The sequence below is a fragment of the Bos javanicus genome, chromosome 5 (assembly GCF_032452875.1).
Source record: "Bos javanicus breed banteng chromosome 5, ARS-OSU_banteng_1.0, whole genome shotgun sequence".
Lineage (NCBI taxonomy): Eukaryota > Metazoa > Chordata > Mammalia > Artiodactyla > Bovidae > Bos > Bos javanicus.
Window position 1 is genome coordinate 94,625,024 of NC_083872.1, and position 543,260 is coordinate 95,168,283.

The 543,260-nt window shown below is 39.2% G+C and overlaps 2 protein-coding genes and 1 non-coding gene across 8 annotated transcripts; 2 read left to right on the plus strand and 1 right to left on the minus strand.

The window, feature by feature from the left end:
• Positions 1–1,723: 1,723 nt before the first annotated feature.
• On the plus strand, positions 1,724–199,404 carry EPS8 (EGFR pathway substrate 8, signaling adaptor). Of its 4 annotated transcripts, XM_061417743.1 has the most exons (23): positions 80,329–80,427; positions 83,298–83,351; positions 122,288–122,367; positions 125,451–125,524; positions 137,822–137,872; positions 139,235–139,302; positions 140,638–140,799; positions 142,587–142,736; positions 146,025–146,107; positions 146,694–146,830; positions 150,288–150,361; positions 151,712–151,838; positions 154,124–154,212; positions 154,583–154,657; positions 162,271–162,419; positions 165,692–165,875; positions 171,120–171,253; positions 174,482–174,581; positions 176,072–176,215; positions 186,299–186,521; positions 194,367–194,547; positions 195,765–195,894; positions 198,147–199,404. In XM_061417743.1, exons 3-23 carry the CDS (start codon positions 122,309–122,311, stop codon positions 198,261–198,263), a joined length of 2,511 nt encoding a protein of 836 aa, XP_061273727.1. In that variant the 5' UTR covers positions 80,329–80,427; positions 83,298–83,351; positions 122,288–122,308; the 3' UTR covers positions 198,264–199,404. The 4 variants fall into 4 exon arrangements, with proteins under 4 accessions (XP_061273726.1, XP_061273724.1, XP_061273725.1 ...); XM_061417742.1 differs by lacking the exons at positions 80,329–80,427; positions 83,298–83,351 and adding an exon at positions 1,724–1,814; XM_061417740.1 differs by lacking the exon at positions 83,298–83,351 and having other exon boundaries at positions 80,221–80,427.
• Positions 156,427–156,498, plus strand: TRNAC-GCA (transfer RNA cysteine (anticodon GCA)). Its single transcript has one exon. It is a non-coding gene; the product is annotated as a tRNA-Cys (tRNA).
• A 17,824-nt stretch (positions 199,405–217,228) lies between the features above and the next one.
• Positions 217,229–476,914, minus strand: PTPRO (protein tyrosine phosphatase receptor type O). Of its 3 annotated transcripts, none has more exons than XM_061417745.1 (27): positions 476,541–476,914; positions 328,955–329,228; positions 318,897–319,055; positions 316,988–317,140; positions 314,614–315,057; positions 312,628–312,789; positions 308,567–308,763; positions 299,982–300,102; positions 299,447–299,640; positions 298,027–298,138; positions 292,814–292,965; positions 291,294–291,414; positions 271,854–271,993; positions 268,354–268,486; positions 266,289–266,409; positions 262,508–262,576; positions 259,891–259,974; positions 252,682–252,717; positions 249,157–249,238; positions 239,855–239,945; positions 236,543–236,619; positions 235,581–235,715; positions 234,980–235,102; positions 229,174–229,328; positions 225,780–225,915; positions 220,262–220,381; positions 217,229–217,872 (listed from the first exon to the last, which is right to left on the minus strand). In XM_061417745.1, exons 1-26 carry the CDS (start codon positions 476,613–476,615, stop codon positions 220,277–220,279), a joined length of 3,651 nt encoding a protein of 1,216 aa, XP_061273729.1. In that variant the 5' UTR covers positions 476,616–476,914; the 3' UTR covers positions 217,229–217,872; positions 220,262–220,276. The 3 variants fall into 3 exon arrangements, with proteins under 3 accessions (XP_061273729.1, XP_061273728.1, XP_061273730.1); XM_061417744.1 differs by having other exon boundaries at positions 217,229–219,006; positions 476,541–476,913; XM_061417746.1 differs by lacking the exon at positions 259,891–259,974 and having other exon boundaries at positions 217,229–219,006; positions 476,541–476,912.
• Positions 476,915–543,260: the final 66,346 nt, after the last annotated feature.

Genomic DNA, 543,260 nt, shown 5'->3' on the forward strand with positions numbered 1-543,260 from the left:
GGTATAGCAGTAGTGAAGTCGCTCAGTCCTGTCTGACTCTTTGCGACCGCGTGGACTGTAGCCTACCAGGCTCCTCCGTCCATGGGATTCTCCAGGCAAGAATACTGGAGTGGGTTGCCACTTCCTGCTCCAGGGGATCTTCCCGACCCCGGGATCGAACCCCGGTCTCCCACACTGGAGGCAGACACTTTAACCTCTGAGCTACCAGGGAAGTTCCTGGTATAGTATTCAATAAAAATTATAATTATACATAATATAGATAAAAATAGAGATCTCTGACAATGGAAAAGTTTAAGTGGTTGATGGTGTAGAGGAAATATTGGAGAGAGGATCTCTACTTAAGATAGTGGACCGGACTTAAGGTCTATTCCAACTTTTAGGATACTGGTTTTATTTCCCATCTTGGTGTGAAATCTTTCTTTCCCCTGACTACCCTTCTTCCTTATTGGACGAAACAAGCAGATTCAATCTGTTTTAACCAAGTTTATTTTATAGTCTTTACTCGATTCCTGGGAGTCCTGACCTTAAAGAAGTAAGAAAGGAGGGGGCCATAGCTATGACAAACGGGGGGGTTTCAAGAAGAAGTGAATGCAACGTCACACACGAAAAGACTTCTCATTCAGTGCTTCCAGAGACTACTGGGCAGAGAAAAGGTTATGAGGGTTGGTTAGGATGACGGAAGATGAGATGGTTGGATGGCATCACCAACTCGATGGACATGAGTTTGAGTAAGCTTGGGGAGCTGGTGATGGACATGGAAGCCTGGCGTGCTGCAGTCCATGGGGTCGCAAAGAGTTGCACCCGACTGAGCGACTGAACTGAACTGAGCAAGGTCGTGAAAGGTATTATGTGGAAGAAGCCTCCACTATTTCAAACCACATCAGGCTCTTGGCAGGAGCTACGAGAAAAAAAATAGCATTCCAGGCAGGCGTGTGAAGCGGGTCTGGTCTTGCTGCTTGCAGCTAAGGACTGGCAGTTTGGAGACTCCCAGGGACCGAATGGAGGCCCCCTTGGGTGCCACCAGTTGATGGCATGAGTTGGGGAGAAAAATAAAAAGAAGAGACAAAAGGGGGGGGGGGGGAATGGTGGTAGGGTCCCGGGAGGAAGACAGACGCTGGAGGGTCTTTGGGTGCGCCGGGTTTACTGTTCGCAGGTTAGTGGCCACGACGTGGGCACCAGGACCTGGGGCGCTCCCTCCGCCCGGAGCATCCACTCTTGCCCGGGGCAAACCTCTTGCTCTCCTCCCCTTCCAGCGCCTCCCGGCTGCTAGTCGGTCCTGCTAGGGCACTTCTGGAAACACGTCGGCGGCTCAGAACTTCGGTCCGACTTTGATCGTGGCCTTGATAGCTCCGCGAGGTGCCCTGCCCTCTCTCCTCCCACCCCTCTCCCGCCCACCCGGCCTCCGGGCGCGTTCGCCTCCCGCGCTGGGGTAGACCAGTTAATCGGCTGCTCGGCTGCCGCCAAGACCCGGAGAGCGGAGCTGGGCTCAGGGCGCGCGGCGCGTGCTCGCGGGCTCGCTCCGGGAACTGGGCGTGCGCGGCGCGCGGCCGATTCAGCGGGCGAGCCGGCGAGCGGGCGTGCAGCTCCAGACTTCCCCGGCAGCGGCGGCGGGCGAGGCAGTCTCGTCGAGTGCGAGGCCGGCGCTCAGCTCGCCCCGGGAGACCGGTTCTCCCCGGCCGGGCGCCGACGGCGGCCGGCGGCTCGCAGAGGACTGGGAGGGAGCGGTCCGGGTCGGGGGCTTTCTCCCGCCGCCTCCCGCCGGGTGAGGGCTCGAGGAGCCTCCGGGGAAGCGCGGCCCGGAGGGCGGATTCGAGGTAAGAGCCCCTCGGAGAAGGGCGCCTACCGGGGTCCCGCGTCTCGGACTCTTCCGTCGATTTTCAAAACCCGCCTTTGTGTGCCGAGATGGAGCGGTGCCAGGCGCCGCGTCCGCCTTCGTTCACTCTGACTGCTTTCAACTGGTGTCGGGAGCCAGGTGTGCTAGGGCGCTGCCTCCGGAGCGAGCCCGCGCGCGGGTCCCGGGCGTCCCGAGCCGGTGCCCGCCCTCCGCGCTCGGGGCTCCGGCAGGGTGGGCGGAGGAGACGCACACGGTCCTTGTCTTATTTCCCGGTAACCTGAGCTTCCGCAGGTACACCTGCGTTTCTCTGGTCCTCCGGACGACTCCAGGGCCGTATATTCTTCTCCCGGCTTGTCTGAGACTTGGGCTTTCATAGAGCTACCTCCTCCATCCCCACATTGGTGGGGGTGTGTGTATGTGGTCTTTTCCAACTGACACTTTGCAACAAGATCCCGCCATCGTATACCCCTCCAATTTCGAGAGAGCACGTTGTTTGTGTGTAGTTGTCACTCCTAATTCCTGGTGACTTTCCTTTCTTAGCGGCTTCACTCGGCTCACTTACCATTTTACTTTTGGGGAGATGGCCCTTCTGGAGTCTTTGTCAGTAAACGCCTTCGGAGTGGGTTTCCAAGACCCTGCCCGCTCCTCCTACCCTCTCACTTTCTTCTCTCCTTTCAAGGACTCCCTGTATGCTGAATCTTGCCAGGGTTCGTCCCCTCCCTTGCATTGTTTGTCAAATCCTTTCCCCATGGTACCCACAGCCTCGCTGGACTCTCTTTGGGGGTAGGATGATGTATTAGGTATGAGGATTTGAACCCCTTAGGCGTCAAGAGCGGTAGAGCATTAGAAATTGGAATTCACCTTTACAAAATGTATTTCCATGAAATGTATTATTGGTTTTCTTTTGATGGTTTCAGTCCTCACCTCAGATAATAAGAGGAATAGCTAATCCTGAAGAGTTCAGATAAAACTTCGTTTGAGACGCGTGTGACTGCTTTGGTTTCGGCTTTATTTTGGGGGGAAATAGAAGAATTGGGATTCCTAGTAGTCTTCTTTATATACATATAACAAAGTAGCTGTGTTGTGTATTGCTTCTAAAGTATTTCCATTGAAAGGATACCAGTCTTCTACAGGGAACTGGGTTTTGTAAAGTGTGAACCGGTAATTTAGATCATGTGGTCATTGAAAATTAAAGGCTGTTTTGTCCTTTCTCACCTATTTTCTATTTGGAATTGGAGTTTTCTGGACATATTACTATAGTTCTTATGTAGCTGGTGTGGGAAATTTTGGGTCATGGGTTCACATTTTTACTTGGCAATTTGAAAAATAACCCACTTTGTAGACTTGCCATGTAAAGGGTAGGGTAGAATGTATCACAAATATAATAACATTTTATAGACTGCTTTTAGTGCAGAATTCAGAAATTAAGACTTCTAAAAATTCCACAAATCATTCTCTTCATAGAAGAAAAGGAAAGATAACTTGCTTTTAATTCCAGTGTTGTGAGATAACTCACAATATTTGATACATCCTCATTGTAATCTTTTTTCTCCCACTTTTCAGTGTCATTGAATATCATTATATAGTAATTTTCATCCTTTTACTAATATTGGGGGATTATTTTAAGTTGTATTTAGCATGAAGTTTCTTCAAAATGGTTTATTCTTGTTTGTTTCCTGTTGGGAATCTAATGCCAAATTTTGAACACTTGGCTTGTTTCCGATCAAATGTAAAGATTTTTATTTTTTTATCTCTAGATTTTCCTGCTTTCAATTTTTTGTCTATGCTAATACTTTTCAGGTATCAGTTCTTTTTTTTTTTTTTTAATGCTATGGCATAGGCTTCCTGCCCTTTCCTTTCAGTGATTTTATGTGGTACATTTCAAATAGTAATCTGTTCCTTTTCTTTCATTATTTTACACCCGTGTTCACCCACTACTTTAAACTTTTTTTAAAAATTTACCAATTTTTTTTGGCCATGCAGCATGCAGAATCTTAGTTCCTGAATTAGGAATCGAACTCATGCCCCCTCCAGTGGGGCAGGAGAGTCTTTACCACTGGATCACCAGGGAAATCCTCACCCACTACTTTTTATTCTTCTTCTCCAGACTCTTCTGTTTTCTTCATTTATCTACTTTAATTCTGCAGCAGCTCACTTGAACCACGGCGTGTATGAGGAAATACATTAAGAGTATCCAGAATAAAAGATGATGGTTTTTCTTAAGGTCTTGGTTTAGATGCTTGAAGTTTTGTCAGATGGATATTTTAGCACTGATTTGATTTATATAAAGTTAGTCAGCTTTTTGGAGTTGTGTTAAGCATACAACTATGTTTGGGTCATCAGAAGGCAACACAAGTAAATGATAATTACAAACTTTCAGACATCTGCAATGGTATGTAAGAGGAAAAAGAATTTTAATTTTAGTTAAGTACTTCACTTAGGGTACATCCCTGCAGGGAATTCCTGTGTGAAATTGTTTGCAGCTGTTAGTGATTGAAAATATTTCCTTCAGAAAAATTCTGTAATGGAGTAGTTGTAAACATTTGAGGTTTAGTGTATCCATGGAAGGTGTGAGGTTCTTCCATGCTTTACTACAGCCTCTTCAGTGTTTTCTAGATACATTCTTAAATGGTATTTTTAAAAACATATTTTGTTTTTTAGATCAGATTTATAGAAAAAGTGTGAAGATAGTAAAGTGACATCTCATATACCTCCGTATTGTTCCCCTATTACTATCCTGCAGTAGTATTTGTTACATCAATGAGACGGTCTTGGTACATTGCTGTTTAGTCACTGAGTCCTGTCCGACCCTTTTGCAGCCCCCATGGGCTATTGTCCCACCAAGCTCCTCTGTTCTTGGGATTTCCCAGGCAAGAATACTGGAGTGGGTAGCCACTTTCTTCTCCAGGGGATCTTCCTGCCAGAGGGATCAAACCTGCATCTCCTTTTTTTGCCAGGCAAATTCTTTACCGCTGAGCTACCAGGGAAGCTCGATGGTACATTACTACAAACAAAAGTTTATACTTTAGATTTCCTTAGTTGTAACTAATGTGCCTTTTCTTTTCCAGGACCTGTCATCTTGGGTGTCACATTGCACTCAGTTGTCACATGTCCTTAGGCTTCTCTTGGCTGTGACAGTTTGTTAGACTTTCCTTGTTTTGGATGCTTTTTACAGTTTTGAGGAGTACTGGTCAGGTATTTGGAGAATGCCCTGTATAGGAATTAGTCGAAATTCTCCTCCTCAGATTGAGGTTTTGGGTTTTTGAGGGGAAGGTCATAGGGTACAGTGCTACTTTGATCACGTAGTATAAACGGTGCTTACTACCTCAGTTGGTAAAGAATCTGCCTGCAATGTAGGAGACCCTGGTTCAATTCCTGGGTTGAGAAGTTATGCTGGAGAAGGGATAGGCTACCACTCCAGTATTCTTGGGCTTTCCAGTGGCTCAGCTGGTTAAGAATTGGCCTGCAATGCGGGAGACCTGGGTTCGATCTCTGGTAAAGAATCACCTGCAATGCGAGAGACCTGGGCTCGATGCCTGGGTTGGGAAGATCCCATGGAGAAGGGAAAGGCTACCCACTCCAGTATTCTGGCCTGGAGAATTCCATGGACTGTACAGTCCATGTGGTCGCAAAGAGTCAGACACAACAGAGTGACTTTCACTTCACTTTCACTATCAGGCATGATTTATCACTGTTGATATTGATCTTGATCACCTGGCTGCAGTAGTATTCGTTTTCTGCACTGAAAAGATTGCTCTTTTTTTTTTCTTTAAATTCTGTTTCTTAGAGGGACGTCACTGTGAACAGCCTATACTTAAGAAGTGGAGAATTATGCTTCTCTTTCTTACGTGTAGATTATATATATACATTTTTTGGAATTTTTTTGCATGGAATATTTGTCTCTTTCCTCCATTTATTAAGGGCTTCCCTCATAGCTCAGTTGGTAAAGAATCTGCCTGCAATGCAGGAGACCCTGGTTTGATTCCTGAGTCAGGAAGATTCCCTAGAGAAGGGATAGGCTACCCATTCCAGTGTTCTTGAGCTTCCCTTGTGGCTCAGCTGATAAAGAATACCCCTGCAATGCGGGAGACCTGGGTTTGATCTGTGAGTTGGGAAGATCCCCTGGAGAAGGGAAAGGCTACCCACTCCAGTATTCTGGCCTGGAGAAAACCATGGACTGTATGTATAGTCCATGGGGTTACAAAGAGTTGGACATGATTGAGCGACTTTCACTCACTCACACTCCATTTATTAATTTACTCAATCATTTGCTTATATTGGTCTGGACTCCTGGGTATACTTATATTTGTACTTTGGGTTGGAATCCAATACTACTGTATTTTGTTCCCCAGATTGTTTCAGTTTTGGACACTGTGAGCTCTTTAAGTTGGTTCCTGTCTTCCTTTGACAGCTCTCTATTAATGTAAGGTTTTTTTAAAAAATATTTCCTTACTTTCTAACATTAAAAGATGCTCCAAGATTATCTTCTATATTTCTGTTTCCTGCCCCAGCCCTAGGGTTAGCCAGAAAGAATCTGCTTCATCTTCTTCGGAAGTGATGTTAGAAGCCAAGATCTGGGTTCTAGGTATTCTTTTTTTTTTTAATTAGTATTATTTTTAATTTAGTATAATTGCTTTACAACGTTATGTTCATTTCTGCTGTACAGCGGTGTGGATCAGCTATATGTATACATATATGCCCCTCCCTCCCACCCCTCTAGGTCATCACAGACTCTAGGTATTCTTGCTGCTACTGAGGTGTCCTTACTTCTAGAATCTCTCATCTGACAGCAGGGAATGCATATGTGTGTATACAAATGCCTGTAGATATACTTAGCTCTGCATGTTTCTCTATGTAACCATGTGTATCTGTGTGCATGTGCTCAGTCCAGTCCAACACTTTGTAGCTCCATGGACTAGAGTCCATCAGGCTCCTCTGCCCATGGAACTCTCCAGGCAAGAATACTGGACTGGAGTGCCATCTCCTCCACATGCATATCTATTTTAAGCTAAATATGAGTTCACATGGTTGTCTCTTACTCCACCTAATCCATTACCACCTATGTCATTGTGGCTTTCTTTCCTCGCTTGCCTGTAAATTCACTCTAACAGGGAGAAGACACCTGGCTTTCACCATCTGCCATCCATTCACTTAATTGTTCAAACCCATTGTGTGTACAACAGTATCAAAATTGTTAGCCTGTGCTTTCTTTAGAAAGAGGAGGAAACAGCTTTATCAACTAGAGTACAGTGCTTATGTGCTATTCCTTTACAGATTCCACTTAGTCTTAGAGATGCCACCCCTTTCCCTCCCATCCTTTTAAGTGAGGTTGTTGCACACATTTATGATACAGGTAGATACTTTTGTCACATCCTAAATTCCATCTTGGGATCCCCACACCTTCTAAGTGATTTTTTAAAAATTTACATATATCGTTTCACTCTTTGTTTTGTGAAGTTCTGTGGGTTTTGACAAACGTGTAATTTCATTTGTTTATCTACAGAAGGATCATACCGAATAATTTCAACACTTAACCATCTTCTGTGTTTCACATATCACGCCCTTAACCCCTCCCCCTGGCAGCCACTGATTTTTTTTTTTTTTTTTACTGTCTCTATAGTTTTACCCTTTCTGGATATCATATCACTAAAATCATACAGCCTTTTCCGATTGGCTTCTTTCACTTAGGAATGTGCATTGAAGGTTCATTCATGTCTTGTGGTTTGATATCTCATTTCTTTTTATCGTGTAATAATATTGCATTGTATGGATGTATCCACAGTTTGTATTTATTCATCTGTTAAAGGGTATCTTGCTTGCTTCTGATTTTTGGCAGCTATGAGTAAAGCTGCTATGATTATTCATGGGTAAATTTTTGTGTGGACAAAAGTTTTCAGATCAGTTGGATAAATACCTAGGAACACAATTGTTGGATCATATGGTAAGATTCTGGTTAGCTTTGTCACATATTACCAATCTGTTTTCCAGAGAAACTGTACATCTTGCATTTCTACCAGCAGTGAATGCAAGCTCCCATTGCTCCTCATCCTTCTTAACATTTGATATTATCAGTTTTTTTTATTTTATCTGTACTAATAAGCACACAGTAAAATCTCATTGCTTTAATTGGCCCTTTCCCTAATGGCATTTAATGTTAAGCATCTTTTCATATGCCATTTTCCATCTGTGTATTTCTTTGATGAGATGTCTGTTAGGAACTTTTGCCCATTTTAAAATAGATCTCTGTTTTCTTTTTGGCTGTGCTGTGTCTTCCTTGCTATGCAGAGGCTTTCCCTAGTTGTGACAGGTGGGGCCTATTCTCTAGTTGCAGTGCTTGGGCTTCTCACTGGGGGGCTTCTCTCGTTGTGGAGCATAGGCTTTATGGTGCAAGGGCTCAGTAGTTGTGGCAATGGGGCCTAAATGCCCCACAGTATATGAGACCTTAGTTCCCAGACCAGGAATCAAACCTGTGTCCCTTGCATTGCAAGGTGGATTCTTAATGACTGGACCACCAGGGAAGTCCTATTTTCTATTGTTGAATTTTAAGAATTCTCTCTCTATATATTTTTGGTACAAGTGCTTTATCAGATACTTGTTCTGCAAGTGTATTTTTTCTAGAGTGGCTTGTCTTTTTGTTCTCTTAACAGTGTCTTTACAGAGCAAATATATTTAATTTTAATGAAGGCCAACTTATCAGTTTTATGGATAGGCTTTTGATGTTGCATTTAAAAACTCATTGGCAAATTCAAGATCACCTAGATTTTATCCTATTTTCCCACCCCTTAAAAGTTTTATAGTTTTGTGTTTTGCTTTTAGATATATGACTCATATTGAGTTAATTTTTGTACAAAGGGTGAAGTCTGTGTCAGATTCATTTTTTTCCTGCTGGTGGATTTCAAGTTGTACCAGTAGCTAGTAAATGTGATATTTTAAGTAAAGTAGATTATAAATTAGGTTTACGGTGGAAAGGAAAGTGTTTTGATTTGATTGTTTTTACATGTTTTGCAAAACCAGTTAAAAGAAACAGTTGAGAAATGACTTGGAAAACCAAAATGTAACACTGCATAGACTTTAGACTATATACCAAGATTGATTCCTGGACATCGTATATAATTCATTTTCTTCTTTCTCACCAACTCAGAGATTCTTCTTTGTGGAAATTAGAATTGTTAATTGAGTAACACATGTCAGTTAGTTTAGATCTAATCATAGAAATAATTAATAAAGCTCTGTTTTTCACAGAAAAAGTCAAAAATAAGGGATTTGCAGGGTGTATGCTGAAAAGGGACAGATGATATCCACACCGTCTAGAAACCTGAGACTCTCTTGCCTTTTTTCAAGTGACTTTTTTTTTTCCAAGTACCTTTCATTTGGTCATCACTTTTTGTTGTTGACATTAGGGCTACAGTTAGAACCAGAACCCTTCAAGAAGCATCTAGATTAGATCAGACATTATAAAACTAGCATCTTTGGTGTGGCAACCATTACATACATTATCTCTTTTAACTCTCACAAGACCTCTTGAAGGCAGGTCTCCTTATTTCTATATTACAGGTAAGAAATACGCTCAGAAAGAGAAAATGACTTGCCTGTGGTCTGCATGGGGAGACAGAGACAGAATTAGGATAGGTATCTTGATCTTTCTGACTCTAAAACCCATGTTTTTAGCTTTCTTGTGTTATCTCTGGCTTCCCTGATAGCTCAGTTGGTAAAGAATCTCAGTTGGCAAAGCAGGAGACCCTGGTTTGATTCCTGGGTCAGGAAGATCCCCTGGGGATCTTCTCCAGGGGATCCCACTCCAGTATTCTTGGACTTCGCTGGTGGCTCAGCTGGTAAAGAATATCTAATAACTGATGTTACTGATGTTACAGCTCTAGTAAGCTGGTGTTATCTCTAGTAACTGAAAAAGTGCTAGGGTAGTATTAATGTGTCTTTGATTTTTATTTATTATTTATTTATTAATGTGTTCTTTTCTTTAACATAGTACTTAAATGACTACTGATTTAACTGTGAATGCCTCAAAAGATTGTGATTTTGAGATCTGTGGAGATTCTTTTAATTTTTTTTTTTTTTAATGATGGATTTACATCCCACTGACCCAGAGCTATGAGGTATTGCAGCATCTATAAAGAATGAGATTCCTTTAAAGAGAGGAAGTTGTGGGGGATTAGGAAAAGTAGAACACGCATTGTTGTCATTAGCTATTTGTTTATGCCTGTGCCTTGCTGAATTAAGTTTCTTGAGGTCAAGAAAGTGGCTTATTGATATTTACGCACATCACATGTGCTACCCGCTCACAAAACGTTTGCTAGATGAAATCAGCACACTACCATAACTTTTTACAGAAGTATCTTTAGAATGTTTAGAAGGGGACGAACTTTTCTTTACCAAGGACTTTGAAGGTTCATTTGTTCATTCAATTCATCATTTATTGAGCATTTATTGAATATCTGTTCTGTGCCAGACACTGTACACACAGAGAGGAATAAGACAGGATCTCTGCCTTCTGTCATCAGGGAACTCAGAGAATGGAGGCAACCAGACAACCATCTCAATACAGTGTGGAGCCAAATGGAGTATGTATTAAACAAACAAGCAACTGATGGACTTTGAAATCAGGGAGACCTTATCTGCCTTAGTTTTCTAATGTTAGAAGTGGAAACAATAGTAGTACCTGCTGATGCAGTTGTTGGGAGGAGGTTAAGTGAACAAGAGAAAAAAATGTACACATTTATATTTATATCTCAGTACATAGAAGAAGGGAGAGGCTCACTGTTGTTGATGGAGTCAGAAAAGTCTTTACTGGGTATGTGACACTTGGCTTTATTATAGGATAAATTTTTGAGGTCAAGAATGAGAGGACTCCAGGGCATTCCAGGCAGAAAGATAAATACATGTGACGTGTGCAGAATGGGTTGGCATGACAGGAGCGATGGGGAATTCTGCACGTTCTCACAGATGGAGCCCCCAGGATTATTAGAAAGAACTGAATAACCACTTACTTTTCATTTTTATGAGTAATAATACAAAAGAGTAGTCATTACAGTGGAGTAGGAGAAACTCAAGGTACCAAACCTGCTAGAAGAATTGCATGAATGCCTTCTGCTAATCATGTGATTTCTGAATGTAGTCCTTTATGTAGCAGATAAATTCTTGTGTTCCTTTTCAGCCCTGTGACACTCAAGTGATTTTACTAAGAAAGAACACTTGTGTGTTTGGGTGAAATCAGAAGTCCTGTCTCAAACCATTCTTTTTGTAAAAAACTTTTTATTTTATATTGGAGTATAGCTGATTAACAATGTAATAGTTTCAGATCGTTCTTTAGTTTACAATATAAGTTTATACAGCAGAGTGGTTCAGTTATATCTGTATATATGTGTGTGTATATATATATATAGAGAGAGAGAGAGAGAGAGACATACACACACACCGATGAATTATATATATGTATATACACACACATATTTTTTCATTATGGTTTATTAGCAAAGCATTCTTATATTTAGTAGCATGAAAGTGTTAGTGCTCAGTCATGCCTGACTTTTTGCCACCCCATGGACTATAGCCTGCCAGGTTCCTCTGTCCGTAGAATTCTCCAGGCAAGAATACTGGAGTGGGCTGCCATACCCTTCTCCAGGGGATCTTCCTAACCCAGGGATCGAACCTAGGTCTCATGCATTGCAGGCAGATTCTTTATCGTCAGGGAAGTCCTATATTTAGTAGCATAGCAACATAAGAATCTAATATCCTAATGAAGTGGGATCTAGTCCTGTTTGAGCCAATCCAAAATTCTAAGAACCATGAACAGTTTTTTACCAGAACCAAACACAATACTTAGGAATGTGCTAAAGTAATTTGTTCAGTGAATCAATTATGAATTGATAAGAGGTCAGAGTTCTGTAGTTGAAAAATTGTGATTTTAATATAAGGAGAAAGAAAAGAACATGAAGCTCCATAGAAGGAAGAGAAATTTATATTTAAATAGAGGGAAAAAGATATTTTTCAAAGTCCTCTATTAAAGGCTAGTAATATGAATTTCATTTTATTTAGAAAGTTTTTTATTAGCACAATTAGAGTATTACTTCTCTATCACCATTAGAATATCATTCCTTTTCCTAGAAATATATGCATGTTATTGATATAGTAAACCAATAATGACATATTGGTTTAATGCAACCATAGAGTGTTTCCAGTGTCTGAAATATAACATTTGTGATCACTGAATACTCTGATTTTTCTGCAGATTCTAATATTTGTAATGTTTTATAATATTGTAATTGTTTCTAATACTTTTCATTAGGAAATAAATGTTTAAAAAATATAAGCAGCAGAACAAATTCATAAAGAAATACGTGGATGAAGTGCATTACTTTTGAGAAGACATTGAACATGATTTAATTTTCTACAATAATTTTGACATTTTGAGTTAATGGTAATCTTAGACATGAACACATAATAAGATGATTGTGAGTATATTGACTTTTAAATGTGAGAAAGATATAACTATGATGAAAGAGAGAGCAGATACATTTAACTTTCATCTGGAAGAAAATAAGACATTATTATAGCTATATAGACTTTTCCCCCCAAATAAGCATGTTAATCTTGTCTGTGTGTTTATGTATATATATGTAATTTCCAGTTTCTCTTTCCAGTATATTTGAAAACTTTGTTTTTTTATGAACAACTGTATATTGGGATTTAAAAATACTGCTCTTTAATTCAGAAATATTGATTTAGAACCCTATCTTTAGGGTTTCTTGATTTGTCTTTATTATTTTAGTATGTTTATCTGCATTATCAGAACTTCTGATGTAAAATCTTTTTAGTTTGTGGATGATAAGCTAGGTTAGATATTTTTTATATCTCAAAGTCCTTTTAGTCAAGAGAAAACATCGGTTTTTGTTGGTAGTTTTTTTATTTAGCTCTTTTGTGGGGCCTTGTTAGACTCTGAATAATTTAAAAGCAATGGAATTCTTTCTGTGATAAAAATCTAGTCATCAGGCCAAATCTTGTAGCATTAATCACGTGATACTCGTGTATGTAAAGGTGTAGAATTAATATGTATGCCTGAAGTATGTATATTAAAGAGGGTTTTTTAAATTATTAAAATAGCCCTCTAAAGATTTTAACATATGTGGATTCACAGATTTGCTTAAAGTCTTAGCTATTCTGTTTTTAAGTGAATGATCTATGATAGCCAAGCCTGAAGAATAATGTGTAAAGAATAATAACAAAAAAGTTATAACTTCTTTAAATTTAGGAGTAATTATTTTTCTGTTTTTCTGCATTAGCATATTTGCTGTGCTGCATTATAAGATAAATTGAGTTTAAAGTAACATCTTTTTCTATTGTTTTACTTTTTCATATATTTCTTATCCAAACGACCAAAACAAAAATTTCAGCACCATTTATTACAGTGTCCACACACTTGACTGTATTTCACGTTTTTCAGTTTAATCTGAAGACTTTGCATAGTCTTACGAAGGAAACAGTGGTATAAAAATCCTGAAGCAGATAAATGACCATGTGAGTTTTCCCTCAATACCCCTTCTCTGTCCTGCTTGCCTCTTTCCTGCCTTACTCTGTCTTCCAGCCCCAGTGTCTGACCACTTTTTTTCAGGGCCCAAATGGCATTAGTTGAAAAATGTATCTTTCATAACTTTGCTATCTTTCCAGTTACCATTCAGACTTTCTCACTGCGTGGTGAGATCTCAGCTGTGGCGAGTGAAATCTGAATAAAGGAGACATTCATGGTGGTTATGACAGTGAAGGTTAAGTTTAGGCTGCCAGAGAGTTTGAAACAAAGGAGGGATTGAAGCCCTCATCACCTTCATCTTATTTGGGTAGTAAGTAAATTATTTTGGAAGTAGTAAAGTCTCATTATGAAGATAATGAAATCTTGTCCAGACTAAGTACTTTCACAGCGACTGACTTCAGCTGGAATGCATCTGGACACCACTAAGTTTTTATACTAATTAGAAAAGATCCACCATGGTTTTGTTTGTATGTTAGAGTATATGCTAGTGACTTTTTAAAAAACATTTTGTTTTGTAGGAGCCCCTAAATACTACAGGGAATTTTAGAATTTGAATTCAAACAGTTGTCAAGTAAATTTGTATAATGTAAAAAAGTTTTTTTTTGTATGGAAAAGTCCATGGTTTCTAAAGGATCTTCAAATGGGAGTAAAGTTTCCCTCATCTTGCCCTCAAAGCCTCCCCTCTCACAGCTTCCCCATAACTGTTGTTTAGTCGCTCAGTCGTGTCTGACTCTTTGGGACCCCATGGACTGTAGCCAGCCAGGCTCCTCTGTCCATGGGATTTCCTAGGCAAGCATACTGGAGTGGGTTGCCATTTCCTTCTCCAGGGGATCTTCCTGACCCAGGGATTGAATCTATGTCTCCTTCTTGGCAGGTGGATTCTTTACCTCTAAGCCACCAGGGAAGCCTACCTATATCTGTTACCTAGAATTATTTCCATTTTCTCTCTCTGCCAGGCAGTTGGAATATTTGAAGTATGATTTTGTGAGTTGTCACTGTACTATGAAGTAGAAGGCCTAAGAAGAAGGGATAATTTAACTCATTGGCTGCCAGTTAGATTTTCATGTTATGTTTTCAAAGGCATTTATATGATTTACCTAAAAGATTCCAAACTAATGGATTAAGTGATGAAATCACTGGGAGAACTAGTGGTGGTAGCATCTGATATATGAGAGAAATAGTTCAGCAGTAACAAGAGTAGAAACACTAAGATTTCCTGAGAACCTGTAAGCTATTTTTACCACTACTGTGCTGTTCATGAACTACATATGGGGCACTTTGACTAAATATATTGTAAAGAATAATATATTATTTGTTAGAAATATATGTTACATATTTATTTGATAAATAAACATAAAATAAAGTTGTGTCCCAAACTATACCTGTTCTTGCAAGATTTAATGGCTGGATCTTTCTGGCTAATGCTGATTTTCTTAGACTATTGTGGACATTGATTGGATTTTAGAAATTAGATGTAACAAATGCTTGCTGTCCATAGAGGCAGATGGGTTTGATTCCCTGATCCTGAGAGAGTGGATATAAATTTGGGGGGAAGCTTTTAAGCTGATCTAAACCTGCTGAGTTTTTCTCTCTTCCAATGGAGGACAGAAGTACGTAGAATTTTGCAAGGAGTTGATTAGAGAACTTGGCTTAATTTTAAAGACAAAAGATACTAATTATTTTTTTCAAAAGATACTAATTAATTTTTTCTGGAAGAACTTTTAAAGATTTTTATAATTTTATTCATTTTTGACCGTGCTGGATCTTCATTGCTGCAAGAGAACTTTCTCTGGTTGCGGTGAGCAGGAGCTACTCTCTAGCTGCAGTCCTTGGGTTTCTCATTGTGGTGGCTTCTTTTGCTGGGCAGCACAGGCTTTAAGGAGCAAGGGCTTCGGTAGCTGATGCACGTGGGCTCAGTAGTTTCGGCTCCCAGACTAGAGCACAGGCTCAGTAGTTGTGGTGCGTGGACTTAGTTGCCCCGCAGCATGTGGGCTCTTCCTGGACCAGGGATTGAACCTGTGTGTCTGGCATTGGCAGGCAGATTATTTACCACTGAGCCACCGGGGAAGCTCCTGATGCTCTTTTAGAAACTTCTCGCTGTGATCACCTTAGCTTCCTATTTCCCCTTTAGTCTTACGAAGTTTCTGTTACTGCTGTCAGTCATACCAGTCACTGGGAAGGATAATGTGATGGTGGTGGTTTAGTCACTAAGTCATGTCTGACTCTTGTGACCTCATGGACTGTAGCCTACCAGCTCCTTTGTCCATCGGAAGGATGATACTGTGGTAACATTTCCTTTAAAAGGAAAATTACAGAAGAGGAATATGTATACAAATGCATAGTGAATATAGCAAAATACATTCTGGAAGGTCTTTTGTATGTGAGGGTGAGTTTTGTTAGTCGTTGTGGTGATAGATCTTGTTTGACTCATTTCAGCTTTCTCCAGTGATCCTTTGGTGATATGCATATGTGAGATAGTTACGTGAGATTAAGGATTTGGTTAAACCATTAGCAAGCACATTGGCTTAATGCAGCCCAGTCTAATTCCTTGATCTAACAATTCTGGACATATACAGCTTTATTTAATAGAAAATAATTTTGTTTCATTTAGTGAAACTTATTTTTCAATAAAGAAATATTAAATAAATGCCTGTATTACTAAGTAGCAATAATTACTGTAATTAACAAAACAGACAAGGTTGCTAACCTTAGAGTACACAGTGTCAGAAATCTAGATTAGAAGAAGCATACAGAACTTAAAAGAAGCACCAGATTCCATGTAAACGGTCAAAAATGTGGAAAATAAAGAATAACCTTTCTGGCTTCTTCTTCCCTCCCTTCCTTCATCTGTCTCCTTTTTTTTTTTCTTCTCATGTTCATTTCTAAGAGAGTGAAGATATTAACATTTTGTATTCTATTTTTTAACACATCCCAATATTGTGGATTTATAAAATAATAACATTTTCAAATTACATTTTATTTTACAGTCATCCTGCAGAAGAACATTTGTTATTTGTGAACAGCTTTGGGAAAAATTATGATATACCAGTACTCCCTTTGAAAGATTTTTCAACTAAGGTCAGCTCAAGATCAGAACAGACAAGTATGGTTTGTATTAGTTTTATAGACAGTACTCAGTATTCTTTTCTTGGAAATGCCTAGGAATGAAGAAGCCATTATTCATAAAATGAAGTCATGCTGAAGACCTCAGGCTGGTCATAAAGTGGTCATCTTTAGAGATGGCGAAATGTGTCTTACTGGGAATTTGAAATGTGGGTAACTTGAAGACCTTCATTTGAAGCAACGCTGCCTCATCCTCCTCTGGTGGAGCCCAGCACTTCCTAACACACTGCTCAGATTACACACCGCTGACATGATCCCCATAATGTATTTGGCTCATGTGTTTCTCATTAGCTATTATGAATGAAAGATTCATAACTATTTCAGAAAATAGTCTTTATTTGCATTACAGAGAGCTCGCTTGGAACGGGATCAAGAATTGTTTTTAAATTGTAAGTCAGCATATATGGTTTGGGTCATGATTGACCCTGGACTTTTAAAAAAAGTTCTGTGGACCAAGAAGGTTCTGAATAAAAGTTTCAATGACAGTGTTGACATAAATGGAGAAGAGTGCCTGCATTTTCCCACATTCCTAGTGATTTGGAGCAAATATTTTTGTAGAAAGCCCTGCTAACCTTTACCTTATCTTGCTTACCAGGTGATATATGACAGGATCACAGAGGGGAGTAGGACATCACGCAAACTTGCCAGACAGATAATTAGAGTCCCCGTGGCAACCTTGTGACCTGATTTTCCAAGCTCTGTCGTCCTAACTGGAGAGAGAATAGCTGTATGCTGTCAGCTTGAAAGAACTGTAGGCTTGTGTGCAAGTTGAAGGGTTGGGGAAGGGAGAGGGGGTGGATATATAAATCCCATCTCTGCAGGTTTGCCAAATCCATGTTATAGAAACACTTTTGTTCTAAAAGAAAACTTAATTCATTATTTCCTCCTTTTGGCTATTACTTCTTATATGTTAACAAATCACTACCAAACAAATTAGTACCAGAGGAACTTTTTTAAATTTTAATTTATGGCATACTAAAAATTAGTTGTTTTTAAAGTCTTTTTTCCTTAAAGAAAAGGGTAAGATTTGAATGTATTGGTTAGAGGGGGTGAAATCATTTTCACCCTTTGCTTTTGTAGTAAATTAGTTTGTGCATTTCTGGTAGCAGTTCCTGAACTATCCAAATAAGATGCTCGTTTTTCTCTCACTAGGCAAATATTAATGTTTATGAATACCTGAAGTTGATTATGTGATATTAAAAGTCACATAAGATTTCCAGCCTTTGTTATATTAATACATTCTACAAGTTGTTACTACAAAAATGAGAATTTTAGATACCAATGTGAGTCAGTCCTTTTTGGTTATACACTGACTTTTTTTTTCTTTTTTGGCCACACCTCATGGCATGTGAGTTTGGATCCCCCACCAGGGATTGAACCCATGATCCTCGAAGTGGAAGTGCTGAGTCTTATCCATTGGACCACCAGGAAACTCCTACATTGACTTCTAATTGCTCTCCTGTCTCTATATATTCCCACTTGATGTGAACAGAACTTTTTCCTACTGTATATACATAGTTCATGTCATATGCTATGTTGAAATATATGGAGATTATTTGCTGAAATAATAAAACTCATTCAAACTTGCATCAGCTAGATTTTTAAAATCAGGTTTTTTTCTGACGAGAACTTGTGCTTAAGCACTTGCTTCTACCATATCATGTCTCTCTTCCCACTCCTAACATTTTCTTACTTTTCTCCAGCATGTCTTGAAGGGGCTTATAAACCCAGTTCTAAAATATGTCATGCATCTCCCTTCAACAGGTAATTGGCCCCATGCCTGTCTTTAATCCCAAATTGCACTGAGGTATCTCGTTCATTTTCCTTCTTCCTCAGATGTGATTGAGGTTTTCTAACCTCGTGACTGCCTTCTAATTTTCAGTGTGACGTAGACCAAATTGTAGTCAGAGAGTCATTAATAGTCAAAATTAATAATATTGGAATGTAATTTTAATAATTTAGGCCTCTCTATCCTAGTAAATGTATGAGAGAGTCAGTCTAAACAGTTATTCTTCTGTCGTATGCGTGTGTCTGAGTCAATGTCTATATAGTAAGCTGTTGGAGTCAGGTCTCTTGGTGCAGTGTGACGCGCAGCTAGAAGCTGTTCTCTCAATGATCTCTTGTGCTGCCTTTGCATCTGGTTCCCGGCCAAGATTCTTGACACGAAGCTTGTACCTGTTGCTTTCTCTACCACACTTTTCCTATACACTTGTCAGCCCACTTTAGTCTGCTGCCTAAGCTCATTCCCGTAGGTTATTTGTAATCTTCGTAAAGGCCAAACTTAAAGGAAAACATTTGGTTTTTCTCGTACTTGATTTTGCTGTGACTGTTAGAAAGAACATGGATTATATTTAGTTCAGTATTGAATTTTTGTCACCTAGAGTTTCTAGTACTCTGTAGATTGTTAATTTTACTTCCTTATTTTTATTATTTATTTGTTTGGCTGCGTCAGTCCTTGTTGCTGCACACGGAGTCTGTAGTTGCAGCACCCAGGCGCTCTCTAGTTGTGGCACACGGGCTTAGTTGCCCCACAGTATGTGGGATTTTAGTTCCCCGACCGGAGATTGAACCTGTGTCCCCTGCATTGCAATGTGGATTATTAACCACTGGACCACCAGGGAAGTCCCCGTAGATTGTCTATTTGCTGAATGGATATATGTTTGCAATGATTACTGTTTTTTTTTTTCCTCCCCTGAAGAATGTTTTATTCCTTTGGCTCCCATAGTGCTGTTCTTTCCTGGTTTCTTGTTTTATCTATCTGTACTTAGATGTTAATTCAGAAGCTCTACTCCTTGGAGTTTAATAGGTATGTAAAAAGTTGTTCCGCAGTGGTAATCTTCTAAAGTAAGTTCTGGCATCATTTGGTAGCCAAGGAGAGCCAGCACTTTTTTGCAGGGAGTGGGTGGGGGATGGGAGAGTGGGGATGAGTAGGTTCTCAGTGCATGGTTTTGTCTATAATCTGAACACTGACAGGTTGAGAAGTTTCTGAATTTTCCAGGATTCTTTTCTCAGCCTTCATCTAATTTCATGTTTCATTATCTTCCAAGGTGACTTCAGCCACTCACATTGTTTCACTTAGAACGTTGACTGTCAATTCTTTATCTCTCGCAGATGCTGTTCTCCTGAGCTCCAGGCCTTTAGTTCTGACTGTACTGCATGTTGCACAGGCCCCTTGGCCTTCACAGATGCCCAAATACATTGTTGCCTTTTTCCTAACCCAGCTCCCTTCTCTTCTCTTCCTGTTCCTCTGAATGGAGCCACTGTTACACAAATGGTAATTCTGTGAATCTTTCTGAACTCCTAATTCTGCCTTAACCCTTAACTTTGTCCAACCTAGAAGGGATCAGTTTGTTGATTTTTTATTATCGAATGGGTGACGGCATCCCTTCTTCCCTGTCTTGACTTCTAATCATATTTTTTATGTTGCTTAAAATTCCTCACTGTTTCCCCATATGTTCACTACACAGACAGTTCCCCCTCGTACGGCACGCAGCAGCTCCTGCTCTCCTCCCAGGCTTTTCCTCTTTGACTGCCAGTGCCCCACAAATGCTGTAACAATTGTCATTCCCTGAATACACTCAGCTTCACTCTTGCGTGACTTTGCACACTCCATTTCCTCTGCCTGGATTTCCTCTCTGTTGTCCTCATCAGCTTATCTATATCATTTTAGATTTGGCTTAAAGATCACTTTCCCAGAAAAAAGTCTTTTCTTTGTGCCTAAGTGGTAGGCTGTACTTACTTTAAAATAGTAATTATGCTGTGTTTTATGGTTTGTTTACTCTCTTTTCTCTCTACTAGTCTGAGCACTTACAGGTGGAGGATGTGTTGGAATAATCTTTGTCTTTCTTGTGCCTTAGCACACTGCTGGATGCAAAGTATGTACTCAGTTTTTGTTTTAATATGTATTCGGTGAATGTATGCTTAACATGCCTTTGTGTTAGCGGGCTTCTCTTCTGCAGGTAAAGAGAGTATGATGGAAAAACTGAGCAGAATTCATTTATTCACAATTGGACCATTTCACCTGCTTCCTTTCACAGAGAATACTGGAGGTGAGATTTTGAGGCAGTCTGTTTACAGTATTATTCTGTTCCCCTGTGTCCTGTCTTTCTTCCATATGTTGCACCATAGATGCCTTAAGGTTGTCCTCCAGTTACCTAAGACATATCTCCGTGACTATCTTCTCTACCCTCGTGAACTAGTGAAATATATTATTCAAGTTATGTCTGGCTGGTGTAATTTATAGACAAAGTGCTGAGATTTGGAAATTTAAAACATTTAAAAATTTAAATGGGGCAATTTAAATGTTAAATTTAAATAGAAACTTTTGCTTGCCACCACCCTTCACAACCCTCCTTTCAATGGAAAGAAGATCTATAGGATTTGCCAGTGAGAGATCAGGAGCCAACCAAAGTGCCTATCTGGCAGTGACTTATTTTGTATCATAATTATTTAAGAAAAATAAATTATTTAAGAAAAAGTAGCTTGAAAGTGAAAGTGAAGTCACTCAGTCATGTCCGACTCTTTGCGACCCCATGGACTGTAGCCTGCCAGGCTCCTCCTCCGTCCATGGGATTCTCCAGGCAAGAATACTGGAGTGGGTTGCCATTTCCTTCTCCAGGAAATCTTCTCGACCCAGGGATTGAACCCAGGTCTCCCACATTGTAGGCAGACGTTTTACCGTCTGAGCCACCAGGGAAGTCCTTGTGAGTAATCAAAATAAGAATATTAAAATATTATATATATATATATATATATATATGAGAAATTTAGTTTGTGTAGTTCAGCATTCTTATTTTACTGACGAAGAAAGTAAAACCAAGATGTGTCAAGTGATTTGTCCTAAGTCACGCAACTAGTTTATTGCAGAATTTCCTAATATCTAAGCATTCTAAGCCTTCATATAACTGTCATGAGCCTGATGCTCTATTGAATTTGTTAGGAAATTGAAAATTCATTTATTCAAAATATTTATCAGCTATCTTCAAAAAAAACACAACTAGATATAGTTCTAGGCACTGATGATACAGATGCTAATAAGGTGGCTCTCCCTGGTTGCACCTAAATCGTGGAGTGAGGGAGGCATTGAAAATTATGAAAATGATATAAATGATATCTATCTACTCAGTCACAGGTATAATACTTGGCCTATATTAAAAATCTCTTTATTAAAGTCTGAGAACAAACTTGCTTAGCTTTTTTCCCAATCCCAGAACAAACAGGAAGAAAAAAAAATAGATGATGATGAGGTTCTAGAAAGGTTTATAAACAGTAATGTGAAGCTGATAAGCTGGGGAGAAAGAGAAAAAAATAAATTTATTTACGCATATTATGTACTATATATACTATATGTTAATATATCAGGCAGAAGAACCCAAACTCATTGCGGACTAGGAAATGACTATAGTCCTGAGCAGAGCATCAGTGGGCTGAGTGTCCTTTGGGCTGCAGAAGAATGGTATCATCACATGGGGGAATGAGAGTTTTCTATTGTTTTCTCCACTCAATGCTGAAGGAAATCAACCTTGAATATTCACTGGAAGAACTGTTGCTGAAGCTGAAGCTCCATTACTTTGGCCGCCTGATGCAAAGAGCCAACTCACTGAAAAAGACCATGATGCTGGAAAAGATTGAAGGCAAAAGAATAGGGCGGCAAAGGATGAGATGATTAGATAGCATCACTGACTCAGTGGTCATGAATTTGAGCAAACTCTGGGAGGTAGTGAAAGACAGGGAAGCCTGGTGTGCTGCAGTTCTGGGGGGGTGGTCACAAAGAGTCAGACATGGCACAACGACAACCATTGTTTTCTCCCCACAACGAGTACCTGGTTTTGACAGTCACCCATGGACAGTAGTGCCCTTGTGGAAGTCTGGTAGTCCAGCAGAGAAGTTCAACATACTGTTGTGGGGGCGAAAATGTCTGAGATTGCATGCAGTGAAGAGGGCAACAGGAACAGTTGTGGTTTACTTGCATCACCCTTTCCCCAAGGTGGCACAGCCGAATGCCATTAGGGACCTTCCTGACCGGTGCTTTCTTCCACAGGGGAAGCTGAGAGTGTTTGAGCACCTCAGTGCCTCATCCGTTCACAGCTCCATACTCTACCCTGCGGCCAGCTCCCTGTGTGCACCCCTGAAGCAAAGACATCTAACCTTTGCAGACATTGGTGAGCACAAATGGAAAGCCAAATGGACTCTCCAGGATTGGGAGAGACCACATGAACTTGAGCATTCAAGACTGCCCCAGGGAAAGCAAAATGGGAGGCTCTCATCATTTGACCTGGCTTTGCAGGATCCACAGAAGGCATACAGTCTTAAGAATTCACTCACAAAAAGGAACAATAAGTGTGGAACAGGTGAATCCATAGAAAAGATTTGAAAAAGCCTCCAAATTCCTAGCAAGGCTCTGGAAGGTGTTTTTCTCCTAAAAGCAGTGTGTTAAAGACTGGAGTAGGTGACTGCTTCTTTAAATGCAAAGACAGCAATGCAAGACTCTAAGGAACATGAAAAATCAAAGAAAATGACACTATGTAGGAACACAGTAATTTTGCAGTAACTAACACCCCTCCCCAAGAAAAGAGAGTTACAATTGTTCCCAGTAAAAGAATTCAAAATAGTAATTTTAAGGAAGCTTTGGGACCTACAAGAAAACACAGGCAGTTCAATGAAATTTAAAAAAAAATCAATATATGAACAAAATCAAATGTTAAACAGAAAAACAGGAATCAAAAAAAAAAAAAAAGAACCAAATTGAAATTCTGGAGCTGAAGAATATGATGAATGAAATGAAAAAAATGCGAGAGGGAGCATCAGTGTCTGACTGGATCAAGCAGAAGAAAAAATCTGTGAAGCAGAAGGTAGGTCATTTCAAATTATCCAGTCAGAGGAGTTCAAAAGAATGACAAAGAATGAAGAAAGCCTATGTGAGCTATGAAATACCTTTAGGAGAAACAACTATATATTATTGAAGTCCCAGAGGGAGAAGGGAGCAGAAAGCTTATTTAAAGAAATAATGGATGAGAATTTTCTAAATATGGGGAGAAAGTTGGGCTTCTAAACTTATGAAGCTCATAATTTCCCCCCAGATTTCAACCCCAAATGATTTACTACAAGACACATTATAATAAAACAGTCTAAAATCAAAGGCAAAGAGAATTTTAAGAGCAACATGAGAAAAACCTTCCTTAAGGACAAGGAAAGCCCCACAAAGCTATCAGTGGGTTTCTCAGCAGAAACAGTGAAGGCCAGGAGAGAGTGAGATGATATATTCAAAGTGATGAAAGAAAAAACTGCCAACCAGGACTATTTTATCCAGTAAAGTTGTCCTTCAGAAATGGAGATACAGAGACTTTCCTGGTGGTCCAGTGGCTAAGACTTGGTGCTACCAATGCAGGGGACCTGGGTTCGATCCCTGGGCGGGGAACTAGATCCCACATGTTGCAACTAAGACTTTGCATGCCTCAACTAAAGGTCTAATGTACTGCAACTGAGACTCCACACAGCCAAATAAAAAAAGAAATGGAGAGAGAAAGACTTTCCCAGACAAACAAAAGCTGAGGAATTCATCACCATTATACCTGCCTGATGGAAAGGGCTGAAAGGAGTTCTTTGAGCTGAAAATGAAAGGACCCCAATTATAATAGTAACAAAAAACCATGAAACTGTAAAATACAATGGTAAACATAACTATAGTCATATTCAGAATACATTAATACTGTATTATAGTAGTGTGTTAAGCAGTTAACTCTAGTATGAATTTTAAAGGATAAAAGTATGGAAAATATCTAGAGATGCAGTAATTTATTAGTGGATACACAGTATAAAAAAAGGTAAATTGTGACATCAAAAACATAAAATGTGTAACTACAGTGGAAATGCTATATAACTTAAACGAAGAGGGATCTGTTATATATCATTTATGACACTGAGAAGCTACTATTTATTTATGTGTGTGCATATATATTTTTGAAGAATTTTAAGTTTGAAAACGATTTTTTCCAGTGCCAAAGTTATGGTCTGGTTTATTGCAGAAACTCTATAAAGACGTTAGTGAATATTGAAGAAAAGTCCTATGCTTGAAATTACTTTTCCAAAACATTGTAAAAATGTTATGTTCATAGTTTGCAGAAATTTATTTAATTCTCAATAGAGTTGAGTTATAGTGGCCGAAGTTTTCTTTTTATAATTGGAACAAGAGTCATAAAATCTATCTCAGAACCTGAGAAACATATCTTACCCTTCTTGCTAAAACCTTTTGAAAAATATTCTCTCTAGTCTTTCTAATGTTCTTCAACAATCTGTTTTTTCCCCCTAGAGAGGGATTTTCATCTCTCTTTTTCCTTGCTGATTCAGGAGTAAAATAACCTCTTTCTTGCCGAAAGAAGATACTGTTTTCTGTATGATAAAGTGATTAGGTTGGTTTATGTCATTTTAGCTCTCCTGATCTTAAATTATGTGTATGCTAAATACGTTTGTGTGGTGTGAATTCTTTTTTTTTTTTTTTTTGTAGCATCCTGACTCTTTCCCAAAGTTTCTCTGTGCTGATCAAGTGATTGCTTTTTCAGATTCATCTAAAGTGGTTTGGCTGAAATTAAACAGAATTAGAGACTGGTTGTAAAATGTTCTAAAATTAAAGCAAGAAGCTAAAAAACATGAGGGACAAAATTTGCTCAGCCATGTTTCACGGAATAGTTTTGTTCTTTCTTGTTGTTCATTTTCTAAGTCATGTTTGACTGTTTGTGACCCCATGGACTGCAGCATGCCAGGCTCCCATCTTTCATTATCTCCTAGAGTTTACTCAGATTCATGTCCATTGAGTTGGTGATGAAATCTAACCATCTTATCCTCTGTTGCCCCTTTCTCTTCTTGCCCTCAGTCTTTCCCAGCATCAGAGTGTTTTCCAGTGAGTTGTTTCTTTGCATCAGGTGGCCAAAGTATTGAAATTTCAGCTTCAGCATCAGTCCTTCCAATGAATATTCAGGATTAATTTCCTTTAGGATTGACTGGTTTAATTTCCTTGCTGTCCAAGTGAGTCTCAAGAGTCTTCTCCAGCACCACAGTTCAAAAGCATTGATTCTTCTGGTAACAGAGTGTTTGGGCTTGGACTTGCACTTCAGCTGGTGTTCAAAAGTTGAACTCCCTTATTTTGACAGAAAGTGGATCTGAAGCCACAGCTCTCTAGAGAGCAAAGCTTCTTTACCTGGACTGCTTGCCCTGTGCTTATTCCAGCCGTCACTTGGCCTTTGGGTAGTTTACTTTTATGTTTGGTACCTTGTTGCCTGGAATTAAAAAGGAAAAGTTATGATCAGATGGCCCTTAAGTTTTATTTTATGTTTGTCAGTAAAAGGGCTTTTATATGACAGGCATGTTTTCTCTAATTCACTTCCAAAAACTTAGAGGGAAAGAAAAAAGGACAAAATAGTGAAGGGACTTTGGGATCACTTCCTCGTAATATCTCATTTGAATACATGATTAAGTTATACAAAATATGTTTCGTTCCTGCTTTCCTTTGTATTTTGAAATTAGCTCTCAATACTGTCACAAAGAATCCTTACAGTGAGTTAGTTTCAGAGACAGTTCAAAGCCAGGGAGAATCTCCTGCCCATGAGAAGAGCACATCTTTGACCCCTTCTCCTTTGCCAGCCACGTCCAATTGGTTGCCAACTCCTGCGACTTTCACATTAAAGTTATCCTCGCCTTTGCCCTGTCTGCTTTAACATTCACAATTTTAGGGTCACATAAATGTTTTCTTAAGCTATTACCTCCTAAGCCGTATCTGCATCTGCTTCTGTGCTACTTCAGTTTTCATTCTAATTGCTCTTCCAGTTCAATTTTGCTCAAGCCGAGCTCAGATGATGTCAGTTTGTGCTTAGTTGCTCAGTTGTGTCCGACTCTTTGTGACCCCGTGGACTGTAGCCTGCCAGGCTTTTCTGTCCATGGGGATGCTCCAGGCAAGAATACTGGAGTGGGTTGCTATGCCTTCCTCCAGGGGATCTTCCCAACCCAGAGATCAAACCCAGGTCTCCCACACTGCAGGCGGAGTCTTTACCTTTTGAGCCACTAGGAAAGCCCAAGAATACTGGAGTGGGCAGCCTGTCCCTTTTCCTGGGGATCTTCCCGACCCAGGAATCGAACTGTGGTCGCTTGCATTGCAGGTGGATTCTTTACCAGCTGAGCTACAGATGATGTCAGGCCAGTCCTTAAAAAACTGCCGACAGGAAAAGATTCAGTCTCGGCCCTCCATAACCTGGTTACTTGCTTTCATTTTTAGCCTCACCTCTCTCCCTTCTTATAAATGCCTCTTTAGCCAAAATGAAGCACTCTGCACTTGTCCCTGAAATCTTCCATCTCCCCAGGTTCTCGACTCTTAATGTCTCTCTTCTCTCTGTTTACTTGAAATGTCTTTTGACCTTATCTTCATATGCAAATCTATTCTCTCTTTTGGCAAATATATTCTATGCCATCATGGAATAAAATTCACCTTCCCTGATACCACCCCTACTGCTCCCGCAGTCCTGCGGTTTGTTTTCTCAGGATCTCTTTGGCACTCACTCACTTCTGTTGTGTGCTGTAGGGTATACGTGTGGGTCTCACCAGACACCAGGTATTTGCCCTCTGCCTTCCGACTCTATAGATTCCATATCTGAATTTTACTCCTGGCTGGGCCACAAGGCCTAGAGCAGTGATTTTGTGTGTGATAAAAGCTTTAATATATGTTTTAGTTAAATGGTAAAATGAGTGAATCTCTATCCTGCATATTCCACCATGAATTCTACATCAGCAGGGCCTCAATTCCCACACCTGAAAAGAAAAATTTTAATACTGGCCACCGTTTTTTACTGAGCCTGCACTGAAATACTCTGTGAAAATTTAATCATGGGGACAATCAGAATGTACTCTGTCATTTAGGAAAAAACCTCTGGCAAACACACCTGTTTTTCAAGTTCTCAGTTTTTAAGTGTGGGCTATGATTATTCCCATTAAACATCTCACAGATTTAATAAAGTGAGCCATTGTGTTAAAGTTTTATAACTTCGTGAAGAAACTGAACTCTTGAAATAGAAGGCTAACAAAGGTGAAGAGTATTTCGACTTGACACTTTCTGTTCTATCCATTCCTGTCATTACAGAACAGTTGTTAAGATTGGTGTAAAATGCCAGCCTGTGAGTAAGACAGTGAGAGCTTTCTGATACTTTTATTAATCAAACCCTCCTGAAAAGGGCCTCAGAAGCAGCTCTTCAGACCATTGTTTTTAGAAAGCTCCATGATAATTGTGAATATTTTTAATATTATGAATAATATCCATTCTTTTTCTGTTTTTTTTTTTTATTTTTTATTATTGTTTCTCAGTTTTCTTTGGTAAAGTGAATTGGGTTCAGTGTTGCTTGTTCGAGTTTTGTTTACCATGTGATTTTCAATCCAGGTTTTGAAGTCCATCTAAGAAATGGAAATTACAAATAATTAAGACACTGGAACTATTTTGGGTATTATTCAGCTGCTGAAAGCAAAACAAGTATAACCAGAAAAAAAATTGAAAAATAAATAAATATTACTCTGGTCAGAATGCTTAGGAAGTTTTTGTACTGTGTTCAATTTATTTATTTTGCTCTGTACTCAGTTTCTGGTACATTAGACAAAGGACTGAAAATATAGTTACTATTTAGAGATGCTCATTGTTTGAGAAGAAATTCAGCTGAGTCTTGATCATTCTCATGACATATATAGAATAATTTTATAGAGACTGTTTTAAATTATAAATACATTTTCTGTGTTAATGTTTTAAGTGTTGCTTTCCAGATATGATGCTTAAGATATTTCTGTGGACATGTTATATTCTAATTGTTTCATTCAGTGGTGTCTTACACCATACGTGTTTAAATGAAAATTGATTGATATCATAATGCTGGTTTGCTTGGTTTACTTAAAATCCTGAAGAATTCTCTTACATATTTCCATGAAGGTATATTTTTCATTTATTTCTTCCTTATATGTATATACCAACTGTGGCATCTATTTTAATGAGAGTGTCAATAAAATTTACAGAAGTAGAATTGCTGTTTGTCTATTAATGATGGAAAAATAACTTGTAACATGTTCCTGACTATGTCTATTATTGTGAGTGCTTTTTGATAACCATCAGTTTATTTTGCTGACATTATTCTATAGAAAGAGCACTCACCTTTTTTTTAGTGGTTAGTTCATGCAGTCTTGATTAATGGAGCATAAAGTGAGATCTTATGTGGTGACAGAGTTTAACTTGGGAGCATATGGGAAAAAATGAAATATCTCTGCAAAGAATTTAAATATCTTACAGAGAACTCTTTGCTACTCAATTGTGAACAATTATAGTTGTGTCCAATTTTTATTTTATATTTTAATTGCTCAGGTGATTTTAATTTTTATCTATAAAGCCTTAAAACTATAGTCTGATTAAAATAATTTGTGTCTAAGAAATGATTTTGATCCCTGTAGATTTTTCTTTTTCTATGGAATCAAAAGGTATGTAAACCTGGAACCTTCAGAGAGTGCCAGACCGTCTCCTTTTGTCTTTTTATCACTATTGTATCATATGTTTTCTGCTGTCACTGTTAATATGACTTCAAGAGGCAGCTGTCACTATTGTTTAATGATAGTCATTCACCTCTAAGGGCTAGGAAAAAGACTTTTTTCCTGTATGCTTATGTGCAGATAGCTAAATCACTACTATGATGGAAGGAGATTATATTTGCTTAATACTGAAAATACTTTTTTCGCTAACAATTTTAAAAGTATCAAGAACTCAACTTTAGATTGATATTCTTTAATTAATTCTTGGTAAATAGAGCACCCCCAAGTTTGTACAAGCTGCCGGGGAACTGTATTGCATCTTTACTTCTGTTCTTAAAATCCCATCTTCCCCTGTTTGCCCAGGATTGTTGTTTGCTATTGTTTAGTTGCTAAGTCATGTCCGACTCTTTTGCGACCCTGTGGAGTGTAGCCCACCAGGCTCCTTTGTCTATGAGATTTTCCAGACAAGAACACTGGTGTAGATTGTCATTTCTTTCTCCAGGTGTTCTTTCCCACCCAGGGATTGAACCTGCGTCTCCTGCATTGGCAAGTGGAATCTTTACTCCTGAGCCACCTGGGAAGCCCCTTCCCAGGATTATTCAAAAGTTAATTGTATAATCCAGAATGGTCTTTTAAAAAAAATGGACGCCTCCAAGGCTCTTTCCAGCTCTGATATTCTACAAGTCGTTGATTTTAATTTAGCTCAGTTCTTACTTCAAGGGAAGCATGGCATAATTCTAATTTTTAAGGTAATACTTATTTATATTATCTTAAATTGAGTGGAAATCTTTATTTATAAAATAACAACTGAAAAATACCCAGCTTCTTATTCTCTGGGGAAAGGCGATTCTATAATACATTTTTTCCCCCCTTTACACTTGCAATGCTTTTACTTTGTGAAATATAATTGAGAAAATAGATTTCTAGGCAGCTTGAAACTGACAAATGAGTATTTTGACAAATATTCCTGGAAGAAGAGCTATAGCCATCAACCACTTCAGTTTCCTTATTATAACAACTGTGTTTAGCAGAGAACAAGACATAATTTGAAACAAATATTTAGTTTTGGGGGAGGTGGGTGAATATAAAACTCTTAAAATATATTTGAAAAATAGGGCATTTGTTTCAGTGTTAAAGAAGAAGAGAGAAACTAACAATGTTGGTATAAAGTACTTTTTTATGGCCTAAGACTGACCTGATACTGTGAACTTTTGCATCTTCCATTTAAGAGGAACCACTTTTCTCTGCCATCTAATGGCTTTGTCCTGTGTACTGTCTGTCTGTGGCTTTAGAAAAGAAAGCTTCAAAATAAACCTTACCGCAGAAACACATGTTTTGGGTTTTGTATAAAATACCACTGGCGAGCAGTAGTCACTTGACCTCAGACTGGTAGAACTAGTCTGTTTCTATAAAGTTGCGTTGTGGAAAAAGTAGACCTGAGCTCTTTTGATTCTATTTTTATCTCATTCCAGTTCCACTTTGTAAATGTTTTCTTAACCTGTATGTATTGTAAACTGTATTCTTTAGGTTTTCCTTGATCATATAAGCACACTGACTGGAGTATAAGGAGCAACATGCAATCTCTTGTTCATCACCCAAAATGTTGGCTGCTGCCATTAGTTTTCTCCATCATCATCGTCACCATTGCCACTGTTGATTTATCATTAATATACGTATTTAAAAAACAGAGGCTGCTGTTTGACTGGTTTGTAGAATTTGTGAAAAGCATAAATCTGAGGCCTTCCCAGGTGGCATAGTGGTTAAGAATACACCAGCAACACAGGAGACATGGGAGACGTGAGTTCAACACCTGGGTCAGGAGAATCCCCTGGAATAGGAAATCACATTCCACTCCAGTACTCTTGCCTGGAAAATTCCATGGACAGAGGAGCCTGGTGGGCTATTGTCCATGGGGCTATAAAAGAGTCAGACACAACTGAGCAAATGAGCACACACATAAATCTGAAATGCTCAAAATGTGACCTGGTGTTTAAAATTATGAATAGTTAAAGAATGAAATTCTGCTTGGAAGTAATGATTGAATGTTTTTTCCTGGCTTAGTGAATCAAGCTAGATATATGTTTACATGATCCCAGGGAGTCTTATTTCATAAATTTAAGCCTGTATTACAGTCAGTTTCATTTAACTAGGACATGGTCATCACCACATTCTGTTTCTAAAATTGAAGTGTATTGGATTAACAATATTATATTGGTGTCAAGTGTATAGCATAGTTACTCAGTGTTTTTACAGTTTATACTTCATTCAACATTACCCTAATATAATGGCTGCTATTCCCTGGCATGTGCAATATATCCTAGTCTCTTACCTACTTTATACAAAGTGGTTTGTATGTGTTAGTCTTGTACCCCAACCCCCACCTCCTCTACTTCCCTCTCCTCACTGATGACTGTTGTTTGTTTTCTGAATCTGTGAGTCTATTTCTGTTTTGATACATACATTTATCTGTATTATGTTTTGGATCATATATATAAGTGAGGTCATACAGTATTTCTTTTCTCTGACTTATTTCACTAAGCATAATATTCTTTAGGTCCATTCACATTGCTGCCAGAATTTCATTCTTTTTAATGGCCAAGTAATATTCCAGCGTGTGTGTGTGTGTGTGTGTGTGTGTGTGTGTGTATACACCACATCTTCTTTATCCATTTGTCTACTGATAGACACTTAGGTTGCTTCCAATTCTTGGCTGTTGTTAATAGTGCTGCTATGAACATTAGGGCGTGTGGATCTTGTCAAATTAGTGTTTTTAATTTTCTTCAGCTTTCTACCCCGAAGTGGAATTGCTGTATCATTTGTTACTTCTTGGGCTTCCCTGGTGGCTCAGACGGTAAAGAATCCACCTGCAATGTGGGAGACCTGGGTTTGACCCCTGGGTTGGGAAGATCCCTGAGAGGTGGGCTTGGCAACTCACTGTAGTATTCTTGCCTGGAGAATCCCCATGGACAGAAGAGCCTGGTGGGTCCATGGGGTTGCAGAGTCGGACACGACTTAGCGACTAAGCACAGCAGCATGTGTTACTTCTGTTTTTAGGGTTTTTTTTGAGGAACTTCCGTATTCTTTTCCATAGTGAGTATACCAATTTACATTCCCACCAATAGAGTACAAGGGTTCCCTTTTATCCTCTTCCTTTCCAACATTTGTTATTTGCAGACTTTTTGATGATAGTCATTCTGACAGGTGTGAGGTGATATTTCACTGTGGTTTTGATTTACACGTCTCTAATAATTAGCAGTGATGAACATCTTTTCATGTGCCTGTTAGCCATCTGTATGTCTTCTATGGAAAAATGTCTCTTTAGGTCTTCTGCCCGTTTTTTGATTGTGTGGTTTGTGTGTGTGTGTGTGTGTGTGTTAAGTTGTATGGACTGTTTATATAGCTTGGATATTAACCCCTTGTGAGTCTTATCATTTGTAAATATCTTCTTCCAGTCCATTGGTTGTCTTTTTGTTTAGTTAATAGTTTCTTCTGCTGTGCACAAGCTTTTAGGTTTGATTAGATCCCCATTTGTTTACTTTTGCTTTTGTTTCTTTTGGTTTAGGAGACAGATCCAAAAGGGTATTGCTACAATTTATACCATAGAGTGTTCTGCCTATGTTCTTGTTGAGTATTCATTTCTCTATTAAACCTTTTCTCCGAGTGTAGATACATTATCTAAAATCAAAATACTCTTGCCTTATAGGAGACTCATAATTCCTTTAACTCCATATAGACATTTTGAAAATTACTTGTTTGTGATACTAATTACCTCACTTCTTGCTTTTCTGAAGAAATTTCTTTCTCCAAGTTTTGTGGGCCTCCTGTCATTTATTTCTTCCTTCCCTACCCTCGATAATTTTTGTGTCTCATCCTTTTTTTCCTAATAATTAAAAAAACAAAACCAACTGTTCTTTTAAACTGAAAGCTGTTTGAAGGGTACAGTTTTCTAATCCTTTATTCTCTCTCTCTCTTTGGAAGGGGGGAGCTCTGTTTTTTTTCCCTTTCTTTTTTTCTTTCTCTTTGTTCCCCATAAGAGTTTTTTTTCAAACTCCTATTAATATCTAACCTCTCTAACATCTGCTTGAGATGGATGTAGAAATCAGCAGTGGATGTGGAGACATAAGTACAAGTATGGAGTCACACCCATGTTCCTAACAAGTATTTATGCATGAGGCTTTTACTTGTATTCTGTAGTTTATTGTACTTGATAACTTTAAAGTGAAGCAATGCATTGATAGGCATTAATTTTCAGGGGACAAGCTTATTTTATTTCACCTAGGTATTCTTTGCAGTTTCTTTTGTTAAGGGAAATCTGGTTGTTAGTTTTGATTTGTGAACTGAAAAAAGCTTTAAAATGTTAAAAATTGGATCTTCTTCCTTTTTTAAAACATTTTTGGCTGCAGCTTGCTGAGATCTTAGTTCCCTGACTAGGAATTGAGCCCAGGCCCTCAACAGTGAAAGCATGGAATCCTAACCACTGGACCACTAGGAATTTCTGGATCTGATGCTTTTTTTCTGATTTATCTGGAATTCTAAGTTGGCTGTGACCCCATAACGGAAAGAACTAAGCTTAATTATAACCTGATCAATATTAAATGCAGCTTAACCTGTTTATAGAAAAAGATGTTTCTGACTTTTAATACGAAATGATTTAATGGAAAGTGGTTAATGGTCTCCTCTTTTTAGAGAATGATGTTGTACATAGCATTGATGATGCTTTAGTTATAATGGTTGTAGGTAGTACTTATCTTTCACTGAGTTATTTATAATATCATTCTTAGAAAGTATGAGACCTTGTACCTTGAGATGAGTGGTTAGATAAAGAAGAGGTCAAGTTTTAGTCATATTATTCAAACTGAACTCTTTTCTGTAGAATCTAGCACCTTAGATTTATAGCACTCTTGGGTATTCATTGAAAAAAGATAAATTGTTGAAGTACAGTTTCTTCTGAAGTTCAGATATTATTTTATCTAGTTGAAGTTTCACCAAGCCTAGAAAATGACTGGCAGTCATAGACTTACACAGAGAAAAGGTCTTCAAAAGTTTGTAGGTTTTACACCTCAGGTAAAATCAGTCCTTGGTCCTGATAGCTACTGTCTGATATTTGGTCTCTTTCCTACTGATACTAGGATATTTTAAAGTTTGCTTTTGCCTTGAACTTTGTTGAGTTGAACACATAATCTCTTAACCTCTCAGCTAGCTACTTCTTACTTTTCTTATAAAATATTTTTTACACTCTAGCTTTGTACAAGTACTGTGCAGAGTATTGTTATGAATTAAAAAAAATAAGTCATGGTTTGTTTTCACAGTAGCAAGAAATCTCCTTGGAAGATAAATAATTCTAATATACACTAGTAAAATATTGTGGGGGCATGAACAAGTGGAGGAGGCCTGGAATAGGTATGCCTTCTGTGTGAAATGAGTCTGGGATTTGGGACTTTGAAGTCTAAACTGGACCACTGGCATTATGATACAGAAGAACTGCACTAAAATTTGATTCCAGACTGAAATGGGATGGAGAAAAGAAGATGCTATGTAGTATGTACATGTATATATGTCCTGGTGAGTTTATCTTTCTTCTAGTTTTATCATCTAGTTGAGAGTTGCCTCGTTCCCTTTATAGATACTGTTTGAAGTTTGCAATTTTTTATATTAAGGAACAGAGTCCCCTTGCTGTGCAGCCAGCAGAGCCCCTGTGTTGTGGGATGGCAGGTTGTTGGCGTGTCAGCTTTGCTCCTTTTTCAGAGACCATTGTTGGAGGACTAAGGCAGTGGTCAGGCTGTTTCAGCATCCTCCAGTGTCTCTGATCTGTGCAGTCTCCCCACTTAGTCTGGAACTCACCCTGATGTGTCATCTACTACTACTACTACTACTACTAAGTCACTTCAGTCGTGTCCAACTCTGTGACCCCATAGACGGCAGCCCACCAGGCTCCACCATCCCTGGGATTCTCCAGGCAAGAACACTGTGGAGTGGGTTGCCATTTCCTTCTCCAATGCATGAAAGTGAAAAGTGAAAGTGAACTCGCTCAGTCGTGTCCGACTCTTTGCGACCCCATGGACTGCAGCCTACCAGGCTCCTCTGTCCATGGGATTTTCCAGGCAAGAGTACTGGAGTGGGGTGCCATTGCCTTCTCCAGATGTGTCATCTATAGGTTGTTAAATATCATCTCCCATTTTTCCCTGACTTGCCTTGTTTTTATCACCAACTTGGGAAGTTTACTGTCTGAACCCAGTTGGATATCACTGACGGATGTCATTAACATACACACCCATTTCCCTATCTATCCAGGTTATGATTATGACCTGATTCTTGGAAAGAATCCTATCCCATTATTTTAAAATATAACATAAAGCTATATAGCAGAAACAGCTAACCACAATTTTATAGTGAAAACACAATTGGAAATCTGTTTTCCCTTCTGAAATTTAAACAAGGCTAAGAATTTTTTTTTTTGTATATAGAAGTTTAAGTTGTTAATGCTGGTGTGTTCCTGAATTGGTAGCTGGTAATTCTATTGTATGAAATACTATAGGGCTTCATTAGAATGTTTCTTTATTGCAAAACATTAGTTCTATATTAAATCAGATTGAGATTGTGAAAATATATTTAATTGCTACATTAAAAGCATTATATAACTTTATTTGGTGAGAAATAATTCTGCTTCCCAATTGAATGAACAGATGTTCCTTTTAAAACTTAATTAGTTAATCAAAATATGTTTATTGGGACACATTTTGTAGATTATAGCACTCTTTTGGTTACTATGAAATCAGTGAAAATGTAGAGGATATAAAATACCAAGTTGTAAAATATGAAACCATAAGCTAATTTTAATGATATAGTTCATGTAAGAAGTATATAATAGGTGTTAAAGAAGGAGGAGAATTTAATTTCTCTACATCTTTTTAATAAACTTTTTAATACCTATGGGAAAGTTGGAGGAATAATACAATGAACATCCATTTATGCTTCATTCGAATTCACCAGTTGTGAGCATTTTGCCACATTTGAATTCACTTTTTTTCCCTCTTCCTCCCTCCCCACCTATATGTTTTGTGTGTGTGTGGGATGGGTGTATGAATGTATATGTACATATATTTTATTTCTCTGTGTAGGTATATATACATGTAATGCTTTTTTCCTTCTATTTCACAGTGAGCTGCAGATGTCAAGATATTTCATTACTGATTAAGTATCTCCTAAGATCGAGAACATTGTCCTACATAATCACTAGACTATTTTTATACTAAATGTTTAAACACTGATTGAATTGTTATCATCAATGACATAGTCCAGTTAAAATGGTTTGTTTTTTTTTTTCATTTGTACTGCTTGTCCTGTTTTTTTTGTTTGCTTGTTTATTTGAGCTTGGAACTTTCAAAGAATGACTTCATCCCTCTGTATATTGTGAAAACAAAGTAAAACTTTCTCAGCAAAATCTCATTGTGAATCTGTGTTGTTGGGATTCTGTGGTTTAAAAACACTTCTTGTAAGCCCTGCCGGAAGGATTGATTTCTGCTATTTATTGCTTTAATCATCTTAGTATATTTATGGGTCCACTTAGAATATTTCATCGTTGTCTCTCTGGTGAAACAGTGTTGGTTAGACTACGTTGCTAATGTTAATCAAGTTCATGATATTTAATTCCTCTGTGGGCTGTACATTTTCACCTGTTACTTGCTCTCAGACTGAATATTTAGCAGCATTTTCTTCCATGTAACCTTGGTTACAGGAAAAATTCCATGAGCAAGTGAATGAATCAATTAACAATTTAGAAAAGTAAATTGGAATACAACTCTGGCTGCTTCATAATCATATGAAAATATCAAAGTAATTCTGTCTAGCTGGGGGAAAAGCAATGAAAAAATAAATGAGTTTGGCAAAGTATAAAATTTTGAGAGGTAATAGGAAGGCCTATGTGTTTAACTCTGGAAGGGTGAGATAAATGTGAAGGAACACAGGACTGTTTAAGAGACGGAACAGAACTGCAGAGGGTGGAGTTGTTGGAGAGACAAGGAGGGAGTATTAGGATATTCTTGGACACTGGCAGACGGGAAAGGAGGGGAGAGGAGAGTATTAAATTTTGAAGTCTAAGTGTGGGCTTGGGTGGTTAGGAAAGAGACTAGTTTAAGGATTTGCTGAGTGGGAAACTCATAGCCTGAGACCCAATTGCTGCGGGTGGTTTCAAAATAAAGACAATAAAAAGTGGGAGGAGGAGAGGGTGGGATGGTTAGAGAGAATAGCACTGAAACATGAGCATTACCTTACGTAAAATAGATAAGCAGTGTGCGTTCGATGCCTCAAGCAGGGCACCTAAAGCCAGTGCTCTGTGACAGCCTAGAGGGAGGGGTTGGGGAGGGGGATTCAGGATGGACAGGACGCATGTATATACCTATGGCAGACTCATGTTGATGTATGGCAGAAACCATCAAAATATTGTAAAGTAATTATCCTCCAATTAAAAGAAATACATTTAAAAAAAAATAAAAAGGGGCTGGTTTTCCAAAATCTCAGACAGAATGTATTGGCTTGCAGGCCCTAAAAGGCTCTGAACGTGCTCATGTGTGAGTAATGCCGTCCACCTGTACCTTTGATAGACAGCATTTGTCGAAGCTGTTCTCCTGACATCTTTGCCTTCTAGGATCTAGCAGACTTGACCTCAGGACAGTTTTCTGCCTGTGCCCACATCAGACCCATGTGGTATCTGGGTCGAGGGGACAGCAAAGGGAGGAACTCGGTTCCAAAGGCTTAGGCTTCTGAGGGGAAGCCAGACTCCCTCCCGTCACACCTGGGAGAGGCGAAGTAAAAAGTGACTGAGTGGCAGGTTGCCTGGCATTGTCACATCACAGCATCACATGATCAGCTGCTCAGCCAGTCTGCATCTCTGCCTCTATCACTTGGGGAAAAAAGTTAATATTGTTGCTTGTAGAGATTTCTTTTTCTTTGCAGGAAGTGGAATGGGAGATTTTTTCCCCATATTTCATTCACATTTTTTAGCTAAAAAAATTTTTATAGACAGTTTTCTTGGAAAACTTGGGACTGGATGTTCAGGGAAAGGAAATCATCTTCAGTTATGGAAGAAGAGTTTGAGAGTTATTTGGATGTCTTTACCTCTGCTAACATACATTACTCTGCCCAGGACCTTGAGAGGAGTAGCTACTCACGTATTCCTCATTGATTACCAAGCCATGCCAACTGCTCTATTCCCAAACCAGCAACTAAATGAAACAGGACTGTGCTATTACATGACTCATCCTCCCTGAGTGTTTTCCCCTGTTATTTCAGATTTATAATGTTGTGATGTGAAGAGGTTCAGGATTTCCATTCCTGCTCTTCTTTTTCCGGCCAAGCTCATGATCCCTGCCAGCTCCATCCTTTCCTTCATCTGCCAGAAATTTTGGTTTGAGTTCTGGACTCTCTGGGAGTTTATAGAACAGAGTCATTGAAACTCTCTTTTTCCAAATGGGACAAGTGTCTTAATTGAGGTCAGGCCAACACCTACTGTGACAGAATCTTCCCCTCATCCCCCCTGGCACAGGGAGAGAACTCAGAGGAGAAGAATGGTGTGAAACTGTGTCTCCAAACAGTGTCCACTGGGATGAAGCTAATGCCCAGTTGGAGACACAACACAGCGACTCTCTTGCCAGGCTCTGTTGTTCTGCTTGGTCCCAAGCCAGATGGCAGCTTGGTGGGTGAACTGTTGGCTCTGGCCTTCCCCCGGGCCCCCTCAGGTCTGGGATGAAATGCCCAGCTGTCCCTTCCCTTGCAGGAGTTACTTTGTGGAAACAGTAACTATCCTCACTCTTACTTAACATTTACATCATTTTTTTTTTTACTCTGTAATTGCTATGCTACCAATGCCATTTTATTGGTAGTATGAAAGCTTTAAATTACTTGCTAAAATTCAAGAATGGAGTCCATTTCGTACCAGACTATTTAAGTATTAAAATAGCTCTGGCATGAGCATTATAGGGGAAGTGAGAGGATCTGAGTTAGATTAAACTAGTGTAGTTCATGTACTGTATTTAGTAATTTTTGATAACTAGAAATACTTCTACTGAGATTTGCTTTAATTAGTTTTAGTACCTTTTACTTTTTAGCCATTTCCTGACATCTATAAGACAGACATGAGCATCCAAGGTCTTATTTAAGTTGAAATACATCCACTGCATCTGCTGGTACTTACGCTTTTGTGCCTGGATTGTATTATAGTATTAATTACTCCTTATCTCAATAATGGTAGCGTCATTTATAGCTGTTATGGTAAGTTTTCAGTCCTCAAATAAAGTTGGAGGTATATGAAAAATTCAAGAAGGAATTCTGGAAAAGGAGAAAAGACCTTGGTCATTTCACAGAGCTTTATCTGTATAGAGACAGTAAAGAATCTGCCTGCAAATGCAGGAGACACAAGATATGAGGGTTCAATCCCTGTGTTGGGGAGATGCCCTGAGAAGGAAATGGCAACCCACTCCAGTATTCTTGCTTGGAGAATTTCATGGACAGAGGAGCCTGGCTACAGTCCGTGGGGTCACACGGAGTCGGATACAACTGAGCGACCTGCACTTGCTTTCTATGACTAGGATTCATTATTAGTACCATTCTTACAATTGCATTTTATTTAATTTTTGCTTCTTAAAAATATTTTTGAAAATAAACAAAAGAGTCCAAGGACTTTATTGATAATATTTCTTTTCTTAAAGTCTTTATTGAATTTTACTTACAATATTGCTTGATTTATATTTTGTTTTTGTTGGCCCTGAAGCATGTGAGGTCTTAGCTCTCCGACTAGGGATTGAACCCCTGCATTGGAAGGCAGGGTCTTACCCACTGATACTATTTCTGAAGCTTATCAGTGTTTCTTTGTTGTTGTTCAGTTGCTTAGTCGTGTCTGACCCTGAGACGCGATGGACTGCAGCACACCAGGCTTCCGTGTCCTGTTTCTAGATGTTTCTAGATAAGGCCAGATTACTTTGGTAGACTGGGAAGAAAACAGTTTTTTTGCCAGCCCCTGCTGGAGTCTCTTGTTCACCACTGGATTTGCAGCTCAAGGAAATATCCTGATTTCCTGAGGTTCCAGTTACAGCCTGAGTCACATTTCTTCAGACACCACTGCTATAAATAAATTATGATTATCCTACAAATGCCCCTTCCACCATAATGTAACTGAAATGATGCAACTAATATTGTTGATGTCATTAGAAAAATAATGATTCCCTGCCTTCCTCATAGGATTTTATGAAATGAAATGAGTTAGTAGATTCAAAAGTGTTTTTTAAGACATTTTAATAATAACATAAATATATATGCCTCAATAATGAGGCATTATGATTATGGTTATTGATGTTATTACAGTTAATTTTCTGTTACTTTTGTCATTCAGTTCAGTTCAGTCACTCAGTCATGTCCGACTCTTTGCTAACCCATGAACCGCAGCACGCCAGGCCTCCCTGTCCATCACCAACTCCCGGAGTCCACCCAAACCCATGTCCATTGAGTTGGTGATGCCATCCAACCATCTCATCCTCTGTCATCACCTTCTCCTCCTGCCCTCGATCTTTCCCAGCATCCGGGTCTTTTCAAATGAGTCAGCTCTTCACATCAGGTGGCCAAAGTATTGGAGTTTCAGCTTCAACATCAGTCCTACCAGTGAACACCCAGGACTGATCTCCTTTAGGATGGACTGGTTGGCTCTCCTTGTAGTCCAAGGGACTCTCAAGAGTCTTCTCCAACACCACAGTTCAAAAGCATCAATTCTTCAGCATTCAGCTTTCTTTATAGTCCAACTCTCACATCCATACATGACCACTGGAAAAACCATAGCCTTGATTAGATGGACCTTTGTTGACAAAGTAATGTCTATGCTTTTTAATATGCTGTCTATGTTGGTCATAACTTTCCTTCCAGGGAGTAAGGGTCTTTTAATTTCATGGCTGCAATCACCAACTGCAGTGGTTTTGGAGCCCAGAAATATAGTCAGCCACTGTTTCCCCTGTTTCCCCATCTGTTTGCCATGAAGCGATCTTTTATCATTACTGACATCAATATTATTTATATCTTTGCTGCTGGAGTATAATTTCTCAGGCCCATCTCTTTTACTTCCTAACAAACTTGTCAGGAAAGGAAAGGTAATTTAGAATATATAATTGGGGATTTTTTTTCCTTTTTTTAAGAGAATCTGAGATTCAGTATAATGATATTTCTGATTCCGGGCCCCTGAATTTCTTTTCCCCACAAGATTAATTGAGATATAATTGGAAAATAAAATGGTATATATTTGAAATGTACAGTGTGGTGGCTTGATACACTTAGGTGTTGTGAAATGATTGCCACAGTTAATATATCTACCACCTCTCACAGTTATCTTTTTTTTTGATGTGGTGAGGATACTTCCGATTTACTGTCTTAGCAAATTTCAAGTATACAGTACAGTATTCTTAACTCTAATTACCGTGCTCTTGGATCCCCAGAACCTATTCATCTTATAAGTGAAAGTTTGTACTCTTCAACCAGTATCTTCCCCAATGGATCTGTGGTAAAGAAGCAACCTGCATTACAGGAGACGTGGGTTTGATCCCTGGGCCAGGAAGATTCTCTGGAAGAGGAAATGGCAACCCACTCCAGTATTCTTGCCTGGAGAATTCCATGAACAGGAGCCTGGAGGACTACAGTCCATGGTGTCACAAAGAGTCTGACATGACTGTGTGTGCACATGCACGCGTGTGCGCCCACACACACACACACACGCGCACACGCACACACACACACACAGAGTGGCTTCTTACTTGATGTCAAACACTGTTGCTGCTGGTCTTGCATTAACTTTGCGCTTCACACTGGTAACTGGGTTTCTGTGTTCCTTGTATGACAAAACCCTCAGCTGCACCCCAGGCTGAGTCATTTATTTCCCAAGTTGACTCTTAGTCTTGGCCTTAAAGACCTGTGCAGAATCCCTTAATGCTTCTTTGATTTCCTAAATTTAGCTGACCCTCTGCTCTCCTTCCACATGCTTCGGTTTTCAATCTTGCCTGAGTCTCAGTTTATTCATCAGCAATCTAGATAGCATACAACATGTTTGAATTATGGCATACGTGAGATTTGGTAGGATTAGTGCTAGGATGAAGAGAATGTGTTGGTGGGTCACAGAGGAGAAAGGAGAAATGATGTGAACACAGCATAAAGGTATAAAGGGACAGGTACACATTTCTTCATCCGCAGGGTGTGCATTTTATAAAGGCAAGAAATGTCCTTTTGTTTACTGCTGTATTGCTAGTGTCTGAAAAAGTGCCCAACATTTAACCTATCCAGTAAATATTTATTGAATGGGCATTTGGAGGACACACTGAATTGACTTGTTTGAGTGAAAGACACTGTAAAGTGAACTTTTAAAGACTGGGATCATCATAGCGTTGTTGACTGCCATAGTTTCATATATTGGATTAGCCAGAAAGTTCAGGTTTTTCATAATACCTTATGGAAAAACCCAAATTAACTTTTTGGCCAACCAACATTTTTGCTGAATGAATAAGTATTGGGGTTAGTGGAGTTGGGGGCTTCCCTGGTGGCTCAGATGGTAAAGAATCTGCCTGCAATGCAGGAGACCTGAGTTTGATCCCTGGGTTGGGAAGATCCCCTGGAAGAGGGAATGGCTACCCACTCCAGTATTCTTGTCTGCAGAATTCCATGATCAGGGGAACCTGGCCGGCTACAGTCCATGGGGTCACAAAGAATCGGACGTGACTGAGCGACTAACAGTTGAGTTGAGGCTGGAATGCTGAAACTGAAAATGCAGAATCTCAAATGCTGAGACAAGGACTTGGTTTTTATTATGACAAGGAAAGAAGCAGAATTCTGGATCTTATTGTTTACTTTTGATGTCTAATGTGATCATTTTGTTCTTTGTGTATGCTTATTTGATCTGAGGAGTTTAGGAAGAATATCCTTTCAATATCAAGGAAAAGAGATATTTTTTATATAAGATGCTCTTTCTTTGAGTTAAAGTCCAGTATCTGACTAATGGACATGTTTCTAAAACATGCTTTTGAAAGTTGCTTGAATGGATAGCCAACATGTTTTTACACTTCCATAGCAGAAGTATATTTCTATTCAATATTCTGTGAATAATTGCTGTGGTTTCAAGTACTCAACAAAGTGAGGAAAGGCATCCCACTATTTTCATTCTTTTTTTGAAAATTTTGGCTGTGTTGGGTCTTCGTTGTAGCATGTAGGCTTTTTATTGCAGTGTGCAGGCTTCTCTAGTTGTGGTGCATGGGCTTAGTTGCCCTGTAGCACATGGGATCTTAGTTCCCCGATCAGGATCAAACTCATGTCCCCTGCATGGATTGGAAGGGAGAGTCTTAACCACTGGACAACCAGGGAAGTCCCCCACTCTTCCCCTTCTTGCTTGTTTTGGCACCCGGTGGTGTTAAGTAGTTATTTATTGCTTGAGGTTCCTTGACTCTGGGTGACAGGCTGTCAGATTCACCTCTTCCTCTACCATTGCCTCTGGACTCTGACATGGACCATGTTAGGTCATAGATATATATACTTTTAAACATTGCTACTCTGGGGAAGTAAAACCTATTCCAATGATAAACCAAATGATCTAATTGAAAGTGAAAGTTTTAGTTGCTCAGTCGTGTCTGACTCTTTGCGACCCTGTGTACTGTAGCCTGCCAGGCTGCTCCATCCAGAAATTCTCCAGGCAAGTATACTGGAGTGGGTTGCCATTCCCTTCTCCAGGGGATCTTCCTGACTCAGGGATTGAACCCAGGTCTCTTGTATTGCCCTCTGAGCCACCGGGGAAGGAGAGCTTATCTTATAGTAACACTTAGAGGAGTTTCATCTTGAGTTTTGTCTTCATTGAGTACTTGGACTGCTGCTTATCAAATCACATTACCCCTGATTGTAATAAACAGTTTCATGTATAGGTAGAGATTTTGCCTCTGTGTGTGTATGTGTGTCTGCCATAGAATAGAGTATAAAACCAGGCTTACTAATCAAGGGCAGTTGCTTCTGCCAGTTATGAATAAAACTGGAGTTGGAATTAGGGCAGTGATGTGACAAACACACACTGAGCACCAGAGTGGCAGGTGTGTCCTCTACAGGGTGGGAGATCACTGTAGCTCTTGGCTCCTTGCTCTCACCTTACCTTTATTCAAGCATCCAGCACGTTTAGAAAGATAGCATCCAATTCTCTGGGCAGTCTTCCTCAGCAGGAGGAAATAGGGAAGTTATCATTTGAAGTCACTGGACATAGGAGACAAAAGGCAAAAGGCTTGGAGGCTTCTGCAGTGTCAGTTTCGTATGGTTGGAGATTCATTATTCTTAGGTGAATTATTATAGTCAGTCTAGATTTTGTTTACACATAAGAAACTAATTCTTTTTAGACTTACTGGTATATGGGAGCATCACTCAATCTTGGCAAACCTAGAGGATAAATAGGAAAGTAACCATTTATAATCTCAGCATACAGAGACAGTCGCATCTGATGTTAACAGTGAACAGTATATATCTTTTTTTTCAGCTGTGTTGGGTCTTAGTTGCAGCACACAGAATCTTTGTCGCACCATGCAGGCTCTTCCACTATGGCCCGTGGGCTTAGTTGCCCAGTGGTATGTGGTATCTTAGTTCCCCAGTCAGGGATTGAACCCTCATCCCCTGCACTGCAAAGCAGAGTCTTAACCACTGGACTATCAGGGAAATCCCTATATGTTGTTTCAATGAGGATAATTTGTCTTCCCACTGTTACCACTGTCATGATTGTTGTCATCATCACCATCAAATATTTATGATTCATTTCTTTGCTATAATCACAGCAAGTTCCGGGAAGAGTAGAGAAGATAAATAAATGGAAGATGTGGTTTCTTCTTTTAAAGAGAGAATTTTCCCTTTTTTGTTTCTTTTTTTTTTAGTCGCTAAGTCGTGTCCGACTCTGCAACCTCATGGACTGTAGCCTGCCAGGCTCCTTTGTTTATGGGATTTTCCAGGCAAGAATAGTGGAGTGGGTTGCCATTTATTTCTCTAGGGGATCTCCCCAACCCAGGAGGACTGAACATATGTTCTGGAAAAATAAAATTATGGTATATGATTTATTCATTCAATAGATGATTATTGAACTCCCTTATGTGGCAGACACTGTACTCAGTATTTGAGAAATAAGTATTCAGTCAGATGTAGTTTCTGCCCTTGAATTTACAGACCAGGGGAGGTGATAGACACTCAGTAAGAATTTCAGTAACTTATAATGTGTGAATTCTCAGTGAGGTGCCACAGAAAGCTAGGGCTATAGGAAGATATTACATTAACACATACACTGAATAACACATTGGACAGAATGAAAGCATTCTTGAAATTCCTTCTTTCTTATGTTGTCCTTCAATGAGAGCATGGGGCATACATAAGCTTAAATAGTCAAGTAGTGAATGTATTCTGTCAGTACATTACATCCTGCTGTTCCAAAAAACACAAGGATGGAGCTGGAGAAATTGTGTTAAGTGGGCCTTAAATTCTCTCTAGTATCATATGTCTTAATATTTGCTTTCGTTAGAGGAGTTTAACATCAACAGTGACAGGTACATAAAGTGCTGATGTTTTGTGCTGTGGATTGCCGACGAGACTGTGTGTTTTTACCGCAAGTTGCCAGGTGTCAATTTTAGCATTTCAGTGTGAAATCTGGGAAGCCTGATCTTGATTTGTTTCTTGTCAATAGATGTTTCTGCCTCTGCAAGGAGGGAACTTGAATGAAGGAGAAAAAGCTTAGGTCCATTATGCCTTGCAAATCAACATTTTGTCTTTACCTGCCAAGAAATTTGTTGCAGAATAGAATTTTGTATCTAATTATTCCATTTAAACCAACATGTTGTATTTTGTTTTCTTTATATCTGGTGAAAGAAATGAGAACTTGTTTGTTGTTTTTTAGTCGCTAGGTCATGTCCAATTCTTTGCAACCCCACGAACTGTAGCCCACCAGGCTCCTCTGTCCATGGGATTTCCAAGGCAAGAATGTTAGAGTGGGTTGCCATTTTCTTCTCCAGGGTACTTATTTGTACCTTGTTTGAATTGTTCAGTTCCCCAGTGAAAAACACCAAGAGAGCTGTGGAAATTCTCTCCCAGGAGATCTTTCAGGAAAGGCGTTCAGATACTTAACTGCCTGAAATTGTTTGTGTAGAGTTTTGTGTGTCCTACTTAAAAGAGCAAGATGTCTGAAAATCCAGACTTAGGAAATTGGTATCATTAAGGATAATTTTTCTCTTACTAATCCTACTCACTTTTGTTTTCTTACTGGGTGGTATATACTTGATAATAAACACAACTGTGAGTATTCGATTTAAGAATATTGTTACATAATATCTTAATTTGTATCTGTGAAGCATTTTTCAAAAACACTTTTACATTATTGTATCATTGGAACCTCAGAGGTCTTATATAGTAGAGGCTGGTGTTATGATTATTTTCATTTTACTGATGAGAAATCTGAGGATGGAAGGTGATAAGACTTGCCTGTGGCTATGAGTTATTAAGTGGTGGGATTTGGCGCAAGCCTTTTGCTAGTAAATTCTTTGCTCTTTTTAGTGTGTGTGTGTGTGCGCCCATGCATGTTAGTCACCCAGTCATGTCTGACTCTCTGCAACCCTGTGGACTGTAGCCCACCAGGCTCCTCTGTCTGTGAAATTTTCCAGGCAAGAATACTGGTGAAGGCAGCTCTTCCTTTCTCCAGGGAATCTTCCTGACCCAGAGATTGAACCCTGGTCTCCTGCACTGCAGGCAAATTCTTTACTAACTGCGCCACCAGGGAAGCCCTTTAGTGTGTATATGAAGCACTAGTTCTGTTTCTATGTCAGAATCAGGTCAACACAGACCCTAGAGAACTGGATGATATCTCTGGGCCATTGGTTTCTTTTTTCTGGCAGCTGAATGACCGCTTGGGGATGTGAAAATATGTTTGGAGCCCCTCCCAAATTATTATTTCATCAATTTCTTACCAGTGCAGCCTTGTAGATGGTAATTGGGAGTTCTCAGGTCAGTTCACAAAAATAATTTTACTTGTCAAATGACTGAATTGATATTACTGGAACTAACTTGCTTCTCATAAAATAACATGGTTTGATGTTAAAAATAGGTTGAGTTTCTAGGAAACAGTTGGTTAATGTACTAAGATTAAGAACTTTCACGTGACCACATTAGCTATATATAATATCCAGTTCGGTTCAGCAATGATAAATTAGACTGTACAGTTTGGAGAACTAAAATAAAATTAGTTCATTAACTACTGAGTCCTTATATTGGAGCCACAGCCTGTGTAGATTGAGTTTTAGAGTTAACAGGGCCAAATATGTACAGCGAATAAAGTTCCTAGGAAGGTAAAAGAGGATTGCCATTGAGGGTTATTAGTTACTATTTCATATATTGAAATAATTTTATCTTGTAGTTCTAGTTTAAGAAGTACATTTTTTTCCCTGAATATTTACTGCATACAAAATATGTGATGACTGTTGAGAATTTGCTAATGTCAGAAAAGGACAAAGAGAAAAAAAATCCCAGGTATGCCTTCTGTTTGAGAATGTCTTTAATGAGAGGAGAGGGTGACATCATTTTAGGAAAAGGAATTGTCTGTAGGGCACTGGAGGGACTGACAAAAGTCAGGAGCATGCGAGAAGCTGGTGGTCAGAGCGCATGCCTTGGATGACGATTGTAGATGAGGTTGATTAGCTAAGTTATGGCATGGTGGACCATGAATTCCAGTATAAGAGGTTTGTTGTTCTCATGGTAAGGGACTGCATTACTTTTCTAGCCCAGGACTCATGTTTTCCAGGTAAGGAAACCTAGCTGAGTTACTCAGATGAGTTAGTGGAGGAATTGAGGCTGAAATCCAGGCTGCTTGATTATTAAACTAATTTTGTTTTTATTAAGTGACCTCATATGTTGCCACTGGACAGCAAAATAGAAGCAGTGCTTTTTCCTTTTAATATTTTTTTTGGCTGCACTGCATGGCATGTGGAACTTCCTGGACCAGGAATCGAACCTTTGCCCCCTGCAGTGGAAACGTGGCATCTTAACCATTGGACCACTGGGGATGTCCACAGTGCTTTTTAAGAGTTAATTATTTTCTCAGTCTTATAAAAAGGATTAGATGAGGAAATTGTCTGTAGTAGGAAGACGAGTTAAGCTTATTTTGATCATGAGGTGATGTTGAGTGGAAGATGGAGGAGCCAGTAACAACTAGAGCTTCAAGCTGGGTAATGACGAGAAAGGAAATGCCCTTAAAGTAAATGAGGATATTTGAAGAGTAACCTTGTTTTGTGGGGAAGATCAGGTTCAGTGTTGAATAAATCAGGACATAAAGGAGAAATGTTTTATTAGGTAGGCAAGATATGGGGCTGTGGGGGGAAAAGTAGGGGATGGAAATAGCAAGTTTGGGGTGGTCATGTGCACTCTGCTGTATTTAAAATGGAGAAGGGAATCAGAAGCTACTGTAGAGCACAGGGAACTCTGCTCAGTGTAATGTGGCAGCCTGGATGGGAAGGGAGTTTGGGGAGAAGGGATACATGTATATGTATGTCTGAGTCTCTCTGTTGTCTACCTGAAACTACTACACCATTGTTAATCGTTTGTACTCCAGTATAAAACAAAAAGTTAAAGAATATGGGGCTGATACTATAGAAGTTAAATTATACTTTACAGATAATGAGGATTGACCTGTAGGACAGCATATATTATAGGACTAATCTCTTCACACAGGACAGTTGAGGGCAATTTAATTCTAGACAATCTCCCTAAGACTGTTGCATCGAGAAAAAAAAAAAAAATCTGTTAGATGAGCTGCTGAGTGAAAGAGCTGGTTCATTGACTGGTGTGGGTTGGCTCACCTTAAAAAGACCTTTATAGGCCTGACTGTATGATGCTTCTTTTCCTCCAATAAAATTATTAGTTGGATATGCAACCCCATGTAAAAACTATGTGTTGCATTAAATGGTGAACTCTTCAGCCATTGCTGGAGTGGCTTTGCAATACTTTATGATATGATCACATGTTTTATCATGATTGTAATTCAGGTTAATAGCAGCTAACTAGTTTTATTTGGCAATGTATTTGCCCTAGTTATTGATCATTTGTTGTTTTTAAACTTCTGTGTATCTCTGAAACCAAATGTGATAGCTGGTGGCATTTCTACCAAAAGGTAGTGACCTGGAGCTATTATCTATTAATAAATGGTTCATGAAAAATTTAAAGAGAGGGCCAGTATCTTTGTTTACCTTCTCTTTGTGTATTTCTAAGGCTTTTCAACGTATTTATTAATTTTATATTTCACTAACCAATGTATTTATTAATTTTATTTTTTACTAACCAGTTTACTTAAATTCTTGGTTCTAGGTATTTCCCATAACCTATGTTCCAGCATTTATCACACTTTGTTGTCATTATCTGCTGTCATTATCTAGGTTTGAATCCAAGCTTCATGCTTTGTTGTTGTTGAGTCACTGAGTCGTGACTGGTTCTCTCCCAACCCCATGGGCTGTTACCCGCCAGGCTCCTCTGTCTATGGTATTTTCCAGCAAGAATATTGGAGCACGTTTGCTATTTCTTCCTCCAGGGGATCTTCCTGACCCAGGGATTGAACCGGTGACTCCTACCGCGTCTCCTGCATTGCAGGCGGGTTCTTTTACCACTGAGCCAGCTTGGGCTTCCCTTGTGCTTAGTAGCTGCAAGATACTAAAATTCTCCATGTTTCCATATTCTCATATCTAAGATAGGGCAGTATTTTCTTTACATCATGGGCTCATTGTGAGAATTAAATCATCAAATATATCAAATACTTAAAGAGCCTGGCACATTACAAGCTCTTAGATATTAGTTCTTGCTACCATTACTGAACTATTTCACTTTCTCTCCTCTTCATTCTTATATGCCCTGGACCTAGAACTGTCTGCTTTCAAGAAAACCTTCAAGGATGAATTAAATAAGGAAGGGGGCTGGGAAGGTATTCCAGGGCACCTCATGGCAAGGATCAGGAAGAGGCCAGCTCTTTTTTCACAAGCGCTATCCTAGGTGGCTCTGTGGTAAAGAACCCACCTGCCAATGCAGGAGACGTGGGTTGGATCCCTGATCCAGGAAGATCCCCTGGAGAAGGAAATGACAACACACCCCAGTATTCTTGTCTGGAAATTCCCACGGACAGAAGAACCTGGTGGGCTACAGTCCATGGGGTCGTAATGAGTGTTGGACACGATTTAGCAACTGAACAACAACATTTCCTGTTTTACTCAGTTCCACTCTAGGTGAAGACGTCTTTGACTTCCTGTTACTGATCCCTTGTATGATGTTGTAAAGAAAAACTGCTGGCTGATCTAGGTTGGGAGTGGCTAATAGTTTTCCAGTAGCTTTTATACTTGAAGAAATATGTGCTCACCAAACTCCTCTCTCCTGGTGGCAGTATTTTTGTTGCCATCATGAGGAGAAGGATGGAGCAGGCTACGTAATTTGTAGGGCCCGGAGCAAAATGAAAAGAGGGGTGTCCAGCTTGGGTGGAAAAGTCAGGCCCTCTTTCTCATGGACTGCCACGCCAAACTACAGTCCACCTCCAGGGGGTTGCCCCCAGATTTGCTTGGTGCCTTCATTGGGAGTGGGCAAGAGGATGCCGTGAGCCACACCTAATAGGCTGTGGTGCTACCAGCTAGGATGTGGATGGCCAGTGTTTCTTCTCCCTGCCTCCCAGCAGTCCAGTTACTGGCTTTGGTAAGGAGGTGTTAGGGGGTGGGATTCCTCATGAACCAAGGCTCTAAGCCAAGCCTTATCATGCCACTGGACTTCATGTACCAAACACAGACTCAAAGGTATGATTACTAAGAATTTTAAGACAGTTACTGCAGAACAAGATCCTGGGCCTTTGTGTATGAGATGCTGTGCACCTGTTCTGCTTGCTTGACCATGAAGCCTGCCCTAGTGAAGAACAATTTTTTCAGATATTCCTCTCTGAATGGGATCCTCCAAGTGGGCAGTTCAGTTCTGCTTGGAAATCTGAGCATGAGGACAAGCTTGCCTTATTGTGCATTTTGTTGGCTGCTGTTACTTTTGAATGTTCAGGGTCTCTTTGTTGTTCAGTCATTAAGTCGTGTCTGACTCTTTGTGACCCCATGGACTGTAGCACACCAGGCTTCCTTGTCCTTCACTATCTCCCAGAGTTTGCTCACACTCATGTCCATTGATTTGGTGATGCCATCCAACCATCTCATCCTCTGACACCCCCTTTTCCTCCTTCCCTCAATCTTTCTGAGCACTAAGGTCTTTTCTGGTAACTCAGTTCTTCGCATCAGGTGGCCAAAGTATTGGAGCTTCAGCATCAGTCCTTCCAATGAATATTCAGGGTTGATTTCCTTTAGGATTGATTGGTTTGATCTCCTTGCAGGCTCTCTGAAAGCACTATTTTTTTAAAAAGAATATTACCTTTTTCCTATTACTGGTAGTCTACATAGATGTACTCAACTAATGGTCTTGGACAGCATGATACATTAACTGTTTTTTCCTCATCATTTTGCTACGAGAGGTATTTCTTCTTTTATTTCTATTGAAGTATAATTGATTTATGATATTGTGTTAGGTTCTGGTGTACAGCAAAGTGATTCAATTGTGTTTATAGATACATAATATTTTTCATATTCTTTTTCATTATGACTAATCACAGTATATTCAGCATAGTTCCCTTTTCTATATGGTATGACCTTGTTATTGAGCTATTTTATATATAGTAGTTTGTATCTGCTAATCTCAAACTTCTAATTTAACCAAATTCTTCTCCTTCCTTTTGATAACTATAAGTTTGTTTTCTTTATCTGTGAGCCTATTTGTTTTTCTAAGTTCATTTGTATCATATTTTAAGATTCCACAAACAAGTAACATCATATGATATTTGTCTTTCTCTTTCTGACTTAACTTCACTTAGTATGATAATCCATGTTACTGCAAATGCCATTATTTCACTCTCTCTTTATGGCTGAGTAATATTGTATATATGTACCACACCTTCTTTATCCATTCATTTGCTGCTGAATGCTTGGGTTGCGTCCATGTGTTGGCTGTTGTAAACAGTGCTGCTGTGAACATGGGGTGCATGTATCTTTCCAAATTAGAGTTTTCTCCAGATATATGCCGAGGAGTGGGATTGCTGGATCGTATGGCAGCTCTGTTTTTAGGTTTTTTTTTTTTCAAAGATCGTCTATACTATTCTCCCAGAGAAGGCAATGGCACCCCACTCCAGTACTCTTGCCTGGAAAATCCCATGGACGGAGGAGCCTGGTAGGCTGCAGTCCATGGGGTCGCTAAGAGTTGGACACGACTGAAGTGACTTAGCAGCAGCAGCAGCATACTATTCTCCACAATGGCTGCACCAATTTACATTCCTACCAATAGTGCAGGAGGGTTCCTTTTCCTCCACACCCTCTCCAGCATATATTATTTGTAGACTGTTTGATGATAAGGGTGATATTATTTCTATTTTACATTTCTGGAAATAGAGGCTCAGAACAGTTGATCAGTACCTTTGCCAAAGACACGCATAATTGGCAAAACTGAGATTTAAACTTGGGAAACAGGGTCTTATTCATTAGCGTATGTAGCTTCTACTGGTTCCAATGAAAGTTTTGGTGTCAAATCTACAGAGCATCTATGTTCTGTTGGCAGCTTTGGGCCTGAGGACCTTCTCTTTTATTGAATTAGTGTATGTATTTGTAAGTGCTCTGTAATTTTTAAGCTCTATCTAAATTTCAGTCATTAGTAGATATCTCATCCTTTATGCAGTAAGATTCTGCATCTGTCAGTTTGATTTTTCCCCCCCTAATCTTCTGTTCACAAGATTTCTCGACCGCTTAGATTTTTGTTTCTTTGAGCATGTTTTCCATTCTCCACTCTTGTCTGCCCTAATCCGAGACCTTCTATTGGTTAGTATTCTCTGTATCAATGGATTCCCTGTGTGTCAGAACCTAACAGGGAAAAATGAAGGACTCCCAAAGGAAGCTAACATCGCTTTTTAAAAGCTCATTAAAAAAACATCTAAAGTGATCTCAAGGGACTTTTAGAGCCTTTTTCAAAAGACTTATTTATTAGTAAGCTTCTGTTCAGAGGACTCAGTGTTGAGAATATGGGCTGTAGTCAGACTGACCTGGCTCAAGTTGTGCCTCTGCTCTGTAACCTTGGGACTTTGAACACATTTTATAAGCTCTAAGCTTTGACATCTTTATCTGTAAAATGGGAGTAATACTGATACTTAACTCCAAGGTTACTGTAAAGATTAGGTGAACTGAAATGTGTGCTGAGTTTAAGTGTGGCACCTGGCATGTAGAGTGTTACGTTACCTGGTTGTATGGCTGGAAGGCGAGGCTTGGAAGAGTAACCCAGGAAGAGAGTCTGTGCTGAATTAGAGTAGATGTTACCTCCATGGACTAAGGGGGAAAAGTGAAACCACACCGAAAGTCTCTTAAATCCTAATCCCAGGTTTGGTAGACTCAGCTCCATCATAGAGTTTAACTGTGGGGAACTTAATGATTTGATCCAGAAGTCCCTGGAGTGAAGGTGAATTCAAAAAGTATTTATTAAGCACCTGCTACTGTCAGGCACTATGCAGGTGCTGGTGATACAAAAAGAAGATAAGTTTGCATCTGTTTTATTGGAATTCATATTCCAACTAGGGGACAAATATGTAAACAAATGAGTGCTGTAACATGATGAGCTTCACAGTACATGCAGATGCCCTAGGGGGTCTGGGAAGGCAGCCATTCTTTGTGGAGACTTTATTTTCAAGGGTAAGAATTTTCTTATAGTAGAAGCATTATCAGTACGTCTAATGATTTATTTTGACATTTTTCATATGAATTGATCCTGCAGATGCCAAATGCATTTAAAATGTAACTTTACTTTGGCTATTTAACTGAAAGCATTCTCTCTTTAAACTTTTTAACCATTTTATTTATTCAGAATCTTTACAGCTTAGGTAAGTAGAGGTTATAGGGACATTTTTGTTGTCTGCTGATTACATGAAGACACTTACACATTTACACACTTCACGTATAAAAGTGTTTCTTAGTCCATCAGAGTGGATGTATTTTCTAAGTGACTTTTTACACCCATGGGAAATGTTGTTGGCATATGAGGAGAAGTAGGTCTATGTTAACTGGCAAAACAATCATATCAACTTGTAGAATAATTACGAGATGTTGACAGAATATTAGCTACTGTATATTAAACATTATAGGAATATATATATTTCTATAGTATATATGCAATATATTACATATATTGTATATACAGTAATTCAAATCCACACATCACAGTATTGTATAGAAGACACTAATTTCCTTATTTTATAGATGAAGGAATTTGAACTTGCTTGAAATTATGTAAAACCACTAAGCAAAAGACCCAAAACTAAATTTCAGACCCTTTGTTCTTTTTACCTTTTTATGTTGAATGCAACTGTTTCTCACTTAGCAAAGATTCATAATATGAAATTTAAATTACAAATGCATTATCCAAACTTGAAGAACTTGAACCAAAATCTGTGCTACCATTCCCATTCATCATGAGCTTTCTTACTGTCAGTTGAAGTAAACAAAAAACTTCGGAAGTAAAAAAAAAAAATCTAGTCTGGCAGTTTGCTTATATTTTTTAACCAGTTGTTACTTTTCCAGTTTCCAAGAAATTGCTGTTTCCAGTGTACTAGCAGAACTTAATAAAGAGATGGGCCATAACTTACAAACAAAACAACATTTTCAGTAAGGAATTGAGGCAGATATCTTCTGGTTGACACATCAGTCTTATTATCTAGTCAAAACATTTTTTTATAGGAACATGCAGTTAAATTTTAAATTGTTCTTTAATGTACTTCTGTTATAATACTTGAGGTACCATTTTTGGTTGCACTAAATTTCTCAGATTAAAAGTCATTTGTACTGTGGAAAATTTCACATATACAAAGTAGACAGAATGGTGTTACAAACACTTTTATAACCATGATGTAGATTCGTTATTAACTCTCGACTAATCTTGGTGCATCCATCTCCACATTTTCTTCCCTCACTTGTAAAACAAAGCATATTTCAGACATACTGTTTCATTTGTGAATCTTTTCAATATGTTATTCTGGGCTTCCCAGGTGGCTCAGTGATAAAATGCAGGAGATGCAGGTTTGGTCCCTGGGTTAGGAAGATCCCTTGGAGGAGGAAATGGCAACCCACTCCAGTATTCTTGCCTGGAAAATCCCATGGACAGAGGAGCCTGGCAAGCTACAGTCCATGAGGTTGCAAAGAGTAGGACGTGACTACTCTTTGTATGCATGCAATTGAGCATACATACATGCACAGATAGGTACACATTTTAAATGTACTTTACATCATTGTAAGTTACATAGATATAGGTCATTTAATAATGTACTTTTAATATGGGTCTATTTAAAATACCCTGGTTACTGTGTTTATTTGTAGGCTGTGAGCTGAATATACAAGTTTAATTACATATAAGAAATAATTAAATATGCCTATTCTACTTAATCGGCTTCCCTGGTGGCTCAGATGTTAAAGCGTCTGCCTGCAATTCAGGAGACCTGGGTTCCAACCCTGCGTCGGGAAGATCCCCTGGAGAAGGAAATGGCAACCCACTCCAGTATTCTTGCCTGGAGAATCCCATGGACGGAGGACCCTGGAGGGCTACAGTCCACAGGGTTGCAAAGAGTCGGACATGACAGCAACTTTACTATTCTACTTCAGTTCAGTTCAGTTGCTCAGTTGTGTCCGACTCTTCTTGACCCCATGAATCGCAGCACGCCAGGCCTCCTTGTCCATTACCAACTCCCGGAGTTCACTCAGACTCACGTCCATCGAGTCGGTGATGCCATCCAGCCATCTCATCCTCTGTTGTCCCCTTCTCCTCTTGCCCCCAATCCCTCCCAGCATCAGAATCTTTTCCAATGAGTCAACTCTTCACATGAGGTGGCCAAAGTACTGGAATTTCAGCTTTAGCATCATTCCTTCCAAAGAAATCCCAGGGCTGATCTCCTTCAGAATGGACTGGTTGGATCTCCTTTCAGTCCAAGGGACTCTCAAGAGTCTTCTCCAACACCACAGTTCAAAAGCATCAATTCTTCGGCACTCAGCTTTCTTCATAGTCCAACTCTCACATCCATACATGACCACAGGAAAAACCATAGCCTTGACTAGACGGACCTTTGTTGGCAAAGTAATGTCTCTGCTTTTCAATATGCTGTCTGGGTTGGTCATAACTTTCCTTCCAAGGAGTAAGCGTCTTTTAATTTCACGGCTGCAGTCACCATCTGCAGTAATTTTGGAGCCCTCAAAAATAAAGTCGGACACCGTTTCCACTGTTTCCCCATCTATTTCCCATGAAGTGATGAGACCAGATGCCACAGTTTGTAAAATGCTAGAAACTATTACAGAGATGCAAAATAAAGTGTCTTTGAGGCGTCTGGGATTAGACATGGATTCAAGTCCTAGTTTAAATCTAGAGTCTTAGTTTGTTCAGTACTTCCCAGAGTTACTGCACAGATTAAATCAGATAGCATGTTAATGTGCCTGTCACAATATGTGATTTCTTCATGGTCTCTTTCCTCTTTATCTTGTCCACCTATATAGTTTTCAATCTAAGATAAAAAGAGAACATAAAGTATAAGTACAAGAGAACACAGTGTATTTACTAAGCAAAAGCAACTGTTATTTGCAAGCTGTGCTTCAAAATGAGTGATACTTTACATTTATTCATTTAGTTTTATGTGAAGGTCATCTCTAATATAGTTCTTAATGGGCTGAAGTGAGAAACATAAGAATTAGAACATGTTTTCATTTTTGTGGTGAATTCTTTTGAAGATAAATTAGGGCTTCCCTTGTGGCTCAGCTGGTAAAGAATCCGCCTGCAGTGGGTTCGATCCCTGTGTTGGGAAGATCCCCTGGAGAAGGGAAAGGCTACCCACTCCAGTATTCTAGCCTGGAGAATTCCATGGACTGTATATCCGTGGGGTCGCAAAGAGTCAGACACAAATGAGCGACTTTCACTTTACCTGCTGCTGCTGCTAAGTCGCTTCAGTTGTGTCCGACTCTGTGCGACCCCATAGACGGCAGCCCACAAGGCTTCTCTGTCCCTGGGATTCTCCAGGCAAGAACACTGGAGTGGGTTGCCATTTCCTTCTCCAATGCATGAAAGTGAAAAGTGAAATTGAAGTCGCTTAGTCGTGTCCGACTCTAGTGACCCCATGGACTGCAGCCCACCAGGCTCCTCCATCTATGGGATTTTTACTTTCACTAGTATATTTAAAGCAGTCTTCTGTTTCTTAGGAAATTTTGTCATTTGCGTGTACTCAGAAGCATTACCACAATTATCCATGAAGTGCAGTTAGTGTGGAGTGGTGGTGAGAGCCTCAGGCTGTATGAAGCTCTCCCACACCAGCCGGCTTTGCTGCAGCTTCTCTTGGTGTTGAATTCTTTGGGTCATTTTGCCAGTTTTAAAATGGGAGTGATACGGCTATTGACTCTAGTACCTTCCAGATTACATGTTGTGAGAATAAGTTGAGATCATGGGTTTGAAGGTTTTTTAATTACAAAAATGTAAGGTAGAGGCCTTAGTATTATGAACTGTCACAATGAATTAAATGGGAATTAACAGTTTACTTGGAGAGAATCTTTTTAAAGAATGAACTTTTTGAATATAGTTACAGCCTAATACCACTGAACTAGTGGTAATTGTAGTGAGACAGGGCCATCTTATGTCTCATTTCTGAAAAAACTGGCAAGCACAAAAGGAGAAGATGAGAAAATTAAGAGAACGTAGATGTGGTGGAGGAAAGAACACAAGATAAAATAAAACCAGTTAAATGGTCTTATAATCACTGGAGGCCTAGAACTATAAATTTCTTTACTTACTAGGAAATATTAGAAAGGATTGTTAATCTGTGAGTTGCTAAAAATATATCTTTCATTAGAAACCTTTTTACATTATTTGCAGTATCCTTATATTCAGAATTTTACATTCTTGCTGTGGAAAAAACTCTAGTTCTTAGTTTTCCCTTTTCTAGAGTTTTAGCCATTCATCTATCTGCCTTGATGTTTGTGGTCTGAAGAAAACTGTTTCTTCTAACTGTCAGTTTTTTTGTTTGGTTTTCTTTTTAACTTCCTATATTTCTCTTGTTCTTCAGCCCACAAGCACACATCATGGTCTGTCTTCTGTTTGGGCTGCCCAAAAGAGTTTTTCATATATCCTGTTTTTTAAACTTTTTATTTTGTATTTGAGTATAGCAGTTAACAATATTATTACAGTTCTAGGTGAACAGTGAAGGGATTCAGCCATACGTACGTACGTACATACATACATATATATATATATATATATATATATCTCCATTCTCCCCAAACTCCCCTCCCATTCAGGCTGCCACATAACATTGAGCAGAGTTCCCTGAGCTATATAGTAAGTCTTTGTTGGTTATCTGTTTTAAATATAGCAGTGTGTACATGTCCATCCCAAACTCCCCAACTATCCCTTCCACCCATCCTTCCCCACTGACAACTGTAAGTTTGTTCCCTAAATCTATTTTCACATATGCTCTGATTCTTGGTCTCCCAAAATGTATACTAATGTGTTTTTTTTTTAAGTGCCGGGACACTACATTTCTTTCTGGTAACTAGTTTTGAGAGTAGTTTTCTATGTCTTAGAAGAGAAATACTGTGAAATTACTGTCTTACTGTACTCTATTGTAGGTATTATCCCATTCAAGTATGGTGGTCGTTACTCTATAACTAGTTCTTTTGGTCATCTTTAGTCTAATGTTGCAGCTGCTGACTGTCTTAGTCTCAAGGAAAGTGTTACATTTTCCTTGCACAATTTATTTATTATTCAGCTCCTTGCTAAGTGACTGAGTGGCTGCTGTGTTCAGGGCCTTTCACAATGATTAGTGACTTGTCCTTTAATCTTCAGAGGTAGCACTACAGTTTCAATTGCTCTGTAGCCTCTTTAACCTCTAATTTATTGCTTGGCTGAGTCATCTGGCAACTACTTTTGTGTTCTCTTTATACAATGGCAAATCACATTCTTTTGTATCTTCAAAAGAGATGTTGGTTTCTTACTTGTTAAACAATTGGTTTATTTAGTTTCACTTATAAGTCATTTCTTTGTTTCCACCAAAGTAGTGGACCAGTCCAAAGAAACATCCTTTTAGGAGGCTTTTGCCAATTAAAAATTTTTTTAAATAGTGAGTGAGGTATATAACAGAAAGGCCTGGGTTCATAGTCTTCACCATCTAATACTTGTAAAATTTTGGGCATGTATCTGCTTTGAGTCTCAACCTTCAGAGTTATACAGTGGGTGCAGTGTTACCTTTACAGAATTGTTGGGATTAAATGAGATAACGTAGACAGTGTCTACAACAGTGCAGACCACAAGTAGGTACTTAGTTAATTGTTGTCATTGCTGATTTCTCCTCCACCTTGTGATCATATTCATAATTATAGAATGTAACCTTGATAAAGGTCTCTTGTTTCAATAGATCACCTTGAGAATCGAGTATAGTTTGAAGTCCTTTGTTGCACTATTCATCTTTGTTAGGATGAGAAAGTCTAGGCTTACAGATAGGTCAACATATTTGACTTACAAAAATGGATTAATTGGTCACTAATGAGCTCTTTCTGGCAATAGTGTTAGAGTTTTATGAAATGCATAGTTTAACTTCAGACTTTACTACTCTTAGAAGTAGACGGTTATTTAAACTCTTTACCTTGGCAAAAGCAACATTCAAAAAGGTAATAACTACTTAAAATCCACCTTTTTAATCTGAATTTTTTTAAATTAAAAAAAATCTTTTTAATCTGAATTTTTTTAAATTAAAAAAAATTAAAAAATCTGTGAAATCAGATTTTAAAGAACAGACTATATATAGTGATAAATCATCAGCTTTCTTTTGCCTACAAACAGGAACACTACTTTGTCTTTCAGTTCAGAATGTACAAGCTGTAGGGGTAAGATAACAACGCACAGAGTAACTTCTTGCTGTCAGTGTGGGGATAATTGAAACTTCTGACACGTCAGACTGAATGAAATCATTTTTTGTGCAAGATTACTAGAAAAAAATGTTTCTTTTCAGAAAATACTCTTGCTCTGACTCTTTAGCATGAAGTTCGCTTGAGGTGAAAAAGCATGAGTGAGTGAAACATTTAGGGTTTTATACACTGAATTTAATTCTTCAGAATACTTTGAAAAGGCAGTAACTATTTCCAAGAGGACAAGGATTCTGTGTAGGGGGATTTGATTCAATCAGTTAAAAAACTTGGGTAACAGTTGCCCAGAACATTTTGATTATTCCATCCAAAAAAGATTTATTTCCATATCATATGAAGACATGCCTATAGGATAATACTGCTAAGTCACTTCAGTCGTGTCCGACTCTGTGCGACCCCATAGATGGCAGCCCACCAGGCTCCGCTGTCCCTGGGATTCTCCAGGCAAGAACACTGGAGTGGGTTGCCATTTCCTTCTCCAAGGCATGAATGTGAAAAGTGAAAGGGAAGTCGCTCAGTCCTGTCTGACTCTTCTCGACCCCATGGACTGCAGCCTACCAGGCTCCTCCGTCCGTGGGATTTTCCAGGCAAGAGTACTGGAGTGGGGTGCCATCGCCTTCTCCAAGGATAATACTATAGGCTATATTATTGACTCAACTTTTTTCATTTTTGAAGTGAGCACATGGAGTATTTTAAATGTCATATGGAAGCTTGTCATTTGTGAATCCATTTTTAAAGCAGTATTAATATCTAATAGATTGTTTGTGCTATTGGAGATTTTCTTATTTCCATGTAGGTTAGGGAGGTCATCCAGCTCATCTCTATTGTTTTATAGTTAAATGTGAAGTGCAGTTATTTTCTGAGCAGGATGAAAGAAAAGAGGAGCTGGATTACAGCTTCAGAATATGGTTGCTATAGGGAATATGTCATGGAATCAAAAAGAAAGTTTGACGAGTGGCAATCAGAGACCAACTAATACTGGCATAGATTTATAGGGTTCCTGACTGTCAAGTAATTCTCTTTAGCAACACAGGAAGTGCACGTGTACTGAAGGTTGACTTGTAGGAGGTCAGAGTATCAGTAAGGTCTCTGCCCTCAAAAAGTTAATAGTTTCATATACAAATTAGGATGATCTGTTTTAAAATCTCTTAATTTCTAAGCTCCCTGCAGATATGAACAGTCTAGTTGCGATGTATCTTACTGAATCCTTATTTTTCAGATTATCTTACTGAATCCCTATTTTTCAGATTATATTCAAGTACTACCTCAGTGCTTAGAATATGTATTGATTAAATTAAACTGGCAATAAGATATCAAGTGCAAAAGAGAAAGACCTGTGAACTAAGCAAGCAGAGGAGTGTAGACTTAAATACTTTAGAGAGTGGGAAAACCAAGGCCAGAATCCCCAACTGAGAATTCTGTATCCTGCAAAATTGTCCTTCAAAAATAAAGGAGAAATGAAGACTTCCTGACCTGCCTCTTGAGAAACCTGTATGCAGGTCAGGAAGCAACAGTTAGAAGTGGACAAGGAACAACAGACTGGTTCCAAATAGGAAAAGGCGTACGTCAAGGCTGTATATTGTCACCCTGCTTATTTAACTTATATGCAGAGTACATCATGAGAAACGCTGGGCTGGAGGAAGCAGAAGCTGGAATCAAGATTGCCGGGAGAAATATCAATAACCTCAGATATGCAGATGACACCACCCTATGGCAGAAAGTGAAGAAGAACTAAAGAGCCTCTTGATGAAAGTGAAAGAGGAGAGTGAAAAAGTTGGCTTAAAGCTCCACATTCAGAAAATGAAGATCATGGCATCTGGTCCCATCACTTCATGGCAAATAGATGGGGAATCAGTGGAAACAATTGCTGACTTTATTTTTCTGGGCTCCAAAATCACTGCAGCCGTGAAATTAAAAGATGCTTACTCCTTGGAAGGAAAGTTATGACCAACCTAGACAGCATATTGAAAAGCAGAGACATTACTTTGTCAACAAAGGTCCATCTAGTCAAGGCTATGGTTTTTCCAGTAGTCATGTATGGATGTGAGAGTTGGACTATAAAGAAAGCTGAGTGCTGAAGAATTGATGCTTTTGAACTGTGGTGTTGGAGAAGACTCTTGAGAGTCCCTTGGACTGCAAAGAGATCCAACCAGCCCATCCTAGAGGAGAGAAGTGCTGGGTGTTCATTGGAAGGACTGATGTTGAAGCTGAATCTCCAATACTTTGGCCACCTGATTTGAAGAACTGACTCATTTGAGAAAACCCTGATGCTGGGAAAGATTGAGGGCAGGAGGAGAAGGGGATGGCAGAGGATGAGCTGGCTAGGTGGCATCACCAACTCAATGGACATGGGTTTGGGTGGACTCCAGGAGTTGGTGATGGACAGGGAGGCCTGGCGTGCTGTGGTTCATGGGGTCACAAAGAGACACGACTGAGCAACTGAACTGAACTGAACTGAAGACTTCCTCAGACAGTACCAAAACTGCAAAACACACGGGGATTTGTCACAAGGACCCTTGCCTTGAAGGAAAAATTAAAAGAAATATGACTCCTAATATCCCAGTCTGTGCCTTATCGTTTTATTTTTTTAGTTGTGTTTAGCACATTTTTATTGGTTTGAATATTTTGCTACTGAAGCTTGAGGTCAAAATACGTTATGCTTTGAATATTTCTGGAAGTAGTCTCTCTGAAAAGACCATATTCAATTAAACTTATTCAAGCTCTTAGCTAGGTAGTGTTCTTTTGTATTGAAAGTAAGTCACAAAGCTTAAACTTTCGACTTATTTTCTTGCAAAAGAGATAGATGTGCTGTCCTCAAGTAGATATTAGGAGTAATGTGTGACCTTTCAAATTCAATTAATGACTTAATACCTGGGAAAATGTTCCTGATTATTGTTGTAACATCCTCTGAGGTTCTTTGTGAAAGAAACAGATTACCTTTCCATGCATTGTGAGTCAATGTTAGTGAAAGGGCCACTTCTGTAGTTACTTTTAGCTTCATCTCTTGGACTGTTATTAACTTGGCACAGGATACTGTGTAAATTATATACATGCATACACTCCCAAATCACTTCCTGGTTTGAAAATGGAACCTATGAATTGGCTTCTGTGTCTGTTTTAAGAGTTATTACCATGGTGATGAATAGTCTGCTTAGTTTTATGGTTGGCATGATTCTTCCAGCTTGGGTCACCTGTGTTTTCTTACAACCAGTTGCCTGTACTTTGGGCAACAGTTAAGTTTCCACCAATAAAAAGCAAGTAGTTAGAAGGCAAACCCAGTGATTTAGTAGAATTAGCTGCATCATTGCTTTTAATCTGTCGATTATTTCCTTTCCGTGCTAACTAGCAGGCGCTTACTCTTCACATTGCTTTTAAGCTTCCCTTCACAGTTGGAACTGGTGGGGAATGACTATCCTGTTCTGTAGTTGTAGATTTGTCATTTGTTGAAGAATTACAGGGGAGGGAGAAGGAAACTCACAAAACATCTTGAGAAAGGAAACTAGACTTACCCATTCTTGATTTTAATGTGTCTATGTTTCAAGTACTTTTTGTAAGCTGTGGCAGTGAGTCAGCTATCTTAGCCTGAAACCTGTCCATATGTACGAACATTAAAATAAATATTAAGATTTTTCAGTTACATTTAAAATGTAACGTAGGAATGAGGAGGATGATCATAAGTGATATGATGAATCTGGGGTTATCAAATGGGTTGTTAATTTGGAAATACATACTATCTGCCGAATGGTCAGACTGGATATGATGAGAGCTTCCTATAGCAATCCCAGCTGAATATATTCCTAGATTAGAAATTAAATCAGCCAGGAAAACAAGCAGAACTCCAGATGCCGCAGGCCTTGTGAGGAATTTAAACAGTAAAACTGTAGTTACTTGTGTATTGCTCAGATTTAGCTAAACAACTTAATACAATTTCCTGAGTGGAGTGATGATTTAAAAGAGCTAGTGAATTTCAAACACTGGGAAAATACCACTTACTGAATTACAGTCATTATAATCTATTTAATAATTTAAATCTAAGAGGTCATGTGCAACAGTTTCATTTAGTTCAGTTCTGGTTATACATCTTCTCTAATTCATAACACTCAGTAATCAAAGTTGTTTTCCATTTCATTAGTTGAAAAGATTTCCCTCTTGCTCTCTCTTCTACTTCTATGGATTAAGAGAATCCATAAAAATCATTTATGGTTCTAGGATGATTTCATTTATGCCCAGTATGGTACATGCTTCACAATAGGCACTCAATAAATCTATTATTCATGCTTTCAGGAGGCCAAAGGAAGCAGGAAAACTAATAACTAACTTATGTTAAATGAATGAATAATTAATAAATAAGTAAAAAAGATAAAGCCACAGATTATCGCTTTAAAACCCACCTCTTATTGTATTTCACTATTTTGAGGAATGCCTGCTATACCGTAAATATCTCAAGCAACAAAGCATTATGTATATATGTATGTGTATATATATGTATTTATCTTCACTCTTTTCTGTCACTCCATAGATGTCTAGGTATTTGACAAAACCTGGCACTTCCCTTTTGACTGTTTTTCATAAATCCATCTGGCATTTATCACTGTAGAACTTAGTTGTTCTAGTTCTCTGGTCCATGTTTGAACTATACTGAACTGATGCTGCCTTCTCCGGGTGATTTCTTTTTAAGATTTTCTTTTCTTAAATCTTAAACAACAGTCCCCCAAAAACCTCAGAGACTGAATTTTATACCCCACAGCTGAATATGAAATTCTCAGTCCCCTCCCCCAATCCCATCACTCTGTTCTCCTTGACATTATTATATGTCTTGTTTCTTGCTGTTTTTCTTTCTGCTTGTATCCTTTGTTCCTTAGCTTGTCTTTCATAGGAAAGACACGCTTAATCCTTCTTGCTTTATCAGGCGGTTTTGTTTCAGTTGTGAAATTATCTTCAGTATTAGCTCCCTGCAAAGTCTTTCTAACTTTACTATTAATAGGAAACAAGTGGCCATTTGCTTCCTGCAATCTTTTGTCTACTCATTGCGTTTTTATGATTAACTCCTCCCTAGCTATCATATTAAAGTCTTCTGATCTTTTATTTGTACTTTAGTATGATTTTTATTAGGTTTATGCTGTGTTTAATGTTCATGCATATACCGGTGCTACTTGTATGCTTTTAGTGTGTGTATCTATGTCTGTAATACAGAGTTACCTAAAGGGCAAATTCTTGACTTTATATATGAACCAATCAGCATACTCACACAAGACAAACTTCAACAAATACTTAATTTCAACAGAAATATATACTATTTAGTAAATATATATTAAGTAATTGTTTATTTACAGAGCTTACGAATTTTTAAAATTCAAATTTTTTCCCTCATTCATATTTTTCTTCATCCATGTCTCTGTCCTTCGGTGATGAATCAGGGCTCTTATAATGAGATTTCTACAGGTCTGATGTGTACGGTCAGTACTTAGTAGTGGGTGAGTCATCATATGACTAAGAATAATTGGTGTAAATCCCATTGTATAATTTTGATAAGGTGACAAACAAGAGAATTAAGAAGAAAAAAAAAAAGCCAAAGTGTTCTGTAGACTATATATGCAGTACATACACACACTTGGAGAGTGATTTCAAGCAATACAGAATTGGTGGTGTGAGATACAGTGTGTTGTTGCTGTAATTACTGACAGTCCTCACAAATGAGCGGAAATTGGCTTAGAGGGCCAGCAGGTGAGTATCAGATATTTCTGCCTTATCCTGATTTATTGGCATGCATCTGTGGGCTAGTGGTACCCTCATGGCATGCAGAATAGGGTTTGCCTTGAAGTAAATAAGGTGAATCAAAAAAAAAAATGTTCCCTAACAAGATACCTGGGAATGAGTAATCTGTCGATACTGAATTTTGTTTCATTGTTAAATGAATCAAAATGATATAAAGTGAACTGAAGGCTCATTATTTTTACAGATTATATACAATTTTAATTTGGGGAGGAATCTTGAAGACTGGTAACTTTTCAGAAAAAAGCAGTATCCATTACTCTCAGGTCCTGCTGCTGCTAAGTCGATTCAGTTGTGTCCAACTCTGTGCGACCCCATAGACAGCAACCCACCAGGCTCCCTCGTCCCTGGGATTCTCCAGGCAAGAACACTGGAGTGGGTTGCCATTTCCTTCTCCAATGCATGAAAGTGAAAAGTGAAAGTGAACTCACTCAGTCGTGTCCGACTCTTAGTGACCCCATGGACTGCAGCCTACCAGGCTCCTCCATCCATGGGATTTTCCAGGCAAGAGTGCTGGAGTGGGGTGCCATTGCCTTCTCCTGAGATGTCTGTAAATAGGCTCCCTTACCAAATGGAGCAATGCCAAGAGAATGGGTATGGGAGTTATGCACATGTATGTGTCTTTCTCAAAGATCCATGTAAGCATTAATTTAAAATCTCTGTAACTGACCCTGACCATGTAATATTTACTTGTAGTACCATAGCCACCCAATTTAAAAACAGAAGTATAGCTGATTTGAATTATTTTTTATATTTAAAGATACAGAAAACCTTTGATAAAATTAATTCACATTCAGAAAAGCTACCTTATTCTTTCTGAATCTTAGTTTCCTCTAGAATGTCAGAGTCAACTAAGGGAGACTTCAGGGTGGTATTTGAAACATACCATATATGTTACTCTGTGTGTTAGTAGTTCACTCAGTTGTGTCCGACTCTTTGTGACCCCATGGACTGTAATCCGCCAGGTTCCTCTGTCCATGGGATTCTCCAGGCAAGAATACTGGAATGGATTGCCATGCCCTTCTCCAGGGGGTCTTCCTAAACCAGAGGTCGAACCTGGGTCTCCTACATTACAGGTGGATTCTTTACCATCTGAGCCACCAGGGAAGCTCATCATATGTATAAAATGCACAGTTTATCCTGGGAGTCTGATATGAGGATTGAATTTTGATATCAAGCTCTGAAAGTTCGTAAACTTCAGGGACTGACTGGCTGGCTGACTAAGGGGTCATACTTTGATTTTATGTTAAGATGCCATAAAAGTTTTCTGTTACGTCAATGATTATGGTAATACTCAAAGACATTAAGAAATAAAGAATGACAAGAGGCATCCTCACATAAATGCTGTTGTAGAACTGGACATGGAACAACAAACTGGTTCCAAATCGGGAAGGAGTATGTCAAGGCTGTATGTTGTCACCCTGCTTATTTAAATTATCTGCAGAGTACATCATGAGAACCACTGGGCTGGTTGAAGCACAGGCTGGAATCAGAATTCCTGGGAGAAATATCAATAACGTAAGATATGCAGATGACACCACCCTTATGGCAGAAAGTGAAGAACTAATGAGCCTCTTGATGAAAGTGAAAGAGGAGAGTGAAAAAGTTGGCTTAAAACTCAACATTCAGATCATGGCATCTGGTCCCATCACTTCATGGGAAATAGATGGGGAAACAGTGGAAACAGTGTCAGACTTTATTTTTCTGGGCTCCAGAATCACTGCAGATGGTGATTGCAGCCATGAAATTAAAAGACGCTTACTCCTCGGAAGGAAAGTTATGACCAACCTAGACAGCATATTGAAAAGCAGAGACATTACTTTGCCCACAAAGGTCCGTCTAGTCAAGGCTATGGTTTTTCCAGTAGTCATGTATGGATGTGAGAGTTGGACTATAAAGAAAACTGAGTGCTGAAGAATTGGTGCTTTTGGACTGTGGTGTTGGAAAAGACTCTTGAGAGTCCTTGGACTGCAAGGAAATCCAACCAGTCAATCCTAAAGGAAATCAGTCCTGAATGTTCATTGGAAGGATTGATGTTGACGCTGAAACGCCGATACTTTGGCCACCTGATGGGAAGAACCGACTCATTGGAAAGGATCCTTATGCTGGGAAAGATTGAAGGCAGAAAGGGAAGGGGACAACAGAGGATGAGATGGTTGGATGGCATCACCAACTTGATGCACGTGAGTTTGAGTAAGCTCCAGGAAATGGTGATGGACAGGGAGGCTTGGCGTGCTGCAGTCCATGGGGTCTCAAAGAGTCAGACTCGACTGAGTGACTGAGCTGAGCTGACTGAGGTGCTTCTCTGATGGCTCAGTTGGTAAAGAATCTGCCTGCAGTATAGGAGACCGGTGTTTCATCCCTGGGTCGGGAAGATCCCCTGGAAGGGAAATGGCAACCCACAGTAATCCTACCTGGGAAATCCCCTGGACAGAGGAGCCTGACGGGCTATAGTCCATGGGGGTCGCAAGAGTCAGACACGACTTAGCGGCTAAACCACCACAGAGTAATCTAGACAGGTATAAAGAAAGGATTACCACATGCATCCAATTTATAAAAGATTAATGTTGTTCCCAATTTAGAGATAATGTCTGGGCTTTATGGGCTTCCCTGATGGTTCAGAGGGGAAGGAAGAAACAGCAGGAGACACAGGAGATTTGGCTTCGATCCTTGGGTTGGGAAGATACCCTGGAGAAGAAAATGGCAATCTACTCTAGTATTCTTGCCTGAAAAATTGACAGAGCCTGGTAGGCTACAGTCCAAAGGGTCTCAAAGAGTCGAATATGACTAAATGACTGAGCATGCATGCACACAGGCACGTATGATACCATTATAAAAAGTACAAAAAGACCTAATCTCCCTTTTTTTTTTTTAAATAAAAGGTATGGATATAAGGTCTACATTATATGTTCTAAGTTGGAGCTTGACATTGAAAACATATATTTAAGCTGCATGTTTATTTTGGTCTAGAGGAAAAAATCTTATGCATGTTTATGCCTTATATATACACAATTTTAAAATACTCATGCTGACAACTGACAGATGAATTCTGTTGGTCTAAAAGAAAAAAAAAAGATGAAAAATCAGCAAGAAAATTTTGAGGAAGTTATATCGAAATTGTTTTAAAGAGAGATGAATATGACTGCTAAACTAAGGAATGTTTTAAAAATTTTTCCTCTGCCAAATTGAAATAAATTTTTATAACAAACGATATGCAGTGTTTGGTGAGAGTGTGGGTGAACAGAAGAAAAAACTTATAAACTCATGTGAAGAGTGATGTCTGGAGCATAGGGGAGAAGAATGTTTTCCTTAATTCTGTCAGGGCCCCTGGCTGGACCTGCAAATTAAGCTGACAAAGGTAGATTAACAGGAGGAAATCACATACATTTATTTAGTGAAAGTTGTTTGTGACATGAAGCCTTTGTAAGGAAATGGAGAAACAGACCTGAGTGTTTTTATTGCTGGTTTTGATGAAGAGTGGATGGTTTTGGAGGAATATGGTAGGTTAAAGAGTAGGAGGTAAGTGTTGGGAACTGGGGGGAATTTAAGGAGGCCTGTGTGTTCAGATTGTTCTGTGTGCCTTTTGCTTCAGAGATAGAGATGTTCCTTTTTTCTGGACATAGGAAGGGCACCTCTCACATGACAATTTTAGGACCTGTTTCTGGGGAGAAAGACGGGGGTGGTTGGGTGACTGTATTGCTTCTGCTTTTTTCTCACACTTGTTGTTTAGTCACTAAGTCATGTCCGACTCTTTGCGACCCCATGGACTGCAGCACGCAAGGCTCGTCTGTCCTCTACTATCTCCCCACTTAAAATATTCTATGCTGAGGTGGTATATTTCGGGAGTAGTGTGTCCTGAACCCTGTCATTCATTCTGAAACTTTGCCAAGAACTTTCTTGGTCTATAAACTGAGTTAGTGTAGCTTGTCCAGTAACCCATTGAAATGGTCTCTAGGTGCTGGAGATTTCTCTGGAGACAAAAAATAAAATAAAAAAAACAAACAGGTTAATGGTTAGAATGAACTATGAACTTAGTTTTTGAGTGCAGAGGGCAATCAGTTGTCGAGAATATTTCCAGATGTTGGACTCAGAGAACCTTCAGATAGAGTAGGGGGAGTGCTAGCAGCAATGTGGCAGATTTTCCTAGTTTGCAGTTTGTCTTTGTGATGACATCAGGCCTTCTGGAACTTTCTGAGGGACTCTTATGGCAGCAGGAAGGAAGGTTGTCCATACATGAGTTATTGTGGTGATTTCCCTGAAATTCACATCAAGTTGTCCAGCTTTGGCTTGAAGGACTTTGGGAAAGAGGCAGCTTTAATTTTTAGTGATTCCAAGTCAGAAGAATGGGAAAGAAATTGAACACATTAGTTTGGAGAACTGTAGCTAAATATTGGTGGAGCCTAGAAGAATTCAGGATCCAGTCCAGTTCACAGGTAGTTGACCAAACCTCAAAGACAGAACAGGACAAGAATTTAATACCCACAGGGGTGTGCTGTAGTTTTGCACTGGAACATAATTTTTGTCTTTGGGGATACTCTCATTTCTGTCAAAGATATTTGAAGTAAGACTAATTTGTTTGCAAAATAAGTCTGGTCTCATTAAACTCGGCCTGATAATTTATATCAGTCCCGCAAGAATAGTTATCAACAATGTACACTGTTTTTAAGTCTGCTTTGCTGGAGCCACTTCTAATAAGAAATCTCAGATTGCACTTAACCACTTGTAATAAGGTATCTCAGATTGTCCTCTTAAAATCTTCTGGGGTTAGGAAACCAAGCCAGTGACTCACCATCAGCTTTTGCCTGCAATTCTTAGAGAGAGGTGAATTCCTGTCTTCTGGAGGTCCCCCTGCTCCAATATCCCTGGGTTCCTGGGTCCTGTAAGAATAGACTTTGCTCTCTCACTTGTTAGGCAGAAACCATATAAGCAAGGTATCAGGCTGATTTTTGAAGCGCACTTTATAAACATTGGCTCCCTAAATTCAGCCTTAGTTCCTTAAAGCTGTCTCGTCCTACCTTGATTCTGTGCACATCATTCTCAGATGTGACATTCCAGAGCAAGTTTCGCTAATACAGCCAGTGTTTACCATTCTCTCCGTTTAGAAGAACAGATGCTTATTGAACTTTATGTAGATAACTGTATGGCTGTGCAGGTAGAATATTCACTAAGAGTTTTCAGATTCTGGGGCGATCAGGTAGGGAGAAGAGATAAATGCTTTGATTTTGTTTACAAAGGTATAATTTACCAGATTGCTATAAATTATAGGTAGCTTTAAAGAAAAGAGAAAAAAGATTTCTTTAAATCTGGAAAACATAACAGTAAAGAACCAGCAATGCTTCAAACAAAAAAGTATAATCATCCACACTAGTTCATTCAGTCCCATATTCTGCTTGATTTTTAGTTAGCAGTTCAATTTCCTCATTAGTTCTGGAAACTCTTACACAGCCCAGTGGCATGGTCTCTACATTATTCAAGTTAGGCCATTATGTAATGTTCTCACATTATATAAAAGCTTTCAGGGAAGAATCAGAGTAAAACAATAACTGTGAATGGTAAAAGACTTAAAAATAGTCATGGTTAAAGTTTTGATGAGAGTTCATTTGATAAGGATATAAAGCATGCAGCAGTTTAAGATCACACTCAGGCAAAGGTAAAGAAAACTCAGAGAAGTGGTGATGTTTGTTAAACTGCCATTTATTCCTGACAGTTAATCAGGCTGTGCTCTTTACATGCATTTTATTCAGCCTCTATGAAAAAGAGTCTATTATGTTCACTTCATAAACAAGCATAAAGACTTAGTAATTTGGCCAAAGTCATACAGCTGTGAGTAACAGTACTGGTATCTGAACCTGTTTTGCACATAAAGGCAAGTTCTTTATAACTATATCCTATTGCCTATATTAATGATTCGTTTAAGGTTGTGTGTGCGTGCATGCTAAATCTCTTCAATCTTGTCTGACTCTTTGAGACCCCATGGACTGTAGCCCATCAGGTTTCGCTGTCCATAGGATTCTCAAGGCAAGGATTCTGGAGTGGGTTGCCATTCACTTTCATTGTATTACCACTTTTCTGTTGCCTGGGCAAACTTGAGTCCAGTGATATTCAAAGAAGTTAAAACTGATACAGCCTCTAGCACTTTAATATCAGTGCATCCCTGTGGCATTCAGACACATGTTGACATGTTTGCTGCAGTGGCTTTTCTTTATGTGACTGCAGTTCTCTGTGCCACTGGCAAGGCTCATATGATTTAAGACCCCTCTGCCACCCCTATTATTGGTAACATACAAGCTTCAAGGATCATTTGATGTGCAAATTTAATTGCAAGTTGTATTTTTGAAGGATGATATAGGCTATGTCATTGTCAGGACTGTTTACACAGCTTTTTCTAAACTGCTTGCTCTGAAAACAGGCATTTCAGTCTGTTTATCGTAATGCTGCCTGATTTAATTTTTCAAGGCTGCTTGCTTAATATGAGCTTGTTAAAGTGTATATAGGATGATTCTTCACAATATTTCACAGGGTGTATTTCTCTGGAGTTTTTGGTAAGATGGTACCGTATCAGCTTTCATGGTTCATTTTCTGCATTTGCTGGCTTGCTCCTTCCTTTCTTCCTGGTGCCAGAGCATGTGATTATACTTAGGAGAGAGTGTGTGTATATCTGTGTGTGTGTGCACGCTCATTCGTATCTGACTCTTTACCATCCCGTGGATGGTAGCCTGTCAGGCTCTATATACATGGGATTTCTCAGGCAAAAATACTGGAGTGGGTTGCCATTTCCTTCTCCAGGGGATCTTCCCAACCCAGGGATCAAATCTACATCTCCTGTGTCTCCTGCATTGGCAGGTGAGTTTGTTATCACTGAGCCACCTTAAGTCATATTATCTAGCTAATGTGACAATTTCCTGACTGTAAAAATACTTTGGGAAGAGTTTGGTACTCTTATATTAAATGTCTTTTTCTTCCCAAATGGCACTTAAATATCCTGAAGCACCCATGATTTTAATAGGCTAATGTCGTCTGATCATTTTTTTAAGAGTTTAACTTTTTGTGGAAAGCATAGGTTTGGGGGATGATGTTATAAATTTAAAAATGCTGTTTTACAGGGAACATCTTGGCAATTCTTTTGATATGCATTCACCTAGCCAGTTCTGTGAAATGCCAGCCGCATCTGAGTCAGGTGAAATGAGGAAGCTGTAAGTGAAATCTTTATAATGATGAGAAATATTGGTACCGTGTGCCAAAAACTTCTATTTTCTCTGCCTCTCAGAAATTCTTTGTTCCTATTGTGTTTTGGCGGAGTCTGTATGTGCAAATGGGAATTTTTCAGCAGAAGTCGGAGGCTCTGTAAAAGTATTTCTTTATAATTTCTGAGGTGAATTTATAGCTGTCCTCATGGCAACTGACACCTTTTTTTTCCTGATTTGTCAACCTGGGTTCCATCCCTGGGTCAGGAAGATCCCTTAGAGGAGGAAACGGCAACTCACTCCAATATTCTTGCCTGGAGAATTCCATGGACAGAGGAGCCTGGTGGGCTCTGCAGTTCATGGGGTCACAAAGAGTTGGACACGACTAAGCAACTAACACTTTCACACACTTTTATCCTTGGTAATTTTATTTTTCTGAAAATTTACCATTTTCTGTTGAAAAGAGTGAAACTGCCAATTGCTGTGTCTTCAGTTCACTCAGTTGTGACTGATTCTTTGCAACCCGTCTTAGCCCAAATCTAATAAAGTAGATTTTCTCTTTTTAAGTTTGAATTAGGTAAATGTTCTAGAATAGACGTGAATGAGAGTTTACAAACGGGTCTCATTGATCTCCTTTTACGGGTGAGGAAATGGAGCAGAGGGAGGTTAGGTTACTCCCTGAGGTACAGAGCTATTCAGTGGCAGAGTGAGGGCATAAACACAAGCGATCAGTTTCTTTGAGCTGAGGTCACCACACTTTCCAACTTCTCTTTGGTTGTAGGACACGAATAGAAATGAGAAATCCTTTTTTTCTTTTGTTTTCACCATGTTTTTCAAAATTTTGTTGGCCTTTCAATTGAAATTGTCAAATAAAAGCATGACTCATTGGAACCCTACAGTGATTCCTAGGTTGAAAATGACACTGAAATCCATAATCAGGTAAGTTTGTGTGATGTTTCCCAAGTATATACCTAAAACTTTGCCAATTTAAGGCAGAACTGCTATTTTGTTCACTTACATGCCATTATATTATTTTACAGTAATAATGAGTTCATTGTTCTCAAATCAGTATTTTCTATCTTATAATAAGAGAGACTTAAGCTGTCTATGGGCTTCCCTGGTAGCTTAGCTGGTGAAGAATCCACCTGCAATGTGGCAGACCTGGGTTTGATCCCTGGGTTGGGAAGATCCCCTGGAGGAGGGCATGGCAATCCACTCCAGTATTCTTGCCTGGAGAATCCCCACGGACAGAGGAGCCTGGTGGGCTACAGTCCATGGGGTCGCAAAGAGTCAGACACGACTAAACGACTAAGCATAAACAGCACAAGCTGTTTATAAACCTGAAATTGAATTATGATCTCATTCTTCTAAATGACTTACGTGAAGAATGAATATTGTTAGTCCTGTGTGTATTTATTCACAAGAAGTGCCCATTTATGTTTCTTCTATTTTTATGATTCTACCTTTTATCCAGATTCTGTGTCCAAACAATGACTCTAAACCTATAGTGACTCATTTGATCTTTTATTATATGAAATTGGTTCTTCCTCTCATTCACATGCCATGCATGTTTGCCCTTTTGTATGCCTGTAAAGTATTAATAATGTGACGTGATTCTTCCCCAATATGTGTTATATTGCAGTCTCATTCCTTTTCCAGATAAGTTGTTAAGGTATTTTGTTAGTCATTCTACCCATATGTATTCAACTAGCTTAGTTTGTATATAATTGAGGTTTGACATTTAGAGTTTAGAAACCTCTTTTGGCTTCCCAGGTGGAGCTAGTGGTAAAGAATTTGGCTGTCAGTGCAGGAGACACAAGAGATGCAGGTTCAATCCCTGGGCTGGGAAGATACCCTGGAGGAGGAGATGGCAACCCATTCCAGTGTTCTTGCTTGGAGAATGCCGTGGACAGAGGAGCCTGGGGGGCTACTGTCCATAGAAAGAGTCAGACACAACTGAGTGCAGACACACACACAGTTTCTTTTGGATTTTCTCATATTTCTAGCACATTCGTTTCCTACTCTCATTAAAAAAAAGGTTTTAAAGTTAGAAGGAGAAGAAAGGTTGGCTTAGAGAAGACCCGGCAGATTGTGATTCTTGGGAGAGGAAAGAATGAAAGACAAATGGAAGAACTGAGAGTGAGACTCTGTTTAGGCTTGCAGGATGAGTGGATTACGGCAGTGTTGATTCATTCTGCTTGGTGGTCCTAACAATTTTTGTAAATGCCTTCATGTCTTTTTGGATCTGGTGGGTTTAGTTTGAGAGGTTTTGCTACAGCTTATCTTGTTCTGCTTCTGTATTTGTGGTTACAAAATGTGGAATGTAGGGCAAGGTTACTAGTAGAGATGTGTGTGTGTGTGTGTGTGTGTGTGTGTGTGTGTGCATGCACAATTTCCAACTTCCTTCAGTAGTCATGGGAAAAATATATAGCAGTCAAATCTGTCACGTTCCAAATATATACTGTTTCTCGTGACTGTTTCTGGTGTTCTGCTCTTTGTTCGAAAGGTGAGGGAATGAACAAATACCCACGAACCTTGTTTAGATTTGTCCAGTGTCATTGGCATTCTGAGTGTGCGTATGAGTATTGTTTTAGTTTGTGCAGTTTTCTTATTAGTATTCTGGATAATGATTAGCCATATTACCAGTTTGTACCAGAGTAAGACTGTGGGTTCGATCTCTGGGTTGGGAATATCCCCTGGTGGAGGAAATGGCTCCCCACTCCAGTATTCTTGCCTGGAAAATTCCTTGAGCACAGGAGCCTGGTGGGCTCTGCAGTTCATGGGGTCACAAAGAGTCGGACATGACTGATGACTGAGTACACATAACCACTAGGTTAAGATTAGCCTTTTATAAAACTATCATTAACATCTTTATCAGTGGTTCAGAACTAAAAGATATATCAGAATTCTGCTACTGGGGCATGGGACAAATCTAAGCTAGGCTCATGGGTTTTTGACTCTCTCCCCTTTCTAAGATAAGGCAGCTCACCAGAAGTAGCCATGAGAAATATGTATTTGAAATATGATACATTTGTTTGCTGCACATTTTTCCATGATGATTAAAGGAAGCCAGAAATTGCACGCATACGCGCGCGCGCACACACACACACACACACACCACTCATATTACTACTGGTAACCTTGTCGTAGCAGAGTATTAAATGTACCTGTTAACTTGCTTTGGGAAAAGTGACTGTCTTAAAAGAATAAATGTTCCTATTTCTAAGCAGCTTTGGCAATTCGCAGACTCCTGAGCCTAAGAGCTTTATCTTCAAAGTGACAGGAGCTAGAACTGGAATACCCTGTTAAGATTCCTTTGACTCACTCAAGTTCAGATATACACTGATATGGTGGGTGGGAATTTTTGTGATTATATTGTTCATTTTCAAAAAGGCCTTCCCTTCTATTATCAAAGAAAGAGATTATATTAATACCTTTTGTCATTCTCCTGGCTGGTTACAAGTCTTTCTTACTCTTTTCACTTCCTTAATAGTATTGTTCTCATATCCTGTCTTTTTTATTCCTTTCTGATTTTCTTCTGTTGCAGTTTGAGTTCCCTAGGATGCAAACTCAGATGGAAATTAGTGCACTGGAAATTTCTCAGAAAGTGCCCTTGGGATCAATAAAGCCCTGGGGAGTGGAAGGAAGAAACCAACTCTGGGCAGAGGGGAGGTTAGGCTGTCTTGTAGTCTTGGTGGAAGTCTGACCCCTGGAGGCTCTAAAGCTGGGATGGCGTTTCACCATTGTCTCCAGCCAGTCTTTGGATGTGGGCTGCCCTGAGAGAGGAGCATGAACTTACATGAGGAGACTCTTCAGCTAAGGCCATTCTTAAGAGAGCTGATAGCCAAGGCCTGTATACTGGCATCACTACAACATCTGGGGAAAAAAAATCCTTCAGTTGTGAAAGAGGATCAGGGTGGCACATCACAGTTTCCACTCTATCTTTTTTGCAAGGGTTGGAGGTTTCTGAATGGCTTGGGGGATGGGTTAGAATTTCCAGGAAATGAAGAGTTACAGAGCAGAGTAGTTAGGAAGTTGAAAAATAGAGAAGAAAAGTTGGTATGAATAGGTTATGCCCGATAATTAAGTTCTGGTATTGATTAGCACTTTTCTAAACAAGTTTTTAAAATTCTATTTATAGTGATGCTATTCCCTTTCTAAGTTACAGGATTCTGATGAAAACTGTGGGTTCTCTATGCAGAGAAATGTGCATATCTATATGCATATAATGGGAAATAGATGGAAACAGTGGAAACGGTGTCAGACTTTGTTTTTTTGGGGCTCCAAAATCACTGCAGATGGTGATTGCAGCCATGAAATTAAAAGACACTTACTCCTTGGAAGCAAAGTTATGACCAACCTAGATAGCATATTCAAAAGCAGAGATATTACTTTGCCAACAAAGGTCCATCTAGTCAAGGCTATGGTTTTTCCAGTAGTCATGTATTGATGTGAGAGTTGGACTGTGAAGAAAGCTGAGTGCCGAAGAATTGATGCTTTTGAACTGTGGTGTTGAAGAAGACTCTTGAGAGTCCCTTGGACTGCAAGGAGATCCAACCAGTCCATCCTGAAGGAGACCAGTCATGGGTGTTCATTGGAAGGACTGATGCTGATCCTGAAACTCCAATACTTTGGCTACCTCATGCAAAGAGTTGACTCATTGGAAAAGACTCTGATACTGGGAGGGATTGGGGGCAGGAGGGAAGGGGACGACAGAGGATGAGATGGCTGGATGGCATCACCAACTCGATGGACATGAGTTTGGGTAAACTCTGGCAGTTGGTGATGGACAGGGAGGCCTGGTGTGCTGCGATTCATGGATTTGCAAAGAGTCAGACACCGATTCATGGATTTGCAAAGAGTCAGACACGACTGGAGCAACTGAACTGAACTGAACTGATATGCACATAAATTCAGTTTGATTGTTGTAAAACCTGCTTGTTTTTTCACTTCCCTATTTATAGGTTCTTTTCTTCCCCCATCTCTTAATAATTCTGCTTTTCTGGCATCTTCATGTTAAAACATTAGTTGATTGCTAAATTTTCCATTTGCTTTATTTGTTAGTACTCAAATACATCAAATCACAGTAAATCATTTTCTCACCTATTTTGTAATTTCTAAATTATAAGTTCCTTTTTAGTGAGGATTCTTTTTTGCTTTTGTTTTGTATTGGTTTAGTTTTTCTAGCTTGTGGGAATCCATTACGGCCTTGTTGATGTAGAGTTACTTTTGGTGGAGTTTTATGTTTGTTTATTTCAGATACTCCAGGGATATCATAAGCCCAGGATCCATTTTTTCTTCCATTTCTTACTTTGGAGATTCTCACAGACTTCAGAACTGTTGTGACACAGGCTTGGGGTTTGTTTGTCTTATTTTTAATTTAATTAATAAATTTTTTCAGCTGTGCTGGGTTTTTGTTGCTGCCTGGGGCTTTGCTCTCGTTGTGGCGAGCGATGGCTACTCTCCAGTTGCGGTATCCAAGCGTCACATTTCGGTGGCTTCTCTTGTTGTAGAGCACGGGCTCTAGAGCCTGCAGACTCAGTTGCTGTGGCTTGCAGGCTCAAGAGCACAGGCTCAGTATTAATGATGCACAGGCTATGTTGCTCTGCAGCATATGGGATCTTCCCGGATCAGGGATCGAACCCATGTCTCCTGCATTGGCAGGCAGATTCTTTACCAGTGAGCTACCAGGGAAGCCCCAGGCTTAAGATTTTAATTTCTGGCTGTGTTTCACCTGACCTCTCACCTGGACTCTCAGAGACAAACCCCACTGAAAGTCTTACTAAGACAATGGGTGGATTTCTCCTGTCACCCTCATCATTCTATAATTGTGATCGCAGCCCTTTGTCAACAGCTCCAGTTTTATGGAAGGACCTCAGAACCAACTTTATGCCCAACTTGTGTGCCTCTTCTTCTCTCCCTATATGAGCATTAGTGTTGCTATGGATGCTTGGGCAGTTTGTATACTGTGCTGAAGAAAAGCAGGGCTAGAAATCTAGCCCAGCTCTGCTCTCCTGAGAGAGAACTCTCTTCTTCTTTTTTTAACTTTTAATTTTATATTGGAGTATAGCGGATTGACAGTGTTGTGATACTTTCAGGTGGATAGCAAAGGGACCCAGCCATACACATATCTCTTCTCTTCCAAACTCCCCTCCCATCCAGGCTGCCACGTAACATTGAACAGAATTCCCTGTGCTGTACAGTAGGTCCTTGTTGATTATCCGTTTTAACTATGAAGCTGAAGCCAGAAGCTAGTGCACAGACATGAAAGTGTTGTGCTTTCCCCATAGTTCATGCCTTCAGTGTTATGTCGCAACAAAGAATTTGTGTGTGTTAGTCACTCAGTTGTGTCCAACTCTTTGTGACCCCATGAACTGTAGCACGCCAGGCTTCTCTGTCCATGGAACTCTCCAGGCAAGGATCCTGGAGTGGGTTGCCATTTCCTTCTCCAGGCAAGGATACTGGAGTGGGTTGCCATTTCCTTCTCCAGGGGGTCTACCTGACCCAGGAATCGAACTCAGGTCTCCTTCATTGTAGGCAGATTCTTTACAGTCTGAGCTACCAGGGAAGCCCATTTTAACTATAAGCAGTGTATACGTGTCAATGCCGAACTCCCTAACTATCCCTTCCCCCCATCCTTCCCTGCTGGCAACCATAAGTTAGGAGAGAACTTTCTTCTGATCCCATTCTTTGAGGGGACATCTCCGTACCAATATCAGTTAGACATAAGCCGTAAAGACACTCCAGTGATTCTTCTTTTGGCCACAACTGACGATGTTTGCTTTTGTGCTTACTAGCACTTTGGCTATCAGTCCTGGCTTTGGTTTGGCCATCAGTCCTGGCTTTGGTTTGGCACCGGGGGGTTTTTCTTTACAGCAAGTGGAGCTGTGTATTTCATTTAAAAAATCTGTTTCTGTTTCTCATTTTTTCTGTGTATCTGTGGTGGAAAGTCTTCTTCATTAGCTCAGTTGACCGGATTGTGGCATCTGTAATTCCCATTAAGTTACTTATTAACCTCTGTTCCTCAGAAATCACCTCTTTAGCTGAGAATAATAATAGCCCATCTGTACAGTGTCTGTTTAAATTTAGAGCACCTAGCAATCTCCCCATCAGTATTTGTACCATTTACGGCTTTACCACTTCAGGGAAGAGTTGGAAGCAAAGTAGTGACTGTGTTCACTCACTTAATAAGAAGAGGAAGTCTTAGTTAACGCCCTGGAGAAACCAGAGAAACTTCATCCAGGGCAGCACAATGCCGAAACTGAAGCTCCAAGCCCCACCCTTGCTAATGTTGATGTGCCGAAGGTCACTTGGCACCGGAGTGAACAGAGAGGAATGTCCTCTCAGTATTGCCTGGAGGATCACTCAGAGCAGCTTTCCTGGCTTGTGTGGGTAAGTTTGAGTTTGTGAATGTTTTCTTTGCTAAGGAGGGTTCTCAAAGGCGTAATTATCATGGAGGATATTTGTAGACCTTGAAACATGTGGTAATACTTTTAGTCCCAATAAACCCTTTGACAATATTGTAAATTCCTATTTGGAACTCCAGGGGACTTCTGGACTTGGTGAAGTTGGTACCCTAGGTGCTATAGGGTCCTGCCTCCTGCCTCCAGGGTTCTTGCTTATAGAGGTGAGGATACGCAGAATTTTCTTCCCTTCTTAGGTCAGTGGTTAAGAGAGTAATCCTTCCTCCCTCCATCATTATAGCTAAGAAAAAAGTCTGTTGACTATTAACAGTTGGGAAAGTGTGTGTGTGTCTGTGTATCTCAAGTTTTCTTAAAATTACTTAAAAATTGATATGCAAAATACTGTTATTATTCTATAAATATTAATTGTTCTGGGTTGTTCTATGCCTTTAGTTGTACTGTGAAAATGTGCTTATTACCAAGCTCAGTTTTCTTAAGTTTTTATTGGCTCTGAGCACAGACTTTGCACTGCCAAATTTCTGTGTAAACATTTTGCTTGGGACCAAGAAAGTAGTGAATATGTGTCTTTTAAGTTTTCTTTTTTTTTAAACCCATGAATGTTAATGGATCTTTTAAATATTTAAATAGTCAATTAATGGCATTTTTCAAAGAACAGCTCTTCTCCAAAAATCCATAACTTTTCATAAAACTCTTTCATAACACTCCATAATTTTATACTTAGGGTGCTTTAAGCATGAGCTTAATGGCAAGTATATATAATTCTTAGTACATAGAGATCTACTATTTTTTGTAGCTCTTATCTATTTATTTGTTACATTTACTATTCAGGAGGAGCCTTTTTGTTCTCTTACTAATAATTAAGTGCAAGTATAAATTAAGATACTGTAGAAAATTGGAGGAGAGCTAGTGAAAGTGTATCACATTATAGTGCATAGCAGAAGTAACTGATAACATCGCTGTTAGGGTGCTGGAAAGTGTCATGCCTTCTGGAGTTCAGGTGCCATGGTTATGACTGTATGGATCCTTTTGGAAATGGAGTCCTGGCTAAGTTGATTTTCCCGTAATGTGTCTGTTATTTATTGAGACTCTATACCATAAGGAATATTAACAGTTCAAAGAAGTTTGAACTACTCATACAACCATTGTATGCAGCTTTTTGTCAGCATGAGAAGAAAATGAGATTCCTTGAGATGTTTATGGCTTGATTTACTTTTACCCTTGCTACAAAGCTTTGGTCAGTTTTACAGGCCAAAATTCCCAGGCACATGTCAGTCTCACTGTCAGTATAAATCTTACACATGTACTGGGGATGGTATGTAAATATTTTGCCTTTTGACACACCTGTTTTCACCTGAAGAAGGATATCCTTGTACCTACTGTATCTAGAGTACTTTCAAGGAGGTTTCTGTTTTTCAGTAACTAAACTTGCACACAGTATTTTCAGTTTAAGTAAATTGCATATAAGTGGGAATGACTTAGAAGAGATTAAGATAAACATTTAGACTCATTTTCTATGTAAATAATCCTGAAATAAGTTGTATAGAGAGGTCTCCTTTTTCATCTATTCTTCAGTGAAATCACATATGTCATTAACTCATCAAGGTAGGGATGACGTTTACTTAAGGGAACTGGTTTGGAGTTTTAAGGGACTCCGACTCAGCTCATTATATTTTAGATTTTTAAATAATAGTTTAGTTGAATTGCATGAAATTTTTGTGGAGGTGATATAATGAGGTAGATTATCATACATTCTCTTGATCATTTACCCTATAGGATAGTTCTGATTTGATTAAACAATTAAATATTCTTTAAAAATTCTTTTTTATTTTAGAGTTGAAGTTTGTGTATGTTTTTAACTGTTTGACAGGTGAACCTGTTAATTGGACTTTTCAGCTATGTGAAAAACTATACTTCTTATTTTAGTTAAAATTTATGGGCTTTGAATGCAAGTCTTCTGTATAGAATGTGCTAACTAGGTTTGGGAATTTGATTAGAAGAAGCTTGTGGTAGTTTTAATTCTCAATATACTTTCTAAAACTTTAAAGCACCTTGTAAAATTTTGTCTCTCTACTTGGTAATGTAAAATCTCAGTTGAAATGCATGTATGTTTCTTAATCTTGCTGTAGATCTCACATGAACGTCTGTTCAAGAATGCTTTTGCTCTTAGGAACATTGGTGTACAGTTTTTTGAGTATTAAAAATACATTGTGTCAGATGTTTAGATGTGATTCAGGATCATATTATTTAACTCCCCTAATTATATGATCCTAACGAATGTCAGATTTAAGAATCTGACAGTATTATTACTACTGTAGGTTGCATTGCATTCTTCTGTTTCCTTCCTCGTTTCTAAAAAATACTTTTTCCTTATTTTGTAGGTAATTTTTCTTTTTTCCCCCACTTTTTCATACAATTTGCCAGACCAAATGACACAGTTAGTATCCATTAAGTAGAGCCGTGAATATCAATCTTGGACACAAAGCTGGGAATTGTAGCTGGGGGAAGCCCTCCTGCTGTGCTGGCCTGGCATCCAAAGACTCTGAATGAAGTCTCTTAACTTATTCAAAGCCTGGGATCTCTGAAAGCCCTTTGGGCTCCCCATTGCCCATTCATCACTGATGTTGCATTCCACTGGCTAAAAATTGTCCGTGGCATTTCCATTTCCCATCATGTCAAATGCAAAGTCTGGTACGTAACTTACCGCTTGTCATATATCTTAATTTAAGGCCTACACTTCTTGATCTTTATGCTTTACATCTCCATGTCCTGCTTTTTTCTTGACTCATGCCACATTAAGGAAGTCTCTCTCTCATATCCAAAATTTACTTCATCCTTCAGGTCTGCTAATCACCTCCATGAACTTTCTCCTGGTCCCCTCTTCCAACACTGAAGGTAATGTATTTTGTACTTTCTATTAAGGTGCTTCATGTTATGTTTTGTGTCACTGTTATTTTTACATGTGTTGTAATATTTTACACCTTCTACATAACATGGAAGCCCTTACGTAGCAGTGACTTAAAATACTCTGCTGAGTTGAGTCTCTACCTCTTACTATGATGGGTTGGATGTGGCTTCATCTTTTTCTTTTTTTGAACTTTTTATTTTGTATTGGAGTATACAGTCCATGGGGTTGCAGAGTCGGACACAACTGAGCAACTGAAGTAAACTGATAGCCAGTTAACTATGTTGTTATAGCTTCAGGTGGACGGTGAAGGGACTCAGTCATACATATACATGTATCCATTCTCCCCCGACCTTCCCTCCCATCCAGGCTGCCAGATAACATTGAGCAGAGTTCCCTATGTGTACAATAGGACTTGTTGGTTATCATTTTAAATATAGCAGTGTAGGATGTGGTTTCATCTTATAACTCCTATGCTTTCATGTACTTAGTAGATTCTCACTGTAAATATTTGACAACTGAGTAAATGTCACGCCATGGCAGTGAGTTATTGACTAGCAGGCCTTTTTATTCTCTGTTGAGTGGACACCTTTGGGGACAGGACTGTTTAGATATGTAAACACATATAGCATGGCTGTCTGAATCAGAGCTCTCCATAGCTGGGAAAGCTGAAGAAACAAAGATGCAGTTAAATATTTTAGATTTTGCGTAGTAGCTCAATACTGATGAGGAAAGAATGACTTCTTGGTAAAGGCTTTGGGCTGGTAGGAAATTGAAGGGCAACACAGACTTTGAAAATAGTGATTATATTTCTGGGAGTGTTTTTCAGGAGTTCACAGTTTGGAGATAAATACAGTCAGTTCAGCTACCGTGCTTGTTTTGAAAATGAAATTTTATTCCTACAGCATTGATGTTAGGGAGCAATTTGAGTAGAATGTAGATTTCACATTTATTGTGCCTGATTTTACTTTATTTTCACCTAGTTGGTGAACACAGGGCATTTCACCTAGCTGAACTGAGAGCCACATAGAAATTGACAAAATACCCATGCATACACCTCTGCTGCCCCACAGCTCCCTGACTTCACTGCATATCATGAGCCATGACCACCCATGTCTTGATTCATAACCCTCCAATTTCAGATAAGCCTTCTTCCACCATTGCACAATGAACTCACAAGCCACAGTCCTTGAACACCCAATTCCACAAGCAAACTTCAGGTCTTTTGCAAAGTAAGGTACCACGTTTATTATCGTTTTTATTTATTTTTTAGCCATTTAACATTTGAAAACCTGTGCTAGGGTCTTTTCTTTTTTATGTATCACTGACGGCTATTTTCTCCCCTCAGTTCTGTGCTTTTCACGGTGTGATTTTGCATAGCATCACAATTTTTCAGGAACACATATGCCACATTATAACCAAACTTACTGTACTAATTGATAACATACAGAATGTGAACTGAGAGTTCTCTCTCTTTCCTTCCTTCATTTCTGTCCTCCTTCTCCCCTCTCTTTGAATGGTGAGAGACATTAAAAAAAAAAAAAAATCCCTGTAAGAGGAGCGCAGTGCAACAGAGAAAAATGCCAGAGAACTTGTTTAACCAGTGTCATTAAAAAAAGGCATAAATTTACCTGTGGAAATAAATAGATATGCTCAGAAGTATGTAGAGACTGGGAGGGTAACCTAAAAGATCAGGGAATCCCTGATTTACCCTTAGATAATAATTATGTTTAACTTTTTGTCAGCCTTTACTATATGCCCAGCACTATAATGAATGCTGGGTATGGATTAAGCCATGAGGCCTCACAAAACCTTATAAATAGATGTCTTCATTTTATAGATGAAGAAAGATAAGGTTTAGAGGGGTTAGTTAACTTGCCCAAGGCCATTAACTCATAACATAAATGGCAGAGCCATATCTTGAATCACATCTGATTTCTGAACCAGAGATCTCAGAGGTCTCTTAGAGTACTTTATAAACAAAAACTCCAGCTGTGTTATTTTCTCTGGCCTTAACTGCATCTGATTGGCATCACAGGCTGTCTTTTAACCCCTGTGATAGATAAAGAATCAGAGGTCCTCAGGCTAAGAAATTGCACAGATTCTCAGAGGCAGAGCAGTAACAACTCATTCTGACATGGAATTCAGAGTTCTTTCCATTGGGATTTTTCATGAAAAGGGACAAAAATTGGACAACTAGGAATCAGGTGAGCTGAAATAGGGAAGAGAGGAAGAAATTATTGTTTTGGAAGCTGGAGGGAGAAAGGTGAATTTATAAAAGTGTATCAGAATTGAAAGGAGAGAGCCTGAGGAGGGATGGGCAGTGGGGGGACCCCTAACTCTGTGGTTGTTGTTGAGTCTCTAAGTCATATCTGACTCTTTGCGACTCCATGGACTGTAGCCTGCCAGACTCCTCTGTCCATAGGATTCTCCAGGCAAGAATTCTGGAGTGGGTAGCCATTCCCTTCTCCAGGAACTCTTCCTCGATCTAGAGATTGAACCAATTGAATTCTAGATTGAATTCAAGCTAGAGATTGAATTTGCCTGTTTGGCAGGCGGATTCTTTACCACTGAGCCATCAGGGAAGCCCAGCACTGTGATACAAGAAGCCTAATCAGATTCTCATCAAGGAGCTCAAGCTAGCACCAATTTCAATTCAGGATTATGGGAAGAGAAACCTGAGGTCATGAATGTATATGCTGTAAATCCAGATTAGTAGTAGGCTCGGGGGGAAAAAAAAAAGGAAAGAGAGAAGTGACAATAGAGAAAAGCTTCAAAAGGCCTTATTTGTACTTCTTTTTAATAACATGAGATGTATCTCTTTTTCTTTAGGTAATCAGTTGCCTGATAGCACTTTGCATATGTATGTGTTAATTAGTGTTTATTAAACTGAAGAGTTGATAAATAGTAGAGAAATTTTTCAGTTAAGTATTAAAGAGCCTAATATTATACAGATAATGAGATGAGGATTAATGAGCATCTATAAATTTAGAGCATGGGGCTAGCAAACTGTGTCCAGGGTTTTCTTTCTACTAGCCAAGAATAATTTTCACATTTTTTGTAGATTATTAAAAATAAACACAAAGAATTTGACAGACACCACATGTGACCCAGAAACCTCAAATAGTTACAACCTGGCTCTTTACAGTAAAATTTCAACCCTGCCCTGAAGTATAGACTATAAAGCAGAAAAAGTCAGATTTGTCTTCTTTCAGGAAATCAGAGTAGGTAACAGAACCTGGTATATTTCACAAACTTTTTTTTTCCCTTCATGGAGGAAGGAATTGATGTGTAGTATAGTATTTTACTAGGGACTTTGTATTTATTTCTCATACCTGTGAAAGATTTTACACTTACAGATAAGGACACCAGGCTCCTAGAGGCTAAATAAACCTTGACATTTATTAAGTAGTGGGATTCATATTTGTCTGGGTTTCTCCACATAAGAACATGGTAGAGAAAATTTGTTCGTAAAAATTGAGTATTGTCTGTTCAGAATGCTGACTTGAAAATATCTAGATATCAGATATGAATAATTTTAGTAATTTTAGCTAATATCTAAAATATTGAAAAAAATGTAAATTGTGTACACAAAAAAATAGAATTGGTTGCAGAATTGTGTGACTTTTCCCCAAAACTTTAAACTTTTAATTTTTTATTAGGATATAGCTGATTAACAATGTTGTCATAGTTCGAGGTGAACAGCGAAGAGACTCAGCCATACATATATATGTATCCATTCTCTCCCAAGGGAGAAGGCAATGGCACCCCACTCCAGTACTCTTGCCTGGAAAATCCTATGGATGGAGGAGCCTGGTAGGCTGCAGTCCACGGGGTCGCTGAGAGTCGGACACGACTGAGCGACTTCACTTTGACTTTCCACTTTCATGCATTGGAGAAGGAAATGGCAACCCACTCCAGTGTTCTTGCCTGGAAAATCCCACGGATGGAGGAGCCTGGTAGGCTGCAGTCCATGGGGTTGCATAGAGCTGGACACGACTGAAGCGACTTAGGGGCAGCAGCAGCAGCATTCTCTCCCAAACTCCCCTCCCATGCAGGCTGGCGAGAATTGTGTAATTTTAATTATAAAAATTGCACCTGAAATAAGATTTTTGGAAAAGAGTTATAAAGAAAATGTAAAGAACAGAGAATTCAAGCCTCATGTTAAAAACTTAATATTCACCTAAAAGAAAGATAAAGCTTAAAATATTCTCAATATAAAGTTCAAAATAGAAAAGTATGTTCTGCTTCAATAGAGATTCTACCACATAGCAGTTTATCATTGAAAAACAGATTATCAAACAAATATTGGCCTGTGTGTCTAATGATAAAGTTTTATGAGGAAGACTTCAGGGTGTAATGAAAACATGCAATAAAGGATCTAATACAGATTGGAAGGGTCAGAGGAATAGTTCTCGAGAGGCTTATTTAAATTGAGACACAGGATTTAGGGCTTTCTAGGTGGCTTCAATGGTAAAGAATCTGCCTGCCAATGCAGGAGACACAGATTCAATCCCTGAGACAGGAGGATCCCCTGGAGGAGGCATGATAACCCAGTCCAGTATTCTTGCCTGGAGAATCCCATGGACAGAGAAGCCTGGCAGGCTACAGTCCATAGGGTCACAAAGAGTTGGATACAACTGAGCGACTGAGCCCGCACGCACAGGATTTAGGCAGTCAAAGACAAAGAGGATGGTTATTCCAGACATAGAGTTCTAGGCCTTGAGGATGGAAAGAGCTTGGCATATTCAAGAGATGATCAAAGGCATCCACTGTCTCCTGTTGACTCAGAAGAGGAATTGTATCTGTTTGTTCATCATTGTATATATCCAGCCTCGGACATACCTGCTGGCACAAAGGAAGCTCTCAGCAAGATTTACTGAAGGGACAAAGACTGAATAGATATTTTTCTGGGAAATTCATGGCGTAATTTTGAGTTCAGGGATTGCCTGGATGTAGCCTACTGCCCTCCTCTCTGTAGCTCACCTAATTACATTCAAGTCCTTGGACTGTTGGTAATCCCAGGTTACTCTAGGCCACTGGCAGCCCAGCTTTTCCAAACCTTCTTAACTGCTGTTAAGTATCTGAATGGATCCTGACAGGCAGGAAAAAGGAATGTAGACCACTTCAGCCAGATCAGTTCCTAAGCAGGAGAAGTGAATTGGCATTATGACAACGCTAGGACTAACTCTGAGATAGAACGAATATAGCTACTTTGCCAAAAATAACAAGCTGAGGGGGAGGGTGTTCTGTCCTAAAACACATGAGCCCAGGTTCTCTGGGTGATCACTGGGTGACCAAGTAACATGTGATAATCAGGCTTAAAGGTTTAATTAAGAAGTTAAATACTGAAGCACTTCCTCTTTGTAGAACTTATTTCTTCAAAATCAAATTTGAACTTCTAAACTGAGATAATATCACTTCAGGTTGAGTGCATTGAGGAATTTATAAAGGAGAAAGAGAAGGGGAGAGAACTGGATATTTCCCAAGGGGGTGAACTACAGTTGCAGTGGATTTGGAAGGAATGTTTTATAAGATATTTACTATAAAATAGAGGTGAAATAGGGGTTTACTACAATTAAGGGAAGAGAAGGTCACTTAAGTGGGAAGGAGAATGGGACTTGAAGACAGAAGGAAAGAAAACATTTCAGTTATTCTGAAAAGTTAATTTTGAGTTGAAAAGAGCCATAAGTGGTAAAAAGCAATTCATATATAGCTGATTATACAAGAATTTAATAATAAACATGTCTGTGCTTTAAGCTTAAACTTTAGTGAACTTTAGTTGATGGGATTTAATGTTAAATTTGAGGAATTTCATACTGGATGTCAAAAGTCTATTTCCTTACAAAAAGAGAAATACTGTCTGGCAGATGGGGGGGTGCTTTCTCAGAGTTGTGAGTTCATTTTGATCAGCAAGGAAAAAAAGACAACCCATGCCCTCTGATGAATATAAGCTTTTCAGATGTATGTTGGGAGAAATGACTTGTGGAAAACTCTTTTTTTTTTTTTTTGAAACACATTCTTTCTTAAGTATTAAAATATTTGAGTTAGATATTGTCAGTGTCACCTGGCTTATTTCCAGGGACTAACTCCTGCAGTTAACAATTGATTTACCATAATACATCAAGTTAATGATAGCTTTGTTAAAATTACAGACTTGTTTCTTATCCTTTAAAATGAGTCTTAACTTTTATTAGTGTAATTTTGTAATTCCTTTTGATATTTGGTATGGGACTTAATAATGAGCTTATTAATAATGAAAGCAAAATCTAAATCTTATTACTTTAAAAGTTTGACCTTGGAAGCCATCTTATTGAAAAAGTATATATTATATGTACAATGTGGGACTTTCCAGGTGATGCCAGTGCAGGAGATGCAGGAGATGTGGGTTTGATCCCTGGGTTGGGAAGATCCCCTGGAGTAGGAAATGGCAACTCACTGCAGTATTCTTGCCTGGAAAATTCCATGGATAGAGGAGCCTGGCCGGCTATAGTCCATGGGGCTGCAAAGAGTCAGACATGACTGAGTGACGGAGCACGCTGATATATATATATGTATATACTGTATATATATCTCTCTCTATATCTGTATATTTATATACTTACCCCCTTAGGAATACTGATGTATTTTATTTTGTTCAGTGGATGTTTGCCTCAAAGTTTGTATGCATATTAGATTATTTGAGCACTCACTTAAAAAGTAAAAAATGCAGAGGAATTTAAAAACATTGTTTGAGCCATTTGATCATACGTCAAATGACCCATTTGTAAAATAGCGTATCTATTCCAAATCATTTTCTATGTTAAAATAATTATATATGTATATATATTATATATACATTGTCTTAGTTTATCCCATTAATATACTGTGAGATTGGTATGTGGGGGTGGGACATAGAATCCTACTTCATTTGAGTAATGAAAAAATTATGGGTCACTGAGAAATGGCATTTAAGAATGGCTGCCAGATATGGTTAGAGAGAAATCGAGAGTTGATGAAACTGGATTAGTGCTCTTTTTTTCTCCCCCAAACACAGTTTAGCTTATTGCTTTTGCAAAATAGGGATTATATCTCTTGATCTTTATTAAAGTAGGATATATGATAATCTAATTTAGTTCAAATTAAAACATGTATGGGTCGGAAGATCCCCTGGAGACAGAAATAGCAACCCACTCCAGTATTCTTGCTTGGAGAATCCCATGGACAGAGGAGCCTGGCAGGCTACAGTCCATGGGGTTGCAAAGAGTTGAACATGATTTAACAACGAAAACAACAACAACAAAATATGTATATATACCCACGTATATCAATATATCTATGTGAACACATACACACAAAGGGTTGGAAGGATGGTTTTAATCTGTGTGTGTTTGCCACAGAAATCCTTGATGCATCTGGTATGTCCTCATGACAGAGGCAGCTGTAGTAAGATACAGCATTTCAGGCAGCCACACCTGATTGGCTTGCAAACACTCAGTGGTTTATTCATCCCTCACTTACATTTTTTATTATCATGAAAAAAATATATATATAACATACAGTGGCTTCCTGGTAGCTCAGATAGTAAAGAATCTGCCTGCAGTGAAGGAGACCCAGGTTCGATCCCTGGCTTGGGAAGATCCCCTGGAGAAGAGAATGGCAACGCACTCCAGTATTCTTGCCTGGAGAATCCCATGGATAGAGGAGCCTGGCAGGCTGCAGTCCATGGGGTTGCAAAGAGTTGGACATGATTGATTTGACTTAGCATGCAGTCATGAGGGTGCTTTCTTCACTTCACTATTTAAATCTTCTTTCTTATCAATTCTTGGGTATTAAGTGCATTCACTTTGTTGTGCAACTGTCCCTACCATCCATCTTTGCAACTTTTATATCTTCACAAATGGTTCCATACTCATTAGAGTTTAACTAATCATCAGCTTTTTGTCCCCCACCAGCTCCTGGAAACCACCATTCTCCTTTCTAGGTTCATGACTTTGACGACTCTAGGTACCTCATGTAAGTAGAATCATACAGTATTTGATCTTTGGCTTATTTTACTTGGCCTAATGGCTCAAGCCTCATCTGTGTTGTAGCATGCATCAGAATTTCTTTGAAAGGCTGAATAATGTTCCACTGTATGTATAGACCAAATCCTAATTATCTATTCATCAATTGATGGATACCTGGCCTGCTTCCATCCTTTGGCTGTTGTGGATAATGCTGCTTTGAGTATGAGTTTACAAGTATCTGAGTTCCTGCTTTCAGTTCTGGGTCTGCACCCAAAAGTGGAATTTCTGGAACATGTGGTACTTCTGTGTTTAATTTTTTTGGGGACCTGCCCATCATTTTCCACAATGGCCATACCATTAAAGGAATACTTTAAATTAAAAACAAAAAACAAAAAGTGATTCATGTTGATGTTTGGCAGAAACCAACACAATATTGCAAAGCAGTTATCCTTCAATTAAAAATAAATAAGTTTAATTGTTAAAGAAACCCCAAAACCAAAAAGCAATCTTTAGGTCTCTGGATTTTTTCTTTTCAGCCACACTGCATTGCTTGTAGGATCTCGGTTCCCTGACCAAAGTTTGAACCTGGGCCATGATAGTGAAAGCCTAGAATCGTAACCACTAGGCCACCAGAAACTCCTAGTCTCTGCATTTTTAAAGTGGACTTTTCTTAAATAGGATGAATATAGCTCCCTTGGGTTTCTTATGTAACTAATAACTCTAGAAAATATGAGCCGTGTCCTTAAAGGTTGTTGGTAAGCACATTTTAAATTAATTAAACTATCTTTCTGCTTCTCCTTGGGGAATTTAGAAGTTTGAAGACATTATGAGAATGACATAGGTGAGTCTTAATTTTTTTAAAAAATATGTAGAGCAGAACATAATTGGGGAGAGTCCCACAGGAATGAAAGAAACAGATAAAATTATCTCAAAATTAGCTAACTTTGCTTCTTAATCTAATCTACCCTCCAGAATGCCGCTATAGTTATTTCATTAAAATTAGTAATATGACTGTTACTCCCGTCACTGGTTTACTGTTTCCATAAAAACTGAGTCTAAATTTCTTTACATGGTCTACAAGGCCCCTCACAATCTGGTGTCACACTTTTCTCTGCTACGTCGTCTTTTACATACCCTGTATCACAGATACATTGGATTATCTCACTATTCCCTAAAACTTGCCTTTTTCCACGTACCATGCTTTGCATATGCCTAGAATGTTGTTTCCTACTGGTACTCGTGCTGATAGATGCACTCCTATTGTCTTTCACATCTGGTTCTACTGTCTCTTCCCAGATGAAAACTACTGCCAGCTTTCCTAGGTTGATGGTTTCATAGTACATCGTTTATACCAAGACAGTAGCATTTACTAAGTTGCATTGTAATTATCTCTTAGCATATGTCCAAAGAGAGATGTGAAGCCCAACCCCTAGTGCTATGCTTAGTCACTTGGTCGTGTCCAACTCTTTGTGGTCCCTTGGACTGTTGCCCGCCAGGCTCCTCTGTCCACGAGGATTCTCCAGGCAAGAAGAATGGAGTGGGTTGCCATGCCCTTCTCCAGGGGATCTTCCCAACCCAGGGATCGAACCCAGGTCTCCCACATTGCAGATGGGTTCGTTACCAGCTGAGCCACCGGGGAAGCCCATGAATACTAGAGTGGGTAACCTATCCCTTCTCTAGGAGATCTTTCTGACCCAGATATCAGACTGGAGTCTCCTGCATTGCAGGCAGATTCTTTACCAGCTGAGCTACCAGGGAAGCCCTAACTCCTGGTAGATGGAAACAGAAACACTGAGAGAATTTCTTGCAGAATTTTGCTCACTGTATGGGATGTCTGCCTCTAATAAGTAATCATTCCATCTGTAAGCTGAAATCTTTTTTCATAATTTTAGCAGTTATTAATAGCTAAATATATTTTACCATAGGCAAAAGTATCAAGCAGGCAATTGTTTTTTAGCTTCTTAAACTTTTTTTTTTAATTTTATGTTGAAGTATAGCCAATTAACAATGTTGTGATAGTTTCAGATGACCAGAGAAGGGACTCAGCCATACATATTCGTGTATTCATTCTCCCCCAAACTTCTCTTCCATCCAGGCTGCCACATAACATTGAGCAGAGTTCCATGTGAGAAGCAGGCACATTTTCCTTCAGTTGTTTGCTACAGCTCCATTTCTGTGCAGATTTCTTACATTTTTGGGCATACTGACCTCATCAGTAACATTCTCACATTACCCTGGTTTCCTCCTATCTTAGGAGAAGTATCTGATAAGTTATATTTAAGTGTTGATAACATAATACATTATTATTCCCAGAGGTGTTTGTATTTTAATCATGGTTCCTAGGGATAAAAATGCTTAATTTAAAAGAGTAAGTCCCCAGTGATAAGAATTTCATTCCCTCTGTCCCTTGGGTAAATGATATCATTTAAGGTAACAAGAGGACTCTATGTTAACCCTCAAATCACACTAGGCAGGCAGGCTTCTAGGAGCACCCCTGAATTTTCAGCACCTCCACAGTGGTATTCACACTGGCAATATACTTCCTGAGGCTGCTGCTTTAAGGACCTCACCCTTCTGGGATAAATCCCCTCCTTTTAAATTTCCCCTTAATCATCCAAAGGTCAGGGTGGTGTGACTTGTTCCAAAGTGTGTTTTCTGCCTCCTTAGCTAACTAAGAATTTATTTTTCAAGTCTTTAGAACTAGAAATAGGGAGTCATTTAATATTTAACCTGGTTTCTATGAATCAGTTATAGGTAGGAGCGAACACTTACTAGCAAACGTGGCATATTTAAAGGATTATCTTTTCCTGGAAGCAAAATACTGCAAGAGTCAGATATTTGAACCCTTTCCAGTCTAGATTACTCAAGAGGAAGCAAACAGCAAAACTCAGTTTAATTGCTTGTTATTTTGAAGAAGGAAATGTTATGTGTATTTTTCTCCCCCAAGGGTCTTGTCCAGGGCAGTATCACTGTGGTGTTTTTGCAGTCCCGTGAGATGTTTCCAACATTTTGGGACTGAAAAACAAGTGAGACTGACATCAGGGTATCTGGACCAGTGGAATGTTTCAAAGTTTATCTAAGTAATTGTTCTTCTCGATCAAAGGACTTGGTATTAGTGGTACCCAAATGCTATTGATATGATGGTCACATAGATGGGCATGCATAGATTTCAGCTTGGATTACGTAAATATGAAATGTTTATACACATGTCCCCTGTGCTCAGTTGCTCAGTCGTGTCTGACTCTTTTGTGACCCCATGGACTGTATCCCTCCAGGATCCTCTGTCCGTGGGATTTCCCAGGCAAGAATACTGAATTAGGTTGCCATTTCCTCCTCCAGGGGATCTTCCCAAACCAGGGGTCGAACCTGTGTCTCCTGCATTGGCAGACAGATTCTTTACCACTGTACCCCCTGGAAAGCCTGCTCAATACAGATGTATATATGTGTCATTGTATGTGTGTGTGTTTAAGTGTTTTTAAGTTTTAGCAACTTTATAATGGGCAAGGGTATCACACACACAGACTGAGCACAGAAACTGGGAATTTGGGCTCTTACATAGGTCTGCCTGGGTTAGGGGCTTAATCATACACTCACTGTATGGTACTGGCCAAAGTACTATATTGTTTTGTGCCTCAGTCTCCTCCTCTGTAGAATAGAGACAGCAACTCCTCTTGGAGGAGTTGTGGTTGTCAAGTAAATTAATGCATGCCAAGAATTATAACAAGACTTGGCACATACAAGCACTTACGTATTACCTATTGTTTTTGTAAATTATTATTAAATATTGGGCTTCCCTAGTGGCTCAGTGGATAAAGAATTTGACTTCAATGTATTAGACGCAGGAGGCATGGATTTGATCTCTGGGTTGGGAAGATCCCCTGGAGAAGGGAATGGCTACCCACTCCAGTATTCTTGCCTGGAGAATCCATGGACAGAGGAGCCAGACAGGCTATAGTTCAGAGGGTCACAAAGAGCTGGACACGACTGAAATGATTGAACACATTAAATATTGGACACACAGGTGATTCAGAGAAGAGAAAAGGAAAAAATTAGGTTGTTTTAAGCGAAAGACATTAGTTAATTTTGTGGATGAAAATCATAGTGTTTCTTCACCATTAAGAGATTTTGGTATAAAGAGGGCTATGTGTAGGTAGTTAGTGGTTTATTCATTATAATATACCTTGAATTATCCATTTTTGACTGTATTTAAAGTCCTCCCTTTCATGACCAGATAATATATGTTTATGGAATGGTCTCCACTTTGAAACCTGGTTGGCTTCGGAAAATATATGTCTTCTGTTTTGTGTTAGACTTCAATTTTGTTTAATCAGTGTTTGAGAGAAATGGCACTTGTATACCCTTGCTTCCAAGAAAAACATTGGGTGTTTCAGGAAGTGGTCTTGTTTAGTCAGAGGATTATACTTTTTCCTCTGAGTCAGTTCTGAACCTCCTTGATATAAATAGGCGCACTTTTACCCAAACTTCTGCTTTTCAGATCAGATGTTAAAATCGCTTGTACATGCCCATGCCAGCAGCAGGCTTTCATTGGTGTTTCCGCTCAGTCAACACTGAGGGTCTTATCTAATTGTGACTGTAGAAATTCTGCTAAATAAATTCTTTAAAAAAATTTTATTCCAATTCTGTATTTTCTAAATTTGTTTCTATTTTGTATCAGATTTTCTTTAGATGGGAGTCATTTGTGTCACGTGGTCGGTCATCTGTGTCAATCATGGAGGACATTTCTATTGCTAATAGTATCCACTTTGGTCACTAAAATTCTATGTGTTATTTTTTTAGCATGCATATATAAGCTTTCTGTAGCACATGCTTGGAGAAGGCAATGGCACCCCACTCCAGTACTCTTGCCTGGAAAATCCCATGGATGGAGGAGCCTGGTAGGCTGCCATCCATGGGATCGCCAAGAGTTGGACACAACTGAGCGACTTCACTTTCACTTTCATGCATTGGAGAAGGAAATGGCAACCCACTCCAGTGTTCTTGCCTGGAGAATCCCAGGGACATGGGAGCCTGGTGGGAGGCCGTCTATGGGGTCACACAGAGTTGGACACGACTGAAGTGACTTAACAGCAGCAGCACATGCTTAGTTACTGAAATTATTTTGCTAAAAACTGTACGAGTTTGCCACACCCCAGAGCAATGTCAGATTTCCCAAGAAATATCAGAGAGGTTCTTCCAAGCTACACTAAAAAATGTTAAACATGATAAGTAATTGCCCGCTGTTGACTGGCAGTTGACTAGCTGTTGCTAATGTTGAGTTAGTCAGGAAAACCTTAAGAAAGAAAGAAGTAGGAATTGAGCAATTGCTGGATGGTTGGTACAAAGTAGTGGGTTGGGGCTTTCAGGGTAGGAGCAGAAGCCTGTAGGTTAACCAGTGCAAGAATACCCAGAAGAGCCTGTGGTTCTAGTGAAGCTTTATAGGTGGCAGAGCCTATGAGAATGTGGAATCCTGGAGAGATGACTCCGGGCAAACTCTTCCTGGTCTTGAAAGGTGAGATAAGGAATTTTCTTTTTGTGTGTGTGCAAATGTAGTGGGTAACATCCTTTATTTTTGTATCATATATTTCTCTTGTGTCCTATTTGATTGACTGAAACTGGATTTTGCCTCAGTGAATTTCATTTTTTAGAAACAGTATTTAAAGAAAGGGTCTCCATCTCTATTTTTCTCCTAAATAACTTCTTCAGGAAAATAAAGGAGATGATAGACGTAGATACAGATATGGATCTCAAGGGACCTGTGGCTTTTTATAATCCTTACGACAGTCTTATCCTCATTTGATAGATAAGTAAACAGAGGCTTAGAGAGGATAATGATTTGTCCAAGATCACAGAGAAATGGAATATCAGGGTTTAAACTCAGGACTCCCTAGCCTACATGGGAGGGGAGTTTGGGGGAGAATGGATACATATATGTGTATGGCTGAGTTGCTACGCCGTTCGCCTGAAACTATCACAATATTATTAATCAGCTACACCCCAATAAAAAGTCTAAAAATAATAAATAAAATAGGGGGTATGCAGATAAAATTAGTTCAGGGCTGCCTATCTTCATAATTTTTTTGTTGTTGTTGTTAGTTCTCTCACAATACCACGGGCTTCCCTGATAGCTCAGTTGGTAAAGAATCTGCCTGCAATGAAGGAGACCCCAGTTCAATTCCTGGGTCAGGAAGATCCCCTGGAGAAAGGATAGGCTACCCACTCCAGTATTCTGGCCTGGAGAATTCCATGGACTGTATAGTCCATGGGGTTGCAAAGAGTTGGACTCGACTGAGCGACTTTCACTTTCTTTCACAAGACCACAGTGAAAGCATTGGACTATACTCATTGGGCTTCCCAGGTGGCGCTAGTGGTAAAAAAAAACAAAAAACATAAAACCTGCCTACCAGTTCAGGAGATGTAGCAGATAGGGAGGGGTTCAGTCCCTGGGTTGGGAAAATCCTCTAGAGGGTGGCATGGCAACCCACTCCAGTATTCTTGCCTGGAGAATCCCACAGACAGGAGCCTGGCAGGCTACAGTCCGTGAAGTCTTAGAGTTGGACACGACTGAAGCGACCTAATACTCATGCATACTCAGTAAGTTTTTATTGTTTCCAGTGGCTCTAGGGGAAAAAAGTACCCTCAAAGCATTTTCCTTCTTGGCAGAAGCATTATTATTGTTAATTTTTAGGAATAGGAAAATGGGTTTTGGATGTTAGAAAATTGCCCCTGGGCAAGCTTGCTCACCCATCTTCTTGGAGAGCAGCAACTGGGTCATCTCTATTTTCTAAAAGGAGATTATCATCATTTGAGTCTCTGTAAGGTTTGCAAGGGCCATGAAATATGTTTAGGGATCACATGTGGACAGAGGTGATCCATACTGTGGATCATTTGTCCACTTAGTTGATGGACAGTTGGTCATTTTTCTTTTTTTTTTCCATCCTAAGCACTTGAGCCTTGATCAGCGGAGTCTTTGATTTTCTGTCTTGGCACATACAGTTGTTACTGGAGCATGCCACTCAAGTTTCATCCTATTTCCTTCATGGCAGGGAAGCAGGCACATGGCTCTTGACAAAACAACCCTCCTGGAGGTGTCAACAGTGGCAGTTGAGGTTAAGCATCACTCTTGTATAAATGCCGAGTCTCATATCTCATCGAATGCAAAGGCGTGTTTAAAAAATTTTGCATTTCAGCATCCTGGAACGAAGCAGTTCCATTCATAAGAGAGCCAGCAAATGCATTGTATTCTTCCCGGCTAACTAGTCCGTATGCTACTATGTGCTGCTACGTGCTAGCCTTTCCCTTCTCCAGGGGATCTTCCCAACCCAGGGGTCAAACCCTGGTCTCCCACATTGCAGGTGGTTTCTTACCAGCTGAGCTATCAGGGTAGCCCCTTTCTCATATCTCACCAAATGCAAAGACTTGTTTAAAAAAATTCCATTTCAGCATCCTAGAATGAAACAGTTCAATTGCTAAGAAAGCGGGGAGATGCATTGTATTCTTCCTGGCTAACTAGTTCATATGCTACTACGTGCTGCTACGTGCTATCCCCAGGGTATCTTTGCAGCTAAATTATAAAGAAAAAAAAAGGACAACATTCCTCGTGTCACATGCTTTCTTCATAGTCAGGCTTGGGGTTTATGAGGGTAGAGTTCAGCCAGTCCTCAAAGTTACTTATGTAAGGACCACACCCTCCACCAATGAGAAAACAACTGCCTTTCTGTATTCTGTCAGATGGTCTGTGTAGGTAACTTTGTATGACAAGAAGCAGGTAACTGAGCTAATGAGCTAGCTTTTGTCACTGATGTCATCAAGCTAATACACCAGACCTTAGAGCTGCAAAGAGCTCTTGGAGATACCCTAGCTTCCAGCTTGTGTGTGTGTGTGTGTGTGTGTGTGCGCGTGTGTGTGTGTGTGCACAGTCAGTTTTGTCCGACTTTTTGTGACCCCGTGTTACAGTAGCCCACCAGGCTCCTCTGTCCATGGAATTTCCTAGGCAAGAATACTGGAGCGGGTTGCCCTTTCCTCCTCCAGGGGAATCTTCCTGACCTAGGGGTCGAACCCATATCTGTGTCTCCTGCATTGGCAGACAGATCCTTTACCACTGAGCCACCTGGGTACTAATTAAGAAACTATAAGTTTATGTGACATGTCCAAGGGCACAGAGTTAGGAATAGTATTAGCAAAGTGAGACATAGTATGGATGGGTTCTTTCTAATCTTGGTGCAGCGCACTGCATGCATGCTCAGTCGTGTCCGACTCTGCACCCGCATGGACTGTAGCCCGCTGGGTTCCTCTGTCCATGGGGTTTTTCAGACAAGAATAGTGGAGTGGTTTGCCATTTTCTTGTCCAGGGGATCTTCCCCACCCAGGGATTGAGCCTGTGTCTCCTGCATTGCAGGCAGATTCTTTAGCGCTGAGCCACCAGGGAAGCCCTTTTTAGTGCTTACATGACACAAATACATGGAATTTAAGAATTACTTAAGAGATAATACCAAATATAAGAAAATGCATGTTATCAGAAACAATCACCTTTTTCCCCTTGGAGAGTAATATTTTGTAATCCTTAGAAGAGGTTGCTGAGTTTAAGCTATGCTGACACTTAGCAGCTGTTAGCTCTTTTCCCATTGACTTCAGTAAAAGTAAATAAAATTGTTAGAAAAAGCAGCACATGTATTTAAGCTGATTTGTGGAAGTTCCTGAGAGATGAAGGAACTTCCTCCACAGAAGTTGGAGGAAAAGTGCCCACTATGTATGTTTCGTAGAGGAAAAATGGAATATCTCTACAGTTTCATAAAGCTTTTTGGGGGGCACTTTTTGGTATCTATCTTTCATATTAATTCTTATGTCCCCATGTTTATAAAAACATACATTGCTTCAAAGTTGGATGTAAAGGTCAATTCTGGCTTTATTGATTGTAGTTATGCAGGTGGGACTATGTTCTCAGAGAAAGACTCTGTAATAGGTGTGTGTGTGTGTGTGTGTTAGTTTCTCAGTTGTGTTCAACTCTTTGCAACCCCATGGACTGTAGCCTGCCAGGCTCTTCTGTCCATGGAATTTTCCAGGCAAGGATCCTGGAGTATGTTGCCATTTCCTTCTCTAGGGGATCTTCTCGACTCAGGGATCGAACCCAGGTCTCCTTCATTGCAGGAGGATGCTTTACCATCTGAGCAACTAGGGAAGCCCACGATAGGCATAGACTTTGCTAAACAGAAATCAAGGTGATGTCATGCCCTTTTAGAATTTTGTGATCCTATTGAAGTTCTAGGGTCCATTGTTTTTATCCTGGTACTGTCTTTGCCTTTGTCTTGATACGATTTCTAATAGTCCTAACTATCTCCTGCCTCTACTTTGTGAATATCCAGAATCCAGACCTTTTCTTTCTTCTTTATAAGTAAACTAGACTGTTCTTTTCTATACAAATGTACACAACTCATTTGCAATAAATTTATAGCAAAAGAAAAAATAATCACTTTAATTCTATTTAGATGCTATGTGAATTCAGGTGAAAAACAACCCTCTGACCATTATTTTCCTCTCTGTGGTAGAGTGGCTGAATTTATTCTGTGTCTACTGCTTATTAACTTAAAAATTTTTTTAAATTGAAGCATAGTTGATTTATAGTGTTTCAGATGTACAGCAAAGTGTTTCAGTTATACATTTGTATGTATTGTATATATAATATATATTATATATATATATATTTCTTCTTTTTCAGATTGTTTTCTGTTACAGGTTATTACAAGATACTGAATAACATTCCCTGTGCTGTATAGTAGGTCCTTGTTGGCTATGTAGTTTATGTATAGCAGTATGTACCTGTTAATCCCAAATTCCCAGTTTATCCCTTGCTACCCTTTCCCCTTTGGGAACCATAAGTTTGTCTAGGTCTGTGAGTCTGTTTCTGTTTTATAAATAAGTTCATTTGTATGTATTTTTTTAGATTCCTACTTCCTGCTTTTTTTAAAGATTCCTATTTAGATAACTACTTAGTGACATTGGCATGTTATTTAACTCTGTTGGAGAAAGCTGAGCGAGGAAGAATTGATGCTTTTAAACTGTGGTGTTGGAGAAGACTCTTGAGAGTCCCTTAGACTGCAAGGTGATCCAACCAGTCCATTCTGAAGGAGATCGGTCCTGGGTGTTCTTTGGAAGGAATGATGCTAAAGCTGAAACTGCAGTACTTTGGCCACCTCATGCGAAGAGTTGACTCATTGGAAAAGACTCTGATGCTGGGAGGGATTGGGGGCAGGAGGAGAAGGGGATGAGAGAGGATGAGATGGCTGGATGGCATCACCGACTCGATGGATGTGAGTCTGAGTGAACTCTGGGAGTTGGTGATGGACCGGGAGGCCTGGCGTGCTGCGATTCATGGGGTCGCAAAGAGTTGGACACGACTGAGCGACTGAACTGAACTGAACTGAACCTAGCCTAACTCATGGGTACTGCGAGCATAGTAATGGTCCCTACCTTGTAAGTTTGAAGTGACAATGAAAAGAAAGTAAATAGATACAAAGCGCTCAGAGTTGTGACTGGCACATCATGCTCTCAGACTGTTAGTGCTGCTGCCGCCGCTTCTCTTCCTCTTTGTTCCATCACTACTATTACAGTAGCAGTTTAGTTCTCTTAGTGCATTGACCTATAAAATCATTTGGCTTAAACAGGGGGACAGCAATTATGCTAGCTAAACAATATCAACTGTATTTACTAAAGAGCTGGAATCAATTTGGGGGCTATTTAGAAATATTAAAATAAACTTGTGCTTGTTATGAGTGCTGCCTTTTAATGACATCCAGTCATGCTCCTCCCCACTTTTTCTAACTCCCTCAGCCTGTGGGCCCATTTCCCAGTTGCTCAGAGTTGGAAACTATGGGAATGGAAAGAAAGAAATGCAAATGTGGCATTACCAGCCTTGTGATAATTCCCTCTTCAAATTTCTACTTCCTTTAGACCTCAAATAGCCTGCTTCCCCAAACAGATCTATCTTCACCTCACAAACAAAAATCCACACAATGTGATCCAGGAACATGACAGCCTGAAGTGATTCTCCCTTCCCAGGCTGACCCAAACACCTTTTTTCACTTATTAATTCACTGGAGAGTTGTGTTTGCTCTATTTCTGTTCCAAGTGCTCAAATCCAGAATTTAATACCTGGAAAATATTTTTGTTTTTTGATTTATAAATTGACTGTGGCCCAGTAGTGGACATGTTGCTATAAAAACTTCCATTTCTGGCCAAGTAGTAATAATAGTGCATTTGTTTCTCTCTCATTTCCTGGGCTCTTAAATTTGAAGTACTTTCAGTTACCATTTTGTAGATTTTACTGCCTTTGTTGTTCAGTTTCTAATTCGTGTCCAACTCTGTGACTCCATAAACTGTGGCATGCCAGCCTTCCCTGTCCTTCCCTATGTCCCGGAAAGTGAAAGTTGCTCCGTTGTGTCCGACTCTTTGTGACCCCATGGACTACATAGTCCATGGAATTCTCCAGGCCAGAATACTGGAGTGGGTAGCCTTTCCCTTCTCCAGGGGATCTTCCCAACCCAGGGATTGAACCCAGGTCTCCCACATTGCAGGCGGATTCTTTACCAGTTGAGCCACCAGGGAAGCCCACTGTGTCCTGGAGTTTGCACAAATTCATTTTCATTGAGCAAGTGATGCCATCCATCTCATCCTCTGCTGCCCTCTTCTCCTTTTGCCTTCAATCTTTCCCAGCATCAGGGTTTTTTTTTTTTCTAATGAGTCAACTCTTCGCATCAGGTGCCCGAAGTATTGGAGCTTCCACTTTAGCATCAGTCCTTCCAATGAGTATTTAGGGTTGGTTTCCTTTAGGATTTACAGCTTTGATCTCCTGCTGTCCAAGGGACTCTCAAGAATATTCTCCAGCACCACAATTCAGAAGCATCAATTCTTCGGTGCTCAGCCTTCTTTATGGTCCAACTCTCACATCTGTACACAACTACTGGGAAAACTATAGCTTTGACTATACAGACCTTTGCTGGCAAAGTGATGTCTCTGCTTTTTAATACGCTGTCTAGGTTTGTCATAGCTTTCCTTCCAAGGAGCAAGTGTCTTTTAATTTCCTACTTTAGTTTTTTCAATTCTTCTTTCCTATTATCTTTTATTTTGTTTAGTTTAAATTCAGATTGTTACCTGGAATAGGGTTAAAAAAAAAAACAACATTATCATTCAGAGTTATTTTTGCATGTATTTGCCAACAGGGCATTTTTTCTGTTCATCACTTTTGAAACACTGAAAGCACTTTCAAAAACATGCATAAATTCTTTGTTTTAAAGTTACACTAATTATCCTAGGTTTTAAGTGGTGAGATCCTGAAATAACATTTTCAGAATGAATCTCTCAGTCCCATCCTTGTCAGAATTTTGTAGCTAGGTTTGACTCAGTCTGACTTTATAGATTTATAAGTTGTTGTTCAGTTGCTCAGTCATGTCTGACTCTTCACGACCCCAGGGACTGTTGCACACCAGCCTCCTCTGTCCTCCACCTTTTCTGTTCTTTTTCTTCTAAGCAATTAACAAATGATATATTACTATATTTGTTATTTTACTTATTTCATTCTGGCTTTCCCACTAGATTATAAGCACCATGAAGAAGCACCACTAAATTAAATTTAGTAAAATTAAAAGGTGGCTCAGAGGTTAAAGCGTCTGCCTCCATTGCGGAAGACCTGGGTTCTGTCCCTGGGTTGGGAAGATCCCCTGGAGAAGGAAATGGTAACCCACTCCAGTATTCTTGCCTGGAGAATCCCGTGGACAGAGAAGCCTTGTAGGCTACAGTCCACGGGGTCGCAAAGAGTCAGACACGACTGAGCGACTTCACCTTCACCTTCACCTTCAGTAGTACTAGGTACACTTCAGGTGTTTAATACTTGTGCCCAGCTACTACACTGAATGGTGATGATATTGTTCTTTTTCATCAATGCTGGAAGTTTTATTTAACAGTGTGTATCTTGAGCACCAGCAACTATGGAATGGTTATTAGTAAATCCATGTGAAGGAGCAAATGCATGAATGAGTACTGTTATTGACTTGTGCCGAAAAACATTGGATGAATCTTGTTTGAGTAATTATTTAAAAGGTCATTTTGGCTTTTAATTCATGAGTGTTGACGTAGCCCCAGCCAGCTTCAAAATACCAGATTTGTCATTAGTTAAATGAAAGTGTAGAACAGTGGTTAAAAGTATGACTGGCAGTCAGTTCTTAGTGGTGGCACACAGCTGTCATGGCCGAGTTACCTTTACTTGTAACTTTTGTAGGTCCCAGATTTCCTATTAAAATAGGGATAATAAAACTCTTATAACCTCATAAGGTGGTAAGAATTTAGTAAGATAATGTACAAATAGTGCCTGGCACAGTGGCTGACATCCTAAAGTGCTTAATAAATGAGCATTATTTTTTTTACAATAGTAAACAGATATATGTCTGTTTTTGAAAATGTCCATTTTGTTATAATTTGGCAGACGTTTTTTAAAAGTAGTACTGTCTACAGTCAAAGGTTATGTTTACTGTCTTTTAAGTATGAAATTTCATAGCCTTGATTTAAAAATTTTTCCCATGGGACTTAAATTTTCTTCCTTTAATTTTTATGACTATAAAAATATCTAATCTCTGAAGAAAAGAAAGCTTCACTCTATTTTTTTATAGGCAACTTGAATTTTAAAATGAATGCACAGATATCTCTTGACTTGTTTGAGGGGAGCTCACAAAGAATTTGCTCCCAGATACATTTATTTTAAAAGGCATCTCTTTGGGAAAAACTATTTAAAAATCTGTTTAATTAAAATGAGTAAATTAGTGGTTATTTACTTAAGGATAAATTTCAGGTTTCATTTAGAAACCTAACTCTGTTGTGCTATGATTTAATTTCTGGAAAAATAGTTACAGCATTTTTCGTTAACAATAATACCTGATTTAGCTAGAGATATTGCCTCACTTTTACATATTATAATGTTTCTTTCCTGGAAATTGAAAATAGCATTTGTTGCTACAAAAATAACAGGCAGTTAATTGTATACTACCAAAATATCAGCTGACTTTTTGTAAAGTGAATTACCTTCATTTTTGTGTGTGTGTGTGCTTTTACTCTGACTTTTATGGTACTTTTATTTTTAGTATAAACTTGTACTCATATTTCGTAGCCACCTTAACTTCTCAAGTTCATATTAGAGGTGACTTGAATTTTTCTCCTAAGTTTTTCATTAACAGATATCTGTCCATTTTTAGGCCATGAAAATATATTAGATATGTAATATCCTAAATAAGAAAAGAATTTGAAAAATAATAGAAAAAAATAATAAAAAATTTTAAAAAGGGAGAAAACACATTTTAGGATATGATAAGAAACCACAAGTCAAGCCATGTTCCTTTAAAATTTTTTTTAAATTTCTTTTTAATTGAAGGACAATTGCTTTACCATATTGTTTCAGTTTCTGCCATACATCAACATGAATCAGCCATAGGTATACTTATCTCCCCTCCCTCTTGAATCTCCCTCCTGCCTCTTAACCCATCCCACCCCTTGAGGTTGTCACAGAGCACCTGATTTGAACTTGCTACATTATATAGCAAATTTCCATGAGCTTTCTAATTTTATATACAAGCCGTGTTCTTAGGTACAACTTAATAGTAATAAAGATGACATTTTTGATTTTAAAAAATACATTAGAGAAGCAGATTCAGTTCAGTTCAGTCGCTCAGTCATGTCCGACTCTTTGCGACCCCATGAATCGCAGCACACCAGGCCTCCCGGTCCATCACCAACTCCCAGAGTTTACCCAGACTCATGTCCATCGAGTCAGTGATGCCATCCAGCCATCTCATCCTCTGTCGTCCCTTTTTCCTCCTGCCCCCAATCCCTCCCAGCATCAGAGTCTTTTCCAATGAATCAACTCTTCGAATGAGGTGGCCAAGGTATTGGAGTTTCAGCTTCAACATCAGTCCTTCTAAGGAACACCCAGGACTGATCTTTAGGATGGACTGGTTGGATCTCCTTTCAGTCCAAGGGACTCTCAAGAGTCTTCTCCAACACTGCAGTTCAAAAGCATCAATTCTTTGGCACTCAGCTTTCTTTACAGTCCAACTGTCAGTCACATCCATACATGACCACTGGAAAAACCACAGCCTTGACTAGACGGACCTTTGTTTACAAAGTAATATGTCTGCTTTTGAATATGCTATCTAGGTTGGTCATAACTTTCCTTCTAAGGAGTAAGCGTCCTTTAATTTCATGGCTGCAGTCACCATCTGCAGTGATTTTGGAGCCCCCAAAATAAAGTCTGACACTGTTTCCACTGTTTCCCCATCTATTTCCCAGAAGCAGATTAAGCACTACATTTATTCCGCTTCTTCCAAAAAAGATGACAGTGAAGCGATTTTAAAAATGCAGAAACTTGGTAAGCCCAAGGGACCCTGGAAAGTCCAGAAATGATTGTAACTAGCCTACACATCCTGAGAAACTGAAACCCGAGCCTCTAGGGAGAGACATTGAGGTTCACATCAGAAAGGCTCAGCAGTGAGGGTGAGGTGAAAACAGGAGGAAGAGGTGGCAGTGTGTTTCAAAACTTGGACCCCAGGTGCCTCCCCACTGTCCAGTAGGACTAGAAGTTTACTCCCTGGAGAGTGTGAAGTGGAGAACTCTTGAGTGGGAGACACCAAGGCACAGATGGAGGGTAGAGGGCTAAGTGCAATACTTAATAAGTAGTGAGACACCCTCAGGGTATTTCAGTTCCTCCCCCAGATTTTGGAAGTCAGATATGTATTCTCTAGGTATGAAACCAGAAGATGCTTCTTTGAAGACTCTGATCCATTTGTGCAGAGGACTTATAGGTATTAATAGTTGGGGTCTCCAAGTGGAACAGCCCAGCCAGATCACTCTGCAGTGAAGCCCACCTGTTAACAAGACCCACCCATTGACACAGACTTGGCAGTCAGCTTTTTAGTGCTCCATCTTTAAGGTGAGGAACAACCAGTGATCACCAGACATTTGAAGAAATCCGAAGACCAAAACAAACCTAGGTTAAACAAGGAAATTGACAGAAACAAAGACAAGGGCGAATAAAAGTTTAAAATACTGTTGTTAATATTCTCAGAAATATCAAAGAATACACTGCAATTAGGAAATAAGAAGAGGTGCTTTAAGGAAAGAAACATGTAGGGCATGAAAATGTACTCCTGAAAATTAAAAATTGATGAAGGACAATGAGAAATTAAAATGTATTTTGAAGATAAAGTTGAGGAAGCCACTCAAAAAATAGAACAAACTAACAGGAAATGGAAAACAAAAGCGAATAGACAAGAAAATTAGAGACTCCATCCAAGAGGTCCTATTCTGAATAATAAGCTTTTTTTTTTCTAAAGAAAATTTTTAAAAATGTAGTGAAGAAACTGTGCAAGAAATAACTCAAAATTTACTAGAATTTAAGGAAAATGATTTTCAAATTTAAAAGGCTTATTGAATTTCTAATATATTAAATTTTAAAAAACACTCCTACACTGATGTATTCATGAAAACATCAGGGGAGAAAATCTGAAGATCGCCAAATTCCAGAACTTGCAGAAAGAAAAAAAAAAATAGGCCCTTATAGAATACTGAGAATGACCCTTGTCATCTCAGGAAAAACAGTGAAGACACAAGAATAATGCCTTCAAAATTACAGGGCAAAAATAATTTGCAGTATGAAATTTGAAACTGAGACAAACAAATTGATCATCTATGAAAGCAGACTAAACACATTTATAGTTACATAAAGCTTCAGAAATTACCTTTCTCATCATACTCTTTCTCAGAAAGTTCCAGAAGTATGTGCTTTTCCAAGATTTAAAAAAAAAAAACAACAAAACTTTAAGAAAGTGGGAAAGTTGGGATCCAGGAAACAAGGATCTAAGATAGGAGAAAGATGAGGCTAATGAAGGGGAAGATGTTGAATTTGGGTACCACGATGAAAGCCTGCTGGAGGCTTAGAGAGTCATCAGTTCTGATCATGGTAGGAATATATAGAGATCAGAGAGAAATGCCCACAGAAAGAGGAAAAGGATAGATTAGATGGTGTTTAAATGTACTGAAAGGAGACCACCACTTATGGTGGAGAGTAAAGGAATGAAATTAATAAAAGTACATAGGAGAACTAAGGGTCAAGGGTAAGATAATTATTAATAAAGAGAAAAGAGTGTACAAAAAAGGAAATTTAACCCCAGTGTACTGTTAGTGGCAATTGCACAGACACGATGAACTGAACTTGCTGCTGCTGCTGCTGCTAAGTCACTGCAGTCATGTCCGACTCTGTGTGACCCCATAGACGGCAGCCCACCAGGCTCCCCCGTCCCTGGGATTCCCCAGGCAAGAACACTGGAGTGGGTTGCCATTTCCTTCTCCAATGCATGAAAGTGAAAAGTGAAACTGAAGTCGCTCAGTCGTGTCCGACCCTCAGCGACCCCATGGACTGCAGCCTACCAGGCTCCTCTGTCCATGGATTTTCCAGGCAGGAGTACTGGAGTGGGGTGCCATTGCCTTCTCCGCGAACTGAACTTGGGTCTAACCAAATAGATATACATGTAACTTTGCCTTCTGTGGTGCTCATTCTCATCGTATCTCCAGCTTCATTCTGCCTTATGCCTTCCCTCTTCAAGTTATTCTGCAGCAATATTCTGGTGGTTTCCTAACTGTATGAAGCTGACTCTTATCTTCACTCTTCCCTTTTCTCTTGTGGTTTACCTGGTTCATACATCATGAACTGAAGACCGGAAGGCATTTAGGATCTGAATGCCCTCCCCTTCTCAATAGGAGGGGCTCACCTAGTCTTTTGCGCTCTGCTTGCCACATTGTATCATAAATGATCCTTTTCATGTCTCTCCCGCACTGTACCATACATTTCTAAAGGCCTTTATCTTGCCTTCTTTGATTTAGTCCTTTGAGGGAGGTTTTGTTCTGTAGACTCACCCCTAATCTAGCTCTCTTGAACTCTTTACTGTGCTTTGCATTACCTGTAATGTGCTCATTTCCTAAATATGCCTTTTCCTTCGTTTTTTTTCCCCCCTCTAACATTTCCCCATCTCTGTAAGATGGACACGTTTTCAAGGAAGGCTTTGTTAGTGTTGGATCTTCTGTGAGTTTGATGGGGTGCCAAGGGTTATTTTCTTAGCAGGAGTACCTACTATTGAGCAGTTATTTTCATATTCAGCCAAATGCAGGTGATCACTGGAATTGACATTTTTTGTTTTGACTATTTTCTGTTGCATCACTTTCTAACAGCATATTAGGACTGCTTCTGTTTCTGAGGATAAATGAAAAATAGTATTTTGAAAGGAGTGCATTTTTGTATTTGTCAACAAAATATTAAGCTGTATTGAATAATAGGAATAAGAAAAAGTTCAGAATGGTTTGAGAGTTTTATCTTATCTGCCTAGTCATGAACTTGCCATGGGCTTATAAAGTTATGTACGTTTAAGTGGATATGCTCTGATACCTAGAGCAGTACACAGGGTCTTCTATCAGAGTGAAATACCTGCCCCCGTGTAACCATTATGCTGATATTTGGATCTGTAAAACTGTGTCTTGCTAAAACAGATCAAACAAATTGAAATAATGAATAGTCTTTGATAAGATGTGAGACTTCCATGTCTTCTTATCAAATTAATGTTTGAGTGATATGGCAGACAGGGAAAGATGAAATAAGATGGGAAGTAGCATCTTTCAATAACGTATCTGAGAAGCAGAGTAGGGGTGATGTGACCATGTGCATTATAATATATCAGTAAGCTGATCTGATCTTCACTTGTACTTTTTTTTCCCTAAAGTCCTGTATCAATCCTGAAAAGTGTTCAACTTAAACATTTTTACTTCTAATAACCTAATAACTTCTAAAACCTATGTATTTATGTTTTGGAAAAGTGGGATGAATTCAGCACAGCATTTGCTTAAAGGTGGCATTTCCCATTTCGTGGGTTGTGACCATTTCTAAAATTATGTTGTCTAGTTTGTAAACCATGGGCTGTCTTAAGGAGCTGTACTGAAAATTTAGAGCTAATTGCCTGCCATGTTCTGTTTATTGTTTAACATCCTTTGCTCTAGGTAATGCTGAGGAAGGTAATCTTGGCAACAGGGTAGTTAAATATTAAAATGTTATGTCTCATCTGTGGGTCAGAGCTCTTCTCATTGTACCTGTTAGGTTTTATGATTTACTATTTTTAGGGACCATTTAATACATCATAATGAAATTTGAATTCAGGAGTTTCGATTTCACTAAGGATAATTTAGAACTTTTTTTTTTGTCTTTCTCTCCACCCAGCTGGGTTACATCAGGCCCAGATAACTCTTTGTTTGCCTTTGTTAAAAGATATGTTGACCTGCATTAATTTAGTATAGGGCACTACCATGGGAAAAGGACGTTTAGCAATTAAGATATATCATATATTATATGAAGTCCTGATTTCCTCATGGCTTTTGTTTTGTATTAGTCAATGGCACCAAGTTTAATTTTGGAAACCTTCTACCGAGGTTCGTACAATATCAGTGAATAGTAACCCTCAAGGCTGATGTACAAGAAGAAGAAATTTGAAAAAAAAGTTATTGGGGGAGGTGGCAGGTGGGGTGGGTGAGATGGTCTTCTTGACTTCTTTTTCAAAAATGTTCTCTGAATTCTGCTCAGTTGAGGAAACAATTGACAGAAGAAAAATCTGTATTTTTATTTGTACCCTGAGAGAAAATGTCCCCAGTGAGTATTTTCCCGCCTCTTCTGAGAATCCGTGTCCAATAACTCTTTACTTCTGGGAAGATTGGAACGTCTTAAATAATGTTTACTTTTTAAAATTCTGATCATCTTTTGCTGGTGGTAGCCAGGGGTTTTTGCTAAGGGCTGTAATCTCTCTCATGCCCTGATTTTAGTAGCTTTCTTGGTTTTGTTTTCTAGTTCTTTTCTCTCTTTAGCAGTATTCTTTACCCAGCACAACTGAAGCTTAACTCAGATCTTCTCTGGACCACTTGAAATAGGAGTTTTACAGGGAATTAATCATCAGGGCTTTTTATTTGGTCAATCTAAACTTCTTTTTTGTTTTTCCATCTTACTGGTTTAATATTTTTTAAAAAAATAGAATAAATAAAGTAATGGTGGGAAATACACACAAGTCTCTATGTAGAATACTTCATAATAATTTGTGTTGATAGTTCTTCCTCAAGGAGATGGAGCATCACTGTCCACCCCTTAAGAGTGTTCTATACATACTGACCTCCTTCTCAAGAGGGCTTGTGTAATGGTGGTGAGGAAAGTCACTTTATCATGGGGAGACCTGACAAATGCTGCCAAGGTCAGCATAAACCATGTTGAGTCAGGGTAGCAGCATGTACTAGTCTTGGTATGGTGTGATGAGAATGGCACACGTCTCTATGTCTTTCTTCCAAAATCTATAACTCCATTCTAACCATGACAAAAAAATCAGTCAAACCCCTATAGAGAGACATCCTACAGAATAGCAAAGTGCAGCACTCCTCAGAAAACTGCCAAGGTCATCATTGCAGGTTGAACTGTGTCCCCCCAAAGGAAATGTTCATGTCCTACTGCCCTGTACATACTAGTGTGACCTCGTTTGTTTATTTTTAATTTATAATTCTTTTACGTTGAAGTATGGTTGATTTTATAATGTTGCATTAGTTTCAGATATACAGCAAAGTGATTCAGTTATATGTATTCTTTTCCCATATAGGTTATTATAAAATATTGAGTATAGTTCCCTGTGTTTGCAGTATGACTTTGTTGGTTGTCTGTTTCATATACAGTAGTGTGTTTATTGGAGAAGGCAATGGCACCCCACTCCAGTTCTCTTGCCTGGAAAATCCCATGGACGGAGGAGCCTGGTAGGCTGCAGTCCATGGGGTTGCTAGGAGTTGGACACGACTGAGCGACTTCACTTTCACTTTTCACTTTCATGCATTGGAGAAGGAAATGGCAACCCACTCCAGTGTTCTTGCCTGGAGAGTCCTGGGGATGGGGAAGCCTGGTGGGCTGCCGTCTTTGGGGTCGCACAGAGCCGGACACAACTGAAGTGACTTAGCAGCAGCAGCAGCAGCAGTAGTGTGTTTATGCTATTTGATTCCTGGGTTGGAAAGACCATCTGGAGGAGGGCATGCAACCCATTCCAGTATTTTTGCCTGAAGAATCCCATGGACAGAGGAGCCTGGTGGGCTACAGTCTATAGGGTCACAGAGAATTGGACAAGACTGAAGTGACTGAGCATGCATGCATAGTGTGTTTATGTTAATCCCAAACTCCTAATTTATCCCTTTCCCCTCTCCCCTTGAGTAAACATAAATTTATTATGTTTGTGGGTCTGTTTTGTTTTATAAATTCATCTGTATCACTTTTTTTAGATTCCACATATAAGCAATGTCATATGATATTTTGTCTTTGTCTGGCTTACTTCTAGTGTGATAATCTCTAGGTCCGTCCATGTGGCTGCAAATGGCATTATTTAACTCTTTTTATGGCAGAGTAATATTCTACTATATATATACATTTTTTTTATACACTACATCTTATTTATCTGTTCATCTATTGATGGACATTTAGGCTGCTTCCATGTCTTAGCTACTGTAAATAGTGCTGAAGCGAACACTGGGGTCTATGGATGTTTTCACATTATGGTTTTCTCTGGATATATTCCCAGGATTGGGATCACTGGATCATGTGGTAGCTCTGTTTTTAGTTTTTTAAGAAATCTCCTTACTGTTCTCCATAGTAGCTGAACCAATTTAGTTTGTTTGTGAACCCCTCATTCAGATAGGGTCTTTGTTGATAAACCAAGTTACCATGAGATCATACTGGATTGGGGTGAACACTAATCCACTGACTGGTGTCCCTATGAAAAGAAGGGAATTTGGACTCAGAGACACAGCAAGCAGAGGTCATATAGAGGCAGAGACAGAGACTGAAGTGATGCATCTACAAGCCAAGGAAAACCAAAGGTTAGCAGCAACCATCAGAAGCTAGAGGAGCAAGGAAGAATTCTTCCCTATAACTTTCACAGAGAACTTAGCTCTGTTGACACCTTGATTTTGGACTTCTCACCTCCAGAACTATGAGAGAATAAATTTATGTTGTTTTAAGTTACCTGATTTGTGATAATCTATTATTCCAGCCCTTTCAGTCATCAAAAGCATGGAAACTTTGAGAAATGTTCACACTCTAGAGGAGCTTAATGAGTCATGGGGACTAAATGTAATGTGGTATTGTGGATAGGATTCCAGAAAAGAAAAAAAAAAAAGGTAAAAAGATGAAGGAACTCTGAATAAAGTATTGACTTTAGCTAATAAAAAATGTTGATACTGATTCATTGTGACAAATATACCATATTAATATAAGATATTAACAAGGGAATGGGGAATTCAAGAATTTTCTGTGCTATCTTCATAATTTTTCTGTAAACCTAATATGATTCAGAAATTTAAAATTTTATTTCAAAATACTGTAGTTTTAATAAAAGGCTGCAGTCTTAATAAGACTTCAAGTGTATTCAGTGGACTAAATAAGTCTCTTTAAAAGGGTGGCAGGTGGTGAGGAGGCACTAGAATCTACTTTAGCTGATTAATTACATCACAGGGTACTTTTGAGTCAAAAATTTCCACTGATAAAGTATATGCCCCTTTAAAAGTCAATTTGTTGTGGCCTTTTTCACAGAACTAGAACAAAAAATTTTTTAATATGTGTGGAAATACAGAAGACCTCAAATAGCCAAAGCAATCTTGAGAAAGATGAATTGGAAGAATCAGGGTAACTTGCTTCAGACTATAGTACAAAGTTACAGTCATCCAAACCATATGGTACTGGCACAAAAACAGACATATGAATCAATAGAACGATAGGTTAGAAAACCCAGAAATAAACCCATGCATCTAATATGAATTCAGTACAACAAAGGAGGCAAGAATATACAATGGAGAAAAGACAGTCTCTTCAATAAGTGGTGCTGGGAAAACTGGACAGCTACATGTAAAAGAATGAAATTGAAACATTCTCTGACACCATACACAACAGTAAACTCAAAAGTGGTTAACAACCTAAATGTAAAATGAGGCACTATAAAACTCCTGGAGGAAAACATAAGTAGAACACTCTTTGACATAAATATCAGCAATATCTTTTTAAATCTGTCTCCTAGAGTGATGGAATGGCACCCCACTCCAGTACTCTTGCCTGGAAAATCCCATGGACGGAGGAGCCTAGTAGGCTGCAGTCCATGGGATCGCTGGGAGTCGGACACGACTGAGTGACTTCACTTTCACTTTTCACTTTCATGCATTGGAGAAGGAAATGGCAACCCACTCCAGTGTTTTTGCCTGGAGAATCCCAGGGACGGGGGAGCCTAGTGGGCTGCCATCTATGGGGTCACACAGAGTCGGACAGGACTGAAGCAACTTAGCAGCAGAGTGATGGAAACACAAACAAAACAAAACAGAAAGTCAGTTTATTGTAGCAACCAGTATATAAGACTGTAAGTCCACTATTAGTCATAGAGATAATATAATGTGGAAGGTACACATTCTGATGAAAGGTTTTATCAAGCCTGTATAGGGAGGGTACATGTAAAAAGGAAAACTCATACATAAATAAATATATACAGATTTTACTTTAAATTCCTCATACCACTTGTGAAATTTTATGGAAACCTTGCTCAGAAATTGTTCAAGATCTGATCCAACCACTCTCTCTTCCCCATATTCCCAGTAGCAACTTCCATGTTCCTGTTCAGGAATTCCAGTTCCAACTGCCTGACCTGCTCTCTTCAGAGATCTGAGTCCCAGATCCATGGATTTGGGAACTCTTTTATTATATTTTTTCAAAAATTTTATGGGACTATAGTTGCTTTCAGTTCAGTTAACTTCAGTCGCTCAGTCATGTCCAACTCTTTGCGACTCTTTGTGCAGCATGCCAGGCCTCCCTGTCCATCACCAACTCCTGGAGTTCACCCAAACTCATGTCCATCGAGTCGGTGATGCCGTCCAGCCATCTCATCCTCTGTCATCCCCTTCTCCTCCTGCCTTCAATCTTTCCCAGCATCAGAGTCTTTTCAGATGAGTCAGTTCATCCCATCAGGTAGCCAAAGTATTGGAGTTTCAGCTTCAACATCAGTCCTTCCCATGAATACTCAGGACTGATTTCCTTAAGAATTGACTGGTTGGATCTCCTTGCTGTCCAAGGGACTCTCAAGAATCTTCTCCAACACCACAGTTCAAAAGTATCAATTCTTCAGTGCTCAGCTTTCTTTGTAGTCCAACTCTCACATCCATACATGACTACTGGAAAAACCATAGCTTTGACTAGATGGATCTTTGTTGGCAAAGTAATGTCTCTGCTTTTTAATATACTGTCTAGGTTGGCCATAGCTTTTCTTCCAAGGAGCAAGCATCTTTTAATTTCATGGCTGCAGTCAACGTCTGCAGTGATTCTGGAGCCCCCCAAAATTAAAGTCTGTCACTGTTTCCATTGTTTCCCCATCTATTTGCCATGACGTGATGGAACAGGATGCCTTGATCTTAGTTTTCTGAATGTTGAGTTTTGAACCAACTTTTTCACTCTCCTCTTTCACTTTCATCAAGAAGCTTTTTAGTTCTTCTTTGCTTTCTTCCATAAGGGTGGTATCATCTGCATATCTGAGGTTATTGATATTTCTCCCGACAGTCTTGATTCCACCTTGTGCTTCATCTAGCCCAGCATTTCGCATGGTGTATTCTGAATGGAAGTTAAATAAGCAGGGTGACAATATAAAGCCTTGACGTATTCCTTTCCCAATTTGGAACCAGTCTGTTGTTCCATGTCCAATTCTGACTGTTGCTTCTTAACCTGAATACAGATTTCTGAGGAGGCAGGTCAGGTGGTCTGGTATTCCCATCTCTTGAAGAATTTTCCAGTTTGTTGTGATCCACACAGTCAAAGGCTTTGGCATAGTCAATAAAGCAGAAGTAGATGTTTTTCTGGAACTTTGTTTTTTCTGTGATCCAGTGGATGTTGGCAATTTGATTTCTGGTTCTTCTACCTTTTCTAAATCCAGCTTGAACATCTGGAAGTTCACATTTCACATACTGTTGAAACTTGGCTTGGAGAATTTTGAGCATTACTTTGCTAGCATGAGAGATGAGTGCAGTTGTATGGTAGTTTGAACATTCTTTGGCATTACCTTTCTTTGGGGATTGGAAAGAAAACTGACCTTTTCCAGTCCTGTGGCCACTGCTGAGTTTTCCAAATTTGCTGGCATATTGAGTGCAACACTTTCACAGCATCATCTTTTAGGATTTGAAATAGCTCTAGTGGAATTCCATCACCTCCTCTAGATTTGTTCATAGTAATGTTTCCTAAGGCCTACTTGAGTTTACATTCTGGGATGTCTGGCTCTAGGTGAGTGATCACACCATTGTGGTTATCTGGGTCATGAAAATCTTTCTGGTATAGTTCTGTGTATTCTTGTCACCTCTTCTTAATATCTTCTGCTTCTGTTAGGTCCACGCCATTTCTGTCCTTTATTGTGCCCATCTTTACATGAAATGTTCCTTTGGTATCTCTGATTTTCTTGAAGAGATCTCTAGTCTTTCCCATTCTATTGTTTTCCTCTATTTCTTGGCATTGATCATTGAGGAAAGCGTTCTTATCTCTCCTTGCTATTCTTTGGAATTCTACATTCAAATGCGTATATCTTTCCTTTTCTCCTTTGCCTTTAGCTTTTCTTCTTTTCTCAGCTATTTGTAAGGCCTCAGACAACCATTTTTCCTTTTTGCATTTCATTTTCTTGGGGATGGTCTTGATCACTGCCTCCTGTACAATATCGTGATCCTCCGTCCATAGTTTTTCAGGCAGTCTGTCTATCAGATCTAATCCCTTGAATGTATTTGTCATTTCCGCTGTATAATCCTAAGGTGTTTGATTTAGGTCATATCTGAATGATCTAGTGGTTTTCCCTACTTTCTTCAATTTCAGTGTGAATCTGGTAATAAGGAGTTCATGATCTGAGCTACAGTCAACACCTGGTCTTTTTTTTTTTTGCTGATTGTATAGAGCTACTCCATCTTTGGCTGCAAAGAATATAATCAGTCTGATTTCAGTATTGACCATCTTCTGATGTCCATGTGTAGAGTCTTCTAGTGTGTTGTTGGAAGAGGGTGTTTACTATAACCAGTGCGTTCTCTTGGCAAAATTCTGTTAGCCTTTTCTCTGCTTCATTTTGTACTCCAAGGCCAAGTTTGTCCATTACTCCAGGTATTTCTTGACTTCCTACTTTTGCATTCCAGTCGTCTATAATGAAAAGGATGTCTTTTTTGGGTGTTAGTTCTAGAAGGTCTTATAGGTCTTCATAGAAGACCAGCCTGGCATTTCTCATGATGTGCTCAGCGTATAGATTAAACAAACAGGGTGACAGCAGACAGCCCCGTCATACTGCTTGCTCAATCTTAAACCAGTCTGTTGTTCCATACAGGGTTCTAACTTTTGCTTTCTGATCTGCGTACAAGTTTCTCAGGAGACAGTAAGATAGTCTGGTATTCCAATCTCTCTTAAGAGCTTTCCACAGTTTGTCATGATCCACATAGTCAAAGGCTTGAGTGTAGCTGATGAAACAGAGATTGATGTTTTTCTGAAATTCCTTTGCTTTCTCTATAATCCAGTGAATGTTGGCAATTTGATCTCTAGTTCCTCTACCTTTTCTAAACCCAGCTTGGACATTTGGAAGTTCCTGGTTCGCATAATACTGAAGCCTGAAGCCTAGCATGCAAGATTTTAAGCATGATTTTACTAACATGGGAGATGAGTGCATTTGTCCAATGGTTAGCATATTTTTTGGTACTACTCTTTTTGGGAATTAGGATGAGGATAGACCTTTTCCAGTCCTGTGGCCACTGCTGGATCTTCCAGATTTTCTGACATAATGAATGCAAAACCTTGATGGCATCATCCTTTAGGGATTTGAATAGTTCTGCTGGAGTCTCATCACATCCACTAGCTTTATTAACAGCAGTGCTTCATAAAGCCAACTTGACTTATGTACAGATAAATATCTACATATGGTTTATATATGTGTGTGTATATATATATATATTTGTATGCATGTATGTGTACATATATATATGTGTGTGTGTATATATATTTGTATGCATGTATGTGTATATATATGTGTGTGTGTGTATGTGTGTGTGTGTATATATATATATATATATATATATATATATGCATGTATGTATATAAACCATATATATGGTTTCCCCAGTGGCTCAGCGGTAATCTGCCTTCAATGCAGGAAATGCAGGTTCAGTCCCTGGGTCAGGAATATTCCCTGGAGGAGGACATGGCTTCCCATTCCAGTATTCTTGTCTGGAGAATTCCATGGGCAGAGGAGCCTGGTGGGCTATAGTCTGTGGGGTCGCAAAGAGTCGGACATAACTGAAGCAACTGAGGACTCAGCATATATATGGTCCATATAAGTATAAATAGGGTATATCTTTCAAAAGCCTAAGGGAAAGCAAACATTTGTAATTGTTTCCTTTGCAAAGAGTGCCCTGTATTTCTTTGTTTAAATATCTGAAAGCCTCCACAATGCTACATGAGCATCTGTGACAAATGACACTATGGTTGCTAAAGAGGAAAGTTTCTATATTTAAAATTCAGTTTAGCAAATCAACATTTTCTATTCCTTTTTCAAGTGTCTCATTCTGACAAATCACTATTTTAAAACAAAACACAAACCACGCATTTATTTGACTGTCATGAAGAATTAAACATGAAAAAGATGAGCTGTGGCTATCGCTTTTCACTAAAACCACCTGCTGTGGTTTTAAAATGCAAACTAGACCAAAATCACTATAAACCCTGGGGGTTTAATTTATGTATTAAATGAACCAGCTTGTTTTAAAGAGTATTTTTTTTTTTTTTACCTTTAGGAGAAACTTGTACATCTATCTCATTTGATCTTTTGTTAGCCCTGTGAGCTGCTGCTGCTGCTAAGTCGCTTCAGTCGTGTCCGACTCTGTGCGACCCCATAGACGGCAGCCCACCAGGCTTCCTTGTCCCTGGGATTCTCCAGGCAAGAACACTGGAGTGGGTTGCCATTTCCTTCTCCAATGCATGAAAGTGAAAAGTGAAAGTGAAGTAGCTTAGTCGTGTCCGACTCTTAGCGACCCCATGGACTATGGCCATGGACTATGGCATGGGATTTTCCAGGCAAGAGTACTGGAGTGGGGTGCCATGGCCTTCTCTGAGCCCTGTGAGCTAGAGAGACCAAATTGCCTCTATTTTACTGATGAAAAAATAGAGAAAGAGGCTTAATTGACTCGCTTAGGCTAGTTAGTGCCAGAAATAGTGTTAAAGTTCTAGGCTTTTGTGAAAGCCTCTGTCCTAACCTTTAGCTCCCTGGTGGCTCAGCAGTAAAGAATCCACCTACAGTGAAGGAGATGCAGGAGACGCAGGTTTGATCCCTGGGTCCAGAAGATCCTCTGGAGGAGGAAATGGCAATCTGCTCCATTTTTATTGCCTGGGAAATCCCATGGACAGAGGAGCCTGGTGGGCTACAGTCCATAGGGTCACTAAGAATTGGACACTACTGAGTGACTGAACACACACCCACACACTGCACAGAGACACCATAATGTTATCTCAGGCCTCTGTCCTGGCCCAAATTCTAGAATGTAACAGTGGTATGCTCTCTCTTGATCCTATAGGCTTATGAGAACCAACTGTGAAATATTCAGGATTGCGTAAGGTGCTGTTAAACCATTGCTAGCTTGGAATGAGCCATAGTGGGAATATTTATACAATGCAAATCAGGAAGTATTACAAATCAGGGTTCTGTTTTTCTCTAGAGAACTGGTTTACCTCTGTGCACTGATTGTGTATAAGTATAAATCAAAGGAAAATCAACAACAGTAATAAAAACAGAGACAGTAATATAGTATAAATGTAATTTTATGGGTGCACTATTTACCTAGGTTAAAGGTCAATATTTCTTTGTTCCTTAATTTAGAAATTTGCTTCTAAGCTGTAAATAAATATGGACAAGACTCTCAGAAAATGTTGAATTAAACTTGAGTGTTTTGAGGACCTTTATAAATCTTACCCATTCTTTAAGAATTAGGTCAAATTCCAACCCTTCCAAAAATTACGGCGTTTGCCTTGCTTTTCTCTCAGAACCTCGAATAGATTTAAAATAGAGCCTTATACCTTGGGACCTATCTACTGTGTGTTTCATATGGATTGGTTTTGTCTCCATAAGAATACAGTAGACTCTTTGAAGAGTAGGATGTAGACTTCCTGTCCATCCTTCTTTCTTTGAATTAATATCTAATGAACACCCAGCCTGTTCCTGGTACCATTCTTAATGCTTAAGAAACAGCAGTCATCGGATAAGTCTCTGCCCTCATGGAGCTTAAAGTCTAATGAAGAATCAGGAATTAATTTAAACAAATGAGAAGTTACAACTGTGGTAAATACTTGGAAAAATTGTGTATAGTGCTGATTGTATCTGATAGTGGGCTTTTATCTATTCACAGAAGTCAGTAAATGCTTCCCCAAGGACATGGTGATTGAACTGAGATCTGAAGAATGGGAAAGAGTTAATTTGAAGTTACTAGGCCTTGAATATTATTATAGACTTTCTGTGCCCTCCCTGTTTAAGTTCCCATAAATCATATACCCCCCCAATTGGCCCTGAATTTTCCCTTTGTAATAGTTACAACAATTTAAAATATTAAATTTACTTACTACGTGTATGTTTTTCGTATAGACTATTGGCCCAATAGTCTCTTTTGATCTTTTGATCTCCTTAGGAGTCCCAGTATTCATCATAGTACCTGACATGTAACTCACACAGTAGTTGTTAATGTTTCTATTCTCTTTGCCTTTGTCTCATAATAAAGCTGGGATCCGTCCCACCTTCCTCTCAGTTATTGAAGCAACATAGTAATGTAATGCATACAGAAGTCAGACATGTAAGACGAGAGCCAAAATAGTTTAGTGCCACAGAAACCAGGAAGGGCCAAGTATTTAGGGGTGAATAGAAATAACTCAGGTGTAGGAATGCTGTCTAGGAGAAAAAGAAAAGGCCATTGGATATGGCAATAAGGAAGTTTTACTTATTTGCACTCATCTTATTTGAAGGATATTTATTCAGTTTATGAAACAGATTAAAAATGGTTTCTGAAGAGAAGTATCTGGTATTAATTTTAAAAGTTGCTTTTCTTATAAAGAGTAAAAGGAATGTATAAATGAATACCTTCTTGAAAAAAAGGTGTATCCAAGTGTATGGATAGGATGTGGTCAGATATGCTTTGAAAGAAGGAATAAAGAATATGGAAGGAAGGAAAGAAGGAAGGAAGAAAGAAAAGCTAGATACAGAAAAAAAAAAAAGACTGGAAGAAACTGACAGGACTGTTAAATGGTTATCTTTAAATGATGGGGTTGGGTGATACTTTTCCCCTCAGTCTATTTTGTATTTTGTGCTTTTCTGTATTTTTCAAGTTTTTTTTAAATTTAATGAGTTTATATTACTTTCATAATGAAATACTAAAATAACATTTCATAAAATTGAGTAAAATATAGAATTATGTTTATCTAGTTTGAGGGTTCAGAACTATATTTACAATTTTTCTTTTACTCACCTGGGGTTTGATCCCTGATCAGGGAGCTAGATCCCATGTGCTGCAACCAAAGATCCCACATGGTGCAACTAAGACCCGGGGCAGCTAAATAAGTAAATAAATATTAGGAAAACAATTTTTAAATGGCAATTTAATCTTTGTTTGTATGTCCATATGTAATTCTGGAGCCTGAGCTTTCAAAGGGTGGAGATATTTATATTTCTAGCGTCATCCTGGAAGTGACACGTATTTTGTTGAATGAATAACTTTAAAGCTGAGATGTCTCAACCTTTTTACTGCCTTCAGTCCATGAACCTTTCTCTTTTCAGAACACAAGCATTAAAATCACGATGAATGGTCATATTTCCAGTCATCCCAGTGGTTTTGGAATGAATCCATCTCAAATGAAGTAAGTTGGAAATTTTATATTTAATTTCTTGCTTATTTTAATTTGTTTTGGTGGTTTTAATTGTTTTATATTTTAAGCAAAAAGATCTGTTTCACTTATTTATGTAGTTCATTCCTCAATAAATAATTTCTTTGTAACACTAAGATATGTTAATGTTAAAAGTTTACTGTGTCTCAAAAGAAAAAAGATGGTTAAGCAATCAACCCCAATGACAGTGATCTAATTGAAGACGTTTTGTTCTGGTAATTTATGTATTAATGGTTTCATAGTTGAATATGTACTTTATTTCATAGCTTTTACTTTCTCTGGAGCATTCAATTTTTGTTATTTGTAAAATATTTGCACTTGAGGAAAGTTAAATGTCATCTAGTCCAGTCTCTCAAGATATTTTCCATTGTGTAAAATAAAAAAAAGGCCAGTTCCTGTGGCTTTAGATATAATTTGAAATCAGTACACTGACTTAAGTGGCCATTGCCTTTTATACTGTGGTTAATATTGTTGTTATTTTATATTGGTCATTCTGATTTAGAGTTCACTGTCTTTCATAGCTCGGTTATTCACATTTTTCAGGGCTAGCCTGTTCACATTGTTTCACCTTATCTTTTTACAAAGATGATTGCCAATACCTTTAGTGCTGGTCAGTAAGAGACACCAGGGGAGTATGTCAGGTGTCATCTTTATCTTGTCCATCAGTTTATTCAAGTCAGAAAGTTTTACTACAGCTTTATTTTTTCCTTTTTCTTATAATAAATATCCATTTAATCATGAATTTACTATAATTTCTTCTATTAAGGAATTCTTATTTCTATCCCAAACTGTTCCTTCTCTTCTAACTTTATTTGTGGGCTTTATCTCCTGCTTGAATTTTTACAGCCCCTTTCCATCTGGTTTTGTTCAGTTGCTAAGTCATGTCTGACTCTTGATGACCCCATGGGCTGCAGCACACCAGGCCTCCCTGTCCTTCACAATCTCCCAGAGTTTGCTCAAATCCATATCCGTTGTATCAGTGATGCTATCCAACCATCTCATCCTCTGCCACACTCCTCCTTTTGCCTTCAGTCTTTCCATCTGGTTACCTTGCCATTAATTCCTGGATTATCTTTCTTAAAAAGTAGTTTGGATCATGTTTCCGCCCTCTATAAAGAGAATAGAAATTTAATTCTTAAGCTCTCTATTTGCCTTCCTTGCTTCTTGAGCCATTCATCTCTGTACATCCCATTAGATGCTTATTCCTTCAGCAGCCATGCTGTTCTTGAGCAAGATCTACATGCTTTTTCCTCACTTAATTCTCACCTGCTTCTGGAGCTGCCTTCCATTCTTTTAGATTCTGCTTAAATGCTAGTCAAGTCTTCTTGAGCATACTTACAGAAACTTAGTATTTTTTTGATGTTTTATCTATTAGTTTTACCCAGATATCACATTCTATAGTAACCATTTTACTTGTTGTATTAACAATACACTCCCTACCCCCACGTTTGTTGTTTAGTTGCTAAGTCCTGTCTGACTCTTTTGTGACCCCATGGACTGCAGCCCACCAGGATCTTCTGTCCATGGGATTCTCCAGGCAAGAATGTTAGAGTGGGTTACCATTTCCTTCTCCTAAGGATCTTCCCAACACAGGGATCGAACCTTTGTCTTCTGCATTGGCAGGCAGATTCTTTACCACTGAGCCACCAGGGAAGCTACCCACCTTACTCCTCATTTTTCTAGATTTTCAGTTCAGTTCAGTTGCTCAGTTGTGTCTGACTCTTTGCAACCCATGGACTGCAACATTCCAGACCTCCTGTCCATCACCAACTCCCAGAGTTTACTCAAACTCATGTCCATTGAGCTGGTGATACCATCCAACCATCTCATCCTCTGTCATCCCCTTCTCCTCTTGCCCTCCATCTTTCCCAACATCAGGGTCTTTTCAGATGAGTCAGTTCTTCGCATGAGGTAGCAAAAGTATTGGAATTTCAGCTTTAACATCAGTCCTTCCAATAAATATTCAGGACGGATTTCCTTTGGGATTGACTGGTTGGATCTCCTTGCAGTCCAAGGGACTCTCAAGAGTCTTCTTCAACACCACAGTTCAGAAGCATCAGTTCTTCAGTGCTCAGCTTTCTTTACAGTCCAACTCTCATATCCATACATGACTACTGGAAAAACCATAGCTTTGACTAGATGGACCTTTGTTGTTAAAGTGATGTCTCTGCTTTTTAATATGCTGTCTAGGTTGGTCATAACTTTCCTTCCAAGGAGCAAGCGTCTTTTAATTTCATGGCTGCAGTCACCATCTGCAGTGATTTTTGAGCCTGAAAAAATAAAGTCTGTCACTGTTTCCCCATCTATTTGCCATGAAGTGATGGGACAAGATGCCATGATCTTAGTTTTCTGAATATTGAGTTTCTAGATTTTAGGGCTTAATAAATGTTTACTGAGTAAATTTTAAAAATTTAAATAATGTTTACTTCACATAACAGTAAATTGGAAGTAGGGTATAGCTAGTCAGATTTAATGATAAAGTGTTATTTTTGTTAACTTCTCTTTAAGCATTTGTGAAAACAATAGTGTCTATTTTGCTATAGTTTGAATGACTGAGAACTTTTTATAATTGGATCACTCAAAACTCAATTTAGTATGGTAAACTTAAATTTTTCTAAGCTAGCTTCAACCTTATTGAATCTCCATGGCTGTTTGTTTGTTTTTTTTTTTTTGAGTCTGTATTGAATTTGTTACAATACTGCTTCTGTTTTTATGTTTTGGTCTTTTTTTGTTGTTCACAAGGTATGTGGGATCTTAGCTCCTCTACCAGGGATCAAACCTGTACCCTGTGCATTTTGAACACAAAGTCTTAACCACTGGACCACCAGGGCAAGCCCCTTGGCTGTGGTTCTGACTTGGCATTCGAGAGAATCTGTGTTGGGTCAGGATCCGATAGTCTATTTCTGGACATAACCAGCTGTATAAACTCTACATGCTTTTCTAAAAACACATGGTGATTGTGGTACACTGGAATTTGCATTTGTAGTTGGGACTTTTTATTGCTTCGTTTGGACTTTAACTCATCACACTTACCTTTTTTTATGTTTTTATTACAGTGGCTACGGATCATCAGCCACCTTTTCCATGGACAGAGATCACAGTTCACGAACAAGTGCAAAGGCTCTCTATGGTATGTTCGTATATTTAATGGGGGTATAAATACATTTCTGACTACTTTTGCAAATGACATGTTCAAAGCCACAGTTTGAACCTATGACTTGTTTATATTATTGGGAATGAAGTAGAGATAAATGCATAAGGATTATTCTAAAAATAATTTTTGTGGAATCTACCAAAGCCATAATGTCTACGGGCTGTCATACAATTTAGAACTACAGATGAAATGTATTCAGTGCTTTCTATGGAGACCTAAGTACCTTAGGTAGATTTCCCCATCTAATGATGTGTGATGTGTTTGTTGATCTTCATGACATTCTGTTGATCATGGGCTGACAGCGGGACTTCTTCCTTACAGCTCTTGAACTTCTGGGGTAGCATTACAGTTTAACCAATAGCCCTTATGTAATTTCTTAGTGATCTTTCTCAAACTTCCATTGTCTTCCTTCTGTTGTCCCAGCTATAAATACTGTTTTTTTTAAACTTCAAATATAAAATAGAATTCAATACGACAAAGAAGTTGAGGACTCCTGAAACATATCACATGTGTTTAGAAAGACATTTGCTTTTATGGGATCTGTGTGGCCTTTTGTTACTGTTTACCCATAGAGAATGAGATTAGTACTGGGGTGAAGAGCAAAGACTCTGGAGCCAGCCATCCTGGTTGAAATCCAGTTCTACCATTTATTAGATGAGTGATCCTGAACAAATTACTTTACCTGTGTGTCCCTCATTTTGCTTATCTGTATAATGGAAATATCTCATAGGCTTGATATAAGAATTTAGTGAGCTACTACATGTGAAATGCTTAGTACAGTGCCTGGCAAGCAGAAAACGCTGTATATATTTGCTATCGTTGTTATCAACTGTAGGAACCAATAGCATTTTCTCAAGTTGAAATTCTTTTCTTTTTACATCATTCAGAGCTACAGAATTTTGGCTGTGGTAAAAATGACTCATTCCAAGATTTTGTGATTCTTTCTCTTCCTGTATATCCAGTGACTAGACTTTAGAACTCAAATGACACATCCATAAAATGGATTTTATATCATATACATTTTCCTATGACCTTGTCAATCTGATTAGCTTTGGTTTCGGTTCTCTTGAGTACAATATTGTGACATTCTTACCATGCCCTAGTCATGAGTTGTAGATCTAGAGAATATATTCAACAAATATTTATTTTGTGATTAATATGTGCCCAGAACAGGGCCAGTAATATATGTGCCCCAAACAGGGCCAATGATAAGGTCCCTTGACTTTATGAAACTTGCACTCTAGAGCATGACTTAAAGAAACTGAAAAGGGAAAAACTTTTTTCTTTTTTGCAAAAATAATTCCTTCAGTCTTTCATTTTAAGACAGATACTTACTTGTTTCTGTGTGCCTGGCTGTGATCTTCACAGTCTTTACATGTCATTTGATTCATTTCAAAGATGAATAAGAGATGGTCATTGGTTGGGCACTGTTTTGGTGAGGTAGACCTGTGCATGTGACGTTATAAAGTGCTGAATAAGCTCGGATGGCAACGAGGTACAGATGGTGGTGCAGTGGGGTCAGCTCTTCTATGTGAGTGGGGTGAGCAGGAGGAATTTCATGGAGAGGTTAAACTCTGAAATTCTCCAGGCATTTGTGGGGCTAGAGGGTGCCTTAAACAGTTGTATTAACCCTTTTAAAAATAGACCCTAAGCTCCATGAATGTGGGCCACCTTTGCCTTCTTTGCTTAAGGATTCCCTAAATTTAGCTCAGTGGCTAATGTATAACTTATGCTCAGTTAACACCTGTAGAATAAATATAGTGCATCAATGAGTAGTAAACAGTTGAATACTAACTGGAGGGTTCAAGGTGGTACATCAGGAAAGAAGATCAGAAAACAAACATAGACCACATTAGAAAAAAACAATGCACTGGCATCTGGACATTGTTTAAAAGGAATGACTGGTCAATGAAGTGCTTTAATGGAGGTGGGGGTGGGGGGGAGAATAATAGGTCCTATTTATCTTGAATCACTCTGGTAGCAGGTGAGGATGGATTCAATGTATATGGATAGGAATAGATGAATCAGAGACCTAAATAATGTAGATAAGTCAGATATATAAATAATAACCCAAAGATTTTTGTTAAGGAGAAAGAGTATTAAGCTTTTCACAAATACTATAGATTCAAAGGTCTATTTTCAGAGAGCTAAGACAGGAAAATCACTGCACATGGTGACTGCAGCCATGAGATTAAAAGACGCTTACTCCTTGGAAGGAAAGTTATGACCAACATAGACAGCATATTAAAAAGCAGAGACATTACTTTGTCAACAGAGGTCCGTCTAGTCGAAGCTATTGTTTTTCCAGTAGTCATGTATGGATGTGAGTTGGACTATAAAGAAAGCTGAGTGCTGAAAACTTGATGCTTTTGAACTGTGGTGTTGGAGAAGACTCTTGAGAGTCCGTTGGACTGCAAGGAGATCCAACCAGTCCATCCTAAAGGAGATCAGTCCTGGGTTTTACACAGGATTGATGTTGAAGCTGAAATGCCAATACTTTGGCCACCTGATGCGAAGAGCTGACTCATATGAAGACACCCTGATGTTGGGAAAGATTGAGGGAAGGAGGAAAAGGGGACGACAGAGGATGAGATGGTTGGATGGCATCACCGACTCAATGGACATGGGTTTGGGTAAACTCCAGGAGTTGGTGATGGACAGGGAGTGGTTCATGGGGTTGCAATGAGTCAGACACGACTGAGCAACTGAACTTAACTGAAGACAGGAATAAGGAATAAAAATTAAGACTCACTTTCAAATGTTAATATTTTTGTATTGCGAGCAGTTTCATGAAATCATTGCTCCAAGGATTGAATCTTTAGCTTTTTTTTAATTTGTTTTTTTTCATTCAAGGATAATTGGTTTACAGAATTTTATTGTTTTCTGTCAAACCTCAACATGAATCAGCCATAGGTGTACATATGTCCCTTTTGATCTTCCCTCCCATCTCCCTCCCCATCCCACCCCTTTAGGTTGATACACACCCCTGTTTGAGTTTCCTGAGCCATACAGCAAATTCCCGTTAGCTATCTATTTTACATATGGTAATATAAGTTTTCCATTGTTACTCTTTCCATACATACTCTTTCTTACCCTCTCCTCCCCTCTCCCCATGTTCATATGTCTATTCTCTATTTCATTTTCTCCATTGCTGCCCTGTAAATAAGTTCTTCAGTACCATTCTTCTTCTTCAGTACCATTCTTTTCTGATTTGAAAAGACCTTTGGGAAAGATTGGGGGCAGGAGGAGAAGGGGACGACAGAGGAAGAGATGGTTGGTTGGCATCACCGACTCAATGGACATGGATTTGAGTGGACTCTGGGAGTTGGTGATGGACAGGGAGGCCTGGCATGCTGCAGTTTATGGGGTCACAAAGAGTTGGACATGACTGAGCAATTGAACTGAATCTTTCTTCTGGATTCTGTATATATGTGTTAGAATATGATATTTATCTTTCTGACTCGCTTCACTCTGTATAGTAAGTTCTAGGTTCATCCACCTCATCAGAACTGTCTCAAATGCATTCCTTTTTATGGCTGAGTAATATTCCATTGTGTATATGTACCACAACTTCTTTATCCATTTATCTGTCAATGGACATCTAGGTTGCTTCCATGTTCTAGCTATTGTAGATAGTGCTGCAGTGAACAATGGGATACATGGGTTTCTCTGAATTTTGGTTTCCTCAGGGTATATGCCTAGGAGTGGGATTGCTGGGTCATATGGTGATTTTATCCCTAGTTTTTTAAGGAATCTCCATACATCTTCCATACTGGCTGTATCAATTTACATTCCTACCAACAGTGCAAGAGTATTCCTTTTTCTCTACACCCTCTCCAGCATTTATTGTTTGTAGATTTTTTTTTTTTGGCATAATACAAGAACCATTTATTATTTCTCACGAGTCTAGGAGTCACAACTCTGGTGACCTGGGCTGAGCTTGGTTTATCTTATCTGGGCTCACTGATGTGATAGCCATTCTGACCAGTGTGAGGTGGTATCTCATTGTAGTTTTGATTTGTATTTCTCTAATAAGGAGCGATATTGAACATCTTTTCATGTGTTTTTTAGCCATCTGTATGCCTTCTTTGGAGAAATATTTGTTTAGATCTTCTTCCCACTTTTTGATTGGGCTGTTTTTCTGTCATTGACTTGTATGAGCTGCTTCTATATTTTGGAATTAATCCTTTATTAGTTGTTTCATTTTCTGTTCATTTCTCCCATTCGGAGGATTGTCTTGCTTATAGTTTCCTTTGCTGTGCAAAAGCTTTTAAGTTTAATCAGGTCCCACTTGTCTACTTTTGTTTTTATTTCCATTACTCTAGGAGGTGGGTCATAGAGGATCTTGCTTTGATTTATGTCATCGAGTATTCTGCCTATGTTTTCCTCTAAGAGTTTTATAGTTTCTGGTCTTACATTTAGGTTTTTAATCCAGTTTGAGTTTATCTTTGTGTTTGATGTTAGGAGGTGTTCTAATTTCATTCTTTTACATGTTGCTGTCCAGTTTTTCCCAGCACCATTTATTGAAGAGGCTGTCTTTGCCCCATTGTATATTCTTTTTTTTTTTTTTCTAATTTTATTTTATTTTTAAACTTTACATAATTGTATTAGTTTTGCCAAACATCAAAATGAATCCACCACAGGTATACATGTGTTCCCCATCCCGAACCCTCCTCCCTCCTCCCTCCCCATACCATCCCTCTGGGCCGTCCCAGTGCACCAGCCCCAAGCATCCAGCATTGTGCATCGAACCTGGACTGGCAACTCGTTTCCTACATGATATTTTACATGTTTCATTGCCATTCTCCCAAATCTTCCCACCCTCTCCCTCTCCCACAGAGTCCATAAGACTGTTCTATACATCAGTGTCTCTTTTGCTGTCTCGTACACCGGGTTATTGTTACCATCTTTCTAAATTCCATATATATGCGTTAGTATACTGTATTTATGTTTTTCCTTCTGGCTTACTTCACTCTGTATAATAGGCTCCAGTTTTGTAAAAAATAAGGTACCCATAGGTACATGGGTTTATTTCTGGACTTTCTATCTTGTACCATTGGTCTATGTTTCTGTTTTTGTACCAGTACCATACTGTCATGATGACTGTAGCTTTGCAGTATAATCTGAAGTCAGGAGGGTTGATTCTTCCAGCTCTGTTCTTCTTTCTCAAGACTGATTTGGCTATTCGGGACCTTTTGTGTTTCCATATGAATTGTGAAATATTTTGCTCTAGTTCTGTGAAAAATGCCATTGGTAATTTGATAGGGATCATATTGAATCTGTAGATTGCGTTTGGTAGTATAGTCATTTTCACAATATTGAGTCTTCCTACCTAGGAACTGAATCTTTAGCTTTTAAGTAGTAAATTTTTATTCCCCCCTTTTTACATATAAAGCAAACTGGTGCTCCTTTCTAAGGTGAGGTAATTTGTCAAAATAACATAAATTTAAAAATCTTGACTGTAAGGAAAAAAAAGTAACAGTTAATTTGGGGTAGTGTGACAAAAATGAGCAGCATATAGGTAAACAGAAGACATAAATAGGGTGATGGAAACAGGCAAATGCAAGAGGCAATCATCAGGAAGAAAGAAGACTCAGCAGTGTGTTAGGCTTAGATGTCAGAGGGTTTTAAATTTCTTGAAGTTGCAGGTAACATTTCACTCCTCCTTGTAGCTAATACTCAGCTTTCCCTCTCAGCACACTGTCCACAAAGACACACATGTCCATTATGCCTTCTCTCTGACAGGTTCCCAGTAAATGCAGTGAGTGAATGGGATGAATGGTTACATGGATGAATGGCAGCATAGAAACATGTCCAGGTTTTGAACAAACCTCCTCTAGTTTATTCAACTGGAATAAAATTCCAGTGGAAGCTCTAACTATATTTAGTTAATTTTAGGACTGTTTAGCCTCCCAAACTGCATAGTTTTAACTTTTCTTTTGTAATTAACATGCTGGTAAAGGAGAGATTTATAATGTCATTTATTGTGTCACAGTGTATACCTATAAGATTTATCCTCTCTGATGATTAAACCAGTTGAATAAATCTTTTAAGAATTCACTCGCCTTCATGGGTGGCACATGGATTCCTCTGGGATGTGTGGGCATTATTTAGCATGCTGCAACATGAGTTTCACGGTAATGACCACTGTTTTTTATGTACCGAGCACAGGCTACAGCCTGTGTCAGGAGTTTCATGCAGCTTGGTCTTTTTTATGAGAACACTTTTCAGTCTGACACCATAATGCACCGTTATGACTGCTTCAGTATCTCTCTCAGAGAGGCAGTGCATGGGTTTGGGGGGCCACGTGATCCATGGCTGAATCATAGCACTTGTACCAAAAGGGCCGCCGTTTTGAGCAAATGATTTAATCTGTTGGTCCCAGTTCCCTCAACTGCAAAATAGAAATGATGATAATATTGCTTCATATACATATAATATTGTGTATATGAAAAAATAGAAGTAGTGAACCCATCATAGTAGTGAGGAAGGGTATAGGACGGTAACTTTTAGTCATGGGTTCTCAGATGCATCAAATTTAATATTTTACTGTTAACTCCAAATGATGTCATACATCTCATCTCAGTGATACTTTGCCAGGAATAAGAGGTAATCTTCATCATATATTTTAAAGTTTGCATCCCAGCTATCACTAGAAATATTTTTTCATAAGTCCTATGAATGTGAACTGCACAATTATGATAATAAATTTGCTTCTTCTAGCTATATTCTTTAATTTATTCGAGGAAAATGGTTAAGTTGTGCGGCAGTTTTAATCACCCTAAACTGTCATTTATTCATTATTATACAAGAAATTTTAAAGCCAGCATGTGAGAGGCTCTGCATCAATAAAGTTCCTGACAACATAAGTAGGAAATACATATTAATTTCTCTCTTCTACAGTTTCTTTCTTTTCTTATCTCATGGTCGTAACATTTCATTTGGCTGCCATTATCAGGGAATTGAAAATTTTATGTATTTTTTTTCCAGCTAGCCTGCTTGTCAAAGTCTTTTTTTAAGGGAAACGCTTGTAAAAAGCCTTAGACATTCCCTTCTGTTGGGGCGTGGCTCCTGTAACCCTTTGTCCATGACTCAGAGGGTCAGTGGCGCATACTCCAGCGTGTGTACTGTGAGATGCTCAGAGACTGCATTCCTTACCTTTGTTGCTGTTATTGTTGTGTAGCTGCTAAGTCCTGTCAAACTCTTTGCGACCCCATGGACTGTAGCCTGCCAGGCTTCTCTGTCCATGGGATTCTCCAGGCAAGAATACTGGAGTGGGTTGCCATTTCCTCCTCCAGGGTATCTTCCTGACCCAGGGATGAAACTCATGTCTCCTGCATTGGCAGGTGGATTCTTTACCACTGAACCACCAGGGAAGCCCATTCCTTAACTTTACACCAAATTATACGGGATCTTTTCCCTTAGGAGTATTTGAAGCTGTTGTATATTCCTGTGTGGCTAGGTCCCAAGCATTTTTAATAAAGTCAGGTGAACTGTCCTTTGTTGGTAACGTGCCTGCTTCTAGCTTTGCTTTTGATATATGTAGGCTAAGAAACTAATAGGAAATCTTGTGAGTATTACACATAGGTTGTAAGTAGGGAATAGAGGCATTAAAATGTGCAAATATTAACATTAGATATTGTGACATCTCTGTCTCCCACTCAGAGGGCTTATTTTATTTAAGTGTGGGTTCTTTGCTGTGTTCTGAACAGCTGAACTTCCTCGAAAAGTGACTTTCCTTTAAATGAGCTAAGTTTGGAATATGACAACTTGGCATAACTAATCAGCTGTTTAAAGTCCTCCTGTCACCAGAAAAATATGTTTCACAGAATTACCAGTTAGTAATACTTTATTGTCATGACCTACATTTATTATATTGTTGGGCGGTGATGGAGTAAAAGATAAATATGACAGGCAGTCTCTCACGTTTCATTTTACTTGAAGTTTGAATACTGTTGTGATGTTAACATGTGCAAAGGTGTATTTGTTTTTCTCTTGCTTTTCTTTTTTGTTTTTATGGAGGTACTGGTAAAGTGAGCATCAGTAATCTGTTATCTGTATGCTTCATTTCTGTATAACTGACTGTAAACTTTGCTGTATTTTTACACAGTGCTCAACTCATGTACTCAAATATACCACTTTTCTTTTTTTTTTTTTTGCTTGTGCTGTGTTGTTTTATTTTATTGACATAAGGTAGGGTAGAAGGTCATCTCCCCACTACCATGGAGGAAGGTGATGTGAATTCTAGTGATCAGCCATAATTGCACTGTCTCTTTAGTCTCTTTGCTTCTGGGTATGGCATTGAGGCTAGGTAGCCCCAAGACCCCAATGACACTATCCTGGTGAGGGAATGGGTATAGCACACACATCTGCTAGACAGATAACAGACAATCAGCTCCTTGCTGCGCCTGCCAGTACTGGAATTGCCTTCCATGGGCAGGAATCTGGGATGGAGCAATACCTCTCCTCATGAAACATAGTGTCTTGGAAACCAATGTTTCATACATTTGTCCATTTTTTTTTTTTTTACATTTTTTTTCTAATTTTATTTTATTTTTAAACTTTACATAATTGTATTAGCTTTGCCAAGCATCAAAATGAATCCGCCACAGGTACACACGTGTTCCCCATCCTGAACCCTCCCCCTCCTCCCTCCCCATACCATCCCTCCGGGTCGTCCCAGTGCACCAGCCCCAAGCATCCAGCATCGTGCATCGAACCTGGACTGGCAACTCGCTTCTTACATGATATTTTACATGTTTCAATGCCATTCTCCCAAATCTTCCCACCCTCTCCCTCTCCCACAGAGTCCACAAGACTGTTCTATACATCAGTGTCTCTTTTGCTGTCTCGTACACCGGGTTATTGCTACCATCTCTCCAAATTCCATATATATGCGTTAGTACACTGTATTTATGTTTTTCCTTCTGGCTTACCTCACTCTGCATAATAGGCTCCAGTCTCATCCACCTCATCAGAACTGCTTCAAATGCATTCTTTTTAATGGCTGAGTAATACTCCACTGTGTATATGCACCACAGCTCTCCCATCCATCCATCTGCCGATGGACATCTAGGTTGCTTCCATGTCCTGGCTACTACAAACAGTATACCACTTTTCTTAATAGATATTGACCCACATATTTTCCGTTTTGTTCTTATCTTTCTTTTTCTTTCAGTTCTTATTTTGGAATTATTAAGTCTCTTTAATTGTCCCATTTGAAGTCTAGGAGAGGTCTTATAAATTCAGGTGGCACCAAAGGGTTAAAACCCACTTCTCTTCTTTCCATCCTCATTGTTGACAAGGTGTAATTTAGTTGAAAAAAATACATAGTTTAAGAAAAAACATTTTTAAAAACTGTAAATAAAAGGCTCTTGACTATATATTACCAGGAGGTTGGGCAGTGTTAGAGTCAACATCCAGCTTCATAGAGTATGTCAAAGTGCATGAGACTCAAAAAGACAATTTAGGAATTTTTCTATGTTATTTGAAAATTTTAAAGCTTTTTTTTCTCCTTTGAGGGATGAGCTGTTTTAACAACTTGTTGCACCAGGCAATAAAATGAATTCTTAAATAATGTGGTTTTGTAAAAATGACCTTGTTTGTTTTCTAAAAGTGATCTTGGTGCACTGGGACGACCCAGAGGGATAGTTTGGGGAGGGAGGAGGGAGAGGGGTTCAGGATGGGGAACACGTGTATACCTGTGGCAGATTCATGTTGATGTATGCCAAAACCAATACAATATTGTAAAGTAATTAACCTCCAATTAAAATAAATAAATTTATATTAAAAAAAGACTGATTTGTCAATCTTGCTTATAGTTGCCTACATCATGAGAGCTTGTAATTATTACTCACTACTTCTTACTGATTCCCGCTAAGCCACCTCTCCTGTACAGAAATTAAACACTAAAATAATGGGAAAGGAGTTCTCCTTTCCTATGGCTGAAAGTTTCTATAAGTGTAAAGTAGTATGAACAATAACCCGTTGTTTTACTTAGAGGAGTACTTGGCAGCTACTTTTATGTTCGGCTTCCCTGGTGGTTCAGCTAGTAAAGAATCCACCTGCAATGCAGGAGACCTGGGTTTGATCCCTAGGTTGGGAAGATTCCCTGGAGAAGGGAAAGGCTACCTACTCCAGTATTCTGGCCTAGAGAATTCCACGGAGTATATAGTCCATGGGGTCGCAGAGAGTCGGGTCACAGAGAGTCGGACACGACTGAGTGAGTTTCACTTTCACGTTACACTTTTTCTTTTTAATAACCCATTTCTTACTTTCTGAGCGGCACTTTGTTTTCAGAGAAAGAGAAAATAACAATTTGTTTTCAGAGAAAGAGAAAATAACAGTTTTCTGAATATTAGCTGTTTCAAATCTTGCCATCTTATGTGTAAACAGCAATATAGGCAAACGAGAATTAGGTGTAAATGCTGAGACCTGAGTATTGTTATAGTGGTCATTGTACTCATTGAAGAGTTAAGTGAAACCTATTTTTTTTTTAAATTAAGACATTTTGGAGGTCAGTTTTAGGTTTACAGCAAAATTGAGGAGTACCAAGATTTTCCATAAACCCCCACAGCCTAGCCTCCTCCACTCAGCAGCCACCTTCAGAGGAATACACCTGTTAGATTTGATGAACCTATAGTGATACATGATAATCATCCAAAGTTCACTGAAACCTAAGTTTAACTACCTGGTCCAGAAGTGAAATAGCAGTTTTCACGGCACTGTATCAGCTCAATAACACTAAAATAATGCATAAAGAATTTCCATCTTTGCTAACTGAAGCCACCTAATTCCATCCTTTGGGTTTGTATATTCTGGCCCATGGAATAAAGCCATTACGAAAAACAGCGAAGCACCATCAGTGGCACTACAATCAAGTAGAGTTTGTTCCTAACTCTAATTGTATCAGAGAGAGAGACTGTTTGACCATGACTTACACTGTTAATTTGGGAAGAAAGAAACTTCGCCTTAGGAGGTGGTAGTTGAGTTGGCCTTTGTACTGATTTTGGAATAGTAGTTTCCAACCTTGGAATTAGAATGAAAAAAATTAGAATTTCCTGGAGAGCTTTTACAAAGCCCAATACTCAGACTGCATCCTAGACCAACTACATTAGAATCCTGGGCTGTGCAGTGTGGGTGGGGGAGGGCATGCAGTGTTTTTTAAAGTTCCTTTTCTAATGTGCAGCCGAGGTTGAGAACCATTTCTTAGAGAAAGTGATGAACCTCGGTAGAGACTTCATCTTAAGTATCATGGTGACTTTATTGAGGCTTTCCATACTGTTTTAGAGCTGTGGGTGAGATATTTCAGGCTTAGGAGCATAATTACTATTTACAGCTGTACTTGAGAGTACATATGGTTTTCTTAAAAAATAAATGTTACTCTAATTGCCTTTTAGAAGCTTTATTTCAAAATTTCCTATTAAAATGTTCATAGTAACTTTTATCATTGCCTTAAATCACTGAAACTACTAGTTTATTTGTAAATCCATTTTATGGCATTTACACGTTTTTAGGATTTTTAAAAGGTGATTTCTTGTAACACATACATATTATTTATTGTATAACACTGGAGAGAAAGAGCTTAGGAATTCCTACAATGGATCCTTAATTTAGAATATTAGGAATGGTACCTTATCTTTCAGTTAGCATCACACTGTTTATGAATGCTATCAAACAGTGTTTTCTACTTCTGTAAAGTATTTTTCTGTAGGATTGAGAAACTGTAGGGAAATTGGGGGGAACAAAGTTTTATTGTTTTGTAATGAGAATATTTAATTACAAAACATCTAATAGTTTTTATCTTCAATTGTGTTTGCCATTCACTTAACTGAAAAACTCAGTCAAGCATTTGAACATCCCAGGGTCGCTATATCGATATTGGAGACCATGGCAACCGCTGCCATTTCTTTTATGGTCCTGAGGCCAGACAAAAGGAAACAGAACCGCCCTCATGTTCTGAGTTGGGCATGGAGAATTGTGTTAGAATATGATGAACCGGTGATTCTGAAATACTGGTTCTTTCTAAAAGTGTTTTTCTCAGACGTGTCCTTGAATTAAATATTGACTTTTTAAGAGTTATCATGGGTTAAGAGTTATCATCAAGTATCCATTTGTTCATATTTCTCATTGATTAAACCTTGGCTAATAATCAGAAAAATTATGGTTGTTCAGTCTTAAAAAGGTGTAAATTAAGGTTTATGTTTTGTCATACTGGAATAGAATATTTAAGGTGAAATCAGATGTTTCTTTTCGGTGACATTGTTTTGGTAGGACCAGATGGATCATACTTCTTCAGATCATCGTCCAAACAAAAAAAGAAAGGTAGCAGATGGTGAATGTTATAGTGTGCCCATTTTTAGTAAATAACTTTCATGCTGCAAAAGCAAAATCAGAATGTATTGGAATAATATCAGAGTGATATAATAAAAGGCATTTATATTCTCACCTAAGCTTTAAGAAAAATGTAAATGAAAAGTTGTAACATTCATGGGTATTGTGAAACCGAAAGTTATCGTTTTAAAAAATCCTATGTATTAACTTTCTGAGTTAGTATTTTTGTACTTACTTTGCTTTTATGTTCAGCAGAACTTTTCAATTTCTGCTGTAGCAAAATCAGAAAATTTCTATATTACCTGAAACAAACAGGTTTACATTTGGATAAAAACATGGTTATTAGGAAAGCTAAGGTGTGTTTATGTGAGAGAGGTAGACACAGAGGCAGAGAGAGAATAAATGTTAGTGCTGTAGGAATCATGAAACGTGAGCTTATTTAACCCTCGTATTTACAATAAGGGTGCTGAAATGCAGAGTTTTGCCAAGATCAGTCTCCTCCTTAGTGACAAGAGACAAAGGCGATAATCCAAACTTTCCTGCTTCCCACTTAGAGTTTTTTTCACCACAGGAAAAAAAAATCAGGCAACCCCAAATTTACAAATGATCAAGTTGCTTGATTAGAAAGCAACAAGTACAAAATATTGGCGTCACATATTTTATTTTGGTTTTGCAGCATTTTGCAAAAGAAAAACAGGTTGCTTTTTGCTTTTTATTTAGTTGGTGCAGTAACTTTCTACCTAACTTTCTTATTTTTTTCTAACAGCTTATACCTACAGTTCTGAGTATCACATTTGTGTTCTGTAGATGTGTGAATATTAGAGTTAAATGGCATTGAGTGTGATTGAATCATGTTTTGAATCTCCTCTAACCTGCTCCCTAGTGTGGATATGGTGAAACGTGTGCCTTGCAGTGTCTATTATTTTAATAATGTAGTCTAACTCATATAATACAGTATCCATGACCATATTTGCAGTTCCATTTTGTTCTCAGTGCATTAAAAGATGAAATTTACAAGCCAGATTTTTCTCTTTTGTGGTCAAGAGGATGTCCCTGATTAATAACATCTTTAGATGAAATAACTTTTTTCCTTACACATGAATAATCTTGTTAACTTTTGGGATTATGATCATTTATGTTGGTCAGATCATTTTTACATTTCATGTAAGCTTTTCCATGACTTTTTCATTGAATATGAATAATGAGTATTTTCAGATAACCACACAATGGTGACTTGTCAACTACTGTACTTATATATGAGATAGACTGGTTTTAGAGATGGCCATGAGACACTGCTATATGAAGTTCAGCCTATTCATGGGTAAATAACAACTTTTTAAACTTCTTTTCCAGAACAAAGGAAGAATTATGCACGGGACAGTGTCAGCAGCGTGTCAGATATATCCCAATACCGTGTTGAAGTAAGATACTTTGATGTTTGCTACAATGTAGAATGAAGCTTGAGGCACATAAAAATTGATAGTAAAATCAGAGTGATGTTTTATTTCATGTCTATGATGTTGTAAATTGGGTTGAAATTTTTCTTTTAGATTTTCTAAAAACAGATGTTAAATATAAAAGTATCTAGTTAATCTGTTTTCATGGAGAATAAATTAAAATAACTACTCATTTATCATTATCAGCCTTTTTTTGGTTAAAAACAGAACAAAGACTTCTATTTTATATTATGGACTCTTCTTGAAATAAACCTTGATGGTTTTGTCTAAAGTTATTGCAAGTTCTGTTTAAACAATGCTCTCTTTTTAAAAAATTTTCCCTCTATTGCCGTCTTTTAAGATACTTGCTCTTAATTGCAATCTATTTGAGTGAACTTTGCTTATTATAATAGAAAATATTGAATTAGGGAATAATTTTTAAATTGCTCCTGTTTTTAGATTTCTATTTCCTCAAGCATGCTTAATGAAATTTAAAGTTTTGTTTCAGTAGAGTGAAAAGGTTGACACTTGTTGCAAACTAGAATTGCTGTTGCGGCTCTCGACTACCAGTATCTATAGTTTTCAGGCTTGTTTGTAGACTGTTGTTCTGTTGTTCAACATCTAAATAACCAATATGTAATAAAATGGATTAAATAAAGAGCATGTTATTTAAGCTCTTTAAAGTTTGTTTTTCTCATGTTTGTCTAGTTCAACAAGGCTCAGTATTACACAGATTTAGATATTTTATGATTCAAGGCATCATTTCCTCTATTCGTCAAAAGTCTGTTTTGACTTTATTATCCCAGTAAGGTTCCCATGAAGTTCTAAAGTACTTTATATTGGGTTGGTGAAAATGTTCCTTCAGGTTTTCACATAAGAGGTGTGAAAATCCTGAATGAGCTTTTTGACCAACCCAATCTTTGTCTTTCCCCTCTACTGCTGCTACTGCTACTGCTAAGTCACTTCAGTCATGTCCAACTCTGTGCGACCCCATAGACGGCAGCCCAGCAGGCTCCCCTGTCCCTGGGATTCTCCAGGCAAGAACACTGGAGTGGGTTGCCATTTCCTTCTCCAATGCATGAAAGTGAAAAGTGAAAGGGAAGTTGCTCTGTCGTGTCCGACTCTTAGCGACCCCATGGACTGCAGCCTACCAGGCTCCTCCATCCATGGGATTTTCCAGGCAAGAGTGCTGGAGTGGGGTGCCATTGCCTTTTCCTCCCCTTTACTAGCTGACTTCAGTTAGGTTAACTTTACAATTTTGGGGGGAAAATGTTTACTAAGAGACTATGTGTGATATGTTTTTTCTTTCTCAATCATAAGCACTTGACCACCTTTGTTCTGGATCGGAAAGATGCTATGATAACTGTTGATGATGGAATAAGGAAGCTGAAATTGCTCGATGCTAAGGGCAAAGTATGGACTCAAGATATGATTCTTCAGGTGGATGAGAAAGCTGTGAGCCTGATCGATTTAGAATCAAAGGCAAGTTTGAAAAACATATGCTATTTTATTTTCAAGAAAGTCTAAAAATATTTATGTTCACGTTAGGTCAGATTGTTTGAAAATGGGTAAATATTTGGCACCATAAAATACTCTTGTCAGTGAATTTGAAGGAAAAATGTCCTTCTCCATATACTTTAGGGATGCAAAATCATGTTTTTAAACTAGATATAGAAGGATACAATGTTTCTTTAACCATATATGATGAGGTGGAAGAAGTGAGGGAAAAATACATAGCACTAAACTAAAGCCCCTATAGGGCACTATTCTTTAAGACATATGTTAATTATATGCTAGGCCAAGCCATATCCAAGTGTTGTGGTTTGAACCCCAGTGAGTGAATTGGGGTGAAGGAGTTGGTGTGTATGTGCCTCAGCTTCCACCAGGTCAATACCGGGTACCTTTCTTTCACACAGGTAGTCAGGTAAGATGCTGGAGCTCTTAAAAGAGGCCTTTTCTGAGCCCCATCACCTAGTAGACATTTGAGTTGCTAAGATAAAGAAAATAACTTTTGTAATCATGTTAAGGTATTCTGATAGGAGTAGGGTGTAAAATCTGCCCTTTCTTTCATCTCATCCATTGCATTCTGTGAGAGAATAACACCCGGGAGCTTCTCTAATCCTCCTAGTTTCAAGTAGTTATAGAGAAGGGATATTATTTAATTTATTTTGAAAGAAAATTGTTATCTCCCTGGTGTGGCCTAGAAATTACATTCTGTTTTAATGGAATGTGCATTTTTTGTTTCACCTTTCTGGGTCCCAAGGAATGAGGGCTTAGAATCAATTTATGATATGATGTCTGTGTATATGTGCTGTCTATAATAAAAGTTATTGGTTTTTTTTATGTTCCAGTTATCAGGGATATTGGATTTTGTTTACTTATAAAAAGCCACCATTTCTCCCATCAATTACATCATGACAGTGCTTGCTATTTGTGTAAGGCCATTCATGTTAGGATAACCACCTTAAATGTATCTCATTAACAAAGAATTTGTTATTATTATGAACAGAAAATTAATTTGTTAAAAAAAAAGAAAATTAATTTGTTTCAGAAGTAATTATTTGATCTATCAGGGTCTTATTGGCATGCCTTTTTATTGGTTAGAAACTATTCAATTTCATATGACCAAATAGCTTAATCATTTCAAAGAATGTATTTTTTAGCAAGATTCTTCTAACCCTGATGTTTGACATTTTTGGCTGGAAAAACTTACATAGTGAATTTTTCCATCTCAGAGATTCACTGAAATAAAAAGTGTACAAATGATGTATTATTCTTAGCTTAACATTTGTGATTACTAAAGATAAAAACCGAGAGTTTGACTATAATATTCAAGTAAAAACAAAACATAGCAAAACCTTGATATTATAGAGCCACAGGGAAAAGAATACCAGGTAAGATGGATAATAACTTTGGAAAGAGGCCTCAGTTTACCTATTTTTCTCTTAAAGGCATCCTCTCTTTCCCATAATCTTAGGAAATCAGTACTGATAATTTCAGGTTTCTGTTTATTAAGAACAGAACCACATCCCTTTATTAAATATGTCCATCTTTTTCGCTCTTTCTCTCACTCCTCCTCTAGCCCAGGGTGGTGTCTTTTCTGTCTCCTTGTACCTACTCATCCTCCATATTTTCTGTGTTTACTGCTGTTCATTGTCAATGTGGTTTGCATACTTTTAAAAATTATTGGTATGATGCCTAGAGCTCTTTGTGGAGCAGATTTTATATATCCAATGAAAAGTAAGGCAAGTTGTATTTTTGCTTTTTAGAATGAATTGGAGAATTTTCCTTTGAACACCATTCAGCATTGCCAAGCTGTGATGCACTCCTGTAGCTATGATTCTGTTCTTGCCCTGGTGTGCAAAGAGCCAACCCAGAGCAAGCCAGACCTTCATCTTTTCCAGTGTGATGAGATTAAGGTAAAAGACTGGTGAATTTTCTCTCCCTTTAAGCAGATGTTCTAGCTTTGATTACCTCCTTCAATCATATGGCTGCTGCTGCTGCTGCTAGGTCGCTTCAGTTGTGTCCGACTCTGTGCGACCCCATAGACGGCAGCCCACCAGGCTCCCCTGTCCCTGGGATTCTCCAGGCAAGAACACTGGAGTGGGTTGCCATTTCCTTCTCCAATGCATGAAAGTGAAAAAATAAAGTGAAGTCGCTCAGTCGTGTCTGACTCCTAGCGATCCCATGGACGGCAGCCTACCAGGCTCCTCCGTCCATGGGATTTTCCAGGCATGAGTATTGGAGTGGGGTGCCATTGCCTTCTCCAAATCACATGGCTACTAGGTACTAGATTTTTAGTTTCTTACAGTTTTGTAAGGAAAACACCTCAGTATCTTCCCTAGGATGTTTAGGCTAAGTAAATAAAGAGAAGATTGAGTGTTATTTAAAAAATAAGATGCATTCTGTTTATTTAAAAACTGTGCAGATAATACATTAAATTCTTCACTGAGGGACTTGGACTTATAATTAAAGATTGATTCTTCAAAAATCATGCTTCACAGACAATAACCATGTCATCTGTTTTATTCTGTTTTATGCTGGCACCAATCACATAGCATGGGTTATTGCAATGAAACATTTGGACGTTTTCCATGGTACTGATTTAAGGGTTACTGTTCAATTATGTGACTTGAATAATTGCTCAAGTTATGTAATCCCCAGGTCATAATGTGAAAAGAGATGAGCATAGTTACTATACTGGTAATAATACGCCATATCCTGAAGATTTATATTTCAAAGTACACTGTAATTTTCAAATGATTGTAATTTGTGATGCTTTATTGGACATTAGAATTTATCTGCAACCTTGAATCTTTATTTCATGAGTTGATTTCTCTAAAAGGGAAATCATTTTTAATTGAGTTGATTTTTACTTTGCCAAGAACAGTGATTTACCACTTGATTGTGTGTAATATATACACACAATATATTCTTTTTCTTATAAAGAAATGTTGGGAGATTAGCATAAAGTGTCATTTGATCTTTTCTGTAATTCTTTGACATTAAAATATGATAGGTAAATTAAGATTGACTATAAATAGTATATTTTATAATTTTCTTTTTATTTCAATTTATGTCATAAATGACTTTCTGAAAATTTTATTTAAATAAATGACTTTCTTACTTGGAAAGAATTGTGGCAATAGATAATTTGTATGTTCATTCGACTTCTCATATGTTTCCTTTGTAAAGTCATAAAACGCATTAAGAATTTTTTTTGCAAGGTTAGATTTGTTACATCAGTAAGGATTAAGATGGATATTTTACTCTGAAAACAGTGAAATTTAATTCAAACATTTTAAACACAGAGAGCTATGCTTAAAGACATTTTAAATCTGCTATATGTCTCAGTGCTCGAAAATCTCTCCCTGTTATGGACTGAGTGAAGTTTCTGGATTCCAGTTTTGAGGATAAAGGGCTTGCTTTATTTGTTGGGGCATGATGATGTTGATGGGTCCAAAACAGATTTACTGAATGCTGTTTTGTCCTGCTTAAAAGCTCAAGTACCACCACACAGCCCTATGCACGTACTCACTGGTGCCATATTCCACATTTGGGATGGATTTTTTCCCTTGCCCCATTAGAAATATAAATGCAATGATATATGTAGTTTCTTACAACTTCCCTTTTGAGTTTTAACCTTTCTTTATCATGGAACTTTATACAATGCTCCTGCCCACCTCAGTGTAAATTTTTTCTTGGAAATATGATAGCCAACTCCACACCCTACCCATAGGAAATTCAGGACTCCTAGACATTCTTCCTGAAACTAGAACGTTCTTACCCAAGTGAAGCTGGACTAGGACACATTAACATTCTTGTTTAATAGTTCTGTGACCTAGGCCAAATCATCATATGAGTATTCCTCAGTTCTACTAATTATAAAACAAGAAAAGATTATATGATCTTTAAGTGTCGCCTCACTGCTAAAATTTTATGATTACATGTGCCTATGGTAAAGAATATAATATATAACTATGTGTGTATGTGTGTATATGGGAGCATTCCTGGTGGCCCCACAGTAAAAAAATCCTCCTGCCAACATAGGAGATGCAGGTTTGATCCCTGGGTCAGGAAGATCCCCTGGAGAAGGAAATGGCAAGCCACTCCAGTATTCTTGCCTGGGAAATGCCATGGACAGAGGAGCCTGGCAGCCTGCAGTCTGTGAGGTTGTAAAGAGCCGCACATGACTTAGCAACTAAATAACAATGTGTGTGTGAGTGTGTGTGTGTATGTGTGTATTTGGGGAAAACATACATAATTACAGAGAACAAGCAGACATAAAATAGGAGATGAATATATCCCAGCAAGAATGTGATATACAGTAATAATCACTGGCTATAAGTGAAGTCGCTCAGTCATGTCCGACTGTTTGTGAGTATTGGAGTGGGTTGCCATTGCCTTCTCCAGGGGATCTTCCCGACCTAGGGATTGAATCCAGGTCTCCCGCATTGTTGGCAGATGCTTTACCCTCTGAGCCACCAGGGAAGTCCTATAAATAAACCTCAGAACCAAACAAACTTCTTAGCTGCTAATCTCACATTGGTTCCCAAGAAAACCATATCAGACAAATGCTCTTGTTGGAAGAGTATCAGAAACATCATTCCTTTGGAGAAAGCTAAATTTTATTAACCTAAAGTGACAGAATAAAAGGGTTATCACAAGGGTTACAGCCAAGTGTTGGGGTTCACCTAGTGATGACAGGGCTGTCTTAAACTGAGGGAGTGACTCTGCTGGAACTGAGTTATGTATGTCCACGGTTAATGGGTGCCCCGTGGATGGTGAGAATGGGGGAGGGGAGGGATGCTGCTGTGTATGCTGGTACTTACGGTTCCTCCACCTCTTCCCAGGCAGAGGTATTAACCCAGTTACATTTTCAGCATGTGATTATACTTTCAACATATGCAAATCCTTTTTCTCTTTGCTTTTATACAAGTGTAGCTTTTTTTTTTTTTTTAATTAAAGGAGTCTGGATGAAATAATCTTTAAAAATTCCTTCCATTTTCGAATCCTTTCATTACAGAGTTCACTGAAAAAAACAAGTGTCATGTTTCAAAAGCAGATTTTTTTTTAAAAAGTCACTTTTCTTTTGCATCAAGACATTTATTGATTGGGACAGTGCGCATAATCCCTCTTTCTGTTTTAACCTACATACCAAGATAAAGAAATCCGTAACCTCCCAGGTAACTTGTCTTTTGTTGCAGGCAAATCTAATTAGTGAAGATGTTGAGAGCGCGATCAGTGACAGCAAAGGAGGGAAGCAGAAGAGGCGGCTTGATGTCTTAAGGTAAAAGCATTAAAAGAAATTAAGGGCTAGAATTGGTTTTTATTTGAGTCATTTTTTTTTCTTTAAAAATTAAAATATTTTCAGCAAAGGTATGTTATCATGTTTTACAGATTACAGTCTGTAATCTCAGCTCATTTGCTTTCCAAGGGTTGTTGGTGTGTGTGTGTGTGTGTGTGTGTGTGTGCACACGCGCGCGCGCATGGCTTTTCTCCCCATAATTTCTCTGGTGTGGCTTCTCCCACTTCTGTTGTCCTAGAGACTCATGAACAAAAGAGTGGCACTTTAAGGGAAGATAGCCTAATGGAATATAAATAGATATTAGGACTCTAGTTTTGTTAACACTCTTTGCTAATCATAGGAGACCCAGAAAAATACATTAAATGTGGTTTTCAGCTGAACTGAAAATGTTCTATACTTTTCATATACATTTATAAATATACATAATATGGAATGGTTAAGAAATCCTTGTTTTTCTACCCCAAGGCATACTTCTAGAGGTTAAAGAACTAATACATAAAACTGAGAGAACTGATGTGTTATAGAAATAGAGATGGTAAAAGTTCAGTTTGTTTTCATCTGTTTTCAGGATGATTTCCAAAGCAGACCCTGGTATACCACCTCCACCCAAAGCTCCTGCCCCCGTGCCCCCTGGCACTGTGACCCAGGTGGACGTTAGGAGTCGAGTGGCAGCCTGGTCCGCGTTGGCAGCTGACCAAGCAGACTGTGAGTACTTCCAGGGATTGGTACTTATTGAACATTTACTTTGAGTTGTGACCCAGTTCTTGCTTTCAGCCTCTGATGCTGATTTCTAAGCTGAAACTTGAGGTTAGTTTTGTAAAAATAGATCTTAGGTAAAGAAAAGTTAAACCTTGAGCTTTATAAGATTATTGTCTCTAAGAGTTAAGACCAGTCTTAATAAATCTAGTGTTAGAGTCTTTTCTTTTTAAAGCACTCAAAGAGGGAGTTTGACTCAACTAACAATTAAAAGAATGATAATAGAATATTTTAATATACTTAATATTATAAAATATATTTAAATATATTACACTTAATATAATATTTTAATATAAATTAAATATTTTAATATTTTATATAATTTAGATCAATATTTTTTAATGATAATACTTCAAAGTTCTTTCCACTACTGTTATCTTACCACTGTCCTCTCTTGGACAAACTGTTCATGTTTACAAGGGCAGGATGTCAGGACAGGGGATAGGGAGGTGGAAAAGGGCTAAATTGCATTCACCATCATGTAAATTTACCTAATGGGTCCCATGTCTGTACTGTCATTTTGCTTTGATATTCTTTAAAACAAGTAACCGGACCAAAGAACATACTGTAATATATGTCAGAATGTTTCACTATGTTTGAAATTTGTATAACTGGAAAATGCCTTAACATATGCTTGGTCCAATCTCTTGATTTTAAGGGTAAATAAATTGTGATCTGGTGAGTCTGAATTTGATGGAGACCATAGTGTCAATTCTTTTACCTCCTAGTTCAGTGTGACTACTTAAATCACTTACTCTTTACCTAGTAAAGCATCATTCATGAGAATATCTAGCAGTGTAGTTAAACTACAAAACTTAATTTACAAAATGAGTGATACTGGACTGTCCTTTGAGTCTGGTGAACCAAAATTTAGGCTCTGGGGTAAGCCTGGGATATACCTGTGGGACCTTAAAAGTTATGCCTCACTTGCAGAATGGAAATGAGTTAAACTCATATGTTTCTGTGAATCTGAAAGGGAATAATGCATATGATAGTACCTGGAACAGAATAGTAGGTAGTCATTTTTGCCAAATTGAGTTCATTTTTATCAATCACTTTCCATATTATTTAAATTCTTGTGTCCTTAAAGCTATTTTCAGTTTACATATAAGCCCAGCTACCAAACAGATGAAAGAAAGAAATCTTTGAAGCATCCATTTTTCAAAAATAAAGTAGCATAATTATTAGTTATTATAACTTTATAACACTTTATATACATTTCCACTTTGTATTTAAAATGCTAAGTGGAATTTTATAGTGTTTTCTACTTCTTGTGTACTTACAGTAATCTTGCTATTGTTACTCTTTTGGTAGAGGAGATGTGGATTTTATTTTGAGAGAGGTCAAAATGGTCTTCCTTGAAGTTGAGGAAGGATAAGACACCTTAAGTTTTTTTAGATATTCTGAATAAACTTATAAGAACATCTATCAAACCTATAATTTAAAACAAGAAAAATCTATTCCCAGGGATTTCTGAGCCCTCATTGTGTGTGTTAGTTACTCAGTCATGTCCGACTCTGTGACCCCATGGACTGTAGCTCACCAGGCTCCTCTATCTATGGGATTCTCCAGGCAAGAATACTGGAGCGGGTTGCCATTCCCTTCTCCAGGGGATCTTCCTAACCCAGGGATCAAATCCCAGTCTCCTGCATTGCAGGCAGACTCTACAGTCTGAGTCACCAGTGGAGTCCCTCATTAGATGTTGTCTAAAGTACTCTGTACAGTCTCATCTATTAAGTTACAGTTAGATAAGCTTTTCAGAACTTCTAGTTTACTACTAGGTCAAACAGAACACACTGCTTACCATATGAAGTTCTGCCTGGATCCAGGCCACTTTGTAGTTGAAAGCCCTCTAAGAAGAGTATCTCTCTGCTCGCCTGAAGGCTCCAGCTGACTTCGGTTGGATGATTTCTTCTTCGGATCCTTGACATAGCTCTTGGGCCTTCCCAGGTGGTGCAGTGGTAAAGAATCTGCTTGCCAGTGCAGGAGACCTGGGTTTGATACCTGGGTCTGAAAGATCCCCTGGAGGAGCAAACAGCACCCCACACCAGTATTCTTGCCTGGAGAATCCCATGCATAGAGGAGCCTGGCAGCTACAGTCCACAGGCCCCAAAGAGTCAGACACAGCTGAGCATGTAGGCACGCATGCAGCCATAGCTCTGCCCTGACTCCACGAGAGATCTCTGTAGAATAGTGGCAATTGCAACGCGTTCCTAGCAGTGCCTCAGACTATGAAAAACTCTGAGAAATACTGCATATCTTTCACTGTGTCCTCCAAATGGTATTTTGGGAACACAGCAGCAGAGTTCCTAATACCTATATTTCAGCTTCAACTTTACTGTTGCCCAGTATACCTATAACCAAGATAGCAGCCAACCACATGTAAAAACAGCAGCTAACTGGCTAGATTTCATATATGGAAATTGTACTGATTAAGTTTCGTAAGACTCAGTGATTTTTTTTTTTCTTTTTTGGTGAATATTCCATTTAAGGGTAAAGTTAGGCATAGAGGATGCATAGCAGTTTGCAGTATTTTTTGCACTTCTCTGTATTGAACATGATGAGCCATGAGGATCCATCATGAGTTGTGTTTCCATTTAGTAATGATGCAGTTCTCCTGTTCCATCCATCCCTTTTTCTTTCACTTCATCTACTGAGAAATCTTGGAATGAGTATCTGTGTTAATTGAAAGTGTTAACAGTCTTGTAGCTGGAAGGAGTTCAGATAATGATACTGATTATCATGCCCTAGTCAGCTGAGCTAACATAATATCTCACGACTTTTGTTCTTCAGTTTGCAAATTCTTGTAGGTATTTCTGCTTTTAAAGCATATAGCTTCAAATGAGAATGAGCCCAACATTGTGGGCTTTAAGCTTAATTACAAGTGGAATATTAGAAGCCCTTTACTATCAGAAGACCCAAAGCTTTACTATTATCACGATGTTAGAAAGTATGAGAATGAGGAGCTTTAAAACTTAGAACTTAGTTGGCCCCTTTTAAGAAATTGGTGCTTAAAAAACGTGTAAATTTTTTCTTCCGTAGGAATTAAAGGGCACTAAGTTGGGCTTGTTTCCACAGGCATCTGACGTTAGAAGAGAGAGAATAGAGGGGACATTACAGAGTAAATCAATACCATGCAGATGGAAGGCTGGTACTTCAGCTCTGTCAAGTGTGGTGGTGGGAATGAATGTCAGAGGTGAGGGTGAGGGTGGTGAGGGTGTGTGTCAGAGGTGCTAGTGGCGAGGGTGCAGGCCAGAGGTGATGAGCACAGCTTTGATTTTTGTATCCATTGCAAGTGTTTACTTTTGCCAGTGACACTCTTTTCTAGACAGCTTGCATGTCTGCTTATCTATATTGGTATCACTTAAGCAATAGGTTGAAAGATGTATGATTTTCTTTTCTTTAGTTGAGAAACAGAGAAATTATTACCAGCAGGAAGAAACACCTGAGATGATGGCAGCCCGCATTGATAGAGATGTGGTAAGTGAAATAGTCATCATTAGGTCATTGGCTTTCTTTTTTTGGAGAAAAAATATTAACAGAAAAAGTTAAGTTGATTTAAATCAAGATATTTTGTGGAAACTATATTTTTTCTTTACAGTGGTGGCTATGACCTTTGAATTATTTTTTTTTCCTAACAATTTTTGCCTTTATGCCAATATTTAGCTAGTAGACTATGGCTGTGATAGAACTAGGATATTAACTGGTTTACAAAGGAGTTTAAGTTGAATTGTCAAGATTTGAGGGATTTTTCTTTTCTTGTAGTTTGTAATCTATAATTAGAATATCTTTTTAATTTGTCTTCCTGGAATTTATTCTAAAATATTTTATAATGCCTGAAAGATAAAAGTTATGTGGCACTTCTTAAGGATAGATAAGTATATTTTAATACTTTATAAAAGATAAGGCTATATTGATTTTGATTTCTCTATAGTAATTTCCTGGCAAAATGACACTGCCCTGTGACATAATTATAAAATATAATGTCAGTATAATTGCTTTTTATACACTACTTATGTTCTGAGCTTATTGGGAAACAAATACTTAAAGGACTTTAGAGTTTTAAATTTAATTTTTATATTACAGTGTTACTTGTTAACACTTAAAGGTTTATTTAATACTCAAAAGCTTATTTAATCTCAGTTTTTAGTCTTTAAAAGAATGCCAAGTTTCACACATAAAAGGAAGTCAAGAAAGACTATAGTATGTATAATATACGGTATATATTAATATAATATATGATATAATATATAGTATAATTGAAGTTGATCCCATGATCTGTGAAAGCATAGTGCATCATTAATTCTGCTTTACCCTGTAGAAACTCTTAGTAATGCCTATTATTACACATTATGAATGTGTGTGTTAGGTTATCACAGCATTCTATATACCCTTAGTCCTGAAAAATAATATTGTCATTGCTTTATTGGGAAATTTATTAGAAAAACTGAAATGCTAGTGCTATTCTAACAAACTATTTTCTTGGAACCACCCCCCGCCCCCCACTGACTTTATGTGGGAAGAACACAATGAGAAAATTAGAGTCATTGAAAATAGTTAATCTGAATATATGTTGTGAATGTTTTTTTTATGATATTGAAAATAGGATAAAATAAAACTAAATAAAAATGTAAATGTTAGACTTTAGCCACAGGTATGCTAGTTGAATACTTTTTCTTAGAATTAGTGATAAACTTGAAATTTATATGTGGAAAGTGTTCCTTTGTCTTTTCTTTCTTTTAAACTTTCTGATTTTCCTTCACAGTGTAAAGCTAAGGCAAAAATAGTTTTCTTCTGCTTTATAGTTTATTCTGTAATTTCTAATTTCAGCAAATCTTAAACCACATTTTGGATGACATTGAATTTTTTATCACAAAACTCCAAAAAGCAGCTGAAGCATTTTCTGAGCTTTCTAAAAGGAAGAAAGCTAAGAAAGGTAAAAAGAAAGGACCAGGAGGTAAGTTGGATTTTCTTAACCTTCTAAAGAACCATTCAGAATGCCAGTGCTAGGCAGAGCTGGCACTTCAGAGTTGTTAAACAGGACTCCATTGACCAGAGACCAAGATCCCTTTTTTGGTGTTGAGAGAACCAGTGATGTAGGTGGAGAGTACGATAAACCTGGGGAATAGCCCATTTGGTCCCAGTTTGGCTACAGTAAAGAAAGACTCTATTTTTTTTTTCTTTTTTAAATTTTATTTTATTTTTAAACTTTACAATATTGTATTAGTTTTGCCAAACATCAAAATGAATCCGCCACAGGTATACCCGTGCTCCCCATCCTGAACCCTCCTCCCTCCCCATACCCTCCCTCTGGGTCGTCCCAGTGCACCAGCCCCAAGCATCCAAATGTACTGTAAAAAGTCAAAAAAAAAAAAAAACTGTAAAATCAAAAACATTTTTAAAAGGTTGTAAAAGTATAGATATTACCTCAAAAAGTTGAAAAAGTTATAAGTAAATATTAAAACATATGTAATAGGCATAAGCCCCCCCAAAAAAAAGAAAGACTCTAAGTCATTCTGCCTAAATTATTTAGAGACTCATTCAATAGTGGCCATCTGTCTATAGTTTTTGTTAGTCATTGTAAAGATAATGTCTATTAAAGTCATAGCACCATTCTTCTCATATTTAAATTTATTTTACTATAAATATAGAACCTCATTATTTTGTTAAATTAAAGGATTGACTCTGCTTATTAAAATAGTTAAAAATGTCAATGAATTTTAATTTTTTATCACAAAACTCCAAACAGTCAGGTCACCTTCAAGCAGTTTTTACATATGCTGCAGTTCAGTTATTTAAAATGACCTCAAGATATATTGGACTTCCCTGGTGGCTCAGACGGTAAAGTGTCTGTCTACAATGCGGGAGACCCAGCTTTGATCCCTGGGTTGGGAAGATCCCTTGGAGAAGGAAATGGCAATCCGCTCCAGGACTATTGCCTGGAAAATCCCATGGGCAGAGGATCCTGGTAGGCTACAGTCCATGAGGTTGCAAAGAGTCAGACACGACTGAGTGACTTCCCTTTCCCTTTCCTTCCCTTTCAAGATATATAAAATTATAATTTTGTAACAAAATGGTATAGATGGAAATATATAAGAAAAGAATAAATATCCTTTTCATTACACATGACTTCCACCTCTTTCTCTAGCTCTATCTATATCATAAGCGTGTAACAGTAGACCTGTCTTCTAGAAGTATGTATGTGGGTATACTTTACCTCATATATTCTGAAATTCAGTATTATTGCTTTCTGATGTACTTGCTGCTCTTGTACTCTTTACAAAGGGTATGCCATCTTCTTGGTCATCCAAATTCAGAACCATAGATTTTTTCGTGAGTCCATTTTTTAGTTTATAACCAACATTGATTTTATTTTTTCAGCCTCTCTTGTATAAAGTATTTTTCCCTTTTCAGTTTCATATCCAGCAGCTGCTTCAAGGTACCTCATTTTTTACCCAGCTTTCTAAGCAACCTTCAAGCCTCTAGTCTTCCGTTTTGTGAGGACATTCTTCTTAAAGGTGTAAGGCAGTTACTTCACTTTTTCTGCTGAAAAGCTTGTTAATCCCATGTTCTATTGTTTATGTAAGTCAGACTCCTCACCCTGGTCGTCAAGGTCATTCACAGTCTCACCTTGATCTACTTTTCCATTCTCATGTGTCTTTGCTTTTCTGTTTGTTGTTTCACATAGAGACTATTTCCTTTTTCCATGGTTTTGCTAATGCTGCTTTTAGTCAACCATGATGTTTTTCTTACCAAACTGCCCTGGAACAAACTTTCCAAATCCCATCTAAAAACTGCTTTTCCCAGGACACATCCTTAAGTATACATTTCCTCATCTGTAGTCTCTTTGTAGCCTCAGTTGACACTTCTCTTACTTATCTGATTCATATCGTCTATGGATTTTTAGGGCCTTAGGAGTAGGATGTGTAACTTACACAACTTACACATTTTTATAGTCTTCACGGTGATAAACACAGTGATTAGCATGTAGAAGGGCTACAGTATAAATTTATGGAACCTGATGAGTAATCTGGTAGCGCCTAAGAGTACAGTAATCCATTTCAAGGGTTGGGTGATCTTAATTTGTTACAGTCAGTCTATGAGAAGTGGGAAGGTGACTAGGTAGCATGATATCTGATGTGATCATCAAACTTTACAAACATAAATGTGTTTTCTTTTCATCGATTAAGTTTTCTGGGAACTTTGCCCTCATCTACCCGCTTCTCCTATTTAATTCTTTAGAGGGTGTTTTAACACTGCGGGCAAAACCTCCACCTCCTGATGCATTTGTGGACTGTTTCCAAAAGTTTAAACATGGATTTAACCTTCTGGTAAGTGAAATTTATTTATGTACTATTTGAAGCAACAAATGGAAGAGATCAGGGTCTAGCCAGGATGTACCTGATCAAATTAAGAGATTAAACTGTTATTGTAGATTTTTTTGTATGTGTTTTTATTTGCCTTTAATTAGAATAGCAAATTGCAAAACTTATACATCTAAGACACTTGACCAAAAAAGGATGACTCTAATTTTTAAAATGAAATTCTCCTAATTTAATGCAGTGCTTGCTAATTGATATTCCAAAGGTGAAACTAGTAACAAAACCTCTTCTTTTGAGTCTAGGTTGAACCTTTTTGAATGTCTGTCTTTGGCCTGATTACATTGCAGTAATGTGTTTGCCTGCTTTTTTAATCTTACAGGCCAAATTGAAATCTCACATCCAGAATCCTAGTGCTGCAGATTTGGTTCATTTTTTATTTACTCCACTAAATATGGTAAGATTTTGTTAATTTCAGAAAGTAATTATTCTTAGCATTTTTTCAACCCCACATATCTGTCTAGATTATCTTGATAGTTTTTCTTCATTGCCTTGCTTGGGTACTATTTCTTTTGGCATCTGTTGTGTACATTGATGATGTGAAATTTGAAAGCTTAAAAGAAGAACTAAAGAGCCTCTTGATGAAAGTGAAAGAGGAGAGTGAAAAAGTTGGCTTAAAGCTCAACATTCAGAAAACTAAGATCATGGCAACCAGTCCTATCATTTCATGGCAAATAGATGGGGAAACAGTGGAAACAGTGGCTGACTTTATTTTTCGGGGCTCTAAAATCACTGCAGATGGTGACTGCAGTCATGAAATTAAAAGACGGTTACTCCTTGGAGGGAAAGTTATGACCAACCTAGACAGCATATTAAAAAGCAGAGACATTACTTTGTCAACAAAGAACCGTCTAGTCAAGGCTATGGTTTTTCCAGTGGAGAAGACTCTTGAGAGTCCCTTGGACTGCAAGGAGATCTAACCAGTCCATCCTAAAGGAAATCAGCCCTGAATATTCATTGGAAGGACTGATATTGAAGCTGAAACTCCAATACTTTGGCCACCTCATGTGAAGAGTTGACTCTTTTGAAAAGACCCTGATGCTGGGAAAGATTGAGGGCAGGAGGAGAAGGGTAAGACAGAGGATGAGATGGCTGGAAGGCATCACTGACTCAATGCACATGAGTTTGGGTAAATTCTGGGAGTTCGTGATGGACAGGGAGGCCTGGTGTGCTGCAGTTCATGGGTTCGTAAAGAGTCAGACACAAACTGAACTGAAAAGAAACTTAGAAATTGCCTAGTCCAAACACTTAATTTATTAGCTGAGGAAACTGATGTCTTTGACAGAACTAAGAAAATGAGAAAAAAGAAAGATTTATTGAATGCCAGTGTTTTAGTATATACTAGTATCCAAAATCACTGCAGATGGTGACTGCAGCCATGAAATTAAAAGATGCTTACTCCTTGGAAGAAAAATTATGACCAACCTAGATAGCATATTGAAAAGCAGAGACATTACTTTGCCAACAAAGTTCTGTCTAGTCAAAACTATGGTTTTCCCAGTGGTCATGTATGGATGTGAGAGTTGGACTGTGAAGAAAGCTGAGCGCCGAAGAATTGATGCTTTTGAACTGTGGTGTTGGAGAAGACTCCTGAGAGTCCCTTGGACTGCAAGGAGATCCAACCAGTCCATTCTAAAGGAGATCAGCCCTGGGTGTTCTTTGGAAGGAATGATGCTAAAGCTGAAACTCCAGTACTTTGGCCACCTTATGCGAAGAGTTGACTCATTGGAAAGACTCTGATGCTGGGAGGGATTGGGGGCAGGAGGAGAAGGGGACGACAGAGGATGAGATGGCTGGATGGCATCACCGACTCGATGGACGTGAGTCTGAGTGAACTCCAGGAGTTAGTGATGGACAGGGAGGCCTGGCGTGCTACGATTCATGGGGTCACAGGATTCGGACATGACTGAGCGACTGAACTGAACTGAACTGAGTATACAACATAAATGGCTTGAACAATATAGAAAGTTTTATTTCTCTCAAAACAGGCTAGGCATGAGGAGTCCAATGCTGACAGATAGCTTTGCTCTATGAAGTTACCCAGAGATCCAGATTTCTTTCAGTGAGATGTTCCTCCATCTCCTGAGCTGCATCTGATTCAGTCCTTGTTCATTCATTTATTTATTCAGCAAATATTCATTGGGAGCCTGCTACATGCTATGGGCTTCCCTGATGGCTCAGAGGTTAAAGCGTCTGCCTGCAGTGCAGGAGACCCAGGTTCGATCCCTGGGTTGGGAAGATCCCCTGGAGAAGGAAATGGCAACCCACTCCAGTATTCTTGCCTGGGAAATCCCATGGACGGAAGAGCCTGGTGGCCTACAGTCCACAGGGTCGCAAAGAGTCAGACATGACTTCACTTTCACTTTCACTTTACATGCTTGGCATTATTGGTAGTTCATCAAAAACAAAACACATAAATTCTTTTTTTAACCTTTTTATTTTGTATTGGAATACAGCCAATTAACAATGTTGTGATAGTTTCAAGTGGACAGCAAAGGGGCTCAGTCACACACTGACAGTCCAGGGTCTGAGGTGGCCCTGGAAATAATCCTGATGAGAGATTATGTAGTTGCGACCAAGTAACTAACATTGGAGGAGTGAGAAGTGTAATTCTTGTTATTAAACAGAAGCAACAGGAGTTTCTGGCAGATTGTAAGTGTTGTGTAAGAGTCCAAGATTTCTCCACAGCAAAGAGGCTCAGTCACACACGTGTATCCATTCTTCCCCACACTCCTGTCCCATCCAGGGTGCCACACAACGCTGAGCAGGGTTCCCTGTGCTCTACAGTATGTCCTTGTTATTCATTTTAAATATAGCAGTGTATACATGTCTATCCCAAACTACCTAACTATCCCTTCCTCCTTCTCTTCCCTCCTGGCAGCCATACATTCATTCTCTAAGTCTGTGAGTCTGTTTTTATTTTAAATAAGGTCATTTGTATCATTTCCTTTTAGATTCCACGTTTAAGGGATGTAATGCAATATTTCTTCTTCTTTGAGTTCACTCAATGACAGTCTGTAGGTCCATCCATGTTGTTGCAAATGGCATTGTTTCATTCTTATTAATGGTTAGGTAATATTCCATTGTACGTATGTACCACATCTTTTTTACCCATTCCTCTCTCAGTGGATGTTTAGGTTGCTTCCGTGTCTTGGCTGTTATAAACAGTGCTACAATGAACATTGGGGTACATGCATCCTTTTGGACCATAAAACACATAAATTCTTATTGGAACTTATGTTGTATTATGTAGTGGCAGCCAATAATCTGAAAAATGAATAAATAATTCACTCAAAATAAATCCTGTGTGGAAAAATACAGAGAAGGAGACAGGGAGTGCCATGTGTGTGTGTGTGTGTGTGTGTGTGTGTGTGTGTGTTGTGAAGTATTATACTTTTTTAAATAGGGTTGTTTGAGGGAATGACTCACTGACAAGGTATCATTTGAGGAAATGAAGTAAGAAATGAGTCATGTGGATTTCTGAAGGAAGAGACTTCCAGGCAGAAAACAGCTAATGTTGGTGCTCTGAGACAGTAACATGTAAATCCTGTTCTTGGAAGAAATAGGTATTGTCACTTGAATGGAATAAAAGGGAGCCCAACTAGAGGGAGATGAGGTCAGCAAACAGGAGGACATATCCTATTGGTCTTCACTGATGATTGTGGAACCTTTGACGCTTTTGGAGGGTTTCCAGCAGAAAAGGATTGCTTTGGCTACAGTGTTTAGAAATTTGAGGGAGGAAGGGTCTGAGGTGGCCCTGGAAATAATCCTGATGAGAGATTATGTAGTTGCGACCAAGTAACTAACATTGGAGGTGGTGAGAAGTGTAATTCTTGTTATTAAACAGAAGCAACAGGAGTTGCTGGCAGATTGTAAGTGTTGTGTAAGAGTCCAAGATTTCTCCACAGTTCTGGCTTGAGACTGGAAGGATGGACTAATTATTAACTGAGATGGGGAAGACTGTGAGTAAAATGGGTTTTTGGCAGGAGGTAAGGAATATTCTTTAGATAATGTCAAAACTGAGTTATGTCCAGATGGAGAAATTTGAATTGGTAGTTGAATGTATGAATCTGGGGTTCAATGGGGAAATCAGGCTAGAGTTATAACTGTGAAGATCCTCTGCATACAAGGCCATGAAATTGGATGGTGCCACCAAGGAAATGATGATAAATAAAAAAGAAAGGGTGATGGAGCCTTAGGTAGTTTCAGTGTTAAGAGAGTGAGAAGAATCAGCTTTTTGCTGAGAATAAGCAGGAAATCAGGAGAAGAAAAACAGGAGTATCATAGTAGGTATTCTAGAAACCAGATGAAGAAAATGTTTGCAAGAGGAGGAATTGAGATACTCAGGCTAGGCACTTCTAATGTGGAAGCTGACTTACCTCCATGTCCTAGTAACAGCCATACAATGGCAAAGAAAAATAACTTTAAGAAGGTGACTGAGCTTAAACAGTTACTGGCATTATCCAAATGGTGTGGACTTATTCATATGGCCATGCCTAAAACCAGAGGCATGGCATCTCCATTGGAGCAGCTATGAGTCCATCTAGAATGTAGGGACTTCTCTTTTTAGAAGGAAGAAGGAGAGAACGGATAGTAGGGGATAGTTAATAGTCTTTGAAGGTCCATACATGCCAGGTATAGTAATGTGTTCATAACACAGGTTTTCCTGCAGAAAACTCCCCTTGTATTTTTGTAAAAAGCATATTTTTATATAAGGTGTAATTTTTGAAGCTAACAAAATGGTGCATTGGGAACAGTCACTTTATGAAGAAGCTGGATATTTCCATGATTTTATCCAGCAAAAGGTTATACCACTTGTGTCGTAGGCCAGGATCCAAGATACACATTTTCATCTTCTAGATTTTCCATGCCCAGGTATAGTCTTTTCTTATACGTTTAATGAAATAGGTACAGTAGTATGCGTTCCTTCCCATTTTCTCTTTCTTTACAAACCGTGTAATAGTGGGTTTTCCAAGCTAACGTGTACCACTGTCTTGTCTTCCTGGACAGCTAAGAAAATTAGCTGAAATAATATTTGAGGGCACAAAGAAAAGCACTGGGATGTAAGAAAAGCGTGGCCACAGAAAGCAGGTGGAACAGTTGTTAGCTTTTCGTACAGACAGATCCCAGAAGAGACTGGGCTACAAATCACTCTTTTCTAAGATATAGCATAAGACCACACATTTGATGTCATTCCTTTTTTTGTGAGGAGGGCAAGTGAGGGAGCCATGGTGAGAAGACAGAATCTTTCTTTTAAATACCTCTAGAAGGACGGTTTTCTGTTTGATGGAGTGGTTTTGAATGGTTCATCCTGTAAAAAGAGCGAATGATTGCTTTCTAGAATAACAGTAGCAATAATGATCATTGTTAGTGGTATGTGACTGCTCTGTGTGTTATTTCTGTGATCTTTTTTTAAAGGGTAAGAATGATAACTATGAAGCAGATAAATTTCACTAATTTGATTTAGAGCATATGAAGACCATAGCCACTGAGTTCTTCAATCTTTATAAAAAATGGAGCAAATTCAAGCATTTCTCATAGGTTTTGCTTCAATATCAGAAAAAATGAGAAAAAGAATCCAGGTAACAAAAAGGAATATACGACATTCTTCTTTCCCCAAGGGTAACTAGACAAGACCTGAAGTAGAATATGAAATGAATACTGTTTTACAAACATTGGAAAGTAAGTAACCTTATCAACATGAATTTCAGAACTATCTTGTGATAAGCAAGATGGAAGATGAAAGTTCAAGGCTACATCAATAATTTATGAATGTGTCCCTACGTTGTTGCTATAAATAGAGCATCTGATTTCTACTTGCCTAGTTATTGTTGAATAATTCTTGCTTTTTAAGCACTTTTAAAAATTGGATCAAAGCTCTCCATATGCAAAGAAACTGATTCTAGCTCATTAACAAAATTTTTATTCTTTATTCTTCAACACATTTAAAACTATCTTAGTTTGAGTGTTAGGAAGTATTGTTTAGAAAGCAATTTTGCCACCTCCTTTCATTCCATTCACAGTCTTTCACAGATCATAAGTAGGTATTAGACATTACACAGAATGAAACTATAAAATGATGGGACTGGTTTCCCTAACATACAAAAATTAGTTCTTTGTAATCAGGCTATGCATCTGAAAACACTGATTTATTTTATATTTTCGTTTCTCAAAAATGACTCCTTATTAATGGTCTCCCAAACATAACACTTCAGTTGCTTCCTTCAGTGTGCTGCCTACTGAGTCACAGACATTTTATTTAGACAAGAGAAATGGATAGGTACATTTATTCAGTGCCTGCTGCCAGCCAGACAAAATTTTGTGGTTTTAAACTTTTTGAGTTACCATGTGTGCAATAGATAGCTAGCAGGGAACTTGCTGTATGGCACAGGGAGCTCAGCCCAGTGCTGTGTGGTGACCTAGAGGGGTGGGCTGGGGGTTGGGTGGGAGGGAGGCTAGAAGGGAGGGGATATATGTATACATGTTCACTTTGTTGTATAGCAGAAACTATCATAACATTGTAAAGCAATTATACTCCGATTTAAACAAAGACATGTGGTTAAACCATAAGACTTCATGGGTGCCTCCCCTGTCCTCAGCATTTCCATACAAGCATACCCACAGCACATGCGTGTGCACACGTGCCTACTTACATTCTTAAGAGGGGACTTTGGCCCATGCCTTTTATTTACTTTCTTTTGGTCCCTTCCCTGTCCCCACTGCTAAACCAAAGATTTTAGTGTTTCTTTACTTACTTACTTTTCCTCTTAGTCATTGCTATCTATTTATTAGAGGTTCTAGGGCTTGGAAGTTTAAAAATCCCTGTACCAGGCTGTCACGGTAGGTTTTGTTCTCAAATAAGAGTCTGCCTACCTCCCTTATCCTTCATCTTTTCTTTCATGTATTCTCATTCATTGCCTAACCTTGTGTCTTCTGTAGTTCAAAGTCAGATAAACTTTGGTTCATTTTCTCAAGGGAGGAGAACTGAAAAATAAGGTCCATGTTACAGTGAAATGTGTGACTGATATGCATGCTTGCAGACCCCAGGGTGTGTCAGAGTTCCACTGTGGGGTTAGGAACGGCTTCTCAGAAGAGGTGGGACACAAGCAGAGTTCTAAAATGATGAGGAAGGGCCTTCTGGAGGTGCTGGGAACCAGCATGTGCAGAGACAGACATAAAACAGCTTGGCAGGCTTAGCACACCAGGATGACTGGAAAGAAATTGACTCTTGGTCTGGTGCCATTCAAAAAAAGATCCCTTTATTCTTGTGCCATGTCTCCGGGAAGGTGAGATTTTTATAAAAGGGCTCTGGTTTCTGCTCTAGGAGATTACCATTTGTTAGCCAGGAAACAGCCCCTTGGAAGTAACATTGGAGCAGATTTCAGACATCTACCTATCATCATTTTGCTTATCAGAGAGTTGCACCTGTTTATTCGCATTTGCTAATCATGAAGTTATCTATTTTATATCAGGGCATTTCCTTGAATTAAATTCTGGGAAGCAATACCGTAGATTCACAGGACCATTTCTCCTTCCTTCTTCTCTCACCTTTCCCTCTGGATCCCTTTATTTTTGTATGTCTTTATAGGCACAGTCATAGACTGTTAACTCAAGCCTTGTTTCTCCCTAGCGTATTCATTTCGAGAACTGTATTTCTCAAGTTTGGCATAATAGATTTTCCAGTAAAGATATATGTATATATATTAAAAGGCAGCAATAGTTAAACCATCTGACTAAGAATTCTCTGGGTAACCATGAATATTTTCCAGGGAATGTACAGTCATGTGAAGCCAGTAGACAGATTCTGTGAAAACTGTTAAACTATTAACTTTTCATTTTAAATTATTAGTCACGATTGGGCTGGGCAGATTGATCTGGATCAAGATTTAATTGGAGTGTATAAAGACCACTTGTTTTTTTCATGTTTTTTTTTTTTTTAAATCTACACATTTTGAAAATGTGCATATAATCATCATCTTCTTGCTAAAACGTGACTTGTTGCCACTTTAGGTGGTGCAGGCAACAGGAGGTCCTGAGCTGGCCGGTTCAGTGCTCAGCCCCCTACTGACAAAGGACACCATCGATTTCTTAAATTACACTGTCAGTGCCGATGAGAGGCAGCTGTGGATGTCACTGGGAGACTCTTGGATGAAAACCAGGTAAACACACATACGTGTTTAGCATTGAATACCTGTAATAACTTTTTTTTAAAGCATAGCACAGCACATTTACTAGGGCTTCCCTGTTGGCTCAGATGGTAAAGAATCCGCCTGCCATGTGGGAGACCTGGGTTCAATCCCTAGGTTGGAAAGATGCCCTGGAGAAGTGAACGGCTACCCACTCCAGTGTTCTGGCCTGGAGAATTCCATGGACAGAGGAGCTTGTTGGGCTACAGTCCATGGGGTCACAAAGAGTCAGACAGTACTGAGTGACTAAGGACAGCACACCTATAATAACTTTTAAGTGTTGTTTGTTTAGTACACAAATCTAGTGAGATATTTCATTAAAACCTTCTATGTTTGAAGGAGTAGATGTTGTAGATGAGAAGGCTTAAATTCTTAAAAAGCTGGAGGTCTAGTGGAGAAGATAGAAGTGTAAGGCATGATGAGTCCCAGGAGAAACTCATTAAAACTGTCACTTGGCAAGATGGAGCTGTCAGGAAGACGGTTTGGAGAGGAAAGCAGTTAGCTTTAAAAGAAGCCATGTGTTAGTCATGTTCAGTCACATCCGACTCTTCATGACCCCATGGACTGTGTAGCCCACCAGGCTTCTCTGTCCATGCAATTCTCCAGGAGACAATACTAGAGTGGATTGTCATTCCTTTCTCCAGGGGAACTTCCAAAGAAGGGCTGGCACTTAAAATCATCTGATGATAACACCAGTGGGTACATGTGTATAATCATATGTGTACATACAGTGTTTGCTAGGCACTCTACCATGCACTCTACATAGGTCCCTGTATTATGCCTATTTTATAGGTGAGGAAACTGAGGCAAAGAGAGATTAAGTAATTTTCCCAAAGCCGTACAACTCATAAATGGCAGAGCTAGGCAGTCTGGCCCTGGAGTAGATGTTCATAGTTATTTTGCTTAGGTGCCTTTCAACAGGCTTAGTGGGATTTCCACAAACACGTAGCAGGGAAAGGGCCTGTCCAGTCGAGAGAGTGGCATGAGTGAAGGCATGAAGCAAGCAGTCAAGAGAATGGAGTATGAATGTGGAATTAGCTGGAGTATAGACTTGGGGTATAGAGGATTGTGGAGAACAGGGAGTGGAAGAATGGTGGTGAATGAGGTGTACAGAGATAAGCAAGGCTGGCGTCTGAAGGCTCCCAGCGCAATGCTGAAGAGAACCAGTAACTTTGTGAATAGGAGTGAGACACATACACAGCCACACCTTTAAAACGTCAGTCCGGTCATTAACTCTAGTAATGACGTGGACAGATTCACCCAAGGCATGAGGACCCTTGGGACAATAATGCAGTTGTAGAGGTTCCTTATTAATCAGCATTCCCTGAGATAAAAACTGTGGTGGTGGATGTGGAAAAGAGGAGGGAATGATTTTACAATTATGTTTTGTCAGTAAGGTGACTCTGGTAAAGTAATCATTAACAATTTCAGTATTCGAGTTTGCTGGGCCAAGCAAGTTTCAAAAATATTTCTCATTTCGTTATATATGATTAAATAATGTCTTCTCTCCTCATTTATTCCAATTTTTGTATTAATCTCACTGCATGGAGTAAATCATTCATATGATCACTGGGAAGTTTGTCTTCCTAAGGCTTTTAGGCTAGCCTAAAAGTAATGGACCAATTCATATCTTTTTCTCCTTTTTTCTATTGAAATATATATAAACCATTCCCACTTATATTTTGGACTTTGGCAACTGCTTGTGTTGGAATATGCTTTACATGTGGAGTGGTTTACCAAGCAGAAGATTCTTAACACTGCTGTTGCTGCTTTTACATTCAAAATATTATCTAAATTTATTTATGCATATTATTTATGTATTAATACCGAATGTATTATATGTCTCATACTATGTACAAACTAGTTAAATAGATTTCTTAAATCTATTAGATTTATGTAGATTATGATTTTATGGTAAGCATAGGTAGAGATCTTTTCATTTTTTTCCATAAACTTTATTCAATTTATCAGATCTCATAGTACTAAAATAGTCTAGGCTTTTTAGTTTCTTTGTCTTGGGTCCTACCTCAAAATGAGAAAATTAGTGACTACTAGCGATGGCACCCCACTCCAATACTCCTGCCTGGAAAATCCCAGGGACGGAGGAGCCTGGTGGGCTGCAGTCCATGGGATCGCCAAGAGTCGGACACGACTGAGCGACTTCACTTTCACTTTTCACTTTCATGCATTGGAGAAGGAAATGGCAACCCACTCCAGTGTTCTTGCCTGGAGAATCCCAGGGACGGCGGGGCCTGGTGGGCTGCCATCTATGGGGTCGCACAGAGCCAGACATGACTGAAGCAACTTAGCAGCAGCAGCAGCAGCAGGAAAACTACATCAGAAGGAACTCATATTGTTAGCTTTTGACATGAGAAAATGGTCATTTCCTATCCTGATTATTTAGAGTATTAGGAAATGAATATGCTGACTTAAAAACCCATAAAGATAAAAAAGAATCATAAAGGTACATAACAATCTGAATGATAGCTCACTTCATCATAGTAGAAATATAACCTGAAGAATTAAATCATGTGTGAAACATAAACAACATATTTTAGCAGAATTTAATAATGTCTCTCTCATTTAGTTGTTTTTGTGGTTCTTAAGTGATTAGGAGCTTGCAGGAATAAGTCTCAGAGTTATTAAGTAATGAGTGGATCATTATTTTATTACAGATAAGCCTCACTTGATTTTACTGATGAAAATCTAGCTGATCCATTTAATATATAAAATTGGTAATCTGCTTCATTTTAGGAGAATTCATAGCTTAAAAAGTCATGAGCCTTAAGAATGTTGTCTGCTGTTTCTCTTTTGAAAAATATATATCAGAAAGTATCATGGTGATGGGAGGGGAATGAAGAAGATGAAGATCAGAAACTGCTTTAGATGCTTGGAGAACCTTATGCGCTAAGTACTCATCACATTTCTAGCTTTGCATTCTTTCCTCAAATTGTCAAAGAGCTATATCCATGTTAAAAGTTGAGTTGATGGAGCATTAAGGCAATGTAGTGGAAGCAGATCATGAAGTAGAACTTGGCCTTCCTTTCATGTATCACCATTAAATATAAGCATAAACATGTAAGGTTCTCTGTTTGGATGGAAAGAGGGCAGACTAGGTGTGAACTGTTTTTGCTGTTGTTTTCATTTTTGTGTGTGTGTGGCCAGCCTTACTGAAGGTCATTTTGAGCATAGAAGCATTTCTTAATTTCTTAAGACTGTTCACTTGTCTGAACGTCCTCCCACAGAGCAGAGTGGCCAAAAGAACAGTTTATTCCACCGTACGTCCCTCGGTTCCGCAGTGGTTGGGAGCCCCCGATGCTGAACTTCATGGGATCATCAGTGGAGCCAGATCTCTATCAACTGAATGAGTCTGTGGCAAATGCAGCAGAACATCATCGCAAGCAAGAAACAAAGAGATTATCCACAGAGGTAGTCTTTCAGCATCATCTATTAAAAAAAAATCGTTTATTTTTGGCTGCACTGGGTCTTTAATGCTTTGTGCAGACTTTCTCTAGTGGTGGTGAGTGGGGGCTGCCCGTCATTGCGTTACAGGGGCTTCTCATCGCGGTGGCTCCTCCTGTTGTGGAGCACTGGCTTCAGTAGTTGAGGCAGGAGGGTTCAATAGTTGTGGCACAGGTGCTTACTTGCCCTGCTGCACGTGGGATCTTCCCAGACCAAGGATCGAAGTGGTGTCCCCTGCACTGGCAAGCAGGCGGATTCTCATCCACTGAGCCACCAGGGACGTCCTTGGTATCATCTTTTGAGGGAGGTGCAGTGATCTGTGCTGCTGCTGCTGCTGCTAAGTCGCTTCAGTTGTGTCCGACTCTCTGCGACCCCATAGACGGCAGCCCACAAGGCTCCCCGTCCCTGGGATTCTCCAGGCAAGAACACCTGAGTGGGTTGCCATTTCCTTCTCCAATGCATGAAAGTGAAAAGTGAAAGTGAAGATGCTCAGTCGTATACAACTCTTAATTCTGATTGTGAGTTCTCACTTTATTGACCTGAAGATTGTTCTCGACTTGTGACTAGATGTCCTGCGGCTCTCAGTTACCTCTCACCTCGTTGTCATGGTGACAGTTGCTTTGTTTCCCTGTAAAGCCTGAACCCAGCCGGTATCACATCTCACAGCCTGCTGGCTCTCCTCCCTGCCCTTCATGCCAGGGCTCTTGAGCCTTGATGATCCCATCTTTTGGACTCTGTACTTTCTCTCCTTATCAGGGAATTGCCTGATAAGCAGCTGCTGCTCATTTTTCCTATGTTTCTCTCCCATCATCAGACCCTCAAGACAGTCCCTCGGACCCAGGACCTCTAAGCCTGTTCCAAGCTGCTCTTTCCTGAATGCCTCATTTCTTTCTTTCTTTTATTTTTTTGCCTCATACTAAGCCTTCCCAAGTCCTATCAGCCTGGCTAGAAGGCCAGAGCTTCTCCTGGACTCAAGTCCTAGGTCCAAATGATGACTTACACCACTATTACACCCTGAGGAGATCGTAAAATTTATTGTATCTTTTATGATCTTTGGTAGGCTTTAGACTGTAATTTATTGGGAGAGTGGATTGAGGGATTCAAATTGGGTATGTTATCTTTTCACATTCCTTAAAAATGAGTTTTTCTTTGACAGAAAATTAAACACCATTTAAAGTGGAACCAAATCAAATAGCGTGATTGGAACCCAAGGAGTTAGACAGATGAGGTCTAGTTGGAAGGAGAAACACAAAATTCATGGCTAGATCCTCCTCGAAGTCCTGTTCATCTCCTTTATTGAATTCCTTAATTTTCTCAGATCCCTGTGGGTATTTACAGTGTGGCAACTTTGATATCAAGGAATGAAATAGCAAATCAAAGTAAATCCTCACTTTTAGGGAGAAACATTTATATAAGTTAAATTTCTTAAAATCAATTCTTTGGACAATAGACATAGTGTTAGAATGGTTAAATTCTGAAATTTTACAAATAAAGCAAATATACTACTCTGAAAATAATCTTTTTCTACTCTGTTTTTTTCTCTGGCTGCAGATAATGGTCGGGGTGAATTCTGTAACTGCCTTTCCCTCTAATTGCGTGATTAAAAAGATGACCTCACAGTTCTTGGCCCTGGTTAGCAGACATATGTCCCTAGCTGTATTTTATAGTTCAGACCTCATCACAATGAATTTTCCCTCCTCGTAAAGGGTAACTTTTCTGGAGGAAAAAAAAATGTAATCAGTCATGAAATTATGATACACTTGCTGTTGCTATAGTTACAGCTGAGTATTTTCAAATCTAGAAATTTTTTGCTTACAGTCCTCAGATCTTAAAGAAGGAAATTTATCCATTTAATAATATATGCCTCAGAGATTAACTTTTGTGAGTTCTCTTTCAATTTGTGCATTTAAAGAGAGAGTAATATGTCCTGGCTTCCAGTGTAGAAGTTTGTCTACTCTCAGTGAATAAGTATCTTTACAAGAATTATTGAGAATTCTTCCTTGTAATGAGTTATCACTTTCCCATTGTAAACTATTTTCCATTGTATGGCTTGAGCACTTATTCAGACGTTTGAAAAAAAAAAAGGAACTGAAAAGCACCTGCTAGCAGTTCTTGGGGATTTTATGCCTTAAGATTTTGTTGGAAAAGAGGCTAAAGTAATGGTGATTTAACAATGCAGAAAATGCAATCATCCCCAGAAGAGAGATTTTATTATACTTCAGTGCAACTATAGTAGATGCATTTAGGACAAGACTTGGGTGATTCAGGATCTGGTGATTTTGTTTTGAATTGAAAGGCATAGGTGATGAGGAGTGGCAAATATGGGTGGCGATACTCAGCTTCTGTCCTTCCTCAGAACCAGCAGCCGTCTGAACTATGTTGTGTAGTCATCACAGTTAGTCAATCTTCATCATTTCTCTCCTCCCTGCTAATATTCCCAGTTATTCTCAAAGCCAGTGATTTCATGCCATCTGACCACAGTCATGTTCAGAGCCAGCCAGAAGGTGTGGGTGGTTCGTGTTTCTTCAACTCGTCCCTTTATAATAGCGTTTAATAAAGATGGCCTGATCATCTAGTGCCTGTGCTCGCTCCTACGGATATGATAAACTGAATTAAAGTAAGCCATTTGTTCTTTATTTTTTACTTAGAGTTTCACAGAAGTGTAATTGACAAATAAAAATATAAGCTTTTTAAAGTCTATTTCATTGTGATTTGATGTAGGTATACATTGTGAAAGGATTCCCTGCCCTCTATCTAGTTAGTTAACACACCCATCACCTCACGTATTTATCTGTTGTTGAGAACATTTATGTTCTACTCTCTTAGCAAGTTTTAATTATATAATACAATGTTATCCACTGTAGTCCCCACATTTTACATTAGATCCTCAGAACTTATTTATTTATGGATGAAAGTCTGTACCCTTTTACCAACCTCTCCCTATTTCTCCCACCTGCCCCCTCAACCCTGGCAACCACTTTTTTACTCTCTGTTCCTATGAACTTGATTTTTTTTCTTTTTTACACACCACATATATCAAGTGGTGTTTGTCTTTCTCTGCCTGGCTTATTTCATATAGAATAATGTCTTCAAGGTTTATCCATGTTGTCACAAATGGCAGGATTTTCTTCCTTTACATGACCAAATAATAGTCCATTATATATTCACGTATACTGCGTCTTCCTTATCTACTCATCTGTAATAGGTTCATAGGTTCTTTCCATATCTTGGTTATTATGAATAATGCTGCAGTGAATTTTGAGGTTCAGAATTCTCTTTGAATTCCTAATTTCGTCTTCTTCAAGATTATACTCAGTAGTGGGACTGCTGAATCATATGAAAGTTATATTTTAGTTTTTTGAGAAACTTTCATAACTGTTTTCCATACTGGCTGTACCAATTTTCATTCCCACTAACAGTGCAAAAGGGTTCTCTTTTCTCCACATCCTTACCAATGCTTGTTATCCCTTGTCTTTTTGACAATAGCTGTTATCAGGTGTGACATGATATCTCAGTGTGGTTTTGATTTCCTTTTCCAGGATAATTAGTGATGTTGAACACCTTTACATAATACACCTGTTGACCATTTGTATGTCTTTGGAGAAATGTCTATCTAATTCCTCTGCCCGTTTCCTAATTGGATTGCTTACTTTTTGCTATTAAGTTCTTTATATATTTTGGATATTAACCCTTTCTCAGATACATGATCAGATACATGATTTGTCCCATCTCATAGATTGCCTTTTCATTTTGTTGATGGTTTAAGCTAAGGTATTCAAATGGTAAAAATTGTTATCTGTATTTGTATGTTAAGTGCAGCATCCTGATAAATATTCCACAGGAGTTACATGAAATGGGCATTTTGACATCGGCAGCAGTCCATTGGAGACATCTTCACCTCCTCTGTCTGTGGATGAACTTAGCCCTATGCCTGCCAACTTAGTCACTGGAATTAACTATAGTAAACATGCATTCAAAACTTTTCTGAAACATTCCCAGGTTCAAATATTTTGTCCCAGTGAAATAGCCAAGGAATTCTAATGCTTTAGGATCTGTTGTACAGTTACCATGTGCATGCATGGGTGCTAAGTCACTTCAGTCATGTCTGTCTCTTTGTGACCCTGTGGACTGTTGTTGCCCGCAAGGTGAGCAGGCAGGTTCTTTACCACTGGTGCCACCTGGGACTAGCTATCACAATTCATTGTATATAAGGAAACAATACAAGAATCCTTAGATGAGCTTTTTTGTTTGCCTTTTTTTTTTGGCCACATATCTTTAAAGCTATGCTGCTTAATGGGACCCATAGATAATGGTTCTCCCTCTTAGTAGCCCAGTAGGCTCACATCTGCATTGTGTTAACAAAAGAAATGACTTCAGCATTTTCTTATCCTGTACTCTTGGCTGTCAAGATCAATGTTTTTCTGTGTTTCTGTTAACAGTAAATCTAATAATAGTGTTTCCATTTTTAAAGAACAACATACTGTCCATGTACATTTAAAAATAAGAATAAAGAGAGAGTAGGATAATTTTAATGTGTAGAGTTCAGATAATTTTCTTGCAGTAGTATTTCCTTTGGTAGGGTGTTAAAGGTTTGTTTCTTAAACATACAAAGCAAAGATTCAGAGTTTTATTTTTGTTGTTTTTCAATCAGTTTTATTTTATACAAGCTGTTAAACTCTGCCTAATACTGAAATCAAATTTCAAGTTATTGAAATTTCAGAGAAAAGAAGGCTTCCCAGGTGGCTCAGTGGTAAAGAATCCACCTGCCAATGCAAGAGATACAAGAGATGTGGGTTTGATCCCTGGGTGGGGAAGATCCCCTGGAATAGGAAATGGCAACCCACTCTAGTATTATTGCCTGGAAAATTCCATGGGCAGAGGAGCCTGGGAGGCTACAGTCCATGGGGTCACAAAGAGTCAGACACAACTGAGCCACTCACACAGAGGAAAGAATTTCTTGTTTTTATACGTGGTTATTTCTGGAATTAAGATTTAGTCTTTGCACTGATTACCTTTTTTATTATAAGTAGGCCTTTGCCAAAAATGTATCACCCTCCCATTTCATAATACATTAACATGTAATAGTCAATCACTTGAAAATGAAACTGGTCACAGTGTAGTAGATGGTTCTTGCTAACTGATGCCAGTTAGCAAGTTAGTCATTCAAATAGTTTTGGTGATTTTTTTAACTTTCCCTGCTTTGTCTTTCAGCACTCCAGTGTATCAGAGTATCCTTCAGCTGATGGGTACACGGCATTCAATAACATTTATGGAAGAGGGCCCCATTCGGACCAAGGGGAGGCTGCTGTTGCTTTTAAGCCAACTCCTCTTCGCCATGTAGATAGGTAACTTTTCATTAGCCTCATTTGGAGAGCTGTAGATGATTATCTCTGGTTTGACACAGATAGAGGTGCCAGTGTCTGCATTGTTCACTACTTCTTTAAACTTTCCATCTAGTAATTATCTGTTAAAGTTTCAGATGTTCCTTTGTAGAGCTGACTTTGGTGAGCAAGGTCTCCAGTCTATAACTCTAACAGCACAAATGCCATTGGATGACTTTCCATGTTTTAAAAGATGCTTCTCACAGAATCTGTGAATTAAGAAGAATTGTTTTGAAACTCTCTAGTGTGTACCAGATGGTCTCTAAGGATCTTTCCAGCTCTGTAACTTTTAAAAGAAATAATTTCTATCTTTGTCTCTCCCAGCAAAAACAAACAAACCTTCCTTTAGATAGAAGTATTTAAACTAAATATAAACTGAATATTTAAATAGAATCAATGCCTTATTTACCACTTTACCATTTCATTCTGTATTTCATTTTTACTTTTCAGTTTCATACTTCATTTATTTTCCCATCTTTACTCTCTCAAAAAATTCAGTGTAGGAAAATGGAGAATTAAGATGGGAAAGAAACAAATTGCATTGAAATAGGTTCACTTTTTAAATCTTATTTCCAAGGTAAACTGTATGTGAGGTTTATATGGAGACAACCCATGTACATAAGAGAAGGGAAAAGGTGAAATATTGATAACAAAGGTGTAGGAGAATGATCATTCAGATGAAGTGGGATAGAGAGCTGGCTGCAGTACTTTCCTATCTCAAAGCATCTCTTACTATGAGGGTTAGACACCCTTAATATTTCAGTATATGTTTTTCCTTAATAGAATCTAGACAAGGTGGGGTTTAATTTTTTTTTTTTTTTGCCAGGAGTGATAACAGAGGTAATACTTGAGTAAAATGATGTGGAAATTATACAGTTATTATTCTAAGGGCACTAGTAACATGTTAAATTGAGTACAAAGAAAAGTCAGCAATGAGTAATACATTTTGAAAATGTCAACATATGAAAGAAGTTTTAATTATAGATTCAATTTTTAGTAGATACAGGTGAAAATCAGTTTTGAAGTTTAAAAATTATTTCATTGAAATTCTTCTTGAGTAACTTGTTCCTCGTCCTAATATTATCCTTTTCCTTTTTTTCCCCCCTGTCTTAGCTGTGATTATTCTAGAAATTATTTCAGATTAGTGAAGGAAATTCCATTAGTGAAGGGATATTCAAGTATAGAAACCTTAAAACTGTCAATATTTAGCCAGAGAAAGAATTTTTTAAAGGAGTAAACTGAATATCTCAGTTATCTTCAGGGGTCCAGTCTCTCAACTGGGCTTATTATTAACAGAAGCTGAATAGTTAATAGACACCTGGATCTTTGATGTTGCTAAGAAAATTTGTCATCATTCTTGCAAAAACTGAAAGTTTTCTGGTCTGAAATGTAATGCAGAGATTTGGAGTTTGTTTTTTATAATTATTATTAAACTCTTACTACATGCCAGAAATGCAGTAAATAGCATATGAAGTATATTCACTCTTCAGTGAAATTATAGTGCCTTTTAGGGAAAGCACTTTTTGAATTCAGAGCCCTCACCTTTGAGGGATTATAGTTTGCTGCTATTCAAAAGCAATTTGTGGCTTTTTTTAGAAGTCTCATCTCATTACCTTCTCTGTGTCTGCTCTATATCAGGTGTGTATTTCTATATGCAGACTCTGTATCAGGTGTGTATCTATTACTTCAAGTCAGAAACAGAGACCATACATTTTGATACATGCTGGATCTCTTAAGAAGCATTGGTACATCTAAAAAATTGCAAAGTGTGGCTTTCAGATTGATGACTATGGTCAGTGTCTTACCCATGTTTAATCTATAGAGAGCAAGAAACTATAAACCATGAAGATTTGTAAATTCTAAAGCACTTTGTAAGTGCACGCTGCCAGTTACTTCTAAGACGTACAAAATAGCAAAGACTGTCCTGCAGGCCCCACTGTGACTCAGTATTACAGACGATCTAGGTGGGCAACAAGCTGAATGGCCACTTCACAGGGAAAGAAAGACCAAGCATCTTTAGTTCCTTCCTGCTTTTTCTCTTACAGAAATATATGAGGAAACGTGGGAATGTAAATAGAGGAGAAGATTAGGGAGTAAAATTAATTTTAAAATAAAGTTTTTATTTCATTATTGCAATGAAAATATTAGTATATTGTTGATATGTCTCATTTTATTATATAAAAGCATTTTAAAATTACCTTGTTAAATCTGCTGAATATCATTTAATGATTAAAGGAAGTGTTTGGTTTTTAAAGAAAGTTTCCTTTTAAAAAAATATACATGTTCTTGATAGTTGGGGAGTTTGGGATGGACATGTACGCACTGCTATATTTAAAACAGATAACCAACAATAACCTACTGTATAGCTCATGGAACTCGGCTGGATGCTATGTGGCAGCCTGGATAGGAGGGGAGTTTGAGGGAGAATGGATACATGTACATTTATGTCTTGAGTCCCTTTGCTGTTCACCTAAAACTATATATAACGTTGTTTTTGTTTTTACATAGCATTGTTAATTGGCTGTACCCCAATACAAAATAAAGTTTTTTTAAAATATACCTATTCTTACTCTTATAATAAGTTTATAGTAAATTAATTAACAAATTAAGAAGTTTTATTTGTCTTGAACTTAATCCATACCTTCCTTTGCAATGTAGATAACGAGACAAAGGTTTCCTAAAAATTAACACTTAGTCATAACATTTTCATAGATATTTGGTTAATGAATTGAAGTCATTGCTTGAATCAGTGAAATCAACATATAATTTAAATTACCACAATTGGAAATTATCATCAGTCTCTTTTAATTTTATGACACATGGTAACATTGATCATTATCCTGGCCCTTTCATGGTAGAAATGTTGGTTTACAAAACAATATCCAATATTTTGGATATTGGATTTAATGGACAAAGAATTCAAAGATTTGCATTCTAGATTTGGCTTTGCACTAACTAGCTTTGTGATTTTGCATTATTTATTTTTACCCTGGCCATAGTTTGTTCATTTTAATGGTAAAATCGCCAAAGTTTCTTTTAGTTCTCATATTCTATAAGGTATAATAAAATACGTACTATCTAAATAACTTGTCCAAATGGTTTCTGGTAGAAATTGGCTTGCCTTAGCATTTTACTTCTGTTTTTCTTAGGAAAAGCTAGTGGGGTGATCATGTTTTTTCTTTCTTTTTGTAGAAATTATGATCTACAACCCAAGAAATATGCCAAGTCCAAGTATGACTTTGTGGCAAGAAACAACAGTGAGCTCTCAGTTCAAAAGGATGATATCTTAGAGGTAATAGAATTTTACCTTTTTATACCCTTAATAAAGTCAACTTGTTTTCCTTTTCCAGTGTATATCTAAACCTTCCTCAAATGCTGAGGTCAAGAAATTATTCTTCGGTATATTTTACCTTTCCAAGGATACAGCATATTATAGACACCTGTGTCTGTTTAGGAAGGGGTATCTGATGTGTTTGTTTTGTGGGGAACGTGGTTGGATTTCTTGGCTTACTTTTCCCTCTTCCTTCTTCTGGCCTTTATTTTTTCTGGAATTAAGGCTGATTATCACTCCAGATGTAGATGCACCATAATTTTTGTTTTTGTTTCAATTAGAATATAATTGCTTTACAATGTTGTGTTAGTTTCTGCTGTACAACGAAGTGAATCAGCTATATGTGTGTGTGTGTGTGTGTATATCTCCTCCCTCTTGAGCCTACCTCCTACCGCCCCATCCCACCCCTCTAGGTCATCATAGAGCACCAAGCTGAGCTCCCAGTGTACTGTAATCTGTACACTGTATCTGTAATCCACTAGTTGTCTGTTTCACACATGGTAGTGTGTATGTGTCAGTGGTGCTCTCTCAATTTGTCCTACCCTCCCCTTCCATGCTGTGTCCACATGCTCATTCTCTATATCTGCATCTCCATTCCTGCCCCACAAATTGTTCATTAGTGTCATCCTTCTAGATTCCATATTTATACATTACTATATGATATTTTTTCTCTTTCTGACTTATTTCACTGTTTGACAGACTCTTAAGTTCATCTGCATCATTAGAAATGACCCAGTTTCATTCCTTCTTATGGCCAAGTAATATTCCGTTGTATATACATACCACATATTCTTTATCCATTCATCTCTCAGTGGACATTTAGGTTGCTTCTGTATCCTGGCTATTGTTGATGGTGCTGCAATGAACTGGGGTGCATGTATCTTTTTGAATTATGGTTTTCTCAGGGTATATGCCCAGTAGTGGGACACCGTCTTATTTTAATAAGAGAAAACATTTCCTCCTTCCTGTTTTAGTACGCTTGCACAAATATACCCAGCAGTGAGTGTGTTAATGGTTTAGGGAATAATCCACCATGACCAAAATCCCTTTCTTTAGTTATAACTGAGACGTCATCTTTTTTAATATATAATGTGGCCAGGTCATAATAGTTATTGTAAAAAGAAGTTTTTTAATATATTTCCTGTCTGTTCTAACAGTGGAAACAATAGACCTTTCCCAAGTGACTCGTCTTAAACATTTCTGATACCACAAATAGTTAAACATTCTTGGGAAGTAATATGGACCTGGGGTGAAATGGTACCATACCTGTTGTATATTAGTCATTATAATTCTTAGTGTAATTCCTGAGAATCATTTAACCCACGTATGTTGGGGTTGAGTCAGTGTATTAGAAGTGAAACCATTTGCTTGGTCTAAGAATAAAGATTGAACTTCCTTCATAGATTAGTTTGGTACAGAAATGACATCTTTATTTTCTTGCATGATGACAGATCCTTGATGATAGGAAGCAATGGTGGAAAGTTCGAAATGCAAGTGGAGACTCTGGATTTGTGCCAAATAACATTTTGGATATTGTGAGACCCCCAGAATCTGGATTAGGACGTGCTGATCCACCTTACACGCATACCATACAGGTAATTACAATTTTTGAGCAAAAATTTAACTTTTTCAAATTTTTAGATTCATTGCCCCTCAACAGAACTTAAACACTTTTTATGTACTAGTCGTTTTGAGGCTTCATTGATTGTATAATTTATACCTTTGTTTCCCTCGGTAGCTGGGACAGTGGCTATGGACATAAGGAAGAATTGTACATATATTTTCTGATTTACCTCTTCAGGCAATTGCTTAAGATCTTTATCTCAGTGACTGTTTCTCTGAATACTGTTTTTCTACCATATAATATTTTTGACATTTGGAGAAATATTGGGTTGCCCAAAAGGTTCATTTGGGTTTTTCCTTAAGATGTTACAGAAAAACTCGAGCAAACTTTTTGGCCAACCCAGTAGTGTTTCTGCCTCTTCACTCTTACCCAGAGCCCTCCTGCCCGAGGGTCCTGATGGACGATGGCACTGACACAGTGGTTGGAGTGTCTACCAGTTCATCTTCCCCAGACTTTGCTCTCATCCTCTGCATAGACTGATTAGAGTCTGTTGCTTTCAGCTTTCCAACTATCGCATCCTAATCCCTTTTAAAAAACTGCCTTCACATGGCAGACCCTCCACCCAATTTTTAGCACCATTATCTTTCTTCACATTTGGTGATCACGTGAGACTTGGGCCAGCACCACGTGCTTTTGAATCTGTGACCTGCTGTCTAGAGTCAGACCTGTCAGCAGAGATGGAATGGAGGGACTGTCCCACACTTAGTCTTTGAACCCGTGGTGACTACCTTCCCATGGCCCCGGGAAAATTCTTTTCATTTTCAGAATTTTGAGCAAAAGGTCACATCTGACTGCATAATAATGTCACAGATTTGAGTGGAAGCTGAAACTATGTAGAATATGCAGTGAAATAGTGAAATTCCATGCCTAGGCTTAGTAATACACAGGTTGTCCAAGCCTAGAACTGTGGTCATGTGCTTGACCATCATTCTGTAAGGACTTCTGGCTTCACACAGCATTCAAGCTCAGTGCACATCCCACAGTTATCTGGAGAGACATTTGACCTTATTGGAATTCCAGAATCAAGCAAACATTTAAAATAAAGAATTGACGTACAGTTTATATATCTTGATAACTTAAAGTGATGGCAGTGGGAATCCTGTTTGCTGTGCTTGTGTTTGGGCTGGACTGCTATACTTATGTATCATGTACTTATTTTATGTTCATCATTTGTCATTAGCTCTTGATGCCAAAGAAGGAGTTTGAGTTATTCAAGGTATGGTCTACTCTGTTTCTCACGGATTTTTGAAGTGAATTTTCTAATCAAGTCTTAATACTTTTTTCTTTCCTAAGTTCTTGCTTTTCTGATTTTGTGATGTGATTACCTGACCACATATAGGCTTCTGTCTGGTTTGCAAATATCAATTCTTTGTGTTCTTTGCTATAGAGGTTTTGACTGAATGCCTTAAGCAGTGTTAGAGTGTATGCCTAAACCAGTGATGGAGTGTATACCCTTTGAGCTATAGCAACTGTTTTTTTTATTTTTAAACTTTTTTGTTTGTCTTGGGATAGGGCTGATTAACAATGTTGTGATAGTTTCAGGTGGACAGAGAAGGGACCCAGCCATATGTATGTATGTGTCCATTCTCTCCCAAGCTCCTCTCCCATCCAACCTGCCACATAACATTGAACAGAGTTCCCTGTGCTATACAGGAGGCCCTTGTTGGTTATCCATTTTTGAATATAGCAGTGTGTACATATTATAAGCACTGTTTTTAATATTTAACTCATGATAAACAATAAGAAGCACTATTCACAAAGGATATCCTGGATTGCTATATGTGAACAGAAGCCCAGATTTTATATATAAAGTGTTAGAAACACTTAGCCAAATGTGTTTTTATTTATGTGCTTGGTTGCTAGGAATGGCGAACTCCCATAAAATAAGATACCTAAAACTTGCAAATACAAACGTGAATTCTAAGTATTTTTGCCCACTTGAGATTTCCTGGGGAGTTTAACCTCTCTTACCCTTTCCTGTTTACTGTTCAGTCTTGTCTTTTTCTTCAGTTCAGATTCCTGGCTTGGGCCATAAGTTGACTTTCTGTTTAAAGGTTGCTTCTGTCTAAACCTGAACCAAAACTATGAATACATATCATAGGTAGAGTACTTTCTGAGAACATAAAATCTATTTCTCCTTCCTTGAACAGAGGCTCAGCTGATATTTTTTGTCAACTTTGGCAAAACCAAGAAATTTTTTAAGTGCTCATGGGTTTCAGGAGTTTGCTTGGCTACTTTATGTAAATAGAAACTTGTAGGGATTGCTTATTTGGGCTGTTTTCCTTTTAAACTTTTCAACACTATCTGACTGTCTGTTGAAATTTTCTGGATATAGCTCTGAATGTGGCGAAGTACATAGAAACGTGGATAGAAGCTGTGTGTGTGTGCGTGCGCGCTTAGCTTGGAAGCACCACTTTTAAAAGGTATTAAAAGCAATCTATTTTTTTTAACACCTCCTGAAAACTTTGGTCTGATCCCAGCAAAACCACCAAAATCTTGTAAAATTTTAATAAGCAAGCTTGAAAATCTGCTATCTGGCATAAATATGACTCTGAAAGAATTCCTATTCTCAAAGTATTTGTAACACACTCAGAGAAAAGTGACTAGATAGAGTAAAAAAAAAGAAAAACAGCCTCAGAAATATTTGCCAGTTATTTTATCTCTACAAATGTTACCAGATATTTTCAAGTATCTAAATAAAAATTAAGCAGCTGTTTTCAGAATGACAGTACATAAAGATGCCACCGTATTACTGGTTTCAGTAATCCTAACACCTTAATCTGATAGAACTCCACTGGATTACACACGTATCAAAAATGGATTCTGTGTCTTATTCATCTTTCATTCATTCACCCTGCAAATATTTATTGAGTGCCAGCATCTCACACTTGATGAAGAGAAAGACAGAAATCCTAGCACTGAGCAGATCCTCTATAAAAGCCTGCCGCCCAGAATCAAATCTCCGGGCCACCTCCCCTGGCTTTGCCCTTTGTGTTCATGTATCAGGAGCAGTGACCCTCTCTCTGCTCAGAAGTGGCTAACACTTTTCTCTCTGTCTCATCCATCCAATGATACCAAAATTTTACAGAAATATAAAGAAACTTAACGAAAACATTCTAAATCTCTGTACTGTACCACAGAAAGATGCTCAGGCTATCTGCCATGTCCGTTAGGGACCTCACAAATACTAGGATATTTAATTCCTACATCAGACTTGTGAAGTAGGCACATTTTATGTATCAGGAAATTTAAGTATGGAGAAGGAGCTTGCCCACAATTACACAGCTGCGTGAAGCTAGGATGGGGCCCTGGGACTCTAGAATCATAACCCACGCTCTGATATACTTGGCTGACATGGGAAATAGTGCTTACAAAAGATTGATACCCTGTTTTGCATAGACATAGAGCATTCACTGTGAAAGGTGAAAGTGTTTATCACTCAGTCACGTCTGACTCTTTGCAACCTCATGGACAGTAGCCCACCAGGCTCCCCGTCCTTGGGATTCTCCAGGACAGAATACTGGAGTGGGTAACCTTTCCAATCTCCAGCGTGTCTTCCCAACTCAGGGATCAAATCTGAGTCTCCTGCATTGGCAGGCGGAGTCCTTACCCCTGAGGCACCTGGGAAGCCCATGCAGCATCTACAAGGCACTGAATTTTTAAAAGGCACAGTGTTAGGACTGTTATTCTCATATGCTTACATTCCTTGTAAGTAAGGATACCTAGTGGGCTGGCCCAAACGTTTGTCCAAGTTTTCTATGTCATGCTCCTAAAAAGCCCAAACAAATTTTGGGGGCAGTCAATAAGTAGTGGCGGTTGCCAGAACAGGGCACAGGAGCAGCCGTTGCCTGTGGCTCACGCACTTTTGGGTAGAGATTGTCTTGCTGTTGGCAGGGATGCTCATACCTGGCACCAGTCTGAAATAGTTGTTGAGTTGCCACCTGATGTCCCCACGAGTCCAGGCTGCTTAAGATCCTCACATTTGGAGTGAATTTTAACAGCTCTCTCTAAAGACAGCTGTTCCCACCGAAAGTGTTTCCCCCATGGCTTCAGCAAAGTTTTAAAATGAAAGAGAAGGGAGGTATTAAAGAATTTATGAAAGATGCAGGACATTTAAAAAAAGGTTGGATGAAACCACTGGGAAAAAGAAGTAAATGTTCCTGAGAGATGATGGAGAAATGAACATAAATGACCTATCTTTTGATGAAGATACTGTCATCAAGCATTCCAGGCCTTTGGCTTACTTTCGCTAGGCAACACATGGACCTCCAGGATGCTTCCTGCCCTCCTGGCATCTACTTGCCACATCAGGTTTCCCGTAGGTCCTCTGACTTGACTTCCTGACGTCTTGCACTTGGACTGTCTGTCTACCAGAATCGCCCTTTTGCCGACATAGGGTTTTTTAATCATGCTGTATATTATATCTCTATTTTTTTTATTTATTTTTAAATTGAAGGATAATTGCTTTACAGAATTTTGTTGTTTTCTGTCAAACCTCAACATGAATCAGCCATAGGTATACATATGTCCCCTCCTTCTTGAACCTCCCTCCGATCTCCCTCCCCATCCCACCCCTCTGGGTTGATACAGAGCCCCTGTTTGAATTCCATGAGACATACAGCAAATTCCCATTGGCTATCTATTTTACATATGCTAAAGTAAATTTCCATGTTACTCTCTCCATACATGTCACCCTCTCCTCCCCTCTCCCCGTGTCCATAAGTCTGATCTCCATGACATAGATTTTCATGTTGAATGCCAAGTCTGAAACCAACCCCTGCCCTTCTATTATTTCCAGTATCCTCAGAGGCTTGACTGAAGAACTCTTTTATTTATTATTAATTGTTAAGTCTCTGCTTATTATTATAGATATGCTACCCTACCAAGATGCATGTAATTTTGAATGTCTGGTCATTATGGTCCAGTAAGTTCAACAGAAAGTTTTCCTGTCTGCTCTGTTGCAGAGCAAGAGATGTTGTATTATGGAAACAGCTCCAGTCTAGGTCCTGGTAGAGAGGATTCTAGTCCTGGCTCTGCCACTGAGTAGCTGTATGACCTTAAAGAAAGCATCTCCTCAGGGTCTATGCCGAGTAGTGGGATTGTTGGGTCATACAATAGTTTTATTTCTAGTTTTTAAAGGAATCACCATATTATTCTCCACCATATTCTCCAGTGGCTGTATCAATGTACATTCCCACCAAAGAAGCAAGAGGGTTCCCCTTTCTCCACGTCCTCTCCAGCATTTACTGTTTATAGATTTTTTTGTTGATGGCCATTCTAATCAGCGTGAGGTGATATCTCATGGTAGTTTTGATTGGCATTTCTCTAATAATAAGCCATGTTGAGCGTCTTTTCATGCATTTATTTGTCTGTGTGTCTTCTTTGGAAACATGTCTGTTTATGTCTTCTGCCTGTTTTTTTTAATTGGGTTGTTTGTTTTTCTGATACTGAACTCCATGAGCTACTCGTATATTATTTTTCTGTGCTCCAGTTTGCTGAGTTGTGAAATGGAAGGGGCCAAGTTTCATGATCTCGAGAATCCAGTCTAGATATAAAATTCTTTTATATTCTATATACATGTTTTCTGCTGCTAAGTCACTTCAGTCGTGTCCGACTCTGTGCGACCCCATAGACTGCAGCCCACCAGGCTCCTCTGTCCCTGGGATGCTCCAGGCAAGAATACTGGAGTGGGTTGCCATTTCCTTCTCCAATGCATGAAAGTGAAAAGTGAAAGTGAAGTCGCTCAGTCGTGTACAACTCTTTGCGACCCCATGGACTGCAGCCTACCAGGCTCCTCCGTCCATGGGATTTTCCAGGCAAGAGTACTGGAGTGGGTTGCCGTTGCCCTCTCATATACATGTTTAAGTAGCCCTAAATTAAAAGTGGAGATGTTTTCTCCAGGTGAATACTAAACCACTAGCACTACTAATTTCAGCTCCTGTTACAAATGCTCTGTTTTCAGGCTCAGTCCTGATATTCAGATATTGCTGGGCAGAGAGGAAAAGTTTACTAAAGATGTCTTTATATTCATTCCAGCAGACCAACATCCTAATAATATTCAGTTCTTAAAATTTTTTTTGAAGTTAATCTTAGAACACTCTATTCATCTATTAAGTAGAGGCATGGTCTTTAGACTGGGATGGTGGATGGTCTTAGATACTTTTATTCTGCTTCATGCATGGAAATTTTTCCAAATATTTCTTGCAGTAATTTGAATAATACCTACTCTCTTTCTCTCTTTCCATGTATATAGAAATTCCTGCCCAACATGCATGTGTACAAAATTATAAAATTTTAAGTGCTTACAAGTCCAACTTGCTAAAAAAAATCATGATATATATATATTTCCTTTTGTAAAGCAACTTATAAGAAGAATTAATCTTACATGTAATGAACTTTAGTTGTATTTTTTATGAACTATAAGATGAACCCTTATCTTAGTATTTTAAAACACAATACTTGGATATACAAATCGTCACTGAAATACTCCACACTGTTTATACTATAGTGTGAATCTATATAATTTGTTTTATATGACTGGATAGTGGTGGAAATTAATTATATATTTACAGGCTCTTTCTCTGGTTGATTTGTGGGCAGGTAATTTTACTGCCAAAAACTAATTATCTCACACTCTCTGATATTTGATGTGAAGTATAATTGATATTATTGTAGTTCCATCTCCTATGTTAAATTTTCTCATTTGACGTGATTTGCTCCATTTTCCTAATAGCAATTACTTGGCGAGCTGTCAGAGGTAACCCACATTTATTCCCTCAAGGCACTTCTCTTTTGATGTAATTTTTTGGATTCAATCTCTGGACTTAACACCCTCCAAATGTTCCAGCTGTGCCTAGTTTTCACTGCAGAATGCCAAAGAGACTAAATTTAGAGGGGAAAAAAAAATGTGTAGATCCATTTTTAAGAACAATTCAATTTTAATGGCTTTGTTGGCCTTGCTTGCATAATTTCCCCTCTGAAGCGGTATCTTGCATGAATCAAGAGCTTATTGACAAATCTCTTTCTTTAACCCTTGAGAATTTCTACTTAGCTTTAGTGACTACAGAAAAGTGACTCACTAGACTTAATTATCAACAGAAAGTGCATGTTCCATGTATGCTCAGTCACTCAATCATGTGTCCAACTCTTTGTGGCCCCATGGACTGTAGTCTGCCAGTCTCCTCATGGAATATTTCTAGGCAAGAATCCTGGAGTGGGTTGCCATTTCCTACTCCAGGGGATCTTCCCGACCCAGGAACCAAACTCAAGTCTCTTACCTCTCCTGCAGTGGCAGGCAGGTTCTTTACCACTACCACCACCCGGGAAGGGAAGCCAACGTGTTCCATGGAATCTAGCAATTCTGACTTTCAGAGAAAGAGAAAAAAACCTAAGAGAGATTTTGTTTTAAGTGCAACTTGAAATATATTTGTGGGAGATAAAAGACAAGAGTTAGGAAGTGCCAATGATGGGAAAGAAGTAGGGCCACAGCGAGATGACCCGTCATCCCTGTCTGCTCACTACTGAGGGCTCTGAAGGGATGTGGGACTTTCAGTGCTAACACTGGGAGGGTCCCAGGCAAAATGGGAATAGTTGGCCAAGATTTCTTTTTGGGTTTAGAGACTCAGCACGCTTGGTTCAGGAGAAGAAAGTTCGGGGTAGAGTTCTACTCTCTAAGACTTTCCATTAAGTTGATGGGCCATCAGCTCTCTACTTCCAACCAGAAGTAACCAAGAAACAGTTAGGGGAAGCAGGGGAAGAGCAGTGACTGGGTGGTAAGTAGACGACAGTGGAGAAGATGGGGGCACAGAGAGAGAAAAGTGATTTCACGAGTCAGGCCTGATTCTCTTTCCTTCCCATGGAGGATGACTTAGCCATTTCCATGGAAAAGCCACCTTCGTTTCGGAACAGGTTGTAATGATTTAAGGAAGGCACTCCCTGCCCCATCCCTTTTTTATTTCAGGGGTTGGAAGCATGAGCCAGGTAGGAGGACCATAGAAAGGGGGAAATATGCAAGTAAATAAAATTTACAACCTAATTCATGAAACATTTTCCTTTGGTTTCTCTGCATATTATATATATATATAAAAAATATATATTATATATATAATATATATATATTTTAAGCCTGTGATAGGTTATACTGATAAAGTTGTATTATGTAGCAATGACAGATGATTGAAATGAGGCACAGAAAATTTGGCGAGCCTGTGTGCAGGCTTGAGTGTGACAATAACACAGGTATTCAGTTGTTCACAGTATTATTTGATGGCTAGCAAAACACGAGCTGTTCTTGTTTTTTTGAAAGCAGAAAAATATGAATCATATCATGGAATGCAGAAGCTGATAGCAATTTTTGGTTTGTTTAAGCATTAAAAGCAATCATTTAAATGCTGACACTTTTGAAATCCTAACATGAGAATTCACTAACCTTTGATGAAATCGTGTGCCGACGATGTTTTTGTCAAGGGAACACTGTATATACATTAATCAGATGACATTGGTGTGTGCTAAGTGTTACTTGTCTGTGATGTTTGCTGTATTTTGATTGCTCGAAATATTTTATTGGCCCAAATATAGGAACGTTGTTTTGTAGATGATAATAATAATGTACTCGATTATCGAATATTAGAAATGTTTCCAGGCCTTGGATGTGGAGGAGTCTGTTTCTCTCCCATCTGACTCCATGGCTTGCTCTGTGAATTTAACTCCTCCTCATTCCCATCCCCCTCCAAGAAACAGCAGCAGGATAAACTTTGCTCTCAGTTCTTCTCCCATCCTTGGCTCATAACCCTCCTGCCTCCCCTACCCACGGTGGGTGAATGGAAGCTTTTAAAGAGACAGCAGTGAACCGGTGCTGCGTCCCCGTCTGGTTTCCACAGGTGTTACTCATTTGCGGTGACGGTGCCTCTGAGGATGGTGTGTTGTTTCTTAAGAAAGAGTGATGAATGTGTGTGGTGTGTGTTGATATTTTTGATCTCTGTGGAAATTGGGAAGGCCTCTTTTAAAATCAACACTGCCTTATATTTGGGCCAATTTAGAAATTAAAAAACTGTTCTAGACAAAGAACCAGATTACCAAAAGGCTTGCTTTTTGCATTTTATCGGCTAATCCTGAATTTGAGAATAATTAGAATTGTGCCAGTACTGTATCTAAACTTTACCTAAATTATAAGTCATTGCTGTGTGGCTTTGAGCAGATCCAAAAAATTGCCTTTTGAGAATTTGGAACTTATTCTAATACAGGTTTTGTTTAAAGCTTTAAGTATTGTTTTTAGTTTAATAGGGAATAGATATATAAATATTATTTTATAATAGCCTAAATCATTTAAAAATAACTGAAAGTTATATATTCTGTCACATCTACCTTTTAAAATGCAAATCCCCACGTGACCTTTTTTTTCTAATAATATGCTTTGAGATGTAGTCATAAACACTTAAAGATTATCTCACGACCCTCACCACATTCCTATTTTTAACAAGAAATTTAACAAATTAGCTTTAAGATGATGGCCAAAAGGTTATGGTTTGAAAAAATTAACAGTATTTTAAAATTGTTTATTTTAAAGCATAGTCCTTTTACCTATTGAAATATTGTCCCTCTTTTTAGAAAATTACTTGGAAATAACAGAATTAAACACTTTTGAATAAAACACATGTAAAATAAGGAGTAACTAATGCCTTATATTGTTGATATCAGAAATCTTTCGCCTACCCTGCTGTTGTATGATTCCTGGTTCAAATTTAGTTTTCTTGTCATTTATTACTGTCATTAGTACTCCTGTTTGCTATTAGTATACACATTTGACTGCTGAATTTACATTTTGATTCTGAACAAATGTGTAGAATATTTAAAAGTAATTTTTAATAATTGCTGCATGGTGTAGGATTGGAGGGTTATATGTGTGCATGTGTGTACATTAACACACCCACAAATTTGCTGTGGATCTGCAAGTAAGTTTACAAATACATAGCCAACAACATCCAAAATATGATTTATTTTCCTAGCCTAGGTTTATATCTTCACAATTCTGAATGAATTATTTGTTTCTTTGTAGAAACAAAGGATGGAGTATGGCCCAAGAGCAACCGACATTCCTTCTGCCCCGTCACCTCCTCCAACACCAGCTCCTGTCCCTGTTCCCCTCCCACCTTCCACTCCAGCACCTATTCCTGTGTCAAAGCTCCCGGCAAACATAACCCGTCAAAACAGCAGCTCCAGCGACAGTGGTGGCAGTATTGTGCGAGACAGCCAGCGACAAAAACAAGTTCCTGTGGACCGTAAGTTTCCCCGGGAGGCAAAAACACTCAGTTTCTCCTGTGAATTACAAGCACTACTAGGTGAAAAGGTTTGAGTGTTGTTTCTGCTGGTGTATGCTAGGTCACTTCAGTCGTGTCCGACTCTGTGGACTGTAGCCCGCCAGGCTCCTCTGTCCATGGAATTCTCCAGGCAAGAATACTGGAGTGAGCTGCCATGCCCTCCTCCAGGGAATCTTCCTGACCCAGGGATTGAACATGCGTCTCCTGCAGCTCCTACATTGCAGGGATTCCTTACCACTGAGCCACTAGGGAAGCCCCTCTGCTGGTAATAAATATTATTGAATATATTTAATAGTCCTTTATACTTGCATGGTGCTTCACTGATTGCAAAGTCCCTTATATCTCATTTCTCATCCTCCAAGTAATTCTAAGAAACAGGAAGTCCTCTTTACTCTCTAATGTGTGTATTTCTACACATATTCCAATATATTGTGGTGGCTGAATGCAGACTCTGAAGCCAGACAGGCTTGAGTCTGTATAACGAAACATCACTTGCTGGCCATGAGACCTTCAACAATGTAATCATTTTCTCTATACTTTAATATCTGACTCGTTGTAAACCCATGGACTCTAGCCCACCAGACTCCTCTGTCCATGGCATTTCTCAGGCAAGAATACTGGACTGGGTTGCCAGTTCCTTCTCCAGGGGATCTTCCTGACCCAGGGATCAACCCAGGTCTCCCAGATTGCAGACAGATTCTTTACCATCTGAGCCACCTGGGAAGCCTAAATATATATCTGAAACTGTTGGGTGTTGGTTCAGGGGCTCCGAAGAGCTCTAGTACCATAGTCTTCTATGTCTCAGTGCAGAAAAAGAATTCAGCGAGAGGCACAGAGACAGATAAAAAGTGATTTATTAGAATAGGACACTTGTGAGGCTTATGAACTGGTGGACGAGAGATACCCTGCCCCAAGAACTTACTGGGCTACAGTTTTATAATCAAAGGAAACATCAGGAGGGGAAAAAGAACTTCTTTGTCTTTGTTGAGTGGACGTCATGCTTCCATTATCAGCTCCTCTTCCGGGTCGGGCAGGGGAGTTTTCTTGTCCCTGCCTCGTAAAACTAGGTCCACAAACTATTGTTTATGTGTGCATGATCACTGACTTACTGAGCTTGCTGGGCAGGATGTGGGTCCCATGCCACCATTGTTTTATTGTTTTGGGACATGTCTCGTGCTTCTGTTGCATGGTTTTGTTGCTAAGCATGTCTGCTTGGTTTTGTGGTTAAGCAAAGCTACTTTCCTGAGTAATCATTAACTTACAGGGGTCTCCCATAGTTTTTACTTACAATCCTCTAGTGGGATTAACTATTTAATCACCTATTTGGCTTCCCTGGTGGCTCAGATGGTAAAGCCTGCAATGTGGGAAGCCCAGGTTTGACAACTGGGTAGGGAAGATACCCTAGAGAAGGAAATGGCTACCCACTTCAGTATTCTTACCTGGAGCATTCCTAGGACTTCAGAACCTAACGGGCCACAGTCCGTGGAGTCACAAAGAGTTGGACTGAGCGACTAACACTTTCACTTTCTTTCATCCCTTTACTCTGTCCCTGTCACATATATGGTGTGTACACACACACACACACACACACACACACACACACACACACACAATCACACTAGCTTAATATAATTAGTTCTGAATTCTGTGCTTTTCTCATATAAACATACTTCTACTGTAGATGATCACTCTATTTTCTTTACTTTCATTATTGTTTAGACTGTTGGAGTAACTCGAAAATTCATCTTCGTGTGAAATCTCGTCTCTGGCATCCAGATACATGTCTTGAACTATTCACTTTATAACTGGATGGGATACATGAGATTCAGGTTTTCATCTTGGTAAATCATAGCCCCATCTATTCAGTTGTGGTCCTTCTTGATAAATTAAGAGTTTTTTTAAAAGAAGACACTGAAACTATTACTGTTTAATTGTTCTAGAAGTTCTGGTTAAATACAATAAGCACAAACCTACTTTTATACATTACTTTCTTAACTGAAGTACATTAACTTTTAAATTACCTTCTTACCCATATCTTGACTTTACCAAAGAAACTAATGGAAAAATGATGAACATTTTCTGTGCAGCAAAAACAACTATGTCTGCACACGTGTGTGGTTGAGAGTGTGTGTATAATTGGCTACTAAATTTTAAACTGGCTACATTTCCGTGTATTTTTTTAAAAGGTTGCTTTTCTTTTTTTTGCAGACAGTAAAGACACAGTTTAGAGATGAGAAAGTTCTATAAATGTTTTTGTTGATTTCCCTAAGGAAAATATTGCTGTCAGAGAGTTTCTTCATTCTTAGCACCAGTTTATAATATCTCCCTTCTCTGATGCGTCAGTGCAGTAATCTTTGACACGGTGGCACTTTTTTCCAGGCCTGGGATCAGGGTTCATAGGCATCCAGGCCCAATTTTGGAACAGTCTGTGGGCTGGGACAATTTGTTCTTTGTCCTAGTCTAAGAAACTAAGAATAACCTGATGGGAAAGAGGCATGGGTAGAATTCTTTAAAGATAGAGAACTCTCCTGATAATTGTGACTCATCATTTTTAAGTCTGTTTTTCATAAGTAAAAGGGTGACATTGGTATGTAAAACATAAACATCTCTCCCCAAATTAACACTTGTACCTGTTTTCTTAAACTAGTAACATTCTACATTCACTTATATAACGTTCCTTTTAGAGATAGCTCAAAAAATAGTTTGTCAGTAAATAAAGATAATCCTTTGGGTAAAACAAATATTCTCTTGATCATTTTTTATCTTTGTGAGTACTTTTTGGAGAACATTTCTTCTGAATGAATATTGGGGCTTCTCAACAGTCTTTTCAAAGCAAACAGACACATTTCTTTATTGGTAGCCTGGTTTCTTTCAAATATACATTTTGTGCTACCTATGTTCTCTGCATATGGTCTCTGATAAGCCTGATAAGACTTCTGATAAGAATAAAATTGAAGGAGCTGTAATTTGAATACTCACCCATAAAAATGTTACCAGATAGCCATGGACAAGGAAAAAAAGGCAACAGGTCCATTGATTCAAACCAGCTGCTGGATCCTTGGGTCATATGAGCTCAGTTCAGTTCAGTTCAGTCCCTCAGTCGTGTCTGACTCTTTGTGACCCCATGGAGTGCAGCACACTAGGCTTTGCTGCCCATCACCAACTTCCGGAGCTTGCACAATCTCATGTCCCCTTGAGTTGGTAATGCCAGCCAACCATCTTATCTTCTGTCATCCCCTTCTCCTCCTGCCTTCAATCTTTCCCAGCATCAGGGTCATTTCTAATGAGTCAGTTCCTGGCATCAGATGGCCAAAGTATTGGAGCTTCAGCTTCAGGGTCAATCCTTCCAATGAATATCCAGGGTTGATTTTCTTTAGGATTGACTGGTTGGTTTTCCTTGCCATCCAAGCGACTCTCAAGAGTCTTATCCAGCATCACAATTTAAAAGCATCTGTTCTTTGGCACTCATTTTTCTTTATGGTCTAACTCTCACATCCATATGCGACTACTGGAAAATTCATAGCTTTGACTATACAGGCCTTTGTTGGCAAAGTAATGTCTCTGCTTTTTAATATGCTATCTAGGTTGGTCATAGCTTTTCTTCCAAGGAGTAAGTGTCTTTTAATTTCATTGGCTGCACTCACCATCTGCAGTGATTTTGGAGCCCAAGAAAACAAAGTCTGACACTGCTTCCATTGTTTCCCTATCTATTTTCCATAAAGTAATGGGACCAGATGCCATGATCTTAGTTTTTTGAATGTTGAGTTTTAAGCCAACTTTTTCACTCTCCTCTTTCACTTTCATCAAGAGGTTCTTTAGTTCCTTTTTGCTTTCTGCCATAAAGGTGGTGTCATCTGCATATCTGAGATTATTGATATTTCTCCTGGGAATCTTGATTCCAGCTTGTGCTTCTTCCAGCCCATTATTTTGTGTGATGTACTCTGCATATAAATTAAATAAACAGGGTGACAGTATACAGCCTTGATGTACTCCTTTCCCGATTTGGAACCAGTCCATTGTTCCATGTCCAGTTCTAACTGTTGACCTGCATACAGATTTCTCAGGAGGCAGGTAAAGTGGTCTGGTATTTCCATCTCTTTAAGAGTTTTCCACAGTTTGTTGTGATCCACACAGTCAAAGGCTTTAGCGTAGTCAATGAAACAGAAGTAGATGTTTTTCTGGAATTCTCTTGCTTTTTCTGTGATCCAGTGGATGTTGGCAGTTTGATCTCTGATTCCTCTTTCTTTTCTAAATCCAGCTTGAACATCTAGAATTTCCCTGTTCACTTACTGTTGAAGCCTAGCTTGGAGAATTTTGAGCATTACTTTGCTAGTGTGTGAGATGAGTGCAATTGTGTGGTAGTTGGAACATTCTTTGGCAGTGCCTTTCTTTGAGACTGGAATGAGAACTGATCTTTTCCAGTCCTGTGGCCATTGTTGAGTTTTCCAAATTTGCTGGCATATTGGGTGCAGCACTTTCACAGCATCGTCTTTCAGGATTTGAAATAGCTCAGCTGGAATTCCATCACCTCCAGCTAGGTGATGGACACTAGCTTTGTTCGTAGTGATGCTTCCTAAAGCCCATTTGACTTCTCACTGCAGCATGTCTGGCTCTAGGGGAGTGATCACACCATTGTGATTATCTGGGTCATGAAGATCTTTTTTGTATAGTTCTTCTGTGTGTTCTTGCCACCTCTTCTTAATATCTTCTGCTTCTGTTAGGTCCATACCACTTCTGTCCTTAATTGTGCCCATCTTTGCATGAAATGTTCCCTTGATATCTCTAATTTTCTTGAGATCTCTAATCTTCCCCTTTCTATTGTTTTCTATTGTCATATAAGCTATTCAGTTCTATTCATCATAGTTTTCAAAAAGGCTCTCCTCTTCTCACTTTTGAAGAGATCAATACTTTAGTTGTTTTGCATGTCTTCTGCTTCCTTTAAAATGTTACTCCTTTTATTTGAGTTTAATCTTTAGTAATATAAGAAGTGTTGTTTTAGAGAGGTGTAAAGGTAGTCTAGTGTGTTGTTATGTACTAGAACATTGCAAGTGGAAACCAAAGCCAGGAACACATCACAAGAGGTTTTTATATTCCCTGGAAAGAGGTTGTACTTTAGACTGGAGATGGCTAAGTCAACAGATAAGGAAATAAATCTTTTAGTGTGGTGATACTTTTTTTTATTATTTCTTTGAGATGTTCTCCTCTGTTGTATGGCAGTGTGACTAAATCGTAGTGATTTAAAAGAGTTAACTAATAAAATGCATGCTGTGTATTAGCTAAATGTAACCATTGGTAATATTCCCTCTCTCTCTAGCCTCTCATCCTCCCTCCTTCTCTCTCTTCCTTTCACTTATTTCTCTTTCTTTTGACTTCTTTTTTCTTCAAAAGCTTTCCTGGGTACTTGAGGAATTAAAAAAAAAATTAGGCTAAAATAACACTATCTTATTATTTCACAGTTTCACTTATTTCCCAGGGACACCAAATACTTTCTGAAATACTCTCCCTGAAAAAAAAGAATCAGAAGAGTGGTCACAAAAGCTCCCTTAGTGACTAAGTCACTGTCACTTGCCAAGTTAGTTAAATTGGATTACTGTATCAGTTCTTTGTACTTAATCCTTGAAGGTGATATACTACAAATATGTATGTGTATGTCTCTGACTAAGATTTTAAAAGGATCAACTTAGCTGTTGTATTGAGAAAAGAATGAGGAACAAAGGGTGGGGTCATGGAGAGAAGCAGCAGAGAGATCTGTGAACAGGCTGGTGGATCAGACCAAGCTTGGCAACAGAAAAAAGATGGAGTGAAGTGGTTGGATGTGTGGCATCTTCTATGGTAGGACCAACAAGTTTTGCCAGTGGATTGGATGTAATTGAAGGCAAAGGGGAATCCGGCATACTTCAGTGGTATTTTGCTGGAGGCACTGGAAAAATAGAATTCCTAACTAACTAGCATAAAAGCAAGCTTCAGGAAAAGATGAGTCATTCCAGTGTAGACATGTTACATTTGAGATATCTAGTAGACATCCAAATGAATATATCAAGTAGAGAGTTGGTATAATATGAGTCTAGAGTTCTGAGGACCAATCTGGACTGCAGAAATAATTTGGGTAGTCACCAGCTTTTAAATGGTGTTTAAAGCCATGAGACCACCCGCAGTGATCATTGATGCAGAGAGTGCATCAGGAAAAGAGATCTAAGGACTGAGCCCTGGAGAGTTAGGGAGATGAAACAATTCTGAGAATAGGATACTGAGGCCTGTGAGACAGGAAAATCAGAGCGTGTGTGTGTCCTGAAGGCCATAAGAAGGTGTTTCAAGGAGGAATTGCCTTCTTCAAATGTTGCTGATGGATGACATAAGTAAATCATTGGGAATCAACCACTGGATTTTAGCAAAATGATGTGGAGAGATGCACCAATAGCCTAATTCCAGTGAATTTAAGAGGAAACTGAAGAATAGGAGTTTCAGTAGGCTAGTCTGGACAGATTTTTTAGTTTTGCTAAAAGAGGAGCAGAGAAATGGGAGTAGCTGAGAGGGGACATGGGGTTAAGAAAGGGCTTATTTAGGGATTTCCCTGGCAGTCCGGTGGTTAAGACTTCACTTTCCAATGCAGGGGGTGCAGGTTTGATCCTCACTCAGGAAGCTAACTAAGATCCCATATGCCTCACGGCCACAAAACCAAAACATAAAAGCAGAAGCAGTATTGCAGCAAGTTCAGTAACGACTTTAAAAATGGTCCACTTAAAAATCTTAGTAAAAAAGGAACTTATTTAGATGTGAGAGAAGTAACAAAATAATAGCATGTTTGTAATTGGTTGAAATGAGTCAGTCAGAGGAAAATTGATAACATGGAAGAAGCAGGGGGAAATTACTGTCAGAGGATTTAAATAGAGGACGTAGCGTCTAGTGCACTTGTAGAGGGGTTGCCTGAGGACTGAGGAGTCACTTGTCTATAATGTAATAGAAGGACAGCTGGCAGAGTGTACAGGAAAAGTGCTGGTGGTGAGGAGAGCTACTAGGGAATCTTAGCGGGGAGAGCTGCTGAGGAAACTTAGGGATCTAAGTTTAACTTCTTTATTTTACTCAGAAATGATGAAAATGAGATCATCAGCTCAGGGTGAGGATTGGAGACTGGGTGTTGGGAGGTTCACAGAAGGAAGAACATAGGAAATGTTTGTCTAACAGCAGGCAATTGTATGGTCCAGGGTGGGATTTCTCACCTTGAGCCCTGTGGACGTTTGAGGCTGTGTAATTCTCTGCTATAGGAGACTGACCTGCGTGCATTGCAGCCTGTCTTGTTATGTCAGGCTTCTACTCACTGCATGATTATAGCTTCCTTCTTTCTTGACCCCCATTTGTGACATCTTCCAAATGTCTCTGGCTGTTGTCAGATGTCCCCTGGAGTCAAAATCCCCCACCCAGTTGAAAACCACTGGCCTCGGGAAATGTAGTATGATTATCAGGGAGCATTAACCGCCCAGTGGAGGTTCATGATCATGAAATTAACATGAGCTCACTCAGCACTGTTGGCTTCTATTCGGTGTGCAGGTGTAGCACAGAATACAAAAGTGAGATTTAACAAGGGTGGGGGTCTTGCCAAATGAATACAATGAAGACAGAGAAGAAACAGGGAGTGATTTTAATAATTGATTATGAAGTGTATGCTTGGTGAGAATGAAAGGGAAGATAGGAGGAATACTAGATTGTCAGCCCTGCTGGGGTCATAAGATTGTTGGCATTGGAGTTCTAGAGAGAGTGAGTTGTTGGAGCTTTAAAAAATAAAATAACCTCCTCTGTGTTGGTATCTAGGGAGGAAATCTCAGATGGAGGAAGTGCAGGATGAACTTATCCACAGACTGACCATTGGTCGGAGCGCCGCCCAGAAGAAATTCCACGTGCCACGGCAGAATGTGCCAGTTGTCAATATCACTTATGACTCCACCCCAGAGGAAGTGAAGACGTGGTTGCAGTCAAAGGGCTTCAACCCTGTGTAAGTCTCTCTGGGAATCCTTTACAGTTCTGTGTGTAAAACATGCAGTGTTTTCAATTTGATCACTAAGATGCACAAGTGATTCCTAGAAAATGTGAGAACCCAAGCTGTATCCATTATACTTAGGAAATGACTCTAGCCATTTATAGCTAAAAAACGAATTGCAAGAAGCGGAAATAACTGTCTTTTGTTGGCACCCCATTTTCTAGATGGTGGGGTCTGTTCATCTTTGGCTTCTAAAGCAATCTGTTGGCAGCTGTCTTTATCCTTCAGAAGGTCACATGTGTAGACTGTGGTCTTAACCTAGACTCCCTAGGCCACAGAGGACACAAAGCAGAAACTTTCCTCCCGCTGCAGCATGTAGGTCCCAAGCAAGTAAAAAATAGCTGACATTACTTATCATGGGTTATAACCTAATAGAGCTTTTCCTTTCAGAACTCCATAGGGAAGTTTCTATTTTTCTATTAAAAAATTGTAAATATTTTGTGTATATTTGGTACACGTATTTGAACATGTGTATTTGAACTCTTTGAACAATACGTATTCAAGAGAACCTGACACATGGGACTCACCTATGACTGAAAAGAATGAGGCACGCTGGTTAGTCAGTTGCCCAACTGCTAGAAAGTTATCTATTCCTTCTACAAAACACCACATTTCAAGGAATTGCTGCTACATAATAAGAATAATAAACCCAGATAGTGCTTTTTTGATAGTTTATGGTTAGTGATCTTTTTTTTTAGTGATAATGACCTCAAGGTCATTACCAAGCTAGCCCCCTGTCATTCCCCTAAGCACTCTAGTACCATTTATGATTTGCAGTGTATAGAACACCTGGAGAAGAGAGATTGTAGAGGACCAGAAATTTTCCTTTTGTTTTTTCTAGACAGTTTGTATGTATGTATGTATGTATAATTTATTTTTATATAAATATAGTTGATCTACAGTGTCGTGTTAATTTCTGCTATAAGCAAAGTGGCTTAGCTATGCATCTGTGTACGTTCTTTTTTATATTCTTTTCCACTACGGTTTACCCCAGGATGCTGAATATAGTCCCTGTGCTCTACAGTAGGACTTTGTTGCTTATCCATCCTATCTGTAATAGTTTGCATCTACCAACGCCAGACTCTCAGTTCGTCCCTGCCCCTTGGCCACCACAAGTTCAGACAGTATTTTTAATGCTCTGTTTTTTTCTTTTCTTTCTTTTGTTTTCTCAGGACTGTTAATAGTCTTGGCGTATTAAATGGTGCACAGCTTTTCTCTCTCAATAAAGATGAACTGAGAACCGTCTGCCCGGAAGGGGCCAGAGTCTTTAGCCAAATCACTGTTCAGAAAGCTGCATTGGAGGTATGACTTATCAACCCAAGATGGTGTTTTTCTGTATTAGTCATGAGGGTGGACTGCAGTTTGAAAGCTCTGGAAATAATGTTTGTGTCCATATTGGTCACTCTCTTTGCCTTTCATACAGAGCTGAATTCAACTTGAATCAGGTTTAATAATCTGTTACTGGAGTCATCAGTGACCACTTTTAGGGAGATTAATTTATTTTAAGTGTGCCTGCAAAATGAAGCTTGAACTTCATGTATTTGGGGATGTCTAATAAAAAGCCTAATGCTTTAATTTTGTATGTGCTAACTACTTCTATAGGAATTTTATTTACTCATTTACTTCAAGTGAATAAATGACCTAAGAGGCCAGAAAATTTTTGCTTGTCCTTAACATTTAGTTTGTAGATTCTAGCAAGTTAGAGATTGCTGTTGTTTAGTTGCTAAGTTGTCTCTGACTCTTCTGTGACCCCATGGACTGCAGCCCACCAGGCTCCTCTGTCCATGGGATTTCCAGGGCAAAATACTGGAGTCGATTGCCCTTTGCTTCTTCAGAGGATCTTCCCAACCCAGGGATCAAACCTGCATCTCCTGTATTGGCAGGCAGATTCTTTACCACTGAGCCACCAGGGAAACCCAGGTTCGAGGTTATAAAGTGTTAAAACTGTGGCTGTATGCCTTAGGCCTGCTTAGTGAACTGAAGGTTGCTCAGTTGTGTCCAACTCTTTAGAGTCCCATGGACTATACTGTTCATGGAATTCTCCAGGCCAGAATACTGGAGTGGGTAGCCTTTCCCTTCTCCAGGGGATCTTCCCAACCCAGAGATCAAACCCAGGTCTCCCACATTGCAAGCAGATTGTTTACCAGCTGAGCCACAAGGGAAGCCCAGGAATACTGGAGTGGGTAGCCTATCTCTTCTCCAGCTGATCTTCCAACCCAGGGATCAAACCCAGGTCTCCTGCATTGCAGGCAGATTCTTTACCAACTGAGCTATCAGATAAGCCTAGACCTGCTTATACATATAAACAATCAGAGAGAAAATATTAGTTATTTTTATTTATTTATTCCTTAGTTATAGTTGTTTCTGTGAAAGCAGGAGAATAAATTTTTTCTAGATTGGATATACTTAAGCTTCCAATATCCTTCTCTGCTTAACATGGGCTATGTAAGGGTAGTAGTTTCTAACTGTTACATCTCACAGCTCTTAATAGCTTTCATGAAAATTAAACTCCGATTCAGATGAAAGGATATAGGCTTTGGTGTGAAATCAATACACAATTATCTCAAGCAGGTATATTGTGTAAATTCAACAGTTAAATAATGAACTAAAATAGCCTCGTGCATGCAACCCTATAACCACTCTCAGTCAGGAGAAATATTTCCCTTGAAATTTTTTCCTACCACATTGATCTTTCTTGGTTCTATATTAGGCTTTCTGTCTGTTGAATATGAGTCAGGATTATATCTTTCCTCAGGCTGTTTAGTTGCCATTATGCATTCTGTTTTTATTGAGAATGTTAAGGGTTAAGTAAGTTCCATAATCCTAACACTTCTGAATTCCTTCAGTCCTGCCTCCCTATTGCTATCGTTTTCCCTGACTGCCCATGTCCTCCTGGCCTCTTGTTCCTCTTCCTCTGGATGTGAATGGAGGCAGAGACTTGTTACCTAAGGTTCTGCATCTTCTCCAGGCACCTTCCCATCATGCCCTTCTCTTGTATCTCATTCATTGTTTACTCACCTGTGTCGCCAGAGACTTCTGTAGATGAGAGGGGATTATAGTGGGTGCATAGGGGTTGTAGGTCAGACTTCAAAAGGACAAGAACCAACAAGATGTCAGATGGTCAGAACCTTTTGGTGTGAGGAAACTTGGTGTTTTCTGAGCCCAGTCTTTGGGCCTGATTTAGAATCCCCTACAGCAGATAGATGAATATCTTGCTTGACCTAAAGAGCATTCTTTGATAAGTTAGCATCTTTTTGTGCTTATACAACCTCTTCTTTCTCCCAGGGAATCTAAAGCATTCCACATGCATTACTGATTTACCTTTAACATGTTCAAGTGAAAGCATGGTGAATGAATGGTCTTTAGACACTACCAGTGAAAAAGTGAGGTTAGTGGAGTCCAAACCATCACTTACGTGAAGGGCAGCCTTCAGTTCCCCGCCAAGAGACGTGAGAAGAAAAACACAAAGAACTTTTAGCCTGAGCCATTTCCTTACGTGATCTGCAGCCTCACAGACCACTAACGATCTTGTCTGAACCATGTTTGTTTTTCAGGATAACAGTGGCAGCTCTGAGTTGCAAGAAATCATGCGAAGACGACAGGAAAAAATCAGTGCTGCTGCAAGCGACTCAGGAGTGGAGTCTTTTGATGAGGGAAGCATCACTAATTAGTTTCAAAATTCCATCATTCTTGGCATGTGTCCACCATGCTTTGTTTTAAGAAGCCATGAAAGGAATGTCAGATTCTTCTTTCTTGGTATACAGAATTTATCGCCATAAAGAAACAATGCAAACCTAAGTAAGCAGAGGACTTTCTTCTGGGCCCATTATTTTTATTAAAATTAAAAATTTTAAGCAGAAGTTTTGACCTTGGGAAATATTTTGCATATTCGACCAAGGTGAGGTTTCCTTTAATGGATTAATTATTTCATCTCAGTCTCAATGCATAAGCAGATATTTTTGACAGTGGTGAATTTATTTATTGCAGCAAAGCAAAAAGATAGATATGCCCATGATTCAAAATCTAAATATTTTTAGGTTTGCCTGTGACTGTGTTGTGTATCATCCAGGGTGTAGCTTGCTTTAGGCTAGTCTCTGCTTACTTAGGTCTCTTCTTAGACATATAGACTATTTAGATTTATTTAAAGTTCTTAATGCCAACAGTTTAAAAAAATTTGAAACATTTAATGAACTGTAAAGTACAACAAGGCCTTGGACATACAAATAGAAACCTTTAGAACATTCCTGAGACATTTTATTTGTCACGGCTCTGTTGCTCACAATTCCTTGTATAGCTTGTATTTTGATTTAGTTTATACTCTACTTATTATCTATACTGTGTTCTTATATATTAAGAAAGCACAAGTGTAAAAGAGGTCACATACATTCAAAATCTGTCACAGGAAATAGCCTGCATTGGTGTGTGTTACAGTATTTTGCTTAATGAAGGCCCCAGTTCTGAATATTGATACAAGTAGTTAAAAGTAAACTGGGGCCATCTTATGTGTTTATCCATGTCAAGTTTTTCTGGTATTAAGAAATAATCTACACATATTTTGATCCTGTGAAAGATTCTAGGTAGAGAAAAGAGAGAGACCTAACCTTCAACAAAGTTATTTTTGGAAACATGATTTTTGTCATTAAATGTTATATTATTTCACATATATAAAACAGATGTTATGTAAGAATGTTGTATATTTTAACATAAACCCATTTAGAGAGATTATCTAGATTCATTAATTTTCATAGTGCCTTTTTCACATGAGTCAGCTGGAAAGTCTGCAATAAACAGTATTTGCTGTATGTTAATAAATGGCTTGTGTCTCATTGGCAAAAGGGACCTTTGGCGTGAAGAGTGGGGATCACGGTTGAGTGGAATGGGAAAAACAGAGGCCCACTTAGTGAACTTACCCACTCAGAACTTAGTGAAGTTCTGAGTGGGTAAAAGCTGCTCTAGATTACTTTCTTCAGTTGTTTCTCTTTCTTCCACCCCTCTTATTTCATCACATTTTCTTCTGCCATCAAGTCCAGTTGATCCCAGCAGTAGAAACAAACTTATACCCCGCATTTGTGATTATGAAGTGCCGCCATATAAATGCCTTGTTAGAGAGCTACAGTAACCTGTGAGTTGGATATTATAGGAGGATTAGCTTCCTAGAGGTTAATTTTCCCCAAATCATGAGGAATAAGAGAGCCTCTTGTTTTCCATTTCTCAGTTCCCCCAAAGCACTGTCCCTCAGACAAAGTGAGACAAACATTAGAATAATAATTATTGTATATCTTCCCATTTCATAAGCATGGATGCACATGTATTTATTTTTTAATTATTTGTTTATTTTTAAATGTTTTTAATTAAAAGTTTTTTGACATACCACATGGAATGCAGGACCTTAATCCCCTGACTAGGATTGAACCCATCTTCCCCCTACAGTGGGAGCAGAGAGTCCTAACCGTTGGACCACCAGGAAGTTGCCTGATGCACATTTATAACTTAGCCCTTATGGAAAATATCTGAAAATGTAGAGATAAGACAAAAGAAATTAGGATAGGAAAGTTAAAATAACCTGTGTGTAGTATAGCATCAGTTCAGTTCAGTTTAGTCGCTCAGTCGTGTCTGACTCTTTGCAACCCCATGAATCACAGCACGCCAGGCATCCCTGTCCATCACCAACTCCCGGAGTTCACCCAGACTCAACGTCCATCGACTCAGTGATGCCATCCAGCCATCTCATCTGTCGTCCCCTTCTCCTCTTGCCCCCAATCCCTCCCAGCATCAGAGTCTTTTCCAATGAGTCAACTCTTCACATGAGGTGGCCAAAGTACTGGAGTTTCAGCCTCAGCATCATTCCTTCCAAAGAAATCCCAGGGCTGATCTCCTTCAGAATGGACTGGTTGGATCTCCTTGCAGTCCAAGGGACTCTCAAGAGTCTTCTCCAACACCACAGTTCAAAAGCATCAATTCTTCGGCGCTCAGCCTTCTTCACAGTCCAACTCTCACATCCATACATGACCACAGGAAAAATCATAGCCTTGACTAGACGGACCTTTGTTGGCAAAGTAATGTCTCTGCTTTTGAATATGCTATCTAGGTTGGTCATAACTTCCCTTCCAAGGAGTAAGCGTCTTTTAATTTCATGGCTGCAGTCACCATCTGCAGTGATTTTGGAGCCCAGAAAAATAAAGTCTGACACTGTTTCCACTGTTTCCCCATCTATTTCCCATGAAGTGGTTGGACTGGATGCCATGATCTTCGTTTTCTGAATGTTGAGCTTTAAGCCAACTTTTTCACTCTCCACTTTCACTTTCATCAAGAGGCTTTTGAGTTCCTCTTCACTTTCTGCCATAAGGGTGGTGTCATCTGCATATCTGAGGTTATTGATATTTCTCCCAGCAATCTTAATTCCAACTTGTGTTTCTTCCAGTCCAGCGTTTCTCATGATGTACTCTGCATAGAAGTTAAATAAACAGGGTGACAATGTACAGCCTTGATGTACCCTTTTCCTATTTGGAATCAGTCTGTTGTTCCATGTCCAGTTCTAACTGTTGCTTCCTGACCTGCATACAAATTTCTCAAGAGGCAGATCAGGTGGTCTGGTATTCCCATCTCTTTCAGAATTTTCCACAGTTTATTGTGATCCACACAGTCAAAGGCTTTGGCATAGTCAAAAAAGCAGAAATAGATGCTTTTCTGGAACTCTCTTGCTTTTTCCATGATCCAGCGGATGTTGGCAATTTGATCTCTGGTTCCTCTGCCTCTCCTAAAACCAGCTTGAACATCAGGAAGTTCACGGTTCACATATTGCTGAAGCCTGGCTTGGAGAATTTTGAGCATTACTTTGCTAGCATGTGAAATGAGTGCAATTGTGTGGTAGTTTGAGCATTCTTTGGCATTGCCTTTCTTGGGATTGGAATGAAAACTGACATTTTCCAGTCCTGTGGCCACTGCTGAGTTTTCCAAATTTGCTGGCATATTGAGTGTAGCACTTTCACAGCATCGTCTTTCAGGATTTGAAATAGCTCAACTGGAATTCCATCACCTCCACTAGCTTTGTTCGTAGTGATGCTTTCTAAGGCCCACTTGACTTCACATTCCAGGATGTCTGGCTCTAGGTCAGTGATCACACCATCGTGATTACCTGGGTCATGAAGCATAATCTGATTCAAAAAGAATTGGTGTCATTTATAAGTATGTCTTTATGCTATAAAATTCCAAAGGAAAATATCACAGAGGTAGTAATTGCAGAAGTAGTTACCTTCTTCAGGGTGGTGGCGACAAAGAGAAGAGTTGAAATTCATGGAATTGAAAAGCTGGAGGGAGAATTTGAGCCAGACATCTGAGGAGTTAGGTTACTGGGATAAGAAATTTGGAGAAAAGTTCCCACCACTGGTAAATAAACAGACCTCCCAGAAGAGGGGCACAGCCTAACTGGTGCTGTTGCCTCAGGAATTCAGAAAATAATTCAGCTGGAAAAAAAAATAGTTTACTCTGTATGGCAGTCTATAGGCCCATCCACGTCTTTACAAATGACCTGGTTTTATTGTTTTTTATGGCTGAGTAAAATCCCACTGTATGTACATACCACATCTTCTCTATCCATTGCTCTGTTGATGGATATTTAGTTTGTTTCCATGTCCTGGCTGTTGTAAATTGTGCTGCAGTGAACATGTATCTTTTTGAATTATGGTTTACTCTGGGTTGTGGGGCTTCCCTGGTAGCTCAGCTGGTAAAGAGGAGACACCAGTTCGATTCCTGGGTCAGGAAGATCCCCTGGAGAAGGAACGGCTACTCACTCCAGTATTCTGGCCTGGAGAATCCCACGGACTGTATAGTCCATGGGGGTACCAAAGGGCCAGACACGACTGAGAGACTTTCACTTTCTGGGTGTATGCCCAGTAGTGGGATAAATTCAGAAAGAGAAAAACAAATACCATATATTAACACATGTATGTGGGTTCTAGAAAAATAGGTATAGATGATCTTATTTACAAAACAGAAATAGAGACAAAGACATAGAGAACAAACGTATGGACGCCAAGGCAGAAAGAGGACGTGGGAATGGATTGGGAGACCGGGGTGGACACACATACACTGTTAACTATGTATAAAATAGATAACTAATATAACTAATAACTAATAATAACAAGAACCAACTATATAGCACGGGGAAATCTACTCAGCGCTTTGTGGTGACCTAAATGTGACATAAATCCAAAAAAGAAGGGATGTATGTATATGTATAGCTGATTGATTTTGCGGTATAGCAGAGAGTGACACAGCGGTGTAAAACAACTATTCTCCAATAAAAAGTAAAAAGAAATAAAATAGTTGGGCAAATCCATGGAGCTGGGACTCAGATACTTAAGGACAGCAGGCCAGGCAGCTGAAACTGGGATTTCCGGAGGGAGAATAAGGAGGCTGCTCTTGGGAGTCACTGGAACCTACTGGGAGTCAATTGCTACTTACAAAGTGGAGGGCTATTACTAAGGTGATGTTGACAGAAACAGGACGTAGAACAGAAGGAAGCAAGTTCCTTGTTCCCTGTCTAGCTTCTTATGACCCGGTGGCAGAATCTATTGGTCACCCACCTGGCAAAGCCCCAAACTGCAAAGCTGAGACTAAAGGGTGTAGATTTGAAACTGAGAGAACAGCTCAATAATCAACCTGTTTCAACTCTGGCTACTTAGCTTACATATACACTCTTTTATACATCTTTGAAATTCTATACAATGATCAAAAAATGTTTCTGCTATAGTGTCTGATACATAGTAGATTCTCAATAAATCTTTGTAAAATGAACTGTTAAATGGTTAAATCTTTGTAAAAATTAACTTCCTGGCCCAACTTAAATTGTCTCTAACTCCACTTTGCAGTCTTATTTTGAACTGGATTCTATAATCTCTTATAGCAAACATCCAACTTGTAAAAATTTCATGTATTTATCCACTTATGTACCGGGAATGGTTCTGATGCTCTGAATACCATAGTGAAAAGACTAGCAAAGTCTTTCCTTAAGATTACATTAGTGTGAGCAACAAGAATAAAGTAAAAATATATAAGCATACACATAAATGTTTATTGTTTTACCCAACAAGATGCAGTCATCTTTCTCTGTTGTTTAAACAGTATTTAACAGAAGGAATTGGTTAAACAGGCAAAAAGAAAACACTGTGACATCACAGAGGTGGGAATAATAGGAAGCAGCCCCTGCCCCTTGGGCTAGCGTTGCACAGGGAAGGGGCTTGGGTTTGCCAGCATTTAGAAGTCTGAGGAAGGGAAGGGCCCTGGGAGCCGGGACACAGACCACTGAAGAGAAGGCACTGTCTCATGTTGGTGCCTCATGAACACAGAGGAGAGAACCCCTGGAGACCTGGCATGGAAGCTCGAAGGAGAGGGAGGCGATTCTGGACAGTTTACCTCTGGGGTGGGTGGGGAGGGGGCGGTGCAGTGATGCTGGTTCTGAAAACACAGAGGGAAAAAAACTAGAAACTAGGATCACCTAATCACCAATCAACTGTTGCTGCCAAAGTGGAGATCTCATCACTGTTGTTAAGCCATTTGCTTATGGCATGGCCTTTGTATATTTCTCGTTTTTGTTCTTGATGTTCATTGAGCTTTTGGAAACTAGGATTATAGTTTTCTATTAATTTTGGTCAAGTTTTGGTCATTATTACTTTTTTTTTCTGTCCTTCCTGCCTTCTGTCCTTGGGAGTCTCCAATTTCATGTATGCTGAGCCATTTGAAGTTTTCCTAAGGTCACTGATAATTTTTTACTGAGTTTTTTTCTCGGTGTTTCATTTTTTGTTGTTGTTCAGTTGCTCAGTCGTGTCCTACTCTTTGCGACCCCATGGACTGCAGCGCACATCAGAGTTCACATCAGGCTTCACTCTCTCCCTGAATTTGCTCAAACTCACGTCCATTGAGTTGATGATATCATTTCATTTTGGGTAGTTTCTGTTCCTGTTTTCAAGTTCGCTAATCTTTTCTTCTGTAATTTCTAATCTGCTTTTCATCTTTTCCATTTGTGTTTTTCATCTCAGATATTAGGGTTTTCATCATTAAAAGTTTAATTTTTGAAAAATATCTTTCCTGTCCCTACTTGACTTGCTCAATATTTCTTTGATTTTTTTCAGTCGTATGGAAGGCAGTGAAACTATCTTAGTATTCTTACTTACTAATTCTGTCATCATTATATCTTCTAGGTTAATTATGATTGATTTTTTAATGATTTTTCTTTCTTTTTTTTTTTTTTTTGCTTCTTTGTGTGCTTGAAATTTTAAAAGCTCTGACCACTTTCAGGATTCTTTTCTGTATTTTTCACTTTTAATGTAATTTTTAATTGGATGCCAGATACTGTGAATTTTACCTTGTTAGTGCTGGATACTTTTGTATAACTTCAAATGTTATTGTGCTTAGTTTTGGGATGCTATTCAATTACTTAGTAAGAGTTGGATCCTTTCTGATATTTCCTTTCTTTATGTATTTTTAGGTGGAACCAGAGCAATATTTATATTACAACCAATTTTATTGCACTATTGAAGCAAAACTCTCCTGAATCCTCCACCTATTACTCCATGCATTATGTTTCCCACTGTAACAGATGATAATAGGGACTATGCCTGGTTCTGGTGAGCTCAGAATTGTCCTTCTAAGTCCTTTCATGTGAGTCTTTTCCTCAGGCTTGAGCAGTTTTCTAATAGGCATGCAATGAGCCATCCTCCACTTAGGACTCTACGGGGACCCTATGTGTATCTCCAGAGCTCTCTCTTGATGCAGCTTTCTTTGCTCTGTGACTCTGTGCTATGAATTTTAGTTCCCTTGCCCTTGTCACTTTCTAAGCTTTTGTCTCCTCAACTCAAAAGTCTACTGAACTCCACCGCAGTTCTCTCTCCCTGCACTGAACTTTGAAAGCCATACCTAGGCAGAAAATTGGAGCAACTGTAGGATTTTCTGCATTTATTTTTCAGCTTTTATTGCCTAGTGTTCAATATATGAAAAATCTTTTCTCCCCTGTTCTTCAGATTAGAAATTTATATCCATATGTATTCAGCTTGGGATTTGCCTGGTGGTCCAGTGCTAAGACTCTGCACTTCCACTGCAGGGAGCATGGATTTGATCCCTGGTTGAGGAATGAAGATCCCATGTGCTGTATGGTGCGGCCAAAAGACAATAAAATTTTTTTTGTAATGTATTCAGCTTCACCAACTCGTTTTCTCCCCTGTGATCTGTCTTCCAGTATGTGTCAAGACAATCCAGTGAATCTTCTTTTCAGTTATTGTATTTTGTCAGTCCCAGAATTTACATTTAGCCTTTTTTTATAGAGGCTGTGTTGCTGCTGAGTGAAGATCTCATGAGGTTGGTTCCGGTCTCTTTCTTCCTGGTGCTTACATGGAACAATATTAAAAAGTTGTACACACTCACAGGGATTTTTATAAAGACTGGTTGTTTCTGAATAGGAAAAGACAATGTTCGCTTAGTAAACATTTTGTAAGGGTCTGCTTTAAGAACTGCATATTCAGTGAGAATCCTAGAGGTAGCCTCTGCCTTCAGAGGATATACAATCCGAAGAACTGTTGGCAACTTGCTGTATTTATCCCTGGGATTAATTTTATTAATTTGTCACTTGTGGGGCAAATTACATCTTAAAACCACCAAAAATCAGTGCCGACTTCCCAGAGACTGTGATTTTATACATGTGACATTGGGTGTTTCCCAAAAGACATGCTTTTAAGTTAGTCTATTCAGAGATCTTTGTAAGGTTGTGTCAAGGGCCCCTGGGGATGAATCAGCAGGAGAAAGTATCAAGTAGTTACCATTTTACCACCCTCCTCTTGGATCTTCTTTTCCTTACTTAAAACATAACATGCTCAAAAAGCCGTGGCTGCTATAGGCAATTTCCAGAGAAGGGGTCTAGTTCCAGCAGTTCTGGGTCCCAGACAGGAATTTTACTCAGTACTCCCATCTACCCCCCGGCCCAACCCATTCTGTTTCTACCATCTTGGTCCTCCATCCCCTCTTCAATGCAGGCTTCTCCAGGACTGACTCCTACACAACCTCGCAGCCTTGCACCACGTACAGGCTCTCATCAGCTTGCATCACAGCCTCACACCACATCACTGGCCTTATATCACTCACAGCCTCCTTTCCTCGCCTATTTATTACTTTCTTTTTGCATGTTTGGGACAGAAAAGAAGGTGAATAAGCCAGTGCTCTGAGCTCAGTTTTATGAGAAATCCTCAGTTTTTTTTTTTGTTTTGTTTTGTTTTTGATGCAGGAGGTACCCAGTTACCAAGAAAAGAAATATCTCCTAGTACCCAAATGTTCAGGTGTTTCAAATCACATTTGTGAGGGAAAGGTTATTAGATAAAAAGCAAGTAAAATTCTGATAAGATAAAAGGAATTACTGAGAACCATCCTCCTAGACACTGACCTGAACTGGGGTGAGGTATGTCTATCAGGTGCTCTGAGGGGAGTGAGGTTCCGAAACTGGGTTCTATACCGCTGCTGCTGCTGCTAAGTCGCTTCAGTCATGTCTGTACCACTAGGGATATTCTAACAGCTGATGCACTTCCTGAAGGGCCCTAGGCATACTTCATCTAGTTTGCTGCTGTGACCAAGTGGGCAATGAACCAGGGCTCCTGCCAGGCCCAGATGGTCCTGGTGCTGGCTGGTTGCCTGGGCTCTTCCCTTCCTGACTGTGGCTCCAGGCACTTGGCCCAAGTCTTACTGCTTTTCTGGGCTGCCCCACCTCCTGGACCCTGAAACAGTCAGCCTTATCCCTCAAGCGTGGCCATGGAGTAGAAGATAATTTCTCTAGCTTCAGTCATTCCTGTTACTCCTCCAAATGAACACATCGTTTCTTTCAGATAACAAAAAAATCTGAGAATAAAACACACACACACACACACACATGAATGGTAAGTAATTATTATCTCTAGGTCTCCAAGAGCTTGTCCTATTTTATGGTTTCTTACTCTGAACTGGTGTCATACACTAAGGCCTTCTTTACTCCCATCTGTTCTTTGTTTATAATCCTGTGAGGATTGTGTGTGCATTTCTTTTTTTATACATGCATGCATGCTAAGTCACTTTAGTCATGTCTGACTCCATGTGACCCTATGGACTGTAGCCTGCCAAATTCCTCTGTCCATAGGATTCTCCAGGCAAGAATCCTAGAGTGGGTTGCTGTGCCCTCCTCCAAGGGATCCTCCCAACCTAAGGATTGAACCTGAGTCTCTGATGTCTCCTGCACTGGCAGGCAGATTCTTTACTGCTAGCACTACTTGGGAAGCCTTTGATATTAATTTATCTGGCTATGCTGGGTCTTTGTTGCTGCGAGGGTTTTCCTCTAGTTTCAGAGAGCAGGGGCCACTTTCTAGCTACAGTGTGTGTGCTCTTCATTATGGTGGCTTCTCTTGTTGTGTAGCATGGGCTTCAGTAGCTGCAGCACACAGGCTCCGTGGTTGCAGCCCCCAGGCTCTAGAGCACAAGTTTAATAGTTGTGGTATACGGGCTTAGTTGCTCCTTGATATGTGCGATCTTCCCAGATCAGGGACTGAACCCATGTTTTCTGCATTGGCAGACAGATTCCTTACCACTGAGCCACCGGGGAAGCCTACCTTTCATCTATTCTTAAAGAAAAGAAAATGGAAAGTGAACTCTTGTGTGCTGAAAGCTTTAACATATATTCCCCACTTTGTGGATGAGGAGAATGAAACTCAGACATAAATTAAGTAGCTTGTTGCAGAGTAAGTGGAACAACTGAAATCTGATCTAACGCAGAGACTTTTCTACATCCTGCAAATCTTTTCTCTCAGATATCATAGGTCAGTGTATAAAAAACATTTTAAACAGAAAAATCATCTTTTTAAAATATGAAATTTTATATGGTATCTCACTGTATAAAACAGGCAAAATTCAGTGTTCCTCTCATTGAAGCTGCAAAGAGGAGACCTGGAACCTCATTTGGAAACCACTGGTCCAGATTCCACAGAGCTCCTCCTCCATGAAGGCCCTTGCAGATGAACGGGAAGGTGGGTTGGAAACTAATCATTCCATAGCAACAATTAGACCAGGAAATACAGTGCTTGGTCACAACAGTCACTTACATCTTGGGATAATTTCAGATGGCTGATCACCCCTGCAAAACACTGCTCTATTGAGACAAGATAATTGCCATTGACATCCTCTCACAGTTCCTTATTTCTAGATCCTGCTATGATACCTGCCTTCCTCCTCCGCTCTGATGTCTAAAGATGAGAATCTTTTCTTCAGTCTGGAGCTTTGCATACAGAGTTGGCTCTCTGGGGCATCAGGGAATTCTGAGAGTGGAAGAGTGGAGCAGATGCCTCCATGCACTACCAGATTGCCCCCATGGGACACTCTCATCCCCCTGCTGTTGGGGGATGCGACTGCTGGTAACTCACAGCTAAGACCTTGTCCAAGAATTGCCCTCACCAAAGAGAACACCCTTCCATACTGCTTAGGGGCAGAATTATGTCAGATGCTATTACATCAGGGCAAAACGAGCTGTTCCTCATTTCAGTCTTCCCTACGATAGCCACACCAGAACCAGGAATGGATCCACACTTGCTGCGATTTAATCTGTGGTATGGGCTTCCCTGCTGGCTCAGTGGTAAAGAATCTACCTGCTAATACAGGAGACCTGAGTTCAATCCCTGGATCTAAGGATACCCTGGAGAAAGAAATGACAACTCACTCCAGTATTCTGGCCTGGGAAATCCCGTGGACAGAGAGCCGGGTGGGCTATAGTCCATGGGTGGCAGAGAGTGGGACACGACTGAGTGACTAAACAACAGGGAGTTAGTTTATTGCCTCGTCTCTAAAACCAATCTTATCATAGGGCAGAATGTGGATGTTTGGGTAAATCATTTCATTTATCTTGCAGCAACAGGAAAAAAAATGAGGGAATGACTATTGTTATTTTATGCCCCGGTAATTTGCAAAATGCAAATTAAAACAGCTATCTAGAATTGCTCAGATATGTCCCACTGTTTTTAGCATTTGTCAAAGTGAGTGTCCCATAATCCTGATAGATGTATGTGGATAAGCCTCTCCTTCAGAGCTCCTGATGCCAAGTGTGGCAGCGTTTAGCACAAAGGGTTGGTACCACCAGTGTGGGGAGCCCATCTACTGGAGAGGGTCTCCCAGTCAGTGCACCCAGGGTGGTGAGAACTCAGTTGGGTGGGCTCACTCTGCAGATGTCTGGGTGCTGGAATGAGGGGGAAGGTCTAATGGTCTAAATGTACAGAGAGAAAGAAAATTGGAGAATCACACAGCATGTATTCCATTCTGACTCTGTCCTCAGCTTACGCTGTACATGACCAGTTCTGAGTTTTCCCACAACTCCACAAAGTAGACAGTGCTTTGTGTCTTGTGGGATACTTAGGCTCAGAGATAGGTGGCTTTCCTGGGGGCGCAGATGGTAAAGAATCTGCTTGCAATGCAGGAGACCTGGGTTCGATCCCTGGATCAGGAAGATCCCCTGGAGAAGAGAATGGTAACCCACTGCAGTATTCTTGCCTGGAGAATCCCATGGACAGAGGAGCCTGGTGGGCTACAGTCCACAGGGTTGCAAAGAGTCGGACATGACTGAGCAACTAACACTTTCACTCTCAGCTCAGAGATAGTAGGTGACTTCTCAAGGGCACAGGGATGCCAGGTGGCAGAGCACCATGACTCGAAAGTCTATATTGTTTTAACCATGTCACTCCACGTCCCTAAACCACCAGGCATCACAGCAAGCAGCTCTCAGCACAGCCCTGTAGAGGACGCTCTTCTTATTCCAGGTCTCAAACAAGACAGGGCTTCCCTGGTAGCTCCACTGGTAAAGAATCCGCCTGCCATGCAGGAGACCCTGGTTCAATTCCTGGGTTGGTAAGTTCCCCTAGAGAAGGGATTGGCTACCCACTCCAGTATTCTTGGGCTTCCCTGGTGGCCCAGCTGGTAAAGAATCCGCCTGCAATGTGGGAGACCTGGGTTTGATCCCTGGGTTGGGACAATCCCCTGGTGAAGGGAACGGCTCCCCAATCCAGTGTTCTGGCCTGGAGAATTCCACGGACTGTATAGTCCACCAGGTCTCAAAGAGTCGGACACGACTGAGCGACTTTCACTCACTTCCCTTTCTCACATGAACAAGACAACCAGTTCTCAGAGTGATTCGGTGATGTTCACCAGAGATACCTGTTCACTGTTGGCCCTGCCCAGGTGGGTTTGGGTATTGATGTTTGTAATCACAAGTTGGCGTTTTTTGTTTCAGAACAAGTAGCTGGCTTTTCAGACAGGGTTTTACTGCCACAGATTTGCACAGGCTTCTTGCACTACTGCTGCAGATTTTTCCACTGAATGTGGACCAAGCCCTGGCATTGCTTTTCTGGGAAACCCGCTTGTGTGGGTTTCATGATGCACTTGACAGAGGAGATTCACAGTTGAAAAGCCAGGCCCGAGTGGTGCAGGGCTCTGATCCAGAGGATCGGCTCCTGCTAGGCACCACATGTCTACGGCATGAGGGTCCTCCTTGGGTCACACCCTGGACCTGTTCTATATCCCAAAGTTTTCCTGACCATTGGGAGTGGGAGGGAAGCGGGGTGGTTCAGGTGTCACTCTGGGGGCACTGAGCCAGCCCAGCACAGGCACCAGCTTTAGACGCTTTTATCAAATGTATTCGAGAATTCCAAGATGGCCCTTGGAGATGGTAAGTTTACTTGTTCACTGGAGAGCTATGTAACACATTAAGTCATTCCAGGAAGGGTTTTCAGCCCTTTGCACATCATCTATTTGTTGAAGCCCTGAGAAAAAGCTACCATCACTACATCCATTTCACAGATGAGGCCACTGAGTCATAGCCAGGGGCTGAGGCTTAGCTCAAATCTCTCTCCAACCACAGTCTGTGGTTCTAAACTGCTTCGTCTGCTATACTGCTAGGCCCTATCCTGTCCAGCTTCCCAAGTTTGCTGATTAAGGGAGAATGTGATTTAGTTGGTTTTGAACATGAAAGAACCCTTCCAAGCCCATTCTGTTGTTTGCATTTGTAAAGGCAGTAGTGGTTGCAGCTAACTTTTCTTAGTTGAAACAGCCCATAGACTTTTGGCGTTCTTAGAACTGAACAAAATTAGGTTGTGTCAGCTGGCTTTGAGCTCCTTTCCACATCCCTGGGCTTACCATGACATCTGGGCTCAGCAGCTCCCATGTGCCAAGCCTCATGGCCTCCCATACATTTGATCTCTCATTGATGTGGAACCACCCAGGGTCCTATTTTTTGCTGAAACCCAGGAATCAGATTCAGAGTCCATAGTCCCCAGTATGGCTGAAAAATTTGAGTGTGTTTCCTACGTAATGGGTTTGTTGTTGTTGTTGCTTGGTCACTAAGTTGTGTCTCTTTGTGACCCTACTGACTGCAACCCACCAGGCTCCTCTGTCCATGGGATTTCCCCAGCAAGAATCCTGGAGTGGGTTGCCATTTCCTCCTCCAAAGGATCTTCCTGATCTAAAGGTCAAACCCAAGTATCCTGCATTGGCAGGTGGATTCTTTACCATTGAGCCACCAGGGAAGCCCTGTTACGGGTTTTGGGAAGGGACAAAAAAGATAGAGAGTAGGAGAGCTCTAACTTGGAGGAAAACCACTTCTGGATAAGAGTATGTATTTCCATAGAAAAGTTTATTTTTTAAAAGCAGCATCACGGTTGTGGTGACCTCTTCCTGAGCCATTATTTGCCTTGTGTGTTACCCTTTCTCTGTTCTGTGTCACCTTTAACCTGTCTTCTGCAAATTTTATTGGATAGTCACACACCACTGCCCTGAGAAACTCCCACCATAACTGAGATGGAACATAATAGAAAGGTTATCCCTGTGCTGCCATATGAGTTAAGGGCACGCTGACTACCATAACCGACAACTCTAGAACCTCATGACGACACAGTGGAAATGTGTTATTGGATCACACCATGGGCCAGTGCAGGCAGGGGCTTCTCCAGGTGTCGACCCAGGGACCCAGCCCCCTTCCACCTTTTTGCCACCACCATGTCTACCTGCGGGCTTCCCAGGTGGCTCAGTGGTAAAGAATCCTCCTGCTAAGCAGGAGATGCAGGTTCAATCCCTGGATTGGGAAGAGCCCCAGAGGAGGAAATGGCAACCTGCTCCGGAATTCTTGCCTGGAGAATTTCATGGATAGAAGAGACCGGTGGGCTACAGTCCGTGGGGTCGCAGAGTCAGACATGACTGAGCAACTAAACAACAAGAGCAACAAATGTTTATCTGGAGGTGATACGTAAGTAAAGGGAGGGGAGATGGAGGGAGGGGTAGGCAGGACTCCTCCAGGCTGATTTTCGGGGCCCAGGGGCCAGGGAATAGAGTCTTCTACTTCTGTCTTCCTTCCATTGAGCAAAACTGACTTTAAGTGCCTGGGCAATGTGATTCCTGGTATGTTCAATTATGTTTGCAGTGACGGTAAACCCACTTGCTTCTGCTGAAAAACACATGAGCTGGAGCGGTCTGTGGAGTCCTGGAAAGAAATTGTCATTTTGAGAGTCAGCCAGGAAGAAAAGCTTCAGAAGGCGGGTTTGGAGGTTTGGTTACTCATATGAGCCCCAGCAATGGACGGCGTGGGTGTTTTATGAATGCTTGCTGCTTGCAGAGTAGGGTGTACAGCCTTAGCAGCCCTTAATGTAGCTCGGTAGTCTTAAATACTTTAATATGGCAGTCTAGTCTTCCTTGACCCTTCCAGAAAGAAATCATCTGTGCTCTTGGGTCGACAGTTTCTGCTTTATGTATTTCTGTCACATCATCTGTGGGCTTCCCCTGTGGCTCAGCAGTAAAGAATCCATTAGCAATGCAGTTTCCACAGGAGAACCGGGTTCGATCCTTCGGTGCAGAAGATTTCCTGGAGGAGGGCATGGCTACCCACTCCAGTATTCTTGCCTGAAAATTCCCCATGGACAGAGGAGCCTGGTGGGCTACAGTTCATATGGTTGCAAAGAGTTGGACACGACTGAAGTGACTTAGCAAGCACATATCACATTATCTGTACTACTCTGCTGCCCTTACTTTCCATTCTTAAGTCCCCTTGTGTACCTGCATGCTCAGTCACTCAGTCGTGCATGACTCTTTGCTACCCTATGGACTGTAGCCTGTCAGTCTCCTTTGTCTATGGGATTTCCCAGGCAAGAATACTGGAGTAGGTAGCCATTTACTACTTGAGGGGATCTTCCAGACCCAGGGATTGAACCCATATCTCTTGAGCCTCCTGCATTGGCAGGCAGGTTCTTTACCACTGACTCCACCTGCTAGAATATAAACTCCTGAAGCAGTGACCTTGTCTCTATGTCACAACCCCAGTCACTTCCACGGTGCCTAGAGTGGGATGTTGAGTCAACAAATAATTTTCTTTGAGAGCTATAAATCTACTGTTTTTCTCAAATGGAATGTTTTGAAAGTCAGCCTCTGTCAAGGTAACCTGGACAGTGCCCTTTGACCAAAATGGGAAAGTGGATTTGGACTTCACGCCTCTCTCCATGAGAGGTACAGAGCCAGACACCCTTATTGTTAGTAAGGTCCTTAGATGTGTAAGCAAGAGAAGGAAACACTTTCTGATGAATGGAGCAATGGGCTGCCCTAGAGATGGCAATTCCAGAAGCATACTGGAAGTGGTTCATAGAAAAGAATTAGCCATCTGCCAGGGATGGGGGTGGAGGAGAGTCTGATTTTGAGTAGGAGACTAGGCTGGTTTGCTGATCCTCATGAAGAAGAAGCATGTCAGGGTCTATGGTGATTGATGAGTAACAAAAGCCACGAGAATGTGGTATTTCTGTTCTATGAGCTGTTGGGACAAAAGGTAGACCACCATTACGGGTGTACTCTTACAGATGTATTGACATTTGAGCTACACAAGTGAAAAATGTAGAAAAAAACTTGTTTCATTTGTCTAATTGCTTTCTTAGTCCTTTCAACAACAACCAAACTCTGATTTCGTATTTTTCCAAGTTAGCCTGTGGCAACCATTCGTGCTCTGCATGTGTGCTGGATCACTCCATCGTGTCCGACTCTTTGTTACCCCATGGACTGTAGCCCACCAGGCTCCTCTGTCCATGGGATTCTCTGGGCAAGAATACTGGAGTGGGTTGCCATTCCCTTCTCTAGATTTGTGCTCTCATGTATGAGTATTGTAAGTGATCAAAAAATATTTCTTTGGTTGATTGATCGGTTCATTTAAAGTGATTACAAAAACACATATTTGTTTAACGAATGATTCAACAAACCAGTGACTCGTCCTTGACTCCAGGCTGAATGGCCTCAGTCAGTCGAGGTCTGGTGGTCATCACCTTTGCCTTCGGCATTGCTCAGGGTTCTGGTGACCCGCCCTGGACAATCTTCAGTTTGCTCATGTCCCTCATAGTACAACTCCCAGAGCTATACATGGTCCTTCATCTTTTACTGAGTGGCCCACCAGGATCAGGTTTTGTGATAAGCATAAGTTGAAACTGAAAACAACAAACAAAAATCCTGCTGTTCTGGAAGGCCAGGAGTTAGAGAGATGATGGCTTAAGTTTCCTTCAAATGCCTCCAACCATCCAAACAGGATGGTTAAAAAACCAGAGGCAGAGGTAGGAGTTGGTGTATGTTAGGTTTTTGCTGCTTTCTAACCCCTTTGGCCAAAGTGGATGTTCTGTTCAGAGCTGGGTAAGGCCTCTGAGCCTGTGCCAAGCCCCAGGAGAGTGATCGGTGAGCTAGGAATGCAGCCAGTTAGTTTGAAGCACATTACATCAGACATTTCCCGAGGAGGAAAGGAAGGCCTCCTAGAAAGCAGGGAGGATTTTGGCTCTTAGAGATTGAATTCAGTAACTTTACCTCCTTGGTTGAGAGCCAATGCCCTAGCCAGCAGCTCTCATAAGGTCTGCAAAAAACCTCTCAAAGTCTCCAGCCCCTGCTTTACATGTTTACACCCCAGCTTTGTTTGAGAGATGTATCACCTTTCTGGGGGCAGGGACAGATTTTAGAAAAGGGGGGAGATTATAAAATCGAATTAAAGATTTTATAGGAACTTAAAAAAAAAACCTTACTAAATTTTCTCATTTTAAATTTGAGCGGCAGTGTTGACTTTGTAGTGGAAAATGATAAATTCTGGACTAGAATACAGCAAAAGGTTGCCATCTTTCACCTTCCTTCCTTTGCAAGTTAAATAAAGCCATATAATGTGTGGTGGTAGTTTATTTGTTAAGTCATGTCTGATTCTTGCAACCCCATGGACTGTAGTCTGCCAGGCTCCTCTGTCCCTGGGATTCTCCAGGCAAGAATCTGGAGCGGGTTGCCATTTCCTTCTCCAGGGGATCTTCCGAACCCAGGGATTGAACCTGGGTCTCCTGCATTGCAGGCAGATTCTTTACCAATTGAGCTATAAGGGAAGACTAATATAATGTGTAGGTATGGATATATTGGTATTAGATATTAAATTTATAAATTAGAGCCTCGAGGTCATTTCTCAATCAACTTCAGAAATTGGCTTTTGAAGCCCAGAAATTTGATCTCAGTATCACTCAAAGTTAAATATCTTGTTAATCCAAAATTATGTGACTCAGAATATATTTAGAAAGAGAAATCTGTTGCCCCCAAAAAATACATTTGACACTACTGACTTTTTAAGTAAACTGATGCACTGCACTTTTGATATGTTTCAAACTTATACACCATGATTTTTATAAGGAAATAATTGCCAAATATCTAGGCTTATCACTGATGGTTCATTTTGAAATCTTATTTCCTCTCCTTTCTCTTCACTTTTACCCACCCCTCTGCAAAAACTTTTATGTCATGTGTTGTAACATAAATATATTAGGAAACCGGGGTTTGCAAAGATATTCTCTAAGCTATTTATGTAAAATCAGAATCTTCAGCTCTTTCTAAGCACCATGTAGGCTACTGTGGACCACATGTGCTAAGGCCTCCATATTCACTGTGCTGTAGCACTACTCAGGTGATTAAAAAATACCTTAGTTAATAACACAGAGGCCCTGACTGCCTCTGCTCTCAATTTTTAAACTTGAATCCTAGAGTGGAAATTGAGTTGGTTCGAGAATCCCCTAGGGTACAAGAAAGAATAAGATGAATTATCATATCTGATACCCTTTACACCTGTGAAATACGGTGCCTTTAGTGGGCACTTCCACAGTTCATCAATGGAGACTCAGGACAGATAATATCAAAGTCCCCTAATAGGATGAAAATCCAAGTCTTCTGACAGATGGATGCTTTTCCCACCATAAACTTTACAATTTTAGGAGCACTGGTGTACCAGGGGAGTACAGAGTGATGGCTGTGAAAACCCTTGAACAAAGGATCTGATAAAGCAGCTGGTGTGAGTTTTCTCCGAATCTTCCCTCTATCTCTGGATACTTCATCTTCTCTTTTGGGAAAATTGATCTGGGACTATTTGATCCTTACCAAGAAGGGGTGCTCAAGACAATCATAAAATATTTACAAAGCGCTTTAAGTTTCAGGGAAGTAAAGTTCCAGTTTGTGAGCATGGGAAATGCACTAATACCAGCAGGTGTCTTATCAGTTCACCCCAGGGTGCACACTTCACTCCTGACCTGTCTGTGTGCGAACACCTAAGGAAGCCACACATAAACACTTGGCACTTTTCTTTAGTTCCTGGGAATGGAGCAATACATTACGAACATGTCCAAGAAGGGATCTCAGGTGTGGGAGTGAGAAGAGAAGGAGGGGGCAATGGGGAGGTGAGAAGGGGAAGGAGGGGAGTGCAAGTCAAAACTGATAACACCCAGAGAACCAAGCTGTTAACCTGCAGGATCTGGACCACCTCTGCCCATTCCCCCCGTGATGCCAACCTGAGACTCTCTGGCCAGATCTTGCAGAGGATTGTGCCAAGCTGCGTTATGGCCAGGCATTCTCAGTGACAAGAGACAGTGGGGTGCAGAGCTGTTCCCTTGGCATCCTTCACCAGCGCTAAGGTCACTGATCACATATGAAACTGATGTCACGTGCATGGCTTCCTGAAGGGTCTCAGGATAGGGGAGAGCCAGGGCGAGGGAAGGATACACAGATGGGGGACACAGCCTCCTGAAACGCACACAGGACAGTTCAGGACAGCCGGGGCAAGGCAGCCAGTTTGTGTTTACTTTCAACTCAAAGTGTTTTCCTTTGTGAATCATCACCTCTTCCTTCTCAGGAAAGCGACACAAAGTAACAGGCTTCAGGAAACCATCTGTGTCCACTTCGACAGCAGTTCATGTCACAAGACACCATCATGTACTGTAATTATACAAAATGCAAAGAATAAAGTGTTGCTAGTTACACGGGTTAAAATGAAACTGACAGCCCAAAGGAACACAAAACAGAAAGAGATCTCTGTCGGAATCCAGAGAGACGCTTGACAATATTACCCCCCCCAAAAAATGTAGCCAAATCATTGTCCTAGCATGCTGCAGTTCATTGCCACAACTTTATAAATTCCCAGCTCTTTGGAGGAAAGTGCGTGTTTATAGCTTGCAAAGAAATAGCTTTTGCATGTATGCAGGTCAACAGAAAGAAGAATGCAAACTCTAGGCACCAAGACTGCCCAGATAGCAACAGAGTCTAAAGAGTCAGACCTCACAGAGTCTTCTGAATCAGATCTAGTTTGTTGAAAAAGAATCTGAACAGTGATATTAGTCCAAGAGGGCCAAGGAAGAAACACTGAAGTGTTAATCAGGAAAAAATAAAAAATAAAAAACTAGAACAATTAAGACTTAAATATTTTTTCTACTCTACTTTGAAGATGAATTACAGCTTTTCATATCTGGAAAAGATATGCGCTTGGTCCGTGGGGAGAACCCCTTTTTCTACCCCCATCTACCTCCCCGATCCTAATCAATAGCCTGTGTTGGAGTACAGATATGATTGGTTCAACTTCCTTGAAGCAGAAGTGCTATTTGTTCATGTGTGGCCATGCCTCTTTTTAACAATGAGGTATCATGTGACACTAACAATATCTGTTCCTTCTTGGGCTATGAATTTGATCAACAGTGCGGGCAGAAAACAAGGTAATGTTCTGATAAAATCACACAGGTACAAAAATTATTGCACTTAAAAACAACAACAAAAAACTCAGCCCAACCAGTAAAGGGCCAGTGAAACTCTTGGAAGTGTTGTGCTGCCTGCCCTCTGCAGAGCATCTGGACCTTTCTGGTGTTTGGTCGAATTTGGTCCATTATTGAATGTCCAGAAGTGAAAGAGTCCAAAAGACACAGTAGGCTCTTTAAGGCTAAGTCTTCCCGGTGCTCATACGAGATAAATTATCTCCTTGGCCACATACTACAAAGTGGGGCTCTTTTTTAGCGAATGGCTAGTAAGGCCCCCCTAAAAAACTCTGGGAGCAAAGGGGATGGGTACACATCATGTTCTGTCCTGTGAATGAGAGAGAGAGAGAAAAAAGAGAGAGAGAGAGAGAGAGATGGTAAGTAGCCTGGGAGAGTAAAGCCACTCATCAGCAACCCTGTGGCTGGAAGTGCTTTGATCACTTCCTGACTCCATCCTAATTCTCATTACACTCAACCCCACAGCCCATGAGGATGTGGGCTTACCTGTGCATCTTTCTCTGTGTAAGTCCTCCTTTCTATGGCTCTGAAAGCCTTTCTCTCTACTTGCAAATTTGCCTCTGTCTGTCTTCCCATGGAGAGGAGCCTAGTGGGCTACAGTCCATGAGGTCTCAAAGAGTCCTGCAGTCGTGTCTGAAGCGACTTAGGACACACACATGCCTTCTCTTATTCTTTATCCTTCCTCCTTCCTCGTGCTTCCTGTCTCTCTTTGTTGATGGATGTAAAGGACCAATGCTAATCCTATCCTGGTACCCACTGGTCCACACCCTTTCGTGTTTCCACAAGGCACCCCTCTCCTTTCTCTCCCTGTCAGTGGTGTCCCCAATACCAATATATTCAGACACATGCCATGCTCTGTTTACCCAATTGAATTACAAGATTATTTGTTACTTTAGGCACAATTATCTGCACCTCCAAAATCTGATCTATGGAGAATGTGAGAACAAGGCATTGACTGTGGTATAATTTTTTCAGGATGTCCTCAAGTAACTGCTCATATAATAGATGAAATCAAGGCATTTCCAAACTCCGATAACCTGAGACTATTGTCAATATTGTTTTTCTTTTTTGGGAGTGTTGACTTCAGCTCATATTTTCTTTGTAACTCTTTCTATGGCACTTGTAGTCAACAAAATATTTGCATAAAGTATCTAGACAAGTAGTGATGGTGGTTTAATCGCTAAGTCATTTCTGACTCTTTTGTGATCCCATGCCCCTCTGTCCATGGGATTTTTCCAGGCAAGAATACTGGAGTGGGTTGCAAATAGGGTTGGATGGTAATGTCCTGACTGGATCCTGCAGGCACAGATTCAATATGAGTAATTTAAGGTTCAGGCAGGAGGGAATGGAGGTCCAATCTTTATGAGCTGCTGAAGCTCCTGCATACCACACTCACCAACCAAGGCACACTGAAGCTCTAAGATCTGCTACTGTGTCTCTCCCTATGGCCAGCTCTGTGGGGGCAGAGTCAGTGCAAATAGCTGCTGCCATCTTTGCTTTATCCCATCATATCCTCTCTCACTGTTCTAAGACAGGGTGCCCATGATGGGGTCTTCTCTACTTACTGTTGGGATTCTGAGCTAGGAATTGCTGACATTCTCATAGATGACGTCACTGATACAGAACTGCTGCTTCTTCTTCATCCACATCAGTTGCACACACTGATGGATAAAAATGTACTGCTCCTGGAGCGAAAGATAAAGATGTTTTAAAGCAAGGTGTCTTATGCAACGACTTCCCTGGAGGCCAGTGGTTAAGATTCTGTGCTTCAGCTGCAGGGGGCATGGGTTCAATCCCTGGTTAGGGAACTGAGATTCCACATACCATATGGCATGGCCAAAAATAAGAAAAGATATGTTTGTGCAAAAATATAATATGTTAATACTATGGGAGTATTAAATACTATGACGAATGTCAAAGGAAACAATCTTCATTATTTGTAAAACACAATTTCAAAACTAGAAGATCCAAGAGAATCAAGTGTAAAAATATTTTATTTAATAATAGGATTTAGACTATCACTACTTAATGCTAAAGGCAATGAATATTCAATCAGTAAATCAAGGGGCTTTTTCCAAAAAAAATTGTACATTGCCTCATAATGCACTGAAGTAAATTCCAGGAAACTTAATAAATTAAGCCATAAAAATATAAAGGCATATATAGATTAATTCTTCTCTGATTACTTTAAGGAAGGGCTTTCTAAATTTTTTTTGGCCATGCCATGCCCCATATGGGATCTTAGTTCCTGGACTAGGGATCAAACCCACACCCCCTGCATCAGAAGCACAGAGTCTTAACCACTGGCTTGCTAGGGAGGCCCCTGGGCTTTCTAAACTTTAAACAACGAAATAAATTAGAACAAAGATGTCAAACTGTTGTATGTAAAAAGCAGAAAAAAGAATAAAATAAAGGGCAAACTAGAAACTAAGAGGGAAAAATATTTTCAAGAATTATGACAAATGTCAATACCTTTATCTTTGTTTAAAATTCATCCACATCAGTAACACACACACTTAAATTGGCAAACAAATAAAATATACTAATCACTAGACCAAATATTCCTGAAAGGCAGGGACTGGGTGTTTTTTATTCCTAATACCCAGCACATTGTTTGTACTTACTAAATGTTTTTTGAAGTAAACTGAGAAAATATTAAAACATGTACAAAAACATGGCCAAGTAATAAAAAAAATTGTAAACTAAAACAATTTTTTTTTTAATCTACAAAGTGAGTAAAGTTAAACAAAAAGTAGCATTCAATGATGATTTGAATTTGTTGAAGCAGCCATTTTTAACCAGTTGGTGGAGGTACAATTAATAAAATGCTAATAAATGACATTGTGTGGATGGATAGAAGAAAGTAGGGAGGAGTACAATTTAATGTCATAGAAAAAGGAGAATGTTTTGCATAAGCAAAGATGTATCTAAAGTGAGGGAGTATTTAGTCTCTAAAATGAGATTTATAGAGTTTTAGGCAATTTGGGATGATACATGTAGCAAAATATTCAGTGAAAAATCAGAATGTAAAATTATGATATGTGTATACTGCATATGAGTACAATTATGTGAACATTATACTTGACCAAGGCCGAGACATTGTTATTGCTGTTGTTCAGTTGCTAAGTCATGTCTGACTCTTTGTGACCCCATGGACTGCAGCATTGCCAGTCTTCCCTGCCCTTCAGTATCTCCCAGAGTTTGCTCAGATTCATGTTCATTGAGTCAGTGTTGCTATCTAACCATCTCATCTGCCACCCCCTTCTCCTGCCTTTAATCTTTCCGAATACCAAAATGCTGACAGTAGCTATCTTTATCCCATTTCCCTTTCCTTATTTCTCAGACTTTCTCTCTAAGTAATACCATTAAAAATAATCTTTAAATAAGAACCAGTTAAAATATCCACAGGATTTTAAGGAGTCTTTTGTTTGACAACTTCATACACACGATAAGGTTAAAGACTTTAGACTTCCCTGGCTTTGACTCACATGTATTTTTTTTCTTTTTTAAATTGGGGGAAAATATCTTCCCTTATTTCATGACAATATCACATCAGTAACTGAACTTCCCTTTCTCATTATGACATATCCCTCCATGGTCTCTGGTGTTTAGTCAAGCACAGGGCATTGATAAGGGCAGAGAGTGCCTGGTTTCTCAACCCATAATGACGCAGTGGTGAAACTTTGTGTCAAAAATAAATAAATAAATAAAGTACTTAGGCCACAGGAAAAGTAAACAAAAGACTATTAACAGACACATATCTGAGAGTTCAGGAGAAATCTAAGCTGCCGATCAGGAGGCCTGGAGGCTCAAAGCAAGGCCCTACCTAGCCCACCTTCAGAGAAAGCCTGTGAGAGGAAAATGAAAGAAAACCTTTGATGAAAACAGAAGAGAGCTCAGGAGAGGTGAAGGCCATCCACACTTTATAGTTTCAAAGCACTTATCTTGATGGTATTGGTTCATCTGATGCATACTTTACAACAAACAATTTGTGAACGTCGTCCTTTGCATTTTATAGATGAGAAATGGGAACTTCAAAAAACATTAAAAAAATTTTTTTTAACTTTTTAAACTACAATCCATGGGGTCACAAAGACTGGACATGACTGAACGACAGAGCACATAACTGATTTATGTGTGCTGATTTGCTTCAGTTGTGTCCAACTCTTTGTGACCCCATGGACTGTAATCCACCAGGTTCCTCAGTTCACAGGATTCTCCAGGCAAGAATACTGGAGTGTGTTGCCATTCCCTCCTCCAGGGGATCTTCCCGACACTGGGATTGAACCAGAGACTCTTAAACGTCTCCTGCATTGGCAGTTGGGTTCTTTACCACTAGCATCACCTGGGAAGTCCTAGTGTGTTCATTTTGGAAGTACAGGACATTTATTTAGTTATACACGCATCTATGTCTTTTATTTTAGATTCTTTTTCTTATAGGTTATTACCAAATATTGAGCAGAGTTCCCTGTGCTATTCGCAGGGTTCTTGTTGCTTATCTATTTTATATATCTGTGTGTATCTGTTCATCAGAATGGGAGCTTTGAGAGGTGAAGTGAGTTGTGTGGTGGTCAAGCTGGGACTCAGGCCTCTTGCAGAGTCTGATCTGACCACCCTACTCTCTGCTCTTGTGTAGGGACCCACACGGTACATCTGCTCAGGTGAGAAAGAGGAGGAGGGTTCATCACGATACAGCCCATGCAGCAGGCACTTGAAACGTGCATCTGAGGACGAGGTCAAATTAATCAGTGACTTCTGCTCTTTGTAGAGGGGTTGGCGTGATGGGCCATCGAGAGGACCTAGAAAAATCAGAAACTAGCCTAGGAGGTAACCTGTACACAGCATTGTGGTTTCTGTATTTACACGGACTCAGCCGGAGAATTACTCTGGCCTCTTGAAAACCATTAGTGTCAAAGGAGTGCTTTGGGAGGCTGAAGGAAAATAATTGTTTACTCAGCTGTTTTTATTTATTACCATCAGTAAACTAGGAGGCTGCAGAACTCTGGCATGAATGAGCTCAAGGAGCATGTTAGGAAAAATCCTAACATTCAAGTTACAGGCTGAACCACAAAGAGCATAGGAATGAGGGAAAACAGAGGTAAATCAATGGACAAGATGTTCCAGACATGACTAACGATGAAGTTGACATAAACAAACAACTTGAGCTAGAGAGGATCCCAGCAAAATCCTGAGGGAACTTGAGAGTGGACTGGAACAGCTGGGAAAAATAAGTGACCCGTAGTGACCTCTGCCTCTTCTGTAGACCTTGAATTTTCCCACGTGAGTTCAGGGAAGGGATATCATACTTTAAAAAGACCATCTTCCCTGGAGATGTCAACCTAAAATATTACCATAAACAAAGCAGCAATCAAAATTTGAGGAAAGAAAGTTAGGGAGGGAATCAGACTTTTTCTCAGCTGTGCAGAACATTGTGGCAGCCCTTGTCTCATGTCCACACCTGAAGAAGGATAATGATGCTGGAAACCAGATAGAGGGTCTGCCGTGTGAAGGTAGTTTTTAAAAAGGGATTAAGATTCTGTTGTTGGGAAGTTGAAAGCTAACAGGCTATAATCACAGTCTATAAAATTATAAAAGGTATAAATTAAGTCAATGGGGGCAGACAATTCATCAAATCCAAAATACTTAAAATAAGGAGTGGGCCTTTGAAGCTTGGGGATTAATATACATAACAGGGAGTTTTAATCACATAGTAGGATATGGATTTATAGAAGTGAAAACCAAAAATATGGATGGATTCATAAAGCAATGTTTAATTACTAGGTAGTTGGGCTTGTCTGGGAAACCGGGACATTTTTAAACTTACGATAACAAGGTGATGTTCATGTCCCCACGGCAGTAAATTAGAAGGCAGCCGGGCTGGGATGTGAGTGATCTCAAGGAGGACACGAATAGATGCCTTGTTTCCTAATCATCCCTGAGCCATCTGAACGTGAATGAGTTACTGTTTCCAAAGTGCTATGATGTTGCTATAGCTCAGAAATAAACACATTGGAATGAATGGCTGTGCAGAACCTTGGCCAGATGGGAAAGGGCAAGGAAAGGGAGAAAACCGGAAGCATTGAGACAGGAGCCAGGACAGCAGGCTTTTGCGCTACACTGACATCTAGTGGTGGTTGGCGGGAAAAGCAGAGGGAAGAAGTAGGCAGGCTTTAATCCCTTGGGAACTGAAATCAGCGGTCAAGCCAGGTTGTGTTCTATCCCACAAGTGTTCCTCCCACACACACTCCTCGAGGAGGAGGATTATTATTGTTCGCCTGAAGCTAAGAAGTTGCGAGTACGGCTGGGTGACTAAGATTACCAAGAAGCTATTGTGCTCTGGTTTGGGGCACACACAGGTGTACACCGCCGGATTCTCTGAGGCTGTGATGCTGTGTGCGGGCACCGGGCGGGGCTGCCATTCCAGCCTGAGGGCATTTCAAAGGCTTCACGGGAGGAAAGGGCTTGGGAGAAGAGGAGGCCTGGGGAGGGGGGCAGGTAGCACTGATGGCTATTTCTGGAGATGCCTCTGTGTTGTTACAATAAGGAATCCATTCATTTAGCTCAAGGAGACTGGCTGTGTTGGTGGATGAAGGGCTGGAAATCCTTAAAATCATAAAGATTTTATCTCATCAGAAAGCACACGTGCAACACACATTATCCTCACAAGTGAACAGAGTCTCACGAAGGGCAAACTAATGACAAACTTACAGAATTGAGTCTAGCATTTTAAATAGAAATTAAATCACACCAATTCCCAAGTCTCCACTTGGTGGCATTTCCCCAGATGGCTGTTACCCTCACTGAACTCTCGGTCTGTTCAAAGAGGTTTTATTCCATTATAGATACATCCATGTGCTCTGGCTTACTGGAGGGCATAGGACACCAATGAAAGTGCAGACACTATATACCGAATGGTTATCTGTTTCTTTTATACTTTGGAGCAGTTTGAATGCACACAGTAAGAAACTGGGAACAGCAAATGCAAAAAACATTTTGAGACAATGGTTTTGAAATATGGGATTGACTAGTGGGAAGTTTTTCAGTCAAGCCCCAATTTAAAAATGCCTATGATTCAGTTCCTACCTCGGTCTGTACCATAGACATCCGGTATGACCGCATTTCTGACACCAGCCCCAGGATGTCGACAAACTCATGATCCCGAATGTGCTGCAAGAGCCTGTCCAGGGCGATGAACGTTCCCGTCCGACCAACTCCAGCACTGAAAAAGAGGTTCCAATACCACATCACTTATAGACTGCCCTTCTATACTGTTACAGGGGCTACCCTGGTGGCTCAGAAGTTAAAGCGTCTGCCTGCAATGCAGGAGACCCGGGTTCGATCCCTGGGTTGGGCAGATTCCCTGGCGAAGGAAATGGCAACCCACTCCAGTATTCTTGCCTGGAGAATCCCATGAACAGAGGAACCTGGTGGTCTGTAGCCCACAGGGTTGCAAAGAGTCAGACACAACTGAACAACTTCAGTTTCATTTTCATTTTCTACACTGTTGGAAACAAATAAGTGTAAAATCCACCAAAACTATATGTACCATCATTTCCCAACTAACTGATTAAAAAAATCATATTTATTGATTTTGGCTATAAACTGGGTCTTCATTGCTGCACCGGTTTTTCTCTGGTTGTGGTGGCTACTCTCTAGCTGTGGTTTGACAGTTTCTCATTGTGGTGGCTTCTTCTGTTGTGGAGCAAGGGCTCTAGGGTGCGCCAGCTTTAATGGTTGCAGTTCCCAGGCTCTAGAACACAGGCTTAATAGTTGTGGCACGTAGTCTTACTTGCTCAGCATACGGAATTTTCCTGGATCAGGGATCAAGCTCATGTCTCCTGCATTCGCAGGCAGATTCTTTACCACTGAGCCACCAGGAACGCCCTTATTTTTTTTAAAACTCTTTGTTTTATATTGGAGTATAGCCAATTAACAATGTTGTGATAGTTTCACGTGCCCAGCAATGGGCCTCAGCCATACATAGACATGTATCCATTCTCCTCCAAACTCCTTTCTCATTCAGGCTTCCACATAACACTGAGCAGAGTTCCATGTGCTATACAGTAGGATCTTGTTGGTTATCTATTTTAAAGACAGCAGTGTGTACACGCCCATTCCAAACTCCCTTGCCCTGTAACTGTCTTCCTGTCCTCATCCTTCCCCCTTGGCAACCATAATTTCTCTGAGAGTCTGTTTCTGTTTTGTAAATAGTATCGTATGACACTCTTTACAGGAGGAATCTAAAAAGAAATGATACAAGTGAACTTACTTACCCCCCTGATGTTTAAGTATGCAGTCCTGGTTGTGTGTCTCCTAATGTTACAGTTTTATCACTGCTCCCTCCCTTAGACTGCTGTGGGCCTGCCTTGGCCACCCCTGGCCCTCCTGCCCCTGGGCTCTCTATTCCTTAGGAAAGTGAGGATTCATAAGGAACCTGCTGGAAACAGCAGGAACCAGGCAAGAACCAGCTCTCAAGGAGATGATCTTGTTTAGTTGCTAAGTCGTGTCCAACTCTTTTGAAACCCCATGGACTGTAGCCTGCCAGGCTCCTCTGTCCATGGGATTTCCCAGATAAGAATACTGAAGTAGGTGGCTGTTTCTTCCTCCAGAACATCTTCCCGACCCAGGGATTGAACCCGTGTGTCCTGCTTTGACAGGTGGGTTCTATATCACTGAGCCACCAGGGAAGCCCAAGAAGCTGATACATGTAAACAATTCCAGCCTTCTGAGGAGCCTCAGAGTTAAACCCTCCTGTCCAACTTTAAAGTCTAGCTGAGATGCCCACACTCTAGCTCTAGCACTGGGGCCATTCAGCCCTAGGTCAAGTTTATTGTCTCAGACCTTCTTTAGAGCCTGTCTGCCCTGCTAGTGGGTGCTGGTCTGCTTCAGTCACCCAGGGATCTCTGAGATAATTGCCTCAAAATCAGATTTAATATTTGGATCCAGTATCTTTCAGTCCCCAAGTCCCAGGACTCTGAGTATAAAGGGAAGTGGAGTGATTCAGGCTAACCGGTTCATCACCACAGTCCCCAGTGTCACAGATAAACTCAGCTCTCCTTTCCTTCCAATCACTCATGGGCTGAAGTGCCAGCTGACTCTGAACTCTGAATTATGAGGAAATACGAGAAAAAGAAAGGGCTTCCTTGGTGGCTCAGATGGTAAAGAATCCACCTGCTAAGGCAGGAGATGCAGGTTTGATCCTTGGGTCAGGAAGATCCCCCTGGAGAAGGAAACGGCAACCCACTCTAGTATTCTTGCTGGGAAAGTCCATGGATAGAGGAGCCTGGTGGACTATAGTCCATGGAGGTCGCAAAGAGTTGGACATGACTCACAACATATGCACATGCACTCAGGAGAAAAAGGAAATGAAAAGCAACCAAAAGCAATCTACTTGTGAGATTTGCTGGGAGAGAAATCCAACATGAAAAACCACGAGTTCAGAGCCCGGATTTGCTTTTTCTGCCAGGCAACTCTTCCCTCTTATCTTCTCACCTAAAATGTTTCTGGGCCTGGGTGAACACTCATGAAGCCACATCCAGAACTGTACCTGCTCCCTGCGTGAAAGGAGGCCACGTGTTTGACCAGGGTTGAGCAGCTTTATTTTCTGCTCTTGGAAGGAAACATGTTGAGACTAGGTAACCTCATCCTGTGAAGCAAAGCTTTTTGGCCTGGGAATGACTGACAGCAAGTGCAGCCTCCTTAGTCAGAAACTTGGTAGCTTATGAAGCATTTTTCTTTCCAGGGAGACACATACTGCCACTACCACCCCCACCCCCCACCCCTCCACCTCACACACACACACACACACACACACACACACTTAGTCATTCTATCTCACAAAGCCCAAAGTGCTAGGTCCAGGCTGATTGGCTACCAATGCCTCCTCTGACATCTTTGTCTCATTGCTACCTCTGATAAACAATGTTGTTGCTGTTTAGTTGCTAAGTATATGACTCTTTTGTGACCCTGCAAAACTGCAGGGTCTGCAGGCTGCATGAACTGCAGCCTGCCGGGCTCTTCTGTCCATGGAATTTTCCAGGCAAGAATACTGGAGTGGGTTGCCATTTCCTTCCCCAGGGACTCTTCCCAACTCAGGGATCAAATTCGTGTCTCCTGCATTGGCAGGTGGGTTCTTTACTTCTGAGCCACCGGGGAAGCCCTAAGATAGTCATATTATATGTAAATCATGTATTTAGTAAGACTTCGTTCATCATAATTTTTTAAAATTTTTAAAATTATTTTTTAAAAGAGGATAATTGAAATATCGTGATGGTTTTTGCCGTACATCAACATGAACCAGCTACAGGTATACATGTGTACCCCCTATCCTGAATGCCCCTTCCACCTCCCTCTCCACTGTTTAAATTTTTAAAAATTATAACTCATTGACCAGTTAATTCAATCTGATCAGAGGTTTATGGAATGATGGGAAATTCCTTCCATGATTTCTAACAGCCAGCGCCTTTGAGGAGGTTACCTGCAGTGCACGATCATGGGGCCTTTGCTCTTCATAGCCTGCTGTCGGACCTTGTGTACAAACTGCAGGATGCTTTCTGCAGCATTGGCTGTGGGCACCCCGTGATCAGGCCATGCGGTGTAGTTAAAATGCATCACATCCTGCATCTCGTCAGCCTTTGGGAGAAAAACAAGCATTAATCTCTCAATCCACAGTCAGGATGGCTCAGGCTTCCGCGGCAGCTCTTGAGTGATGGGAAGGCTGCATTCTACTCCCGGTCAGCACACCTCCCTTTCTAGCTCTCAACATTGTGTTTGGCACAAAGCAGGCCCTGAGAAAAACAAATACTACTTGTATAAAACCTCAAACTTTATCCTATGTAGGATAAATAGGCTAATCCATGCCTGGGTCATGATAAGAGCTTAAGCAGATCAGGGTTTGCATCCTTGTTCTGCCATTCAGAAGTTACATCAGTTCTGGGCAATGAATTAAACACTGGAAGACGTGGTTGATGGCCAGCGTGGGTCCGCTTGGCCGAGTGATCCATTCTGTCTCCCTGGTGCTGCTAGTAGCATCTGGCTGCAGCCCCATCCCTCACAGCTGTCTCCCACTAAAGGGAGCTGCCTGCTGGAAAGTGCCTAAGAGATCAGGTTCCCAGGCTGAGGGCAGACGACAGTGATTGAGTGATGGATGATGTTATTATTCAGTCACTAAGTCTGACTTTTTGTGACCCCGTGGACCACAGCACGCCAGGCTCTGCTGTTCTTTACTCTCTCCTGGAGTTTGCTCAAACTCATGTCCATGGAGTCAATGATAGTATCTAACCATTTCATCCTCTGCCACCCGCTTTTCCTTTTGTGATTGATAAGTAAGTAAGTGTTAGTCGCTCAGTCGTGCCCAACTCTTTACAACCCCATGGTCTGCAGCCCACCAGGCTCCTCTGTCCATGAGATTTTCCAGGCAAAGATACTGGAGTGGGTCGCCATTTCCTTCTCCAGGGGATCTTCCCAACCCAGGGATCGAACCCGGGTCTCCTGCACTGCAGGCCAATTCTTTACCGACTGAGCTACAAGGGAAGCAAGCCCCTTTGTGATGGATACCAGGGAGCAAAATGTCAGGCTAAGACAACTGTCCTGTCCTCTCCTGCTTCCCTTTTCTTGTATGGATTTCACCCAATACTGCTGCTGCTGCTGCTGCTGCTGTCGCTTCAGTCGTGTCCGACTCTGTGCGACCCCATAGACGGCAGCCCACCAGGCTCCCCCGTCCCTGGGATTCTCCAGGCAAGAACACTGGAGTGGGTTGCCATTTCCTTCTCCAATGCATGAAAGTGAAAAGTCAAAGTGACATCAGTCAGTCATGTCTGACTCTTAGCGACCCCATGGACTGCAGCCCACCAGGCGCCTCTGTCCATGGGATTTTCCAGGCAAGAGTACTGGAGTGGGGTGCCACTGCCTTCTCCCAATACTACACTTTCAAAAAACCCTATGTGTGACAATCCCTGTCTTGGGTTCTGATACGAGGGGACCTAACACAAGATGCACTCACTGAACACCAGCGTTCTCTTACTTGAAGAGGGTCTCATAATACTTTTAACAAGGGTTGTTGTGAGAATTAAGTGTGAGCATGTCTGTGAAGGGTGGTTTCTGTTAGATAGTTTCATCACTGCTGCTACATAATTACCACCACTTGTTCTCATCCAGCTCAGTGCATTTCTTTTCTTAAAATTGTTATTATTTTTAAACATTCTCCTTTCATTTATTTTTTTTGGCCAAGTTGGGCAGCATGCAGGATCTTAGTTCCCCGGCCAGGTATCGAACCTCTGTCCCCACAGTAGAAGCACAGAGTCTTAACCTGCTGGACCACCAGGGAAGTCCCCAGCACAGTGTGTTTCAGTAAGTGGTTCTGGGAATCCCAGTAAGTGGATATTTTCTATATTTTCCTATTCATATGAACCCATACACCAAACATAATATTATTCTCTCTGACCTGAGTAAATAACAACTAGGATATATGTCCTTCAAGAATTACTTGCTTTAGCCCCTACTACCATATAAGCATACAGTTTTATTCTGCTCTTGTTATCAACTACCAGAAATATTCCAAATCCAAGCCTCACAAATATCTAATGCACCCTTCATCTCCCAAACTTGCTAAGACTCTTGAATCCATTCAGGAGATGGAATATTATATTGTAATTTGGAAGAATTTGTCTGGATATAAAGTTTAGGTTTTCAAGTATTAAAGAGAAATGAATTTCAATGAGTCTGTGGTCTTAGGTGAGGTAAAATTACAAAAATAAATAAGAATAAATAAAATATAATATTTGTACATATATATATATATACACACACACACACACATATATCGGAGAAGGCAATGGCACCCCACTCCAGTACTCTTGCCTGGAAAATTCCATGGACAGAGAGGCCTGGTGGGCTGCAGTCCATGGGATCGCTGGGAGTCGGACACGACTAAGTGACTTCACTTTCACTTTTCACTTTCATGCATTGGAGAAGGAAACGGCAACCCACTCCAGTGTTCTTGCCTGGAGAATCCCAGGGACAGGGGAGCCAGGTGGGCTGCCGTCTATGGGGTCGCACGGAGTCGGACATGACTGAAGCGATTTAGCAGCAGCAGTAGCATATACGTATATACATATATATATATATATATCTTAGCACTTCAACTAGACCCACTGTCTCCTTGGCCTAAGGCCATACATCCCCGGCCACATTCAATGCCTCCCTCTCTGCATGGGTTCAAGGACTTTGTCTTGGATACATGAAGCATGAAATCTGCAAAGACGCTGGCCAGCTTCACCGCTGTCTTCAGGAAGTACGGCAAGAAAGTAATTCAAGCAGAATAAATTGTGCAGAATGAATGAATTAGTCAACACTAGGAGGATTTAAGGATACTTCATCACCACATAGCTGTGGTTGCCCAGAAAAGTTCATGAAAATGCTCTTTTCAAATGAGGATCGCAGACTGAGCACAAGACTCGTACACTGTAGGATATACATGCATATATATAAATATATACAATCTTATATCTGTATCTTTATGTATATAGAATATATATAAAATCTCCTCTGGTTGATATGACAAGGTATCTAGGGAAAATATGCAATTGGTTCAAAAATAGGAATTCTTTAAATTGTCATCCGTCTCTTTGTAGCTGCAAGGCAGAGGTCTTTGCACCAGATGGTTGATTCCTGTTAGCTGAATAGCAAGGCACATGGCAATGGGAACAAACCAGTTTTTGCTGGTTTTTAGTTTCCAATTATTATTCAGTTCATGTCAAGTTTCAAGTACTGGAAAGTGATAAATTGTGTGTTACGGTCATTTTCCTCCTTTCTTACTAAATGAGAAAACCTTACTGGTTACATCTTAGCCATTCCAAAATGTCTCTGATTTTCTCATTTACGTAATTTTATCTGGTTTTACTATGAAAGATTCCATAGGGAAATATGGAGGAGATAAAGAAGTGTATAAGCCAAAAATTAAAAAAAAGTAAAAAAAAAAAATCTATTCATCAACAATAGCAGGACAGTCTTTAGTTTAGCATTTATTGCAGAAGCTTAAAACTTAGATTCTGTATATTTATGACCCAAAGGGGGCACTCTGGGACCAGATGCTTGTGACTATAAAAATATTTCCAGAAAACTCTGTCATTAAACATTTTATTCGTCTGCTTCAAGCCCTTCACACGTTTGTCATTGAAAGGTCATCATTTAAGATCAAGGACAAGAAGTGTAATATGAATCATACCATAATTGATGTCACTCTTTCCTGTCAAGGGAACATACCTTATGTTTGCTTTGCAATTTTTTTCTCCTATATGCAAAACCTAGGGAAAGATTTATTCTATTCAAATCTATTCTATATTTGTCTAGCAGTTTGCACTGCTTTCTGGTTGACATAGCCAAGACAGAAAGCAGAGTTCAAATGAAATTCCTATTGTTAAATATTTCTCTGATGGGTAAATCTGTTGATGTTTTCTTAATACTCCCTTATTTTTGAAAACATCCATTCACTGATTTTTTTTTTCATTTCACAAGATTATTAAGTGGCTAACCGTTTGGATTAAAAGGATTATTATTTTTTAAGATTTTTTTTTTTTTGATGAGGAAAAGTTTTAAAGTCTTCATTGAATTTGCTACAATATTGCTTCTGTTTTATGCTTTGTTTTTTTTGGCCAGGAAGCATGTGGGATCTTAATTCCCTGACCAGGGATGAAACACACACTCCTGCCATTGGATGGTAAAGTCCTAACCACTATATCACCAGGGAAGTCCCTACAAGGATTATCAAAACAGGATACTTGTATATGAAACTCATAGCACATGGAGGAGGCAGACAGGAAATCAGAGAATTGTGACCACTTACAGTGCACTGTGATGCAGTGATACACATGGGATTAGAGCAGGGGAGGAAACGGAGAAGGGTCTCTTAAGATGAGGGAAGGCTTGATAAAGAGATGACATTTGAGCTGACACTCTTGAATAGGGATGTTCTTAGAGAACAGGAGGAGATGAGCATTTAAAAGAGATAGAACAGCATGGAGCAGTTACACTGGGATCTGCCTACATTCTTAATGCAGCTAAAGCCACTGTTAACTGCTAGCCCTTAAGAAGTGATTTGTTTCTTGTAAATATCAATAAATGGTGAGTTCTTGAGGGCTTATGTTATATTGAAACATTGTTTCCATTGTCTATATTAAATGGTCAGCAAGCATTTCCTGCAAAGGGCAAACAGATATTTTAGATTCTGTGGATCATACAGTCTCTGCTGCAACTATTCAAGCCTGATGTAGGACAGAAATAGTCATAGGAAATCAGTAAACAAGTTTGTGGCTATGTTTCAATAAAATGTTACTTATGGACATTGGTATTTTAATTATATAATTTCCATATATTATTTCTTGTGAAATAGTATTCTTCCTTTAATTTTTTCCAACTTTTAAAAGGCAAAACTTATTCTTGGCACAAAGGTTTCACAAAGCAGCCTCTTTTTGTTCATCCCCTGATCCATACTGTGAGGAAGGGTTGTTTCTAAGCAGAGAAGTGAGTTTTAATGAGGCATTTTCTATGGTTTGTCTTCAACAGAGAGCACACTCCACTGGAGAACACAGTACCAGTAAAACTTCCCTCCTATTTTTAGGACTGCTCTCTGTGAAGGAGCCATAAAGAAGGAACCAGGGTGACTGTGATTGATGTCAGCACCTAGCCTAGTACACCAACATTCAGCTTGAGCTCAAAAGTCTGCCTTCAGGAAAAATAGACATTTCTGACATCCTAACCACCAGAAATCAACAGCATTTCAAAAGAGCCATGAAACCATGATTAACAAGGTCCAGAAGTACCTTTGAAATAAGAAAAACCAAACTACAACAAAATAAGAAACAAAGCCAAACAAAACCCAAACCACTACCTCTAAAATTACATTTTAATTTATAGTGTAAGTATATCCTGATTTTGCATATCCTCCTTATATTCATACATAGTATAAGTAGTGGCAACACTCCTTTCCTTAGTCATGTTGGTGAGCCGTGGGTCACCATGTCTTCTATTACCCTGGGTGAATCTGAGACAGAATAGTGCAGCCTTCTGATTCCATGTCCTCCGGCTGTCTGGACCAGAAGCATCTTATCCACATCACCCTCCGGGAGATGGGAAACAAGCACATTGTATGTGGCATTTTTCTCTTGGAGGAAGCAGTGTCACCAAGTCTAAAGCACTCACAGTCTCCCGTGAAGGAGGATGGGCTTCCTGACCCTGGGGATTCCCTCAGCGTGGGGATGGCCCCTGAAACCCTGCTCCTGACTTACGTAGTTGATCCGGAAATGTCTACAAGCCCAGTCGTCCTGCTCTTCCTCCGACATCATCTCCACCGTGATGTCACCATACGCTATGGGCTCTTCTGTAAATGGCCAGTAATGATCACATTTCACCTGAGGGGGCAATAGCATAACCTTTTAAGACCAACAGGCTGGGGAAGAAACAGTCAGTGATCATTTAGAGAAAGCAAATGACTCGCCTCTAAAGGATCATATAGGATTACTGTGAGGATAAAGAATGAAGCAAGAGGAACATACATCTATGTAATGTTTTCTCCTTTTTTTTTCCATCAAAGGGGCCATCATAGTAACTAACTGCATAAACCCATATGATTTTAAACATTTTTCTTGGGAAGCCTATAAAATTACACCCACACATTTTGAAAAATTTTAATTGGAGGATAATTGCTTTAGAATATGGTATTGGCTTCAGCCATAAAGCAACGTGAATCAGTCACAGGTACACATATGTCCCCTCCCTTCTAAGCCTCCCTTCCCCGCCACGGTGAGCACATTCCTTGGCAGTGGCTGGTGAGGTTTTACTGCTAAGTGAGACTGAATTCTTTACTTTCAAAGGACTGAAAGTACTTACCCTCCTCTTCTCATTACATTGAGTGAGCATGACAATAATCTGGGACTTCTGTTGCAGGACCATCTTCCAGAAGTCATTTCTGGTTTCAGGCAGTGGCCCCTGTGTGGCAATGTATTCCTGGGGTGAATTGTACCCCTGGAAGACAAAGACAAAGTTGTCACTTAAGGAGCTAAAGTGAAAGTCACTCAGTCATGTCCAATGCTTTGCAACCTCAAGGACTGTAGCCCACCAGGCTCCTCTGTTTGTGGAATTCTCTGGGCAAGAATACTGGAGTGGGTTGCCATTCCCTTCTCCAGGGGATCTTCCTGACCCAGGGATCAAACCCAGGTCTCTTGCATTGCAGGCAGATTCTTTACCATCTGAGCCACCAAGAAAGCCTTAAAATCAACACCAATTGCTGTTCCACACAAATGAGAAGCAACTGAGAATTTACTGGGGAGAAACCTGGTAAAGGATCATGCACCTATATTATGTTTTCTCCATTTTTTTTTCCATTAAAGAGACAGTCATAGTAACTAACTGCACAAATCCGTGTGGTTTTAAACATTTTTCTTGGGAAGCTACAAAATCACACCCACGCCTTTCTACAATAACAATCACGTGTCTATACAGATACATTTTAAAAGCACAGGTTGGCGCTGACACTGAAATTTAAGCATAGGAAAGTAGACCTTTGGTATAATTATCTACTTTCACTAGTCCTTTTCAAAGATATTTGAACATTATTATTCTCTGGGCTCCCTCCCCTCCCTGCCATTCTTTATTCTAAAATGGAATAATGGAAACTGTTCTTTATAGTTGAACTGCTTGGTGAAGAATGACTCTCTATTGAACTGTTCGACTCCTCTCTGCAGCTGTAATAGTCTTCCTCTGGCTGGGGTAGAATTTGGATGCCTGATTTTGTTTGTTTGTCTGTTTTTGGAGGCCTGATTTAAGGATTTTTTTTTTTTTTTTTTACTTACAGGAATGTAGTTGGCATTGATGTAGTCTGCACCTTCCTCTTCATTCATGGAGATCAATCTCACTCGGCTAAAGTCATCTGTAAAGAATAAAGAGAAAAATATTAAACATCACAGCAGAAGGGTGCAGTTACTATGAAGAATAGTATGGAGGGTCCTTAGAAACTAAACATAGAGTAACTACATGATCCAGCAATCCCACCCTGGGTGTATATCTGGAAAAGATGAAAAGTTTAGTTTGAAAAGATGCAGGCACCCTAACGTTCAGTGCAGCACTACTAATAGTAGCCAAGACCTGGAGACAACCTCAGTGGCTATCAACAGATGAATGGAGAAAGAAGATGTGGTAAACATACACAATGGAATAGCACTCAGGCATAAAAAGGAATGAAATAATTCCATTTGCAGCAACTTAGATGGACTAGGGATGACCACACTAAACGAAGTAAGTCAGACAAAAAAAAGACAAATATCATCTATCACTTCTATGTAGAATCTAAAAAAAATGATGCAAATGAACTTATTTATAACACAGAAATGGACTCACAGATATAGAAAATAAGTTTATGGTTACCAAAGGGGAAATGAGTGGGGCGGGGGATGGGGGATAAATTAGGAGCTTGGGATTAACAGATACAAAACAAAAGAGAAAAAAAGAAAAACATTCAGAGTGTAATGAAGACTTGTCAAGACAATTCTATACTCAATATTTGTACCCCAAATCAAGTTAAATTGGTCAGTGATAGGGTAGGTAAAGTTTATTTTAGCTTTATATTTTAGCCATATCTCAATCTTAGTTTCTTGTTTAAATAAATATATAAATACCTCCCAACCACTATTTCCTCCCCACCAGCCTTCCTGTTCTTAAAAGAGTGGTCTCTAGATTTGCAGGGAATTGTGGAGAATATGTAGAGGAACTAAAATATCTGGTGGGTTGTATGAAGGCTATCGAATGTAACCTAAACCTAGGATTTCCATTTCACTCAAGTCTTCCCTGGTAGCTCAGCTGGTAAAGAATCTGCCTGTAATGCAGGGGACCCCAGTTTGATTCCTGGGTTGGGAAGATCCACTGGAGAAGGGATAGGCTATCCACTCCAGTATTCTTGGGCTTCCCTTGTGGCTCAGCTGGTAAAGAATCTGCCTGCAATGAGGGAGACCTGGGTTTGGTCCCTGGGTTGGGAGGATGCCCTGGAGAAGGGAAAGGCTACCCACTCCAGTATTCTGGCCTGGGGAATTCCACAGTCCATGGAGTAGCAAAGAGTCGGACATGACTGAGCAACTTTCACTTTCACTTTCTGGGATATCCAGAGAACTCACTATCTCTGGGAAGCCTAGAGAAAAGAAGATGGTGTTGATGGGCTTTTTGTAAATGGACTTCAAATGAAGATAATAAATCCTGAAATGCATACAGACAGAAAGTGTTATATGATAATATTGTGCTGTGCTGTGCTAAGTCGCTTCAGTCTTGTCTGACTCTGTGCAACCCCATGGACTGTGCAGCCTTCCAGGCTCCTCTGTCCATGAGATTCTCCAGGCAAGAATACTGGAATGGGTTGTCATGCCCTCCTCCAGGGGATCTTCCTGACCCTGGGATCGAACCTGCAGCTCCTGCAGCTCCTGCATTGCAGGCAGGTTCTTTATCACTGAGCCACCAGGGAAGCTCACAATAATATTCAGTTCAGTTCAGTTCAGTCGCTGTGTCTGACTCTTTTCGACCCCATGAACTGCAGCACGCCAGGCCTCCCTGTCCATCACTAACTCCCGGAGTTCACTCAGACTCACGTCCATCGAGTCAGTGATGCCATCCAGCCATCTCATCCTCTGTTGTCCCCTTCTCCTCCTGCCCCCAATCCCTCCCAGCATCAGAGTCTTTTCCAATGAGTCAACTCTTTGCATGTGGTGGCCGAAGTACTGGAGTTTCAGCTTTAGCATCACTCCTTCCAAAGAACACCTAGGACTGATCTCCTTTAGAAGGGACTGGTTGGATCTCCTTGCAGTCCAAGGGATTCTCAAGAGTCTTCTCCAACACCACAGTTCAAAAGCATCAATTCTTCGGTGCTCAGCCTTCTTCACAGTCCAAATCTCACATCCATACATGACTACTGCAAAAACCATAGCCTTGACTAGACAGACCTTTGTTGGCAAAGAAATGTCTCTGCATTTTAATATGCTATCTAGGTTGGTCATAACTTTCCTTTCAAGGAGTAAGTGTCTTTTAATTTCATGGATGCAATCACCATCTGCAGTGATTTTGGAGCCCACAAAATAAAGTCTGATACTGTTTCCACTGTTTCCCCATCTATTTCCCATGAAGTGATGGGATCAGATGCCATGATCTTCGTTTTCTGAATGTTGAGCTTTAAGCCAACTTTTTCACTCTCCACTTTCACTTTCATCAAGAGGCTTTTGAGATCCTCTTCACTTTCTGCCATAAGGGTGTTGTCATCTGCATATCTGAGGTTATTGATATTTCTCCTGGCAATCTTGATTCCAGCTTGTGTTTCTTCCAGTCCAGCGTTTCTCATGATGTACTCTGCATGTAAGTTAAATAAGCAGGGTGACAATACACAGCCTTGACGTACTCCTTTTCCTATTTGGAACCAGTCTGTTGTTCCATGTCGGGTCCTAACTGTTGCTTCCTGACCTGCATACAGGTTTCTCAAGAGGCAGGTCAGGTGGTCTGGTATTCCCATCTCTTTCAGAATTTTCCACAGTTCCTACCTAATTTTGTCAAAAACCCTCATGAAGGAGGCTTCTCTGTAAAGGTTTGCAATTTTCCCTTCTTTCCCAGCCCCCACTAGAGTGTAGCAGAGAAGAATGTTAAATTTATATTAGAATGTGTTTTCATGGTCCTATTAAGTACTTTGTGTTACTTTTTCTTTGAATGTTGCTTTTACTGCAAAATCCTAAGGAAGAGCAGAACTTGCCAGAAGTAAGAAAGAAGCCTTTTTCACACCTTGCATTTCCTTTCTATTTGCCTCCTTCCACTGTCAATGAATTGATTGAAAATAGGTTATGCGCACAATTTATCTTATCCCTTATTTGGCTAAGACATTTTGATCTCCCGAGGGCCAAAGGGTCAGTTTTTTCTGTTCAGATACAATTTGTTTAAAAGCATGATAATTAAATCTTCCTACACACAACAAGATCTAATGATATCAAAGCACCAATGCAGTCAATGCAATTGCAGACATGGCCTTGGGGATACAGATCATTCCTGGCCTGGCTAGAGGTTGGTGGAACTGATTCATCTGCCATAACAGCCCTTCAGCCTTTGGAAGACAAGAGCAGGATCAGCATTATTGACCGTCTTACATGGTAGGATGTTTGTATAACGATTTTTACATCGGTTCAGTGGAAGGTCTGCAGCAAAGTGTGGAATATCCAGTCCAATCAACTTCAATTCCTGTAAATGACAGAAAAAATTTAAGATTCCATCAGAGGGATTATTTGATAGAAGTCATTTGCAAAGAATAAGAAGAAAAATATTAAAAGTTAAGAGTGGAAAAGTGTAGCCAGTATGTTGTACAGTATAGAGTTTCCTTAAAAACTAAAAACAGAGTTACCACATGATCCAGCAATCCCACTCTTGTGGAACTGGATTATTGTCCACACTGGATTACTGCTCATAGTGGATTATTTTTCACTTCTTGCCTCTAATAGAACTACCACAATGATCACACCCCTTTGTCTTATGATGTTGCAGGGGCTTCCCTGGTGGCTCAGATGGTAGAGAATCTGCCTGCAATGCAGGAGACCCAGGTTTCATTCCTGGGTCTGGAATACCCCCTGGAAGAGGAAATGGCAACCCACTCCAGTATTCTTGCCTGGAGAATCCCATGGACAGAGGAGTCTGGTGGGTTATAGTCCATGGGGTCACAGAGAGCAGACACAACTGAGTGACTAACACTTTCACTTTTCTTTCAGCTCCCTTTTGAAACATCTCCATTCTACTGCTGTCACCTTGCTTTGGGCCAACGAAGTTGGGTGGAACTCATGTCCAATCTGAAGCTTTAAATGTGTTTGCTCAGCTTGATTTGCTTGCCTGGGCTTCTGCCATATGGTGGAAAAGAATGTGCCCAGAGAAACTGCTAATCCCAGGATGAGAAGACGCATGGAACAGACCTGACCCTGACTCACAGCCTGAAGCAGAACCATCTCAGCTGTCCCCCAGCCCCACGAGGGAGAGAAATAAGTGTTGTAGGTCACCGAGATTTTGAGGTCATGTCTTACGTAGTTTTACCGCAGTAGTGGCTGACGAATGTAATACATAAATATCTTGGATAGCTAGGTGATCCCTGAGAGAAGGTAAAAATTGTGCGTTACACTCTCAGGGTGTGGAAGATTGGAAAACAGATATGTTTCAGAGTTTTCAGGAATACAAGGTAACTTGAAATTTATGCACTTTGCAAAAATATTTCCTATTCTATGAGAAATTGTAGGTATTTCTCCTATAAGCAATGAACTTTCAAGAAAGTATAATAAAGGAGAGAGTGAGGAACAAAAAGTATGCAACACTCTCCATGTTACAAGATATTGGATTGACAGTCCCTAGAAGTCTGTCTGTTCTATGATCTGTTGGATCATAGAAAGAGCAAGAGAATTCCAGAAAAACATCTACTTCTGCTTCATTGACTATGCTAAAGCCTTTAACTAGGTGGATCACAACAAACTGTGGAAATTCTTAAAGAGATGGGAATACCAGACCACCTGACCTGTCTCCTGAGAAACCTGTATGCAGGTCAAGAAGAAACAGAACCAGATGTGGAACAACAGACTGGTTCCAAATTGAGAAAGGAGTACATCAAGGCTGTATATTGTCACCCTGCTTATTTAACTTACATGCAGAGTACATCATGAGAAATGACGGGCTGGATGAAGCACAGGCTGGAATCAAGATTGCCAGGAGAAATGTCAATAACCTCAGATATGCAGATAACACCACCCTTATGGCAGAAAGTGAAGAGGAACTAAAAAGCCTCCTGATGAAAGTGAAAGAGGAGAGTGAAAAAGCTGGCTTAAAACTCAACATTCAGAAAACGAAGATCATGGCATCCAGTCCTATCACTTCATGGCAAATAGATGGGGAAACAGTGGAAACAGTGACAGACTTTATTTTCTTGGGCTCCAAAATCACTGCAGATGTAACTGCAGCCATGAAATTAAAAAGCATTCGATCCTTGGAAGAAAAGCTATGATAAACTTAGACAGTGTATTAAAATGCAGAGGCATTTCTTTGCCAAAAAAGGTCCATATGGTCAAAGCTATGGTTTTCCCAGTAGTCAAGTATGGATGTGACAGATGGACCATAAAGAAGTCTGAGCTCCAAGGAACTGACGCTTTTGAACTGTGGTATTGGAAAAGACTTTTGAGAGTACCTTGGACAGCAAGGATATCCAACCAGTCCATCCTAAAGGAAATCAATCCTGAGTATTCATTGGAAAGACTGATGCTGAAGCTGAAGCTCCAATACTTTGGCCACCTAATGTGAAGAGCCAACTCACTAGAAAAGATCCTGATGCTGGGAAAGATTGAAGGCAGGAGGAGAAGGAGATGACAGAAGATGAGATGGTTGGATGGCATCACCAACTCAATGGACATGAGTTTGAGCAAGCTCCAGGAGATGGTGAAGGTCAGGGAAGCCTGGAGTGCTGCAGTCCATGGGGTCACAAAGAGTCAGACGCAACCGAGCAACTGAATAACAACAAAGAAATCTAGTAATGAAACTGCAAAATAAGGATGGAGCAGTAGTGGGTGGGCAAACCCTTCCATGAAAATAGGAACATTCAAATATTTGCTTGTGTGTATCAGGACTATTATAAATTCTGTTATCAGAAACTGCATTGCTGTAGCAATTTTTATATATACAGACAACCAACATACCTCAGAAAGTCTACATTACTGGAAAAGGGGATTTCTGAGCTGTTATGTTATGTGTGTGGAAGGAAACAAGGGGTTGGAGTCAGACTACCTGAATTTCCCCAGAGGCATCATTTATGCTGTGGTCTACAAGAATGGTGCTCCCTGGAGTTGTGCGGTGCATAACCAATGCAGCAGATCCCGTACAAATCTGAAGGCAATATTATGTAACCATATGTCTAGGTAACCGACCACAAATGGGGTTACATAGATAGTATGCATTTTTCTAAATGACTATTAAGTGAAGAAGTATAGACACCGGTGCTGGAAATTTTATTTACTTACATGGGATGCTGGGGCTTCCCCAGTGGCTCAGCAGTAAAGAATCTCCTTACAATGCAGGAGACGAAGGAGACACAAGTTTAATCCCTGGACCGGGAAGACTCCCTGGAAGCGGCCATGACAACTCACTCCAGTGTTCTCACCTGGAGGGTCACATGGACAGAGGAGCCTGGCGGGCTATGGTCCATCGGGTCGCAGAGAGCGGACACAACTGAAGCTACTGAGCCTGCACAGGATGCTACTCTTCATGATTCCTCCCAATTATTACTTCAAAGAATCAGAAGCTGGAGGAATACTTTTCAGGGGAAGGAATTTTGGAGCGCCTTTGAAAGACTTTTGAGAGGAGCTGGAGACATTTGATCATGTTTTGAGAAATTGAACAGGGAAACTGTGTGTGTGTGTACGTGTGTGTGTTTATGTATGTGCCTTTAGTGTCTTGATTCAAGTGCTCATGCAAAGCAAATATTGTAGACACCCAGTTCTTGGGATTCCTGCTGCATCCACAAAGAAGTTTGTCGGTAGCTTAGGGTGTGTGTTAAATGAAATTGGAATGCAAGCTGTAGACGGCATGGATAAATTGACTTGATTATCCAGATTTCTCTCTTCCTTTGATTTTTTTTTAAAAATCATTTTTGGCTATTCAAGCTCACAAAATGTCAAGCTCTTGGCCCAAGTCGAAGTCAATCTCAAGACCAACAGTGCTGACTTTGATCTGCAATTTACACATTTGGGTGTTTTTCCTATCTCAGTCAAAATCCTTGTTTGCCAAATGCCATCAAACAGAAGTTTGTCATTTTTCTTTTATAACTGTTTTTTTTTTTCATTTTAAAAATGATTGTCAAAGACTGATAATATTGTTCTTGTAAGAACCAAAACTTATTTTTAGCAAACTCCAACCTAATCAGTGTTATTTTTAAGTTACCTCCTTTTGGCAGCTCTAAGCTTAAATGATGTTTCCTTTGCTTAAAATATTTTGGAAACATAATTCCTTTGGGGAGTGTCTTTATAGATAAAACTGTCTAAATTTTCATCTATTTCATTTCAATAAAGTTATATAAATAAATTTATTTATTTATGTAAATACCTGGTTTATTTTGGTGGAGCACTTATAAAGGGTGTGCATGTATGCCCAGTTATGTCTAACTCTTTGTGACTCCATGGAGCCCGCCAGGGTCCTCTATCCATGGGATTTTCCAGGCAAGAATGCTGGAGTGGATTCCATTTCCTCTGCCAGGGGATCTTGCCAACCTAGAGATCGAACCTGTGTCTCCTGCATTGGCGGACTGATTCTTTACCACTGAGCCACCTGGGAAGCCTTTATAAACTGTAGGGTCTTGAAAAAGTAGGTTAACTAGTTCTCTCATTGTTTAATTCTCTGTAACCTGTTGTTAGTTTAATTATGTGTAAGATAAGGTTAATAATTTTTCCATACCTTTCTGATATATGGTGACTATCATACGGAATGATTAAGCTTAGTTAATATCAACGCAACACTTACTGATCATGACTGAAATGCTTCTGCTAGGATTCTTTGTTTTGCTTTGTCTGGCTCCATTATTTCTCCCTCCTTTGCCATTTGTGCTAACTGTACAACTCTCTCTGCTAAGCCCTCACTTTGCAGACAGACTGATCAACCACAGGAAAAGGCCTCCGGTATGAAAAGAAACTGTGGAAACAGATTGAGAGTGAGCACTGGAGCACATATGGGAGCTGACTAGCTGATAGAACTTTAATTGTGTGTTGCCTTCCTGCTATAAATGCCTAAAGTTGATAAGAGACGTTTAATTGGCTGAACACTGTAAATGTAAATTGCCAAAGTTAAATTGCAGCAAAGCAGGGAAGGCAAGGGTACACAAAATGCCTTGCAATCTTTTGTAATTTAGCCTGTCACTAGGTAGGAAATTAAATACTAAGTTTCTAGCCCAGTAGCTTCGCAGTTTTTTTCTTTCCAGCCAGATGGAAACTCCAGTGGCTTAAATCTTCATGAACGCAAAGTATGAGGTGATAGCCTGAAACCCACATACATCATTTTTGAATTTTCTTTTGCCAGTTTTGTTTCTAATATAATTTATCATTGTGGGTTTTTTTCCTAGGTTACTCAGTCATCTATCATGGGCTAAATCTGATCCCTCCAAAGATATGTCCATACTGGAACCTTGTTAAGAGAGAGTCTTTGCAGTTGTAATTAAGAATCACAAGATAAGATCATTCTGTATTATCTGGATGGGTTCTGAAGCTAATGGTAAGTGTCCTTATAAAAGTCCCCAGGAGGGACTTTCTTGGTGGTCCAGTGGTTAAGACTCCAGGCTTCTAATGCAGGGGATGTGGGTTCAATCCCTGGATGAAGAAGTAAAGTCCCACATGCCATGTGGCATGATCAAGAAAAAAAAAAAGATGGAGGCAATGTCCAACATTAAATAAGAGTAAAATAAAACAAAATAAAATAAAACAGAATAAAAGAGAGAAGAAGAGAGCCATATGAGGATGAAGGCATTGATTAGAGCTATATATAGCTACAAGCCAAAGATGCCTGGGTCCACCAGAAGCTGGAAGAGACAAAGAGAGATACTCCCCTTGAGCCTTTGGAGGGAGCATGGCCTTGCTAGCACTTTAATTTTAGACATCTGGCCTCTAGAACTGTGAGAAAGTACATTTCTATTGTTTTAAGTAATCATGATTATGGTAATTTGTTGTGGCAGCCCCCTAGAAAACTAAGAGAGTGACTGAAGCCAGTGGCAGTCTGTGTTGTGCTGGCTGTGTTTGAAGCATACAGTCTTGAAAATCAGAGCACAAACACACGCACTGTGTTTGTCAGGTTGGGTTGCCGTAAGAAAATACCACAGGCTGAGCAGCTGGAACAGAAATGCACTTGTCATAGCTGTGGAAGCTAAGATGTCCAAGAATACAGCACTGGCAAGGTAGGTTTCGGTGGTGGCTTCCCTGGTGGCTCAAATGATAAAGAATCTATCCGCAATGTGGAGTCCTGGGTTTGATCCCTGGGTCAGGAAGATCCCCTAGAGAAGTGAATGGCTACCCACTCCAGTATTCTTACCTGGAGAATCCCATAGACACAGGAACCTCACGGGTTATAGTCCATGAGGTTGCAAAGAGTCAGACACTACTGAGCAACTAACACACACACATACATATAGGTGCGTGTGTGTGTGTGTGTGTGTGTGTATGTATAATGTACACTAAGTCTAACTGTAAGTGACTAACATTTTCACTTTCACTTCAAAGTAGGTTTCATTGTGAGGCTTCCCTTTGTTTGTAAGTGGCCACCATCGTGGCTGTGTGCTCACATGATCTCTTGTTCGTGTGTACATGGTGGGCATTGGGAGGAAGAGGCATCCCTTCTCAGAGGCATCATTTATGCTGTGGTCTACAAGAATGGTGCTCCCTGGAGTTGTGCAGTGCATAACCAATGCAGCAGATCCCGTACAAATCTGCCTTCAATTAAGGAGACCAAGGTTCTCAATCTTTGAGTCAGGAAGATCCTCTGGAGAAGGGAATAGCTACCCACTCTAGTATGCTTGCCTGGAGAATCCCAAGGACAGAGGAACCTGGTGGGTTACAGTCCATGGGGTCACAAAGAGTCAGACACGACTGATGCAAGCATGCACAGCAACAGTTTAGATTTTAAACTGAGTGATAGTCACTCAGTCATGTCCAACTCCCTGCGACCCCATGGACTGTAGCCTGCCAGGCTCCTCTGTCCATGGGATTCTCCAGGCAAGAATATTGGAGTGGGTTGCCATTTTTTAAACTGAACATAATTCAACATAACAATTTTGGGAATAATGCTCTCTCTCTCTGGTTTAGCCACGTGGTTCCAGTAAGAATTCCTGTTCTGTGATTCTGCCCTCCCTGGCTGCAGACAGTGTGAGCTGTTTTATGGATACTGAAACCCTCACCAGGTGGAAGAAGTTAACTATATGATGACTAGACTGTAGCCATGACACAAGCTGCCACAATTTTGAGAATTGGCCTCAAAGAAACAGAAACGAATAGACCCTGGTATTGAAGAGTAACTGTACCTAGAACAACCAAGATGATGCTAGTCAGACCACTGATGACCAGTTTCAAGATGACTGTCAGAACTGACTCCTGTTTCTCCATGTAGCTCCATCCTTCTGTCTATAAAAGCTCTTGCCCACTGGTTGTCAGTGGGGAGAGTTGGCCTTTGGACAGGCATCCAAAATAAAGCAAACTTGCCTTTCCAACCATCTGGCCTCTAATGGTTTTTGAGCAATTCCACTTTCAGCAACACTCTGAGGCTGTCGGTGGTTCCATAATCCACTACGAGAAAGAGGTTGGATTGGGCCAGAGAAAGTGAGGCCAAGACAGAGAGAGAAGTAGAAATGAGAAATTTCTATTTCTCTAAAGAGGGGTTCTCTGGCCCCTGATTTTAGCCATTCCTGAGTCTCAGCTGCTTCCCTGCTCCCCTCCTGGTATAGTCACTCAATCCTCCCTTTGATTATATGAGATATCTTAGTTTTCATTTGAACAAGTTCCCTTTATGTTTGGTCTAAACCAGTTTGAATTGTGTTTCTGTCATTCACAGAATTTTTTCTGTCTGAAAAAAAAACCATATTTTTTTACTGGAAAATGATTCTCTGAATTTTTTTTAAAACTAGTGATGCAATTCAGAAGCACAGTAATAGCTACACTGGGGTTTGATGGCATGAACTGAGAGTACTTCAGCAAAGTACTGAAGTTTGCCTGCCAGCAAAGGCAATGACCCTGGTTGTGCCACTGAGATCAAGTCAGCTAGTAGGAATTAAATGACTGCAGCCTTCAACGAAGTTGAAAGTGTACCTGTGCTATATTGTATTGACCAAAAAGTTCATTTGGATTTGTTCGTAAGATGATATGGAAAAATCCAAACAAACTTTTTGGCTAACCCAATCATTTTCATCACCATGATGAGAATTATTTAGATATTTATTTTCTTTTGAGTTTAGCCTTATGTTTTCTTATAAAAAGCCTCCTTCTTTCGTTGGTATACTTTTCTGAAATATCATCTTCCCATTTTGTTATTGTTTAGCTGCTAAGTCATGTCTGACTCTTTTGTGGCCCCATGGACGGTAGCCTGCCAGGCTCCTCTGTCCATGGGATTTCCCAGGCAAGAATACTGGGAGTGGGTTGCCATTCCCTTCTCCAGGGGATCTTCCTAACCCAGGAACTGAACCTGAGTCTCCCCCATTGGCAAGTGGATTCTTTACCACTAAGTCACCACGGAAGCCCCCAACCCTCCCATAGATCTCCATTTCAAATTGGGTTTCTGTTTTTGAGCATCTGGTGTAGCATTTATAATTTCATATGCCAGCTGCATACAATGGATAACTCAGTCAGGCTTTATGTGACATTTCTCAAGACACAGGTGATAGTTGGGGGCTTTGTATTTGATAATGTATGAGACTCTTCTCATCCTTAAATCCCCTGTTGGGATGAATATCCACACCAGGACTCCTGCTGCTTCTTGCAGAACAAAGCTATTCTTGGCTAGTGCAGGAAAAGAAGAAATGAATATGGATAATGAGGAGAAGGCAGCTTTATTCAACAGCCTAGTGTCTCACAGGAAAAAAAAGCCTAAAAAGCTTTAAAAAAAATGACACAATTTAGAAATCACTTTATCTTTCCTGTCTTTTTGGTCTTCGTGAATCACGAGTCACCTGAGCCTTGCTGTAGAAGGCTCCAGACTGTATGCTGAGCTGTGAAATATGTGAGAAGAAAACCTGGGGACCAGCTGTACCCCTCACACTACAGAGATCCTAGACTCATTTCCATCTACTCTGACACACATTCTTGGATTCAAAGAAAAAAGTGTGCTCCAGAAAAAGGAGATGTCGCTAATTTTGTACTTCTTCTACACAAAGCATGTGTAACTCTCTCTAATTTCTCCAAGAAAAGCAAACAAAACCTCGCATATCCAATAGACTGCCAAACTCCTGAGGTTATAAGAAACACCAGGCTCCTCTATGCTCAGGAGACAAGGGGCTCCAGTCCAATTCATCCACCATCCACACTTACCGTGGCCTAAATGACATGAGAAATGCAGTAAAAATCCCCAGAAAGAGAAATTGTTCTGACTCTCAATCCTCAGTTTGCTTCCCCTCACTTTCCATCCCCTGGTTTTCAGTGCTACTGTGGAAAACGTCTCCTGTTGCCATGTTTGTTCACCCCAGTGCCTACATCTATTCTCTCCTTTCCTTCATTTGTGCCACCCAAACACTGACCTACTAAGGGATGACATCCTTCGCTCTGAACCACCACCCTACACAACCCTGAGCCCAGTGATCATTCTGCCTTTTATGAATCACACTCAGCATTGCCCAGTGAGCAGAGGATTGATGCAGGTACAAGTCTGCCAGTTCCAATGCCCCCAGAGGGCAGGAAATACTTTATCTACTCACCTCAAACTGAAGAGAAAATTTATAGTCAGAGTCTTTGGCCATGTCCTTGATGTACGCATCAAAATCATCCAGTTGAACTGGGCTTTGTCAAACACAAAGAAAAGTACATTTTAAAAATCCTGCTGATAGGTGTCACACAATGTTTAACGCCTTACTTCTCAAACATGAACAATTTCCTTGCAGAAAACAGACGTTTTACTTCTCACAGGTTAGCACTCATATTTTTTTAGGGTTAAAATTACCAATCCCTATATAATTAAAAAAGAGAGCCCTATGTGCTTAACTTCCTTGAGATAGGAAAAATCTCTAGATTTTCCACTGACTTTTACTTTAGCAGCAACATATTTCACACACACATATTCATATACACACAGGTATATGTGTTGTTTCTAGAAAACTCCAATTTATAGGGAAAAACAAAGGATTAGCCTGAAGACCTGTTTGAATTATAGTTTTACTTTATTTACTTAACTCTCCTGAGATTTAACATGCTCATCTATGAAATATCATAGGGACACTTACATCGCAAGGTTGACATTTGTATATCATAGACACTTGTAAATTTAAACGGTTTGACAAAGGCAGGGAATTTTGTCTCCCCAGAGAAAAGGCTGGAAGCACATCTCCAGGGAGTTTCCAGTGCCTCGCTCAGAGAGGGCTGTGTTCAGAGCCTTGCACATCTCTAGAAGTCTCAAAACTCTTCGTAAATAAAATAAGGTAGCACATCCGACTTTACATTTCTGCATATGCCACAGAAGTTCCCGCCTTATTTTTGTTTTGTGGAATAAGAATTCAGTTCTATTTTCTGTAGTTGTCTCTAGCTGCTTATCTCTTCTAGGGCTTACCTGTCCCAATCTGTTCTTGGAGCTTCTGCAGGACACAGCACTCTGTCACCTAACCCAAGCCTTTCCACCTTACCAGGGTCCACAGAGTTAGCCTTTCTCTCAGTCTTGCTGCAACTTACTCAGCTTATGTCATCCACCTGTAGTCTTATTTCTTATTAGCAAATACATAGCATATAATAGATATTTGTTCAAAGTTGTTAATTAGCTCCTCTGATTTATTTATGTTAAGATTTTAGTAGATTTTAAGGGTATTATGCCTCCTAGATAATACAAATTGTAATGGTTTTATTTAATAATAATAACACTGACTGGTACCCTTAAGTGCGTGTGTGTGTGTGTGTGTATGTGAAAATCGCACCAGGGAAGCTCTGTACCCTTAAAACATACTATAAACTGTAAATATGCTTATGCGTTATCTTGCTTGGTTGATGGTTGAGGTTAGACATGGAGAACGTTAGCCTCATGCTTGGGCTTTCCTGGTGGCTCAGATGGTAAAGACTCTGTCTGTAGCGCAGGAGATGTGGGTTTGATCCCTCAGTCGGGAAGATCCCCTGGGGGAGGAATGGCTACCCACTTTGGTATTCTTGCCTGGAGAATCCCATGGACAGAGGAGCTTGGTTGGCTATAGTCCATGGGGTCACAAAGAGTAGGACATGACTGAGTAACCCGCATACACTTTCACTTCACTTTTCAGAAGGTGCTCCAGAGAGAGCCAAGGCTGAGACAGTTAAGTGAGGAGTTCAAGATCTCAGGGCTACTAGCCAGAGAAAGTGAAAGTGAAGTCGCTCAGTGACCCCATGGACTGTAGCCTACCAAGCTCCTCCGACCATGGGATTTTCCAGACAAGAGTACTGGACTGGGTTGCCGTTTCCTTCTCCAGGAGATCTTCCCGACCCAGGGATTGAACCCAGGACTCCCACATTATAGGCAGACGCTTTACCATTTGAGCCACCAGGGAAGTAAGCCAGAGAATGCTAAGGATAACCAAGGAGAAGGACTCCTGGTTAAAAGCTTTCTCATTCAAACTTGCCATCCTTCTAAAAGAACAGCTAACTTGGGCGGGGGGCAGGGAGGGTCCCCTCCCTACTGTCTTTGAGCAATACAGTGACCTTAAAATTGGGCTTAATGATTCTAGTTCTCATCCCCTTAGGAGGAAAATGGGATTAGAAAAAGCAAAAGCAAGAAGGGGAGGAAAAAGAAAGTCAGAGGAAGGACCAGAAAGTAGAAGGAGGGACATCAGGGAGAGGAGGAGAAGAGAGAGAAAGCTGGTAAGGAGCAGAAATCAATCGGGGGCGGAGGGTGGGGGGAGGATTTAGACCAAAGAGGGAAAGAGGAGGTGAGAAAGGAGAGGAATGAAGGTAAGTGGAGAGAGGGAAGGTGGTAATGGTGGGGCATTTGGACTGAAAGAGAAAAGATAAAGAGAAAGTAAATGGAAAGATGGAAAGAATACCTAAAAAATGACCTGTAAAGAAGGAGAGAGGACTAGAGGGAAAATGAGGAGAGGGAAGGAGGACGTTAGCTTGACATGGGGTTTTGGCTTATGGGCAGGTTCCACCACATCTATACACCACTCCAAACTTGGTCCACCTCCTGCTTCTCCTCTCTGCCTCCATCTTAGGTCCCCTCTTGGTCCTGAGACTCCAACCTCTAACTGCTCTAATCTATGCCTCCGGACCTCACTTAACAACTCAACTAAAAATTTTGGGCAACAAAGTGTTTCTGTCAAATCATTCCTTCCAGCTGACAGCTCCTCTCCCCTGCTTCGGCTGGTCTTGTCTCTCCTACCTCACTTGATAGATGCCAATGGAATGAGTATTAATTTGAAATAGATTCAGGAAAAAAAATATTCTGTCATCTACATGTGCCAAAGCATTATATGTCACTCAAAGCCAAATAGAAATATTTTGGATTAACGTTTCTTTTGTGTTATGTACTCCATTAGCACAGATACCATAGAACTGATGGAAATTGGCTTAATTGGCTCCTTAATGAATTCACCAATATTCTGTCCCAGGCAAGTATCAAGAATAAAGTCTATTTATAGAAGCGATCGACTCTTTATGTGTAGAGTTTTCAACTAAAGGCCTAGAGGTGATACTCTAATTAGGCTTTTGAAATCAACTGATAGTTCATTTTCACCCCTCAGAATTATAATTCTTATGACTTAACCATGCAGTAGATAAGTGAAACCACAGGCAAGCTAAAGCAATTATCCTTTTTGATTTATTATAAAGATTTCCTGAGACAGCATTTATCAAAGTATTTGTTATAACATCAAATAGAATAAAAGCCTTTTTCCTGCAATAAGCGTGAAATTTGAAGCTACAAAATGGCAAAGGTTTTTGTACTACTTTGATGCAGCTAAACATTATATATTTTTTATAGATGTAGAAGAGTAGACATCCTTCTGTAAGACTTCTATAATTCCTAACAACCCATTCTTCCTCAGATTTCACGCAGTGAGAGTTTTCCTTATTCTTGAAAAGTGTTCTGTTGGTACACTTTCTTGGTGGTCACTGACATCCATATGTGTAAACACACCAGCACATAACAGCAACACATAATATGCATTTGCCTCTTTCTTAAGCTTCCTTCTATTAAAGACACACAATCTTTTCAATTTGGAAAGTGAAGATCATTATGAAGAATATTTTTAAATGAAATAGTAAGAAAAACTTACTTAGTCAGTTTCCTCTTCTTTAAGCCATTTTTACTCCTGAGAATTAAAAAAAAGAGAAGCAAATTTATCTGGGCTAAAGAATTGATTAACATATGATTAAGCTTAGGGAGCTTTAAATAGTTATTGTATATCAGGCACCTCTATTATATTAAATTTTTATTAAACATGCCTAATTTGTTTAATTACTTTCCCTTAAATGAAAAGATAATGATAAAAATTTCAGATTCATTAAAAAAAATTCCTTTAGATTTCAGAAGCAACCTATACTTTATATTTCAGATTTGCAAAAAAGCTGAGTTCTAGAAATATAATTTCTTGCTCCTAGGTATTAAGTTGCTGAAGTGTTTTGTAAATACGTAGAAATATCTACTGGGTAAACACTCCAGGTTCTACAAGCAAGAAGGAAAAAAATTGGGAAATAAAGGTGACAGCTGATGGACAGAGAATGGACATACTGGTTTTTTAATTAAAGACTAAAAATAACATTTTTAAGGTATTTTCAACAAGAATGTGAATTTGTGCTATCAGCATTGCCATGTGTCATAAATTCTCCTATAGCATTGTTCTTATTCAGTTTTGAACAAAGTTTTAAACTATCTGAAGAATTGCACCTATTACCTGCTTATTTCTGATTCATTAGTAGTCTGCAAACTCAAATACATATAATACTAATTATGCTTCAGCTAGTTACATTTTAAGAGTATTTTAAAGGGTTATTGTTTTCTACCAACATGTAAGATAACTGACCTAAGTTACCTAAAGCTAGGATAGTATCTGCTGAAAGGCTTCATTATTCTATTTAGATTGTCTTAAATAAATGATATTGATATATGATTGAGTGTTACAACTTTTATAAGTAATTTTCAAAGGTCTTGAAATATTGATGGGAGCACCCAGACCTTCAGAGCACCAACAATAGGTAGTAAATAGCCAGTTGTGATCTGAGTACTCTTAGGTGGCAAAATATTTATTGATATTTAAAATTATGAATATTTGGGTACCCCCATTTCAGGAAAGTCTTTAGCAAATGAAATACTACTTCCTCTGGAATTTCATAGCACTTGATTCATGGAGTATTTCTCATGTGCTCTGATGATGAGTTGTGCATGCCCTCCTTGCTAGATTGTCCTTTGCCCTCAGACCTGAGAACAGTTCATGGAACACCAGTGGGTGGCCAATAAATGCTTATTTAATTGAATTGAAACAAAACATCTTTATTATATCATCCTCACAATTTTGCTTAATGATGCAATTAAGAATTGGATATTAGATTTGGTCTCATGAAGGATCCCACTGGGGAGATGGCACTTGTGGGTGAAGAGGAAGTAACAGAAGGAAGGACACATTCATAAACGAAAGTGATGTTTCTGTTTTTCCTTTTCTAGTTTCAGAGGGTTTCTATTTCTTCCCAATTCTTAGTGAAGATAATCCATTCAATAGTTCTTGACATTTCTTTTCTCCCTCAGCTTCTTTTTGTCTTCCATATTTGGGATTTAGAAGGAATAAACATTCAGGTTTTTACTTTGCCTCTTCATCGTCTTCCCCCACAGGAAACCCCCCCAAAACAAAAATCCACCGTCATATTGGACAGAGCTGTGCCACATAGGTGTTTGGGAACCTAAAGAAATTACTTCTTGAATAATTTTCTTAAATTGGAGTAATTGCTTTCCAATTGAGTTAGTTTCTAACATACAAAGAAGTGTATCGACGATGTGTGTACCTCTATCTCCTTCCTCTCACCCCTCCCCCACCCCTCTACGCCATTACAGAGCATCAAGCTGAGCTTCCTGTGCTACTGAATAATTACTTTACTCTGCTCTAGTAATGAAGAAAAGTTATGACCAACCTAGATAGCACAATAAAAGGCAGAGATATTATTTTTTTTCTTAATCTGTGTGAATTTCTTTTTTAAAAAATTTATTTTAATTGGAGACTAATTACTTTACAATATTGTAGTGGTTTTTGCCATACATTGACATGAATCAGCCATGGGTTTACATGTGTTCCCCATCCTGAAACCCCCTCCCACTTCCCTCCCCATTCCATCCTTCTGAGTTATCCCTGTGCACCAGCCCTGAGCACCCTGTCTCATGCACGATCTCAGAGATATTACTTTGCCAACAAAGGCCCTTCTAGTCAGGGCTGTGGTTTTTCCAGTAGTCATGTGTGGATGTGAGAGTTGGACTATAAAGAAAGCTGAGTGCCAAAGAATTGATACTTTTGAACTGTGGTGTTGGAGAAGACTCTTGAGAGTCTCTTGTACTGCAAGGAGATCCAACCAGTCCATCCTAAAGGAGATCAGTCCTGAATATTCATTGGAAGGACTGATGCTGAACCTGAAGCTCCAATACTTTGGCCACTTGATGCGAAGAACTGACTCATTTGAAAAGACCCTGATGCTGGGAAAGATTGAAGGCAAGAGGAGAAGGGGACGACAGAGGATGAGATGGTTGGATGGCATCACCGACTCAATGGGCATGAGTTTGAGTAAACGCTGGGAGTTGGTGATGGACAGGGAGGCCTGGTGTGCTGCAATCCATGGGGTCACAAACAGTTGGACACGACTGAACAACTGAACGGAACTGAACTGTAATGATAACTTACTTAACCTTAGGAATCATACATTTACTTCCTGTATGAGGAGCCCATCACTTTAGTGCCTGATGAAAGCAGAATTTTAGCATAATAAGGAACAGTTCTGGTAACTCTGGAGGTTGCCAACATATTTTGTAATTCAGAGTGAAATTAAAAAAAGAAAAACACAAAACCTTTCTGATCCAAACAGACTTTAAGGGAAACCAGAAGGAAATAAATGTGTGTGGTAGGGTGACACTGAATAAATGTAGTGCTGAAATATTAAGCTGCTACTATTCCACAGCTGTCTTGAAACCTGATTCATGGGAGAGAGGTACTATTTTTTTCTTTCTGTCGCATTCACTGATTGAATGAACCTAAAATACAATATGAAATTCTACCACATGTTTTGTATGCTCTTAAGTATATGTCTTCATAGTTTGTGTATGACTTTCATTGTTCTGATTAGATTTTACTGAATTGCTGAAGATTCCCAAGGGTTCTTATTATGTAAAGCTATGGGACATGCCAGTACTGAATTGTGGGACTTCACAGCAAGACTGAGAGAATTTTCCCACATTTTCAATGGCTGTACTGATCCTATGACTCAAAGCAAGGGAAAATTCGCTTTTAAACATGAAGTTCAGGCTTTGCTAGCAGTTTTCCCTTCATCACTTTATGGACAGAGCTCATGAGTGTGTGCATGCCACAGTGAGCATTTTGGATGATGTTGAGGTCATCATCTTGTCATTGCAAAAGATTTTCTGAACAACTGATTAATAACACTCATGTGACATGTAGTATATACACATATAGGATTATGCACTTCCTTTACTTTTTCTCTTTCACTTTCATTAGATAAGGTTCAAAACCCTAATGACTTCAAGAAGTTAAGATGCATTAGGAGGTGGAAGGGAGGTTCAAGAGGGAGGGGACATATGTATACCTATGGCTGATTCATGTTGATGTATGGCAGAAACCAACACAATATTGTAAAGCACTTATCTTCCAATTAAAAATAAATACATTTTTTTTTTAAAAAGATGCATTCTTTATAAGTTCTTCATGATTATGACTGTCTTGGAAAGCCTACCAGAATGGAATTCATTCCAAGAGGAATATCAGGCAATGGCAGAGACATGGGGTTTATGATGGTTAAAAACAAATACAAAGTAAACCTGAAAACAATAAACTCAAAAAACTCTAAATTTCCTAAGCATTGTGTACTTTTTCATGATACAAACACAAATCTTCACACCTTAAATAGGTCTTTAGAGTTATGTCATTCTCTGAATAGAACATGCCACAAACAGGAGTAAAGCTGAGCAGCAATATTGCAACATGCTTAAAATACTGACTATTAAGGATTTAGAACAGGCAGATGAGTATGTGAGTAGAGCATGGGGTGACTATGATAGTAAAGAAAAGAGAGTAACAACACTGAATCTGGAGAGAGCTGGTCCAAATGAGATGGTTTTCTTTGAACAGGAAATATAATCTGAGATCACTAAAGTCAGAAATCCTGGCAGAATGCAATTTTAAGATTAAGCCAATGGGCACATAGGCTCCACGGTGATTCTGCCACTACTTGGGAAAAGATTTGAGCCACCCTATTTAGGCAGGAGACAGATGGGCCTGGCAGGGTAAACCAATTGGAGATTCATTCTCTATTGGCAAGAAAAGAATAGCAGGACAATTAAGGGAGGAGGCTAGGCCTTGCTCAGACCATGTATTTCTTGTTCCTGAAGTCAGGAGACCTCCCTGACTACACCTGCAGAGAAAGGCTCCTTGGAGGTCAAAGGGGGATTAATGTCAAGGGATGCTCTGCCCAGATGCCTTTGAGGTAGAGATGTGTGGGAGGATCCTCCCACAACATGGCAGGATCCTGAGATATATCAAATATGGACTGTGAACCAAGCAAAGCAAAATGTTTGGCTGAAGGAAACCCAGAAGAAATGCCCAATAAAAGCAATTCAACTGCCATGAGGGTGCGACTCAGCAACTCTCTCTCTCCCTTAGTCTGCCTGTGTGTCCATCCACATGTACTGTACATTTTTCCTCTTAATAAATACTCTACCTGTTTCATGACTTTCCCTCTTTGTGAAATTCTTTCCTGCAAAGCCAAAGGGCCAGGGGTCTTGTCATTGACCACTGGTCTGGTGGCTAGGATCTGGTGTTTTCACTGCTGTGACCCAGCCCAATCTCTGGCTGGGAACCAAGCCCCACTCCAAGCCATTGCCAGCTGAGGCCACCTGAGATCAATGTGAGGGAGAAAGAGTCTCTGGATTTCCACACAAATCATGAGAAGCATCAGGAGGACTTTATACAATCTTCAGGAACATATCCATCCAAGAAGTTGACAGGTTAGACATGAAGCCAGGCAGTGTTAAGAAAGAAGGGGATGGCTCTGTTATTTGGGGTGGTTGTTAATAGAGGGGTGAAATATGAAGACAGACACATCTGAAGGAGGATTTTAAAAGACTACCTAGCAAATGAAAGCAGGGGAAAATATCCACAATTTATGAGATAAAGAGAAAAATAGCATAGAGTAGCGAATTTGGGTGGCTTTCTGAGTACTGAACTGTAATTGAAGGAGCAGGGACCATTTATTTTACCTCTTTTATATCTTGCATAGCACAAGTCTAGGGCTGGAAACACAGTTCTGGTTCAGTATATTTTCATTGCTTGTTATGTGTGCAGTTGATGGAAAATGCAGAAAGCCTGGGGCTCCATCTTTTGCTTTCTCTTCTCATCTGGAGATAACCATTTATAGCCTCAGGACCATTCTTTTAAAAACTACTGAGTGGATTTTTTCCCTTCCGAAGTTGGGTCGCATGCTATTTGAGCAGTACTATAAATAACAGACCTTGAAGGGGTTGCTGAAATTTGAACCTGTGTTCATCAGTGGGAAGGCTTTCCTGGTAGCTCAGCTGGTAAAGAATTCGCCTGCCACACAGGCGACCCCAGTTGGATTCCTGGATTGAGAAGATCCCCTGGAGAAGGGATAGGCTACTCACTCTAGTATTCTTGGGTTTCCCTGGTGGCTCAGATGGTAAAGAATCCTCCTGCAATGCAGGAGACCTGGGTTCGATCCCTGGTTTGGAAAAATCCCCTGGAGAAGGGAATGGCTAACTACTCCAGTATTCTTGCCTATAGAATTCCATGGACAGAGGAGCCTGGCAGGTTATAGTACATGGGATCGCAAAGAGTTGGACATGACTGAGCGATTAACACTTTTACTACCTTTTCATTTTCCACTCATACATGAACACCATCTGATGTCAAATATTTAAAATATTGACTGACTGTGGTGAAGTCCTATACAGAAGACTGTTATTAAGAATAAACTAGGAATAATAGTGAAGGGGTCTTTCTCATCCAGCACATTCCTCTGTCTTTATTACTTATACAGCTTGTCTACCATGTTTCAGAAGTTTTTCAACTAGTCCTTTTTTTTTAATAAAGAAAATACAAATTCTGGTATTAACAATCTCCATTGTGAGGACATTCTTTTTTATACTTTTCCCATTGCAAATCAAAGTTCTAACTTTGCCCACTGTATTTCCTCTGTCTTCAGAGAAGCCGAACATTTGATCAATTTTATTTGAATGGCTAACTCTCCAGAATGCTTTAAATATTGAATTCTGTCCCCTCCCCCACCATGAGACCTTTTTCCAGTCCATGAACTGTTTTTATTGTTTTTATCTGAGTCCTTCTCAAGTTGTCCAGTTTCTGGATCCATTCGTACATAATTTAGTACTTAAACACCGTGGACTAATACTTAAGGACAATGATTTTTTTTTCCTCTGAGAAACTGCTGCCTTATACTGACTTATGGCTCAGAAAAAGAAATAGTTCTTATGGATACATTAATCTCAAAATTCAAGATCATGATCATTATACTTTATAAAAACTAAAAGATACTCTTTGAGATTTGATTATTAAAATGATTTACAAGTCGAGAAAATAAGAATTTAAAGGAGGCTTTTTAGAGAGGAAAGAATAGATTTCAGAGACACTTGGGTTTGGAATCTGAATTTTCTATATAGTCATGGGCTGTCAAGATAGCTAATCTCCTTTCGCCTCTATTTCTACCACTGTAAAATGATGCTGATAACACTCTTTGCAGAGGTGTGGGGACAATTAAATCAAAGGATCATACAAAGAGGCTCACACATGGTCAGTGGTTCAATATTCACTGAGTGAGTATTATTATAAAAACATAAATTCCCCCCAAAACAGAGAACAGTGTTTTGGGTTTCTTTGTCTGATTGCTTTTTTTTTTTTTTCCTTCTTGGAAATATGGAGCTAACCAATGGAAATTGTGAGAAAAATGGAATGCATCATTTTTAAAGATGAGAGGCCATGGACTAACTCAACGATGAAATGAATGACTTAACAATAGATGGAAGAAAAGCTTGCCAAGAACATCACAAGAAGAAAATTTAATTGGGAAAACATTATAGTTAGCATCTGGGTACCATTAGCTGCTTTATTCCATTTCAATACATGACTAATAATTTCACATGCTGCTAAAAACATAAAATCATTAAAAAGGGTTTTCTCTTTGGTTTACTTCTTGAAAGCTAACTTTTAAAGATTTTGTGTTAGGTAAACAGTAAAAAAGTCACTTACCAAGGATTAATATAAAATGCCAAAAGATAATCAGTCCAAAGACATGAGGGTAGCAGGGTTAAGAAAGCAAATATACTCCTACGCCTGTGAGCGTTGATAGATAACAGATGTAAAGATGAAAAAGTGGCAAGAGTTAGTAATACAAACTGTGAACAGAGATCAGTAAATTACTGACTGGGATCAATTAAAATGACAAGCACCTTAATTACGGTTAAATATTATTCCATTCTCTGAAATTTAAACATGAGGGCTTAAATGCTATAATATTGCCCAAATCAGTTTTATTCACATCCGGCCTTATTGTAATCAGATATATTTCTTTCAACTTGGTTTGTGTCAATTAGCCTGCTATTAGGTGATTACATTTTGCATTCATTTAAATGAGGCTCTGAAATGCCTCATTAGTTACCTCCAGTCTTATTCTTGGATATTACCCTTGCAATGCTTAAGGCTATTTTAAGAAATCTATAACATCATTTGATAGCTAACAGCAGCTTGTGTAAGGAATACAAATGGTTAGTTTCAGTATACTGATTCTGGTAAATAAGCTTTCAGAACACATTCTTATAAAGATGCACTGCTAGGTATGGCTTTCTATATTATTTAAAATATAAATGATTATAATACACCATTCCTCAAAATAATCCTCAAAACAAGGGCATGGCATGACATCCACATACCATTCATCCAACATATTACTATGGAGCTCACTGACTGCCTAGTTTCTAATCTTATACTCCATGGAGTGGGAGCAAAATTACTTAGCTTCACGTTAATTCTAATGCAGACTGTTGATTTAAAAATGCCTGATTTGAATCAAATGTCAGCGATTTACAACCTAGTAAAATAAAACATGTATTAATGTAGATCTTAAAATATCCATTGGTTGTATGTATAGTTATTCTGAGAATTCGGGAAAATGACTTTGTCAGTTTGTTACTTTAGTTATTATACATCTTCACTGAGATATGTATTTTCAGTTAGCCAGAAAATGTTAGCGTTGGCAAAACTGTCTTTGGCCCAGAGCTGCACAACAATTTTTCTTAACTTTTATAGAAATGTCCTGAAATGAATTCTTTTTTGTTTCAGTTCTCCCATAACTGATCTCTCATAAAGTTTGTAAATTGTGACCAGTTGTGTAGTTAGTAAATATATTGATCTGAGTCACAAGTACAATGTTATCAGTTTCTAGATGGGTCCCTCATCACTACTCTGTGAATGGGTCTTTTTTAAAGGTGAGACAGGCAAGCAATGGGATTGCCCAGGTGGTGCTAGTGGTAAAGAATCCACCTACCAACTAGGAGATGCAGGTTTGATCCCTGGGTTGGGGAAAACCCCTGGAGTAGGAAATGGCAACCCACTCCAGTACTCTTGCCTGGAAAATTCCATGGACAGAGAAGCCTAGCGGGCTACAGTTCATGGAGTTGCAAAGAGTCTGACACAAGTAAGTGACTGAGCATAGGCAAGAAATGAATATCAGTGAGTCAGTCTCTTAATCTTGGAGAGAGTGCTAACAATATTTGAACAAATCTAGAAATGTTTTCTAACTTTTTACTATCAAGAGTTTATGGGTTACTCTTGACAGTTGGATGAATCATATTTGAATAGCAAAATTTCATTCAGGGTGAAATTTTAAAATAGCACAGCATATTGTCTTATTAAAAATAATCCGATATCACCTAGATTTTCAGCTAAAGTGGTCTCAACTAGTTGCCCATTTAGCATTTACAGTTTAAATAAAGCACCCCCTTCATTAATTCTGAGAGTAAAATTTCTAGTATCACATACATACTTCTTTCAGATTAAATATTTTTAGGGGTTAGGAAAATAGAAAAAAAAATCACCAAGGATTAATATGAAATGTATATCTTTAAGGGTATTTTGCATGGAGTTGCTTGTGAAAGAAACTAGAACATATAAGCAGTGCTGGCTTCATATTAAATGGTTACTTAATTGGCAATTTTGTTGGGTATTCATTGCTGTACATAGGATTATTAATTCATATGGATTACTGTTAGGTATAATGTCAACTGATTTAACTTCATGACAATGCTTTCTTAGTTCTCAGAATACCTCCTCCCTCCAAGTCCTTAATACTCAAGCATATAGAAATAACGAGGCTACCTTTCTCAGGGAATCTTTCATATTTATCTTCCTGTAAGCATAAGAATTGAGAGCCCCAAACTGTATACTTCTTGATTTTTCAACAGAAGTAGTGGCTCAGGCACTGAAGCCTGAGTTTTAAACAGAGATGCTGTTCTGTCTCTTGTCTACTTGCCTGGACTATCCTCTTCCATCTTCAGCCATACTTCCTCCATGACCCTCCTGCATTAACCCTTCATCAGCCCAGCTGCGGGCAACTCACACAACTGCTTCATTTCATTCCTTTGTGTAATGTATCAGTACAGAGCTGACCACCTCATTTTCTCTCCTTAGTTAAATTAAGCTTATATAAGCTAATGTACTCTGTGAAGAAGTCATCTTCAAGTTCACCATCACTGAAATTATGAAAGGGTAACCAGGCAAAACCATCTATTTCCAAATACAGCACAATCAAGTTTGGAGCACATATAGCATAGTCAAGCTACCTACAGACTTGTTCCAAAACAGTACTCACCAGTTGTATGGGAGCTTCCCATCCCGCTCCAAGGATGCAAAATTGACGAAAGTTCCTGCTCCACACTCCCTGTTGGAAAAGAACCACAAAATCAAGATCAGCGTTTGACAGAGCACGTTTTACTTTGATACAAAAGAGTCTTTATGTCAAGGTAAAAAGTTATCTTAAGGTAAAAAGCCTTGATGTCATCTCAGAGGATGAGATGGCTGGACAGCATCACTGATGCAATAAACATGAACTTGGGCAAACTCTGGGAGATGATGAGGGACAGGGAAGATTGGTGTGCTAGAGTCCATGGGGGCTCAGAGTGAGACACAGCTGGGTTCCTGAACAACAACAAAAAAGATTCTTTAATCATCAGGGCATTAACCATTTAAAAAGTCAATATAAGTTGCTTGCATTCTGCATTTGGATATGATGCAAAGTAGAAAGACAAAATCTTTCACGGGGGTGCACACACCCAAGTCAAGTTATTTGAAGCCGAACAGATTTGGTTCACAATCCTTACCAAAGTGCACTCGTGATCGTAACATTAACTGTTGAACGAACTATAGTAGGTAGAATACTTTCATTATTATTATTATTATTTTTTTTACAGAACCTTCACTAGTAAGGTATAGAAATGCTCTTAGATAGACTAAAGGTTTTCCATTTTTAACAACTATTCCTTGTTTTTATAGCATTTTGATTTCCTCTTTAATAGATGGTGGATCAAACTGAATTGTTTTCTCCCTCCAAAACTTTCCTCTTATGTTGTTATGCCCATGTTATTCATCACTTGAGATAAAAAAGTGATACATACTGAAATAGATTGGCTTATGTAGTCAGTAGAAAATATTGTTAAAGTTTTTTTTTTTTTTTTCCCCAGAAGTGGAGGGAAAAGGTAAACCTAATTCTCATGCTTTCTCCGCCTTTTGGTTAACAACATGTGGAAATAACATAGCTCACTGGGGTGCATACATTTCATTTTTTTCTCTCTATAAAATTGATGGGCTTATTCAGAATTGAAGCAGAGATTCTGACATTATTGGCACCACCATGTCATTACTTCAGTTATCTGTCTGTCCTCATTAGTGTTCTAAGAATAGCTTTCTTCCTTGAAAAACACACTAACATATTATTATGTCATGTGGTATATATTATAAATTGGATATCATCAATTAATTTTCCTATATCAATTTCCTGTATATGGGATTTCTTTTACTCTCTAACTCAAGGGTTCTTAATCTAGGGTCCAAGGATAGAATTTATAGCTCTATGAACATATGTGGGGAAAAAAACACATCTTTATTTTCACAACTTATAACTGAAATTTAGTAACTGTTCCAAGTATTAAAGTATACAACAAGCCCCAATGACATCATTAGCAGTTATGAGATTTGGTAATAGGACTTTTGGTAAGGAGATTTGGTAAGAGGCCTTGTTCTACAATAGACCTGCTGCAGGTATTAAAATATTGTTCATCATCATCACTCTGATGAAATTTGAGAGTTCTTAGATTTCCTACTAAATATTGTTATCAACTGTGTTAATAAAGAAACATACAACTCATCTGTTTTCTGAACACTTTGATTACCACATTTTCATATATTTTCTTTTTTAATCCTATGTGTCTTATTTTATGCATTTAGTAGGAAAGCACTATTCTTGGAAGAGATCAACAGGCTTCATCAGACTGCCAGAGAGAACCATGTACAAAAAATATCAAGACTCTCTGCTCTGATGACAAGCTGGCTGAAGTAGAATCATTCCTCCTAAATATTTGCCTGTATCCATCACAAAGGACGCTCCTGCATAATACCCCTACTCATAAATACCCCTACTCCCATTTCTACTTCTGTTACCAACCCCCCTCACTATTACTATTAACAGCTCACATTTATTGCTTGCTTCCTATGCCACTATGCTATTGTTGCAGTATTGTTCCTGCTGCTGCTGCTGCTAAGTCGCTTCAGTCGTGTCCGACTCTGTGTGACCCCATAGACGGCCTCCCACCAGGCTCCCCCGTCCCTGGGATTCTCCAGGCAAGAACACTGGAGTGGGTTGCCATTTCCTCCTCCAATGCATGAAAGTGAAAAGTGAAAGTAAAGTCGCTCAGTTGTGTCCGACTCCTAGCGACCCCATGGACTGCAGCCTATATCAGGCTCCTCCGTCCATGGGATTTTCCAGGCAAGAGTACTGGAGTGGGGTGCCATTGCCTTCTCCCAGTATTGTTCCTAACTAATTTCTAATGCAGGACTGTTATCATCTCTTTTTGATATATGCTCTTTCCCTTGCTTCTAGGCTACCACACTCTCCTAATTTTTCTTCCACTCTACAGGATGCCTCTTGTCAGCTTTGTTTTTGCCGTTATCTTTCATCTTCTCCCTAAAAATCTTAGATTGTTCTGGTGCTTAATCCAGGGCCCTCTTTTCTAATTTACTCTTCATTCCTGGACTACCTCCAGTCTATAGCTTTAGTACCATTTGTATGCTAAGAACTTCCAAACAGAAAGTACTTGAGGATGCGCTCTGATAAGAAATGCATCCGTGGTCAAAGGAACAGGGAATCCACAAAACCGTAAATCAAAAGGCTTTCCTAACAGCAAGAAAAATGAAACTGCCTGCAAACCTGTGTAAAAGGAACAGAACTAACAGGGGGACTCAAAAGGACCCTTTCATAAACTCAGCAAATATTTTCTGATAAAACAGCTTCAACAGAACTAACGAGGAAAGGGATTTCTTTTCTTCCTTGTGGTCTCCATATGTATTAACTCCTTTCATTTATCATACTTAGTAGGGACAGATGTTTCTTTTACCCCAAAATATTTTCAAATGAAAGTGAAAATGTTAGTCGTTCAGTTGTGTCCAACCCTTTGTGATTTCACGGACTGTGGCCACCAGGCTCCTCTTTCCATGGAATTCTCCAGGCAAGAATATTGGACTGGGTTGCTGTTCCCTTCTTCAGGGGATCTTCCCCACCCAGAGATGAAATCTGTATCTGTCGCATTCCAGGCAGATTCTTTACCATCTGAGCCACCAGGGAAGCCCAAAATATGTTTGGAAGTATCCAAATACAGTGAATGGATCCCAATATATGGGCTACTTAAAATGATAAGGTTGACAGTAAGAGGTCTGACTTTGTGTAAACAAACCATCCTTTGCTTTACTATTTCAATGGTAATGTTTTCTAAAACAATATTGAAAAGTCTACTTAGAAAACAAAAAATAGAAATAGGCATTAAAAACTAAAAGTAAACTCACCCCTGTACAATTTAGGTGTGTAAATGCCATTGTTGTGTTGTTTATTCACTAAATTGTGTCTGATTCTTTTGTGACCCCATGGATTATAGTCTGCCAGGCTCCTCTGTCCATGGGATTTCCCAGGCAAGAAAACTGGAGTGGGTTGACATTTCCTTCTCCAGGGTAATCTTGCTGGCCCGGGGATCGAGCCCATGTCTCCTGCATCGGCAAGCATGTTTTTACCACTGAGCCACCAGGGAAGCCTATATGTAAAAGCTACGTGTACATGGTAAATATGCTAATCACTCAATCGTGTCTAACTCTTTGGGACCCCATGAACTATAGCTCATCACGCTCCTCTGCCCATACTATTCTCCAGGCAAGAATACTGAAGTAGGTTGCCATTCTCTTCTCGAGAGGATAAGTGCAACCCAGGGATCAAACTCAGGTCTCCTGCATTGCAGGCAGATTCTTTACCTTTGGAGCCACCAGGGAAGCCCACACGATAGATAAAAATATTCTAAAGCCTGTGGGTAAAAGTTGAGCAAAATGCAACTTACCTTGCCATCTGCAGATGCTTTCTCCTAAGAATAATAAGGGTAACAAGCAGCAGTCCAATTAACAGTGTGCTGAGGATGGCCAGCACGGAGATGACCACCACGTTGGGATTCATTTCTGTAACTAAAGATAAAAGCCATACATCTTCACTGGAGCTTCCATGACGTGGAAACTAACAGCACCATTCATCATATCTCATCTAATTTAAAGACTAACACACTTATGACCATAGCAACAACAGCAACAATGACATTTCTCCGAGTCAATGATGGCTTCTTGCTGGTCAACTCTTACGTGGTAGAATAGATTGGCAAACAGTGTTTGGGTGGGTGGAAGAACTGAGTCCACTTCAAAGGCCCACGTTCAGGACATTCTTATTAAAGGAAACCGTGAAATGTATATAATGCCTGTGCCATGATTTAAGCTCATTTGAAAACAAAAATGCTAGAAGTCATTATCATGTATCATCACTGTTTAACATTTTCAAAAGCTTAGAGAGAGGCAGGCTCTTATTTTATGTCCATGGCTTTCAAGTCAGAAAGCACAACTGTGTATTCCCCTCACAGAATAACGTATATGAAAAAGGCATTAGCACCCTGCCATCTGCTGCAGCACTTAACGCATCGCTAGCAGCAGGCTTTCTGATGATCTGTAACCATATGTTTAGGGGTTTTTCTATCTGCATAACTCAAGAGATTAAACTTATTAATACATTTAGGGCCTTTAAGAACAGGGGTTGTATCTCTTTCACACACTAGGTTTCCTATGATCCATCCTTTAGTGCACTTACACATTGCCTAATTTACATACTACCCGGAAGATCAGGATGTTAAAGGTGCGAATATACATCAAAGATTTTTGTAAAGCTCTTAAAAGCGGATCAGAGGAAAAGAGGAGACACTATTCTCGGCACTGATCATGACATCACAGTACTGGCCAACCCACACAGTCCTTAAGGCTTTGGGCATTTGCCACTTCCCATGTGGGCCAGCTTGACTCCACTGTACAGACAGAAGTATTAGAACAGAAAGAATGTTAGACTCATAGAAGAGATTGTTCAAGTTCGCTTGACTACTACCTTCCATTTGGGGAAGCTCTGATGCAGTCTCTCCTGGCCTACTTTTCCTCACTTGCAAATACATTTAATAGTATCACCTGTTTTACTGGGTTGCTGTACAGATGACAAGGAATCATGAACATTAAAGTATTTTTAGAAAATGGAAAGGGTATTGAAATGCGAGACCATTAGTATGCTTTTCAGGTCCATTTTTGCTCTTTCTTCTGAAAAAGCAGAAACTAAAAACAGGAAAAAAAAAGTTTCTTCTAGTGGTCACTGGATATAGTGGCTAAACATGATTAATGCTTACATACGTAAATGAAAGTGAACCCATTAGAAGTATAATGTGATGGTAAGAGTAACTTTATTACAGGCAGCTTCAGGGAGGGTCTTAGATGACAGAATTAGACTCAAGCAGAGGAGTAAAACAAATAATATAACTCAGAAAAAGAATAAGGGAATAGCATTATACCGAGCCTTTCGTTAATTTCTAATTTCCCCAATTATGCATTCTACTTGACTAGAAATTTTTTAGTTTTGGTCCAGTAATTTAGGTTCACCTTTATTCGATCAGTGAAAGGGCAAGGTCAGGACTACAACAGATGCACCTGAGTTGTTTACAGTACTGTGGGTACCACTGAAGAGGTTGATGGGGATGATGAAGTTGATGATGAAAACAACTAGCATTTAGACAGCATGTACTAGAGCTTTAGGTACTTGATTTCTAAGCCTCAAAACATGTCAACAGGTACATATTATTACTCCAGCTTTACAGATGGAAAAACAAAGCTTCAGAATAGTAATTATCGTTCCCTAAATCACATAACTGGTAAGCACAATTTGGGGTTGGAATTAAAGTTTTCCTGAACTCAGAGCCTGAAACTTTTCAGTGAAATGTGAGTTTTCTTTTTAAAAAAGACAAATTATTTATATTTAAAAGGAAAATTTAAGGCAAATCAGGAAAGATATAATTTCCGAAGATACCAGATTCCACTGGTGCCTGTACTTACCCATTGTCGAGATTGCTATGAATGTCGGGACGCTGGGGCTGTCATGGCTAAAGCTGGTGACACTACAGTTGTAGGCGGTGGCAGGAAGGAGGCTGGAGATGGTCACGACATGAGAGGAAACAGAAATTGGTTCCTGGAGGTGCAGAAAACAAGATAAATGTTATGTTTTATTCATCTAGTTTGGCTTTTAAATTACTTTTTGTAATTGAGTAGGTAACGTGTGGACAGAGCAGAAAAACTGAAAAAAAAACAAAAAAGGAACCAATGAAAACTGTTTCCTTCTTCCTGTGCTTCCCATTTACCCAATTACCTTCCATGGAAGCAGCCACGGTTGTAGTTTTTTTTTTTTTTCCTTTCCATCTGTGTTTTATGGATGTATAAACATATAAGAATACAGCGATAACATGGTTTGTGAACCATTCTACTTATTTTTATCTTGGTTATCAGTATATTTTGGCACTCTTTCCATACCAGTACAGATAAAGCTATTTCACTTTAAGGGCTGCACACAAATCCATTGAAAGAACATACTTTATCTAGCCAGTCCTCTATTAATAAATGTTTAAGTGATCTCTGATTTTTTGTTGTTATAAACAATTCAACAGTTTCACAATTAATGGGAACATATGCATATGTACACACACTCATTTTATATATGTATGTATGTATATATGTGTATATATACAAGGGCTTCCCTGGTGGCTCAGTGGTAAAGAATCCACCTGCCAAGCAGGAGACGTAGGTTAGATCTCTGTGTTTGGAACATCTTCCAGAGAAGGAAATGGCAACCCACTCCAATGGTCTTGCCTGGGAAGTCCCATGGACAGAGGAGTCTGATGGGCTATATAGTCCATGGGGTTGCAAAAGAGTGACTTAGTGACTAAACAACAACAATATATACATATATACATTCATACACAAAACCTGTGAATATATTTGTGTGTATGTATGTATATGAATATTCATACATATACAAACACTCATATTCTTAGAAGTTGAACTGCTGGGTCAAAAGTTATATCTTTTTAATTTTGAAAGATATAGACAAATTATCTTCCATAGACATTTTCCAAGGGACCCACCTATTGTCAGAGCATGGCAATACCCATTTCCCTACATTTGTTTTTACACAACAAATTGTATACAATTTGCAAACTTTTTGAACTTTTCCCATCTTATTAGTGGAAACTGTCCCTCACTATAGTTTTATTTTGCATTTCTTTCACAGTGAGTGAGCTTGATCATCTTTTTATATGTTTAAGAGCCTTCTATGTTTATTTTCTATGAAATAGTTGCTTTGGGTTGCTGATCGTTATCTTTTTTATTTGTAGTAGATCTTTGAATATTGGGCTTCCCTTGTGGCTCAGCTGGTAAAGAATCTGACTGCAATGTGGGAGACCTGGGTTCGATCCCTGGGTTGGGAAGATCCCCTGGAGAAGGGAAAGCCTACCCACTCCAGTATTCTGGCCTGGAGAATTCCAAGGACTGTATAGTCCATGGGGAAGAGTTGGACACGACTGAGTGACTTTCACTTTTGTATATTAAGAACACTACCCCTTTTGTCTACATTCTCTGCTTTTAAATAGCATCCACCAAAGGCATAAAGACACTGTGTTCTCCAAAATGTTTAATGTTAACTTATTCTTGAGTAAAAGTTGTTAATTTGGTGGGCCAATGGCCATCCATTGACAAGTACAACTATGCAATATAAACCAGCATAACATCCTTTTTCAAAACAAGGGTCAGAAATGCCTCTACCTAAAGAGATGAGAGCCATCAGCAAGGAGTTCACACTCTCACTTCTTTCACTATCCTATAAAAGAATGCTTCCGAGAAAAGATTTTTGCTAACAGGCCTCAGTTGTATAAAGTTGCTGCCTGATCATCATTTTCTTAAAGGAAGACATTACTGTAGTTGCAGAGAATTAAATTCATTACTGGCAGAGCAGCTTTTTTCTAAAAGGATTCTTGGGATCCAAAGGATCCAGCTGTTCAGTACAAATCAAAAAGAGATAGTCTGGTTTGTAGACCAGACTATCAAAAGGGGAGAGAAATCAAAGCAAATTATGTTTAACACTCAGTATAAAAAGATTCATACTGCTAGAAATCCTTTTTTCTTTTCAATCTCATAAGCTGCATTACTTAAAAAGCATCAATTATTTATGTTCATAGTATTCATCTTTGCACTGTATTTTGTGACATGCCTCAAAAATTTGTCCTTTTTCTTCCATGTCTGACTATAAAATAGTTTTGTCTTGTGGTTTTGTTACCCCAAGGCTCATCTGTCTCCTTCCATTCAATTTAACCTGGTGGATAATTCAGTATTCATCTTATCTGTTATTTGTGACCCTAAAGCTTTAACACTCACCTATCTCAGCCTTCATTTTTTCCCAAATAAAATTATCCTCCTTACTAATGTCTTTTAAATTCTCTTAGTAATATGGGTCTCACTTCTGGCACTTACACTTCATTTTAATTATTTCCACTCTAGAGTAATATCCAGAATTAAATGAAAAAATAATTGACGGTATTGATTATACCAGGCTTCCTGAGTAGGTCAGCTGGTAAAAAAATTGCCTGCAGTACAGGAGACCTCGATTCAATTCCTAGGCTGGGAAGTTCCTCTGGAGAAGGAATAGGTTACCCACTCCAGTGTTCTTGGGCTTCCCTGGTGGTCAGATGGTAAAGAATCTGCCTGTAATGCAGAAGACCTGGGATCAATCCCTGGGTCAGGAAGATTCCCTGGAGGAGGGCATGACAACCCACTCCAGTCTTCTTGCCTGGAGAATCCCCAGGGACAGAGGAGCCTGAGGGCTACAGTCCATGAGGTCACAAGGAGTCGGACATGACTGAGCGACTAAGCACAGCAAAGCACCCTGATTATACCAGGGCTTCCCTGGTGGCTCAGTGGTAAAGAACCTGCCTGCCAGTGTAGGAGACTCAGGTGCTATCCCTGGATCAGGAAGATCCCCTGGAGAAGGGCTTGGCAACCCACTCCACTATTCTTGCCTGGGAAATCCCATGGACAGAGGAGACTAGTGGGCTACAGTGGGGTCGTAAAAGAGTCAGATACAACTCAGTGACTAAACAACAATAGTGATTCTAACATTTGTGTCCCATACAACGTCTGCAACATAAAGGCCAATTAGTTCATATTTGTTAAATTATATTTTATATGGCAGTGTATTTTTATACCTTACCTCAATTTAATGGCCAACAGACAACCGCCTCAATTTAATTCTCCAGCATGACCCAGAGTGGATAAAAACTGGAGACAGAAGACTGATACAAAGATGAAAATAAACTTTGTGATTTGGCAAGTTAGTTTTAACATATTTGGGGCCCATTCTAAGAATAATTTTAAATTTCTATCACTGGAACACAAAACCACACATGCAGAGTTTTCCTTTTATATCATTCAAAGAAAGATTTTTCACTTTGCTCAGATAATGAGCCTTAATTAAAATTAACTCAGAAAAGGAGAATCCAAACATACGGTACCTGGAGTTTTGCTTCCTGACTGGAGCCAACTTGCTGGCAGAAGACTTCGAAGAAATCAGCTACTCCCTCTTCCACCCACAGCAAAGTCACCGAGGTCTGGGTTTTATTCACCGCAAAGAGGGACTTTGGAGGAGCTGGTTCTGAGCAAAGATAAGTTTTAAAACATTAATTTCATCTAACATATCCTTCCTTCATTAATCAGAAGGATAAAATAGGTGGAAAAAAATCCAAACACAGATGGTTAAAAGCACCCTACAGATTTTCTATTGCTTTGTGAAATATGTCCTTTCAACAAGACTGTCGTCTAACTTGGAAGGCAAAATTTTTTGCCTTTTTATCCTCTTTCATTTTATACTTCTCTTTTTGGGACACTTCTGTTTTTTACTTCAGCTTTATTATAGGCATAATCTATTAATAGTCTTTGCTGCAACTACAATGGAATTAGCACTGCCCATAGGTACAGAACTTCCTGGGTGAGAATTCAGTACTGAAAAGACAGAAAAATGAAAGTGATGTTCTCCCTTCTCATGGAGAGATCCAGTCTGGTGTCGAGGCCAAAAACCTGCCTTCCTTTCTCGAGAGATCATTTGAAATCATTTAGTCAGAGGAATAGCTTCTTGAAAATTTAGACAAAATTAAGACACTAAAGCTAAAGAGATAACACAATTTTTTAAAGAAAAAGATTGATGAAAGAGGAGTTGATTACTGGTAAACTTTTAGAGGACTGATTTCTTTATCTTATTCTTTTAGGCAGTCTTTTTAAAATTTATTTATTTTTAATTGGAGGATAATTGCTTTACAATGTTGTGTTGGTTTCTGCCATATATCAACATGAATCAGCCATAAGTATACATGTGTTCCTTCCCTCTTCAACCTCCTTTCCACCTCCCACCCCATCCCATCCCTCTGGGTTATCACAGAGCACAGGGTTGAGCTCCCTGTATTAAACAGCAACTTCCCATTAGCTATTTATTTTACATATGGTAATATGTATATTTCAGTGCTATTCTCTCAATTTTTCCCTAATAGCCCAGTTGGTAAAGAATCCTCCTGCAATACGGGGACCCTGGTTCGATTCCTGGGTCAGAAAGATCCCCTGGAGAAAGGTAAGGCTACCCAATCCAGTATTCTGTCCTGGAGAATTCCATGGACTGTATATATAGTCCAAGAGTAGGACATGACTGAGCGACTTTCACTTCATCACTTCCTGTTCCCGCTGTGTCTGTAAGTCTGTTTTCTATAGACATTTAATCATTTTATAAAAATAATTTCATTTGTTTATTTAGGCTGTGCTGGGTCTTCATTGTGGTGCATGGAGAGTGCCTGGCCTTCACTAGTTTGGTACATGGGCCTAGTTGCCTCATGGCATGTGGAATCCTCCCAGACCAGGGATCGAATCTGTGTCCCCTGCACCGGCAGGCAGACTCTCAACCACCGAACCATCATGGAATTCAGTTCAGTTCAGTTCGTCACTCAGTCGTGTACAACTCTTTGTGACCCCATGAACCACAGCACCCCAGGCCTCTCTGTCCATCACCAACTCTCAGAGTCCACCCAAACCCATGTCCATTGAGTCAGTGATGCCATCCAACCATCTCATCCTCTGCCATCCCCTTCTCCTCCTGCCCTCAATCTTTCCCAACATCAGAGTCTTTTCAAATGACTCAGCTCTTCAAATCAGGTGGCCTAAGTATTGGAGTTTCAGCTTCAACATTAGTCCTTCCAATGAACACCTAGGACTGATCTCCTTTAGGATGGATTGATTGGATTTCCTTGCAGTCCAAGGGACTCTCAAGAGTTTTCTCCAACACTGCAGTTCAAAAGCATCAATTCTTTGGCGCTCGGCTTTCTTCACAGTCCAACTCTCACATCCATACATGGAAAAACCATAGCCTTGACTAGACGGACCTTTGTTGACAAAGTAATGTCTCTGCCTTTTAATATGCTGTCTAGGTTGGTCATAACTTTCCTTCCAAGGAGTAAGTGTCTTTTAATTTCATGGCTGCAATCACCATCTGCAGTGATTTTGGAGCCCCCAAAAATAAAGTCAGCCACTGTTTCCACTGTTTCCCCATCTATTTGCCATGAAGTGATGGGACCTGATGCCATGATCTTAGTTTTCTAATGTTGAGCTTAAAGCCAACTTTTTCACTCTCCTCTTTCACTTTCATCAAGAGGCTCTTTATTTCCTCTTCACTTTCTGCCATAAGGGTGGTATCATCTCCATATCTGAGGTTATAGATATATCTCCAAGCAATCTTGATTCCAGCTTGTGCTTCTTCCAGCCCAGAGTTTCTCATGGTGTACTCTGCATATAAGTTAAATAAGCAGGGTGACCATACACAGCCTTGAAGTACTCCTTTTCCTATTTGGAACCAGTCTGTTGTTCCATGTCCAGTTCTAACTGTTGCTTCCTGACCTGCATACAGGTTTCTCAAGAGGCAGATCAGGTGATCTGGTATGCCCATCTCTTTCAGAATTTTCCACAGTTTATTGTGATCCACACAGTCAAAGGCTTTGGCATAGTCAATAAAGCAGAAATAGATGTTTTTCATGGAATCCCTGGACATTTAATCTTGATCAATGTATTAATCCACTAGTTAAGCAAACCATTCTGCTTGTGCCCTTTCATATACATTTCCAGTACTGAGGCCCTGGGCTTGCTGTCCGTCAGTTCTGGGTGTTGGTCTGCCGTCTTGTTCGCCCACTGCTGAACCTCTCCTGGTCCCCTGCCTATGCCCCTCTTCTCTGAGCCCTTCTCTCAAGTTCCTCCAATACATAGAATGCTCTGCCTGCATCCAAGTTCTTAAGCCAGGGTCCCTCTTACCTGCGTGTGTCTAGCCATCAGGTTCACGTAGTGGCATACTCGGCCCATTAGCATGACAGGCATGACAGGCAACTACTGCACTGTTTACCTGTCACTTGGATTTCTTTTCATTCTCGGTCCCACCCTCCCAAGTCTGTTCTAAGGCTCCTGGCATTTAGTGGGGCTTGAAAAAGCCCTAGAGGGCAGTTTACTCTGAGAAATGATATGTCTTTGTGGGGGAAGGTCTGGACCTTCTTTCTGGAATATCATCATCATGACCAGAACCAAGAAGTTTGTCAGAATCCTCCTTGCTGTGACCTACCGCAGTAGAGTAAGTTTGTGTCCAACTGTAAAAGAAGCATTTTTCCTTTCCAGAGGCAACCTGACAAGGCTGGGCAGAAGAGTTGAAGGAATAAAGTGATGAGTTGGTCTTGGGCAAGTATAATTCACAATAGATGTCAGAACCCCTTTCTCATTTGCTATAAATTATTTACTCCTCTAAACATTGTACCGTCTCACTTCCCCTCTGATGAAGACTGTTGATGAAACACAGAGGTTTACTTCCACTTCTTATGTCCTTCATAGTTGTCACTGCTATTTGGATTATGAGCCAGAGACCAAATCCTCCAATGATTCTGACTCCTGTAGAACCTGAATGGTTGGAAGCAAGTGTGACGTTGTCTGAGGCAGAAACGGGTGATTCGTTAGGCTGAGCCTGGGTTATGCCTCTTTAAAAGATGCACACTACAGAATTGCTCCTCAGAGTGAGTTTCTTAGACAGTAATTAGAACAACCTAGAACATCTCTACATTTTTTTCCTATTGGGTTGATAAATTCAGTTCAGCTATCTGGTATGAATCAGCCCCTGTGGCCTAATGGATAAGGCACTGGCCCCTTAAGTCAGGGACTGTGGGTTTGAGTCCCACCTGGGGAAGAAGGAGTTGTATTTTGGGCTTCCCTAATAGCTCAGTTGGTAAAGAATCTGCCTGCAATGCAGGAGACCCCAGTTTGATTTCTGGGTCAGGAAGATCCCCTGGAGAAGGGATAGGCTACCCACTCCAGTATTCTTGGGCTTCCCTTGTATCATCTGATATGAACATTATCCAGATCTTGATCTCCAAATCTGATTGATTTTCCATGTGTGTTTACTCAGGTATCTCACTATTAACACCAAACTCCATAAGGTTAAAATGGAACATGGAGTCCCTGCCTTTCCACAAATCAATTCTGCATTCCACCTCTCCCTGATACTTTCATGAACAACATTTCAATTGTCTAAGCTGACAGTTTTGAGGCTCTCCTCTTCCTTTTTTGCACTACCTTTTAAAACTTCCTTTCATCTCTTCCTTTTGTTTATTTCTTTTATTATATTGCACACCCAGGCTTTTGCCATCACACTTAGCAATCATTACAACAGCCCTTTACTCCTTTTCCCTGTCTCTTACTTGATTCTTTGTTTTGTCAATGATGGTTTAAATTGTTTAAAAACACCACTTATGTGAATAACGAAAAATAAATAAATAAAAACACCACTTTGCTCCTGTTAGATTCTATCTGTACAATGATTTACCGTGATCAATTTCTAATGTGTCAAATCCAAATACAGTCAAGTCCCCTACATATGAATCTTCAGGCTGCAAACTTTCAAAGATGCGAATGCATTCACATGTTCAATTATGTTGTTAGTGCATATGTCTGGCAATACATTGTCACGTGTGTGCTTCCTCTACAAGTGGCTGTGTTTTTGTGTACCTAACTGTAGAGTACTGTATAGAGTACAGCGGTATAGGATCTTTATAGATAGAATTGAATCCAGCAAGGAACCAGAACCTGGGCCATCAAAAACAGGTGTGAGTGAAATTTCAACTTGCCCTCTGTCTCCTATTGCTGACGATCCTTCAGCTCCACCATCTCCCATCTCCCACCTCCTCTCCTTCTCCAGCCAGTAACTCTTCCTGCCTGTATTATCAACCTATCACAATACAGTACTGTATAGCTGAATGTGTTAGTTGGGTACCTAGGCCACCTTTGTTGAACTTATAAACACGCTCTTGGAATGGAACTCATAGTATGTAGGGAGTTTACCGTATGCTAAGTGTTAAGGATCCTACATACTTTGGCCACCTGCTACCCGTCACCACCATCTTTCCTGCACAGACATGCTGTCCTCATAAAGCCAGTCTTCTTGCTGACCATTACACAGGCATTACTCTTTCTCAACTCATGTATTTCTCAACCCTCAGTGTGTTCTTTCTGCTCTTCTGATCACCTTAAAGAAAAAGCCTTACCTTCTCCTTCAAGGCTTATCTGATGACTGTCTCTTGAGGCTCTGTCCCTTCTCTGACCTTCTCTCACCCTTAACTATTTCTTATGTGATTTGTGTGAGTGAAGTCCTGATTCCACTGGGTCCTTTAAGAACTGCGGTCATGTGTAATAAATTATTTTGTCTTCATTTTGATCTAGCCATGCGTAGGGATGCAATAAATCTTACCTGTTGACAGAATTAAAACCTAAGTCAAGATTCATTAACCAGAGGTGTTAGGATTTAAGCATCAAGTAAGATCAGACACGTCGGCATTGAATTTTGACATTCTCTGCCTTTGTATGGTGATTATATTTGTAAAAAGTCATCAGCTCTCAGGGGCAGAGTGAAAGACTGTTGTGAATTAGAAGTATTTTCAGTGACCGAAGAAATAAGACTTAGATACTGGAATACATGTTTCCTCTGGTCTGGCTGAGAATGTGGATGCAGGTGATGAGTGTATCCTTAGGAAAATATCCAAAGGATCTGGAACCTCTAACAGCCAAGTAACATTTTTTTTCCTTCCTCAGGTGGTATATGAGGCAATAGATCATTCCAAAATCACTGTTCCCATTATTTCTGCATCTTTTTCTGAAAGACATCATGCATTCTATAGGTCAATGAGAAATATTCACAAGAAACCTGCTTGAAAATACTTATGATCTCTGTGGTAGGGATATTTTCCTAGATAAACTGGGGAGAAATTCCACCCTGCTATTCTGAAGAAAATAAAGAAAGTTATCATAATATTTCATAAGTGGAGGTGTAAGGAGTGACTTCTAATTAAATTTCACTACTCAGGACGACATCTGCTCCAGCGAAAGTGAAAGTCACTCAGTTGTGTCTGACTCTTTGTGACCCCATGGACTATACAGTCCACAGAATTCTTCAGGCCAGAATACTGGAGTAGGTGGCTATTTCTTTCTCCAGGTAGCCATTCCCTTCTCCAGGGGATCTTCCCAACCCAGGGATAGAACCCAAGGCTCCTGCATTGCAGGTGGATTCTTTACCAGCTGAGCCACAAGGGAAGCCTCATTTGCCCCAGGGGATGTATTAAAATTTTAGGACTGTATTGGGCTATATAGTAACTGCTAGCCACATGTGGCTACTGAATGCTTGACATCCGGTTAATCTAAATTGAGAGATGCTATAAAAGTAAAATACAGACTGGACGTCAAAGACTTTATTTTAGTATGAAGCAAGAACAACAATATCTCATTAATAGTTCTTTATACTGACTACACATTGGAATGAAACTATTTTGGATTTACTGGTTAAGTAAAGTATATTAAACTCAACTTCAGCTATTTCTTTTTACTGTTTTGTAGTGTGGCTCCTAGAAATTTAAAATTACATAAGTGGCTCTCACCATATTTGAATTGGATAATGCTGGGTTAGAACATTCCTTCCTGTTTGGTAGAGAAGTTTGCAAATTCTTGGCAGAAACTGGTCAGAGGGTCCCCCTGCTGCTGTGTCTCTTTTCATGAGAAGGCAAGGTCAGCTCAGCCCAATAGCCTAGGATGGCTGAGAACAGTAGTCTTGAACTTTTTGGGCACTAATGATCAGTTTCGTGGAAGACAAGTTTTCCCTGATCTGGGGCAAGGGTGGGGTGGGAGATGGTTTTGGAGTGGTTCAAGTACATTGCATTTATTGTGCACTTTATTTTTGTTATTATGATGGTGGTTTAGTCCCTAAGTTGTGTCCAAGTCTTGCAACCCAGTGGACTGTAGCTCTCCAGGCTCCTCTGTCCATGGAATTTCCCAGGAGAGAATACTGGATTGGGTTGCCATTTCCTCCTTGGGAGATCTTCTTGACACAGGGATTGAAACCACGTCTACTGCATTGGCAGGCAAATTCTTTACCATTGAGCCACCAGGGAAGCCTCTCTATTATTATTACATTGTGATATATAATGAAATAATTATACAACTCACCATAATGTAGTATCTTCGGGAGCCCTGAGCTGGTTTTCCTGCAACTATGGAGGGCACAACCTGGATACTCTGCACGCACAGTTCACTAGGGTTTGGACATACAGCCTCTAGAACTTTGAGAAAATGTATTTCTTTTGTTTAAGCCACACAGTCTGTGGTATTTTGTTTTGGCAGCCCCAAAATTTGCTAATATTTTGTATTAGCAAACTAATACAGTCTCTTACTGCTCAAAATATCCAATTCAGTCTAGTTAACAAAGGGGAGAGATATGAAGATTTTGTTAATGTTATGAAGAGTAAATGAGCTTTAATTTAATGTATACAAGACACTGTATATAACAAATAGTCATGGACATACTAGTTACGGAACATCTTCTGGTTATCATTTTCTATCTAAATGAAATGATATTTTAAATTTTTTTCAAAATTCCTCTTCTCCATATGTCTGATGTCTTTTGGTTTAAAATAATTTCAAAATCCATGACATTTGATTTGCAAACCTATGGACACAGGGAAAAGAGACAGACATGCTATTTTTACAAAATGGGATGTAGATACACAGCTGTTTGTTTTTAATTTTTGGCCACACTCTGTGGCATGTGGGATCTTAGTTCCCCAACCAGGGATCGAAACTGCACCCTCTGCATTGGGAGCGCAGAGTCTCAACCACTGGACAGGCAAGGAAGGCCCACAGCGTTGTTTGTTTTTAAATACTCTCAGCATTGCAAGTGTATACTGGACTGCTTTGTCCTCTCTTTCCTTCTCATCTCTCCCCTTCAATGCCACTCCTGTTTGAGTTGGGAATCCACCTAATTTTATAGGAAATGAAGTACCAGGCACAGAACATGGGCTGAATGGAGAGCCATGATGCTATCCCTCCCATTTAATGTAGGATTGGTTATGAGAGGTTCACGATACTGGATCTCTGGGGAGTGAAGTGACCTCTAGTGAAGTATGAGCAAGTATTTGATTCTCATTCTTTGCTCCAGCACAAATCTCTTTCTTTCCTCGGGAATTCCAAAGGGAGTCAGGTATAACATTCAGCCTTGGATCAGAATGGAAGATATTTATTGCCTAAAATCCGTCTTTCTCTGACAGTTATTATATTGTTTCTTAGTTTAATGTGACCCATTTGTTTAGCTGCTGATTGAATTATGTTAATGAGGCTAAGATGCTATCCATGAAAGCCAACTGGTTTTATTCTGGTTGTGTTTTACACCTTTAAAATTAGTGAGTCGTTTTACAAATGTGTGACATTGAAGATATGGAGAATTCAATAGAAAAACATTGTAAAAAATGACTGACATGGCAAAATCTATTTTCAGTCCTCAGCCTGACTGACAGTAAATTGCTACCATCCTCTTCACACAAAAGTTGGTCTTTAACATTTATAGTATAGTAAGTCTTTGAAATCTATTTTTATTTTCCTCAACTCAAGTCTTCTACCTTAAGCAGTGTAAACCGTAGAACTTGGCCAAAGAAAACATCTGTGACTTAAGCGGTTAAAGCTGCATAAGTTACATTCAACTTGGTTAAAAACAACATCTGCAGAAGAGAGCACTCTTTGAAAGGAAAAAAAAAAAAACCCTAAGGGTGAGTTAAGATTGATATGCCATGAAATTAAATAGAGGAAAATGCTTATTAAAGAAGACACTTTTGTTAGATCTGACATTTCTCAGGCCTATTCTCTTATTGACTTCAGATTTCTTTTCCTACATAAACTTCATAAGTAATTAGAACATTACAGTAACACTGGAGAATATATAATAATTCGGGCAAATGTTTAGCATTAAATTATATTAGGCCCATTTTATGTACAGAACATAGACTTTTCTCAGGAATCCCTTCATTTCCATTGTTGTTGTTGTTCGGTTGCTAAGTCCTGTCCGACTCTTTTGCAACCCTATGGACTGTAGCCCACCAGGCTTCTCTGTCCAAGAGATTTTCCAGGCAAGAATCCTGGAGTGGGTTGTCATTTCCTTCTCCAGGGGATCTTTCTGATCCAGGGATTGAACCTCTGTCTCCTGCATTGGCAGGTGGATTTGCTGCCACCAAGCCACCAGGGAAGTCCTGTTGTTTCCATTACATTTTAAATAAATTCTTGATGGCTAAATGATGGCAAGAGTAAAATCCTTTTCTATGAATCATTGGGTAAGTTTATGGTAGTACAGCTCAAGTAGCTTCTATAGATTTATAGCATTTTTCAGAGAAATCTCTCTTTGAACTTTACTTAGTTTAAAACAAAAGATCTTACTTCCTCCTTTGTTGGTTCCAGGAATATGTGTTTTTGCTTGGCATTTTTTTTTTTAAGTTAGAATTTACATATTGCACAATTCCCAGAAAAAAGTCACTACTCTTACTGTGTCATCTGCCTCATTGCCTTTACTCTGAACTCAGTTATGAACTAAATCCTAAAACTGAAAGGAACATTAAAGATCGCTTAGTCCAGAACCTCATTCTGTAGAAAAGGAGGCTGAAATTCAAAGGGCCTGAGTCATCTTTCTAAGATGACACAATTTGACTGTGAAGGCAAATACTCCCAGTTAAGGGTCTCCCTTCTGCACCCGACTTCCTTCCTAAACATATGAACATTTTCCATTAACTTCCATATAACTGGGGATGATGAAACTTCCAGATGATGAAACTTCTGGAAACTTCCTTTGTCCAGAAGACCAACTTTTCCAGAGCAGGAACTTGATTGTGTATTTAATCTGTGCCAGACATCACAATAGCTGCCCCATCAGTCCAGCATCCAGATTCTTGTAATATATTGAAGAGAAACAAGCAAAATATGCAAGTCACTTTACAGTGGGGAGGACAAATGCTTTTAAGAATTGCTGAAAGTGTGACAGGGCTGTGGACAGCTGGCAAATTTCAGCGTTACTCAGAAAACCACCGTGATGAGAAATGGGGGAGACGTATGTTGAGGACAGGTATCGATTTGTCTTGCACCCAGGAATGGAGCCATGCAACAGTGATATGCATGGCAGCCTAATCAATGCAAGTGGGTTACCTCTGCAAACCAAAGGAAATTTCATGTGTTTATAAGAGGTCAAACAGATGAAAACTGTTACAAGCTTCCTCCATTAATTCCATTTACTCACACACCCCCATAATGCCCATGTACTCTGTCATTTGTTACCTTACTACAGAGCCACCCAGCCTAAGGCCACCCCCTCCACTGGTCCAAAATCCTTTGGCCCAATTAAAGACACCACCCCAACAAATCTCACCTCTAACTATCCTGCATCATCATTTCCCCTGCTCTGTTGAATCATTCTGATTAGCTCAAAGACAAGGTTTTTCAATCCACTTAAAGGGAAGGAAAAATAAAACAAAAAACAGCTAAACAAATACAACTGGATCTTTTTATCATTAGCTACTGCCCATTTTCTCGGCTTCGCAGGTGACAATAAGAAACCTGTGCACCACAGCAAAGAGTAGCCCCTGCTCTTTGCAACTAGAGAAAGCCCTCACGCAGCAACTCAGACCCAGAGCAGCCAGAGATAAAACATGAAAGACAAAAACCCTGCATGATTTGCTCCCTTGCTACCCTTCTTCCCTCTTCTTGTTCGTTCCATTTCAGCCATACTGCCTTCCTGACTTTTCCTTGAACTTGCTGGGCACATTGCTGATTTTGTTTTTTTTACACAAATGTTCATAGCAGCTTTATTTGTAATAGTCCCAAAATAGAAACAATCCAGATGGCTTTCAATGGATAAATGATTAAGTAAGCTACGGTATAGCCACATTATGGACTGCTACACAGCACTAAAAAAGGAATGACAATTGATACATGCAACAATTTGGATGAATCTTGTGCCAGAAAATCATGCCAAGCGAACAAAAAATTCCTGATAAGTTATATATTGTATAATTCCACTTATATAGTATTCTTTTTCTTTTAAAAAATTAATTTATTTTAACTGGAGGATAATTACTTTACACTATTGTGATGGATTTTGCATTACATCAACATGAATCAGCCATGGGTGCACATGTATCCTCCCATCCTGAGCCACCCTCTTACCTCCCTCCCTACATTGCTGCTTCTTATAACTTCTCCCAGTTACCTGCCCAGCTCCCTCCCGCAGCTGCCTCAGGATCTGTCTGAAATAGCATCTTCACTGTAAAGCTTACTCTATCTCCATTTCTGCAAAAAGTGCACCCCCCCAGCTGCCCAGAACTTTCCTTTCCTTTCTCATTTGCTGATTCATTTTTCTCCAAAAAATCATCACCACTTGACATCCTTATGCTTATTTGATCATTTCTTTTTCTCCATGAGAATGAGGGTAGACATTTTTGTCAACTTCATTCATTTCTGTATAATCAGCACCTAGATTAGTGTGTAGCACACCATAAATGTTAAGTACAGATTTGTTGATAGAATAAATTAATTTTTTAAAAGTAGAGTACCTCAGTTATTTTATTAGCTGCTAATTGACTGGTGGTGTATATATATATGTTCTACTTGATAAACTTTGTGCCAGCCACCACAGTCATACGATTACCCCAAATTAATAGAATAACTACCTAAAGTGTTCCTCAGTTGTGTCTGACTCTTTATGACCCGATGAACTGTAGTCCACCAGGCTTCTCTGTCCAGGGGATTTCCCAGGCAAGAAAACTGGAATAGGTTGTCATTTCCTTCTCCAGGGGATCGTCCTGACTTGGGGATTGAACCCAGGTCTCCTTCATTGCCAGCAGATTCTTTTCCTTCTGAGCCACCAGGGAAACTGAAATACAAATACCTGTCTCTATGTATATACATAAATAATATGCATACTTTCTTTCCTTTCTCACTTTCTTCTTCCCTTCAATCCATTCATTCGTCCATTTTCCTGTCCCCTCTCTGTGCTACATTGACACAGATGTATTCATCCTATTATTGAACTCATTTCTGCTTATTTGTTTTGGTGGGGGATAACAAGTTAGTCCGGAGAAGGCAATGGCACCCCACTCCAGTACTCTTGCCTGGAAAATCCCATAGATGGAGGAGCCTTGTAGGCTGCAGTCCATGGGGTCGCTAGAGTCGGACACGACTGAGCGACTTCACTTTCACTTTTCACTTTCATGCCTTGGAGAAGGAAATGGCAACCCACTCCAGTGTTCTTGCCTGGAGAATCCCAGGGACGGGGGAGCCTGGTGGGCTGCCGTCTATGGGGTCGCACAGAGTCGGACACGACTGAAGCAACTTAGCAGCAGCAGCAGCAGCAGCAGCAAGTTAGTCACTCATTGGAAGAGGATTCACAGAAAGGAATGGGTGGCCCGGGAGTGGTACTGCAGACATCAGTTGGCTGTGACTCACAACACTTCACTCACTTCTTACCAAAAATAAGAACTGCCTATACCTAAGTAACTATTTTCAAAATTGTAAACTCAGTGACTTCAACACAAGAATTAAACACATTTTCTCAACTAAGAATGAGACTCAGAAGGCCAGCACCTTGCAATGGCTGGGCTCTTATAAAGTCAGAAATTACATTTCATCAAAATGGATATAATTATTTGTAATCTACTGAAATTTGATGTGTGTGTGTGAGAGAGAGAAAGTTAGGAGAAGTGAGAAGATTCAAATATCCCTTCCAATTCCTAATATTTGTGTCCATAGTCAAATTATGTTTTAAAGATTTCTAATCTATATAAAAACTTTCATGACTGAGACTTAGGAAATCAAGTCAATTTCACAATGCTCAAATTCCCAAACAGGAACAGAAAGCCACAGGAATGGGTGTGAGGCTCTTCCCTGCTCTGTTAAATGTGTTCATAGAAACATGAAGTTTTAGAAAAAATCCACCCCCAATCCAGGAAAAGGCAAGAAACAGATTAAAAAGGTTAAACAGATTAAAAAGTACTGTTTCTAGATCCAGGCTCAACAGTGTGTAATGTGGGTCAGATTTCTCTAGATTTCAGCTTGCCCAAGGGAGGACATGACACTAAATTGTTTCCAAATCTCTTCCAGAGCTAAAGTTATCTGAGTGCTTACCTTGAACCTGTCTGAACATGTCTGTGGTCAGGATAAAGCAGACCTCTTACAATGTTGGTGTACATACAGTTTTTTTCCTTTCTCTGACTTTATTGCCTCTTTCTTCCATGTTTCTCTTGCTGTCTCCTCTTTCTCTGCTCAATCACTAAATACTGGAGTAGCTCTTCTTGCCTAGACCAGAGCTCTTTTTCTCTATTTTTAATTAGTATCTAATTATTCAGTCACTTTTATATTCCCAGCCTAGAATTCTCCCCTGACCTCCAGACACATATATCAATGGGCTTCCCTGGTGATTCAGATGGTAAAGAATTTGCAGTGTAGGAGACCCAGGTTCGAGCCTTGGGTCGGAAAGATCTCCTGGAGAAGGAAATGGCCACCCACTCCAGTATTCTTGCCTGGAGAATTCCATGGACAGAGGAACCTGGCAAGCTACAGTCCATGGGGTCTTAAAGAGTCAGACACAACTGAGTGACGAACACTAACACTACATATCAATAGTCTCTTTACTCGACAACTGCATTTTTAATTTTTTTTATGTCTGAGGAAGAATCCTTGACTCTCAACTTATGCCCAGGTAACTCCTCTTCTAGTTTTTCTAGTCCTTTCAATCTCAATAAATTGCCCGACCCCCACCCTAGTTGCTCAAGGGCAAAGTCTAGGAGCTGTTCTTTCTCTTTCTCTCATTTCTTGTTTTCACCCCATCAGAAAGTTCTGTGGCCACAACCTCCAAAACAGCTCCAGAATTCTGCCCAATTCTCTCCATCTCCCTTCCTATCATTTTGGTCAAAGTCACCATCATTTCCCATGGCACTTATTTGAATTAGAATGCTGTTTTTAAGGTTAGTGATGACTAACCCCTTAACTGGTTCCCTACCTTTATTTTTGACCTCCAAATCCTTTCTCCCTTGAGCAACCAGAAGGATTGTTTTAAATATAAGTCAGATTATTTGTTTAATTCTCTAAATGACTTCACATATGCAACCTGAAAATAAAATCTCAACTCCAAGCCTTATAATCCTATATAATCTGAATTCTCCTGATTCATTCTGCCCAGGTGCTCTTGCCCAACGTTTTTGTGGCTGGTCCTTTCTTGTTATTCAGATCTCTTCTCATTGCTTCTTCAGAGAAAGCTTTTACTGGAAAGCCATCTGCATTGTACTGCCCTATTTTAATGCTCTTTCCTGGTGGCTCATAAGGTAAAGAATCTGCCTGCAATGTGGGAGACCTGGATTTGATTGGGAAGATTGCTGGGAGGAGGGAATGGCAACCCACTCCAGTATTCTTGTCTAGAGAATCCCATGGACAGAGGGTCCTGGTGGGCCACAGTCCAGGGGGGTTGCAAAGAGTTGGACACAACTGAGCACACATACATAAGAAGTCTGGCATCTGAACAGTGTTTAGAAGTTTCTCAGCATATATTTGTTAAATAAATTAATGAATAGATATGCTATTACTGTTAGGGGAACCACTGACTGAGACCACCCACCCAGGCCAGGTACCATAGTAACCACTTGCATGAGTTATCTTACAACAGAAGGTCCTGGTAAGGGACATAGAACTAACAAGCTACCACCAACTGGAAGAATTCAGAAAACGTCAAAAGGAGAAATTTCAGTCCAAATGTCCCACCAACCTCTCAGAATCCTTCTTGCTGGAATTCATCTTGATTGAGCAATGTGTGTGCCATTAGGAAGAATCCTGAGTCAGAATGATTGCCCAGAGAAACTAATCCCATCACCATCAAACCCTAGATTGTGAGCCACATGGCAGAGAAGTTCTCCTGGTTTCCCTTACTCTATTGCTAACCACCTGGGCACCGTTTCCCAATAAAATCTCTTGCTTTGTCAGTATGTGTGTCTCCTCAGACAATTCATTTCCAAGTGTTAAACAAAAGCCCACTCTTGGGCCCACTCTCAGGTCCTTCTTCCTGCAACATTACCATCGATCTATTTTATGAATCTCATTCTTATTTTTTTTTTCATTCTTATTTCTTTCCCTGACTGCTTCCTTCCTTCTTTTCCTTTTTTTTTCAGTTGGAAAACTGATTGTCTGATGTAAACTTACAAATCCTCCTAATGTTTCACCAGAGCTCCAGGTGGATTCACCAAGACTAGAATTTATGACTGGTTGCTGGTTGAAGCCATGATTGCATGCAGACCAATGAGTACTTGTAAAATGACAAGTCTTAATGCAGATTTGATTGACATTTGTGTTGACTACCAAAGGGAACTGCCATCATTTATCACTGTAGTACCATGAAACTCTTGGCAATCTAAAATTCTTAATGGGATGACTGGCTCAAAGCCTTGTAAACAGCACCGTTAGCAGTACTGTCTTCTCCTGGATGTCCATTGATGACATAATAATCAGATAATTTTGGTAGTATACCATTTTGGATTAATTTATATTGTTCTGGATTCACTGATAGAATGGTTTCTTTCCTCAGATGGCAAGAATGAATGTTTTGTGAAAAAAACTTGCAATTCAGTTATTACTAAAGCAAAATATTTCACTTCTCTGAAAGATGGAACTTGTTTTGGCTAAATATTAACAATAATAATAATTTCAACTTTGAAGTCTGTAGTTTCATTTCCATTCAACAAATACCTATTAAGTATCTACAGCAGAGAAGGCATTGTGTTGTAGAAAATTAAAATAGCTTATAAAACACAATAATATGATTAGAGAATGGAAAATAGACCTTTAGACAAATGGATAAAAAGTATGTTATTTTGTTTCCAGAAAAAAAAGGCTGAGGACAGATATATTATATAAAGATTGTCTTGCTTTCAGAGAGGAACAAGATTGAGGGAATATTCTGTCTGATATTAATATACCAACATGGAAAAGCTGATTGATTCTAAGGGTAATGATTCACTAGAAATAATTGCTGTGGTAACTTGCTTCCCTACTTGAAACATTTAAATGAACTTCCTAAATTGGTATAGGCAATCCTGCTCATTAATGGAGAAATATGGAAGCTCAAAACCCAATGGCAAGTTTGGGAAACAAAGTCAGTTTCTTACTCCCACTCCTATTTGTGTGAGTGTAATTGTTCCAGTTTATGACTTTAACCCATATTCCTGAGACTTCATAGATCATTCATAATGTCACGTAAAAATGACAGCAAAGCAATAGGCCACTGAAGGCTACTTTGGTAAGACCACCTTTCAACTATCACTGTAAGGGAGACCAACATACCAAATGAATTGGAGAAAGCATCTAGAAACTTGGAAAGAGAAAGCCCTGGGGAACGCAGGCAGAGTCTTCAAGTAATTCCAGTTACCTGGAAGCAAATTTGAACTAACATTCATACAGAAGACAAAAGAGACACAGATGTAAAGAACAGACATTTGGACTCTGTGGGAGAAGGCAAGGGTGGGATGATTTGAGAGAATAGCACCGAAACATGTATATTACCATATGTGAAATAGATGACCAGTCCAAGTTCAATGCTTGAAGCAGGCATTCAGGGTCTGTGCACCGGGACAACCCAGAGGGATGGGATGGGGAGGGAGGTGGGAATGGGGGTTGGGACGGGGGAACACATGTACACCCTTGACTGATTCATGTCGATGTATGGCAAAAACCACCACAAAACTGTAAAGTAATTAGCCTCCAATTAAAATAAATAAATTAAATTAAAAAAATCAGAGATAATGATTGGAATTGCTAAGCAGATTATTTTTTTCTTAATAAATAGATCATCTAGTATTGGAAACTGGTGATCTCCACATTCCTGAAATTCTAGTATAGACTGCTAGGGAGGAGTAGATTGTGGGCAGTGCAAGAAAGATTGAACTTAACTCATGAGTCTTTATGAGTCCTGGAGAAGGAAATGGCAACCCACTCCAGTACTCTTGTCTGGAAAATCACATGGACGGAGAAGCCTGGTAGGCTACAACCCATGGGGTCGCAGAGTGAGCAAAGACTGAGCAAAGAGTGAGCAAAGAGTGAGTCGACTGAGCGACTTCACTTTCACTTTCATGAGTCTTGATAAGAGCAGCAGAGCCCCCTTAAGGGTGCTTGGAAATTTGCAGAAATGTTTTTAGCTGTCACAAAAGATCACAAAGTCACAAAGTCAATCAGACTTCTGTGGGCAGGGCTCAGAAATTCTAGATGTCTTTCTATGATCAAGAAAGTTCCAAAGAGAAAAATTGTCCCATGTCCCACATTCCACATAAACTTCTAATTTTGTGACCAGAATAAATTCATTATAAATATAGTTACAAGTACTTAATCACACAATTAATATTGGAAAAAATTATCATTCTAAATAAAGTAAGTCAGGAAGAGAAAGACAAACCATATGATATCACTTATAGGTCGAATTGAATTTACAAATGCTATAAATGAACTTATTTGAAAAACAGAAACATACTCATGGTTTTAGAAAACAAAGCTATAGTTACTGAAAAGAAAATGTGGGGAAGGGGAGGGATAAGTTAGGAGCTTGGATTTAACAAACACACTCTGCTATATATAAGATAAATAACCAACAAGGACCTACTGTATAGCACAGAAAAGTCTACTCAATATTCTTAATAAACTATATGGGTAAAGAATCTGAAAAAGAATGGATACATGTATATGTCTACCTGAATCCCTTAGCAGGACACCTGAAACTAACACAACGTTGTTAATCAACTGTACTTCAATACATTTTTAAAAGTGATACTGAAAAACTACTCAATAGTTTACTGCCCATATTGTCTATTTAGTACATCATGCATTTTCAATTATCTATTTAATTCTAAATGTTTTCAGTGCAAGAGTTTAGTTTTTATCACAGCAAATAGGAGACAAAAAAGATTTAAAACTTAATGTCTTGTGAATTGAATTATAGAGAAAATGCAAATAGTGGATAATCTGAGAAAATATTGTGTTTTGTTTTGTCTCAGATTTTCCAAGAGTCTAAAGCATCACTGACAGCACTACTGATCCTGGTATTTAAGCTGCTACTGAATCACCCTGGTTCATCTTCACTTAAGCAGTACATAGAACATATTAGAGAGATTTGAGATTTTTATGGACAGACTCCGACACAGAGTACAAGCTGGCAGACATCGGAAATGATGATGTCAGTAAGTTGCACTAAGTGTTTTGAAAACATTTTTATTGCCACTCTATATGTAAATTCGTTTTTTATTGAATTATAACTGATACACAATATTGCATTAGTTTCAGGTGTACAATGTAATTATTCAATATTTTTATTGATCACAAAATGATCTCATGACATCTAGTCACGTATAGACTTTATTTTCAATGATTAAAACGATGAGGTCTCTGCTGTAAAAATTGGGTATTGATGTGCATTTATTGTGGGGTTATCATCCTTAAACTGACACTGCCCAAGAAGTCTACCACCCAGCTTTTTGCCAATATGTTCTCTTTTGCCAATTATAGGATATCATCTCTGAGGTCCCTTTAAGTACCGGAAACTAAATATTTTAACACATGGTATTGTTGAGTGTAGAAGATGCGTTTTGCATTACATAGTGTCACTTCCCAGTTGCTTTTCATAATATAATTATTTTAACACCATGCAATAAGTTCCAGCTCATTTGTAAGAATATATTTTCCTCATTTTCTCTTACAGCTCATCATTTTTCTTAACATGTTATCCTCATTCTAACCAACATTATCTTCCACTTTCTTTCATCATAAGCAAATATATCTACTGTCTTAATATTTCTCCTAACTCTAGTTTTTATTCTAGGGCCCAGCTACACTTAAGCTTGACAGTTATTTATTTTTAATTATTAGTAATAAATGAGTTAATATGAATTTGTTCATTCCTTTATTTTTATCTTTCTTGTATAGAAGAACTACAGTTCTTGTTACTTCTTACAAACTCATATTTATTCATTTTCATTGTAGGTAGTCATCAAGTAGTCCCATTACGACTTTTAGAAGAGTTAAAAGCTGTACCTGAACACATACATAGGGAATCCCTGTTATTTTTTTAATATAAATTATTGTCCTTTTATCTTGATTTTATCTTAGAGTTAGGATGCTACATCAAATTTGAAAAATCAATATGTGGATTATTTTATGTATGAAGTTCAGCTTTATTTATGTAAAAGGGAAACAGTATCTGATAGGGTTGAGAATATCACAGTAGATAATAGCTAAGGTCCTTCCATCTCTAAAATCCTGACTCTGTGGTTCTTCTAATCTTATTATGAACAATGAACTCCCTTCTCCCAACACAGTAGACATTGTCCTCACAGAAACATATGTTGAATGTACTTTTTTTGATAGTGTAAAGTCTTTTTTGCATTTATAAAAGACACTGAGCCAATTTTTTCCATTTCTTTGAGTTGAGAAGACCATGCTAAACCAAGAGATACAAACACTAGTCCTCCAGCATGATTACTTGCACACACACACCTGTGTTCTCTTCTTACCTAGCTTGACAAGACGGAGCATGGAGGTGTTACTTCCTCTCTCTGTGCAAGCAGTTACAGAGAGATTGTAGATATCTCCAGGAGGCAAGCTGAGAACTGCAGTCATGACATTGCGCGTTACCTGCAAGATCACCAAAATCAAGCTGTAGGGCTATCACAGGCATCCCATCTCTGTTCTGTGCTGCAGTCTACAGCTGATTAAACCTTATGGATATGTTATTTCCTCTGAAAATGATACAAATTCCTCAACTGAGCCAAACACAAGGTAGCTCTAAATAAGCACAACACAGATCAGAACATTTTTTGTGATTAATTCCTTTGTTTGGAGTACGTATTACTACGATTTTTTTTGTCCCTCTTGCATTCACAGCAAATTTTAGAAAAAGCAATTACTGGGTTGCAAAAATAGGAACATTGCTCAGCCCAAGCTGAGAAGCTCAGAGGAAACTTAGCCATATCCACAGACACCTGGCTTCTTAACTAAAGACTACATTTTCCAGTTTCTAATATTGATAGTGGGGACCATGTGACCCAATTCCAATCAATGGATTGTTAGAGGAAGTCTCATGGTCAACTTAGAGTTTTGTTCACACCTTTTAAGTGCTGGGCCTCCACATCCTCTCTTTTTCCCTTCCCGCAGGCTGGAATGTGGCTGTAAAGGTGAGTGGAGTTAACCTATGCAGGTGATGACTATACGCAGTGGCAGATGGAGCAGCAAAATAGAACAAATCTGGACTCTTGAATAATCTCTCATGGCAGAGGTACCCTTTTAGTCCTGGGCACCTTGAGAGAGATATAGATGTTGATATTTTTTAAACCACAATCTTAAAAAAATTTTTTATTTCAATTGTTTAGTTGGTACCCTAACTAGTACAATGTCAAAAGCTTAATATACCAGGAGAGAAATCAGTACTTCCAAAGTCTCCAAATATTGAGGGTGTTAGGGACATATGGAGAAAAAAGTGAAAATACTGTGATTTTCTTGAAAATGTTTGGTATTACGAAGAAAAAGCTCAAATCATAACTTTAAATATAGGTGAAATCAATTACAACAACTACAACTATTAAAAATTAAAAGGTAAGCTCTGTGAAAGAAGGACTTCAATTTTGTTCACTATCCTATCTCCAGAGAGGCTTCTCAGGTGGTGCTAGTGGTTAAAAAAAAAACAAAACCTGCCTGCCAATACAGGAGACTCAAGAGAGAGTGGATTCTAAGATCCCCTAGAGGAGGAGATGGCAACCCATTCCAGTATTCTTGCCTGGAAAATTCCACGGACAGAGGAGCCTGGCGGGCTTCGGTCTTTGGGGTTGCAAGAATTAGACACAACTGAGCATGCACATGAGCACGTGTGCGTCCACACGCACGCATGCACACACACACACAATCTCCAGAACCAAAAACAGTGCTAATTGGCATGCAAACACTTGTTTAATGTCTCAGTAAATGTTTGCTTCATGATTTTCAATAGTATATGCAAATAAATGTCAGGTGCCCAATACTGAGACTCAAAGAAACATACACTCTTTTTAATTTTCTTCTTTCCTTCTGCAACAACCATCCAGTGGAGCATTCTAGAATGGGAGAGGTCTGTGGTGTCATCCCCGTAGGTCCAACTGATGTACAACAGACTGTTGAAATATTCCACAGACGTGATTTCTGGAGCAACTGGGGCTACAATGGAGGAAAGAAACACACTTTAATTTAGTAGACTACTAGTAATTAAAGAGCTTATCAATAGAACATGAAATCCCATACAGAGCTTGTGCTTAGTCACTCAGTTGTGTCCAACTCTTTGTGACTCTGTGGACTGCAGCCCGCCAGGCTCCTCCATCTATGGGGATTCTCCAGGCAATAATACTGAAGTGGCTTGCCATGCCCTTCTCCAGGGGATCTTCTTAAAGGGATCCCCAGACGGATCAAATCCAGGTCTCCCACGTTACAGGCAGATTCTTTACCATCTAAGCCACCAGGGAAACCAAACTCTATACAGAGTTTAAAGAATTAAAATTCACACCTCATGATGGACTTCCCAAGTGGCACTAGTGGTAAAGAACCCGCCTGGCAATTCAGGAGACATAAGAGATGGGAGTTTCATTCCTGGGGCAGGAATGAAATACTGGCCCACTCCAGTATTCTTGCCTGGAGAATACCATAGACAAAGGAACTAGGAAGGCTACAGTCCATAGCATTGCAAAGAGTTAGAACACAACTGAAGTGGCTTAGCATGCATGCACAACAGCACGCATGATAGTCCTAGGGACTCGTGGACATGTCTGTAATATAGTGAAGTCGGATGGTATGAGGTGGGCAGTTGTTCTGTGGGATGTTACCTTGCATGGCTCAGACCCAGGACAGTCAGACTCAACTATGCCTGAGGAGAGCACGCCTTTTTACAAAAATTTCAGTTATAAGATTACTAAAACATTAACTAGTTTGGGTCAATTGTTCGGTTAATTTGTTGCTGCATCAATAAATTAATATTATTAGGCACTGGTGAACTTATTTTCCAAGCAGTACTGAAAACTCTGGGGTCCTGTAAAAATAAATCTTTTTTATTGTGGCAGCAAAGAAGGTTACAGGATAGACAGTAGAATCAGTGAGTAAAGGGACAGAAAAATAAATAATATGTCCATAGGATAACAAGACAATGGCATTGACTGTGTAGCCCAGAGCTTTGTAGAAGGTAGGGCTCTAAATAAAGTTGCTGAAGCAAGTATTAAAGAAAGGAAGGAAGGGATTTTGAAAATCATGCTTCAAAACTAAATTCTAACACCAAGTTTATTAATTTATTTTATAATCTTACACTTTAAAATTTTTAAGAATCCCAGTAGGGGACGAGAGTTCATCACAAGCTTTGTAACACATAAGTTCTGAAAGCATACTTTAATTATTTTTAAGAGTAACTGATAATTCTGAAGATTTCAGCAAACACATACACAGTTGAATTTAAATTCCATGTGATCTTGAATATAGCCAAGCAAGTTTTCTTTGCAAGATTCAGCCCCAAATCAACTAATGGTTGGAGGAGAATTTCTACACATTAAAAAAGACTTATTTTGGGGCTTCCCTGGAGGCTCAGTGGTAAAGAATCCACCTGCCAATGCAGGAAAAATGAGTTTGATCCCTGGTCCAGGAAGATCCCACATGTTCGGGAGCAACTAAGCCCAAATGCCATGACTACTAAGCCCATGTACCTAGAACATGTGATCCACAAGAGAGACCACTGCAATAAGAAGCCCACACGCTGCAATGAAGAGTAGCCCCACTCACTGCAACTAAGAAAGCCTGCGTGCAGCAACAGAGACCCAGGACAGCCAAAAATAAATAAATAAAATAATAAATCGTAATTGAAAAAAAAGACATTTTTTTCAACATGCCCTAATACATATAATGAATATTCATATATTTTCAGAAACAACTGTTTACTGAAGAGATTTCAACAGAGTAAAAAATACATTTCTGTTTCATACTGTATATGAATAGCATTTCTATATGTTTGACAATGAAAATTTTAAATTGTCAACAATATCTATAACAAGTAGCACAAACCCATATCATAATGCAGAAAATTCTAATAAAGCATAATAACCCTGGCTTAACATATTTCTACATACTTCATTATTTACAAGTACCTATGCTTAATGCTTCTTCAAAGGGTATATTCTCATGTTCTAATTTGAGTGAAGACAAGACACATATTTAAAATGATAGGGAGTTTGGGATGGACATGTACACACTGCTATATTTAAAATAGATAACCAACAAGGACCTGCTGTACAGCACATGGAACTCTGCTTATGTGGCAGCCTGGAAAGGAGGGGAGTTTGGGTGGAGAATGGATATATGTACAAGTATGGCTGAGTTCCTTTGCTGTTCACTTGAAACTATCACATTGTTAACTGGCTATACCCCAGTACAAAATAAAGAGTTAAAAAAATTAAATTACAAAGCCAGACATATACGTCTCCCCATCACAAGTACCAAGTCTTCAGATCATTCTCCTTGATGTTGTTGCTTTCAAATCCGGTGTGTTGCTGAAAGACCACCAGATGTCACTATTTGTTTATTGAACATTACTTGGTACACTAGTGTGATTACGAACTTGACTTGCAGACAAGTTGCCTGCCAGATGGTAGACTTGAGGGCCTAAAAATCAGACCTTATTCAAATATTTTATTCCTATTTTCTCTTATACTACACAATTTGTCAATTTGGATCACGATGAAAAAGCATATGAAAGTGAAGTATCAGATCTTCACTTGCTTTAAAATTGAAATGAGGGAAGAAAGCTCCCTTTGCCCCTAAAAAGGCTAAGTTTTCAAATAGTTTTAGATATAGTTATAAAAATAAAGCTCAGGTACCATATATGTTTTAATAACAATTTAGATTACATGATTTAATTCTCACAACTACCCTGTGAGGTATTATTATGCCCATTTAAAAATTATTTGCTTATTTATTTGACTACCTTGGGTCTCATTTGCAGCATGTGGGATCTTCGGTGTTCATTGCAGCATGCAGGATCTTTAGTTGGGGCATGTGGGATCTAGTTCCTTGACCAGGGATGCAACCTGAATTCCCTGCATTGGGAGCAAAGGAGTCTTGGCCACTGGACCACCAAAGAAGTCCCTATGCCCATTTTATAGATATGGAAATTGAGGCCATCTGTGTCAATATGCTTAGGTAAGACTGTGGACTGCCAGTGTCAGCATGACTTAGTAGTTGATCCCAGGAAAAAATCAGAAATTCCCAAAGATCAATTCATTGGAGACAACAGACTGCTCACCCAGGCAAGTAGCTTGCTTACTAACCAAAGTTTATGAATGCACACTTGCTTTGTCCACCTAAACTGTTATCTCATGATTTCTGCCTATTCCCAGGTGGTTCCAGCTTTGAAAGGCACACCTAAAGCACTTGGGTCCAGAACTCCAAATCCTATTAATACTTCATTTCTGATGTCACCCCTGGGAGACACCACAGAGCCTCTGTCCAGGTAGTTTCCGGACACAGCAGTGAGTTCTAAGACAGTTAATTTTGCCCAATTAGCCACCTGTTAGGCAATATTTTCAGTCTTACTGGTGAGAAAATAGAAATTCAGGATCCTTAAGTTAGTTTGCTCAAAGTTCTGTAGCTGGAAATTAGCAAGGTCAGATCTGCTCAATAAGTGATCAGATGTGAAGTCTGGGCTTTTTCTAGACAGCTTCTCCTTCTGACAAGGAAACAGCATTCTCAGACCACTCATCTCAATCAAGTTAAGTGTATGAATTACTTACACAGTGAAGTTTAATTATAATTAAATATGTGATTATTAATGCAGTCAAAAAGCCTAACACAGGGCTTGTCAAATAATTGGCATTTTCTCTTTTTATGGTGGCCTTTCACTCTCCTACTCTAATATTACCATTAACATCTGGAACAAAGGAAGTACCAGAAACTGGCCAGTAAAGAAAAGCCGTGAACTATGTAAGTTAACTGTATAAGAATCCACAAGGTTACTATCTTTCCATTGTTTTTTAATTGATACATCTTAAGCCTATAAAACTAGCTGCCCGGTGAGGGAAATATTTTGACAGTTATTCTTCATCTAAGCAATATTTTTCTTTTCTCAGTATAACTCTAATGACAGCTTTGCAGTCCCATCAAAAGTTCTTGAACAATCTTAGTTCAGACAACGAGGGTTACTGTTCTTGGTTGAATTTCTTCTTAATTGCTACCTCTGCCCACCTCTGCTGTCTCTGACATATGATATGGAACTATTAATACATAATTTAAGGTTCTGAGGATCCATCACTAATAGTATTGTAAGTACTTTAAGTCTGGGCCATGTATTTGGCTAAATAGCTTATTTAATTGGGGCCTAATAATAGATAATAGTAACAGATAATAGATACTATTATTATCCTTATTTTACAACTGAAAAAACCTGAGACTTAGAAGAATTGCTGGAGTTTACAGGTAGAGGCAGCAAAGTTGTGACTCACACCCAAGTCTACAAGTCTGCAAGCCTGTTTTAATTCCTGCCATGGACCATACTGCAGTCAGCCTGTGACTTTACAAATGGCTTAATTAATAAGGAAATGAGGCACTCTAGCAAATACAATTATCAAATGGATAAAATCAATTCAGTGTGGTGTGAAGCTGAAAGCTCTGCCTGTTACATCTCGATTCTAATCAATTCCAAACAGTGGTGCATAAATCAAGGTCAGTGACTCAGGATAAAAAGAAATCAAGGACAGTAACTCAGAGAAAAATTGTATTTTAATTTTTAAAGGCTATCATTTAAACAAATCATGAACTTTCAGAATCAAGTATATCATCTTCCATGAACGGAGAAGGAAATGGCACCCCACTCCAGTACTCTTGCCTGGAAAACCCCATGGACGGAGGAGCCTGGTAGGCTGCCCATCCATGGGATCCCACAGAATCGGACATGACTGAGCGGCTTCCCTTTCACTTTTCCCTTTCATGCATTGGAGAAGGAAATGACAACTCACTCCAGTATTCTTGCCTGGAGAATCCCAGGGACAGAGGAGCCTGGTGGGCTGCCTTCTATGGGGTCGCACAGAGTCGGACACGACTGAAGCGACTTAGCAGCAGCAGAAGCAGCGTCTTCCATGAAAGTGATGTTCAATCGGTCCTGGGTGAAGGACTGGCATTTTCTGGAGATGAGCCCCTTCAGAACTCCCTCAAAATAGGCATCTGTTCTCATGGGACCACTTCCCACACACTCACCTGTTATGAAGCTTATAGTGGAGCTGTCACAGCAGCTGAGTTCTGGGTCTCCCCACGTTACCATGGTAACTCGAAAGTTGTAGTACCATGCTGGCAACAGATTCGCTATCCTCTAAAAAAAGCAAGAAGAAAAAGGCCCAGAAGGAAAATCATATTTTTGGAATAGAGTTATATATTTCTCTTAGGCTATGAAAAAATGAGTAATTTTTAATTTCCTTTCTGTGCCTTTGGGAGGCCTCCCTGGTGGCTCAGTGGTAAAGAGTCCGGCTGTCAATGCAGGAAATGCAGCTTCAATCCCCGGGTTGGGAAGATCCTCTGGAGAAGGAAATGGCAACCCGCTCCAGTATTGCTGCCTGGGAAATCCCATGGACAGAGGAAACTTACTGTCTACAGTTGATTTTGTACTTCTCAAATTTTCCATTAAAATATTCTTTTTGGAATTAAGTGAGATGTAAATAAAATGATACACATAAATTTAACACAATTTAAAAAATTATTTGAAGATATAGATAGTTTGAAAATGGGTTTTCATTTGCAGTTTCTTAAATTACACAAGTGAACTGGCACTTATTTGTAAGTGACTGGACGGACACATCTTCCTATTTCTAAAACATGATCTTTCACAATTCTACATTCTCTCATCTTGGACTGTTAGCATGTGTTCATACTGGGTGACAATCATGAGAGTTGTCAACTGAGTAGTGGACAGCTGTTTGCTTTCTGTGTGACCTGTAGATAACCTGTACTTCTAAAATTATTCCAGTCTCAGAAAGAGCAATCTTTACCTGCTCATTTGAAGAACATCGCTAATGGTCTGACATTGCAGGTATTTAACTGATTTGTTGATGTTAAGAATAGTCATTACTCAAGAAGTATCCACTCACTACTGAATAACTAAAGGAAAACATGTTTTCTGTTTTAGGAGCAGAAAGGAACAATAAGCATGTGATGTGCTTAGTTGCTCAGTCATGTCCGACTCTTTGTGACCCCATGGACTATATAGCCCACCAGGCTCCTCTGTCCAGGGGGATTCTCCAGGCAAAGAGTACTGGAGTGGGTTGCCATGCCCTCCTCCAGGCGATCTTCCCCACCCAGGGATCCAACACAGGTCTCCCACATTGCAGGCAGATTCTTTACCAGCTGAGCCACCAAAGAAGCAAGCATGTGACAGGTCTACTAAATTGGGGATTAGCAAATACACTCAATTAAGAGTGAAAGCCAGTTTCACACAGTTTTCTCTTTCTGTCAAAATACAAAAATAAAATTAAGAGCTAAAACAATCCCAAACTTGAAAGTAGCAAGTTACCTGCATGTGTTTACAAATGATCTAGTTTACAGACATAATAATTTTTTCAGACACAGTTAGTATGTGAATGCATGTTGACACAGGAAAATGTGACAGCTGGTTAAGGAAAATTACCACTGAGGCAGTTAAGGAGACAGTCGCTGCTATTTCATAGTAGGTTGTCCATTCTGATGTCATTGTTGTAGGGTTGAAATAAAACATTTCGACCACATATTTTCTGAACACTCCTAAGTAAGGCCTGGTCCAGCTCAAAACCACTGCTGTAGGACCCAGGGGATAGAGCATCAAGTCTTTTATTCCAGTTGGAACTAAGAAGAGGGAGGGGAGTGAAAAAAGAAAGTCAAGAAGGAATGTTTAATATCTTAACAATGGCTTCACATTTCTACTTACTGACTGACTAGGTATTTCACTTTTTTGATACAATCATTGAAAACTAACCATATTTTCCTGAGATTTTCTTTTTCCTAAGTAATGAATGCTAAGGATGTCTTCCAGGTATACAGTTGTGGTCATTAATTACTCTGAAGGTTGAATATTGGGAGAACAAGTATGGACCTCCCATAACTGATGATAATGACTCGAACTTAGACATGACACCCCTCTAAACAGTACTCTGATAAAGGTATTTTTCTTGTGGCTGGCAACTTACCAATAGCAAATGTCACAGGATCTGAAGGTGGTCCAATCAAAGGGCCTTTTCTTAGGTACATCACAACCTGGTACTGGGCACCAGGAACGAGATTTTCAATAATAGATTTGCTTGAGTTCACCTTTAAACCAAACACCCAATAAGATCTATTTAGAACTGGGTTTTCAGTGTGTGACTCAGAGGATAACATTGTATTCAGGGACACTGCAAACTCACAAATGCCTTTGAAATCCAGAAGCCTTTATTCATACTGAGGAAGGTCAAGTTTCAATATTAGGATGATTTATAGTTTATGAGAAGGCTGAAGGCAACCCAGAACATTCAAATTCTATGGCTGGCTTTAATAAGCCTTATGAACTGCTCTATACCCATCAATGTCAATTGTAATTATGTACACTAGAGACACATCAGCCTCTAACCAAAATCAAATCAGCAATAAAATAAGGATAGTCTGACATCCTAAATTGTAGTGTCAGCTGATTACATACAAAGATCAGTGCAGGAATGTCTTTAGTCTCTCAACACTTAGAAGCATAAAATATCTAATTATAGTGATGGAAATGACCTCAGAGATTATCTAGTCCAAATCTCTCATTTAGTAGATCAAGACGGTAAAGCTAGAGAATAGCCAAGGTCACATATTTGGATCGGTGTTGGTACTGGAAGCCTAGCATCGTGACCTCCACTCCATGATATGGGCAAAACACCAAGACACAGCAGCAAGCACTTTACAAGGCTACTGTGACAACCTGCCAAGACTGAATCAGGAAGAATAACTGGAACAGACTGATCACTAGTAGTGAAACTGAATTTGTAATAAAAAAAAATCTCCCAGCAAGCAAAAGTCCAGTATTGGACAGTTTCACAGGGGAATTCTGCCAAATATATAAAGAAAAGTTAATACCTATCCTTCTCAAACTATTCCAAAAATTGAAGAAGATAGAACATTCTCAAATTCATTGTACAGGACTACCATTACCCTGATACCGAAACCAAGAGAGAAAATTACAGGCCAATATCTTTGATGACTATAGATGCAAAAATTCTCAACAAAATATTAGCAAACTGAATTCAACAATACATAAAATGGATCATTCACCACGATCAAGTGGGATTTATTCTAGTACTGTTTTATATCTTTAAAACACATTTTAAGTGATAAAACTAATAGTGCTCATTGTTAAAACTGGTCACACTGTAGAAGAGCAAATGAGGTCAATTTGTAGCCTTTCTGGTCTCCTCTCACCACTTCCCACATTTTGGGGGGCAGTCTTCTAGACCTTCTTTGATACATATATCCATAAACAATTAAGTATTGAGCCATACAGGTGTTATGCCATAAATATTGCTCCAAAGTTTTCCTTTAAACTTAACAACAATTGTAAACATGTGAACATACCTGCCAATGTAACCTTGCTTTCATTTAGAGTATCTCGAAAAACACACAGAGGGTAGATTGTTTCAGGGTGATGGTAAAGTTTCTTTGGTTTGATAATATTTTAGGCAGTGGTTGATTCTAATTATTCAAATGACTTCCTGGAATTATAACCACTTAAATATGCTATCCTAATAAATTCATCCCAGGAAAATTACACTGCCTTAAAAAAAAAAAGAACCAATAATGTGTACATGTATCACACTACTAAAAAAGTGAGAGGAGGGCAAATGATATTGAACTTGACTTTAGTCACAAATTATTAATATAAATACTAATTTCCTCCTACTTTTAAAATATTTACTGAGGCACCTACATCACTTCTATTCCTTCATACCTTTTTCTTTATCCTGGACCTGCTTAGCGGTGGATTGGAGGTGGGCAGGGGAAATGTTCCTATACTAGTGTTAAGTCGCTTCAGTCATGTCTTACTCTTTTGCAACCCTATGACCATAGCCTGCCTGGCTCCTCTGTCCATGGGATTTTCCAGGCAAGAATAGTGGAATGGGTTGTCATTTCTTACTCCAGGGGATCTTCCCAACAAAGGGACTGAGCCTGCGTCTCTTACCTCTCCTTCATTGGCAGGTGGGTTCTTTACCACTAGCACCACATGGAGAGCCCCAAGTAGTAATACTCTACTTACTAAATAACATGTGTCGTTCTCTAGAGGATTACTCCACACTCCTTCTCCAGTTTTCACCCCATGTTTGCATTCCAGTATTTCCTATCTCTTATTTCTGACTGGCTTTGTCTCCATTCCAAAGAATTCAATCCAGCCCAATGCATTTCCATGTAGGCCCTGGCCCTATCCTTTCTCAGCTAAAGAAATGGAGGAAACATACACCATAGAGCATAGGAAATATAAACAAGGAGGTTAAACTAGATGAGAGTTCTTTTAAGTCTGAAATGGTCTTCTCTCTTTCTTTGGATGAACCACATAGCTTCTGGGATTTTAGTTCCCCAACCAGGGATTGAAGCTGGGCCCTGGCAGTGGAAGCTTGGAGTTCTAACCACTGCACCACAAGGGAATTCCCCAGAAATGGTCTTATGTATATATTATGGAATCCTCTTTCCACGACATCTTTCTGTATACTTATTATAGTTACTCAGTTTCTATGGAGAATCTCTAGAACCTCTTCATCTTCTTCCCTTGACACAAAAAGTATTCAGTTAGGTCTGCATAATAATAAAAGTTAATTTCCAGCACACCTTACTATTGGTATGTTCCAAACATTGCATTAAGCATCAAGTCCTCTTATTTTTATTACAGCTCTATGAAGTAGGATATGCTTCTCCTTCTATTACAGATTCAGATGGTAAGACTTAGACAGAAAGAACTCAGAGCTGGTAGCTGCTAAAATCAGGTCTGAAACTCAATTCTGTTTGAGTCTAGAGTCTCTGCTTTTAGCCAACACTCTTGACTCCATCAGGATGAGTGGTGAGGATGACCTTCCCGTAGTGTATCATCTGTAATGCACAAGAAAAAGTTCTCTCCTAGAAGTCAAATCACTTGAGATGGGGTCTCAGCTCTGATACTAATCAGTTGTGTGACGGCAGGCAGGTCCCTTCAATATTCACCCTCTTAGCTCTACCATTTCCTCATTTGTAAAGCTAACAAACTGATTGACTGATTGGTCTTTCTTTCCAATTTAGTCACTTAGTTATTATACACTCCTGTAAATTGTCACCAAACACGTATGGACCAAGCAGACCACGTGTAAAAATAAATGTACATTGGGACTTTCCTGGTGGTCCAGTGGTTAAGACTCCATGCTTCCACTGCTGGAGCACATGTTTGAGCCCTAGTTGGAGAACTAAGATCCCATATGCCATGTGTGAAGATAAAAATTTTTTAAATGGAAAAAAGAATGGACCTGGCCTTTAAAAGATATTAAATATACATCCATATATTACATGATGCTTCTTTATTGTGAAATTTGTAATTGTGTGTAAGTCTTTGGAGAGTCCTTTATATGACACTGAGCACTGGCTTTATTATGCTCACTGTATTGACGCAGGCTTATTAGTGAATAGAACTACAATGCTTGTTAACAGGGACACATTACAAAACTCTCTTTCTCATGAATATTCATGTATGAACTCACACAAAACAGCAACCAGACATGAAGTACATACACTTAATGAGGACAAATTCAAATTGAGAGGTACCAAGGGGCTTCCCTGGTGGCTCAGATGGTAAAGAATCTGCCTGCAATGCAGGAGACTTAGGTTTGATCCCTGAATCAGGAAGATCTCGTGGAGAAGGGAGTGGCTACCTACTCCGGTATTCTTGCCTGGAGAATTCCTTGGACAGATGAGCCTTGTGGGCTACAGTCTGTGGGGTTTGCAAAAAGTCGGACATGACTGAATGAGTTTTACTTCACTTCACTTCAAGATATCTACATACAAGGCTAGACTCTAAGCTTCATGAAATCAAGGCTCAAATCAAATTTGTTCTTATTTCTAGCATCTCACACAGAACCTCCTAGAAAACAAATCAGTGAAACTGTGGGGAGGAGCAGGGGAACTAGCACCGAATCTCATGGGTGATGGTAACTGATAAAGCAGTGATCCTGTGGTACAGGTGATGAGATGACGGTAGGGAAAAAGTAGGGAGAAGGACAGTATGAGAGAATAAAACATTGTGGTTAATTATTCATCTGTGTTTGACTTTAGAATCACTCTTATTTTTGAGCTGCATTTTGAATTTTCGATTTAACATAATCACCATACCACTGAAAAGAGAACTGAAGAAATAGAATTTATTTCCCTCTGGATAATGGTTGCTTTAAGAAATAACCTAAGACAGACCAGGGTTGGTGAGAGCATATTCTGGATTCCTCTCTAGGCCAATTTTTGAGATTTTTGAACTGATGTTTCCTTCTTTGAAAATATACGTGTGTGTGATGATGATGATAATGTAATGATGTAATACTACCACAATCCTCTTCTGGTAACTGAGGTAACACCTAGAACAGTGGTCCAGTTTCTGCCCTCTACTTTCCCTCCTTGCCTACAATCATCAACAGTTTCACATTTGCGTTTCAAAGAAGCCACTGTCAGCAAGCACTTAGACCAGACTTTTCTGGTTCATATATAATTTACAATATCTCTCTACACTTTTAGCCTTTGGCTTCTATGTATATGGAGGAGGAAATGGCAACCCACTCCAGTATTCTTGCCTGGGAAATCCCATGGACAGAGGATCCTGGTGGGCTAGAGTCCATGAGGTTGCAAAGAGTTGCACACAACTGAGCGAGAAATGAGAAATAGATTTAAGGGACTAGATCAGATAGACAAAGTGCCTGATGAACTATTGACAGAGGTTTGTGACACTGTACAGGAAACAGGGAATAAGACCATCCCTATGAAAAAGAAATGTAAAAAAGCAAAATGGCTGTCTGAGGAGGCCTTACAAATAGCTGTGAAAAGAAGAGAAGCCAAAAGCAAAGGAGAAAAGGAAAGACATACCCATTTGAATGCAGAGTTCCAAAGAATAGCGAGGAGAAATAAGAAAGCCTTCCTCAGTGATCAGTGCAAAGAAATAGAGGAAGACAATAGAATGGGAAAGACTAGGGATCTCTTCAAGAAAATTAGAGATACCAAGGGAACATTTCATGCAAAGATGGGCTCGATAAAGGACAGAAATGGTATTGACCTAACAGAAGCAGAAGATATTAAGAAGAGATGGCAGGAATACACAGAAGAACTATACAAAAAAGATCTTCATGACCAAGATAATCATGATGGTGTGATCACTCACCTAGAGCCAGACATCCTGGAATGTGAAGTCAAGTGGGCCTTAGGAAGCATCACTACAAACAAAGCTAGTGGAGGTGAAGGAATTCCAGTTAAACTATTTCAAATCCTAAAAGATGATGCTGTGAATGTGCTGCACTCAATATGCCAGCAAATTTGGAAAACTCAGCAGTGGCCACAGGACTGGAAAAGGTCAGTTTTCATTACAATCCCTGAGAAAGGCAATGCCAAAAAATGCTCAAACTACCGCACAATTGCACTCAATTCACACACTAGTAAAATAATGCTCAAAATTCTTCAAGCCAGGCTTCAGCAATACATGAACTGTGAACCTCCAGATGTTCAAGCTGGTTTTGGAAAAGGCAGAAGAATCAGAGATCAAATTGCCAACATCCACTGGATCATTGAAAAAGCAAGAGAGTTCCAGAAAAACGTCTATTTCTGCTTTATTGACTATGCCAAAGCCTTTGACTGTGTGGATCACAATAAACTGGAAAATTCTGAAAGAGATGGGAATACCAGACCACCTGACCTGCCTCTTGAGAAATTTGTATGCAGGTCAGGAGGCAACAGTTAGAACTGGACATGGAACAACAGACTGGTTCCAAAGAGGAAAAGGAGTTCGTCAAGGCTGTATATTGTCATCCTGCTTATTTAACTTCTATGCAGAGTACATCTTGAGAAATGCTGGGCTGGAAGAAACACAAGCTGGAATCAAGATTGCCGGGAGAAATATCAATAACCTCAGATATGCAGATGACACCACCCTTATAGCAGAAAGTGAAGAGGAACTAAAAAGCCACTTGATGAAAGTGAAAGTGGAGAGTGAAAAAGTTGGCTTTAAGCTCAACATTCAGAAAACGAAGATCATGGCATCTAGTCCCATCACTTCATGGGAAATAGATGGGGAAACAGTGTCAGACTTTATTTTTCTGGGCTCCAAAATCACTGCAGATGGTGACTGCAGCCATGAAATTAAAAGACGCTTACTCCTTGGAAGGAAAGTTATGACCAACCTAGACAGCATATTGAAAAGCAGAAACATTACTTTGCCAACAAAGGTTCATCTAGTCAAGGCTATGGTTTTTCCTGTGGTCATGTATGGATGTGAGAGTTGGACTGTGAAGAAGGCTGAGTGCCAAAGAATTGATGCTTTTGAACTGTGGTGTTGGAGAAGACTCTTGAGAGTCCCTTGGACTGCAAGGAGATCCAACCAGTCCATTCTGAAGGAGATCAGCCCTGGGATTTCTTTGGAAGGAATGGTGCTAAAGCTGAAACTCCAGTACTTTGGCCACCTCATGCGAAGAGTTGACTCATTGGAAAAGACCCTGATGCTGGGAGGGACTAGGGGCAGGAGGAGAAGGGGACGACAGAGGATGAGATGGCTGGAAGGCATCACTGACTCGATGGACGTGAGTTTGGGTGAACTCCGGGAGTTGGTGATGGACAGGGAGGCCTGGCGTGCTGCGATTCATGGGGTCGCAAAGAGTCGGACAAGACTGAGTGACTAAACTGAACTGAACTGAACTGAGCGACTAACGCTAACACTTCTATGTATAAGATATGTAACTCATACATTAGAGGGAAGAAGAAAAATCATATCTGAGAGCAGTCAAGTTCTAGTCGTGTTCTGGGGCACAACACATTTTCTATCAATGTGAAGAGTCAGTCGTGCTGGGTACACTCAGGGAAGGAAGCTAATAAACTGCACAGTGGGCTGTGATAACCAGTTAATCTGTTTAGCATGTTTACTCTTTAATTCAAGCCGAGAGGGTAGCCTCATCTTCATGCTGGGCTTATCTCAGCTCTCTAGGGTTTTTGAGAGCTCCAAGGGTCATGATTCCTGAATTTATCTTCTTAATTTAAAATTTCTCACCCTTTGAATTGCACTAAATGCCTGATTTTCATGGGATAAATGGAAACACTCCAAATAGCTTCCACATAGCAAACACCTGTTTTGAGTGCATATTCTATTTCCAGCATACTCCACATAAATTAATAATTAAACTTTTTTTGCCTTTAAGCAAGAAAAGATTGTGTTTGAAATAATGTATATTAATGCATATATATGGAATTTAGAGAGATGGTACAGATGAGCCTGTTTGCAGGTCAGGAATAGAGAAGCAGAAGTAGAGAATGCATATGTGGACATGGGGTAGGGAGAATGAGATGAATGGAGAGAACAGCATTGACATATATACACTGCTGCTGCTGCTGCTATATACACTACCATATGCTAAACAGACAACTAGTGGGAAGCAGCTGTATAGCACAGGGAGCTCAGCTGGATGCTCTGTGATGGCCCAGAGGGGTGGGATGTGGGGGAGGTGGTAGAGGGAGGTTTAAGAGGGAGGAGATATATGTATACATATAGCTGATTCAGCTCATTGTACAGCATTAACTAACACAACATTGTAAAGCAGTTACACTCCAATTTTTAAAGTATTGTGTTTGTAAGACACTAAGAATCAGTTTCTTTGATCTTATGGGGGAAAAAAAAAAGTAAAACCAGGTTTAGGAAAATAGGACTGGCTGCAGGCTTCCAGTGGATGTATTCAGGGCGTCCGAGAACAAAGTCTGCTTAGATGCCCAGGTTGGTGGTTTCATTCAGAACTGATGATGGGGCATGGCAGTTCATTCTGGTAGTCACGCCCAGAACTACAGATTCCCAGGTTTCTCCACCTCCCCCACCTACCCCTTTCACTCAGCTAACTGCTGTTTATCCTTTAAAAGTCTCCATTTATATTAGTGAGGGGATTGTTTTTTACTTTATGTACCTGAAATTTTTTAATTGTTTTTTTTTTTTCAGTAAGCATGTATTACCTTTATAGTTAAGACAACGAGGAAAAATGGAAAAAATAAAAAATCTGCACCAAATCTCCCCTAAACCTTCTGCTTCCTGTCTCCTCCCCTAGAAGGTAAAGTTCTTCTGATCAGTTTTCAAATCCTCTTGCCCCATCCATATTTATTCATGCCCTTCTTTCTGTGAATTCATGTAGCCCCACCTTCACTTACTTTTAGCCTAGGTCTTATACTCTGCAGTAATAACATGTGTTCTTACTATTGTTCTCTCTAGACTTTAAACTCAGCAAGAGCAGGATGTATAAAAATCATCTAGATTCCCACCATCTCCTCCAGTACCCAGCACATCACAGGTGCTCAGGATATGTTCTTGAATGAGGAATGGAAGTAAAAGGAAGACAGTAGTTCTAAGAGAGGAAAGGAAGGTGACTGTGATTGCAGAGCCTTGTGCCCTGACTTCCTGGCTCCTGTATCCATGATGCACCAGGGAGACCTTGGCACAGCTGCTTGCCACGGTGGCACCCTGGCATCTCCTGTGAGGCTGGGCTGCAGGAGGTGAGTGAGCCTGACGGCCCTTCCTTTCCTTTACCTGAGTGCAGTACTGCTTTTCCAGCCTCTGGCTCTCCTTTTGTTTCTGGCAGGTGAGGGACACCACAGACACGATGGTGCCATTGTAGTTCTCTTGGGGAGACGTCCAGGACATCAAGGCAGTGGTTGAGCTTAGAACGTGGACACTCACATGCTGGGGTTTCTCCGTGAGTTCTTCAATCCATTCTCCTGAAGGACCTGGATGTCAAATCAGAGCACAGGGGAGGTTTCAGGCTGAGCGGGTTGAGATAGACTATAGTTTTAAAAATCATGCTGTTTTTCTTTCGCCCTTACAAAGACATTCCAAGTCAGACTGGCAGCCAGACTGGCAAGTCTTCACATCCTCTGCTTAGCTACGGTCTCCACTGGGTGACCTCCCCATCGACCTAAGCAACAGCCTGGTGGCAGCAATGAAACGAATTCTACTGAGAGACAGAAGCTCCACTTCATTTATTACATGCCTCTGAGATTATTCTGGTAACTTCTACACCAGAGAGAATTTACTTCTCTTTTAACAAAGAGTGTGTGTGGCAGTGTGGTTTCATGAGTGTTTGTGATTCCTTTGCTGTTAGGATCTTTGGGCTCTAGAAATAATTATGTTGAGATTCAAATTAGCCTCTACTGCAATCCTGTGAAGAAAATTTTAAATTTGGTGACAGCAGGATCAAAGAGCAGAGTGTGACTCCCTTAGAGAAGAAATAGGCAACAGACAGGCTCAATTACAGAAGCTGGTGGAAACCTGGGTGATAATCTGAGGACACGGTGGGATCCTCACTTTAAAATATCTCCCTAAAAGTGCCCGCCATTAGCTTTGTTCTTTTAAATTTCCAAAGTGGTTATTAGCACAGTGCCTGACACATAGTGAAGACCCAAGAAATGGTAAGGTGATTATTATCTCCTGAAAGTCCCTGTTAAAATGCAAATGTGCAACTTCTTTTATTTGCTTAGGATACATTTCTCAGTTCTCTCAATAAGAAGCTGTATTCCTGGAGCCCAGGAAAAGGGGAGGAATAAGTGACTCTGCTGGGGAGAGCAGTCTCAAGCTCATGGGAAATGGGGCAAAGAAAATAAAAATTATATAAATGATAATTACAATGGCAAAGAGATGTAGGACTCACTGTTTGCCAGGCTCTTTTAAGCTTATTTGTGTTTACATATTTTAATTCTTTAATTTTCTTAACTAAACTTATGAGATAAGTACTGAATTGGTTTCAGTTTCAGATGAGGAAACTGAGGCAGAGATAGAATAAGTAGAGCTGGGATTCACACACAAGAAGTCTGGTTTCAAAATCCATACTCTTAACCCTGTGTGAAACTTCCTGGAGCACTATGAAACTGTGAGAAGGATGAATCTGGAAACAGGAAAGTTGGCCCCAAACTCAGTTTTGCTCATTATTAGCGATACAATGTTGGGCAAATGACTTCTCTGAATCTCTGTCACTGCATCTGTCAAATGGACAAATCATAAGACATTAGGATTGGAAAGGACTTTAGAGTTCCAGTGTGGGTTACTGATGGGGAAACTGGGGCCCAGAGATGTGAATGACCTGCCCAGTGTCACAGAGTGAGTATTGAGAGGCAACCTGGGGTTCCTATCTCCTGGGCCAGGGCTTTGTGTTAACTCACCAAGAAGCCATATGATTAGTCTACTTTACAAGACTGTTGCTGGGATCAAATGAGATTGTAATGTATTAGAAAACTACCAAATATGAAGTGTTATTACTTTTACGAAGATCTGAGGTGGTGGGGGCAAGGGTGGATGGAGGCAAAAAAAATTCACTCGTTTAATGGCTTTATAATAGGATGGACCTGATAATCAACCCAAGGTAACAGGTCACTGCAGACTCCATGGAAATGGACTCGGCTACTAAAGATTTCTAGAGTCTGATTCTCCTTCTCACACTAAGTGGCTAAAGTTTCTGTGTCTAAGTTTTTTTTTTTTTTCCACCTAAAAATGGAGATAATAGCAATGCTCCCTTCAGAAGGCTTTTGGGAGACTAATGCAAATCTCTACCTTAATTTTCACCTCTGAGGAAAGCCTTCAAAACTACATAAATACAGTATTCTTGTAAAATCAAAGGTATATACATAGTACACCTGAATAACTCATTACTGCAGAACAGAGTATCTGAAGCTCCAAACAGGTTATTTTATTGGCAAAGAAACAGCAAAATTTCTAGTATTTTCCTAAATGAATATTAACATGCATCTTTTCAAAAGAATCATATTTGTGAGCAATTCTGACATTCTCAGCAGCTCTGGTCAGTTTGGATAATCTAAAAATAAAGTGCCTATCACTGGAAAGTGATTCAATAAATATTTGTTGAATGTACAACAGAAATAATAAATAAGCAAAGAGTATAACCTAAGCAAAGAGTATAACCCCAACTTAGGGTTTTATTATGTGGCATGAAAAACAAGAGGTACCCAAATAAAATCCATCTAGAAAAATATCGCACTCAGAGATAAGCTCTGTACTGTAAAGAATCTGCCTGCAATTCGGGAGACCTGAGTTCAATCCCTGGGCCAGGAAGATCCCCTGGAGAAGAGAATGGCTACCCACTCCAATATTCTTGCCTGGAGAAACTCATGGACAGAGGAGCCTGGTAGGCTACAGTCCATGGGGTCGCAAAGAGTTGGATGCGATTGACCGACTAACACTTTCACTTCATTATGAAACACAGTAGAAATTCAGAGCAGGGAAGAGCTAATGGCCTGAACAGTTGTGGGAGTTTTCCTGGAACTTGCAGTGGATCTCTGCTGGCAGACAAGGGAATCTCTGGGTTAATGAAACATTTTAAGCCTCATGGGAAGAACTCAATACTAAACTTTGCTTTCATTCTCAAATGATGCCATGTCAAAGATCTCCTGTAACTGACAGACATGCAGGCTGATCATGGATATTTTTTTCTGCTTGTCTAGTGGATATTTCAAGCCTTTCACAAGTGGTGACATTTTTGATTTCCTTAGAAAAATTGTTATATAGGGTATTTTCAACATTTTTAGGCTGCTAAATAAACTCTCTCCTCTGCCCTCCTCCTTGTTATCTCACCTGTCTTTTTGAGGGTCATTTAATGAAAGGTGTTATTTTGCCTTTGGAGATAACATATGGTGATCATCCTTCTCAGAATGAAGTTTTTATCCACTGCCTTCTGGGTTTTTTTTTTTTTTTTCTGCACATTAACTCCGGATAAGCTAGGAAACAGATTTTTGGCCTCTAAACTTTTGGTAAGCATAGTCAGATTAGCAGAAAACGTTACCTATGTGCACTATTTGTATAGCTTTCTGAGGCTAGTTATTGGCCTGCTATTATCCCTGATGGAATCAGTAGAAGCTGCCCTAAGACTTGGTATTGGTATTTTCATGATGCTACAGCTTTGTTGTTGTCGTTTAGTCATTAAGTCATGTCTGTCTTCTTGGGACCCCATGGGCTGTAGCTCACCAGGCTCCTCTGTCCCTGGGATTTTCCAGGCAAGAATACTGGATTGGGTTGCCATTTCCTTCTCCAGGAGATCTTCCCGACCCAGGGATTGAACCTGCGTCTTCTGCATTGCAGGTGGATTCTATATTATCTGAGCCACCAGGGAAGTCCCATGCTCTATCTTAGTTTGTGCTAATTTTTGGAGAGACCACCTAGGTCTTACTACATTTGAATCTCTGTGCTTCTTTCAAGCTCCTCAAACTCAGTGAGCCTTTTCATACAGTTCAAAAATACCAGTTTTCATTATGGCTTCAAACAAAAGTCCTCTTTCCTTAACTATGTGTCCATGTCCTTGGAGAGTTTGTTACCACTAGTACAAAAGGTCAGTTTAACAAATGTTCAATTTTCTCAATAATAAAAAAAAATCCTCAAGTTAAATCCCGGGATAAATTTGCTACTATGATACATACATATATTTTCTCTGCTGTCAAAAATCACATGGATTTGGGCCTCTCATGACCTTGAAGAATTCTCAGGGTCTCTAAGGTTTGATGAATAATTGATGCTTAAGCATCATTCATCACACCAGCTCCATTGTTCTAGCTCCTCTGTAAGTGCAAAATAATCTCTTTGGTACTTACTGATATAAAAACTGAGTGATTTTGCTGACTGACTGTTTCGAGTTTCGCAAGATCCTGAGGAACTAAAGGTTGTCACAGATAACTTATATTTCCCGGGCTCCTTCAGGTCTGCAACAAATTCATGTGCTTCTTCATCCACTGTCAAATATTCAGTAAAGTTTTCTAAATCATATATAAAGAAGAGAATATATATGAATTGATATCTGGAATAGCCTTGGCTATAGACAGGTCAATTAATTTTTTAAAAAAGTATTTTCTTATTTTGCCTCTTTCCCTATGTCGAGTTGAATTATACCTCCAAACTAAAATTGCTATTGAAAAAAGATGGTTAAGAGTTCAAATTGTTTTCTTACAGTACTTTAAAATAACAAAATTAAAATACAGTGTCCAAATCAATAAAAATATGGATAAATATATACTGCATTCTTACATACTGTCAGCAGTAAAATGATACACACAAAACGGAAGTATAATGTTAGGAGAAGATAGCAATGATCAACTTTCTCATTTGGATATAAAGAATTAAAAGAAACAGTACCAAATGTTGTGCAAGTTCTTTGTGATAACATTAAATATCCGTAAGTGTCTTAAAATATATTGAATTATTTTTCTAGTTAGAAATAATCCTCTGGGTATATTTTCTGACACATTATATTTTGCTTCATTGGCTGACTTCCAGAAATTTTAAAAGTAAAAATGATTTTTACATTGCTTCAAAGTCCATCTCCTGCTGCTTATTACTTCATTTGAAGTTTTTTTTTTTTTTTATCATTTGGTGACCAGAGTAGCCTTCAACAGAACACACTGCAGTCAGATAAAAGCATGATTGAACTTTCATGGAAATAGGCATTACAAAATATTCTAAGATATAAGACCTTATTTTCCAGAGACTATATCGAGCAACAGAAAAATAAAAGACTAAGGGAACTTTTTAAAAATACAGATAATTTCAGGCAGATGTTAAGACTTTTGACTCAAATAATTATAAATGACAAAGGATTTCAATTTTATATAATATTTGGGTATTGTTGGTCGCTCTATACTCCAATATAGAGGAATTCACAAATCTTGTATTTCATTCTATTGGATAAAATAGGGGCAAACAGTATGTCATCTATGAGACTATATGATTTGAATACCCTAGCATGTAAGTAAGGCTGTCAATTTAACCTCAAATTTTGACAGCTTGACAACCTTTGCCACTCAAACTACTAGACTGGAGAGCAAAAAATGAAGTATGTCATTATAAAAACAAAATAAACAACAAATAACTATGAAAATCTACCAAACAACAATTCAGATATGATTCATGACCCAAATTTACTGAATGCCATGGCCCTATTTTTCATAAAGTAATGGGTAAAATATAAAGAATGTCTCTTGGTTGCTAAGTGAATACAATATATATAATATGGTAGCTAGAGTGGGAATACCAGTTGCTGTGTATTTTTATTCTACTACCAGTCTCTCTTTGGAAAAATGTGAGTTGTGCTGGTTCCAGGGGAGCACCCCCAGAGGGGAATAAGACTAGCCTGATAAGCAGAACATAGGTCTGATACTCTAGGGAAAGTAGCCATGTTGTCAGCAAGATTCTTTTGCTGCATGCTTCACAAGTTAGTGTGCTGGGAAAAGAGAACACTTCTCCAGGATATTCTGTAATTTGTGATGGTAAGAAAGTTAATTCAAAATCTATTCAAAGTTTCCTCAGTGGCCTGGGGGAGGTGAAATGTCAGCAATAAAATGTGTACAATTGCCTATACTTGCGATGTGTGAACTACCCAAACCGGGTTCTGACCCAATCTGTTCATTTTCGTTTTCTGGTTTCAGTCTGCCTTGGGATATTCAATAAATTCTTCATTTTCTTTACCATTTTTCTTTATATCTTAATTGTCTACCTTCAGGCTTTCTTTCTAAATGGAATTTTTAAAAGTTCCCATTTTCTTTACCTTTGCACCATTTAAGTCCTCTGATTTCCTAGTACTTTACCTTCTCTTTCTATGTGGATATGGAACCCATCAAAGGCAGTGGGTGGTTTTGGTGGTAACCAACTCAATATCATTTGTACAGGGAAAGAAGAGAAAGAGCTGGATGCCGATTTCTCCATGTCACTGAGTGTACTGTTGTTTTCGTATTCTGTGGGAAGCACGCTGACAAATTCATCTTCGCTTTCAGGAGTCGCAGATGCACTGTCCCACCAATATGGCTGGGATGTTGTTTCGAAATCACTGCTGTTAAAATCAGGCCAACCAGAAGAAATGTTGCCAGACGGAATTTCAGGAGTGTCATCTGTAAAATGGAAGACTTTGCCCTTTCCCGTTGTATCTTGTGACCTCATGAACGATTCCTCTGGGAAACTGCCGCTCTCTTCTTCCCAGTTGTTTTTGTTCAAGTTCACTATACGAACTGAGATATTCTGAGGTGGATAAGGGGCTATAAGAAAGAGAATTATCATTTTATGTATTTTTAAACTATTATAATGAATACTTTATTAATGAGTCAAACATAAAAGCAGATTCAGAAAACAGAGTTTTTTTTATTTTTTTTATTTTTATTTTATTTTTAAACTTTACAATATTGTAGAAAACAGAGTTTTATTGTACTTTTACATCAAGAACAAGTGTCGTTTCAAGTACATGTCTACTTAAGATTTTGTATATGATGTGCACACATTATCGTATCATCAGTCACACTTCAAATACATTAAATAATGCTACTATGTTAGTCAAAGTGGTGACTGAACCACTTCCAAAGTAGAGTTACACACATATTTTTCAGCTTATCACAATCTCCTTTCTAAAAAACTGAGTCTCTGTCACTAGATCTTTTTTACAAAAAAGCAACTATAGTGTCTTATAGCTATCAAGGCTAAAAATACTCCCTATGACATAGTTGCACTTAAGAGAGTTGCGTGTTGAAATTACCTTTAGGAATTTTAACACACATATTGCAAATATGGCTTCGCTTCTAACCTCTCAAAATGAAAACTATGCCCACAAAATAAGTTTATGAATTATGGAAGTATGCTTTTCTAGTGGTAGAAAATTATGAAGGCCACTGAATGGTCTCTACCTACAACAAATTCTACATATCTTTCAAACAGCAACTCAACACTCACCTCTTAGGAGCTTTTAATAAAAATTAATCTTTTGCTCTTTCATGCTGCTATATAACTTCGTGTGTACATGCTCAGTCACTTCAGTCATGTCCAACTCTTTAATAATATTTATTGCATTCTGCCTTGTATGATTGCCAATAGCTGTTTAGTTGCTAAGTCATGTCCAACTCTTTGTGACCCCATGGATGTAGCCCATCAGATTCCTCCATCCATGGGATTTCCCAGACAAGAATACTGGAGTAGGTTGCCATTTCCTCCTCCAGGGGATATTCTTGACCCAGGGATTGAACCCGTGTCTCCTGCATTGGTAGGCGGATCCTTTAGCATTGAGCCTCCAGGGAAGCCCATGAGTGCCAGTAGTACCTCTACCGTTTTTGAGGCCAGGAAACCATTTCAGCGGACTTTGTTTTCATCTCGCCCAGTACTTTAAAAATCTCCCAGGTAAAAGACGCTCAACTAGTTTCTGTACTTGAATAATGAAAACTACAAGTAGAATCTTAGGTGTTGATGTAAGGTGAATAAAATATTAATATTTAGCTGAAATAGTTTCTTTGTTTTGGTCTAAAGAATGAGAATCATGACATCTTAAAATTTCAGATTTGCAGGGTCTGTTGGTGATCTATTATAACCCATTCCCAATGTTTGTATGAATTGTGCCCCCTCATGCTTATCGAATACTTAAGCATGTTTTTGGAGAAGATGTCAGTTATATTGGTATTGGTGATGGGTATTTAGCATGTGCGTATTTATTTTACCCATCCATTCTTTCACCTTCCTACCCATCTATCTATCCATCCATTCATCCATCTATCCATCCTATGATTAAGTTAAGCACTGCCAAGTTTTAGGTGTATCTGAATCCTAATATTTTCTTTTAATAATCAGATAATCTATACTAGAACATCTCACATCTGTTCTTCTGCCATATGGTTATTATGTCATATTGTAGATTTACTGATGTCTACTTGATTCAGTTAAGTTACTTACTTATAACTTTTGGTAATATCACATGCTATTTTATTCAAAGATTAAAAATCTGTGATTTCATTGATATTTAAATTTTTTATTGAGTATTTTGCTCAGTTCATTTTACATTGATAGAAAATTCATTTTAGATTATTGAAATATGTATTTTTTTCTGAGTTCTGGAACAGAATTTTCCTTAGGATGACAGAAAGAATATATATAACAACAACATATAATGTAATTATTTTTTCACTAAATTTGATTTTTCAAATGACTTACCAGTTCTATGCTGTTTGGGTTCATGACTGACACCGCTGTACTCCACAAGAGTGCTTTTATTAAAATTTGCCTCTGATACCAGCTGAAAGGTGATATTACTATAGCATATTCCTGGCAGCCAGTGATTAAACACTGTTTTTCCCTTAAAAAAATCTGAGGAATAAAAACAATTATATTAAATTTTTGGTTTTCTAAATGCCACAGACTTCTAGAAAGTTCTGAACAATTATGACTATCTGTCAAATAATATTTCCTGTGACTTCTAGTATAGTGAGTAATAAAAATTTGATTTAAGGCTTGAGATGAAAATTGAAATTTTTAGACACAAAGGCTTTTTCTGCAAGAATTAGATACAATTGGAATTAAAATTTTATTATAGGAACATTTGATGTATTAAGTGGAAATGGTAACATATAGAAATTGTAGAGATTAGGTTTATGCTAATCATTTACTGTAAGAACCCAAGGTATTTTGCCAATTTATGACTTAGGAAAAAATAATTTTACAAGAAATGTTTTCACTAGACTCACTTGTAAAATGTAGCCTATTTTTTAAAAGAAAATGATATGTCATTTGGCAAATGGGACCTTCCTGAAAAAAGAAGAAAATTTAAAAAATTGAATTTTATTTAGAAAATTTTTTTTTGGAAGATAATAATAAACTTAAAAACCCAATCCAAGTTGGAAAGAAATGAGGGAAAGGAACTGAAAATACTACTTATTGAATGAAAAGCCAAAAATAATTTGCAAAATTAATTAACTTAAAAAAAAGAGCATACTAGTTAACATTTTTAAATTCATGGAATTTAGCTCAACAAAAGTGTCAGTGATGGTTTTCAGTTATTTATAAACTTATATTTGCATGTGATCAATAAGCAAACAAGGTCCCAATTACTAATTTTCAGGTAATCTGTTTTCATTGAAAACAAAGAATACAGTAATAGAGTCTATTTTTGTTTATTTGATTTTTTTTTAAGTTTTAAAAAAAACCTGTAGAGTTACTGCATGTGCCTTAAACACTGTCTCATTAAAAAAAATCCTTGGAAGATTCAGGAATTTATAAAAGCAGCAAGTCAAAGTGGGATGTTTCTGGGTATCATGCCTTAGGTGATTGAGTAAGTATCCTCTACCTGGTTTTCATTTACAACTAATCAGCTTTGAGACCAGCACCTACACTCGGTGCAGATAAGTGTAGTGGCTCTGTGTCCTGAGAATATTTGTCTCCCCAGTTCAGTTCCCAAAACTGAATGTCCTCTGTCCTCTCCCTGTCCCTCTCCCACTTGGCCCACTTCTGCCCTCTAGTCTATTCAGAGAAATTGATTGGGGTTCTTTAGAAATTTTTAATTCCCCTGGACCCTCTTCTCTCTCTCTCTGACCACAAGGTTCCCATCAAGCCAGTAAAAATAGTGAAACCCATTTTTGTATATTAATGCAGTCATTTAACTAGTCATACAGATAAATATACACAAAGGAACTGAAAAGTATTGTCTTAAGCATTCGAGAATAATGTTGGACCATCTCCAAATGAAATTTTTTGAAAGACCCCCAACTAACTTCCCAGGTCTGGAAATGCCTTACTGCACTCAGAAGGAAATGATTAGGTGCTGTGCTTCTAAATTTAAATTTGTTTCCTACACCAGACATGCAGGAATAATATTTGGCAAGAATAACAAGTAAGTCATAATAATTTGAGTTTTTATGTTTATGCATGACACATGACTCTAAAATAATGAACTAAACATTTTAAGTCTCCTTATAACAATATTTTCATGCATCAGTAACTATTTTTATTGGTTCATTATGATCAAACAGTGAATTATAAGACTTCTTCAGAGCAAGAGCAAGGCCATTTGGCAGAAATTATGTAAAATGTAAGAGTCATCATTTTTCATCTTTCTGTTGCCTCTTACCTTTATATAGCATTGTCCGGAAGTCTTTACCTTCCCAATAGCTTATGTTTACTCTTGTGAAAACGTTATATTTTTCTGGATAATGAATTTCAAAGAGGACTCCTGTTTCAGGAGAAGGTTTATAGTCATATATTGAAACACTGGTTACAGGAAGAGGTTCTGCAGAAGGAAAGTTAATGGAGAAAGGGGAATTGGGAAAAGAGCAAAATACCATTATTAATACTTGGAAGTGCCAAGGATGACACCTATTAGCATTTTACACATACTTTAATTATCTGTAAGACACTAAACTCCTCAGTACTCCTGAGCTGACTGTTCTCCATAGCAGTAATTAATAAAGCATATTTTATGTGGTGATTTCTGCTTTTCAAAGAACTTTCATAGTCATTTTTCCAATTGCCTTTTGCAACAACCCTAAGATCTAGGAAGAGCAAATATTCATATCACCATTCAACATATAAAAATAATGATAAGTGAGACTTTAAATTACTTGTCAATGGTAATTTAACAAGGACATGGTGGAATCTGTATCTACAGATTCCTAGTTCATTTTTCCCCCAAGTCAAGAAAATTTGATATTAATAACAGACAAGTAACAGAAAATAGGCTTCCTGGGAGACGGGTGCAGTGGTAAAGAATCCACCTGCCAATGCAGGAGATGCAAGGGACTTGGGTTGGATTCCTGGGTGGAGAAGATTTCCTGGAGGAAGAAATGGCAACCTACTCCAGTATTCTTGCCTGGAAAATTCCATGGACAGAGGAAACAGCAAGCTACAGTCCATGGGGTCACAAAGAGTGGGACATGACTGAGTACAATAGAAAATATGTTTTGGCTCTGACCAGACATAAATGTTTTAATAATCAGTTATTTCTTCATGTGAGCTTAGCACTTTTTAAATATTAAGTATAAGATTGCAAACCATCCTATATTATGAGAATTATAGTTCATAATATTTACCAGCCTTTCTACAGAAGTTTAAAAATGTTTATTTTTATTTTGTATGAGTTGTTAACTCATCACAAAACTTTGTAAATAAATACTCATTTTTTAAATAACCGATTGATTGATTTATGTCTGAATCTCCTCCATTCCCACTTTTCAGCCCAAGTCTTGTACAGTACCAGAGTCCCTTCACTCTTTAGTAGGGACTAATGAATGAATCTTACTAGCATGCATTTCATTCAAGAAAATATTTAAAACAATTTGGCATGGAGTCAACTCTTTATTGGCTTCCCTGATGGCTCAGTGGATAAAGAATCCCCCTGCAAAGCAGGAGGCACAGGGGTCACGGGTTCAATCCCTGAATGGGGAAGATGGCAACCCACTTCAATATTCTCAGCTAAAAAATCCAATCGACAGAGGAGCCTGGCGGGCTATAGTCTGTGGGGTTGCAGAGTCAGATACAACTGAGCAACAAAGCACGAATCAACTCTTATAGAAAAAACTGATTTTGATTCAAAGTTTTAGCATTGAGAGGATTCTTGGACATCTATAGCCTAAATGAAGCCTCCAATTAAAATAAATTAAATTAAAAAAAGAACAAAACAAAAGAAATGAACTTAGTTTAAATTTTACACTTTGAAATTTCAATTTCAATAACATAAGAAACCAAAATTTGACTTAGTGCATTCAACAAGTACCTACTTTGTCTCAATCTAAATATCTTTTTTGTTGTTTTTACAAATTTATATTCTAAATGTTTCTGTTTTATTTTTGCCAATGTTTGTTTCATTATTGCTTAATCTTTTTAAATAAGTATAATTCTTTCATCTATCATTTTATAGATGATAACATACTACAAATTTTTGTTATGTTGCTACATAAAACATAATCCAAAATGTGATAATAATTTTGATGTCTATCTTGTTTAGCATAGATTTCATTTGTTCTAAACCATAAGCCCTTGGCCAAATTTTGCTTTCTCATTGTCCCATTTCTTGCTTTTTATTCACTATTTTGAGGCAGTTTAGCATCCTTTCAGCTCACCAGAAGCTGTAGTCTAGGGCCAGGGCATATAACATCACTCTGGGGTTCTTGATATTATGGATGATATAGCTGTTTTCACAAACTCGTTCTCTGAGTAAGAGAGTAACTAAGCTTGGTACTTGATAGTAAGACTATGTGTCTTTTGCATCCTTAGGACTCCACAAGTGCCTTTTTTGACAAGCAGGAAGAATCTTTGCTTTCAACAATGAGTCTGGCTCTGGGTCATATCTAATGTGTAAAAATTCAATCCTTCCTACTCTATGGTGACCCAGACTCAGTACTGTCTTCTTTCAGACTCAGAGCACAAAGGCTCCATGACTTCAGCCTTCTTCCCTACTTTGATTTAAATATAAATTTATTTATTTTAATTGGAGGTTAATTACTTTACAACATTGTATTGGTTTTGTGTACTTTGAGTTTCTGATTCATGGAGACACCTGTCTTATTTCTGAGCCTAGAAATATATTTTTGGTTTTCTTTTCACTTTGTGGTGGGAGCAAAGAATATATGACAAAGCAGAAATTTACTGCATTATTTTTACTAAAAAATCCTACCATAGAGTCTCATTTTTTCTTTTAATAAAAAATTAAAAATGGCATTTAATAGGATCATTATTTCCTCATTAGGTGGCCCACATAATAAAAACTATCTTCAAATTGAAGAATATTTCCTGTTTCTTAATTCCCTTTGAACCATCATGACAGTTCATGAATAGGAAGACTCTTAAAGTTCTGGATGTGACTATCTTAGAAGATGAAAAAACAAGCAGATGTACGCTTGTACTTGTTAATATCTGCTAATTGCTGAGGTTATTTCTTCCTGTGATTGCTCTGTTTTTTAGGAACTAAAAGGAAAGCTCAGTATCCTTTGCTTCTGATGTGACCAACCTAAGGACATGTGTCTTCTGACATGATCCTCTTGATGGAGACAAACCTGGGCTTAGTCCCCCACTTCTGATGTCAGGAGTAGGGAAAGGGGAACCATCCAGGTCCCAGGCCAGAGCTCTTGTCTGATGCTTAGATAACAGCCTGGGACCTGACCTAATGGTTCAGCTGTATCCAAGCAGGCCACTGAGTTGAGCTGGCAGCAGCAGCCACCTGTGGCCCAGGAAGGATGTTTAACATCGCATCTACTAACTTAGTTCAAGTCTTCATTTCTTTTGTAGGAGAGCAAAATTTGCCACCACAAAATGTGTCTCTTTGGCATGAGGCTTTTTTGTTTTTTAAGAAACAGAAGAATCAGGAAGAAACTTTGATCTTCCCCCTAACTGTTAAAAGAATTTAGATGGCCTGTTCCTGGAATAGTGTATCACCAGGGGGATTGGCAAAGAATATGGGCTGGAAATGGTGAGAGAAACTCAGCAGGGCTTGGAGATCAGAGTCCTCTCTGTGTCCTGTGGTCTCTTCAGGGTCCAGCTTTTGTTTATCAAACATCTGCTTTTCCATCTTCATGTACATTGCCTTCCTCCTCCTTTATGATCTCAAATCACTACCCCCAACATCTTCTTTTGTCTTTAGCTGAAGATGGTTTCTAAGGTGAAGGTTTTGGCCATTTCGGAGAATTCTTATTTCCTGGGTCTCTCCCATCTACACAATTGATTACATTTCAGTTTGATTTTCTTTTGTTCATTTGTCTCACATCAGTTTAATTCTTAGACCAGCCTGAAAAACCTAGAAGGGTAGGTAAGAATTTCTTCCTCTCTAACACTTTCCTGGAATATTTAAACAACTTTCTGAATTACTCTTTCTGCCTCCAACCTCACCTTAATTTTTCTTATCTCTGTTTAAACGTTTTAAGCTTTCAGGCTACTTGATATTCTCACTTTTGTCAGTCTCTTTTAAATCTGTCACCTCCACCTCACTGATTTTTCCCCATCTGATCTTTTCTGTTTCTCCTTTGCTCTCAGCCTCTTGAGAAATTTTCTATTTAATGTCATTGGTATTAATTATACTTAGTGATCTTATACTGGATGCTACAAACTATGTTAAGGAGTTTATTTAAATTTTTTTAGTATAAAAAATTTACATTATTTAATAGCACCCACTACCAAATCAGTAATCAACAGCCCACAAGCCAAATCTGGCCTGCCACATGTTTTTGTATGATTTCCAAGCAAAGAAGGCTATTTACAGTTTAAAATGGTTGACAAAACTCAACAGAAGAATACTATTTCATGACACATGAAAATTATGTGAAATTCAAATTTTGGTGTTTTAAAATAAAGTTGCCTTAGAACACAGCCATGCTTATTTGTTTATGTGTTATCTATGGCTGCTTTTCTGCTAACATAGTGGAGTTGAATCACTGTAACACAGACCATATGGTCCACAAAGCATAAAATATTTATTACTTAGGACTTTACAGGAAAAGTTGGCTAACCAGTGGAATAGATTATAAATTAGAAAACTAGAAGAATGGAATAATCTGCCAAAGTCTACATTATGGTTCCCAGATTTCTCTGACTCTAAAGTTCATGCTTTGATCCACTATTCAAAATATCTGTGTGATAATTTGTCCATTCCAAAGCAAGATTCAGACCATGTGCCTTGCAGCTCTGTTACAAGAAGGAGATTTCCCCCAATCAAATTGTGTGTCATTCCTTGTATAAGACCTGTCCTCATTCCTCGTCACTTAAAGATTAAGGTCTAAACACTTTTGTAAAGTATTCAAGGTTATTCCCGATATTTCTAGTGACCTTTTTCTTCATTTTCTGGAATCATAGATGCTTGCCATCTTCACTCTTGCAGTTCACAGGTGTGCCCTGCTATTAAAAAATGCTATGCCTGCATTTTTAAAAAATCTATGATTCACTTTAAGTCTGAGTGTAACACTTTCCATTGCTTATCCATTTGGCAAATTTTCACTAAATTTTTCATCATTGTTTCTTCTGAGGTGCCTTCCCAATGTTTCCTAAGAAGGCTGGGTAGTCTCTTACATAATTCTTTTACAGCACTTATCATATATTTGTAATGTTTTCTTTATCTTTTCCACTATTGTATATCATCTTTGAGAATGGGCATTTTATTTATTTCTCTGGCACCTAGGATGTGGCATAGAGAATGTAGACAATATATAAAGTAAAAACTCAGACATTATTTTTATTTATCATAGCTGAATTGTATGCCCCATGTATGTTCTGTAGTCATGTCTCTAAGACTTAACAAACACAGGAGACAGCAGTGTGTAAACAGGATTTCCCAACTTTCTAAGAAGTTGTTTTCATGTATTATTTTATCTCCTGAGAAACTACTCCTTGTTTCTAATGTGCCCAAGATATGCTGAAGGTTCTCAAACAGTTAAATATTAATCAGATGTCAGAGCCTAAGGGTTATGAAACTCTTGAACTGGCCAAATGACTTGTTTGTGCTGAATTTATTCTTTGCTATGTTCCTCAGCTTTCTCTGAGACTGCCAGACTCAGAACAACTGTAGAGAAATATCAAAGGACTGCCCTAGGGCCAATTGCTTTGTCATTGCTTATTTCATGAAGACCAAAGTCCAACACACAATAAATGACTGCATCAAATGTACCCTTTCATTCTCAACTTGTCAGCTATGGGAGCAGATCCTACAAATGTTTTGTAAACTTTCAAGAAGCCTTCCCCTTAGAAAAATAAAGATGGGAAAAATACATCATTAGCTAATAAATAATGGTAATTTTAGAGCTCAAAAGTAATCTTAGTCATCCATTTTAACCCTCTCTTTTTTAAAAGAGGAAGCTGAAACCCAAATATCACTAATGTCCCAGAAATATTTGTACAAAAAAACCCAGTTCCTATAGTCCCAAACTGTTACTGCTTTCAAAACTGGGATGGTGTAATTAAGTATTTGAAAATGCAAGAGAAAGTGAGAGACAATAAACCATCATTAATTAATTTTTACTCTTTAGATATCAATGCAAGTTTCCTCTTTCACTTAGGATGTAGAAAACTGCAATTCAATATTATCCCTCGACATCTAACAGTGAGAAGAAAAAGCCAAATAATGCGTGAGACATAATTTTTCTTAAGTTTATTGGAGAGATGAGATTGCAAGGCAACCAAATGAGCTAAATTCCAAAGATGAGCCCCTCTGGGACACCAGAGGGGACACAGCAACTCTTTTCCCTTTAGTAGGGCATGGCAGAAAGAAGGAGCAACATTAAAGCCGGAGAGAAGAAAGCAACTAGCATTTTCCTGATTCATACAGGCAGTGTGTGTGCATTTATGCTCAGTCGTGTCTGACTCTGTGTGACCCCATGGACTGTAGCCTGCCAGGATTCTCTGTCCATGGGATTCTTCAGGGAAGAACACTGGAGTGGGTTGCCATTTCCTACTCCAGGGGATCTTCCCAACCCAGGGATGGAACTCACAGCTCTTGCAATTCCTACACTGGCAGGTGGATTCTTTCCCACTAGCATTTTCTAGGAAGTCCCTCCCATACATAGAAGATGGCTACATTCCTTGAGATATTTTATTTGCTTTTATTAACAATTGGCTGTTCCTACTATCTGCCCTTTGTTGCAAAACTCCTGTATATCCTAGCTCCCCATTTGCCTCCTTGGAGCAGTTTTCTCAGGGTCACTTGAGATGCTGCCTTCAGAGCTTGAAGTTTTCCGTATGTTCCCTGAACAAAACTTAACTTTCAACTTTTAGGTTGTGCATATTTTTTTTAAGTTGACATGCTAAAACAATAATATTTTGAATGCAATTGGTTAAGTAGACTATGTTATTAAAATTTATTTCACCTTTTCAGAAAATATGTGTCTCTCAGAAAATTTAATATTACATATGTGATTATTGGCTAGTGCTAATCTAAAAACTCCAATTAAAAGACAGATATTTTCGGATTGGGGGAAAAAGCAGAACCAACTGTATGCTGTTTACAAGAAACCCATTTACCTATAAAGATGTAAGTAGGTTAAAGTATAAAGATGAAACAAGTAAACTATGAAAATACTTAAAGAAAACTAAAATGTCTATATTAATATCAGACAAAATAGTCTTCAACACAAGTCATTTGATGAGGGATAAAGGGGGACATTGCATACAGATAAGAAGCTCAACCCATTTTCCAGGCAAGAGTACTGGAGTGGGTTGCCATTTCCTTCTCCAACAAGAAGACATAGTAATCCTAAAATTATTTGCACCTAACAACATAACAATAGGGCTTGAAAATAGATAAAGCATAAATTAAAAGAAGTGAAAGGTGAAATAAACAGATCCACACTCTCTGTCAATCACTGTTAGAACAAGTTGAAAGCAAATCATTAAGGATAGAAGACTTGAACAACCAACGTGACCTAAATTGACATTTATTAAAACATCACTCAACCAGTGCTCACAGAATGCATAACAAGATAGGCCATTCGATTGAATTTGCATAAGTGAAGAGGAACTAAACAGCCTCTTGATGAGGGTGAAAGAGGAGAGTAAAAAAGCTGGCTTAAAACTTGACATTCAAAAAACTAAGATCATGGCATCTGGTCCCATCACTTCATGGCAAATAGATGGGGAAAAAGTGGAAACAGTGACAGATTTTATTTTCTTGGGCTCCAAAATCACTGCAGACAGTGACTACAGCCACAAAATCAAAAGACGCTTGCTCCTTGGAGGAAAAGTTATACAAACCTAGACAAAAAGCAGAGACATCATTTTGCTGACAAAAGTCCATATAGTCAAAGCTATGGTTTTTCCAATAGTCATAAAAGGATATGAGAGTTGGACTATAAAGAAGGCTAAGCACTGAAGAACTGATGCTTTCTAACTGTGGTGCTGGAGAAGATGCTTGAGAATCCCTTGGACAGCAAGGCAGTCAAACCAGTCAGTCCTAAAGGAAATCAACCCTGAATATTCATTGGAAGGACTGACGCTGAAGCTAAAGTTCCAATTTTGGCCACTTGATACAAAAAGCTGACTCAATGAAAAAGACCTCAATTCTGGGAAAAGACCCTGATGCTGAGGGCAGTAGGAAAAGGGGAAAGAGGATGAGATAGTTGGATGGCATCAGTGACTCAGTGGACATAAGTTTGAGCAAACTCCAGGAGATAGTGAAGAACAGGGAAGCTGGAATGCTGTAGTTCATGGGGTCTCAAAGAGTCAAAAGTGACTTAGTGACTGAACAGCAACAAAGGTCTCTCATTTACTTAGATCAACAAAAAGGTCTCTGCAAAATTGCCCAGTTTTTGGATCATCAACAACACACCTCCCAGCCCGCATATCAAAGAATAAAATCACAAAAGAAAATAGAAGATACTTTGAATAGAACTTACTTCATGTGCTAAAATATCAACAGATATTTCAGAAATCTTTCACTATTTACTTACTTAAATTTCTCTGTGAACCGTTAACTAAAAGCTGACTTCTCCAGCTTTGTCTAATCCAGAGTACCTGAGCTCATGTTAATGAGTGTTGGGTCAGCAAAAGTCACTATAGTTTTATTTTTCTCTGTGTCTTAGCCCTTTTTTCCCCTGGCTCTTTTTCCTGTTACTCGCTTAACTAAATCGAATTAATATTTATTGATCACCAATTAAGCATAAGGGTTATGCTAGATGTTCCTTTGACATTATGAAGATGAATAAAGCAGAGGGCTTCTGATTTCAAGGAGTTATATTACAGGCATTATGTACCTAGATCTGCTGCCTGGCTCTGTTAGCTCCTAATTCACTATTTCCGAAGCTCAAGATAGTATTTCACCAGGCAAGTCCATTCTTTGATTCAGTGAGCTTATAGATTTGTTCATTATATCTTTAAACCATGAAGGTCTTGGGTCTGTGCCATTCCTAATTTTTAGAACTCAGTACTGTTCCTGGTATTCTGCCAAGGGAAACTTTAAATAATTTTTGACAGACATGTTAAAAATAGGTCCTTTAGCTTGATTCTGCATTCTTGCTTCTTGGTGTTTCTCTTTCTTTTTACCCCAATGTAAATATCACTATGTCCTTTTCCTTAACTGTGACCAGAAAGATCACTTTCAGATGGCAATTAAAAGGTTACAGTCGCTGGAAAATTTGCACTGAGGAACAATGAACAAAAAGAACTTTACTGAGACATTACATTGCTTAAGTGATAAACTCTACCATCTTATAGATAACAGTTGGTGATAGACAGAGAGGCCTGGTGTGCTGCAGTCTATGGGGCCATAAACAGTCAGACATGACTGAGCCACTGAACTGATAGATAACAGTTTTCATCTATACCTCAGCTTATTGGGCTTCTCTGGTGGCTCTGCAGCAAAGAATCCACCTGTCAATGCAGGAGACTCAGGCTCCATCCCTGGGTCAGGAAGATCCCCTAGAGGAGGAAATGGCAAGCCACTCCAATATTCTTACCTGGGAAATCCCACGGACAGAGGAGCCCGGCATGCTACAGTCCACAACACAACTTAGCGACTAAACAACAACAACCTCACCTTATACAGTAGAATTGAATTTTATTTTGAGAGTAGGTTTTAAAGTCAGAGAGTAAAGTAAAAATCATATATAGATAAAACCACTCCTAAAAAACTTCTAATATCAGCATGACCTCTTAAGGCAGGAGTTACTAAGGATTAAAATGTCAATGACATTTTTTTTCCTCAGGTTTTTTCTTGGGCATTGGAAACATAGGCTATTTTCAGGCTGAGGTGGGGAAAAGCAACTGATAAGTGATGTCTTTTATTCTCTCTCAGCTAAAAATGTGTAATTGGAATTTGAGCCAGCTAAATATGAGTGTAAATTCTTTACTTCAAAAAGCAAGTTGCTTAACATGAGACTATATGTTCTAGTGGAAAAAAAAAACTTAATTATGATCATACTATTAAGTTATATAATAGCAAATTACATGGTTCAATCATGAATCTAAAATGGCCATTCAATCTCAAAATACACTATTGAGGTTGACTTTTTTGTTTAAAACACTTTTTTTTTTTAAACAGAAGGTTACAATATAATGTGATCAACTTCTGTGAGAAACTATATTCCAAGTGAAGCAGAACTTTGAACCTTGTCAATTGATTTGAAGGCAGTTGATCTTGCCGTTCTGGACTGACTGAGAACTACAAGAGAATACACCCAATAAAGAAACACAGAGGATCATATTACATATGATGCTTACTTGTTAACACAGTGATTGATCTAGACGGCTTGGTAACCACATTTCCATTTACCACCACCAGAGTGATTATGTAATATAGGCCATGATAATTGGCCTTAAAGATAATGGGAGGAGGCAAAGTGCTGTTGAATTCCTCAAATTCAAAGAAGTAATTTTTTGATTCACCAGTTATCTTCACAACATACACAGATGATGGACTCATGATGTCTGAAGCTTCTAAAGAGACAGCAATGCTATTATCATCTCGGACAGTTACGTGGAATGTGGTAGCATCCTGTTTAAGAAAACAGAGAAAAAGAAAATGGAGGTCAAGTTTCAGATTATTTTCATTAAAATTATACTGAGATAATTTCCCCCAAAATTAATGTTGTGACAAGTATTGCTTCCTGAAATAAGGTTACACAGGTTTTTTTTAGTATATGTGGAAAATCAAAAAGAGGAATATTAGCCCTATTGTGGCTATTGATCTTCTCAGGCCTTTTTACTTTTAGTATTCTTCCAGATTGAAAAGCTACTTCCAATTCACGGATTGTGCCATTTAGTAAACACAAAATAAAAACATCATGGAACTGTGTAAAAATAAATGAATGAAAATCATCTTGGCACTCAACTTTCAGAGAAGTCCTTGGTTTCATCTTTGTTGAAAAAGCTATATGGTTTGAAGAAGCACTGTTTTACTTGGGAGGGAGTAGTCCTGCTGTAGTCCTAGGAAAATTCTAGAAAAATGTTTCAACGCAGTTATTTTCTCCTTGACATCTCACCTGCCAGTTCTGACAACTAAAAAAAAAAATCAGGGCTGAGAAACCTTATTATCCTTCTCTTTAAATTTTAGCCAGTCCTCATTAAAAGAAACCATGATGCTCTTTGAAGAAGGGACTGGACTGAAAAGCCGTGGGCATTGATGGAAAAGTCAGCAGTCAGTGCACTGAAACCTTTGCTCCAAGTCCCCAGGTAACTGTTTATGAACAGTATTTGAAAAATCATTTGTGTAGTTGGTTTAAATATTCCTTCCTGATTCTTTCCCACACTCCATAGGCAGACTGGGACTTCTGTTCTCTGATCTTGACAAAATTCGTGTACTTTGTAACATTTGCTGTTCTGTTTCACTTTTCCTTCTGGGTGTGTGTGATGTCCAGGACAAATTATTTCATTGCTCTGAGCCTCAGGTTTTTCTTCCATGAAAGTGGGACAGAAAAATTGCTGAAACTTGTCAAGGACTTACAAGCATCCAGGTACCAAGGTAGGCAGGCTTGGTAAACATAATCATCACATTTAAGATTCATAGGGATCTCAGGAGACAGGTATTATTATTTTTAATCTGGGCTTGTAGCTGAGAAAACTGAGAGCCAGAAAGAGTAAGTCACTTGATCCAGGTCACACATATAGTTCAGACTCTTAACCACTGATCTACACAAGTATCAAGTTTGATCTTTCCACACGTCTTTGTCTTCTCCTCTTGACTTATTTTCCTAACATTGAGACTGACACACAGTATATAGCTGATAAGCATTTGTAAAATGAATGAAAGAATTGCTGATTATATTAATTATATGGGAGCCTTCTCCTCTTAGAATTAATCTGCTTATTGATTTTGGTACCTCGCATAGTGTCAAGACAAATCAAGCATGTGATACATCAATCCTTTAAAAGAAGACGTAAAAATATACTGATTTTTTTTCTTCTTATTTAATTTTTTAAAGAAATCTAGTTTTTAAAGGTCCTGGTACTAATAAAGAATTGGAGAAGGGCATGGCAACCCACTCCAGTATCGTTGCCTGGAGAATCCCATGGACAGAAGAGCCTGGTGGGCTATAGTCCATAGGGTCACACAGAGTCAGACATGATGAAAACGACTTAGCACCACTTATAAAGACTATCTGGCTATTAAGAGAAGTTTAATTCTATGTTAACATTTAGTAGACTTAATAGTGTTCATATCATCCTTACCTCACTAGTCTGTAAGTCCTCCAGGGCAGAGACTGCATCTTATTTCTAGCTGTGTTTTCAGCTCTAAGACCAGCACATGGCATATGCCAAGTGGTTTGTGACCTGAATAGGCCTGGGAAAATTTCTTTAATAATGGATCGTCAGTACAGATTTACTTTATTTTTTTTTAATACATTTATTTTATGTTAGTGAAATGGACTCCAAACAATAACTACAGTACCACTTGCATGACTTCAGTCATGTCCGACTCTTTGTGACGGTATGGACTGTAGCCCACCAGGCTCCATAGTCTATGGGATTCTCCAGGCAAGAATACTGGAGTGGGTTGCCATGTCCTCCTCCAGGGGATCTTCCCGACCCAGGGGTCGAATCCAGGTCTCTTATGTCTCCTGTATTGGCAGGCAGGTTCTTTACCACTGGCACCACCTGGGAAGCCCCCAGATTTGCTTTCAAAAAATATTTGTCACAGCCTGTAGCAAGTGGGATTTTAGTTCTGTAATGAAGGATTGAATCCATGCCCCCTGCAACGGAAGCACGGAGTCGTAACCACTGGACCACCAGGAAAGTCCCAGATCCCTTTGCTCACATTTGTCTCTCATCCTCTGATACATGTGCAGACTTTTAAAACTGAGTTCTGTACTTTTGGGATCAAATCTAAAACATGACCCATTCTCCATTGGCAGTGGTCAGGTGGAACATGAGGCTGATGCAAGCACTAAATATCCAATAGAGCTGAAACCTGTTTTTTATACATTATTGATTACAGAAGTCGATTCACTAATTCAGAAAATAATAAGTTTACAGACATGGAATATGCAATTGCTAAGAATTCTTTGCTGTATGTTTTAACAGCCACTAAACTGGAAGTGTTTGTGATAACGAAAAGAAGAATAAATAAACTCAATTTTGTAGCGTGTTGAAGAAATATATGTCTCATGTGTCACGATGCTTTGTAGACAGTAACAGCTTCCAGGGAAAGGAACTAATCTTCCAAATGCTAACAACAGCTTTGAGGATGATTGTATCAGCCATGAAAATAAGCATTGGCCCATGTGCTCCCAGGTTGCCAAAAATAAATCAGGGTGGGCTAATCAGATTCAGTCAGTGGAACTAATGAGAAGAAGGCAGCAGGCCAAGTGCGATCTAGGCAGTGAGCCTAAAAGAAATGTCATCTATGCTATTTCTTTCTTCTCTGTCCTCTTTGCTCTAGCTTTTCCTGGAATCTATATTCAGGAAAAAATTCTGAATGTATGCTGCAGGCATGCTATCCTTGCTGAGAAGCAGGGCCAGAAAGAAGCATTAGAAATAATTGAAATGGATCTGGTGCACTTAGGCAAGGCCAATGCTGATTTATTTGGTGGCTAGAAAAATATTTAAAACTTTTTTTTCCCTTCTGAGACTGGTAATGCTATTGCTTGACTCTACAGTAAAAATATTTTCACTGAAATGTCCTTTGCAGAACAAAGTTTAATATAGGAATTTCTCTGGTCCAACACCCTCATTTCACACTTGAGAGAACAGTGGTGCAAATGTCAGGCAGATAGTCGATGTCAGAACAAGGTCTGGGATCCACACGTTCTGGTGCCCCTTGGTATTTCTCTTTTCCTAAACTGGAGGTACCTGGCTTAAGGCAGCAAAACGGAGCCTGGGGGCTTGGCTTCAGCAAGGAAGGGGAGCCCAGGAGCCTGCCACCTGTTCTATAGCCAGTCTTGGGAGAAAGAAGCTACTGGAAATAGAGTGGGCAGCACTAAAGAGGAGAAAAAATGGGGGATGAATCCCCTGGGATATGGGATAAGGACGTGAACTGGCCACAGGTATGGACTCATCAGAAGTCCAAGAATCTCTTCTAGCATCCTTGACAAAAGTAGCAACTGTGGTGCATTGACCTGTCTCTCTGTCCCTTGATCTGGACGAAGCTTTGCACTAAGCATTATATATATATATATATATATATATATATATATATATATATATATATATAAAAGCTGAGACATTACTTTGCCAATAAAGGCCCATCTAGTCAAAGATATGGTTTTTCCAATAATCATGTATAGATGTAAGAGTGGACCATAAAGAAAGCTGAGCACCGAAGAATTGATGCTTTTGAAATATAGTGCTGGAGAAGACTCTTCAGAGTCGCTTGGACAGGAAGGAGATCAAACCAGTCAATCCTAAAGGAAATCAACCCTGAATATTCATTGGAAGGACTGATGCTGAAGCTCCAATACTTTGGCCACCTGATGTGAAGAATTGACTCATTGGAAAAGACCCTGATCCTGGGAAAGATTGAAGGCAGGAGGAGAACGGGTCGATAGAGGATGAGATGGTTGGATGGCATTAGTGACTCGATGGACTTGAGTTTGAGCAAGCTCCGGGAGTTGCTGATGGACTGGGAAGCCTGGTGTGCTGCAGTCTATGGGATTGTAAAGAGTTGGACACGACTGAGCAACTGAACTGAACTGACTGATATATATATATATATATATATATATATATATATATATATATATGTATATACATGAGAGTTGGACTATAAAGAAAGCTGAGCACCAAAGAATAGATGGTTTTGAACTGTGGTGTTGGTGAAGACTCTTGAGAGTCCCTTGGACTGCAAGGAGATCCAACCAGTCCATCCTAAAGGAGATCAGTCCTGGGTGTTCATTGGAAGGACTGATGTTGAAGCTGAAACTCCAGTACTTTGGCCACCTGATGCAAAGAGCTGACTCATTGGAGAAGACCCTGATGCTGGAAGGGATTGAGGGCAGGAGGAGAAGGGGATGACAGAGGATGAAATGGTTGGATGGCATCACCAACTCAATGGACATGTGTTTGGGTGGTCTCCAGGAGTTGGTGATGGACAGGGAGGCCTGGCATGCTGCAGTTCATGGAGTCACAAAGAGTCGGACATGACTGAGTGACTGAACTGAACTGAACTGATACATATCTATGTATATTTTCCTTTTATTCCTTACAACCATCTTTAGAAGTAAGTGTTATTGGGACTTCCCTAGTGGTCCAGTAGTTACAAATCCACTTGCCAATGCAAGGGACAAGGGTTTGACCCCTGGCCTGGGAAGATCTCATGCTGTGGGACAACTCAGCCTGTGTGCCACAACTACTGAGCCTGCATTCTAGAGCTTGTGAGCTACAACCAATGGAGCCACCGCAATGAAAACCCCAAGAAATGCAGGGAAGAGTAGCCCCCACTTGCCACAGCTATAGAAAGCCCAAGTGCAGTCAAAAATAAATAAATAAGTAAATAAATAAATAATCAATTAAAAAAGAAATCAGTGTTATTCCTATTTTACTCAGAGAGATTAAATAATTTCCTTAAGAAAACAGCAGTGGACTTGGAATCAGAGGGTCTGATTTTCTATTCTTTTTGGGCAGAGTATTACCCTTGTGAACTTGGGAAATCCCAGGGATCTTTTAACCATAGCTTCTTAATATATAAAATAGGGATAACTCCTATAACTCTTAGGATTTTTGTAAGGGTTAGATGGCTTTTACAAAAGTGCTAAAAGTGTGAAATCAATTAATATTAGCTATATTTCAAAAATTATTGTGTTCAGCTATACTCCTATATAAAATAAAACTTTAAAAAATCAAACTTTAATATGTACAATTTGTATCTGTCAATTATACCTCCATAAAGATGGTAAAAATAATTACCCATGACTGACTAAGCAAAATAGAGATATCTATTTTATAATTATTATTCCATTCCAAGCTTCAAAAAATTTTAAAGTTGTAATTAACATCACGGACTAAAATTTTCCCAATAAGTTAACAAGAAAAAAAAAAAAAGGAATATCTTGGAATGTTCCTGATGGTATTCTCTTGCATGGTATAAACATTTCATTCAGTGGATGTTCTATTTTTTTCTGTTTTAGCATGTCTTTCGAATTAATGAAGAAAATAAAAGTCATTCACACAAAGACCATAAGATCAAAAAAAAAAAAAACCCAAGATATCATTCCACCACCACATCAAATTCAAAATGCCACATCATAGATAACTTATTGACTGCTTGCATTTTTAAGACCATATAATGCAGATATCCCTACTCTTGGATTCATAAAATTTGACATTGTTTTCTAAGTTTATGTGTATGTATAAATTTTGGAGTGTGTAAAGACAGGTTTTGTTTTAGTTATGTTTTGAACCATTCAATGACCTTTAAATTATAGAGGTTCTGTAAATAGTCACTTAACGAACTTCAAAACCCAGCCAAATTCAGTAGTTCTGTTCACTGGATGTTTTAATCACAGATCCTTGGAGAAATAGCATTTATTAATTCAACGACAAACATTAGCTAACTGACAACATGACATCAGGCATAGTGCTAGCGTGCTCGGTGTTAGTGAAAGAGAAGTGTGTAAGACAGGATACTTAAACTCCAGAAGCTCAGACTCCAGGGAGAGGTGCACAGTTATAACCCAGCTGAAAATCATTAGTTAAAAACTTTGAAAAACTGGTTGATACCTGTTTTTCCTGCCTATCTGAAATCCCTACTTAGATTGTGCCCTCTTCTCTGGATCACTGCTTCTTCTCCATTATAAAGCCCGTAAGGATGCTGATGGGGTTGCTGATTATGGTGCCCAACTCCCAGGTGAAAGCACCCCAGGACTCAGTTTGGGTGAATCATAGTATCTAACCCCTCCCCATGAAGACAGTTACAGGGACACGTACGTGGACCAAGCCAGACAACCGAAATGCTTCCTCTGAAAAGTTTTAACTGGAATTAGTGAGAAGGAGCCCTTCTCTTCTGGTCTCTTGTGTGTGTGGATGCAGACCTGGGGAAGTCAGTGTCTGTAATTTCTGCCCCTTGAAGATCATTGTTTGAGGGAGAATTTCTGATTTGTTCAAAGGCCCCAGTCTCTGTCATCATAAGGCCCACCCACCATGCAGTTTGGTGACATGAGTGAATAAATTCCAGCTTATAGCTTATGTTGTTTAAAGCTGGACTTCCAAAATTTGCAGCCAAAGATCTTGAAAGAAGAATATTGTCCAGTATTATAGACGTGTAAAGAAGACAGCGATCCATTCTGTTTCTCTGGATAGACATCAGGGAAGGTTTCAGGGTGAAAGCAATGCTTGAAAGCTACTTAGGAGTTTCCCAGGGGTACAACGGTCAGAAAAGTCACCTAGACTTTTCTATACACTAGTTCCTAGAGAAGTGGGAAGAGGCTCCACAGTGCTGTGGAGTAGTTAGATAGTGGTAGGATGCTCAGAAGAGAAGCTGGAGAGCCCTAGCACAATTTGTGCCTTGTTAAGGAATCAGGATGTATTTTAGCCCAAAAGAAATCGTGAACAGTTTTAATGTAGAAAAGTGACATGATTAGACAGATCACAATTTAGAAAGGCCGATATAGTTAGGAGAATGGACAAGTATAGTTAGGAGTTGTCTGACTGGGCTCATCTAAGGCCAGGAGAAAGTAAGGAGGCTGTTGCAACAGTTCGCGTAAGACCTGAGCGGTCTCCAAGCAAGTGCGCCAGATCTGCCCATGTTGATCCGTCTGTGTGATATACTTCTAGAAAATTACCAGTGCACCAGCTGGCAATCCAGTCAATGATTAGTCTTATCAGAGGGGATTTTAGAGGGAACACTTAAACAATTCTGCTGTGCTAAGGTTACCATATAGGGAATGATGGAATGCTCAATTTTTTTAAATAGTAATCTTTTTTTAAAAATTTTATTTTATTTTTAAACTTTACATAATTGTATTAGTTTTGCCAAATATCAAAATGAATCCGCCACAGGTATACATGTGTTCCCCATCCTGGACCCTCCTCCCTCCTCCCTCCCCATACCATCCCTCTGGGTCGTCCCAGTGCACTAGCCCCAAGCATCCAGTATCGTGCATCGAACCTGGACTGGCATCTCGTTTCATACACGATATTTTACATGTTTCAATGCCATTCTCCCAAATCTTCCCACCCTCTCCCTCTCCCATAGAGTCCATAAGACTGTTCTATACATCAGTGTCTCTTTTGCTGTCTCGTACACAGGGTTATTGTTACCATCTTTCTAAATTCCATATATATGTGTTATTATACTGTATTGGTGTTTTTCCTTCTGGCTTACTTCACTCTGTATAATAGGCTCCAGTTTCATCCACCTCATTAGAACTGATTCAAATGTTTTCTTTTTAATGGCTGAGTAATACTCCATTGTGTATATGTACCATAGCTTTCTTATCCATTCATCTGCTGATGGGCATCTAGGTTGCTTCCATGTCCTGGCTATTATAAACAGTGCTGCAATGAACATTGGGGTACACGTGTCTCTTTCCCTTCTGGTTTCCTCAGTGTGTATGCCCAGCAGTGGGATTGCTGGATCATAAGGCAGTTCTATTTCCAGTTTTTTAAGGAATCTCCACACTGTTCTCCATAGTGGCTGTACTAGTTTGCATTCCCACCAACAGTGTAAGAGGGTTCCCTTTTCTCCACACCCACAGTTATCAAGACAGTATGGTACTGGCACAAAGACAGAAATATAGACCAATGGAAGAAAATAGAAAGCCCAGAGATAAATCCACGCACATATGGACACCTTATCTTTGACAAAGGAGGCAAGAATATACAATGGATTAAAGACAATCTCTTTAACAAGTGGTGCTGGGAAATCTGGTCAACCACTTGTAAAAGAATGGAACTAGAACACTTTCTAACACCATACACAAAAATAAACTCAAAATGGATTAAAGATCTAAATGTAAGACCAGAAACTATAAAACTCCTAGAGGAGAACATAGGCAAAACACTCTCTGACATACATCACAGCAGGATCCTCTATGACCCACCTCCCAGAATATTGGAAATAAAAGCAAAAATAAACAAATGGGACCTAATTAACCTTAAAAGCTTCTGCACATCAAAGGAAACTATTAGCAAGGTGAAAAGACAGCCTTCAGAATGGGAGAAAATAATAGCAAATGAAGCAACTGACAAACAACTAATCTCAAAAATATACAAGCAACTCCTACAGCTCAACTCCAGAAAAATAAATGACCCAGTCATAAAATGGGCCAAAGAACTAAATAGACATTTCTCTAAATAGTAATCTTAATGGTGTCTGGTGCTTATATAGCCCTTACAACCATAATTCTCTGCAGACATTATGTAATGCATCCACTTAGACTCCTGTCTGGTTCCTGGGAAAGCTTTTCCAACAAGATAGTCTTGGTGCAGTGGTAAAGAATCCACCTGCAATCCAGGAGACACAGGGGACGCGGGTTCAATCCCTGGGTTGGGAAGATCCCCTGGAGGAAGAAATGGTGATCCACTCCAGTATGCTGGTTTGGGAAACCCCATGGGCAGAGGAGCCTGGCGGGCTAAAGTCCATAGATTCACAGAGAGTCAGACATGACTGAGCACACACAGTCTTTCCTTTCATTTCCTTCAGGAAGATCACAGTCCTAGAGTTGCCCTGACAACTTCCTAGAATGATTGACAAATGTCTTTCAGAAATTGTCAGAGGAGAATTTGGATGTTGGTCTCAAAGGCTAAGGATGGCCTCTCCCTAATCTTCAATTATTTATTCTGATTATTCTTCAGAAATGTTTTGAGCAACCAGTATATATCAGGAATTGTGCAAGACATTGGGGATATATTCAATTTGTGAGTAAAGAGAAAGACAGGCCTTATGTGACTCTGTCCTTCCTAGAATTGTGTCTGACCAATAATCATAGCAATGACAATGGCAACAATGATGACCCTATTGTAATAAAGAACATTAATTTATACAGTTTTTATTATGTGCTAGTAGAAAGCTCATACAGCAGGTTCTTTTCTTTAAGCTTTTTATTTTGTATTGTGTTGTAGCCAATTAACAATGTTACGATAGTTTCAGGTGCACAGCAGAGCAACTCAGCCACACATACACATGTATCCATTCTCCTGATACTCCCCTCCTATCCAGGCTGCCACTTAACACTGAGCAGAGTTCCCTGTACTAGTTCCTTGTTGGCTATCCATTTTAAATCAGCAGTGTGTACATGTCGATCCCAAACTCCCTAACTATCCCTTCCCCCTGGCAACCATAAGCTCATTCTCTAAGTCTGTGAATCTCTTTCTGTTTTGTAAGTTCACTTGTATCATTTCTTTTTAGATTTCACATATAAAGGATGTCATATAATATTTCTCCTTCTCTGTCTGACTTAATTCACTCATCAAACAGCAGGTCCTTGATAATGGCTTTCTGGGTGAATATGTTTACAATCTGCTCTGTACTGCCAGACTTCTTTATGTGGGTCCTAAAAGAATCTGCCTGCAGTGCAGGAGACCCGGATTCAATCCCTGGGTTGGGAAGATCCACTGGAGAAGGAAATGGCAACCTACTCCAGTATCCTTGCCTGGAAAATCCCATGGACAGAGGAGCCTGGTGGGCTGCAGTTCATGGGATCGCAAAGAGTTGGGCACGACTGAGCGACTAACACTTAAATGTATCTTTTCGGTTGGAATACATCAGTTCTAACCAGGTGCCTGAGTCCACATTCATACCAATTCTGCCTTTCATGTTTTAACATGCTCAGATACAGCCATTTCTGTCTTTGTGACTTCATAAGACAGAGCCCTCATTTCTTTGGTCTCTTGGTAAAGGGGCCTAAACACAAATGTCAGCCAGGTAATATAAATGTGTGAAGCAGTCAAGTATAAGAGGATTGAATGATGGAATAGTTAGCAAAATGGGAAGGTACAGGCATTGTCGTAAAGCATCATTAAAAAGCACCATTACAACAAAGATAAAGATATACTGGCCAAAGAAAACACATTTGGTTGCCTCTAGGCAAACATAACATAAAGGTTATACGGGACTTTGGAATTGTGGATAAAGATGTATAATGTCAAACCTAATCTATCATAAATAGAAAGTACATCTTTATCCACAATTCCAAAGTCTAGTATACCCTTCATTTTATGTTTGCCTAGGGGCAAACACATGTGTTTTCTTTGGCCAGTATATCTTTATTTTGTTGTAATGGTGCTTTTTAATGACATAAATATACCACCACATGTGAAATAGATAGCTAGCGGGAATCTGCTATATAGCACAGGGAGCTCAGCTCAGTACTCTGTGATGACCTAGATGGGCGGAATGGGGGAAGGGGAAGGGAGGGATGTTCAAGGGGGAGGGGATATATGTATACATATAGCTGATTGATGTTGTTGTACAGCAGAAACTAACACAACATTGTAAAGCAACTATTCTCCAATTAAAAAAAGGTATATCTTCTAGGATAAAGCAATATTGTGGGAGTTGAAGGAATACAGTGTCAAGAAGAAAGTGGTGGTCAGTGGTGTCAGACATTGCTAAGAGACGAAGGTCAAGGACTGAAGAAAAGCCTTTAGATTTGGTCATCAAGAAGTTAATACAATATTGTAAAGTTAAAAAATAAAATAAAAAATAAAGATAAAAAAAGAAGTTACTAGTGACATTTTAAAGGGCACATCTTTTACTAGTATAAAGTAATAAAAGCATAAGACAACTTTTAAGGAGTTAAAGAGTAAGATAAACTACATACCCATAGGATAGTTAAAATTTAAAAGACAAGCAAGTGTTGACAACGATTCAGGCCAAGAGGTGTTTTCATTCTCTGCTGGTGGTAGTGGAAATTAGCTTAAGCATTTTGGAAAACTGGCAATATCTACTAAAGCTGAATATTTAAATAGCACATGACCCAGGAATTCTAGTTCTAGATACATGCTCAGCAGAAATGAATGCACACATGTACGAGAATGTTCGTATTAGCTTTGTTTTGGAGTTGTGGTAAGTTTCTGGGTTCATGAACATTGGTTATATTGTAAATAAGTGTTACAAATAAAAAGTGCCATACCAAAATAAAAAAAAAAAAAAAAAAAGAAGAAGAATACATTTGCAGTTCAGTCTCAGCCCATAGGCTACTGGATTATAACCCTTGAATTTGTTGCACTGGCCATGTCCTTGATTAAATAGATTATCTTTGCACTCTCAGCATTCTGTTTGCTCTGTCCAACCAGAGTAGAATGATAAGTCAATTTTTACCCATTAAGCATTAATTTAAATAAATATGGATAATATTTCCTTAGCAAGTTGCCATGTGTGTGTGCCTATGAATGACTAAAATGGCATTTTATTATATATACTAATGCAGGAATTATTTCCTGACTCTTGATACAGACTTGGGGTAGAAGCTCTATGGAACTCTTAACTTTTGTGGATTAAAGCAAACACATTAATTTAATTTGAGGAAAGAATTCAATGTGGCATTTTTTAAAGTATAAAGAAACTTATGGTGAAGATATATGCCAAGACTGAATATAATATGTAAGATAATAACAATAGCAATTTTATGTTTTATAAAATAACAGTAATTTTTATATTTATAACAGTAATTTATAACAGTAATTTTATATTTTATAAAATGCTTCAAATAAATTTTCTCATTCAATCCTCAGAAACTTCCATTAAGTTATTATCTCATTTCACAGATGAACACACTGAAACACAAAGAAATTAAAGTTTCTTAAGGCTACTCTACTGTTATGTGGAGGAGCTGGTGCTCAAAGCAATGCTTGAACTACAAATTTTATGACTATTTTACCACAGTCCCCATACTGTCAGATCCTGGAGCCAAAAAGATTTCCCAAAAGCTAACTTTCATGAAAAATGAAAGTGTTAGTCACTCAGTTGTGTCTGACTCTTTGTGACCCCATGGACTGTAGCCCCACAGGCTTCTCTGTCATGGAATCCTCCAGGCAGGAATACTGGAGTAGGTAGCCTTTTCCTTCTCCAAGGGATCTTCCTGACCAAGGGATTGAACCCAGGTCCCCTGCATTGCAGGTGGATTCTTTACCATTTAAGCCACTTACCTGTCCTTTAGTGAAAGTGAGTCGCTCATTCACGTCCAAATCTTTGTGACCCCATGGACAATACAGTCCATGGAATTCTCTAAGCCAGAATACTGGAGTGGGTAGCCATTCCCTTCTCTAGGGGATCTTCTGATCCCAGGGATCAAACCCAGGTCTCCTGCACTGCAGGTGGATTTCTTACCAGCTGAGCCACAAGGGAAGCCCTGTGGCTGTCCTTAATTGGTGGTGAGCTCCCTCAACACAAGCTATGATTTTTTCCTCTAGGTCATGCTTGAGCCATGCTAAAAAAAAGTGTGATATCATGAAAAAAATCAGTTTGGGAGATAAAAAAGAAATGTTGGAGGTAGGCTGACCTAAGTTCAAATCTCACTTGAGTGATAGTCTCTCATTTTAATTCTTTGAGCCTCCTTTGCTTCTCGTAAATTATGGAAAAGCTAGAACCTATTATAATCAGATTTGGGGGGAAAAACAAGATCACATGTGTGTATTACCTACTTGAATACCAAATACTTAGGGCCTTCAAAAACAATAGCTAATTGTTGTTACATTATTTATGACCTAATTTTCTCCTTGATTCTTTTTACATACCCCTCTTTGGGGTATGTAAATTTGATTTATTTTTACTTTCTTGGGAGATTACCAACAGGAATAGAATCATGGTCCTATTTAAGATTTACATTATATATAAAAATAATATATACATACATATATGTATACATATGCATGTATGTGTGTGTATGCATGTGTACCTAAAAGGGAAAGTTTAATTAGAAAATACAATAGACTACCTGGAATTTGGAAGGGCTGATGCTGAAGCTGAAACTTCAGTATTTTGGCCACCTGATGTGAAGAGCTGACTCATTAGAAAAGACATTGATGCTGGGAAAGAGTGAAGGCAAAGGGGGAAGGCAGCAGCAGATGATGAGATGGTTAGATAGCATCACCAATTCAATGGACGTGAATTTGAGCAAACTGTGGGAGATAGTGGAGGACAGAGGAGCCTGGCATGCCATAGTCCATGGGATCACAAAGAGTCAGACACAATTTAATGACTGAATAACAACAACCTGAAATTTATTACTTTCCCCATCAAATAATTATAGATAAAATGGCTCCAGAAAAGCAAGAGAACGGCAATACTCCAGTATTTCCACTCCAGTACTCTTGCCTGGAAAATCCCATGGACGGAGGAGCCTGGTAGGCTGCAATCCATGGGGTCGCTAAGAGTCAGGCACGACTGAGCAATTTCACTTTCACTTTTCACTTTCATGCACTGGAGAAGGAAATGGCAACCCACTCCAGTATTCTTGCCTGGAGAATCCCAGGGACAGAGGAGCCTAGTGGGCTGCCATCTATGGGGTCACACAGAGTCGGACACGACTGAAGCGACTTAGCAAGCAAGCAAGTTATATATTTAGGGACATGTAAATTTTAGCAGATGTATCTTCTTAGGACACTGATCATAAATGGTTCCATAACCACTCTTTTGGTCTACTTATTGAATAATTAATATTACCCCTTTGGTGGCATCCTGAACAAGAGTGGCCAGCATTTTTTTTTCTATCATGCTTGTACGTGACAGCCTGAGCCAACTTGTTTGACTGAAGGTTACTATGGCAACAGTTTCTAAGACCTACTGTGTTGACAAGTTTAAAGACCTGGGAAGCTATGCCTTGCTGATGATCCACTCAGGAGGAGGTGGCTCCGCCATCCAGGAAGCCATGACATACATCTGTTCTCAACAATTCAATGACCAGGCAAGTTCTGCAACGTGTGACATTCTTCTGGCTTAATATGTTATGAAAAATAGGGGTCCCTGACAGGTCAGTTCTGTGAAAAAAGTGTTATTTTCATAACGTGAAGCCCTGACAAACATTATTTTGCCTGAATTTTTAAATTCCCCATCCCTCTTCTCTATTCTTGCCAGGATTTATAGGTTTTAAGCATCAGAAAGATGCTTGTAAAAAATGTAGCTGTCCCACTTATTGAAAGATAATGTGAAAGATGATGGTGCTAATCATTTATTTTTTTGTTGGTCTCTCAGTCATGTCTGACTCTTTGGAACCCCATAACCTGTAGCCCACCAGACACCTCTCCATGGGATTCTCCAGACAAGAATACTGGAATGGGTTGCCATTTCTTCTGTGAGGCTGCAAAGAGTTGGACATGACTGGAGTGACTAACACTTTTCTCCAGGGGATCTTCCTTACTCAGGGATTAAACCCGGGTCTCCTGCATTATAGGCAGATTCTTTACAATCTAAGCCACCAGGGAAGCCCAAAGTGTGTTAGCTGCTCAGTCATGTTCTATTCTTTGCAACTCCATGGACCGTAGTGCCCACGCCCTGCCTCCTCCCTCACCCCACCGCCCCAACTCTGCCAGGCTCCTCTGCCCAGGGAATTCTCCAGGCAAGAATCCTGGAGTGGGTTGCCATTCCCTTCTCCAGGGTATCTTCCAGACCCAGGGTTTGAACCCAGGTCTGCTGCACTGCAGGCAGATTCTTTGCCATCTGAGCCACCAAGTAATATAAAAATTTAATGCTGAATGAAAAGAAGGTAAGTTTTTGTAGGACATACAGTAAAAAGTTAAATACTTTAAAAATGTTTTTAGTGGAGTTAGGTTGCTTTACGATGTTGTGTTAGTTTCTCCTGTACAGCAAAGTGAATCAGCTATTCGTATATATATAGGCTCTCTTTGTCACCACAGACAATTGAGTAGAGTTCGTGTGATATACAGCAGGTTCTCATTGGTTATCTATTAATCATTTATTTTAGAGTGGTTGAATTCAGTCGAATTTCTCCACAGGCATGAAGCATCTCTCCAACTGTAACAGCAGTTAATTATTAATAAATCCCGAGGACAGTTAACAAAGAATGCCATCTGCTTACAAAACACACAGTTCATGGCAAATTTAGGTGGGATCCCTGTGACCTTCTGTAAGCATTGCCCTTTGACTCCCCTCCTCATTGAGTTGTTAACATTGTCAACAGCAGAGCTTCCAGACCTCTAAGGCAAATAGTTTTTTATGCTCTCCACCACTACTGGAATTTTATGATTTTCTCAGAAGATGGACTCCCCCCATGCCAGATAAATTAAAGCCCAGAAGTCAAGGATGACATGTTGTACTTTACACACATGCTTTACTCAATGTGTATCTTCATGTAGTTTTGAAAATTGAGTGTCTGCAGTATGCAGACAGGATGGTGAAGAAAAGAAATTTGGTCCTGGTCCCAGGGGTGTTTGGAGTCTATAGCAGAAAAGAATTATAGTGTTTTAGATAATTAAATAATTATAAGTGGAAAAGGCACTTTTGTAAAGAAGTGAATGATGATAAAAGAGGACCTAGCAATAGAATTACCCTAGAGAAAGCAAGAGCTTTTGCAGGTAAGTACAAGCTATAGTAAGAGTTGGACTGCTGGTGAGTTGGAGAAAAAATACGATCTATGAAGAAAATACGATATATGAAGATTTAGGGGCTGGAGAAAGCAAAAGGTATTTGAGAAACCAGAATGACATCAGAATGTCCTATAGTGGAGACTAGATCATGGGCTACTTTGTAAGTCCTTCTAAAAAAACTGAGGCTTACTGCTCAAGGCAATGGAAAGCCACATATGGGTTATCAAGCAGGTGAGTGAAACAATCAGGTTTGCTTTCTGCAATAGAAGCAAAACATTTATTATGTTAACTACTACATTTATTATGTTAAATTCTTAGTGGAGGAACTTTTAATGAAAAAATACTTGATAAGGAACCACTTGGGACAGAAAGTAACACTCTAACAGTATGAACAGAGGAATGTAGGCAAACAAACAAAATCCCCCCAAAAGACAGCTAAGCTATTATTCAAATTACAAAGAAAAGAATGGCCTATTCCAGAAAGAAAGGGGGACAGATAATAGAGGGGTGAGTGAAAGTCATTCAGTTGTGTCCGACTCTTTGCGACATCACAGACTGTAGCCTGCCAGCTCCTCTGTCCATGGGATTTTCCAGAATACTTGAGTAGGGAGGAATTCCCTCCTCCAAGGGATATTCCCAACCCAAGCACAGAACCTGTGTCTCCTGCATTGCAGGCAGATTCTTTACTGTCTGAGCCACCAGGAAAACCCTGATAAGAGAGGAGAGGCTGGAAAGAAAATGAAGAGCCAGCATGATGATGCGATATTGGGGTATACAAGGGGCAATCAGTCAACAGAAAAGAATATACATTGTGTTAATACTTCTTACGCATTACTTTGCTTAATCCTCTTTAAAACCTTCTAAGATAAATATAATTTCATCTGTCTTACAGTAGGAAGTGGAAATAATTTTGAATGGCTCTTTTACCAAGATCCTGCTAGCCTCATGTTAAATTGTTCATAACATCTATTTGAACCATTTGAGGTTAACATTGTACACATTCATCTTCATTTCACAATGTTAACTTTAAATCGTCACCATTTCTTACTTTCCACTGCATGAATAATATGTTTGGCCATCGCTGATGCTATTTTGAGTTACAAGAAGTTGGAACAACAATCTTATATTTAAGTTTTATAAATGAAGCTCAAAAGTATCTTTGTCTTTGGGAACAGCTGTAAAAAGACAGTATGCAATTTACTGCACCAAATGAGAGGATCCCATTCTTTGAGAAAGGATGGCATTTCTATAAATCATGCTGTGGTATTTGGTGAGGAAATATCATTACTTTTACTTGACATACTGCTCTTGTTGTTAATTGGCATTTCATCATTAAATAGCTTCTTATTGCCCTGTACAAGATGTAATTGAAAAGGTGACAAAAACAGAAATGTTTGTATCCTTGAAATAATTTTAAAGGTGGTTTTTACCATTAGAACATTTTGATGGGACAGAAATGAATGGTAAAGGTAAAACTTTTTCATAGTATTCTGTACAGAAATGTTCAAATCTTTCTCTACATCTTTGATTACTATTTTAGTTTCTGTTCCTAAAGGCAACAGCTGTTACTGGTGGCCTGATACAAGTACCTCATGCCAATTTGCAATAATCTACACAATTTATGTTAAACAAAATATCTTTAGTAACAAAACCTGGTGGGCTACAGTCCATGGGGTCTCAAAGAGTTGGACGTGACTGAGCGCGCACGCGTGCACGTACACACACACACATACACACAGCCTTAATTAAAGTCATAGCATGCAGTACTGTGACTGTGAGATCTATATGACTTTTTTTACAAATTAATATCGTGCTTTAAATTTTAAAACACAGCTTTCCTTTCTTGAATATCCTGAAATATAATACTTATTCAATATTAACTTTCTATTTGCTAACTACTCTACTTTTTATGTCCTCCTTCTTGAATAATATTCCATGTCTCCCTTCTTCTCTGCCTTCCCCTTCCCCCAGTTTTTCTTCCCCTTCACATTGCTCCTCACTGTCTGTCTTGCGCCATGTTTGGTTAGTCCTGTGTATAAATTTCCTGTAGATTTTAACCTCCTAAAGGCAGAGAAGCAGACGTCACTGTCTACCACAGAATCTAATGCAGCAATTTACTATTTGGAACTTAATATTTATCAACTGAAATTCATCCATTTATCCATTCATCCACCTACCCTACAGTTATTGAGCCTTCAATCACATATTCTTTCTGTGTCTGTTCAGCTTATTCTTACATGTCAGAGAATTTCTTATTGCAGCTCAGTTTCTGGATTATTATGGCAAAATCATATCACTGTATTTTAAAACCAAAAGAATACTCGGCCAAAGTAATAAACATATTAGGGAGAAAGGCAAGGAAGTAAGTAGAGAGAAAGCAGGAATTAGGCACAGAGTTAAGACTAAAGGGATATAAAGGAAGAGTGGGTGAGAGATAATGAAGAAAACGTGTTAACTTGGAATAAGTAATTGTGAACAATAAGGCAGAAGCAGAATAAGACACATTTTATACCTTTGCTGGTCACACCTCTATGTTATTACTTAATATATGATAGAGACAAAAATCAAGCTAAATTTTTATTAATCTCTCAATTGTTTCCTTATCCATAGCCACTATCTTTTTTTTTTCTCCTGTGACTATGATATAATTTGTTTCTGACTTGCAGATAATATATTCTTAAAGACTCATAGATAAACCATTAATGAATCATACATTGCTATGGGAAATAATAGAGATTTAATCATCTAACTGCCCATGCAGAGGCTGTCCGTCCACTTGGCTAAGATGGTGCCATGGAGATTCAAATATTGAGTGGGAGATTGGGCTACAGGACCCCTTTCAATTAATAACTTTGAAGAGTTATGAATTAATAAAAGCTGAACCTAAGAGTAATTTCTAAGAATGTTAAGATATGCATGCCAGATTTTCTTTTAGGTCATGAGTATCCACGGTCTGTTTTCTTCAAAATGACAATTTCTCTCAAGTCTTTTCCATTAGCTTAAGCTTCAAGGAAACAAAACATGGAACATTTACTGGAAGAATTTAGTAATACTTTATGAAAATTCAATACTATATTTTCCAACTATATTGCTGTACAATTTACAATAGATATGATTAATTATATATATTAACTACATAACAAAATGATTTTCTGTTTCATTGGAATAAGAAATACCATTAACCTGATGCATTTGTTTAGTTGATTAATGCATCTACTTTGTGTATTTCATTTAGCATTGAAAGTAAGAAAGAGATTTTTACTTATCAGGTAATTATAATTAAGCCCATACTAACTGCTATAATTAAAGAAAGAAAAGAATAGTAACAATAGTAACAGCTAGCATATATTAAATGCCTAATATATGTCAAGGTTTATTCTAGGTGTTTAGATGAATTATGCCTAATCCTTAAAGCAATATTTAGCATTTATTATTATTTTATCAATAACTAGGAAGCAGAGGATGGAATTCAAATAATAATTTGTAATGCTTACTTGGTGTTGGCTACAAGAGCATGACAGTGAGCAAGGGAGACCAGTTCAGCCCTCACAAAGATTAATTCTAAGTGAACCATAACAGTCAGAGCAGCAAAAATTATGACGAGAAGCCCAATGTCCTCTGGTAGCCAAGAATATCTTACCTAGTGATGATGAAGCTGTTGCTTGAAAGATAGATCAGGACTCAGTGGTCAACAGGCTAGAGTATAGAGGATGGTTCAGGAGAAAGGGGCTGAGAGCAGCAGTGTGTACAGGGACAGGGGGAGCGGAGCATCTTCAAGGAACAGGAAGGGACTTGCAGACCATGTTCATGTGTTTGGGCATCACCTTGGGACCACTGAAGTGGTCTAAGCATCGATGGCCACGAGTAGATTTTCTTTTGAGAACAAAAGAAGTAGTGGTGTGGAGCTCAGATGGAGACAGGGTGAAATGAAGTAGATCAGTTAGAAGGCCATGGTAAAGGAATGAAACTGGATCATTTGCAGTGAGGTAGATGGACATAAGTCAGAAAGAGAAAAACAAATATCATATGTTAATGTATATATGTGGAATCTGAAAAAAATGGTTTAGATGACCTTATTTACAAAGCAGAAATAGAGAAGCAGATGTAGAGAACAAGCATATGGGTACCAAGGAGGAAAAGGAAGTGGTGGGACGAATTGAGAGAGTGGCATTGACGTATGCACCATGTGTAAACTAGACAGCTAGTGGGAAGATGCTGTATAGCACAGAGAGCTCAGCTTGGTGCTCTGTGATGACCAAGAGGGTTGGGTTAGGGGTGGGAGGGAGACCCAAGAGGGAGGGGATATATGTATATGTGTAGCTGATTCATGTTGTTGTACAGCAGAAACTAACACAACATTGTAAAGCAATTATAATCCAATAAAAAAGTGTACAAAAAGCACATTCAAAAAATAAAATAAAGCTATTAAAAAAAAGAAAGCTGTGGTAACAGTTGAAGCAAGACTTATCTGGATGTGGTAGTGGCAAAGGAGATAAGGGTGGCAATGAGAGATCTAGTAAGGAAGAATCAGTAAAGTCCCTACAAGCTATCGGTGGGAAGCAGGCTTGAGGCTTGGAGATTACAGTGTCCAAACTCCTTAATACAGATGAGGAAATCCAAACCCAGGAGGTGGGAAAGGGTCTGCCTAGGGGTATCCACCTGGTTAGAGGAAGATGCCTATGAAATGCAGATCTTCTTGAACTCACCCCAGTGATATTTCCATGATGCTACTTTATCCTCCCAAACCTACCAAATCAATTAATTTTTTTCTATTTCTGCCACAAGAAATAAAGCTGACTTAGGTGCTAAAGAACTGATGCTTTCAAATTTGGGTGCTGGAGAAGAATCTTGAGAGTCCCTTGGACTGCAAGGAGATCAAACCAGTCATTACTAAGGGAAATCAACCCTGAATATTCATTGGAAGGACTGATGCTGAAACTCCAATACTTTCATCACCTGAGGCAAAGAGCAAACTCATTGGAAAAGACTCTGATGCTGGGAAAGATTAAGGGCAGGAGGAGAAGAGGGCAACAGAGGATAGAATGATTAGATAGCATCACTGAATCAATGGACATGAATTTGAGCAAACTCCAGGAGATACTGGAGGACGGGGGAGTCTCTCGTGCTGCAGATCATGGAGTTGCAAAGAGCTCAACAGGACTTAGTGCCTGAACAACAAGGTAAATTTGGCACTCACATGAGTGGAGTGGACAGAGTTGGAGTCTGTTGTTGTATACAAGTGATTATTTTCCAAGGAGAGATGGAGATTGCTTGCAGAATTGATCATTTTTTTTATAACAAATAAACAAATTAAAAACACAAAACAAAAAATTGAGGGGTTTTCACTGCATTTAGGCACAAACATACAAAAAGTTATCATAGCATAAGAGAAATAGCTTTCATACTATTTCGTACTACAAAAATGCATGTCATACTTTAGTAGGGCTTCTCAAAATTACAAGGTATATGAATTTCTTAGTGCAAGTTCATGTGCCTGATGTACCGGGAGGCCAAACAAACTGAATCATCTTTGGAGTTTGGAGCAGATAAAGGTTTACTGCAGGACCATGCATGGAGACCGTGTGTCTCATGCATGCCATAAAAAGCCTTGAGCTCTCCCAGAGGGTTCGCAAAGCACTTTTAAAGGCCAGGTGAGGAAGAGGGGGTGGTGGCAGGGTTTGTGATCAGCTGGTGCACAATTCTCTGATTGGCTGATAGTGAGGTAGCTGGGTGGTGTCACAGCGGTGAACATGACCAGTCCTTTGGGTTCAGGAGGCCGAGGGCTACGTGCTCATGGTCATCAAGTAGTTAACACCCTCCATTTGTTGGAGAGGGGAAGGCTAGGAGTCGGACACGACTGAGCGACTTCACTTTCACTTTTCACTTTCATGCATTGGAGATGGAAATGGCAACTCACTCCAGTGTTCTTGCCTGGAGAATTCCAAGGATGGGAGAGCCTGGTAGGCTACCGTCTATGGGGTCGCACAGAGTTGGACAGGACTGTCTATGGGGTTAGGGACAGGAGTGAAGCGACTTAGCAGCAGCAGTAGCAACAGCAGTAGCAGCTACATTGCTATAATATTGTTACAGATTTGTGACTCTATTGTTATACTCCCCAGAAGTAAACACAATGTATAAGTTTTTGAAAACTGAAATCACAATCTCAGTGACAACAGTAGCAATGTTTACTTCTTTCTGTGAGGAAGCTCAACTGAAATTAAACTTCAACCCGAAATAAACATTTTCTGAGAAGACACACATGAAATCCACAATTTCTCTTTTATCAATGGCAATTCTTTAGAAATGAACATGAAATTAAGTACTGAATCCTTAGTTTTAAAAGAACCAGCAATCCAATATGCCTGCAATTGTTCTTTTCTGTTTGAAGACAGTAAGATGCAACCCACTTATGTTGCTGGCAAATTTAGCTCTCAAAAACTGCTCCTGGGATCTTGTGTGTGTGTGTGTGTGTGTGTGTGTGTGTGTGTGTGTGTGGCAAATAATAGTTATGAGGCATTTAGGTTTGTGACTAATTCAAGGATCAACTACTGGATGCATCCATCAGGATTTATACCAGGAATTCATTAGTTGGTTTTAAGTTAGTAATTCCATCATCATGGTATGTGTTATCTTACTCCTAGACCTAGTTTTGTGTCCACACTTTCTAGCTGGCTCAGTGGTAAAGAATCTCCCTACCAAGCAGTAGATGCAGGTTTGATCCCTTGGGTTGGAAAGATTCCCCTGGAGAAGGAAAGGGCAACCCATTCCAGTATTCTTGCCTGGGAGATCCCATGGACAGAGGAGTCTGGTGGGCTGCAGTCCATGGGGTCGAAAAAGAGTCAGACACGACTTAGCAACCTAACAACAACAGCAATTTTGCGTCAGCGGAGCCTAGTTCATCCAGACCTTCACCATCTTTTTGGATCAAGTGAGATCAGAGAAGGCTGGTAGCAAAAGAGTTAAACTCATAAATGCAGCAGCATGCAAAGCTAAGGTGGCAAAGTCCTGCTGAGCCTGGTAGCTTGCTTTACACTCATATTGCTCTGCCTTTTTATTCTCTGTCAATGGGCTGGAATTGAGCAATAACAACCTGCTGTGATTCTTTTTTTCAGATTTACTTGTGCACAATTTTGGAGCTGAATATTCATTTTTTTTTATAACATTTACCCTTTCTACAACCTTTTCCCCCTTGACATCCATTAACAAAGAGAAAAGTGTGACCACTGGTGGTTATCCTGTTTTACTTGCCATAAGAGTTATACAGTAAGATTCAACCATAGAACTGGTTTTCTAGCTGAAATCTTATTTTTTTCCAGGCAGCCCTCTGCTGGGGGTGCTTGATGATTCTTATGCTGTACCTTGGCTGCAAGCAAATACCACAAGAGTCATGGAGGTTGGGCCACTTGCTGTGAGCCAACATACAGGGAAGGGGGCGTGGCACATAGGAGGCATGGTAATTAACCCAAGCACCAGTAATGTAGGATCTGTGCAGGTGTTCCTTTTTGTTTTGTCTTCTAATGACAAAAAGAAAAGAGACAAGTACAACTTGGTCTGCTTTTTCCAAGCTCACAGCGTGCATGCATGCTAACTCACATCAGACATGTCTGACTCCCATATGGACTGTCACCCGCCAGGCTCCTCTGTCTTCCCATCCAGGGATCAAACCCACATCTCCTGCTGCTCCTGCATTGCAGGCTGATTCTTTACCGTTGTGCCACCAGAGAAACCCCTTCACAAGAAAGTCTTTCTTAAAACACTCCTTGATGGTACCATCAGATGGATCTTGGTGGCACCGAAAGGAATCTTTCCCTCCTTTGCTTTTGAGTCCCCTGTAAATAAGAGTGGGCTATCTGATTTTGAGGTGTTTCAGCAGCTACTACATTTGTGGGGCCTCTAGCCTCCCATCTCTTGGAAGAGGACTAGAAGGTTTTATTTTTACTTTTTAAGATTTTTTGATGTGGACCATTTTTAAAGTCTCTATTGAATTTATTACAATATATTGCCTCTGATTTATGTTTTGGTTTTTTTGGGGCTTGAGGCATGTGGGATCTTACTTAGCTCCCTGATCTGGCATTGAAACTGTACCCCCTGCATTAGAAGGTGAAGTCTTAACCACTAGACCACCAGGAAAGTCCCTAGAAGGTTTTAAAATGTATGTATTTCTCATTCTGTTTCATTGAATAATTCTCTTTACCCTGACAAGGGGACTTTAAGTATGGAGATGTGGATATATTAGTAAAATTTAGTTAACATAAAATTTAACTTTAATTTAAAATTTAAATTTAATTTTAAATTAATGTTAAATTAAAAAAAAAAACAAAAGTTTAAGAAAAAAGTTTGGGATTGTTTATTCCTGTACAAATTGAAGAATATTAGAATAATCTACTGAGGAATAATGCTCTATTATGCCTTTTCTAAATATATTAATGATGTGTTAATGAGGTATTAGAGTTATAAGTGATTCACTACTTTAATACCATATGTAAAATAGACAGCCAGTGGGAATTTGCTGTGTGACACAGGGAGCTCAACCCAGTACTCTGCAACAACCTAGATGGGAGGGAGGTTCAAGACGGAGGGGACATACAGGTGGCTGATTCATGCTGATGTATATAGAAAACCAAAACAATATTGCAAAGCGCTATCCTCCAACAAAACTTTTTTGAAAAGTACATATTTAATAATTTTTATAAATATGCTACCAACTCTACTTTATAAATATCAATTTCATAAGTGTTTTCTGCCCCAGAAGAAATAAATTCATCTAAGCTGGACTTGGCAGGTGTGTTTCATTTGAGCTGTTTCTGTGCCTCCTATTATGAAATTTGGCTGAGTTTTGTTCCAGACATGTCAAAGGCCTGCCCTATAGAGATAAGAGTTAATTAATTAAAGATAACTTACAATGCAGAAACCAAGCAGATATTTGCAGAACTTGTTTTTTTTGTGTCAGTCAGTTAAGATTGGAACATTATATTGGAGTATTTTTTTTCTACATGGGGATGCCAAGGTATATTTTGTAAAATAGATAAAATTAATGATTATCTATTTGTTATGGGAACTTAAATAATTTTTAGAAAAAGGGGACAGGAAATCTTACTTAGCTATAACTCATTTAATGTTAGGTAAGCCATATGAAATTTCTGATATTTAATCAAATACATCTTTGAAACTGAATGTTTTGAAAATAAAAATCAAATAAGATCAGCCCTTTCACTTCCATATAACAAATGTTTCTACATTTCTTTTACATGCTTCCCCCATGGCTCAGTGGATGAAGAATCTGCCTGCAATGCAGGAGACACAGGTTCGATCCCTGGGTTGGGAAAATCCCCTGGAGGAGGAAATGGCAACGCACTCCAGTATTCTTCCTTGAAAAATCCCATGGACAGAAGAGCCTGACAGGCTATAGCCTGTGGGGTCACAAAGAGTCAGATACTACTGAGAGACTAAGCACACACACAGGATGTATACACTATTCATGGGCTAGCATGCTAGCAAAGAGATGCTCAAACTTCTACAAGCTAGGCTTCAACAGTACATGAACTGAGAACGTCCAGATGTTCAAGCTGGATTTAGAAAAGCCAGAGGAACCAGAGATCAAACTGCCAACATCTGCTGGATCATAGAAAAAGCAAGTGAGTTCCAGAAAAACATCTACTTGTGCTTCTTTGACTATGCTAAAGCCTTTGACTGTGTGGATCACAACAAACTGTGGGAAATTCTTCAAGAGATGGGAATACCAGACCACCTGACCTGCCTCCAGAGAAATCTGTATGCAGGTCAAGAAGCAACAGTTAGAACTGGACATGGAACAATGGACTGGTTCTAAATAGGGAAAGAAGTACTTCAAGGCTGTATATTGTCTTATTTAACTTATATGCAGAGTACGTCATGAGAAATGCCAGACTGGATGAAGCCCAAGCTGGAATCAAGATTGCAGAGAGAAATATCAATAACTTAGACATGTGGATGACACCACTTTTATGGCAGAAAGTGAAGAGGAAGTAAAGAGCCTCTTGATGCAAGTGAAATAGGAGAGTGAAAAAGCTGGCTTAAAACTCAACATTAAAAAATCTAAGATCATGGCATCTGGTCCCATCACTTCATGACAAATAGGGAAACAATGCAAACAGTGACAGATTATTTTCTCGGGCTCCAAAATCACTGTGGAGGGTGACTGCAGCCATGAAATTAAAAGACACTTGCTCCTTGGAAGAAAAACTGTGACAAATCAGGACAGCATATTAAAAAGCAGAGACATTACTTTGCCTACAAAGACCTGTCTAGTCAAAGCTATGGTTTTTCCAGTAGCCATATATGGGTGTAAGAATTGGATCATAAAGAAAGATGAGCACCAAATAATTGATGCTTTTTATCTGTGGTGTTGGAGAAGACTCTTGAGAGTCCCTTGGACAGCAAGGACATCAAGCCAGTCAATCCTAAAGGAAACCAGTCCTGAATATTCATTGGAAGGACTGATGCTGAAGCTGTAGCTCCAATACTTTGGCCACCTGATGTGAAGAATTGACTCATTGGAAAAGACCCTGATCCTGGGAAAGACTGAAGGCCAAAGAAGAGGGGGATGAAAGAGGATGAGATGGTTGGATGTCATCACTGTCTCAACGGATATGAGTTTGAGCAAGCTCTAGTAGTTGATGATGGACAGGGAAGCCTGAGGTGCTGCGATCTGTGGGGTCACAGAGAGTTGGACCAGACTAAGCGACTGAACTGAACTGAACTGAAACCAGTTACTTATCAAAGCATATAGAGACATAGTGATAGACTCTGAATTGAAATGCAAAAATAATGAGTGAATGATCAATTAAAAAATAATTGTTCATTTCCATGAGTCTCAATATTCTAATAAATAATCATGGCATTAAAATTTTAAGTATATAGGAAAGAAACAGTTAACAGCAAAAAGTACTTCATATATCCATCACCCAGGAAACACTGTTACATTTTCTGACTTTTTCCATGTTGTTCTATGTGCTAAGTCGCTTCAGTCATGTCCGGCTCTTTGAGACCCTATAGCAGCCTGCTAGGCTTCTCTGCCCATGGGATTCTCCAGGCAAGAATAGTGGAGTGGGTTGCCATGCCCTCTTCCTTTCACCATGTAACTATTCTTTTTAATGAAAATGGGGTTATGCTTCTTTATAACATGCTTTTACAAATTAGCATATGGGGAAAATCTCTGCACATCAATAAATATTCTCTCCTTTTATTTGAGTGACTGTGTAGTATTCCACTTTGGGGGCACTTGAAACTTTATAAGGTTTGCTAACTACGGAGCCCATAATGAAACAAAAAGTGCTATGATCCTCAGTAATTACTAATCAAAGGAAGGTCTGTGGGACAGAACCAGTCTAATAGCTATTTATTAATCATCTGTGACAAAGTAAGCACATCAATTGAGGGTAAGTATCAAAATCATTTATCACAATTTGCCACACTGTTTTATGTCTGCTGTCATGCAGTAATGAAAAACAAATTGGGACTTGTATTTTATATGTCTGCCTTAACTCGATTTAACTTTTCATACATTTGTTTTTGATGAAGTATTGGTCCATCTAGGTTGGGGGAGGGGTACTTGTTCCTTTAGCATAGATAGTTAAAGAGGTAAAACCAATCTTGCTAGAACTTCTTGACATGAATCACAGTCTGAGTCAATAGCTGGCTGATAAGAATGTTTTCAATAACATGGCAACTGACATTTGGTATGGTATGGGTTAGTATTTTGGAAAGCACGTGTTCTGCTCTCCATGGTACTGAACCATCATTTACCACTGCTGCTGCTGCTGCTACTGATTTCTTCTAACTTTGGAGAGCTCATTACTCTAGACCATCCCCACCCCCCACTCCCTGCCCCCAGATCTCCTGAATCAGGAGAAAGAAGAAAACAGGATGATATAGAGTGGGAAATATGGAGAAAGAGAAAAATTGAGAGAGGTAAGGAAGCATTTTAGAGGGAGATTGCCAAGGAGAGGGGAAATGCTTTGTGAATTCATTTACTAAATAGCTGCAGTCAATCTTAGCCCAAATGCTAAAAGAACAAATTTATAGCCCATGCAATATTGCATCAGGATTGACATTAATAAATTACTTTTGAAAGAATGACAAAATACTAAGCAAGCAGGGACAACATGACCCATATGTCATGTCAGTTACACAAAAAATTTTATGGGTTCTCTGCTTCAGTTTTCAAGATAGGTGTAAACTGTGTTTTGTAAAAATACCCTAAATCATACAGAATCATGTTTTATGAATAATCATTTGAATGGCTAATTTCATATACTTTGAGAAGGCTGTCATATTTTTATTGCAATTACTCTTACCGTCTGATAGTTGGGAAGGTCAGGGACTCCATCCTAGCTTCCTGCCCACATGTTATGATTGTGGGAGATGCTTCATATATGATAGTGACTGAATAATCTGATCAGATAGTCTCTGCTTACACAAGTTAAGTATAAGAGAAACTGTGAAGTTTGAAAGTGTTAGTTAATCAGTTGTGTCTGACCCTTTGTAATCCATGGACTGTAGCCCACCAGGCTCCTCTGTCCACGGAATTCTCCAGGCAAGAATACTGGAGTGGGTAGCCACTTCCTTCTCCAGATTGTCTTTCCTACCCAGGGAATGAACCTGTGTCTTCTGCAGTGCGTGTGGATTCTTTACCGTCTGAGCCATCTGGGAAAGCAGGAGCTATACCAATAGAGACCCTTGGGAAGAGAAGGATGAGCCCAGGAGCCGTGTCCAATAGTACAGCTGCTATGCTTCTTTGCAGTAACTACGATTATTTTGAAACTGGCTGTGTCTGTGGTTCTTGCAACCTAAAGGGACATAATTATAGATATAATATGATTTATTAATCAAACTCCTATTTTCATGTATTTAGGTCACTTCACATCTTCTGCTATAATTAGTGATACACTGAACAACCCTATAAACCTTTACACACAATTCAAAAGTTCTTTTAAATGTCAGAGAGTTTCTCAGACATTCACTGGATTGAAATGTTAGTAGTTGCTAGGAGAAGTCAATTCAGTTTGGTCAAATTTTCAAAAGGCTGCTATAAACTCTGTTGTATTAATCATAATAGCACCTATAAAATTGGAAAAAATTCCCATGCATATATGTGTGAGTCATACTTTCTATGTTTTCTGTGAACAATGATTGCTATTCAAATGGATTTTCAGACCTCTGGCACAACCATTAGAATTTTTCCTTTTCTAGGAAATATCAGTCTTTGCTACTTTATCACCTGAAAGAAAATAAAGCACTTGCTTTCAATCTCCTTAATTTTCCTTATATTGGAGACATGCCATCCAAATGAATTTACTTTTAGTGTCACTGTTTTGCTTGTGGATCAAAACCAAAATGTTAAATTGAGACCTACAGGTATTTTAAAATTTTATGTGCAAATGTGAAATTAACACATTTGCACATAAAATATTTCATCTGAGTCTACATCTGCTTTCACTTGATAAAGCAATAATTTTTGAAGGATTTTAAGTCTCTTGCAGTCAGAAAGAGAAAAACAAATATCGTATATTAATGCATATATGTGGAATCTGAAAAAACGGATGCAGGTGATCTTATTTACAAAGCAGAAATAGAGACACAGATGTAAAGAAAAAAACATGGATATTAAGGGGGGAAATGGGGTGGACTGGATGAATTGGGAGTTTGGGATTGATATATATACACTATTGATACTATGTATAAAAGGGATAACTGCAGAACTCTACTCAGTGCTCTGTGGTGACCTAATGGGGAGGAAATCCAAAAAACAGGGGTCTATGTAAATGTACAGTTGATTCACTTTGCTGTACAGTGAAAATTAACAACACTGTAAAGTAACTATACTCCCATAAAAATTTTAAAAAATAATAAAATGTCTCCTGCAGTTGTGCCAAGATTTAATAAGATTTGTAATACTAATAATGGAAATAATTCTGCCAGGGACTTTTTACAGGATGACTCCCTTTTAAATATGCAATTTTTGCACATGTTGGGTAAAAAGGACCCATGATGCAGGCACAGAAAGGAATTTCAGTGGCTACATGGTGACCCAGAGATCAAGTATTTATTAATGCACAGAGAACTTTGGATAAGACACAGGATAACATTTTGTCCCAAAAGAAAAAATAAACTGCTGAACTGAAAATCACAATGCACATTAATTTAAACAAATTAAAGGTGCTTGAGTGGTCAGAGAATATTAGCTAAGACTGCCATGTGATAATATTCAGCATAATTATGAAGTGAAACTAATCATGCTCCTCTAGGTTGACAATGCAGATCTAAAACAAATTAAAAAAAATTGAAGTATAGTTGATTCATAATATTATGTAAGTGTCAGCTGTACAGCACAAAGATTCCATTTTTTTTTCAGATTATAGTCCCTTGTGAATTATTACAAGATATTGAATATAATTTCCTTGCTATACAGTAGTGGAAATGATTAAACATTAGTAAATAGGCTTTTAAATAATATATAGTCCTTTGGTTATAACTTCAAAACCTCATGCAAAGTTTTTCTAATATTAATTGTTTTCTAAACTAAAAAGCCAAATGCAAGAGTAAATAATCCCTTTGAAAAGTATCTGAATTTTTTTCATTTGCTTTTATAGCTGCATCCACGAAAAACTTATTTCATTGAACTATAAGGATGATTAGAACCATTAAAATGATAATTGTCTCTTAAAATAACCATAGGTCTTGTGCAGTTTGGCAATCAGTTTGCTCATCCACTAAAATATTTTAATTACAAAAAGAGATAATTGAACATGGCACTTTATTGTAAAAACTTTGAAGACCTGAAGTGAGAGAAAAATGAAATACTTCATGATATTTGGGGGAGAAAAATGATTAAGTGATATGGCTTTCCAGTAGGTTCAATTTTTGAAAAAAACATTCTTTCAATGTGAATGAAATAATGAATAAATACCATCTGAGAGGAGGAGGAATGCCAGTCCATCTGCTTTCTCAAACCCAACTCCATTCATTTGGACACTAAAGAAAGCCTTGTTTGGCTACAATTCTAATTTTTAGAGTCTGAAAGAAAGTTAAAGTGTTAGTCACTCAGTCGTGTCTGACTCTTTGCAAGTCTACAGACTGTACCACACCAGGTTCCTCTGTCCACGGAATTTTCCAGGCAAGAATACTGGAGTGGGTTGCCATTCCCTTCTCCAGAGAATCTTCCAGACCCAGGGTTCAAACCTGGGACTCCCGCACAGCAGGCAGATTCTTCACCATCTGAGCCACCAGGGAAGCCCTTTTAGAGTCTAATATTGTGATATTCAGCAGTGTCTCTGAGGGAAATAGCTACTCTTTTTTTTCTTTTCTGTTTTTTAAATCAAGGACCAACCATGAACTCCTGTGCCAAGTACTCAGGGCATTTCATCCTAGGACTGGAAATAGTCATCAATCATTTTGTCCTTTGAGTCACTGGAAGTTGGCTCAGATGATAATCTGCCTGCAATGTGGGAGACCTGGGTTTGATCCCTGGGATGGGAAGATTCCTTGGGGTAGGAAACAGCAACCCACTCCAGTATTCTTGCCTGGAGAATCCCATGGAGAGAGGAGCCTGGCGGGCTACAGTCCACAGGCTCTCAAACAGTTGGACACAACTGAGCAACTAACACTTTTACTTTCAAATGAATAAACAATTTTTAATCGAGGTTAACATCAAAATATTGTGTTGAAATCTACTTTACTATTTCCAAGTATTTTATGAAAACACTGTTTTCAACAAAGCTAAATCTTTATTAGGATCATTTGAGAATCTGGCTTCAGCGTGGTTTAAACATTAACACATGACATGCACATTACAGACTTGAAGAGGTATTGGTCATACCTTGTCCTGACAGTAACATTTCAGACCCCTTTTATAGTCTGAAATTTCATTTTCTCTCCTCATCTTCTTTGACCTCTCTATACAGATGCTCCCTCTGGGCTTCTGTTTCACCACAAACTCCTCATGTAACCTCTCCCTGACTAGCCCCTCCTCAATCTCCTTTGCCTGCCGCTACCATCTTCCTTCTGCATGTTTTTTATATTCATGTTCTACATTCTTTTTATTTTGGCCATTCCTTGTGACCTGCAGGATTGAACCAGGTCCTCAGTAGTGAAAACATAGAGCTCTAACCACTGGACTGCCAAGGAATTCCCCTATAATCTAGATTTTTATTTTTTTCTTCCCTCTACTATCTTTGTTGGTGATCTCATCCAGGGTTGTAGTTTAGTTACCAACCATCTGTGCTGAAAACTCTCAAATCTGTTTCTCCAGCCTTGGTATTTCCTCTGAGCTCTAGACCTGTATATTTAGCTATCTCCTTGAAATACCTATTTGAATGTCTGGAAGACACTTCAAACTCAGGATTCTTAAAACAAATTAAACCTTGCTCCTAAACCTAACTTTTATTAGGTATTCCCCTGTTTCTGAAGATGGTCCACCATCCATCCTTTGCACAATCTGAAAATGAGGGAATCACCTCCAACTCAACTCTCACCCTTACACTCTCTTGTCTTCTTTAACTTGTCAAGCCCCATACTTTTAAATTTCTTAATTCTGCCCACATTCCCTCATTAATTTTGCCTGGATTTCTATGGTATTTTCTTCTTATCCCCTTTCAGTTTTTCTATACACTGTATTCAAATAATCTTTTCAATATATAAAACTGGTCATGTTGTTCTCTGCCTCAAACTCTTTGGACAATTCCTATTTCTTTTTCTTTGTCGTTTTTGCTTATTTTAATTCTTAAAGGTTACTTTCCATTTACAGTTATCACAAAATATTGGCTATATTCTCCTGTTCTACAATACTTCCTTGAGCCTATAGTACAACCAATGCAAACAGCCAACTCATTAGAAAAGACTTCGATGCTGGGAAAGATTGGAGGCAGGAGGAGAAGAGGACCACAGAGGATGAGATGGTTGGATGACATCACTAATTCAATGGATATGAGTTTGAGTAAACTCCAGGAGTTGGTGATGGACAGGGAAGCCTGGGGTGCTGCAGTCCATGGGGTCACAAAGAGTTGGACACAACTGAGCACATACATGCATGCACCCATGCACACAAGTGTTTGTTAACTAAACTTTAAAAATAAAGCTTGTGTGTGGGAATAAAATCATACACAAAATAACAAAACAAGCAAAATATTGTAGAAGCATAAGAACGTATAAAAATAACATATGGAAACCATTATTATTTGTAAAAGCAAATCACAAAGAAAACTATAGCTAATGAGAAAAATAGGGGGAAAATATAAATCAAAGAACGATGAAAGCCAAGAGGCTCAATCACTGTGCATGTGTGCTCAGTCCTGTCGGACTCTGTGATCCCATGGACTGTAGCCCGCCAGGCTCCTCAGTCCAAGGAATTTTCCAGGCAAGAATACTGGAGTGGGTTGCCGTTTCCTCCTCCAGTGAATCTTCCTGACCTAGGGATGGAACCTTGGACCCTTGCCTACCCTTGTCTCCTGCATTACAGGCAGATTCCTTACCACTAAGCCACAGGGGAAGTCCTCAATCTTACTGTAACTTCTAGTAAATGGGAAAATACAAAGAGTTTTGAAATAACCACAGCTGTAGGAAGGAATGACTTGATGTTTGAGGGAGAAGAGGGACCTCTATCTAGCCTCACACATGAGACCTGGTTCCTACTGAGTGATAATCATTCACATCAAATGGGCTACACAGTGGGGCCCCAGCTCACCTTCACCTTTACTCTTGAACAGCCTTGGCCTTGCAACCATTCCCTGAATATTTCACATACCTCATGAACATCTGTTTGTATTTCCTCCATCTGAAACGACCTGATTCTATTTCTTCATCCTGGGACTATTCTGTGCATCCTTTAGATGTTTTCTCTTCTGGGAGATCTTCTTTAGCATCTCAAAAGGGATAAAAAGTCCCCTCTTTCATGCACTTATTTTTTGGTTTATATATTAACTATGGGTTCATCACCATCTCTTGACTTGTTTTCTCATTCTGTGTGCATGTCTCCAAAAAATTACAATCATCCTAAGCACCAGGAGATCATTTGTTTATTTCTTTAGTTGTTAGTTTTTGTATTAGAGACTTAATCTTTGTAAATGATGAATGAATAATATTAATTTTAAAATACTTCTATTTTTGTGGATAATTACAAGTTGATTCTACAGTAATAGGTCCACTGTTACTTAAAAACATAATTATGTAACATTTTCAAATGTTAAAGGAAAATGTAAGCATCAATCAATGTCATTTTTAAATTCCCATCTTCATGCTCTAGTGGAGAAAGCCTCTACAGAAAAAAAGAGCTTGTCAAATGTGTGAATTTTGATGTTCCATAAATACAAAATTTAAAATAGAATGTGTTCTGTGCAAATAAATAATATATTTCACTGAAAAGGTAATATATATGCTACCTTTCATTTTCTTACAGTATTTATTTGAGGCTATTGAGTTAAAACTTAAAGTGCCAGAAAATTGGTGATGACTAGAAATGCTGTCCTGCAAGTCAGAAGTGCTTTTCCTTGTAGGTTGCCTGGGCAATTAGCCTGTCATATTTTAAAAGGCTAATGAATTCCCTTTTGATGACCAGACTCTTCTCAACTTGTGGACTTGAGTTCTCAGCTGGAGGAAAGGTAAAAGCAGAGAGATGGGATGGAACTACAGTAAGTTACTCCTACCATCATCTCTTATCATCAGGATTCAAGGCACTGAGTCATTTAAATGGGTTAGAGGAGTAATTAGGGTATTGGCAGCCAGAAGCAATATATGCGAGGGAACCTCCAACTGTCCTATTTCTTGCCTTATCAGAATGATATTGAAAGCCAAGAAGCAACTCTTAAAACCACATAAACCTGAGTTGCCAATGTGTAAATGTAAAAGAAAAAAAAAAAAAACCCTTCTATGTCCCCCAAATTGTGATAGATATGAATGAATCAAAATGCTTGCTTTTAACTTAAGGCTGAAGTAGATAGTAAAGTTGAGTTTATGGACAGAAGAGTCAATGATTCCTGATTATTCAAAAATATTTAAGCACACTGAGCTATTTATTTCACACTTTGGCCTAATATTGGTTTAACTACAACCCACCTCAGTTTATATTCCTGTAAGAAATAAACTATAATTAAATAGACTGTTTCCAATCACAGACTAATTCATGTTTTTACCAATCTATTCTTACACCTTAGCATTCTGCAATGGAGAAGGGAATGGCAACCCACTCCAGTGTTCTTGCCTGGAGAAACCCCACAAACAGAGGAGCCTGGCAGGCTACAGTCTGTGGGGTCGCAAAGAACTGGACATGACTGAGCAACTAAGCACAGCATTCTGCAAAGCATACATTCAAAAGATAATTGTCTAATTTTACATGATCAATACATTATAAAAGCTCTAAGAAGCCTTGGAAAGCATCTAGCTCAGCCACCTCACTTACTATATTTATCTTTTATTGAAGCATAGTTGATGGACAATGTTGTGTAAGTTTCAGGTGTACAGCAAAATGATTCAGTTATACATATACATCATCTATTCTTCAAATTCTTTCCCATTTAGGTTATTACAGGATATTGAACAGGCTTCCCTGTCCTATAGAGATCCTTGTAAACAAATGGGGCCTAATTAAAATCAAAAGCTTTTTCACAGCAAAGGAAACCATAAACAAAATGAAAATACAACCTACAGAATGGGAGAAAATATTTGCAAATGATGCAACCGACAAGGTCGCCAAAATTTACAAACAGCTCCTGTAGCTCAATAACGTAAAAACAAACAACCCGATCAAAAAATGGGCAGAAGACCTAAATAGACATTTCTCCAAAGAAGACATACAGATGATCAAGAAGCACATGAAAAGATACTCAGTGCTGCTAATGATTCAGTTCAGTTCAGTTGCTCAGTTGTGTCCAACTCTTTGCGACCCCACGAATCGCAGCACACCAGGCCTCCCTGTTCATCACCAACTCCCGGAGTTCACTCAGACTCACGTCCATCCAGTCAGTGATGCCATCCAGCCATCTCATCCTCTGTCGTCCCCTTCTCCTCCTGCCCCCAATCCCTCCCAGCATCAGAGTCTTTTCCAATGAGTCAACTCTTCGCATGAGGTGGCCGAAGTACTGGAGTTTCAGCTTTAGCGTCATTCCTTCCAAAGAAATACCAAGGCTGATCTCCTTCAGAATGGGCTGGTTGGATCTCCTTGCAGTCCAAGGGACTCTCAAGAGTCTTCTCCAACACCACAGTTCAAAAGCATCAATTTTTCAGCTCTCAGCTTTCTTCACAGTCCAACTCTCACATCCATACATGACCATTGGAAAAACCATAGCCTTGACTAGATGGACCTTTGTTGGCAAAGTAATGTCTCTGCTTTTGAATATGGTATCTAGGTTGGTCATAACTTTCCTTCCAAGGAGTAAGCATCTCTTAATTTCATGACTGCAGTCCCCATCTGCAGTGATTTTGGAGCCCCCAAAAATAAAGTCAGCCACTGTTTCCACTGTTTCCCCATCTATTTCCCATGAAGTGATGGGACCAGATGCCATGATCTTTGTTTTCTGAATGTTGAGCTTTAAGCCAACTTTTTCACTCTCCTCTTTCACTTTCATCAAGAGGCTTTTTAGTTCCTCTTCACTTTCTGCCATAAGGGTGGTGTCATCGGAGAAATGCAAATCAGAACTACAGTGAGATATCACCTCACACCAACCAGACTAGCCATCATCAAAACATCTACAAATAATAAATGCTGGCGAGGATGTGGAGAAAAGGGAGCCCTCCTGCACTGTTCGTGGGTATTTAAATCGGTACAGCCACTGTGAAGAGCAGCATGGAGGTTCCTTAAGAAACTAAAATAGAGCTACCATGTGTTTCAGCAGTCCCACTCCTGAGCATATATCCAGAGAAGAAAATGATTCTACCACCTTACTTTATAGAAGAGGAGTTGGAGGCCCAGGTAAGGGGTTTTCCCAGGTTTCACAGCAGTTAGTGAGAAGCAGGACAGGGAGCTCAGTTCCTCTCCCTCCCAGGGGTTCCAGGAGGGGGTGGGAAGGGGCACTTTCCACCATGACCCTGCCTCCACTCAGTCTTTTCTTCACTTTCTCAAAAATGATTCTCTCCCCGAATACATAATATTTTCTCTTTCTTACTCTCTCTTTAAAAAGTTAAGCAAACAAATAAGAAATTCCCTTTACATATAAACATGACCGTAACTTTTTAGAATTTAGGGAGAAAGGATGTGCAATGTTAATACACAGGAATTGACAGATAGTAATTACCTCATTATTACGCAGAGGGGAAACGTTCTTCTGTTTTATGTGACATTGGACTTGCATCTTTAATCCATATTTTCTGCTAAAACATCAACATGCTTTGTGCTATCTTGAATTAATCACTAAATACCCTCTCTTAAATACTTACTGTCTTACTGCCCAGTCTCTCATTTATATAGCAAACATGTATTGTGACTTGTACTGTTCAGATGACCAGGAAATATGTGAAGAATGTTGGAATTAGCCACTAATGAGATGAGTCTCGAAACCTGGACCCACTTTGCCAAGCTGTTCCTTTGTAGCTGTGTGGTTTAGGCAAGTCACCTAACTTCCCTGAGCTCCAATTTCATTCCTGAAAAATAAAAATTCTATTTAGAGGAGTGGAAGCAGTGCAATTAGGCAGATTCTTATTATGTAGCAATTTCTCAGTTTAGAAATATCAACTACTGTCAATGTTATTCGGTTTGACCCAATATATGAAATATTTGGCACACATCAGGAACTCAGTTTTAGATAACATACCTATATAATTCTCTTTCAAGCTATTTATTGCTATTTCACCCATTAGAAAGCCATCTTTGTACCAAGTCTTCACCTTCATATTTATGTAGTGGCTACATAATCCTCAGTGTAGCAATATTCAAATTCCACTCCCTGGGGTAAGTTATTCTAGAATTGTTGCAAAGCTTTGCGTAAGCAACTCTGTGGCAAAGGAAGCATCTGAGAGGGAATCATTCTTTCTTTTATTTTTTTAAGTAAAAACGTCACATTTATTTCTTTGTTCTCTTATAACTAGATTTCAATATTAATAGATAAAATTTTTAAAAAATTCATGAGTCAGATGTGGTCTTAAGAACATCATGTATTCTCAACGATACAAGGAGGTTGGTGCTAACACTGTCCCACTTTGAAAATGAAGAACTGAAATACAGAGTGACTTACTCAAAGTCACAGAGCTAGTTAAGGTCAAACTAGAATCAGACCCTAGGCAATCTGACATTTGAGCTTTGTACTTTCTTTTTTTTCACACTAGATGTCACATGGTTTAAACAAAGTAATCCTTCAGTAACGATCAGTTCAGTTCAGTTCAGTCGCTCAGTCGTGTCCAACTCTTTGCGACGCCATGGGCTGCAGCACCCCAGGCTTCCCGGTCCATCACCAACTACCGGAGCTTGCTCAAACTCATGCCCATTGAGTTGGTGATTCCATCCAACCATCTCATCTTCTGTCATCCTGCCTTCAATCTTTCCCAGCATCAAGATCTTTTCCAATGAGTCAGCTCTTCACATCAGGTAGCCAAAGTATTGGAGCTTGAGCTTCAGCATCAGTCCTTTCAATGAATGTTCAGGACTGATTTCCTTTAGGATGGGCTGGTTGGATCTCCTTGCAGTCCAAGGGACTCTCAAGAGTCTTCTCCAACACCACAGTTCAAAAGCATCAATTCTTTGGTGCTCAGCTTTCTTTATGGTCCAACTCTCACATCCATACATGACTACTGGAAAAACCATAGCCTTGACTAGACGGACCTTTGTTGGCAAAGTAATGTCTCTGCTTTTAATATGCTGTCTAGGTTGGTCATAGCTTTTCTTCCAAGGAGCAAGCGTCTTTTAATTTCATGACTGCAGTTACCATCTGCAGTGATTTTGGAGCCCAAGAAAATAAAGCCTGTCACTGTTTGCATTTTTTCCCCATTAATTTTCCATGAAGTGATGGGACCAGATACCATGATGTTAGTTTTTTTTAATGTTGGGTTTTAAGCGAGGTTTTTCACTCTCCTCTTTCACTTTCATCAAGAGGCTCCTCAGTTCCTCTTCACTTTCTGTCATAAGAATGGTGTCATTTGCATATCTGAGGTTAATGATGTTTCTCCTGGCAATCTTGATTCCAGCTTCTGCTTCATCCAGTGTGGCATTTCTCATGATGTACTCTGCATATAAGTTAAATAAGCAGAGTGACAATATACAAACTTGATGTACTGCTTGCCCAACTTGGAACCAGTCTGCTGTTCCCTGTTCAGTTTCAACTATTTCCTCTTGACCAGCATACAGATTTCTCTGGAGGCAGGTACAGTGGTCTGGTATTCCCATCTCTTGAAGAATTTTCCACAGTTTGTTGTGGTCCACACAGTTAAAGGCTTTGACGTAGTCAGTAAAGCATAAGTAGATGTTTTTATGGAACTCTTTCTTTTTCAAAGATCCAGTGGATGTTGACAATTTGATCTCTGGTTCCTCTGTCTTTTCTAAATCCAGCTTGAACATCTGGAAGTTCACAGTTCATGTACTGTTGAAGCCTGGGTTGGAGAATTTTGAGCATTACTTTACTAGCTTGAGAGATGAGTTCAGTTGTGTGGTAGTCTGAACATTCTTTGGCATTGCTTTTCTTTGGGATTGGAATGAAAACTGATCTTTTCCAGTCTGTGGCCACTGCTGAGTTTTCCAAATTTGCTGGCATATTGAGTGTAGCACTTTAACAGCATCATCTTTTAGGATTTGAAATAACTCAACTGGGATTCCATCACCTCCATTAGCTTTGTTTGTGGTGATGCTTCCTAAGGACCATTTGACTTCACACTTCAGGATATCTGGCTCTAGGTGAGTGATCACACCATTGTGGTTATCTTGTCATTGAAAAAATTTTTGTATAGTTCTGTGTATTCTTGCCACCTCTTCTTAACATCTTCTGCTTTTGTTAGGGCTGTTTCTCTCCTTTATTGTGCCCATCTTTGCACAAAACATTCCCTTGGTATGGCTAATTTTCTTGAAGAGCTCTCTAGTCCTTCCCATTCTATTGCTTTCCTCTATTTCTTTGCATTGATTAGTGAGGAAGTCTTTCTTATTAGTGAGGAAGTGCATTCAGAATGGTATAGCTTTCCTTTTCTCCTTTGCCTTTAGCTTTTCTTCTTTTCTCAGCTATTTGTATGGCCTCATCGGACAACCATTTTGCCTTTTTGCATTTCTTTTTCTCTTGGATGGTCTTGATCCCTGCCTCCTGTACAATGTCACAAACCTCTGTCCATAGTTCTTCAGGCACCCTATCAGATCTAATCCCTTGAATCTATTTTTCACTCCCACTGTATAATCATAAGGGATTTGACTTAGGTCATACCTAAATGGTCTAGTGGTTTTCCCTACTCTCTTCAATTTATGTCTGAATTTGGCAAAAAGGAGTTCATGACCTGAGCCATAGTCAGCTCCTGGTCTTGTTTTTGCTGACTGTATCGAGCTTCTCCATCTTTGGCTGCAAAGAACATAATCAATCTGATTTCAGTATTGACCATCTGGTGACGTCAATGTGTAGAGTCATCTCTTGTGTTGTTGGAAGAGGGTGTTTGCTATGACCAGTGCATTCTCTTGGCAAAACTCTGTTAATCTTTGCCCTGCTTCATTTTCTACTCCAAAGCCAAATTTGCCTATTACTCCAGTTATCTCTTGACTTCCTACTTTTGCACTCCAGTGCCCTATAATGAAAAGGACATCTTTTTTGGGTGTTAGTTTTAGAAGGTCTTGTAGGTCTTCACAGAACCATTCAACTTCAGCTTCTTCGGCCTTACTCGTAGGGGCATAGACTTGAATTACCATGATATTGAATGGTTTGCCTTGGAAATGAACAGAGATCATTCTTTCATTTTTGAGATTGCACCCAAGTACTGCATTTTGGACTCTTTTGTTGACTACTCCATTTCTTTTAAGGGATTCTTGCCCACAGTGGTAGATATAATGGTTATCTGAATTAAATTCCCCCCTTCCAGTCCATTTTAGTTCACTGATTCCTAAAATGTCGATGTTCACTCTTGCCAACTCCTGTTTGACCACTTCCATTTTACCTTGATTCATAAACCTAACATTCCAGGTTCTTATGCAATATTGTTCTCTACAGCATCAGACTTTACTTCCATCACCCATCACATCTATACCTGGGCATTGTTTTCACTTTGACTCCCTCTCTTCATTCTTTCTGGAGTTATTTCTCCACTCTTCTCCAGCAGCATATTGCACATCTACCGACCTGGGGAGTTCATCTTTCAGTGTTCTATCTTTTTGCCTTTTCAAACTGTTCATGGGGTTCTCAAGGAAAGAATACTGAAGTGGTTTCAGAAATGATAAATAATATCATATATTTTTGGGAATATGGTAGAGATACAGACTCCAAGGAAAACACTCTGATACCTTGATGATAAGAAAATCACATGCTTTTATTTCTCTCTCTTCATTCCTACCTGGTCCAGACAATGAAGTAATAATCTCCCCACAAATTAGACTTTGCTATTTACAGGTTTCTGAGTCATCTCTCTAGAACTCTGATTTTGGTCCTTAATGCCAGTCAGGCACTACTTGTACTATATTTTATCTTTTCTTTATTTTGACCAACTCATGCAGCTTGTAGGATCTTAAGTTCCCTGACCAGGGATTGAAACCATGCCCTGAGTAATGAAAGCATGAGTACTAATTACTGAACCACCAGGAAATTCCCTATATCATATCTTTTAATGTCAGCTATCTTACTTCTTTATGTGATCCTCTCTCCTTCCTTCTTCCTACCCTTCTCTTCTGTTTCTCCCCATCCTTTAAAAAAAAAAAAAAAAAACACCTTTATTGACCACCTACCATATTTTAGCCAGCAAGCTAGAGACTCAGAGCCCAGAAGGAAATACAGGAAAATAAATCAGTTCAATGAAAGACCATAAGTACGACAAAGGTACATATGCATGACTCCTAAAGCTTTCAAAAGCATCAAAATTTTCTACTTTTATTACAATATTTTGTGTGTGTATATGTGTGTGTATGCACGTGTGGAATGTGGTTGGTTCCTAAAGTCATGTCTGCTGACGGCCCTTTAAAGAGGACCAACTACATCTATACCTCAAAAAGCTCATAATCCAAGCCAGAAAAGAAGAAAACAACTATAGCAGGAATTGAGTTAGGTGGTTTGTTTGTTCTATAGACATTTATTTAAGTCCATCTCTGTGCTAGCTTTCAGAAACTCAGTAGTGAATACAATGAAAATAATGGTATTTATGGACAAATTATTCTATACCGTGATTTGTGCTATACTATGAAACATGTGTGTGCTCAATCACATTTGACTCTTTGCTACCCGACCCCATGGAGTGTAGTCATTTCCTTCTCCAGGGGATCTTCCTGACTCACGTTTCAAACTCACATCTCCTGTGTCTCCTGCATTGGCATACAGGTTCTTTACCAGCTGAGCCACCAGGGCATTCCTATAGTATGAAGAGCTTGGAGTGATTAAGCATGTTTACATTGCAGTGAATACAGAAAACTTCTTCATTTAATCTTTTTGCCTGTTTTCCATGAGCTCATACTCAAATGGAAATCAACACAATGCTGCCTTCGTTGAAAAACTCTTTAAGAAAAAAAATAGTAGCAGAAATTAAGAGACTTCCCTTGCAGAATCCGCCTGCAATGCTATAGACCTGGGTTCAATCCCTGAGTTAGGAAGATCCCCTGGAGAGGGAAAGGCTACCCACTCCAGTATTCTGGCCTGGAGAATACCATGGACTTCATAGTCCATGGGGTCACAAAGAGTCAGATACAACTGAGCGACTTTCACTTTTACTTCACTTTCTAGTGATGTAGGCAATTCATATTCTACACAAGTTTCTGATGTCATCCTTCATATTCTACGAAGATCCTTATCTGGCTGAAGACTAGTAAGAAAGAATTCGCAGATGGGCAACCAGTCTTCTGACCTGTTTGAATTGCATTGCTTTAGAGTACATTCCCTTTTGGGCTTCCCTGGTGGCTCAGACTGTAAAGAATCTGCCTGCAATGCAGAAGTCCTGGGAAGATTCCCTGGAGAAAGGAATGGCTGGTTACCCACTCTGTATTCTTGCCTGGAGAATTCCATAGACAGAGGAGACTGATGGGCTACAGTCCATGGGTTCGCAAAGAGTTGGACAAGACTGAGTGACTCACTACTACACAGAGCATATTTCCACCTTGTTGAGAATGATCAGTTGTGAACTCAGTCCACAGAAGCTATGATTTGAGAACATGCTTAAGGAAAGACGAAATCCTAGTGTTAAAGGCCCCAAAGAATCCCAATTCAGAGTTCACTTTGGAGGCAACACAGACACAGAAGTGAATTTCAAACAGGACAGTGTTCCCATCCTTCAATTATATTCTTTATATCACTCCGGTTAAGACTACATCAGCTCCTTTCTGAGAAGGAATTGGAGTGTGATCAATACTTACTATGTACTCATTAAAGTATCTTCTCAAACATAATGTACATACAAATCCCCTGAGGGCCTTAATAAGAATTAGATTCTGATTCAGTCAGTCTGAGCAGGCCCTAGTTTCTACAGTTTTAACAAGCTTCCAGACAATTCGAATGCTGCTGGATAGTGGATCACACTGAGTCATGAGGTTTGGTGTTTCTGGTAGTTACAGTTCAAAGCACACAGCATTACAGCAAATTGGGCTCAGTCACTGTCAACATATTCTTCTGAAGATATGAATTAAAGATCCTCTATTATATTCAGAGTTATTAAAAAACTTATAAGTAATATGAGTAGAATTCACTCATTTTTCTCTTGATACTTATGTTTTCACATGTATTGTTAATTAAAATTTCAAAGCTTATGCTGGGTCCCTTTGCATATAGGTAGGTGGACTGTGTAGGAATAAAGGACCTGACCATTCCCATAAATTTGTTCAGATAATTTCATAAAGCACTTGAGTCTAGAGTCCTATGACTCCTAGGAAGGCACAGATAGGTCTAGAGTAAATAAGAAATAGAGAATCTTGCAACTACATGCAATCTGTATAAGAGTGTTTAGATATAAATTTAATATAAAATTTATATACCAGCCACTTTTCCACTTCTCATATGATATATTGATTTTATATTACTATTGGTTTTCTCTGGCCAACCACAGACATAAGCGCAAATTTATAAGGGTAATGAAAAAAATGTCAGAGAACTTGTGTTACTGTTTACAAGTTAGAGAAAATACTGCACAATTCCACTTAGTCACAGAGATGAGCATGTCAATTTGCCAAGAAAAGAGAAAGCGGTAAAACTATGCCAGAATATAAAGAAACTGCTAGCATAGGGCTGCCAATAAAGAGCTCAGAAAATTGGATTAACAGAGAGGAGCTAAGAGTTAGCCTGATCATTAATCATGGCAAGTGGGAAATGTTAAGGATGCTTGAGACTCATGACTCATCCATTCATTCACAGTGCCATGGCAAAGCTTCCAAAGACTTGAGTCTGTGCCTTTTAGTAGTGCTCAGTAAAACATGTTCAGGGAATATGAGCTTGATACTGTACAGATTCAGGAAATTCAGTGATGAATGACAAATAGTCCCTGGCCTCAAGTAGTCCACTGCATACAGATGGAACTTATGGAAAAATAAATTAGAGATTAAAATATATAATAAATGCTATTTGTCCCATGTCTAAGTTATACAATCCTTGAGCTTAAATGAGATGTTATTGAGATTCTGATTATAATAAAGCTCTTTATCATGTGAGTCACACTTGTTGATTTTTTTTTCTGTAGCAAAAATGAAACTTCTGCTATCTTCATCATGACAACCTTTTAATAATTGAGGCTGGCTATCATAATTATATTTAGATACTTCTTTAAACTAAACACTATTTCTTTTTCCAAAGAGTAATAGAAATACACATAGTTAATTCTTTGCATATTATTTTCCTTATAGAATCAGTAAAATGAAAAAGCTGGCTTAAAACTCAACATTAAAAAAATTCTTGGCAACCAGTCCCATCACTTCATGGCAAATAGAAGGGGGGAAAGTGGAATGAGTGACAGATTATTTTCCTGGGCTCCAAAATCACTGCGGACGATGACTGCAGCCATGAAATTAAAAGACACTTGCTCCTTGGAAGGAAAGCTATGACAAACCTAGACAGTGTATTAAAAGCAGAGACATCACTTAGCCAACAAAGGTACATCTAGTCAAAGATATGGTTTTCCCAGTAGTCACGTATGGGTATGAGAGCTGGATTTCTTTATAAAAGGCTGAGCACCAAAGAACAGATGCCTTCGAATTGTGGTGCTGACAGTCCCTTGGACTGCAAGGAAATCAAACCAGTCAATCCTAAAGGAAATCAACCCTGAATATTCATTGGAAGGACTGATGCTGAAGCTCCAATACTTTGGCCACCTGATGCAAAAAGACGACTCATTGGAAAAGATCCCGATGCTGGAAAAGATTGAAGGAGAAGGGCCAGAGGAGAAGGGGCGGCAGAGGATGAGATGGTTAGATAGCGTCACTGATTCAATGGTCATGAATTTGAGCAAACTCTGGGAGATAGTGAAAGACAGGACCGCCTAGTGTGCTGTGGTCCATGGGGTCACAAAGAGTTGGACGCAACTCGGTGACTGAACAACAACAGAGTGTATCATACACTTGTTTCATCTAATAAAGACCCTGGCTTATAGAATAGGAAGCTGCATGAAGAAGAAAATGCTGGGGACGATTTCAAACAGCAAATTTCTCTTACCTCTTCCTGAGCAAGCTGATAATTATCTGGGAGACTGCAAAGAGGCCATTTAGGGCATTTTGCCTTTGGACAGCCAGATGGGTCAGCAAGGAAAGCAATTTAGATGATTTATGGATTTTCCAAAATCTGAGTGTTTTCCTATGAAGTGGGCATGGCAGCCGACTTTGAATCCAGTCTCAGTTCTTTCTTGGCCTTTCCATCTGAGCTATGCCTGCTCACCACCATTTCTCTTATTAGAGTTTCTCATGCTATAAATGGCTGTTAGAGTCCACACCATCTTGGTGGAGTTAGCTTTTGAGCTTGTTTTTGAAGAAACTAATGGACAGTAATGGCTTCACACTCTCTGTGGTAACATTTATAGGCTTAAAAAAAATAATTGGATAGATTTCGACCAATTTAACATAGAAAATCAAGTACAGATTCGGGAATGGTACTTTTCTAAATGACTGTATTAGATGACTAAATTTCCTTTTCAAGAAAAAATAATCACATCCATTTCCTCCCTTTTTGGTGCTTTTTGAAAATAAAAGTTTAGTAGACACTTTCTACTTCTCTTACAGGTGTTCAGCAAATTGAGTTTCTGGTCAAGGTAATGGTGAAGAAAAGAAGCCCTCCTAAAAGGTAATTTATGATTATGATTGAAGTAGCTAATAAATTAAAAAATTGAAGTAAATACTGTCAGAAGTATGACTCAGACCATTAGACAGCTACTCCACAGAAAGGGCACAACTCCCACAGAACAAACATAAGTGCTCAATTTACCAGGATAAGATAAAATAGCTCCTTGTAGAGGATTTAGTTAAGACAGGGAGAACAAAGAAGAAAAGAAAAGGAGATGATTTATATCAGTGCATCTAGCTAGCTTTTTAAAATTTTTATTTTATATCGGGGTATCATTGATTAACAATATTGTCTTCATTTCAGGTGTTCAGTAAAGTGATTCGGTTATACATATACAGGTATCTATTCTTTTTCAAACTCTGTTCCCATTTAGGTTATTATAGGATATTGAACAGAGTTCCCTGTGCTACACAGCAGATCCTTTCTGGTTATCTGTTTTAAATATAATGGTACATGTAACATGTGTACATGTCAGTCCCAAACTCCCAATTTATCCTCCCTCCCAACCTTTCCCCTTTGGTAACCATAAGTTTGTTTTCTAAGTCTGTGAGTCTGTTTCTCTTTTGTAAATAAGTTCATTTGTATCATTGTTTTTTAGATTACACATATAAACAATATTATATATTTGTCTTTCTTTAAATTCTCTTAATATAATAATCTCCAGGTCCATCCATATTGCTGAAAATGGCATTATTTCATTATTTTTAATGGCTCTAGCTAGATTCTGAGTGAGCAGCAAACATTTGCTGAGGACCTGCTACATAGGAGACACTGTGGTGGGGGTTTGTATGCTTCTAGAATGCTTTGCTGACTCAATGCGTGGTCTATAGAACAGCACTGTTTGTATATTTTGGGAGCTTGTAATAAATGTATCTAAATTTGCATTTTAATAAGAGTCCTAAATCTTATGAATATCATCCATATGTAAAGTTTTGAGGCATCCATCTCTAATGCAAAAAATAAATCAACATTTCCTAAAAGTATGTCAGGATGTGCTCAATTACTTCTGGGAATCATATTTTAACAAGGGACCCAGGAAATTCTTACGATTAGATGAGTCTGATAAATGTTGTAATAGATAAATAATGTATAAAAGCTGATGGGGTAAAGAACAATTGTTTCTCTTCTAATTATTTTTCAATTTACATTTTGTACTTAGATATATGGGAATATTTATTTAACATATTGACACTTAAACTTTAATTTTAAATATGTTCCTTGATGCCATGTCAGTCTTTTTTTAATTAAACTTAACAATGTTGTGATAGTTTCAGGTGGACAGCAAAGGGACTCAGCCTTATATATACACTTATCCATTCTCCCCTCAAACTCTCCTCCCATCCACGCTGCCACATAACACTGAGCAGAGTTCCCTGTGCTATACAATAGATGTCAGTCATTTTAAATCTTCTCTTTAGCCATGGAACAATTAGATCAAATAAATATTTTTCCCACTTAACAAATCTTTTAATTATTTAAAATATTTTAAAAACCTTATCAATCTCAAAAAGTATGATTTAAAATAGATAACTATTTTTAGTCAAAGCATAGTCATCCCACTTATAGTCATAGACAAACATTAATTGTAATGAGAACATCTGTTCATTGGCCTGTAATTTTTCACAAGTACACAAAGGGGGATTTTTGTCTTGTTTTGGCTTAAAACAACACACATTCACCATCTTACAGTTCTGCAAGTCAGAGTTTGAAGTCGATTTCACGGGGCCAACATCAAGGTGTTAGCAGGAACCTGCTCCGTAGGGAGGCTCAAGGAAACACCTGTTTCTTTGCCTTTTCCAGCTTTGAGAGCTTTATAATACTGTTTCTAGGCTTCCTTGGAAGCTCAGTGGTAAAGAATCTGCCTGCCAATGTAGTAGATACAGGTTTGGTCCCTGAGTTAGGAAGATCACTTGGAGAAGGAAACGGCAACCCACTACAGTATTTTTGCCTGGGAAACCCCATGGACAGGGGAGCCTGGCTGGCTACAGTTCATGGGGTCACAAAGAGTCGAACATGATAGCGACTAAGCAACAACTACAAACTATTTCTAGTAATTAATGGTGAGCACGTGAAGGTAAAGATGATCAAATATACATTATAAGAAGATAAAAAATAAACACTATTCAATACAATTACTTAGGTTTGTTTATTAAGTTGTTTTCCTATAATGACTCAACTAGTTATAACTAGGATGACAAAAAAAAAAAAAGAGTAGAAGTTACAGTAATTAAGGGTTTTCTAATTAAGGGTTTTCTTCATCTGCAAAGCAGCAGCAGCTAAACATATCTTAACAAACAGAAAGAAACAAAAACATTTTGGATAACCCAATAACCCAATGACCTCATGATATCCTTTCTTACTGTAAAACATTTTATTTTGAAGCATTTTATCAGCCAGATTTTAACACTGTTAATAAAAAAGCCTCACCTCTCTTGAAATGTATATAAAATGTAACTGATAGTGTACCTAGGTTTAAAGACATACAAAATACTGAAAAAACTGATTTCTAAATATTGGTTTTCAAAAGGAACAGTATCCCTTGGGACAAGAAATAATAACACTGGGTATCTTAAAATAGCATCAGGTATCTTTCAATTTTTATTCTCACCAGAAAATCTGGTTTTTCTAAATTAAAAATTCATAGTTTCCCAGCCACATGTGAGTGACCCCAAAGACATTTTGCAATTTTGCTGACACTTGGGTCAGAGTCCAGTGAGTGAAGACAATAAACGTGGTAGTAACTGGTCTTGGCAAAACATCCCACAAACCCTTCTCCCAGTCACTTGATGATTGTCTCTTTTCTTATTCAATGATAATAGTTTAGATGGTTTTTAGACTGCTTGAAGCATGCAGCTTGGCCACTACAGCTGATTTTCTCACAAACTGTGACAGGGCTAAGTTACATAGAGTAAAATGACCCCAAAACATGTTGAATCTCTGTGATAAATTATGTGAGGATTAAGTTCTTAAAAAAAAAAAAAAAGGAAATAACAGGAAATCACTTTCCAAGGAGATTGTATTCTGATTGCCTAATTTAAACATCATGGTAGTATTTAGCGTGGTCCTTTAGACTTTCTATCTTAAATATCAAAAGTGTCCACCAAACTATTTAGGTCAGGGTTGAATGTGGTCAAGTATCATGGTCAGACTTTAGAATGGTAGTGATTTGTACACATTAGAACATTCTGTATCAATTCACAGTCACTGGTGAATACGTGGAGATTCTATAACTCCACTACTTTGCCCTCAGCTTCTCTACAGATATTTTAACCTTTTCTGTTCCCTTCCCAAGGGCAAGGCACATGCCCAGGAGAAGCAAGAAAAGTAGATTATTTAAAGAAGTTAAAAATAGGACTACTTACTCTGAAGCAAACCTGCTCTATTACCAGGAAAAACCCCTGCGCAGAACTCTATTTTATTTTTACATCAAGCAGTAGTTTACATTTTACATGAAGCCAATGGAAGCAAATATTCAGAAAAAATGTAGGCAAATAACTAATTTGAACCATATACATTTATCTGAGTATACCAATTAGGAGGTGATGGAATTAAAGATTTGAATCATTGCTTTAATTGACTTGAAGAAAAGATACAGTCTAAGTAAAAGATACAGTCTAAGTTACCAAATATCCTTCTTACTTTTTTAATTAAGTAATTTTTAAAGTTACTGGATGACCTAAAGGGCATTCATTATCTTTAAGATACAGTTCAAATATCATTTTTGAAATCATTAACTTCACATTTCTCATAACAGTTTACTTCCTCAGATTTTAATTTACTGAGTTAACATTTCCTCATTACCAAAAATATTGCATAATTGTCCATGTAATTCCTTTAGGAAGTTAATTGCATAGCATCCTGATCTCAGCTTGGAAAATTAACTGTCAGGGACACTTAATTTCCTTCATGCCAAGATTTAAATCACTCTCCTTCCAATTTTACTGTCAAATACGAGGTGTTATATTACATGTGAACATCAATAATAAATCACTTTTTCAATGAGGAACCTGTGGTTTCCTGATCCTGAATGATTCTAAATTTCACCCCCCTGATTACAGTATTCTCTATCATAACACTTACATTTCTATTAGGATGCAATAATATTTTTATGATTGGCAGGACTTTCCATTAGTTGATGATGATAAGCAGATCTGAATTTAATTCATAGACTAAGTTGTTTCCATAGAATAATGTAAATTTATCTTTGCAATTATACCTGGATATTATTCTTGAGAGTCCCTTGGACTGCAAGGAGATCCAACTTGTCCATTCTGAAGGAGATCAGCCCTGGGATTTCTTTGGAAGGAATGATGCTAAAGCTGAAACTCCAGTACTTTGGCCGTCTCATGTGAAGAGTTGACTCATTGGAAAAGACTCTGATGCTGGGAGGGATTGGGGGCAGGAGGAGAAGGGGACGACAGAGGATGAGATGGCTGGATGGCATCACTGACTCGATGGACGTGAGTCTGAGTGAACTCCGGGAGTTGGTGATGAACAGGGAGGCCTGGCGTGCTGCGATTCATGGGGTCGCAAAGAGTCGGACATGACTGAGCGACTGAACTGATCTGATCTGATTATTAATGAAATCCATTTTCACCCAAAGTATATGCAACTTAATTAATACAGAATATATAGGATTATATTCAATTTCCACTTGGTTTTCTAGCATGATTTTTGCTTCTTTTTTTTAAATTGGAGGATAATAATTATTCTCCAATAATGTATTGGTTTCTGCAATACATCAGCATGAATTTCATTTTCACTTCTTTTTCTCTTGGTAAAAAAGAATCAGAAAATGCCAGTGCACATGAACTACAAAGGAGTGATTCACTCAGAATCACTTTTGTTGTGTTTGGGTCATGAAAACACAGTTAATATTTAGAGACAGTCCATAAACCCATATGATGTAAATGTTCTTAGTCACTCAGTTGTGTTCGACTTTTTGCAACCCCATGGACTGTAGCCCGCCAGGCTCCTCTGTCCATGGGGATTCTCCAGGCAAGAATACTAGAGTGGGTTGCCAGGCCCTCCTCCAGGGAATCTTCTCAACCCAGGGATCGAACTCAGGTCTCCCGCATTGCAGGCAGATTCTTTTACTGTCTGAGCCACCAGGGAAGTCTTGTAAATATGATATAAATAGCAAATAATAAATATTACATATTATTGTAAGTTTGCTATTATTTTAGCTTAAATAATAGATACTGAAACTTGATATTGGAAATGAAAGTAAACAAACATGATTACCTTAAAGAATTTCCAATAATACAGTGTTATTTATGAACCCCCTTTGTTAACTAGTTCAAAAACATCAGCATTATCCTTTCTCCCCACCTCCCCCTCATGCCCCCCTCCACCACTGCACAATCTACCACTATCCCAGCAACCTCTTGCCTTGCCTCTGGGATATCTCATCATCAAGGCTTTCACACTCATGGTACCCAATACCAGGCCTTTTTCCTTTCTTCCCTTTCCTAGATTTATCTCTTCATACCTGGGCTTCCCTTCTGTCTCAGCTGGTAAAAAAATCTGCCTGCAATACGGGAGGCCTGGGTTCAATCCCTGGGTTGGGAGGATCCCCTGGAAAAGGGAAAGGCTACCCACTCCAGTATTCTAGCCTGGAGAATTCCATGGACTCTATAATTCATGGGGTCGCAAAGAGTCGGACACTACTGAGCAACTTTCACTTTCACCCTCCCAGAGTCAGTCTCCTTCATAGCTCTTCCAGTTCTCTGGTTTTCCCTCAAAGCACACAGCTCACAACCTAGCCCAGTTCACATTAGACATTATTGGCCACCCCTCAATAATAATCAAATGTTAAGTCATCACAGTGTTAAATTTGATTATCATTTTTTAAGTCCAAAACTTTATACAAATAGGATACAATAGGAGCCACCATACTGAATGTCCATTCATTTTATTAATAAAATACTCTCAATCATCAGGAAGGAAAAAACTCCATTATTAAGTTAGGATACTGAGACTCAGAATAATTTACTATGGCTACACATTAAGAAAATGAATGAGAGGAACTTGATTCAAAATCAAGACCATCGATCTTTGCATACTTTGTTCTTTCCCTGTGGCACACTGATGTTGAGTGGTAATGTATTCAACAATAACCCTATTGATTCATTGTGTACCTGTGAGGGGAAAAGAAATGGTCATGAAGTTTTGTGCTAATTCTGATTAACATTTGCTCTCACATCAAAGATCCTGTTGCATTTAGGGAACTATTTTCCTTATATATGTTTCACTCGTTCTGTTCATTGATTTGATATTTCTAGTGTCATCTTTATGCAGTCTTTTATTTCCTTTTCTTTTTATTTACATCTGTAAATATTCTTCCCCATTCTTTTTTTTTCTGTCTTTTTTTCTCATCATTTTTGAACCAATAACCTTGCAGTGTACCTTAATCAGGCAGGCATCATTGCCATGAGGCTCTCTCTTCTGCTACATTTTCCTCAGCTTGTTGAGTCTAGTGGTCCTTACTCTGAGAGTAAGAGAGAGAGCAACAGCATCTTATAGGCCAATAAAAGTTTACTTCCTGTGGATAGTTATTACAATAAACATTACTTTTACACACTTGTCTGCTAGTTGACAAATGAAAGCAGATACTCTCTTGGCTTGTGCTGTTTCCCAACTCTAAATGTCAGACAAAATGTCCTGCATGTTTCTCAACAGAGGCAACCAAGCCATTGGTCTGTGTACATTGGCAACATCTCTGAGCTCTTTGTTGTCAGGACCCTTATAGTTGACGAAACATCTTAGTGAAAGTGTTAGTCGCTCAGTCGTGTCCGACTCTTTGCAACCCCATGGACTGAAGCCTGCCAGGCTTCTCTGTCCATGGAATTCTCCAGGCAAGGATACTGCAGTAAGTTGCCATTCCCTTCTTCAGAGGATCTTTCTGACCCAGGGATCTGAACTAGGGTCCCCTGCATTGCAGGCAGATTCTTCACCAACTTGGAACATCTTGGGGAAGGTAAATTGGCGGAGTGAGAATCAAAGCCAGGCTTTGAAATCAGGTGTAGTGTTTTGACACAATTGTGATATTTACTAGCTGACTTCCACCAGATTCATTTTTTCTTCATTAGATTCCAATGACACTTTGGAATTTCAAAGTGAGTTATTATTATAAAATACTATTTAACTCTAAAATGTTAATATAGAAATCACGTTTATCATGAAAGTATGAAAGCTGAAATATTACTGAATTATCCTTCATTTTTATTGAGAGTCAACTAGTCACAGGGTACTATGTTAGGTAGATCGATCCTAGAGATACAAAACGGCATTATTTATTATTTGTTATTTCTTGAGGTTTACAATCTATCTGGGGAGATTAGACAAACATGAAAAACACAAATATAAGTACAAAGAGTGTGTGTGCTCAGCTCTGTCGTGTCCAGCTCTTTGGGGCCCCATGGACTATAGCCTGCCAGGCTTCTCTGCCCATGCGATTCTCCAAGCAAGAATACTGGAGTGGGTTGCCATTTCCTTCTCCAGAGGATTTTCTCAACCCAGGGATCAAACCTGCATCTTCAGCATTGGCAGGCGGATTCTTTACCACTAGCACCACCTGGGAAGCCCAGGTACAAAGTAGTGTATACCAAAATATATATGACAAATACAGAGAAGTGTTTAGAATAGGTGCTGATCACAAAGGGTTGAATTTTCAGGGAAGATTTTCAAAGAAAAATTAGGACCTGAATTCAACCTTGAAGAAAAAGTAGACAGTATATTACAAACAATAGCAAGTACCATTTATTTGATCCTTATGTGTCCAATTTAGTTCTTTATAAATGCCTGATGCTCTTGACAACTCAAGCAGATTGTTATGAGCACTTCCATTTTACAGGTAAAAAATTACGGCTGAGGGGAAATTATAGTATGCTAGATCACCTTTAATGGAAAATAAGGTGCATTTCCTGTATTTTCACACCTCAGAGATAACATTTGTGAAAAACAGGAAATTTGACTTCCATCAAGCTTAAAACCTTTTTCAAATTACCTAAAGAGAGAATGGAACCTCATATGACTGGTCTGCTTTCCAAAACTATGGCCATTTTATCAAACATAGAATGTCAGTGACCTTATTTGGGAAGAGATATTGATAATGCAGCCTTTCATAGAGTATTAAAGTAAAAATGGTATTTACTTTAATATTTAAAAAAAACTTCACTCTGCTTTTCTAATATATGATAATGAAGAAAACAGTGATGATTCTAGCAGATACCAATAACGGCCGACACCATTAAAAATCTCCCTCCCTCAACATAGAGAAACATTCAGGCGTATCCAAAGGAGGTAAATACTCAAATGGTTAATATAAAATATGTATTCTTTCTTGGGACAACAGTATCTCAATCATGGAGACCAAAATTAAATAATGATAAGGGAGAATACTGAAGAAAATAATCTTGAGCTAGAGTTTGGGATTTTAAGGAAATCAAATCAGCCTTTCGATCCAATCTTCCATTCCATACCATCTGCGCCTGCTCTTTCTCATCCTTTAATTTTCTTATCTTGGAGGAGCAGTCAACTTTGAAATTGCTAGGAAGGCAAACTGAATGAGCCTGATAAATAAATAGATAGTTTCAAGTCTCGTGCATGAAGACCACAGAAACACTTGAAGGAATAGTCATCTACAGTCTTGTCCTTCTTCATTTTCATTTTCTCCTCCTTCTTTTAGAAATCCTCTGAGGCCTAATTTTCATATTCGATGAACATAATAAAAAAGAGGAAGAGAATAAAAATGTTTGGGGTTATGGCAAGAGAAAAGTTAGAAATCCCAGCTGTAATTGCAGAATTGGACAGAAGCTTATTATGCAATATATATATGCATATAGTTTTGTTCTTTCTTTGTTCTGTATTGGCACTCTTAAGTAGACAGTAAGCTGCTACTGCTGCTGCTGCTAAGTCGCTTCAGTCGTGTCTGACTCTGTGCGACCCCATAGATGGCAGCACACCAGGCTCCCCTGTCCCTGGGATTCTCCTGGCAAGAGTACTCGAGTGGGTTGCCATTTCCTTCTCCCAGATAGTAAGCTACCGAAGAGGAAAAATGCATTTTCTACTTATCCTGTTTTCCTTCACAGAGCCCAGAATTGTTCACAGATTGATATTCTTTAGTACTTTTTGGATTAGACACTGTACTAAATTCCAGGAATTCAAGCTGAGAAAAGAAGTTGGTATTTTTATGTTTATGTACAAAATGAATTTTCATGAGCCTTTAAATAACGTCTATTATTGATTACAAGCCACAGTAGGATCTAGAATGACATTGTTCTTAGATTTTTTTCTAAATAATGCTGAGTCTAAAAAAGGCACTAAATTGGAGGTTAGAATACATTTTTACCCTTAACTCAGAGATGAAGCTTATCTTAAGGAAAATGATGAAGGGACCACAACCCTGAAGTATGTAGTGAAAGTGTTAGTTGCTCAGTCATGTCCAACTCTTTGTGACCCCATGGACTGTAGCCCTCCAGGCTCTTCTGTCCATGGAATTCTGTAGTCAAGAATACTGGAATGGGTTGCCATTCTCATTTCCAGGGGATCTTCCTGATCCAAAAATCGAACCCATGTCTCCCACATTGCAGGCAGATTCTTTATTGTCTAAGCCATGTAAAAGTGATAATCTTGTTCCTGTGATCCAAAACTTGGGAAAAATCTCTCAGATTGTGACCAAATTAAATAGCACAAATAATAAATGGCTATAAAATCCTTTATGTACCCAAACCACTGACTATTTCCACATCTTTGTTTTAGTTTAGTTTTTAATCAGGATAATATCATTTAGTCTCTTAAGTCCATACCACTTTAATGACTAGTAAAACTTTTTATTTTTTTAAAGATAAATATTGTGTTAATACTATTCCACTTTATGCTGGTGCAAAATTATTCTCTTGTTATGATTTTTTGATTCCTTATCCTGATGGGTCAAATGTATATTGAGAATTAAATTGAAAGTTAACAAAATATTATAATAATACTTTTGGGGTCTCATTATTTATGTGACATTGTGTGCGCTTTCTATTAGCACAATTATTATTGGGACAGCACTTATTTTTTACTGTGACCTAATTTCAAATCTTCAATCATCACCAAACTTAATCTAAGACCATGTCATTATCAGCTTTGTTTAACCAAGGAAGTTCACTAGAGAAAAAATGCATATAAGGCAGTTTAATCAGAAAATAAGCAAACAAAAGTCTGTATGTAATACCAAAAATAAAAAGAAGATTAAAAATCAGTACCTAAATTACTTTCAAAAATGACAACATTTCAAGGTAGACAGTGTACATAGGGCTATAAGCTGATCAAAGCATGCTCAAAGTTTCAGGGTTCATGATTGATTTGGCTGCTCCAGAAACATGAATTGCATTTGATGTTTCATGATTCTTTATATCTTTTCTGGACTTACAGAAACCTGCCATATATCCTTACACGCTTTGTGAAATTTGCTTTAAGAGTATCCATGTGCAATGTACCAGGCTTCCCTGGTGGTTCAGATGATAGAAAGAATCTGCCTACAATTCGGAGACCTGGGTTTGATCCCTGGGTTGGGAAGTTCCCCTGTAGAAGGGAACGGCTCCCCACTCCAGTATTCCTGCCTGGAGAATTCCACAGACAGGGGAGCCTGGTGGGCTATATCCATGGGGTTGCATGTTGAATAACTGCATACATAGTGGCCAGTAGAAGATGGGTTGCGTATATAATTGTGATAATTACAAATCAAACTATCCTCTGAGTTAGAAATAGTCAGTTATGGTTACAAGAATATTATAATGGACTCAGTGACCCCTGAATTCTGGTCCCAATACTGCCAGTACCTTTTTATGCTATGGTAGGCCAAAAGGCAAAAAGAACCACCAATTAAAATAAAATAATTAAACAACACAATGAAAAATTAGATTTATTGACTTTAATATCTTAATATGAAATGCAGTTTCTTTTAGTAACTATCCAAAAACATTTGGAATTTGTACTTTATCCCTTAATGGCAGGTATTCTATTCACCTACCATTAGGTGTTACACAAATATTCTGTACAGTCAAATGCAAATAAAGATAATCTTGGATAATGGTTCCTATTTTGTTAACAAAGAGGAATACTATTGATTTTCTTCTCCCCAAATGGATTCTATATTATTAAACATTTTTGTCCACCTAATAGCTAATTAGGAAATCATGCATATTCCCATTTGTATTAGCCAAGGATATATAGGACTATCAATTAGAGGGTCTGATTAGGACAAGATATCACTGCTGCCATGCTGAGGTGATTATAAAACAAGTTAGCCCTTAGTTCAGAAATATAGATTTCAGTTAGCCTATATGATCTCCATGCAGGCAAATGAGCAATTTCCATGAAAAACACCAGAACAGCCTTTCTCAAATTGAGATTCCATGAATCTATTTATTTATTTGACATCTAGTTGATTTGCAAACGTGTGTTAATTTCAGGTGTACAGCGAAGTGACAGTTATTTTTCAAACTCTTTTTTATTATAAGATACTGAATATAGTGCCCGTGCTATATAGTAGGTCCTAGTTAGTTATCTATTTTATATATAGAAGTGTGTATATGTTAATCCCAAACTGCTAATTTATTCCCCCTGGGGCCTGAGATCTTTTACTAGATAGCATCATGATATATTCATGTGAATGTGACATAAAGCAATCAGACTTATTTCTTCTCTTAAACATACGCACAGAAATGTAACTTTGGCTAAATATCCACTGTCAGACATAGAGACATATTGCATCTCTAAATGTGCAGAAATCAGCTGATCTGGAGAATGAAAAAACTATGAGTTTTGAGTTAGAAAATTCATATTAAAAATGAACCATTTGTAAATTTTTTTCTCTCAGTCTCTGTTTACTCATCTGTGAAATATGATTAGTAACATCCACTTGAAAAACACTGAAAACTCTCATATCAAAAAGAGAAAGTACAGGGTACAAAAATTATAAAATATTGCAAGTCATGTGTTTGTAATGGACAAAATGGTTAAGAGATCAAAATCTTGATTATATAAATAATGCTTACTAATAAATGAAATGATTCCCCTTAATGAAAAGTGAGCAAAGAACATGAAATTTTCCAGCAAAAATATATATGGCCAATAAATATGTAAAAATGTTCAATGTCATAAGTAATTATAGACAATAAATAATACATAAAACACAACATGCCACCCTTCACTGATGAAATTAACATAGATTTTTAGAAAGAAAGATAGTACTGGAGACTTGTGATGGATGCATATTTTATTGGGTCAAATATGATTGTATGGACCAAGCATTCTTTTAAGAAATGAAGACAAAATGAAGAATAAGACAATGGGATCATTGTACTCACAGACTTTATATTCTGAGGTGTGTGTGTTGTTCAGGGGAGTCAAGCAATGATCAACTAAATAAACAAAAGGTTGTAAATGAGCTAAGTACCATGAAGGAAATAAACAGGGACTCAGACAGAAAATAATGGTAGAGGAGATAATGAGGTCAGAGAAAGCCCCTTTTAGAAGGGTATTTTAAGCTAAAACTGTAGAGATGAGACACTACTACACTACTAGTTCTGTTAAGAGCCTGAAAAAGTCTCCAGGCAGAGGAAACACCAAGTATAAAGACACTGAATTAAGAGAGGGCTGGATGTGCTTTAAGAATTGTCAGGAAAGCCGATGGAGTTGGAGCACAGTGACACAATAAGTGTAGCAAGATGGCAAGAGGCCAGGTGGGAAGAGACCAGGTCGATCCTGACCTTACAGATCATGGAAAGGGGTTTGAATTTTACTCTTAGTGCAACATCGAACAGATACAAACTTTCAAATGAATAAGAAAGCAAATGTTTACTGTGCAGGTAGAATATAAACTAAAAATTTACCAATTAGGTGGGAATGTAAATTGATATAGTCACTATGGAAGACAGTATGGAGATTTCTTAAAAAACTAGGAATAAAACTATCATATGACCCAACAATCCCACTGCTGCTGCTGCTGCTGCTGCTAAGTCGCTTCAGTCATGTCTGACTCTGTGCGACCCCATGGACTGCAGCCCACCAGGGTCCTCCGTCCATGGGGTTTTCCAGGCAAGAGTACTGGAGTGGGTTGCCATTGCCTTCTCCGACAATCCCACTACTGGTCATATATCCTGAGGAAACAATAATTGAAAAAAATACATGTACCCCAATGTTCACTGCAGCATTATTTACAATAGCTAGGATATGGAAGCAACCTAGATGTCTTCTATCAACAGATGAATGGATAAAGAAGCTGTGGTACATATACACAACAGAATATTACTCAGTCCTAAAAAGGAATGCATTTGAGTCAGTTCTAATGAGGTGGATGAACCTAGAGCTATAATACAGACTGAAGTTAAGTTAGAAAGAGGTAAACAAATATTGTATATTAACACATGTATATGGAATCTAGAAAGATGGTACTGATGAAATAATAAAGATGGTACTCCTACTTGCAGGGCTGCAATGGAGACAAAGACATAAAGAACACACTTGTGGACACGGGGGGAAGGAGAGGGAGGGTGAATGGAAAGAGCAGCATGAAAACACATACACCACCATACGTAAAATAGATAGCTAGTGAGAATTTGCTGTATGACTCAGGGAACTCAAACCGGGGCTCTGAGATAACCTAGGGGGATGGGAGGGGGTGGAAGGTGAGAGGGAGGTTCAAGAGGGAGGGGACACATATATAACTATGGCTGATTCATATTGGCGTATGGCACAAACCAACACAACATTGTAAAGTAATTATCTTCAATTAAATATAATTACATTTTAAAAATTTACTAATCAAATGGAAGTAAAATTACACAACTGATAAAACTGAAATTGCCACATTGATTTAATGTGGTGGATGTTCTTTGCTGACACTGCATTGCATTTGATGCTTGCATTTAGCACCAACTGTGACAGTCTAAGTTCTTCTTGGTTATATGTACTTACATTAACACCAATCTTATTCTAGTTATCTTACAACTACTCTTTCATAGCTTATTATTTATGTTTCACTTGCTTAAATTCTCAATTTTCCTATTGCATTCTATATATTCAACAGAATAACTAAAGTAGCACTGCTAGGTGTCAGTAAAATAACAGAAATAAGGATCTCAAAGAGATGCAAGGACACTGCTGTTCATTGTAGAACTATTCAAATAGATTAGATGTGAGAACATCCTTAATGTCCACCAACAGATGAATGGATAAAGAAAACGTGATCTATTTCAATCTTTAAAAAGAAGAAAGTTCTATGATATGGGACAATATATAGACTTTGAAGACATTATGCTAGGTGAACTAAGCCACAGAAAGACCAGCACTGCTTGATTCCACTTATATGAGAAAATTAAAGGAGTCAGATTCATAAAATCAAAGGCTGAAATGATGGTCACCAAACGCTAGAAGGAAGGGCGGAAAGGAATATGTCAAGGCTGTGTATTGTCACCCTGCTTATTTAACTTATATGCAGAGTACATCATGAGAAGTGCTGGGCTGGAAGAAACACAAGCTGGAATCAAGATTGCCGGGAGAAATATCAATAACCTCATATATGCAGATGACACCACCCTTATAGCAGAAAGTGAAGAAGAACTAAGGAGCCTCTTGATGAAAGTGAAAGCGGAGAGTGAAAAAGTTGGCTTAAAGCTCAACATTCAGAAAACGAAGATCATGGCATCTGGTCCCATCACTTCATGGGAAATAGATGGGGAAACAGTGGAAACAGTGTCAGACTTTATTTTTGGGGGCTCCAAAATCACTGCAGATGGTGACAGCAGTCATGAAATTAAGAGACGCTTACTCCTTGGAAGGAAAGTTATGACCAACCTAGATACCATATTCAAAAACAGAGACATTACTTTGCCAACAAAGGTTCATCTAGTCAAGGCTATGGTTTTTCCTGTGGTCATGTATGGATGTGAGAGTTGGACTGTGAAGAAGGCTGAGCACCGAAGAATTGATGCTTTTGAACTGTGGTATTGGAGAAGACTCTTGAGAGTCCCTTGGACTGCAAGGAGATCCAACCAGTCCATTCTGAAGGAGATCAGCCCTGGGATTTCTTTGGAAGGAATGATGCTAAAGCTGAAATTCCAGTACTTTGGCCACCTCATGCGAAGAGTTGACTCATTGGAAAAGACTCTGATGCTGGGAGGGATTGGGGGCAAGAGGAGAAGGGGACGACAGAGGATGAGATGGCTGGATGGCATCATTGACTCGATGGACGTGAGTCTGAGTGAACTCCGGGAGTTGGTAATGGACAGGGAGGCCTGGAGTGCTGCAATTCATAGGGTCGCAAAGAGTTGGACACGACTGAGCAACTGAACTGAACTGAACTGAATAGGTTAGGCATAAAGTTTCAGTTAAGTGAAATGAATAAGCTCTAGAGATCTGCTGTCTAACAGGGTACTGAGAGTCAAGAATAGTGTATTGTAAGAGGACAGAGCTCATGCTATATTCTTAATGAAATAAATAAATATAATTCAAACAAAGATTAAAGTCAGAAATAAAAGGAATAACGGCATTTATCATCTTGAGTATCTAGAATATTTATATGTATATGTGTTTATTTATCTATGCATTTGAATCATTATCAAATAGAAATGGAACACTTAAGAACTTACATAGGAAATGTCCAGGTACCCAACTGTATGTCCTAAGACCTCAGGTGGGAAGCACAGCTCTAAAGTATAGTATTGTGGATTAGTCCTTCAGGTAGGGGCTCATAATTGTCAGAATTATATAGTTAAAAATCCCACTAAGCAGAGGCAAACATATCTCACAAAAAAACCCCTAAATTTCAAGAAGAATTTCCTGCTGGATTTTCTTTTTCTTTCTTTTTTTAATAGGCCAGCCCACAGCATCACCACCACTGCCAGACCCAGCAGTCTCCACAGCTGGAGCCCCGGAGACCTGCTCCTGGTCAGGCTCTGGCTCAGGCTTCTCCACCTGCATTTCTGTCTGGGCTCGCCCTATTAGGTTTTCTTATTGCTCTGGCTAAACGTTCTAATTTAAGTCCCCAAAGCTCCTTTCAGGTCCTAAATTAAAGACAGAATTCAGTCAAACAAAAACCAAATCCCCATCTGGGCACTAAAATACTATAATCTTGACAGTTCTTCCACTCATATTGAAATAAAATGCTAGGCCATTTCTGCGTTTAAGAAGCATGACCTATAGTTAGGATTCAGTGGAATGATGAGCTACAGTTTATACTCTAATGAATTTTAATTAATTTTTAATTAAATATAGAAAATTGAATATTCAGGCAAAATACAAAATTATAGTTGGCAAGGAGAGCAAAATGTGTAATAGATTTTGCTTTTCAATCAACTCTGCAGAATGTGTTTAAGGTTGATTTGCAAGGCAGTACAAAGAAAATAGCCATGTGAACTAATCTAATGAAAGTCGACCTATGAAATATTTTATAGTTCATTTGAATAATCACTTTAGTACATAGTGAAATTTTAGTTATCTTGCCTGAAGGATATCTGCTTTATATTTTGTGGATAACAATTTTGCCATCCCTGGTTGTGTTTAATCAAGCTATGAGTAGATGATGTGAGCAGAAGCAATGCATCCTCAATTTATCCTTAGCTTAATCCTTACATATGGCACAATAGGAGCAAACATATTTCACAGAGGAATTCACGCAGAGAAAGGATATGGTTTTTATCTTCGTCACAACTAGTTCTCACTGTGATTCAGTCTTCTTTTCCTCAAATGTTCATTGAGTTCTCTCTGTTACAATCAACAGTGGCAGCTGCCAAATACCTGTTTCTTCCCTCTGGCTCTTTGTATTAATTGTTGGATATGGCCAGGTGACTCATTTGACTAATTTTGGCCAGTGAGTTATAAGTGGAAGTGTCTTGTGTAGCACTTCAGGTGTGGAGTATTCAACTCTTGGTTAAAACCTTGGAGAGATATTTACTCCTGGTTAAAATTCTGGAGAGTTCTCTCTAGTGTAATTATCAGCAGTATTTGTAATGATGGCTTTTCTTCTGATCTATGTCCCTGAATGACTGTGATGGGAGGATAGGAAGAGATCCCAGTCACATAAAATGGTCAGAAAACAAACCTGTATTGCTTTAAGCCACTGCAGTTTTCGGGTCATTTGCTTCCATGTCTATACTCATGCTATTCTGATATAAATTCTATGCAACATCTTGTGCTTGATGCTAGGGGTTGCATCAGTGAGTAAGATAGAAATTGTGAATGACCACATGATGCTTGTATTTTAGTGAAGACGTTTATTAATAGCACCACACACTAGAATGAAAGCTACCTGAGGGTAGGAATATTTGTATATTTTGTTCATGGCTGTGAGAAAATGTGAGGAAAAGAAGACTGAATCACAGTGAGGACTAGATGTGACAAAGATAAAAACCATGTCCTTTCTCTGAATGAATTCCTCTGTGAAATATGTTTGCTCCTATCTCAGGGCTAGAAACGTACCTAGTTCAAAGGAGATGCTCATCTGAGATTAACTGTTGAATAAATGAAGGATAAAGTGAATGAGCTCATGAAGTATTGATACTTTTTACAGAGTGTGAAGACCTTTGGTAATGATGCAAGGTGCCCAGTCCACATAAGGGGAGTAGAGACGACATCCTGGTCCAAGAGTAACTTTTGGGAAGCAGGAATTAACTAGGTAAGGGATGGCATAGTTGGAAAGGAGAACAAGTTGCAAGCAAATACAATGGCATGTGCAGAACCACTGACATGGAATGACAATGGCATTAGGAAGAAATGATGGTAATTTAGCTTAAGGACAGGGAACAGTAGGTACAGTGGAACAAGGTGTGGTGGGTGAGGCTGCTGGGGAGCCTTGTGGATCTTGTTAAGAACTGTAGGTTTATTCTTTCGATTCCTCCAACCCTCTCCAAAAGAGTAGCACTGACATATATACCAAGCGTAAATCAGAAAGCTAGTGGAAGTTACTGTATAACACAAGGAGCCCAGCCCGGCGCTCTGTGATGACGTAAAGTGGTGGGATGGAAGGAAGGAAGGGAGGCTCACGAGGGAGGGGATATGTGTATACTTACGGCGGTTCTGCTTTGTTGTACAGCAGAAACCAACACAAAATTGTAAAGCAATTATCTTGCAATAGAAAATTGAAAACAACAACAAAAAAAGAATTGCAGGTTTAGCCTAAGGAAATGGGAGACAGCATTTGAAGGGACCATTAGATTCAAGCTGCTGTGCAAAATAATAATAATAATAATAAATTAGAAAAAATTTTTTAAAAATAAAGAGTTTATGACCAAAAACATTTTGTATGGGGGTAGAGCTGATTAACAATGTTGTGATCAATTCAGGTGAACAGTGAAGGGACTCAGCCATACATACACATGTGTCTGTTCTCCCCCAAGCCCCTCTCCCATGCAGGCTGGCACATAATATTGAGCAGAGTTCCATATGCCATACAATAGGTCTTTGTTGGTTTTCCATCTGAAATATAACAGTGTGTACATGAGCTTCCCAAAGTCTCTACCCCTTAAAAAGTAAAATTTAGAGAAAACAAAGCAAGAAAAAAAGAGTTTATGCAGGATATTGACTCAATTTATTGCTAACTCTAACTCAGAATTAAACAGTGATTTGGACTATCACTTTGGATCTTGGCAATTCACCTCAGTCTTCTGATTGAAACTAAATACCGACAGAGGAGGAACCTGCTGTCTGTGTGGCCCCCTCCCAACTAAAGAGATTTGGTATAAGACCTTAATCTCATATAAAAGGTAGTGTCAAGAAAAATACTCACAGAATTTTCTGGAAGACATTGTTCATTTCCTTTTGAAGTCTCTTTTGATTTTTTTGGAAGAGATTTTTTCCTAGTTTGACACTAAGAATAGATTTGCTTCTCTTGAGAAATATTCTTTTTATATTTTGAGGACAGCTAAAATTTGAAGCTGATCAATTTCCCTTTTCCCGTGACTGTGTTTTGAAAAGCTCAGAACAAACGTGTGTCCCACTTGAAGTAACTGTATGGGACAGCATGTGTATATATATTAAACTGTCTCCTTGGTATGTTTCTGCCCTTGGTTTTGCTTTTTATTCTTACCTACTTCTAATGTAGGTCATCCTAGCATGTTTTAGGTATTCATCCTAAGTTATCTTAAAGGTCTTTTGGTTCTGTTGCTGTTCAGTCTCCCAGTCATGTCTGACTCTGTGATCCCATGGGCTGCAGCACACCGGGCCTCCCTGTCCTTCACTATTTCCCAGACTTTGCCAAAGTTTATATTCATTGCATCAGTGATGCCATCCAGCCATCCCATCCTCTGACACCCTCTTCTCCTTCATCCCTAAATCTTTCCCAGCATCAGAGGCTTTTCTATAGGTCATCTGTTCACATCAGCTTCAGCATTTTGCTGAGCTTCAGCTTCAGCATTTTGGTTCTAAATATAGTGAAAACAAGCATTTCTGAACTACTTCTTATCTCTAATCAGGTAAATAATCTTAATATGAGAGCTAAACAACACACTTCTCTATGATATAACTTTTAAATGGGAACTTCCTTGGCTCAGTGGTAAGAATCTGCCTGGCAATGCGGGAGACGTGAGTTCAACCCCTGGTCGGGAAGATTTCCCTGGAGAAGGAAGTGACAACCTGCTCCAGTACTCTTGCCTGAGAAATCCCATGGACAGAGGAGCTGATGGGCTATAATCCATTGGGTGACAGAGAGTCAGAGATAACTTAGTGACTAAACAACAATACACAACTTTTTAAAAAAACATAAAAAAGAGGAGCCAGATTAATCTTAATACAGCAAGAAAATCATTCATTGGTTACTTATTATGTGTTGCTGCTGCTGCTGCTGCTAAGTCACTTCAGTCGTGTCCAACTCTGTGAGACCCCATAGATGGTAGCCCACCAGGCTCCCCCTTCCCTGGGATTCTCCAGGCAAGAACAGTGGAATGGGTTGCCATTTCCTTCTCCAATGCGTGAAAGTGAAAAGTGAAAGTGAAGTCGCTCAGTCTGATTCTTAGTGACCCCATGGACTGCAGCCCACCAGGCTCCTCTGTCTATGGGATTTTCCAGGCAGGAGTACGGGAGTGGGGTGGTGCCATAGTTTCAAGGATGAATATAAATAGATATGGTCTGCGCTTTTATGAACTTCTAGTTTAGTGGGACAAACTCTGGATCTGTGAGAAACAGGCTTGTACTGTGTGAGACCCTCTGTATTGCATACTAGTAGGATTTAAAGCTGGACCTCCTTTGGATTTGATTCCCAGCTCCATCACTTACTTACTTGACCTTGGGCAAGTTATTTGACTTTTTCTACTTGTTACTTTCCTCCAGTGTAAAATAGCGATGCTGGTAGTGCCTACCTCCTAGGATTGTTGTAAGGATTAAATGAGTGAATGCACATAAAGAACTCAGAATAGTGCCTGATGGAGTCACAATATTGTTAGCTATTATTATTACCTATAAAGAGGATTTGAGATGAAATAATACTTTAAGTGTTCCTGTGAAAGACACTGGGAAATCCTAGCTTCTTTTTCTTACTTGCCTCTAAGTGAAGCACTGTATGCTGTTGAGAGTTATGAGATCATTGAGAGAGAAGAGACCTTGGGAATCATCTTGGACAATTTCCAACTAATTTAGAAATCTCTACCACTTTCCTAATGGATGTCTATTCAGCCTTTGTTAGCATTTGCAGAAATTTGGAGCCTACTCCTGAACAATTCATGCCATTCCACTGTAGGGTAGCTCTAGTGGTTAGAAAGCTTTTCAAGGGTTGAACCAAACTCTAAAACAAACAAAAAAAGAAGACACTAAGACTGGGTTTCCATCCTGAATTAATACACTAGTGGCAAAATAATTTGATATGCCCCAAACATGATACTTACTAAGTTGTACATAGTTACTTTCCTTAAGTGTATTGAATTTAAAATACCTGAAATATAAAATATGAGCACTTAATCCACAGGTATTTATTGAAGACCTACTTTGAATTAGGCACATAATTTAAAAAACTAAGTTTCTGTAAAGAACTACATTTATATGGTGTTGAAACAGGAAGAGATATTCCAGGGGTTTAACTAAATTTACTAAATTCCTACTTACATGATAGGCAACTTAAATTTCACTTATTTTTCACAAACCTTTATGGTAGGTATTATTGTTTTGATGAGCTTCTCTGGTTGCTCAGGGGTAAAGAACATGCCTGCCAATGGAGGAGACTCAGGTACGACCCTAGGTCAGGAAGATCTCCTGGAGGAGGAAATGGCAACCTACACCAGTATACTTGCCTGGGAAATCCCATGGACAGGGGAGCCTAATGGGCCACAGTCCATGGGGTTGCAAAAGCGTCAGACACGACTCAGCAACTAAACAACAGTTTAGTATTGTTCTTACAGTAAAGTAACTGAGAAACCAAGATTCAGAGAGTTATTTTTCAAATAAATGTAACTATAGCTGGTGTATAAATAGCAGACCTAGAATTGGCACACATTTCTGTCAGTTTTTTCCCACTGAATCCAAAGGTTTAAAGGGCAAAAGTAAAAAGAGAAGTAAAAATGCACATAGAAAGAATTGACTTCAGGGTGCCAAAGAACAATTACTTAAAAATGGTAGGCCAAAAAAGGAGAGGTTTAAGACTGTTTCTGAATATTCAAACAGTGCTATTGTATGAATAAATAATTTCACCAATAAAATATACAGCCTTTTTATGTGATGCTAACCATATTGTCATTATATAGAGTGGCTCACCATTCATTTACATCAGTCTCATTGTGACCACTTTAAATTTCTCCTTATCTCTCTTATATTTATCTTCACATTAAAGATGGTAGTCGCACTGTGCTGGAAGCATCATTTAATTCTTGCCTTGTCTCCATACTGACTGTCTTGTGGACACTGGTTTTGATTCGGGGTTTACTCCTTATATCTTAATTCTTCAGGGTAACTGAAAAAAAAGTTTGAGGTCTGGGAGATAAACCATTGCCATAGTAATGCATAAGACCCACTTCCACAAGGCGTACCTTAGCCAATTAGTATTCATAATACTCTTGTATATTATTTTCATTAATGGAGATGGAGCTTTCCCTCACAGACTTCACTGGGATGTGAGGCTCTTGATGGCTGGAGCTTTTCCTGATTTGTTCTCAGGTCCTTAAATAGTAGATTGCACATTGATACTCAATAAAGATTGATGAGTGGATGAATAGGACCAAATGGACTGTTGTACATATTCACATTTTCACTTTTAAAGGTGAAATGAGCTTGTGAAATCCAAGTTTATTAAAGTGTGACTGTTTTGAAAAACACTGGATAACTGAGGCTGACTCCAAAAAATCTAATGGAAGAAAAATCCTCATTTCCTCTGACTGTCAGCACAAGCCAGGGCTTTTCAATCAGACAGAACTCGCTTGGAACCTAACTTCTTCATTGTATTGCCTGTAAAATGGGGATAATGATATTAATCCCTTAGTGTTATTGCAAGGAGTAAACACCACATGTGATAGCATATTTCACAGTGATTGGCACACAGTCATTGCTTAATGAAAGCTTGTTTGTGTTCTTTCTTTGTATAAATAAAACACAGTTGTTAGAGATATAAATATTATCAGTGGCTTAGATCTTGGTGACTAAGGAAAGCAAATGTAATTAGAAAGAAACATAAACTTTGAGTTACAAATTTTGATGGTAGGCCAGTGACTAAAACACTAAATTATTTCAGTGTATCATAGTATCTTTCTATTGAGGACAAATATCATATGGTCTTAGAATTTAGTGATGAATTATAAGTAAAGGAGAAATATCCAATAACTCACATATGTGCCCAGCTCCCAGATATCCAATGGCAAAACTCCCAGAGATGGTTTTAATTACATCGGTCACAGAACTCAGTCACTTCCTGGGAGAGTTTGTAAAAATACTTTGTCTATGACCTGTGGCTCCTTCTACAATTCCATTTTCTTTGTTAAACTTCCCATAGGGAGGCAAAGAAGTCTGTTTTATTGTAAATGTTCAAATGGAAGGACTATGTTAAGAGGAGTAAATGACCTAATAAAGATGCTGTCTTAACTTGATTTTATTTTCTTTCTCTATAAGAGTTCATATAATGCTGAAGGGTGAGCTGATGTCAGATGAAAAACCTAATAGGGAACGAGCCTGTAGATACCTTATTTGGCCCTATAAATTTTTGTTTCTGGATTCTTTTTTCATTGAAAATTTTCCTTTTGATTTTTTTCCTAATCATGTATTATTATCTCATCACTGTAAGAATTATACTTGGGATTCAAATTTTTACACAGTTCTTAACTATGTAAAGAGTGGAGGAAAAGGAAAATTAAAAAACAGAGTGGCCTTGTGAACACAGTTGGGGAAGGAGAAGATGGGACGAACTGAGAGAGTAGGATTGACCTGTATACACTACCAGGTGTAAAATAGATAGCTAGTGGGAAGCTGCTGTACAGCTCAGGGACTCAGCTCGGTGTTCTTTGATGACATAGAGGGATGGGATGCACGGGGAGGTGGGATCCCCTCAAGAGGGAAAGGATGTAAGTGTGCATATAGCAATTCACATTGTTGTACAGCAGAAACTAACACAATGTTGTAAAGCAGTTATACTCCAATCAAAAAATAAATAACAGAATAATAAAAATAAATTAATAAATGCAAAAACTCATTAAAAAAAAGAGCAGAAGCGATATTACTAGAATGGTGATACAAGTGTTCCTAGGATTTTGCTCCTCCTCTTTATAAGAAGAAAACTATTAAAAGCCAAAGCTATTCAAGAACAAGATACCACTGAGAGAATTCTACAACATGGGGGTGAGGCTAAACCACCTCCTTTCTCCTTAGAGACCAAGAAAGACTGTGTTAGAAGGGTACAAGGACAGCTACTTGTCAACTGTATTGCTCCTCCTCTAGGTTAACACAGTGCAGAGAGGTCTTTCCTGAGCCTTCAGTCCCTCCAGTAGAAAAAGAAAAATCACAGCGTTGTGTTTCTCTGTGGGAAGCCCTGCTCTGTTCTCACACCCTATGGATTGCGGTGGCATCTGTGGGGCTCAGTCACTGAGAATCTGTGATGGAGAAGGGCAGAGGGGCTTGCAATATCCAGCACAAGGATCCTGGCAGACTGAGTTCCTACCTGCAGTGCCCAAGTAGGACTCCCAACCAGTGGCTTTATTCATCTGCACAATCAAGTCAAGGGTGCACTCTGACCAGGGAACTCAGATCTGCCTGACTTGAGTCCTCTAATGAGGAGTTTCACTGGCCCTCAAACCCAGTTTGCCTGCACCCAGGCAAAGGTGCTGAGTCACAGCCCTACCCACTTTAAAGAGATTCTTACAGCCTCATCTTACCAGAAGTGTTGGTCATAATTCCTAGATTATAAATGCTATTATGAACAACTATACACCACCAACAGACTAGAAGAAACAGGAACTTTCTTAGAGACATACATCTTACCAAGACTGACAGGAAGAAATAAAATCTTTGAATAGATTGGTAAGAAGATTGAATCAGTAATAAGAAAATCTGCAATGAAGAAAATTGAAAGTGGTCAAACAGGAGATGTCAAGAGTGAACATTGACATTTTAGGAATCAGTGAACTAAAAGGGACAGGAATGGGTGAATTAAACTCAGATGACCATTATATCTACTACTGTGGGCAAGAATCCCTTAGAAGAAATGGAGTAGCCATCATAGTCAACAAAAGAGTCCAAAATGCAGTACTTGGGTGCAATCTCAAAAAATGACAGAATGATCTCTGTTCGTTTCCAAGGCAAACCATACAATATCAGTAATCCAACTCTATGCCTTGACTAGTAATGCTGAAGAACCTGAAGTTGAATGTTTCTATGAAGACCTACAAGACCTTCTAGACTAACACCCCAACAAGATGTCCTTTACATTATAGGGGGCTGGAATGCAAAAATAGGAAGTCAAGAAATACCTGGACTAACAGGCAAATTTGGCCTTGGAATGAAGGTGAAACATTCTGAATGAAGCAGGGCAAATGGTAATAGCTTTGCCAAGAGAACACACTGGACATAGCAAACACCCTCTTCCAACAATACAAGAGAAGACTCTACACATGGACATCGCCAGATGGTCAATACCGAAATCAGATTGATTATATTCTTTGCAGCCAAAGATGGAGAAGCTCTATACAGTCAGCAAAAACAAGACCAGAAGCTGACTATGGTTCAGATCATGAACTCCTTATTGCCAAATTCAGACTTAAATTGAAGAAAGTGGGGAAAACCACTAGACCATTCAGGTATGACCTAAATTAAATCCCTTACAATTATACAGTGGAAGCAAGAAACAGATTCAAGGGCCTAGATCTGATAGACAGAATGCCTGAAGAACTATGGATGGAGGTTCGTGACATTGTACTGGAGGCAGGGATAAAACCATCCTCATTGTTCTTTCTCAAGATTGCTTTGGCTATTCAAGGTTTTTGTATTTCCATACAAATTGTGAAATTATTTGTTCTAGCTCTGTGAAAAATACCCTTGGTAGCTTGATAGGGATTGCATTGAATCTATAGATTGCTTTGGGTAGTATACTCATTTTCACTATATTGATTCTTCCGATCCATGAATACAGTATATTTCTCCATCTATTAGTGTCCTCTTTGATTTCTTTCATCAGTGTTTTATAGTTTTCTATATATAGTTCTTTTGTTTCTTTAGGTAGATATATTCCTATTTTATTCTTTTCATTGCAATGGTGAATGGAATTGTTTCCTTAATTTCTCTTTCTGTTTTCTCATTGAATAGGGAGAAATGTATAGGAATGCAATGGATTTCTGTGTGTTAATTTCATATCCTGCAACTTGACTATATTCATTGATTAGCTCTAGTAATTTTCTGGTGGAGTCTTTAGGGTTTTCTATGTAGAGGATCATGTCATCTGCAAACAGTAAGAGTTTTATTTACTTCTTCTTTTCCAATTTGGATTCCTTTTATTTCTTTTTCTGCTCTGATTGCTGTGGCCAAAACTTCCAAAACTATGTTGAATAGTAGTGGTGAGAGTGGGCACCCTTGTCTTGTTCCTAACTTTAGGGGAAATGATTTCAGTTTTTCACCATTGAGGATAAAGTTTGCTGTGGGTTTGTCATATATAGCTTTTATTATGTTGAGGTATGTTCCTTCTATTCCTGCTTTCTGGAGGGTTTTTGTCATAAATGGATGTTGAATTTTGTCAAAGGCTTTCTCTGCATCTATTGAGATAATCATATGGCTTTTATTTTTCAATTTGTTAATGTGGTGTATTACATTGATTGATTTGTGGATATTGAAGAATCTTTGCATCCCTGGGATAAAGCCCATTTGATCATGATGTATGATCTTTTTAATGTGTTGTTGGATTCTGACTGCTAGAATTTTGTTAAGGATTTTTGCATCTATGTTCATCAGTGATATTGGCCTGTAGTTTTCTTTTTTTGTGGCATCTTTGTCAGGTTTTGGTATTAGGGTGATGGTGGCCTCATAGAATGCATTTGGAAGTTTACCTTCCTCTGCAATTTTCTGTAAGAGTTTGAGTAAGATAGGGGAGGAATCAACTTGCCTGACTTCAGTCTCTACTACAAAGTCACAGTCATCAAGACAGTATGTTACTGGCACAAAGACAGAGATATAGATCAGTGAAACAAAACAGAAAGCCCAGAGATAAATCCACACACCTATGGACACCTTATCTTTGAAAAAGGAGGCAAGAATATACAGTGGAGAAAAGACAATCTCTTTAAAAAGTGCTGGGAAAACTGGTCAACCACTTGTAAAAGAATGAAACTAGAACACTTTCTAACACCATACACAAAAATAAACTCAAAATGGATTAAAGATCTAAATGTAAGACCAGAAACTATAAAATTCCTAGAGGAGAACATAGGCAAAACACTCTCCGACATAAATCACAGCAGGGTCCTCTATGACCCACCTCCTAGACTATTGGAAATAAAAGCAAAAATAAACAAATGGGACCTAATTAAACCTAAAAGATTCTGCACAATAAAGGAAACTATAAGCAAGGTGAAAAGACAGCCTTTAGAATGGGAGAAAATAATAGCAAATGAAGCAACTGACAAAGAATTAATCTCAAAAATATGAAAGCAACTCCTGCAGCTCAATTCCAGAAAAATAAACGACCCAATCAAAAAATGGGCCAAAGAACTAAACAGACATTTCTCCAAAGAAGACATACAGATGGCTAACAAATGCATGAAAAGATGTTCAACATCACTCATTATCAGAGAAATGCAAATCAAAACTACTATGAAGTACCATTTCATGCCAGTCAGAATGGCTGTGATCCAAAAGTCTACAAGCAATAAATGCTGGAGAGGGTGTGGAGAAAAGGGAACCCTCTTACACTGTTGGTGGGAATGCAAACTAGTACAGCTACTATGGAGAATAGTGTGGAGATTCCTTAAAAAACTGGAAACAGAACTGCCATATGACCCAGTAATCCCACTGCTGGGCATACACACCAAGGAAACCAGAACTGAAGAGACACATGGACCCCAATGTTCATTGCGCACTGTTTACAATAGTCAGGACATGGAAGCAACCTAGAGAGGAAACCAGAATTGAAAGAGACACGTATACCCCAATGTTCATTGCAGCACTGTTTACAATAGCCAGGACATGGAAGCAACCTAGATGCCCATAAGCAGATGAATGGATAAGAAAGCTGTGGTACAATGGAGTATTACTCAGCCATTAAAAAGAATACATTTGAATCAGTTCTAATGAGGTGGATGAAACTGGAGCCTATTATACAGAGTGAAGTATGCCAGAAAGAAAAACACCAAAACAGTACACTAATGCATATATATGGAATTTAGAAAGATGGTAACAATAACCCTGTATGTGAGATAGCAAAAGAGACACAGATGTATAGAACAGTCTTTTGGACTCTGTGGGAGAGGGTGAGGGTGGGATGATTTAGGATAATGGCACTGAAACATGTATATTATCATATGTGAAACGGATCACCAGTCCAGGTTCGATGCATGATACAGGATGCTCGGGGCTGGTGCACTGGGATGACCCGGGGGACAGTATTGGGAGGGAGAAGGGAGGGGGTTCAGGATGGGGAACACGAGTACACCCATGGCGGATTCATGTCAATGTATGGCAAAACCAATACAATATTGTAAAGTAATTAGCCTCCAATTAAAATAAATAAATTTATATTAAAAATAAACAAAGAAAGAAAGATAAAGCTCTCTCTCTAAAAAAAAAAAAAAAGACCATCCCCAAGAAAAAGAAATGAAAGAAGGCAAAGTGGTTGTCTGAGGAGGCCTTACAAATAGCTGTGAAAAGAAGAGAAGCTAAAGGCAAAGGAGAAAAGGAAAGATATACCCATTTGAATGCAGAGTTCCAAAGAAGAGCAAGGAGAGATGAGAAAGTGATCTTGTGATCATTCCTCAGTGATCAATACAAAGAAATAGAGGAAAACAACAGAATGGGAAAGACTAGAGATCGCTTCAAGAATATTAGAGATACCAAGGGACCATTTCATGAAAAGATGGGCACAATAAAGGACAAAAGAGGTATGGACCTAACAGAAGCAGAAGATATTAAGAAGAAGTGGCAAGAATACACAGAAGAACTGTATGAAAAAGATCTTCATGACCCAGATAATCATGATGATATGATCACTCACCTAGAGCCAGACATCCTGGAATGTGAAGTCAAATGGGCCTTAGGAAGCATGACTATGAACAAAATAGTGGAGGTGATGGAATTCCAGTTGAGCTATTTCAAATCGTGAAAGATGATGCAGTGAAAGTGCTGCACTCAATACGCCAGCAAATTTGGAAAATTCAGCAGTGGCCACAGGACTGGAAAAGATCAGTTTTTATTCCAATTCCAAAGAAAGTCAATGCCAAAGAATGTTCAAACTACTGCACAATTGCACTCATCTTACGCGGGTCACTAAGGGTGGGACACGACTGAGCAACTTCACTTTCACTTTTCACTTACATGCATTGGAGAAGGAAATGGCAACCCACTCCAGTGTTCTTGCCTGGAGAACCCCAGGGACAGGGGAGCCTGGTGGACTGCCATCTATGGGGTCACACAGAGTCAGACACGACTGAAGTGACTTAGCAGCAGCAGCAGCACACACTAGCAAAGTAATGCTCAAAATTCTCCAAGCCAGGCTTCAAACAGTGTGTGAACCATGAACTTCTTGACGTTCAAGCTGGATTTAGAAAAGGCAGAGGAACCAGAGATCAAATTGCCAACATCTATTGGATCATCAAAAAAACAAGGGAGTTCCAGAAAAACATCTGCTGCTGCTGCTAAGTCACTTATGTAGTGTCCGACTCTGTCTTTGACAGAGTACCTTTGACTCTGTCTTTGACACAGTACCTTTGACTGTGTGGATCACAACAAACTGTGGGAAATTCTTCAAGAGATGGGAATACCAGACCACCTGACCTGCCTTTTGAGAAATCTATACGCATGTCAGGAAGCAACAGTTAGAACTGGGACATGGAACAACAGACTGGTTCCAAATAGGAAAAGGAGTACGCCAAGGCTGTATATTGTCACCCTGCTTATTTAATTTATATTCAGTGTACATCATGAGAAATGCCAGGCTGGATGAAGTACAAGCTGGAATCAAGATTGCTGGGAGAAATATCAATAACCTCAGATATGCAGATTATACCACCCTTATGGCAGAAAGCAAAGAAGGACTAAAGAGTCTCTTGATGAAAGTGAAAGAGGAGAGTGAAAAAGTTGGTTTAAAACTCAGGAAAACTAAGATCATGGCATCTGGTCCTACCACTTCATGGCAAATAGATGGGGAAACAATGGAAACAGTGAGAGACTTTACTTTTTAGGCTCCAAAATCACTTCAGATGGTGACTGCAGCCATGAAATTAAAAGATGCTTGCTCCTTGGAAGGAAAGTTATGACCAACCTAGACAGCACATTAAAAAGCAGAGACATTACTTTGCCAACAATGGTCCATCTAGTCAAGGTTATGGTTTTTCCAGTAGTCATGTATGGATGTGAGAGCTGGACTATAAAGAAAGCTGAGGGCTGAAGAATTGATGCTTTAGAACTATGGTGTTGGGTAAGACTCTTGAGAGTCCCTTGGACTGCAAAGAGATCCAACTAGTCCATGCTAAAGGAAATCAGTCCTGAATATTCATTGGAAGGACTGAAGCTGAAGCTGAAAGTCCAATACTTTGGCCACCTGATGCAAAGAACTGACTCATTTGAAAAGACCCTGATGCTGGGAAAGATTGAAGGTGGGAAGAGAAGGGGATGACAGAGGATGAGATGGTTGGATGGCATCACTGACTCAATGGACATGAGTTTGAGTAAACTTCAGGAGTTGGTGATGAACAGGGAGGCCTGGCGTGCTGCAGTCCATGGTGCTGCAAAGAGTCAGACAGGACTGAGCAACTGAACTGAACTGAGATGGCTTCACTGGTGAATTTTACCAAACATTTAAAGAAGAATTAACATCAACCCTTCTGAAACATTTTTGAGAAATTGAAGCGAGAACACTCACAAACTCATTTTGTGAGGCTAGCATTATCCTAATACCAATGCCAGAAAAGGACTCCAGTAGAAACGAAAACTGCTAGTGGTGAATATAGATGCAAAAACTCACAATAAAATACTTCCAAGCTAAATTTATCAGCACATTAAAAGAATCATTCACCATGATCCAGTGGGATTTATCCCTGGAATGGTTCAACATTTGCAAATCAATCAGTGTGATACATCACATTAAAAAAATGAAACAGAATAATCATAATCATCTCAACTGGTACAGAAAATGCATTTGACAAAATTCAGCATCCATTCATGGTAACAATTAGATATTAGACAGAGGAGGAACATATCTTAATAAATACCTACATGACCAGCCCAGAGCTAATATTATACTCAATGATGAAAGGTTGAAAGCTTTATCTTTACAATCAGGAACAAGACAATGGTGCCCACTCTTACCGCTCCTATCAACACGGTACCTACACTTAGCAACCAGGCAAGTAAATAAAAGATATCAGCAAACTACTACAGATAAACAACAAGGTCCTAGTTATAGTATATGAAACTATAGTCAATATGTTTCAATAAATTATAATGGAAAGGAATGGTAAAAAGAATGTATCTGTATACACACACAATGGAATGTTATTTAGCCATAAAAAAGTGAGAAAATTCTAACCTTTGTGACAACATGGGGTGAACCTTAAAGGCATTAAACTAAGTAAGTCAGACAGAGAAAGGCAAATACTGTATGATCTGACTTATATATGGAACCTAAACCTACCATCCAATCAAACTTGCAGAAAGAGAGATCAGATATGTGGTGACCAGTGGCAGAGTGTGGGGGGAGGAGAGAATTGGAGGAAGATGGTCAAAATGTACACATTGCCAGCTGTGAGATAAATCAGTACTAGAGTTGTAATGTTCAACATGATAATAATAGCCAATTACTGCCATATGATAATATAGGAAAGTTGTTATGAGAGTAAATCCCAAGAATTATCACAAGGAGAAAATTTTTTTTTCTTGTTTATTGTCTTTTTATTGTATCTTTGAGATTACGGATGCTTACTGGAACTACTGCAATAATAATTTCACAATACATGTAAATCAAATCTTCATGCTGTATGCCTTAGTGGCGTATGTCAATTATTTCTCAGTAAAATATAGTAATTTAGTAGCATTTAAGGCTATATATGACTTATCTATGTTTTTCTCCAAACTAAGCATACATACCTAACTGACTTATTTTCCCACACCTGAAAGGAAATTTTAAAATCATAATTGAACACACAAGGGTGATTCAAATGAGTCCAACACCAATGATTGAACTTAAATTTGCACATACAAACATACAAATATATGCACCTATATATACATACCAACCTGTGTATTTATGTGAAAATTCACAAATACACTTGTACATAACACATCACATATATTCAGATATACTTCCATGAGAATACATCCAAAGAAGGACCCCACTTGTAAAAAGAACTAAAGGAAATTAATTTCTGCAGCATACAGTATCTTCCAGAAATTATATGCTACACACACACACAAACAAACACACACAATGTGATCTGTGTTCTCAGTGGTAAAAACGACTCATGAAGAATTAGACACCTGCTTCTGTTTATAACCTTAAGTAGTCCCAAAGGCCTGATTACTTTGAAACAACCACACACTTATCTTGGTTCATTTCTTAATCAATCTTTTCAGGCATACCGGAATATTCCATTTTCCAATAAAAGGGCTTTCACCATCAGTGTGTGTGATCTTTAATTCTACAGTGCTGTCATATATTAAGAGACAATAAAATGAAATAGGTCGTTATCTCTTTAAAAGCTCTAATAATTCAAATTTGGACAGCTTCAATTTGGGCAAGGTAATTGTGGAATTATGCCTGCCTTTTCTTATGCTGCAGTGTAACATTTAGTAGTTTTGCAAAATCTTCCTGAACTAAGCTACAAGCAATAAGAAAATAAAATTAAAATGTTGGTTGTAAAATGAGCCAATAAAAGAAACTAAAAATTTGATTCTAGAGGGGTCTATGGGAAAATCTTTCATTATTCACATAAGAATTAGAAGAATAAAAGCGTTTAGGGGAAAAAGGAATCTTTTTTTATTCACCTTCTTATTACTTTGATTTCTCTCTCTCATCTAACTAAAACTCATTCATACTGTTTCAATACCAAATAAAAACAGCAACAGCCACACCTTACTCTGGTTCTTCTTCCCTTCAAATCATCATCCCTTCATGTCCTATTTTCATGGGTCAATTTATTAAAACAGCTTAATGTTAGTCACTTAGTGATGTTTGATTCTGTGACCCCATAGACTGTAGACTGCCAGGGTCCTCTGTTCATGGGATTCTCCAGGCAAGAATACTGGAGTGGGTTGCCATTTTCTTCTCCAGTGGATCTTCCAGACCCAGGGATTGCACTCAGGTCTCCTGCATTGCAGGTAGATTCTTTACTGTCTGAGCCGCCTCATTGCCTGAGTTTCTTCAGTTTCCCTATAATTCTCAGCCCCTTGCAATCTGGCATTTGCCCCATGCTCTTCTGCTTCATTTGTTCAAGCAAAGGGAAAATGTCTTCATATTGTCTCTACCTATTGACTTCAGATCATTCCAACTTTGAATGTGATACTCAGCACTGTTTCACATTGATTATCACTTCTCCTTCCTGAAAAGATTTTCTTCCCTACATTTGTTGATTATTGCTCTCACTTCATTCTCCTTTCTGACTCCTCTTTCTCTCTCTCTCTTTTTTTTTTTTTTACTGCAAGTTTCCCCTCTGCCTTCCTCTTAAATATTATCAGAGTTCTCATCTGTGCTATTGGGTTGGCCAAAATGTTTATTTGGTTTTTCCCATAGCTGTTATGGAAAAACCAAAGGAACTTTTTGGCCAATCAATATTATACATGATTTCTTCCACTCCTGTGGTGTTCTCTACAGGTGATAAATTGAGTTTGGGTTCAAGTCCATCTCAAATATTTAATAGGAACATGGACAAAACCTCGTTATTTCCCCAGGCTCTTGAATGTATAAATTGGAGATAGCTATACTCTGAAGTTGGAAAAACTGTACCTCATTAAGAAGAAGCAGTCACTATGGCAGGAAAAGCTAAGAAAAGCCCTAGAAATTGTATCCACCCTTACCACCTCCAGTAAAGACAGCAGTCAGAACTCGTACTTCATTCCAAGAAGAATTTCAGACATTCGTACCACCATTAAAATCCTAAGGGTTGCAAAAGTGGAGATTCTCCTTATAATATCATGTAATCAATTTGTCTGGCCTTTGAATAATCCAGATGTATCAGGGCAAATGACAATGAAACATCAGAGCTTAATTAGTGGTCATCCTAATTACCACATGTAGAGGTACCTTTTTTGGTATCAGATCAAGTCAGCCTCTTAGACGTGGTAGCTTGTGGCAACTAGTGATCTGGTGGACATGTTCTCCATAACTCTCTTTGATAACAGAAATAAAAATCAGGTCACTTTTCCACGGAAAGGACAATATACATTCATTTTCTTCCCTCAGAGCTAAACTAAATCTCCTGTTCTCTGTCACTATATAGTCTGCAGGGACCTTGATCATTTTTATATTCTGTAACACCTCAAGTTGGATTATAATATTGCTGACATAAATAGAAATTGAACACGATTAGCAGTAATTGGCCAGTACTTTTAGGCATCCTAATAAGCTGCCTATGTGCCAGAGGGCAAACCTCAATAGACAAAAGCTCACGGCAAAAAAAACACAAAAAACAAAAAACCCTAGTGTATTAGAGCAAGACAATTTCCTGAGTAGTAGACAATTATGTAACATTTGAAAAACAGTTCCTGGCATGACAGTAGATCCTGCTGCTGCTGCTGCTGCTACTGCTAAGTCACTTCAGTTGTGTCCAACTCTGTGCAACCCCATAGACGGCAGCCCACCAGGCTCCCCCATCCCTGGGATTCTCCAGGCAAGAACACTGGAGTGGATTGCCATTTCCTTCTCCAATGCATGAAAGTGAAAAGTGAAAGTGAAGTCGCTCAGTCGTGTCTGACTCTTCGTGACCCCATGGACTGCATGCAGCCTTCCAGGCTCCTCGGTCCATGAGATTTTCCAGGCAAGAGTACTGGAGTGAGGTGCTGTTGCCTTCTCCGGACTATGGGACTAGAACTGTATATTATCTAAGCCACTGAGTCATAAGTTTGGGCAGAAAGTGTAGTGATATCTAATAAAAGTACCATTCAAGATGAAGTCTGAGAAGGTCCAAAAGACAGAAGTAAATTACATAAACAGGTGGTGAAGCGCCCAAGTCATTTGTATGGTACCAACCCCCTCCCACCACCATGACTGAATAAAAGAGGTGACAACAATTGAGGCATGCTTCACAGATAAGTTGATGCTTTGAGGTGGTCAAAAAGTTCATTCAAGTTTTTCCACAGGATCTTTCCAAATGAACTTTTTGACCAACCCAATAATTTACTCATGCTAGCATTACTGGATAATTGCTACAGCTGCCTATGGGGTCGCACAGAGTCAGACACGACTGAAGCGACTTAGCAGCAGCAGCAGCAGGCTCACTTAGGACATGGTGAGGGAAGTAAACTTTCAAAACTAATATTTGGAAGTTCACCTCACATGGAAGAAAAAATGGCCTTGGCTTTGGGCTCCTGGGCAGAGTAAATGGTTTGGTTATTCAGTCAGGACTCTGGAGAAAGATAATTAGAAGATGAGACAATGAAATCTTAGGAAGATGCATGTGACGGGATCTGTGGCCTTGGGCACAAAAGTATTCTTTTGTTTGTGTCTCATGTTAGTGCCGGGCTTCCCTGGTGGCTCAGTGGTCAAGAGTCTGCCTGCAATGTGGAAGATGAGGATTCAATCCCTAGGTTGGGAAGATCCCCTGGAGGAGGAAATGTCAACCCATTCCAGTATTCTCTCCTGCAAAATTCCATGGGCAGAGCACCCTGGCAGGCTACAGTCCCTGGGGCCACAGAGTTGGGCATGACTGAGCAACTAAGTATTTATAAATCCTTTAGGTGGTGGTGATTTAGTCACTAAGTAGTGTCCAACTCCTGTGACCCCATGGACTCAGGCTCCTCTGTCCATGGGATTTCCCAGGCAAAAATACTGGAGAGGGTTGCCATTTCCTTCTCCAGGGGATCTTCCTAATCCAGGGATCAAACCCAGGTGTCCTGCATTGCAGGCAGATTCTTTACCATCTGAGCCACCAGGGAAGCCCTTTCCAGGATGTGTATATGCACAAATCAGTGGCTTTAATATATGCTGCTGCCTCTAGCAGCTAGAATATGTGGATCCCAGAAACAAGGAGTAGGATTCATCTGACCACTCTTCAGGGACTCACTTGTGGAATGTGTGCTCCCCATTTCCACAAATATAGGTTCTGCTGGATAAGTGGGCTTGATCTCTGGAAAGGGATTATTTTTACCACAGGACAAAGTAGAACTACATTCTTATTTTCCACTCTAACTTGAAGCTACAGCTACCTCTTGGTCATTTGGGCTGCTCACGCCATTGCAGCATGAGGTGGAGGCAACTGACTCAAATTTCTGTGCAGTGCTAGGATTAGTGATACATAACGGGAACAGGAAGGAATATGCATGGAACTGTAACATACATGAGGAGTAAATATTTGTATTTTTTTGCAAAGAGATAATGTGAATGGGCCATTACGGCAAATATACCACCAAGTGGAAAGGTAACTAAGGGCTCAGATCTCTCAAGTATGAGAATCAAGGTCATCTCAGCAACAAGAAATCCAAGCCAGTCAAAGCATTGGGTAAGAGAAAGGGAAGTCAACAGAGTGAATAGACAAGAAGGGAGATGATTCATGTCAACTCTGACCTTGTTACTGGTTGCAAAGTGGGGACTAGAGTTTGTCCCAATAAATCCTGGAAGTAAGTCTGCTCACAGATTAATGTTGATCATGACTTTGAAGGGGACTCCGACAGATTGCACTTAGTGGAGGGCATGGTGGATCTGGTGGTGCAAGGGATGGGCTATACTGACCATTTCATATCCTCTCAGCCCATCTCTGACTGTAACCACCGCTGTGCTGACTAGTTTTATTAAATACTGCAACAATCTTCACCCTGGTTCAGTCATACAGTACCTGATTTGGGGCCTTCACCATGTAACTCTTACTTCCTGCCATAAGACTGCTTGGCCAAGGGTGTGGGATACCCATGGGACCATGTTTGGCCCCAAGGTATACAAACCAGAAGTGTACCACTTAAGTTCCAACCTTAAGTACTAGAGATGAGGACCAATGGATAAATGCTTCCTCCTCTTGCCGCCAAGCCATCAGTTTTGAAACACAAGGCTTCCAAAAGATCCTGTGAGACTGAACAATGGTTGTACTTGTGGTGTCTTATCAGTAACACATCTCCACATTGGTTTTTCTTCTTTCCCTGTTCAAAATCTGTACTCCCCATGCTTGATCTCTAAGATTATATTCCTCAGTAAAATAAGCTACCTTTATACAAGCAGTGATCTCTGATTTGCGTTAGGGAGAAACTGAGTTTAACATAGGACTTGAATATGCTTTTGAAGGAAACTTTTTTTGGGAGACTCCCATGGCAAATAGATGGGGGGAAAATGAAAACAGTGACAGACTCTCTTTCCTTGGGCTCCAAAATCACTGTGGAGAGAGACTGCAGCCATGAAATTAAAAGATGCTTGCTCCTTCTAAGAAAAGCTATGACAAATCTAGTGCTAGTGTGTACTTAGTCACTCAGCCATGTCTGACTCTTTACAACCCCAGGGACTGTAGCCTGCCAGGCTCCTCTGTCCCTGGGGATTCTCTAGGCAAGAATACTGGGGTGGGTTGCTATGCCTTCCTCCAGGGGAATCTTCCCAACCCAGGGATCAAACCCAAGTCTCCCACATTGCAAGGGGATTCTTCACTGTCTGAGCCACCAAGGAAGCCAAATATAGACAGTGTATTAAAAAGCAGAGACATCACTTTGCCGACAAAGGTCCATATAGTCAATGCTATGGCTTTCCCAGTAGTCATGTACAGATGTGAAAGTTGGACCACAAAGAAGGCTGAGTGCCAAAGAATTGATGCTTTTGAACTGTGGTGCTGGAGAAGACTTTTGAGAGTCCCTTGGACAGAAGGGAGATCAAACCAGGAAATCAACCCTGAATATTTATTGGAAGGACTGATGCTTAAGCTGAAGCTCCAATACTTTGGCCGCTTGATGTGAAGAGCTGACTCATTGGAAAAGACCCTGAGGCTGGGAACGACTGAAGGCAGGAGGAGAAAGGGATGACAGAGGATGAAATGGTTGGATGGCACCACCAACTCAGTGGACATGAGTTTGAGACGATGAAGATGGGAGATGGTGAAGGACAGGGAAGTCTGGAGTGCTGCAGTCCAGAGGCAAAGAGTTGGACATGACTTAGTGACTAAACCACAACAGCTCTAGAAACATAAAGTGAAGGGGAAGATAGAACCTGCATACTAACTTCTTGAGCCTGGATAGACAACTGGTTTTGTCAATGGGAAACAGGTAATGTTGAGAGAGGAGCTAGCTACATGTTGGATTGGGGAGATTAACAGTCTAATCTCAGATGATGGAACTGAACATGGACTTCATCCAGAAATCTTTTGGCATTCCAACACTTTATTTAAGGTGAAAGGAAGGAATTGGATGATAGAAAAGCTGTGAGAAAGGATGAGCTTCTCAGATTAAATAAAACCCAGCAAATTATTTAATGTGACAGGAATATTTGGGGAACATGGTTAGACCAAATCTCTTCATTAATAAACTGAGATCCCTGAACATGAAACTAGAGTAAAAATTGTCCTAAATGTCATTCTTTACTTTCACATTCACTGTACCATTTGCACAATGAATTCTTGTTACCTGGCTATTTAAAGATTCCCTGGAGGAAAAAAATACTGTCAAAATACGCCTTTCTTGAAGAAGACAGAAAAAAATAGGTTTTAAAAAAATCACTCAGTGAGAGCAAGGAAAGAGGTCAAACAGCTCTTATAAGATGAAGACAAGAATGAACAGTTTTTTTTGGATTTCCTTTTTTAAACAAGGGATATAATATATACTTATTAAACATGAAAATCTTCTTGCCAGTTATGAAACAATTTCAGAGAGTAAAATTATTTAAGGAACTTTGTTGTTAAAACCTTATGGATGTGCTCACTGATAAAGACTTTTTTTTTTATTCCTCTGAAACTAATCATAGCATTTTAGAGTGGAACATTAAAATTTCCACTAAATTTACATTAAAATTGGACAAGTTTTTATCTACTCTACTAAAAAAAAGCACATATTATATCTACTAGTTACTGCTTAACGTTGACTATTAACACATGAACCTTTTCCAATTAAAGAACTACTTAGCTCAGACCCTAATACCTTATCGTTTTAGGCATTTTATTATTCTTTTGCATTTGTTAATGGCATTACTCTCTGGCGAAGATCAAAGGTCTTTCAAATCTTATCATTTCTGAACAGCTTAAAGTATGGGAAGAAAAAAAGCCTCAATGTCTTTTTAATTAAAAAATAGAATTTTATAACAAAACTGGTGTGAGGGCAGGTGGGTGGCTCTTCTACAGCATCCAAAAGAGGTATAGAAAAATTTATATGCAGTATTTTTCTTGAATTTAGATATTTTTTTTCCTTGAAATTTATATATTGTTTTCTCACATGATGAAAATTAACCATACTTCCATTAGGGAGACAAATTTGCACATTGCACTTTACAGTTAAAAAGTAATTTGTACTTGCAAGGAAAAAATTGCACTCTCTTTTAGAATTCACTAAGGCCTCCAGTGGGCTTCCCCAGTGGCTCAGACAGTAAAGAATCTGCCTGCAATGCAGGAGACCTGAATTCAATCCCTGGGTTGGGAAGATCCCCTGGAGGAAGAAATGACATCCCATGACAGTATTCTTGCCTGGGAAGTCCCATGGATGGAGGAGCCTGGCGGGCTATAGTCCATGGGGTTGAAAAAGGGTTGGACATGACTGAAGGAACTGGGCATGCACAAGCATGCACACAAGGCTTCCAGCAATGGCCTTACTGGAGGCTGTGCTATTATGAACACTGTTTACAGCTTTTTGTTTTCCTTGTAGAGCACTGTGATTCACATACATTAAACTGTGGGATCAGAGAAATAACTAGTCCTGTAGATGTACAGCTCCAATCTCTGGAATAAGCAGAAAAAAAGTCTTTGAATTCTGGCATAACAATAGCAAGAGAGAAACTCTTCTTCTAAGATTGGTATCATCAGAAGGATATGCTTCTGACCTTGAAAACCACTGTTTATGATTTTTCTGGTTTGTTATGAAGTAAAACACTAGTCTTCAAGCATTATTTCTTTTATTTCAGTAACTTGCATCGTTGGTCTTTAATGCATTTGCTGGTTGATTCATTCATTCAGCAGATGGGGAAAAAGAAGCAGTGACAGATTTTTATTTTCTTGGCTCCAAAATCACTGCAGATGGTGACTGCAGCCATTAAAATAAAAGACACTTGCTCTTTGGAAGTAAAGCTATGACAAGCCTAAATAGCATATTAAAAAGCAGAGACATCACTCTGGACCGTGGACCAGACTCCATGGACTCTGGACCATGGAGACATCACTCCAACCAGAGTTGGACCATAAAGAAGGCTAGGTGCTGAAGAATTGATGCTTTTGAATTGTGGTGCTGGAGAAGAATCTTGAGATTCTCTTGGACTGCAAGGAGATCAAACCAGTCAATCCTGAAGGAAATCAACCCTGAATGTTCACTGGAAGGACTTCCAGTGATGCCGAAGCTCCAATACTTTGGCTACCTGATTGGAAGATGACTCACTGAAAAAGATCCTAATGCTGGGAAAGACTGACTGAAGGCAAAAAGGAGGAGGGATGACAGAGGATGAGAAGGTTAGGTAGCACCACCACCTCAATCAATATGAATCTGCTCAAGCTCTGGGAGACAGCGGAGGACAGGGAAGTCTGGAGTGTTGCAGTCCATGGGGTTGCAAAGAGTCGGACACGACTGAGTGACTGAACAACAACATCATTCATTCAGTAGAGAGGTACAGTACCAGGTATGTTCTAGATACAGATATACTCAGATGGCAGGACCCCTGCCAAAAGTGAATGCTGGCCAAGTGGACGAGGCAGCCGGAGAGATGAATAAAAAACTAGGGGATGGGGACGTCCCTGGCAGTTCAGTGGTTGGAACTTCACCTCCCTGGGCAGGTGGTACAGGTTCACTCCCTGATTGGGGAGCTGAGATGGCGCATGCCTCAAGGCCAGACAACCAAAATATAAAACAGAGGCCATATTGTAGCAAATTCAATAAAGACTTTTAAAAAATTAAAAAAAGAAAATACCAAGGGAGCATAAAGGAAAAAACATCAACTCTGTTGGGGACATCAGGAAGGGCTTCCCTGAGGAGACAACATTTGAGGAAGAGGGGTACACATCACCAGGCAGGTGGGAAGAATTTATGGGCACAGGAAGAGCAAGAGGAAAGGCATGGAGCTCTGGAGGGAGTGACCATATGCAGGATATTACAAGTTCTGTGGTATGAGGGCAGCCTCCTGCCCCAACTCATTGTAACAGCTTGTTAAGAGAATTGGACTTTTTTCCCTGGGGCAATAACATGGCACTTTGTAAAGAAAGCAACATTTTTCTTTAGGTTGCTCATGTTATTTCATTTTGAGACAGATGTGGCTCATGAAAGTTTTCATGGGCTATGGTAACTTGAAAACAGAAAAGCTTTCCAACTGATATTTCAAATGAGTCTCCAACCTAATATCTGGTGTTACTAATACCTGGCAGCCCCAAATAAAGAGCAAGGTGGCATAGCTATGTATACAATCAGTTTCCAGGGGAAATGAGAGCCTTAGGCCTAGATACTTGTCTGTTATGGAAGAAGAGGTGGACATATGGGTGAGTGTCTGACAAAGCCAGTTAAATACTGAGCATTCTTATCATGAGTGGAGCTAAGTGATGCAACCTTGCGGGTGGGATCTACAACCCTGCAAACATATTATTATTATGAGACAGGACTCAGAATTTTGAGCGATAATAAGGGGTATTTTTTGCCTTTATATGGAAAACTCATATAGTGCATCTTTAATCGTAGACGCATGTATAGGCTTTGTTGTTGTTGTATAGTCACTCAGTTGTCCATCTCTTTTGCAACCCCATGGACAGTAGCCCTGCCAGGCTCCTCTGTCCATGGGATTTCCCAGGCAAGAATACTAGAGTGGGTGGACATTTTCTTCTCCAGGGAATCTTCCAAACCAAGGGATCAAACCTGCTTCTCCTGCTTGGCAGGTGGATTTATTTTACCACTGAGCCACCAGGATTGAAGTGAAGTGAAGTGAAGTCGCTCAGCTGTGTCCGACTATTTGTGACCCCATGGACTGTAGCCCACCAGGCTCCTTGGTCCATGGGATTTTCCAGGCATGAAAACTGGAGTGGGTTGCCATTTCTTTCTCCAGGGGATCTTCTGGACCCAGGGATCGAACCCAGGTCTCCCGCATTGTCGGCAGACGCTTTACCGTCTGAGCTACCAGAGAAGCCCCAGGATTAGGCTCAAACAAATCAGTGTGGATATATTTACTGGTTCATATATGTTTCATTTTAGTGGCACTATCTAAAATATTCTTATCTGAAAACTTGACAAGGAAGTGATACTTTCAGAGTTACAGTGATACTTTCTATTTTTTCACACGTCTTATTTTTGAGAAGAAAACTGTGTCATATATGGAGATACCTCAAAATTATTGGCACCCAAAGATATTTTAATTATAGTAATTTATAAAAATGTAAATGTTTTGGATTATTCAAATTCCATTTTATTTTAACATTTCAGTAGATTATTCTTTGTGATAAATGAATGCTATGGACTAAATTGTGTGTCCTCAAAACTCATACATTGAAACCTTAACCTCCAACATGACTGTATTCAGAGACAGGACTTTTAGGCAGTAATTGAGACTAAATGAGATCATAAAGGGGTTTCCCAGGTGGCTCTGGGGTAATGAATCCACCTGCCAATGTATGACATTCAAGTTCAGTCCTTGGGTCAGGAAGATCCCCGGGAGAATGACATGGCAGCCCACTCCAGGATTCTTGCCTGGAAAAATCCATAGACAGAGGAGCCTGGTGAGCTACAGTACATGGGGTCACAAAGAGTCAGACATGACTGAGCAACTGAGCACACACGCAGGAGATCATAGAGACATGAGTTCTAATTTGATAGGACTGGCGGTCTTATACAAAGAGGAAGAAAGAGATCTCTTTCTCTCTCTACTCTGGAGGACACAGTGAGAAGGCAGCCACTGACACACCAGAAGACAGTGCCCACCAGGAACAGACCTAGACTTCCCAGCCTCCAAAACCATAAAAAAATAAATTTCTGTTGTTTAAGCCCCCAATTCATGGCATTCTGTTTCGTCAGCCCGAGATGACCAATACAGCGAACTGATCAATAAAAATTAGAGTACGTATAAAGACTTACAATGAGAGCCAAAAGTTGTGCTCTGATGCAATGTACTAAAACATTCTAATTTTTATGGTTCTTTGGAAGTGGTTATAATCAAGCCTTTAACACTGTCTTTTCTCCAAGAACAGAACAATAACATATTCGTTCAAAAGGCTTCCTACATTGAATTTGAATATTCTGCCTAGTGTCTGGGCTTCCCAGGTGGTGCTAGCAGTAAAGAACCTGCATGCCAATGCAGGAGACTTAAGAGATGTGGGTTCGATCCCTGGGTAGGGAAGATCTCCTGGTGGAGGGCACGACAACCCACTCCAGTATTCTTGCCTGGAGAGTCCCATAGAAAGAGGAGCCTGGTAGGCTATGGTCCATAGGGTTGCAAAGAGTCAGACACAACTGAAGCCTTTAGCATGCACAAACACGTGCCTAGTTTTTACTTGGAGACTGTGGTTGGATGTTGAATCAGACACACTTGTGCCCTGTCTCATTCCCTCTTCGGGTCACCTGTCTCTGAAACCCCTGCTGCTGCCACCTTTTCATCCATGCACGGGCTCTAATGGACATCATGCTGGTCTATTCTGTCTCTCTCATCAGAGCCTGTGCTGTGGGGGTTCTTCTCTCTGATTCCAAGGCTTCCCTGTTGGAGCTGAGACATGTGATAACAAAGGCTGCTCAGAGTCCTTGTACCGTCACCTGGAAGTGTGGGGAAGTTAATGTCTGTTGGGGTAAATCTCAGGAGTTTTGAGAGATGGGAGCTAGCAGATAAACTCTTCTTTATTCGTCTCCCAAATGGGCCATCCTGAGATGTGATGATTCACCCAGCCTCTTGAAAGACTGTCAAAAATATGTGCTGCAGTTTGCTTGGTACCAAGCAGTGGCAGGCTTGGTAATCACACACAGACTGTGCTCAATTCTATGTTATCTCCCTTTTTTCTTCCTCCTACTTTTCTGAGAATTGCCCTCCCTAATAAAGCAATAACACAAGAGCTTTCATCAAGGCTCTGTTTGCTTGAGAATCTGGGCTTTACAAGGATAGCTGTAGAAATAATAAGAAATATTTTTAGATTTTCCTAAATTATTTTGTTCAGTAAATCCTCTATCAAAGGCTACTATAAGCTATAATACCTCCAGTTTAGAGATAAGGAAAATTTAAACTCACAGTTTAAAAGTCACTTATAGTTAGAAAGCCACAAAATGTTTATTAAATGCAAATATTTTTCCAACTAGGAGTTTGAAGCTTAGACATAAACACTGCTTAAAGATCTTTTCCATTTAGGGAAAAAAAAGGAGAAAAGAATTAAACATTTTAAGTCGATTTTTGCCATTAAAAAAGGCAAATGTATCTATTATTGGATTTTTAATTAAAATTTAGGGAAAGAGGAAACAAAGCGGGGGAAATGTGCCAATAAACATATAGAGGTACAGATTTTCTAGTTCTTCTTGAATCACTTTTGGCATTTTGTGTTTTTCTAAAAATTTGTCATTTTTGTCTAAGGTATGTAAGCTGTCTCCTTTTTATTCCTGATTTTAGTAATTTGATTCTGTTCTCTTCATTTCTTGATCATTCTAGCAAAGTTTTGTTAATTTTGCTGATCAAAGAACCAATTTTGGCTTCACTGATTTTTCTCTATTGCTTTACTACTCTCTATCTCATTTATTTATGCTCTAACTTTTTAAATGACGTCCTTCCTTTTGCTTGCTTTAGATATAGCTTTCTCTTCTTTTTCCAGTTTTTTAAATAGGAAAATTAGATTATTGATTTAAGATTCTTCTTTTTTAATACAGATGTTCACAGCTATAAATTCCCCTGTTAACATTATTTTAGCTGCACCTCATAAGTTTTAGTATTTTGTATTTTTACTTTCACTCATTTTAAAGCATTTTAAACTTTACTTGCTATTTTTTATTTGAACTATTGATTATTTAGACATATTGTTTCATTTCCACATTTTTTTAATTCTTCAAATTTCCCCTTATTGATTTATAATTTAATTCTATTGTGACTGGAGAATGTACTTTGATTATTTCAATTCTTTTACATTTACTGAGGTTTGTTCAATGACTTAGCACATTTTCTATCCTGTAAAATATTTGGTGTGCACTTGAGAAGACTGTGTAGTCTGCTATTGATGGATGGAGTATGCTATAGATATTTGTTCAGTTTGGTTGGTTTATAGTGTTGTCCAGACATCCTGGAATGTGAAGTCAAGTGGGCCTTAGAAAGCATCACTATGAACAAAGCTAGTGGAGGTGATGGAATTCCAGTTGAGCTATTTCAAATACTGAAAGATGATGCTGTGAAAGTGCTGCACTCAATATGCCAGCAAATTTGGAAACCTCAGCAGTGGCCACAGGACTGGAAAAGCTCAGTTTTCATTCCAGTCCCAAAGAAAGGCAATGCCAAAGCAAGCTCAAACTACTGCACAATTGCACTCATCTCACATGCTAGTAAAGTAATGCTCAAAATTCTCCAAGCCAGGCTTCAGCAATACGTGAACCGTGAACTTCCAGATGTTCAAGCTGGTTTTAGAAAAGGCAGAGGAACCAGAGATAAAATTGCCAATATCCTCTGGATCATGGAAAAAGCAAGAGAGTTCCAGAAAAACATCTATTTCTGCTTTCTTGACTATGCCAAAGCCTTTGACTGTGTGGATCACAATAAACTGGAAAATTCTGAAAGAGATGGGAATACCAGACCACCTGACCTGCCTCTTGAGAAATCTGTATGCAGGTCAGGAAGCAACAGTTAGAACTGGACATGGAACAACAGACTGGTTCCAAATAGGAAAAGGAGTACGTCAAAGCTGTATATTATCACCCTGCTTATTTAACTTATATGCAGAGTACATCATGAGAAATGCTGGACTGGAAGAAACACAAGCTGGAATCAAGATTGCTGGGAGAAATATCAATAACCTCAGATATGCAGATGACACCACCCTTATGGCAGAAAGAGAAGAGGAACTCAAAAGCCTCTGGATAAAAGTGAAAGTGGAGAGTGAAAAAGTTGGCTTAAAGCTCAACATTCAGAAAACAAAAATCGTGGCATCTGGTCCCACCACTTCATGGGAATAGGTGGGGAAACAGTGGAAACAGTGTCAGACTTTCTTTTGGGGGGCTCCAAAATCACTGCAGATGGTGACTGCAGCCATGAAATTAAAAGACGCTTACTCCTTGGAAGGAAAGTTATGACCAACCTAGATAGCATATTCAAAAGCAGAGACATTACTTTGCCAGCAAAGGTTTGTCCAATCAAGGCTATGGTTTTTCCAGTGGTCATGTATGGATGTGAGAGTTGGACTGTGAAGAAGGCTAAGCACCGAAGAATTGATGCTTTTGAACTGTGGTGTTGGAGAAGACTCTTCAGAGTCCCTTGGACTGCAAGGAGAGCCAACCAGTCCATTCTGAAGGAGATCAGCCCTGGGATTTCTTTGGAAGGACTTATGCTAAAGCTGAAACTCCAGTACTTTGGCCATCTCATGCGAAGAGTTGACTCATTGGAAAAGACTCTGATGCAGGGAGGGATTGGGGGCAGGAGGAGAAGGGGACGACAGAGGATGAGATGGCTGGATGGCATCACTGACTCGATGGACGTGAGTCTGAGTGAACTCCGGGAGTTGGTGATGGACAGGGAGGCCTGGCGTGCTGCGATTCATGGGGTCTCGAAGAGTCGGACACGACTGAGCGACTGAACTGAACTGAACTGTAGTCTTCTATTTCTTTGCTTATCTCCCCCTTAGTTGTTCCATTCATTTTTTGAAAGTGAGATACTGAATTCTGTCTATTTCTTCCTTCATTTCTATTAAGAGGTTTTGCTTCTGGTTACTGTTTGTATGGTATTTTTCTTTCATCTTTTAAACTTTCAATCTATTCATGTCTTTGAATCTGAAGTGCGTTTCTTATAGACAGAATATGCTGCTGTTGCTGTTCAGTTGCTCAGTCATGTCCAGCTCTTTGCGACCCCAGGGACTGCAGCACGCCAGGCTTCCCCGTCCTTCACTATCCCCCAGAGTTTTCTCAAATTCATGTATACTTAGGTGGTGATGTCATCCAACCATCTCCTCTTCTCCTCCTGCCCTCAGTCTTTCCCAGTATCAAGGTCTTTTCCAATGAGTCTGCTCTTTGCATCAGGTGGCCAAATTACTGGACCTTCAGCCTCAGCATCCGTCCTTCCAATGAATATTCAGGGTTGACTTCTTTTAGGATTGACTGGTTTGATCTTGCAGTCTAAGGGACTCTTAAGAGTCTTTTCAGCACTATAATTTGAAAGCACTAATTCTTAGGTGCTCAGGCTTTTCTATGGTCCAACTCTTACATGACTACTGGAAAAACCATAGCTTTTGACCTTTGTCGGCAAAGTGACGTCTTTGCTTTTTAACATGCTGCCTGGGTTCGTCATATCTTTCCTTCCAAGGAGCAAGTATATGCCCTTCTAAATTCTCAGCAATATATCAGAGCTTTCCAAAAACCCCTATGAACATCTCATTAATATATCTTCCTTTTATAATTTTTCCAGGCTTTTGTTTGCCACAATTATTAATGTAGGCATCTGTGATATTAATTTCTACTGATTGTTTTCAACAAATGACCTGGAGGTAGGACTTTTGAGCTCTAAATCAGGTCAAATAATGACAGTGACCTATGAACAGAGATTTTCTAAGAAGCTTTGCGACAAATCAAATAATATTGATGCTTTAAGGATGAGACTATATGAGAAGATCCAGACTTGGTCTGCCTCCGTCTTGGCTCCAAGTCTGTTAGTTTTCAAGGCTGCTTGAGAACTGGGGAGTGAGCAGGGAATAAGTGTAGGTCAAGTTAAATAGCCATAAATCTTGTTCTTACTGAGGTTCAGCAGCTTTTCTTGAATAAATGCATCTCAGATTGTTGTAAAACTGGTGAAATTCTAGAGCTCTGAAAAATTGACTTAGAAATTTCTTATCTGTTTTCATTCTCCTTTTTTTTTTTTTTTCAGGTATAGGAGGGACTATTTTCATTCTTTTTTTAGAGTAGATTTATGGAAGTTCTCACTCTGATATCCTAAAAGCTCCAAGTCCCTTTATTGACTCCTATTTTTACCTTACTCTCCAATATTTCAATGAGACTGTTCTTTCATATGGATATTAGTCTTGGAATTGTTCTGAACCATTCCAAACTAGGTAATAAATATATTGCAAAATATTTTCAAAGCAAAATTATTAACAAATGTCTGTACAAATCAGCATTTTCTTTAATTGGTTCAATATCCTCACTCCTTTTCTTCAATCAGTTGTTCTTTGGATTTGGGGAATGGTAGAATCTTTGAAACAATGTAATGAATGGTATGGACTTTCACTCCCAATATATACATGTGAGTACAAAAATACATACTTTTTATAATGTGTTTATGGTCCTGAATCCCTAAAATATCTCTGGAACACAGATAAAGAATTTCTCTCAGTGTTTTATGCTACATTTGTTTATAAACATTATTTGTATATTTTCTACCATCTTTGTCTCTGAAAAAGTTTCTCACTGGTAGTAAACACAAAAGATGAAATCAACATTCACTGAGTGCCAATTAAATGTCAGTCATCATGTTATATAAAATGATTTGTTCATATTAGGTGTCTAATTATATTTTGCATAAACACTACTTTACTTATATTATTTCAGCCTCCCTGTTTCCTTAACTTTTGATAGAGAAATACTGCCCTAAATAAAAAAACTAGTATAGTTTGATAATATGTTATACTCAAGAAACAGCAGAGTGGGTGGAGGGACAAAGATAAAAAAACTACTGATGATATTGAGGAGAGATTCAAAATAAACTTTGGGAAACTTTAGAAATCTCTCAGTTTCCATCACTCCTAAGATCTGCCTCTCCAAAAGTTCTTCCAGTATGAAACAATATAAAACAACTCATGAAAACGTGCTGTTGGAAACCTCATTTGTGATGCCAGTCTCAGGGCCCAAATTCCTTTCTTCTCCTGTCTTATTGTGGGTCTCTCACAAGACAATTTGCCATCACCATGCTAGCATTAATGGTCCAAGACAGCAAAGCCTATGTTCAACTCTCTTTGATCCCTGGGTGGAGAAGAAACTCTGGAGGAAGACATAGCAACCCACTCCAGTATTCTTGTCTGGAGAATCTCCATGCACAGGGAGCCTGAGGGAATGGGGGTGGGGGTTCATGATCCATAGGGTCACAAAGAGTCAGACGTGACTGAAGTGACTTAGCACCCACACATATGCTAAGAAGGCAGAAAACATTCTCAGTACGTTCCAGTGAGTGATACATTAGGAGCACACACCACCACTAATATACCACAAATACCTGGGATACAGAAGAATTAAATTAGTGAACACAATATATTTTAGAGGAGTCATAATTTAAGAATTTTTACAAAGTGAAACTTCTTTAAAAGATAATTTTTAATTTCCAAAAAATAAAAATCCTGCACACATATGGAATATAATTACAAACACACACATACATGCAATAAATGGCTGATTAAATGAATGCTAAGGAATCTCATTTTCATGTAATCAGTAGTTAAAATCAAAATGTGAGTTTGAGATTTTGCTAGCTATTTTAACATTTACTGATTACTTATTGGTTGCAAAGTATTACAACTTTTACAAGATATAAGTATGTTGCTAACTATAAATATCAATATAATATGTGCTCATTGCAGAAAATTTGGAAAATCATTCTCTCACCAACTTGAAAAAGTGAATGTAAATAGTTTGGTGAAAATCCTTCCATATTATTATCTGTTTTATAGTTATTGAAGCCCATTTAGCAATACATCATGAACATTTTTTATGTTGCTGGAATTTTATGCAATATTAATGTTCTTGCTTACAAAGTATAAATATGTCTTAACTTATAATCTCTGGTTGGAAATTTAGGCTGCTTAATTTTGCTAATATCTTAAGTACTGTTGCAATGAATATTCTTCATATGTATCATTTTAGTCATCTTTGACAAAGGTTTTGTATCATCTTTTATTAATCCCTTAGGATAGATTTTTAAGTAGGATTACTGGGTTAAATATATTCACATTTGCAAGCCTTTGGATTTTTTATGTCACTTGCTCTTGAGAAGTTTATAGTTTTCCTGTATCACTCTAACAAAGAGAATTATAATTTTTGTGCAAAAAAAGATAAATCCTTGTAAATTTTTACAATATTTATTAATATTTTTCATGGCTCTTAGACACTTTTAATTTGTTTTGGAGTCACTCATTAATTCCTTTGCCTACTTTTCTACTGAAATATTCATCTTAAAATCCTTAATATGTTAAAAGCATCAGGAACATAAAAAATTAGGATACCTGTGATGCCTACATTGTGAATGATCCTTTCCCCTTAATTTTTCTTGGTTTTTAATTTTATTTATAATGAAATTTGACATACAGAGGGTTAAATTTGTATGCCTATAGAATTACATTTTGAGAAGTCTTCCACATGGTATAATCAAATTACTGTTCACATATTTTTTGAAAATTATTTTACAGTTTTAATTTGAATACAAGTCTTTAGTTATTTTGTAATTTATTGTGGTTTTTAATTTTTTTTTTCATTGAATTGATTATGACAGACTTGAAACTGCCATTAAGAGTTGTTTACTACCTTTTTTTGTTACTCATGATGTGCATGTGTGTTCTAAGTCATTTCAGTCGTGTCCAACTCTTTGAGACTCTATGGATTGTAGCCTACCAGTCTCACAGTATTCAAGAACATTCTTCCCTCTTCTTTTTAACCATCAGACTTCTAGCAGTTTTTTAGCTCCCTGCTTCGAGGTAAGGTTTTCCTCAGTCATGGTACACGAGTGGTTTGTACCGCTTACTTACTATCTTGTTGCAGTGCTTCTTGTTATCTTGTGCTGTAATTTGATTCCTGCTCTTTAAATGTTTCTTTATAAATGTTTTTGTTGGAGATATGATACCAAAGGCTGTGCATATCTGCATTCTTGAGGAGCCTAGAAAATTGCTATCTTAAAATGGATGTTCAGAAAATATGTATTGACTTAATTTAGCTGTGATGAAGAAATGAATCATCACAACTTCCTTCTCCTGCTTTCAGGAATAGCATGTACCTTTGTGTGTATTTATGGAGTGGAGTTATTTCATTATCTCCTTCACTCAATTTTGTCACTAGTGAGTAACTTTGCATTTTTTCCTTGACCTTCTTAATTTTTTAATTATAAAATCTTTGGCTAATTTGAAATAAATATAAGATACATAAACGAAATATTCAAATATTCAGGCACTACCTGAAACAAGTCGGTAGTTTGATTATCTGATCTAACTTTGACATTTATTAATTTATACCATCTCCTGCTTAGTTTTTTGGTCACCAGACAGTTATATTTAGAATCTACACACACACAAACATACATGCGCACATTTCAACAGGTAAAAAGGTAACCTTTCAGTCAACAAACTTAAGAATTTTTCTCTATTAGTATGAATTAGGTGCTATCTTAATTATATGACCCATATATTTCTTAACAAAAGGATCTTTGTGTACAATTTTTGTCTTAAAATCTTCATTGAAATTCCTATAAATATTATACTAAATATTTTTACATATAAGAAAAATGAGACTTTCAAGTTTCACCTATGCTTTTCAAAAAACAGCATTCTTAGAGTAAAAATATAGATAGCAGAATGAAGTATATATAAATTAAATTAAATATAAATTTAGTATAGTATATAAATTAAAATGTTTACTTAGAGTCTATCAATCATTTTAATTTTTCCCCCTCCCTCTGTTAAGGATACTGGCTACTACTGGTAACTTATCTGTGAAATGCTATTCTATGATCTCAGAAAAACATGAATGACAACCTTCTTAGTAAAGAGTAGGCTATGAACTAGCAGTCTAAAGTATCAATATTTTGGCACTCTAATCAGACATAATTTATCTTTAAGAAATACCACATGGAAACTTCACAAAAAGAACAGAAGAAAAATTACAACTCAAAACAGCATGCAAAAGTTTTGCAAGGTATTTGTCACCTAATAACTGACTTTGCTTTGAGGATGCACCTGATGTTTTCACTGATACCTGGCACTATGGAGCACCTGGCTCTTTCTGGCACTCCTCACTTACAAAAGTGATTTTACAGATGTACTTAAATGTAGTTTTACATATTCTATCAACTAGCTATGAGTTACTTGAAAGTAGCAACTGTGTGTGTAAGCAGCTCTTGCCCAAACACCTGCTTGGTTGAGATCCAGGATTAATGCTATTCCTAAGATATTTAGTCATTGCCACCATTTGGCATGGCAACCCACTCCAGTATTCCCGTCTGGAGAATCCCCATGGACAGAGAAGCCTGGCGGGCTACAGTCCATGAGGTCACAAAGAATCAGACATGACTGAGCAGCTAAGCACACACAGCACATCCAGTCACAAGCACTTACCCTTCTTAGCTTTCAGTGGCAAGTATTGGATGCATACTGATCCATCTCCAAATTTTGGTTCTGCCTTTCTTATGATAAAAGCATGCATTTTTAAGCAACCTACTGGGTTGAAGAGGATGTTCTTTGTTAATGGAATGGAGAAAAAGACACTGTCTTATTTGATTGATTTTTTAAAATAGGATATGTCAGATGTGTAAAAAGATGCTTTATACATGCAAAGGATATTCCACAGTGAAGTTTCTGTAGCCACAGAAAAATTGAGAAAACTTTAGGCTAGGTCTGTATGAAACAAATATTTCAAAATCTTTTGTGTTGTGGGTTTGTGTGCTAAGTTGCTTCAGTTGTGTCTGACTCTTTGCAATCTTATGGATTGTAGCCTGTCAGGCTCCTCTGTTCATGGGATTCTGCAGACAAGAATACTGGAGTGGGTTGCCATTTCCTTGAAACAAGTATTTCAAAATCTTCTGTGTTGTGGGTTTAAATAATGCTGTTTATTGGTAGTCGTACATAGCCTATAATAAACAAGAATCACAAAAAACTGATTCATTTTATTGATCTTGTTGCTACCACTGTAGACACCAGTTCATATTACTACCTTTAGATTCCTTTGGAGGCAGTGTAACTCCAATACTTTGGCCACCTGATGCGAAGAGCTGACTCACTGGAAAAGATCCTGATGCTGGGAAAGATTGAAGGCTAAAGGAGAAGAGGGCGGCAGAGGATGAGACGGTTAGATAGTATCACAGACTCAATGGATGTGAATTTGAGCAAACTCTGGGAAGCAGTGATGGTCAGGGAAGCCTGGCATGCTGTAGTTCATGGGGTCTCAAGGAGTCAGACACAACTTAGCTGAACAACAACATAGCTTCCCAGGTGGTGCTAGTGGTAAAGAATCTGCCTGTCAATGCATGAGACACAAGAGACGTGGGTTCAATCCCTGAATTGGGAAAATCCCCTGGAGAAGGAAATGGCAGCCCACTCCGGTATTTCTGCCTAGAAAATTCCATGGACAGAGGAGCCTGGTGGGCTGCAGTCCACGGCCCACAAAGTGTCAGACGTGACTCGGCGACTGAGCACATTAGTAGTTAAATAGTCTGCTCCACTGCTTATTAACTGGGTGATCTGCCTCACTGTTCCGCAGCTTCTTCATCTGTAAAATGAGAATAATAATAAAGATCTATTTGAGGAGTTAAAACCATACTTTTTGAGTTGAAGTAAAGAAAACAAAAGAAACAGTCAAGAAGCTGTGAGAAGGGACAGAAAGTCAAATTCCTACAAGCAGCACAGGGATCAACACAAGTAGAGATAGGAAAGGCACCATGAGTCTAATTCTTCTATTTTCCCCCTGATTTCCTTTAAATCTTACTCTGGGAACTCTGTTTTCTTAACTTCTCTCTCAACTTTGTCTCAGACTCCAACTCTGCTGATATCTTTCCATTTCCTTTCCCCAAAGGATAAAAATGAGCAGTTACAGCTTGACGTACGCAGTAGCCAAAATCAGGGTTTGGTAGCGTCAACTAAAAAAATAGTCACAACCTAAAAGTTGAGAGTTATGATTTATTCTGTGGGAATCTTTAGAACTTCAAACTTGGTAGGCAGCATCCTCAAGTAGCCTCAAGTGCTCCTTGGAGGAGAGTGGGGTGGGGAGGAGGAGAGGTACAGAGTCAGGTTATATAGAAGCTTGCAACAAAGGGCGGGTAGTCTGAACACCAAAAGTATTTTTGTGAATTAAAGAAAATCAGGTAACTCAAGTTAAGGAATTTAGTGCTTTTCTATATATGGGAAGATGCAAGAGTCTGGGCTCACTGAAATCATTCCTTTCATGTGCATCTCAGCTATCTGGGGTCAGTATTCTGCAATTTTTTATATCCGGAGTTCTTCAGGGTTCCCTGTAGGGAGTGACTACAGCCTGATGGTTGCCACATGGCTCAGGTATTCTTCTTTCTGAGTGCCCTGGAGGGCTGGAATCACTGATGACTGTGATATCCTTGTTTACCGATACAGCAAGAAATATACCGTTTCTCAGTAGCAAGCTCATTACTTGCCATTTTCCATAAGGAAGGCTTTTTACTTTCTGTAGCAGCCATGGAAGTTTGAGTGAGTGGGGATACTATTTAGCAAATGCAGCCTGTATGGTTGTGTCTTGTCTGGTGGAACTTGTGCTCATGACGGTGAGCCCGAAGTGACCCTCATCATCCAAGGATTTGCTCAGCTACTCAAAGCTATTCTGGATTGTATCTAATTTAGCTTAATACATTTTCCTTAAAGGGCCTTTTCCTTTAATAGAAATGTATTATTTGGATTAAAATACAACTTCCAGGTGCTCCAAGTTACATACCATAAAGTCTTGCTATTTTAGAAGATAGATATTAAAATAGATTTTCAGCTATTATAAAACTACTCCCCTCTCCCCCAGAGGCAAAAGAAAAACCAGGTGGCAATGAGCAAATTTTTGAATCCCAGAGGACCTGAACATGTTTCAAACAGTACTATTCAAAAGTCTGAATCACTTCTATTTTGTATTACACTTTTGTTTGAAACTCACAAAAACTGAACAGTCATGTGGACTGGTCAGATTTCTGGTGGGACTTTAGGGGCCGGGGGTGGGATGGAAGAAGGGAGAGAGCCAGGCATCTAGAATATAAGATTCCTCAGGACTGCCATTAATGGTAAGAGGCCCTGCCTAGTGAAGAAGAAGCAGTATAGTCAAAACCAGATTCTAAGTTCTTGATAAAGATAGAAGTCAATAGTCAAAGCCATAGAAGTGAGGAAGAGCAAGGACAAAGTTGCTCTTTGACAATCTAGAGGGGTGGGAAAGTCTGGAAGGTGGAAGGGAGGCTTAAGAAGGAGGGGACATATGTATACCTATGCCTGATTCATGTTGATGTATGGCAGAAACCAACATGATATTTTAAAGTAATTACCCTCCAATTAAAAATAAAAGAAAACTTGAAAAATAAATAAGTAAAAAGAAAAATAAGTCAAATCCAGGAAAAAAAAAAAGACTAGGTCAGAATGCCGTGTTAATAGATTTAGCTATCAACCCATTTCAAAAATGACCTTGTTTCTGGATTCCAGGCCAGAAGTCTCTACCTGCAATGAAGTAGCAGTAAAATAGCAAAATTTGGTTGATCAGTTTCTTTAAAGGGCATGTTCCTACTGTTCAATTAATGTGACCAATGATTCTAGGATTCAAGAGTATGGCTCAGAAATATCAGGGTGTCTCTCTCTGTTGCAGAATAAAATTACTCGGTCTTTTTTTCTTCAGCCAGATGTGTACAAATGCTGCAAAAATTCAAGCTAAGTTTGGGGGCAGGTATCTGCATTGTTGTTAAGACTTAGTAAGTCCTGCAAATCATCCCACCTCCACCCTGTCATCAAGGATAACTCCCCTGCAAGTTTAATTACAGTCAAGAGCTTGGATTGCTGGGCTGGTATGTGGAATGTGCTTCTCTTCTAATACAGGGGCTCCTTGTCACAACACTGCTTTGACCTGCCATGATACAGTAATAGGAAACCCTGTAATTACCATGAAATAGACAGAAAGCTGATAAATGAGGTTTTGGATTAAAGCATTTAGGAACCCACAGAAATCAATTATGGTAAACATTACCAGAAAATCCACCTGACACTCCTTTGAGGGTTTTTATTATAGTGATTTATTTGTAGAGAGAAGCCAAGAAAACACTTTTTCCACCTAGGAAATGTACCAATTCTGTAATAATGAATATTCACAAAGGTACTAATAACCTCTCTCTTTTACATATGCTTAGAGGTTTATCTTATCTGCTGGCACGTGTGTCTTGTTGCACTCTTTGTTCTCCAGAGTGAAGCCTCAAAAATGTCTTATATGTCATAGTCCCAGATCCTCCTGTGATTTTTATGTTGACCGTATTTTTTCTTCTGTATTGTGCAAAGGAAAATGATCAGCGTTTGCCAGAATCATGAAAATGTAGATTTAAAAAGGGATTCATACTTAATCATCCAGTCTTGTCCAACTCTTTGCAACCCCATGGACTGTGGCCTACCAGGCTCCTCTGTCCATGGGATTTTTTTAGGCAAGGATAATGGAGTGGGTTGCCATTTCCTCCTAACAGGGATCTTCCCCACCCAGGGATCTAGTCCACGTCTCCTGTGCCTCCTGCATTGCAGGTGGATTCTTTACCCATTGAGCCATTGGGGAAGCCATTAACAAGTGAGGTATAAGTTAAATATTTAGTTCTCCACTATAATTTCATTTTACTGCATGCTGTATCATTGATTTATGTATTGCATATTTGCTAATATTTTCATGTGCATAAAATTCTGATGCCACCAAGTACTGATAAATTTACAAATTCCATCATAAAAGAATCTCTTGGAGTTTTAGTATTACTGGTAATAATGTCAGTGCAAATCTTTCAACCTCTGTGTAACGAAACTTTAAATGAATAGTGATGGCATTAAAGTGAAAGTCTTTTAGTTGTGTCCAACTCTTTGTGACCCCATGGACTATACAGTCCATGGAATCCTCTAGGCCAGCATACTGGAGTCGGTTGCCTTTCCCTTCTCCAGGGGATCTTCCCAACCCAGGGATCAAACCCAGGTCTCCCAAATCATGGACAGATTCTTTACCAGCTGAGCCACAAGAGAAGCCTCAAAGAGCCATAAGTCCACCACAATTATTTTTTGTCGTGTCAAACTAAGGTTTTAATTCATGAATGCTTTTACTAATGTAGTGTGAGTCACATTCTTTTTCTGTTAATCAGATCGAACTACTGGCATATTTAGTTCCTTGTCAAATAGATTTTGTGTTTTTTAATTTACCCTTGCTGCTCTCTTGCTGTTAAGTCACACCTTCTTCACCTTGTGTTTGCTCGCTTGATTTCCTGGACTCAAGTACAAGAGTTATATTTATCCTTGATAACTTTCATCTCTTTCTCAGCCTATGCTGCTAAGTCGCTTCAGTCATGTCCGACTCTGTGCGACCCCATAGACGGCAGCCCACCAGGCTCCCCCGTCCCTGGGATTCTCCAGGCAAGAACACTGGAGTGGGTTGCCATTTCCCTCTCCGGCCTATAGCTCCAGCCTATTCAACTTTAAACTCAGATTCTGTCACCCAACACATTCATTATCTTTTAAATCTAGGCAAGTTGAAGGAGGTGTATTTACTTTGTAGCCCAGCCAGTGTTACACAGCTGTTCTTCGAAAAATAGACCATGATTAAACACCATGTGGAGGAGAGGTAATTACTTTCTTTTGTCCCTAGAGAAGATGATTTTGAAGTCTTTACAAAACTAAGATATTGAGGAGCTCAAGGAATTAATATTCTAAATATTTACTTTCATTCTATATTCACTTTAAACTTCATTCCATACAGAAACTGAGCTTGGATTTATTTTGTTAAGTGGATGACAATTTTCATCCCAAGACATACTCAAGGTCAGCACAGAAATTAAATTTCTACCATCTTGAATTTACAGCTTAGTCTTTCTTGTAAATTTCATTTCAATCACATTTTGCAAGGTTTCTCAAGATTAATTTGTATACTTTAGAAAACTCAAGTAATAATGAAAATATATATAATGTTTTAAAAATGTTTCAATTAAAAATGTTTTAGTGAATAGGTTTAACTTTTCCAATTTGGAATTAGAAAATTCTGTGTGCATTAGTCTATAATAATGAAAATGCTTAACTCAGATTTATACTTTTAAAAAGTATCATGTAATTTATTAGTATCTGTGGAATATGCATGTCAAATTTCATTTATTTGGAACTAGACTTTATATTATAGTTTAAATTACTTCTAAATTAAGAAATTATTCCTTTTGTTGTATTGGTTCCTGTTTTACTGGACCCAGTTCCTAAGTCCCAATTCATTTTCTGGTAAACTCTAAAACTTTATAAACTATATCATAGAAGAAAGGGCATATGATAATAAGATACATTAACCTGAGGAAATGCTCTGTAAATATCAAGTATTTTCTATTTGCTGTTTGCTTTATAAAGGCCTGACCTATTCAAAGTAAATCTAAGAAAATATTTAGATAAAATGTACTTAGAAACATTTAAGAATAGATGAACTTCAAAGCAATTTTTAAAATTTTTAATTGGAGGATAATTGATTTACAATATTGTGTTAGTTTCTGCCATACAACAATGCAAATCAGCCATAACTATATATATATATATATATATCTCCCCTCCCACTTGGGCCTCTCTCCCACCCCCGACCCCGATCCTACACATCTAGGTGGTCACAGAGCACCGAGCTGAGCTCCTGTGCTATATATACAGCAGCTTCCCACTAGCTAGCTATTTTACACATGGTAGTGTATAATGTCAATGCTATAGGTGAACTTCTAAACTGGAATTATACTTTATATGTGAAATAAAACTAGTGGATTGGCCAAAAAGGTTGTTTGGGTTTGTCCTCAAGATGTTACAGGAAAACCCCAAATAACTTTTTAGCCAACTTAGTACATGTGACACCATTGTACAAAACCTGACATTTAGCTCTGATGAGGCTGAAAATGTTTCACGTGGACTCAGTATCCTAATCCATATGTACTGTCCACAACCAGGGTTGCACTTCATTTTTATTGTTTTCTCAGTAGCTGATGGCTTTCACAGTTCATGGTGAACCTGGGGTCTTCAGTGATTTTCAGAGATTATTCAGAAGCTTGGAGAACGGGATGCAATGGCAGTGTGTGTTCCAGTAACAGAAACACAGAAAGTCCTTATAAATGGGGTCAATGGGAGAGTTTGTGTTCATAGGTTATGCTTGTTCCAGAAGAGTATGGTATAAGAGTAGAAATAATGAAGGGATAGTTAATCTCTTCTACACACAAATTTGATTTAATGTTGACTATTAGGAGCAGTATAGTGTAACACAGAATCTACATGGTGACAGAATTTCAAAGTTGATTTTTTTTTTTAACATTCACCAAACATCACAGCTAATTTAATGTTTTAACTCATTGAGTCCTTTAGTCATTTGTGTTCTTCAACAAAACCAGATGCACTACTAGATAACGCAATTCATTTTTTTGACAGATCAAAATAGCCTTTTATTATTGTGGTAGAGGCTAGGTTCTTTAGCAGAACAATTTGTTAATGAACCTTGACCAAATAAGCACCATTCTTCTGCTATCCTGAGTTTCTTAAGCAAGTCATTCCTGAACTATTTATTAAATATTTATCATATATATTCTTTTATTGGTATATGTTTTTAGTAGCTAACTATATGTTACAAGTTAAAAAGTATATAGACTGTTTAAATTCTGGTGGTTAATAACGCATTAATTTTTTGTTATTTTTCCTGCATACTATGTTTGGACAGTTATTGAAACAGGACATTTTACAATTTTTATTTATCATGTGTGTTCATTACTATTATACATTATTTGTGTTTTTTTGATAATAGATGCACGTGGATGGAGGAGCCTGGCGGGCTATAGTCCATGGGGTCACAAAGTGTCGGATACGACTGAGCATACAACACACACCAAGGAGGGAAAGGTTGGGGGAGAAGGATAAACTGTGAGATTGGGATGGACACAGACACACTACTACACATAAAATAGATAACGAGTAAGAACCTACTGTATAGCACAGGGAACGCTACTCAACACTCTGTAATGACCTAGATGGGAAACGAATCTAAAAAAGAGTGGATATATGTATATGAATAACACGCACTTTGGTGTACAGCAGAAACTAACACAACATTACAAACTAAATTGTCTAAATTCCAATAAAAAGTAATTTTAAATATAAATAAGTAAATACATTTTAAAGGCAAAACTCCCCACAATTTGCTTCTAGTGGTCTTTGAGATCATGTACTGTTTCTTTAAGAAATTGCTGGTTGGATCTAGAAAACACACGATGTCTTTGTAACTCACGTATATCCTACTTGTTTTGGTGTGTAGCCCAATATCAACTCAGGTTTTATTTTACAGAATTAGACCAAATTCTGGGATGCACCTAAAATTCAACTTTGAGTGCAGAAATGTGTAAACTGTACACAGCATTTTGATCTATGCCATAAAATGTATGAGAGTAAATGAAAGTGATGTAAAAATGCCAAGAGTCTTTTGGAAGCTTCATGCAAACTGAGCATAAAATCTCTAGCAGATGTAACTAACACTGAACAGAAGTTCTTGCGGTGGCAAACTTTCCATGTTGGCCTGGGATTCGTACCTGCCACTGCCAATTTCTGTTCACATTTTATCAGCAACATCTGTGACCTGAACTAACAGGTAAAAGACACAATGAAGTGAGGAAGAAAGCACATAGATCAACAGATGGGAAACCTGGATTTTTGTTCTATCTTTGCTTTAACTGCTGGGAGGACGTGGACCAAATCATTTAGCATCAAGCTTCTTTCACTTATGCAACTTGGATTACAGATTACCTAAACCCTCAACGTCTGACTGAGCAGAATTGACTATCTGCAGCAGGAAGACCCTGATGCTGGGAAAAATTGAAGGCAGAAGAAGAAGAGGGCCACAGAGGATGGGATGGTTGGATGGCACCACTGATTCAATGGACATGAACTTGGGCAAACCCTGGGAGATGGTGAGGAACAGGGAAGCCTGGTGTGCTGCAGACCATGGGATTGCAAAGAGTCAGACACAGCTTGGCGATGGAACAACAACAGCAGGAAGAAATCCAGGTTCATGGTTTAAGGACTGTCTGAAATATAGGGAGACTTGGGGGGAGCAGGTAGTTGTAGAGGTGAAACTGAATAACTGTCTCTAACAAGAGCAGAGACGTTGGAGTCAAGAATGGATGCATTGTCTTAACTGAGAAATTTCTATGACTGTTCACTTCCCTTTCCACAGAATCAACCCACAAGGAACATCTGCTCATCTGAAAATATTTTCTTAATGTTCATTTCTATTTCGTTGAAACCATTCAGCGTACTGAAATGAATCAGTCAAGTCACTGCACATGCCATGCAGGGGGTGAAGACAGGATGAGCAGGAGAACTCCCTTGAGCGCAAGCTGAAACAACCCCAACCCCCACCCCCAGCCATTAACTGTTGACGGTAGCAGTCAGAATACGTTGGCATGCAGTAATTAGAGATGGAGAGGCACCATTTCAACTAGCATGTTCTATTATTAGTGTATTTCAGCGGCAGAGCTGCTAAGAGAACAAAGGCAATAGCTTGTCTGCTTATAGTGAATTACTTGAGACAGCAGGTCCTGTTTATACTTCACACGGGCCTAGCGTTCACGCCACGTGTGCTGCACAAAATTGCTGTCACCAAGGTGACAGCCACCCCCACAGTGACCACATAGGGGGATTAAACAGTAGAATGAAGGCAACAGGGAAGCTGAAAACAGCACTTATCCAACAGCCTTGACCATGACTCTTGAAACCTCTCTAACCAAAACCATACCCTCTACCTGTCTAACACTGTACAGAAAAAAATAAATAAAAAGAACAAAAGAAAATGGATAATTAAAAAATAATCATAGAGGAAAGACATACAAAGGAAAAAAATGACATTTTGAGCAACCACTGGATTTAGGATTTAAATACAGATTATTCTATTACATACTTAGAGAAGAATGAAATGGTTTTCAGAGAGATTTTAAATACTTTGCTTGGGATTACAAAGAAGATAAAACATGTTGTTTGATGTAAAACCTAGTGAACGTTCTGCTATACCATCCAGCAAAAGAAGAGAGAGGAGCAAGAAGAGAATAGTGTCTCAAAGAATGAAGTGCTGCTTCATTTCCAGTTAAGAGAATTGAATAAGCATAAATGTTTAGAGGTGAGTGAACTTGAGGGCCCAGGAGTACCCATTTTTCCCTGTATGGGCTACTACGTATCATCAGAATCAGAAAGGTCAGCAAATATGACTTATATTTTCTTCATTATTAATAGAGCACCCAGGATCAAAATTAAATTTGGAGTGACTTTGCAAAGAACAGAAATGAAATTGGAAAAAAACACTTTGATTATTACCAGTGCCTCTAGAAAATTCACATATTTGGGACATTTCTTTCTCCAAGACAAAGTCACATGCATGAAACATTATTCTGGGTAAAACTTGATATAAAATGGTTTTTGTGTACCACCATTTCTCAATATGTTAAGTTGATTTCATGTTAATTTCCTTTGGCTGAATAGAATTTAGAATTTTAATTTTATTTTCATCACTATTAACATCTATAAAATTTTGACACCCAAAAAAACAAAAGGCTACTTATTAATTCAATGAGTCTCTGAGCAACATTTTCGCCTATAACAATATCAGGCAAGGCTCCAGTCACAACTTACGCCTGTCATTTTCTGTAATTAAAAGTACACAGTCATATTTATGCATTCTGCCTCCTAGCAGCTGCAGTTAGATTAACTGTGAACAAAGAAAACATTTTGACACAGTTAATTATATGGCAGTTCTCCTTTGCTAGCAAATACCAGCTACCTCCTCAAATGAATAAAAGCTTTTTTTTTCTTTTATATAATAATACAAATAGCCACAGAAAACTTCAGGGTCCATTTACAAGGAGTTTTCCACCTAACACTTCAGTCTAATAAGTATTAAACCTTCTATTAACTTTTAGTGAAGCTACATGATTTTCAGATTTAAAAGAGCCGACCAAAATGTTCTTTTGTCCGGCAAGATTTCAAGTGTGATTTTTTTTTTTTAACTTCAGATGAAGAAAACTATGAGAATAGGATTTTTAAAAATTTTATTATTGGAGAATAATTGCTTTACAATGTCATGTTAGATTCCACTCTAAAACATGAATCAGCTATATGTATACATCTATCTCCTCCTTTTTGAGCCTACATGCCTCCCCATCCCACACCTTTAGGTCATCTCAGAGCACTGAGCTGAGCTCTCTGTGTTATACAGCAGGTTCCCACTAGCTATCTATTTTACACATTGTAGTGTATATATGTGGAGAAGGCAATGGCACCCCACTTCAGTGTTCTTGCCTGGAAAAATCCCAGGGGGAGCCTGTTGGGCTGCCATCTATGGGGTCGCACAGAGTCAGACACGACTGAAGTGACTTAGCAGCAGCAGTGTATATATGACAATGCCACTCTCAAATCTCTGACTGATTTGCAGTCAATCAGAGATTACAAATAAATACCTACATTTCTTGTCCTGGATGTGAGGGCAACGCTGCTTCTCAGGAGAAGACTTAACAGACACTATATGTCCATACTGATGTGTTTCCTTAATAGTGGGAACTAAAATTACCCAGAAAGCACTAGGCTGTTGCTGAGCAGAAAAGGGAGAGTCCTAGCCCAGTTATCTGCCCAAGACCATGAATGAACATGGAAATCAGTGGGAAAGGAGAGCACAGTTCTAACTTATGTGAAACCCAAACCAAACTATGACTATTGATGGAAGAGGTCACTTCTGGTCACTATTCTCAGTCCTTTGGAGGAGAAGAGAGTTGGGAGTGAAGCAGTGAGAACTATAGAATGATACTCAACCCAGCCTACAAAAGATTCATTTCGGGTGAGAGCCCTGTTTGGAGGCAGAGAGAAATAACACCAACATGAGTCATAGTTACCTTAATTTCCAAACTCATTTCAATCTATGTGCTTCTCTCTTCCTTCCTGTCTCCCTTCAGCCTCATTCTAAATTCCTTTACTACTTAGACTTTCAAAATTCATAGAATTGAGAAGATCCATCTACACTAAAGGAAAAGGTATATGGGGTAACATGCTGTGTGGTGAAGTGACTGTGCTGGTAACTACATGCAGAAAGAATCTGAGTCTTTAGAGACCCTTTCTGTAGTTTCATTACAATATAGAAAGATGTACTTAGTGGTTATAGGAATGAGCTTTGGAGTCAAACCCATTTGCTTGGTTACTTCATATCTCTGAGCCCTGTTTTTCTAGTTTGTAAAATGTGGGTCACTCTACTTGTTCCATAGACCTGTTGCAATATTCAGTAAGACAACGTACGCAAAGCACTTTGAATGGTTCCTCTTCCTATTATTCAGTAATAGACACACACTTTAAAATAGAAGGAAAATGAGCTTTCTTGTCATCCTTACAGTCAAATATATTTTGGGGACAGAGAGAAACACCTTAAGTGAACAAGGGTTTTTATAAAATCTCTATAGGTTGAGAATAAGAAGCATTTACTTTCTTTCTTATTATGGAAATCCAGTGAGGCATGGCTAGATCCAGGTACTTAAATGATATCCTCAAAAATGTGTATTTTTTCCTTTAATAACGTTACCTTCCTCTCTGTTGGCTTCATCATGTGTCAAGTTTTCTCTAAATTGTAGAAAACTAGCCCAGACAGCTCAGTGCTTTTGTATCCTTTCATCTCCTGATCTCAAGAGCAATCTCAGTTTCCTTGTGACCCTATAATCTTATTTTTTTTAATTTAACTTTTTTTTGGGCCATGCCATGTGGCTTGCAGGATCTTATTTCCCCAGCTAGGGACTGAATCTGGGCCTCCTTCAGTGGAAGCAGAGAGTCCTGACCTCTGGACCACCAGGGAATTCCCCTATAATTTTTTTTAAAATTTATTTATTTTTAATTGAAGGATAATTGCTTTACAATATTGTGTTGGTTTCTGCCATACATCAATATGAATCAGCCATAGGTATACATATGCCCTCTATAATTTTTAAAATAGCTTAGCCTGATTATCTCTCCTTGGTTTCTGTGCCCACTTGTGTCATTTTTTGTGTCCAAGAGGATTGGATACGCTGATTGCCCAGCCTTACATATAACCTTATAATGGAGACAGGGATCTCCATTATAGTCCCACTAGAATCACTTGGACTAGAGAAGGAACAATTCCTATAAGGAAGAATATAAACTACATATTCATGATAGATTTTAAGTATTTATTGAAATATGTGTGTGTTCAGTTGCTCAGTAATGTCCGTCTCTTTGCGACCCCATGGGTTGCAGTCCACCAGGCTCCTCTGTCCAGGAATTCTCCAGAATACTGAAGTGGGTTGCCATTTCCTCTTCCAAGGGATCTTCCTAAACCAGGGATTGAACCCACGTCTCTTCCATTGGCAGGCAGATTCTTTACCACTGAGCCATGTGAGAAGCCCCATATTGAAATATGTCACTTGCAAATTTAAATGTCAGACCTGAGAATTTTTATGGGTTCAAAAGTGGTTTCAAGACACCTTTTGCTTTTATTTCCAGGGTGACTCTGGAGCCAGATCATTCATCTGTACCTTGGGGACTACAACAATGAATGAAATTATTTTGTCAAGTTTTTGAATCCAGACACTTGGAGGTCACAGTTTCTCCACGTCCCTCACACAGTTTATTCTCTGCAAGAAGCCCCTTGCCACCAGGAGTTTCTCAGGCTTCCCTTTCGTATCTCAAGGCCATGAAAAGGAGGGAGAAAGAAAAAAAGAAATCAAGAACTCTCCTCTAAAAGCTGATATGCTGAGGGATCCTGTGCTGGAGTTGTCAGGGTGAGCAAAAGAATGCCAAGCCTTGCAGCTCCGTGGGCCAAGTTCTGTTCTAGCCACATGTCTGTAGCTTCCACCAATATCAATGGGAGCTGTGTGTGTGCGCAAACTGAGGACAGAAGCTGGCTGTGTATAAATAGCTCTGCAATCGTGAAAACCTCTTCTTGTGTGTCTGGTACAACAGAGGTAGTCTTTTGCAGTTAGTGGCTGCTTCTCCCTCTAATGAAGTCACCAGACAGTTTCAAGAAATCCTATATCAGAATATTTGAAGACAGTTATTTCATTTAAAAGATTTTGGTCAGGGACCGGGAAGCAGTATGGCCCTCAATTTCTCCCATTTCCCACTTGTAAACTCAAACCAGATTTAACAATTCTCTGCAAAACTGGCCTTTGCTGTTCCCTTGGCTGAGCTGTCAGTCTGCTGACTGTCAGATATGCAGCTAACCTGGTGGGTGAGGTGGGGTGGTGATGAGTCTACATGTTCATGAAGGGGTTAAAATGTTATCTAGAGGAAAAGCTCAAATTCACGCTGGTTGGTATAGAGGGTCTTCCATGGGAACAGGGCTCTGACCCTGTTAGGCAGGACACCTGCGTAGGATCCAGGGCTGCTTTGGTCATCTGGCATTCTGCCAGCAGCCCCACTCTGGCAGTCGGCACATTGATGTTGTTGTTCAGTCATTAAGTCGTGTCCAGCTCTTTGTGACTCCATGAACTGCAGCACGCCAGGCTTCCCTGTCCTTCACTATCTCCCAGAGTTTGCTCAAACTTGTGTCCATTTGAGTCAGTGATGCCATCCAACCATCTCACCCTCTGTTGTCCCCTTCACCTCCTGCCTTCAGTTTTTCCCAGCATCAGGGTCTTTTCCAGTGAGTTGGCTCTTTGCATCAGATGGCCAAAGTATTGGCTGAGCCATCTTCTAGCCTCAGATGAGACTTTCAGAACAGGGTTAAGGATAGACTCGTACATTATCCTTTAGAAATAGGAAATTTCTCCAAGATTTTCATATGAAACATTCTAGTCTATAAAAGTTATCTCTCGGTAGATGACTTTCAAATCCTTATCTGCAATTCACATCCTGGTTCTGCACACATATCTAAGGGGCTTCTAGGTATCTCTCCTTGGACATCCCATTTATACTTTTTTTTTAATGTGAAGCATTTTAAGTCTTTATTGAATTTGTTACAACATTGCTTCTATTGTTTATGTTCTGGTTTCCATGGGATCTTAGCCTCTCCAAGCCAGAATTCCCAGGTGGTGCTAGTGGTAAAGAACCCACCTGCCAGTTCAGGAGACATAAGAGACAGGGTTCCATCCCTGTGTTGGGAAGATCCCCTGGAGTGGGGCATGGCAACTCACTCCAGTATTCTTTCCTGGAGAATCCCACAAACAGAGGAGCCTGGCGGGCTACAGTCCATGTGGACCCAAAGAGTTGGACAAGACTGAGGCAACTTAGCACGTATGCATGGCTCCCTGAGCAGGGACCCAGCCTGCACCCCCTGCATTGGAAGGTGATGTCTTAACCATTGGACCACCAGGGAAGTCCCTGCATTTACACTTCAGATTCATCCAAAACTAATTTTATTTTACCTTGCCCCGACTTAAAAAATTTCTCTATGGCCTTTTAGTGAACAGTGCCATCTTTAATTGGATAATTCCAGTCATGAAACTTGCAATGAACCGTAATTCTCTCTTATTACCACATCTACTCCGTCTAAGCTCACTTGATTTTTATCTATTATATTTCTCCATTCTATCCCCTTATTTTGGGTCCCTGCTTCAAAACTGCAGAAAGGATTAGATTTCAGGTTCTAACCCTATTAACACCTGAGCTTAGATCTCATTTTTGTTTCCTCTTTGGGGTGCATATCATTTTTTATTGGGGTATAGATGCTTTACAATGTTGTGTTACTTTCTGCTGTACAACGAAGTGAATCAGCTATATGCATACGTATATTCCCTCCCTCTCAGACCTCTATCTTTTTGAAGGGTGTGTCAGTCTAAGCTTAATTTCCTCATCTAGGAAATGGAGATGACATCTACTTCACTATTACTGACTAATAAGAATTAAATTAGATTACATACATACAATATTGGCATAGCTACTGAGGCATAACAAAGTTCTGGTAAATAGTAGCTGGTATGAAGCCGAGACTCCATAGTTTCTGTCTAAGAATACTATAGCAGTCTCCCTACATACAGACTTGCCCCTTCTTTATTCTTCATTTTACATTCTGCTGCTGGAGTAAAGTTCTAAAACTACAAATCCCTTGACAAAGTATTTTATATAATAAATAAGTCCCTGTGTCGCTTACCCATCTATATACTCTATCTCACATCACACCCTTTCTTCACCTAAATCTTACCAATTGGTGCACAAGCTATCTACACAGCCAAGTGGATAACAAGGATTTATCACTTAAAGACCCATCTTAGAGTCCTCTCTTTTCTGAAACTTTCCCTGACTCCATGCAAATACAGCTGATTCCTTCCTTAATTCCATCACACTTTTGTGAATCATAAATCTTATATATTCCTGCAATAGGATTAATTACATTAAATTTGTCTTATTTGTTCATAAATGTGTTTTTCTGACCAGACTCTTCTGTGGTCTTCAAGAATCCTTGAAGAAGAGACTGCAATTAAGACTATATCTTAATCATGTTTCCCCCAAGAGTTTAGTCCAATGCTGTCTTAGTTTTCTATTGTTGCCATAATAAATTTCTACAGCAACTTAAAACATACATTTATTACCTTACAATTCTATAGGTCAGAAATCTGGGCTAAAATCAAGGTGTTGGCAGGGCTTCTTTTCTAGAAGCTCTAGGGGTAAATCTTTCTTCTCATTCAGCTTTGATGGCAGAATTAACTCCTTGTGGTTGTACAATAGAGGTTCTTATTTCTTTGCTAGTTGTCAGCTGAGGACTGTGCTGAGATTCTAGAGTTTAGCTGCACACTTTGGATTGTGCCTGACTTTCTTCATCTCAAAGGCTAGCAATGGCAGATTCTCTCTGAGTGCATCCTGAGCTATTCTTCCACCTCCTTCTTCCAATTTTAAGGATACATGGGATTAGATTGATCCCAATTGGAATTACTCAGGATAATCTCAGTATTGCAATCTCAGTACTGTAGGATCTTTAAACTTAATTACACCTGCAAAGTCTCCTTTGTCATATAAGGTAACATATTTATACATCCCAAGGTTAGGGTATAGTCAACTTTGGAAAACCAATATTCTGCCTATTAAAAGAGCCTAGAATATTTTAACTGATAAATAATGTGCTGAGTGACAAAAATAAATGTATGCAGGTATATTAGTATTTAGGTATTTTGAGTGTATTAGGCAATTTTTTAGGCCATTGATAAACAGTTTGATGGGTTTAAAAAATTTTTTTATTGAAGGAAAATTGCTTTACAGAATTTTGTTGTTTTCTGTCAAACCTCAACATGAATCAGCCACAGGTATACATATATCCCCTCCCTTTTGAACCTCCTTCCCATCTGCCTCCCCATCCCACCCATCTAAGTTGATATAAAGCCCCTGTTTGAGTTTCCTGAGCCATACAGCAAATTCCTGTTGGCTATCTATTTTACATATGGTAATGTAAGTTTCCATGTTACTCTTTCCATACATCTCACCTGCTCCTCCCCTTTCCCCATGTTCATAAGTCTTTCCTCTATGTCTGTTTCTCCATTGCTGCCCTGTAAATAAGTTCTTCAGTACTATTCTTCTAGATTCCATATATATGTGTTAGAATATGATATTTATCTTTCTCTTTCTGACCCACTTCACTCTGTATAATAGGTTCTAGGTTCATTCACCTCATCAGAACTGACTCAAATGCGTACCTTTTTATGGCTGAGTAATATTCCATTGTGTATATGTACTACAACTTCTTTATCCATTCATCTGTCAGTGGACATCTAAGTGGCTTCCATGTTCTAGCTATTATAAGTAGTGCTGCAATGAATAATGGGATACATGTGTCCTTTTATTTTGTTTTCCTCAGGGTATATGCCCAGGAGTGGGATTGCTGAGGCATCACTGACTCAATGGACATGAGTTTGAGTAAGCTCCAGGAGTTAGACAAGGAAACCTGGTGTGCTGCAGTCCATGGTATCGCAAAGAGTTGGACACAACTGAGTGACTGAACTGAACTGATGGTGGTTTTATTCCTACTTTTTTTTTAAGGAATCTCCATACTGTCTTCCATAGTGGCTATATCAATTTACATCCCCACCAACAATGCAAGAGTGTTCCCCTTTCTTTACACTCTCTCCAGCATTTATTATTTGTAGACTTTTTGGTGATGGCCATTCCAACCAGTGTGAGGTGATATCTCATTGCAGCTTGATTTGCATTTCTCTAATAATGAGCAATGTTGAGCATCTTTTCATGTGTTTGTTAGCCATCTGTATGTCTTCTTTGGAGAAATGTCTGCTTAGGTCTTTTTCCCACTTTTTGATTGGGTTGTTTGTATTTCTGGTATTGAGTTGTATGAGCTGCTTGTATATTTTGGAAATTAATCCTTTGTCAGATGTTTCATTTGCTAGTATTTTCTTCCATTCTGAGACCTGTCTTTTCACCTTGCTTATAGTTTCCTGTGCTGTGCAAAAGCTTTTAAGTTTAATCAGGTCCCACTTGTTTACTTCTGTTTTTATTTCATTAGTCTAGGAGGTGGGTCATAGAGGATCTTGCTTTGATTTATGTCATCGAGTGTTCTGCCTATGTTTTCCTCTAAGAGTTTTATAGCTTCTGGTCTTACATTTAGATCTTTAATCCACTTTGAGTTTATCTTTGTGTATGGTTTTAGGAGGAGAAGGAAATGGCAACCCACCCCAGTATTCTTGCCTGGAGAATCCCAGGGACAGAGGAGCCTGGTGGGCTGCCGTCTATGGGGTCGCACAGAGTCAGACACAACTGATGCGACTTAGCAGCAGCAGCATGGTGTTCGGAAGTGTTCTAATTTCATTTTTACATGTAGCTGTCCAGTTTTCCCAGCACCATTTATTGAAGAGACTATCTTTGCCCCATTGCGTATTCTTGCCTCCTTTGTCAAAAATAAGGTGCCCATAGGTGCATGGGTTTATTTCTGGGCTTTCTATCTTAATTTGATGTTCTTATCTGGTTTATTCACTCTAACTTTTTATAGAAAGGCTAGACATCATGTTTTCTAGATGTTTGCCCTTCATGGAACAATGCAAATGAGTTGTAACCAAATAGACCAAATGAATCTTTTTACAACCTCTGACTTACCATAAATCATCAATATTATTAGTAAAGGCTACTTAAAGTCAAGAGTCTTTTGCCCTGTCCTTTCTGTGACTTATTACAGAAAGATTTATCAGTTGTATGAAGCTACTATGAACTCATACTTTTATTCTTAAAGTATTAAAGTCTCTATGTGAGCCAAGTTTTGTGAAATGTGATGACAAGTGGTAAATAAAACATTGTCCCTCCCCTAGAAGGCTTACAGAATAATTGAGAGACAGATAATTAAGCAAATTATACCTGTAGGAAATACATATAGGGAAGAACAGATCTGTACATACAAAAATAATAAAGGCATATTATACTCTAAGACAAAGTTTTTCTTTGAAAGGTAATATTACAGTCTGGTCAGAAATACAAAGATACTGCCAAATATCACCACTACAATGTAATGTAACCAATAATAAACATATTTTCAAGTTACAGTGAGGCATGAAGGAGGAAGAAATCTATCGCACTTCAAATGAGCCTGGGATGATTTCAAATAAGAAGAGATTTTAAGTTGTATCTTGAGGAATAAATAGAACTTTTCCAGATGGATGAACACAGAGGGATGGAGGGGAGAAGAGACCTAAAGAGAAGGTTAAAAACTTACTTAAGCACTTCTCCCAGTTCAGAAGGAGAGAAGGTCAAGAATAGTCTCTGTATAAAAGGCTATCTTAGCTGAGACCTGGAGGGTAAATATGTGCTTGTTGAATTAAGGGGAAAGTGTGGGAAAAAGGAATTTTTCAGGCAGAGAAAATGGCATGTACAAAGGACTGGAGAATGGTGAGAATGACTATGAAGGATGAGGAATTGAGAAAAATTCAGAATGACCACAGTATAAAAAGTGAGGAATAAGGAAAGAAATGATACCAGAAAAGTAGTCATAAATCAGATCAAGAAGGGAGGCTAAAGGAGAAGGGTGGATTTCCTCCAAAGAATCATAGAAAGCCATTTATGCGTTTTAAGTAGAGAGAGGAGATGACAGATTTCCATCTTGTTCAACTCCATTATCCTTTGACTATCTGAATTAGCAGTAGTTCCTCCTCTGCTATGCTGGAACTAATCTATTCTTGCTACATGGAGACAGTCCTCTTTCATTCATTATTCTATTCTCTTTTTCTCTACAACAAAGAGAACATGCAGGATTCTTAGAAAAAATTGGCTGATGTTCTTCTAGTCTACAAAAGCATACCAGAGGGAAGTGTTCAACTTGTTTGGGATCTACATCAGATTGGATTGAGTTGAGGTTCCCTCAAGTTGTCTCTGACAAGCCCATGGAAAATTTCCTATGACTCTGTGTCTGATAGACAGAAAAGCAAATATCCATACATGAAAACAATACAGCTGTACTGTTACCATGTCCAAGCTGGGCAGGCTTCCCCAGTGGCTCTGCAGTAAAGATTCTGCCTGCAATGCAGGAAACGTGGCAGGAGCCACAGGTTCGATCCCTTGGCCAAGAAGATCTTCTGGAGAAGGAAATGGCAACCCACACCAGTATTCTTGACTGGAAAATCTCATGGCCAGAGAAGCCTGGAGGGCTATGGTCCATGGGGTCACAAAAGAGTCAGGTACAACTTAGCAACTAAACAATCAAGTGGGGCATGCAATGGGAGAAATAAAGTTATACATAAGATAGCCCATTGAAAACTTGAGCAAAAAGAAGTTTTGAAATAAAATCTGTAAAGGCAAAGTTCTATATGATGAGGTTTGTTTCTTGCGGTAGTACGTTTATGACAGCCAATTACTCTTTAATGAGAAGAAAAGCTTAGGAAGTACTCAGGCTTGACATTCAGAACATGGTTTTAAGAATATGGGAAGTTCAATTATGTAAAGTTTAAAAAAAAAAAAAAAGAATATGGGAAGTTCATACCTTTGTCAAAGAATTCAGAGGCAGTATAAAAGTCAACAAACAAAAATGAAAAAAGAAAACAGAACTTTAGAAGCTAAAATCCAATCTATTAAAAAGAAAGATGCCCCGACACCAGATAAATGAAACCTATTGTGTTTGTACAGGTTTCTGATTTACACTTTGTTCTTAAAAACTAAAGAGCTGGAGGAAGTTTTAAAACTTCTGAGAGGAGTTCTAAATCGGAAAACAAAAAGACCCCTTTGCGTGTCCTTGTCCTTCACGAATTCTCTAGTGTCTCCCTGATATTTATAAAGACAAAAGGAAGACAGAGGGCCTTGAGAGCCTCTTCACAGGCAATAAATTTTAAATATGTAGTTTTTCTATAAAATAATTGACACAAGCAATTGAACTTCTTGTTACAAGATATAAACAAGCTGCATGCCAGATTCAGGATGATATTATCATTCACACAGAGCTCAAAACTGTGTAGTTACTTTCTGATTCTTTAATGTATATATTCCAATGATTTGTAGAGGAGAAAAACAGAAAGGAAGAAAGAAGAAAGGGATATTTTTCTATAAAGTGTGAGTGTGTGCATGCTCAGTCACATCTATTTGTGACTCTATGGACTGTAGCCCACTGGGCTCCTCTGTCCATGGGATTCTCCAGGCAAGAATACTGGAGGGGGTTGCCATTTCATCTTTCAGGGGATATTCCCAACCCAGGGATCAAAACCAGGTCTCCTGCACGGCAGGCAGATTCTTTACCACTGAGCTACCAGGGAAGCCCTCTATAACGTGTGGCAGTCATAAAAGTAATAGACCAGAGAGTAGAGAGAGAGAGATGCAGTAGTAGAAAGTAGGGATGATGGGAAGCTGGTGGATAGAGTCACTTTGGTCATCTGTGCTCTAGAATTGTTTAGGAAGTTATATCCCATTTCAACCTTGGGAAATGAAGTAGGCAGTGATGAACCTTAATGCCATGAGCTACGGATTCCTTCCTGAGCTGGGACTTTATATCGAAGCATTCCAGGATTTGTCATGAAGGTGTGGTGCCATGGAAGGGAGAGGGTTGGTATGGTGGGCCATCTGGTGAGATGCAGCTTGTCAATCTCCCAGATGGCTTGTGAAAAGAGAGAGACTTGATATTGAACTGAGATCAGCATATGACAAGAGCCATGAAATCACAAACTTAAAACATTTTTTTCCGTATAGTGGTTGGAAATTTTCTTTAAGGAAATATCATGTGAATTTTTTATGATCTGAAAGATCACATATAGAAGATTTAATTTATAACATGGACCCATTTCAATAATACATACTACATTTGCTTTCATCTCTTTTAATAGGTGTTTTATTAATCTTAAGTTACTGAGTTAGGAGGAAGAAATTGATATTATTTTCACTGACTTATATGCATATACCCCAGTTTTAGAAGACTTCTATAGAAGGAGATCTAATAGAATTTGGCAATCCTTTGGAAAACATGCTCTGAAAAATCAGTGCCATGTCTGTGAAATACATCCTCTTACTTGAAGGTGATCTGCTCTTGGAACTTAAATTTCCAAATAAATGTATTTTAGAGCCATTTGAGTATGCTCACTGATCATTCTGAAAGTGATGTCATCAGCAAGCACTACACTCACAGTATGACATAGTACATAATTCTGGGATTTTTAACATTAATAATGTTCAAAATTGAAAATCTTGATGCACATTTCTTATTATTTCTCTTTTTTCAAGATACAAAACCTGCTTTCTATATTTTTCTTCTATTTTTGCTAGGACATGATAATTATTAGATTGTTGTTTAGTTATTAAGTCATGTCTGACTCCTTTGTGACCCCACGGACTGTAGCCCTCCAGGCTCCTCTATCCATGGAACAGGAATACTGGAGTGGGTGGCCATTTTCTTCTCGAAGGGATCTTCTCAGCCCAAGGATAGAAGCTGCATCTCCTGCATGCGCAGGCAGATTCTTTACCACTGAGCCACCAAGGAAGCCTAATTATTAAGTAGACTCATATAAAAATTCTTTTAAGTTAGAATATGTTCATAAAACAATAAAGCTCTTTCAAATTTTAATTGTAAATTTATGTAAAATGGCTATTTATTTCAGACATCTAGTGTAAAATACAAATACCCTTGAAATAAATAGAACTTTTAGTAATTTTTAATATCTCAATACACTCTAAGCTGCTTCAGTTATGTCTGGTGTCCTGCTCTTTGCAACCCTATGAACTGTAACCCACCAGGCTCCTATGTCCATAGGATTTTCCAGGCAAGAATACGGAAATGGGTTGTCATTTCTTTCTTCAGGAGATCTTCTCAACCCAGGAATCGGACCGACATCTTTTAAATCCTCTGCATTAGCAGGTGGGTACTTTACCACTAGCACCACCTGGGAATATAAATAAATGCCTGAGACAGAATATCAAATGTATATAAAATTTGACCTTGTATCTATTATTTTTACAGTTGTCAAAGTTTTATAAAGGTCATAACACAGAATGCATTTAACACAAGCTTTTTTCTTTCTTTGTTATGTTATCTTTATTTTTAAAAAATCTTCCAGTTAGCTACTAAACATTTGATATTTCACTGTCCGCTAGTTTATTCAACTCCACTAGAAGGTGGACAAGGCAAATAAGAGGAAGATCAAATTAGATGAGTAGTTTTTGCTATTTTTAATGTGATGAAGTTTGGGGGAGGAGAGCCAAGCTATGTCTAAATGAAAATTACACATGCTTCAAGAATTAGTGGGACAGGAATTCCAGAAATCTATTTGGCTTATGGCTGACAAGCCCCTAGGGGGAAAAAAAAACAATAAAAATAAAATTTTAAAAAATACATGCTTGAGTCAGTAAGAAAGGCTTAGCTATCAAAGGGATGGAAATTTATTTTTCTTTTTTTGAAATATTTTATTGGAGTATAGTCGATTTACAGTGTTGTGTTAGTTTAGGCATACAGCAAAGTGAATCAGTTTTACATATATACATATCCCCTCTTCTTTAGATTCTTTCCCCATATTTCGGAGAAGGCAATGGCACCCCACTCCAGTACTCTTGCCTGGAAAATCTCATGGATGGAGGAGCCTGGTAGGCTGCAGTCCATGGGGTCGCTAAGAGTCGGACACGACTGAGCGACTTCACTTTCACTTTTCACTTTCATGCATTGGAGAAGGAAATGGCAACCCACTCCAGTGTTATTGCCTGGAGAATCCCAGGGATGGGGGGAGCCTGGTGGGCTGCCGTCTATGGGGTCGCACAGAGTCGGACACGACTGAAGTGACTCAGCAGTTCCCCATATTTTTGAATGCATCAGGAAAGGTGCTGGGGCTGGCAGGGGTAGTACCTGGTGGAATGGGAGAGAAGTCTAAAAGGGAAATGTAGGCCTTGGAAGGGCAGAGGTGGTACCCAGCTGAGCTAGGATTCCATAGCTCATGCTCCACTAGGTAGTATGAGAAATACTGAGTGAGCACTTTGTAGGAAGAAGGTAGATGCTTTGTGTGCCTCTATAATTGGAATTATTATTGTTCATATAATATATTGGAATTATTCTATATTCCAATTCTATAATTGGAATTATTATTATTCATATAATATGTGAATATTATATTATTCATATAAATATGAAGGTATTTATACCATGGATGAGTGAAACCCAAAGAAACAGTGCATGTTCAGAACAATATTTAGCATACAATTGTTGCTCAATAAATGTTCATGGAGAGAAAGAATGGATAATTGTTGAACATGTATGAAAGATGACAGGTGATCATAGATAGAAACCTGTATGAATAGACTGCTGAACAATATTATATCATGAAGTTAAATGAAAATCACTTTCTTATGAGAATGATCTGATCAGTAGATGAGAGCTAGAGCTGATTTGAAAATATTTTCCCCCATTGAATAAATTGTTACATAATCAAGTTATGATGATAGGAGACCCAAAGTTAACTTGGGTATAGCAAATTTTACTTTTTAAGTAGAAAATGAATGTATTGCAGTGTTAATTACAGACCTTAATGACACATCCCACACACATGGACAGTTACATGTGGGTAAAGAAAACACCTCTATACCAGACTAAATGAAACGGGGGTTGCAAGTAGTTTTAATAAAATAATATTTTACATTTAAATTTTGCTTTACAGTTTACAAAGAGATTTCACAGATTATCTCATTTAGCCCGCACTGTAATCCTGGGAGGGGGAAGTGATTATGAGCCTCATTTTTGCAGAGAGATTGTGTGACTAAGTGATTGTGGGCAAGTTTTCTTTACGTTGCCTTGTTTTATTGATAACTCTTCCATGTTTTTCATCAAATATTTGGTTTTCTTTAACCCAGGGCATATATTTAGTATGCGTGTATGCTCAGTCGCGTTCGACTTTTTGAAACCCCGTTGACTATGGTCAGCCAAACTCCTCTGTCCAAGCTCCAGTATACTGGAGTGACTTGCCATTTCCTCCTCCAGGGGATCTTCCTGACCTAGGGATCGAACCCACATCTCCTGTGTCTCCTGCATTGGCAAGCGGATTCTTTACCTGCTGAGCAATTGGGGACACATATACTACATGTAGGGCTTCCCTCATAGCTTAGCTGGTAAAGAATCCACCTGCAATGTGGGAGATCTGGGTCCAATCCCTGGGTTGCAAAGATCCCCTGAAGAAGGTAACCGCTACCCACTCCAGTATTCTGGCATGGTGAATTCCATGGACTGTATAGTCCATGGGGTCGCAAAGAGTCAGACACGATTGAGTGACTTTCACTTTCACTATAGTACATGTTATTAAATAGCTATTGAAACTTAGAAACAACGTTCACTCAATATCTCTTCCTAGCCATCATTTTGCTTCAAAGTGATAGAAATCTATAAAGGCAATACACCTTTAATAATAGTACAGCACATTTTGTCATGAGCAGTTTGCTCCTTCAAAAATTATCATGAAACAGATTGAGGGCTAAATATGAAATGCTAAGCTCTCCAGTTAAAGAAGAAGCATCATTTTATTCAGATCAACCCTTGACAGACAAAGCAGAAGAAACGGCTTAACAATTACTCAACTTTGTTTTCAGTCATAGTAGTACATTTCCTGGCTCGGGATTCAGGCAATTTATGGAGGGGACGGTATGGTATAGTCTGCTTGGCTAATAACTTTCTCAGCAGGACATTTTCTAGAAGGATAATAATCATATTCTGAGGCCTTCCTCTATAGAAGCTTTGTCATTTTTATAACTTTCATAGGGTTTGGTATCTCACAAACACAAAAATTTTTTAAAAAGAGAAACAACATCCCCTTGGGCACATGAAGTAACCTCCTTAAAATTATGTTAACAGTTAATGTTGTTCCTCCATATCTTTATTCAGATACTCTACTAAATTAAATAAAAAGGAGAGAAAACCAAACAAAACTCTTATCTTTAGGTATGCTTTTTCTTTGCAAAACTAATTTCACAGAACAGTCAGATATGTAATAATGGGCCTCTTGGGGAGGTAATTTTTTATTCAACTTGACACGCAAGTTATGAGTAATTAATTATGTCTTTTGTTTACACTTTGTCAGATAAGAGTATTAAACAGAAGAGCTGAGAGGAACACAGAACACTGCCACTAATCTGTTTAATTTGCAAATCTAATGCAATCAGAGGAAGACATTAGTGTTAAAATTGTTTTTGTCCAGGTGGTATCTTTCATGGGGGGAAAAGCCTGTCTGAGGTGCAATGTCACATACTGGAAGCAAGTCACACAATTCCACGCAGGTTTCTAAAGCCAGGGCAAAATCTTCCCTCGTGCTTCTAGCACTGACTCTGAAAGCTCTGGATATACAAAAACTGAAACCCAGGCCCCTCGCATCAGCACATTCCACTCCTTTCAGCTCTGTGCAATTATCCAACAAAAGGCAGACACCACAGATCCACTAAACTGAAGAAGGTGATAAACAAAAGCATAAATCTGACACTTGTGAATTTTCAGGAATCCTCTGACAGTCAGCAGACCTTGGTCAGGGAACATGTGACTCACAGACTGACAGAGAAGAGAAACTGCAGGAAAATTTGGGGATGAATGGGAATCAGTTGTCCCCAGGGCTACTCCATTCCCCATGCTTTTGTGTGTGCTAAGTCGCTTCAGTTGTGTCCGACTCTGTGTGACCCCACAGACTATAGCCCACCAGGGTCCTCTCTCTGTGGGATTCTCCAGGCAAGAACGCTGGAGTGGGTTGCCATGCCATCCTCCAGCAGACCTTCCTGACCCACGGATCGAACCTGTGTCTCTTAAGTCTATCTGCATTGGCAGGTAGTTTGGGTTTTTTACCACTAATGCCACCTGGGAAGCCCACCCCATCTCCCACTTCTCTCCAAGTGGCAGTCCTCACCAAGGACTTCAAAACCAATTCAGTCAGTTGCCTGTGTCTTGAGATATTTCTAGAGGAAGAGGCAGAGGTTGTAGTCTAGAGAGTAGGGAAGTAAAAGCTGTGTCAGAGTTTTCACAAAAAACAATATGGGATAGTGTGCAAAGGTTCTGTGGTCAGTCGAAGGTTTCCTTCTGAACTGTTTCAGTACCTCTCTGGAACTCAGTTTCCCCATTTACTAAAGTGGTGATGCTCAAGATTAGATAAGGATGCCCTCTAAACAGCAGCTACCTAGTAAACGGTAGTGATTTTCAGTTATCATCACCATCGTTCTCAGCAAACCCGTGAGGCTTGGAGGAACTTCTGACTCCTGCCCAAGACACTTGTATTGGTTGCTTCCTTTGGGACAAGCCTTATGCAACACAAATGCGGCACTATTTGCAGTTCGCTGATTTCTGAGGTGGCAGGATGTTGAGGTACCAGGTTGCCCAAAATGTTCCTTTGGCTTTTTTCATAAGTGTGTTTGCGTGAGTGCTCAGCTGTGTCTGACTCTTTGCCATCTATGGACTGTAGCCCACCAGGTTCCTCTGTCCATGGAATTTTCCAGGCAGCAATACTGGAATGGGTTGCCATTTCCTCCTCCAGGGGATCTTCCCGACACAGGGATCCAACCTGCATCTCCTGCATCTCCTGCATTGACAGGCAGATTCTTTACTACATAAGGGCTTACAGAAAAACCCGAATGAAATTTTTGGTCAACCCAATACATGAAAGAGAGGTTTAGGTTCTTTATTTAGTTTTGACTAGCAACATGTAATTTTAACTGAAGCAGTTTTAAGTATAAAATTGCAGAAGAAATTTTACATGTATAGGATAATATACATGTGAATAATAATTACTATGATAAACATGGCAATTTTTCAGTCACGTGGAGGATATAAATTTGAAAGTATGCTGACAGTTACAACTTATCTCTGCAAAAAAAAATCCATTTATTTTCCATTATCTCTAAAGAATGCATAAAGATTAATGCATAAACAACATGATCTAGGGGAATTTAAGCCTAGGGACTAATTTACCAAACTACCCAAGCAACAGAGGATTATTTTATCTAATTAAGACAGAGCACAAGTATTTAGAATTAAGCATTTGCATTTAACAGCAAATTCAGAATTATAAAAGCAATTAAAGCTAAAATGAGGTATAATTTTTTTTTTTTTCTGCACACCACTGCTGAGCTAAAGCTCATTTTAATGTTTGCCTTTGTAGCACTACTGAACAGAAGGTTATGAATAAAAGCTCATGGCTGGGCAAAACCACCTCGCTTCCAACCGCCCTGTTTTTATTCAACTCTCCTAACCAGGACTTATATTTTCTCACATTCCTGTGTTTGCGCCTCTGTTTCTTCAATCTGGAATGTTTTCTTTAACCTTGTCTGAGCTTCAGCAGACAAGGTTTAGATCAAAATCTGTCTTCGTTCATGAAACCAGTGCTCCCTCAAGCCTAAGTGTGTTCTCCCTTATCTGAAGAGAGACACTTGGCTGGATAGAGGTGTCTGTCTCATTGCTTTGCAAATTAGTGTGTTACTACTTCAGGGTTCTCTTACAGTGGTAAGTCATATACATGTAGCTGTTTAGCATGTAACATGTTTATGTTTTCCCCGTTTGACAGACTTCCTGAGGACCTAACTTTTTGTTTGTTTGTTTCTTTACGCATATACATATTCGTTTATTTATTTGGCTGCACCAGGTCTTAGTTGCAGCATGTGGGATCAAGTTCTCTGAGTAGGGTTCAAACCTAGGGCCCCTGCCATGGGAGTATGGATTCTTAGCCACTAGACAACCAAGGAAGTTCCCATAACTTTGTTTTCTACTCTTAAAAATGATGAATACAGCACTTTTCTTTTATGTACAGTTAAATACCTGTTGATGAGAGGTTAGTTGAAATATTAAAAGTCTGTTCACCTTCATATATCTTCCATTCATCGCCCCTGTTTTGCTAAAGCCTCTTAGTGAAAGTGAAGTCGCTCGGTCGTGTCTGACTCTTAGCGACCCCATGGACTGCAGCCTACCAGGCTCCTCCGTCCATGGGCTTTTCCAGGAAAGAGTAAAAGCCTCTTAAGCTCTTCTTTAACTTACTATTTCATTCTGATTTATTTATATTATTTCCAGATATGTCATTTAATAATTGCTAAAAGAATGGAAGACTGATATTACTTCATTCAAGTATTTTGTCCTAATCTCCCCAAATGGTAGTTTCCACAACTCCATTCTTAACTGATTCTCTAAAGAGTCATGAAAATGTTGTCTTTAACATTGATTGGATGGGAATTATGACTAGGAACGCCTTAACATTTGCTCATTTCCAGGATTCAGTAGCTATCTCACCAGATCAGCGTTCAACATGTCATCTTTCTCATAAGGCATTTGAGTTTGCAGCTAATCTTATTATATTGAGGTCCTTGTGTATTTTCCTTATTTTTTTTCACATTTGCTTAGATGGCTTTCCTTTCCCTGCATGTATAATTATTGTCTTTCACATACAGTCCTCCTCACTAAAAGTCTGTATCAATTAGTCGGTTAAAATACTTAGCAGAGTGCCTGGCACAGGAAAAAAGAGAAGATAATACAAACTAAACAAAGTTATTTAACATTTTTCATTGGAAAATTATAGATTTATAGGAGGTTGCAAGGAAATGTACAGGCAGGTCCCATGCACCCTTCACCCTGGCTCCTCCAAGGTTGATATTTTGCATACCAAAACAAGAAAATATCCCCAAACAAGGAAATACCCAAACTAAGATATTGACATTGGTAAAATTCACAGAATTTACTAAGATTCCACAAATGATAATGTGCTCATCTGTGTGTGTATATGTAGATCTACACACTTTGATCACATGTATAACTTCATGTAACTATCACAATGATCAGGATACACAATGGTTCACTCATCATAAGCCCCTTTCATGTTATGCCTTCATAGTCATGTACACTTCCTCCTCCACCCCACTTAATCCCTAATCCTTGGGAACCAGCAATTTGTTCTCCATCTCCATAATTTTGTTGTTTCTAGGGTGCTGTATAAATGAAGGGCTTCCCTTGTGGTTCAGATGGTAAAGAATCTGCCTGCAATACAGGTGACCTGGGTTCGATCCCTGGGTTGGGAAGATCCCCTAGAGAAGGGAATGGCAACCTACTCCAGTTTTATTGCCTGGAGAATCCCATGGACAGAGGAGCCTGGTGGGCTACAGTCCATGCGGTCACAGAGTTGGACATGACTGAGTGACTAACACTTTCACTTTCATATAAATGAAATTATATATTTTGCAACATTTTGAGAGTGGCTTTTTTCAGTCAGCATGATTTCCTTGTGGTTCATTCAAGTTCCTGTGGGTTTCAATAATTTATTTTTTTGTTGTTGCTGAGTAATAATATCACATGATACCAAAAATACCATCGTTTGTTTAACCATTCACTTATTGAAGGTCATTTTGGTTATTTGCAGTGTTTGGCTAGTACAAACCAAGCTACTATAAACATTCCTACACCAGCTTTAGTTTTTTGACAAAGATAATTACAATTCCTCTTAAACGGCCAACTTGTCTTGTTTAGAACAGAAGTTTTCAGAGATGGATGACATGGGCAAGGAGCTAGTGACTCCATACTGCATCAAACATGCCTGTTAGTACATTCAGGAAGGAGTAACCATCTGTCCTGCTTTCCCAGGACAGAACAGGGCAATTTATGTCTGCTGTCCTGGCATAATGATCCCTTTCAGTCTTGGAAGGGCCCCAGTTGGTATGATAAATTGTATCATACCAACTCGGATTCTCACTTCTTTTTTTTTAAATGGAAGTATCGTTGATTTATAATGTTGTCTTAGCTTTAGGTGTACAAGATTCAGATTTCTTAAAGATTCCAAGCATTTCTGTGCCTGCTTGACTGTGATAGAACTGCATTTTTGTAGACTGCTGTAGAGTGATGCTAGCGTCTGAGAAGTGAGATAGTCTTTGTGCAATGAAAGATGTCTTGCTGAAGCCTCTACCGTTTCTGTCGTTGTTTTTAGTTGCTAAGCTGTGTCTGACAGTTTGCAACCCCATGGATTATAGTCCATGGGAGGCTCCTCTGTCCATGAGATTTCCTAGGCAAGAATACTGGGGTGGATTGTCATTCCCTTCTCCAGGGGATCTTCCCGACCCAGGGATTGAACCCATGGCTCCTGTGTTGGCAGGCAGGTTCTTTACAACTGAGCCACCAGGGAAGCTCCTCCATTGCTTCTACCTCCTCCTTCTCTGCTAGAAAATATTTCCTCTTATGAATCAGCTTTACTGGGGATAGCTTTCAGGCTTATGTCTTAACTCCTGTGTCTTAGCTCATGTCACAGCGGAAGCATATTCTTTCCAACCATTGCCAGTTTGGAAGTAATTACAGGGAAAGATTCTGATAGATTTGGCTTAGATCTCATGCCAGTGTCAAAGACAGTGGTGAAGTGCAGTCCTCATTAGGTTTAGCTCAGGTCAGGGTTCACACCTCGACTGATCACTCTGTCCAGGATATTAAGGTCAAGGAGGACCCTTTCCAACCATAAAAATCAAATCAAAAAGGCATTTGCCTCAAAAGATGGCAGGTGATGGAGAAGATGGCAGACTTGGCCACTGGAAAAAATAATGGTTTGGGCAGTCACTGTAATTTGCGTCTTCAGTTAAGAAGTCAGTACAAAGTCAATACACCATAAGATGACACACAGCTAGAAGAGCAGAGCCAAAATTCAACCCTGTATCTTTTTGACTACAGAGTTTATTGTTGTGTTGTTGTTATTGATCAGTTGGTAAGCCATGTCCAACTCTGCAACCCCATGAACTAAAGTATGCCAGGCTTCCCTATCCTTCACTATTTCCCGAAGTTTGCTCAAACTCATGATGCCATCCAACCATCTCATCCTCTGTCACCCACTTCTTCTCCTGCTCTCAGTCTTTCTGCCATCAGGGTCTTTTCCAATGAGTCCACTCCTCCCAACAGGTGGCCAAAGTACTGGAGCTTTGGAAGTATTGGAAGAGTCATTCAGGGTTGATTTTCTTCAGGACTGAGCCTATACTCTTAAGTTTTTTAAAAAGTCTTTATTGAACTTGTTGCAATGTTGTCTCTGTTTCATTTGTTTTTTTTCTGGCCCTGAGGCATTTGGTATCTTAACTCCCCAACTTGGTATCAAACCCACACCACCTGCATTGGAAGGTGAAGTCTTAACCAACAGACTGCCAGGGAAGTCCCTATTCTTAATTTTTTTTATGCATGATATTTAACTATGGAGGAATAGAAAGTAAATGCCTGTCAACATAGCCTTTGAAGTTTTCCTGTGACTAATTCTGAGCTAATCATGCTAATGGAAGGCACACATATAGGTGATGATCCCCAGCAGTTCATGGTCATAATCAATATGTATGATTATCCACGTCCTTCACTGGTGCAAACACAACTGGGACTTGAATATAATTGACCCTCAGACCCGTGGCTTAATTCATAAATTGAAGAGAACTGAAAACACTCAGGTCTTGAAAAAATTATCATAATACATTTAAGTGAAAAGAGCATGCTAAAATAGTAGGACAATTTGATGCTTTTTTTTTTTTTTTTACTTACCCACTCAGCTACACAGACATGGGAAAAAAAATTGGAATGATATATCCCCAGATGGTAGTTATTTTAGAATTGAATGTGTAGGAATGACAACTTTCTTCCCTTGCTGCTGGTTGTATTTTATACATTTTCCACAATGAACACGTATTAGTTCTCAAATTTTTAATCCACTTTAGAAAATTCTTGTGTTTGGTGATGCATGCCTGATTCAGACTTACTTCAAATTAAGAACTCCCTACTTCAGAACCACAAGAAATCACATGGTTTTTAAAAAAGGCTAATTGAAGCCCTCAACATAGCAACAAGAATTTCAATGAAAGAGTCTTATTAGATTTCCAACTAGCCTTCAAAAACGAAATAAAAAGATGTGGCAGCAATCAGATGCAGAAAAGAATTAGAAATACACTTGTCTTCTGTCAGGTGCAAATAGACAAAAAAATAAATTCAAGGAAGGAAGCTGGAACATGTCTAAAGGTAGGGGGCTTATTTTTGCAGATTTAAGTTTTACCTAATTAAAAAGAAGCAATTGATAAGGGACTTCTTTTTAATTAGGTAAAACTGTTATGTAACTCAACCCTGAATATTCCTTGGAAAGACTGATATTGAAGCTGAAGCTCCAATACTTTGGCCACTTGATGAGAAGAGCCAACTCATTGGAAAAGACCTTGATCCTAGGAAAGACTGAGGGCAGGTGGAGAAAGGGGTGACAGAGGATGAGATGGTTGGATGGCATCACCAGCTCAGTGCACATAAGTCTGAGCAAGCTCCATGAGATAGTGAAGGATGGGGAAGCCTGGCATGCTGTAGTCCATGGGGTCATAAAGAGTCGGACACAACCTAGCAACTGAACAACTGATAAGCTAAATTTTCAGGATTAAGTCCATAGTTCCGTCTAGTCAAGGCTATGGTTTTTCCAGTGGTCATGTATGGATGTGAGAGTTGGACTGTGAAGAAGGCTGAGTGCCGAAGAATTGTTGCTTTTGAACTGTGGTATTGGAGAAGACTCCTGAGAGTCCCTTGGACTGCAAGGAGATCCAACCAGTCCATCCTAAAGGAATTCAGCCCTGGGATTTCTTTGGAAGGAATGATGCTAAAGCTGAAACTCCAGTACTTTGGCCACCTCATGTGAAGAGTTGACTCATTGGAAAAGACTCTGATGCTGGGAGGGATTGGGGGCAGGAGGAGAAGGGGACGGCAGAGGATGAGATGGCTGGATGGCATCACCGACTCAATGGACGTGAGTCTGGGTGAACTCCGGGAGTTGGTGATGGACAGGGAGGCCTGGCGTGCTGCGATTCATGGGGTCACAAAGAGTCGGACACAACTGAGAGACTGAACTGAACTGAACTGAACTTAAATCTAAGTCCTTGCAATCATTTTTGAACAGTTTTGATAATACCAGAATCTTCATATCATAAATCCCAAGTACCTATCTATTTTGAGTGAGGCCTATAGTTATTTCTGGAGGACTAATTAAAAAGTATAATTTAGTTCAGGGAAACTGTGGAAGAAAGTCCCCATGATGATGCAAAATTAACTTGGCCACATCTAATCTCTATATTTATATGTAAATAACTCTATAATAAGCCAGCTTTTTCTAAAATCCTTTAAGGGAGAACCACATGACTCACTGTTTAATAATACATTACAGACATTATACAATCCCCTTGGCTTTTTATTATTCACCTTATTAATCCACTTAACATTCAGAAAATTTAGAAGTCAATTTTTCTTCCTAGATAAAATCTAGGGGTTTTTAAGTACATCCAAATAATAAGGGATTTCTTATGGTAATGCTGTCAACCCTTATTGTAAAAATGATACTTACTACTTTGTGGCATTTGTCAAGACACTCCATTTTTAGGATTACACTTTAGTTTTCATCACAACATCAAAGTAAACGGACATCCCAAAGCAATATTACTAGACTATCTATTTTCTCGACCACTAAGTTGATTTCAATAGGAAAGCATGATTTATGACAGTTAGCCAAATTCTGAGGCACCACACAGAGACAGAAAGAGACTCATATAATTGTGTTCTTGAAGATACCTAGAAATTTTGCTTTGATACTAAAAAAAAGAAAGAAAGAAAACTGTTAAACTTAAAAAAATAATAATTTATCTGGACTTCTCTGGAGGTCCAGTGGTTAAGACTCTACACTTTCACTGCAGGGGGCGCAGGTTCTATCCCTGGTCAAGGAACTAAGATACCACATGCCATCAGGGGTAGCCAAAACAAATAAACAAATAAATAAATAACTGCAGATTTCAATAAAAAAAAAAGCACAAACCTTAAAAAAATTCATCATAGAATTATTAATATTATTTTTGTACTCTCCACACTCATTTCTCCTTATCATAAATCCATGGAAGGGGAAAATCCTTTTTAAGCCATTTATGTGAGTGTACAAGTTATCTGATCACAATTTTCCTCTGTTTTTGACTCTTGAGAAGATATTGAATTATCAACACACAAAAAGAAAATTAGTCATAGAGAAAAGTAATTTCAAGTAACTCAAAATCTCACTCTTTACCAATACAGGAGTAGACTGTGGACAAAATGTAGTATATCACAAGACAATATAATACCTTTCAATTCTCTAGCAGAATAGCATAAGTAAAAATAGCATTTGTTTTATGCCTAGTTTTATATTTTAGTCATTTGAAACTCTTGACAATCCAGATTGTCAAGATTGGTGTATATGTACTAACATTTTAATGACTACAACACTAATTCAATCAGAATATTTAATGGTCTGTCCATGTTTGGATAATAAAATATTTATTATCTAGTATTCAATTGAATATAAAAATTACCATTTGTTTCTATATAAAATGACCTATCAGAATCTTATACAAGAGAAGACATTCATTATCTAAAATCCATTAAAAAATTTCTAGGAGATACTAACACATATTTTAAAAATAAAAAAATATATATTTTTTTAAGGAATAAAGGGAATCATAGCTTTCAATTACTGAAGGAAAATAATAATCATCTGAGTTTCAATCAGTCATGTGAGTTTCTGAAAATGTTTTTAGTGGTCTACAGTCATTCTGAGCACATTAATATGCATGGTGAGAGAAAAATAAAGGAAAAGTTTTATTTTAAAAATTATTTTTATTTTTTGATATTCTCAAATTGTAGAACCAAGAACACATTTTTGGATTTGAAAAAACCCAAAACCACTTTGTTTGGAAATTAAAGTAAATTGTATGCATAATCAGTGAATAAAATAGAGAATAAATGATCAGAAAGGCTGAGTTTTTACTTCACTACAGATGAGAATTTGCCACAGAGGGGAATGCATCCGTTGCTTGAACATACATCATTTGTCAGTACTTTATTCTGACAATACAATAGCGGGGTGGGGGGGAAATGTATGAAGAAGCTTATCTTAATGTCCAAAAGACTTCATTTTCACTGTGGTGATAAAACCTCTGCTTCCTCCACAAGACCAATAAAATAGCATTTCAAGATTACCTCCCATTCTGACTCCACTCTCTCCTGGAGCCTTGCTCAGCACTGAGCACCTGATGGACTGTTCCTCCTGGTTCATCTCACCGTGCATTGGCTCCGTTCCCCGAACTTGCACCTGCTTACAACCTGCTCTTCCTCTGTCTCAAGCCTGTCCCATAACTCCTGTTTGACCTTTCTCACTCAGTGTATTCATTCAATGTTCATTCATATATTCAACAAATATTTTACTGAGCATCTACCCTGGACTAGGCACCCTTCCAACAGCTGGAGATACAGCAGTGAGCAAAAAAAAATAAAGATGCTGCCTTCATGGAACCTACAAGCATTCCAGGAGAGGAGTTAAGTCATAATAAAGAGTTGGTATAATGTCATGGAAGGAGTAATACCTTCTCTTAAGAAACTAAAGCTGCATAAATGTGGTAATATTTTGGAGTGATGGGGGTGATTTTAGATTGGCTGCTTGGGAAAAACATGCTGAGGAATGTTCTTGGAGCAGAGATGGGCACTCTTGATGGTTCATCATGGAACTTGAGAAGAAAGAGAATTGTCTTTTGCCCGAATGGCTATTATGGCCATGAAAGAGAAGAATGGCAACAGGCAGAAATTCTGGGCTGCTGTAAACAGCTTAAAGTGGTATGATGGAGGGCTGAGGCCACGACAGAGTGATGACAAGCTTCTCACATATTATCTTTATAGCCTGACAAGTCTGTTGGCAAGCAATTGTTCCTAACATTCAAGAAAGCAGGAATAGTCACAACGTAGTGCCATACTAAAGTAAGACAGGGATAGAAATAATATGTGAAAGATACAGCCAGAGCCAGCTTACCTCAGCACCCAACCAAACAACGAGTGACTGCTCCAAAGTGGGACAGTTAACATCTCAGCGGACAGCAATTCTTCCATTGATGACCAATTGGCAGTCATATTAGATAAGTAGTAGCTTGCTTCCCTGGTGGCTCAGAGTTAACGCCATTGCCTCCAATGCGAGAGACCTGGGTTTGATCCCTGGGTTGGGAAGATCCCTGGAGAGGGAAATGGCAACCCACTCCAGTACTCTTGCCTGGAGAATCCCATGGACGGAGGAGCCTGGTAGGCTATAGTCCACGGGGTCGCAAAGAGTCGGACATGACTGAGTGACTTCACTTTCACTTCAAGCATTGAATTACATGCCTTTGAAAAGTATAGTTTTAGATTCAATGAAATACACTGAACAAAATTGTTCTAAGTCAAGTCATATATTAAGACAATGATATTTGAAAAATAATGTTAAAATTAATTTTCCATCCTTTTAACAAAGACCAAAGAAATTTTTGTATGTACAGTTACCAAACCCAGAGTTAGCATAACCCATAAAATAAGGAAAACATGCATATTTTTATCTTCCAAGAGAGTTGAACATCAGTTCTTTGAAAAGAAAGCAGGGAATAGTTGTTCTCCTTCATGCAAATTCTTCAGATTCTGAGATTTAGATTATGATTGAACTTACTGTTATGTTTTCCCTCTCATTAGGGTTACTTTCCTCATAAAAAAGAGAGACAAAGGAAAAAGTGTCTAGTGTACAAGCATATTGTTTCTTAAGGTGTATTCACTATTTTCATGAAGCATTTTATAGTGAATAAATAATATGAAATAATATTAAGAAATAATATGCTTGTACACTAGACACTTTTTTCTTTATGTCTTTCTTTTTTAATAAAGAAAATAATCTTAATGATAGGAAAACATAGAAGTAAGATTTATCATAGTCTAAATTTCAGAATCTGAAGAATTTGCATGAAGGAGAGCAACTATTCCCTGCTTTCTTTCCAAGGACTGATGTTCAGCTTTCTTGGAAGAAAAAAGTGTACATGTTTTCCATATTTTATGGTGTGTTCACTATTCCAGTGAAACATTTTGTGGCTTCCCTGGTGGCTCAGATGGTAAAGAATCCACCTGTAATGCAGGAGACCCACCTCCAATCCCTAGGTTGGGAAGATACTCTAGAGAAGGGAATGGATACCAACTCCAGTATTCTTGCCTGGAGAATCCCCATGGACAGAGAAGCCTTGCAGATTACAATCAATGGGGTCACAAAAAGTTGAACATAATTGAGTAACCAACATACATACACATACACATGAATCATTTTTCAAAACAGAATTCTGCAGTCAAACTTGAAAATGTTCCACACTATGTCTTCCTTCTGAAAACACAGTGAATATCAGCATAGTAAACTTTTCAAGAAATCCTGGTACAAAAAATAATAAATTAATTGATACTAGTTTAAAACAAAGTTATTAATAGATTACTTCCCAAATTCAAGTCTGCACAAAAGTGTTTATTTTTAACAACACCTGTGAATATTTCAAGTCTCCAGTGTTCCATGAGGTACATTTGGGAAGATGCTGCTTCAGGTGCAGTTTTAATTGTTCATCTTCTTTGATTTTCCTTTGGTTATTTTTATTATCCTGTTTCTTTCTATTTTTATTTTTAGACACAACATTTATTAAGTGCTTTCTGTATTCTAGGCACTGTTTAAGATATTTTATGGTCATTATCCCAATTATTCCTGACAGTAATCCTCTGAGATAAATATAGCCAATCACCACAGGAACCCCAGAGAAAAGAAATAATTTCCCCCACATCCTGCTGCTAGTAAGAACAACAACTTAGAGAGTTGAGATTGAAATCAGGTCTCTCTGGCCCAACAATATCTATCTTTTTTTTTCTTGTTAAAGTGGTAATGTGTTTATTTATGTTTTACTAATTTTTATTGGAGTGCATTAGTTTCTGCTGTACAGCACTGTGAATCAGCTCTGTGTTTACATATATCCCCTCTTTTGTGAGTTTCCTTCCCATTTAGGTCACAGGGAGCACAGAGTAGAGTTCCCCATGCTGTACAGTAGGATCTCACTAGTTATATATTTTATACATAGTATCAACTGTGTGTGTATGTCAATCCCAATCTCCCAATTAATCCTACCACTCCCTCCTTTCCCCTTTGGTGTCCATACATTTTTTTCTCTACATCTTATTTGCAAAGTATAAATGCAGACAGGGACGTAGATGCCAATCCTAAAAAACAAGAGGCCAGTTCTTAACTCTTCAACTCCCAGAAGCATGCCACCCTTCCCAAGCTCTAAGATACCAACAGACTATTTCCCAATCCAAAAATTTTCCAGACCTTAGTTTACAGGACCTTTCTGTTGTGTTTGACGCTGTTGACAAATCACTCCCACTTGAAACCAGAGCTTGGGTTCCTTGATTCTTATACCTCTCTGGCTATTCCTTCTTCACCTTCCAAGGTTCCTTATTAAATGTTAGTGCTCCTCAAGGTCCCACCCTGGCCTTCTCTCCTTTGCTCTCTGCTGAAACATCCCCATTCACAACTTCAGGCTTGCCCTTTCCCCTAGATCAGACTCATATCTAACTAAGCTCCTGCTTTTTTAGGCAAGTCAAACTCAAGAGGCCCTCCACTAACCTCATCATGCACTACAGCAGTAGAAGTCCCAGCAGTGCAGTCAGGAGAAACTTCATAGGGTTTAATCAAGAGACTGTTAATTAAGGTGTGGAGCAGAAATAATGATACTAAATAGGGATGTTAAAGTACCCAGGGAGAAGCAGCAGTGAGAAGCTATTACCCTACAGGGACCAAGAAGCTGTTTCTGGAACTTGGCCAGAACTTGGCCTTAACAGAAAGGCTGACTACAAGATTGGAAGAGAGACTGAATCTACTGCCTATCAGGGTCCAGCCAAGGTGGACACTGGGGGAATAAGGACTCTGATGCTTCCTATCAGTCAAACTCACTATAGGCCAAAGGGCAAGGGGACCTGAAGAAGCAGCCTTTATAGGGGAGCTCCCTGGCACTGTAGGTGGAGAAAGGGGTACACTGATCTGGAGGAGAATGGATGCCACCAGCCCACTTGGTATCATAATAGTAGCAACATTTCAGGCAAAAGTATCAGTTACTTGGAAAAGACCTTGGACTCCTCTTTCATTAATTTCCCACATGTAACTAGTCTTGTCAATTTAGCTATTTTGAACACCACCTCTCTTCCTTTGGTCCCTTTTCCCATCACCCTAGCATGAAGGTTTGCATTATATCTCTTGATTGGATCATTACAATAACCTCCTACCAGTTTAACTGCTTCCAGATCTGGTATACCTTTGAGAAAGCCTTTCCTACAGCCAAAGGCTCTATCAAAAATGCAAATCTTATTCCATTCAGCTTTGATTAAACCCTTCAATAGTCTTCTTCACCTAGAGGATAAAGACTACATTCTGGCTTAGCATACAGGAATCTCCTTAAACTGACTTCCATCCCTTGATTTCCATGCATATAAATTTGTATTTTCCTAAATGCCACCATGCTTTTCACAACAGTGGGTCTGAGAAAAAGCAACAAAAGTCTCAGTTTTCTAAATAACAGTTAAATGAGATGATACAAAACAAGAGAAACATTCATAATTTAAATCACACATACATTAGTGTTACAAAATATAGTTCTGATTGTGTACCTCTACACTGTAGATAAATCACATCCCTATTATTTTTATTTGCTAGTAAAGGTACAAAATGACCAGTTTCATTTGGCTTTAATTTGCTTTGTGAGAGAAAACAGCATTTTTATTGTTAGAAATATGAACTGCGTAGTATTCCTATTTAGGAAGAGTGGGATACCAAACAAATGAAGAGTATTCAAGAAGAAACACATTTACATATAGATAGAAGGTTGGCAATATACTGTTTTCATCAAACTTTTTTTTTTGATTCCTTAATTTTCCCTATATTCACTTTCTTACAGAAATTACCACGAGTATTTATAATTTGCAACACAGCCCTTGAACTCAGAGTCCTAGTTTCAATTCTGATTCTCTGTTTCTGAAAGATTTTTTTAAGCATATATCATTTCTCTCTCTTTCATCTTAATTTCTTGACAAAAAGGAGAGGAAAACTGCTCTATAGAGAAACCTCTACAACCTTGTTTCAAATATCCTCTTGTTTGTTTGGTGATTTTAGTATATTTAGAAGTAAGAGGAATTGATCTAGAATGCCTAGGTAAAAGAGACAAATTTTACTGGAGAATTAGACTCTGAATGAATCAGTTGAGAATGATTTTCTGACACAGAGATAAGATATGGTTATACTCATAGAAATAAATTGGAAGGCACCATCTTCAGAGGAAAAAGAAAACTAGAAATCAGCACTCTGAAGACTAAGAACAAGCTTAGGAAGGGACAAGCTCATCAATTAGGAGTAATTAGTGATGACAGATTACATAAGAGGTGTTCAAGAAGGTTGCTTATATACCCTCTGAATCATTGATAGAAACAATATGGAACCTGCTGGAAACAATAGCACCAGAAGAGGAGAGGACAAGAGACTTTGTGTTCTGTCTCTAGCTTTGTCCCACCCCATTTACACTCGTGTTCTTTCCACTGGTGCCATGTTAACCCTGTTTTAGCTTCTCAAATCAATGACACAAGTGCACAAGGAGGTCTCCCACATACTTATTTAAGGAGAAGGAGCTGACACCAGTGTGGCTCTAAGAGCACCACAGAAGAGTTCTTTAAGGCTTTGCATTGGTTTATGCCCCAGGATTGAACACTACCACAGATATGATTAAGACCAGGCTGTAGAAAAGGCCTCATCTCCTAAAAGCAAAGTTATGGCAAAAAATCAGAGGGATTTCTATTAGAAGAATGCAGAAATCTTTGTCAATTCCAGTTTGTACTGGTCACAGAAGAAGGGTGATATGGAAGAGAAAGCAAAAATATCACCTGTGTATCTGCATATTGGCTGAAGCTGTAGGTCATATATATAGGTAAGGAAAGTTATTCCTCCTAGTATTTTAACTCAAACTTGTATAAAATATATCATATTTTAAACATATTATTTCTTTTTGGCTGCATTGGGTTTTTGTTGCTGATGCAGACTTTCTCAAGTTGAGGTGAGCATGGGCTTCAGTAGTTGTGGCACATGGGCTTAACTGCCTCCCAACAGGTGGAATTCTCACAGACCAGGGATTGAACCCATGTCACCTGCATTGGCAGGTGGATTCCCAACCACCAGACCACCAGGGAAGTCCTCAACACAAACTTTTAACTGATGACCGTTAATAGCAGTTGAGGTAACAATGATGAATAAAGGAGCAATCCAAAGTATTATTTTGGAGGGAAATACCATATGGGTATTTCCTTTGCCAACAAACGTCCATCTAATCAAAGTTATGGTTTTTCCAGTAGCCGTGTATGGATGTGAGAGTTGGAACATAAAGAAAGCTGAGCACCAAAGAATTGATGCTTTTGAATTGTGTTGGAGAAGACTTTTGAGAGTCCCTTGGACTGCAAGGAGATTGAACCAATCCATCCTAAAGGAAATCAGTCCTGAGTGTTCATTGGGAGGTCTGATGCTGAAGCTGAAACTCCAATACTTTGGCCACCTGATGTGAAGAACTGACTCATTGGAAAAGACGCTGATGCTGGGAATAGACTGAAGGCAGGAGGAGAAGGGGACGACAGAGAGTCAGATGGTTGGATGGCATCAGCAACTTGATGGACATGAGTTTGAGTAGGCTCCGGGTGTTGGGGATGGACAGGGAAGCCTGTCCAGGTGTGTTGCAGTCCAGGGGGTCACAAAGAGTCCAACATGACTGAGCGACTGAACTGAACTGACCATGTAGGTGTTTTGATTTAAGACTTTTATAAGTTCTTAATATAAGGGATGGGTAATATTTTATTATTTTTGGTATAATGATTGCATTGTAATTATAATGATTTAATTCACACAATGCTAATTTCCTCATGTTTTCCTTAAAGATGAGTTCACAACTCAATATTACTGATACCACATCTCTGTCAAAAACTACTTATACAATGCCAAAAATTTAAATCCTGTTTATTAAACTTCTATCATATGCCTAACACTGCATACTAGGCACAATAGAAGACAAAAACTTACAATGAAAGTGGAAGTGAAAGTCGCTCAGTCGTATTCAACTCTTGCCTAGAATTCTCTAGGCAAGAATACTAGAGTGGGTAGCCTTTCCCTTCTCCATTAGATCTTCCCAACCCAGGGATCGAACCCAGGTCTCCTACATTGCAGGTGGATTATTTGCCAGCTGAGCCACAAGGGAAGCCCAAAATTTACAATAGACTTGGCTTCATTTCAAAAACATTTACAATGTACTTGGAGTAACTAAATGAACACACGGCCTTTTTTTCCAGTAAAGCTCATCACTGCACTATGCTATACTTCTGAAAATACAACACCACTGGAACTGTGTACCTGAAGGTATTATATTAGGAAGAAAATGAAAAATAAATATCTGTGGTCACAGCTGTGAGGCATTCTACTGTGCTAAGCTGCTACCAATCACAATGGCTTACACAGATGTACCAACTTTATCCAACACCAAGATCCTTTGGAAACACTAAAGACTCAAGTCAAAATTATGTTTATGAAACAAAAGAATCAATGTACTTATAAATTTAAATACCTGTAAGTTGGATATTTAAATACTAGAACTAGCACTACACTTAAAAAAATAAAGTAAAACTCCCCTTGTTTTAAATTATTTATTCATACAGACACATATTTTCTTATGAGCCAAAATGAGAAACAGGTAAGTCTGAATTTTTTATACTTTCACAGAGCAACAATTTTTCACATAGCAAAGAACAGAAGCAAACAGATGTTCACGTTGGGAAGGATTATTACCCAATTCCCTGTAGAAGTCCAGCCCAGTGAACCTTCTCCAATTTACTAGGGATGTCACATGTAAAAGAGTTTTTCTAATAGGTTGGCAACAACATTTGCCAAGGAAGTCAATTGACAAAGAAATTAATGGCAGCAAACTTCACTGCAAGGAGAATAGTATAAGCTGCTTCAGAAAGATGAAAAGATTGAAGTTCAACTGCCAACCTTGTGTGATATAGAATGTGAATGTAAAACCTCAAAAAGGAAAGTGAAGATTTTTCTGTGTGTCTGTGCCTGTATGTGTGTGGGGTGGGCGGGAGAGCGGGGGAAGAGGGAGAGAAATGGAGGTGGTGAAGAGAATTAGGGAGAAAAAGAAAGATAAGGGACTTCCCTGGCAGTCCAGTGGTTAAGACTTTGTCTTCCAATGGAAGGAGTGAGGATTCCATCCCTGGTTGGGAAGCTGAGATCTCACATGCCTCATGGCAAAAAAGACCCAGAACATAAAACAGAAGTAATATTGTAACAAATTCAGTAAAGACTTTAAAAATGGCCCACATCAAAGGAGAGGGGCAGGGGAAAGGAAGTGGAGAAAGACAGATAAACCTTGGAAAGTGGGTATTTCTCCTGAATAAATACTATGATCAGCATGATAACACACATGCTTTATAGAATTCTACATAAACCTCTTTCAGAAAAGGTAATTGAGGCCCTTTCAAATTTAATGTTCCTCGATTATATATCAAGTAAGAGCAGAGATGGAAGGAAATATAGAGAGGAGGTTAAGAAAGAAAGAAGGATTCATGCCAAGCCTATGACTTTAGGGAAACCTTCCAGTTGACCACTAATGGGAACCATTTCAGGGAAGGCAGAATTTTAATTCCTATGATGTCATATTCCACAATTTACATCTTCATTGAGAAAATACTGATGTTGAGTGAAGTGATATAGGAAGTAATTTTCAAGGAGAGGTTTAGTAAGGATAGGCTAGGTGAGAGAAATTACATTGTTTGCCCTGAAATTATGGGAAGATGTACAGAGAGGGAGAATCACCAGATAAATATTAACACTACTCCATTTACATTTACACATAGGTAGAATGGCTTCCCTGGTAGCTCAGCTGGTAAAGAATCCCCCTGCAATGCAGGAGAGACCCTGGTTCAATTACTGGGTCGGGAAGATCCCTGGAGAAGGGATAGGCTACCCACTCCAGTATTCTTGGCCTTCCCCAGTGGTTCAGATGGTAAAGAAAATGCCTGCAATGCAGGAGACCTGGGTTCGATCCCTGTGTTGGGAAGATCCCCCTGGAGGAGAGCATGGCAACCCACTCCAATATTCTTGCCTGAAGAATCTCATGGACTGAGGAGCCTGGCAGGCTACAGTCCATGGGGTCACACAGCATGGGTAGAACACTTTGATATTGCTGTGTGTGTGTGTGCTCAGTCATGTCAGAGTCTTTGTGACCCCACAGATGGTAGCTCATCAGGCTCCTCTCTCTGTGGGATTTTTCCAGGCAAGCATACTGGAGTGGGTTACCGTTTCCTTCTCCAGGGCGTCTTCCTGACCCAGGGATAGAACCAGCATCTCCTGCATCTATCGGCAGTGGATTCTGTACCACTGGGCCACCTGGGAAGCTCAAGTGAGTTTGGTAGGCTCCCAGTATATTTGATAACAGAGTTCTTCTTTTGTTTTCTATTTTTATATATACTGCCACTATTTATATGAAAGTAAAAATCCTCATAACCAACATTGTGCTTAGGAAACATCAATTATGCAGATATTAACCTCACAATATAAAGTGGGTGATTTAAACAATTGGACGTGCCTGATTAAATGTGTCCATCTCTAAACCATGAACAGAGAACAGTGCACAAAGGCTTCCTTAGCCAGGCATCTTGAGGCTACAGCAATGAAATTGGTTATAGTCAATCACATAGGGAAATGGGTTCATTCTGACTCAACACAGATAAACCTTTTTAGATTTCATCACTGAGATTCCACCAACAACTTGGCATTTAATAATGGAATGCTGTGTACTCACTGCAGATGGTGAATGCAGCCATGAAATTAAAAGACCCTTACTCCTTGGAAGGAAAGTTATGACCAACCTAGATAGCATATTCAAAAGCAGAGACATTACTTTGCCAGCAAAGGTCCGTCTAGTCAAGGCTATGGTTTTTCCAGTGGTCATGTATGGATGTGAGAGTTGGACTGTGAAGAAGGCTGAGCACCAAAGAATTGATGCTTTTGAACTGTGGTGTTGGAGAAGACTCTCAAGAGTCCCTTGGACTGCAAGGAGATCCAACCAGTCCATTCTGAAGGAGATCAGCCCTGGGTGTTCTTTGGAGGGAATGATGCTAAAGCTGAAACTCCAGTACTTTGGCCACCTCATGTGAAGAGTTGACTCATTGGAAAAGACTCTGATGCTGGGAGGTATTGGGGGCAGGAGGAGAAGGGGATGACAGAGGATGAGATGGCTGGATGGTATCACCGACTCGATGGATGTGAGCTTGAGCGAACTCCGGGAGTTGGTGATGGACAGGGAAGCCTGGAGTGCTGCAATTCATGGGGTCGCAAGGAGTCAGACACGACTGAGCGACTGAACTGAACTGATGTTTCCTTTTTTAAATTTTTTAAATTATTTTCTACTAAACATTTATTTTATGTTGGAATATGGCCAATTAACAATGTTGTAATAGTTTCCAGTAGACTGTTTGACTGGCACTTATTCAGGACCTTGAATGCAAAAGCATCTACAAATTGTGGAAAGATTATGCTGTGAACCAAATTTACTGTGAAATATAATATTTCCAAGATGTAAATGCATTATTCTATGTGCCTGGTTAACCACTTTCTTGTCAATTGTAACAAAATAAGTGAATGAAATAGCATATGCAAAATACCTAGAAGACTTACATAGTGGGTATATATATATATATGTATATATATATATGTATATATACACAGACATATAGGGAAGGGAATGGCTACCCACTCCAGTATTCTTTCGTGGGAAATCCCAGGGACAGAGGAGCCTGGTGGGCTACAGTCCATGGGGTTGCGATGAGTCAGATATGACTAAGTGACTAACACTTTCATATATATATATCCTTTCTCTGTTATACTTTATATTCAGGAGACATAAAATGCTGCATTTACATGAAATATAAAGTAATGATTTTCTTTACAAGATCAATTGTCCCATGACAGTGTTTATTAAATGGCAAGTTTTATTAATGTACTTACTATCAGAAGTTACACTAAACTACAAATGTGCAGGAAAACATTCATTATGTGGAACTGGATGAACATCTATTACAGTCTCTTCCATCACTGACTGCAATTTCTAATTCCAATACCAAGTTTCTGATTAGAACTCCTGCCATAAATTTTTCCATTTTATTTACGGCACTCTTTCTCCACTCCCAAACTCATCATTTGATCATTTCTGAAATTCTTGCTCAGTATAAAGCATTCAAATAAAAACCTGAGATACTGCCAAAGGTTCAATTTGGATCAGATGTCATATGTGCAAGTCCTAGCTGTTACTTAGTAAAATGTGTGGTTATTCAATTTCTCACTTTGCATTCATGACAAGTGTTGCATAGACATAATAAACATGACAGTATGACAAATAGAAATATTAATAGGAACTTCAAAGTTTGTGCATGTTCATAGAACGTACACATTTATGGTGTCTACTTAGAGAGCAGCCTCTTAGGGTAAAAATATATGACCAAGCTTATTTTCTATCAGATTTTAAAAATTATTGCTAGCTTCAGAAAATGTAAAAACATATTAAGTATAATTTGGAATCGTGTTTAGGCTCTCTATTGCTCGTTCTCCCAGAAACAATTTTTCCTTTTTTCCACGAAGGTAAATGAAAATATGGAATATTTAAAACTGGCTGTTCTCAATCCATTGGCTCTGTTCCACTATCTCTTTATCAGACATTCATAATTAATGGTGCGTATGAGCAAGAAGTGACTCTTTGATAAGAAAACGTTTGCATCCATTAATATTTCATCCATTTCTAAGATAGCGCTGTGGTGCTGAAAGGATAGCTCCTGGTCACCTGTCGACACTGGAGTTTGCTTTGCCAAAAAAAGGACTAAATAACAGAACTGAAGTAGGCACCCGGAAGACACGAAGAAAAGACAATTACCTTCCTTATAACTTCATAACACTTCTCCAAAGACATCGAACTTAAATTTCTTAAAAAATTTTTACGTACAGTATAGTTATCAAACTAGGATTTCTTTTAAAGCAGTCCTTGTCTGGTTTATATTCCCCAAAGTAAAACACTGAGGAAGATATTCCAAAGAAGACACGACAAAGTTAATTATACAGATGTCTGACACTGAAATTTAGAGGTAGCATCCTCAGTAAATATAGTGAGGGAAAGTCTAGAGACTTCGTAAAGGTTGGAGACGAGAACGTGGGGAGAGGAGTCCTGTCCAGGCTCATGCTTACACTCCTTAGTCAAAGACAATCACGCTCACTACCCACCCCGGCAGTCCATTTTCGGCCAGGGAGTTCAGCCCCCGGTGTATCATTCCAGCAGAAGGTAAATTAAGACAAAGACTCCACAACCCCGTTGGGGGAGGGTAGAAAGGTGAAGCTGCATTGGGGTGCAGTAGCGACCAGAAGGGAAAGTGACCTCATTTTGTCTGAGGAAGCACCACCGGAGAGCCGACCTTTGATGGAGATGCCGAAGGCGGTCAAAGAGCACAAAGGGTCAAAGCTGGAGGGAGCAAACTTCCTTATTCTTCCACCCCATCCCTTAAGCCCGTGGGGAACACGCAGAGGCAAGGACAACAAAGCGTGCGCTCCGGCGGCACAGCTGGAGCTGCCGGCAGCCGGGCCATCCCGCCCGCGGGGCGCGCGGCTCCCGGGCGGCAGAGCTAGGGAGCGCGAGCGCAGGCAGGGCCGCGGGGGCTGGGGGAGGGGGGTCCCCTACCTTGAACAGCACAAAGAGCCAGAGCAGAGGCAGGAGGCGGCGGCCGCCGCGCGTCCTCGTGGGTAGGTACCCCATCGCGGCGTGGACGGGGAGCCGGGAGTACAGTGGCGCCGCCTGGCACTGCCGGCGGCTCACAATGGCGAGCTGGGGCTGCAGTCTCAGACCCTGGGCGCCGAGGTTGCTCCGGGAGGGCGCATCCTGCCTTTCCAGTCCCCCTGTGCCTGCCCACCTTTCGCCTTCTGCACCCGGGATCCTCTAGGAACGCACCAGGCGCGGCTGTTCTTTAACAGTTAAGGACGGTGAGGGTGGGGATTGGAGTGGGCGAGGCTCTGGCGCGGCGTCCGCGTGGGGAGCGAGAGGCGGGGGCCCTGCGCGCCGCCCGCCGCTGTCCTCCAGCAGCCGAGATACTCACGCTCCGGGCTGCGGACTCGTAAAGTGACAGCAGCCGCGGGGCCCTCCCACCAGGGTCCGCCCGCCGCCTCGCAGCGCTGGACGGCCCCTCACTCCAGGCTCCGCCCCGACGCTTTCCACAGCCTCTGGGACGCAAGAGTTCTTCCCGGACTCCTCTTGAGCAACTCATGAACTGGAACCCGGGTCCCCTCTAGATCTACCTACATCTGCTACTAGTTGCAGTTAACCCTTGTTGGGGGAAGTGGTGGTGTGAATGTAGTGATGGAGCTCAGTGTGTGTGTGTGTGTGTGTGTGTGTGTGTGCGTGCGCGCGCGCCCGTGTGTTTGACTCTTTGCGACCCCATGAACTGTAGCCCGCCAGGCTCTTCTGTCCATGGAATTTTCCAGGCTAGAATACTGGAGGGGGTTGCCACTTCCTACTTCAGTGTATCATCCGGACCCAGGGATTGAACCCCCATCTGTTGGATCTCCTGTATTGGCAAGCAGATTCTTGACCACTAGCGCCACCTGGGACGCAGAAGGCAATGGCAACCCACTCCAGTACTCTTGCCTGGAAAATCCCATGGATGGAGGAGCCTGGTGGGCTGCAGTCCATGGGGTCGCTAAGAGTTGGACACGACTGAGTGACTTCACTTTCACGCATTGGAGAAGGAAATGGCAACCCACTCCAGTGTTCTTGCCTGGAGAATCCCAGGGACGGGGGAGCCTGGTGGGCTGCCGTCTATGGGGTCGCAGAGAGTCGGACACAACTGAAGTGACTTAGCAGCAGCAGCGCCACCTGGGAAGCCCACTCAGGAGGATAATCCTTCCGGTTTCTACTCTCTTCCTCCCATTTAAATACTCCCATTCTCCAGGCTACGGTATGGTACAGAGAGTTTCACTGATTACTCTGTGATTTCCTAAATGGGAAGGAAATCCGAAAAAGAGGAGATATATGTACAGGTATGGGCTTCCCAGGTGGCCTTAGTGAAAAAGTCCTGCAAATGCAGGAGACATAAGAGAGGTGGATTGGATCCCTGGATGAGGACGGTCCCCTAGAGGAGGGCATGGCTACCCACTCCAGTATTCTTGCCTGGAGAATTCCATGGACAGAGGACCCTAGCGGGCTATTGTCCATAGCGTCACAATGAGTCCAACATGACTGAAGCTATTTAGCATGCGCTCACGTACAATGGCACCCCACTCCAGTACTCTTGCCTGGAAAATCCCATGGATAGAGGAGCCTGGTAGGCTGCAGTCCATGGGGTCGCCAAGAGTCGGACACGACTGAGCGACTTCACTTTCACTTTTCACTTTCATGCATTGGAGAAGGAAATGGCAACCCACTGCAGTGTTCTTGCCTGGAGAATCCCAGGGATGGTGGAGCCTTGTGGGCTGCCATCTATGGGGTCGCACAGAGTTGGACACGACTGAAGTGACTTAGCAGCAGCAGCACATACAAGTAGAGCTGATTCACTTTGTTGTCCAGCAGAAACTAACACAACATTGTAAAGCAACTATACATCCCTTGTGGGCTCAGCTGGTCAAGAATCCGCCTGCCATGTGGGAGACCTGGATTAGATCCCTGGGTTGGGAAGATCCCCTGGAGAAGGGAAAGGCTACCCACTCCAGTATTCTGGCCTAGAAAAGTCCATGGACTGTATAGTCCATGGGGTCTCAAAGAGTTGGACAGGACTGAGAGACTTTCATTTTCACTTCATACCTCAATAAAAATTAATAAAATAAACAAACACTCTCATTCTCTCTATCCAACACTCACCCAGGAGGAACTAGCATATATATATATATAATATATATATATATATTTTTTCCTGTTTGAAGTCAGAGGTTTTGTAAACTGCAAGGGCTGTCCTTTGAAACCTCAGTGGAATATAGGAGGAGGTTTGTTCACATTATATGACTCATATTTATAAACATATAAACATTTATACTTTCATTTGTTTTTACTGCACTTAAAAAAATAGCAGGCTTGAGAATCTTTCTGGGAGCGACACCCAAGAAGAATGCAAATGCTGCATCATCACCTGTGTGGGGTTTTCAATCCATAGAGCCTGCTGTGTGCGTTTTGAACTATTGATTGGTTTTTCCAGTGCAGTACTTCCAAAGGATGGTGAATCTTATTTTGCTATTTTCAGGACTCCAAATCCACAACAATGGCCATGGGCAACATAAGGTGCCTATAGTAATGTATGCTTCAAAATGTTTGTTGTGATTACATGATCACAATGACACTGCTTGATAAAGAAGGCTGAGATCATTAGCACCAACTGTTTCCTCCGTAATGCTGCATTTCTGGGAGAAATAATAAATGCAGATAAAACAGAATCTCTTGCATTCCCTAAGACAGGCATTTAAAAATGAATTCTCACAAAATGAAATAAAGCTCTTTACTTCCTTAGGAAATAATAAGGTGGTTAATGAGCAAGAAACTGGAAGACTGTTTTTTTTTTTTTTTAAATCTGCAAGAGACTTTGTTTTGGTTAGGAAAAGTAATCTTTTCCTAAATAGGTAAAAAAAAAAAAAAAGAAAAAAGATACCCAGGACTAAGTGTTCACATCTATCTCTTCTGTAGAAAGAGAAGCAATAGCAGCCACAGAGAAGGAGCTGTAATCCCTATGAGAGGTTTAATGAGGAGTCAAATGGAACTCTTACTGTGCCCTTGCCAATGAAGTTCAATTCTGTCCTCCAGGGACCAACTCTAATGTAGTTCAGTGTGTTTAGTCCTGGCTTCCACCGCTGAAATCGCCTACCAGGCTGTCAGCAGTTTCAGTGTGATAGGGTTGTATTTATGGGAGTTGCTCAGTGAAAAATAGTTTACTGTTTAAGGAATGCAGAAAAAACTCCAGTCACTGATCTCTAGAATATAATCCATCTAAGAAGCACACTAAGAGCCATGCATTTTGTCATCTGTATCTCACATATTATAGTTGTTATAACATAGGCACTGTAGATTATATGTAATATGTTCTCAAGATCAGATGACCAGGAAGCATTTTGATTTTCAATTTATTTGAGCATTTGTTTTCATTTTACTCTTGATGAACACTGGTTTCTCGCCTGAAAGATGTGTTGACAATTCACAAATTCTGTCTCTCAAAATGGGAGTGATTGGCAGCCCTCAGGTGAACAGCAAGTTTCAACTGCCAAGATTTATTATTCTTGCCACACTTGAAAAACAGTGAAATTCACTACAGAAGGCCATTTTTGCTTTTGCATGTAGTCTGTTTTCCCATTACCTCTTTTTTCTTCCTAAATAATTCCTATTAAGCCATCTATATATATATATTTTTTTTAATTTGACTGTAACATGGTTTTAAGAAAAATCAAGTAAGAATATTGTACTACAGGGTAAAAGCTTCATGACACAAAATTATCCACTCAAAGGAATAAGAAACCAGAAAACATGAGCAAATATTTAGCACTGGACACAGACTACAGGCTGTAGATGAGTGATCCTAAATCAGGAAGGCAGATGGTCATTGTAAGATACTATTCCCTCTTACAGTTATTTTCTAAAATTGCTGTGTGCTGTTGACATTTTATTTAACAGAACAAAAATTAAAAAAAAAATAGAATACACTAAAAAGCCTTAAGTCATGCAGCTTTATTTTATATTTTGTTTATATGCATTAGCTAATGAACTTTAATTATATTTTTTTCTGAGCACCCAGACATTGATATCATATAAGCATCTAATTTTTCTTCATAACTAGGTTTCTTGACCAATTATAATTTAAAGCATTAACACCTGCATGGGAGGATTCACTTTAGCTTAGTAAAGTGAAGTGAAGTGAAGTAGCTCAGTAGTGTCTGACTCTTTGCGACTCCATGGACTGTAGCCTACCAGGCTTCTCCATCCATGGGATTCTCCAGGCAAGAGTACTGGAGTGGGTTGCCATTCCTTCTCCAGGGGATCTTCCAGACCCAGGGATCGAACCCAGGTCTCCTGCATTGGAGGCAGACGCTTTAACCTCTGAGCCACAAGGGAAGCCCCTTAGCTTAGCAAAAGGCATGACTAAAACTTGAATATAATTTATAAATAAAGGCATATTTACAATGTATAATATATTTTATTATATTCTGTTGCAAAGTGGATGTGGTATCTGTAGATCCTTCCTTCTCTTCTTCCCTTACTTCCCTCAAATTAAAGGTGGCATGCAGCGTTCACTGCCTACTATGTGACACACATAGTGTCTATATTTGTGTTACTAAAAATGGTTGCCAATACATAATTATGGAAAATTTGGTCATAGTGATTTCGTAGAAACTATGAAAACATTAATCACATACTTTGATAATGCACTGTTTTAGCTGCGAAGGACTTTACCAAGAGGCACAATAATATTACATGGACAATTTTACTCCAGGCCAATTATACCAAATCAATTTTTTATGCTAAAAATGACAAAGTTAATAATATTCTCAAATCTGTGAGAAGACGACTATAGTCTAAAGAGGAATGGGGAATGCCACCGATAGATTGGTGTCTCAGCAGAAGGATCTAGAAGAAAAATTTTGAGGCAGCTGCAAATGTTCTGGGGGAAATTCCAGTGCCCACGGAATTTCCTCATGAAGGGACATAAAGAAAAGACATAATGGTGAAGCTGTGCATTTCTAGATATGTCTGCATAGTATGACTATCTGTAAAAGGAACAGTGTGGGAGAAAGAGTTGAATGAAAGATTTCATCTCATTTGGTAATTCAATACTGCAGAGACTGTTACAAAGGTAAGCATTGAACATATGGGTAGAGGATGATTTGAATGCAATCCAGGAAGGGATCAGTTTATGTCAAGCCTATGCCAGTCTCTGTTAATTCACTGTCTCACATTTCAGCTGTCATTTCCAACCTTTTCTATTCAGTTTAAACCACCAACACTCAGACCTGCAGACTCTTACAGTACTTTGATTTACCTTCTACCTTACAGAGAAAATAGGCTTCCCTGGCAGCTCAGATGGTAAAGAATCTGCTTGTAATGCAGATTACAAGAGACCAGGGTTTGATCCCTGGGTTGGGAAGATACCCTGGAGAAAGGAACAGCAACCCACTTCAGTATTCTTGTCTGGAGAATTCCATGGACAGAGGAGCCTGTGGGTTACAGTTCATGGGGTCGCAAAGAGTCAGACACAAGTGGGCCACTAACACTTTACAGAGGAAACATCGGCCATTAAGTGACAACTTTTTTTGTCTTCCCTGACAGCAAAAATAATCCCACGCATATCTGTTTCTATCTTTCTTATTAAAAACAAGGAGCTCTCTCTTAATAACCACCTAAAGCTAATTCCACCACCTATTTTCTAGAACCCATTCCTTCCAGCCTTCCCTGCCCTCTTATTCTAAACACCTCCCTTTTAATATATTCCATCTCTTGGCTTTTTTAAAAAAGATTTGTTTTGATGTGGAAGATTTTTAAAGTTTTTATTGAATTTGTTACAATATCACTTCTGCTTTATGTTTTGATTTTTTTTGACTGCGAGGCATGTGAGATGTTAGCTCCACAACCAGGGACTGAAGCCGCACCCCCGGCATTGGAGGGCAAAGTTTTAATTGCTGGACTACCAAGGAAGTCCCTCCTTTAGCTTTTTTAGCCATGTTCATATCTTTAAGATTAAAGGAAAGAAAACCTTCACCAAATCATTCATGCTCTCAGTTGCCACATTTTCTTTCTCCTGATGTTTCACCACTGCCCTTTACAGTAATATTTTTCTGAAGTGTTGTGTGTATTCTCTGTCTACATTTTTTCCTCATCTATTTACCCTTCAAACCACTCTGATATGACTTCTACTCTCAATATCTCTCTAACACCACTCTCACTTTGTAGCATTCACTATGTTGACTTGTCCCTCCTTTCTGAAACACTCTCATCTCTGAATTTTCATCATTCTGCACATTTCTGGCTTTTTTGTATATCTCTGGATGTTCTTCTAAAATCTCCCTTGCTGGATTATTCTCCCCTTCCTGTCCATTTAATGTTGCAGTGTTAAAAGATTAATCTTAATTTCTACTACTTTCCTCTGTATCTATGCCCTAGCATTCTAATCTATGACTATGTTTCAATTCCCACCTAGGCAGACTACCCAAAGAGTTATATCAGCAGGCTTTATACAACACTCTTTTGACCCATGCCAACCCTGCATGCTTAGAAGTCCTTTTGAATGTTTAAAACACCTTAAGCATTAAAAAGTCTATAAATAACAAATGCTGGAGAGGGCGTAGAGAAAAGGGAACCCTCCTACACTGTTGGTGCAAATGTAAATTCCACAGCCATTATGGAAAACAATATGAAGATTCCTTTTCCTTAAAAAACTAAAAATAGAATTACCATATGATACAGCAATCCCACTCCTGGGTTTAGATCCAGAAAAGGTGAAAACTAAAAAGATACATGTACTCCAGTATTCATAACAACACCGTTAACAATAAGCAAGATATGGAAGCAACTTAAATGTCCATAGACAGATGAATGGTGTACCTATATCACATCTTTATATGCACACACATGCCTGCACACAATAGAAACTGCTCAGCCATAAAAAAGAATAAAATAATGACATTTGTAGCAACATGGACGGACCTAAAGATTATCATACTAACTGAAGTAAGTCAGAAAGAGAAAGATAAATACTATATGATGTAAAGTATATGTGGGATCTAAAATATGTCACAAATAAACAGGCTCACAGACATAGACAACAAACTTATGTTAACCAAAGGGGAAAAAGAGTGGGGAGGGGGATAAAGTAAGAGTTTGAGTTTAGCAGGTACAAACTACTGTGTATAAAATAGATAAACAACAAAGTCCTACTGTACATTACCGGGAACTATATTCGGTGTATTGCAATAAAACATACTGAAAGTAATATAATAAAGAATATGTGTGTGTGTGTGTGTGTGCGCACACATATGTGTGTGCACACATGCAAAATCACTTCAGTTTTGTCTGACTCTTTGTGACCCTATGGACCACAGCCTGCCAGATTTCCCTGTCCATGGGGTTCTCCAGGCAAGAATACTAGAGTGGTTGCCATGCTGTCCTCCAGGGGATCTTCCCGACCCAGGGATCGAACCTGCATCTCCTGTGCCTCCTGCATTGTAGGCAGACTCTTTACCAAATATGGGCTTCCCAGGTGGTGCTAGCTATAAATATATGTAGCTAAAATCACTTTGCTGTACACCAGAAAGTAATACAACATTGTAAACCAACTATACTTCAATTAAAAAATAAAAACACCTCAAATTTTTAAAGTCTGAAACTGAGCTCCTAATAATTTCCCCAGAATTATCTTATTTCCATAAATAAGATAATTCTGGGGAAATTATTAGGAGCTCAGTGACTGAACTGACTGACTGACTGTGGCTCCTAAGTCCTTCTGTCTCTTACCTTCATTTCAAGTCTCTTGTCACACCTCCATCTCCTTTGCTCTCTAAACTTCTAAATTTCATACATACTATGCCTCCTCCTGACAGAGCCATGTGTCTGGTCTCTGTTTCTAGAATGCTCCTCTCTTCTCTTGAATCTGATGTCTGCTCAAACTTCACTTCCTGAGCCTTATCTCACAGTTTCAGGTTTCAGAGCCCATTAATACTTTTATTATTGATATTTTTCTTTTTTTAATCACCATTTACCTAATTGAATGTTTCCTTCATTAGACAGTAAACTCTGCAAGCATAGAAATTACGTCAAGTATTTGCTTGCCACTATCTCCAGAGGATTTGTCAATTTCAGGAAAAAGTAAGTACCCAGAAACTATTGGTGTAATGAATAAAGCAGTATAATTACCAATTAAAATTATACTACCAAAAATTGAAATATGAAATATTTATGTTAATGTTTTGGTCTGATTGTTCAAGATGCAAATCTCTACTCCAGGTTCACTTAGGCTTTTTTTATAAAACAGCAGATAAGTGTCAGCAAAGTAATAGCAATAGTATGACCTATCCTGGGAAACTTTGCACAGCAGCTAAGACTAGTGAGTGATGAAGAAGAGGAAAGCAGAAGCGCGAATTATGTTTATTATGATGATGCACTGTGCTGTGCCTAGTCACTCAGTCATGTCTGACTCTTTGTGACCTTGTGGACCACAGCCTGCCAGCCTCCTCTGTCCATGGGGATTCTCCAGGCAAGAATACTGGAGTGTGTTGCCATGCCCTGCTCCAGGGGATCTTCCAAATTAGGATGATGATTTTACTCAAAATTTAGGCAATCCATCAACTTTTTAATGGATAAAGAAACCGTGATCTACACAACGACAGAATACTACTCAAGAATAAAAATAAACTACATGCCACAAATGAATGAATCTCAGATACATTATGCTAAGTGAAGAGAAGTCAGACTCAAAAATTCACCTACTGTATGATGCCACTTTTTGGAAATGGCACAACTATAGGGAAAAAAGAAAAAAACAGATCAATGTTTGCCAAAGGCCAGAGGAGATGAGAGAGTGACTAAAAAGGGACACAAGGGCACTTTTAGGGTAATGGAAATGTTCTAAGTCTTGATTTTGTTGGCAGTCACATAACATGGACTTGTCAAAACTCATCAAACTTTACCTTAATAAGAATAAATTTTACTATATTTTTTAATTAAAAAAGCAAAAAAACCAAATCCATGCAAGAATTAAATATGGTCAAAAGCATTCTGTCCCATGACAAAATAGTTTTTAAAGTGAAAATATTATTTTGTGTTCTTATATGGGAGTATCAGCATTTCTAAGAGCATTTCAAAATGTTTAAAGATAACAGTGTTTTAGTTACAGTGTGATTGACTCTCCCCAAATATCTCAGGGTCTTAGGATTAAGTTTTTGAAATTACTTAGCTCTCTTCCATTTTTTCTCCTTTTAACTGAGAGATTTACATGGATTATTCATTAAGTCACTCAGCATACATGTATTTTTCATCTTGTGCCATATTGGGCTCAGCTAAGACAGTCAACAACAGCTCAGGGAGCTTTCAACCTGGTGGAAAAATAGAATACTAAAAGAACTATCAAAAAGAGAAAATACAGTAAGTAAAAGCAAAAGTAGAGACAAATGCTTAAAGCATTCAAGAAGGGGAGAGACTGTTTACATATTTGAAGATCCTGGAATCTGGAAAACCCAGGTTATGCCTTGAAACATGAGTAATTAGGGGAGTTGGGGAGACAAATTGCCATACAGAAAATCCTTTGCTCACCACATATCTGCCTCTTCTTCCTGGGAGCACACAGCTTGATTGCACTTCCCAGTTTCTCTTTAAGTGTTGAGATAAGTCATGGAATGTGGCAGAGGCTATGTGCACCTCCAAGCCTGGCCCATAAAAACCTCCAGGCACAATCTTCACTTTCATCCTGAAGAGAGAAGCCTATAATGACCTAGAGAAGTTAAGAATCCTAAGATGAAAGGACCCTTGATCCCTGGCCTTTGCAAGAAAAGAGAACACCAGCCAACCCACTCTGGACCATGATCTGAAAGGTGAAAAGATATATTTAGACCAGGAGACCTCAAAGGCCAGGTTAAGGGAACTCAGACTATTGAAATATTTTTTGCAGTTACATGATCAGAACTGGATCCTGTAGAAAAAAATGGTCTGAGTATACTTTTTTTTGTAAGATGGATTGATTGGGAAAAAAGAGAGTATCAAGGGATTCCAAATTTTAGTAAAAGTTGAACTAAATCGTTTATAAAATCTGTATTGTGAAAGTGACTGCAGAAGTAAAAGATTTGTGAAGGTAAGAACATGTTCAAACCTCTGTGAATCCTTAACTTGCTACTCACAAGAGCCATGCCGCAGACAACACCCTGGCCCCGCACATATGGTTTAGCCAAGAGAAACGCTTTCCGCCTGAGACCTGTAGAACCTGCTTGCTCTGTCAAGGTTTCAAGCTGTCTTAGACCTACTCATCTTCACAGTGTCACTCAGTTTGTTTGCTTGGTTTTCCTTTCTTGGTGCTTCACTTCTACGGACTTAGTGTGTGTCTCTCTGAACTCCATTTTTCGCAATTTAAATGATCTGAGTCCCTTCAAAATTGTTTCTGGTCATTCTTATTAGGTTCCATTGATCATTGAGCCTATTCTTACTTTCTGGCACTGTATGAAGAATTTAAAAATCTGTCCTTTTGATAAAACAAATTAAATTAAGGGAGGTCTTAAATTATAATTTATTAAATTGCTTGACAAATGTTTATTGTGCACTTACTATGTGGCAGGCTCTGTTTTAATTCTCAGAATAGGAACAAAACCAAGAATGGCCCTGGAGGCAGTGATCTCTCTGATGTGTTCAAGCGCTCTGTTTGAGGAACAACCTAAAGGCCAGTGTGTTTGGAATGGAATGTTTATAGAGGACATTGGTGGTAGATGAGGGTGAGAGGTATTGACAGAAGATTGCATGGGACCTCAAAGATCGTTATAAAGACTTTGACTTTAACCAGAGAGATAGGAAACCAGTTCAGAGTCTTCTGTAGAGGAGTGATGTCTACCTTAGGTGCACTCCTAGCCTCTGTGTTGAGAATATCCTCTTGGAAGCAGGTTAGAAGACCTGTTAGAAGGCTATTAGATATGCAGATAAGAAATAATGTGCAGTGCAGATGCTGAGAAAGTTTGAGTCAGGAATGAAGAATATTTGCTCAGGAATCAGATATGGATTAGTGAGAATAAGTAAAAAGAGGAACTTGAGATGACACCCAGGTTTTTAGTTTAGATGGGATGGACATGCCATTATTTGGTTAAAGGAAGAATCAGCTAGTATAGGTGTTGAGGCTAGATTAGGAGTTCAGTTTTAGACATGTTAATTTTTAATACTTATTAGACATCTCATTAGACAGGTGGATAGGATGTAGACAAATCATTCTGGAAATGAGGGCTTCAATCTGGACTGGAGTAATACATTTAAATAACTTCAGTGTAGAAATGGTATTTAAAACTTTGAAACTGAGATCACCAAGGGAGAGTGTAGATAGAGAAAAGAAGAAATAAAAGGGTTGAGAATTAGCTTTATTTCAACCTCGGGCCTTGCAAAATGCATCAGTAAACTCCGTAGAAACAAATGAAGAGAAAAACCTCCTCTCCCTTCATCATGGTGAAGATAAATTGCCCACCTATATGTATGATAGTTGTATGATAGCTATTTGACAGTATGAGCAATTTATAAGATAAGTATCATAATCTATCTTAATAGAGCAATCTGAATATGTAGTGTCTATATGTCTATACACTTTACTAAACATTTTGTTGGTAGTGTTTTCAGTCTTTTTTGGCTTAATATGTGTTTTTCCATTAGCTGGACCCTTGATTAGACAAAAGCTCTCATTTGTTTATTCTCTTTTTCAAATGCTATTTGTTAAGTGCTTGCTATGTGTTCAATATTTTTGTGGCTAGGTCTTGTGATTATAAACACTGATATTTTTACTATCTTTCTATTCCTTATTCTTTGAAAAACTCTGAGTTGGAATTTTTAGCAGAAACCAAGTGTGAATATTGCTATTTTTAGATTGTTGAAAATAGATATGCAAAAATCAAATACGAATGCATCCACTCTGTTTTTATACCTAGAGCAACATCAGCAAAATTTCATGTTGAGAAACTTTGTTATAAAAATGATTTTTTTAAGTCCCACAACTGATACATCCAAAGATCTTATAAAGTCAAATGAGCTCAATTACTTCAAGCTTAAAAAGCCAATTAAATATTGGAGTCCTGGGGTTCTTTGGCAATGACCTTGAAGAGCTGAAGGATGTTCTGGGAATCTCCCTGCTTTATTTCTGAAGCTACTAATTCTTGCAGGTCCCCACTGATCCATGTCAACTACTGTTGGGCTTTTGATCTTAAACGACATACACTGGCCTATCTTTGATATCATGAATTTTTATTGTTTTCGTTTGCTTAAATAAAAACCTCAGTGTTCCTTAATAGTTATTTTTTTAGATTATAACTGCAAGGTGAGGTAAATAGTTTTTAAAAAAGCTACAGAAGTTTTATTTCCAATTTCCAGATTTCCTGAGTCTCACAAATTAAGTGAGCATATTGACAATGATTTAGTGAAATGTGATTTATTTACATGGGTAACATATGTCCCTTCTGAATCTTCCTTATAACTTTTGAACTTTAAAATGGTAGAAAAATTAAATCACCATGTCACATAATATCAGTTATAGCAGCAACCAAACAACCTGCATTTCTATCTCTTGAAAACAAAATATCCCAAACCATTCATGGTTCTTCATAAAGCGTGAAATTACCTCCTGTTACTGAGTCACAGAATAGAACTGGAGCATAAAATAAAGATAAAGATCCATACCAACCTGAAGAAAACTTGTCTACTTACAGATGTGCAAAGAAAAGCACAAGCATATGCCAGGGTCTGAGAAAGCCCCAAAGCTACAAAGAAATAGTTAGAAGCCTCATGCTTCTGGGCAATGGAATTTAGAAATTATTAATGCGGGAAGTTTTGTCTACAAAAAATGCAAATCATTCCAGAAGCAAAAAGTTTTAAATGTCATTACTTGCACTCAATGAGAAAAACATATTTAGGAATACCAAGATCAATAACTAAATGTCACACTTTCCATGAATTGTTCATGAAACCCAGTGAAGTGTGGAAGATAATGAATGCCCTGAAATTTGCCGGTCTGAATTTTGGTGTTACAGAGATTTAAAAATAAATGAGTAATGCATGTAGCTTTAAAGGTTAGCAAATACAAGATAAAACCAAGGAAAGTTGTTGAAAATAATGAGATGCTCTTACATAGACTGAAATGTAAAGCTCTCCCAGATATTATTAAGAAGAAATAATTTGTGAGTGAGTGAGTGAAAATCACTCAGTCGTGTCTGACTCTGCGACCCCATGGACTATACAAGTCCATGGAATTCTCCAGCCCAGAATATTGGAGTGAGTAGCAGTTTCCTTCTCCAGGGGATCTTCCCAACCCAGGGATCGAACCCAGGTCTCCTGCACTGCAGGTGGATTATTTACCAGCTGAGCCACCAGGAAAGCCCAAGACGAAATAATTTGTACAAAAATATATATTATGTAATTCCATTTGTACAAAAATATACATGTGTATAAGTAGACAGGAAAAACTGCCAGGAGAGCTGATTTCTGAAGAAGGTAGAGTGGATGCAAAGCTTTTACATTTTATTCAACATATTTTCACAATGCTGAAAAATTTTACATTAAAAATACATATGATGGGCCCATTGGCTTTATAAAAACATTTTACACCAAATAGATATACACAGAAAAACCAATTATAAGAAAGATTTAGAACCTTATGAATTAATAGAAAAGTAGGCAAATGAATTGCTTACTAAAGACCTGAAAATACTGAGGATATAAGTGGGAACACCATGAATGCATTTGAAATAGACATAAAAGAGTAGTCACATACTGAATAACATCTGTAGGAGGAAGTTCCTCAAACTAGATCCACATGACTAAGAACAATGCTGCCATCTTCGTTGGCCTATTTCACTTAGGTGTCTATGACAGAAGACAGATATGTAACAATGTCTGTAAACTTGTGAGTTGCAAATAAGCTATTTTCAGTCCACTTAAAAAAAATCAATGTTATCATCACAAATGTATTACATTGGAATGACAAGAGGTTAGAAAATTTATGCTATTCTGTATAATATCTAATACATTTAATTCTTTGCTGGTCCTTTAGAATAAATTCTTTCCGTGCAATATTATTAATTATGTCAGTATCAGACATTTGTGCTGCTTAATATTCTGCAGTGAGCCAGGAAGATCCTTCAATGAGTTTAACTTTCCCTCAGGATTATGAATTTCATTAGAAACTAACAGCAATTAAAATGTGTCTGAGAGAAGTTAGTGACATCTGTATCGAAATAATGGAGCCAGGGAGATATCTCCATTAACCTGTTACAGTTAGCAGAGATGACAGGGAAAAAAAATGTGTCCTGATTGTCTGCTTTCATACGCACACACACACAAATGATGCATGATTTGATCCCGAACATTACAGGAGTAAAACATCTTTTATATTTCTGACTCAAGCAAGCACAAATTTTTACTTGAGGGCATTTTTTTGGTAACTTGTCTTTCTGATATTTTAAATTTCAAAACATAATAACTTATCCAGTCACAAAAGGAAAGAGTTATTCATTTATATCTACCCTCAAATCATATCAGAGATAAAGTACTTTGACATGTTCATATTTTATGTGAGATGTTTCTAAATAATTAATAAAAGATTCCAGGAAATCAGCTCTGAAGACTGAAATTGTGTGGAAGCAAGTGACATACAGCCACGTTTATATTTAAAAATAAATATTTTAAAATTTACATTATTCTATTCAGGATATTGGAAAGGATTCAGTTTTATTTGTGGGGGAAGTATCATACCTCAGTGCATGGTAATATTGTGGGTCCTAGAAACTCAAGTCTATGAAACTCCATTCCTTGTCTTCTATAAGTAACTATAATCTAATTTCCAAATTGTCTTAATAGAGCAAAGTCGAATAACCATACTGGACTCTATGTATGGTGACAGCCTTGTGGTGTGTGTTGATGAGGAAGAAATAATTCTATGAACTGACACTAAACAAAGCCCAGAGATAGATCTAAGTCCTCAAAGCTTATAGTTTGGGAAGCTTTTTAAAAGAAAAAGATTAAAAAATGAAAATCTAAAATTAGATGTGAAAGTAAATATTTTCTTAGGATGAGAGAAAAATCACAATGAACTACAAGATTTTAAGTTAATAATTGCACAGGCATCATGAAAATCTGGAAAAATAACCTACACTTTTATCTGTCATAATCTTGTAATTTTTGCCTACAGTTATTGGTTCATACTCTGGTTGCCTCTTTGTCTGAAAATAATATTGCACTATCATTTTGGTTGACCAATAGAAATATATTACAGCTTTTTTTTCTTTTAGCATGGGCGATCAAAACTTACATTTTATTATTAACACTTGGCACACATAAAGCATTTACTTTCCAAATATATTCATTGTATGTGTGTGGCTTTAGTTAGGCTTCCCAGGTTGCTAAGTGGGTAAAGAATCTGCCTGCAATGTAGGAGACACAGGAGATGTGGGTTCTATCCTTGGGTTGGGAAGATCCCCTGGAATAGAAAATGGCAACCCACTCCAGTGTTCTTGCCAGAAAAATCCCATGGACAGAGGAGCCTGGTGGGTTATGGTCCATGTGGTCACAAAGAGTCAGATGCAACTGAAATGACTGAGCATGCATTCCTGGCTTTATTTGGACCTTAAAAATACAAATTCTTATTTTATATTGCTTAATTACCATCAAAAAAGAAATATATGATCTGGTTATAATTATATATGATGCAATTTAATAATATGTCTGACAGGAGAGAGTATCCATATCAACATGATACTGAAGACAAAATCCTCTCCTTACACTTTTAATGTCTGACGACTGAAGAATTTTTCAGATTCTACATGTCCTCATCCATGCTGAGCACTATTTGTAAATAATAATTCTTATTTTATCATATGTTGCAAAGAGTCAGACATGACTGAAGCAACTTAGCATGAACACACGGACATAGCTGTTTCGTTTCATTGCATGCCAGAAACTAATAGCATTGTAAGGCAACTATACTCCAATAAAAATATATTAAAATAAGAAGTTTCATTAGCTTCAGAGCCTCTGCCAGCCACTCACATGCACATAGCCAGAACTACACCTTCCCCTCCTTCTCCATGGATGGGAACAGTGTTGTCATCCTACAGTAAAGCCTTCCTCCAGCTCTCTACATACTCTTTGGCTGTAGTCTCACCTAGCTTCAGTTTACAATTATGTAAGGTTTAAAAAAAAAAAAAATGTTGATAGGATTAGTAGTGGTTACAAGCTGGTGGTCTAACAGTATGGTGACTTTTTTCTCCAGGAGTGTCCCAACCATAATTACAAAATCCAGAAGGCATTCATCCAGACTATACTGAATAAATCACCTTCAATATTGCAGTGAGGCATCTACTCTCTGGGTGTTTATATGGGGTATATACTATAATCTGTCCTGTGAGTACATTGCAAGTGGTTGTTTTTTTCATGAATTATTTTATTAGTACGTACTATTTAACCCTCAAGCCAATATGCTAAAACAATCTATCTGATCAGTTCAATCAAAAAATAAGTAGCACAGTAATGATGATCAAGTTAGGCAATTTACTCAATATAGCCAAAACCCCAGAACCTCACATTTAATAGTTTATATTTCTCCTTATATGCAAAGATACAAAAATCTGGCTCTTGATAATAAAATAAGAGTATTTAATGTGATATTATATAGAGTGCCTGGTAAGTGACTTTGGGCAACACTGATTTGGAAGAAATTCAATTTCAACTAGTCAGTTGTCATATGAGATTTAGTGAGGGCATTTTATAATTAAATTTGATCATAGCAATCACCACACTTTAATGTCAAAATGGTCCTAATTTTAGATCTTTATCCTCAAATTTTTTCTTGAAATATTTTTGCCTGCTTCTCTTCTCTTCTCAAGTTACTTTTGTGACTACTGCATAATGAACATAAAGTAAAATAATTCCTGACCTATTGCTGTTGGGAAGCTAGCTAATGAGAATACACAGGCATGACATGAAATGACACTGAATCCCCTGAAGTGAATTCATTTTGTTTGGTCTTCAAAAAGGAACTCACCTTCTCCACTAAGGGGATTCAAATACATTTCTTCCTTTTTCACCTTTAGATTACAGAAAACTGTCATTGTGTAGAGTAGGGAATATGTTGAAAATTAGAGAAACAAGACAGAGAACATTTGAATCTCAGGAAAATAATCTAGTCCTGGAAGAAAAAGTTCTGACCTTCAAGATGGGGGCATTCCAGTGTAACCAACCTGCCACAAGGTAATGCCATGTGAGGACTCAGCTATGATTTCATATGGTTGATGAGTTAGGCACTCAGCAGTGAGGTGATAGCCAGACTTGGTGAGGAGCAATTAGGTTGTCGAGGCATGCATAACCCCCATCCCTGATGGGTATTGTGAAAACAGTTTTATATCTTGTATATTTGTTGTCTGAAGATATATTCCATACACAATAGAATAGCACCCCAATATCTAAGGGGTTCATAACAGCTGCTGTGATTGTGAATCCTCAACAGACCATTTCATTGCTTGGTTTTTCTGGGTAATCAGAAGTGTGAATCATCAGTCAACTGTGAGAAGAGTCCATTGCTGCATTTCCAGGATATAAAGGTATCTCACCTGGATGTGATGTTGGACGGGCTATCACAGCAGTGAATAAGATTATCTGTAAGTAGACAACTGGTTGTGGGTGAAAGTCCTGTAGACAGAAATAGCTACATATCAGGAGCTTTGATAATTCTCTCTAATAGATTCCACATTCTAAGCCACAATTGTGATTAGCATCACCTCCTGATTAAATTTGCAATAACTGACTGCCATTCTCCCAGAACGTATTTGTCTTGTGCCCAGCCAAACAGACATCCTCAATGGTCAGAATTACATCCCAGAAACTTTGTGTGTATTCTTAATTGTACATGCATAATTGTGTGTATTCTTAATTGTACATGCATAATTGTTAGCTTCCTTCCAAGGCTTCCCACTGGCAGACCAAACCAAAAGCAAGTCAACCTGTTGATGTAGTCTGTACAGGTCAAATCCTCCTGAGACAAAAAAGACTGAAGATATCTGACTCAGAATGAAAGTGAAGATATACAGTTTAGAGACAGAAAAAGAGAATACAGCACAAGAAGAGAATCAGAAGAGCCATGTGGGACTTCCCTGGTGATCCAGTGGTTAAGAATCCACCTGTCAATGCTGGACACGTGGGTTTGACCCTTGGTCTGCGAAAATTCCACAGGCTGCAGGGCAACTAAGCCCATGCCCCACAACTACTGAAGCCAAAACCCTAATGCCCGTGCTCTGCAACAAGAGAAGCCATCGCAGTGAGAAGCCCGCACACCACAGCTAGGGAGGAGTCCCTGCTGGCCACAGCTAGAAAAAGTCCCAGTGCAACAACAAAGACCCTGTAGCCAAAAATAATTAAATAATTGTTTTATAAATCTTTAAAATATGTATACTTTAGAAAACCAGGAAGAGTCATGTGTCTAACATAAATCATACTGGGAATACATTTTGCAGACTCTAAAAAGATATCTGTTTAGGTACAGAAAATTCAAAACAACTTTCATCAAGACCACTAGTAGAAGGAAAATATAAGCTTTTGATATAGCCAAGTGGTAGACAGCCTGGTTTGTAATAGATATTAAGAGGAATCTGTTTTTAGAGAAGATTTATCCCCTAAGCCCATTCAAGCTGTATTCTGTATCTAGATATACAAATAGTACTTGCCTACCTGCATATTCTTTGAAGCTTCATTTATCCTTACTGTCTCTAATATTGTAACTTTACACTGTTAAAGCAGTAGCTCCTAAAGCTTTTTTAAGCTCTTTCATTAGTTAAAAAGGGGCTTCCCTGGTGGTGCAGACTGTAAAGAATCTGCCAGCAATGTGGGAGACCCAGGTTTGATCCTTAGGTCAGGAAGATCCCCTGGAGAAGGGAGTGGCTACTCACTCCAGTATTCTTGTCTGGAAAATCCCATGGCCAAAGAGGAGCCTAGTGGGCTACCCCATGGGATCGCTAAGAATCAGACTTGACTGAGTGACTAACACTTTCACTTTCTTAGTTAAAAAAAGTACTAAAACATTAAGTATGAGCATTATTTAAATTTATGAACGCATAAATGTATAACTCTTCTAATAAAATATGTACTCTATTAAACACACAAAGATATACACTTAAGGATGAGATATAGCTAAATAAAACAATGTATTTGAAGTACTTTATTTCTGATAAAATGAAAACATTCAGTGCTCAGTAAAAGCATATTACAAACAATATGCTTTAGTGAGAGCAATGCTACTGATCAGGTTTTACTAATATTAAAAACCTTAGTTTGAACATTTTATGAAACAGCAATTTGATATCTATCCTAAATTTAATTTTTAAAATATTTCTGATATTTTACTATATTTTACACATATACTAAAATTGTACAATTAAATAAATGTTGATATAAGTATTTATATATATATACACACACATATATACAGACCCTTGAAAACATCACTACACTCAAGATAATGAAGATACGTATCACCTCCAAAGGTTTCATGTACCTCTTTGTAAATTCTCTCTCCTGCCACTCCTCACTGCAAGCATCCACAAATCTGTTTTCTTTCACAACCTATTTGTTTGCATTTTCTAGGACTTTATATAAATTGAATCATCCAAAAGGTGGTCTTTTTGTCTAGCTTCCATCTTTCAGCATTATAATTTGATCCATCCATGTCGCTGCATCTGTCAATAGTACACTGATGAATAGAATTCCATTGTATTTATATGCCACAATTTGTCTATCCATTCATCTACTATGAATATTTGGGTCAATTTCAGTTTGTGGCTATTGCAAATAAAGCTGAAGTGAACATTCACATGCAAATCTTTGAATGAACATATACTTCCATTTCTTCTGGGTAAATATTTAGGAGTGGAATGAATGGGTCATATGGTGAGGACATATTTAAATTTTAAGACGCTTCAAACTGACTTTCAGAATGATTGTATCATTTCAGATTTTTACCAGCAGTGTATGAGAGTTCTAGTCCCTCCACATCCTTGCCAAAGCACAGTAGGGTGCTCAGTTGTTATATTAGTTATGGTATCTCTTACCATAATAGCATTACTTTCAAGACTAATTATGCAAATAATTTTCCATGTACTTATTTGCCATCTGTTTATTTTATTTGGTGATGTGTTCAAATCTTTTGCCTATTTTTTGTTTAGTGGTTAGTTTTCTTGTTATTTTTGTTCCAGGTGTTCTTTATGTATTTCTGATAAAAGTCCTTTATCACATAGACAATTTTCAAATACTATCTTCCAGCCTATTCCTTTTAGCTCATTCTCTTAACAGTGACCTTCAAGTAGCAGAAGAGTTTTATTTAAATGTAATTCAATTTATCATGCTTTTTCTTCTGTTTGGATGATGTCTCTAGTGTTGTATCTAAGAATCTTTAATTTGCTGTATCTCAAAATCTTTAATTTTTGCCTTATTATAGACCAAAGAGAGTTTCTTCCAGGTTTTCTTGCACAAGTTTAATGCTTCAGAACTTACATTCAGGTCTGTGATCCATATTTTTTATATCACCACTTTAAAAAATACCATCTTAGGACTTCCCTGGTGGTCCAGTGGTTAAGACTTCATCTTTCAATGAAGATGTGAGTTTGATCCCTAGTAGGAGAGCAAAGATCCCATATGCTTCATGGCCAAAAAGCCAGAAACAACAGAAGTAATATTGCAAAAAATTAAATAAAGACTTTAAAAATGGTACACATACACACAAAAAACTTTTAAAATAAATAATTAAAAAAGACTGTCTTTTCCCAATGAATTACCTTTGTAATGTTGTGAAACATAACTTGCCCATGAATGCAGGAATCCGTTTTTGAACTTTCTGTGAATTCCCTAGATCTGTTTTTCTATTTTGATACCAATACCACACTGCCTAAATTACTGAGCTTTACATTAAGCTATGTGTTATTAGTATTAGCAGTATTAGTCTTTCAAATTTATTCATTTTCAAAGTTGATTTGTTATTCTAGGTCCCTTCCATTTCTGTAAGAATTTGTTTATCGGCTTGTAAATATCAACAAAAAGTCTACTGAGATCTGATAGGGACTATGAGGAATCTGTAAATCAACTTGGGAGAGGAAAGAAAAAGTGAAAGTGTTACTCATTCAGTCGTGTCCGACTCTTTGTGACCCCATGAACTGTAGCCCAACAGGCTCCTCTGTCCATGGGGTTCTCCAGGCAAGAATACTTGAGTGGATTGCTGTGTTTCTTCTCCAGGGGATCTTCCTGACCCAGGGATTGATCCCAGGTCTCCGGCACTGCATGCACACTCTACCGACTGAGCCACCAGGAAAGGAAATACATGTTAATAATTTTGAATCTTTCAATATATAAATAGCCTTAAGAATTTTCAAAATAATTTAAAAGATTTTTTTGCATCGATGTTCATGAGGGACACCATAGTGTAGCTTCTTTTCTTTTAATGTCTTTGTCTGGTTATGGTATCAAACACTGATCTCAGACTAATTTGGGATGTAGTACTAGTTCTTTGGGCTTCCCTGGTGGCTCAGACTGTAAAAAATCTGCCTGAAATGCAGGAGACCTCGGTTTGATCCCTGGGTTGGGAAGATTCCCCTGGAGAACAGACCGGCTACCCACTCCAGTATTCTGGCCTGGAGAATTCCATGGACTGTATAGTCCAGGGGGTTGCAAAGAGTCAGAAACAACTGAGCAATTTTCACTCTCACTTCACCAGTTCTGTAATACTCAGGAAGGGTTTGTACAGAATTGCTATGATGGCCTTCTTCATTACTTTCAAGAATCCACCAGTGAAGCCATCTGGGGCTAGAATTTTCTTAGTTGGAAATTTTTTAATTAAAAGTTTAATATATTTTATAGATATGCCTATTAAAGTTATCTATTTCTTATTGAATGAACTTATTACCCCTTTAGCACTTCTTTCATTTCTGATATGATAATTTGTGTCCTCTTTCTTTTTTTCCTGATCAGTCTGGTTAAAGATTTATAAATATTATTGATCACAATGAATCAATATTTGGTTTCATTAATTGATTTATGCTCAGGTCTTTGCTATTTATTTTCTTCTTCTTTGTGTTTAATTTGCTTCTTTATTCTGGCTTCTTAAAGCAGAGGCTGAATTAACTTATTTGTGATGTTTTTTCTTTTGTAATATAGGTGTTTGCTGCTAAGTCGCTTCAGTCATGTCCGACTCTGTTCGACCCCATAGACGGCAGCCCACCAGGCTCCACCATCCCTGGGATTCTCCAGGCAAGAACACTGGAGTGGGTTGCCATTTCCTTCTCCAATGCATGAAAGTGAAAAGTGAAAGTGAAGTTTCTCAGTCATGTCTGACTCTTGGTGACCCCATGGACCGCAGCCCACCAGGCTCCTCTGTCCATGGGATTTCCCAGGCAAGAGTACTGGAGTGGGGTGCCATTGCCTTCTCTGAATATAGGTGTTTAGTACTATTAAGTTCCCCCTAATTATTGCTTGAAATCAAAATTTCTTAATGCAAGCATTATTGACATTTGGGGGCAGATGATTCTTTTAATGGGAAGTTGTGTGTATTGTAGAATGTTGAACAGAACCCTTTGTTTCTACTCTCTAGATGTCAGTAAGATCCCTCACTCCTCACCCTTCACCACTGTGACAAGCAAAAATGTCTCAAGACATTGCTAAATGTCCCCTGAGGGAGAGGGAGCAAAATTACTCCTAGTCGGGAACCACTGATTTAGATGCATCTCTCAGGGGTAAGGGCTTCCTTGGTGGCTCAGACCATAAAGAATCTGCCTGACCATAAATAATCTGCGGGAGACCTGGGTTTGATCTCTGGGGTGCGAAGATTCCCTGGAGGAGGGCATGGCAACCCACTCCAGTATTCTTAACTGGAGAATATCATGAACAGAGAAGCCTGGCAGGCTACAGTCCAGGAGTTTGCTAAGAGTCCAACACAACTGAGCAACTAATCACAGCACACTCAGTGGGTAAAGAATCAGCCTGCAATGCAGGAGACCTGAGTTTGATCTCTGGGATGGGAAGATCCCCTGGAGCAGGAAATGGTAACCCACTCCAGTATTTTTACCGAGAGAATCCCATGGACAGAGGAGCCCTGTGGGCTACAGTCCGTGGGATCACAAAGAGTTGGACATGACTGAGCAACAAACACTAACACAAGTCTGGTATATTCTCAGTTCAGTCACTCTGTCATGTCTGACTCTTTGCAACCCATGGACTGCAGCACGCCAGGCCTCCCTGTCCATCATCAACTCCCAGAGTCCACCCAAACTCATGTTCATTGAGTCAGTGATGCCATCCAACCATCTCATCCTCTGATGTCCCCTTCTCCTCCTGCCTTCAATATTTCCCAGCATCAGGGTCTTTTCCAATGAGTCAGTTCTCTGCATCAGGTGGCCAAAGTATTGGAGTTTCAGCTTCAACATCAGTCCTTCCAGTGAATATTCAGGACTGATTTCCTTTAGGATGGACTGGTTGGATCTCCTTGAAGTCCAAGGGACTCTCAAGAGTCTTCTCCAACACCACAATTTAAAAGCTTCAATTCTTTGGCCCTCAGCTTTCTTATAGTCCAACTCTAACATCCATACATGACTACTGGAAAAGCCATAGCTTTGACTAGATGGACCTTTGTTGGTAAAGTAATATCTCTGCTTTTTAATATACTGTCTAGGTTGGTCATAGCTTTTCTTCCAAGGAGCAAGCATCTTTTAGTCTGGTATGGTGTTTTAGTTGAAAACACTGTAATTTCCTCTTTAATTTCCTTGATCCACGGGCTACTTAATTTACAAATATTTGAGGATTTTCCAGAGTCGTTTCTATTATTAATTTGTGATTTAACTCCATTCTGGTTAAAGAACATACTTTGTAAGATCTAAATCATTTTAATTTTGTTAAATCTTGTTTTATGACCCCAAATATGGTCTATCTTAATAAATAGTAATTTGTGCTAAGTTGTGTCAGACTCTTTGTGACCCCATGAACTGCCCACCAGCCTCTTTGTCCATGGGATTCTCTAGGTAAAAATACTGGCGTGGGTTGCCATTCCCTCCTCCAGGGGATCTTCCTGACCCATGGACTGAACCTGCATCTAATACATCTCCTGAATTGGCAGGGGGGTTCTTTACCACTGTGCCACCTGGGAAGCCCCCACACTACACTTGATCTTAACCAAAAAACCAAGAAGCAGCTGAGAACCTATTTGGAAATTGGTTATTCTGTAGAGACTGTTTTTGATCTGTTTTGTGGGACCTGAGCAGGTGAATTAATCCCCATCATGATGCAATACCTCAAGATTTCTGAGTACTCTACCCAGTGCACTATTAATTATAAGGTTTCTCCATCTGGCTAGTGGGAACTAGAACCATCTCCAGCCCTGTGTGAGCGTTGACTGTTGTTCCTTCTAATCGGCAGTTCTTTCCTGGAAATGAGTAATTTCCTCACATGTGTGCACTAAGTGTTCTGCAGATCACTTGAGAATACACCTTTTGCAGATCTCTGGGCTAATCTCCCTTTGCAGCTTTCTTCTCTGGTACCCTGTCCTGTAAACTCTAGCCACTTTAGTCTTCCAGACCCAGAGCTTGTTTCCTCAACTTGGCACCACCTCAGTTTTCCCACCTTTAGTTCCTGAGTTCCTGCAAATCACTTTTTTAAAACAGTAAGTTGGCACAATCAGGGGTATATTTTATTTGTTCACCACTTGTCATGAGTCACTGCTCTTTATGCCTCAATTCCAGTGGTATAAAAATGATCATTTTATTTATTGTGTCTGTTTCTTAAAAAATAATTTCATGCTAGAGGGTAAATCTGGTTACTATTACTGTCTTTGGCAGAAACAGAAGTTCCTAAATGCATTTTATTTTGAAAATTGATTCGAATGGCTATCCAATCTCAAAAAAGATGCCTTCAATTATAAATAGATGCAAATGAATGAAGTACATACTTTTTCATGCTTACCATATCATGGTACTGATTTTTGTATTCCATATATCAATTATACAGAAATTTTTGTTGGAACATAGCTGTTATATTTCTATCTCCCCAAATGCACTCATTCTTCTTGAACATAAGTGGAAATATGTTGTGTTTTTATATTTTAAGAAAATGACTTAAAATGCATCAAAGCTCTTTGGAAATTTTTTGAAACTGCTTAAGTAAATCTGTGGTCATATTTTTAAGTGTGTGAATATGAAAATTTCATAGATGACACACATATACCATTTTCCAAATCACACAGTGATGGAGACATGAGAAGATAGCAGTTCTCAAAATGTACTTTGCATGTCAAGGAGCTCTTTTTAAAAGTAGGTAGTTTCTCACTTGTTAAAATCTTTGCCTAAAAGGAACAGATTAAATATTTTTTTATTTTAGGAAACATATTTTATGGGTAGCATATTATTGCAAGTCACTTATTATCACTAGAAAGATCAGCAAATTGGTTTTTATGTGGCTTGAAGCATCAGTGGAAAAAATTGCAAAGGTTTGTCTGCATTTTCTGGTTGCTTAGATTCTAAATGTCTTACTAATTGCGATGGCTCCACATTATCATTAGCTAACATTTCAAGGCAGAAAATACACCTAATGTGAGATTCAAATAGCCTCGATAATTTTGAGTTATTTTGGCTTCTTTCTTGTCTTATCTGATTACATCTTCATTGTTTCTTCCCCTTGGTGTGCTTGACAAAGAGCTCAAACTAGGAATAGAGGTGTCTACCAATATTTGCTGTTAGCCTGTGAATTATTGGTATTATGTTTAGGTCAAGTTTCTTGCATGAAATCTCAGGCAAGAATCCATGGCTGTCACCTACTTTGTACCTAGAATGTAACTTAGAATCTGCCCTTCCCCCAGCCTCAGGCACCTGTATCTATCTACATGTGACAGGAAAATAAAGGTTAATTCTTATTTTTTTAATTTAAAATATATAATTCAAAGTTCTCATATTGTAATCCATATCTCACAACACAGAGAGGGCTGGTTTGGCTTTTGGTTATCATGTTTACTCAACTAAATTAGAAGACTACAAGGACGGAGGGAATTACATTCCCAAGGCTATAACTATTGAGCGATGGAAGCAAAGACAGGCCACTCAAGCAACTACTGTAGCAATCAAGAGCCTGTATGAAAAAAAATATCTACTCAGGGCTAAGACCTTAATACTGAGGACATTTCTAGGGATGAATGAATATAAAAGGATCATACTAAAAAATTTAAACTTATGTAACTATTGGAGATCAAACTAGTCAATCTTAAAGGAAATCAGTCCTGAATGTTCATTGGAAGGACTGATGTTGAAGCTGAAACTCCAATACTTTGGCCACCTGATGTGAAGAACTGACTCATTGGAAAAGACCCTGATGCTGTGGAAGATTGAGAGCAGGAGGAGAAGGGGGTGACAGAGGATGAGATGGTTGGATAGCATCACTGACTCGATAGACACGAGTTTGAACAAGCTCTGGGAGTTGGTGATGGACAGGGAAGCCTGGCGTGCTCTAGTCCATGAGGTCACAAAGAGTTGGAAATGACTGAGTGATTGAACTATTGGGAAATTAAAACAAATTCCTTGTAAAAGAAAACTGCTTGCTACCTCAAGATTAAACATCAGGATGACACCTAGATTATACACTGTCTCACACAAGAAAACATGCAAAGAGATTAATTGATGTATTAGTGGATCTTAAGTTCAGCTGTCAGCAGATTTTGTCATTCAACAAGGCATGCACAGATGGATAAAAACATTAAGCAGTTCACTCTTTAAAAATTATTTAAAATTCATATTCTTTAAAAATAATTTTTTATTTTGGAAAGAATTTTAAGATACAGTAAGTAGGAACTATTTTACCAAAACTGTACTCATTTTCCTGAGTCATAGTCTCTGCTCTTTCATAGTCTCTAATTTTAAACTTGTCCCATTGGGTTCAACCTGTAGCAATTTTTGCAAGTGCACAAAGCTTGCTTCTCAAGATAGAGTGGATCTCAAGGTTCTAGCCCCTCTGTGCTGGAATTGTTCCAGGAGGAATGTGTGACGGCTAGGTGGTTGAGAAAGTCTATTATGCTGGAGATGAGGAACAAAGCCTTGACCCTAAAGTATTTTGTTGACAACTGGCTCATCGTCCACATTGACATACTCTGTTTATCAGAAGAGTCATTAAAAATTCCACAGTCAATCCAGTGAAGATGGAAAAAGCCAAGAGAAAGAGCCACTGTCCCAGGGTCTTTATTATCTGTTTGCCTTTGGTGATAAAGTGGTGCATCCTGCAAGTCTCTCTTTGAAGATTATATCCTTGACTCAGCTCCCAGCTGTGAGAATCATGGTCCCAGTAACCTGAGCAGATGGCCACTGATGCCTCTTCCTCCTTCGAGGAAAGCATCTGAACTGAGTGATGTTACATTATCATCCTAAGTATTTCAAGTTTTTAGATCTCTTCTTGTTAAATGAACTTCAATTTAATCATTAAATGAGGTAACAGAAACATGTCAGATGACCTAGGAAAATTCAAACATTGATGACAAAATGCAGATACAAAAGGATTTTTGAATTATTTCTGCTTCTCTTAAAAAAAAAATTATGTATTTGGCTCCTCCAGTTCTTAGTTGTGGCACATGGGATCTTCAATCTTTGCTGTGGCATTTGAAATCTTTGGTTGCAGCATGTGGGATCTAGCTCCCTGACCAAGGATCGAACCCAGGCCTCTTGCACTGTCAAGAGTCAGCCCCTGGACCACCAGGGAAGTCCGTATTTTTGTTTTTTTAAAAATGGATACTTCTTTCCTTTTTTTATTCTATGTCATCAGCATGACTCTTAGGATTATTGGCAAGATCAGAAATTAAGATAAAATTCAAAAATATGTATTGAATTTTTAAAAAAACCGACAATAAATTATTCCATGTCTAATATGAACACAGTCAGTTCAGTCGCTCAGTCATGTCAGACTCTTTGCAACCCCATGGACTGAAGCATGCCAGGGTTCCTGGTCCATCACCAATTCCCGGATATGAACACAGCTCTGCAGAAATACTATAAACCAGTAAAAACAGATTTTTCAAATCAGATGGATGCACTTTTACTTTTATCCTGTTTGTACCATGTGCATATGATGGTTGATGAAATGATATTTAGATGAATATATATATATTTTAGTGTATATTAAAATTTTAATTAGAATTTCAAATGCGTGCTTCAGAAATACTCATTTTAAAAAGTAGTTTAAAAGCCATTTAAAAACAACTTTTAGATAAATAGTTGCATCAGTCATATGCAAATATGGTCAAATAGTGCAGGTGAAGAGCTGAGTGTTTGAGAGATATTGCACTGTGTTGCTTGTAGTGCCATGGACATAACTTATGGGCTTTGTTGACAAGCTTCCCTGGTGACTCAGATGGTAATCTGTTTGCAATGCATGACAGCTAGGTTTGATCCCTAGGTTGGAAAGATCCCCTGGAGGAGGAAATGGCAACTCACTCCAGTAGTCTTGCCTGGAGAATTCCATGGACAGAGGAGCCTGGCAGGCAATAGTCCACGGGGTTGCAAAGAATTAGACACAACTGAGCAACTAACACTTTTGTTGACAAAAACGTCTTACATGCTGTTTTAGGCTGGATTCCTGAGACGTGGAGCCTGAGGCAAGGATTTCTGTACAGGTGATTTCTTAAGGGGAGGCTTTCAGGAAAAACCTCAAGGGAAGAAGGGCAGGAGAAGAAGCTAGGTAAAACCATAATGTTAGGAGAATCCTAGCTTCAGACAGATCCTACAGAGAATTTAAGTATGTAATTGCAACAGAAGACTTGCTCTGCCTAGAGGCAAGAAGGACCAGCTGTTATAAGCCCACTTCAGTCTGTTGTGGGCCATAGAACACTTGGGGGAACAGCATAATTCCCCAGGTATATGCTGGTAAAGAGGCAACCTTCTGGAGGGGAGAGCAACAGTAATAGAAACAGGGAGACAGGCAGTCCGGCCTGGTGAAGGAAATCTGGAGAGGGACAGAGAATATCTACCATGCAGTCTTACTCAGGACAAGAAAATATCCCAAACAATAGTAAACACCCAAAGTCCCTGGATATAGTTCATTTGTAGATTGCAGTCCAATCAGATCTTGAAATCAACTGGCAACAATGACAATACATCATTTGTAAGAATTTCTGGCAGAAAAGTGTGTACTTTATTCGCTTAATCGGGTCTGACTCTTTTCGACCCATGGACTATATATAAGTCCATCAAGTTCCTCTGTCCATGGGATTCTCCAGGCAAGAATACTGGAGTGGGTTGCCATGCCCTCCTCCAGGGGATGTTCCTGACCCAGGAATTGAACCTGTCTCCTGCATTGCAGTAAGATTCTTTACCACCTGGGCCACCAGGGGGAGTCTCATCAGTTCTAAAGGTCATGTTGACCATCTTCATACTGGTGTCTTGCTTTCTAGGCTGACCTCCCTGGGGCTGATGGTACCGGATGACACCAGCAGGATTGTGACATGCCATCGGCAGGGGACTGGCCTTGTCTGATGGTGTCCATGACCTGAGTGTTCCGTGGGTATAGTATGGCTAGCTGATACTCTGAGTTTCTGTTCAGTCATCACAAGGCAGAAATATTTCCTCTTCATTAGAGAGTCTATTATAAAGGGATAAAATGTGCAGAATCAATTAGCTGTGTGGCATGCACTCAGAGGAAAGAGAGATTAGGTTTCCACTTGCAGGAGATCTGGCTTCCGGCGAGGGCTGGCCCACTTCGGGGCATGCCAATTCATTGCAGTTGACCACATATTTCCACCTAGTATCTTGTGGACACAAACCGGATGCATCTGATTAAGTGCTCTCGGCTCTGGCTGTTGTAAGTGCCTCCCTGGCAGCTCGCCTTCTTGCAGCTATTCTAGGCTCCGGGCTCAGAGCTGGGAGGTACTGAGATTCGCCATGCTCACCCAGAGGCTGTTTCAGCAGGGCCAGGTACCTGGCAGTGTTCCTCTGCAAACTCTCTTTCAACTCCTTTCAGTTCTTCTTGGTTTTGTTTTTCCCCATTCTACTCTCGGCACTGCGCCTTGCTCAGCAGACCTTATCCTGTTTGTTCTGCCTGCTTGCTACCTGTCTCTTTTGGCCTGACTGCCCAATTTGGAGCAGCACAGAGAGCCCCATCAGGGTCAGCTGGAGCTCTCCTGGGAGGGAGAACTCTTAGTAACTTTGGTCAATGACCTGGTGCAGGCCCCTGGCAATTAAGACTGTGCAGTGTTTTTCCTGTTGGACCTACGATGTGATTGGCCACACAGTGACTAACAATATAGACTCTACAGCCAGACTCCTTGCATTTGGGCAATGTCACTTAAGAGGCTGTTACCTTGAGCAATGTATCTACTTTCGTGTGCCTCAGAGTTGTTAGGGGAAGCACACTGATTGAAACCACCCACCCTGGCCAGGTACCATAGTAACCATTTGCATGAGTTGTTTTATGACAGGAGATCCTGATAAGGAATACAGAACTAATAAGCCACCACCAACTGGAAGAGTTCGGGAAAGGTCTAAAGGAGACACTGAGTGTCCGTCCACTTCCCAGAATCCCTCTCGCTAGCATCCATCTTGGCTGAGCGATGCGTGCGCCACCAGGAAAGACTGAATTAGAGTGATTGGTCAAAGACCACCCGGAAACTAATTCCATCACCATAAAACCCAACATTGCGAGCCATGCAGCAGAGCAGTTCTCCTGGGTTCCCTTACCCTACTGCTCTCCACCCGGGTGCCCTTTCCCAATAAAATCTCTTGCTTTGTCAGCACATGTGTCTCCTCGGATAATTCATTTCCGAGTGTTAGACAAGAGCCCAGTTTCGGGCCCTGGAAGGGGTCCGCCTCTCTGCAACAGAATGACCAAATAGTCTACTACATAGTAGGCAGTTGTTTAGTTGCTAAGTTACGTCTGACTCTTTTGCGGCCCCATGGACTATAGCCCACCAGGCTTCTCTGTCCATGGGTTTCCCAAGCAAAAATACTGGAGTGGGCTGCCATTTCCTTCTCTAGAGGATCTTCTTGATTCTGAGATAGAATCTGCGTCTCCTGCATTAACAGGCAGATTCTTTACCATTGAGCCACCACAGTAGCCTATCCATAGTAGGTTACTCCCGTGGAACAGCTGTAGTAGGTTATTTCTATGATGCATACAAATGGTTAGAAATAGTTCCTGCTACACAGAAAAATGTTGATGAAGTATGAGCAATTTTCCTTATTAGTATTATATAGCTAATGTAATTTATGGTAATTTCATAGCTCTTCTAAGCAAATAAATGTCTCTAATATCTTAGCTGATGAATTCACATCATAACCCTGAATTATTTTATGTTGTATCTTTCCATTTACCAAAGTTGTGCACAAAGAAATCTACCTTGTCTCTCATTAAAGTGTTAATTGTATGCAGTAATGAAAAAGTGTGATTGATTTCTGAAAAGTGAAAGTGAAAGTCACTCAGTTGTGTCTGACTCTTTGTGACCCCATGGACTGTATAGTTCCTGGAATTCTCCAGGTCAGAATACTGGAGTTGGGTAGCCTTTCCCTTCTCTAGGGGATCTTCCCAACCCAGGGATCAAATCCAGGTATCCCACTTTGCAGGAAGATTCTTTACCAACTGAGCCACAAGGGAAGCCAAAGAATACTGGAGTGAGTAGCCTATCCCTTCTCCAGGGGATCTTCCTGACTCAGAAATCGAACTGGGGTCTCCTGCATTGCAGACAGATTCTTTACCAACTAAGCTAAGAGGGAAGCCTTGTAAAAATAAAATATAAAATTGAGAAGCAACTAAAAATCACAAAACAGTATGTGTAATATGACTCTATAATCCCATTTTATGTTAAAAGAAAATTTATAAATATATATAATTAGGTATGTGATTACATTTATGGAGGCATTACAATATGAAACAAAAATTAACCTTTATAATTACTGGCACAGGAACTGTTTTGTGGGAAGAGACCACTTTTGTTGAATCTGTACATTAAGAAAGTGTCTTAGCCTGACAGTCAAAGTACATGGGAAAGTGGGGGGAGGTGGAGTAAGATAGAGGTGGGAGTGGGCAAGTGCAGTGCCCACTGTAGTGCGGCAGAACGTCAAAGAGGAGAGAGCCCCAATCGGTGGTAGAGGGCATGATGAAAGAACATTTAAAGACAAAGAAATGCTTAGCAGAGAGGAACCCATCGGTAAATTTAACACCACCCCCTAATACTTCAGAAAGTGAATTTCCTTTATGTAGACCATAGGAAAAGGCTATATCTAGCTTCCAGGTTGGAAATGAGAAGAGACTGGGTTTTCGGTTGGAAATGAGCAGTGTTTGAATTATTGGGTTGGCCAAAGAGTTTGAGTTTTTCATACCATAAGTCGGTATGAAAAACACAGACTTTTGGCCAACCCAGTATACATACAGATCTAGTATAGGGACACACACATGCACAGAGAACCCAAGAGCAGGACACACATCTCAGAGCGTCATGTGACCGAGAGGAGGCGGGCATGCGAGTGTGCGGACAGGAGGGTTCACTGTCTAGACTCACTCTGTCTCTCTGTCTGTCTGTCACAAGGAGTGTGTCTTCATATCTGCGGTAGCAAAATGGTCTCCTTGGTGAAATGCTTCCATCTTTCTCAGGACCCGGAGCCCAGGCTGTCACTTAACTCTTCCTACAGTTCCTAGTGCCGAGGAGGTGTTGAAGGGTCGGGGGTCAACTTTGCGATGGGTTTGTGTGCCCAGCATGGGTGTCCCTTATCCTCCTTACATTTTCTGCTAACTTTGTAACGCTTCGACAGAGAAATAAAGCAATAGATGGTCTGTAGTCAACCATGTGCGCCAGGCACATCTGTTGCAGTGAAGAGGAAGAAAAGAGGGATGAGGTTTTTTTTTCTTCTTCCCCTTTCCTGAGAACAAGGAAGATAAAGAGAACAGTGAGCAGGCTTGAACATTCCTAGTTTTGTTTTGTTTTCTTAACCATTCCTAACCCTGTATGTCTGTAACTAAATTTGTTTTCTGCCCCCGAACTCTGCAGAAGCTACACTTGGCACCTATTTTCCTTTGACTCTATGCTAAATACACCCTGTGTCTGGTATTTACCCTTACAACACCCTTCTCTTTGTAGTTATATTATCAGAAAGCAGGCCTCAGAGCTACCAAACTGCCAGACTCAATTACTGCGTTACTGACGCCAGCCTATGCCTGTTTGTGACAAGATCCTAACACTTTTGTTCCTCATCACTGACTCTTGACTGGGAGTCCTCATTTCTTGAAGCGTGAACCTCCTGTGATCCCCTCTCCACTGTCTGAGAACTAAAGCCACCTTTCTATTTCCCCCAAACTCTGTCTCCTTCATTTTTTATTCAGCTTCGGTGGGCAGAGAAAGCCAAGATTTTGGCCAGCAATGCATCCACTCACGTTTCCCGTTTAATATTCTCAGTAACCCCCTGCGTTAGTCACTACAGGCTCCATTTTACAGATCAAAACATCAGGCTCAGAAAGATTTGCCTGACAGCAAAGATCCTATGGCTAGCCCGTCTTGGGGTCAGGGTTGAAACCCAAGGGTTTGTGGTTGTAGTTATGTTGTAGCCATGCATTCTGGGAAACAAACTCACTCAGAAGGACAATGCAGATAGTGGAGTGCAGTTTATTACACTGGCGGGCCCAAGGCAGAGTCTCCTCTTAGCCAAGGACCCCGACCAGCATTTGTGAAAATCTTTTATACCCTGTGTGTATGTGTCTGAACCCACCACTCCAAATTCCTTGAGACTTACACAAACCAAGGAAAATACAATCCCAATAACCCCATGATTCACGTGCTATGTGCTCAAACAGTCAAACAATTAGCCAATAATCAATAAACCTGAGGTTACACTCCAATAGATACAGAAAAATTTATGGCCTGTCTGGTGGAAGGGGTGATTAGTGTATGTTTTCTCTTAGGCGATGAGTAACCTAGATATGATCTTCAAGGTTCCCCGGTCTGGAGGGGGTCTTATCCTTCTGTTGTTGTTTTCATAGGCACTAAACACAGAATTCAGAGTCCATTGGAAAGGTGGCCAAGCATGATCAGCATGAACAGGCCTAAGATGGAGTCCAGGCCCTATGAATTCCTTCTTCAGTTATGTTGTGTGGACTTAAAAAGATTAATAACCTTAAAGTTGAAAGTTAAGTTTTATTCGATATTTGGCAAAACTAATACAAAATTATGTAAAGTTTAAAAAAAAAAAAAAAAGTTTTATTCGGTGGGAATTCTTAGGACTTCAAGTCCAGAAGGCAGTATCTCCTGTGACCGTGAGAGAACTGCTCTGAGGAGGCGAAGTGGGGAGCCAGGTTACACAGAAGCTTTGTGAAAAACAAAGGGCAGGTAGTCTGAACGTCAAAAGATTATTGTGAATTAAAGGCAAACCAAGTGTTGCAAAGAATTTAGCACTTTTCTGTGTAAGGGAAGATGCAAGCGTGTGGGCTTACTGAAATCATTCCTTTGACATGCACCTCAGTGGTCTGGGAGCGGCTGCAGTCTGATGGCTGCTACAGATGGCAGGTATTCATTCCTTCCTAAATTCTCTCAGGGCTTTCGACTGCAAGACTGCAATCACTGAGGGCTGTGACAGCCTTCGTTTACGAATATGGCAGGAAATATCCCATTTCTCAGTTGTTTTGTTTCTGCTTTTTAGTTTCACAGCGGGCCCTAACTGGATTGCAAACGTTAAGCCCTCAACGCCCTAGGGTGACTTCGTTTTCTAATCTCTATCTTATCTCACTGTCTCCTCTTCCTTGGTATTAATCCTGCCTGCTGTCCTCTGTCTTCTTCATCTGCTTGCAGCTTGTCCAGTTTCCTTCCCAGTTGTTCCATAGCTGGTTCTGTTCTGTGTGTTCGTCAAGCTGTCATATACAGATTTTCTTTTTCTCAGTCATCTCTAGATACAGTCTAACAGCTCTTTGAAGGCAGTACTGTGCTTTGTCCCTCTTTCTGTTCCTGGGAACATCACATTCCTAGGAAGTCAATAGTTTTGAATAAAGATTGGTTGGACACGTGGATGAATCACTGCGGTACAGCTTTATGTGTTCATGGTTTTCTGCTAAGCTTGAGGCAGCTCCGTGTCTGCCCTTCATGCCTCCAAGTGCAAACACAATTCCTCCTTCAACAATTTCCCCTTTATTTCTGCCCTGAAAGTTTGCCCCCCTTGCTTCCCCACGCTTTCTTGTGGAAGGTGCAAAAACAGTATCTGCAATGGCAGTCTTCCTACTTGCTCCTTCTGAGAAACCCTTGACAAAGGAGCACAGCATCCAGGCGGTTCCCCAGACCTCATCCAACGAGAGAGTTGAGAGACCCATTAATAAATAAAGCCAGAACTTTCCCCATATCTTTCCATTTGTGGATGCCAACTATATTACATGAATGGCTGACTCTTGACATTTTAAAACTATAAAACAGAAGTCCTTGAACCGTATTTGTATTTCAGTTATGAGAGTGTCAAGTCTCTTGAGAGGAGAGAGTCAAGCCGAAATTACTACCATCTAGCGATATTAACCCTGATGGCAAGAGGATGCCTTTCATTTTCAGGAAAGTGCTGAAGTCCTGCCATCTTGTGGCCAACAGGGGTACGACCTCTGTTGATTTTCTCTCAATTCTGAAACTGCTGCTGCTGCTGCTGCTAAGCCGCTTCAGTCGTGTCCGACTCTGTGCGACCCCACAGACGGCAGCCCACCAGGCTCCCCGTCCCTGGGATTCTCCAGGCAAGAACACTGGAGTGGGTTGCCATTTCCTTCTCCAATGCATGAAAGTGAAAAGTGAAAGGGAAGTTGCTCAGTGGTGTCCGACTCTTAGCGACCCCATGGACTGCAGCCTACCAGGCTCCCACGTCCATGGTATTTTTGGGGAATAGCAAGCACCTGCCAATTGCCTGCTTAAGAACTATTCTTCACCACAAGCAGAGTGACCCGAGCCTGTTTCCTTCCAGCTGCACTCTTTAATGCTCAGCATCTCCTCTTCTTAAAAAAAAAAACCAACAATGTATTTCACCCTTTCCAAAAATATGTTTGTCCAGTGGAAGTCTAGATATTCAATCCATATACCCAAATGAATTTTGTGGCTGGAAGGTGTATGGTGGGCTTTTTGTTCAAAGTACAGGAGATATTTTGATTTCTTTGAATCTCAAGGAACAGAAGCAGCAAACAATGCCTTCCAAGTGCTTTCTTTCACTTTTCTTCTTTTTGTCTGGTTGCACCCTCCATTGAAACAGATTTCTAAACACGCAAATCAACCAGGATTCAAATAAACATTTTGTAGACAGGAGGATAAACAAAGGATAAATAAGTGATAAGATGGTGATTCTTCAGTGAGACTGCGAAAGGCCTAGATGAAGCCACACTATTTGTGGTCAGCAGATGCAAAGCCCAGGCTTAGTGGGAGCCCCCCTCTTGCTTTAATCTCCTTGTTTGTCCAAGTAATGCCCTGAAAGGGGGAGGAATGCTTCTCTGAAAGCCATTGCCACACACAACTCCTGCACATGGAGAGAGTGAAGGGCATGTACAAACTGCTGATCTGATGTTCTCGCCAGTGGGCAGATTGTACAGTCACCAAATGCATTGGGTCTGGAATACATTTATCATAATTTGATTAAAGATTTGGTTTCCCTTATGCTTATACCCTAGAAATTGGTTTATTCTAATTTTTTTCAATATTACAACAAAATGAAAATGAGCTATTAATGCTGCAAGTGAAGTGAAAGTCACTCAGTCATGTTTGATTCTTTGAGACCCCATGTACTATTACTATGGAATTCTATGGAAGTCTATGGAATTCTCCAGGCCAGAATACTGGAGTGGGTAGAATTTCCCTTCTCCAGGGGATCTTCCCAACCCAGGGATCCAACCCAGCTCTCCCACATCTGCAGGCAGATCTCAAACCCAGTCAGAGGGATCCAAATCTCTCCAAGTGTTTCAAATCATTTAGTAGTAGTTATCCACATCCCTGGAGAAGGCAATGGCACCCCATTCCAGTACTCTTGCCTGGAAAATCCCATGGATGGAGGAGCCTGGTGGGCTGTAGTCCATGGGGTCGCTAAGAGTCGGACACAAATGAGCAACTTCACTTTCACTTTTCACTTTCATGTACTGGAGAAGGAAATGGCAACCCACTCCAGTGTTCTTGCCTGGAGAATCCCAGGGACGGGGGAGCCTGGTGGGCTGCCGTCTGTGGGGTCGCACAGAGTCGGACACGACTGAAGCGACTTAGCAGCAGTAGCAGCAGCAGCATCCACATCCCTTTCTCACATTTATAGAAGCAAAATCTGTGGAACTCTACTCAGTGTTATATGGATGGAAGGAGAATTTGGGGGAGGATGGATACATGTATATGTATGGCTGAGTCCCTTCACTGTCCACCTGAAACTGTCACAACATTCTTAATCAGCTATACGCCAAAACAAAATAAAAAGCTTCTTAAAAAAAAAAAAAGCAAAGTCTTAAATAAAATTGTAGAGACTGTGACTCATTCTGAGAAAGCTTGTCTTTTTTCCTGTAGTTTATGGCAGTAATGACACTCAGGTTAAGAAAATCAGGGCACCAGTAAAACATTTTGTGTGCAGGATCGTTTTTCTTGGTAAGAAGTCCAGTCCCTGGTACTGGATGTACTTTATAAAAATGATTCACTGTTGTGAGTCAGAATTCAGTAAACACCTGAACTGGTGTAGAACTTTCCAGAAAGAAAGTTTCTATGGCATTGCAAAGACATGGTTACTTTCGAAGTGAGGTGCTGGGGGCCCTGTAGAAGACACACTGGTGTATTTGTGTAGATCTCTGGGCCCCATGGCAGACTGGTCCGACCAGACTCCCTGGAATGTGGCCCTGGACTCTGCATTTTTGAGTCAGGTCAGGTGACTCTTTGTGTTCACCAACATTTGTGAATGCTTGCTCTGAAATAGTAGTTCTCAACTTCCCAGAGACTTTTTAAAAATGATTTTAAAAAATAATGTCCATATACTTTGATACTATGTATAAAATAGACTAAGGAGAACATACTGTATAGCTCGGGCTTCCCAGGTAGTACTAGGAGTAAAGAACCTGCCGGCCAATGCAGGAGACATAAGAGACGTGGGTTCCATCCCTGGGTTGGGAAGATCCCCTGGAGGAGCTCATGGCAACCCACTCCAGTATTCTTGCCTAGGGAATCCCATAGACAGAGGAGCCTACCAGGGTCACAAAGAGTCCAGACACGACTGAAGAGACTAAGCGGGTACACACGCACAGTATAGCTGAGGGAACTCTACTCTGTGCTCTGTGGTGACCTAAATGAGAAGGAGATCCAAAAAAGGGAAAATATGTGTATGTAATAGCTTATTCACTTTGCTGTACAGTAGAAACTAACATTGCAAAGCAACTATACCACAGTAAATATTTTAAGAAGATATATATGTAGAAAGGGAAAAAAAAAAATGATGTCCTATTCCCTTGGGATCCTGAATCAAATGGCCTGAATTAATTCCCTTGAGATGCTGAGTGTGGCATGGGTGTCTGGATTTTTAAAAATTCATTAGGTCATTGTGACATGCAACAAAGTGGACAACCTGTGCTCCAAGATTGGGACTGGCAGATTTTTGTTTCTAAATATAAAGGGCCAGATAGTAAATATTTTAACCTTTGCAGGCCATCTGGTCTCTGCCACCACACCTCCTCTACGGTGTTATTGGCACCTGAATGCAGCCATAGATAAGTAAACAAACAGAAGTGGACTGCGTTCCAGAGGAACACGGTTTGCAATAAGAGGCTGTGGGTTGGATTTGGTCTGCAGGCTGGAGTTTGCTACCCTTTGGTCTCCAATTTAAGGCAGACCCTTAAGACCCACCCGGGTGGCTCAGAGGTAAAAGAATCTGCCTGCCAAAGAGGAGAAAACACCTGCCCAAGCACCCCGGGTTCAATCCCAGGGTGGAGAAGATCCCCTGGAAGAGGAAATGTCAAGCCCCTCCTGTATTCTTGCCTGGAAAATTCCACGGACAGAGGAGCCTGGCAGACAACATATGGTCCATGGGGTAGCAAAGAGCTGGACACGACTTAGTGCCCCAGGCTTACTGAATCAGACTGTGTATTTCAGCCTGTACCTAGATTAAAGCCCAGGAAGCACTGCTCTAGAAGACAGCAGAGTAGAGAAAGGAAAGAGCAAGTATTTGTGTGTGTGTGTGAGCTCAGTTGTGCCAGACTCTTTACAACCCTATGGACTGTAGCCCACCAGGCTCCTCTGTCCATGGGATTTCCCAGGCAAGAATACTGGGGCCGGTTGCCACTTCCTTCTCCAGGGATCTTCTTGACCCAGGGATTGAACCCAGGTCCCTCTTCAGCAGGGTCTCCAGATGACTTCAGAATCACTCTTAGCACAGTAATCCAGGTGACATGACTTATTAGCTGTGTCATATGGAACACAGCACTCAGCTCTTCTATTTCCTCATATATTAAATGAGATAGTTTAGAAAATTTCCAAGCTCCTTCATTTGAGATAGTTTAGAAATTTTTGAAACTTTCCCAGCTCCTGCAAGGAGATCAAACCAGTCAATCCTAAAGGAAATCAACCCTGAATATTCATTGGAAGGACTGATGCTGAAGCTGAAACTCCAATACTTTGGCCACCCGATACAAAGAACTGACTCATTGGAAAAGACCCTGATGATGGGAAGGATTGAGGGCAGGAGGAGAAGGGGGTGACAGAGGATGAGATGGCTGGATGGCATCACTGACTCAATGGACATGAGTTTGAGCAAATTCCAGGAGATGGTGAAAGACAGGGGAGCCTGGTGTGATGCAGTCCACGGGGTCATGAAGAGTTAAACATGACTGAGAGACTGAGCATCAACAAATGTTCTGTAATGCTGACTAACTGTGGCCTAAATAATTGGCATGAATTAGTAAGAAAAACAAAACAAAACAAAAACCTAACTGAAATAGAAAGCAGAAAATATTATTTTGTACGTCAGAAATTGAGCAAAGTATTGTAGTGCCCAATTACCAGGGGAACTCAGAAATCTAAGAAGAGAAGATGTAAACTTAAAGAAGTATAACTCCTATCCCCTAGAAAACCTCACATAACTGTCAGGAGGGGAATAAAAGAGGATGTTGGAGAACCATCTTTAAAATATCAAAAAGGAACTGTTTCAATAGATCAAAGAGAAAAGGAAAGAGAAAAGGAAAGATGTAAGAAAAAAGAGAAAAGGAAAGAGAAAAGAAAATGTACAGACAAGTGAAGGGATGCCAAGAAATGAGGATGGAATTTGAATACATTAATTTAACTTAAAAAAGGAGTCTTTCTCTACAAATAGGAAAGAAATTCACTGCTTCCCCAGTAAATGGTAATGGTTGTGAAGTGTATTGATTTATGGTTCAGCAGGTAAGCTCATTCCCTGCTCTTTAGCTGTTTGAATTAGAAACCAGACTGCACACACCCCTTTTCCTCTTAGTCTGCTTGGCCTTGGACGGGGCAAGTGGGTGAGTCCAGGCAGACTGAGGTCTGAAGAGCCAGTATGTTTGTTTTAACACCCGAGCTAAATGTCCACAGAGCTGTAGACGGGACTGGCCAATCTTACATTTGCTGTTTCTTTCACAGAATGAAAAGAATGGACTATCAGAAACTAAAGGACCCTTCAGTCAAAATAGGACTCAATTTTAATTCTCTCTCTACCATTTACAATTGCTTTGACTTGGGCCAAATCACTCACCATCTTGGATCTTCAAATTCCTTAACCGATAAACAATTTCATGCCTTAGGATAGCTGTGAGCATTAAAGGGATAAAGAGGATTTTTGCCCAAACCATGGTACACATCAGTAATTATTAGCTTCCTCTCTGGACCTCTTTTTTTAAGTATTCAGGGAAGTAATTTTTTTTCTTGGTGAATGCCTAGTGATGAATATATTATTTATACACATTTGTAAATACAGCAATGAGGAAAAGAGACCATAAATGCCTGCAAGTAAACAGTTTACGAATGAGTAGAACTTGACAGGCACATGTTTCATGTTTTTTTTCCAGTCACTATTTTCATTTTTGCTCTGTCTCACCTCTCTTCCCCATCTGTTAATTCTAATTGGTGTGATTCCATAGCTTTCCAGCCACTTTTAGGTATTGTAAGAACATGATTACTTCTCAGGAATGAAAATGCTCAGTCAAATCTAAATAAAAATTATCTTCTTGTCTTCAGTTCAAAACTCGTTTCCTTCATCCAGCCAAGCCCTGAATCATGGCTTTGGGGCCCACATTGTAGCGGGGGAGGTGAGGGGCGGGGGTGACTGAGGGCACACCAGCACAAGTCGCTCCGTCGTGTCTGACTCTTTGCGACCCCGTGGACTGCAGCACGCCAGGCTTCCCTGTCCTTTACCATCTCCTGAAGTTTGCTGAAACTCATGTCCGTTGAGTCGGTGATGCCATCCAGCCATCTCATCCTCGGTCATCCCGTTCTCCTCCTGCCCCCAATCCCTCCCAGCATCAGGGTCTTTTCCAATGAGTCAGCTGTTTGCATCAGGTGGCCAAAGTATTGGAGCTTCAGCTTCAGCATCAGTCCTTCCAGTGAATACTCAGGGTTGATTTGCTTTAGGATTGACTGGTTTGATCTCCTCGCTGTCCAAGGGACTCTCAAAACCAGCATACAATAGACAAACAGAATAATTGTTGACCAAAGGTCTAAAGAGAAAAGCCAGGTCGCTAAAACTATAAAATTAACTGATTTGTAAATTATCTTCAATTACCTGTTTGATTTCACATATATTTACTGAACACCAACTCAAGGCAAAGCCTTTTAGTAAAGTAGTAGTTTGAAGGGGGAAAAAAAGCACACTAGCGAAAGTAGAGGTGGATATATATATTCGATTTCTGTATAAACTGACTGTGATAAATACAAGTAGAACATAAGCTCTTTGAAGGTAGAAGTTTTTCTAACCCTAAAGGTGAGAAATATTCAATAATACAAATAGAATGTACCAGGAATGGGGGAGCCTGGTGGGCTGCCGTCTATGGGGTCGCACAGAGACGGACATGACTGAAACGACTTAGCAGTAGCAGCATGAGGATATAAAAAGCAAAATACAAAATTTCATAAAGTTTCAGAAGGAAAGAGTGGGGCATAATTTTGGGGAAAACCATAATTTCAGTAGGTTTTATATCTTAAGCACTTAAGGTAAGATGTTTAATAGTGTAACTGAAATGTGGTCCATGTTTCCACTCTTGACTGACATTTCTTTTCTTTGTTTCAATTCTGAACAATTTTTTAAAGTATAATTGATGAATAATATTATATGTATAATATAGTAATTCATAATTTTAAAGATTATGCTCCTTTTATAATTATTATTGGAGAAGGCAATGGCCACCCACTCCAGTACTCTTGCCTGGAAAATCCCATGGACAGAGGAGCCTGGTGGGCTGCAGCCCATGGGGTCGCTAAGAGTCGGACACGACTGAGCGACTTCACTTTCACTTTTCACTTTCATGCATTGTAGAAGGAAATGGCAACCCACTCCAGTGTTCTTGCCTGGAGAATCCCAGGGACGGGGAGCCTGGTGGGCTGCCGTCTATGGGGTCGCACAGAGTCGGAGACGACTGAAGCGATTTACCAGTAGCAGCAGCAGCTTCTTTCATGCGGAATAGTTAGAACTTCAACTTCTAAAACTGTCATTGCCTTTCTTGAACACTAGGTGGCACTACAAATGCAGGCACTGGAATAAAAATTTGTTTTTCACATTCCTGCCTACATTCTTAGAAAGGGAATCTTGTACCTATTTTGTGGGACTTTTTTAGTTAGCCAGAGATATAGAAAGAAAAATAGTGAAGGAGAAATACAAGTGGTTCTTGTTTTTTCAAGATCAGGAATTCTATCTAATATTTGGATTTTAATCAGTATTTCTTCGGTGAAAGTTACCATTTGAAAATTAAATTTCCTTAAGATTTTTCTGTAAGACCTTATTTTATTTTTAGCATTTAGGGCTTTGGGGAAAGACGCTTTTTTGAATTTGATATATCGTCAAACTTTTTCCAATCATTACATATTTAATCAAATTCCCTCAGATGTTTTAAACTACAGTGACATTTTCAATATTTTGTAGCTGGATTGCCTCAAATAGTTAATCATCTGAAACACATACAGATTTTACTTTAAATACTCAAATACAGATCTAACAACATCTTGCTAAGCCCTGCATTTGTAAATCAAATAAATCAGATGCACAAACATAGTAGACCAAATTCGTCTAAGCATTTTAAACAGTTTGAGACCCAGACCACACAGACAGCATCATAAATGATTCCTTACTGACAGACTAAGCCAAGCTCTGTTGCTTTGGGCTCTTTTGCATAGTCACATTTTTGACTGTCATGTGAGCAGAAGCTTTCTAAAATTCTTTTTTTCCTCCAAAATTAACTAGCTACTTACATTTACATGATTGCAACCCAGTGCCTTTGCCCCAAGTAACTGGTCCCTTAAATTCAAAGAGAATGTTCAGGTTTTGGGCCTTATAACTCTTTTCTGTAATTATTATGTGACATCTTCAGTAAGGTCTAGTGTGTGCTGATGGAGTTCAGGACCTCTTCCTTTGGCTGGGGTTATTTCCTTTCACTCTCATAATTTATGCTCCTCACTATCCCCACTTTTGGGTTTCCCAGATGGCTTAGTGGTAAAGAATCCACCTGCCAATGCAACAGATGCACAGGAGACATGGGTTCAATCCCTGGGTCCGGAAGCTCTCCTGGAGGAGGAAATGGCAACCCACTCCAGTATTCTTGCCTGGAGAATCCCATGGACAGAGGAGCCTGGTGGGCTACAGTCCACAGGATTGCAAGAGGTGGACACAACTGAGTGACTGAGCAGGCACTCATCCTCACTTTATAGTTGTTTCATTGACATCAGCCTGGAACTTCCTCTTTATCCTAGAGCAGGGAATAATCCTTTATCCTTTGTCTCAAATACAGTTCCTTCGACACTAGATACTGGAGTCAAGACAAACAGGCTTGTACCTTTGACCAAAATTGTTCCAGACAGCAATTCTCAGCCACTGATCATGAACTATGGTATAAGCCAAATGAATTCCTCTAACTTTCAATTCATTTGTGCTTTTGCTTTCCTATTATCCATTGCCTTCCAGGACCAAAAGTGTTAGAGAATTTGATCTGATACCAAAAGTTTCAGACATATTGGAGACCTTATTCACTCAACCCTGCAGTTTTACAGAGAAAGATTCTAAGGTTCCTTCATAGGCCTGACCAAGGTCAAATATCTGGGCAGGATTAGAGTTGACACTTGAAGCCAGGAATCAAACTCTTTCTGAACAGTTCCCCTGATATGATGTGGGTTTATGACAGGGGCCAACTCTGTGTTATGTAGTCCCTATAGAATGGCAGGGAGTCATTTAATTGAATCCACTTTTTTTTTTTGGTAGAAAAATCAATAACCTCAAGATCACAAAACTATTGACCTTAGAAAATGACTTGATTTTATGAACTGCAATGATAGCTACTATTTATTTATTGAATAAGTAGCATGATGCAGGAGTGCAATTGCAGTTTTCCACATGTAACAACAATATTGTAAGGAAGAAATTATTAACTAATATAACAGGTGAGGTAATTGAGACTAAGCTGTTAAGGAATTTTTTCAAGGTAACAAAGAAAAAGATCTGGAATGAATTTCACAAACGTCTGTTCTGAAACCAGTGCTATTTCTTCAGCACTGGAAGTTCTCTTCATCTTTGTTTAGTTTTAGTTTCCACTGCTTTTATTTTTAATATAAGACTTCCTATAATTTTTAGCTCACTAACAGTTTATTTCAAAATTGCTTTTGAAAATATCTTTTACCTAGGTATGTTATTAAGTCCAATTTCAAATGACTGTTACTCAATTTATGACATAGGGTTCTAGATGGGGCCTGTTTATCTCCCTGAAGAGAAATAATTCTGCACGTCTAATAGCTCTGGAAACACTTGATCTTATGGATGCAGCCTCTGAAATTGATGGTGTCAGGATCCTGAAGGTTCGTGGTCACTGCAGCTGCTCAGCAGTCCTGATGGAGACCTAGGTTTGATCCAAGCTTCTGCTCCACAATCTATGGTATATTTGCTTTAGGCTTCAAACCTGCTGCTTCACTGTGGAGAGATACACCTGTCAGTGGGGTTTCCCTGGTGGCTCAGAGGTAAAGAATCCACCTGCAGTGCAGAAGATGCAGGAGGCTCAGGTTCGACCCCTGGGTCGGAAATATTCCCTGGAGGAGGGGATGGCAACCCACTCCACTATTCTTGCCTGGAGAATCCCATGTACAGAGGAACCTGGTGGGTTATAGTCAGTAGGGTCACAAAGAGTCAGACATGACTGAAGCAACGCATACATCCACTCACACCTGTCTGTATCTCTACTGTACTAAAGAGAAGGTCCCTTGTACCAAGAAACCAAGTTTTCTAAGGAGTCCCACCTAGCAGCCTTCTGCTTCTGTCTCTCTACTCCCACAAGGCCACTCCTAAAGAGAAGGTTACTAGGGAGAAACTAGGGAGAAGGAGGTGGTGGGTAAGTGTTGACTCAGGCAACCTACAAAAGGTAAATTATTAAAAAAAAAAAAAAAAAAAAAACCTCTGGAATTTAGAAAAAGTGTGCAAGGGGTGAAAGTTCAATGACAAATCCTGAAAAGTTGAAGCCTGTTTTATGGCCTCGGGATTTCAGCAGAGTCAGGAAATACTTCGAGCTGCCAGTCTCCAGAGCAGTACGCCAAGTTGGGGGAAAACCAAATCCACAGAGTGGGATGGTCTTCATCTGTCTCACGCAGGGATTAGTTTTAAAGTATGCACACTGTCTCTGGAAAATCCTTTAGAAATGAATCAAGTTAACCACGGATATATTGATTCTTAGTGAGTGCAGTGTAGAAAATTTCTGCTTCAAGTTTTCAAACTTGAAACTTTTATTTTTGTTTGACCATCAGATGAATAATTGGCTTTTATTTATGCACATGGTTGTATAAAAAATACATACCTTTAAAACTATAATTGCACTGAAGTATCTCAGATAATGAATAGCTTATGTGCAGCGGACACTTGCTAACTAACTCCTTACCAAATACCTACTTTCTTTTTTTCTCCTTAAACAAAATTTTGTTGTTACTATTACTGTATTTTTACCCTCCCAGATTCTGTGTGACTAGGGTTGGCCGAATGACTCTTCTCCAATAAAAAATTTAGATGCTTAAATTGTGAAATATAATTACATAGAGAAATAATATGTATATTCAGTCTGGGCTTCCCAAGTGATGCTGTGGTAAAGAATTCACCTGGAAGTGCAAGAGACGCAGGTTTGATCCCTGGGTCAGGAAGATCCTCTAGAGCAGGACATTGTAATCCACTCTGGTATTCTTGCCTGGGAAATCCCATGGACAAAGGAGCCTGGTAGGCTACAGTCCATGGGGTTGGAAAAGGTCTGACATGGCTGAGTGGCTGAGCACATGCATGCACACACACATATTCAGTTTAATAAATAATTATTATGAAGACAACACCTGGGTAACCATACCTATCAGATTTTTAAAATCTTGTTTGGGAGAGTTATCCATGTTCTTATAGCTTTAGTTCACTTCTTTTCACTGTTGCAAGGTATTTCATTGTATGAATATATTCGGATCTAATATTGTAACCACTTTCATACAATGGATGATGACAGGATTATTTTACAGTGTAAAAAATTAGCAAATTGCTGTGGTGTACGCCTGAAACTAATATAAATTTGTATGTCAAATAAGACAATGAAAAAGAAGATTATGTTCTGATCTGTTTATTTACTTTGCTATCTATATGTGTATCAAGTTTGTTTTTCATTTTGCCTCTTATTACACATTCTTAGGCTTCCCTGGTGGCTTAGACAGTAAACAATCTGACTGCAATGCAGAAAGATCCTCTGGAGAAGGAAATGGAAACCCATTCCAGTGTTCTTGCCTGGAGAATTCTGTGGACAGAGGAACCTGGTGGGCAGAGTCCATAGGGTTGCAAAAAACTGGACATGACTGAAAGTCTAACATTTTCACTTTCACATTCTTAATGTATGTATCTTGGTGCAGAGAAGTCATTATACTCACTGATTCATTACTAGGGTATATGCCTAAGAATCAGAGAAGGTGATGGCACCCCACTCCAGTACTCTTGCCTGGAAAATCCCATGGATGGAGGAGCCTGGTAGGCTGCAGTCCATGGGGTCGCCAAGAGTGGACACGACTGAGTGACTTCACTTTCACTTTTCACTTTCATGCATTGGAGAAGGAAATGGCAACACACTCCGGTGTTCTTGCCTGGAGAATCACAGGGATGGGAGAGCCTGGTGGGTTGCCGTCTATGGGGTCGCACAGAGTCAGACACAACTGAAGCAACTTGGCAGCAGCAGCAGCATGCCTAAGAATGGAATTGGAAAAGCAGGTGTCCTGAGGCAGGAGGGAGACAGAGGGTTTTTTTAGTTTGACAGTCATTATCATTACAGAACAGTCTTTTTTATCTTTTTATTTTGCATTTAGTCATAGCAGATTAACAACATTGTGATAGCTTCAGGTGACCAGTGAAGGGTCTCAGTCATACGTATACATGTCTGCATTCTCCCCCAAACTTCAGGAGACAGCCAGAGTTTTCAAGGAAGAGCACAGAGGGAGGCCATTGTACCTGGGGCAGAATAAGTGAGGAGATTAGTCAGAGATGAGGTCAGACATAAGGGTACGTGTGTGTGTGTTTGTGTGTGTCCATGTCTGTGTCTCTATCAGTATGTGTGAAAAATCCTGCAAGACCTCATGGTTCATTGTAAGAGTCTTGTATTTTATTCTGCTTAAATAAGGGGTCTTTGGAGAGTTTTGACAAAGAAGTGACCTGACCTGGGGTATGTTTTAAGGGGATTACTCTAACTGCTTTATGGAGAATGAACTGTAGAATGGTAAAGAGAATAGCTAGGAGGCTAGTGAGAGAGTGAGATGATGATGGCTTACTCCAGGATAATGGTGATGAACATGGTAATCAGTAGATAGATTTTGAAGACAGCACCAGCAGGATTTATTGAGGGGTGGGGGATAAAGGAATTGGTTATGGGGCAAAAAAGATAGAGAGGGGTCAAGTATGACTAAAATTTTGTCTAGTGTAAATGGAAAGCTGGAGTACCATCAACTGAAATAGAAAAGAATTGTGCATGGAGTAGATGTAAGGGAGAAGATGAGTCAATAAGTGATGAACATATTTTTGCTAAAAATTTTATGAGATAACCCAGTGGGGCTACAAGTAGAATATGAGTCTAGAGTTTGCAAGGGATGTCTAGATTGCTGTGAAAGTATCCAGAATAGAGATAGTATTTAAAATCATGACATTAGATGAGTGTAGAGAGAAAAGATGAAGAAGGAAATGGTAACCCACTCCAGTATTCCTGCCTGAAGAATCCCAAGGACAGAGAAGCCAGGTGGGCTAGAGTACATAGGGTCGCAAAGAGTTAGAGATGACTAAAGCGACTTAACACTCATGCACACAGAGAGAAAAGAAGGAAACAGATGTAGAGAAGGGAAGTCTAAGAACTTAAGCCCTTGCATACTCTAAGGATAAATGTTAGACAGAAAAGGAAGAGCCATTACAGAAAATATGGCCAGTGGTTTAGGGAGAAGAGCAAGAATGTATCTTTGGAAGCAAAATGAAGGAAATGTTTCAAGGAAGATGGACTCATCTGTGAATTGTGTCAAATACTATTGATGGGATAAGTAAAGTCAGAGATGAGAACTGGCTACTGTCTTGAGGCCACAATGTGAGGTCACTGGAGTGAGGATTTAGAAGAAAAAGAAAGAGGGATTAGAAATCACAAGAACAACCAACCCCTTGAAGAAGTCTTGAGAAAAAAAAATGAAACAGGGAAATAATATTGTATGGATGTAGACTGTTTATAATGTTAAAAGTAAATTCCTACTCCTTGTTTCCTCTGAGACTCTCCATAAGACGCAGCAATGATTTCCCATTTTATAATTAAGAAATTAAAACTCAGAAAGGTAAATTGTCTTGGTAATTATTACGCAGCTAGCAGGTAACAGAGCCAGAAGCAGAGTCCAGACAAGACTTCTAGTCCAAACTGTTCCAGAACGTACAATGCAGATGCTAGCCACAGTGAAGATAAATTCTGCCTGCTTAATGGTTCTGCTTAGGGTCATGCTCAGCAAGGTTTATTGCACAGCTCTGCCCACTAGTGCACTAGCGATGATTTTTTTTTTTTTTTTGCAGGTTGATGAAGTAATTTATTTGTTCAGCTCCAGAAACCCTGTGGGTGTTCAATATGTGTTAATTCATTAATTGATTCTCAACAGGAAACTTGTAAACACCAGTCTGTTTTCTTTATTGAAGAATATAATCACAATTCACACATAATCACTATAATCACATATTTACTCCTCAAACTAAGATCCTTTTGATTTTCTCAGTGACAACTGGGGACCTCATTTCAGTTGCGGCTTGTAGTGTAGCATCATCCAAAGGGCCATTATGGTCATAATTAGCATGTAAATTTAATTTAATGTCTACAGCAGGCAGAGGAAATTAGTCAAACACATCATATTCTTCCTAGGTCCTTTGCAGTTTCTTTTTACAGGAAACTGGTTAAGTCCAAATTAATGTCCATCAGATAGGGAAAGGAAATTTTGCCAGACATATATGTAAATAGGCATTTATGTTCCTCGGCTGTAAACAATGCATTTGTGAGAGCTTATCAGACCACTGAGTGAAATCCCTAGCTGTTTTACTGTTGCTACACTCCAGTGTGGAGAGGAGAAATAACATTCCTGGAATGGAAGAGTCAGTAACACAGGAAAAAATGTTTTAAAATGATAAATGGAATTATCATTATTATTATTATGCTCTAGAAAAATAAATGAAATTATCCCCCAGGCAGACACACACACCCACACACACACACTCTTTTTGCATATCTCCTCTGTTGCACTGCTGTCTGTCTTTATCTTCCCTGATTTCTAGAATCGTTCATGTATATTAGGCATTCATGCCCACATGCTAAGTCACTTCAGTTGTGTTCAACTCTGCGACCCTATGGACTGTAGCCTGCCAAGCTACTCTGCCCACGGGATTCTCCAGGCAAGAATACTGGAGTGGGTTGCCATGCCCTCTTCCAGGGGATCTTCCTGACCCAGGGATTGAACCTGCATCTCTTAGTCTCCTGCATTGGCCGGTGGGCTCTTTACCACTCGTGGCACCTGGGAAGCCCTAGTTTACTGTAATATGTTTCTGGACATACATGTTTTAAAATTTCCTAATTCATAAAATTCCAATTTTCTGTTTTCTATCCTTTCATTTTAACCAAATCTTTAATCAAGTGGATAGGAAACTCAAATATAAGGACCAAAATGTTTCTGAATTTTGTTTTATTATCTTGTGGACAAATACACTGGCATATTTTCTCCATGTGAAAAAACATAATTCCAAACTAACTGATAAAAAGCCAAACATGATTGAGGTAACAGCAATCCTTAGTTGATCCTTAATAAGGTATTTTCTTTAAAAAATTTTTTTGTAATTTAAATTTATTTATTTTAATTGGAGGCTAATTACTTTACAATATTGTATTGGTTCTGCCATACATCAACATGAATCCACCACGGGCATACATGTGTTCCCCATCCTGAACCCTCCTCCCTCCTCCCTCCTCCCTCCCAGTACTATCCCTCTGGGTCATCCCAGTGCACCAGCCCCGAGCATCCTGTATCGAACCTGGACTGGCGATTCATTTCTTATATGATATTATACATGTTTTCATGCCATTCCCCCAAATCATCCCACCCTCTCCCTCTCCCACAGAGTCCAAAAGACTGTTCTATACATCTGTATCTCTTTTGCTGTCTTGCATACAGGGTTATTGTTACCATCTTTCTAAATTCCATATATATGTAACACATATGTAACGCATATATATTCCATAAATATGTGTTAGTATAGTGTATTGGTGTTTTTCTTTCTGGCTTACTTCACTATTTTCTTAGGTATTGAAAGAACCTCTATAATCAAACTGAGCTAAACTTGACCAATTTCAATTTATTTATCTTTCTTTTCTAAGTAAGAGTTTCCAACTGATTGCACTCAGAAAAATGTGTAACACCATCATTATGTAAACATTTCCCCTTGTTTCTCTTACTATTTGCTTTTCCTAAAGCAAACTGATTAATTTTCCTGAAGCTTAAAGAAAGGAGTCTTACATAACCTGTGAAATGTGGGACTTGAGAAGGTAGGAATGCAATTTTATGATAAACTATAAAGGAATTTAGGCACACGTGATTAAGGCATCAAACATTCATTAAAGATCATGGTCTGCTGTGGAACACAAGAGCATTTTTATTTAGGAAGCACAATTTATGTTCACTTCTTTAAATAGCATTTCAAGCAACATAATTGAAGCAAAGCTGCAGCGGTTGGCAGTGTGGTGATGAGGAAATTGGACAGGTAGGTGGGGAAGAGAGTAGCTGCATATAGTTGGATGCAGTACAGGAGTGGGAGAGAGAACATCAGAGGGAGGGAGAGTAAATTAGCAGCGAAGAGAATCAAGGTGGTGAAGTCGGGTGTTTATGCACTTATTTTATCCTCTGGGTATGTGTGTATGTTCAGTCCTGTCCAACTCTTTGAAACAATGTGGACTACAGCCCGCCAGGCTCCTCTGTCCATGAAATGTTCCAGGCAAGAATACTGGAGTGGGTTGCCATTTCCTTCTCCAGGAAATCTTCCCGACCCAGGGATCAAACCCAAATCTCTTGTGTCCCCTTCATGGGCGGGTGGATTCCTTGCCACTACACCACCTGGGAAGCCTTGTCACCTCATATAAGGAATTACAGGCAGTTTACAGAGAATATATGCTACATACCAAAAGAGCTAGCTTTCTTTTCCCTTCCTTCCTTCCTGTCTACCTGCCTTGTCTCCTCCTCCTCTTTTTTTTCCCCTTTCTTCTCTCTTTTTTTTCCCCCACAGACTGCTCCTTTTCAAGAAGGAATGAATTACTAAGAAAATGAAATATAAAGAAAACACTCAAATTGCCCCATCTTTTTTCAGTGAGATGAGTTCACTGGGCACAGGCTTGAATATCATGTCAACGTCAAATCATTCTTAGTTCTCAATTTCTTTACTTATGTGCCATGAACCATGCTTTTACAAGCACTGAGCTATTCAAACATAAATTAAAACTGAAGAAAGCAGACAGTCACCTACAGCATCCAGAAAACCACGTTAGAGAAGGAAGCACTCCTACTCATTTGCTCTTGAACATGGTCCTTGGCGATGCTTGCATTTATATACGTGCCTCTGGTTTATGTGTAGTAGTAGGAGTCACTATTTTCTGCTTTGTAAAGTTTTCAGCTGGAAATGCATTCATTTATGTGAATCCTAGGAAGAACAGAATTAGAACAGATTTCAGAGATTCATGGAACCTGGCAATGTGGTGACTACATAACCTCCATTTTCTTTTTCTCATCCTTCCTAAATGAGTCTCAGAGTTTGTTGGGTGAGGGGAGGTAAGTATGAGGGGAGCCTGGCAGGATTTGGCTGTATGGGCTCTTCCCCAGTGTTTGAACCCTCTGTGTTACCATTTTCTGGAGGAGGAAATGGCAACCCACTTTAGTATTCTTGCCTGGAGAAACCCATGGACAGAGGAGCCTGGTGGGCTACAGTCTTTGGAGTTGCAAAGAGTTGGACATGACTAAAGCAACTTAGTATGCTGCACGCACATGCTACCAATTATGGGCATAAAGAATCAGAGGGGAATGGATATTGACAACCTCCACCCTGCTGTGGGTTTCTAGCTTCTGAGATGTGGGGAGTTTAGATCGATCTCACATTTCCCTTCAGGGGTGGGAGAGGTTCTAGAGAAAGGATGGGATCGTATGCTTGTTCATGTGGAATAAGAGGCACATATGTCATAAGAATACAGTGGGAACAATTATGGCAGGGTAATGGAAGATATGGCTTATGTTACAAGAGACCAGTGATGCCCAGCAGAGTGCTACCGCCCAGCCACTGCAGCTCGCAGACAATGAGATAGAAAAGCAGTCACCAAGCAAACAAGGAGATGGGGGAGGCCTTGCAAAGATGGCCATAGAGGAGAGCACTCTGTCACCCTGGTCTCTTCTTACCCCAGATCCAGGGAGGGAAAGAGTCAGGAAGGACCAAGTCCTTCCACTCAGAGCCACATGAACTGCCAGCACCTGCTGGCTGGTGGAGTGGGGAGAACAGCTAAATCTCACAGGAGATCAAAGTCTTCAGATAAAAAGATCTGAGTCTTAGAAGCTGAATGAGACCAATTGGGCAAAAGTGACTGAAACCTTACAGAATCAAGCTGAGATATTGACCAGGAAGATACTCCTTAGGGGGAAACAGTGTCTCATCAAGTATTAGATTGTGTGTTGCGTATGTCTGCTCAGTCATGTCCGACTCTTCAATCCCATGGACTGTAGCCTGCCAAGCTCCCCTATCCATGAGATTTTCCAGGCAAGGATACTGGAGTGGACTGTCTTGTCCTTCTTCATGGGATCTTACTCCTGCATTGGCAAGAGGATTCTTTTCATAGTCATCATTGTGTTATGCAAATGTAGGTGTCATCTATACAGTAGTGAAGATAGCATTTATAGTATCAGACTACCTGAGAAAATTTAGGCAGAGAGAGAGAGCAGAGGGACCCATTTAAAGGCTCCAAGATGCTTCAGTATTCATAAGTAAGGTAAGGAGGAACTTGTGAAGGAGCTTAGAGGTGAAAAATAGGAGATTGGTATCATAGCAAGTTGAAGAATAAAAGCAAAGTCTTACCACCATAGATCCTTCTCAACCAGAGATGAATCTTCCTTTGGTTCCTTTAGTTCTTTGACAGACCTAGTCCATTCGTCCATTAGTTGTTGGGACATACTATAATTGACAGGAAGATTAAAAGTGCCAGTGAACCAAAAACTTCATGAAGCAACCTTTTAGACCCAAGTCAATTGTCTTCAGTTCATTTGATTAGTAACAAAATCTAACAGAAAGCACCATGGGGCACATTTCAGTTTGAAAGTTTTTGTGGGACTGGGAGAAGAACTGAAACAAAAAAAGTGCAATTGAAAATAAAAACAAAAAACCAACCAGCCAAGCAAAAAATGACTAGAAAATCAGCCAGTATTCATTTTCACTCCCATTTATCGAACTGCTAAACATAATTGCTGCTTCTCTCATTTGGTTCAGAAAGTTGACATTTGAGCAGAGACATCCATTTTTAGGCAGAGGTATAATAAGTATATTATATACTGATGGCTTTTACTGCCCAAGCACCGTTAAAGTGAATAATCTTAAAAATGTTTGTCTGGAATGAGTGAATATTCAAATGAATTAAAGAATGCATGCAATGTGTATCATACTCCAAACAACAAGAAAAATTTGAGAATGTATGAAAAGTTGAATTAATATTTCTCCATCTGCTTTCTAAGAAGGGCATCATTTTCTAGTTAAAGAATGTCATACAACTTATCCTAATAGAGCTTAGGCTCTGAGAAGCTTTTAATTATAAATTTTGTTTTGACTTTGTGGTTCAAATTATCTAGTGGAGCTAAAAAATTGTATATATAATTTTAAACAAAGATTTAGCTGTTAGGATTCAGGATTAATTTTCACAATTGTTTAGTTGCATTCTCTCCCTTTAAAAAGGCTCAAAACTAAGACAAAATGACTTAAACAATATTTTATCCATCACTGGAACATTATTGTCTGAAGCCACTTTGGACTGAAAGATAATTTTTAGCATTTTCTAAACTCTAGAAAGCAACTTTAAACATTGGAATCTAGAAATTTCAATCAATGCATCAATTTCTTTTTAGGGAACAGTGGTAATTAGGTTTTTGCCGAGTAGAAAAGGGGCTTTCTGGCACAAAGATATACTTTCTTGATCATCAGTTCAGTTCAGTCACTCAGTCGTGTCCAACTTTTTGTGACCCCATGAATTGCAGCACGCCAGGCCTCCCTGTCCATCACCAACTCCTGGAGTTCACTCAGACTCACGTCCATCGAGTCGGTGTTGCCATCCAGCCATCTCATCCTCTGTCGACCCCTTTTCCTACTGCCCCCAATCCCTCCCAGCATCAGAGTCTTTTCCAATGAGTCAACTCTTTGCATTAGGTGGCCAAAGTACTGGAGTTTCAGCTTTAGCATCATTTTTTTTAAGTAGCAATTATTGCCATCCAAGGCTATTTTTAAGTTGTTTGCCCCTGATTTAATGTTTGTGATAATCAGTTCTGGCTGAGGGAAAGCTTGATTTAATTACTTAGCTGGCATAAATATCACAAATGATTTGCTCTAATAAATGTGAACAGAAAGAAGTGATTCTTGTTTTCTTTAAAATCCTTAATAGTAGGAATTCACTTTTGAAATTTTATCATACTTTGTTCTCAAATCACTCATTTGCCAATGGTACATCTTGGTTCATTTCTGCAGATTTCCTATACTTGTGCTGCACTGGGGCCAGTTTTCCAGGAAGCCTGGCTAGATTTTCAGCCTCAGGGGAGAATGTTCAGCACAGCGGTAAATGTGGGGGGAATTTGGTTGGTGTTGAGTCAACTTGGATGGTTCAATTGCCAGGAAATGGAGAAGCAGAACTACGTCAGAGTTATTTGTTGGCCATGGGGCAGGGTCAAAGTTCCTAAAGGTTGCCAGCAGTCAAGTCAAAGGGCATCTGGTGTGGTATACTTGTAGACTCTCATGGCAGCCAAAACAGTGTGTGTGGAAGGTTAGTACTAAAGAGTTCTCCCCATCCTGGAGACAGGGCAGCATATTTGGGAATCAGCTATATATATATTTCCTTCCTCTTCTTAAAGAGTTATCTTGGTGGCTTAGTCTATAAGGAGACTGCCTGCAATGCAGGAGACCTGGGTTTGATCTCTCGGTTGGGAAGATCCCCTGGAAAAGGAAATGGCAACCCACTCCAGTATTCTTGCCTGGGAAATCCCATGGACAGAGGAGCCGGGCGGGCTACAGTCCATGGGGTTGCAAGAGTCGGACATGACTGAGCGACTAAACCACACATCTTCTGATACTTTTTATAGTTTTACTTAAATTTAAAAATTTTCACAGGTAATTACATAGAGGTAGTAAAATATTAATAAAGTAAAAATGGTATATAATGACAGGTAAGTACCTCTTCAAGCCTTCAGTTCTCTTTTCCAGAAGAAACCGCTGTACCGGTGAGTTGTATACCCTCCCTCCAGAGATAGTCTATGTATGCATGAGGACACATGTGTGTATATAAAGACAATTTTAAGACATACAAATTGTGTCATACTGGTTTGCTCTTTATTTCCCATTTAACAACATATCTTGGAGTTCATTCCTTATCAGTACCTAAAGACATTACTCCTTTCCTGCTTTGAATGGGTTCTGTTGTCTTTTTTTTCTTTTTTGGTGTATAGTTGCTTTACAATGTTGTGTTAGCTTCTGCTGTACAACAAAGTGAATCAGTTGTATGTATACATATATTCCTCTCCCTTTTGGGCCTCCCTCCCACCCGACTCGCCCATCCCACCCGTCTAGGTCATCACACAGCACTGAGATGAGCTCCCTGTGCTATCTATTTTACACATGGAAGTGTATATATGTCAATCCTAATCTCCCAATCCATTGCACCGACCCCTTCCCCTGCTGTGTCTACATGTCGGTTCTCTACATTTGCATCTCTAATTCCGGCCCTTCAGATAGGTTCATCTGTATCACTTTTTTAGATTCCACATATACGTGTTAATATATGATATTTGTTTTTCTCTTTCGGATTTACTTCACCCTGTATAACACTCTCTGGGTCCACCCATGCATCCCATTCCAGTATATTTCCCTGGGAAATCCCGTGGACAGAGGAGCCTGGCAGGCTACAGTCCATGGGGGTCACAAAGGGTCGGACACAACTGAGCGACTGAGCATGCATGAGCTGTGCTGGGAGGAATTGTCTCCTGCACGGAGGACTCCAGGGCTGTGTCTCCAATCTGTGGCTCACACAGCTCATTCCCCAGGGCAGGTGTTTGCCTACCTACATAATCTCCCTTTTCCTCTGAGTCACCTCCCAGGGGCACAGGTTGCTTTTGTTCCCGTCCTACCTGATTATACGTGTGTCTTTTGTATAGCCTTGGCGGCATTTGAGTCCTGCCAGCTTAGAGTTAGGTTTCAGTAGAATTGTTCCATATGTCACTGTATTTTGCACGTGTGTGTGGTGGGAGGGAGGTGAGTTCCATATCTTCTTACTCTTCTGTGTTGGTCAATCTGGGCTTCATCATATTCATAGGTTCTATTTCTCTATTAAAATCCAAAAATGGACAAAATATAGTAAATATTTTGTATTTTTATGTATTTGTTCACTATCTCCTTTAGAAAAATAATCCTAGAAATTTTGAAGTTCTAGTCTAGTTACTCCAATGTTTAGGTTATCTATTTGCTTACTTCTATTGACTTTTATCTCTATATTATTAGACATAAATCTTTTTTTTTTTTAGAGTTTTTTTTTAAAATTTTATTTTATTTTTAAACTTTACATAATTGTATTAGTTTTGCCAAATATCAAAATGAATCTTTTTATGCCTCTTAATTATCTGGTAATTTTATTCTATTTTATTATTGGAGTATAATTACTTTACAATGTTGTGTTGATTTCTGCAGTCCAATAAAGTGAATCAGCTATATGTATGCACTTATCTCCTCCTTCTTGAGCCTCCCTCCCACCTCCCCATCCCACCTCACGCCTCTAGGTCATCACAGAGCACCGAGCTGAACTCCTTGTGCCATACAGCAGCTTCCCACTAGCTGTCAGTTTACACATGGTAGTGAAATATGTCAATGTTACTCTCCCAATTCAACCTACTCTCCTCTTCCCTCCTGTTGGGTGCACATGTCAGTTCTCTACATCTGCATCTCTATTTCTGCCCTGCAAATAGGTTCATCTGTACCATTTTTATTTAGTAATTTTTATTGTATGTACTACAGACTAAAGGTCCGTGTCCCTCCAAATTTTGTATGTTGAAGCCCCAACCCTCAATGTGGTTCTATTTTGGCATAAGACCTTTACAGAAGTGGGGTTAAAGGAGACCTTAAGAGTGGGGCCCTGATTTGACAGGGCTAATGTTCTCTTAAGAGGCGATAAGGTGCCGCTAGTGGTAAAGAATCCAGTAGTCATGTATGGATGTGAGAGTTGGACTATAAGGAAAGCTAAGAGCTGAAGAATTAATGCTTTTGAACTGTGGTGTTGGAGAAGACTCTTGAGAGTCCCTTGGACTGCAAGGAGATCCAACCAGTCCATCCTAAAGGAAATCAGTCCTGAATATTCATTGGAAGGACTGATGTTGAAGCTAAAATTCCAATACTTTGGCCACCCGATGCAAAGAGCTGACCCATTTGAAAAGACCCTGATGCTGGGAAAGATTGAGGGCAGGAGGAGAAGGGGACGACAGAGGATGAGATGGTTGGATGGCATCACTGACTCAATGGACATGAATTTGAGTAAATTCCGGGATTGGTGATGGACAGGGAGGCCTGGAGTGCTGCAGTCCATACTGCAAAGGGTCAGACGTGACTGAGCATCTGAACTTAATTGAACGGTGGTAAAGAATCCACCTGCCAATGCAGGAGACACAAGAGAAGCAGGTTCGATCCCTGGATCAGGAAGATCCCCTGGAGTAGGAAAGGGTACCTTGCTCCAGTATCCTTGCCTGGAAAATTCCATGGGCAGAGGAGCCTGGTGGGCTACAGTCCACAGGGCTGCAAAGAGTCGCATGCAACTGTGCACTGTACAGAGCACAGTAAGAAGAGATACCAGGGTCTCTGCAGTCTCACAGAAGAGGTCATGTGAGTACACAGTGAAATAACAGCCACCTAAGAGCCAGCAGAAGAAAAGGCCTCATAATGCAACCTACTTAACCAGAACCTTGATCTTGAAATTCACAGCTTCCAGAACTGTGAGAAATAAATTTCTGTTGTTTACTTTACTCTGTCTGTGGTATTTTGCTATGGCGGCCCAAGCAGACAAATACTAATGTCTGACATTATAGATGATGATTAGAGAAGCTCTGGATCGTGTTCTCTTTCTCAACAGTTTTGTTTCAGCAGGCAGTTAATTTACCGGTGGATTAGCTTGTCCCTCTCAAGGTCTCGCCTTAGTCTTCATTCAGGGGAGGGAATGTATTTCACATTTGCCATTCTTCTTAGATTCCTGTTCTTATTCCCAAGCATGACTCTCACTCCTAGGATATGGGCCTACTGAGGTCTCAGTCAAAGGTCCAGGATGTTCACCAAGTTCTCTGAACTCTGGCTTGGGTCAACTCCAGTGTCTCTTCGAGGACTCTGAGATCTCTGAAATCTCCGCCCAGCTTTCAGACACCACACAGCTGTTCTTCTACTAGGTCTCCCAGAGACTCATGAGACAACGTGCAAGCTCATGGACTGGCCAAGGTCCCAGGGGCATGTCTATGCAAATATCTGGAATTCTATCTCTGTGACTATCTTCTACAAGATTTTACATCTGTTCCCAGGCAGAGGGAAAGTCCAGCCATGGCCCAAATCAGATTTTCCTTTGCCTAATATTGAAGCAACTGAGCACGAGCAATATCTAATTAAATAGAGAATAACAACAATAACGCCTATCCACAGACCAAAAAAAAAAGTCATTTGCAGCAACAAAATCAGGAAATGGGTTTGATTTCTTGCCATAAAACTTTAAAATGAATCTTCTAATGGAACAAAAGATTATGGTATAGACAGGCTCTGACTTCCTGCAGCAGTTTCAGTGAGTCATCAACTCCTGAGTATTCTTTTCACCAATAATGAATACCTCCAATTTTGGAGAGAAATAAACTGAGCAACTATCCTTTTCCTCTTCTAACAAGAGGGACAGGGTCAGTGGGAATGGCTTAAGAGAGAGTGTAGAGGGCTCCGAGAATGAATGGAGACTCTCAAGTCTGGGGGAATCTTTTCTTTGGAATAGTGTGGATCCTGATTGCCTACGCTAAATCCTGGCACTCAGCCATTAACAAGGCTGCACAGAAACTGCAGTGACCTCTCCTCTTTGCTTTATCTTCACATCTCAGCATGATAGACAGAGTGAAATGCTTAGCCCTCAAGCCATGGCTCCACAGTAAAAAACAAACAGGTTTCAGATAAGGGAGGAACAGAGCCAGGAAGAATTGGTTTATTATGTATTGCAGCAAATATGATATCTGATTAAAATAAACAATATAATAAACAGAAAAATATGTTTTTCAAGAAAAAAGGAGGAAGGGGATTACATACACAAAAGAAGGGTAATAACAAAATAAATTAAAAATATCAAGGAAAGAAACAGTTGAATATACTCCATTATACAATACAGCCCATCCAAGACTTTCTTGAGAACATTACATCAGGAAGAAATGAAAAGGGATGAATCAAAATAATCACGAGTAGAAAAACTACAGTAAAATAATTGAATAAATTTATTTCATTTAAATATAGGACTAAGTTTAAACCCCTTTGGGACTTAGAGTTACAGAACAAATACAGATATTATAAAATCTTGATAAAAAATAATACAGAAGTAAAAATATAGGGAGAGGGATGGGGAAGTAAGAGGCTAATTTCCTCCTTATTAAATGGCAAGAAGTCAACTGACATTGACTAAAATATGTGGTTAAATATGAACCATATAGGGGTTTCCCCTGTAGCTCAGCTGGGAAAGAATCCGCCTGCAATGTTGAAAACCTGGGTTTGATCCATGGGTAAGGAAGATTTCCTGGAGAAGTAAATGGCAACCCACTCCAGTATTCTTGCCTGGAAAATTCCATGGACAGAAGAGCCTGGCGGCCAAAGTCCATAGGGTCAAAAAGAGTCAGACACGACTGAGAGACTAACATTTTTACTTTCAAAGTGAGTAAATATCTAAAGTGAAGACAAGCTTTTAAGGTTCACTTTCATTTCTTTATCTTCTGCTTAATTTAGTGTATTTATTAAACTAAAAAATAGCATTTATTTATTATTAAAAGGATATGATGGCCCTCAGCATATCTACATGCCATGTAATATCAGTATATACATCCATTGATTCATTTATGTTCTACAGCATCTTTAATGAGGTTCTCTTATGATAACAATGGTTATTTCTGGATGGCATCATTTGGAGTGTGATTTTCTTCTCTGTATTTTTCAACTACTCCAATTATTTGCAATGAACATGATTAGCAACTACGTACACACACACACATTCCAGTCTGTAATAGGTATTTTGGGCTTATACTGATGATTCATCTACTAATTTTGTGTTAGAAGTTTTAACTTAAGCCTGAAGTCAGGCTGAGGGACCAGCGGACAACAAGAGCTCTCTCAAGGGCTATTGCTGCCTAGCAAGCAAATATGCTGGGATATTACTCTCACAGAATACAGGCTACTGAAGATATTGAGGCTTCTCCAGTGGATCAGTGGTAAAGAACTCGCCTGTGATACATGAGCCACAGGAGACACGGGTTGGATCCCTGGGTGGGGAAAAATCCCTGGAGGAGGGCATGGAAACCTACTCCAGTATTCTTGCCTGGAGAGTCCCATGGACCGAGGAGCCTGGTCATCTACAGTCCATAGGGGCACAAAAAGTTGGCCATGACTAAAGCGACTGAGCACGCATGTATGTGCTGAAAATATCATACAATGGGTATCAGGCTCCAATATGGCGGCTACTTCTCTGTGGGTACAGCATGTCAAGAGCTGTAGGTATGCCTGCAAGTGCTTCCCTAATGAAAGGGGAATGCTGGCCTACCTACATGGGCTAAGTAGAAGGATGGAGAGAACAGATTTTGTAGACAAGTTCCCAAGAACTGTTACAAAAGAAGCCTGGCTTGGACCCTCTTCAATAATTCCAATTAGGTAAGAGTGGCAAAGTAGGAATTCAACTTAAGTCTCTGTAAGTAGGAAAATAGGTATCTACATATAGATATGTAAATGCAGATATTTTTGGTAACTCCTTCCATAAATACTGGAGAAGGAAATGGCAACCCACTCTAGTACTCTTGCCTGGGAAATTCCATGGATGGACAGTCCATGGGGTCACAAAGAGGCAGACATGATTGAGCAAATTCACTTTCTTTTTTCTTTCTTTCTATGAATACAGGGTTTGATAGGAGAGGAAGGTAACATGTGAAACCTAAACACCTTAAAGCCATAGAATTCCATGTAATTGGATTTCTATAAAATTCCATTTAATCTACCTGGATCATTCACCATGACAGAAGCTTTGAAAACTTCCTGTATGCTGAGACACTTCAATCTCTCTCTCAGACCTCCTTCCTGAGCTTCAGACTCATATGTTCAACTTCTTACTAGCTATTCTATCCCAAATTAAGCATGTGCAAATAAATCCAATACGCACACTCCCAATTTGTTCTCTTCATTCACTCAACGGTTTTTTGAACACCCACTATGTGCCACCATGATCATAGATCCTGGAGGTACAGAGACAATTATGCTATATCCCTACATTCAGGAACGTCAAAGTTTCATGGAGAAGACTGAGAAATAAAAATGAGTACAATGCAAATGTGATAATGGAGCACAGGGTGCTAGGAGACATAGAGTTGGGTCATCTAACGCAAGTGTGTTTTTAGCAGTAGGACATAGGTCTGTGATCAGAAAAGTCACAGAGGAGACAGTATTTGAGATTTCTCAAAGAATTCTTAGGACAACTCGTAAACTGCAAGGAGATTCCTGCCTCCGTCCCAGACCCAACTGCTCTGGTCAGCGTGGCCCACAGCTCATGGCTACAGTGGCTTTTCAGGTGAGCTGGCCCTGGAAACAGCCTCCCTGTTTACATCTCTCCCATCAAGAACACACTGCAGATTGTACACTCAGCCCCAGGTCCCTGTCTGCTCTACGTGATAGCTTCCTGGAGTCCACCTGGTATCTTGCGAAGGATACCTATGTTTCAAAGGAAAGAAATAACCTAGGTGTTTCCTGTTCCTCTAACCAGAAGTGTCATAGTCTTTGGAAAATCATTTAACCTCTCTGAAATGCACCTCCTCATCTATGAAAGGATAATAATTTTAAATATGAGTGCTTACCTCAAGGAGTGTATAAATACCAAATGAGATAAGAGATGTGAAAGGTGGTCTAGCATAGCATGACTATTAATTATCATTGCTAGGTTTTGAGGACGATGGACAGCGACTTCAATTCAACCATTCTAAATGCTGATCTTGCAAGGAGAGTGTGAAGCTTTTGGAAATTTCTCAAATATACAGATATGAATTTCCATTAAATTCAGTATGTGGGTCATGGTGGAGAGGTCTGACAGAACGTGGTCCACTGGAGAAGGGAATGGCAAACCACTTCAGTATTCTTGCATTGAGAACCCCATGAACAGTATGAAAAGGCAAAATGATAAGATACTGAAAGATGAACTCTCCAGATCAGTAGGTGCCCAATTTGCTACTGGAGATCAGTAGGGAAGTAACTCCAGAAATAATGAAGGAATGGAGCCAAAACAACACCCAGTTGTGAATGTGACTGGTGATGGAAGAAAGGTCTGATGCTGTAAGAGCAATATTGCATAGGAACCTGGAATGTTAGGTCCATGAATCAAGGCAAATTGGAAGTGGTCAAACAGGAGATGGCAAGAGTGAATGTCGACATTCTAGGAAGCAGCGAACTAAAATGGACTGGAATGGGCGAATTTAACTCAGATGACCATTATGTCTACTACTGTGGGCAGGAATCCCTCAGAAGAAATGGAGTAGCCATCATGGTCAACAAAAGAGTCCAAAATGCAGTAATTGGATGCAAAATGACAGAATGATCTATGTTCGTTTCCAAGGCAAACCATTCAATATCATGGTAATCCAAGTCTATCCCCTGACCAGTAATGCTGAAGAAGCTAAAGGTGAATGGTTCTATGAAGACCTACAAGACCTTTTAGAACTAACACCCAAAAAAGATGTCCTTTTCATTATAGGGGACTGGAATGCAAAAGTAGGAAGTCAAGAAACACCTGGAGTAATAGGCAAATTTGGCCTTGGAGTACAGAATGAAGCAGGGCAAAGGTTAATAGAGTTTTGCCAAGAGAACACACTGGTCATAGCAAACATCCTCTTCCAACAACACAAGAGAACACTCTACACATGGCCATAATCAGATGGCCAACACCAAAATCAGATTGATTATATTCTTTGCAGCCAAAGATGGAGAAGCTCAATACAGTCAGCAAAAATGAGACTGGGAGCTGACTGTGGTTCAGATTATGAACTCCTTATTGCCAAATTCAGACTTAAATTGAAGAAAATTGGGACAACCACTAGACCATTCAAGTATGACCTAAGCCAAATCCCTTATGATTATACACTGGAAGTCAGAAATAGATTTAAAGGACTGGATCTGATAGAGTGCCTGATGAACTATGGATGAAGGTTCATGACATTGTACAGGAGACAGGGATCAAGACCATCCCCAAGGAAAAGAAATGCAAAAAAAGCAAAATGGCTGTCTGAGGAGGGCTTATCAATAGCTGTGAAAAGAAGAGAAGTGAAAAGCAAAGGACAAAAGGAAAGATATACCCACCTGAAAGCAGAGTTCCAAAAAATAGCAAGAAGAGATAAGAAAGCCTTTTTCAGTGATCAATGCAAAGAAATAGAGGAAAACAATAGAATGAGAAAGACTAGAGCTCTCTTCAAGAAAATTAGAGATACCAAGGGAATATTTCATGCAAACATGGGCTCAATAAAGGACAGAAATGGTATGAACCTAACAGAAGCAGAAGATATTAAGAAAAGGTGGCAAGAATACACAGGAGTACTATGCAAAAAAGTTCTTCATGACCCAGATAATCACAATGATGTGATCACTCACCTAGAGCCAGACATCCTGGAATGTTAAGTCAAGTGGGCTTTAGGAAGCATCACTACAAACAAAGCTAGTGGAGGTGATGGAATTCCAGTTAAACTATTTCAAATCCCAAAAGATGATGCTGTGAATGTGCTACACTCAATATGTCAGCAACTTTGGAAAACTCAGCAGTGGTTACAGGACTGGAAAAGGTCAGTTTTCATTCCAGTCCCAAAGAAAGGCAATGCCAAAGAATGCTCAAACTACCGCACATTTGCATTCATCTCACATGCTAGTAAACTAATGCTCAAAATTCTCCAAGCCAAGCTTCAGCAATAGGTGAACCCTGAACTTCCAGATGTTCAAGCTGGTTTTAGAAAAGGCAGAGGAACCAGAGATCAAATTGCCAACATCTTCTGGATCATGGAAAAAGCAAGAGTTCCAGAAAAAGATCTATTTCTGCTTTATTGACTATGCCAAAGCCTTTGACTGTGTGGATCACAATAAACTGTGGAAAATTCTGAAGGAGATAGGAATACCAGACCACCTGACCTGCCTCTTGAGAAACCTATATGCAGGTCAGGAAACAACAGTTAGAACTGGACATGGAACAACAGACTGGTTCCAAATAGGAAAAGGAGTACATTAAGGCTGTATATTGTCACCCTGCTTATTTAACTTCTATGCAGAGTACATCATGAGAAATGCTGGACTGGAAGAAGCACAAGCTGGAATCAAGATTGCCAGGAGAAATATCAATAACCTCAGATATGCAGATGACACCACCTTTATGGCAGAAAGTGAAGAAGAACTAAAGAGCCTCTTGATGAAAGTGAAAGAGGACAGTGTAAAAGTTGGCTTAAAGCTCAAAATTCAGAAAACTAAGATCATGGCATCCAGTCATGGATGGCATGGCAAATAGATGGGGAAACAGTGGCTGATTTTATTTGTTTGGGCTCCAAAATCACTGCAGATAGTGATTACAGCCATGAAATTAAAAGATGCTTACTCCTTGGAAGGAAAGTTATGACCCTAGATATCATATTAAAAAGCAGAGACATTACTTTGCCAACAAAGGTCTGTTTAGTCAAGGTTATGGTTTTTCCAGTAATCATGTATGGATGTGAGAGTTGGACTATAAAGAAAGCTGAGTGCCGAAGAACTGATGCTTTTGAACTATGGTGTTGGAGAAGACTCTTCAGAGTCCCTTGGACTGCAAGGAGATCCAACCAGTCCACCCTGAAGGAGACCAGTCCTGGGTGTTCATTGGAAGGATTGATGTTGAAGTTGAAATTCCAATACTTTGGCCACCTCATGCGAAGAACTGACTCATTTGAAAAGACCCTGATGCTGGGAAAGATTGAGGGCAGGAGGAGAAGGGGATGACAGAAGATGAGATGGTTGGATGGCATCACCAACTCAGTGGACATGAGTTTGGGTGAACTCCGGGAGTTGGTGATGGACAGGGAGGCCTGGCGCTGCGTTTCATGGGGTCGCAAAGAATTGGACACGATTGAGCGACTGAACTGAAATTATGTCTCTTCTAGCATCTTAGCTTCCAATCTGGCCCAAAATTTCATTCCAACCGTTTACTAGCCTTGGGGGACAAGTTTTGCGCTCAGTCGTGTCCAACTCTTTGCGACCCCATGGACTATAGCGCGCCAGGCTCCTCTGTCCATGGGATTTCCCAGGCAAGAATATTGGAGTGAGTTGCTATCTCCTTTTCCGAGGGATCTTCGCCACCCAGGGATCGACCCCGCGCCTCCTGCATTGCAGGCGGATTCTTTACCGCTGAGCCATCCGGGAAGCCCCAGGACAAGTTATTTATCCTCTGTTTTCTCTTGGGTCTCATGGGGATAATTAAACATGCCTCTAAAGGATGGTGTGAGGATGATTTGAA

Excerpts from the sequence above, each read along its gene's own strand:
- EPS8 (XM_061417740.1), top strand. The coding sequence starts at position 80,371 with ATGTCCTCTCAGTATTGCCTGGAGGATCACTCAGAGCAGCTTTCCTGG. Across the intron at positions 162,420-165,691 it reads GACTCTTGGATGAAAACCAG|AGCAGAGTGGCCAAAAGAAC; the intron begins GTAAACACACAT and ends GTCCTCCCACAG. Across the intron at positions 195,895-198,146 it reads TTCAGAAAGCTGCATTGGAG|GATAACAGTGGCAGCTCTGA; the intron begins GTATGACTTATC and ends TTTGTTTTTCAG.
- PTPRO (XM_061417745.1), bottom strand. The coding sequence starts at position 476,615 with ATGGGGTACCTACCCACGAGGACGCGCGGCGGCCGCCGCCTCCTGCCT. Across the intron at positions 315,058-316,987 it reads ACCCAAACAGCATAGAACTG|CCCCTTATCCACCTCAGAAT; the intron begins GTAAGTCATTTG and ends TCTTTCTTATAG. Across the intron at positions 291,415-292,813 it reads AGAAGAAAATTAAAAAGAGT|GTAACGCGCAATGTCATGAC; the intron begins GTATGTTTCTTT and ends GTGATCTTGCAG.